At 44.3% G+C, this 477,352-nt stretch overlaps 9 protein-coding genes across 33 annotated transcripts; 4 read left to right on the top strand and 5 right to left on the bottom strand.

Moving 5' to 3' along the window:
- Positions 1-6,868: 6,868 nt before the first annotated feature.
- On the bottom strand, positions 6,869-11,926 carry Znf408 (zinc finger protein 408). Its single transcript, XM_051184197.1, has 5 exons — positions 11,797-11,926; positions 11,219-11,496; positions 10,492-10,553; positions 10,060-10,319; positions 6,869-8,396 (listed from the first exon to the last, which is right to left on the bottom strand). The coding sequence occupies exons 1-5, from the start codon at positions 11,840-11,842 to the stop codon at positions 6,919-6,921; spliced, it is 2,124 nt and encodes a 707-aa protein (XP_051040154.1). The 5' UTR covers positions 11,843-11,926; the 3' UTR covers positions 6,869-6,918.
- Positions 11,927-12,277: 351 nt separating this feature from the next.
- Positions 12,278-34,532, top strand: Arhgap1 (Rho GTPase activating protein 1). Its single transcript, XM_051184196.1, has 13 exons — positions 12,278-12,362; positions 16,112-16,283; positions 16,493-16,588; positions 24,955-25,042; positions 30,305-30,436; positions 30,597-30,683; positions 30,825-30,923; positions 31,319-31,426; positions 31,512-31,588; positions 31,762-31,839; positions 32,268-32,396; positions 32,615-32,718; positions 32,852-34,532. Exons 2-13 carry the CDS (start codon positions 16,151-16,153, stop codon positions 33,038-33,040), a joined length of 1,320 nt encoding a protein of 439 aa, XP_051040153.1. The 5' UTR covers positions 12,278-12,362; positions 16,112-16,150; the 3' UTR covers positions 33,041-34,532.
- A 2,563-nt stretch (positions 34,533-37,095) lies between these two features.
- On the bottom strand, positions 37,096-70,365 carry Atg13 (autophagy related 13). 8 transcript variants are annotated; one of them, XM_051184187.1, is made up of 19 exons: positions 70,043-70,364; positions 69,560-69,674; positions 56,295-56,376; positions 54,501-54,581; positions 53,859-53,978; positions 52,933-52,979; positions 51,802-51,942; positions 48,657-48,697; positions 47,603-47,699; positions 47,159-47,257; positions 46,712-46,802; positions 45,208-45,306; positions 44,450-44,560; positions 43,979-44,115; positions 42,746-42,860; positions 42,298-42,375; positions 41,815-41,931; positions 41,239-41,367; positions 37,096-38,794 (listed from the first exon to the last, which is right to left on the bottom strand). In XM_051184187.1, the coding sequence occupies exons 3-19, from the start codon at positions 56,361-56,363 to the stop codon at positions 38,717-38,719; spliced, it is 1,650 nt and encodes a 549-aa protein (XP_051040144.1). In that variant the 5' UTR covers positions 56,364-56,376; positions 69,560-69,674; positions 70,043-70,364; the 3' UTR covers positions 37,096-38,716. The 8 variants fall into 8 exon arrangements, with proteins under 8 accessions (XP_051040144.1, XP_051040146.1, XP_051040147.1 ...); XM_051184189.1 differs by having other exon boundaries at positions 44,450-44,533; XM_051184190.1 differs by lacking the exon at positions 42,298-42,375 and having other exon boundaries at positions 70,043-70,365.
- A 2,481-nt stretch (positions 70,366-72,846) lies between these two features.
- On the top strand, positions 72,847-292,240 carry Ambra1 (autophagy and beclin 1 regulator 1). 10 transcript variants are annotated; one of them, XM_051184183.1, is made up of 19 exons: positions 91,232-91,379; positions 133,928-134,181; positions 134,558-134,616; positions 135,332-135,515; positions 136,630-136,802; positions 138,859-138,925; positions 140,178-140,324; positions 140,598-141,631; positions 171,686-171,772; positions 176,588-176,764; positions 190,104-190,184; positions 190,930-191,030; positions 251,104-251,214; positions 260,780-260,968; positions 261,762-261,916; positions 275,805-275,944; positions 283,814-283,906; positions 284,844-285,037; positions 290,734-292,240. In XM_051184183.1, exons 2-19 carry the CDS (start codon positions 134,047-134,049, stop codon positions 291,228-291,230), a joined length of 3,624 nt encoding a protein of 1,207 aa, XP_051040140.1. In that variant the 5' UTR covers positions 91,232-91,379; positions 133,928-134,046; the 3' UTR covers positions 291,231-292,240. The 10 variants fall into 10 exon arrangements, with proteins under 10 accessions (XP_051040135.1, XP_051040140.1, XP_051040137.1 ...); XM_051184180.1 differs by having other exon boundaries at positions 140,178-140,438; XM_051184178.1 differs by lacking the exon at positions 91,232-91,379 and adding an exon at positions 72,847-72,976 and having other exon boundaries at positions 140,178-141,631.
- Positions 79,100-83,353, top strand: Harbi1 (harbinger transposase derived 1). Its single transcript, XM_051184186.1, has 2 exons — positions 79,100-79,156; positions 82,663-83,353. The coding sequence occupies exon 2, from the start codon at positions 82,695-82,697 to the stop codon at positions 83,040-83,042; it is 348 nt and encodes a 115-aa protein (XP_051040143.1). The 5' UTR covers positions 79,100-79,156; positions 82,663-82,694; the 3' UTR covers positions 83,043-83,353.
- A 4,113-nt stretch (positions 292,241-296,353) lies between the features above and the next one.
- Positions 296,354-303,823, top strand: Chrm4 (cholinergic receptor muscarinic 4). Its single transcript, XM_051184174.1, has 2 exons — positions 296,354-296,827; positions 301,756-303,823. Exon 2 carries the CDS (start codon positions 301,778-301,780, stop codon positions 303,212-303,214), a length of 1,437 nt encoding a protein of 478 aa, XP_051040131.1. The 5' UTR covers positions 296,354-296,827; positions 301,756-301,777; the 3' UTR covers positions 303,215-303,823.
- Positions 303,824-304,330: 507 nt separating this feature from the next.
- Positions 304,331-306,486, bottom strand: Mdk (midkine). 2 transcript variants are annotated; one of them, XM_051184173.1, is made up of 5 exons: positions 306,468-306,486; positions 305,898-305,974; positions 305,593-305,760; positions 305,338-305,499; positions 304,331-304,669 (listed from the first exon to the last, which is right to left on the bottom strand). In XM_051184173.1, the coding sequence occupies exons 2-5, from the start codon at positions 305,971-305,973 to the stop codon at positions 304,644-304,646; spliced, it is 432 nt and encodes a 143-aa protein (XP_051040130.1). In that variant the 5' UTR covers position 305,974; positions 306,468-306,486; the 3' UTR covers positions 304,331-304,643. The 2 variants fall into 2 exon arrangements, with proteins under 2 accessions (XP_051040130.1, XP_051040129.1); XM_051184172.1 differs by lacking the exon at positions 306,468-306,486 and adding an exon at positions 306,228-306,325.
- An 861-nt stretch (positions 306,487-307,347) lies between these two features.
- Dgkz (diacylglycerol kinase zeta) lies at positions 307,348-348,107 on the bottom strand. 7 transcript variants are annotated; one of them, XM_051184168.1, is made up of 31 exons: positions 347,535-348,107; positions 318,811-318,919; positions 318,396-318,491; positions 318,037-318,111; positions 316,473-316,529; positions 316,129-316,197; positions 315,340-315,411; positions 315,132-315,248; positions 314,977-315,048; positions 314,611-314,706; positions 314,295-314,377; positions 314,135-314,195; positions 313,935-314,048; positions 313,708-313,848; positions 313,158-313,236; positions 312,935-312,990; positions 312,752-312,814; positions 312,577-312,650; positions 312,383-312,494; positions 311,860-312,059; positions 311,502-311,602; positions 311,335-311,414; positions 311,174-311,243; positions 311,011-311,051; positions 310,312-310,451; positions 309,557-309,588; positions 309,278-309,321; positions 308,655-308,775; positions 308,546-308,579; positions 308,239-308,338; positions 307,348-308,017 (listed from the first exon to the last, which is right to left on the bottom strand). In XM_051184168.1, exons 1-31 carry the CDS (start codon positions 347,744-347,746, stop codon positions 307,901-307,903), a joined length of 2,838 nt encoding a protein of 945 aa, XP_051040125.1. In that variant the 5' UTR covers positions 347,747-348,107; the 3' UTR covers positions 307,348-307,900. The 7 variants fall into 7 exon arrangements, with proteins under 7 accessions (XP_051040125.1, XP_051040124.1, XP_051040126.1 ...); XM_051184167.1 differs by having other exon boundaries at positions 318,037-318,114; positions 347,535-348,106; XM_051184169.1 differs by lacking the exon at positions 347,535-348,107 and adding an exon at positions 338,523-338,719 and having other exon boundaries at positions 318,037-318,114.
- A 6,267-nt stretch (positions 348,108-354,374) lies between these two features.
- On the bottom strand, positions 354,375-395,634 carry Creb3l1 (cAMP responsive element binding protein 3 like 1). 2 transcript variants are annotated; one of them, XM_051184163.1, is made up of 12 exons: positions 395,094-395,634; positions 373,529-373,757; positions 366,324-366,511; positions 364,516-364,624; positions 362,636-362,793; positions 361,908-362,057; positions 361,703-361,761; positions 361,477-361,545; positions 358,179-358,278; positions 357,583-357,709; positions 354,688-354,955; positions 354,375-354,489 (listed from the first exon to the last, which is right to left on the bottom strand). In XM_051184163.1, exons 1-12 carry the CDS (start codon positions 395,193-395,195, stop codon positions 354,453-354,455), a joined length of 1,596 nt encoding a protein of 531 aa, XP_051040120.1. In that variant the 5' UTR covers positions 395,196-395,634; the 3' UTR covers positions 354,375-354,452. The 2 variants fall into 2 exon arrangements, with proteins under 2 accessions (XP_051040120.1, XP_051040121.1); XM_051184164.1 differs by having other exon boundaries at positions 364,516-364,594; positions 395,094-395,631.
- Positions 395,635-477,352: the final 81,718 nt, after the last annotated feature.

Genomic DNA, 477,352 nt, shown 5'->3' with positions numbered 1-477,352 from the left:
CTGGAGAGAAACTCGCAGGGGCACAGTCAGCCAATCATCTTAATTCCTGGGTGGCTTACTTCCTATGTATTTTCATACATAGCACACACACACACCATATATATTATAGCTTTCCTTTTTGTGTTTATTTTTTTTTTGTTTTTTGTTTTTTGGGTTTTTTTTCTCTTTATTTGTTCTACTGTCTTTTATTTGTTTGTTTGCTTTTGAGACAGGTTTCTCTGTGGCTTTGGAAGCTGTTCTGGAACTTGCTCTGTACACCAGATATCCACCTGCCTCTGCCTCCCAAGTGTATAGCTTTCCTTTTTAAAATGTATTATTTTTAACTTTGTATATGGGTATCTCTGTGTGTGATATATGCATGTGAGTGCTGGTACCCAGCCATGTCCTCGGGACTGGAGTTATAGGCAGCCATGAGCCACCCAATGTGGGTGCTGGGAGTCAAAATTGGGTCTCTGAAAGAGCAGTGTGTGCTCTTCACCACTGGGCCATCTCTCCAGACACATTTTTTCCCCCCTTTGAGACAAGGTTTCTCTGTGTTAACAGACTTGGCTTCCCTGGAACTCAATCGTAGACCAATCTATCCTGGAACTCAGAGAGATCCACCTGCCTCTGCCTCTCAAGGGCTGGAATTAAAGGCGTGAGTCACCACTGCTGCCCAGCTAAAAATATAACTTTCAAAAACGTATGCACACCTTTAACCCCTGCACTGGGGAGACAGAGGCAAGAGGATCTCTATGATTTTGAGGCAAACCTGGTCTACATCGAAAGCTCCAGGACAGTCAGGATTGCATAGAGAGACCCTGTCTTACAGAAACAAACACATGCCTCTTACAAAATAAATCACATATATTTATTTGTGTGTGCACATTCCCCACTGCACGTGTGGAGGTCAGCTCTCTCCTTCCATCTTGTGCATCTCAGGGACTGAACACAGGAGGTCAAGTTTGACAGATGGTCCTTTCCTCACCAATAAATGGGTAACTCTATTATCATATATGCCTTTTAAAATAAGGCTTGCATAATGTTTACAAATCATAATCATTTAATTCCATATTTCACATGCACCCCATCTGACCAGCCCCCAAAGGTTTGTTGCTATCTGCTGAAGCTGCCCTCTCTAGTGCCCACCACCCTGACATACACCAGCTTTGTCTACCTTTGAACACTTTGTGTCTTCTCCCCCAGCTCACACATGGTTCTGTGTCCATCCATGGTGTGCTCATCACATGTGCAGGTCTTTGCACAGATATTGTATATTTAACTTATCTGTCCCTACTGTAGGTGCTGAGGTGGGTTTTTTGTTTATTTGTTTTTGAGACAAAGTCTCGCTGTGTAGCTGGAGCTGACCTTGAACCCAAGGCAATCATGTGTGCCACCACACCTAGCTTTATTTTTTATAATTTACCTATTAATGAGCATTTGAATGAGCTTATAGTTTTGGGGCACTATGAGTAGTTATTCTTTTGTAATTGATTTGATTATGTGTGTGTGTGTGTGTGTGTGTGTGTGTGTGTGTGTATGAAAACATATGAGCACATGCCATTGTGTTCATGTGAAAGTCAGTGGGTAGCTTCTAAATAAGTCTCAGCTCTCTTTCCATTGTGGATTCCCAGGGATCAACTCAGGTCAAGCTGGCACAGCAAATTGCCTCGTGTCATCTCACTGACCCCCTAGGAGTATTCTTGAAGACATGGTCTTGTTTTATTTTGTTGTTTTAGACAGGTTTCTTTGTGTAACTGCCCTAGCTGTCCTGCTACTCACTTGATAGACCAGGTTGGCCTTGAACTCACAGAGATCCACCAGAGTGCTTGTATAAAAGGCAAGTACCACCGCTGCCCAGCACATACATGTTTTTGTGTAACTCACTTCTGTTGGGTAAATGCCCAGGGGATGGGACTTTCTGGGCACAAAGTAGGCATAATATTTATTAAGTAACTACAACAAACATCTGTTCCAAACGATTGTACTAGTTTACACTCCCGAGGTTTGAGGGTTCTAGCTGTCTGTATCCTTAGCAATGCTTTTCATTTTATAGGAAGCATTTTAATGAATGGGTACGTGTGTGTCATTGTGGTGTTAACTTCTATCCCCTGTTAACTAATGACATTGCACCAATTCTTTCTCCTACCCTTTCAGGGGGTGTTGTTTAGTGAATAAGTAAAAAGATGTCACCTTATAAGCTGGGCATGGAGTGACTACCTGCATTCGGAGACAGAGGTTGGAGTCTTTCCTCCTCAGTTGCATAGTGAGACCTTGCTGAAATAGGAAATAAAGAACAAAAAGGGGCCAGTGAGGTGGCTCAACAGGTAAAGGCACTTGCCAGGTGCTTCGGTTTCCTTTCAGTTGCTATGCTATGATAAAGCATCCTGACAAAAGCAACTTAGGAGACAAAGGGTTTGTTTGGCTCATAGCTTCAGGTCACCTGTCACTGGGTGCAGTCACACATCAGGAGCTTGACACAGCTGGCCACACCGCATCCATGGTCGGGAACAATGGGTCAGTGCACACCTTTATCTACTCTCACACAGTTAGGGGTCCCATCTATGGAACGATGCTGCCTACAGTGGGCAGGCCTTCCCATCTCAACCAGGATAACCTCCCCTCAACTTTCTCTAGACAATCCCCCACAGAGATTCTCTATAGATGGCGTCAAGTTGATAACTAAAACTAACAGCACAAGCCTGATGGCACACATCATGCACACACGGGCACACAGTAACACTTCATCTAAAACACTTAAGACATAAGTCATTTTTTAAAGTGTTAGGCTCTGCAATTAAGAACATTTGTTGTTCTTGCAGAGGACCTTGGTTCAGTTCCCAGCACCCACCTCACAACCACCTGTTTCCAGGGGCTCTGACACTCTCTTCTGACATCTATAGGCACTAGACACACAGCAACTACACGCACATACTTGCAGGTAAAACATACACATTCATAAAATAAAAAACAAAAATCTAAACAAGAAAACTTTTAAAGGCCTGGCAGATGGTTCAGCAGGTGAAACACCTGTGTTCGATTCCCAGCACCCTCATAAAAGTAAAAGGAGGGCTCCAGGCGTCCTCTGACCTCCACAGGCATACAGCAGCATGTGTGGACCTTTCCCCCAAATATTAATAAATATGAGAGGAGAAAAGAAGCACAGAGCCCCACACTGTCTCATGACCAGGCTCTTCTTTGGTCAGAAGGCTCTGTGAAATCAAATGTCTCTAAATGGGTTTCATATTTATTGTTGTAGAATTTCCCCCTCTTAGAGCATGTAGATCAAATGAGGATTAAATTCTTAATTCTCCTCCCATTTTAGCCTCCCAAGTTATAGGGGGAGGGGATTCCACAGCTTGAATCTATAAAAAGGTTCCAGCATCATTTTCAGAGAATTTGTCTTATGGCAAGAAACATTCCATTTCAGTATATACATACAGTATACACCAAGTTATTTTTATTTATTTCAACCCAACCACTATTGGGTTTCCCCTTCTTCCTCTCCTTCCAATCACCCTCCCACCTCCCCTCTGGCTCCCCCATTCAGTCCTCCTCCACTTCTATTCAGAGAAGAGCAGGCCTCCTAAGGACATCAACCAAACATGGCATATCAAGTTGAAGGCTGGATGAGGCAACCCAGAATGAGGATAAGGGTCCCAAAAGCCAGCACAAGAATCAGGGACAGCCTATGCTTGCACCGTTAGGGAGTCCCACAAGAAGACTAAGCTACACAACTGTATCATGTTGTGGAATAATCTTTTTGTACACTGTGAAGATGTGTCACTCTGGCTTAATAAAAGGCGGAATGGTCAATAGCTAGGCAGGATTTCCAGGCACAGAGGATGCTGGGAAAAAGGAGTCACCAGTGGTCACAGGGAACAGACATACAGGAGGAGATATAAAACCCATGAGTCAAGTGGCAACATGTAGATAAATAAAAATGGGTTAATTTAAGTTATAAGAGCCAAATAGGACAAGCCTAAGCTATTGGCTGAGCTTTCTTAATTAATAAGTCTTCATGTCATGATCTGGGAGCTGGATGGTGGGACAGAGACTCACTACAGTAACATATATGCAGAGGGCCTAGTCAGTCCCATGGAGGCTACCTGGTTGTCAGTTCAGTCTGTGAGCCCTGTGAACGTGGCTTAGTTGTTTCTGTGGTTTTTCTTGTAGTGTCCTTGGCTACTCTGGCTCATACAATCTTTCCTACCCCTCTTATTCAGGATTCCCTTAACTATGCCTAATTTTGGCTGTGGGTCTGCATCTGTTTCCATTAGTTGCCAGATGAAGACTCTCTGATGACGACTGAGCTAGGTACCAATCTGAGTATAGCAAAGCTAGCTCCAACCTAGGAGTATAGCAGAATATTAGGAATCATTTCACTGATTTCTTTTCTTTTCTTTTTTTGCCAATCACAGTTGGTTCTTTTGTGTGGGGATGGGAGTTTCAGGACAGGGTTTCTCTGTGTAGCCTTGGATGCCCTATAATTTACTCTGTAGACCAGGCTGGCCTTGAACTCAGATCCGCTTGCCTCTGCCTTCCAAGTGCTGGATTAAAGGCATGTGCCACCGCCACCCAGCTTGTTTGGCTCTATACATCAAATTATTAAGAATCACTTGACAGCCGTATGGCTTATAACTACATTCTCAACACCTGGTGAGGGAAAGCTAAGGCAAGATTGTTATAAATTCAAGGCTAACCTGGACTATAGTGAGTTCCAGGCACCAGCCACACACACATCCTGTCTCAAGTCAAAACCAACACTAACGATCAGTCTTTCCAAGGACATTGCCATTCATGTGAGTTGCAGGAACACTAGGCCGGACATCAGAAGCCTGCAATCAGTCCTTGCTCTGCTTTGACTGACCTCATGACTGTGGCCATTTCTAGGCCTCCTCATTGCTCTCAGAGCTTCCAAGGCTGCCTATTTGCTAAGTGACCTGGCACCTTTCCCAAACTGCTTGTTTCTCATAGCTCTCAAAGCCTACCTCACCACATATGAGAAATGTGGGATGAGTCTCAGGAAACCTAACTCATAACTGCTCCTTCGGTAACTGTCTCTCAGTTCCATCACTTGTGCCTCCCAGAGGACGTATCCACCCAAAACTCTCACTCACTTCTGCCTACACCTCTGTCTTCACCATCTGTAGCTAGTCCCTAACCCTAACCCTAGCTAGTCCTGCCAGCCAGCTCACAAATGACATGGAGACTTTTTTTTGAGACAGGGTTTCTCTGTGTAGCTTTGGAGCCTATCTGTAGACCAGGCTGGTCTCAAACTCAGAGATCTGCCTGCCTCTGCCTCCTAAGTGTTGGAATTAAAGACATGAGTCACTACTACCCCATGAGACTTATTATGAAAGCTCAGACTATAGCTTAGGCTTGTTCTTAACTAGTACTTATACCTTAAACTGGTCCTATTAATCTACATTTTGCCTTATAGTTTTTTTACCATTATCCCATTCTGTGTGTCCACATTGTTCCACGTCTTGGAGTCCCGAGGGCCTAGATTAATCTCTCCTACTTCCTCTCCCTCTGCCCAGAAGTCAGCCTAGCTATTGGCCTTTCAGTTCTTTACTAAACCAATCACAGTAATTGTACGAATCACCCACAACCACCCCTGGTCCACCTTGGTCCCTCTGCACCTTGTTCTTAGGTGGCAACACTGGCTTCTGCCCTCTTTCCTCTCCTAGCACCTAGCTCTTCTAGCAGGCTCCCATTACCCACTGCTACTCACTCTGCTTGTCACTTCACTAGAGAAGTCTTCTGATCACCTCTGGAATTACACCCCCATCCCTGCTTGAATATCCACTCACCCACTAAACCGGGGTGAGCCAAGATAGCATAGTATTGATGCTGGGAGACTATCTACAGCATCAAGTAGAATAGGCAGACTTCAAGCTCTGCCCACAGGTAACTTTGAAGCTGTGGGCAGAATATTTAAAGCCTCTACTTCTTTATTTGTTAAAAACAAAACAAAAAACTACTTACAACATGGTTATGCTCCCACAAAGCCTGGCCCTCCTTCAAGGTGTGCTCTTGTCGTCCTTGGGGAGGCCCTGGGTAGCACCCAGACCACATCACACATCACATAACTAACATGTCCCTCTGAACTCCTATCTAATGATTTTTTTCTAAAGTGGGGCCAGGTGGGTCTCCAGTTTGTGTTTCCAATGACAGGGATGCCAGGTGTGAGCTACTATACCCAGCCTCCCCAGTAACTTCTGACACATCCACAGCTCATCGAATCACAATCTGGAAAGGTCATTACTTCTTCTCTGTCCCTCTTTGAGACAGGTCCCTTTACACAGTCCACAATGACCTCAAGCTTGCAGCAATCCTGTCTTGCTTGAGTGCTGGGATTCAAGCTGTGTACCGCACCTAGCTACTTGTTTGTTCCATCCCCAGCATCTCACATGTCAAGACTCACAGCCAATGCAAACCATGTAACTCCTCTTACCTTCCCTGTGGGCCAAGCTTATGGATGCACACAATCCACCCAACCCATTACCCACATTATTCGGCTTTCACAACCTTTAGACCAGTGGTTGTCAATCTTCCTAGCATTTCAACTCTTTAATGTGTTGTGGTGAGCCCCAACCATACATTTTCATTACTACTTCATAACTGTAAATTTGCTAGTTTGAACTGGAATTTAAGTATGTGTTTCTAATAGTATTAGTCAACCACTGTGAAAGGGGTCAGGATCCAGTTTGAGAACCATTGCTCTAGATGCGGCTAAAAGCACCCAAAATTAACTAAAGCCTGAACTACAGAAGACACATGACCGGTGGATTAACAAGTGAGCTTTCCCAACTCTAAGAGCCAGTCAAGTTGGTTCCTACACCTATCAGGAGACCCAAAGAGAATGACACAGACATAATCTGACAGTCTTTATGGAGAGCTCTTGCAGGGGTGGGGGTGGACACAGTGAAGGTGTCAGGTGCCTGCTTCTACCTCTACCACCTCAGCCCAGCCACTAAGGCTCACATCCTTATGTATTAAATGCACAAGGTTCGGGCTGAGGGCCGGCTCCTTGGGTACCACAAAGCACTTTCCCTGGTTCTCAGAGATGGTGACCTCCACAATATCCCCATTTGGGGGCACTTCCTGCTGGCTGCATGTGTCCAGCAATTTTGGCTCACTTTGTAGGAGCACCATGGTGGGTTCAGAGGCAGTGGGAGGCAGAGAAGGGCTGGAGGAAACCCCATGCTGGTGACTGAGCTGGTGCCGCTTGAGGCTTTGAGGGAAGCCATAGCCCATGCCACAGACAGGGCATCGGTAGGGCTTGTCTGTCATGTGGGACTTGAGGTGGCGGCGCAACTTGGTAGCCAGCGTGTAAGCTCGGCCACACTGGCGGCACAGAAAGGGCCTATCCCCCGAGTGTAGGCGCTCATGAGCACGAAGTGTATGTGGGTCTCTGAGGGCCTTCCCACACACAGGGCACAGGTAGGCCTCACCAGTGTGAGAGATGAGATGGCGCCGAAGCTCTGGAAGCTGGGGGAAAGTATTCGCACAATGTGGACATCGATAAGGGCGCTCCCCTGTGTGCAGCCTCAAGTGCCCTCGGAGGCTGCCCCGCTGGCGGAATGCTCGGTCACAGTGTGGGCACAGGAATGGCTTTTCCCCAGTGTGGAGCCTCATGTGGTTCCGCAGTGAACCCTGGGTGGCAAGGTGCCGCCCACACACTGGGCACGGGCACATGGAAGGGGCATCTGGCATCTGGTGTGTCTTTCGGTGTAGCCGCAGGGAAGGTCGTCGAGCAAAGGCTTTGCCACACTGCTCACACACAAAGGGCCGGGCACCTGAATGGACCACCTGATGCTCTCTGAGGTCTCTGCGGGTACCATAAGCCTTGTCACACTGTGAGCAAGGGAAGGGCCTCACCCCTCGGTGGCCCAGCATGTGGGCTTTGAAGCTTTCCTCGGAGCTGTAACTCTTGCCACACTCAGTGCACAGGAAGGGCTTGTGGTCTTTGTGAACAAATGCATGTTTCTTGAGGTGGCACAGCTGCAGGAATGCCTTGCCACACTCCCCACACTGGTATCGTCGCCCCTGCTTTGAGCTTTCTTCTGGGTGAGGAGGGTTAGGGAGCTGGGTTCTGGGCTCTGAGATCTTTACTGTAGACAGGCACTCATTGCTGGGGACATGTAACTTCTTGGCTGGGCAGGTTTGCACCTGGGTCCCTCTGGGAGTTAATAAACTGGCTTGATTGCTCTCTGCACTCTTCTGGGCAGCTGAGTTGCCCTGAGGTTCGGGTAGTAACTGTGGCAGGAAGTCCTTATCCATGCTGTCATCTGGAAGCAGCAGGCCAAGGGGTTGGCTTTCCTTGAAAGGTTGATTCTGGGTTTGGGTCACAGGTCCAGAACCCATCGTATTTTCTTCTTGAATACTATGGGGTAAATCATGACCAGGATCTGAGGAAAAAGGTGGGGTGTGAGGGTAAGCCAAGCTTGGTAGCAGAGAGTATTACTGGGGAGTTATACTCCATGCTTTTTCTTGCAAGGCACCTATTCTTCAGTGGAAAACCACATATGTATCTTCCCTGGGAAGAGCTATACTTTTTTTTCCTGTCCAGTCTCACATACTTCTGGGGAAGCACATCAAAGTGGCCACCTTGTTAATCCCTAGAGTAAGGCCACTCCAGAGTAACGGCCTTCTTCTCAGGAGATACTCATGGGATTGGATTCTCACATCTCCCGGGCTGAGTTCATTTGTAAAATGAAAAACCCTGCCCCAAATCTGGGGATAAGACACAAAATGAGAAGGAGTACTGTTTGGGAAGATGGAGGGTACTAGGACTGGGGAAAAAGAGACGGCAAGATGGGGCTGGAGGGATGGTCCAGCAATTAAGAACACTGCTGTTGAAGGGGACTAGTGTTCAAGTCTCATCACCCACATGGTGGCTAACAACTAGTTCTAGTGGGATCCAGCGCCCTCTTATGGACTCCTCAAGTACTGCACAATGTAGTACACAAACTAAGGCAAAATACCCATGCACCTGAAATAAAAATGTCCTAAGAATGGCCAGGTGGTGGTGGCACACACTTTAATCCCAGTTTTGGGGGGCAGAACCAGGTGGGTCTCCGAGTTCAAGGCCAGCTTGGTCTAAGCTTGGTCTACAGAGCCAGTTCCAGGACAGCCAGGGCTACACAGAGAAACCCTGTCTCAATATCCTCCCACCATAAAAACCAAAACAGCCATTAGAAATTTAAAGTTTTTAAATGTATAACAATGCCAAGAAACAAACAAACAAATGAAAAATTTTGTACAGTTTCCTATCTTCATCAATATAATCATATAATTCTAGGAAACATTTTTTCTTTTTCTTTTTTTGGGGGGCAGGGGGTGCTTTTGAGGCCTGCTTCTGCCTCCCAGTGCTGGAATAAAGGCACACACCACCAATGCCTGGAAATAATCACTATTTTTTACTTTAACAGTTCTGGTTGTTGTATGATGATACCCTACAACAGTTTCTGTTTTATCATCTAGGCTGCCTCAAACTCATGGTAATCCTCCTGTATCAGTGTCCTAAATCCTGACATTATGTGTATGCCACAATGCCCAGCCTTAGGTCATGAGCTTATTTGCCTCTTAAGAAAAATGTTTATTCATGTATTTGTCATTTTCATTTACTTTTCAGTATATGCTGCTGTTGTTCTGAGTTGAAGTTTCCCGTGTAACCTGGGCTGACCTCTAACTCATGATCTTTCTGCCTGAGTGTTGGGATTATAGGAACAGATTACCACACCCAGTTTACTATTCATTTTTAAAATATTTATTTTTATTTTATGTGCTTGATAATTTGTCTGTGTGTATGCCTACGGTGAAGAGTGTTGGGTCCCCTGGAACTGGAGTTACAGACAGCTGTGAACTGCCATGTGGATTCTGAGTCCTTTGGAAGAGCAGCCAGAATGGCCAGTACTCTTAACCACTGAGCCATCTCTCTCCAGCCCCCACAACCAGCTTTTACAGAGACGCCGTTGGTTGTTTGTTTTGAGACAGGGTCACATGTAGCCCAGAAGGCCTCAATCTTATGTGGCCAACACGACCTTGAACAAGTGTTCTTTGGGCACATACCTGTACAATAGTCTGCTGCATGCTCTTGGGGGGAGGCTACTTCTTCCTGTAGAGCAGACTCCTCCTTTGCCACCACTACTATAGCTGCTTCTTCTGCTAGCCTGGGCTGCATGACACTCAGGCTCTTGGAGGGATACTGTGAGCACAGCAGCAACTCAGAGCCTGGCAGCACAGTCTGGTATACCTGCAGGTGAAGCTCCTCATTGATCCAAACCAAGGACACATTTCCATCACTCTGCAGCCTAGTTTGCTGCACCAAACTGCAAAATAAGAGCAAGAGCTGGCTCAACGGGCCTTCTTCCCATGTTCTCCTGACCCCCAGCCACATCTTTGGAAGAACATATTGGAAAAGACCCCTGGGCAGGCAACTAGAATTGGCTTCAGGTTCCATCCCAGTTAAGTATAGTCTGTATGCACACTTGTATAAGTTACCTGATCCAAGCTGAACTTTGCTTCCAGGTACATATGCCTCCCCACAGGCCGAGTGACAGGTCCTGGTATAAAACAATGAAAGCCCTTTTCAACTGCCTTTGGAAGCAGCGGGGGTGGGGGGGGTGTTTCACAAGTAGTAAAACAAAATAAAATCAAGTCTGGCTGCAACATTTCTGGGCTAACTCTAATATGAAACTCTTTTTGTTGTTGTTGTTGGTTTGTTTTTCGAGACAGGATTTCTCTGTGTAGCCTTGGTTGTTCTGGAACTCACTCTGTAAACCAGGCTGGCTTCAAACTCACAGACTTCCACTTGCCTCTGCCTGAGTGCACCATCAGTCTCAGCAGAAAACAACAATTATTTTAAACAATCCTTACTATGCATCCTTTACTTGCATCCTTTCCTCCAGTCTTCCAAATGATCTTTGTAACAGCCATTGCTTTCTTTTACAAGCAATTTTGCTAACTAGTTGATGATGTTCAAATCTTATCTTGGTAACTGATCTAGGTAACCCAGCTTCTGACATCCTAGGTATTCAGCTCACAACTTTTTGCATCTGCTCTCCTTAGTTACTGCAGCTTAGGTAAGGTAAGACAGTCCTGTAGTTAAGGGACAAAAACGACTTCCCATAGCTTTAAATACATTGCTTCTAACGAACTGGAAGAGCTGTCAGGAAATGCATGAACCTCCCCCAAACTTTAAGACAGGAGACGTTCTATTCTTCGATACCTCCTGGTGTGGTGACTTCACTCCCTGGCCCTTCTTCTCCAAGACGGAGTCCACCTCCAGAGGTCCCCAATGCAGTCCAAGCTGCAGGGGCTCTCCGACACACCAGACCCCCAAGTGCTGTTTCCTGGCGCTTGAGGGGCCCACGGCCAAGCCCTGGGGAAGAGTCTTTAGAGCAAGTATGGCAGGGCTCATACCAGGCGGGAAATCTTTGAGGCCCCGAGCAAAGCCTTTTCCAAAAGGGCTCCATCCTGAGTCCTGGCCCAGGCTCGGCTTGGGGGCTGCAGGGAGACGGGGAAGGCAATGAAGGAGCGGCCCACGAGGGCGTGGGGTTGGGGAAAGATGCAGGAGGAAAGTGCAAGGTCTGCTATGCCTTAGGAGTTCAAGGGATAAGCAAGGCTCAACCCCAGCCCCTGAAAAGTTGGAAGTCTAAGCTCTTAAACCCCAGAGCTTTGGAAGGCACGGGGGCAGAATCCCAGGCTAGAGATAAAAAGGGATGTAGGATGGAGGAGGCGTTGACTAGAAAACGCTGGGGCCATCTAGTTCAGGGCTGAGGGTCGCAAACATCACGGATCACTCACGGAGCGGCAGTGTCTTCCTCAAGAGCACATCCTCGGCTTCCTTCATACTGGATCAGAGAGCTCCCGCCACTACCCCTCCGCCGGAAGCGAGCGTTTTTGTCCCGGGTCCTCTCGGAAATAGTCCTTGACTTCCAAAAGAAGGAAAAAAGAAACAATCTCAATGGTTAGGCATCATTGTACCACAGGACTGGGAGTTCAGAAGTACTGGTCAGACAAAAGTCTGTCCGAGAACGATACAAACCTAGGATTCTTGAGGTTCGCTAGTTTCCAGTACCTGGAAAAGCGGAACCAATATGTCCAACCCACCCCCATTTGGGGGAAGCAATGAGTCGGACAGTTCTATTGTCTAACCTGTTAGGCGGGCATTTCGGCAGGTGACTGCCGGAAGTGGGCGGGGCTCCAGGAAAGCCATGTTTGGAGCTGGCATCAAGCCGGAAGTAGGAGGAAGATGTGGCGGAAGAGGATGGGGAGCTGGGGGCCCCGAGGGGGCGGTTCCCGTTCCTCCTCGGAGCCGGATGTTTGCCGAGCTTTGACAGGCGTGGCAGAGGGAGCATTGCCTGAGCGCGGTGAGCTGCGGAGCGCGGGGTCTCGCTGGGCATGGTGGGGGAAGGGGACGAGCTGCTCTGGTCATCTGAAGGGATTAGATCCTAAAGGGGAGAAGCAGAGGCAGTGGCGCAGGAATGGAACTGGGCCTGAGGGCCTTGGTGTCTCCTTTGCTGGGGTTTTACCCCACTTCTGTGTCTGCAATGAGAAGACAGCGACTTTCTCTGACTTTTTCCTGTCCTCTCTCAGGCACAGGCCAACACAGAAGAAACCGGCGGGAGGGAGAAGTCTCCCTGACAGGATCTGGCAGAGCACTGAGAGCGAGAAATTAGGGGGAAGTGATAGACTTTGCCACTTGATAGGTCATGCTTTCTTCTCATTTTCTTGTGAAATGAAGTACACTCAATCTGTTGTTTGTTTTTTGACTATGCAAACGTGATTTTAGTGTAGAGTTGCTGTCCTGTTGTTTTTCCCAGAGTCACCCAACAGTCCGATTCCAAACGCCAGCAAATACTATGACTTAAAGTTGCTACCTCTGTTCTGCCTTGATATGAAAAGTTCTGAATGCCCCCTTTGTGGCGCCTCTTTGAACCCTGTGAATTTTGTGACTGATAGTCACATGAAAGTTGTGGAGGGGTTGACTGTCGCCAAGAGACCACCTCAAACTGGTACTTGTGGATTAAATCTTGCCTCTGGGTTCTATGACCTTTAGCAATTTGCTCACTACCCTCCCTCCCGCCCCCATTTTGCTCAAACTGTAAATGGCTTTGCTAGCATATGCTGAACTAGTAATGCAGTTATGAGGTGAATTTGTGCCCAGCTCATGGTACTATACTGGCTTTCCACAAATGTTGGTTTCTTTCTCCACTTAGGAAAATCATTCATTCATTCAACTAATGACAATGTTTACTATGTGCCAGGCATTGTTCTAAATAGGTGGCTTTGTTTTTCTGAGCTGGAGAGAGGCTCTAGGGCTCTGTGTGTGCAGGCAAAGTGCTCTACTACAGAGGAAGGGAAATTCTAACACAAGATGATAGAAATCATCTTTAGCCTCTGAAAGGCTTTTAAGCAATAATTCTCAGAGGGCTTGTGAAGTCTTTAAAATTGCTTGCAAGATTTCATGGATCTGTCATTTTTCTTAGAGAAAAGTCGACAAATGTCAGAATTGCAGAGATACTTGACTGTTTTGCAAAAGTCAAAGGCTTTGCCTAAAGTGATTTTAAACACTTTGTGAAAGTAAAGGTTTACCTGCTCAGAACAGAGTATTAATCTGAGAGAGAGAAGTGTTTTTGCAGAGTTGAGTAGGACTCACAGGTGGTGGTTTATTTTATTTCTATCATCTTGTGTTAGAATTTCCCTTCCCAGGCTTTCCTCATCTCCCACTGAACAGCAGATAAACATCCCCACTTAGAGAAGGCAATAGAAGGGAGTGAGAGAGGCCAGGAGCTGGACACTACTGGGATTAGTTTTTCTGGTAAAGGAGGTTGTGTGGGAGTTGAAGGAGGTCAGGTCTAGAACTGACAGGATCAAGGTTCCTGGGAAAGAGCTGGGAGTCCAGTTCTGCTTTCTTCTTGATAGTCTTGCTCTTCCTCCCTCACATGTAGCTCAGCTCTAGTTGCTTCTTGTTTTGTTTTGTTTTGTTTTGTTTTTGTTTTTAGTTTAGTTTTGTTTTGTTTTCTGAGACAGGGTTTCCCAGTAGGTATAGAGCCAGTCCTGGGACTTGCTCCCTAGACCAGGCTGACCTTGAACTCAGAGATCCACCTGTCTCCGCCTTTGCCTCTGCCTCCTGAGCACTGCCTGCTCTGCTCTAGCAGCTACTTTTAATCCTGTTTGCTTCCATGCAAGTGCTTCTGAACACTGCAGAGTTACTAGGAGGAGCCTTTTATTCTGTAGAGAAGGAAATTTAAGGTCCAGACAGGAAAAGCACTTGCCTGGGATCATTACAGTCCTTGGCTTAGACAGGACTCTAAGACAGTTTTTTATATATTTGACTTCATGCTATTTCTGACATACCAGGGACTTACTAAAAGATTTCTCTTGGGCAGCTGTGAGGTGAGGTAACAAGGAGTTCCTGTACCTGGGCAGTGATAGGGATGGAGAGAAGGCTCAAGCCAGAGCATGTTGTTTTGATCTGGGATCTGTCCTTTAATGAACCGGTGGTTCAACCTTCCTAATGCTGCAGCCCTTTGATACAGTTCCACGTGTTTCGGTGACCCCAACAAGAAAATTATTTTCATTGATATTTCATAACTATAATTTTGCTACTGTTATGAATCATAATGTAAATGTCTGTGTTTTCAAATGGTCTTAGGTGGCCCCTGGGAAAGGGCTGTTTGGCCCCCAAAGAGGTTGAGAACCCCTGAGCTAGAAGATCCTGTGAGAAGCAGCCCTATAACCTCTTGGTTGAATTGGGGAGTGAGGGTGGGTCAGAGGCAAATTCCTCAAGATGGAAGATTGACTGGTTGAAGTGGGAGTGGGGATCTGGACTTTGGGCAGAGGCAAATTTACTCACTAAGAGAAATGCATTCCCAAATGTGAGAGGTTTTCCCTTTGTGTTCTTGGGGAAGAATCTGTTTTTTGGTGTCCAGCTAGATTCGTGGATAAGGCCAAGGGATGAGAGAGAAAGCGCAAGGAAGAAGCTTTGGTCTTTGGCTTTGAAATCGTGAAACAATTTTCCTACTGACTCAGTGTGTTGCCATGGTAACAAGGCAGTGGTTGCTTAGGCTCTAGGAGCTAGTTTACCATTTAGAGCCCCAGGCTGTAATGTGTGAGGGGAGGGGACGTTGTCACCCTCCTCCTAGCCCACAGTGTGGATCTCATGTGGCAGCCCTTCTGTTCTTCCTATCCCCAGGCCCTTTCTGCTCCTCTTATCTGCCCTGCTAATTCTCTGACCATATATGTCATTTTTTTTCTGGCATCAGGAATGCAGCTGCTTCTTCAGGGCTGGGCAAATGGGTTGGATTGAAACCTCTTTCACTCATCTGGTGAGCTTGAGAGCGGTATTTTTATGGAGCTGAGAGCAGAAAGTGCCACCTCCTTTGGCCAGGTCCTTGATCGGTTTTCTGTGCTGAGTGTTCTCTCTCCCTGCCAGGCCTTCTGTCCTTCACAGTCTTACCTCCATGCTCTTTCCCCTCTAGGCCCTCTCATCCTTAGTTAATTTGGTGACTTTGCCACAGTGAAACCACTGTTGGGAACCCCTATAGGGTTAGAGAGGGCCTGGGAGACTTAGGGCTGCAAGGGGTCTGCAGGGATTGGCAGATAGATTCCATTCTTTGTCCCAGGTAAACCAAGCGGAACACCTCAGCCATGGCCTTTTTTCCTGGGACCCTATTATCTCTGGCCTGGAGAGGAGTGGGTTAGCCAGGGACCCAGCTGGCTTTTTTCAGACATGATATTTGGAGACCCCTGGACTCCTTAGATTCTTGTACCATCTATCCCTGTAACTGTTGGTGCATGAGGCTTCTGCACTCTAAAACCTCTGAGGAGATGCCCTTTGGCAGCTGGGCCTGTGTTACTTGGTCATTTGAGTGGTAGGCAAGTATGGAAACTGGCAGCTCTTACTGCCCAGCTAAGGACCTGAAGGGAGGTGCTGAGCTGTGCCATCCACTGCCCCAGCTGCCTTTTCTGGCACCATGCTCTGTGGAACTCTTGGCAGGGTGAGGACTGTTGAGGAATAGGGACACGGATGCCAGAAGAGAAAAGAAGGGGACAGAGGGTTCTCTGTAAGAATTACAGAAGCTGACCCGCCACCTTCTCTCCCCTCCACACCCAGGGTTCTCTTCCAGTTCTTCTGCAGGGAACAGACTTAGCCATGGACCCTCTCGCGGAACTGCAAGATGATCTGACCTTGGATGATACCAGCCAAGCTCTGAACCAGTTGAAGCTAGCCTCCATTGATGAGAAGAACTGGCCTTCTGATGAAATGCCAGACTTTCCCAAGTCAGGTAGGTGGCACAATGCCTCAGGCGACTGTAGGCACCATGGAGAGGACCCTTCTGCTGGAGAGGTCTCCAGGGGGTAAGGTTGGGACAAGGAGACCAGCCCTTGGGTAAGGTCAGGAGTATGTTTACTGGGGGCAGGCCTGAGAGCATGAGTCACAGAGAAGGTGCTAGGCCAGCCCCCGCCATGACTCTACTTCTGCCATATTCCTCAGACGACTCGAAAAGCAGCTCTCCAGAACCTGTCACACACCTGAAGTGGGATGACCCTTACTATGACATTGCTCGGCACCAGATTGTGGAAGTAGCAGGTGAGCATATCCAGTGTCATAACTGTTCCCTCATATTCTGTGCTCCTGGCTTAGAGATGCCAGCTTCTTTTGCCACAAAGAAAGGGTACATTCGGTGCCGTTCTTCTGGTCTGCTTTTGAGCATATGTACTTCCCTCATGAGCATGGATAGGTTTTGATTGGCATGTAATGTAGTCACCTGCCACTGCTTCCTGACCTATAGTCCCATTGTCTCCCACTGCAGCCCTAATGTGGAAGGCATTGTGGCCTAATAGCTTTGAAGTTAGAAAGTTGCATTTGATCCAACTGTGCTCTCTGAACTCCTCCCTCACTTCTGGGGGTTTAGAACAGGCAGAGAGCCTCCTTCAAAATGCACAATGCTGCATGGCTCCCTGAAACATCACATTTCTAGTGGATGTGTTTCCCTGCTGAGAATGAGTATAGGCACCCTTTGGTTCTCTGCTTCAGGGAGTTCCCTTCTATTCATAAGGCAAGCCCTAGAAGAGACTGGACCAGGGGAGTAGTGACACTTGGTGAGTTGGCTCTTGCTGTCAGAGCTAAAGAGGTCATAATGTTTAAAGCATTCCCATGGTGCCTGTGTTTCTGATGCTTACCTTTGTCTGGCTTGGGAGTCTTGAATGGTCTCTTCTCAACTCTGCAGAAGCAAGACAGAGTTCCTTCCTGGCTTAGGTCTAAGCCTGGGACCTGAGTGAAGTGTCAGGGTGTCTAATGTCTACCCCCACAGCCTCCTGACTTTGTGGTCAGTCAGAAGACTGCAGGTGGAGACTGTTCCTCCCACTTTTGTGGGTGTCCCCTTGTCTTGCAGCAAACCACCACCTTGCAGCGTTTTGTTTGTTTGTTTGTTTGTTTCTTCAGAATGTGGCAAGCCTGAGGGGCCCCAGCCAGGTAGGTGTCAGTTCTGGCTGTCTGTGCTTGGCCTCTCCTGGCTGTGGCCTCTGGCTCTATGAATCAGAAATGGCTCTTGGTGGAGGCCAGTGGGACCAGCTTAATTGCAGCTCTGTTCTAGGAAGCTGGGAGCTGGCGGTGGCTTTGGGAGGAGGAAATGGCAGGGCTTATGAGAGACATGATGAAGTGGAGACAGTGTGGGGACACATCCAGAACCCAGGAGAAAGGAGCTTCAGGGGCTGTGCCTCAGGAAGCTTTCAGTGTAGACAAGGCCTGGCCAGCATGCTGCTGTGGGGCCTATGTGCCGGCCTTGCTGGTGAGGCTTGTTTGAAGAGCCAGTGGTGATATCTCTAGCACTAGAATTCAGAGACAGTGCTGATGTGAAAGGGAGAGTAGGCACTGCTCCCAGCAACTCTACAGCCTGTGGTTGTGCCTGTCTTCAGTGGCTGTCATGGACCTCAGTCAAATTTGACTTGGTCCCAGTAGGGTCTTTCCAGTGTTGTGCCGATAACAGTAGATTCTTCAGAAAGGGGCAGAGAGGCCAGTGTTTGTGAACTTTTCATTTTTTACAGCAGCTGGTCTCAGGCTTCCAACATAATGTTAGCTGGCTTTCAGAATTCCTGACAATAGAAGTATTAACAAATGTCAGTCCCAGCCCCTACCCTTAGGTGTCCTTGTACTGCAGGTTGTGGTCAGCAGTACCCAGAAAGCCTGCTAGAGAAGCTGTCCTGTTGCTGATTGACACTCATGCTGCCTTGAGAGAGGCCCTGATTGGTATCTGGGGAATGCAGAGGGCTGGCTCTCAGGCTTTTTCTACTACAGCCCTCCTCACTAGGCCCTCTCCTCAGTTCCCTAGAGATAGCACAGCGGCCAGCTCTGTGCCTCTCTTAAGGTTCCAGGGCAGGATCGGCTCTCATCCCTCCTGTGTGCTTCTTGTAGCAGCCGTCCTGCTTGCTTACAGACTTGGTGATGGGACTCCCACTTCTGGGGAGTCAGAGGACAAGGCCTAGACCCTAGGGCTGTTGACCCTCCTCCCATGCTTGCCTCCCATCTCCTGACTTACCCTTTGACCTCCTTGCTACCCTGGCTTTTTTCAGTGTGTTACTGTAGCAGTGTCAGAGTCAGCACCGAGGACTTGGTGAGACACCCTCCTCCATTCCCTAGAAGTTTGTACCTCACACTGGGGTAGAGTGCTCACCTAGTGTAAGGCCCTGGGTTCCAGCCTTAGTATTGGGAAAATTAAAACATTAAAAAGGGACCCAACAGTCCAGTGAAATAGGTCTTAAAACTCATCATAGTCCTTTTTGACCCTCTTAGGGCCACTAGGGTATAAATTTCTTTCTCTAGAGAAAGCACATGTCTTTGTACTAGATTTATAGAACATAGTTTCCCTTTCTTTCTTCCTTCCTTCCTTCACTCCTTTCTTCCTTCACTCATTCCTTCCTTCCTCCCTCCCTCCCTTCCTTCCTTTCTTTCTTGATGAACCAGTGAGTTTATTAGGGTTACTCTCAAAAGCATGGATAAAGGGTTTCTACTCCCCACTTCTGTGGCCAGCTGAGAGGTAGAACAGCATCCTGGCCCGTAGCCTTAACCTCTCACTGACACTTTACATTCCAGAGCTCTCAGACCCTCCACCTTGGCTCAGTCCTCAACTCTTCCAGCCAGGGAAGACTGACTTAGTTCTGGGGTAGGAGCTTCAGATAATGCCTTCAAGGTCCCCAGGCCCCCCACTTCAGCCTGGCACCTGCATTCCAGGCATTCCTTCTGCTTAGATGGAACTAGGCAGGTGATGCTCCCCTTCTTTGCAGGAGTCCCAGTTTAAGTCTGTGTCTCTGCCCCTGCTATGTTCCTTTCCCCTTTCCTGACAGAGCCAATGAGAAGTAAATGAGAGTAGGAACTTAGCTCTGAGCCACCAGCAGCTACCCTCCCCCCCCCAAAACCTTAGCACCTCAGAGTTCAGAGAACTGGTGTCACCCAGATCTTCAAAGTGGACCTGCCTCCTTCCAGGTGTGGTGGGCACATACCTATAGTAAATATTGAAGCTGGGGGTAGTAGCACACATCTTTAATCCTAGTACTTGGGAGGCAGAGGCAGGGAGATCTCTGAGTTCAAGTCCTGGTCTACAGAGTGAGTTCCAGGACAGCCAGAACTGTATAATGAGTCCCTGTCTTGTAAAAACAAAAGACAAAAACAAATAAACAAAAATACCAAATCCTATCACTTAGTAAGCTGAGGCAGAAGAGCTTCAGTGAAATTTAGGCTAGCCTGAGCTCCATATTGACAGCCTGCCTCAAGCAAAAACCTGTTGCTGATACAGTTGCATGGTAACGATTCTGTTTGGAAAAACCCTTTCTCCAGCTTCAGGAAACTCACTGCCTAACATACTCTAATTTGTCACTTAACCATCAAATACACGTTCAGAAATGAAACTGCATGTCATCTGACCTGCGTCTTTTTGAAGGCTACCAACACTTATTACTTGAGATGGGATCTTATTGTCTTTTCCAGGCTGGTCTTGAACTGGTAGACACCAGTGACTCTCCCATCTACGTCTTCTGAATAGCTGGCTGGGATCCTAGGTGTATAGCAACGCAGTTGGATACCAGCACTTACTGAATGCCTGACATGAGTGGGCTGACAGGAAACAGTCCCTGCCTTCAGGCTGTTCATGAGGTAGTGGGAGACAGAGCATTGGAGAGTAGAAATGTAGGACAGACGTGCATGGCTGTTAGTGCTGGGAGCCATGGGAAGAGCCAGCTCAGCCGTCTGCGGGGAAGATGGAGGCAGCCGTGTGTATGTTGAGTCCCCCAGGTCCATAGTGGCCAGTTTGGAACAGAACTGTCCGAACAAGTGACAAACAACCTGGGGGTACAAAGATACCAGCACTTCTGTGATAGAAGATGTGCATGGTGCAGTCCAAGAAGTGAGGCCAAGACTCAGTGTCCTGGGAGCCATTTGAAGGATTTTTTTCTTGAGACATGATGTCATGAAGCCCAACCTGGCCTTGAACTCACTATGTGGCTGATCCTTGCTTTGAACTCCTGATTGTTCTGCTGCCACCTCCCAGTGCTAGTGATACAGATTAGGGGTCTTGACCAGATTTGGTTTTTTGTTTGTTTGTTTGTGTGTTTGTTTCTGCCAGTTAAAGAATTAAAAGGCAGGAAAAATCTCTAGCATGACAGACAGCAGTGGAGGAATCTGGAACACTGCAGACAGCAGCAGGCAGAAACAGCAATTGAAGAAGCATATCTGTTGGGGGTGAGGAAACAAACACACATGCAGTAGACACATAGAGAAAAAAGAGCCTCTGCAAAGCAGATGGAGCAGGAGAGCTGGAAATTCCAGTCTCTTCTCCAGGGCTCAGGTTTAAAGACTCTGAACAGTTTTCCTCCCCTAATTTAGGGTTGGTCTGGATAGTTGATTGACCCACAGCTGTTAAATTCTGATCAGGCCTTGAACTTGTTGAGCCAGTCCATCAGCCTGCTGATGGAAGACAAAAGCCTACAAGGCCTTCAATTTTAAGCTGCCAGGCTTTTATCTCAAGTCAGGAGGATGAGGAAGAAGTTACCTATCCATAGCCGCTCCCTATCTTTCTGCGTTCCAGGGGGTCTGTTTAACTTTTGGTCATTCATTAGGATTACATGTGTATGATGTCACGTGTGGCTTCCATTTTAAGGAATATTTATAGGATTCAGTCTAGGTAAGGTGGCAATGAGGGGGAAAGGCATGCTGTGAAAGTAGAGTTTGGGGCAGTAGGTGTTTATAATTCCACAGAGTTGGACACTAGGGAAGATTAAAAGGCAAAACAGAGCTTTCTGGGTTTGGTGGGCTGGACCTCAGAGACTGGCACAAGAAGTTCTTTGGAGTATCCTGGTCAGAGTCTTTTGGACCTAACAAAGCCAGACAATGATTTGGGTGGAGACAGGAGGGTGAGGGCTTATCCAGGAGCTGTCATGGATGGGAGGCTGCTGGGATACTGGCCTTCATCTTTTTGGGACTGGACTATTGTAGCACACTTGAGAAGCTGCCTTTGCTTTCCTAGTAACCCCTGCCTCAGTCTAAAGAAGAATGAAGAGCTTTAGAACACTCTGAAAAGGACCAGCTCCTGGGCTCCATTGTAGTTGTTTTTTTTTTTTTTTTTTTTTTACTCTTTGGAGGCCTGCTACCGCTGGCTCCCAAATAGATAGAGACTTATTCTTACTTAGGAATGCCCCACCTTTGCTTGGCTTATTTCCAGCTAGCTTCTCTCTCTCTCTCTCTCTCTCTCTCTCTCTCTCTCTCTCTCTCTCTCTCTCTCTCTCTCTCTCTCTCCAGTTTTTTTCAAGACAGGGTTTCTCTGTATAACAGTTCTGGCTGTCCTGGAAATTATACCGTTTCTCTTTGTGTTTTGCCTCTGGACAGTTTACCTTTCTTTATTCTGTATCTTTTTTTCCTTCTTACTCCATAGCTATGTGACTGGGTGGCTGGCTCCTGGAATCTTTCTCTTCTCCTTTTCTCCCTCCTCCGTCTCTTCTCTTCTTCTGAGATTTCATTTCTCGTATTTATTCTCTCTTCCTGGCAGCTCCACCTATCCCTCTCTCCTGCCTAGCTATTGGCCATTCAGCTCTTTATTAGACCAGTAAGTGTTTTAGACAGGCATAGTAACACAGCTTCACAGAGTTAAACCACATACCACAACAACAACAACAACAAAAATGCAACATTGGGCTAGAGGGATAGCTCAGCCATTAAAAAGGAGAGGCTCACAACCAAAAATGTAAGAATTCAACACATCTTTGCATCACTAAACAAATATTCCACAGCATAAACAAATATAACGCACCTTAAATAATATCTCACAACATTCCATTATAAACAGAGCAGGATGGTGGGCTCACCAAGGGAGAGCAGTCCTTACTGCTGAGGTGGAGAGGAGAGGCAAACTGCCTGCACTGCACAGGTTGTGCCGTCAGTTCCTGCTCTCCTGTGTTGCTTTCCCTTTGCCCCTGAGACAGTGGGGATGAAGCAAGTACAGTTTGTTGTCTCTGGAAAGGTGAAGTGGATTAGGACATGGAGATACATGGGTCAGGCTTTATGACCATTGAGCTTTCCTAAGGACCCCTCTCTCAGCTGACTCTAGAAGAGCATCTCATTTGGGGCAATAGCATGTCTCAAAAGCTTTCTGTCTTTTTGACAGCCAGGCGTTTGGGACAAATATCTCTGAGAGAAAACCTAGGCTGGATTTTGCTATAGCTTCACAAACTCCCCTGAAGTCATGTTCTTCAAAATATCTTTAATGGGAAAGATAATTTTTTAAAATTTATTTATTTTTATGCACATTGGTGTTTTGCCTGCATGTATGTCTGTGTGAGGGTGCCAGATCTCCTGGCATTGGAGTTCCAAGCAGTTGTGAGCTGCCTTGTGGGTGCTGGGAATTGAACTTATGTGTTCTGGAAGAGTAGCCAGTACTCTTAGCCACAGAGCCATCTCTCCATCCTGGAAGATAAGATTTTTAGGAATTCAGTCAGAGCCAAGTGTGGTCAGCCATTCTAGTAATAAAATCAGAAATTTGTCAGTGGACAAAATTGTTGTCACTAGGGTGGCTGACCCCACTGTCTAGCAACCTGACTACTTTCCTCTGCAGCTTTGGATTGACTGAGAAGCAGCCTCTACAGGTTTTCTAGGTCCTTGATGCTCAGTGCTTTTGGGTAAACCAGTTGTAGGATGTCTGGTTGGCAAGATAGTATAGACCTTGATGGATTTATTGTTGGTGAATGTGAGGGGCTTTTTTTGGAGACAAGATCTGTTGTAACTCAGGTTGGTCTTGACTTTTCAGCTTCCTGCCTCAGCCTCCCATGGTGGGATTGCAGGTATGCACCCACTAGAACACTTTAAAGAATTTGTAGCAAAATTACATTTGTGTGTGTTCATGTACATGTATGTGCAAGCCATGGCACACATGGAGGTCCTACTGTGTGGGTCCCACCATGTGTGATGAAATAGGTCATCAGATTTGGCAGCAAGTGCCTTAACCCATTGAGCTGTCATGCCAGCCCATCAGAACACGTTTATTGTTCATATACATATCAAATCCTGTGCCTATTTAGCAGTGCTTCCCTTTCTCCCCTCCTCTCAGCATCTGGAAGCCTTCTCATTTGCTTCCCCACTCTATGGACTTATGGTCTTAGACCAGTGGTTCTCAACCTTCCTAATGCAGTTCCTCATGTTGTAGTGACCCTCAACCATAAAATTACTTTCATTGTTACTTCATAACTGTAATTTTGATATTGCTATGAATTTAATGTAAACATGTGATATGTAGTCCATCTGATATGTGACTCTGTGAAAAGGTCACTTGACCTCAAAGGGGTTGTGATCCACAGTTGAGTACAATTGCCTTAGTCTCTCAGAAAAATCATGTAATAGCTGCCTTTTTTTTTTGTGCCAGGCTGTTCTCACTTAGCATATTTTCAAGGTTCATTTATATTTTGAGCCATATATTAGTACTTTCTTCCTTTTTATGATCAAACTTCTGTTGCATGAATATATATTTTTTTCCTGATACAGATTATCTTGTATCTCAGGTTAGCCTCAAATTTATCTAGTGAAGGTAAGGATAACTTTGAACTTCTGATCTCCCTGCCTCCACCTCTGAGTACTGGGGTTACAGATATTAACGTCACCTTGGCTTTATTTAATTCTAGGGATCAAACCCAGGGTTTTTTGAGTGCTAAACTAAGCAGGTCTCTATCAATTGTGTTACATTCCCATATATTTATCTATTGATGAATGTATGCTATCCCCACAGGTGTTACTCTTTCAATGTGATTTTATTTAGTTCTTAACACAGGGTCTCACTGTATAGCCCTTGCTATCTTGGAACTTTCTATGTAGATCAGGCTGGCTTTAGTGCTAGGATTAAAGGCACTCAACACTGTGTCTCTCCTCAAAGTGAGTTTATTATTATTACTGTTTTGCTTTCTTTTTCTTTTTCTTTTTTTCTTTTTTTTTTTTTTTTTTTTTTTTGAGACTGTATGCCATCTAGCCCAATCTGGCCTTGAACCTTTTAAGTAGTCTTGAACTCCTGATCCTCATGATTCTACCTCTAAAGTGTGGGTTTACAAGTGTGACTGGGTTAAAAAGCAAGGTAAATTTTTTTGGGGGGGGAGCTGGGTGGTGGTGAACACCTTTAATCCCAGCACTTGGGAGGCAGAAGCAGGTAGGTTTCTGTGAATTTGAGGCCAGCCTGGTCTACAGAGGGAGTTCTAGAACAGCAGAGAAACCCTGTCTTGAAAAACAAAATAAACCAAAAAATTTTGGGGGGTTGTCCCAATTGAGTGCCCCTGAAATACCTATACCAACATACCCTTGAGTAATGGATGTGGATGGATCAGTGAAGCCCCTACACTCACTGTACAGGCCCCAGGTTGGTATTTTTTAAGTCCCACCCTCCACTTTGGTTCATTTTTCACTAACTGTACTTTATCTTTCTTCTCACTTAGGTGATGATAAATATGGGCGGAAGATCATTGTCTTTAGCGCTTGTCGAATGCCCCCTAGCCATCAGCTGGACCACAGCAAGCTCTTGGGGTGAGTACCTTCAGGGAAGTAAGGTGGGGCTATTCTAGACCCTTAGTAGTCTGAACCATTCTCCACATTCCCCTTCACTGTGGGCACCAGGTTATCTTCTTTCTTGTCACTCATTCCATAAGGGAGCTGCCTTATTGTGGGGACAAACAGCAGGCAGGAGTCAGACCTAATTTCTGGTCCTAGAGACTGTGACCTTGGCAAGTGTTTTAGAGCCTTATTTTCACATCCTTCATGGAAGACAATGAAGCAGGTGGCCTCTTTGTTGACAGGAGTGAGATAACACACCAGAAAATAATCTTGAAAAGTAAATACTTTCCAAATATGTACAATTGTACAGTATTTTTTATGCTGTATTCTTTTTTTTTTTTTTATTTTCTATTTTCTTCTTTCTGGTTTTGTTTTTTGAGACAGGGTTTCTTTGTGTAGCCCTGGCTGTCCTGGAACCTACTCTGTAGACCAGGCTGGCCTCAAACTTGTAGATCCACCTGTCTCTGCCTCCCAAGTGCTGGGTTAAAGGTATGCACTACCACCACTGGGCATACTCATGATTCTTTAAAAAAAAAAAAAAAAATTTAGTTTTATGTGTATTGGTGTGAGTGTGTGAGATCCCCTGAAACTGGAGACAGTTGTAAACTACCATGTGGGTGCTGAGAATTGAACCTAGGTCCTCTGAAAGAACAGTCAGTTCTCTTAACCTCTGAGCCATCTCTCCAGCCCCATAATTCTTAATTTTTTTTTTTTTCTTTTTTGGGTTTTTGAGGCAGGGTTTCTCTGTATTGCTTTGGAGCCTGTCCTGGAACTCACTCTGTTACCCGGCTGGCCTCGAATTCACAGAGAACTGCCTGCCTCTGCCTCCCAAGTGCTGGGATTAAAGGTGTGCTCCACCAATGCTGGGCTCATTTTTATTTATAATCATAATTAACATTATCTTACTATCAAGTTTGGTTTTAATGGTTTCTGCTACCAAATGTATATGTTAGAAATCTGCTTGTCTTAGTCACTGTTCTATTGCTGTGAAGAGACACCATGACCAAGGGAGCTCTTATAGAAGAAAGCATTTAACTGGGAACTTGTTTACAGTTTTAGTGGTTTAGTCTGTTGTCATCATGGTAGGGAGCATGATCACACACAGGCAGGCATGGTGCTGTGCTAGAGCTGGAGAATTAGCTGAGAGCTACAAGCTGATCGTCAAGTAGCAGGAACACACACGCCTGGCAAGGGCTTTTGAAGCCTCAAAGCCCACCTCCTCCAATATGGTCCCACCTCCTAAGATTTATTTATTTATTATGTGTACAGTGTTCTGTCTGCATGTATGCCTGCAGGCCAGAGGAGGGCACCAGATCTCATTACAGATGGTTGTGAGCCACCATGAGGTTGCTGGGAATTGAACTCAGGACCTTTGGAAGAGCAGGCTCTTAACCACTGAGCCATGTCTCTAGCCCCCTCCTAATCCTTTTAATCCTTCTCATACACTTCCACTTCCTGGTGACTTAAAATATTTGAACCTATAGGTGTTGAATTTCTCATTCATACCACCACACTGTTAAGCAGATACTCATCTGGCCTTTCACATTGAGCCAGCACTGGGTTCCTAGCAGGGACTAGTGTGATATCAAGGTACATGGGGTATTCCACAAAAGCAGAGCAGAAACTGTCCCCAGTTTGTACTTTTTTCTGACCAGTGTAAAGTGCTCTCTAAAATGTAAAATGTGTATGTCACCTACAGCAGCTGCTTGAATGTTGTGCACATGCAGGGTTGTGGTTGTCTCAGGGACAGGCTTGAGGATCACAGAAGACAGGCAGAGGCCTGAGTGTGGAGTCTCTGCTGGCCTCTGCTGAGATAGAGGCAGAGGCTCATTCCTTGTGAGGTCTTTCTCCCTCTGGCCTTGTGACTTCTCTTTCCATAGTTCCTTAAATAGAGCAAGCAGCCTTGTTGGGGACCCACCATGTGTCCAGCCAGAAATATTCACCATAGAGTTCAGCCTGAGGATGAGTCACAATCCCCCACTCTAGCTTTTTGCTATATCTGATGTACCAGGTAGCAGACTTGTGGCCAGGTAGTAGGTCCAATGAGAGGAAATCATAGGCAATTGGAAAGCACCTAGTTTTTAGGACCCGTTACTGGGGAAGCTCTGTCTTTCTTGAGTTTTCCTCCAGGCTCAAGAAGCCATGGGCTGTTTGCTGCTGCAGGCCCTCTTTCCCTTCCCAGACACACACTCAGACACATACACAGACTCACACATACACACACACACACACACACACACACACACACAGAGAGAGAGAGAGAGAGAGAGAGAGACTCACACACAGACTCACACACCCACACAGACTTACAGACCCACACACACACACACCCTATCCCACCCTCTATCCTACACACACCCCACTTGGTCACCGTCCCTCCTGAGACTAGACTCATGGTCCACTGGTTCTGTCTGTCCTGTTTTCAGTCTGATTACATCAGACTTGGCTTTTCCTCACACCCCACCCAGATCTAGGGGGTTGAAATGGAAAAATGCTTGAAGCTTGGAATCAGAAGACCAGTTAAATTTGAGCTCTGAATTTTAACTAGACATGTGCTTGGAGGCAAGTCTCTCTGAGTTCTATATGAACTCTGAGTTCTTTGTGTCTCACAGAGTTGTGATGGGAAATAACGGATTCCATCATATATTTTTAGAGTATTACAAGTAGTTATGAAGGAAGCCTCAATGATCTGCCACCCAGAAAGAAAACCACTGTATTTTGCTACATCCTCTTTGTATTTTTTCTATATGTGCAACTCTATATTCAATTTGATGCCTTGGATAATTCCTTCATCTTCTGGGTATAAAACAATTCCTCAGAGATATCTTTTGTTGTCCTTTTATTTTTAGCCCATGTATTGGTGGCACATGCCTTTAATCCCAGTACTTAGGAGGCATAGGTAGGTGGATCTCTGAGATCCAGGCCAGCCTGGTCTACTGAGTGAGTTTTAGGACAGCCAGGGTCACACAAAGAAACCCTACATATTAAAACAAACAAACAAACAACAAACAAACCCCAACAAAACCCAAAGCTCCCAAACCATATTATTTAGCTGGACATAGTGGTGCATGCTTTAATCCTAGCATTTGGGAAGCAGAGGCCCGTGGATTTCAGTGTGTTCCAGGTCAGCCTTGTCTACATAGGAGTTCCAAGGACAGACTAGGTTATACAGTGAAACCCTGTCTTTCCTCCCACCCACCATCCTGAAAAAAAGAACTCCACAGAAAACAAAACATTATTTACATATAATATGCATATAGGAAAGCAAAGCAAAAAAAAAAAAAAGTGTACTAGTTTTTTTTTAAGACATCTCTCATTTTGTTGCCCAAGCTTACTGTCAACACCTAGGCTTAAGTGACCTTTTTGCTTCATCTTCTTGAGTATCTGGAGCTATATACATACAACAAACACTACACCCAGTTTCTGGTGAATTTGATGATGCACGTCTACAATTCTATCACTTGGTAGGCTTTTGAAGGATGATTTTGAATTTCAGGCTGGCCTGAGCTACACAGTGGGACCTTGTCTGCCTCAAGGATGACCACTGTTCTGATGCCTGACTTCACAGATGAATCCTGTCTGTAGAGGCATCCTGTGAGATAGTCTATTTATAGATGTCCCATGATTCTTTAGCCAGTCTCCTGATACTGGATAATTTGCTGGCTGCTCACTTGTTGTTTTTCCATAATAAAACTCTGGAATGAACAGTCTCCTACAAGAATGTTTCTGCTCCTCTCCATTTCCTTAGGAAATATTCTTGAACTTACTTTTACACAGTCAGAGAGTGTAAGCACTGCCCAGCTTCTGATAGGCATCACTTCATTGCACTCCAAAGGTCATGACAGGCATCCATGGATTAGAGTGTCTACTGTAATCTTTGCTATTTTCCCAATTGCAAAATGCCATGTTTTTATTGTTATTATAGTTTTGTTTTTTGAGAAAGTGTTCTCTATGTAACAGTGCTGGAACTTGCTTTATAGACCAGTCTAGCCTCTAACTCACTATATCCGACTACCTATGCTTCCTGAGTGCTGGATTAAAGTTGTATGCCACCACACCCACCTGCAAAATGCCATCTTAGTATGTGACAGCCCTTTGTAAACTACAAAGTACTTGATGTGGATAAGGGCTAACTCATTCTCAGTTTAATAATGATCAGAATCTCTGGTAACTTAGCATTTGTACTTATGCCCTGCTTACCTGTGCTGGCCCAGCTCTGCACCCTGGTACTTACTGGTCATTAGGCTGCTGCCTTTGGGTCAGACCATTCGTCTGGGTACTTAGTCAAGTCTTTGGGAGCTTCCTCAGACACTTCCTTTCTCTTGGATGTGCTTATCATTCAGCCTACCCAGCCTGGAGTGACATCCCTTCTAGAACCAAGGGACTGATTGTCCATCTTCTCAGAGGCTTTCTGCCCTCTCCGTTTATTACTTCTAAACTTCCCAGTCTGTTCAACATGTATGTGTGTTGGGGTGGTACATACCGTTATGGACATAGGTTCCTAAGGAGTATGACATTGTGTTCCATTAAAAGCCTAATGATTGGAACAGTTGACCTTCTGGCCATCCTGATGTTTCTTTAGGGGCACAGTGTTTTTACAAACTATACCACAAATCACATACAAAAAGCAGAACTGGTGCAGGGTCTAGAATGCAGTCTTGGACTTGGACACTTCACCACTTTGCCCTGCCATAAACTGAAACCTTGGCTAAGTACTTGACCTCTGCTGATTGCCCTCATTAGTAAAATGGGGTTAACTTCAGTGAGGGAAGAATGAGGTAATGTATTGGAAGTACTTGGCAGACACTAAAGGCTTTTACCAATAACCAGTGACTGTCCTTGTTACTGATTTAGGGTGATCCTTAGAAAAATATGTCAACTGCAGGTGCACAGCCCAGCTTGGAACTCAGGTCTACTGATTCTGCTGCTCAAAATGAGAGCTGTGTGCATACTTACTTCTCCATTAGGTCCAGCCCCTACCCTCTGCCTCCTTCCAGGAAAGAGGCTTTGGGTTACATAGCCAAATGATAGCAGGGAAGGTCTGTAAAGGAGGAAGCCGTGGTGCAAATACTGGTTTCTATTGTAACAGGGGCCACACCTGTTGTGCAGAGGACAGGTCTGAACAGGGCTTTTATGCGTTTATGATGTTGGGTGTTAAACCTGTGGCTCACACGGGATAGGTAATTAACTCTACACCCCCAGCTACACCTCCAGCCCTGGGCCTTTTTCTTGAAGGTACTTGAAACATACACTGGACCAGTATGTGGAGAGTGACTACACACTGCTGTACCTGCACCATGGCCTGACCAGTGACAACAAGCCCTCCCTCAGCTGGCTACGGGATGCCTACCGGGAGTTTGACCGCAAGTGGGTTGGGACATGGAGGTGGACTCCAGAGCCTAGTATGGTGGCTCTGGGCTGATGGCTCTCTGGGCTCTGGGTTGTTCTTTGGCCAAAAGCTTATTCAATATCAGTGAAGGGAGGGCACACTGCCCCCTTATTCCACCCATCCCAACTTGTCCTGCAGGTACAAGAAAAACATCAAGGCCCTGTACATCGTGCACCCAACCATGTTCATCAAAACCCTTCTTATCCTTTTCAAGCCTCTCATCAGGTGAGCAGGCCACAAGGGTGTATACCCTCATACACCAAGCAGATACCCAGGCTGGCCAGCTTAGGGTGATGCTTTTCTGCAGGGAGAGCAAAGGCCTACCATGGGGCCCAGCCTGACCCAGATCCTTCCCTTTGCCTCTAGTTTCAAGTTTGGACGGAAGATCTTCTATGTGAATTACCTGAGTGAGCTGAGTGAGCATGTGAAGCTGGAGCAGTTGGGGATCCCTCGCCAAGTGCTCAAGTGAGACAGCTGGATGGGCACCCAGGCTCTGTGTGTGCGCGTGCGTGCATGTGTGTATGTGTCTGAGTGTGCGTGTGAGTATGTGCATGCACACATGCACGTGTCTCCCCCCACCCCCGTGTGAGTCCACCGCTTAGTTGTGTGAGTGTGTTGTGTGGGAGGCAGCATAACCTGGGGAGCGGGAACCAGGAGAACCCAGGAAAATGTGAAAGGCAGTGTCAAGATCCGGCACAGTAGATAAGCCAAATCTAACCCCATTTCTGTCACAGGCTTTTGACTGAATCTCTTTTAAAGTGTTTGTTTTCCACTGTATTACCATTAAGTGGGGCTGTTTTTGGCTACAACCCTACAGAGCCAGAAAGAATGCTTGACCCTTGTTCCATGTACTCTCCCAGGTATGATGACTTCCTCAAATCCACACAAAAGAGCCCTGCAACAGCTCCCAAGCCCATGCCACCACGACCTCCACTGCCAAATCAGCAGTTTGGGGTCTCATTGCAGCAGTGAGTATGATAAAGTTAGGCAGGTCTGGGGCTGATGGGGCTGGACCAACACGCAGAGTCCCAGCTCACCCCTTTGCTCCCATAGCCTCCAGGAGAAAAACCCAGACCAAGTGCCCATTCCTATCGTGCTCAGGGAGACAGTTGCCTACTTGCAGGCTCATGGTGAGTGCTATGGTGCCCAAGGCCTGTTGACCTTCCAAGTCACCCTGTTCCCCAGCTGCTCTTGAGAAACTCTGTGCAGGGCATAGAAAAGTACACCCCCAACGACCCTTCTTGGGCAGGGAAGTGATCCATTACCCAGAGTTCTGACACTCACCAGGCCCCTTGTTCCCTAGCTCTCACCACTGAGGGCATCTTCCGGAGATCAGCCAACACCCAGGTTGTACGGGAAGTGCAGCAGAAATACAACATGGGTGAGTGCACCTGACCATAGAGCTAGTCCAGAATGTGTATGCACATCAGTGTGTGTGAGGGAGAGGGAGGGGGGAGGGAGGGGACAGAGAGGGAGAGAGGCCAAATGGGACCTATAACTTTGCAGGGCTGTAAGTAAGGTCCCAGATTGTGTTCTTGCCAGAAGTTTCCATGTCCTTTGGTGTGACCACGTAGGCCCTACTTGCCTCATTTTCAGGAGCTGCAGCCTTGGGTTCAAGATCATTTAGAGACAAGGAGTAGCTGTCATGTGTGCCAGTGTCCTCATGCTCTCCAGATGGTCTGAGCCTATATCCCCTTGTTACTGGAGAAGAGGCAGATACAATAGGGGACCCTGGGACAAGGACAACGTAAGAGTGTGTAGGCCTCTGGCTTGGCCTAGTGTTCTCTCACCCTTTCTGTCCCCATGAAGGGCTGCCGGTGGACTTCGCCCAGTACAACGAGCTGCACCTGCCAGCAGTCATCCTCAAGACCTTCCTTCGGGAACTTCCTGAGCCCTTGCTGACCTTTGACCTCTACCCCCATGTTGTGGGCTTCCTCAGTGAGTTCTCTCTTTCCTCCCCAGCCATGCAAATCCTCTGCCAGAGCTGGAAGGAGCTCAGGGGTGTGTCTATGGCCATACATCTACCCACCCTCCCCTGCAGGCTTGTGGGCATAAGCAGCTCCCAGGAAGTTCAGGTGGGGTTCTCCACTAGTCTCCTCTCGGGGTTTCTTGAGCTAGTTCTGTGCTCCTGTAACCAGGGCCTCCACTCCTCACAGATATTGATGCAAGCCAGAGAGTGGAGGTGACACAGCAGGTTCTCCAAACTCTGCCAGAGGAGAACTACCAGGTGCTTCGTTTCCTGACTGCCTTCCTAGTGCAGGTGAGACTTGCCTTGACCTCCACTGCTCACCTGGAGAGGGAGCAGTGTTTTGTCATTGCTTGGATGCTGTGGTTGCTGGGAGTAAGAGGCAGGGACCATAGATCTTATCTGTAGTCCCCATTTCCTTCCACAGATATCTGCTCACTGTGACCAGAACAAGATGACCAACACTAACCTGGCTGTAGTCTTTGGCCCTAACCTGCTGTGGGCCAAGGATGCTGCCATCACTCTCAAGGCCATTAATCCTATCAACACCTTCACTAAGTTCCTCCTGGATCATCAAGAGGAGTTGTTTCCCAGCACAGATGCCCAGGGTGTCTGAGCTCAGTCCCCACCCAACCCCCCAGCCCCTTCTCTGGCAGCCCCAGTAGGACTTGTTCTCCTGGTATTAACCTTATTGGTGTCCAGGGCTCCTGTCTAGGAAGGGGTCCTGAAGCCCCAGGAGATGGAAGTTGGAGCCCACCAACTGGGCAGCCCCTCCTCTCCCTCTGTCCAGCCCCTTTCCAGCTCTGGAGGCCTCTGTTATTGTGACATTTTCTTTGCCTTATACCTCTCACTGCCTCTTTGGTTGCTGGGCTTTCCAAAACTGGGCTTGGCTCTTCTGGGATTGAGCCCCAGTAACCCTTTTCCTTTTTCCTGCCTGTTTCCCTGGCAACTGTAGAAGACTAAATCACTGCCAGCTGTGCTGGTATCAGGGGCTGGTCCTCTCTTTCCTGATTGCTAGGAAATGGGACAGCTGAGCTCCTTGGCTTGCGTTGGCTATGCTGGGTCAGTTGCTGTGCTTTTTTAGGAGTGGGTGTTGGCCTGGGTGCAGGTTTTCTATGCCTGCCCTTCCTAATAGGGATTACAAGACCAGAGTTGGCTTGTCACTTCTGCCTCCCCAAGTGGTACTGTTCCCACTGTGTCCTATTTCCCCATTGCTGCCACACTTGGCATCTTGGCTAACAAGACTCAGAATCTGAACATCTGCTGAAATGGTCCTTTTCCCTCCCAGGGAGAGCCCTAGTGTCAGGTATGGCAACAGCAGCCTTGGTCCTCCATGCCTTCTCTTTGTTCTTATGTGCACAGATCCTCAGCCAATGGCTGTGGTGCATCGTTCTGGTGAGGAGTCACTCTGTCCCTGTTGTGACCATAGGTGCCAGTGCTTCAGGATCCATTTGTGGCTCTCGCCTCCTGCCTGGGTACTCTTGGAGGGCAGGAGCTCAGAAGCCCCTAAGAGGGGCATAGGTTTTACTAATAAATCACCGTCAGAAAAGTTCTAGCAACTCCCTTGAGAGAGTATGCTGGCTACAGGGCCCTGTCGTCTTTCAGAAAGCCTGAGGCCCAGTGATGATTGATAGCTTTCATTCTATTCCTAATGAAAACTTGTGACCCTCTTCCAGAAGTCTGCCTCCTAGTGGTAGGGAAGTACCCTGCAGTGACCCTGCCCCACAGGTGTGGCCAGGCATGACAGCTCCAGAGATGGTACTGGTTACTGTGGGATCTACACTGACCACCTTGCACAGGAGGCAGGCCTCCTCACTGGCTTTTTCCTGCACCAGTGTGTCAGGTCTCATGCCTGGCCCAGGCTGGCCCGTTCTGCTTTCACCCACCTTTTTGTATGAGGTGTTGCTACACTCCATTTACTGAGGAGCTTTTTGGACCTCACTAGTCCTTCTCCTGCCCCTGCCCTGCCCTTTCAATCTGTAGCTGGGGGCGCTCTTTACTGTGAAACCAGTGTTCACAATTACCATGATTTCCTTGGCACCAATCATGTATTTCACCATTTGCACTTTTTGTATTTCAATAAGTAAATAAAAATGGAAATAGAAACATCTGGCTGAAGTTCAGAACTAGGAAGTGTGTTTGTGGCTGAGAAAGAGGGCCTCAGGAAGGCCCCTCCCCAGTCCATCTTAATTTTCTTGGGGAAATAAGAACAAGCAATGAAAAGTCACAAAATGACTGCAGGTCCACTGGTGTACTTATGTGGGCCTGGTGAGCCCAAGCAGCTTTGTCACAGAGGACTCAGCATGGGAAACTGTATAGATGGGTCCCTCCTCCATTAATCTTCTGCTTCCTATTAAGTCTAGTACCTTCAGAGATCACATGTAGCTGTAGCTGGGACAGAATTTATGCAGTGGCGAGAGAGCAGATGTAGGTTTTTCCAGTGAAGGTTTAACAATCCTACCTACTCCCTCTTACTGTCACCTCTACTTTTAAAAGACACCCTCATTTTTTTACTATTATTGTGTGAATTGGATTTTTCCTTCCCTCTTTTATGTAGGTCCTCTTGTGTAGCCAACACTTCAGTTAAGGCATCTCTCTAGCCCTAAGGCCGTGTTGAAGGGTTCATGTATGCAGTAACAGCTGCTCTGATTAAACAGTAAGGGCTGGGAGCTAGAGAGAGCACAGCTGAGAGCATTTGGTGCTCTTCCTGAGGACCTGGGTTCAATTTCCAGCACTCACACAGCAGCTCAGAACCATTTTTAACTCTAGGTCCAGGGCCGCCTTCTGGCCTCTGTGGGCACCACACATGAATTCTACACAGCATATATTCATACATACCCATTTCTCAAAAAAATATAACAGCCATATTATGCCTGGAAGACAAGTGTTCCATGATATCATCTGTTCCCTTTTCTTATTTCGAGTAGGCCCAAGGCCTGCTTTTCTGATCATTCTGATCTAGGCAGGGAAGTAGCAAGTCGCCATCCATTATTTTTGTACCTGTAGCATTCCATCCAGTTATCTTATGTTGTATTATAGGGTCTCCTCTCCTAGCTGATTGTGTGAAGAGAACTTAAAAGGGACAACTGGAGTGAACAGTGTTGGTCATCAGGATGGGTTTTATAGTTCTATTAGGGCTTGTTTTTTTTTTTTTTTTTGTGTGTGTGTGTGTGTGTGTGTGTGTGTGTGTGTGCGTGTGGGTGTTTTGAGACAAGATTTCTCTGTAGTTTTGGAGCCTGTCCTGGAACTTGCTCTGTAGGCCAGGCTGGCCTTGAACTCCAGGAACCAGCCAACCCCTTTCACTACATCAGCCACCATTCCTTGTTGCAGCCTCTGCTGCTTGTCTTTCTCCCTGGGGATTCTATGTTCTGCAGGCATGGTGGTGACAACAGCCCACCCTTAAAGGAGATTTACAAGGGTTCTTTGTCTTTTATGTGTGTTTTTGTCAATGGCTTGCAACTAGGAGGACAGAATTGTACCTGTCACAGTTGTTGAGAGCAGGTTCTAGATATCTACTTATTGCAATCACGAGATTACAGTGGTCCAGGGGTAGTCCTGCTTTTCCTTTTGGCCAGACAGCCCAGCCAGAGTTACTGGTTCTGGCAGTGTTTTAAGATGGTGGTTATAAACACTGGTCCTGAGCTTCAAGGAAGCAGCTCCAGTGCACAGCTGCCGCCTTGATTGAGGTGCCTTGAGACACAAAGACTCTGGCAGTTACTTTTCTTGCTAGCTCTGCTCAGCTGTAAGGTGGGTGACACTATTTGGAGCCTTGAGGCAGTGAGCCAGGCAAACGGCAGGGCCAGGGAGAGCTGTTTACTTGGGTTGGGCTCCTGAACCTGTGCAGTTATTAAGGCGCTTGCTAAACAAAACCTTAGTAACAGCAGGTCTCTCAGGTACAGGGTGTTTTAAGAATGAGACAATGCCGTCATGGAGCAGCTGAGCACTATTTTTGGAGACTCTAGCCAAAGGTGGCTCAGCAAGGATGTTCTTGCTTCTGAACCAGGGATGGACAGCTGTGTTCTCAAGTATTATAGTTTGTATCAGGCTTTTTATGGCAGAGTGGGCTGACTCCATTCTGTTCAGCCCTACTCTTGGACTAACTTTCCTGACTTGACTCGGGTGCAGGGAACCCACACAACAATCATCTAGTTCACTTTTTCGTCTAGAAATATCTGTACATGGGCTCTGCCTTCTACTCTACAATGTTCACTAGGAGGTAGTTTCTGGTTCTACCAGAGATTCGAAGACTGTGGCCACAGCTAGGCTGTATGAGTCAGATGGAGCAGAAGAACTTACACAGGCCATTGATGTCCCCCCACCCCCACTTTCCTCACTAGCTCAAACCCAACCCCTTTCACTACATCAGCCACCATTCCTTGTTGCAGCCTCTGCTGCTTGTCTTTCTCCCTGGGGATTCTATGTCCTCCAGGCATGGTGGTGACAACAACCCATCCTTAAAGGAGATTTACAGGGTCCTTCATGCACTTTTTGTCACTGAATGTTCAAGCGCAAAGCCCTGGGGAGACAAGGCTCTGGGTCCTTGGTCAAGCCCCAAGACTGAAGAAGCCATTTGACAGACTCAAGGCTTTCTGAAATTCAGGCTCCACCCTTCCCTTCTTATGGAGCCTGATGGTGGCCCAGTGCTACAGAGAGGTGAGAATGGTGGACTAGTAAAGTACAGAAAACTTTTATTGGAAATCTCTTGATTATATTTCTAAGCTCTCATTTCCCAACAAAGCACTGGAGAAGGGGCCTCATAGCTACCTGGTCCCCGGCCTGAGCCTGGTTGCAGGAGCTAGTTTAGAGACTATCTTTTCCATTATGCAGGGCTGAAGGACACAGGCCACCCTGAAGGATGCTCTGCTCAACTTCCCTGGCCTCTTCCCTGATAGGTCTGGAACACAGGCTGATGCCTACAGAGGCCACTGGCTGAACCTTGCCAAGAATCCATGCTCTCATCCCACCCAGGGCTGGCTCTGGGAGCAAATCTGGTTCAGTAGGCCATGAATGTGCCTGATCCAAAGGCTGCAGTGTCATTTGGCCACCACTACTGAGCACATTTCTCTGTGGCAGCAGATGCATGCACAGGGGAAAGGCTCCAGTGATACATGCAGATTACTAAGAAGCAGTTCTGAGTCACCTGCTTCAATGAGTAACAGCTGCTGCCAGTGAAAATCAGGGACTGGAGAACGGGGCAGGCTCTCAGAGGCACTTGACTTACGCAAGCAATAATACCTGAAGGTTTAAGTCAACCATAAGCTCAGCTTTGGTTTCTCAAAAGGGAACCAATCCATCTTATAAACCCATATACAGACTCTGGAATTGGAAGGAGGGAGGAATAGCTCCCCAGTCCTGCTCTACCTAGAGCAGCAGGACAGACAGTGCTCCCTATGGCACCATGTCTCTTGAGGAGTCATCACATTGAACATACCCGACATTTCCTGGGGAGCTAGAACAGAGCCAGTCACTTTGCAGATGCTGTGTCAAGAAAAGATGCGCAGAGTGTACGGGAAGATTGATGTCAGTGCATTTCCACACGCGCAGCTTGAGGGGGTTCTCTGCCCCTGCTAGCCCCATTCCTCGTCTCTCCTTAGATGCAAGAGAAGATCCCCAGAGCAGCAGCACAGGTTCTGAGGAATCTTCACAGGAGGACACCCTCCTTCCCCAGGGACACTGCTAACCTCAAACACATTTTCTATAAAATATCTGATTTCTCTGAAAGTAATAAATATTTACCATGTCCTACATCCAAGGAGCAGCAACTGAGGGAGGATGGGGAGGAAAGAACCTTTCTGTGACTTTCATGAGGAATAGAAGGGATAGGAGGAGAGGGGGAGGGGAGAGTTGGGTGGTCCAGGAACGAACGGTGACACACAGCCCTCCTTTGCCCAGCTTGGTCTCCTTGCTCTTTCTGCCTTGCCCAGTGTCCCGCTACCAGCTGGAATGTCAGGTGGTTGATGATAAGGACAAGCAGTCAGGGGCCAGCTGCAGAGTAGACCAGGCAGGAGGCTGGCAGCCGAAGGAACAGGATGACACCCTTTGTGAAGCAGCTGAGGATGGTCCCTGCTGAAGCCCCTGTTATAGCCAGAGTCCATCCAAAGTCTGGCACTGGGTCTGACTGCTACCATGAGTCACCAGGAGGTTCAAGTGCAGGGACTTCTAGGTCCCACAGGGAACCACCCTGCCTTTCACCTGGCCAGAAACAGCAGGAAGGCGGCAGGGAGCTGCTGAGGAGGAAGAGGTTCTCTGCTGGGTCCACAGGAAGGGGGTGCTGCGGATACTCGGGACACTTTTACTGCAGGGTTTCGACAAAGGCATCAAATTCTCGGACATTCTTCTCATGCACAGCCAGCTTCTCTGGTAAGGAGTCCTGTAGCAAGGACAGGACAAGGCTTACTCCAGAAGGCCTGGGGAGAGGCAGCCAGTCTGCCAGAGTGAAAAAAGTGAGACAAAGAACTGGGCAGTGCCAGGCTGGATGAAAGGCAGGGCAGTTGAGCAGACTGAGATGAAGGAGGGGACACATCCTCAGAGTTTGGGAGGGGTGTCACTAGGCTGCACAGTAGCCTGGTGAGTCAAAGTGAACCAGAGCTCATGAGATAGGTAAACAATGACAAAAACAACAGTGAAAACACAAGCATGAAGCATCCTTTGTACAGAGCAGACAGACACTAGAATCAAATTGCACCTTTAGAGCTCAGTGAGCCGAGCAAGTTTTAAGAGGGGACCCTCCTGTACTTTGTGGGTGTCAAAAGGCCCTGGGGGAACAGGGCGGCCACTGACACAGGTCAATGGGAGATCGGACACCCTCATCTTAGCCTGGCTGGGGGTGTGGGGTGGCTGAAAGTCACTCACTACAAAAGAATCAAGAAGAACCATATGCTGCCAGCCTGTCCTGCAGCACCAAAAGACCTGGCCCTCCCGAGAGGCTGCCTCCATCGGGGCTAAGCAACACAAAGTACACCAGAAGGCTTTAAACTGCAGAGCAACTTCCCCAAAGCATAAGGGAAAAGCTGGTGTGCCTTAGACACTGAAGTGGTTTGGACACCCTAACATCTGAGGCAAGTCTGGTGGCCACTGCCAAGGTGGAAGGCAAGCCTCAGCTAGCACTGGCTAAGGGAACACAAGTAGAACTCTTGGATCTTGTTTCCTTCTGAGTACATGCCAGTGGTCAGAAGGCTAAGCTTAGGGGCTCTCCACTTTGGGATCAAACCTTGGACTGCTGCCAAAGGCAAGTTACTCTATTCTATATAGGACAGTATGAAAACCTATTTTATTTTATACGATTTGTGCTCTAAAGCACTTAGTTTTAGGTATGTTTTTGAAGGATGGGGGTGGGGGGTGCAGTTCAGTGCAGAGCAGTTAGTTGCCTTACATAGGCAGGGTCCAGGGTTTATGGGGGGGGGGAGGAGACAGAGAGAGAGAGGATATGTGTGTGCTACTTTAGTGTTTAGACAGTCCCATTAATACTTAGGGCCAGGGGTGGAAGCACACATCTTTAATCCCAGCAGAGGCAGGAGGACTGCTGAATCTGAGGCCAGCCTGGTTTACACAGTGAGTTTCAGAACAGCAGGGAGCTACACAGATTGCCAAACAAACAAATAAATAGGCAAAGAACTGTGATGGGAGATGTCATTCTGTATATGTTTCTCATACTGGTTAATAAATAAAGCACTGTTGGCCAATAGGAAAGGAAGATAGGAGGGACTAGGAGACAAGGAGGAAGAGGAAGTAGGGAGGAGCCAAGATGGAGAGTCGGGAGAAGGCAGTATGGCAGCCAGCTCCCGGTAAGAAGACCACATGGAAATACATAGATTAACACAAATGGGTTAATACTTAAGACAGAGCTAGCCGATAAGAAAGTAGTAACTGGCCAACAGCATAATATCAAATACAGAGTCTCTGTGCATTATTTGGGGCTGGCTCAGTGGCAGGACAAGACCAGGCGGCGGGCAGAAAAACCGTACTCCTTACAGAACTGCACTGTTATTCTTGGCACAGCTTCCTGATAAAGCAAACTAAGAGTAGCATTTCCTGGGGTCCTAGATTTCTGCTGGGAACACAGTCCTACCTCAGACAGTGAGACCTTATCATCTCATAGCATGAGTACCCCCAAGTCTGTGGGGTACTCTTCTGCTCTTTAGTGCATGAAAGAGGAAATGCCTTAAGCAGAAAGTGATCATAGTCTATCTCAGGACATCTGGCCCAGAAACATAAGAAGGGCTGAATGCAGAATGAAGCACTCCAAGGAAGACAAGAACACTGACCCTTACTCAGGACCTACGTGTTCCTTTGCCCAGTACACAGGTTAAGCACCTGGCAGTGACCAGCAGGCCCAGAAGTATGAGCCACACCAAGAAAGTGCAGAAAAAGGCCAGTGAGATGGCTTCATGGGTAAAAGCACTTAATGTGCAATCCTAATAACATGAGTTTAGTCTTTGGAATCCAGATAAAGGCAGAAGGGGAAAGCAACTCTACATGGTAGTCCTCTCATCTGAGTGCCACAAATATGCTGTGGCATGGACACAACACCTTCCTGCCACATTATATGCCACACACATAGTAAGTAAATATTGTTAAAGTGCTGTAAAAAACAAAACCGAGTCAAGGCAATTCAAGACAACTGCCAGGCACCATGTATCTGTCAAGTGGGACCAGAAGCAGTAAACAGCTAAAATACTTCTTTTCAGCAAAGACAGAAGGCAAAGGAGCAGGGTGGAGTAACAGGAAGAAAGTTCTAGGCCTGCGGCACACGAGTGGCCACCATGAGGTTAGGAGGCGACAGGAGGAGCCCTGGGAGGGAAGGGATTTCCATACCAGGTCTTCTGCCATAGACTGGGCTCCGATGTCTATGGAGAGGCTGCTCAGCTGAGGGGGATTCTGAAATTCACGGTAAAAGGTCCCCAAGTCCATTGGAAGAATGTCGTCTTTAGAAAAAGCAGGTTTCTTTAAAAACAACATAAACTCAGGTTAGTTCATGTTTGGAACTTGAAGGAAAACCAAAACAGTTATCTAATAACAAGACTTGCTCTTTTCAGGAATTAGCCAAGAAAAGTGCTTTCTAGACTCAGTCTAAGGGAGAAGAACAGTCCTTGTACCTTACTTGTCTGGGCTACACTCCAGTCTTGATGATGCCATTCCTTTCCCTGGTTAGGCTTATGACCCTCCCTTCAAACACCTCCTAAGCAAAGGGCTCCTGAAAAACCCCATACACACTGAATTTCAGCTAAAGGCATGACACTAAAAGCCACAGGACTCCAAATGTTTCCCCAGAGTATCCTTGCAGCCTGTGCACCACCCCATCTGAAATGGAAATTTGTTCACAGGCAGCAGCTGTTTCTAGGTTTACTTTCCAGAGAACAGCAAAGACCAAGAGTGGGGCCTGTAACTTACAAAGTCAATCATAACAAAGTCGTCATGTGTATTGCCACTGCTGCCCCCGCTGGAGCCATCTGAGTGCAGGCTGCCGTGGAGGGGGGACGTGGTCTCTGGGGAGTCCGGGGGATTCACCTAAATCAGAATAAGACGGAGTCAATGCAGAATCTGTGAGAAGGATATGGATTACTGTGAGCTGTCTCACAGTTATGGCAGAAACATACTGCCAGAACTCAGGAAGCGAATGCTGAGGCAGGAGAACTTCAAGTTGGAGATTTTGATGGGCTACACAAAGTTCCAGGCCAGCTTTGGCTTTGTTGCAGGCCCCTATCTCAAAACAAATGAGGGAAAAAAAAAAAAAAAAAAAAGGAAGAAACAATGCTGGCTGCAAATCTATAAGCCAAGAAGCCTGGCTTAAGTCCTGTACGGGACTTAGTGACTGCCCAGGAAGGATGACCACTGCAGCATCTACTGGAAACTGGTAGTTACTGGCGGGCTCACCATAGGATCAGCATCCTCCAGCTCCAAATTCTTGGGAGCAAACATGGCAAAGGGTATGTCCAGACTCGTCAGGGTCACCTGAAGAGACAAAGGAGAGAAGTGTTCCTGCCTGACTTCCCCTAGCATACTTGTTTCTTAAAGGCTGCCAGCAGCCTGGAGGTTCCACAGCTTTCCACAGCTAGGCCAATCATGCTGCCCTGGCCTCCTTGCCTCCCTGTCTCCAACCAAATATGTTCACAGCAGAGGACTATATGAATATGGTTGGAATGCTTAGTCACAGTAACTGAGGCACAGTGAATCACAGGGTCCACTGGTTATTGATCATCTTCAAAGAAAAACTTGCACATGTAAATTTTGCAAGCAATTTCAGCAGTCCCATAGGACACTGGTGCAGGGGACCTTACTCTAAGAACACAGACATCCACTGGGGCAGTGGCAGAAAACTCACCTGGTTGATGGGTTTGTTGACAAATGCTCCCACTTTTCGGACAAAGATAGTCTCCAAGACGTCATGGGGTGAGGCCCGTCCCTCACTGCTGTTAGATACAGTCTCGGTGCCCTCACTAAAAGAAAGAGAAAAGTGGGTGCTCACTCTCAAAACCACAGAACAACTCTAGTCACTGAGTCCACCTTCCTGTGGAGCTGCAGCCTGGGCAAGAAGTTCAGTTGCTATCACTGTCCTGCCTTTTTTGACTTGGAAGAAGAATGGTCTTGCTGGACCAACTAAAATGTTCATATGTGAGAATGAGACGTCACACTGTAATGGTGTGAGCTCATAAAATCCTATCAGAAATGTCAGCAACAACCACACACAGAAGCCAGACACACTAAGTAGCTTTCACAAACCTGCAGGTTAGCATTCACCTCACATTTTAGCCCCCTTCTAAAATATTACTTTTTAAAAATGTTATGTCCATTGGTGTTTTGCTGCCGTGTATGTATGTGTGAGGGTGTAGACCTTAGAGTTACAGAGCTGCCATGTGGATGCTGGGAATTGAACCTGGGACCTCTGGAAGAGCAGCCAGTGCTCTTAACCACTGAGCCATCTCTCCAGTCCCTTTAGTCTCCCCCTCCACTCCCACCTTTATTCTGATTAACTAAAACTACCATAAGATCCTACAGTTTAAAACCAGGCTTCATGGTACATGCCTTTAATCCCAGCACTGAGAAGGCTTCTGAGTTCGTATAACCTGACTCTCAGAGCCCTCACCATTCAGGATACACTATCTTCAGCTACTCCTATCCATTACAAGGAGTCCAGAACCAGAAAACGGGTGCTAAGAGACTAATAGATCTTCCTTTGATCATGTGACTTGGGTGAAAAAGGATCAACACTTGAAAATACAGGAATAGAATAAATTATTTTCCAAAGATTTCCCCTCCCACCACTCCACTGTGCCAATGAAAAAGTACATCAGGCATTTCTCTACTAAGAAAGTTTGTTGGGGGGGGGGGCATGCCAAGCACATGCACACAAGCAATGTTAAAATAACTAAGAAGAAAGCCCTGCTATTTCCTCTTAGCAGCTACGCCCCAGAGAGCTTCCTCACATACTAGCAGCAATTAGACTCTCATCAAAGACCTTTAAGGCTTCCCTTTGGGAGCAAGAAATAACAAGCCAAGACTGTGTATCAGGTTATCCAGGGACCTTAGAGGTGGCAAAGCTATGATGGGAACTCACCTGCTAGAGGGTGTGGCAGCATAGTGGGTCCCATCAGAAGGTGTGTGAGTCACCAGTCTCTCCTGATCGGCCTGGGTGCCATGAGCAGGCTGGTTAGGAGCAAGAGGTACCCCACCTTCCTTCCCAGGAACCATCAGCTTTGGAGGGAATGGAAAGACAAAATGAATTATGGTAGTGCCACAAAGCAGATGAACCTCTTAAGCTTTCCCATCATTAATGCCTCCTCCAGGTAGGCAGCCATCTTGGACCTTAATTCTCTTGGGATGAGGCTACTGGAAGACATTCATGGTCATGACTACAGAGGGAAAAAGGGAAGAGAGAGTAAAACCCTGGCAAAGTCTTTCCCTTCTGAAATCTGAGGCTTCACCTCCTCAGAAAGTCATTTTAGTCCTTGAAGTTACTCTGTTTGTTGCCCATAAGGAAGGGAGACAGCCCTGGGAAGCCCGTGGTCCTCCCCACCCAGAAAGGTACCTGGTGAGTGTGTGTAGTGTTTAAGCCAGCAGTAAACACTACTGGATAAGCCAGGTCAGCCGATCCAAGACCCAGGACAGCAGGCTGATAGGAAAGGCGAGAGCTTGAGAGCTGAGCAAGAGAAAAACAGAGGGGCAGAGGAAAGGCAGGGAGAAAAAGGAATCCTAGCATGTGACTCAGCAGAAAGGCAGGAGCAGATCCCAGTGGACTGAGGGGCAAGGGTGGGCCAGGCCTTTTTCATTAAGAAAACAGATTTGTTTGACCTGGGATTAGCTCTAGAGCCTCCCAAAGGCCTCCACTGAGTGCCTGGCTCCCTAGTTCCCTATTTCCCAGTTCAGTAGATCTCCTGGGCACAACCCTAAGCCGAATCCCCCATGTCATCCTATTTTCTCCTTTGTCCTTGAGATCCTTCTAAAACTAAAACTATCTTCTCTAATCACACTTCTATCACCCCAGGGATGGACGGCTCCTATTTATATTTAAAACAGAAAAATTATCAGTCATGAACTATTTATTTGGAAATCTGATATAAATAACCACATGTATTTTTCACATAAACGGAAGGAGGAGGGACAAATAAAAACCACTATTTTGGGTTGTTGGCCTGTGGCTGTGTCCTGTTAAAATCAATTACCAAGCCTTAAAATAATCCCACAGAACACTTGGGAACTAAATAACTATACCCTGTACTTGTTTTCTTTTTCTAAAGTAGAAAGAAGCCATGTGATCATATCCCCTTTTTCCCATTATGAACTCACTTGATGGGAAAAGGCCAGTCCTGCCATAGGGACCCTCAGAGTGTCCGTCACCACAGGAGTAGGGGTCTGAAAATGTGCCTTTGTGACAGTAAACACACACTGTGCACAGACACAGAGAGACAGGAGAAACAAGAAAAAAAGAAAAGGGACTTGAGAAAAAAGTGGAAAAAACCTCCAGAAGGGGCAGCAGTGAGAGGCTGGACAGAGAGTGATGATGACTCAGGAGGCAGCATGCTGGCTTCCCAAAGCAGCAACTAGGAGGGTGCTAAGAAGTGACATTTATCTCAGGGCATGCCCTGAAAGCCTGTCTCCTTGACAGGCAGCTGGAAAATGAACTGACTCAAGTGGGAATGACATGGCAAAACAGAAACCCAAACCAAGCATTAGTCTGTCATCATCTGGAAAAGTGTGGGAGGAAGTGAGGTAACAGCTCTAACCGGGGAGGGCCTGGAGCAGAATGGAGGTGAACTTCAGAGCTGAGGATGCTGGCCTTGATCAGGAAACCCTCATTCAGAAGGATAGGTTTAAGAGCTAAAATTTGTTGGCCACATTGTTAGTATGCTCAGGTGCACACTTTCCTTTGTCATCTGGGAGTGATTAGGAGTGCTGTCTGTATATGTTCATATAGTCTTGCAGTTGGGAGAACTTAATAAAAGCTTGGGCCTTCTTAACATTCAAAGCCAGCCTGGTCTACATAGTGTGTTCTAGGTCAGCCAAGATTACACAGTAAGATACCATTTCAAAACCAAAAACCTGAAGTCCAAGCAGAAGAGGATAAGGCAATGAGGTAGATGGTAAAGGAGTCTGAGGAGTTTGGGGGATAATTACGTGTCAGCAGAAATAATGGCTGCTTGTCACAGTCTCAGCCCATGTTCATTACACCAGACGGAAGCAATGCTTCCTCTGAGGATGCTGGCATCAGAATGCTTTAGTGAAACCGGGTTTGCCACTCCAGACTCACTCTGGGGAAGTTAATGGTTGGAATGCTTAGATAGAGATGTGGACAGGCAGGTGGAGAGCTGAGTCAGCTACTAAGTAAAGCAGTGCTGCCAGGTGTGGTGCACAACTTTAATTCCAGCACTTGGGAGGCAGAGGCAAAGGCAGAAGCAGTTGGATATCTGTGAGTTCAAGGCCAGCCTAGTTGACAGAGTAAGCTCCAGGACAACCAAGGCAACACAGAGAAACCCTGTTTTTAAAGACTCCCCCCTCCACCCGCCCCTCCTATCCCCCCACCCCGCATTCCAAAGGAACAACTAAATCAACACCGGCAGCTTAGAGTGCTTATCTGGTGTCAGAGTGCAGTAGAGTTCTGTGACTGAGGTTTAGGGATCCGAGGGTGACAGCAGAATGGTTAGCCTGGGGACAAGTACTGTTAACTGCTGAGAAGGCTCTCTGTTATTCCTTAAAATAACCACAATCACTAACGGGTTTGTAGCTAAAATTGGACAACATTCCCTTAAGGCCCACAGGAATACACACAACATCCCACAACCCTTTTCCCTACCTGGGAGGGAGGGGAGGTGGAAAAAGAGGTGGTACACACTTCCTGAGAGTCTTCCACTGACGGGTATGTGACTCCAGCATCCTCACCAGTTCTGTAGTGGAGGAGGAAGGACAATGAAGTTGATGACAGGAGCCAACTTCAGAAACTATACAAACAGTGGTTAGAAAAGGCTGACAGTTGTGTCAAGAAGTTTTAGGCAGAGTTCATAAAGCCAAATGACAACCCAGAAACCATTTTTCATATCCTACAAATTACTGGTATTCATGTAATCTCCAAATAACTTGCTATGAGAGAAAGTGACATCACTGCCTTGATCCGAAACACCCACTGTAGCTCAAGCCATGGTGTACCAAATAGGCAATAGCAAGAAAAGAACTAGCATTTTCATTTCCACCCAGTGGATGTTTTGCTTAGCTGCTACTTGGAGGAGCATCTCCCAGTCCTTACCTGTAATTGCAGGGGTGCATGGGAGAGGAGCTGGGATATGGACGGTCAACAAAGTGATCAATGATAATCCCCATGATAGGAGGGGTCCTCTCAAATTGCCTGTAATGCAATAAGCACACTGTAGTATTTGTTAGAATTTTTCCCAAGTCACCTTCAAGTCCACAGAGGGTCCCTCACTTCCATAGCTACAGCAGGTCTAGGAGAACCTTAACACTGCAGTCTCTAATTATAAACCACAGACTCTATTTCTAGACAGGTTGTTTTGGGGACACTTGAAATTTCCAATGTGACAGTGATGCTCTCTCCCTCTCTCAACTGCATTTTTCTGGAAAGGGTGGCTTTCAGCCATGTGAACTGTTGTTTTAGCCTTGGAGCTTTAGTTGGGAAAGCAGTAGCTTTAACTTCATTGGGATAGTTCTTATGGACTCCAAGCCACTTCCTCACCTGGTAGACATGAATGCCAAATTAATTCTATAAGCACAGGAAAGGGTGATTGTGCCAACAGGGGTGCCCACTGTTCCAACTCGAACTGTCTGGAAACCTGGAAGAGAGAAAATATCAGCTTTCCCCCCCTCCCCCCCAGAGGATGCTGACACAACCCCTAGCCAGCCTGTTGTATAATCACTGGCATTATTTATTCAGCATATGAGAAAAGCAGCTTCGGTTTCTTGTGTGTTCCCCACTTGCAATGTATTCTCTATTGACCCAGGGGTGGTGGAGTCGCCTTTTATCCTAGCATTCAGGAGGCAGAGGCAGGTGGATCTCACAATTGTGAGTTTGAGGCCAGCCTGGTCTACAGAGTGAGTTTCAGGACAGCTAGGGCTGTTAACACAGAGAACCCTGTCTTGAACAAACAAACAAAAAACCAAAACCAACCAACCAACAAACAAACAAAAAGTAAAAGCCCAACAAACAAACAAACAAACAAAAACCAAAACCAAACAAAAACACCACAAATCAAATCAAAAGACAAAACAGATACAACCACAAAAGGTCTGGGTACAGAGCTCAACAGTACATTGCTTAATTAGTATAAGAGGGAGAGGGGAAACAAAGAGAGGGAGAAACCCCAAGCAATGAGTTCCTGCAGGAATTTCTGAAAAATTATTTTGATAACCCTGGTAAGTTCCTTTGACAACTGACCCGGCTCCTTACCTTTTCTTTACTGTATTATATACATTTTGAAGCTACAGAGTATGTGTTATACAAGTTTAGTCACAGATCCCAGTAGTAACTGAGCTCATCTTCAAAAGTTAGTATAGCTCTTAACACTACAAATGTAGCTGGGCTTTGGTGGCGGATGCCTTTAATCACAGCATTTGGGAGGCAGAGGCAGGAGGAGTTCAAGGCCAGCCTGGTCTACAAAGCGAATTCCAGGACAGGCTCCAAAGATACACAGAGAAACCCTGTCTTGGAAAACAAAAAACAAAACAAAACAAAATCAACAACAACAACAAAAAGCCCACTACAAATGTTTCTGGCCTGCATACATACATACCTTCTCCTAAACCATTCAGTTGAACTTCACCAAAATAAATCCTGTAGGGAAGAAAGAAAAAGAAATGACCTCCCCATTCTGCATTCTCAAAGACTAGGTCTAAAATGCTAAGAAACAGTCTACCCATGACCTGCTTCCCTTATCTGCATGGGCACCTTTCTTCAGCTGAGCCTCGGGCATGAGCATCCATACACATCAACAGCACCTCCATAAACAAACACCCAAGTTTGTAAAGCAGCCAGTCCTTTACCTGATGAGCCAGCTCATCTGCCCTTAAGTCCTTTCTTATAAGGTTTTTGGCCACAGCAACAAGAAAAGTAACTGACACAGTAAGAAATGAGTGAAGAATAGAAAGAAATCTTCTATTATAGCTAAGTAAGAGTCTAGTAATTTTCAATCCTCAACCTGGCATCTGAGAAAAAAGACACAGGGTTGTTAGGGTATTGTTAAGAGAGTTAAGGATGACTTTGAAAATATTTTCAGCCTAGAATTATTTCAGTATAACTGACAAGTCTCTCTTTGGTCCCTCCACACTAATATGCAAGTCCTAAAATTCAGCACTACGTTCCACAAAGGCTAAACCAACAGCTCATGTCCAATACAAAACATTCTAGGATGATTCAGGAACTCTGACTTCCCCATCTTGTTCTCATACTTTAATCTCCTAGACTCCTCCACTCAAGCCCATTTGGCAAAGTAAAATCAGGATTGCTCTGATAACCCACTCTGCCCACCTCTGCCTGGTCACTACTGTCCCCTCCATGTGTAGTCAGTGATCGCTGTCCTGCATTTCTACTTGCCAAGACTGTCTGCCTTAGTGAAGCTCAGGATCGCTTCCACCAGGAGACCTTCCTTCCTTCCTTTTTTACTCCAGGGAAAGCTCTTCTTTTCTGTGTTCTCGTAAGTGCATTTCCCTGGCATTGCTGTGCAGTTTTCAAGTCCTGATCCTAACTGTGCTTATGTATGTATCACATGTATCACATTTCCCGTTAAAACAGAAACACTTGCTGGCCATGGTGGTGCACATCTTTAATCCTAGCACTTGGGAGGCAGAAGCAGGCAGATCATTCTTTGTGAGTTCAAAGCCAGACTGGTCTACAAAGTGAGTTCCAGGACAGCCAGGACTGTATAGAGAAACCCGTCTCAAAAACATGCCCCTTCAAAGAAACAAAACAAAACAAAAGTACAGGGCCTCTGTGCCTAGTATAATGTGTGCACTAAAGTGGAACTCAATAAAATGTGCTGAAGTGAATTATTGGCCCAAAGACAATCCTGGACTAACTGCTGAGCAGTTCCTTAAAGCTATGGGCAAGCACATTTAAATTGAATCATCAGTTTTTTAGACAAAAAAGGTTAAATTTAGCTCTAGAAGAGAGAAGGTTGTAGAATCAAGCATGAAAAGCTTATTTGTTTGTTTGAGACAGGGGCCTCCCCTAGCCCAGGCTGAACTCATATATGTTATGTAGCAGAGGATGATCTTGAATTCCTGATCCTCTTGCTTTCATCTGGGATTACAAATGTGCTAGCAAAATGTTGTTAAAAAAATTAAAATTGGCCAGGTATGGTGGCACACACCTTTACTCCCAGAACTTGGGAAGCAGAGGTGGAAGGATCTCTCTAAGTTCAAGTCTATCTTTGTCTCCATAGCAAGCTCCATACATAGATTCTGTCTCAGAAAGAAAATTTTTAAAAATTAATTTTTAGACAGGATCTCACTGTGTATCCTGGCTGACCTTGAGCTAAGAGCTCTGTCCACCTCTGCTTCCTAAGTGCTGTGATTAAAGGTGTGTGACACCATGCCTGGCCAAATGAATTTTTCTTTCTTTTTTATATTGCTGAGGAGTACACACAGGGCCTTATGCACGCTTTACCATTGAGCTACATCCCCCCAGATGTGGAAAATTATTTTTGCTGTTGTTTATTTTTCTTTCTCCTACAAGGATGTGATGTGCATGAGTGTTTCTAAGTGTGTGGGCACATGTGTGTAGGGTTGCATATGTGTAGAGACCTAAGGCTGATGTTAGGAATCTTCCTCTATCATGTTCCATCTTATTAACTGAGGCAGTGTTTCTCATCTGAACTCACGGCTCACTGACACAACTAGTCTGGCTAGCCAGCTTACCCAGGATCCCACCTGTTGTGGGATATTGTTTACACTGGGAAGATGTACCTTTGTCAAGGCACCTTCTGATTGGTTTAACAAATGTCCAATATCTAGGCAGGAAGAGGTTAGATGGGACTTCCAGAGATGGAGCGGGCTCTGGGAAGAAGAAAGGTGGAGTCACCAGCAGACACAGCGGGAACAGACATGCAGGAGAGGTAAAAGCCACAAGTCACATGGCAACATGTAGTTTAATAGAAATGGACTAATTTAGGTTATAAGAGCTAGCAGGACGAGCCTAAGCTATCAGCTGAGCTTTCATAATTAAATACTGTAGTGAGATAGTCCTTCTGTGGCACTGACCACGCCCATTGGGGGTGGAGCCATGGGCGGAAATGACCTGTGGAAGGAAGTCGGAGGGAGAGCCGGAAAAAGCTCTCTTGTTCTCTTGCTGGCGTGACTCCTGGTGTTCATCTGTCTAGGTTGTAAGTTATTTCTCCCTGAATAAACATCTATTCGGCCTATTTGTTTATCCTGATCCTTATTTAACCGCGATAAAATACAAGTCTCTGTTTGTTTTTTTGTGAGTTGGCAGTACAAAGAGAATTCTGTCTACACCCACCTCTCCCTTCCCAGTGCTGGCCTTGACTTAGGGGGCTGCTATGCCCACCTGGCATTTATGTGGCTTCTCAAGACTGAACTCTGTTTCTCAATGCTTGCATGACAGACAAGCACTTTAACTACTAAGTCATCTATCTCCCCAGTTCCAAAATTTGTTTGGAAAATTCTTAAACTCCCTTTCCAGCTTTGAAATGTATGTCTGCAGGAACTCAACAACCATTCAACAGGAGCTATAACTGCACAGAGACAAAAGGACAGTGGGTCTGGTGACTGAAAAGCTGGGGTTCATGAGGGAAGCTGCAAAACTATAGAAATAATGCTAGTTAACTGTCTGTATAAAAACAATCACAGAACACGTGAATGCCAGACAGAATATGACACTGCAAGGAGGCAGATGAGTAAACCAAGACCCTTGAAATTTACCTGTACAATATTACATATTCATGCCCTTGTTTTCTGGAGAGTCTATAGGCTGGTGTCACCCTCGTTATAGCGAGAAGAGACTTCAGCAGCAGTGACAGTCGGTTGTAGACAGTGTAGGAAACTTTGATTTCTTTATCACACCTGAGGAACAAAAAGACACTGCTAGTCTATGCTGTGGAATGTTTCAACTCTGCAAAACACATTCTGAACCAGAGATGCACTTAGGAGCTCTATCACTGTGAAGTGGTATCACACGCCTTTAATTCCAACACTTGGGAGGCAGAGGCACGTGGGTAAATGTGAGTTTGAGGACAGAGCTTTACTGAGCAAGTTCTAGGACAGCCAGAGATACACAGAAAAACCATTAGGAAAAAAAAAAAAAAAAAAGAGCTCTACCAACAAACTGCTGAAGCGAGAGTGGAATATGCTTCTTTTCACATTAGACAAAAGTAAGCAAAAGAAGAACATTCTGTTTGTAGCTACTTAAACAAAAAATACTTAAAAACCTAGAAATATTGCAAATTATACTCAAGGTTCTGTCTTAGGAGCTACTTAATTCTATGTAGAAAATTTGGAGAAAAAAAATGTATTTGTTACAAAATTTTTGGATAACCTGTCAACTGCTTTCTATTCAAGAAAAACAAATGTCCATACCCCACACATGCTTTTTGTAAAAACTCAAGCTTCAGACAGGTCAGACAGGTGGTGAGTAATCTGCCTTCAAAGACAAAACAGGGGAAAGAGGTAACATTCCAACCCATCATGGTGTGTACAGAAGAGCAGTGCAGGGAGATTTCCCCAGATAGCTGCCCCACAGAATACCATGTTGTAGGAGCTCACAGGGACTTCATCAGAGAACAAGCTGTACTCTTGGAGAACAACAAATCCTTTGCAGCCTTGCTGCTGCTCCTTTCTCAGTTGTGAGTGAGTCGCTCTGGACCCATACTCCCTCTGAAGGTCATCTCTGCTCCTAGGCTGGAAGCCAAGTATGAAGCAAACCATAGCAAAGCCTACTGGCTCTGCTGACTAGTCAGAATGCCTCTCTGTGGCTGACAACAAAACCTGCTTTCACATGATGTCATTGCTTATCCTCAGCTACTATTCCAAGGTGCCCAACACAGAAACACTTACTTTTCATTCATTTCAAGACACCAAATCTCCAACTCCATGGAATCTCCCTGCAGAGAATACAGGAAAAATACACTTCAAGTAATACAAATTACCTGAATTGTCATCATACAATCACAAAAAATATTGGAGATTTCAAATAAACAAAAAAGAACAATTTAGAAACAGCAGCTTTTCTAAAAGTTGGATCATGCTATATGTACTGTTTTTTATCTTATTTTTTTAATAAACATACCATGGAATTTTCCTTCTAACTAAAAATTACAGAGAGGAGGGAGAGACAGGGGAGAAAGACAGAGAGACTGATGTTTATTTTCTTTTGTGGTACTGGGGATTAACTCTTAGGCTATGTGTTCACCATGAATCTACTACTCAGATGCACTAGCAGAATCTCCACATTCCAGGCCACTGTCCAAGGTTATGCTGAATACTATGACAGTGTTCAGGCATCTGTACTGGCCTGTCATTGGGGGGTCTGAGAGGATACACCCTCAGCTATAGCCACTAAGAGCAAGAGTACCTGTGAACATTCACTATGTTCCCTTTTAAAAGGGCCCTGCCCATCTCCCATCCTTCTCTCTTCTATGAGCATGAACAACACCTGGGTTTAATCCCTAGCACAGCAAGGCAAAAAGAAAAGTAAATAAAAATCCCAATCCTGCTAGGCGGTGGTGCCAAACACCTTTATCCCAGAACTCAGGAGGCAGAGACCAGCAGATCCCTGAGTTTGAGGCCAGCCTGGACTAGAGAGTGAGTGACAGGACAGCCAGGGCTACACAAAGATATCCTGTCTTGAACCCTCTGCCCCATCCTGGCCAAATCTCTAATTCCTTCAGAAAATGATGAGAGATAAATAAAGAAAAGGAACACGAATAAAGCTAAAATGAACTAGAAGCAGAGGATGATAACCAATTCCAGCATGGCCTTACCTCAGAAGTCTTGAGTGATATCTCCACACACATAGAGCGCCCCACAGCAGGCAGCTGCCCGGAAAGGGCCTTCTTTGCTTCATGTGTGACTTCTGGGATGTCTTTAATTGCTAAATTGAACTAAAAACCAGATTTCTGTGTGAAACCCTCTCAAGGAGTATTATGGGAACACCAATAGTGCACGTGAATATTGCTTTTAACATTAAGCTGGGCTAGAGAGATGCCTCACCAGTTAAGAGCACTGATTGCTCTTCTGGAGGACCCAAGTTCAATTCCAGCACCCACATGGCAGCTCACAACTGTCTGTAACTCCAAGATCTGATACCTTCACGCAGACATACATGTAGGCAAAACACCAATGCACCCAAGTCTCAGGCAAAAAAAGATTAATTAGCTACCAAGATATTATGTTATATCCTAAATACTGTATTTTGCCATGTTACAGCAGAAAGTCAAGGTCCAAATAAATAGGGAACTAATTTTTATAAAAAAAAAAAATGAATATACTTTCTGTATAAATGGGCCAATGATTAGCAATTCCATAAGCAGTATACCTTACATGGCAGTAGGGCAATAATTATATTTATTCCTTTTGACAGACACTACAGTTTACACAGCCATTAGCAAAGAATAGGCATTTACCCAATCTGAACCCGTTGGGGAAGAAGATGAGCGGGTGCAAATCTTTTCACCAAGTCGAGCCTGGACAATTACTTGGACAGTCTGAAAACAAAACACAAAATCAAAAATTGCTTGGGGTTAGAGCCTGAGCAATGCTGGTGGGGGGGGGGTGACAAAAAAAGAGATGAAAATGATTTACCTCTTTATGGGGTTAAAATTCTGTGAAAAGAGTTAAAATAAGGCTAGCTAATTCTCCTAGTGGATAGAAAGACAGTGCCCACATAACAATACTCTAAAGCATTTCTGAGGGTGGCATCAGCTAGGAAGCCCTTTGAGGCTTATACTCTTGAGTGATCTCACATGGCAGAAGGAAAACTGCACATGGTAGCCATGATGTTCATAAATATCCACTGACAAATCATAGCAGAGTTAAAACAAGAACTGTACAATTATCCATACAGCTTTGCTCATGTGGCTTGTGTCTGTCTTTCAGATCGTTTGATGGCATGGCTTGCACAGTAAATGTTGCAAGGAAAGAGTGATACAGGTAGAAATGACCTTTAGATTCAGAAAAACATAATATTCAAACTAGACCTGGAATTTTCCACTTACTGTAAAGAGAAAAAAAAATCATAAATAATGGTAGGATGGTTAATTCTAATTGTCAATTTTTGCATAAAAATCTATCAAAAAATAAACAAAAAAAATTAAGCTGGGTGACCAGTTGGTGGTGGTGCACATCTTTAATCCCAGCACTCAGGAGGCAGAGGCAGGAGGATCTCTGTGAGTTCAGAGACCAGTCTGGTCTACAGAGCAAGTTCCAGGACAGTCTCAACAAAACAAAACATAATTAAAACAATTGTTAGTAAAACACGTCTTTGGGTGGGTAGAACCATCCCACTCAATGGGCTTGAGTATTATACTAAATGAAAAGGGGAGAGAGAAGGAAGCTGAAGAAACAACAGTAGTGAAGAGTGCTGGCTGCACAATCATGAGGACAGGAGTCGGATGCTGGAATCCACACAAAAGCCAGCTATGTCACAAGCGCCTGTAACTCCAGCTCTGAGGGATTCAACATCCTTTCCATTTTATTCTGAGCACAAGTGTATACACACATGAGTGAGCTTACACACACACACTATATAACAACGTGAAACAGGAGTATGGAGCAGTGCTCACACAGTTAATCCTAGCCCTTGGAAGGATGCCGTAAGGTCTGCCTGGGTTACAAAGTGAAACCTTATCTCAAAACAAGTCAACCAGATGAGCACTGGAATTTTCTTTTCTCTACTTCCTGATCCAGTGTGATGAGAGGAAACAGCCTCCAGCATCCATAGTGGACTACATCTTCTGAACTATGAGACAGAACAAACCCTGCTTCCCTTACCTTGCTTCCTGTCAAGAATCTGATCAAGGCAATGAGAAAAGTAACAAACACACTGGGCATTTTAGTGTTAGTTGAAGCTGTGGGAAAGATGCTAAGAGGCTGCCCATTCCAGTTCACAGTCTTTGTTCCCACACCAAGGGAATATACTGTGCCAATAACCTGGCGCAACAGTTTGACATTTCCACAGATAGCCTTACAAAAAACAATTTTTGAACAAGTAGCTGTGGAAAATTGGAAGCTACTTTTTACTCACACCCCCAATTCCACCCCCACACTTCACAGTTTGGTTTACAACAGACAGAAGTATCCCTGAAAATGGGCAAGCTGCAAGCTGTTATGTTACGTTTCCAAGGGAGGCTAGGCTCTGTAAGGGAGAAGCATGGACGATATTTCTAGCTGTTCCCAGCCCAAGAGAATGGACATAATACCTTGAGTGCAAAAAACTTAATAAACTTGTCCAGGTCCTTTCTGTCTTGGGAATTGAGATCAGTTTCCATTGCCTATCGGAATCTGTAATAGAATAGAAGAAGAGAAGTGATGACAATTGTGACTAATCCTTTTAAAAACAGATCACGACGTCAGAGCACAGACGGGAGCCTGCAAGCTGTACAATAGTCACTTGGGAGTGGGAGAGAATACATTTCTTTTAGTTAAAGAAACCAAAGGAGAAAATATTAAAATACTATCTCTTGAGGAAAAGAGTCCCACACAAACAGTCATATCTAGGAACCTATGAAACAATGAGGTCAATTTAACTCATTCTGAAGTTTTGAGTATGAGGTGTACATGAGTGTGGGCACATGTAGACATCCGAGGACAATGGGCTTCTGGAGACTCTCCTGTCTCCATGGTGATCTTGCTATAGGAGCATTGGGCTTGCAGATCCACAAAACTATGCCTAGCTTGATGTGGTTTTCTGGGGATTCAAACTCAAGTCCTCAAACTTGCACACTAAGCACTTCACCACACTGCACTGAGCACCACCAACAAGCACTGAGCTATCACCCTAGTCAGATCCTGAAACTTGGAGCTTTAAATAGAATTTATCTAATTTTAATGAGGAATTTTGCTAACACAAATAAGTTAATCTACGTAACTTCAAAAGGTCACTGATCAATCTCACTTTTTAAGGCTCCATATGTTTTGAGAAACTGGTGACTTGAAAAGTTCTTTCTTCAGAATAACAAACTCAAATGGGAACACTTAAATCTCAAAGAAGTTCACAAATTTCCAAAGCGAATGGGTGCCCACCCTTCCTCATCCATCCTAGAGTGAACTGGTATGAACTAGTTTGAGATGACTAGATAATAAGGAATAAAATATTTGGGAAAAGAAGAGCATGACTGCACGTTAGTAACAGAGAGTAAAAGATGTTTGGAACTATGAAGATTCACTTCAAAGGGTATGAATGGATAGGAAAGTAAAACAGCTTATTGTGCAGACCATAGTGGGATGTGTATCTACTGAGCCAAATACACAGCCTCCTCCAGCCCTCAGGAGCACCACTAACTTCATCTGAAAGACAACTTTACCGACTGATATAACCTGCACTGTTTCTGCAGAATGAGAAGCAAGGAAACCAGTTAGGTCCTTGGCAAGAATCCAAGTTTGTGGTCAAGGCTAAAGCTTCAGCACAGACATGACTGGGGAGACAGCAGGTGGGAGACACTTTAGCAGCAGAGTTAACTAGAGGCCCACTGTAGAAAGGGCATGCAGCTGTGTCAGGGCTTACAGGTGGGTAACTGAAAAGCAATTTTAGTAAGATTTAATGAGATTTAATTTTACAACAATGGTTCTCAAACCTTCTTTTAGACAATGTCTGACACTATGGCCCAAGCTCTGGCCTCAGCCTCTGGAGTAGTGGGATTGCAGATGTGCCATTACAGCTTTGTTTCCTGGTTTTATGTTATATTCATTCATTCACTTGTTTTAGAGACAAGGTCTCATTACATATTCATAATTGTCTAGGAATTCATATATATACCAGACTTATTTCAAATTCCCAGAAATCCACCTGCTCTGCCTCCCAAGTGCTAGGTTTGTAAGCATTCTCTAGGCATACCACTGTCCAGGAACCTCCAGGTGTTGTTTTCCAGAAATGTATTTATTTTTACAAGCCAATATTTTTATGTGTCCATTTCTTGTGTTTTAAGTTTTTTTTTTTTTTTTTTTTTTTTTTTTTTCCCCTGAAGTATTCTTTGATGACACCTTTGACCAGAGATTTTTGGCCTTAGTCCTAAACCACTACACCACTACAACTACTTTACTAGGATACCCCTGTAGATCAATTTTGCAGAGGCTCACCTATCCCCCTAGGTTCTTATTGTCATCAACCTTTATTAGGCGCAGAGGCCCTCCACCGATTTGACACAGGCTCATCACAGATGGATGCAAACACATGAAGAGGCTTGCCTAAGGTTTTGGCAGGTTCTCAAATTCTAGGTGCTAGGCCCTAATGGATGAGCGATATCTTCAGCATTTCTTGTAAAGCAATGTGGTAGTATGAATGAGAATGGTCCCCATAGGTTCATGTTTGAATACTTGGCCCCAAGTTGGTAGAACTGTTTAGAAAGGATTCAGAGGTACAAAAGCCCAAGTCATTTCCAGTTAGCTCTTTGCCTCAGACTTGTGGATCAAGATGGGAGCTTTCAGCTACTACTCCAGAACCATGCCTGTCTGCCTACTGTCATGCTCCACTCCATGATAGTCATGCACTTTCAGGCTCTGAAGCCTCTGTAACTTACCTTGCTCATGGTGCTTTATCACAGTAATAGAAAAGTATCTAAGACAAACAGTATTAATAATAACTGCTTCCTTGACCACGAAGGTAGGTTAAGGGTGGAACTAGATCTTGAAGGTACCTGAAATCCTCCGTGTGATGTATAGGCAGCAAGGGAAAAGCAAAGCCTTTCAATTTGAAACTAGACTTCACTGCATGGTCATGACTGAAAGTTGTGGAATCACATGGATATTTGAGTGGATAAAAAGGGCGTGAACTAATGCTAGCAGGCTGGGTGAGGGAAAAAAAAAAGGCTACTGCAGAGCCACAGGCCTTCTGCAATGGGAAGCCTTTTTGTTTTGTTTTTTGGGTTTTTTCATTTGTTTTTTGTTTTACAATTACACTTCTATGAAGTCCTACCAGACAAGGTGAGATAGCTGAATTTCTTTATGGACAGTGTCTCAAAGCAGTAAAAGATTAGAGAAAACTTTGCCAGAGGCCAGAGGCCAATGTTAACACAATTAACACAGTGCAGGGTCTCTCACTGGCCTTGAACTCACAATGCAGACTAGGCTGGGTAGCCATCAAGCTCTAGGAATCTGTTTCAGCAGTCCTGAGATTACAAACAGACCTCCTATACCCAGCTATGTTTGTGGGGATGGGACCTCAAGCACTTTAACAACTAAGGAATCTCCTCAGCCCAAGAAAAATGGTCATTTTAGTAGTCTCTCTGGGGGAGAAAATGGAGCTAGAATAAAAAGACAGAGAAACATTTTGCTTCTTCAGGCCTGCTTCTGATGCCTCTATTATTCTCATAATTCAGGGAATAACAGGTTTATAAGAACAATCATCTACAGGGCTAGAGACGTAGCTCAATGTTAAGAGCACATGCTGGGTCGAGCAGTGGTGGTACACATCTTTATTCCCAGCACTTGGGAGGCAGAGGCAGGTGGATTTGTTTTTGTTTTTTGTTTTTTGAGACAGGGTTTCTCTGTGGCTTTGGAGCCTGTCCTGGAACTCTTGTAGACCAGGCTGGCCTTGAACTCATAGAGATCTGTCTGCCTCTGCCTCCTGAGTGCTGGGATTTAAGGTGTGCTCCACCACCGCCCAGCATCTCTGTGAAATTGTGACCAGCTCCAAAGCTACACAGGGAAGCCCTGCATGGGTGTGTGTGTGTGTGTATGGGGAGGGTACTTGCTGGACAGGAATTTGGATCCCAGCACCCATGTCAGATGCCTGTATCTCTGGCTCCAAATGATAAGAAGACTTCTCCTGGACTCCACAGGTTCCCCCCACCAGACCCATGCACACTCACATAAATTAAAACAAAACACCCAAAATCCACATAAACGTTGGATAGGTTTAACAATACCTGTTATCCCAGAACAAAATGGTTAGCTGGACTAGCCAAATCAATGGGCTCTGGGTTCAAGTAAGAGAGACCCTGATTCAAATGGATGGAACTGGAGAGTGCTATCCTGAATGAGATAACCCAGACCTAGTGACAAATACAATATATACTTACTCATAAGTGGATATTAGACATAAAGCAAAGGACAACCAGCCTACAGGCCACAACCCCAGAGAACCTAGGTACCGGAGGATCCTAAGAGAGACACACATGGATCCACCTAGCAAAGGATAAAAGACAAGATCTCCTGAGTAAATTGGGAGTGTGGGGAGCAGGGGGCATGGTGGAATGGAAGAGGGGAGGAGGGAAAGGGAGTGGGGGAAAAAAAAAGAGAGACCCTGCCTCAATATATAAGGTGATATGCAATTGAAAACACCTCATATCAAACTCTTTGCATACACCTTTCCACATACATGTATGCACACATATGTGCTCCCACACATGCACAAAAACATGCAAAAAAGACAAAAGGGAAGGGCTGAAGACATGGCTCAGCAGTTAAGAGCACCAGCGGCTCTTCCAGAGGACTTGGGTTCAGTTCCCAGCACCCACATGGCAGTTTACTGTCTGTAACTCCAATTCCTGGGGACCTGATACCTTCACACCAATGCACACAAAATAAAAATAAATAATTTCTTTTAAAAAAGGGAAATGCACTCAAATAACAAAGAAGTAGTTAAAAGTCAAACAAGATAGCATGCACCTATGAGGTAGAGGCAGGACTGTTTGGAGCCTTGCCTGGGCACTTAGTGAGACTATCTCAAAATTTAAATAAAAGGATGGCTAGGCCTGTAGCTTAGTAGTAGAGGGCTTATTAGCATATGTGAGGTCCCAGCATTCCTAGCATTAAAACAACAAAACAAAACTGAAGAGCATTCTTGTTTGCAGAGAACAAGTTTACAAGTTACACACACACACACACACACACACACACACACACACAAAAAAAAAAAAAAAAAAAAAAAAAAAAAAAAAACCACAGCTGAGCATGGTGGCATATACCTTTAATCCCAGCTGTCTGAAGACAAAGGCAGGAGGATCTCTGTGAGTTAAAGGCTAGCCTGGTGGTTCACATATGAAGAGAGACCCCTCTCTCAAAAAACAAAAACAAAAACAAACAACCCCTTTGGAGGTTGAATGACCCTTTCACAGGGGTTGCATATCAGTTATCCTGTGTATTAGATATTTTATTATGATTCATGACAGAAGCAAAATTAGTTATGAAGTAACAATGAAAGTAATTTTATGGTTGGAGGTCATCAAAACGTGAGAAACTGTATTAAAGGGTCGCAGCATTAGAAGGGTTGAGAAGCACTGCCCTAAAGACTGCTAATGAAGAAACCATTACACTTAAAAATTTAATCCAGTAAAATTTCAGGATGATAAATCATAAGACAAAAATCAAGAGCCTTTTATAAGCCAACAGCAAACTATGTAAATAGGAAAAGTAAGATAACATACAATATATACAGCTATAAAAAGACTATTTATAAATTAATTTCAATGTAGTGAAAGATTTTAGCACTGATTTAAACAATCAAAATGGAATCAGAGACATAAGTAAGCAAATATTCTGTGTACATGAAGTAGAATTAATGATCTTAAAACTGTCTTATTCAAACTATACACAGGGTCAGCCCAATTCCTATCAAAATACCAATGACATCCATCACAGAAATAAAAAGGGAAACCCTAAAACGTGTATAGAATCAGAAAAACTCCCTGAAGAGCCACAGTAATCTGGAACAAAAAGAATAAGAACAGAGATTATCACACCACCTGACTTCAAAATATACAAAGAAAGAGTGACCAAAACAGCAGGGTACTGACATAAATGTAGACACAAACCAAAGGGACAGAAATATACCCATACATTTTCTGTCAAATGACTTTGAAAGAGGTACAAAAAAATTCAGAAAAAGAAAAAGGTAATCTCTTCAATGAACAGTGTTGGGAAAATTGGATGCTCACATATAGAAATAAACCAGAGGCTTACATCTCACTATATTAAAAAAATCAATTAAAATGGGCTAGAGACTTAATATTTAAGACCTGAAACTATGAAAGCTAGAGGAAACAGACAAAAGAACTCCATGACATTGGTCTTGGCAATGATATTTCTGGATATGACTTCAAAAACACAGGGCTCAGAATGAAGCTAAAAATCTTTTGTGTGTATGTCTGTCTGCTTCTTTGAGCCCTTTTGTGTCTATAAACACTCCTCTGCTCAGCTCATCAGGACATTTATTTCCTAGCTGTCCAATTGTAAGATCTAAAATAAAACCAATCTGAAACTGTAAATGACTGTAATGTCCTTTAACAGGGTTCACCACCTCACAGTTCTAAAGCAATACAAAAATGGATAGGAGATAAAAATGTACTGCAGGGTGACACTGCCTTATTTTTTACACTCAAGGAGACAGTTATTATATTCTCGCCATAAGAACTACCAGTATATGTATTATGGGTTTTGTGACTTTCTGCACAACTGGCAGAACTGGGTGGCTACAACTATTGAGGCCCAAAAGGTGCTGATCCCCCTCGAGGGAATAAGCTTCCTAAACACTAAATTTGCCTTTGCAAAACAGATAGTAGCTTTACTTTTTGTCTTACTCTTTTGACTACCTAAGAATAAAAAGGGAAAATTGATATGAATATTAAAAGAGATCCATGGGGCTGGTCAGATGTGAGGACTTGAGTTCAAATCCCAAGAACTCTTGTAAATCTGGGGATGATAGTGTCCATCTGTAATCCCAGTGCTTCTGCAGGAAGACAGAGGCGGAGACAGGAGACTCTCTGGAAGTACTTCTAACATTAGGTTGCCCTAGACGGTGAATAAACTAAGGGTGTAGCCCAGAGAAGACTACTTTTTTATAATATAAATTTTGGGCTCAGTATTATCACATTTCTTGACCAAAACCAAAAATGTCTTGAACACAGACAATCCCTGTAACAGTCAGGAGGCTGAGGAGAGAAGATTGCCAGTTCAGGGCTAGCTGAGGTTACCTAGTCACCAGTTGCCAGCCATGAGTTACTTTTAGGATACTAAGACTAATACTGTTTTTAAAATGTACAAGTTTTTATGTTAATATTTTAAATTCTCTTAGGTCTATATCTAGAAGTAAAACCCAAGGATCATACAGTAATTCAACAGTTAACTTTTGATAGGACTACAGAATTATTTTCTAATGCAGCTGTGCCACTTCACATTTTGAGTGGTGGTGTTAAACTTTAAGATCAAGACATGAAATGGGGAACAGAGATCTTGGCTGCTCAGAGCAGTTTTTGCTCTTGCAGAGGACCTGAGTTTAGTGCCAGCACCTACAAGGTGACTCAGAACAGCCATCAGTTCAGGGGATCTGGTGCTCTCTTCAGGCCTCCATGGGTACTGCATGAAGTCAAAACACTCATACACATAAAATACCAAAAACAGAATACAATGAAAACAAAGGAACAAAGACATTATATATGATCTTTCTTTTTTTTCTAATTTCTACTTTCAGTTCCTCTGCTCCTCCATTTTTTAAAATTCACTACATATAATTTAGCTATTATACCTCTGCCATGTTTTAATTTATAAAATTGAGTAATTTCTTCTAGAATACCATTACATTACATAGTTATTATTTATAGGACTTTGAATTTTCAATGTATTTTTAAAGATTTCTTATTTTTTAAAATTTTTTTACTTTTTTATTGTTTTTAAAAATAGGGTTTCTCTGTGTAGCTCTGGCTGTCCTGGGAATTACTTTGTAGACCAGACTGGCCTGGCCTCAAACTCAGAGATCCATCTGCATCTACCTCCCAAGTGCCTGGATTACAGGGGTGTCACAACTGCCTTTTTTATTTTATGTTTTGAGACAGGGTTTCTCTGTAGCTTTAGAGCCTGTTCTGGAATTTACTATGTAGTGGGATTAAAGTACTGTTCAGCTTATTTATTTAAAAAAAATTATTATGTATGTATATCGTGTTCTGCCTGCATGTATGCCTGCAGGACAGAAGAGGGCATTTGATTCATTATAGATGGTTGTAAGTGACCATGTGGTTTCTGGGAATTGAATTCAGGTATTTACTTTTATGTGCACTGGTGTTTTGCCTCCAGGTATGTCTGTGTGAGAATGTCAGATATTGCTGGGTGTTGGTGGAGCACATCTTTAATCCCAGCACTGGGAAGGCAGAGGCAGGAGGATCTCTGTTAATTCAAGGTCAGCCTGATCTACAGAGATAGTTCCAGGACAGGCTCCAAAGCAATACAGAGAAACCCTGTCTCAAAAAACCAAAAAGACAAAACAAAACAAAAGGGGGGGGGGAAGAATGTCAGATATTGGAGTTAGTGTTGAGTTGCATGTGGTACTGGGAGTTGGGATCCCCTCAAAGAACAGTGCCCTTAACTGCTGAGCCATCTCTCCAGCCCATATTTTTCTTCCTTTCTTTTCTTTCTTTTTTTTTTTTTTTCTTTCGTTTTTTGTTTTTGAAACAGGGTTTCTCTGTGGCTTTGGAGTCTGTTCTGGAACAAGCTGTTGTAAACTAAACCAATTAGTCTCAAATACGAGTACTGGGATTAATGGCATGCACCACCACCACCCAGCGCCCCCTATTTTTCAATTAAAAAATATTTGTTTATATGTAGAACTGTTTTGCCTACATGTATGTATTTGTACAATATGTATGCCTAGTGCTTATAGAGATCACAAAAGAGCATTAGATTCCCTGGAATGTAGTTACAGATGTTTGTGAGCCACCACATGGGTATTGAGAACCCACAAAGGGTACTTTGCAAAAGTAACAAGTACTCTTTTTCTATTTCATTTTGGTAAAGTATAGATGGCATAATTTTCCCTCCGTTGGGGCTGGGAAGATAAATCAATGTCTAATAGCACTTGCTGTGCAAACCCGAAGACTGGGGTCTGGATTTCTATCTCTTGTAAAAAGAGAATGTGCCACGTAAGCCTTGTAATCCTAGAACTGAAAGTCAGAGCAGGAACGTGAAGCTGGAACTTGAAGTTCCGATTACTTGTCATTCTATAAAGTAATTGCCTATGACAGGGAACTCATTGGTAAAGGAATACAGCAGGGATTATGGAAGATGCTGCTTGCTATCTAACTCATACACAAGCTCATGCTTAGGTAGCTTTCTTATACAGCCCAGAAACACCTGATAAGAAATAGTGCAGCCCACAGACCTACTATGTCATTTAGTAAGCAAAACAATCTCCCATAGACCAATCTGATAAAGACAATCACTCAATGGAGACTCCCTTTCCAGGTAACTCAAGGCCATGGCAAGTTGACAATGAATGCTAACTAGGTCAGCATATTTCAGAATTTACTTCTTTTGAAGATTACATAAGAGCTAGAGAGATGGCTCAGTGGTTAAGAGCACTGGCTGCTCTTCCATAGGTCCTGAGTTCAATTCCCAGCAACCACATGGTGACTCACAAACACCTATAATGGGATTGGATACCCTGTTCTGGCATGCAGATATCTGTAACAAAATATAAATATGCCAGGCATTGATGGTGCATGCCTTTAAGATCCAGCACTTGGGAGGCAGAGGTAGGCAGATCTCTGTGAGTTTGACATCAGCCTGGTCTACAAGAGTGAATTCTAGGGCAACCAAGGCTACACAGAAAAATCCTGTCTCGAAAAAACAAAACAAAACATATATGTAAATAAAATTTTAAAATGACATATTATGGCCTACTATGGATATTTTTCTTGCTTGCTTGAGTTGCTTCTGTTTTCTCTATTAAACAATGCTGCTATGAACACACAGGTGTCAATTCTCCTAAGTATACACTCAGGAGTGAAGTTACTAAACCACATAATTCTAAATTTCATTTCACTTTATCTTTTAATTCTCAAAACAGGTTTTCTGTGTAGCTCTGGCTGTTCTGGAACTCGAACTGTAGACCAGGCTGGCCCAGAACTCATAGATCCAACTCATGTGCCACTACTGCCTGGCTCTTAAGGAACTGTAAGACTGCACATTCCCATTAACTCTTCAAAGGTAGTCCCCATCAACTCTTTTCATCATCTTCCCTTTCTCCTTGTTTATTTGTAGTTGTTTCCTTCTGTTTGATTTATTCTCAAGGTAGCCAGGACTGAGGGAAAACAGTTGAGGATGACATTCAACTCCAGATCTTATCTAGATCTTAATTGACAGGCACCACCCAGATTAGTTTTTGTGATTTCTGTTGATATGTATTTCTGCTGATATGTTTTGCCTGTGCACCATGTGCATGCAGATCCCTTAAAGAGGGTACTGAAGCCCTTGGAAAGGGGGTTACAGTGAGCTGCCTTGTGGAATCAAATCTGTGTTTCCTGGAAGAACAGTGCTTTTAGCCACCGAACCATCTCCAGGCACTATACATTTTTCTTCTGCCAGATTTGCTTTTTGAGGAATTATCCTTCTATATTACTTAAGCCAGCCTATAACTCAGTTATTAAACCTCCAAGTACTGGGATTGCAGGTGTCTTTTTGTTTTAACATCTAAGTTATTACAGGATCTGTCACTGAGTTTGAAACACATTAGAAATTTTGAGTGAAATGTCTTGCTTTTCAAATAAAGCTGCTTACATGACCAGGCACCTTAGGGTAGGCCCATGCAGCCTCAGGCTTGGGCTGGTCACCAGGGAGTGCTTGTACTTATCACTGCAAAGTCCAACCCCACCCTTGTAAAAGAGATGCTGGTCAGAGAGAAAGTTTCTTAACAAGTTTTAATTACATTTATTCACCTCTTCTTCTGGGTGGGACACTTGTGTGGCATGTGTGTGGAAGTTAGAGAATAACTTCTGGGAGTCATTTATTTTCTCCTACCACGCGAATCCCCAGGATCAAACTCAAGTCATCAAGCTTGGCAGCAAGTACCAGCCATCCAGAAAAACTCTTAAATGGCTTTCCAAGTTATTCAATACCAATAGAAGTGCTACTGTAATAAGGTCACAATGGAAGGAATAGCAGCATGGCTCTGAGTAATACCACTTTCTGTATGTACAGTAATCTGCAGACCTTAGATTAGAATTCAATACCTAGAACACACAAAGGTAGAAGAACAGGACTAACTCCACAAAGTTGTCCTCTGACCTCCACATACTCACTATGACATGAATATACCTCAAAAAATTATTATATAAAAAAAAAACAAATAAAAAACACCATTTGTTTAAAAAAAAAAAGACAAGGAAACAATGGAAAAAAGTGAAAACATGCAATATTATAATCAGAATTTTGGGCTGAGAAATGACTCAGTGGGTAAAATTTTTACTATGCAAGTATGAGGACATGACTTCACATTCCTAGCACCCACGTAAATGCTAGGCAATACACAAAGTTCTCTAACCCATCCATGGGGGAGGCAGACACAAGTACAATGTGGGAAGCTTCCTGGCTAGGCCGTCCAGTCACAGCAGCAAGCTCCAGGTTTGGTGACAGACTTTGTTTCAAAATATAAGATGGTAATAGGAGACACCTGATTTTGACTTCATGTGTCCATGCCTTCCTCCACACATGTAAGCCTTCATGCAAGTGTGTATACCAATGCATGTGAAACATGTGTACGCACGCACACAGAGTACACACACACAATCAGAATTTCTGATGGAAATATTAGATTTAATGTCTAGAAATATAATAGCCACTTATGCTTACACAAAAAGCAACACATCAACAAAATATACGGAGCAAAAATTCCAAGGATGAGCTGGCTCATGTAAAAGTGTTTGTAACCAGGCCTGATGACATTAGTTTGATCCCTGTAATCCTCATGGTGTAAAAAGAGACGTTCCCACAGGTTGTTCTCTGACCTTCACACATGCCTGTTCACACATAAACACACAGACACACACAAACTCATGCACAAACACACTAAAGATATATTAAAAGTAAATATAATAATAATAATAATAAGTGCTTCATTATTATTTAAAATAATATCTGATTCTTTTTCTTTTCTTTTTCTTTTTTTTTCTTTTTTGGAGACAGGTTCTTATTATGTATCTCAGCTGTCCTGGAACTCACTCTGTAGACCAGGCTGGCTTTGAACTCAAGAGATCTCCCTGCCTCTGCCTCCCAAGTGCAGGGATTAAAGATGTGCAACACTAGGCTGGCCTTAAGAATTTGATTTTAATACCATCTTAAAATATCTTTAAATGACTTAAGAGCTGCTGGCAATACTAATAGAAGGAGCTGAATCTACTTAAGATTAGAAAGACTATAAAGTGACTTTTAACTCTGCATTTTATTCAAATATATGTGAACCTAAGTGGAAGCAGCACTTTCCAAATTGTAATTGTTATGACTTTTTACTTTTACTAACAATTAATTGTTCATGGACTGAGCTGTTTTTCTAAGTAGTGGTGACTCACACTCTCACCCCTTCTCTTGGGAGATAGCACATAAGGGATTGCACTAGAAGAAATTGCCTGTGAAGGCTACACTAACCTTCAGAAGACAGAATAAATTGGTCCACATGAGCTCTACAGTTAAAAACTGTATTTACAATGAATTGAAATAATGTAATGATTTACAAGCCTTTAAAAGATTTAAACTGTGCCGGGAGTTGGTGTTGCACGCCTTTAATCTCAGCGCTTAGGAGGCAGAGACAGGAGGATCTCTGTGAGTTTGAGGCCAGCCTGGTCTACAAAGCTAGTTCCAGGACAGGCTCCAAAGCAATACAGAGAAACCCTGTCTCAAAAAACAAAAACACAAAACAAAACAGAAAAGATTGAAACTCAGGCTTTAGTGTTGGGTATGGTGGTTCACACCTAATCTAATTCAGGAGGTTCGGTTCAAGGTCACCACCAGGTATATAGAGCAAAGGCCAACCTGGCTATATAAAGACCCTGCCTCAAAACCAACAACCACAAAAACAAATAATGGCTGAGCATGATGTTGTATGCCAACACTAGGAAGGCAGAAGCAAGAGGACTGACTTAAGCTTGCATTTCAATGCTAGCTTAAGTTCAATGCTAGCCTAGTCTACAATAGTGAGTTCCAGGCCAGCCAGATATAATACACAATGAGACCCTGTCTCAAAATGCAGATACTTATAGAGGTATCATCGGTTGGGAATATAGCTTTGTAGTAGACAGAGCAAATTGCTAGGTTAAATCCCAAGAAAACACAGTATATGTGTGTTAGTGTATAAATGCATACATGTAGTGTATATGTATAAATAAACATATACATAATAAATTAAGATGATTCCAAGAGCCAGACATAGTGGCATATGCTTGATAATCTCAGAATTTATGACTGGGGATGGAGGAGCAGTAATTGAAGGTCAACCTAGGCTACATGGCTGGACTATTTCAACTCTCCCAACCTAGGCCTGGTGACAGCCTGGGTCGATATTCCCAGGTACTGAGGAAGCTGAGGCAGGAGGAGAATTGAAACCCAGGTGGGGGCAACATGATAGACTGTTCACTAGGGAGCAAGAAAGGAGGGCAAAAATTAATGTTAAAGCTGAATTGAGCTGATTAATGGGAGCTAAGTGACTGACTGGGAAATTGAAAACTCAGATGTGTTAGTGATGAGCCCACGAAGGTGCTTAGTCACTTACCCAGAGATTTATTTAATGAGAACGGGTCGCAGGTTTCCACAGGTCGATCCACTGCCAGTAAGAAGACTGTCGTGAACTTTGGGTCCCCTTTTCACTAGTCAACAGTCACCCTCACCTACACGCGGAGTACATATTTGGCACTCAAATTTTTTTGATTGAATGAAAACCTACCTACCTTGGTACCCAATCCCCAAATTACGGCCGTACAAATTATCTCCAACAGACCTTCTTGACTTAACCCAAGGAGCTAAGAAAAGTAGCAAGAAAGTTTCGGGGGACATCTTAACGGTTGGGACTTCTCAAGAACCAATAGGGTGTACACCAACCCGACTTTCCATAGAAAAATTAACGAGGGGGCTAGGGAGCTGAACCTCGACTTGGGCTTAGGCGTCCACAAGGAGGTGGTCAAGAGGACGCAGATCAGTGACCTCCCACTCAGGGGCGCTGAAAGATTTGGGGGTTATTACTCCCAAAGGTGAGTACCTGGGAAGCTACGGCACAGAGAGTGGCTCCGGGTTCTCATTCCGGAGGCCAGGGCCTGGAGCCGGCCAACCGCGCCTCCCGGCTCAGGGTTCCGCGCTCCGGGGCGGTACTGACAGCTGAGCTCGCAGAAAGATACCTCACGCTTCACGAAGCTCCTGGCTCCAAGAACTGAGCAAACTGTTGGACCGATGTTGAGTTGTTTTCGCCAGAGCTTCTCCTTCACGCGTCAAGCGATCTCTCCCGTCCTAAGCCAGCAACCAGTCGATTCCCGGTGCCGCCATCGTTAGTGTTTGTTTTCATCCGCTTCGGTGCTGGCGGTGGGGAGAGAGCGCGCTAAGGGGGAAACGCAGCTGTCAAACTCCAGTTGCACTTTCGTTACACCGCCGCAGGTGCCCTATTTAGTCTTTCGGTACCTCAGAGTCTCCATGAAAGTGGGTTTCTTTCCAGAAATAAATCTTTTGCTCAATTTTAAAGTCTCTTAAAAAGAAAAAGCGTATGGAGAGGGATTTTGAAAGCTTGAGACCATTTGGGCTTCGTGTGGAATGTTCGGAAGCGAAGCGCAGGTCGCGGCGGCCGCCGTGCTGAGGACGCGGCGTGGGGCGGGTGCTGACGCGGAGAGGGCGGAGCCGTTGTTGCGCACCGTGGCGGTCTGTGTGCCGCAGCGGGTTACGGAGGGGGCCTTCCCTGACTGGGAGGGTGGAGTGTGCTCCTGGTAACCCGGCGAGATAGTGACCAACCTTCGCTGACTCTGGGTGTCCGAGCAGCCAAACTTTGGTATCAGACTTTGGTATTTTGCTTTTTTGAGACCATGTCTCGCTGTGTAACTCAGGTTAGCCTAAAAGCTACTGTATGTGGCTCCAGCTGTCCTGGAACTCGCGGCCATGCTACCACCTCAGCTTCTAGAATGCTAACATTTCGACCAGGCTTGGGAGTTTGTTTGTTTGTTTTTTTTTTTTTTTTTTTTTTTTTTTTTTGGACTGGCGTTTTTGTAGTTCAAGCTTGCCTCGAACTCATCCTTTTGACTCCACCTTCCAAGTACTGGAATTATATTGAGCCACCACCATGCCTGGGTTGGGTGTCTTTATTTGCCCAATGTTGTTTATGTATTGGAGGAGGGGCGGGCTATAGCAATGATGTGGAGGTCAGAGGACAAGTTGCGTCAGACTAGTCTCTCCATGTGAGTCTCAGGAACCAAGTCTTTTCACCAGACATTGCAGCCAACCCCAGTGCCTTCCGAGCCCGCTCTCTGCCCCTTAATAATAATTTGAAGGTGGGTTGTAAAAGGGGCCCCGGCGTTCCAAATCAGTTTCTTTCAACCTTCCTCCTTCTTTTCATACTGGCTAGTCGTCCGTTCTAGCCTTCAGCCTGAGGATTTGGACCTCTTAAGATAAAGGGAAAGTCTGTTATAGCAGACAATATAGGTCCCCAGGCAGGGTCGTGAACTTTTTTTTTTTTTTTTTTTTTTCCTTCTAGCTTCCTAGTTAGACTGGTTTGAGCATTCCCACATCTGTCTTGTACTTACAAGGTGGAGCCATAGCGCTTTGAAAAACAAACCTCCATGACTAATAGGTGTTTATGACTTCGAAATTGCTTCATGGCTGCCATGGACCTCTTTTACTTTGTGAATAGTTACACCATCACCTCTTTTACTGTTCTCAGTTGAAATGCCAGGCATGAAATGGGCTACTTGTATTGTCTGCAAATCAGACCATATTTGTCATATATAGGTGAGTTAGTGGAGAAAATCCAGAGATTTTGTTTGTTTGTTTTTGTTTTCTGAGAAAGGGTTTCTCTGTATTGCTTTGGAGCCTCTCCTAGAACTCTCTGTAGACCAGGCTAGTCTCAAACTCACAGAGATCTGCCTGCCTCCGCCTCCCGAGTGCTAGGATCAAAGGTGTGCGCCACCACCGACCTTCAAAAATCCAGAACTTAAAAAGTGAATTGCTGAAAAGGTATTGTAGGTTTTTTAATCAGTTGGGTATGATTTTGGTAGGTTTCTAATTTTCTTCTTTTTTTTTATTGTTTTTGTTTTTCAAGACAAGGTTTCTCTGTGTAGCCTTGGCTGGGATTGAAGGTGTGTACTGCTGCTGTCACCACCCAGCTCTAATTGTTTTTTCCTTTAATTACTTTACAGAAAGAAGATAAATGTCAGAGCCACTTAACTCATGGTCTAGCTGTTGAATTCTGACACTTCCTTCTTGTGCCAGCATCTTCATTGAGAAAAATTCAGAAAAAGCAGATATAAGCATATATCCTCATTGGCTATGGCTATCCCAATTACAGTACTTGACTGTGATCTCTTGCTTTATGGCCGAGGTCACCGGACCTTGGACCGTTTTAAGTTGGATGATGTGACTGATGAATATTTGATGTCCATGTATGGATTTCCCCGACAATTCATTTACTATTTAGTGGAACTCTTAGGGGCAAGTCTTTCACGACCTACTCAGCGATCTAGAGCTATTAGCCCAGAGACACAGATCCTGGCAGCACTGGGCTTTTATACCTCAGGTTCCTTCCAGACTCGGATGGGAGATGCTATTGGAATTAGTCAAGCCTCTATGAGCCGATGTGTTGCCAATGTCACCGAAGCCCTTGTGGAAAGGGCCTCACAGTTTATCCACTTTCCAGCTGATGAAGCTGCCATGCAGTCTCTAAAGGATGAATTCTATGGGTTGGCAGGGATGCCAGGGGTGATAGGGGTGGTTGACTGTATCCACGTGGCAATCAAGGCACCCAATGCTGAAGACCTCTCTTATGTGAACCGCAAGGGTCTGCATTCTTTGAACTGTCTGGTGGTGTGTGACATCAGAGGGGCACTGATGAGTGTGGAGACAAGCTGGCCAGGTAGCCTCCAGGATTGTGCTGTGCTACAGCAGTCTTCTATAAGCAGTCAGTTTCAAACTGGGATACACAAAGATAGCTGGCTTCTTGGTAAGTTTGCAAGTGTAAATCTTCAGTTTATATCCATAGAAAAGTTATGCTGGAGAGTGGGTGAAATCTAAGATTCATTAGTCTTACTTGTCCTGTCACTCTGTGAAACCTCAGGTGAGAACTCTCTGAGCCTTCATTTTATTATTATCCCTATAGTCGGATCAAATCTATGGCTTAGGAATGTCAGGCAAAGATTCTAACACTGAACCTTCAACCTTTGTACTGTGATTTTTTTTTTTTAAAAAATCAATATTTAAGGGATAGAGAGATGTGCTCATGTGCTCGGTGGTTAAGAAAACTTGTTCTTGAAGAGAACCTGAGCCAGGTGGTGGTGGCTCTCACCTTTAATCCCCAGCACACAGGCAGCAGAGGCAGGTGGATCTCTGTTAGTTCAAGGCCAGTGTGGTCTACAGAGCAAGTGCCAGGACAGAGAAACCCTGTCTTGAACCCCCTCATCCCCAAAAAAAGAGGACCTGGCTTTGACTCTCAACACCCACATGGAGTTTTACAACTATCAAGGGATCCAATGTCATCTGTCCTCCACAACACAAGGCATGCACATGGTATATGTTTACAGACATATATGCACATGCAGGCATAACACCCCAGACACATAAAATGCATGTTAAAAAAATTTTAAACAAAAACTATTTAAGGCCAGGCGGTGGTGGCATATGTCTTTGAACCCAGCACTCAGAAGGCAGAGGCAGGCAGATCTCTGTGAGTTTGAGACCAGCCTGGTCTACAAGAGCTAGTTCCAGGACAGCCTCCAAAGCCACAGAGAAACCTTGTCTTGGAAAACCAAAACAACAACAACAACATCAAAAAACCTATTTAAGATGGGTGTTGTATATGCTTGTAATCCCAGTACTGGAGTTCAGTTGAGGTAGAAAGCTCTGAAGTTCCAGGTATGGCCTGGCCTTTATAATATATTCCAGGCCATCCTGGGTGTGGAGGAAGATTCTGTCTCAAAAATAAAATAAGGAACTAGGGAAGTAGTTGGTAGAGTATGAAGCAGTTCTCACCACTGCATAATAACTGTGTTTCCCAGTACTCAGAAGGTAGAAAGGCAGGAGGATCAGGAAAGTTCAAGGTGATCCTCAGCTGCATTGGGAGTTTGAGGTCTGCTTGTGATGTACACGAGACCCCCCCCCCCCCCCCCCGTCTCAAAAACTAAACAAGGGGCTGGAGAGATGGCTCAGAGGTTAAGAGCACTTCCTGCTTTTCCAGAAGAACAGAATTCAGTTCTCAATATCCACATTTGGCAGCTCACAATTGTCTGTAACTCCAGTTCTAGGGGATTTCATGGCCTCTTCCACACAGAAGACACTTGAACCCAGATGGGTACACTTACATGCATGCCCATACAAAATTTTTAAAAGAGTGATAATTATAATAAAGTAAAGCACGCTCCCTGGAACTTAACAAATATTATTTGACCTCCTGCTTCTACTTCTAAGAATTTATCTTGGAGTTATGTGTTCATGAACATGTAAAATAAGATGTGTGGTGACAGAAGTTTGCAATTCCAGCATTTGGGAGGAAGGGTCATTCTTGATTTACATACTAAGTTTAAGGCCAGCATAGGCTACATGCGACCCTTCATCAAAAGACAAAAATCAAAACAAAAAAACAAGATCATGAGAATTTGCATTGCCAATAGTATCTACAGAAACAACCCTGTAGAGCAGTGATTTTTCAATCTTTCTAATGCTATGACCCTTTAATATAGTTCCTCATGTTGTGGTGACCCCCAACCACAAAATTATTTTGTTGCTACTCAAACTGGAATTTTGCTACTGTTATGAATTGTAATGTAAATATCTGTGTTTTCTAACTGTCTTAGGAAATCCCCAAAAGGGCCATGACCCACAGATTGAGAACCACTGCTGTAGAGACTTGGGAGAAAGCTCAGTGATAAAGTACTTGCCATTCAAGTCTGGGACCTGAGTTTCATACTATACAAGTATGGGGTCCCAGGAATTGAATTGATGTTTAAAAAAAAAAAAAAAAAAAAGCCAGCTGTGGTGGCACACAGGCACACAGTTATACTTCTAGTACTAGGGAGGCATAGATAGGCAGACCTCTCGGGGCTGAACAACAGGCCAAGAAGAAACCCCATCTCTCTCTCTCTCTCTCTCTCTCTCTCTCTCTCTCTCTCACACACACACACACACACACACACACACACACACACACACACACACACGTCCTGTAAAAGTAAGCTTAGTTCCACCTAAATACCAGTACTGGGCTTGTTAATTATAGTGTAGCCAGTGGACAATAATTGCTATAATCTGTAAAATGGTGAATATAAAATTAGTGGCAAGTGGCAGTAGTGCCTCTTGTGAGGACTGGGTAATACATTTCAAAGTTTACTATATACTAACATCTAAGTACCAAATGTGAAATAATGCTGCTATTGGTGACTATTGCTGTGGTATCTACATGAAAATGATAGTAGACAGTTCATAGTCAGGTTTGTATGTCTGATGCAAGGTGTCATTAGTAGCCCAGGCTGGCCTAGAGCTAGCAATGATGGTCTTGCCTCTGTCTTCCAGTGCCACTGTGACCATCTAACATTTAAAAACTTTTTAATTTCCTAGACACAGGGTTTCTCTATACAGTCCTAGCTGTCCTGCAACTCACTTTGTAAACCAAACTGGCCTCGAATTCACAGAGATCCTTCTCCCCCAAGTGCTGGAATCAGTGATGTGCATCACCCAGCTAATTTTTTTTTCACATGTGAAGAACATAAGTATTTTTATTTGTTTATTAATGTAAAATGCTCATGTGAATTTGACTGATATATATTCACGTATAACTTTCCTGTCATATCCACAACTTGACAGATGGGTGAATCCAGAGGAATGGCCATGATCATCATATGAAGCAGACTATATTAATATCTCCAAAGTTAATTCCAATCCATTTCTTCTTTTATACTCCAAAATATCTTCATTATGTTGTTTGATGAGATAAACCCACAGGAAAACTGTGGTGCCCAAGGTCAGCCCATCTTTCAGCCAAGTTAGGTTTGGCACTGGCCGGCTCCCAGACTTTGACTATGTTGGAGAGCAGCTCTGAAGTGGGGCGGGGAGCAAGAGCCTCCCAAAACGGGCACAGAACAGTGGGCAGTGCCATCTTGCCCCATGACCCAGCTACTTTTGTTTTTGTTTTTCAAGACAGGGTTTCTCTGTATAGATTTGGAGGCTGTCCTGGAACTTGCTCTGTAGACCAGGCTGGTCTCGAACTTACAGAGATCCACCTTCCTCTGCCTCCTGAGTGCTGGAATTAAAGGTGTGTGCCACTATCACACAGCTCCAGCTAAATTTGTTAAACCACACATATTTATTTAGTGTGGGAGGACACAACTGACTGCCATGGCAAATGTGTAGAGGTCAGAGGACAATTTGCAGGAGCCAGTTCTTTTCTTCCACCATGTGGGTTCCAGGGGTTGGTGGCAAGTGCCTTTACAAGATAAATAATCTTGCCACCACCCCTTTTTGTTTGTTTTGTTTTGTTTTAGGGGGCACATGGTTTCATGTAGCCCAGGCTGGCTGAGGTGGGATTTTTATAAGAACTTGCTTCTTTCTGGATGGTGGTGGATCACACCTTTTAGTCTCTCGGCACTCAGGAGGCAGAGGTGAATCCTTGAGTTCAAGGCCAATCTTGAATTCCAGGATAGCCAGAGCTACCCAAAAACCCTGGATCAAAAAACAAAACAAAACAAAAACAAACAACAAAAAAAAAAAAAAAAAAAAAAAACCCACCATCACCAACAAAGGAAATTGCTTCTCCTTTCTGCTCATGTCTGCTGAGTCTTATTTAAAGACTGACTCAGTGATCTGAGTGGGACAGTCAAGCAGTGTAAACCAAAGTGACTGTGCAGCTGGGAAGAACACTGTTAGTAACAATGAAACCCTTGAGCCTGGGAGCTTTATTAATTCAAGCTTTACTCTTTTTATTTTATCTGTGTGAGTGTTTTGTATGTCTGTCCACCTTGTGTGTGCTTGGTGCCTGCAGAGACCAGATAAGGTGTTAGATATCCTGAAACTGGAGTTACAGATGGTTGTGATGAGTTATGTTTGGGACCAAACTGAGGTCCTCTGGAAGAGCAACCAGTGCCCTTAACTACTGAGCCATCTCCCTAGCCCCTTAAGCTTTACTCTTAGATAAGCAACAGGACATAGGTTACCTTTTTTTTTTTTTTAATTTAAAAAATTGCTTTTTTTAAATAGATTATCTTATGTACAACATATTGTGTTTTGTTTATTTGGTTTGTTTTTTCAAGACAGGGTGTCTATGTATAACCCTGGTTGTCTAGGAATTAAATCTATAGACCAGGCTGGCCTTAAACTCACAGGGATCCATCTGCCTCTGCCTCCTGAGGGCTGGGATTAAAGGCATGTTCCACCATGCCCAGCACAATGATTCATTAGAGTTAAGCATGGTGGCTCCTGCCTGTAGTGTCAAATACTGCAGAGACTGAGGCAAAAGGGATCACTTGAGCCCAGGTCTTCTAACCTAGACAGAAAGGAAAGAACTAGGCTTAGCAGTGTACACCTGTAATAAAGCACTTGGGAGATTAGGCAGGAAGATAGGTTCAAGACCAGTTTTTGCTACTCATTAAGGTTATGGCCAGAGAATGACCTACAGGAGCCATGCTTTCATTTTTGAATGAGTTTATTAAGTATATGACAAACAGAAGTAAAAAAAATAAATAGCAAGTGATAGATTGTGTGTGTGTGTGTGTGTGTGTGTGTGTTTGAGAGAGAGAAAGAGAGAGAGAGAGGAGAGAGAGAGAGATATCACCAAATCTTGGGAAGTTCCTGATTGCATTTTCTCCCTGTGGATAAGCTTTCCATGCTGAACTTCCTCCAGCTTGTTTTTCTTACTCTAGGCGCTTTTATATCATGGACTAAATAATAGTAAGATCTCTTAACATGATTCAGTTTAACCATTCCAAGAACAAGATGTTTTTACTCTTGAGCTGTTTTGCTGTTCTTTTCTCTTATCACAAAGTTTGGAGCAGGCAGCCCATCTCCAGGCAGCCTTGGAAAACAGAAAAATGTGCTTGGGCCTGAACTTGGAGGGAGGAACCCTCCATTCTATATCGAGTTTTTCAGTGAGCTCAAATGTAGCATAAGACAATTTGCCAGTATAATGTACATTACAATAGGTTCCTGTCTCAAGAAAAGAAAGAAGAGAAGGAGAAAAAGAAATGTGTATGAAAGATTTAAAATGCTGAGGCAGGGTTGTGAGTTTCAAGACAGCATTAACGGGTTGGGTGATGATGGTGGATGTCTTTAATCCCATTGGATCTCTGTGAGTTTGAGACCAGCCTTGTCTACAGAGTGATTTCCAGGACAGACTCTAAAACTACAGAGAAACCCTGTCTCCAGGGGGAAAAAAATGTATCGGAAGAAAATTAAAATTTATCAAGTGTTGGAATACCTCACTATTAGTGGAAAATCACTAATCATATATGTATAGCATGTGATCAAAGAGAGGTGCTTAACATGTAGCAGATGCTCAGGAAATGCCTGTCTCTAATGTTTAAATTCTCCATTATAGAAAAACCTCCCCAGAGCCAGGCGTCTGTGGCGCACGCCTTTGATCCCAGCCCTCGGGAGGCAGAGGCAGATGGATCTTTGTAAGTTTGAGGCCAGCCTGGTCTACAGAGCGAGTTCCAGGATAGGCTCCAAAGCCACAGAGAAACCCTGTCTTGTCTCGAAAAAGCCTCCCCCGCAAAAAAACCCAAAACCTCCCCAGTTCCCAGTGGGCAGACTGCCAGCACACTGATGAGTTTCCAACTCCGGACTGTCCTCAGTTACACATCACGTTTTCCATGTAACACCTACTGGTACTTTTTTATTTTTCTCTTGACAGGATTTCATGTGTCTTCCAGTCTGGCCTCAAATTGGTCTTGAACTCATAATCCACCAGACGGTCTCCTGAGTGCTAGTATTACATGGAAATTCAAGGGCAGCCAGAGAAATAAAAGACCCTGCTTTAACAAAAGCTAAATGATATCATTTTTTTTTTCAAAAGATGAAACTGAGAGGCACAGAATATTTAAGCTTATTTATTTTTATTGAGACAGTCACTTCACTGTTTCCCAGACTGGCTTCAGGAGCCTGATCCTTTTGGCTCATCTTGAAGTACCTGGGATTACAGGTACATACCATTACACTCTAAGTTCCTTTTAAACTATCCCTTCCTGTTCTCATTCTTAGCTGTCCCTATAGGTGTATTACCTAAACTCCCAGTCTCTCAACACCACTTCTCTAAACAGTTCAGCTCAAGGTCTCATTCCTTCAGCTCGTAGGCTAGTGCTGCTAAGCGGCTTTGGGTAAGATCTCCCAGAATGTCTTATGGGTGACTGATGATCGCATAAGCATTTATAATCCCTTCCCCATCTGATCCTAATCCCTTCATGAGTATCTGTCTTCCAGTAATGCTTGAATTATAACCAGTGAGTATGGAGCTGTTTTATTTATTTTTTATTTTGTGTGTGTGTGTGTGTGTGTTGTGTTGTGTTGGGTGCATACATTCCTTAACATTGGTGTGAAGGTCAGAAAACTGTGTGGAATTGGTTCTCCCTTCCCACCTTTATGTGAGTGTGAGTTCCAGGAATCGAATTCAGGTTGTCAGGCTCATGTGGCAAGTGCTTTACCCACTTGTCTAGCTCCTGGCTTTTTTTTTTTTTTTTTTTTTTTTTGAGAAGTGGCCTCACTCTGAGCCCAAAAGTGCTTATCACCTATTACAGTCCTTACTACATAGTAGACATTCAATATGTCACATGTGTTATTAAGTCTATCACAAATGTTACTTTCATTATTGTTTATAATGTCTTTTTAAAACATTTTTATATTTATGTGGAGATCAGAGGACATTTTTCAGGAGTTAATTCTTTCTTTTCACAGATGGGTTCCAAGGATCAAACCTGGATCTTCAGGCTTTTTATTTGTATTAAGCACCTTTACACTGAGCCACCTGGGATCCAGCATCATTTTCGCCCCCCGACCCTCTCTTTTTTTCCCTGGCTGACCTCAAACTTCCTTTGCAAGTAGTTACATGGATTACATGTGTATACCATCATAGCCTGTTCTATATCAATTTTAAAAATTTTACTGTTTAGAAAGGGTGAATTTAATTCAAAGAAGAGTAGAGTTGGTGTATGCCTGCAATCCCACATTTAAGAGGTGGAGATGAGTATCAGAAGTTCAGGGGCCCCGACCTACATGAGACCCTGGATTCAAAACAAAAGTGGTGAGGGTGTGAATTTAAGGTCAGCTTGAGTTATGTAGGCAGTTTTAGGTCTACAGAATGAGACTCTCAAAAAAGAAAACCAACTAAATATAAACTTTAAGTTTTTGTGAGATGTCTCAGTTATTTTCAGCTAATCCAGTCTTAGAAACATAAGCTTATAAATGGAAGAAGTCTTTTTATTATTTTTAGAACAGTGGCCATCTTTGTCTTAACCATCTGAATATTTACTGACCCTGATGGTGGGTCAGAAGTATAGTGCTTACTTTGGTACTCAGGGCCTAGTGCCTGGGATTTATAAAAAGTTTCACCTTACTGGGCATAGTATCTTATGTTTTTAATCTGGCAGAGGCAGTCAGATCTCTGTGAGTTTGAGGCTAGCCTGGTCTACAGTTCTGACAGGGCTGTGTAATGAGACCCAGTCTGTGTGAGCTGCTTTGTGTCAGGACAATTAAACATTATACAGACATTGTGCTGTTGAACTAGGACTTTGCTCCCCAGTTTGTTTGCTTTTGCTAGAACTTCCCAGGATCCTTTGATGAGGAAGTCACTTAAAGGAAATGCTTTCTTTATCATTTGATTCCACTTCTGATTTTTTTCCCATTATTACCCCTTGCATCATCATATTCAATTTCCTCCAGTTCCTCTGTTACAAAAGCATGATATGTGATGCAGTATCCAAGAATTTAGCACCACTGAGTTCTGACGGCTACTTCAGACACATGTTTTATTTTTCTCAGCACTGGGAGGATAGAACATTGTGAAATGGTTTTTTTGTTTTGTTTTGTTTTGGCTTTTTTGTTTGTTTGTTTGTTTTGGTTTTTCGAAAAAGGGTTTATTTGTATTGCTTTGGAGGCTGTCCTGTCCTGGAACTTGTTCTGTAGACAAGGCTGGCCTTGAACTCACAGAGATTCGCCTGCCTCTGCCTCCTGAGTTCTGGGACTAAAGGTGTCTGCCACCACCACCCGGCAAGCATTTTGAAATTCTTAGATCATGCTTTCAGACATGAAAGTTAATAGTAAAATTAGAAATTTTCTTCATGAGTGTTTTTAGATTTTCTGTTCTAATTTCTTTTTCTCTTGAACTCTTTAGAGATTGTGTAAAATTGGTATATACTGTTTGAATTTTTTTGGTAGTGGTGGTGGTGGTGGTTTGTTTGTTTGCTTGAGAGGGGATCTCACCATATATAGACCAGGATGACTTCAAACTCACAGAAATCTGCCTCTTGAGTGCTGGGATTAAAAATGCATGCTACCACATCTGACCCTTTATTATTTTTACTAAGAAGACAATATCTCTGAATTTGAAAACTCACTGGGAATGGTGGCACACACAATTATATTTCCAACATTTGGGAGGTAAAGGAAAGAAAATTAGGAATTCAAGGTTATTCACAGTTGCCTAGCCAGGTCCAGGCCAGCCTGGGATACATGAAAGTGTCTAAAACAAAAGAAAAGTAAGTAAAAAACAAAACAAAAAGCAGAGGGAATTCTGAGGGCTATTGCTGTATAGCACAGAGGCAGAAACCTTTCTATCATATGCAAGGCCTTGAGTTCTCCCCCAGCATGGCTAAAAAAGCCAAGAATTTGATTCCTGTGTTTCTACTTCCCTCCTACAGATGTGTTCAGATTTAAATTTCATTAGCTATTAGCTTTTCTCCCATTGGTTTTAGTCAAGGATATTGTCAGCCAACACTGCCTTATGCTTCTAACAGTGATATACTTTATTGTTTTTGAGACCAGGCTCACCTCACTGGGCATCCTCCTGCCTCAGACTTACAATTACAGGCACTTCTGGTTTGTGCCACCTATTCTGGGGTTGGTTTGTAGTCTTGACATTCATTACCCATCATCACTACCAACATGTAGAAAAGGGAAGGAGGGATGACTGTGGGCAGAGGACAAGCTTCAAGGAGTGGGGGAAGGACCCAATCAATAGTAGTTCAGGCCTTCTATTAAAAATTATTTATTTTTATTTAATGTGTCCAAGAGTTCGCCTTGGAGAACAAAAAAGTATTGATTTCCCTCCAGCTGGATCATTGTAACGATCCCTTACATATCTTTGTAAATCACATGTAGGTGCTGGGAATTGAACCCATGTCCTCTGGAACAACAGCACATACTCTTAATCTGTGAGCCATCTCCGTAGCCCCGCTCCTCATACTTTCTGGACATCATTTTTCTCTTGGTTATTATGGTATGGCATGCTTTGGCTCCAAAGCCTTCCTTGCTTACTCACTGTGTTTCCAAATTTCACTGTTTTTGTTCTGGGAGACAAGGTCTCATGTGTAGTTCATACTGGCCTGGAACATCTTGAGCGCTGAGATTACAATCATGTGCCACCACATCCTGCCTGAATTTCACTTCTTGTTTGTAATCCATTCACAGTCACGTTCTCTTTGGCCTTTTGTTTAGGTGACAGTTCCTTCTTTCTACGTACCTGGCTCATGACCCCACTTCATGTTCCTGAAACTCCAGCGGAGTATCGCTACAATAGGGCCCATTCTGCAACTCACAGTGTGATGGAGAAGACTTTGCAAACCCTCTGCTCTAGGTTCCGATGCCTGGATGGATCGAAGGGAGCACTGCAGTACTCACCGGAGAAATCCAGCCACATCATCTTGGCTTGTTGTGTCCTTCATAACATTTCTCTGGAACACGGGATGGATGTCTGGTCCTCTCCAGTGACTGGACCCATTGAACAGCCACCTGAGGGCGAGTATGAGCAAATGGAGTCGCTAGACTTAGAGGCTGACCGAATGCGGCAAGAGCTGATGCTCACTCATTTTAGTTAGTGTGGAAGAGGGAGGAAGGAGGGAGACTTTCTAGAATGAAGTAGGAGAACTTTTCCCCTTACCATCCCATCACCAAGTTCTGTCATTCAGTGTGACTGAATGTGCACTACTGTCATAAGCTAACGTTTAACATTTTAGAAGGGGAAGGGGGGGGGGAAGGCATGCCAGCCCTTGCACTGTGTCAGTTAGACTGAAACCAAGACAGTGTTTCCCTAATATTCAGTGAATCCCAGGCTGTGCACTACTCTTTAGAAAGTTCACTGGTTGCAACAGTAAAATCATAGTAAAGTAGAAAACAGCATATATCCAAAGCATTTTTTGTTGTTTTCAATTATCTGGAGATCTCAAATGAAAAGTGTTGGTCCTGACTTTTTTCTGTCTGTCTCCCTCCTTCCCTCCCTCCCTCTCTCCCTCCCTTCCTCCCTCCCTCTTTCCCTTCCTTTCACTCTCTCTTCCTTTCTAGTTAGTTTGAGCACTGGCTGTCCTGGTGCTCACTATGTAGCCCAGGTTGGCCTGGCACTTGCAGCAGACCTCCTTCTTCAACCTCCTAGGTGCTGGGATTACAGGTGTAAGTGGCCATGCTGGTGTCCTGATTCTTTGTTTCTCTCCTTTGCTGTCTACGTAGGCAAATAGAAAGAACAAAATTAGTTGGAGAAGACACATAAGTGAGCACTTGCCTAGCATTTGTGAGGTATTGATCCCTAGAACTTAAGAAAGAAAGGAAAGAAGGAAAGAAGGAAGGAAGGAAGGAAGAAAGGAAGGAAGGAAAGAAAATAAATTAAAGAGAAAGGAACTATTAGTCTGCATTTGCAGGATTGTTTTGAAGAGGACATTAAGGACAGTGGGAAGCCACCATCCTTAGCATACCTGCAATATTTGAACTATGTTTTGGATCTTGTTCCTAGAGGGAACACCTTAATTCTATGTCCTAGTTTACACTTGAGTCATAAAGGGTAAATGGGGTTAAGGACTGAGTCAACTTGAAGAAGGCAATTCAAATATAGGTAAAATACCACAGTTACACTTTACAGAGGATTTAAAGACTCTGGCAGTTCAGTGAACAAGATTCCCACAAGTTCACAAAATTCATATCTAATGATACTATTTGTTTTTTAAATTAGCACTTAATCATTTGTGTGTGTGTGTGTGTGTGTGTGTGTGTGTGTGTGTGTGTGTGGTAGGTGCATGGCACATGTGTGAAGGTCAGAGGACAACTTGTGGGGGTCACTTCTCTTCCACTTTGTGAATCGTAGAGATTAAAGTCATATCAGGCTTGGCAGCAAACATCTTTATCAGCCTAACATGTCTTTCTTTTTCCTTTTTTCTCAAGACAGGGTTTCTCTATATAGCCCTGGTTGTCCTGGAACTCTCTTCTGTAGACCAGGCTGGCCTCAAACTCCCAGACATCCACTTGCCCCTTCCTCCCAAGTGCTGGGATTAAAGGCTTGTGCCACCACTGCATGGCTCACTTTTCTTTTTTCTTTTCATTTTATTACTTTGTTGATCAAGCTGGCCTTGAACTCACTAGCTTAGATAGATCTAAAACTTGTAATTCTCCTGCCTCAGCCTTGTGAGTAGCTGGTTTTACAGACCTATGCCAGCAGATCTGCCTTGGTTATTTTTCTTATGACTATGGTGTGAGAATATGTAGTCTATTTTGTAATTCTTTGAACTGGGGACAAAAAGGATCTCAGAGTCAGTCAGTCATATTGGCTCATGCTTATAATCCCACCACTCAGGAGGCTGAGGTGGTTACATTGTGCTTTCAAAGCCAACCTGTACCTCATAGTGAATTCCAGGCAAGCCTGGGCCACTGTGGGAGCCCCATCTTTAAAAAAGCAGAAGTACAAAGCATGGCTTGAAATAAACTGCAGTTAGACTTTAGAATATTATATGCACAGTGATAGACAGAACTTCCCAGGAAATAAATAATCCCCTAACAAGTTTTGTTCTAAAATCTCACTGTTGTAAAAATAACCTGATAGGGATAATAGAAGTGTGAATTAGGTTCACACATTAGTGTCTTTGCTGGAACTAAAAAGAGATTTTCCTGAGGATTGTCTTGTTCCCAGTTTCTCAGCCACTCATCATGTGACACCTCTGAATTGGCCTCTTGAATCATTTTCTACCTGCCTTTGGCACTGTTAATCTGGTGATTTCAAAGTGAACAGCTGATGACAGAAGAAATGTGGAAATAAATTGACAGTGACCCATCCTCAAGATTAAAAACAATTATGGATTATTATCTGCTGTTTATTTCCATCCCAAATGCTAATTTTATTTCTCATCTTTATCTTCCCCTGGAAAGAGTGGGTCTGTTGGCAGGAGAGTGGATTCAACCAGTATAAGGAGATCCTGGAGGTGGGAGGGTGCACAGTCCATGGGAAACTACTTTTGAGCATTACACAGGGAAGACTTTGTTACATTTTGTTCTTCCTACATTTTTTTTCTATTTATTTTGAGATAAGATCTCATTATGCAGCCATGCTAGCCTGGTACTGACTGTTTAGCTCAGGGTGGCCTCAAATTCAGCAGTCTTCCTACCTTAGCCTCCCAAGTATGGAATGTGCCACTGTACCCGCTCTGTGTGGGGTTTTTTTTTTTTTTTTTTTTTTTTTTTGAGGAAGCAGTTGAAACAGTCTGACTATGTAGCCATATCTGACTTAGAACTCAGTCTATAGATCAGGCTGGTCTTGAACTCATACAAATCCACCCCGGTCTCTGCCTCTGGAATGCAGATTAAAGGCCATACTCAGCCACCTGTTTGTTTTGTTTCAGTTCTTTGAAACAGGGTTTCTCTGTGTAGCCTTGACTGTCCTGGAACCCACTCTAGATCAGGCTGGCCTCTAACTCAGATCCATCTGCCTCTGCCTCCCAAGGGCTGGGATTAAAGATGTGTCATTATGCCTGCCTTTGTTTTATTTATTGCTGAGAAATCATATCCCAAACCTAGCATGTACTAAGCAAGCGTTCTACTTAGAGCTATAACTTCATATTCTGCAAAACTTAACAAAAACTTGTTTTGTTTTCTTCGTAAGGTATGTGGCCTATATTATCTTCAAACTTGTCACCTGCCTGCCTCAGCCTTCTAAGTGCTAGGATAAAGAAACAGAAAGATATTAACACTGTGTGTATCCACATCTCGGGGGCCTGCTTTATTTTCTAGATTCTACTAAGATTTTACAAAATTGTATAAGAGTTGACATACTCAAAATTAACATTCTTCAGTCCAATTTTCCTTGTTTAGTCTTTCTAAATTCTTTCCATGTGATTGACAGTGATAAGGTCTATTTTTAGGACGACTATCTTGGTTTGCTGAGAGCTGTCACAATTTTAGCACTGAAAGTCCTGTGTCCAGCTGATCATTATAACAGGAAGAAACTTGGGGGGGGGGATCATTACCCTACTACCTTCAGGGGAGTATCTCCACAAGGAGAACCTTCTAGAATACAACAATCAACAACCAGTACGATAATGAGCTATAGGGTGTTCATGCCAGTGTGCAGAAGGACATCAGGTTGATATAACTCCTGCCCACTGGTTTTCTAGTTAGATTCTCCAGTGTGAGAGGAATTCTAGAGGCTTGAGGATTTCAGCTCTGATCTTTGTTGTTCAGTCTGATCAGACAAACTTACCTGTAAGAACAAGCAGCCATTTATTGTCAAATTGAAGGTTAATTCTATACTCAGAAAAACTTCTCCAAAGAAGTTGATAGAATTTCTGCAAGGTGAAGCCATTTCTTTTTCTTTTCCTCCCCATTTCCCTTCTCTCTGCCCCCCCCATGTTCTACTGTGCTTTTCTGTTGCTGTGATAAACAGCATGACCCCCAAAAAAAAAAAAAAAAAAAAAAAAAAAAAAAGGGAAAGGATTTATTTTACACTTTATACTCTATCAGTGAGTTAAACTAAAACAGGAGTCAATGCTGGAACTTGGAGCAGAAACCATGGAGTAATACCACTTACTGGCTTGCTCTGATTCAGTCAGATGTTTTGCTATATAACTCTATGTAGTTCCAGCTCCAGGGGATCCAACACCTCTGAAACAGGATCAAAATTCTGTTCCCAGCGTCCACATCAGAAGGCTCACAATCATCCATAACTACAACTCCAGGGGGATTTCAAGCTCTTTTCCTGGCTCGTTGGGCACCTACAAGCATGAGGTGTACACATATACACACACTAAAATAAATCATTAATAAAGTCTTCCCCAATTCAGGCAGTTTACATGCAGAGTATTTCCTGATTACACTGGGCTGTTGTCTGTATGCTGAACAGGATTTTTCTGTTACTTCTCCCATGCCCCCCCACACACAATGTCCAATTATTCCCATGGGTTCTAAGTTTTTAGATCCTATAAGAGAGTCTTTATCACAATCTAATTTGTACTCTTTCCTTATGGAAGAAACAGAAAATTGGAACTCCACTCATCATCTTCCCAGGTCCCTTCTTCCAAACCAGGGTGGCCTTGAACTCACAGAGATCCACCTCCCTCTGCCTCTAGAGATCCTGGATTAAAGGTGTGTGCCACAAATGCCCTGCTTCAAAAACATTAAAAAACAAACAAAAACACTGGTACTATGTAGCCCTGGCTGGTCTGGAACTCAGTATATAGACTGAGTTGGTCTCAAACTCACAGAGATCTGCCTGTCTCTGCCTCCCTCATGCTGGGGTCAAAGTTGTGCACTGCCACATCTGACTCTTCATTTTCCTGATAATTCAGAAACTAGTGAAATTCTTCCTTCACGTGGGTACCTTCTTTCTGAGAAAATAGCTGAACCTCAGTTGCATGTCTTATGACAAAGTTCACATAGCTGATGCCACAATGTGCTTACAACCCCATTCCATATATTCTAGTTTCAGAGATTTTAATATCTATTTGGTTTGGAGAGATGACTCAGTGGTTAAGAGTACTGGCTGTTCTTCCAGAGGACCTAAGTTTAATTCCCAGCAACCATGATGGCTCACAACCATCTGTAATGAGATCTGGTATACCCCCTTCTGGCATATAAGTGTACATGCAGGCAGAACATTGTATACATAAAAACTAAATCTTTAAAAAATATATGTGTCATGTATATGTATGTGTATGTATATGTATATATATTGTGTCAGCCATTGGAGGGTGGTGCTCCTGTACTAGGTCCCATTTGTCAAGGAGACATGTACTCCATACCATACAGGTCAGAGGTTTTCAATTTGTGGGTCAATTTGTGGGGGTTGAATGATGCTTTCATAGACATCAAACATCAAATAAGACCACTGAAAAAACAGATATTTACATTATGATTCATAAAAGTACCAAAACTACTTATGAAGAAGGAACAAAAATAATTTTATGGTGGAGGTTACCACAACATGAAGATCTGTATTAAAGGGATCTTTATTAAAGGGTTGCAGCATTAGTAAAGTTGAGAACCACTGACATAAAGACAGTCAGTAAGGGATTCTTTCACAAATACTCCACCTTCACAGGGAGCGGCAGCCCAGTTATATGTCCTATCACCCACAGCAGGGACAAAGCAATAGCACCATATCAAGAAGACATTTCATTTCATACCCCAGGAAGAAGGATGGCCATATCAGAAGTGCTCCCAGGCCAGGCCCACCCTCAGATGGCTTAACTTTGGTTGCAGGTCTGATCACCCACAGCAGTAATTTTCTCCTCTGAAACCAATCTGTGATTCTTTTTCTCTACTGTTCAGGTAACAGGTGTTGCCTGACTTTTCCTGGGGAGATGTAAACAAAACACCTATTCATCCTGAATAAGGCATCAGTGGTGGACTAAACAATGATTCTACCATAGTCTAGCTTGAGCCAACGAGTTTAACTGAGGGTTGCTTACAGGAGACTGAGATATTACGCACAGGAGCATGGGCAACTTATGGCAGGTACACCGCTCAAGTCTCTGCCCTCCTCCAGCAATGAACTGTTTATATGTCCTTGAGTAGAGGAAGGGCATTGTACACTGATTCCTGAGTCCCCCTTTTCACCAGGGTTATTATCCATCAGTGGACCCAATCTTAATGAGGGTCTTATGCAGATAATCAGAGTTGCTTTGATTTCAAGATAGCAACAGCATATCATGCCCTGAGGACAAAGTTCTACATATGTGGCTAAATAACTGGAAAAATCCTATGATGTTGCCTGTGACAAGGGGACTTAACTTTGCTTTTTCAGCTTTGGTGGCTATAATATGGATACTGGAATGGGGGAGGGGATATGAATACAAAGTCTGCTCTTCAATAGCTATTTTGGAAACAGGTAAAAGCCATTTATTGGACAGTGAAAGACGCCAAGAAGGAACCTAGTCCTTGAAGTTGAATATAGCCTGACTTACTCTAAACTGTACACCTCCTGATTTCTTATATGGCACTAAAGTAACCTGTACCTTGTTTCAGGTCTTGATTTTTTTTTTTTGAGACAGGTTCTCACTATGTAGCTCTGGCTGTCCTGGAACTCATTACAGGCCACCACAGTGCTGAGATTAAAGTTGTTAACCTCCTGAAAGTTAGGATTAAAGGTTAAAGGTGTGTATCATCATTCCTGGTCTTTTATTTTTTTTGTTTGCTTATGTCCAGTAGACCTAATCATAAATAATAATAATAATGTTATAGCTGCCTTTTCTCAAGAGTAGCAAATACCTATCACATGAAAAATATTCACAAACAACATATAGATTCTATAGTGTGGAGTTTGGCTAGTACAATAGATACAGCTACTAATCAGATATGGTGGCACATGCCTGTAATATCTCTCTCTCGGTTTTTCAAGACAGGGTTTCTCTGTCCTGGATCTCACTCTGTAGACCAGGCTGACCTCAAACTCTCAGAGATCTGCCTGCCTCTGTTTCTGGAGTGTTGTGATCAAAGGTGTGCACCACCATCACCCTGCTTCCTTTAAAGAAATATTATTATGTATACAATGTTCTACTTGCATGTATGCTTCCACACCAAAAGAGGCCACCAGATCTCACAACAGATGGTTGTGAGTCAGCATTTGCTTGCTGGGAATTGAACTCAGGACCTCTGAAAGAGTAAGTGCACTTAACCTCTGAGCCATCTCTTCAATCCCTGCATCCCTGTAATTTCAACAAGTGGGAGGCAGAGGGAAGAAGATCATAAGTTTGAAGCAATATGGACTACATATCAAGATTCTGTCTGAAAAACAAAAAGCAAGCCAGGCATGGTTGCTTATAACCCCAGCACTCAGAAAGCTGATGCAAAAGAATTGCCTTGAGTTTGAGGCTAGCTTGGGTTTCATAGTGAGTTCCAAGCTAGCCAGGCTAACCAGTGGAATGAGAGCTGTCTCAATCCCCCAGGCACCCCAACCCCACTAGGTGGTGCATCCCTGTAATTTGCAATACTTGGAACATGGAGTTAAGAGCATCTGAACTTCAAACTCATACCAGGCTACACAGAATTCAAGACCAGAGTGAGCTATATAAAATCCTGTCTCTAAAAATCAGCGACCTAAAAGCACATTTGTGGTCTGTGATTTTAGATCTTTGTAAAAAAATAAAGAAGTATGTGTGCTTTAAGAAAATACGTACGACTTTAATTACAGCACTTGGGAGGCAGAGGCAGGTGGAACTCTGTGAGTTCCAAGCCAGTCTGGTCTGCGGTGCTAGTTCTAGGACAGTCATTTATTTGTTCAACTGGGATAAGTAGCGTGAGAAGTCTGTAAGTGTAAGGCACTTGAACTATTAGTTTGAGTTTTATTCTGCTGTGATTTGATCTTCAATCAATGCGCTCACAAAAGACTAATTCTTTTTTCACATAAGACAAGGTCACATATAGGTCCCCGCGCTCACTCTGAGGATGACTTTGAACTTTGAATCTTCATGTCTCCTCTTCCTAAAATGATGGGATTACAGGCGTGCACCGGTCTCAAACCTTTAGTTCTCTAAATTACTTAAACACTCGGCCACCAACAGTAAATGGCAGGAACATAGCTTACCCTACACTATAGTTTATGATCAGGATTTGTTTATTTATGCCTAGGATGACAGCCAGACCTGCAGCAAGAGCTGAGCAATGATTCGGCACTCAGCTACAGTTCCTTGGACGATTGCTGGGGCGCTCTTCCTTTGATGTCTGGGCGTTCGTGTGTTCTGTGATCTTTTGCAGCGTCTTCTTGGTTGATGTCTCCAGAGCGGCGGCGGTGGTGGCGGCGGCGGTGCCAGTTCCTAAACTGAGTTATCCCGGAGGTCTCGGGTTCTTGCCGCTTTCTCCCGCCGGTCGGTCGAGTGGATCCCTCTCTTCCTTCGGCCTCTTCCCGCCTTCGTCCGTGGCTCGTTGCGCCCGCTGGCCTTCGGGCCGAGCCCTTACCCGTCTCGCAGGTAGGCCCGGGAGGAGCCTGGGAGGCCCGGCCCGGCATCCTTCCGCTGCGGGCAGGAGGGAGACCTTGGCGCCGGCCGGTGGGTGAGCGCGCGGGCCGCCGGGCGACTGGGAGTGAAGGGGGTTGCGCTCGGGGGCGCGGCCGGAGGGCGGCCCGGAACTCAGCAAGAAGCCGGAAGGAGAGAGAGATGCTGAGGATGCCGGTCGGGTTCTGTAGAGAGGGGATGTTGGGTCCCGGGCGAGTGTCGTCACTTCTAGATTGTGGGAGCTTAGCTCTCTTGGACCACCCTACTCCCTCTCTCCTTTTATCAAGACAGGGCTCCGATTGCCATGCCTCAGTTGCTCTGGGGACCCCCACTGAGTCCACCTCCGTGTGCCCCTTTGAGGAGGTGGAGGCTTGTGAAACAAGGCCCCTCCGGCTCGGCTCGTTGGTACGAAATGTCACGTTCTAGTCTTTTTGGGGTAGGGAAACTGAGGCTGAGGTGTAGGACGTGACTTTTCCTTACGATCCCGACAGATCATTAAATGCACTGTTAGTTTCTTTTTGTCTTTAACGGTTTACTCTACTCTTTCTCCCATTTTAACTAGTCACTTTTTACATACAGTAATTTCTCATTTGATCGCTTGGAACTCCTCCTTCTTAGGAACATATATTGTCACTGGAGGCTTCAGAAGTTAAGGGAACAAGTGATTTTTTTTCTTCTTCTGAATTTGGTTTTTCAAAGTTTGTATCATTTTAGCAAAAGTAGCAAGGATAATTTTGTTCGCTTCCATTTTCCTTCTGATTGATACGGATCTACTCTTCAGCCCTCTTTGGAATTCTTTCTGCTATGGTGTTGTCTTAGTGCCACATGGAAGACGCTTAAGAATTATAATTCAGGTTCTTGTCAAGGTCTTTTCTAGGAGGCATCCAAAGGGAATCCAAGGAGTCTCTTTTGAAACAGTTTTTGGTTTTGTTTTCTTTATTTGGTTAGTGGTTTAGTCATTTCATATTCAAGAGTTCAAAAGTCTTGTGGTGTGTAGAAATTATTCAAACAGATATTAAATTGAAGATGAATCTTTTGTGAATTTCATAATGTTTCTCTTTTCTTTCCTAACTTTGGAACGTTAAGGTCTAAGTGTTTTTGTTAATTTCATTTTTATTGGATCAAGTGTCATGATCCTAATCTGTCATTTTTCCTTGGGGGAGGGGGAAAGGAAGGCTTGGAGGTCATTCTAGGTTGGATGTTTTTCACAGTATATACAATTCATCCTGGAAAATGACTTTATGGGAGTAAAGATTGTGAAAGTCTGTTTCTACACAATTTTAGAATGCCTTTTTAATGAAAGATGATAAGCCGGGTGTGGGTGGGTGGTGCATGCCAAGTGCCCAGCACTTGGGAGGCAGAGGCAGGCAGATCTCTGAGTTTGAGGCCAGTCTGGTGGTCTGCAGAGCAAGTTCCAGGACAACCACCAAAGAAACCCAATCTCAAAACCAAAAAAAAAAAAAAAAAAAAAAAAAAAAGGGAAAAAAAGATGATAATAATTGTTAATTGTTTCTCTGATTTTTTAAAATATGTGTGTATAAGGTCCCTTTCTTTGTAATTCTGGGAATTTTGAACCCAAGGCCTCATGCATGTGCTCTGTCTTGGAGGTACACTCCTATCCCTGAGATCAGCAAGATTTAAATGAAAGTTATTTATATAATTTTATTGTGTATCTGCCTATGAGTCTGCACATGGGCATGCCATGCATGTAGATGTTGGAGGACAATTTTCAGGCGTCAGTTCTCTCCTTTCACCACATGATTCCAAATGAATTCAGGTTGTCTGGCTTGACAGCAATCCTCTTTTATCTTCTGAGCCATTTGTCTGGTCCATGAAAATCAAATCCTTTGATCATTAGCAATGTATTAGTTACTAGGACCTTGGTACTATTTATTTATTTATTTAATTTATTTTTTTGGTTTGTTGAAACAGCTTTTCTCTGTATTGCTTTGGAGCCTGTCCTGGAACTCAGTCTGTAGACCAGGCTGGCCTGACCTTGGTGCTTTTTATAAGGGATTGATGAAGAACCACTAGGCTGTCTTGTGTGTAGACCATCGTTTGGGTAATTAAGCTAAGATTGTATATTCTTTGAAATAAACTTTATGGTGGAAAAATGTATACTAAAGCAAATAATGTAGAGGCAGAAGTAACATTGTCTACTAGACTTTATATCCTACGTGGAATTTGTAGTAAGTGGTAATGAATGCCATATAAGAAATGGGAAGTACTGTGTATGTCAAGAAACGGTTTTATAATGTTTCTTTAAGAAATAATGGGGGGTTGGAGAGATGGCTCAGTGGTTAAGAGCACTAACTGCTCTTCCAGAGGACCCAGGTTCAATTCTCAGCACCCACATGACAGCTCACAACTGTCTGTAATTTCAGTTCCAGGGGATCCAACACCCATGACAAAACACCAGTGCACATTAAATAAAAATAAATAAATTGAAAAAATAATGGGCAGAAGATTATGTTGAGCTGAGCAGATGAAGACCTTGGTGATAGTGAGGTTACAGGGATTGAGACTCAGGTGTCTCTGCTTTTTTCTGAAAGTTTTACTTATTAATTCTTGGATGCTTTTTGTTTGTTGCTGCTGTTTTGTTTTTTGACGCATGGTCTCTTGTATTCCATGCTAGCCTCTGATTTACTGTGTAACTGAAGATGACCTTGAGCCCTTTGATCCTCCTGCTTCTACTTCAAGTGCTGAGAGCACCAGCGTGAATGAACCACACTATCTGAATGAAGCTAACTAAACCTTGGGATTGATCAAAGTCAAATTGGGCTGTTTCTTGACATTTCAGAAATGTTCACATTATGATTGAATTATTCTATATTTTAGTAAGGTGGTTCTTGGATAATTAAGAGATATTAAACAGGTGTGACTGTACATAACCTTATATTCCAACACTTCAGAGACTGAGGCAGGAGGATTATGAGTTCTAGCATGGTCTGGTCTACATACTGAGTTCTAGATCAGCTTTAGTTAAATCCTAAGAAACAAAGGAACAACTGGGCATTGGTTGCCTATGCCTTTAATTCCAGAATTTGGGAGGTAGAGGCAGGAGGATCTTAGTGAGTTCAAGGCCAACCTGGTCTACCAAGCAAGTTTCAAGACAGACAGGACTTTTACACAGAGAAACCCTGTCTTGACTCCCCATGGAAGGCTTCACCCTCACTGGGGAGCAGAAAGGGGGTGGGAAGGGGGTTGGTGGGGGGAACAGGAGGGTGGGAGGGTTTGGGAACTGGGATTGACATGTAAAACAAACTTGTTTTAAATTTAAGAGAGAGAGAAAGAGGAGGGAGAGGTGAGGGGTGAGGAAGAGAATAGGACAAAATAGAACAGGGAATACTGGAGATGAAGGGTACTGCAGGGAGAGCAGGAGTGTGGAGATGAGAGCAGAAAAGTAACAGGTAAAATGCAATAGGCATGAAAACCCTGCATACCTATGCATTTGTAAGATAATAAAATAGTTTGAAAAACAAATATGAGAAATTGGTACCGAGTACATATGAAGTGGAATTAGGCGATTTAAAAAAAAAAGCCAGCTCTCATTTTATGATAATCTTATTATTCAATTGTTATGTATTTTGGTGCTTTCTTGCATAAGTTTGTCTGCTGTGCACACGTGTCTGGTGCCTTGCAGAGGGCAGCTAATGCTGTTGGATTTCTTGGGACTGATGTTACAGATAGTCTTGAGCTACCACATGGGTGCTGGGAATCAAAGTTGGGGTCCTCTGAAAGAGCCAGCCAGCTCTCTTAACAGCTAAACTATCTATTTGGACTCCTTTTTTGTTTTTGTTTTTGTTTTTATTTTTCAAGGCAGGGTTTCTCTGTGGTTTTGGAGGCTGTCCTGGACCTAGCTTTTGTAGACCAGGCAGATACCTGCCTCTACCTCCCCAGTGCTGGGATTAAAGGCTGGCTTAGACTTCTATTTTTAGTTCTTTTGAAGTGTGTCTGTGTGCATGTTTCGGGTATGCACTTGCCACAGTGTACATACACAACAGTTCATAGGGCAACCTGCTGTTCTTTTCTACCATGTGAGTCCTCAGGATTGAAGGATTGAACTAGGATTATCAGGTTTGGTGACAACAAGCACCTTATCTCCTGAGCCATCTCTCCTCTTGGCAATAAAATAGACTTGAAATTTAAAAGAAAAGAAAAGAAAGAAACAAACAGCAGCAACAAAAAATACAAACCAAAAAAAAAAAAAAAAAAAAAAGAGGAAAGTCTTTAATGTTTTCTGGACTGTGGCCTGGACCACAGTTTCTGAAATAAACTGCTTATTTTTTACTAAAAGAACAAAATCCTTTTTTTTTTTTTTCCCACCTTTGGTTTTTCAAGACAGAGTTTCTCTGTGTAATAGCCTTGGCTGCCCTTGAACTAGCTCTGTAGACCAGGCTAGCCTCAAACTCGGAGAGATCTGCCTGCCTCTGCCCTCCCCAGTGCTGGGGTTAAAGGCCTGTTCCACCACTGCCTGGCTAAAAGCTTATGTTTTTATACTATATATTTTGTAATATATTTTCAATGTATGTGAAGGAAATAAGACTTTTATTCTTTTGTGAAATTATTTACCTTGCTTTATTAATGCATAATCCAAACTTTTATGGACTTAATTCAATTCAGTATTATCATGAATAGGACAGTTTAACTCAATTTATTTTCTTATCTATCTCACTTTAAAGAAATTAGAAACAAAAGTACTGTTAACGTATCAAGGTTTTTTTTTTTAGGTCTCAGTTTTGATAGTTATTTTGGTGTAAGATAAATATTTTTCCCTGTGGTTTACCATGCCATAAACAAAACAAAACCAACACAAAAGTATAACAAACTGAAGTGCCTTTAGTCATCATTATCCTTATTTCTTTCTCCAGTTCCTCATAAGCTCGGTGCTTTCAGTTTCTTGTCATGATCCTTGCTTATCCAGAAGTGTGCCCTAGCTTTGGGTGATTTTCAGTTTTCTTTTATTCTTGTTTTGTTTATTTTTGGAATTTTTTTTTTTTTTTTAGCCTCTCACTCTCAGGTTAATTAGAGTGTTTGAATTTCTTTCTTTTTTTCTTTTTCTTTCCTTTTCTTTTCTTTTCTTTTTTTTTTTGTGATTGAGCTACCTTAGGATGAGTAGAGTAATTCTTGCTTTCCCAAAGTGCTTGTAGAAAGGATACATGTTTGGAATTGGATATTGCCTTCCTCTTGGGTTTAGTTATTATTCCTTTATGGAGTCCTTGTCTGAATCTGCAATAGACAATTTTTAAGTGTCTTTTTCACCTGGTCCTGAGTATTTCATCTGTTAGCCATGGTTGGCACTCCAGTCACACTTGTGCCTGGCAAATAGCTACATTTGCAACTGGTTGACTTGTGGCACAGTGTGTGTCTTATGATGACATTCAGTGATGTTCCCTTTATCATCTTCGTTCTGCTAATGAGAGCAGAGAGACCATGTCTTAGGGTTTCTTTTGCTGTGCAATTTTGGGAGGAAAGTGTTTGAGTTTATACTTCCACACCATAGTCCATTATTGAAGTAAATCAGGTCAGGAACTCAAGGCAGGAACTTGGAGGCAGACACTGAAGCTGAGTCCTTGAAGGAATGCTCCTTACTGGTTTCTCATGGCTTGCTCAGTTTGCTTTCTTACACGTCCTAAGTGTAAGTTCTGCCCACAGTGGCTGGGTCCTCTCACTTTAATCATTAATAAAGAAGATACCCCCATAGGCTTTGCCTACATACAGATCAATCTGATGGAGGCATTTTCTCATAGCTCCTCTTCCCCGATAACTGTAGCTTGTGTCAAGTTCATAAAAAACTAGTGAACACAGACCAGAACTACCCTTTCTTTCTTTTGAGAAGTTAAAATTAGTAGCTACGAGATGGTTCAGTGGGTAAGCAAGGACCTGAGAATTCCAATCTTAGCATTCTTTTTGGTTTCTTGAGACAGGGTTTCTCTGTGTTACAGCTCTTGGTTGCCTTGGAATTTGTAGACCAGGTTGTTCTTGAACTTCCAGAGATCTACCTGTCTCTGCCTCAAGAGTGCTGGGGTTACAGGCGTGTGCTACTGCTGCTAGGCTTTCCTTAGCATTCTTATATAAAATGTCAGTCAGACAGAGCCTGGTGGTGGTGATGGTAGCAGCAGAGGCTGCCTTTAATCCCAGCCTGGGGAGCCACAGGTATGCTTTCTGAGTTTGAGGCCAGCCTGATCTACAGAGTGAGTTCCAGAACAGCCAGGGCTATACAGAATGACCCTGTTTTGAAAAAACAAACAAAATTAATAATAATAAAAAAACTTGGTAAGATAGTAAGGGTAAAGGTACTTTCCACTAACCCTGATGACCTGAGTTCTATCCTAGGACCCACAGGGTAGAGGGGGAGAAGGTGCTTTTGCACCTTGTCTTTTGATTGTCACATGTATGTTATTGCATGTATGGATCATTTGTGGTTTCTTTCTCCTTTTGCCAACAAATAAATGTGATAATGATAATAATAATTAGTCATGAACTTGTATTTTCACTAAAACAATAAAAATAAATTTAAAATGTGATGAAGTGTTACTTCTGTATATCATAGAGCAGCAATTTTAGATGCCACTTAGGTTAGTAGTCTTTCTACTTTTCAAGGCACCCTGTGGCAGTCAAGGAGGATAGAAGTGAGGGAACACAGGCCAGCCCTGGGTGAGCTTCCCACTGTGCATGTAGAGTAGAGCATTGGTGGTTCAGTGATGGAAATTTTGTCTTCCCAATGTGCATGTAGGCAGGCATGTGTTTGGAACTGCTAGTGAACCGTTTGGATGTTGCATATTTCTTCCTCCTTGGAGTTAGTCTTAGTTTTTGTGTTTGTAGGTGTTAACTACTTCTGACTTCCTCCCCTCTTTTGCTCTTAGAATTGATAAGCTACTTCTAGATAAACTTGTTTCGCTTTTGTATTTTAACACAGGTATTATGTAGTCCATAATGTCCTTAAATTGATTCTGTTAATTTCTACCTTCTGAGTACTGGGATTACAAGCATGAGCTAACACACCTGGTCTATTTATTGCTGGAGAGCCAATCAGGGTTTTCTGTTTGCTAGGCAAGAACTCTTTCACCTGAGCTACATCCCCAGCCCCTCATCAAGCTAGTTTTTGTTGTGACTATGTTTCAACACTTACCTTTCATACTTGCCTATTTTCTGGAAATATTTTTTTGAAAGTTCATTAGATACAGTAGATCAACACTATTTTTGTTCCAATGTAGAGTATAGTTGGCTAGAAATCTAGTAAGGGTTCAAATTTAGGCTGAAACAGTGCAGTGGAAAACAAACTGATAAAGAGATGAATGAGTGAAGTAAGCATTTGTGTTCCTTTCATTGCATCCATAATCTCCCTGAAGGCTGCAGTCAAAACATCATAATTTTATAAGTTCTTTTCCTGCCATCACAATGAAATTCTGCCTCCCACCCCTCTTTTCTGAGATAGGTCCTTACTGTGCTGTACAAATTGAATTCTAGCTCATGACCCTCTAGCTCATGATCCTCCTTCCTCAGCTTCCCAAGTGTTAGGATTACAGGCTGCCCCGCTATGCCTAGCTACTCTGGAAATTTTCACTTAAGATTGGTGCATGTATTATTTGTCTGGTACTGTATGGTGACATTAGTTTTGACATTAGCATTCTTGATTATGACTTTAACTTTTGTACTTGTAATGTAACTTGAAGTTATTTCTCATTTGTTAGTTTTTTTCCAGTTACATATTCTTTAGAGGTTGAGTTTGAGTGCAGAATATTTGCCTTTAGGTGCATTTGTACCAGAGAATAAGTTGAAACATGTAGCCTTAGGTTAGGAAATAGATTGAGTAGACTTCTGACACTGATAGGAGAATTTAGGTCCTTGTTGAATGTGTTTAAAATAATACCCCCTACCTTGTTTGGGTTCTTTCTGCCAAAAAATTAGAAATATTTTGCCAAGATTGTTTTACTGTTGTTTATTGAAGTTGTGTTTCTTTTTAAAACTTACTGAGGAAAATTTATTTTTTTGTCATTTTTGTTTATTCTGTTCCTGCTGGATAAAGTGTATGCTCTCCCTGGCTGTGGGGCACATGCATGTAAGTTTGATTTGAGAACCAAACTGGAGAATTTCAGTTTAGCTGACCAGGGAAAAGCTCTTGCCAGTACCCGTTGTAGTAGTACATGACTGAGATCTCAGTGCTTAGATGATGCAGGCAAGAGGATCAGGAATTCAAGGTCATCCTTAGATACATAAGCAAGTTCCAAGCCAGCTTAGGCTACCTGAGGTTCTATTCTAACAGAAGAAAACAAATATCTTTCCCAAGCCTTTTTCCCCCTCTGGTGTGGCACAGATAAACCTTTAAACCTTGAACTTGTGATCCTCCAGCCTCAGCCTCCCCAGTGTTGACATGTACCACTACACATCCAGCCCACATCTTTAGTATCATGCTGTTGTTACTGTTTTTGTAACTAGGTAGCTTGGTTATAAATATCAGAATCATTATTACTAGCTCTTTAAAATTTTTTTATTTTTTTAAATTTTTTGGCATGGGTGTCAGTCAGATCCCCTGGAACTGGAGTTAGACAGTTGTAAGCTGCCATTGTGGGTGCTGGGAATTGAACCCCAGTCTTCCTGAAGAGCAAGCAGTCAGTGCTTTCAACCACAACCACTAAGCCATCTCTACAGCCCCTATTTACTAGCTCCTCCCTCCTCCCTGAGACAGGGTTTCTCTGTGGCTTCCAGGCTGGTCTCAAACTCACAGAGATCCACCTGCCTCTGCCTCCCAAGTGCTGGGATTAAAGGCACGGTCCACCAATGCCTGGTTTATTTACTAGTTTTTAAGGCAAGTTACTTACCCTCCCAGTTTCTCCTATCTGTTAAAATACACAGTTGTGAGAATTAAGTTATTGTGCAGAGTACTTCAAGTAGCTTGATTTATGGCAGTGGTTAAGATTATATATGTTCTTCAAAAGAATAAACAGGCTAGACATGGTGGCACATGCATTTAATTCCAGCACTTGGAAGGCAGAGGCAAGCAGATCTCTGTGAGTTCCAGGCAAGCATGGTCTATGTAATGACTTTCTTGCTAGCCAGGGTTGCAGTGAGAACCTGAAGGAGAGGAAGAGCAGCAGCAGCAGGGGAAGAAATAATAGTGATGTGTGGTTTGAAGTGTTGGCGCTTTGGGGAAAATTTTGACAGGGAACAGGGAGGTACAACTTCAAATTTGCTGCTTCCTTCTCCCAGTACCCTTCAATTAATCAAAAGATGAGTCTTTACTGAGTGAGGGAAGTCTAGAAAGCAACAGTATTGGGAACATGGTTCCAAATGTAAGAGAGATGACAAATTTTGTGAGATGTTGTAGTAAAACAGGCCAGGGCTATTTTAGAAATAGAACATTCCTTTGTAAAAAAGTAGAAAACATCTAAGTAAGCATCTGAATTTTGATGTTTGAACCTGTTCAAGCTGAATGATTTAGAAGGTGATTAAATGAATGAAAAATAATATTAGGAGAGAATCAGCTACTAAACCAATTCAGAAAAACTGGAATAATGAATGTATTTGTTACAAAATGATAAGGACTAAGAATCCTATTAATGGAGTTAGTTTTCTATTACTTTTATCCTTTTGTGCTGTTATGAATTGTTGGTTATTTCAGTCAGTTTTAGCCTTATGTTTTCTTAAGCCTGTTTGATAATCTCATTCTGTCATTAAAAAAAAAAAAACTAATGATTATGATAGAGTATATTTTTTTAAACGTTGACTTGGCAAACATTGAATGTCCACTTGTGTAAGTGATGAGGATACAGTAATACTGGATTCATAAACTGTGGCTTTTGTTTGTTTTCTTGTTTCTTAGGTATGGACTACTCTTTTTAGAACTCCATGCTTCCCGTTACTAGGGATTGAACCCAGGGATTTTGCACATGCTAGACAAACACTCTACCCTAAACTACATCTCCATTGCTAAACTTATTTCTTAATTCAGTTTCAACCCTTACCTTTTCAGACTTGAGTTCATTTAGTGAATATTGGTCTTAGAACCAGTGTATAGTGAACACAAGGAAAGGTTCTGTGTCATTGAAAGGAAAGGTTCTGTGTCATTAATTCATTCTTTTGTATTATACTTCTATGATGTAGATACTCTAATTTTGTTTGAGATATGGTCATATTATGTAGCCTAGGCTGGTCTTACGATCCTCCTGCCTCAGCCTCTTTTTTTTTTTTTTTTTTTTCAGAGCAGGGTTTCTCTGTATTGCTTTGGAGCTTGTCCTGGAACTTGCTCAGTAGATCAGGCTGGCCTCCAACTCACAGAGATCCACCTGCATTTGCCCCCACCCCTTTCAGTGCTGGAACTAAAGGCATGCACCACCACCACCCATTTTATAGGTATGGCAATTGGTGACACAGAGACATAAAGCAGTTTCCTCTAGATATACAGCTTATTAGTATTTGAAAAGCTTGGTACCATCATTTCCTGTTCTTGCCCCTAGGTCATATGATTCTTCTCCCCTCTCCGCTCCTGGAGATAGGGTCTTTCTGTGTATCCTTGTCTGTCCTGGAACTCACTATGTAGACCAGGCCTGCTTCTGCCTCCTGAGTGCTGGAAGGAAAGGTGCATATCACCAGGCTTTTTTTTTTTTTTTTTGACATGGGGTCTTGGCAGCATCTTGGCTAGGCTTGCCCAAACTCCTAGACTCACTCTAGTGGTTTTTTGGCTTTGGCTTCATACCACAAGTATACACTATCATGATCTGCTTTTGAATGAATGTCATGACCTAATATATGCTTTTAAAACATGATGCTGGCTTCCATATGAGGAATGGTTTTGGAAAGAAAGAAATGGGGAAAGCATAGTTGAGAAGCAACTTAGTAGCCCAGGCAAAAGCTGTTGATAGTTTAGACTAGACTGTAGGCAGTAAATAGACAGTTCAGTATGTATTTTACGATTAGGATAAACAAGACCTAATGATATGTGGGAGGAGGGAGGTGTCAAGTACAAGCCCAGGTTTCTTCTGTGAGCATCTGGGTAGATGAAGGTGCCACTTTTAACATGGAAACAGGCGGATGAGCAGTTTTTGATGAATTGAGGAGTGGAATGAAGACTTTTGCTTTAGTCACACCAAGCACAAGATGCTGGTGAAGCACACATGGAGACTTTGAGTAAGCAGTCTTTGGGTTGATGCAGAGAGTGGTGCTGGAGGTAAATCTGGATGGAATTGGTATGTAGAGGATATTTATAATCCAGGAAATGGATAAGCTCACCTAGGGAAAAGAGTAGAGTAGGGTGAGGGGAGCTCAGGACTGAGTCCTAAGGAAGGTAAGGAAACCTAAAAGGCTGTTATTTTAGAAGCAGAGAACAACCTATTTTAAGAAAGACACAGTCAGCTATCTTTTGTTGGGTTTAGCAACACAGGTCATTGATGATATTAGTAAGAACAATGATGGAGAACTACAGGGTCAGGAGCCAGATGGAAGTGGGTTAAAGGGATGGGGAGAGAAGCTGTGGAAATGGCCTTCACATTTGGTTGTAGCCAGTCTCCCTACAAAAAGCAGTGATGCTTTCATTTCTTTGTTCTTTGTCTTTGGTGCCTTGTTAGGAGGTTGTAAAAGAGGGGGGCTGTGCTAGAGTAGGAGAAACTTTTGTCATATGGTTTGAGAAATGATTCTCATGATCATTAGATGTTGGCCTTGGAGGGTAAAGGTTTTTCTATTCTGTGTACTTTAAACCTTTGCTGTCTTTGACCTTTCTTTTTTCAGTTTCCTGTCTAGTATGTCTTGAACCTTTAAGTTTGTGCTTTATTTTTTCCCTTATTGCTTTTGTTTCTTTCCCTTCTTTGTCTCTCTCCCCCCCACCCCCCAAGACAGGGTTTCTCTGTAGTTCTGGAACTTGCTCTGTAGACCAGACTGGCCTCGACCTCACAGAGACCCATCTGCCTCTGCCTCCTGAGTGCTGGGATTGAAGGCGAGCGCCATCACTGCCGTGCTGCTTTTCTTTCTTTCTGTTTCTTTCTTGCCTTTCATTTGAGAGAGTTTCACTGTATCTCCAACCAGAAATTGCCCTGCTTCCGGAGTGCTAAGACAGTGACTTTGCCATTGTGTGTGGCTTCTAGTTCTCCTAGCATTCTTTTTTATTTACTGAGTTTTAATTTTTTTTTTTTTTTTTTTTGAGAGACAAGGTCTTGCTGTGTAGCCAAGGCTGGCCTCAGATTTGTTCTAATCCTTTTCCTGCTCACTAATCCTAATTCTAATTCTTTTTTGAGATGAAGTCTCATGCAGCCTAGGCTGGTTTCAGACTCAGTACATAGCTGAGGATGACTTGGAATTTCTGATTGTCTTGCCTCTACTTCCCACGTGCTGAGGTTAGGGTGTGCACTATTATTCTAGCTTATTCTAGATATTTCATATAAAATGGTATGTAATATGTAATCTTTATGTTTGACTTCTTTGACTTAGCATCATGTTTTGTAGGCTTATTTAGCTACAGGAGTACCATGTCAGTACTTTATTCCTTTTAATGACTGAGTAATAATTCCATTGTATACTTATCATGATTGATCCATTTACCTGTTTTGAGCAGTTGAGCTTTTTCATCTTCATTTCCTTTTGTGTAAATGGTGCTGCTGTGAATCTGCATGTACATGATATATTCTCAGTAATGTAGCTGTATTCCTAGGAGTCATGTTTTATTGTTCAAGATTCTTGCTGACTGTAATGATGCATGCCTATAATCCCAGTACTTGGGAGACTAAGGCAGGAGGATTACCATGAATTTAATGTCGCTTGTGCTTTAGCAAGTACCAGGTATGCTATGCTGGGGCTACAAATCAAAATATAAACAAAAACAAAACACTTCTTTCCAAGCCAGGTATGGTTGCTTGTGCCTGTAATATAGGACTACAAATTGGAGGCCAATCTAGGCAACAAAAGGAGATCTTGTCTTAAATACAAAATGATTATTTTTTTAAAATTATTTTATATGTATGTTTGGGTGTCTTGCCTGTATGTATGTCTGTGTACCACGTGTCCCTTGTACCCACAGATGGCATAGGTTGTGAACTGTCATGTGGGCGCTGGAACCGAGGTCCTCTGGAAGACTAGACAGTATTCTTAAGTGCTAAGCCATCTTTCCAGGCCAAAATGATTCTTCTTAAATCAGAGATCAAAACAAACACCTGTAGCTTCCTTAGAACATGTGATTTGAGAGTTGTTGGGTGGGCTAAAATTGGGAGTTCAAATCAGTTTCTCTAAAATTTTTAAAAACTTTAGACAGAGTCTCATGTAGCCCAGGCTGGCCTTGGAGTCTCTGTAGAAGATGATTTTGAATCTTCCTGCTACCACTTCCATCACTACTAGATTCTCTTGCATATATTGCTTTTTGAGGAAGTTAGTTCTAGCAATCTGGTTTTAACTATTTGCATTTTACTGACAGGATAATTGAAGCACAGCATCTGTATGGTTTTAATTTCCTGTCATCTTTGAGTCAGTCAGTGATAGAATTAAGGATATAAGACTCTTAATCATGTTCTTTGTCCAAGGTGACCCATATAAAGCTATATTGCATTTACATGAAGCTGTATGAAATGGACTTTCTATAGTTTATCGTCTCTTGAAGGGATATCCTTCAAGTGGTGTTAAACAGATGTTCTCTTTCCACAGAAAACAGGACAAGAGGGAATATATTTTAATTGGCAACAGAAGGGATATGGATTACACATTAGGACTCCCTGACAACAGGATACTGGACAATTGCCAAGGGTGATTTTGAAATATCATCCCTTAAGTTTTAATAACCACCTTTTTGGGATAAATTAGGTATAGACTTGTTTTAAAATGAGGGAGATGATGAAGTTGGCATTCTGAGATTCCCTAGTAACCTCAGGGCAGAACTGCTTGATAGTTAACCAAAACATTTTTATTATTATTTTTAATTTAATTTTAAAATTATTACTATTATTATTAATAATTTATTTTTGGTTTCTTGAGACAGAGTTTCTCTGTGTAGTCCTGGCTGTCTTGGAACTCACTGTGTAGACCAGGATGGCCTTGAACTCAGAGATCCACCTGCCTCTGCCTCCTGAGTGCCACCATACCACCACCTGGCATCTTCAATGAGTATATTGCAGGTGTTTTTTTTTCTTGTTTGTTTGTTTGGTTTTTTGAGACAGGGTTTCTCTGTATTGCTTTGGAGCCTGTCCTCGTACTAGCTCTGTAGACCAGGCTGGCCAGCACTGGGATTAAAGGCGTGTGCCACCAATGCCTGGCTTTTTTTTTTTTTTTTTTTTTTTTTTTTTATTTCTTGTCTTTTTGAGACAGGGTTTCTCTGTGTAGTCCTGGCTGTCCTGGAACTTGCTGTGTAGACCATGCTGGCTTTGCAATTTCAGAGATACACTTTCCTTTGCCTTCCTAGTGCTGAGATTAAAGGTGTGTACCACCATTTCCCAGTTTAATGAATACATTTTAACTTTTCTCTCAAAGAAATAATCAGCAGAGAGTGCATGAATTGGTGCTGTGGAGATGGCTTTGCTGGTGAAGTAATTGCTGCACATGCATGAGGACCCAGATTCTTAGCACACATATAAAAGCTAGTTGTAGTGGCCTGTGCCTAGAATTTAGTTCTGGGGTGGGTTGGGAAGTGTGGGGAGAATGGAGGATCCTTGGAGCTTGCTGGCCAGCCAGTGAAGCCAAACTGGGATACCACAGGTTCTCTGAGAGACCTTGTCTCAAAAACTAAAATGAAAAGTGTTCCAGAGCAATGGCTCAGTGCTTAAGAGCACTTATTGCTCTTGCAGAGGACCTGAGTTTGGTTCCCAGCATCTACATTCAGCTCACAGCCACAAACAAACAAAAAATTATACACATATACATCTTTAAAAAGCCAAAATGAAGAGCTATTAGGAAAACACCTGACATTGGCCTCCACATGCACATGTACCTTCCTTATCGCCATTCACACACACTCAAGAGAGTAGGTGAATTGAGCCAGGGGTGGTTGGCATGTCTGTAATACAAATAGTTTGGAGGTGGAGACAGGAGAATCAGATCAGGAATTAAAGGTCAGCCTTTCCTGCATGGAGTATTGGAGGCTAGCCTGGGCTATATGAGACCCTGTATTGAGGTGGGGGATGGAGGAGAGATACAGACAGAGAGTGACACAGAGGGGTTGGAACTCAGGTCATCATCAGGCTTGGTAGCAGGTGCCTTTGCCCATTGAGTCACCTTGCTAGCTTTTCTTTGTCAAAGGAGACTATTTTTTTTTCTATATGTGAATTGTTATTATTTGCACGCCTTTAGTCCCAGCACTTAGGAGGCAGAGGTGGGCAGATCTCTTTGAGTTCGAAGCCAGTCTGGTCTATGGAACGAGTTCCAGGACAGCCTCCAAAGCAATACAGAGACACCCTTTCTCAAAAAAACAAACAAACAAAATTGCTGGAGGGGTTGGTGATTCGGTTCAGTAAGTAAACTGCCTGTGCATGCATGACGACTTGAGTTTTGTTTTTTCTTCCTCTGTTTTCTTTCTTTCTTTCTTTTTTTTTTTTTTTTTTGGCTTTTCAAGACAGGGTTTTTCTGTGTAACAGTCCTGGCTGTCCCTGGAACTTGCTCTGTAGACCATGCGAGCCCTGAACTCTCAGAGATCTGCCTGTCTCTGCCTCCTGAGTGCTGGGATTAAAGGCATGCGCTACCACCACCTGGAGTTAGGGTTTCTTTTACTCATGTCTATCTATTACCCCATCTTGTAGGGGCAGAAACACATGAACTTTTGAAGCTTTTTTGTCAGCCTGACTGAATGATTCTATGTTCTGTGAGACACTGTCTCAAGAAAGAAAAGAAAGAAAAAGGTATAGAGCATGGAAGAAGATGCTTAGTGTTCCCTTTGTCCTCTGCACGAACATTTGCACATGTGTGAACAGGTGTATTTACACACAAATTAGTTGAGGGTCTGGCAGTGTAGCTCAGTTGATAGAGTGATTCTCTAGGTTATATGAAGACCTGGGTTTGATCCCCAAGCATTGTATAAACCAGTCAGGTGACACATGTCTATAATCTGGAGATGGAGGCAGGGGCATCAGGAGTTCAAAGCCAACTTAGTCTGTATGAGACTATCTGGAAAAGAATTATGTGGACCTATAACTACATGTATAGAAATAAAAATACATTATTAGTAATAGACAAAAGTTATTATTTGAGAAAGGATCTTGAGATAAAGCCCAGGATTGCCTCAAAATTGTTATCTTCCTGCTTTAGTCTTCTGAGGTCTGTGATTATCAGTATGTACCATGTTACCTAGACCTTATCTATTTTTCTTCCATGTAGTACTGGTAACAGATCTATAAAATGGTGGTATCTCTATTGTAAACAATATGATAAAGTAAAATGTGCTTTCTTGTCAAAAGTAGAACACAGGCTGGTTGTGGTGCTGTGCACCTTTAATCTTAGTACTCGGGAGGCAGAGGTAGGTGGAGCTCTGTGTTTGAGGTTAGCCTGGTCTACATAGCAAGTTCCAGGGCAGCCAGAGCTACATAGTGAGACCCTATCTTCAAAACAAAACAAATCTCAGAGCACAGCTGGTTACACTAGTGCATTTTAGATCATTTCTGGGACATCTAAGAATTAGGAGTGCTTCTGCTGTCACACTGTTCAACTTGTTCTGTATAAAGAAAGCTTCATTTGGAAAAAGGACTTTGCTTCTTCAACCAGATATTGAAAATATTGTGAAATAACACAATTACCAAGCTAAATTTCACCCTAAATATTGGAAAGATGTCTGGGTTATATTCAACTTTGAGATGACTTGAAGCCGTAGCCACAAGTCTGTCTTTAGGGAATAAACTCTTGTAGCAAACGAGCATGAACACTGACTTTTAATTCTAGTCTAGCTGCTGAGTATGGGGATACTTTTCTAAACACAGAGGCCACAGATGGACAATGGATAACAGCAACAATCTTATGTGTGTGTTTCAAGATGATGTTTCTCTGTTTAGCCCTGGCTGTTCTGGAATTCACTCTATATACCAGGCTGGCCTTGAACTAAGAGATCTACCTGCCTCTGCCTCCCTAGTGCTGAGAGAGTAAAGGTGTGCACCACCACTGTCCAGGCCAACAGCACCCACCTTTCAAGAGTGATTGTAGAGATATGAAATGATATAGAAGTCTTCTGAGTCAGAGCACCCCCACCCCTCCCCTATACAAGATAACAGCTGTTAGAGAAATGTTGGTGATATTCTAATGGCAGTTTTTACTTATTCATCTTATTTTACTTTTTTATTTTAAATGTTAATTACATCTATTTATAGCTGGACATTGGTGGCAAAAGCCTTTAATCCCAGCACTCAGGAGGCAGAGGCAGGCAGATCTATGTGGGTTTGAGACAAGCCTGATCTACAAGAGCTAGTTCCAGGACAGGCTCCAAAGCCACAGAGAAACTCTGTCTCGAAAAACCAAAACCAAACTAAACCAACCAACCAACCAAACAAACAACACCCCTCCCCCCAAAAAACTACATCTATTTATATGTGTGTATGAATGTAGGTTCATGGCTCACAAACCACAACATAGGAGTCAAAGCCTGAGGCCAGCTTTCTGGGGTCATATCTCTCTTTCCACCATGTTAGTTTCAGGAATCAAACTCAGGTTGCCAGGCTTGGTGGTAGAATACCTTTACCAGCTGAACTATCTCACTAGCTGTATTATTTATGTACTCCCCAATTCAGTATGGGCAGCCACAAAAATGGAAACTACAGAGATTATTTTCTTTTTGCATCCTAGTGCATTTTACATTTATTTATTTAGTGTGTGAATGTATGCATGTGTGGTCTGTCCATGATGAATGGACAGAGGACAACTTTCTATTATGACTTCTCTCCTTCCAGTGTGTGTTCTGGGGATCAAGTTCCAGTTGTCAGGTCTCTATAGCAACACTTTTGAGTTGTCTCGCCAGCCATTAATGACTTTTTTGTGTGTGTGACAGGCTCTCTTTCACTATGTAGCCTTGGATGGCCTGTAGCTTGCTTTATGGACCAGGTTGACCTGGAACTCACAGAGATTCATTTGCCTCTATCTCCTGAGTACTGGGGTTAAAGATGTGTTTCATCTCACTTGGCACTTAATGACAATCTTTAAAAGATTATTAATATTTTCCTCTCAAATGCTTAAAAGCTTTTGCCATGTCTAGAGTAGGCAGTCTAAGTTGGGCAGTGGCATATGCCTGAAATCTCAACTCTTAGATTTCTAATGCATCTTAGCCTAAACAGTAAATAAAACGATGCCTCAGATAAATAAGCTAGGTGGTGGTGGCACATACCTTTGATCCCAGCACTCAGGAGGCAAGAGAACTCAAATCTCTATGAGTTCGAGGTCAGCGTGGTCTACAAAAAGAGTTCCTGTCTACAAAAAGAGAAATCCTGTCTGAAAAAAACCACAATAAATAAAATAATAAAATAAAACAAAGACTTTTACCTTTCATATGTAACCCATAGTAAATGGCTTAGTGTGTTTTTGATGAAGTCAATCTTTAAACTGCTGTGTGCTCTGGGGAGGTAGCTCAATGGTAGAATGCTTGTCTAAACACACATCTGGGTTTAATCCCTAGCATTACAAAGACAAAGGACTGTGATGAAAAACAAAACAAAACAAAACAAAACAAAAAAAAAAAAAAACCCAAAAAACAAAAACCAAACCAAACCAAAACAACAACAACAACAACAACAACAACAACAAAACCCAGAAGCAAAGAAGCCCAAAATCACTATGATTATTTATTCATGAGAACACTTACTATTGTGCTTATTATTGGACTTAAAGAGGCAGCAGAGCAAAGGAACTCCATATAAAGAGTTAAAAGAGCTTAGTTTGTGTTTCACAGCTGAATAGATGTAACAAAGGGTGATTTTGTGAGTGCCCAAGTCTCACACAACTCTTATACATCCATGATTTGACCAGCTTCCATTGCCAGAGGTCCCAGAATGACAGCATTGTTTTGGAGAAGGAGCTTTCTGCTGACATGAGCCTGTAGGCTTGTTCATCGAATTGAGGTCGTCAAGTTTAATGTTTCATATAGGGATCAAGAAGGGAAACGTGTAGTCTTATAGAATTGAAACTGCTTACAGAATTGAAACCAGGCCAGTTAGAAGGAAGCTAATGATAGAGATTGTCTTTTCTGAGGAGAGTAAGCAGGAATCTTCAAACCACAGCACTTTGTACTTCCTTAAGGGAAGTTGCTGTTGTTCAATGTGGCAGTTAAAAATTTCAGTGTACATTGCTGTGGTCTCTTCCCTACACTGAAAAGTCTTTGTTTTCAATTCTTTGTTCCCTGTCACCTGCAGTAGCGTTTCCTCCATAGTGATGAAGTTCTCAAAAAAATATGATAAATGAAAGTTCAGTCAAAGTCAGCATATATCTGTCTCTCTGCATAAGACTATGTATATTAAACTTCAACTTGAACGTTTATTGGCTGTTTGATCATAGGTAAGTTATTTCACATTGAACCTGTAAATTAGGGATGGGTTAGGAGGAGATTTACAGATATGGAGTATATAAAGCACCATTTTTTCTTTTTTAATTATAAGGCAGAGCCTCACTATATAGCCCTGGCTAGCCTGGAACTCCTTATGTAGACCAGGCTGGCTTGGAGATCCTCCTGCTTCTGTCTCATGAGTACTGGGAATCAAAAGTGATGAGATCATCGGGCTAGAGAAATGGCTCAGAGGTTAAGGCTGCACTTCCAGAGGTCCTGAGTTGGATTCCCAGCAACCATATGGTGGTTCACAACCATCTGTAATGAGATCTGGTGCTCTTCTGGTGTTCAGGCATGCTTGCCAGCAGCATACTGAATACATATGATAAATAAATACATCTTAAAAACAACAACAACAAAACAAAAGTGCTGGGATCAAAGGCATGCCCCACTATACCGAACACATTTGTTTGTTTTGTTGAGGCAGGGTTTCACTATGTAGCCTTGACTGGCCTGAAACTCAGTATGTAGTCCAGGCTGGCCTTGAACTCATAGAGAATCATTTGCCTGTGTTTTCTGAGTGTTAGGATTAAAGCTGTAAGACACCATGTCCAGTATGGTGGTAGTTTTTTGGTTTTTTTTTTTTTTTTTTTTTTTTTTTTTTTTTTAAGTTTTTATTATTTGATGTGAATGGACATTTTTCCTGTATGTATGTGTGTCATATGTGTGTCATGCCCAGACAGAACACAAGAGGGCACTAGATATCTTGGAACTACTTACAAAATATTGTTAGCTGGGTACTGAGAATCAAGCCCTGGTCCTTTGGAAGAGCAACCACTGAACTATCTTTCCAGTCCATTGTTTTGTTTTGTTTTGTTTTGAGACAGGGTTACACTTTGTAGTTTAAGTTGGTCTGGAACTCTCTATTCTAAGTTGGTCTTAATCTTGCAGGAATTCCCCCCTCCTTTGTTTCCTGAGTGCTTGGATTATAGGTGCATACCACCATACCAGACCTGTCTTGCAATTTTCTCCTAAAAAATAATGTGTATTTCTTTCCCCGTGTTCTGTCTTTCACTCTGGCAGAATGGCTCACTCAGCTGTCCTATATTGGCATGGTAAATATCTGCTAGCTTTGCCCTGGGCAGGAAGTGTCCAGTACCTGCCATCTTGCTTGGTGCTTAGAAAAGATTCATTTTTTTTCCTTTCTATGATTTAGTGATTGAAAAATGAAAGATAGGTTGCAGGGTAATAGATGGTATTTTTGATCACATTTTGTTAAAAAACTCTAAAATCTAGGTGAATGCATGTTGCATGTTCTGTGAGTCAGTATGGTTTTAGGAATATAGGATTGAGAAAAGTTAGGCGGAAGAAAAATAGTGTATTTAAAAAACTTGTTGCAAGGAATATATTTTACTTTAAAAAATTAAACTATTTTGACACCATTGCACGTTTACCCTTAGTTGTACAAAAAAGGTTTTGCTTTTGCTGTTATTCAGTGTGGTAGTTAAAAGTTTCTGGCAGTATGACAGTTAAAGAAGAGTGCAAAGGAACCTCATATAAAGAGTTGAGCTTAGTTTGTGTTTCCAAACTGAACACATGTAACAGTGGGTGGTTTTTGTATGTGCCCAAGTCACATACAACTCTTAAATATCCACAGATTGACCAGTTGTACGCAAGAATTTCCACTGCCAGACATTCTAGAATGACAGCTTTATTAGAAACATAGCAAAAAAACAAAACAAAAAAACCTGCCTCAAGTAATTAAATAAGACAGTGGTGGAAGACAGATACATATCCACCTACCCATCCACCCACCCACCTACCCATCATGTGTGGCCTTTTCCCTAGATTTCCCCACTGAGAGCATCCTGAAAAATCCTAGTATTGATGCAGGACAAATCTGCTACTATAAGAATCCTTCCTGTCTCTATCTAGTTTCCAAGTTATAGTGTCTAAGCTGGCAATGTAGAGGGCTAAATCACAATAAAGCATTGTTTGGAGATTCTAGAGAGAGCACCTAGAGGAGCAGGTGTTCCAGCTCCCAACACTGTCAACTCATCAGAAGTCCCCAGCAGCCACTAATGTATTTCCTTTTGTCCTTTCAATAACATTATATAAATGGAGCCTGGTGGTGTAGGCCCGTACTCACAGTTGATCAGAAGGCTGAACCAGGGAATGACAAATTTCAGGCTTGCCTGGCAGTTTAGTGAGATTGTCTCAAAATCAGACATATAAAAGGGTTTGAGAGCCAGGTGGTGGTGACACACTCCTTTGATCCTAGCACTTGGGAGGCAGAGGCCAGTCTGTTCTATGGAGCAAGTTCCAGGACAACCAGATAATTAGATACTGGGATTTTTCTATTAGTATATATAGAATGCTTTCATATTACTATTTTGTGTGAATGTGTGTATATGTGTGTGCATACGTGTATGTACATCCATGTGGAGGCCAGAAGTCTGCCTTAGGTATTGTTCTGGCCACCATGCTTTTTTTTTTTTTTTTTTTTTTTTTTTTAAGACAAAGTCTCTCACTAGCTTGGATTTGCTGATTAAGCTAGGCAGGCTACTCAACAGCTTCCAGGGATCTAGCTGTCTCCTTCCCAGCACTGGGATTACAAGCATGTGCCCCCATGCCTTGGCCTTTTTTACATGAGTTCTGAGGATGGCCTCATACTTTCATGGTTTGGGACTGAATTAACTTCCCAGGATCATATTGATCCTATTTCTAAAGTAAGGATACTTTAGTTTTTCATGTGTTTTTTATTCTAAAATTTTTTTGGTTTGTGGTATTGGATATTGGACCTCAGACCTAGCACATAGTGAGTGACAAGCATTCAACCAAGTCTACTGCTGAACTATATTCCCTCCAGGATGCTTTCTTTGAAAGCTGTTTCAAATTTAGTATTATATAAAAGTCTCTTCTGGATTATTCATGCCTCCTCAGGCTCACATTTATAGGAAAATAAAATCTTCCTAAACTATTACTTCCTCCTTTAGTTTTACACACATCCCAGTAAGGTTCAGATTCATCAGTAAATAGCTTCACTATTCACTTGGGACTTAAGCCACAAATCTAGGAATCACTTTGTAAAAATTTCCCTGTCTCAAGCCACCTGAGAGTATTAGTCAACATCACTGCAATTTTCTAGGATTCACTCTTTTTTTTTTGGTTTTTCAAGACCCCGTTTCTGTGTAGCACTGGACCAGACTGGCCTTGCCCCTGCCTCCCAACTGCTATGATTAAAGGTAAATGCCACCACCTTCTGGTTCTAGGACTCACTCTTAATTTCTTTAGTTATTTTCATTTTATTAGTCTTAATTATGTGTATGTGTGTGTCTGTGTGTGGTTATGTGCATATGTGCATGTGAGTGCTGGTGTCTGTGGAAGCCAGAGACTGAAGATCCCCTTGCAGCTGGAGTTACAGGTGTAACAGTCGGTGCTGGGAACTAAACTCACCCCTGTAGCATTTGCTCTAAACTAATGAACCATCTCTCCAGTCCTGTTTTGTGTATTTTGAGACATTGTCTTGAATTGCCTAGCTGGTCTTGAACTCCATCCTTCCACCACTTCCTCCTCCTGAGTGCTAGATTACAAGTGTTTGCCATCATGCTCAGCTTCTTAGCTGTCTCTTCAGAGCATTTTCTGAATTCATTTGTTAATCGTGTCCTACATTGTTTTTGTCCTTGTCCCAATTCTATTATCTTGTTATTTCTTTGGCTAAAATCCTCTAATAGTAAGTTATTATACTTAATAAATACAAATCTTGGAATGGTAGTCTAGTATCCACCTGCTCTTTCTGTTGTCAATTGAGCTTTAATCACACTGTTTCTGGCCCTCACACGTGTTAAGCTTAACTGTCAAGGCCAGTTGATACTTGATTTTTCTTATATTCTTTCACCTATCTTTTTAGGTTTTCTTAAAATTTAGATTAGAAACAATCTTATTTTACATATCATTCCCAGTTCCCTTTCTCTCCCATCTTCCCATCCCTCTCCACTATCCCCCCATCCCATCCCCTTTCTGCTTCCGTAGGGGATCTTCAAAGTCTGTCACATCATTTGGGGCAGGGCTTAGGCCCTCTCCCGTGTGTCTAGGCCAAGAGAGTATCCCTTTATGTGGAATGGGCTCCCAAAGTCCATTTCTATACTAGGAATAAATAGTGATCCACTACCAGAGGCCCCACAGACTGTCCAGGCCTCCTAACTGACACCTCCGTTCAGGGGGCCTGGTTTGGTCCTATGCTGGTTTCACAGCTGTCAGACTGGGGACCATGAGCTTCCCCTTGTTCAGGTCAGCTGTTTCTGTGGGTTTTTCCAGCTTGGTCTTGACCCCTTTGCTCATCACTCCTCCCTCTCTGCAACTGGATTCCAGGAGTTTGGCCCAGTCCTTAGCTGTGAGTGTCTGCTTCTGCTTCCATCAGCTACTAGATGAAGGTTCTAGGATGGCATTTAAAGTAGTCATCAATCTCATTGCAAGGGAAAAGCATTTAAGGTAGCCTCTCCACTATTGCTTAGATTGTTAGTTGGGATCATCCTTGTAGAACCCTGGACATTTCCCTAGTGCCAGATTTCTCTTTAAACCTCTAATGGCTCCCTCTATTAAGGCATATTTTTATGCTTTTACTTCATCTAAATTCCATTGAAATCTCAGAGGCCTCCTCCAGCTGCCCCCTATATTGAAAAGTATGAGTGATTCCTCACTCTTTTCCTGTATATTTTCTTTCTAGAATGTACTTGAAAGTGTTAATACTTAGTTGTCAATGGCTTCTTAAAGACATCGATGTTTTTCTTCCTGTTCTATCTTTGGTGCTTAGAACTGTGCTGAGTACAAGTCCGTATTCAGTAAATATTCATTGGCTACTGGCTTTTGCTATTTTCCTTCTCCTTGAGTATTCTTTTATTATGTTTATTGATTTTGAGTTCATGTGTGTATGTGTGTGGGCAGAAGTCAGAGGACAAATTGTGGGAGGGAGTCAGTTGTCTTCTATCACCTGATTCTGAGGGAAAACTTGGGTCATCAGGCTTGACAGCAAGTGCCTTTACCCAATGAACCATCTTGTCTGCTTCAAGTATTCTTAATTTGGAATGTTGGGCAAGAAGAATTCTGCTTCTAGTTGGAGCTAAAAATGACTAGGTTCTTAAATGCAGTGCCTTATTTTGCCTGGCTGAGAAATTGATTGGCAAGGTAGAGGAGCATTTGGTTCTTTTAGCCTAAGAACTCTATATTTTGACTTCTTTTCCTGAAGCCTTAAGGGAAATTTTTTTCCTTCCCTATTCTGTGCAGCCAAGAAACTGACCTGGGCTGACTCTTAAGATTGAAGAACAGTGAACTCAGTATCCACTGAGACAAGGTTTGGAAGTCTATCTCTGATACTGTCTGAAGGCTAAGGCTGAATTCAAATCTTACTCTGGCTCCTGACTGATACGATGAATCTAGATGAATTCCTTAACTTCTTCCAGGCTTTGTTTTTCTTACTTGTCTGTTTAATAACCCCAACTGTTCTGGGGCTGGTAAGGATTTCTGGATTAATGTTGTCAAAGCTTTTCACAATGCTATTGCTTTAGCTCCAGGGGTTTCTAAGAATTGGAGGTTGTGTGGTGCCCCAAGGAGAGTTGTACTCTTTCCCATGGGTTAGCAGAAGATAAGAAGATGTGATCATTTATGATTTGCTGTATTTCATCCTGCTGATGTTGTTGATGGATACAGGGTATATTGCTGCTGAAGACCTGTTTGAGGCAGGTGTTTCAGGCCCTGTGTCTCAGGATAAGCTGTGTTTGTCTCTGCTATTCCTCCATCAGAAGCTACCTTTTTCCTCTTTGTTTGCAAATAGAAAAATCCCTAGCCATTTTCGTGTATTTAAGGATAGACTTCTTGGTCTCATAATTTTTTTTTTTTTTTTTTTTTTTTTTACTTTTTAAAAAATTGTGCGTTGGTATTTTGCCATGGGTGTCAGTCAGTCCCTGGAACTGGAGTTGCAGACAATTGTTAGCTGCCATGTGGGTTCTGGGAATTGAACCTGTGTTCTCTTGTACAGCAGTAACCACTGAGCCATTTTTCCTGCCTCTTTCCTTTACTTTTTGATAGCTTCTAGCCTCCAGAAAATTGACCTTCAGTTTCTTCTCAATTCAGTGGCTTTATCCTTCCTTGCTTTGCCTTTAGTTTTCAGTTCTTCTGTTCTCAACATAAATTCCCCAGAATATTTTCCGATAAAATTCCAGTCATCTTCTCCTCCTCCTCATCCTCCTCCTTCTTCATTTTTCTGAGGTAAGTGGGAGTAAGGAAAATCGTCACTCTCCAATTTGGATCTTACGGCATTTTATTTCCAGTTTTGAGCACACTTTGTTTTTAGCACAAGCTTTCCTGTGCTTCGGAATTAGGAGCTATCATTGTGAGTTACTTTAAGGAGAAGCTCTCGTAAGCACAACTTGAGTCAAATTGACAGTGGCATTTGTATCGTCCGAGAATTTGTGAAGTCGTTAGACCACTTGTAATAAACCTAGACTGAACTTATATGTGAAACACATGGGGTGAGGGTTAGGTAAGAGAAAAAGGCTGTATATTCTTTGGCTCTTGGATTTGATTAACAACCTTTGTTCTAGGTGCTCCTCTTTTCCCTTTCCTCTCTTTCCTTCCCCTCCATGCCTTTCTCCCCTTCCCCCTATCATATCTCATTTCTCTTCCCTTCCTTTTCCTTCTTTCCTTTCTTAGCAATGCTGGGGACATAACCTAGCTATGAGCATGATAGACAAGTGTACTGCCACTGAGCTATATCCCCAGCTTTTATCCCTCCTACCCTTCTTGAGACAAAAGCACTTTTGTAGCCCAAGCTAGCCATAAATTTGGAATTCTCTAGCCTTGGACTCATGAGTGCTGGGGTTATAGGTGTGGGCCACTGTCCTTGGTTTGTGCCAAGCCCATCCTTCCCAACCTGCTTGGATGGAGCTCTGAGCCGTGCACATGCTAGGAAACCATTCTATCCTGGGCTGCTACTCTAGTCAACTGCTAGTTTTTTTTTTTTTGGGGGGGGGGGGGGTTTGAGACATGGTCTCACGTTATAGTCCTAGAGCTCCTTGTGTTGACCAGAGTAGCCTTGAATTTTACAGAGATCTACCCATCTGATTCTCTTTCCTAATTGCTGGAATTAAAAGATGTGCTTCAGTAAACCTGGCTTTGTACCAGAGTCTTTTTTTAAAATTTGTTTTTGTTTTTCAAGAAAGGGTTTCTCTGTTTGCCCTGGCTGTCCTGAAACTCACTCTGTAGACCAGGCTGGCCTCTAACTCCTGAGTGCTGTGATTAAAACCCACTACTGCCTGACCAGTGCCAGGTTCTTGATTTCATTCAGTTTCATTCAGTATTACCTCCTACTCTATTTAGATGTAGACCAGCTGTATTAGATTGGTGTAATTCAGTATAAATGATGTTGCTGTGTGCAGTAAAGATGCAGGCTGTAGGTGCAATTTATTTCTGTGCTTTTGGCTTTTTGTTTTGTTGATTTTTCTTAATTATTTTTTATGTATGTATGTATGTATGTATGTATGTATGTATGTATGTATGTATTTATTTATTTAAAGGCTAGGCTTAGTGGTGCCTTTAATCCCAACACTTGGGAGAAAGGCAGAGGCAAGTGGATCTTTGTGACTTGGTGGTCTATATAGTGGCTTCCAGAGTCAGTTAGTTACATAGTGAGAGCCTTCTGGGAAAAGAAGTTTAAAAACTGTTTTATTATGTTTATATATGGGGATGTGGGCATGTGCTATGGAACACATGTGGAGGTCAGAAAGTAACTTTGAGAAGTTGGTTCTCTCCTTCCACCATTTGTCCTGAAAATTGAGCTGAGGTTGTCAGATTTGGCAGCAAGCACCTATACCTGCTGACCCATTTTGTTAGCCATCTCAGTTTTCTTTCTTAAAGTGTGTGTGTGTGTGTGTGTGTGTGTGTGTGTGTGTGTGTGTGTGTGTGTAGTAAGTGCACATAAGTGCAGGTCTCATGGACGCCAAAGGAATCCAGTTACTTCGAGTTGGAATTAGAGATGGTGTGAGCCTCCTCATGTGGGTATTGGAAACCACTTTGGGTCCCCTGTCTGCAAGAGCAGTTTTTGTTCTTCATTGACAAGCCATCTTTCTGGCTTTGTTTGTTTGTTTGTTTGTTTAATGTCAAGGTCTCATTATGTAGTCTATGCTGGCCTCAAACTGGGTTCTCAATCCTCCTTCCTCCTTCTCCTGAGATAGTATTACCAGTGTGTGATACTACACTTGGTTGAAGTTCCTCTTCCTTTTCTCCTTCTCTTTCATCTCAGACTGGCCTAGAACTCTATTCCAGATTAGCCTCAAACTCATAGCCATTCTTATGCCACAACCTCTGAAGTTCAAGGATTGCAAATGTGCTACTACACTTGACTCGAGAATGAATCTTAACAAGGCACTACTATCTGATAGAAAGAATAGTTAGATTTGTGCTAATTCTGGTTACTTTAATGTATTTTCATATTTTTAGTAAAATTTCTTCTAAAAGTTTGAGCAGACAATAAATAGGCTTTCTGCAGAAAACCCTTGTTATTTGCTAGTACTGATGTGAGGTAGGTAGTGTTTAGTTATCTTTTTACTCTATAGAGAATGTGCTCAAAATATATGACTTAAAATAACAGTAATTTATTATTTCTAACGATGTAGTGAGTTATAGATTGGGCAGGAATGATCTGGTCTAGACAGTTCTCTGTCCTTTGATATTCATCTGATATCTGGCTGATGGTTGGGCTCAGCAAGAGGATTTCATGCTTTTTTTTTTTTTTTGCACTTTGATAGTCAACTTCTCTTCCTCTTCATGTAGTGTCCTTTATGTTTCTTTTTGTATGCTGAGATTACAGACCCATGATTGATGGGCATAGAACAGCTCAGTGGTGGACTCACTGGGAAGAGATAGAGGACAGTAAGGAATTGTTGGTGACTGTCATTGAAGAGAACCTTTCACAGGCAGAAAAAAGGATAGTTGTGGAGAATCTTTGCGTCTAGGTGGTGCTAGGGGGCCACCAGCACATTTGTCTGTTACACTGATGAGAAGGGGGTACGGTAAGAGCTTTACTTTACTTCTCAGGTGTATCTATGACATTTGTGGTTGACAAAGATCTGTACTGATTTGACAGTTTGCTCAATCATAGTCTTTCTCAAATGTAGTTGGTCTTTCCTTTGTTGGACTATCAGGTCCCCAATAATGACACGGAGGCTTAATATTAATTATGAAAGCTTGGCCTTTAGCTTAGACTTGCTACCAATTAGCTCTTATAATTTAAATTAATCCATATTTTAAAATCTGTGTTCTGCAACATGGCTTATTACCTCATCTCTTTGCTGTTCCTGTTTCCCCTGTGTCTTGCTGGCAAATCCGTCTTTCTTCTTCCCAGAGTTCTTTCTCTTTGTCCAGAAGTCCCATCTATTCTCTCTTGCCTAGCTTTTGGCGGTTCATCTCTATATTATACCAATTACAGCAACACAGCAATACAGTGTACAGTATCCCACATTTCTTCCTTTTGTCTAACTAAATAAAATGTAAATGTTTTAACTCTAATACAATAAAATTATATACAATAAAAGCAATTATCAAGTAAGAGTTACATTTATAATGTCCAGCCCATTTGTATTTAGCAGATTTGGAGAAATTACTTTATCATCTTTCCTATTTTGATGTGTTCTGGGTTTTATACCTAAACAACTCTCTATCATAACTTGCATTACCACCCAAAAAAAAAATCTTTGTAGACCTTAGTACATTTTCTTAGATAAACAACTTAAGCTTTTATGTTTCTCAACCTTACAAACTTTACTCCTCTTTTGTGAATTTCTTTTCTGAATTTGGTAACAAGGGAAACTGTAACTAATCTTCAATCCCATCAAAGCTCTTGGAAGGATATAATATTACCTGAGTAAACAGGAAACAGAGCAAGTAGCTTCCAAAACTCTAAGAAATGACAAAAATGGCTGGCTGCCTGGATAGTCACCCAAGTTTCCTCTGCAACAATGGGGTACCCATCTTTGACCTGAAAGCCTAGAATATCTGACAGACTTTGTAGTAAAGCAGGAATTTTGAAGGACAGTCCTACCTCATCTTGGCAAAGTTTGTCATTTGCCTTCTTTTGTGTCCTGCTTGTGCAGTTTGGATAAGCATACTGTCAACAGTTGCAGCAAGGTAGTTTCTTGCCCAGTGGCTAACTTTTGCCACAAAGGAATCAAATTCCATACAAAGGTCCTTTGATGTCCATCATTCTTTTTTGAAGTAGATTGGTGCTGCCAGGAGCAGACATATCTCACTATCATGAAGAGCTTTATGTTGTTAAAACATCTTAAATGCAATATTTTGTAGGTCTCTGAAGTGCTTGTAGATCACCTATCTAAAATATATCTGTTTAACCTTGAGAACATACCTAACATGACTATAAGTGCCTCGACCCGTGAGACTTCAACCTAGAACCCAAAAACCCAAGAAGGATTGGGGGTGGGGGGGCCAAGAGACAGGATTCTGATCAAGTGACAAACTTTATTTTTCTACCTGGAGCTTATAAGGATGTAGGAAAAGGGGCAGGGGAGATAAGAAGAATGGTTGAGGACCAGGTGTTCTTGCAAGCAGAATATAGAAAATCACAAAGAATGAATATTGACATGGGTGGAAAGATCAGGAGTAATGAGAACAAGAAAGATTACTGTGGTGATGGGACTAGTGGTTATATGCTAAGCTGATCTTGCTAAATAGAACTAGTTACTAAATCATTAAACCTTTATGGAATAACTGAAGGCTGTAAATGTATAGCCAAGAGAAAGCCAGAGTTCAGCCAAGGTTCATTCCATAACCGAGCATAGATCCAGCCTCAGTTTCCAACATATAAGTTTCAGTGTTAGTTTACTAACCTGTAGTTTTTAATTGTTCTAAATAGTTTGTAATAATAACTTTTAAGAACTAGAAATTTATATTATACATATATATTTTTTAATATAATTTTTTAACAACAGTGCCTTTTTTGAAAGATTTATTTATTGACTGCGTATAGAGTGTTCTGCTTGCATATATGCCCGCAGGCCAGAAAAGGGCACCAGATCTCATTACAGATGGTTGTGAGACAATTGCTGGAAATTGAACTCAGAACCTCTGGAAGAGCAGCCAATGCTCTAAACCTCTGAGCCATCTCTCCAGTACCCCCCTTATATTTTTAAATGAGCTGTATAGGTATAAGATCTTAAATAAGAGTAGAAACATATATGTATGTAGTATAATGAAGATAACCTTAAATTTGTATCACTATACCAAAATCCATGCCATGTAAAACATTGTGGGCTAATAGTTGCTTTAAAAGTAGATTTAGTAATCTACCCTTTTATCATTCCTATACTATGTATCCCCTCCTCCGTCCACTTTTTCCTTCAGAAAGAGATCCCTGAAACTAATCTCCTTTGCTCAACTTTCTCTCTGACCATGACCAGTAACAACTTGCAACCAAACCCCTAAACAATGACAAACATCCATAACCCACCCCACCTCTTGGGAATGTGGTCATCCTCTTGTCTAGTGGCAATGACATCTTTCGGGGACCCTGAGAAATTGGGACAATGATCAAGTCCTGGGAGAGCTAGCCATATTATGTTTTGTTTAGGCTCTGTGTGATGTGTGTAGAGCTTATCTTAAGTCTTGACTGGAGTAGTCTGTGAGACTGGACCATCTCAGCTGGCAGCTTTGAAGTTGTTCTGGATGCAGAATTTTTAGTAAACTGCAACAGAGGCATTCTGAGAGGCTGGATCACCTGGACTACTTGTTTTTATTGGCCTTTGGTCCTTCTTTTTCTTTAAAGAAAACACAAACTTTTAAAGGTAACATATATCTGCATTAACACAAGTATGAAATGGACTGTGCATAAGTCAGCTAAAGATTTTTTTGTTCTACATTTGAGCAGGTAAAAGGCATTTGTTAACTTTATAAGTTTGTTTGGACTGTATAATCAAACTGTAATATAAATCTCTATCCATGCTATATGAAAGGGTGACATATAAGTCAATGATTCTGTAGCCAATGAGATTTATTATGTCTCATCCAATCTCAGAGCTGTTTCCTTGTCAAGAGATCAGCTTATATATCATTTGTCTTGTACTTCTTCTTGTTTGTTTTTTTTTTTTCATGTCTGTAGCCAAAATTTTCAGGAGGTCTCCCCAATCAAATCTGATCTTTATTAATTCTGAAGAAATCCATAGCCTTTTGTTTCCTATGGAAACAAAAGTGTAACCTTTTCCCCAATGCCACAAGTTTCCTGTCTTCCATTCTGAAGTTAAGGCATCTTTAAAATATATAGGCTTGTTTAATTCAGCAGCCCCCCCACAAGCCAATATCTTCAGCAGTTGTTGTCTTTTGTTCATTATTATTTAAAATATTTAAAATTAATAAATCACTATATATGATCCACATGCCCTAAGTTGTGATATTTCCCATGCTTATGTGACTTAGTTCTTTTATATTAATTTGTTCTCTTTAAAGACTTTATTATTTTTAAAGTATTTTTTAATGATTGACTAACCCATTTTCTTCAGCATCTAAGCCCATTTTTAAGCACACTGTAACTTGTTCAGAGGTATTCTTGTCCTGAATCTGACTTTATGCATGTCTCTGCCCACACGAGCCAAACCTTAACCTGCTAGGCCCTCCTCTGTATGGCTCTGCACTGATGGCTCTGTCCTGCTCAGTTCCTGAGAATTTAGCCTCATGGTGACTGATACTCAGCCTGGAGCTAGGTGGTCTAAACACCCCAGCCCTGGGAAATTTCTGGGTCCATATGGTGGTATACCTTTCTACAGAATCTGCCACTGAGTGGTGTATTGTTAGCTGTTCATAAGAGCTGCACCTCACCGGGCGTCTGTGGCACATGCCTTTAATCCCAGCACTCAAAGGCAGAGGCAGGCGATCTCTGTGAGTTCGAGGACAGCCTGGTCTACAGAACAAGTTCCAGGACAGCCTCCAAAGCTACACAGAGAAATCCTGAGAAACAAAAAACAAAACAAAACAAAAAAACCCAAAGAGCTGTACCTCTGTATGCCATGAGCACCAAACCCACTTAGATTTTTTTTTTTTTTTTTTTTTTTTTTACAGCTTTCTCAGGCCCTATGTGGATTTGCATGCCATGAATTGGACCTCCACCTCCAAAGTGTAGCAAACTTTGTTGCATATCTTTGAAGTGCCAGCCCATAAATAATGACTTGGAGACTTCTCACTAATTATAAAAGCTTAGCCACTAGCTTAGGCTAGTCTCACTAGCTCTTATAGCTCAAATTAACTTGTTTCTATTAAATTATGTTCTGCTGTGTGGCTTGGTTACCTCTGCTCTGTTTCGTTGTCCAACTTATTCAGAGTCTCACTGGCATGTCTGGCATAATCCATGTGCCTGGATTCCTATTCTTCTTCCTCTCTCCGTGGATATCCCACTTATCTCTCCTGCCTAGCTATTGGCCATTCAGGTCTTTACTAAACCCATCACTGTGACAAATCTTCATACAGTGTAAACAAATATTATGAAATAGTTTATGATCTCTTCCCATTGTCAGGTGAAAGTAGTTTTACTGTGGTATTTATTTCTACTTTCTGATAGGCAATTATTCTAGTTTTTATGGGGGTGCTAGTAGGATTGTCTGGTAAATGCCCAATAGCAGGCTTTCATGATTATCCCCTTATTGTACTTAAGAGATTTCAAATTCAAGCCAGGCGAAGGTGGCACACGACTTTAATCACAGCACTTGGGAGGCAGAGGAGGCCAGCTGGGATCTGTGAGTTCAAGACCAGCCTGGTTTACACAGTGTTCCAGCCAGTACTGTTACACAGAGAAACCCTTGTAACACAATAAATAAAAGACCCAGAGACTGATATTTGAGTTCAAGCTTTAAACTGAAGATAAAAAAAGCAAAGCACCTGGCCACTAGACCTTTATCTGTGCTCAGACCAAAGGGGCAATCCTCAGACTGCTCTAGACTTCACTGCTCCTCAAATTCACTCAGACTGCTTTGCTACCCTCAATGTGGCCAGATTCTAACTCTCAGACTGAATGCCTCTAGCTTTTATACCTCTCAAATCCTGGGATTAAAGACATGAACTTTGATTCACTTTTTGGTAGCCCAGGGTGGCCTTGAACTTAGAGAGATTGGAACTGCCTTTCCTGAGTCTTGGGATTAAAGGTATGTGCCACTACTGCCTGGCTTCTGTGGCTAACTAGTATAAGCTGCTTTGCTATTTTGATCTCAAGTGGCTTTAATAAATCATAAACAATATATCACCAGAAACCCTGTCTCAAAAAAAGTTTCAAAGTTAAAAGCAGATTACTTTTTGGTGACATGTCCTTAACTTTTTTATTCTCTGAAAAAAAACTATGTACCTGAGTTTCTAAAAAAGAATCAAGAGAATGATTTTTATTTTTTTCTCAGCATTTGTTTCATTTCTATTTTTTTTCCTTTGTTCATAAATGTGCTCCCCCTCAATGTGGCCAGATTTTAACTCTCAGACTGAATGCCTTTAGCTTTTATACCTTTTATCCTGTCATGATGACAGGTATGGGCCACCGAGTATCATTCTATAATTATTTTTTCAAGAGGAGGCAAATGGAGAAGAAAGTCATGCTTTTTTTGAGTTAGGGTTTAGGAAAGCTGGACAGGAGAGGGCTGTAAGGAGCTGTACTGGGGGAGAGGGGTGTTTAGAGAAAATGTGAGAATGTCCAGAGTTTCAAGGCAAGTCTGCTAACAGTTTTGCATTTGCATATGTGTGTGCATGACCCCTCTCCCCATTCACATACAAATAAAGCAAATAAAAAAATCTTAAAGCGGGAGAAACCTGTTTTTTTTTTTTTTTTTTTTTTTTTTTTTTGTCTGTCTGTCTGTCTATCTGTCTGTCTGTCTGTCTGTGTCTCCTTAGTGCTAGGATGACAGGTAGGAGATATCATACCTACCTTAGAATAATTTCTTTTACCTTTAATTTGCTTTACAGGACCTTGTGATCTAATATTATTTTGTTACATTAAGATTGGTGCTTTATTCTTCATTATAGAGTGGGGCTGTTGTTCTTCTACAAACATTATTAGTATGTAATAGTGAACATTTTTAAAATATTAAATCTAAAATATCTTTTATAGTTGACCCAGGGTAGAAACACAGTTCATGATAATAGTTTTCTTGCTTCTGGGTGAGTTTGCCTTCAGAATTTGCTACTTGTTTGCTTGCTAATAGTTTTGATTTGTGGTGTTTCCCAAAATTCTGTTTCCCTTCTAAAATCTAGTGTAGTGTAAGAGACTGGCAAGAGCTGTGTGGAGACAGGTATGGTTACTAGGGGTTTGGTGCTTGCTTTTTAGATTTTGGTTCTATACAGTGTTGTTTGAATTGTCCTGTAGTGGACCTTATAGTAAGGTCCTGTTGATGAAAACAAAGCTTCCAATTATAGAAAAACATGTGTGTTGAAATTCCACCCACATATTGTTTCTGTAAAGCAGTAGGCCACTTTTAGGTCTCTAATTTAAGACTTGACATTTTGTAGTTAATTTTCTAGTTGTTGAGAGAACTTTAGTTATGCAAGTGATCTTAGGTTTATTTAAAGAATTTTTAAAATTTATCTTTGGTACTGGACATCAACCCACAGGTTCATGAATGTCTCTGCACAGTTACTGTACCATTGAGCTATATAACCAGCTCAAGATTTTTTAAAAAAGATTATATTATTGTTCTTTGTATGTTATCTCTGTGAGTATAAGCTGCATGTGTGTGTGTTTGTGTACATCAGTGGAGGCCAGAAGACATCAGAGTAGTTCTCAACCTGTGAGTCTCAACCCTTTGGAGGATGTCAAACAACCCCTTTACAAGGGTCACCTAAGATCATGAAAAAGATATTTATATTACAAATTGTAACAGTAGCAAAATTACAGTTATGAAGTAGCAATGACAATAATTTTATGGTTGGGGGGGTCACCACAAATGAGGAACTATCCCATCATTAGAAAGGTTGAGAACCATTGCCCTATAGTTCCAGTTATAGGCAGTTGTGAGAAGCTGCATGCCGGTGTATTCTCTAGAAGAGCAAGTGCTCTTAATTTCAGAGTTGTCTCTCTACCCCTTCCCCTTTTCCTTTTCTTTCAGTCTTTCTGTTTTCTTTTCAAGATCTGATTTAAAATTTTGTTGTTGTTTTTTGGCATGGGTTTCTCTCTATTGCTTTGGAGCATGTCCTGGAACTTATTTATTAATTAAAATTTTAAAATTTTATGTGCATGGATATTTTGTTTCAATATATGTAAGTGCATCTTGTGTGTCCCTCCTGCCTGTGGATGTCAGAAAAAGAACATTGGACCCCCTGGAGTTGCAGACAGTTGTGAGCTGCTATGTAGGTGCTAGTTATTGAACCCAGATCTTCTGGAAGAGAAGCTGGTACTCTTAATCACTAAACCATCTTTCCAACCTAGATAGAATTTTTATTATATCATTTTATGCATGGTGTGTATTGTTGCACATGTGAATGCTATAGCTTATGTGTAAAGACTAGAGGACAGCTTTTGTGGGTACTAGGGATTGAACTCAGGTTGTCAGATTTGGCAAGAGTACCACTATCTGCTGAGCCATCTCATCAGCTCCAGGGTAATGATTATTATTTTTTTCCTCAAGAGTTTAGTCTTAGATTAAAACCTATATATTACACATGTCAGTATTTCATTGCTGATTTTATTCTTAGATATTTGTCTTTATGTACACACTCAGGCGGCAGACACATAACAGTTAAAAGAAATTGAATTCTATTAACAGCTAAGCAGGGGACTGGGATGCATGCAGCTCAGTTGATAGAGTGGTTGCCTAGCATGCATGAAGCCCTCCCTAGGTTTAATTCCTAGCACTGAAAACTGGGTGTGCTGGTACATTGGGGAGGTGGAGGCAGGAGGATCAGAAGTTTGAGGTTATTCCTGGCTACATGGCGAGCTGGAGGGATGTGTTTGCAAACAACTGAAGAGGTCTTAGTTTTCTGAATCACATGCTCTAAATGCTGTAAGAGAAGATCAGCTTGTCAGATAACTCAGCAGTTAAGGGGACATACTATTCTTGTCCTGATGTCAGTTTTGAGCACCTGTGTGCTCATGGGGTGACCCATAACCTCCTGCTTCAGCTCCAAGCAAACTCTACTTCTAGAGGATTTAATGTCCTCTTCTGGACTCCACTGGCAATTGCACTTAGTTGCATGCATGCTCCTGCACACACACAAAGACCTACTTAAAATAATTTTTTTTAATTTAATTTTTTTTATTTTTGGACTGAGTTTCTTGTGAGACAGGGTGTAGTCCTGGTTGGCCTGGAACCACCTTCCTCTGCCTCCCACATTCTTATATTAAAGGGATGCACTACCACACCTGGCTAATCTTTTTAAAACTTATTTTATGTACATTGGTGTTTTGTCTGAGTGTATATCTGTGTGAGGGTATAAGATCTTGGAGTTATACCGACAGTTGTGAGCTGCATGTGGTTGCTGGGAATTGAACCTGGGTTCTTTGGAAGAACAGTAATGCTTTTAACTGGTGAGCCATATTTAAGAAATATTTATGTATTAGTTAGATTGTAGATAGAGTTGTTAAGTTGCTGCTTCTATTTTTTTGTTTTGCTGCTATGAATTGAACCTGGTTCTTTTAGCATGCTAAACACAATTATTTACTGTTATGTTACACTCCTAATTTCAATTCTGCTTGCTTCACTTTTATGGATGTGGAGATAGCTCCAGTTGCATTTCATTATTTTGGCTACACATCTTTTTTTTAGGTTTTTCAAGACAGGGTTTCTCTTTGTAGCCTGGGCTGCCCTAGAACAAATTTAGTCATTCTGTACACTAGGCCGGCCTGGAACTCACAGAGATTAACCTTTCTCTACTTGCCAAGTGCTGGGATTAAAGGCATGTGCCATCACTGCCTGGCTACTACACTGCCATTTTATTTGTCCCCTGAGTGTGTTTTGCTTTGTTGTTTGCTAACTGCTTTTGAAATGTTTCTGAGAAATTGGCTACTTTTAGGAATTGTGGCACCTGTGGGTTTAGTTGCTCTTATTGTTTAGTGAGGGGAACCATAGTGAACTCAGGAGGATAATAATGACAACAGTAATAGTGAAACTTAACACTTCCACAGCTCTTTACTTAACTGGAGCCTTACAACAATCTTATAAAGTAATGAAGGAGGACCCTGAGTTTCAAAGGTTTGTTGATTGGTTGGTGTAAAACAGTCTCACCAAGCTCTGAGACAGGGTTTCTCTATGTAGCCCTGGCTATCCTGGAATTTGCTCTGTTGACCAAAATGGCCTTGAATTCACAGAGCAAGTTCCAAGACAGCCAAGGGATACACAGAGAAACCCTGTCTCTGCCTCCCGAGAGCTAGAATTAAAGGTATGCACCATTACCACACAGTACCCAAAATCTTAACTAGAGGTGGAAGGAAACCATTGGCACAGGTGATTAAATTGCAAGAAGGACCTGTAACAACTTCCTAGTTGTGTCATACTTCAGATGGTTTTGTATGGAGTAGTTAAATGTAACTACATATTAGATTTCAGAGAAAATCTGTGAAGGTGATTCCTCTCTGTCTTTTTGGAATTAGTTTTTATGTGATTAGGTAAATGGGGTAGAATCTTGGCATTGATTTTGTATATATATTCTTGTCATGTCCTTTTTCTTCTACTTAAATGTGGCTTTTCATGATTAAGCATTTATTTGGGGGACTTCACAGTGGCATCAGAGACTGTTCTAGGCTTTCTGTGCCACTGTCTGTTTTACTTTGAAGGACAGATTGGGAAATTTGCCTTCTCCCTTTTTAAAAACAGTAATGAAAAGCATCTGACGCACACTTCCTCCTTAGCCACAGGCCTATCTGACTTTAGTTTAATTTAGCTTCTTTTGGTTATATGGGATATATCAAAATCTGTCATAGCTGTTAACGCATCAGGAGGGGTATTGGCATGGTGGGGCATGCCACCATCCCAGCACTTGGGAGATAGAGAGGTAGGCATATATCTGAGTTCAAGGTCAGCTTGGTCTGCAAAGTGAGTTCTTCGCAGAGAATTCTGTTTCAAGTAAATCAACAGCAACAACAGAAAGATACATTTTCTTTTAAACAATAGTACATATAAAAGAGAGAGATGTAGTTGCTTTGGTGTCTCTAAGTTCTGTCTACCAGTCAGTCAGATGTTGCTGGTTTGAACTCCTTGAGTTTAGGGCCTTGGAAATTGGAAGACATGCTTTTTGGTAATAAATATTCTCTTATTTATTTATCTTGAGACAGGGTTACTCTGTGTAGCTCTAGCTGTCCTGTAACTCACTGTAGAGCAGTCTGACCTTGAACTCACATTGTCCTGCCTCTGCCACCACTGCCTGGTCTTTTTAGTAATCTTGATGCTTAGGTTTTTAGTTGTCTTAATGATGATATTTGTAGGAACTCCCCCCCCCTTTTTTTTTTTTTTAATTCCTGTAGGAACTTAATGTTACATCACAGTTCTTTGGAGTATACATATTTGTAACCTGTACTTTGTTTTTCCTTTTGAGTTGTAGGAGTACAGAAAGGAGGATTTTTTTATTTTATTATTTTTTAAATTTATTTTTAATTTGTGTTCATTGGTGTTTAGCCTGCATGTATGTCTGTGTGAGGGTGTCAGAAGCCCTGGATCTGGAGTTACAGACAGTTGTGAGCTTTGATGCTGGTGCTGGAGATTGAACCAGGGTCCACTGGAAAGCAGCCAGTGCTCTTAACCACTGAGCTATCTCTCCAGCCCCTTTATTTTATTTTTTAAAGAACGAACCTGGACCAGCGAGGTTGATCAAGGCGTAATGGTGCTTGCTACTTAATGGAACTGACATGGTACAAAGACGAGATCTGACCCCTGTAGGTTACCTTGTAACTTGGTGCGTTCTCTCTCTCTCTCTCTCTCTCTCTCTCTCTCTCTCTCTCTCTCTCTCTCTCTCTCTCACACACACACACACACACACATACACACATACACAGGATTGCTGCTGCTGTTTCTACCATTTGTTGTGAAATTGTAAATGACTTAAGTGTACTTTATATTTTATTGTTAGGTCAAAGGATTTTCAAAGTATTTCTTCTGAAGCTTTTTATATTAGGTTAAAAAAAGAAGTACAGAGTTAAGGTGAACAATTGGAACTGGTTTTCCCATACCTTCTTGGTTGGTAGTAAAAGGTAAGAAGTAGTAAAAGGATTTGTTAATTTGAACAAAGGGAAGCCTGGAGCAGTTTCACACCTAAAATTTTGTTTCTAATCTTGAGTTGTACAGTTTACCAAAGAGATTATTTCCTTCTGTTATTCAGCTGTAACCTACTCTGGAGGTTGGCCTGCAACTCTGGAATGACATTTTCACTGTGTACATATTTATGTGGTTTAAGAGTTGGTGATGAGAGGCTGGGTGTGTGTTGTGGTAGTATATAGTACTTGCCAAGCAAACTCAGGGTCCTGATTTCAAGCCCCAACACTCAAACACAGCAAAGCAAACAAAACGAAGCATGGTAAGAATTATAGCATGAGAATGAATCAAAGTTTTATGTTTGACACTTTGTAGGGAACTGACTTTATGGACCTAAGAATTTGAGGCTTACCTTAGTCTGGAATCTTTCTGACTTTATCTGTTTTAATACTCCAGGAAGAAAACTCCTTCAGCATAAGCTATTAATATTTTTCCTTATGTCTGTATTTGGATGGATTTGGTTGTATGTTCTTTAGATTGCAGCTTTTTGAGAAATGGAAGGAGGAAGTTATTGTTTGACTAATAATAAATAATTACTTCTTCCTTTGTTTTATTTTAGTTTAAAGTTTTTATTTTGTACATGTGTATGTGTGGAAGTTGGAGAACAATTTTGTGTGGTTGGTTTGTTTCCTTCTACCTTTACAGTGGTAATGGGCATGAAACTTAGGTCTCTGTAGCAAGTACCTTTACTTGCTGAGCCATTTTGCCGCCTTCCTCTCCTTTTATTTTAAGACGAGACTTTGCTCTGCAGCTCAGGATGTCTTGGAACTGTCATGTAGTTTGGTCTGTCTTCAAAACCTTGCTCATATTGTCTCAGCCTCAGAAGTGCTCTGATTATAAGTTTGTGCAACCATGACCCACTCTGACAGTTACTACTTTTGAAATTTAAAAAGTAAAAAGAAGCCAGGTGTAGTGGCTTATTGATGTCTGAAATCCCATTATTTGGAGGCAGAGGCAGTAGGAACAAGAGTTTGAGGCCAGGTTAGGCTATATAAACCCTGACCAAAAAATTGAAGTAGAACTGGGCATGGAGGCACACGCCTTTAATCCCAGCACTCAGGAGACAGAAACAGGTGTCTGAGAGTTTGAGGATAGCCTGGTCTGCAAAATGAGTTCCAGGATAGCCAGGGCTACACAGAGAAACCCTGTCTTGAACAAAAACAAAAAACAAAAAACAAAAAACAAAAAAAAAAAAAAAAAAAAAAAAGAAAAAGAAAAAGAAAAAGAAAACCACCTCTTAAAATTATCATGCCATAGGGCCGGGAATATAATTTGGTTGGTAGAACGCTTATCTAGGATGAAAGAAGCCCCGGGTTCAGTTGCCAGCATCACATAAACTAAAGATGGTGACACATTTGTAACCTTAGCCCAATGGAAGTGGAGGTAGGATGATCAGAAGTTCAAGCCACATAGTTTGAGGACAGACCGAACTATATGAATTTTGTCTTAAAAAGGGTTACATTAAGCTACCATCCAAAAATACCTCTCATTTCCTTTTCCCTTTCTTTCTCTCCCTTTCCTTCCTCCTGCCTTCCTTTATCTTTTCCTTTATCTCCCTCTTTCTTTTTTTCCTTGTGCTAAAGACAAAACCAAAGAATTTAGAAATGCTAGGCTACCCTTCTACTATGAGCTACAGTCTAGCCTCACCAAAGCTCTTCTGTATAATTTTTGTCTATGTTCTGTGTCCTGAATTACCAAAGTATTTAAAAAATATTATTGGTTTTTTTTGATAGTGCTAGAAATACAGCATCTAATGCTAAACAGGAGCTGTGCAACTGAGCTACACCCCAGCCTAGTTATTTATGTTTATTTATTGTGTATTTGTGGTGTACATGTTTGTCTTAGTCTCTGTTCTATTGCTGTGTAGCGACACATGAATAAGGCAACTTATGAAAGAAAGCATTCAGTTGGGGGCTTGCTTACAGTTTCAGAGCCTGGGTCCATGACCATTGTGGTGGGGAACATGGCACCAGGCAGAGTTTAAATTTGATTTACAAGAACAAGGCAGAGAGACAGAGAGAAATAGATAGGGACAGAGAACAAGCCCATGTGTACCTGGGTCTAGAATTGCCTTTTGAAAACTCAGTGCTCACTACCAGTAACACATCTTCAACAAGGCTAAATCTCCTAATATTTCCCAATATACTTCTAATGACTAGGGGCCATGCATTCAAATATATGAGCCTGTGGGACCCATTCTCATTCAACCCAGAAGTAGATGCTAGCCATTGTTTTCAATTCCTCTCTATCTTATTTTTGAGACAGGGCCTCTCATTGAATCTGGAGCTTGCTGATTTTATTAGGCTAGCCAGCCAGCAAATTCTAGGAATCTACTTGTCTCAACTTCCCAGTGCTAGGATGCAGGCAGTGTACTACTGTACCTGGCTTTTTATCTGGGCTCTAGGGATCTAAACTAATGTTTGAGCAGCAAGCCCTTTACCCACTGAACATCTCCCTAGATCCTTAGCTGTTTATTTTTTGTTGTGCTAGGGATTGAGCCCTGGGCCTGTACCCCTAGTCCATACCCATAACCCCACACTTTTGCTTTCAAGCAGATTTTTTTCAAAAGGCATTTTTATTAAGAACAAAGTTTTTTCAGCCTTATAAAAGAATGATTTTGGTAGAAATGTTCAGTTTTTCATATGTAAAGTAGAACTATAGAAGGAATATGACAAGATGAAATATTTTTGAAAGAAAAATTCGAGAAGTTCCCTTTCTGGGCAACCATACATAGTTAAGTAGGAAAAGAACACTTGCTCCTTTGAGCTAGAATTGTATTTGCAATGGGAGCCTCTCTGGTGCAGAATAGGCATTATTTGGTATTATTCTTCATTCCTTAGATTTCCATGAGGACAGCTGACAAGGACCTGAATGGCCTCATTTTAGCTGCTTCTGTGTGTGGAGCTATTATTTGCTCCTTCAGTTCTGATCTCTGGTGTGACAGTGGCTCCTGAGCACCATGAAGGTTGTCCCAGAGAAGAATGCTGTACGGATCCTCTGGGGCCGAGAACGGGGCACTCGTGCCATGGGTGCTCAGCGGCTTCTGCAGGAGCTGGTGGAAGATAAGACTCGATGGATGAAATGGGAGGGCAAGGTAAGAAAACAGGGCTTTCGACATAGGATTTGTGGGGATGACAATAAAGTGGCACCTTAAAGTAGATTAATGGCAGAGAGTGAGAATGTAACTTACCTTGTTTGTGAGACCATATAGGTAGTTTGGGAAGTTGGTTTATAATGTGAAAGCTAAGACTAGAAATATTTTTTCCTGTAGGGTAGATATTTTTCCTGAATTTAGATTTAACTTGATTTATAACTTGATCATTGTCTTCGTAGTTTTAGTCTGTAATGTGATACTAATCTGGAATGGCTTCTGTGCTTTAGAGTCAGAGTAAGCCCTACTTCATAAATCATGTTATCTATCTATCTGTCTGTCTGTTTATTTATTTATTCATTTATTTATTTTCTCCCAGAGAGTAGAACTGCCTGATAGTCCACGCTCGACCTTCTTACTGGCCTTCAGCCCAGACAGGTACCTAATACTTAGCTATAGCTTGAGATTTGTGATGACATGGCTTTCTGTACTCTTGGCTTAGCTTGATCATCCAGGTTAATCCAGAGAGATTCTCTGAAGCACTGGATGGATGAATATACAAAGGTGTGCATATGTGTATATATGCATTTATGTGTGTATGAACCTGATGCTCCTGCCATGGGTGCTTAGCTGCTCATTTCCCATTGGATGTACATATGTATATATACACACATCATACTCACCCATGCATGCGCGTGCACACGCATGTACACACACACACACACACACACACACACACACACACACACACACGGATGAAGTGGGAAAAAAGTAGACAAATACTGCCAACCAGAAGAATAATGAGACGTCTACAGAAAACGGTGAAAGTCAAGCTTTAAAACTCAGCCAGGTTCTCAGTAACATTGCTTTGTCTGACTGATAGAGGCCAGCAATGGCATGATGGATTTCTGAGATGGAAAAATTACTCTCTGAAGGCACTGTGTGTCATTTGGGGACAGTGTGGGGAAATCAGAAGCCTTTAAAAATCAGAATATTTCTGTTGTGTATAGATAAACCACCTAACGGGCATATCTTAAGCTTTTCCATTTATAGATAGGGAATAGTATCAGTTTTTTATTGTCTAGAGCTTGTAAAATTTGTTTCCCTGCTACATGTCATGTTTCTTAATTATGCCTACATTTTGATTCCCTAGGACTCTGTTGGCGTCCACACATGTGAACCATAACATCTATATTACAGAGGTTAAGACTGGCAAGTGTGTTCACTCTCTCATTGGACACCGCCGTACTCCATGGTGTGTCACTTTTCACCCCACCATCTCAGGCCTTATTGCTTCTGGCTGCCTAGATGGGGAAGTTAGGATTTGGGATTTACATGTAAGTATTTTCTTAGGCTGCTTTCTTTTCTTTGGTATTCTAGACACAGAGACTTCATTTGCCATTGGATTCTTAGTTCTGGCAGAGAAACTAGACACCTTCTTGAGATTTAATCTGAATATTTGGTAGTCATTGCTCACTTGATGGATGGGCATGCTAGTTCATACTTCTTCATTACAAAGTAAACACACTAAACTTCTTCCACCTGTTGTGTTTAACATTGTATAGGAGGAGGCCCTAGAATGAGTTCAGTATGGACTTCCATTGACCTTGAGTATCCGCTCATGATCATTGAAGCAAGATGCTGCTTGTCTTGATGACTGGCTAGTGGGTTGCTCTGTACTATGTTTGCACCAAGCTGGACTTTTCACAGGTGTCAGAAGCAGGAAATGAGTGGAGGCTTTATAATTGACTTGAAGACAGTAATATTTGTCTTATAAATTATTGGCACTCATATATTGCTGTTCATATGCATTATTTTATGGAGGACATATTTAAGCCCTAAAAGAACTAATTTTACCTTAAGTGGAAGTCATTTAGAGACAGGGTTGCCGCTATATAACTCTGGCTGGTCTGGAACTCACTATGTAGACTAGGGCACCTTCAGACTCACCAAGATCCACATGCTTCTGCCTCCTGAGTGCTGGGATTAAAGTCATGGACCATTGTGCTCTGTTAAAGATAGCAGCTGCAAATGGAGAATAGGACCTAGGGATCAAACCCAGGGCCTCATATAAAGCATGTGTTCTACCATTGAGCTATATATAACCTCCCTTTTCCCTCCCTCCCTCCCTCCCCCCTCCCTCCCTCCCTCCCTCCCTTTCCCTGCCTTCCTCTCTCTCTCTCTCTCTCTCTCTCTCTCTCTCTCTCTCTCTCTCTCTCTCTCTCTCTCTCCCCCTTTTCTCTTTTCTTTTTTGAGAGAAGGTGTCACTATATGTTCCAGGCCAGCCTGTAGAACAGGCTGGTCTCAACATTTGTGGCAGTCTTCTTGCTTTAGTTCTGGGATTATAGGTGTGAGTCATCATACCTAGCTCTTCAATGTAATTTTCTTGAGGTGGACTCAGTCTGTTGGCAATTTATAATCTGAAAATATTTGGGATCGGTTCATTTGCAGGGTGGCAGTGAAAGCTGGTTCACAGATAGCAACAATGCTATAGCATCCTTGGCTTTCCATCCTACGGCTCAGCTCCTATTGATTGCCACTGCCAATGAGATACATTTTTGGGATTGGAGTCGACGGGAGCCCTTTGCTGTGGTGAAGACAGCTAGTGAGATGGAACGTGTCCGGTGAGTGCTGTGTTCTATTAACTATGTCAGGCACCAAACTGACATGAGAGAACATTGACAACTACTGTCATTTCAGGAGACAGGTTGTTTATCCCCACTTAGGGAAGTTATTAGTCCCATCAGGGTAGTTTGTTATCACCATTAGATCAGAAATAGTTTATTTTGTTTATTGGCCTCATTTTGTGATCTCTGCAAATTAGGGTCATGAGGTAGAATCTTACTTAGGTTCAGAACTGTCTGTAGTTGGGATTACCCTTTGGGAAGACTTTCAAAAATATATGGGTGGTTTTTACATAGCTTGGTGGCTGATTGCTCACTAGTGGCTATTTATATTTATCAAATTGCAAAATAGAAATATAAACATGTATCAAATCTGCTGACTATATTTAACCTTGAGATCAAAACACACTTGGTGGCTGCAGGTATGGAGGCATACATCTGAAATCTCAGGATTCTGTATTTAAGGTAGGCATATCATGAGTTCATAGCCATCCTGGGCTACTTAGGGAGCCTTCCTGGACTAGTTAGCAAAACCCTGTGTCAAAAAATAAAATACCAAGCTGGGTGTAGTGGTGTACACCTTTAATTCTAGTACTTGGGAGGCAGATGCAGGTAGATCTCTGTGGTTTCAAGGCCAGCCTGGTCTATATAGCAAGTTCCAGGATAGCCAGAGTTATATAGTGAGACCCAGTCTTGAAAAACAGTAAAAGAAAGAAACAAACAAAAAACCCAGAAATACCAAAACCACAATTGTGCCATGGATTTAGTGAGATTGTACAGCTCTTACCTATTACATATACAGCCTTGGACTCAGTTCTCAACACTACAAAAACAAGATGTATATTGCCTAATACATTTTCTTTGGAGGCTTTGGGCAGTATTATGGCTGGATATACTCCGACTTTCCAGCTTCCAGTCATATCACTTTGACACTGATACTTTATTGTCACTGGAGTGCATACAGTTTTCCAGTGTAACAACTGTGTGAAGGGATACCTGAATCTGTGTGGCAGTGTTGATTTATCATTTAAATGGGCTCTTACATACTGAACAGATATATATTCAGTGTAGCTGCTTAGTATGCTTGGGTGTTTTTCAAAACTGAAATCATGGCCTGAAGATGTAGTTCAGTTGGTAGAGTGGCTTGTCTTGCATGAATGAAGTGCAGAGTTTGATCCCCAGTACCACACAAAGTGTGCACACCTGTAATTCCAAGTCTGGGTGGATAGAGGCAGGAGAATCAACAGTTCCAGGCCACCTGCGGTTACGTGTTGACTTGTAAGCTAGCCTGCAATGTATAGGAAAGACCCTGTCTCGAAAGAAAGAAAGTAGTCAGGCCACCGGTGGTGGCACATGCCTTTAATCCCAGCACTTGGGAGGCAGAGGCAGGAGAATCTCAGTGAGTTTGAGGCCGGCTTGGCCTACAAAGTGAGTTCCAGGACAGCCAGAACTGTTACACAGAGAAACCCTGTTTTGGAAAAAAAAAAAAAAAAAAAAAAAAAAAACACGAAACGAAATAAAAAAAAAAAAAAAACGAGGGAGTGGTTAAGAGCACTGACTGCTGCTCTTCAGAGGACCCAGGTTTAATTTCCCACACCCACATGGAAGCTCACAATTATTTGTAACACCAATTACAGGGGATCTGACAACCTCACTCAGACTGATAGGCAAAACATAAATGCATATAAAATAAAAATAAATAATAAATTAAAAAAGAAAGTGAAATATTTTTCTTAATACATATATTTTTTTAACATTAGGAAGCAACATAAGGCCTCATTTTTTGTTTTCAAAAGTTTTTGAAAGCTAGATAGGTGTGCTGATATAATTATATATCCCAGCATTCAGGAATCTGAGGCAAGAACATTTGTGAGTTTGAATCTGACTTGGGCTATATCCAGGAGAGAGAGAGTGGGGGGGGGGGGGGGAGAGAGAGAGGAGAGGAGAGAGAAAAGAAAGAAAAGAGTTTTGAAAGTGTGAAGTGGGTCATCTGACAGTTTCCATTTCTCAGTTAACATGGTTTTTGTTTTTCTCTGTTTTTCTTTTGTGATTCCAGTCTAGTGAGATTTGATCCACTTGGACATTACTTACTGACAGCAATAGTTAACCCTTCTAATCAGCAGGTAAGAGTCCAGCAGTTCCAACTCCATCTGAACTGGGTGTTATTGTCTAAACTAGAGCTCTAATTCTGATATTATTCTTTATTTATTATATGTCTATTATATGTGTGCGTGTGTATAAAACTATATCTATTATTGTTAAACTATAAATCTGATTATATTTTAATTCTTAAGACTCCAGTAGTTTTTTTTCCCTCCACTGAGATTTTAGTTTCTAATGATATCGTCAAAAATTACAGACATAGTTTTGACAGGACAGTTAGTTTTCTAGCCCATATGACTATATCATGAGAAGTAAACCTTGTCAGAGTTAGAGAAATGCCTCAGTCATTAAATGCAGCATACTGCTACTGAAAACAACCTGAGTTCCATTTTCAACCCTAATGTTGGGCAACTGACAGCTGCCCATAATTCTAGTTCCAAGGGATCCAATGCTTTTTTCTGGCTTATTCCCATACACACAGAGAGGGACCTACATATAATAACCATAATGTGTCTCAATTTTGTGTGGGTAATTTGTTTGAATGCGTGTCTGTGTATTGTTATGTGTGCAGTGACCACAGAGGCTAGAAGAGGACATTAGATCTCTTAGAACTGGAATTACAGCCAATTGTGAACTTATGCAAAAGTAACAGGTATTCTTGACCTCTGAGCCATCTCTCCAGTGCCTAAAAATAAATCTTAAAAACAGAGAAATAACCAGAGGCTGGAGAAATGGCTCAGTACTTGCTACTTTGTTTTTTCAGGGTTCCCTGGTTTTATTTCCAGCACTCATGTAGTAGTTCACAATTATCTGTAACTCCAGTTCTATGGTATCTGACTTCTGATCTATGGGCACCAGACACATACATGATACACATAAATACATGCGCTCAGACATAAAATAAAAATAAATCTGAGAGACAGAGAGAGAATACTTCATCATGCTTGTCACTCATGTGTCTCTGGCTGGTTGACCTTTTGTTTCCCCTTACTGCTTTGTGTCACAGGGATGCCTTTTATAAAATAATATTTATGCCAGCAGTACTCATTCAAATATGTTGTCATCTGGAAATAAATAATTTAGTATCATATGATGGTTGGTCTTTAACCTGAAGCTGATTAGTTTTAACTGCCTTATGGAGAGAGTTTTTGCTTTTCTAGAGGCAGTTCTCCTTGGATGATTACCAGTCAATTTTAAGTTTCTCTTAATGTGTTTGGAGGTTCTACCTAATTGTCCTGTTCTACCGTCTCCTCCTGCTGGTCCGTGTTGCAGGGTGATGATGAACCAGAAATTCCTATAGATGGAACAGAATTATCTCACTACCGCCAGCGTGCCCTCCTGCAATCACAGCCAGTTCGTCGGACACCTCTCCTCCACAATTTCCTGCACATGCTGTCCTCCCGTTCCTCTGGCATCCAGGTGGGAGAGCAAAGCACAGTACAAGATTCTGCTGCCCCCTCACCCCCACCGCCTCCCCCTCAGCCCTCCACGGAGCGTCCCAGGACTTCCGCTTACATCAGGCTCCGACAGCGGGTCAGTTACCCCACCACAGTTGAGTGCTGCCAGCACCCTGGGATCCTGTGCCTTTGCAGCCGCTGTGCTGGCACTCGAGTTCCTTCCCTCTTGCCACACCAGGACAGTGTGCCCCCTGCTTCTGCCAGAGCTACTATCCCTTCCTTTTCTTTTGTACAGACCGAGCCCTTCCATCCCCCGGAGCAGGCTTCGTCAACGCAGCAGGACCAGGGCCTCCTGAACCGGCCGTCTGCCTTCAGTACAGTCCAGAGCAGCACTGCGGGCAACACGCTCCGCAACCTCAGTCTGGGTCCTACCCGTCGCTCTTTGGGGGGCCCTTTGTCTAGCCATCCTTCTAGGTATCACAGAGAACTAGCCCCTGGGCTGACAGGTTCTGAGTGGACCAGGACAGTACTCACTCTGAACTCACGCTCTGAGGTAGAATCCATGCCCCCGCCTAGGACCAGTGCCTCCTCAGTGAGTTTGCTGTCTGTACTCAGACAGCAGGAAGGTGGCTCTCAGGCATCTGTATATACTTCAGCCACAGAAGGAAGGGGTTTTCCATCATCAGGGCTGGCTACTGAGTCAGATGGAGGGAATGGTTCTAGCCAAAACAACTCGGGCAACATTCGCCATGAGCTTCAATGTGACCTGAGACGCTTCTTTTTGGAGTATGACAGGCTGCAGGAACTGGACCAAAGCCTGAATGGGGAAGCTCCCCAGACCCAACAGACCCAGGAAATGCTCAACAATAACATTGAATCTGAGAGGCCAGGTCCTTCCCATCAGCCTGCCCCACACAGCAGTGAGAACAACTCCAACTTGTCTCGGGGCCACCTTAATCGCTGCCGTGCTTGCCATAATCTTCTGACCTTCAACAATGATACCCTGCGTTGGGAAAGAACCACACCTAACTACTCAGTTGGAGAGGCTAGCTCTTCTTGGCACTCTACCACCTTTGAGGGTATGCCACCAAGTGGCAACCAGCTGCCACCTCTTGAGCGGACTGAGGGCCAAACACCTAGCTCCAGCAGGCTGGAGTTGAGCAGCTCAGCTAGTCCACAAGAGGAAAGGACTGTGGGGGTGGCCTTTAACCAGGAAACAGGCCACTGGGAACGAATTTATACCCAGTCCACCAGATCTGGAACTGTACCACAGGAGGCCTTACATCAAGATATGCCTGAAGAAAGCTCTGAGGAAGACTCCCTCAGGAGGTAAGCAGCTGCTGTCCTGTGTTCTACCTTTCTGCCTCTTCTATCCATTGTCCTTCAGCCCTAGTGATGTTGTGACTTTATCTGAAGTGTCTGGGACCCTTGCATCATCTTGGGGAATCTTCTTGCTCTGGTGCAGAGATAGGAACAGGCCTGGTGGTGTGAGTCAACTGCTGTACTGGTTTATTTTTGTCTAAGCCCAAGGCTCTGACTTTAGCCTTGAAAGGGGAATGTAGTTGGGCTAGAGAGGCATGAGGAGATATAGTCATTGGTTTTCTTTGCCTTGACTTTTGACTTTGAAATATTATAGGTATAGGACTAGTTGTTAAGAGTATGCCCCAGGGGACTAGTTACACTGAAATTAAAACAACAAAAAACAAAACCTAGAATGTCCAGGGATATTTTGTTTAGCTCATTGTGCTGCCTCTTCTTTCAACGTATTGTTTTGAACCAGCTCAGTAAGGAGCTGAAGAAATCCATGTATGAATATATGTACATTAAGGAAAGTGTGGGTTTTTTGTTTGTTTGTTTGTTTTTTTAAACCAGATTTATTTTTTTGGACAGCACCTCAGCTGCCCATTTAAGGTTTGTTTGGTTGGTTGGTTTGGTTTTGGTGGTGGTAGAGATTGAGCTCTACCTCCAAAATTCTTTGAATGGACCTTCCAGATGGCTATTTACCTCAAGATGGGAGAAAATAAGAATTCATGGAAGGAAGGACTCTCTCTATATATGGATTGGCATCCTATACAGCTCTCATAAAGAAACAGTAGGAGTAATAAACCACCCACCTCATCTTCCCTGAATGGCTATGTGCACACTGTCTTGATTTATTAGGGTCTTCTTTCTATAATTACATAAAGGTCAAATCTAGTGTAATCACCAACTCCTATAATATTGGAGCCAAACAGCATATTGTTCTATTGTTCTACATGATATCCTCCGCTGAAGCAACTGAAATTTCTCTAGCATAAGCTAAGAAGGGTGGGAATATGGATTGCATACATCGTGTACTTGTTATTTTTGGAGGATGCTTTAGTCAATAAACATCAGTGGAACGGGTACAATTTTTTTCCAGCACTATGCTAGGCACTATGCCCACTAGGGTATACATTACTGTGGAGGCAAGGCATTCCCATTTACATGAAATCTATTACAAGGGCAGGTGATCTGGTACAACTTTAAAAAATTACATCTTTATTTATTGTGTGGCACATATATAGAGTTCAGAGGGCAGCTTTCAGGAATTGGCTATCTTTTTACACCATGTAGGTCCTGAGGTCATCAGGTGTGGTGGCAAGTACCTTTAACCTACTGAGCCTTCTCACCATCTCCAATCTAGTACTTCTTTATGTGCTACTGATACTAAATGGAGTCTAAGCAGGAAAAACAAAACAAAACTGTTTAATGTTGACAAAAGGGAACTATTACCAAAACAAAGGTTATAAAATGTCCAATAATGAAATATCGGTAAGACTTGGAGAAGGGAAGACTTTTTTCTTTTAGGGTAATAGCTCATTCTCAAGGAGAAAATATATGATGCATGCAGAGTAGTGAAGACAGGGTATTTGGCTGGACATCAAAGGTAGACAAATAAACAAGGTTGTTTCTGTGCCTGAGTGAGACCAGTTCCTGGGGAACAGCTTGCGATTCCTAGCTTGGAATATTTACCTTTGCTTAAGGGCTCACATCAGGAGCCTGAGACTCTGTTCTTCTTGAGAGGCAAGAAGGCAGCCAGAACAGGGCCTGACAGAATTTATTAAAATCAGTCAGGAAAGGACTGTCTTCAATTACTGACATTAGAAGTTTAACATTTCTTGCCTCCAAAATAACTGAGCCTTTGGTCAGTGTTTGTCCATTTTGCTTTAACAGTACTTCTTGTGGTATTCTACTGAGTTATTTCCAAATGGCTTAAAATATACTCCTACTATATGCAGAACATTAAAGATAGCAGTTAATGAGGTCCTACTATGTAAGGCACCACCATATTCTTGCTTTGAGGTAATTGGGAGCAGAGGGTGATGCTGAGAGACATAACTTCTGATTTCTACAACAGCTCTGTGCAAGGTAGGTATTAAATTTCTAAGAAAGCGAGTCCCTTAGAGAAGTCAGAATTTCTTGTTGAAGGTCCTTTAGGACCGGGAGCTTGGGAGATGGCTCAGTGACTAAGAACACATATGTAAGTATGAGGACTTGAGTTCAAATTCCAAGTACTCACATAAAAAGGTACATGTGGCACCCATGCTTATAACCTCATCAAGACTTTATGGGTGCTTACTGACCAAAATTATGAGCTCTTGGTCCAGTGAGAAACTTGTTTCAAAGGAATGAAGTGGAAAGTAGTAGAGCAGAACTTTGGACATATTCTTCTGATTTCTGGTTGTGGACACATGTATGTACACACACTCAAAAAACAAAACAAAACAAAAAACAAACAAATAAACCAAAAGAACCCAGAAAAGGAAATATCATTTAGTAGGTCATAGTGAAGATTTAAACTAGTCTGCATTAATATAGCTTTATCCAGTTGTCAATGCATGGCATATTCCTTAATATGATAATCCTATTATGATTATTTTAGATTATTTAATTTTATATATATATATATGTGTTTTTGCCTGTATGTGCAGTATGTATGTACCTGGTGCCCATGGACACCAAAACATCAGATCTCCTGGAACTGGAGTTACAGATGGCTATGAAACTTCTCTTTGGACGCTAGGAATCTGGGCCCTTGGCAAGAACAAGTGCTCTTAACTGCTGAGCCATCTTTCCAGCTACCCCCCCCCTTTTTTTTTTTTTTTTTTTTTTTTTTTTAAAAAAAACTTTGGTTTGGTTTTTTTCCAGACAGGATTTCTCTGTGTAGCCCTGGCTGTCCTGGAACTTACTCTTTAGAATCATGTTGCCTGCAGACCAGTAACCAGTGAACATAACTCAGAGATTTGCCTCTTTTTGCATCCTGAGACCTAATATTAAAAAGTATATACCACCACCTCCTGGCCCATTTTAAAATTGTTATTGCATTAATTTATTTGTGCATGATATATACATATATATTTTCCCATATGGAGGGCAGAGGCAAAGGATAACTTCTAACAAACACGTGGGGCCCAGGAGATCAAACTCAGATCATCAGGTTTGGTGGCAAGTACCTTTTACCCACTGAGCCATCTCTTCAGCCTGATGAGCCTTAGTGTTTTTGATTTTTAAATTACTCATTTATTTCATTTTTAAATTAAGAATTTTTTTGAGACAGTGTCTCACTGTCCTGATAACCATAGTTTTAAGTGAACTATTTTATTTGTCTCTTTTAATTTTTTTACTATGGAAGTCTTCCAATATAAAAGTGAAAAGACTAATAAATTAATTCCTATGTCTCTGTCATTTCATATTAAAAATCATCAATAATTAGCTGCCATTTTTAGTTTTCCCCCTCTTCTTTTGTCTATATCCCTATCTACTACCCAAACCCAGATAGCATATATTTTGTCTATGAATACTTAATTGTTTCTAGAACAAGGCTATTCAGTAAAACTTTCTGTGTTGATGAAAATGTTCTGTATCTGTGCTTGTAGACATAGTAGCCATGAGCACATATGACCATTGAGTAACTGAAATGTGTTAGTATTTGAGGAACTAATTTCATTCATTTATTTATGTAGGCTTTTCCAGACAGAATTTCTCTTTGTAGATCAGGCTGTCCTGGAACTCACTCTGTAGACCAGGCTAGGCTGGAACTCACAGAGATCCACCTACCTTTACCTTTTTAGTGCTGGGACTAAAGGTATGAGCCACTACTACCTCTTGGGCCTAATTTTAATTTTTATTACTTTAAATTTAAGTAGGCAGTATGATTAGTAACGCTCACATGACACACATAAAATATTAATTATAATTTCTTAAAATTAAAAGAAAAAATTGTATGTGCATACCACAGTGGTTATGTGGAGGTTAGAGGACAACTCTATGGAGTCTGTATTCTTTCCATCTTCATATGGGTTCCAGAGATTGAACTCAGGTCACCACAGGTTTGTGTGACAAATGCCATTACCTGTTGAGTCATCTTGACATTAACATCGATAGCCCTCTTTTGTAAAACATGTTTTGAGACATGGGCATGCTTTGAAGCCCAGGATGATCTTTAATTTGAGAAAATTCTCCTACATCTTTTTATTCCCCGCTGAGACAGGGTTTCTTTGTGTAGCCTTGGCTGTCCTGGGACTATCTTTGTAGGCCAAGCTGGCCTAGAATTCAAAGAGATCAGTTTTCTTCAACCTCTTGAGTGCTAGGATTACAAGCATATACTATGAAGCCTGGCTTAATTATTTTTATTTTACTTATATTGTGGTGTGTGTGTGTGTGTGTGTGTGTGTGTGTATGCGCACGTGCACATGTGCCATGGCACATCTGTGGAAGTCAGAGGACAATTTTCTGGAGTTGGTTCTCTCCTACCATTTTGGTCCTGGGAATGAACTCAGGATTGGTAGCAACCACCTTCACCTACTGAGTCATCTTGTAGTCATTGGCTAATCATTTATTGGTAGGCTTTTAAAATCCTAGAAACTCTTAAGGATTTATCAGAAACTTTTGTTTTAATATTTTCTTTTCTCTTAGTGATTAAAAAGCAGTTTGTACTGTGGCTTAAATGATATCAAACTTTTCAAAAGGTATGTTGTAGGGCTGAGAGTGCAGTTAAGTAGTAGTAGAGAACCTGCATAGTATGCGTGAGGCTCTACCGCAGCACTGGGGAACACATGTATATATATGCATATCATTTCATATATAGTCTTGTCACCTTGTGATAAATTATGTTTTTTTAAGGTATACAAGTAATGCATAATTCTTGTTGGTATTGATACTACATAGGTATCATTTTACATGAGCTAGAATATAGTACATTATGAGGAATGACAGCTGGTTCAGAAATGAGACATATTGTGAGATATTTTAAGTGTACACTATCAAAGTGGAGCCATTACTTACAGACTTAATGGCTGCATTCTAGTAAACATTACAAATATAAATTTGTGCTAACTAAACCCTCATCTAAAGTACCTTCTAAAGATGCTGTATTGTCTACCTGTGAGCCAGTTCATACTTCTATTTTCCAGCAGATGTCACTGTTGGGCTACTGCTCCTGCTGGGCTTGGCTGGCAAGGAAGAAAAAGGTGTTCTTATGGTCTGTGTAGGAGGTTAAAAATCTTACAACAAAGCCCATTTTTATAGGTGACTATTGTTGCTAATGCCTGGAGTTCATAAAAGGTGATTGTACTTGAAGGTAGAGGGTTTTGTTTTTTGGCCTTCTAGTAAGAAATGGGCTGTGGAGATATGTTTTGCTCTCTTCGTGCTACAGGGATAATTGCTGTGTGTGCAAATGTATTACTAAGCACATCTGTATTCCAGTAGAGCTCTGTGCTGCTGAGCGGTAGTAATCAGCTCATAGGGTGTCTCCTTTTTCTTGTGGGCAGAGGAGGGCAGGCTGTTTATGTAGTCTGAGTCCTTCTTATACCTTGGGTGGCAAGCCTTTTGTTTTACCACCAGAAACATCATTTTTGGTCTAGGAGAAGATCAGGGCATTGTGAGGACCTTTTACCTTTGAAATGCCACCTATTGATTGATTGATTGATTGATTGATTGATTGAGGCAGGGTCTTATTATTTAGCCCTCAATAGACTAGAACTTGTTAAGTAGACCAGGCTGACCTGGAAATCCATATTTCTCTGCCTCCTGAATGCTGAAATTAAAGGTACATGTCACCATGACTGCTTGAAATGGTATTTTGAAACTAGAAGGAACAAGAATTACTAGTTCAACCTTCCCTGTTCCTCTCATTTCCTTCAGTGCTAGATATTCATCCTGGGGCCTCATACATACTAATGTATACTATGCAAAGAGGTATTGAGAATAGAGGTGAGATTTGAACTCTGAGGCCCTGAAGAGGATACCTTTTCCTGCACTTGTTTATTTATAGATAGGATCTCACATAGCCTAGACTGGCCTAGAACTTTTGATGTATCGAGAGGATGATCTTGAATTTCTGATCTTTTTGTATCTACCTCTCCAAGGTGTGTGCCACCAACCCCAGTTTATATGGGTCTGTGTTTTGGGAACTCATTTAGCCAGTAGTTTGAGGTACTGATCCCTTCTGGGCAGGTTCTCAGTTGCTATGTGTAGACTGGGGTCAAGTTCTCTCACTCTCTTGGATGTTGATCTCGGATTGGATGGCAGCTTCCAGTGCTTGGGGGCAGAAGACCTTGGCAGTTTTCTGCCTAATTTTGTTATTTGTGAGCGATTCCCCAATAAATACCTGACTTCCCTTTATCTGGGTTTTTGTGGACTCTCTTACAATCTTCCATTACATTTTGACGCTCAGTGTGGGACAAGAACCCACAATGCTGAGATTAAGAGTCCCATGCTGATTTGATTGAGCTAGCCAGGGTGCAAACCCAGGGGTTAGTGAATCATGGGTAAATACTCTACCAGATGAGCTGCATCCATAGCTGACCCCCCCCACACACACCCAGTGTTTTATTTAAGACTGTCTTAAAAACAAAAAGGTTGTGCTCTGAGAACTGATGCTTTTTGATCTTTACTTTTCTCTGACGATGAATAAAGACCAAAAAGCGTGGTGATTACCTTAGAGTTAAAATTTAATCTAAAACACCAAAAGTTAGAGTTAGATACCCTCATTGGATTTTCAAATTTCTTAGACTTTTTTATAAGGGGTTGCTTTGGAGTTTGCAGCATGCTGAAGCCCCTTAAAGTTCTGTGAGCCACTCAACTCCAGTCAGTTACATGGGTTTTTTTCAGGGAGCCTTCAGCCCAAACACCATTATCTGAAGGGAAGTAAATGGATATATAAACTAGTAGAGGTCTACAAGAAGGTGAAAACAACCTAGAAATTAGGCAAATACAATTTAGAAAGGGGTCCAACTTTTTTACTTTTACTTTTTTTTCTTTTATGCAGTGACCTAATTGGTTTTGGCACTGTTGCCAAAAGACTGATAGGAACAACTTAAAGGAGGAACACTTTATTTTGACTCATGGTTTAGGGAACACAGTTCCTCATGGTGGAGAAGACATAACAGCAGGCCATATTGTATGATAATATTGTGTGCAGCAGCTGATTATTATATGGTGCCCATCAGAAAGCAGAAAATTTGACCAGAACTTGAGCAATGCTGGAACTCATAAGGTCCTAGGTCAGCTAGATTCCAGGCCTCATGTCTGGAAAGTCCCGAATAGTGTCACTAGCTAGGAACCAACTATTCAAAAACAAGAGCCCTTTGAAGGCATTTCACTTTCAAACTGTAACAGATAGACAGTTATTCAGAACATAGTACAAAGCTAAAAGAGGTAAAAGCCATAAAAAACTGATGACCCGAGTTCAATCCTCAGAAGGAAAGAACTCTCAAAAGTTATCCTCTGACCTCTTCTACCACATAGTGCACAGGCTCTACCACTCACCCCCCCCCACCCCTCACCCCCATGTCTCATTATCTAGCTTTCCTTCAAGACGCTGTTCCTGACTGCCTCAGATAATCACTTCTTCCTTTTTGCTGCTTGGGTACTAGATACTTCTTGGTGAGAAGAAATTATTTTTTACCTTTTTCTGAGAGAGAGAGAGAGAGAGAGAGAGAGAGAGAGAGACTGTTCATGTGTGTGCATGCAAATGCTAGAGATCAACATGTGAGTTTTTCTATGACTCTGCACTTCATTTATATATGTATGTATGTATGTTTGTTTGTTTTTTGAGGTAAGGTCTCCCTATGCAGTTTTGCCTGGTCTAGAACACTGTAGACAAGGCTGACCTCAGACTCATAGAGATCCACTTGCCTCTGTCTCATGAATGCTGAGATTAAAGTCATACACTACCACACCCAGTTTCCGACTTACTTTTTCATTTTCACACAGGGTCTTATGAAACCAGAACTCACTAATTGGATAGAGTGGCTGGCTGGACAAGCTCCTAGACTCCTTCTGTCTCTGTCTTCCAGTATTAGAATTAGAGGCACATGATGTAGGATTGGGTGTATTTGATTACCTCTCTGTCATGAGCCCACTAAAAGTATTAATTATGTATGAATTTCTGCTACTTCTTGGATACTACCTGGTTTTCAGTAGTTGAACTGAGCAAATCAAGTTAAAATTGTGTTACTTTTTTATGTGTGTTATATATTAGTGATTGAACCAAAGGTTTTGAGTCTACTAGGCAAGCATTCAACCATGGAGCTTCGCCTCTAGCCTTTTTGGTAATTACTTAATTTTAATTAAAATAATCTTTGTTATTGTGTGTACATGCATGAATACTTGTGAGATGGGACACACGCTATAGTGAGCTATTGGGAGTCAGAAGACAAATTTTCGGAGTCTGTTATCTCCTCCTCTGCTCTTACATGTGTTCCAAGGATTGAACTTGGGTTATTAGGCTTATCTAGAAAGAATGTTTGTTGCTAATTTGCTTAGGCTATAGGCCATGTTGCCCTACTCTGTTAGCCTTCCTAGGAGTTTTGGTTTACATATCTGTACCATGGTACCCAACTTACATTCCTTATAATTTGGCCTGAAATATTAATCTTGTTTGCTCTTTCTGGTTAAAAAAAGATAAGATCCAGTATATCATACTCTTTTTATTGTCATCACTTTTTTCTTTTTTGGTTTGGTTTTTTGAGATAGGGATTTCTTGGTAGTTTTGGCCTTGAACTCATTCTGTAGATCAGGCTGGCTTTGATCTCAGAGAGATCCACCTGCCTTTGCCTCCTGAGTGCTGGGATTAAAGGTGTGTGCCACCATTGCCTGGCTATCATCATCATTTTTTGACACATAGTATTATGTGCCCACTCTGGCCTTAAAATAGCTTAAGCACTCTCTCGAGTGCTGTGTTTATAGATGTACCAGCATGTTCAGCTTATATCTTTTTATACTATAGTAAATCCTTGGTTCAATAACTACGCTGAATAAATGAAGTGTTATTACTCCCAGTGTTAATGCTCCCAGATGGCTTGAATTTGTTCCTCTGTTTCACTGTGGTACAGAGTTCCTAATCATCAACTGGTTGTGCTGAAGCCTTTAAGAAGTCTCTGGCATCTGGCCAGATGCCCTTCACATTGGTTGTCCACTGATGATTGAGCACATTCTTTGATCTTGGTGTTTAGCATCTCAGTGATACTGTTATCTCTGCTGGTCAGTGCTGCTGGAAAGTTTTTCTGTTTAAAAATATATCTTGGTAGAATGCTTGCTTAGGATGCATGAATCCTTGGGTTGTATCCTCAGCACAGCATAAAGCAGGTGTGGTGGTACATACCTGTAATTCCAGCCCTTGGTAGATAGAAATGGAAAGATTATAACTCAGGGTCTTCCTTTGATGGCTAGCTTGGGCTACTTGAAACTCTCAAAACAAATAGACAGATGATGCTAAATATGACCTGAGCCCAACTCTTTTTGGAATGACCCATTGTGGGGCCCTATATTTGTGGTCTCAATGAAGATATACTTGATAAAGTTCAACATTAAATGTGTAAAGGTTCTGTCTCCTGTTCATATTTTTCTTTATTATTATTCTTATTTTACATATCAGTCCCAGTTCCCTCTTCCTCTCATGCCCCCCACGACCCCCCTCCCATCCCATTTCCCACCCACTGTGTGTATGTGTGTGTGTGTGTGTGTGAGAGAGAGAGAGAGAGAGAGAGAGAGACAGAAAGAGAGAGTGTGTGTGTGATGCCTTCCAGGAGGGATTATCAAAATCTATCAAGTCATTTGGAGTAGGTTCTAGGCCCTCCCTCGTGTCTCTAGGTTGAGTATCCCAAAGTCCTTTCATGTACTAGGAATACATCCTAGTTCCACTGTCAGAGGTCCCTTAGACTGTCCATGCCTTCTAATTGAGACCCATGTTCAGGGGCTCTGGGTTTGTCCAATGCTAGTTTCTCAGCTATCAGTCTGGGGTCCATGAGCTCCCCCTTGTTCAGGTCAGCTGTCTCTGTGGGTTTCTGTAGCCTGGTTTTGACCCCTTTGCTTATCACTCCTCCCTCTCTGCAACTGGATTCCAGGAGTTTGGCTCAGTGTTTAGCTGTGGGTGTCTGCTTCAGTTTCCAACAGCTACTAGATGAATGTTCTAGGATAAATTAGTTATCAATCTCATTATCAGGGAAGGGCATTAAAGTAGCCTCTTCACTGTTGCTCACATTGTTAGTTGGGGTCATCCTTGTAGGTCTCTGGACATTTCTCTAGAGTCAGTTTCTCTTCAAACTTATAATGGCTCCCTCTATTATGGTATCTCTTTCTTGCTCTGTCTGTTCATCCCCCAACTCAGTCTTACTAGTCCCACTCATATTTTATTTTTCTTTTAGTTTTTGTGGAAAATACTGAATTTGCTCAGATATAGGTTGTTCAGGTTTTGAGAAAAATGTGTATTCCATTTTTTTTTGTTTGTTTGTTTGTTTTTGGAAGGAAAAGGTTCTGAGCATCATTATAATGAATTGGTTTTGTTTTATTTTTTTGGTGTTGGAGGTAGAACCCAAGATCTTTTCCTGTGTATAATGTAGTACTGAACTGTACCTATGCTCCATCTTATTTGTTTATTTTGGGGAGGCATGCACATGACATGGGGTACCCAGAGATCAGAAGGTGACTTTTGAGAGTCATGTCTATCCTCTGCTTTATGGGTCCCAGATTGAACTCAAGTCATCATATTTGATGTTAGGTGCCTTTTCTGACTGAGCCACCTTGCTAGTCAACCAGACTGCCTTTTAAATTTTGAGACATTTCTAGGTTTTGGTTGATGTTGGAGGATGCAGAATCCTTATATAGTATTTTTGGCTCAATCTCTATGAATACAGAAGGTTGGCTAGTTACTTATACAAACAACTGGTAAAGTTGTGATCTTTGTTACTCAAGGTACAATAAACTTTTGAGTTATTACTCAGAAGCTTGGTAATTCAGAACAAAGAATGTTCAACCAAGAGAATTTCAGTTGTTCATTCTGGGAAAAAATGAGAACCAGGAACAGTTAAGCAGCATAGTTTATGAGACACAAAGGGAAGCTAAACCCAGGCCTTGGAGGAAGAAACTGATGATAAGGGCTGCCTCCCTTGTGTAACTTTGGCTCTTACAACCCCAAATGACGGGCTTGCAAAGTACACTAAGATATATTCACTTATGCATGCATCCAGCTAACTGATGATTCAGGTTTGTTCTGGGTGGTAAGGCCATTTATACAGTTAACAGATACTTACTACAGCATAGAATTCTCATTCTAATGGGAGAAACAAGAAACAAAAGTAGCTAGAATGATAGATGGTGACAAGTTCTATGGAGAAAAATGGATGAACATAAAAGGATATAGGGTATGTGGGGGGTAGTTGCAGTTTAAAATAGGGTGATCAGAGGCAGTTTGATTGGGTAACATTTGAGCAGTGTCCTCAGGGAAGTATAGGAACACACTGTCAACATTGGGAGCAAGGGCATTATATGTAAACAGACAATTTCAATATACCTAAGATCTCTCCAATTTACTGGGAGATGATGTTGGCTAAGTGACAGGGATGTTATATAGGCTCTAAGCCTTTTAAAGGATTTTACCTGTTTGATAAGAAACCTTCAGATTGGAATGAGTGTGTGTGTGTGTGTGTGTGTGTGTGAGAGAGAGAGAGAGAGAGAGAGAGAGAGAGAGAGAGAGAGAGAGAGAGAGAGATCTGACATTGTTATTTTTGGGTGGTGCTAGAGGTTGAACCTAAGGCATGTTAAGCAAATGTTTTACCATATTCCTAAAGACCTTGTTTAAAGATTATTTGGCTGCTGGCAGAGAATAGACCAAAAAGTGGGGTAACTTAAATTATGCCAGTTCACATATCTGTAGATTATTTTGTGTTTTAAGGCTGGTGAAAGTCAGTAGGCAAGAGCCATCAACTGTCAGAATAAGAAAGGCTTAAGGGCCAGGGATATAGCACTGTTGTAGAGTATTTGCCCAGCATGTGTCAAGCTTTGCCTTTCATTCCCAATACTGGAGTGAGGAGAAGAAAAAAGGAAAAGGGAAAAATAAGAAGGGTTTGAATGTGTGTGGGAAGGGCTGCTGAATGGATGAATGAGAGAATCAATCATCTTCAACAGTGCTCTCCCACAATCCCCAAATCAGAAGAAGTATTATTATAATTATACAGAAGGGAGAACCTGGAAAATTTATATAGGACAAAGCTGCATAAATGGAAATGCCTGGGTTCTGTTGCTTAAAGAACTAATAATTTATTTGTTAAAAAATCAAAACATTTCAGAAATATGCAGTTATAGAAAGTGAAGTTCTCTGTGAAGCCAGTGCTGAAAGATAATCTCTGTGAACAATTTGTGTAACTCCAATTGTCCTCTATGTGGATAAAAACAGTTCATCTCTCAGTTTGTGAAAATGAGATAACTCCTGGTCTGTTCTTCAATTTTCTTCTCATACTGTCATGGGCATGTTGCCATGTTCGATATTTTTTAACAGTGGCACGATATTCTAGTCATAGTTGTTCCCTGGTGATCTGATCTGGATGGCTTCTGTTTCTGTATTGTACTGCTGGAGCATTTTTGTATGTTCCTAGAAGATGAATTTCTAGAAGTAGAATTGCCAGGATCGATAAGTATGACTGTTAATGGCAAATGAAAATTATAGCATGTTCATTATTACTAATTTAAGGTGGTATAAAATAAATCCCTATTTCCTGTTTTATTTTATTGAATATAATTTCAAAGATCAGTACTCTTATATTTCTTTTTTTTTTTTTGCCCCACAGTCTGGTTTAATAATAGTAAATTCTCCCATCATTGGGTTTTCAGAAACATAAGTTGAGAAAGACTTACATTGACCCTAAATACAGGTGTTATATACTTTCCTTACTCATATGTTCATATGAGAAAATACTAGCATTTCTGACATTGAGACCACAGGGTCTTTGTCTCTTATGAAATGACTGGAACATCCAGACAGCTGTTTGCTAATTATAAGACAGTAGACTTAGATATTTGAGGTGTCAGCAATCCATTGCTCTTTGGTAATATGAGTGTAAGGATAAAGAGAAGAGAGGTACCTTTTCTATTCACCTACTTTGAGGTTTGTTTTTTCAGTGTTTTGAGAAAAAACAAAATAACAAAAACAAACATACAAACAAACAAAAAACAAAAACAAAACAAAACAACAACAACAAAACCAAACCAAGACTAGCCAACCTGTCCTCCTGACATTTTCCCAAGGTTTAGGTTTACAGATTTATACTTTTGGAGACAAATGCTGGCAATTTATCCTAAGGCCCTGTTTGAGAAAAAGATGCTCTACCATTAAACTATATCTCTACCTCCTAATCAGTCTGAAATCCAGGTGTGATCTTTTACCTTCCTGTACATTATGGGTTGGCATACTTTGTGTAAAGGACAAGATAAACATTGACAAGGTAAATATTTTGTTTTTTGTAGGTGGTAGATTTTTATCTTTTGTTTTTAGTCTGTGTGCTGTGTGCATGCGTGCGTGCGTGTGTGCGTGTGTGTGTGTGTGTGTGTGTGTGTGCGCACGCGTGCGTGCGCCTAACAGGCTCTCTGTGTCTCCCAGGCTAAAAGATTCTGCTTCAGCTTTCCAATACATCCCCAGTACCTCCTGTGAGACTTTCATGATGGTTAAAAGCAGGCATAAGTAATTGAGAATTTCTTGTTTCTTACATTATCCATCTTGAAGCATTCATCTAGCCTCACTAAGTCTGCTTTGGGAATTTTGTGTCATTGAGGCAGCTTGGGAAGGGATGAGCCTCCAGGTTGTCCAGGTAGTGTGCCTGACAGACAACCCTTCTCTCACTGTTGGTCAGATTAGCACCTGGTAGGGCTGAGCTAAATTATCACTCTTCCTTCTCTTGAGTCTGAATGGTGTAGAACAGGCCATGTGCTTTGTGTATACACCAAACTGTGAAAAGATGTAATCCTTCTGTCAGCTCAGGGGAATGGAATGTCAAGGTGACAATGATGAAATCTGTATGTGAGCTGAAAATACTTTGAAACTTACCATGTATTCATCCTTCCTCCTTTTAGTCCCCCTGTCTACTATATTCAGAGAACTATTCTGAAGGATACACTGGAGTGTGTTTCAAGACCATAATACCAGGTATAGGGAATTCTGTTTGCACAATATATTTTTCTTATTGTAATAGGTAGAGCTATGCAATAGTTTTCCCTCTTGGATTTGTCTTGCATTTGTGTGTTTATGTATGTTGATGGATGGGTGTGTTCCAGCACATTTATTTATTTATAAAAATTGTGTGTGTGTTTGTGTGTATGTGTATGTGTGTGTATGTATGTATACACCCGCACCTATCTGTGGAGTTAAGAGGTACCAAATCCCCTAAAACAGGAATTATACATGGTTGTGAGCTTCTTGATGTAGGTGGTACGAAGGAACTGAACTCTGTAAGAGCAGCCATGCCCTAACCATTGAGCTATCTTTCTAGTCCCTTTGCTCTTTCCTGATGATGTTTTCTGTGAACAGACAGATTCACAGAATCTGTTCAGTGCTTCATTGAGTGAGTCTATAAAATTAATCTAGAGATGACAGATAGTCTTCAAAGTAGGTTGTCCATTAAGATGTTTCTAAAAATTTCAACTTCCCACATAAATCTGGATTTTATTGAAAAAAAAAAAAAAAGGGTATAGCAATATATCAATACTAATCAGCAGCAGATAAATGGTTGTTCCTCAAACCAAGGCATAAATTCCTTTGATTCTTTTTTTTTTTTTTTTTTTTTTTTTTTTTTTTTTTGGTCAGGGGCTATAGAGTCAAGACTGGGAGCCTAAAACTCGTGATCCTCTACCCTCTGTCCTCTGTCTCACTCGTGTTGTTTTATTACAGGCATACCTGCCCTGGCCTTGAAGTTTCCATACTGCTTCCTCTACCTTCCTCCCTAAATTTGGGATTTCATGGGTGCTGGAGAAAAACATAAAACTGTCTTTTTTTTTCTTTTTTTCTCTTTTTTTGAGGCAGTTTCATGTAACCCAGACTAGCCTCAAACTCCTGTGTAGCTGATGCTGACTTTGATTTTCTTGACTGTGCCTCCCAATGCTGGATTTACAAATGGGCACTACTATATCTGGTTTGGCATGAGCTTTCTTGCCTTAGTCCACACTAGGCTGACTTCATGGTTCCTACTTGTCAATTTTATGTGGAGATCATTGCATCATTTTGGTGGTTAACGGTATATACACTAGCATTTCTCTGTGTGCTTCCCCATGCAGTTTTGCCAAAGGGAGGTACTGGACATCAGTACACTTGCCCCTACCTAATTGAGCCACAGAGGCTTCCATGCTGTCAGCATGTCAACCCTCTCACCTAAGAAGCTGCCTGGTTTTTTAATAGCACCAATTAACAAACTCCTCCTCTGTTTCCAGAGGGGAAAGAAGGGGGAGGGGGTTCCAAGCTGATTTGCTGGATGAGCCTCACTTGAGTGAGCAGTTCTCCATTTTGTGAAGTTACATAGAATGAGAACTACCTTCTTTTGGACTGTGTGAGTGAGCTACATAAAATCTTCTCCTTTGACAGGGGTGGGCACATGATTTGGTTGTTACCTGCCAGGAAATTAAAATCAAGTGAGAGCAAAAGTGGAAAATTGTATTAATAAAGACTCCAAGGCTGAAATTGTGACCATCATTGATAGTTGAGCTTGTTGACATTATGCCCTTTTGCTCTGCTGCATCAGAAGGTGTGAGCATGAGTCTTTCTGCCTCTTTTCTTTTTCTCCTCTACATGTTCACACAGGTATTCCCAGCTTCTGCAGCTTCCTTCTCTGCTCGTTATCATTTTCTCTTTGTTCTGGTGGCAAATAGACACCTCCACGTATACATGACATAGATTATACTCATTTTCAAGTATATAGTGTAATATTAGTTATATGCACATTACTATATAGTATATCTTTGATTGGTTTGGAGGGTACTGGGATTGGAACCTTGCATATGCTCTGTCTGTACTCTTGTTTGTTTGTTTGTTTTTGTTTTTGTTTTTTTTGGGGGGGGCAGGGTTTCTTTGTGTAATAGCCCCTAGTTGTTCTAGAACTAGTTCTGTAGACCACACTGCCCTCACTCACAGAAATCTGCCTGCCTCTGCCTCCTGAGTGTTGGGATTAAAGACATGAATAACCATTGTTCAGCTATTAAAAATTTTAAAACAACTCTTATCTATCTATCTATCTATCTATCTCTATCTATCTATGTATCTATATCTATCGATCTATCGATCTATCGATCTATCGATCTATCTATCTATCTATCTATCTATCTATCTATCTATCTATCTATCTATCTTGGTTTGGGGGTTTCCCTGTGTAGCTTTGGCTGTCCTGGAACTTTCTTTGTATACCAGGCTGGCCTCAAACTCAAAGATCTGCCTGCCCTTCCTTGCCTTCCTATTGCTAGGAATAAAGGTGTGAGTCACCACCTCCTGGCTATTAAACATCCCCCACCCCAACCCCGAGACAGGGTTTCTCTGTGGCTTTGGAGGCTGTCCTGGAACTAGCTCTTGTAGACCAGGCTGGCCTGGAACTCACAGAGATCCGCTGGGATTAAAGGCCTATTAAACATTTTTAATTACATTTAATTATTTTGATATGTGGGGAAAGGATGCCATAGTGTCACATACTTGGAAGTCAGAGGACAACTTTCAGGAATCAGTTTCTCCTTCCATCAAGTGGATCCCAGAGATTTAACTCAGGTTGTTGGGCTAAGCCCCTTTACCTGTTGAGCCACCTCATTGGCCCTAGTTTTTATTTTGCAACAGTGTTTCTTAAGGTTTCCCAGGCTGTCCTTGAACTTACAGTCTTCCTTTACCCCTGTGAATAGCTCAGATCACAAGCCTGAACCATGGGGCCTGGTTTATACAATAATCTTGAGAAGTGTTTCGTCTTGCGTGATTGAAATTCTATATTCAATGAGCCCCTGGCAGCTACTATTCTTCTTGTGTTTTGAAGTCAAGAAATGTAAGGCTTCTAGCTTTGTTCTTCTTTCTCTCAGTATTACTTTGACAATTTAGTGTACTTGGGATTCCATAGAGTTTTAAGATTTTTTTCCCCTCTGTTTCTAAAAGAAAGAATGTGCAGTTGCAATTTGAAAGGATTGCATTGAATCTTGATTATTTAGGGTATTATTTATCCACAGCTTTGAGGGTTTGATAGGTGCCTTTAAATCGGTTCCTGTTCATTGTCTCAGAAGAAGGATTTGGATAGAGACAAATGAATGATTACTAGTAAAAGGAAAGACAGTTTATTAGAAAATTATATACTTATCACTGGAGTAGGAAGAAAGTTTGTAGCTCAAATAGCCTGGCTGTACAAAATTAGGGAGTTCATGTCACATGGAGGGCTTTTTCACATATGGCTTTCTTACATGTAGTTCTGCAAATTACAGCATGCACGTCAAGTCTTCAACAGGCAGTATGCATTTTATTCTGAGTCCTAGACCATTTTCAGTACTTTGAAGTGTTGCTTCTTGGCCAGTGGCTCTAATCAGCTTTCCTCTTTGCTAGCAGTTTTTCTGGAATTAGAGATATGCATGTGATACCACACTTGTTTGTTTAATGTATTTCTGGAGGATCCCAGAGGATCTTTATTAAAAGGTCAGCCTAAACTACCTAGGGAAACTTGTTTCTCCAAAAACAAAACAAAACAAAACAAAACAAAAAACCACTTTTTTCATATTTTAGATTTGAGATTTTTTTGGGGGGGGTGGTGGTGGTGGTGGTGGTTCAAGCAGGGTTTCTTTATATAGCTCTGGCTATACTGGGAATCCCCCTGTAGACCAGCCTGACCTTGAACTGAGATAATCTGCCTGCCTCTGTTTTCCATGTTCTGGGATTAGAGGTGTGTGCCACCATGCCTTGCTCAGATTTCAGATTCCTTAATCCATAAAGTCTTTGTAAATATTCCTAAATCTGAAAACCTCCGAAATTAGAAATATTTCTGACCTTAAGCATTTTAGATAAGGACACTCCAGAGTATACTGACAATGTAACCAGTGGCAAGAACTTGGTATTTATAATGTGTATTGTTGGTTGGATGGACTGCTCTCGCAAGGTTTTATTTGGATGTGGTACTTGTGGTTTTGAGGGTTCATGTTTAAGCTTTTTAGTATTTGTATTCAAAGTACCTTTCTGACAAAACACCATTTAGATGCCCATGATTTAAGTGGTCGGCATATAATATATTCTTGTCATATAGTCGTTGTAATTCAAGGAAAAAAATTGTCTGAATTTTGGACTACATAGTGACTGTTTGCTTAATATTGTTTGCTTCTTCTTTTTTTTTTTTTAATCTTATGTTAGACATCAAATCCAGGATCCTGTTCATGCTAGACTCAGCTATGTTCTGTCACTAAGTTACATTTTCAGTCTTACATGTGTTCTTAGTTCATTAAAAAAAAAATCAAATATGGAAGCTGAGAATAAACTCAAGGTCACAAAGCATAAGAGATGGTGTAGCTTAAACTGCAGTCTGCCTGATTCTGAACCTCAGGTACCAGATTGTGTCCATTTTTCTGTTGCTTAGACTCAGACCATTAAAGTATGTCAGGGAAGTTTAACAGCAACAGCACTCTTGCCATTTGGGTTAGATAATCCTTCCTTGTGGGAGGCTGTCTCATGCCTTGAAGGGTGTTTAGTAGTATTCCTGCTGTTACATAAGTAACACTCCCCCAAACCAGTTGCAACTACCAAAAATGTCTCCAGAAATCGTCAAGTGTCCCCTGGGGAACCCTCCTCCAGAAAACACTGATAAAATATTTCATTATTTGTTGTCCGTTCATCTGTCTGCTGTTTTAATGAGACATCTTAGAAGGAACTGGCAGTGGCTGCAAAGTATTTTCTAATGTAGTTACAAAAGACCTGGCTCTGGTGGTCTTGAATCATGCCTTTCATTGTTTCTCCTCCCTTTTTTGTCTTTTTTTCTATTGTTTGTGATTTTCTTAAATAAAATGCAGCTGGATAAAGTGGTATTTATAAGTATTTTTTTTTTAAACGCAGGTATCCATTCAGTAGACATTCAGATCACTTCAATTATAGCCATTAGTGCTAGTAAAAAGAAAGCAATTTGCATGTTCTAATTATAGTGGGGGCTACAAAAATTTTAGCTAGCTGGAAATGAAATGGCTTCCAGACTCCACGGAGTTAATCTTTATCAGGGTAGTATGATTGACATGTTGGAGGACGTTAATGTGCAGTTCTTTGGGGGAACGGAGGAGGAGAGTGGAAATTGCAGTTTCTCTACTAATTGTACTTTTGGTGTCACTCATGACAATTTCATGTTGTCTAGACAGAGGGAAATGTTAGAGAAATCATTCCATTGGATTCTCAGATGTGGAGTCCAGAAAGACTCAAGGTAGTTGCTAATCAAGAGCAAGGTGGCAGAGCAGAGTGGTACATCCCCAGAGGCAAGTTAGTATGTCAAATGTCACCAAGAGAATCAGTCAGAACTAACCTTAGATTTAAGAAAGTGATTGTATTTCCAATTTTGTGTGAGCTCAAGGACTAACTGTGGACTGTTGCGACCCAGCTGGAGTCTTTGCCCTCTTGTCTATTTCTATAGACTTTAGAAACTCATTACATGAAGATCTGAGCTGGAAAAGCTGCCTCTGTGAGATGGTTAGTAAAGCCCAGCTCACTCTGCTTCCTTTTTTTACTTTACTGTAAGGCTTCATTGACTTCCTCTTGTTGCCCTTTTGGTTTGGGCTTTAAGATTTTTCTTCCTGTTATATAGTGTTTTTAGTATGCGCCAGTCAAGTCAAAGCCTGTTACTTTTTAAAAAAATTTTATCATTGTATTTTGTGTATCTGGTAGTTTTGCCTGCATGTGTGTCTGTGCACCTTGTGCATTCCTGGTGCTCATGGAGGCCAGAAGATGGCATTGGATCCCCTGGAACTGGAGTTACAGGTGATTGTAAACCACAATATGTATGAGTCTGGCAGTGAAACCCAGGTCCGCTAGAAGAACATGAAGTGCTTTTAACTGCTGAGCCACCTCTCCAACCCTGGCTATTTCTTTTTAATGACTGGCCTTCGTTAAGAATTTTTAAATATTTAGTTTAGGAATAGAGATATGAAAACCAGCTTAGAAGATATTTATGTGTTTCTTGGTATTGGTTCTATCAACCAATACCATTGTAGAATTAACGGGCTTTGAGGTAGATTTCTAGATTTATCCATTATTCTGAATAAAGTTAACCCAGAAGTCAGAATTGTGGAATTCTGTAAATCACTTCATGATTTTAGGAAAATGAATTAGGATGCACTGCCTCATCCCTCCATGTATATGTTGCCTGGTAATTAAGGTACATTCAGCTGCAGCTTGTGGGATATACATGTAAGTATATGGAACCAGCTGTGTATCAGGTGTTTTGTTTTGCTTATAGATCTTCTCTCATGAAATATCTAGTGAAAAAGTCTCTGATCTAAATTCCTGATTTAAAAACAGGTCTGGGGTCTGTGAACAGACCCACCCCCCAATTTCCCATAGACATTGTATAGATCACTTTGTACCTTTGAATTACATGTAGACAAAAGTGATTTTTTTATATTATATATTGAAGTTTGACAACTATATTATAACATGTGGAGGGTTTTTAATAACTGAGTCATTCATTTTTCAGAGGTATGAAAAATAACTGGCTAACAAAGAACAGAGGGTCAGATGTTCCCAAAGGGGTCTGGCTGACTTTTCAGGCAAGATTTATTCTAGATCATGATTACATATTAAGTGCTGTCTTGGTTTGAGTTTTTGTTGCTGTGAAGAGACACCATGACCACAGTAACTCTTACAAAGAAAACATGTAATTGAGGGTGGCTAGCTTACAATTTCAGTCCATTTATGATTAATGATGGGGAGCATGGTGGTATGTAGGCAGATGTGGTGCTGGAGTTGAGAGTCCTACTCAGAGGCAACAGGAAGTCAACTGACTGTCACACTAAATGAAGCCTGAGAAAAAAACATCAAAGCCTGCCCCCATAGTGACACACTTTCAACAGAAGTTGTGGCCCAGATTAAAGATGTGCCCTTCAGTCTCAAATTCTGGATTAAAAATGTGTGTCAGCCTGCCTCCTCCAACAAGACCACACTTCCTCTAACAAGGCCACACCTCCTAGTAAATGCCTCTCTCTATGAGTTTATGGGGCCAAATACATTCAAACTACCACAGCTACAAATTTGGTTTCTATTTTCTTTGCTTTTAGTTCTAGATTACTGTATGCTCTGATGTTTCAATACCTGTTGCTCACTGCCCAGAGATATTGGAGAATACACTAATGTTTGGTAGAGAAATTTTTGTGCTTTTCTGGTGATGGACATTGTTTTGAGTCTCCTGGATTGTTTATGCTTGGTCATAGTAAATAAAGCTGATCCATACCACAAACATGAGCTCTTTCTCTAATATGTCAGACTTACTCCCCACCCCCTTTTAGCTGTGAACCTGTTTTGGTCCACACAACAGGGACAGGATTGTCTGTCAGTTCTGTTGGCAACTACACCACATAATGAGAGTGCACTCTTAGAATTATGGGGCCCTGCAGTGATCAGATGAATACCTATCGTTGGATAACTTAAATGATAATTGGTAGTGTGTGAAATAGGGAGGCTTTGATGCCTCTGCTTTAAATCAGAGATGTCAACTTGGAAATCATAATAGAGGTGTCATTTCAGAACACACAATTTTTTTTTTTAAACAAAGAATAAGTCATCTCCCATCCTGGGCATGCGCTGAGACAGAGATCTGGAGCTTGCAGAGCAAGATTAAAAAATGAAGCAAGCAACAATATATCCGAGTTGACCTACTGCCCCTTCACCCCCTCCAAACATTGCCCTCTTTCCTTATGAGGTCTCTTGAGAACATACAGTTTAGAGCACCAATGGTCATTTCTTAGGCAAGAAGACAGCCTCTGGCTTTATGATTTAATGAGCTTCCAAGGGACCAGACTTATTTATTAGGACAACTATGTCAGCACTTTAATGTGAGTGGCTTAAGTGACCTGAAAGATAAAGGGTGATGCAAGCAGTTTCTGAAAACCCCCTTCCTTCAGGAATTTTTTTTTATTGTGTGTCTTTCAACATCTCATATCTTGTCCGAGACTCATGGGGTCAGTAAAGAACAATCAGATACACTTCCTTTCTTATTCTTCCCAGTCTGGTTAGACTGCCTGCTGATTCATGGGCTTGGATATTTATTTGTCTCCCATTACATGTTAATTAGGATGTGAATTTTGATGGAGATAAAAAGATGACTTGGAACCAATACTAGCTTTTATGTAGCTTGTAAGTCTAAAAGCAGACACAGACATATTTATAAATAACCACAAGGGGAAGGTTTTTTGGTTTTTTTTTTTTTTTGTTTTGTTTTTGTTTTTGTTTTTTGGTTTTTTTTTTTGTTTGTTTGTTTTTTTTTTCTTAAAGGCTGTCTGTCTATGCAGCCCTGGCTGGCCTGGAGCTTACAATGTAGACCAGGTTGGTCTCGAATTCACAGAAATCTACCTGTCTCTACTTCTGTCTCCTATTGCTGGGATGAAAAGTGTACACTACCATGGCCAGCCCCAGGAGATCTCAGTCTTTTAAGAGAGGAGCCACACAATACTGGTGGAGTTTTGAAGGATTTTTATGGGAATATTCTGCAGAGAATAAATGTAGAATAACAAGAGAGTGTACACGTTTATCTAGTACATGGATTCTCAAAATATGATAGGGAATCCCAGAAGTCTAATGGTTCTTATGAATGTTGAGAAATGTCCTTCTTTCACAAAGGTTTGGTGGGGTTTTGTAGACCACATGACATGTGATGATACTATATAACTGACCACTATTCCTGTGTATGTGCTCTTTCTATTTTTTTAAAGATATATTTATTTATTATACAGATAGTGTTCTGCCTGCATTATGCCTTTGGGCTAGAAGAGGGCACCAGATCTCATTATAGATGGTTGTGAGCTGCCATGTGGTTGCTGGGAATTGAACTCAGAACCTCTGGAAGAGCAGCTGGTGCTCTTAACCACTGAGCAATCTCTCCAGCCCCCTATTTGTAATTTCAAATAAGGTTTAGTATCGGTAGATCCCATGTAAACAAAAGTCTAGTGTTCCTGGAGTTCTGATACAGAAAGTGTGAAAACTTCTGAATAGACGATCTAAAAGGAAAGAGTAATTTCACTGCAAAACTTTCTATGCCAAGCTACAGCATTTAAATTTGTTTTTCTAGGTATGAAGATGCTATTGGTTTGGATTTAAACAGTAGATGTCACACAGATAAGGCAAGGGAAGTGTTGCTTAAGGCATGGGGCTCCAGTGGCACCTTAGTTGCTAATGTGAGCTCTTCTGTCTGTAGAGGCTGCACAGCTCTGACACTTGATGTTTGCACTGGTTAGAGAAAGTCTGATGTGTTTGTTGCTTTAGGATATTGGTTTTCTCTGTAATCTGACAACAGGGATCCTTAGGGTATAATTGTTTTGTAAAGAGGTGTTGTCACTGGTTTGTGTGTTCTTACCAGACTATTACCTAGACTTTCTACTTCCCAAATCCTAATGTCTATTAAATTTAAAGTGAAAGATGATTATTGGTTTATTGTTTTATTTTTGAGATGGGGTCTCTTGTAGACCAGGCTGGATCCAGTACATACTAAGCTGAAGGTGGTCCTCCTGCTTCCACTTCCCAAATGCTGGGATTTATAGGTACGTGCCACCAGATCCACCTGAAGGTTCTTTCTTTTGGATGATCTGTCTTATACTCCTTGACCACATTTCCTCCCAGAGTTTTCTTCTACTCTTTTGTCTTCCTAGTCATTAAAACATATATGGGAAACAGAGAACCTCTTAAAAATATCAGTAATATTAGAACATTCATACAAAATGTTAGGAATTGTACAGCTTGAGTTGTGCTCCTGTTCACGTGTGCCCTCTGCAGAGCTTAATAATCTTTTATTATTTCAGTGAGATGTTAGAAATCAACCAGAGTTAGCAAGCCGTAGCCTGGAATCTTGCTCCCTCCCATTCCCACAGTCACCCATTCCCACCTCTCACCCAGTGAGTCATATCCTCCAGCCACAGCTCTCCCTCCTGCCCCCCATCTTGCTATGTTCCCAGGCTGGTCTCTTAACTTTTGATATTGCTATAATAACCAAGGAGTAGCTAGAATTACCTTGCCAGGCTATCTTTCAAGTTATTTTATGTAAGCACATGTTTTAGAACAGAAGCAGGCAAGCCTTTTCTTAAAAGGGGTTGCTAGTAAATATTTTAGGCTTTGTTTTTCTCAGTAGCATTCAACTTTGCCTTGGTACCTATCTCCAAAAACAGCTGCATATCGTGTGTGTGTGTGTGTGTGTGTGTGTGTGTGTGTGTGTGTGTGTATGTGTGTGTGTGTACACAAGCACACATATGTGATAAAAGTTTATTTTAAAAGCTCAACTCAGGACCTAGGGTTATCAAATGTGTTTTAGGGCAGTAAGGCAAGTTGCTGTTTTAAATCTTTTTTTAAGCTGGACATGGTGATGCATGCCTTTAATCCTAGCACTTGGGAAACAGAGACAGGTAGATTCTGTGAGTTAGAGGATAGCCATGGTTACATGGAGAGACCATCTCAAAAACAAAACAAAACAAAACAAAACAAAAAAAGAACAACAACAATAAAATTTTTTTAGGGGATAGAGAGATGGCTCAATGGCTAAGAGCACACACTACTCTGACAGAGGACTTGAATTCTGTTCTCAGTACCCACATTGGGCAGCTCATAAGCACCTAAACAGCTTAGCTCCAGGGGATCAGATGTCCCCTTTTGTGGGCATTTGCACTCATGTGCACATAACCTTATAATGACATACATGCATATACATAATTTAAAAGACAGAAGTAGGGGGTAAAGAGATAGCTTAACATTTGAGAGCATTGACTATTCTTTCAGAAGCCAATACTGCTTCAAATACCAGCACCTACATTGTGGCTAACAACCATCTGTAACTCCTGTTCCAGAAGATCTGATTTGGTCTTCTGGTTTCTGCAGGCAACACACACACACATAGTACATAGTTACATGCAGACAAAGTACCCTTACAAATAAAAAAAGTAAAATCTTTAAAATAATGAAAGTAAACCTATTAAAAGGGTTTAAAATGTTATTTATTTTGAAAATTTCTACTTTTAGTCTTTTCCTTTTAGATTTTTCTAAAATTTCTAAAAATCTAAAAGACTTTCTATATTGGACTTAATTTTTAAATTAACTTTATTTGTATGTATGTACATGCACATACATGTCACTTCACATAGATGGTTAGAGTACAACTTGTGAGTCAGTTTTTTTCATCCACAGTGTAGGTCCTAGGGGATTGAACTCAGGTCACCAGGCTTAATGGCAAGTGCCTTTACTACTAGCTATCTTGTCTGAGCTATATCCTCAGACTCTTGGATATTTTAACTGTTATTTTGGATATCTAATTGGTATTTTGGTTTTGAGACAGGTTTTCCTATAGCCCATGCTGGTCTTGGACTGATTATGTAGACCCATGATGGATGGGTCTTGTGACCCTGAATCTTCTAACTTCAACTTCAACTTACTGTATGCACCACCATTCTTATATCTTTTTGGGTTTCTTTGTTTTGTTTTTTCTTTGTTGAGTTTTTGTTCTTGGATACAGGGCCCTCTCTAGGTAGTTCTGGCAGTCCTGGAGCTAGCTATGTAGATCAGGATGGCTTCAAACACACACAGATCCCCCTACCTCTGCCTCCTGAGTGCTGGGATTAAAGGCATGCACCACCTTGCCTGGATTGGTTTTTTTTGTTTTGTTTTTGATTTTGAGAAAGGGTCTCACTCTGAAGTCCAAGCTAGCCTCAATTCAACAACAGCAGTTCTACTGCCTTGGCCTTCTGAGTGTTGGGAACCACAGATATGAGCCACTATATCTAACTTTTAATTTAGTTTATTTATTTGACAGGTCTCACACACTGAATCCCAGTCTGCTCATGGCAGTCTTCTTGCTTCAGTAGTGCAATGGTACGGAATCAGGTGCCAGCCATCATACCTGAAGCTAGGCATTGGTGGCTCATGCCTTTAATCCCAGCATTCGGGAGGCAGAGGCAAGTGGATCTCTGTGAGTTCGAGGCCAGCCTAGTCTACAGAGCAAGTTCCAGGACATGCTCCAAAGCAATACAGAGAACTCTGCCCCCCAAATTAAAAAAAAAAAAAAAAAAAAAATTGTGGAAAAGTTACAAAAATAGTACAGAGAATTCTCAAATGCCCTTTCCCCACATTCCCTAAATATTTGCATTTTGCCACATCTGTTTTGTTATTTTCTTTGCTCTGTCTATATATATGATTTTTATAGTTACTGATTATGGTTGTTACATTTATATTTTCATATTTGTAGTTATTAACTTGTTTTAATATTGAATAATCTCAAGTTTGATAGCGCAGTGAGGCTTTTAAGTAGTCCTTGTGTTTCTAACATACATGGCTACACATAAAGGATAAATTATAGTATTTTCTTCCTGGTCTCCAGTGAGTTAAAGTAACATGGTCCTTGTACTTCACCCAGACACAACTGGTGTAGAGAATTAAGCAGGCAAGCTGTTAGAGAAAAGATTGTTTTGTTTGTTCCTTTCTGTCAGAGTTTTGGTACCTCTTTAAAATATTTCCAAATTGAGATAGGTCAGAAAGAAATGGCAACTTCAAGCCTAAACAAATTTGGCAGAACCTTCCTTCAGCTTTTCCTGATTTCACATTATCAAATTGCATGATAGATCATTAAGTCAAGTCAGATTTGTGTGTACCAGAGCAGAAAGTGCACAGCTGCTACCCTTGTCCATTTATTCATGCCGTTTCTATTCCTTCTCCCTGCAAACAGTTGGTACTAGGAGGGAAAATACTTTGAGAATCTTAAGCATGGTAATGATGATGTCTACTTATCTCATAACTCCAGTTCATTCTTTATTTCACATCAACTGGAGTGGCCCCATTTTATTCCTTTCGAAGAATTTCTGTTTCATCTGTTATTTGTGTATGTGTAGAAACATTGTTTATTTGGATTGACTCTCTTGATTTCATGTATTAGCAGTTAAAATCTCAATCTCTCTCTCTCTTTCTCTCTCTCTCCTATTAGCAGTTAAAGTCTCTATCTCATACATATGTGTATGTATGTATGTATGTACATACAAATGTATGAGCATTGGTTAGCCAGTCCCATTGCATAGTCAGAGGAAATGTTGGTATAAAAGGATTCTGGAATAAGTAGACATAAGGGATGCATGCTCCAAGAGAATCCCAATCAAGGACTCTCCAGAGACAAAGCTTAACATTTTGATGCTATTCTGATTTCAAGAAGCCTTCCTGATTAAAATAGAAAGTTAGGGTGGGAGCTGGAGTATGCGAGATATCAAATGGAGTCACTAAAATTGACGCCATGTAATCCAGACTGTTCCAGTTCAGGAGTCTTCTTTTAGCATCTCCTGATAAGCATCTCATCCCTCTCTGAGGTCTGTCACTGCCATGACATAGTTTGCAGTGAGCAATATTTGTTTCCTAACTTATCAGGTTCATTTTCTACACAGACACTGAAGCAGGTCACTCTGAAGGCTGTCCTCACCAAAGGGTGTCTGCCATATGAAGCAGCTATTAAGAGAGTAACAGAGCTCAGGGGTATTCAGCACCACCTGCAGAGCACTTTAGTATAGAGTGAATAAGTTTCCAGGGTTTTGAAGACAGCTGCTCCTAGACCTTGATTTCATTCTTCACTTCTCACCCTGGTCTTAGAGAATGATATTTTTAGTACTGTATGGATGACACAAGTTAATTAGTGGGTTTTAAAAATAATTTATTTATGTGTATTGGTGTTTTGCTTCTATGTATGTATATGTGAAGGTGTCAAATCTTGGAGTTACAGACAGTTTTGAGCTGCCATGTGGGTGCTGGGAATTGAACATGGGTCCTCTGGAAGAACAGAAAGTTTTTGCTGGGTTTTGTGAAACCTGTCTGTAATCTCAGCATTTTGGGGGCAGAGGCAAGAAAATTTTTTATTCTAGATCAGCATGGACTACAGACCTTGTCTCAACAACAAAAATAAAAAGCATGCTGTTGCAGAGGAGGTGACTATAATAACAAATGATACACTGTATATTTAAAAAAAAAACACACACACAAACACAAAAAACCGGAAAGGGGTTGAGTTTTCAATAGTAACGATAAAATATTTGAGGAAATAAACATGTTTTAAACGTGACACAGTGTATTTATGAATTGAGATACTACAAAGTACTCTGCTAATCTGTACAATTTTATGTTTTTATGTATCAGTTAAGAAATAAGGCATTAAAAAGAGGAAGCAAATTACCTGTACAAGCTTCTCACTAACTGACTTTCCTTTATTGTCTAGTCTGTGTATTAATACTTCACATTTTCTCTACCTATTGAAAACATTTTGTATTTAGAAGACCTGGACATGCTATTAATTTTGTTATGATGGTAGGGAAAAAGAAGAAATATGTCACTTAATCTGTGTCACATAAAATAAGAAACATCCCAGTTTATGACACATTGGATTGTGGGGGGAAAAGTATGGTTTCGAATAATGAAGTATAACATTTCTGCAAACAATGGTATTGACAGAGAGAAGATGTATTACTTTCTTCCCAGTTGAGTATATGGTATTCTTTCCATTTGACTGTGGAGGTTGTTTGATGTGTGGTCATGTCTTGGTCAAAAACATACTTTTAATGGTTGGTTGTCTAGGCAGGAAGGCTAAAACTGAGGAAATGGAGCAACAGTTGTTTCTGTCTTGGCTGTGACTGGTAATGCCGTTGTGGGCAGGTTGCTGAGATAGTGACTGCCCATGACCATACCTAAAGCCAGCTGGTTTTAATAATACTGAATTGTCTTAACCCAATTGGGAAAGAAGGGTAGCTGCCGTTCTTATCCTGCAGATCTGTTTAAGGAAGAATCTGGCAGGGAGCCTGGGACCTGTTCCTGGGAGAACCAGGCAAGATGCTGCTGGAGAGGAACAATATGCATTTTTTCTGAGACCACTTCCTTTGAGATATGTTCTCTGCTAGGGTTGTGACCAGCTGCAAAGCATACATGAGTTGGGAAGTAGTATGGTAGACTAGGAAGCCCCTGAACCACACCTATTATTGGATGGGTCTTATTTAAATAGCCTTTGTTATATTTAAAGGGGGAAGTTCACTAAAACTTAACAATGAAATTTCATGCAAAGTCCAGATTTATGGTTTTACAAAATCAGACAAGGCAGCAATACTGAACCCAGCTTGTAGCATGGTAATAATTGGCTGTAACTGAGTGATAGGATCCTAATCTTCCTGCTTGCGAGTAGCAATTGCTCAACATGGCTACATGCAGTAGGCATTTGTTTCTTACTTCGCCTCTGGAAGGTTGTAAAAGTACAACATGGAGAATCAAAGCATTTGGGAATTTAAGTAGGTCTTCATGGGAATCCTTAATAGTTGTGTGTCATGGGCCTGTATACTTAAATCTCTAGTCCCAGTGTTCTTCTGTATGTAGTAATTCTTAGCACCTTGTGGGTATGTTTAGGCATGGTACCCCAAAAACTGCCTAATAAAATGTGTGTTACTATCAGTTGAATTTATGATGGGGCTGGATGATAGAAGGAAAGGTTTTTGCCAGTTAGTAAGTGAGTCCTGGATATGTACACTCTTTCTCACAAAAAGGGTGTGTGTGTGGGTAGAGCAGAAAGAGTGGAAGATGAGGGTATGTGGGCTGATGGTGTACAAAAGCTGATCACCAGTATAAATGTGTGGTGTATGCCTCATTTTCCTCTCATGTTGCTTCTAGCCTCCTGTTTGTGTGCTGGAAGTGCTGTAAAGAGCAGTATTCAGCATAATACAGTGGTCACATCCAGTATGGGATCTCTGTAGCTCTTCATTTATTGTTTCCATATAGTTAGATTGTTGGAAGGTTATGACCCCGGATAATAGGTGCTAGCTAGCTGCAAAGGGGGATGTTTTACTTCTCCTCCATTTCCCTTATGATTGACCTCTGAGTTGGTAATTGACAGGGATTATTGCCATTTTTTTAATCTCTGCTAGGAGGCTGCTGGAGTCTTCCCTCATTTCATTATCCCGTTATGATGGAGCAGGATCCAGAGAGCACCCAATTTACCCAGACCCAGCGAGGTAAGGCCAAAGTGAGAAATGGCACTAGGAGGGGGGAGGGGCGGCCCTTGGGGTTGCCAAGTTGGGGGCAGCCCTACCTGTGCCTCTTTGGTCCTGGTGCTCTTTTACTCTTCAGTTACATTTTAAGGCAGGTATTTCAGGTGTTTGGGAATTGTTGCAGGTAAGTGAACAGCATCTCTGTGACAGAGGATAACAATTGAGCTCTGGTCCTTTGGGACTCACCATTTGTCAGTAGGTACTAAAGGGAGTACCTGTGAAGGCCATAGGTTTTTTCCCCCAGATAGATGCTCAAGAGGCTGTTACCCATCAGATGGACAGCCAAAAGAGAGTCAAAGTTTTGAACATTTTATTTGTAGGGAAAATACTTAAACAAATTTAGAATATCAAAAGGGTAAAAATCAAGCCAGTTTTTGGATGCTATCTGTCCAAAAGAAGAGATGAAGAAAGAATAATTGAGTGAAATAAGTTGTCATTTTACTGAAGTACTAGCTTTATATTGTTTTAGAAGACAGTTGAAAGATTATTGAAGACTGTGTGTGTGTGTGTGTGTGTGTTAGTTATATGCACATTTATGTTTGTGGTGTGGGTACATGCAGAGGTCAGAGGAAGACTTTGGAGTCTTCCTCTTGTTCTCCACATTATTATTACTAACTATCACTATTATTATTATTATCAAACTTTTGAGAAAGTATCTCTTACTAGAAGCTTGCCATTATATTATATCTAGGCAAACCTGGGATCTACCTGTCTCGACCCCACAGTACTGGGTTATAGTTACCTGGGCCATGCCCACATTTTACATGGGTATTAGAGAGTTGAACTCAGGTTCTTTTGCTTTTATAGCAAGCTCGCTTATCCACTCAACCAAATGTCTATTTCCTTAGGCCTGAAATTTTTACAGGGGAGGGGGGCATTTTTTCATATGAGTTTAAGGGATCAAACTGAATTCTTTAGTGCTGATGATGGTGCTGATAACAAAACTAAGGCTGGAGTATTGAGTTGCTGTATTACATTTGTCAATAGAGAGCAGCCTTATGTGGTTGTCATAGCTGAATTTGATGACTGTTAGAGATCTGGAAAGGGCTGACTTGACTTGTTTAAATAACAAAATATTCCTAACAAAGGAAAAGGATATTTTGCAATGGTTTGAAAAGACAGCAGTATAGCTCAGATAAAACTAAATGAGTTTTTCAGGCTTTCCTGTCTACCTGGAAATACCGTTAGACCAAGTTGACTGCTGGGATAGTAAAAAAAAAATTTTTTTTTGTTGCTACAGTTTTCCCTTGATAGTGCACATCCTCCCCAAGATACTTATTTTGTTTTTCATATCCTAGAAGTAGTAAATCTGAGAGTCCAGACAGTAGAGATGAGAACTTTAAAAATAGATAGGCAATTCAGATGGTGATTGAAGCAAGGGCAATGTCTTTAAACGTATTATGGTGGAAAACATTATGGTGGAAAATGTATAAGCCCTTGAAAAGGGAAAGAAAATTTTCACATTTTCAAGAACCTTAAAACACTCAATATAACTTCTTGTGATAAAACAGTTTCTTTTTAGGCTGGCCATGGCAACACACTCCTTTAATCATAGTAATTGGCAAACAGAGGCAGGTGAGTTTGAGGCCAGCCTGGTCTGCAGGGTTAGTTTCAGCCAGGACTACATAGACATAGAGAGACTGAGTGTGTCTCAAGAAAAGAAAAGGAAAGGAAAAGGAAAAAGAAAGGTAAGGTAAGGGAAACAAACAAACATCTCTTTTCCTACAGCAGTAGAAATATTATTCTCAGAAATTTCAGACTGGACTAACTCCTAGATCACCATACAGCCAGTCAAGGCTGCCCTCAAACTTGTGATCTTCCTGCCTCTGCCTCAGAAAGCATAGGTTATAGATGTTGTCCTTTCATACAGTCTATTATTTATTCCTACTCCAATTTCTTTACTAGTGAAGGGTCAAAAAGTGAAGCTTCTTAAACACTTTAAGATTTTCTCTTGGAATACTTTGTGGGCGTTTGAGGCTGAGCCAACTCCTCAGTAGGAGGGCATTTGTTATCATCTCTTCACGTGTTGCTTCATTTCTTTTTCCTTTTAGTTATGTCCTGTATTATATGGATAGGTCAAGGCTTTTAAGAGACAGTTTGTAAAGCATGCAGAAACCTAGCTTCCCCCTAGATACATAAGAGGGAAAGTCTATGATGTCAGAAATCTCTCTTCATCCTTAATTTGTTTGTTTGTAACCACTGATAATGTAGTTTCATAGTTTAGGAAATTCCTATAGTAAAATTAAACAACTTGAATAATGCAATGTTGTACTTTCATCCCTACACAAAAGGGTAGTCTTTATTCATTGTCACCAGCAACATTATTTCTACTACCATTATCAAAATACATTTTTTCCTATTGTTTCTGGTTATACATAATCTGAGAAATGGATGCACTGTCATTTATGGTCTCTTCCAGATCAGTTCTCTTGAAAATTCTCTCCTGTTATGTATTTTCTTCTCTGGTCTGATCCTCTGAATTTAATCCATGTTTGGTTTCTGCTGGAAGAATTTTTTTTTCAACTCAAGACAGGGTTTCTCTGTGTAGCTTTGTTATTAGGCTGACTTTGAACTCACAGAGATCTGCGTGCCTCTGCCTCCCGAGTGCTGGAATTAAAGGCATGGGCCACCATTGCCTGACTGCTAGAAGATTTTGCTATATTAGGTAGCAATAAGAACAGCACAAAAGCACTGACTTGTGTCCAAATTTTGGTGTTCTCTGTTTGAATGCTTGGCAACAGGTACCCAAATGAGTAATGAAAATACCGTGAGTTGAAGCTTTGGGGTAATAGTTCATGTTTTCTGATTATTTTGGTCTAGGCGTCTACTTCTGTGTATTCCATGCCCACCTACTGTCCAAGGTAATCTGGATTCAGCATGCTCAGTGTAGCATATTATTTTAACCCAGAAACCTTTTGAGTTCCAATGATTACCAACTAGCTCCTTGGGAATTCGATATGATGACTTGCCCAAAGGATAACTTTGATGACAGCCTTAGGTCCCATTCAAGTTGACTACAAGACCTCTTTTTGTCTATTAAGGTAGGCAAAGTGTCAAAGATGCTTAAAGTTGCACTGCAAGATGTTTGCATTTGCAGGTGGAGTGCCAGACAGTGACTCTCCTACTAATATAAGTTGCCTAACTGGCCTCAAATTTACAAGTCTCCCAGCCATAGTCCCAACAATAAATACTTTTCTATCATTAGATATAGCTATTCTCAATCAGGTTTTAAAATATTCTTCATAAAAACAGAACACACCTTTCTTTATTATCCAAATTTCATAAAAAAAAAAAAAAAAAATCTCTCAGGTTTGTGACTCCCAGGTTTGTAACTACAGTTTATGACTTTGTTTTCTCCTTAAATACGTGTGTGTGTGTATGTATGTATGTATATATGTATGTATGTATGTATGTATATATACTGTATATATATTTGCACCCAAACACACACTTTCTATAACACTTCTCTGCCTAAAATTTTCTTTTAGAAGATGGAGATAAGCAGATGGAGATAATTGTTGCATACACACCCCCTTTAAACTTTTGATACAGGGTCTCATAGCTCATACTGTAGCTGAGACTGACCTTGAACTCCTGATCTACCTACCTCTAGCTTCCTAGTGCTGAGATTATAGGTATGTGTCACTGTGCCCAGCCAATTTATTCTTTTTAATGGCCTCATAGTGTTTCTCAGTATGGATATAATTTAATCTGTTGCTGGGCTTCTGCTTCTGGGTTGTTTCCCAGGTTTTCCTGAATGATGACAGTATTGCAAATAAACTTTCTCATATATACATTAGTATTCTTCTGTATTTCTGTGGGGTATAATTTCTTAGTGGACTTGCATCATTGTGTATTCCTCAGAATTTAAGTCTTGCAGTTGGCTTAGCAATCACTTAACATTATCATGTAAGATAGTTTTCGTGGTTCTCAGTTTGTAGCCTCAAATTATAGAACCTTGTTGTAAAGATGGATGAAAGTTTTAAGAAGAGGAAGGAATTTGTAGAATTGTATGATATATTAGAAATTGTTAGAGAGCTTTAAGACAGGTCCTTGGTTTCAACTGGAGTCTAGACTGACGGTTTTATTGGAACCTTAGAAAAGCAGATGTAGCCTTCAGTGCTAGGAATAGGAAATTCTTTTTTCTGTTCTCTCAAGTATACAATAACTCTTAGTCTATTCTGAATACTTTTCTGTACATAACTACCTATGATTAATCTGTGAGGGAAGGAAATAGCAGTTTCAAAGATATGATTATAAAGAGCTAGGTAAAACTAGCTGTGCATGTTTGAAGAAGGAAGTCCTGGTAAAGAGGATACCCATGGGTGTCTTCATTAATCATCTAAGTGCTATCATCTTCTGGCCTGTTTGCTCATCTGTAAAGTGACCAGATTTGATTACTAAGGTCACTTTCATTTCTTAAATTTTGTGTATGGAGGGAGAGCAAGGAAGAGCTATTTAAGGACACCCTGAAAAGCTAAGCCAGGTTCCATAGAGCCTAAGAAAGGTCCAGTGCTAATTCTCTTGGAAAGGGGTCACACTTGACAAGAAGATGACTGATTATACTGCCTATTTGCCTTATCTCCAAACACAAGCATTGGGGATAGTCTGGTACACATTCTGCAGCATAAACCTCCTAGTGAGTTAAATGGCTGTATCTTTTGTGTATCTGGAGTCTCTGCAGGGAGATGCCATGGGAGAGCTAGCTGGCTTTACTGTTTTTCACAGTATTCCCCAAATTAGTGCTAGTTTGTGTTTGTCCATCTCTGTCTCTCTCAGATTATCTCCTGCTGCATACTACGCCCAGAGGATGATCCAGTATCTCTCACGGAGAGACAGCATTCGCCAGCGCTCCATGCGCTACCAACAGAATCGTCTTCGTTCTTCCACCTCCTCTTCCTCAGACAACCAGGGTCCATCAGTAGAGGGAACTGACTTGGAATTTGAGGACTTTGAGTAAGTATATTCTCTGTTTGCTTCCTTACTGTTCCTCCCAGTCTGAGAGTGCTTCCAAGTTGGCTACTGCTTTTGTAGCAGTGGTGAGCATTCTTGCTCCCAACCTCTAATTTATTATTTATGACTGGGATAAGGCGCAGAGGCCTCAGGGACCCAGAGCACTCCCATTTCTGGCAGTTGCATTGCTGATTCACCAAGCCTTTGGGAAAAGACAGCCCGTTGAGCACCAGGCCTTAGTGGGAAAGTATGGCTGCTGCTCTCCTGGCCACATTTGTATCTCCTTGTGGCATGTATGATGGAAATGCTTCTCTTGGGCTATCTTTACAGGACAAAGGAAGCAGGAAGCTTATTCTCTTAACTGGAGTAGATGTGAAGATTAAGTTTCATTTTAAATGTTAAATTTCCCGAAGTGAATCTTCTGTCTCAGTAACCTGAATAAACTAACTCCTTGAGGTCTGACTCTTTTACCTTAATAGTCTTCCTGTTCCTGGTCCCACCAGTAATCCTTTGCATGTTACCTGCCAGATTAATGTAGTGGGGTTGAGAAGTGGCTGCCTTATGCTGCTACTACACTTCTCCCCTACTGCAAACACAACTGCAAGTGATGCCAGTGCCTCTTCCTTTTTCTTTCCTTTTCTTTTGTTGCTATTGTTGAATGGGGTAAGGATGAGGCCAAAGAGCACAATCAGCTCCAAGCTCCAGAGTCCATGCTTTCCAACCTACTGCTGAATTTTGTCTCTCAGACATTCTATTCCTGACCTTCTAACCATTTGTTGTGCTGCCAGCCTGAAACTGAGTTTTCCTGCCTTGTATCAAATTAGACATTTGGCTTTTGTTTTGATTTTTGTATTTTGCCATTCTTTAACATGCAAAAAAAAAAAAAAAAAAAAAAAAAGAAGCATTTCCCTCTCCATTTTTTTGATGGCATTATTGGAATAATAACAGTCTCCTCTGCTCTTTTTGATATGCCTTAGTAGATCTGGGAACTTAAGAGTTCTTATTTCTCCACCTCAGCATCTTGTCAGCTGCACGGTTACTCCCCACAAGCTATCTTGTAATAGAGTTGTAGGGTATGTTTGATCTCTTTGCCAGAAAGGATAAAATAAAGTGGAATAACCATTGTGCCAGCTTGCATTCTTGATGCTTTTGGTGAACATGCGAAGCAAAAGGAATTCATAGAATGGTCTGAAAAAGACTTAAATGTTCAATAAATGCAAGGGTAGCATGAAGCAGATGTGTGGTGGTCCCATGTCAGCAATCAATGAAGAGCCCAACATCTCTCTGACCCTCAGCCTGGGGTTCAGCCTATCTGTCCTCCTGGGCAAGATGACTGCATATAACAATGAAAGGAGCCAGACAGATGCCTATGATGTCATGTGCTGTCCTGGAGATATAATAATTTTTCTTGTACCAGGGCCCATTCAGAGAAGCATTTTAAACATACATGCTAATGGGCTTTGGATATAATTCATCTGCTTAGCATGTGAGGTGCTGTGTTGGATTCCCCAGTACTGTACACACACACACACACACACACACACTCACTCACTCACTCACTCACTCACGGTGACTTTAGCTCATTTGTTCTGTAGTGCTCTGGGAGGCAGGACTCTGACTTGCCTAGCCTCTTCCATGCATGCATGGGAGTCTAAATTATCTGTTACCAGTGGTGTGATGTGGGGATCAAGCCTTTCAGCAGTACTCTGCCTCGTGACTTGTCCTTCACAATGGAGTTCTGGGTTAGTTTAAAATGTTCTGTTCTCATTTTACCTTCCCTTTCTTCTGATGCCACCTCCTCGCTCTCCCGTCCTTCCCCCTCGATTTTCCTCTGTCAGACTGCCTTCTGTGTGTGCTCCCCCAGCCCACCTGTGCTCTCATCATCTCCCTGGGCCTCAGCATGACCTCATTTTACATTGTCGTCTTTACCTTTCCTTCATTAGCTTACCAATGTTTTTTTCCTAGGTGTTTTTATTAGCCATGGGCTAATTTCTCTAACACCCCACTCATAAATCTTTTCCCAGATGTTGTCTTTTGGAGGAAGGTAGTTCTGGTGCAAACCATAATCTTGCTCTTGACAGCTGCAAAGGATCAGTTACCTTAACATGAGTAGTGAAATAGGTGGATACTGACTTGCCATTTGTTCCTTCTTTTTCTAGCCCCTTTCTTCCTCCTTGTCCCTTAAGCTGAGTACTGGTTGTAGTTGCTCCTTTTAATCTCTACTGCTCACTTTAATCTCTACTTACTCACTTACTGTGAGTAAGATTAGGGTATTTAGCAGCCTGTTCTAATTTATCAGGCTGCCATAATCCTATTCCTTAGCATTGGTAACTAGAAAGAATGTTAATTTTTATATTAATTTTTATCTTATGTGTATGGGTGTTTTCCTACCTGTATGTCTGTGCATCACTGTGTGTCTGATACCCCAAGAAACCTTCAAGTGTGTTAGGTCTCCTGGAACTGGAGTTACAGACAGTTGTGAGCTGCCATGTAGGTGCTTAGGATTGAACCCGAGTCTCCTGGAAGAGTGAATGCTCTTAACTGCTGAGCTATTTCTCTAGCTCTCAGAAAAGGTGTGTGTGTGTGTGTGTGTGTGTGTGTGTGTGTGTGTGTGTGTGTGTGTGTGTGTGTGTGTAGTTAATATAGTCATAATTTATACTTACTTTAGTACAGAAAAGCCAGTGAAGTTTATGTGATCCGGAGTCTGCCTAAGAGGACACCATAAAGGGATACTGTTCTAGTGTGTTTCTGTATCCCCTTGGCATATCACAGTTCTGTCTGTGAGGCCTTGCATCCGCCTTTTCACTCTCCCTTTTCTAAGTCATAGATCCATTTTACTGTTTTTGAACAATTTCCATCCAGTTGCAAAAACATCCCCAGAAAACCAGATCATGTTTTCTTTGCTTATCTTTTATCATTAAGTGAATAAAAGATACCAGCCACTGAGTGTGTTTTTCATATATGGTTGTTATTAACTTGTGTTTATAGTATATATGCCAACTTCATATTTGTCTGTCTGTCTGACTGTCTGTCAGTTCCTGAAGTAGCCATACTTTAAATACAAATGTAGATTATTTACATATGTTTTTACAAATAGATAATTTAAATTTTTTGTTTAATCCTTTTAGTGACTAAACAACAGGGTTAATAATTCAATCTTATCTGATGTTCTCTTATTGAGGATATTACCATATCAGAGATGGTCTCAGATTAGAGAATAGGAATCAGTGTGTTTTATTTATTGTCTTCAGATATAAAGTCCTTTAATAATGATGTACAATCATATTTGGTTCCTTTCATATACTTATTATGGAAGAAGACCTTTCAGATTTATCTTCAGGAAGGATGCCCTTGGAAGTTGGTCAGGTTAAATTTTCTATTCTTTTGTAGTCTGGATTTGTGACCATCTTCCTAGGCAAGCATTTTCTCCTGCCATTCATCTCTGTCTGTGGTAAGGATTGAAATGGTATTATCAAAATGTACAAACAGGACATCTAGAAACCTGCTGTCAGCAGGTCTCTTCTGAAGCCCTCAGCCAGCTGTCTTTGCATAAAAATGTTCACAAGCAGGGTAAAAGTGTGCCTGCCCATTGACATTACTGTCTGCCTGTGTTAGAGCTCAGACCACTTACTTGAATGTAGATGTCTTTTTATATAAACATAGCAAAACTCTTATTTTAACTTTTACCTTCCCTTTAGATAAGAGGGTAGGTAGCTCTTAATGAAAATCCAAGAAAAGTGCTTTGTCCCAGTAGTTGCTAAGATCTGTGAGAGAAACAGTGTGTGTGTTTATGACAATTCTATTCTAGTCATTATTTTTTAAATTAAAAATTATTATTGGAAAGAAAGAGAGGGTCTGGGCAGTGGTGGTGCATCTCAGCACTTGGGAGGCAGACGAAGACAGATCTCTGTGAGTTTGAGGCCAGCCTGGTCTACATAATAAGTTCCAGGGCAGCCAGGACTGTTACCCAGAAATTCTTTCTGGGGAGGGCGGGGGGAGGGGATAGAAAGGGAGGGACAGATGCAGTTCTCTATCTTCTTTCAGTTGGGATCGGGGAATCATGCTCACTGTCAGGCTTTTGTGGCAAACATTTTTACATGTTGAACTATCTCAGTGACCCTTGATTCTAGCTAGTCTTGAGATTTTTTTTTAAATAAAATCTTTTATTATAATTATGATTCTAGAATCTTTCCCAGCTCATGTACCTGCCCTTCTGCCTTTTTCTTTTTCTTTTTTTTAATATATATATATATTTATTTTATATAACCAAGTCCATTTAAATGAAAACAAACATTTATAGAAAATATTTGGGAATTTGGGCGTCGTTCTTTCCAAACTACTTCCTGCTGGTAAGGGGCGCTGTCATGGGGGATCTAAGAAGGTGATTCTACATTCAAAACAGCTGGACAAAGCAGCCTTCTGCCTTTTTCTATAGCTCCTTAGCCATGTGAAACAAAGGATAGCTAGCTTGAGCCAATACTTGCTAATAGCAGATAGAACTAGAGATGCTTCAGATTAGATCACCACAAATATAGCCACTGGTAATTATATTCAGCACCTTAAAGATTGTTGCTAACATGGAAGAGAATGCACCCTTTCTTTATGTTTTGTGTTTTGTGTTTTGACACAAGGTTGTACTTTGTATTTTTGCCTGGGAAAAATCTTAGTGAGAATCTTAGTCTTTCAGTTTAAGATGTAGGGTGCAGGTTAGTTAAAGTTGTTTTCCTTCCCTCCCTCTCTTCCTTTTTTCCTTTTGGGGTAGGGTGGGAGTAGTACTAGGAATTGAACCTGGGGCCTCTTGCTTGTTACACAAGCCACTAGATCTTGAACAGCTTTTTTGTTATTATTTTTTAGACGTAATCTTACTGTGTAGCCCAGGCTAGCCTCTAACTCTTGATTCTTCTGCTACAGCCTCCTGAGTACTAAGATTCTATAAGATTATAGGGGCATGTATTGCCATACCAAACTATTTTTTTAAATAAATACTTGTAAAATATTTAATTTTTTTGTTTTATGCACATAAGTGTTTAGCCTGTGTGTGTGTGTGTGTGTGTGTGTGTGTGTGTGTGTGTGTGTGTGTGTACCACATTCATGCCTCGTGTCTGAGGTCAGAAGAGAGAAGAAGCACTGGAGTTACAGAAAGTTTTGAGCCATTGTGTTGCTGGGAGTTAAACCCCAGGTCTTTTGTAAGAGCAGTAAGTACTTTTTTAACCATTGAATCAACTCTCCAGGCCTCCAAGCCCCCTTTTTTAAAACAGGGTCTTGATATTTCTAAGGCTGATCTCAAACTTTTGAACCTATATAATGTCCCCACCCATGTTCTCAAGTAGCTGGGACTACAAGCATATGTACTACCTCAACTGCCTAAGCTTCTCTTTCTGGACACTTTGTGGAGATGTCCTTAATAGATCTTTTTGTGTTTGGTATAGTTGAGGAGAGTTCCAAAGAGTATCAGTTCTGACATCTGACTGGACATGGCATAGGAAAAGTTGTTGACCTTTAGTTTACAATTTACTATTCTTCCTCTACTCTTTTGGTATAACTGAGATTTAGTTCAGTCCATGGCAAAGAAAGTATGTTTAAAAAACAAAACAGAACAAAAAAAAAAAAAAAAAACACCTGATATAATAATCCTGAGTTAGACCTTTACTTCAAGCCCTGGCTAGAAATTCCAGTGGGGAAGCCACATATCCTCAGTAGTACATGCTCATTCATGCTTTCTCTTCTGAGCTAGGAAGTTCCAGAATTTTTGCAAGAGTCCTTGACTTATCTCTAATAACAAATACATAAACTGTAGCAAAAAAAAGAGAGGTACAGCTTTTGCCATATGAAATCTTTAGAGAGAAAGATAGCTACATCATTTTAAAAAGGAGTTGTCTTTGTTTCTTCCTTTCACTTACAGACTTTAGAAGTACATGAGAAACACTATGAAAATGATGGCATTCAGGAGGCAGAGAGACAGGTGAATCTCTGTGAGTTTGAAGACCAGCGTGGTCTACTAAGGGCGTTCCTGTCTTGAAAACCAGAACAAACAAATAAATAAAAAAATAAACAGCTCTTTGCAGGCTGCTAGGCAAGTATTCTGCCACTATACTACATTCCTAGACAGACATCAGTTTTAAAAATTTAAAAATATTTAAAAATATCTTTTTTAGTTAAACTTAGGAGGGGGTAAAAAACAAAAAACAAACAAACAAAAAAGAACAAAATAACTAGATGCATGGTTGTTTTGACAGTTGACTTTTCTTGATAGGTGTCACTGTAAAGTTCAAATCTATGTAAAAAGATGAGCACCGAGAGTCAGGGAAGTACAAATATTAGAGGCTTACGTGTCTTGCAAAAAGATGAGCTTCATCCTGTTAAGAGGATGACATTAAAACATTTTACTTACAGAACAAAATGGTCAGAATTTTCTATATTAAGTATGTGAATAGGGGCTGGAGAGGTAGCTCAGCAGTTAAGAACACTGGCTAATCTTCCAGAGGACCCTTCCAGAACCCACATGGCAGTTCATAACTCTGGTTCAAGATGATCCAGTACCTTCTCTGGACTTAGTGGGCACTGTATGCCCACAGTGCCCATACATACATATAGATAAAACACTGATACACATTACATAATAAAATACAAAGTTTTTTTAAAAAGTGAAAAGATAGACTGTGATACATTGAAGTTAGGACAGCCTTGCAGGAAGAAAGGACTGGATTTTGGAGACATTTGAGATCCCATGGTTTAAGCTTGGTTTTGAAGACTGAATAGGACTACTTTTATTTTACTTGTTTTTAAGTTGTGTGGAGGTTGGTGACAGGATGGGGAAGAGTTGCATTCCACTGCATGGTTATCTTGGTTTTCACCTTCCACCTTACTTGACACAGTGTTTGTTTTGTTCTCTGTTACATGACCAGCTTAGGTGGCTCTTGACTTCTGAAGAATTCTCTTGTCTCTGCCTATCTCCGTAGAGGGGTATGCTGGAATTACAGACTGGTCACAGTTATATCTAGTTTTTACATGGGTTCTGGGGGATCCTAACTCGGGTTTGTTAGGCTTCCACAGCAATACTTTACCCACTGAGCCATATCTCTAGTCCCTGGACTTTGAAAGATCAATCTGTGAGGAAGATGGGCATAGGGAAGGAGATGCTAGATAAAGAGAATGACAAGCAAAAGCTCAGAAACAGATTTACAGGGTTTATTCAGAAGCCAGAATAGATCGAGATATGGACTGTTGGTGATATGAGAAAGGTCAGAAAATTGAGAACTATAAAGGCTTGCAATATCTGACAGAAAGTTTGGACTTTATGCTTATCAAAGGCAGCCATTATTAAACATGAGCTTTAGGGAGCTATCTCTGACAGCCCTGGTTAAGGTGATATGTGACTCATAAGTCAGCTGATACAGAAGAACCAGTTCAGTACTGATGGGTATAAGAGGAGATATTTTGAATGTTGGATTTTAAGTATTTGGGGTTAAAGTCCTTAATGTTTTCTTCAAAATGCCTTTTTAACAAAAACAAAACCAGGGTTTTAGTGTGTAGTATGACCTGAAACTCATTATATAGGTCAGGCTGACCTTGAACTCACAGCATGAATGTGCTTCTCCCTCTAGAGTGCTGGGATTAATGGTGTTTACTGCCATGCCCAGCTAGATGTCAATTTTGTTGTTATTTTTCAAAATTGGGTTTTTGTATGTTGTTGAGGCTGGACATGAACTTCTGGGATCAGATAATCCACCTGCTTCATTTCCCTGAGTAGGAACACTACAAATGTAGGTCATTTTGCAAGTCTCCTTGATGTTTTCCAAGACTGAGGCCTATTTGTGGATGTTCTTGAGAAGATGGCCATCTCATATACTACTCCAAATACAATACTTCCTTGGTCTTTGATTACTGTTACTGGAGACAATTTTGAAATAAGTTTTTGTAAGTTAACAATTGACTCTTAGAACAATATTGTTTGGAATTAGAATCTCTTGTCATTATCTCCTAGATCTATTGTCTGGGTTCTAGACTTGGTTGAGTCTATGCTGTGGAGAACTTGGAACACCTAACTGGGAAGTTTGAACTTTGTGTGTACTGGGGCAACCATTATTCAGTGTTTAGACAGCCAACTCTAAAAAGCCTTGGTTAAGGGACCCTACTTTGACAAGTGTACTGATGCAGGAAAAATGGTTTGAGAACAAGTCCTGTTCCCCAGGTCCTGATATTTGATGGTAAAGGAAATTGGACTGAACTGACACTTTTTTTCTTGGTGTTAACTGCCTTAGAAGGTATTCCTTCATACTCATCAAAGAGAAAGTAATGAAAATTCTCACCAAGTGAGGAGACCTCATGAAAGTGAGGAGAAGCCTATCTGGTACTTGTCAAGCCTCAATATATTTATAAAATATCTACCTATATAAATACTACTTCTTTACCAAGGATTATTACCTGTTGCTTAGAAATGAGTAACATTGTTTGTCAGCTTTAGAAATCCTATTCTTCCATGAGCAAATATAATACATATAAATATTTATTTTGAGTAATGGAAAAGAAGAAATGAAGAGAAGGAAAGTAGAATATATCTAGATTGTACCTGAGCTGACAATGGGAAAATACAAAAGGAGTGAATTTAAATAGCCAGGAGGTACAGGGAGTTAAACATTACCACTTAGATTTATGTTTGTTTTATCAGAAAATTCACAATATGAATTATTTACATAATGTAGGCAAATGAAATTAGGAGGTAGAATAAGGGAGGACAAGAATTTGTAAATGATAATTACCTCAAATAAGTATTCCTTGGAGAAAAATTGAGGCTATGCTGTTCTGGAGACCTACGTTGTTAGGTTTCTTATGAGTGATATCAGCTGGGACAAAAATTTAAACCCTATGTAAGTGCAATTCCTGGGAATGAAAACTAGACCTCAGTTTCTAATAGCAGCTAGGAAGAAAAGGACTTGACCAAGATCAATGTGCCATTAAGAGAGAGGAATGCGAAATAGGCCTCTATTGTCTGGTGTTTGCTTTTAGGTAGGTTCTTTTTTTTTTTTTTTTTTTTTTTAAATCTTTACCAAATCAACTGTACTGTGTCAGGAAGACAATGGCCTTTTGAGCTTTTTGATGCAAGAGATTCATTGCTTAAGGCTCACGTCAGAGCTGTTTGTCACTAAGGAATAATGACAACTTGACTGTCTGGTCAGGGCTCAGACAACAGTATGTAGGTGTATTTTTCATTTCTTTAAATTATGGCCGTTCTCTGAGGCTATTCGTCCTGGACATACAGCAAAATTGCCACTGTGTCTCTCCATTGTTCTGGAGATGTGTTGTCTTTCATGAAACATTTGTCTTAGAAGCTTGTTTGAAGGGTGTTTCTTTATAAAATAATTTGTAACAAAATTTTAGTTTTCCCAACATATTTCCAAATACCCCTTAGAGAGTTAATCAGAGATACACAGAGTTCAACAACTGGGAAAGCCATTAATAACTCAGACTGTTTCTGTCCTGCTGACTTAAAGGCAGCTTCCGGCTGTTAAAATTGATGAGGATTTTTCGGGCGTTCCCTTAAGAAGTATTCCTTTTTGATAGAGAGACATCACTAACATATTTGCATATTCTTTTCTTTACATCTTTCCCATAAAAGATCGTCAGCTGTGTTATGTTAGAGCCCAGTCACTAGCACTTTTCGCTACTGCTAAGGTCAACCTACTGTGGGTCTGCTCATCTGGGATCATATTCAGTCTCTTTTTATTTATCCAATTGCCTTCTAGCTCATGCAGCTTGCTCTCTGACAACCTTGTATTAGCAGTAAGTGAAAGGCAGGCTCCTAGTCTTCTGAATACGTCATACTTTAAGTGCTTCTAATTCCTTTGGTGTTTTCCTGGAACTCTTACCATTATCTCTTTCTCCCAAATCTCCCATGCACTGAAATTTGTTTTGCCATCTTACAGTCATCTCCAGATCCCCTTCTTTATAATCAATAAAATCAGTTATTCTTCCCACTTTGAGCTTATTTGGAGCTGTGCCTTTGTAGGTGATGTTTGTATGTGGTACCAAAAAGTTTTCCCCCTCTTGTCACCCAATTTGGCTTTTGGACATTCTGATCATTGCTACCTTGACACATTCTTCCTTTCAAGGTTTTTCCTGGTTAGTAAATATTTGAGATGCCTTTCTGTTATGCTGTTTTCTCTTAGAGAATTTTGCTGGGTTCTCTCTCAGACAGCATCTCATTTGTGTGTTTCCCACGTTTCATATTTCCCTAATTGTTCTGGTTCCTGTCCTGCCGTTTTTCTGTTGTTAGAGTCTTAACACTTTGAGTTCAGAGATGCTATTCAGCTCCTTACCCATCCTTAGTCAAGATGCTAAAATGAAGACCAGCATAGACATCTCTACTAACTTGTATGTTAGTCTTTTATGGTGCCATTCATTTGAGAGTTTGCTTATATCTGAGCCAGTATGCCTATTGTCTGTCTCTCTGTTTCTCTTTAGTGATTGGGTTTCACTGTGCAGCCCAGGCTGGTCGCAAACCTTTCAGTCTCCTGAGTGTTGGGATCACTGTATGTATGTCACCATACCTGACTTGATCTTATTTTTATTTTCCTATATATATATATATCATGTTTCAGTAATCATTAGACATTTTAGCCCCTCTCCCTTTTTCTTCATTTGGGGTGTGTATATATTGGTGCTTATAAAATAAGTTACTATTTTAGCCCCTTCTCATTTAAAATGCAAAACAATACTGGTTTTGATTTTTTTTTTTTTTTTAAGGATGGGGGCGGCCAGCTTCAAGACAGGGTTTCTCTGTGTAGCCTTGACTGTCCTGGAACTCATTCTGTTGACCAGGCTGGCCTCTAGCTCACAGAGATCACCTGTCTCTGCCTCCCAAGTACTTGGAATAAAGTCATGGGCCACCATCACCTGGCAGGGGAAAAAAAAAAAAATACTGTTTTTAGGTTTTAAAACACACACACAAAAAAAAGGTTGTAATATATATTGTAGGAGTCAAACTTCTCCCCACTCATTGTTTTCACTTGTCATCCTGGGTCTTCTCACCAGACACTTTACCAGTACTGTGTAGTGCCCTGCCCTGCCTACCTGCTAATCCTTATTGTATTCCATGTTAATAGAAGGGGATGGATCTGTAGATTTGAAGAAGCATTTGTCAGATCCACCAGGGGTTTCTAGAAGAGCAGCTCAGTCCAGAGCTGTGGGACAGAATCTGTCCCGTAATGCTGCTTTCTAGCTTTGTTTTCAGTCTTCTTGAGGCCTGGGGTCTCTCTGTTTTCCTTTCATAGGAATTTTTTAACTTTAAAATATTTTCTAACTCCTTTAATGATAATTAGTTACATTTACTGTTAAATGCACAATAAATGAAAAGCTATCATGACTTTAATTGTACTTTTAAATTAACTCTGTAACTGGTCACAGCCAAAACCATATATTTGAAAAATAACAATATATTTAGTTTGAGAGCTAGCTTATTTGTTAAATATTCAGTTTCTTTGTGTGCATTGAAGAGCTCTGCAATAATTGCATTTTATTGGTTAGCCACTTCTAATGTATTTGTATATGTCCATCCATGCATGTGTGTGTGTGTGTGTGTGTGTGTGTGTGTGTGGTATGTGTATGTATGTGGACATGTATATGATGTGCCTGTGTGGTCATGCATGTGGACATGTATGCGGGGTGGACATGTGTGTGGACTTGTCTTGAAGTTGATGTGGAGTGTCTTGCTTGATTTCTCCTTCACTTCATGTGTTAAGGCAGGGTCTCTTAATGAACCCAGAGCTCCCCAGTCCTGGCTATCCTAACTAGGTAGCCAGCTTTCCTTAGAGCTCACCTTAGAGACTACAGTCTGCTCCCACAGCAGCCCAGCTTTTATATGAGTTCTGAGAATCAGAACTCCTGTTCTGATGCTTACATGGCAAACTTTATATCCAGTGAGCCATTTTTCCAGAACCCCATCCATCCCTCTTATAAATTACTTTTTACCTCTACCTTCCTTTTTTCTACCTATGTGATCTTATGTCTCTCTCCTTATCTTTCCTTTTATCTCCAGAGTTTCAAGTCAACAAAATACAATACCTCAGGAAAACAACAGTGTATCTTTCTTTTTAGGGGGAAAAACCCAAATACTGATACTGGATCAGTTACCAATAGCATTGATATTGATCACACTTACTGCTCAGAAGCCCATTCTACCTAACATAAAGCCTTTAAAGGCTTTTGTTTCTGGCTGGTACAGGTCCCAGTGGGCCATTTAAAAGCCAAAGTGTTCCTTTAACTTTGGTTCCAGGGCCATTTTTAAGATTATTTCATTGATCTGAAGGTAATCCAAAGAGAGACTTCAGATCTCCCAAATCAGGCTCTCAGAGGTTCATTTATTTCCTGGAGTTGTCTAAGCAGCTAATTAACTAGTCAGTGCCCTTTGACTTATTGTTTCTTTGATGTGTTGGAAACTTAAGCTGCTGAAGTTTCTTTCCTTGGAAGCAGTGAAACACAGTGGAAAGAGCCCAAGCTTTAAGTCAGCTCTTTCTTGAATCCTCAGCCTTTTTCTAGCCTGTGACCGTGGATTTGCCTGTCTGATTCTTAGTTTCCTTATGTAAAATCAGACTAATAATACCTCATGGGATAGCTACAGAGATTTAAGTAGGATGACATTAACATTTGGATTAACTTAGCAGGTACTTAATTTCATTACTGTTGTTTCAATCATCTATAATGAAATATAAATACCATTTTTTAGTGGGGGGAAACTCATTTGTCTTGGTTTAGAAGTGCATTTTTTTTTTTGATATTTTTTGTCACTGTCAAATTTTTAGTTTTTCAAAGAAGGAACTAAGTTTTTCTTATCCGTCTTTCTGCCTGCTTGCCCTTTTGGTGATATTAAGGGCTGTGCCACTGAACTATATCTCTAGCCCCCCAACTTCAGTCTCTCGATCTGCCAACAGGATCCAATGAATAAAAAGACATTCTTGGACCAGATGGTCTGGAGGCAGAAGCAGGTGGATCTCTATAAGTTTGAGATCAGCCTTTTCTGAATAGTGAGTTCCAGGATAACCAAGAAATAAAGTGACCCTGTGTGAATAATTAAAGAAAAGAAAAGGACATTCCTATATAGCCTTTCCAGATCCCAAGACTAAAGTTGAATTCACTTTCAGGTACTGCAGGGTTCAAAGACCACAACGACTCAAGAAAATCTGTTCAGAGCTTGCTTAAGGGTACTGAATTAGTTAGCCAACAAATGGCTGCTGCCTTTGGATGCCTCACTTGAGTGTAGGAGTTTCGTTTGCAGGCACTTATGTCTGACAGGTGTGTGGTTCTGCTTCAGTCACTGTCTTATGTGTAGTTTCTCTGTTTTCTTCAGGGACAATGGTGACAGATCTAGGCACCGAGCTCCCCGAAATGCCCGAATGTCTGCACCTTCACTTGGACGCTTTGTCCCAAGGTAAGAACTGGATTCTAAGCATAGATGGATCCTTGATGAATGCCTAGGATTTCATTTTTGTTTGGTTTAATTTTGTTTTGCAGTTTTGGAACTAGAACTCAGGGCCTTAGCACATGCTAGAGAAACACTCTGCCACTGAACCACACCACTCATACCTTTAGAATTTAGTTTAATTTCTGGCTTTTGGGTTATGTATATATATATGGAATAACTTCCTATTGAGTCTGTATTCTAGTCGTTCCTCTGAAAATTTCATGGGAGATATTTAGACACAGTGCATTAAAATATGTCTGCAAGAGCATATTCCTCAAAGGTAGAGTTTCACTATGTAGCTCTAGCTGGCCTGGAACTCATAGAGATCTTTCGGCCTCTGCCTGTGAGTACTAGGATTAAAGGCATATACTATCACACCTGGCTAGCTTTACTTTAGAAAAAGGACTATAAGGAGTTACAAATTTACAAAAGGATAAGTCCCCTTTTTTTTTTTTTTTTCCCCACCTTTTTGAGCTTCTGTGATTTTTTTACATTAGTGTTTCCTTTAGGCTATATTACATTACATTTTATGTTCTAGGCTCAGTGTGGTCTTGAATTTTTAATCTTCCTGCCTTGGTCCCCCATGTGTTAGAATTATAGTTGTATATCGTTATGTCCAGCTTTACTTAGCCAATGATTTTGCAACCCTGTGGTATCTCTTTGTTGTTTGGTAGTCTTTAATTGGCTTTTCACATGTGATTCCTTCTTACAGACGTTTTTTGCTGCCTGAGTACTTGCCTTATGCTGGGATTTTTCATGAACGTGGACAGCCGGGCTTGGCTACTCACTCTTCTGTTAACAGGGTCCTAGCAGGTAAGGAAACTGTTCTTTGGATTTTTTAAATTGTGAAAGGCAAGAAGCTAAAACTTCTTCCCCTTTCCCCTGTATTGATATGGTAGTCCCTTAGCATGTATCTGAATGTTTGTTTGGTCCTCTGTGCAGTTTCTTACTTCTAGGCAAGAATCAGTAGGAATGAGAAAGTGTTTCTTTTGCCTAGTTTTACTTCCTTCAGCCCTTTTTGCAAAGAAAGAAAGAAAAACAAAAGGAAGGAATTTTTGTTGTTGTTTGTTTTGTTTTTTGAGATAGGGTTTCTCTGTGTAATAGTTCCGGCTGTCCTAGAACTCAGTTTTTGATCAGGCTGCCCTCCAACTCACTGAGATCTTCCTGCCTCTGCCTTCCAAGTGTTGGGATAACACACTACTCCCCACTACCGGCAGGAAGGAAAAAATTTAAAACTATTTGTATCTTAATATAGGTAACTAAATCCTGATTGCTTTAATCAAATGATAAAGGTATCCTGTTCATGGTTCAGTTGGTGAGATACTCATGAGCTAGATCCTATGATTTTTTTTTAATTAAGAGTTTAATGTGCACCTCTTACCCCTTTGCTTCTGCCAGCACATGAAGATTCCAGTGCCTGGAATCTTATGAGGAAGGAGTAGGGGAGAGTCTTATGGAGGCAGCTCAGAACTCTACGTGGTAGAAAATAAGCTGGACAAATGCCACTGCGGAGGTTTTTGATGAGTGAATTCCTTAAGTGACCCATGCTTTGGGTTTCTGAAGCATGTTACCAGGTTCTGAGACATGTATGTACCTACTTGTGGACAGTCTCTGAAAAAGGGAACAAAACAGAAATCCATTTTTTGTGGTGAAGGTTGTTTTCTCATTACATTCTTTGTCCCCTTCCCATCACTTGCACTGCCAACTTATAAAATTATGTCTGAAAATGTATAAAATTTCATTTGTATTAGGCATATCTTAAAAGGGTCTTTGATTAGAAAATTTCAAGTGGTGTTGTGTTTTTTTGAAAATCTGGGTCATGTGTGATGGCTAAAGGTAGAAAGGCAACTGGTGTGAAGAAGGCATTGCAGGGCTATGAGAATGTCACATGCTGTTAGCTTTGTTTTAGGGTCTCTCTTTTTTTGGGGGGTGGGAGCAACATAGTCTCACAATGTACCCCAGACCTGGAATTTGGCTATATAGACCAGACTGGCCTCTGCCCCCCAAGTGCTGAGATCGAAGGTGTAAAAGTGTACACCCCCAAACCCCAACATTTTAGGGAATTTTGTTTTAAGACAAGGTTTCACTGTGTACCCATGGCTGGCTTAGAACTTCCCATAGAGACCAGGCTTGCCTTGAACTCAGGAATCTGCTTGCCTCAGCCTCCCGAGACTGGGATTAAAGGCCTGAGCCACTAAGGTCAGCTTTGTTTTAAAATTTTTTAATGATACTGTTGTGGCGACTGGCAGGCCATGGAATCTGGTCCTCCCCAAAGTAATACCCTTGACTTAACATCAAAGTTTAGAATCCCACAGTCCTCAGAGTCTCTCTGTCAGACACTAGAACTTCATAGGCCCTGTCTCCAGATAGCTGTCAGAAGAGGACTCTGGGCCTAGATGTTAAAGAGAGTGAATTTGTACCTTTCCTTGCCTGACACAGCTATGTGGCTTAACTGAAGGCAATGACACCAAAGAGCTCCTCTGCTTCCTTCTTTGTTCCAGACATCTGCCTCTACTACTCCACATGGCACATCATGCTCTTATGCTGCCAGTAAAATCTGTTTCCTTGGCATTAAAGTTTTTCTTTCTTTCTTTCTTCCTTTTTCTTTCTTTCTTTCTTTTTTTAATAACTGTATAGTTTACTTTTTTTCTTCCTTTGCTCTAGTAATTTTTCACCTTTACTTTTCATTCCCTACTTTTTGACCAGTGTCCTGACAGCTACAGGCTTGGTTGTCCTTACAGATGCCTTTGACAATAGTTGGCATGTTCTAGCATTTTATAGGTTATATATAGGTATGACACACCTACTGAGAAAATTTATCAAATGATTGTAAATACCACTAAGAGAAGGAAATCTAGACTCTTGAACCTCATGCCTGAGTTAGCAATTGTTTCTATTCATCATTAATATTCATTTTCTCAGTAGCAATATTAGCATCTTATTGTGACTTCCTGTGCAGCTGTCATCATGTGTAGATACTTGGATGTCCCTCCATATTCTGTTAACAGCTATGTCATTTTTCTTTATCTTTCCTTTAGAAAATTGCAGCACTAATAGTAACAGCAACAAAAACTCGAGTGTGTATTACTTACTTACTATGTACTAGGAAGCATTTAAGAACTCAATCCTGCAGTAGTTCTGAGACAATTGGAATTATATAATGAATGATGGAGGGAACACTGGTGACTCTGGACAGGCCTTAGCCATAAAGCTAGAGAGTAGAAGAGACAGGACTGAACCCAGACAGTGGACTTAAACTGTAAGCAACTTTCCTAGTCTGCTGCCTCATGGTTACTTAAAAAAAGCCAAAGCATCAACACAGAATTCCTTTTCCAAGACTTTAACACAGAAGACAAAAAGGGCTCCCAGAAATCTTTCACTGACCTTCGGAGTTTTTTCTTACTCACTTTTTCTGTTTTAAATAGTGGTTCCTAGGCATGACCCTTTATGTCTGAGTGGTGCTTGCTGAGGGAAATCTTACTACATAATGATAGCTTTTTCTCTGAGCTGCCTTGTTCTCCTAGATATAGACGTTTTGCTTTTTATAAAACTTGTGACCATGTATTTGAGGTGCTATAATAATGGCTTTCAGAGTACGGGAGAAATTGATTGGTTTTTTAACAGTAAACATTCCCAATTTTCCTGGAAAGGTACTTTCTCTTTATATGATTGAAAGAAGACTGTGATGGTTGCAGAACTAGGCAAATACTTGTTCTGCAATTGTTCCAGTCCAGGCAGTGTGCTAGACTCTCAGGATGAACAAAACAGACTGAATCCCTGCCCTCCTGCATTTTGAAGTCTTGGTATTAGATCATACCTTAAAGTGCTGCTCAGTTCTTTGTTCCAAACATAAGTAAAGCTTTTGCAAAAAAATTTGGCAGATGTAGAAGGACAGAGTGAGCACACAACTGCAGTTTTAGGAGTTGTGACCAGTACTATGGTAGCAAATGATCTCCAGTGGGCTCTCTGTAAATCTTTTCAGAAATATCAGAAAAGTAGATTTGTGGAAAATTAAGATCTTTTCAATCTGCATTCTTCCACTAGAGTCTGGAACAAATGAATCCATTGCACCAGAGTGCTAGTAGTTTGTTAATCTTTATCTCTTCTCTTTTATTTTGGTGCAGTCTCCAAAATTCTGTAGGTTCCTACTGGTTTCCAATCACCTGTTTACCCAAGGCAGCACAGATTCTGGACACATACGTACCCTTAAGTTCTATTGCATCTTTAATATATATATTGGGAGTAGGGCACATGTAGCAGTCTAGAAAGCTCTCCTAGCTGACTTTGTAGCAGACAAGGGCTGAAATGAAGCTACCCACTGCCTCAGTAGACTAGGTGTAATCCCTAGTACTTTCCTTTACACAGTCTCTGTAAATCATTGTTGCAACCCTGTGAAGTAGGTGTTAGTGTTAACATTTCTACCCAGCAGGGAAGAAAAGTGAAGAAGTATATCATTTCCCTAGCATTGTACTGTGGAGAGGCAGATGGGAGATTTAAACTGGTCTGCCTAACTCTCTTCTATCTTCTTTTTGCTTAAGTTCAAATAGGGAGTATCTCCCAAAAGTTTCTTAAGCTTATAATAGTTTTTGACATGTTAGAGGCCTCAGAGAAGTGAAATGAGAAGTCCTGGCGTAGTACAAGTTAATTACTTGAAGAGCAAAAATCTTCTGAGGATAGGGCCTGAGTAATGTAGGGTATGTTATCTGCCCTGCATAATCCTCTTGACTTTCATCCTAATGAGCATCTGTTCCTGGCAGATGTGAGCCTGATGTACTTAATTTACTATTTTGATTAAAATCAATGGGAAGTGTCAGGTTTTTCTTGCTCTTATCCACAGGTCATTGGAATCTAGCCAGATGTACTTGATTAGAGATGGCCTTGTGCCCAGTCATCTTTGTTTCTCCTTTGGCACTTTAGTCCATTGGTCCTCAACCCGTGGGTCATGACCCCTTTGGGGGGCCAGTTGTAGACGGACCTTTTCACAGGGGTCACCTAAGACCATCAGAAAACACATACTTACATTATGATTCATAATAGTAGCAAAATTACAGTTATAAGCATAAAAATAATTTTATGCTTAGGGGGTCCCATAGCATGAGGAACAGTATTAAAGGATTGCAGCATTAGGAAGGTTGAGACCCACTTATTAGTTGTTTAGGGGTGCATTTTTCTTTTTCCACATAATTGACTGTCTCTATTTTCCTTTTTTTAATCTTGTATTTAATTTTGGTGTGGCCTAAGAACTATGATTTCAGTTACTTTAAGTTTATTGTAACTCTTTTTTTTTTTTTTTTTTTTTTTTTTAGCACATGGGCTAACACAGCAAATGTGCTTAATCAAAATGTGTATTCTGTTAGGTGAAGTCTGGATGCTTGGTTAATACTGTTGAGGTTTTGAGAAACATTGTTGGTTTTTTTTTTTTTTTTTGTCTTGATCTGTCCATTGTCAATATATTGAAACAATTATTGCTGAATTGTGTTTTTTCTCCCTGGTTACTTTTTTTTTTTATTAGTTTTTGATATTGTCATTACAAGAATATATGTTCATAATTTTTACATCTTCATGATGAATTAAAATTAACTCTCATACTATAAAATGTCTCTACTTTCATATTAGTGTAGCTAGTCTAACTGTTCTATGGTTTCTGATTATATGATATACCTTTTTCCATCCTTCACTTTCAACTTAGTTTGTGTGTGTGTGTGTGTGTGTGTGTGTGTGTGTGTGTGTGTTTGTTTGGCATAGTTTCACTGTGTAGTTCAGGCTGTCTAGAACACACTCTTTAACCTAAGTTACCCTTGAGCCCACAGTGAGTCTCTTGCCTCAGCCTCCCATGAGTAAGCCACAATGACTGTCTTTTATTTACACTTTTTTTTTAAACCAAAAGGAATATGGTTACACCTTCATTTTTAAAAATGTATTTGTTATTTGTGTGTATGTAAATGATATGTGAATGTGAGTGTGGACATGCATGTGCTATGCACTGTTTAATACAACTATTATACTCCCTATGTCAAAGGACAACTTTAGGATCTGTTTCTTTCCATTTACCATGGTTTCTGGGGATCAAACTTGGATTGTCCAGTTCACATGGTGAGTGTATTTACTTGCTGAGTCTTCTTACTGGCCCCACATCTTGTTTTGCCTTGAGTCAGACAGTCTCTTGTCTTTGAATTATTTAGTTAACTCACATTTAAAGTTATTATTGTGGATATTTGTTTGCCTTTTTGGTGTTTCTTTTCTGTGTCTTTAGTGTTTGTTTGCTTTTGATCTAATTTCTCCTATATTGACTTTGTATTACACGAATATTATCTACCATGCCTTTACTAATTTTCAAAGAATATTTTACTAGAATATACTTTGTGTTTATACAGATTTGAATCTGGTAAAGGAGGTAGACATTGTCCATCATAGCTCTATTGCGGTTAAATAAGGATCAGGATAAACAAATAGGCCGAATAAATGTTAATTCAGGGAGAAATAACTTACAACCTAGACAGATGAACACCAGCAAGTTCCACCGGATGCTCTCCTCTCTGCATCCCACCAGCAAGAGAGTGTTCCCTAGCTCCTCCTCAGACCTCCTTCCACAGGTCACTTTCGCCCCTGGCTCCACCCCCAAATAGGTGTGGTCAGTGCCACAGAAGGAGACAAAGTGAATATCCCACTACAATTCCCCTTTTAGTCTAAAGAAAAGATTTAGGTGTGATACAAAGCTATATACAAAACACTGAATAACAAGGGTGCTCTAAGGAAAGGAAAATAGAGAACAAAACGACCTACATATCTAGTCCTAGGGTGAAGGCATAACGGAGTTTACAATAGAGTTGTCCTAAGCTGGAAAACTTAAGTCTAGTACCTAATATATCTAACTAGGAAGAGAGAATAATAGTTGTGATAGTTTAATCTTCAACCTCATCAAGACCTGAGAAGGAAAATAACGATACTAGGGTAAACAGGAAGTGCAGATGGGCAACTTCCAAAAGGTGCAGCGAGGACAAAAACAGCAAGCTACCTGGATAGTCACCCAAGGTCTCACAGCAACATTGGTACACAACAGTTTTGGCTAAGGCCAAGAGAACTTGACAGACCACAACAACAGCAGGGAGGTAGAATGGCTGTCTTACCCTGACTTGGCAAGGTCCAGCAGTCTTCTATATTTGTCTCCTGCAAGCACATAGGACTGCATGTCCAAATCAGTGGTCAAGGTGGAGGCTGTTTTTTCCCAAGAGGCCATTAGCTGAGGCGAGAATGGACTCCAGCAGGAGCAATAACAGTGTCCAACAAATTTTCGGGAAAGTGTATGGTGCTGTCAGGAGCAACAGTGTCTCATGTCAATGGAGTACTAATATTAAAACATTTAAATGCCATGTTCTGCATGTCTATGAAGTGATTGAAGATTAAGCATCTATGTCTGACTAATCTCATAAATAAAGGAAACACAAGTGAAAATAATCTGTAATACTAAGGAACTTAGCTAAAAAACTGATTGAGACTTCCCTGAGTAAAGCAGGAACAAATACCTAAACAATATAACTATGTACATATACATACATATAAATCCCTAAAGTAGAGGTAGAGTAGAAATGTCAAGACAAGAGGTAGAATTGTATCAATATACACAATGTCGTGAATACAAGAGAAGTATACATACATAGAATATGACAAGAATAAATGTGCATAAATTGTGTCAATATATGAAATGTCTTGAACATAAGTAAAAGTATACATACATAGAATATGGTAAGAATAATGTGCATAAAACATCATAAGTGGAAAGATTTCACACAATATAACAAAATATAAACTTAATTTTACATAGCTTACCACAAATAAGAATATATAACAATGTAAGCTGTAAAATACTATTATCTCACTCTTACTCAATAATTCACAAGAAAATAGACTAATCTACCTATATCCCATCTAAACCATATCTTTCCCAACCATACCCTATTCCTGTCTAAGTCTAAGCATCACTTTCCATACCCAACCCTAAGTAACTAAAACCAACCCAAAGAAGATGTTACTCCCAAATTCCAAGAGTAGGGAAAGGGGACGTCATTATCTTGAGATTACTTTCTGCTGAAATGGGGCGATGATTGCTCCATGGGATCCTGTAGGAAGAAAATTTTTAGCAATTAGGTTTCTCAACAGAACTGGCTGTGACATATGTTCCTAGTCACTGTGTGGCAGAAAATGCTTGACTATAGTTCTATTTGAAACTCTGGCCAGGGTGTAATAAGAAGGTGCACCATTTTAGCTAGCTAGTCATGAGTTGTCTCGAGCAAAACACTCTCAAATTGGTTTTAGGGTGATGTTTGTAGTCCAGATGCATCAGGTTGAGTCAAGTGGAAACGATGATATGGGGCCCCATCTTCTTTCCGGAGAGTTCAAAGATTGCTGTTAGGAATTGTTATTATTTCTTGTGGAAAACTTAAACATCAATATTAAAGTAAAAATTTTCAAGTTTTAAGGTATGCATTAGGGAAAGGCAACAATAAGCACTAAAATGTATATGAGAAAATTAGGATTTCAGAGAGAAAATTGTGTATAAGAAATGAGTCCCCAGATTTTGTTTTCTTCTGCCTTACACCAATTGGCTTCTTGATTTAAGGCAGAAATCGTGAATTTAATCTTAACAACATGCTTGAATTTAGAGAAGGAAAGCCAAATCCAACTCCAAAGCCAGCATTGGTTTGCATGAATTGGGACTACAGGAATACTAGATAGTAAAGAGAAATAGATTTATGTATAGAAATAGTTTACTAGAATTAAATATTTTTACCATATATCAGATTCCCCTTTATTAAGTGATTGTTTAGTGTCTTTTGACTGTTTGAAGATAGCTCTCTTGTTTCTTCATTGGCATTTATGTTAAATCCAGAGATACTACAAACACAACTATTTAAGTGCTTTTTGTACTCTTATGTTCCAAGCATCCTTCTGTTTGTTGACTAGTTTGAGGAAGACAGAGCTATCTCTTTGTTTACAATAATTTGTTTCTCCTCATTAACTTTTTTCTAGCCCACTTCCACACGCTATTTTTCATTTGGTTATTTTTTGTTCTTTAAGATAGGGTCTTACTTTGGAGCCCAGCCAGGCCTTACACTTGCAATCCTGCTTCAGCTTGCCCAAGTGCTGGAATTATGGATATTGTATTACCAATGCTGGCATTCTTCCTATAAAATACCAGTGCTCTCTCTGTACATGTCTTCCACTTGCTTGGTACATTAGGGAGTTCCTATCTGGGTCTTTGTAGCCTATTTTGGTCAATCTCAGTGGACATCTGGGGCCTTGGACTTTCTGATCTTTTAGGAATTATCCTAATTATGACAACCTGATAGCGGCATGATTGTCTAGTACAACAAATTGCTTTGTCATTCATTGTGTACCAGCTATGCACTTGAATTAGCAAGTCTGGGAAAGATGAGTGATAGTAAATATAGTTGGGTCATCTTGGTATTAAGTACAAATAGAAATAAGTACTGATTTTGTATTCTTTTTCTCTCTACTCTATACCCCTCTGGGACCTGTAGCCAGGCAAGTAAAGTGAGTAGCATATTCCAACTCAACATCAATTAAGGTGACTGTTTATAACCCCAGATAAATGGACAATTAGTGCTGGTGGTACTAACTAGTGCTGCTTTAATAATTAACCCAATTACCTTTCCTTCTGCTCTAGCAATGAAAGTGAGGATGATAAAGGGCTGGCTTGGTTGCCTAGGAAATAGTAAATGTAGCACTCCTTGAGAACACAGTCCCAGCTGTTGGCCAGCACCAGGTAAAGCTTTTTGCTTATTTTGGTATGCATAGCCATTATTGCAGTTAGTTTTCTCTGTCTCTCTCTCTCTCTCTCTCTCTCTCTCTCTCTCTCTCTCTCTCTCTCTCTCTCTCTCTCTCTCTCTCTCTCACACCTTCTTAGGACACCAGTGAGAGGTGTGCTTATTGAGAAGAACCTGCCTTTGAGTTTTTATGCTGCATTCCCTGTATACTTTCAGGCTTTTCTAGAGTAAAATATTGGCCTTGTCAATAAACTTTGCTATCCCTTTAATATTTCTGACTTGTTTCTTCAGAGTTTTTCTCTTTCTTTCCCAGTGCTACTTTACCCCTGAGTCTTTTTTGTACTTTGAAATACACAGCACTTTATAAAATGCTTATTGTTAGTTGTGGCCAAGGCACTTAGAGTATTAAAGAGAATTAAATGCCCCCAGGGAGTTTATAGTCTAGCCAGGGAGTGACCTGATTTTTGTTTTCTGTGTTGTTTTTAAGGTATTGGTTTTGTTTGTTTGTTTGTTTTGGATCCTGCTACTAAAAAGTTACTGTATGACTTTTAGTATAATTTAAAAAAAAAAAAAACATGGATTGTGTCCTCATTCATTGTTCCAGTGGGGCCTCATGAAAGGATAGCTGCCATTTGCTGAGTAAATCTGTTCACAGGCAGGCTATAGGACATGACTTTACATTTAAATATTCATTCTGCTCTTTCTAGCAATTTAATCTTAGATAATTTGTTTAATTTTGGGACCCAGGTTTCCTACCTGTGTAATGAATTGAAGAATAGTGTGTAGCATATACGATTCAGGGTTAAATGAATTAACTAGCCAAGCATTCCTAACATGAAAGTCTCGGTGCAGGGGAAGTTCCACACAGCACTACCTTGTTTCATGTGTAAAATTATTTAAAATATTGTATAAATTGCCTTTAGACCATGTGTACATGAAACATAAGTTTTGCATTTCAGTTGGGTCCCAATAATCCATAATCAAGGGAGGAATGTCTGAAATTGAGAATAGTTTTAGGTTCAGAATTTCAAATAGGGAATAATAAATTCTTATGTGTGAAGTACATAGAATAATACGGTGTGACTCACAATAGCGTTCAGTTGATATTATTTATGTTTACTATGTGAGGGTTTTTGTTGTAGCTTTGTTATTTGTTTGTCTGGTTAGGCAGTTGGTGGTTTCTTGAGATGGATCTTGCTCACAATGTAGCTCAGTGGGCCTCAGACTCACCCTAGTGTTCCTGTTTCTGCTTTCAGAGTACTTAGAATACAGGTGTATGTCACCATGCTTGGTCTACTTTCCAGTTTCATTATAAAATTTATACCCTGTATAATTAGTGTCTTCTTTACTACTGTTTTGTTCTTACTGATTCCCCCACCCCAACCCCTGGAAGTTGAACCAGGGAATATTAGCTCAGGGTACCCTCAAACCCACTAAGTAACATAGAATTTACTTGAATTTATAATCATCCTACCTCAACCTTGAGTCTGGGATTACTCTAGAATACCAATGTGTGGTTAAATGGAGGGCTTGAAAGTTCATTGTGTCCACTGTTATCTGTAGCTATATTACCCAAGTAAAGAAGTCATACAGTTCTCACTTGAAGCCATTTTTCTGTGCTAATCAAGTAAATAATCTGTTCAAAAGTCTAATTATTTGCAACTATGTAGGACAACATAGGATCCACAGTTAACATCAACGTTACCTACGAACTTAAAAAAAATACAAATTTCTTAGATATACCCCAGATACATTAAATCAGACACTCTGATTTTAGAGCTTGGGGATTTGTATGTTTTTGTTGTTTGTTTGTTTGTTTTACTTTACTTTTTGAAGTTTTTCTGTGTAGCTCTGACTGTCCTGGAACTTGATCTGTAGACCAGGCTGGCCTCCAACTCACAGAGATCTGCTTGCCTCTGCCTCCTGAGTGCTGGGATTAAAGGTGTATGCCGCCACCCAGTTTTGTTAGAAAGGACAGTAAACTGTGTGATAGTATTTGTGTGGTACAAGGTGCTCTGTCCATGTAAACATACAATTTGCTGTGTAAGACCATTATGAATAGCTGCAAGAATAGTAGAAACAGAAACCGAAGGTCGGCTGTAAACTCAGAGAACCATACAGCTTTCCTGCGGTATAAAACAGTAGTTCATGTTGTTACGCTGAAACAACAGGTTCCTGTCAAGTGTGTTAGTATTTCATTCCCAGGAGAATTGACCTTATGACCCTGTATGGCTTGAATGAGTAATGTCCTTCATAGACTCAAGCATTTGAACTCTTACTTAGTCTCCAGTTAGTGGCATTGTTTGGGAAGGTACTGGAAGTGTGGTCTTGCTGGAGGAAATATGTCACTGAAGATGAACTATGAAAGTTTATAGCCATGCCCTACTTCCAGTCTGTCTCTGTCTCTCCTCCTCCCAGTCCCTTCCTTCCTCTCCCCTCCCCTCCTTTGTGTTTGAAGATGTGATCTCTTGGCTTCTTGCTCCAGACAGCATGCTTGTTGCTTGTTGTCATATCTTCCCACCATTCTGGATTCTCCCTCTGAAACCATAAGCCAAAATAAATGCTTGTACGAGTTGCTTCTGGTTAGGTGTTTTTACTACAGCAACAGAAAAGTAACCATTACCAACCTTTCTTCCAACTTTTCATCTTTCTTTCTACTTATCATATTTCTTCGTTTTAAAAAAAAAGTGTTAACTTCATCATGTTTGGATGAGAACCCCACTGGTGACTTGTATTTTGAGTTCTCTGGAACTTCCATAGGCCTAGCATGATCTAAATAAAGGCTTAAGTCTGGGGATTGTGATCTTTGCTGGCTAGTTTTATATCAGTTTGAAAAAAAACTAGAGTCGTTTGGGAAGTGGGAACCTCAATTGAGAAAAAGCCACTACCAGATTGGTCAGTGGGCAAGCCTGCAGGGCATTTTCTTAATTAGTGATTGCTGTGGGAGGAAACAGATCTTTGTGGGTGTTGTCATCCCTGGGCTGGTAGTCCTGGGTACTCTTAAAAGCAGTCTGAGCAAACCATGGTAAGCAATTCAGTAAGCAGTGTTCTTCTATTGCTTCTGAAACAGTTCCTGCCTCCAGGTTTCTGCCCCGACTTCCTTTGGTGGTGTGGAAGTATAAACAGAATAAACCCTTTCCTGCCTGAGAGGAAAATGCTTGGTGTTTTATTACAGCAATAGAAATCCTAAGACATGTATTTCTTAGAATTAGTACTCTTGATTGTGTTTTCTGAGGATGTCCTATAACCTGAAATGACCTTCCAGAGTTCTTTACTTCTCTATTTATGATACGATTTGTATGTGCTTTAGCATGTTTGCATCCCCTAGAACAAATAATCCATTGACCTAGAAATCTGCTCAGATGTAAAGAAGGTAAAACTCATTTATGAGGTCAAAGCCCATATTTCCTTTTTTGTTTATGTTTTTTTGAGACAGGGTTCTCTGTGTAGCTTTGGAACTCCCTCTGTAGACCAGGCTGGCTTCAAACTCACAGAGATCCACCTGCCTCTGCTCCCGAGTACTGGGACTAAAGGCATGTGCTGCTACCTCCCAGCTACCTCATTTCTTTATTTTCTTTTCTTAATCTTTAAACTTTCTCTGGAAGCAGAAATCCATCATAAACCCAGGAAGGGCTTAGAACAGCTCTCTTTCCTCTCTTATTTTTCTATCAGCTTTTACCCAAGTGAGGAGTACACATGCAGGGAGGTAAACAATCTGTGTAGACTACCCACCACTTCTTTTAAAAATGATTTGTTGTTAGATGCATGTGTGGAGGTTCAAGAACAGGTTCTCTCCTTCTGCCTTCCCGTTGGTTCTGGGAATCAAACTCGGGTCATCTGGCTTGAATATCGGGTGCCTTTACCTGATGAGCGCTCTCACCAGCCCCCTACTACTTCTTTTTAAAGGGGCTAGAGAGATGGCTCAGAGCTTAAGAGCACTGGCTACTTTTCCAGAGATTCTGAGTTCAATTCCCAGCAACCACATGGTGGTTCACAACCATCTGTAACGAGATACAGGGCCCTCTTCTGGCCTGTAGGAATACATGCAGGCAGAACACTATATACATAAAAAATAAATAAATCTTTTTTTTTTTTTTTTTTTTTTTTTTTAACTCAGGGTCAAGTTACATTTTTCCCTTTTCATGTTCCCCCAAAAGCCTATTTTTATTTCAAGCTGGCTGGAAATGCCATGGGAACTGGCAGACAGCACTTCTCACTCTCCATACTGAAGTGGACACAACCTGTGAGTGTTGATTTCCTTTAATACTTGCTGATCCACAAGGTCAGCTCTTCTCCTCAATCCCTGTTACCTGTGCCTCAACTGAACAGCCAGCATGGATATTTTGTAACAAACATTAATGTGGAAGGAAATACCTGTAGGTGGCTGATTAATGTATTTTGGTTGTCTTTTGTCACTCCAGAGCTACCTAGTTATATCTTATAACTACATCCTCCAGTCTGTAAAAACATTCTTCTTTTTAAAAAGTAGATTTTTAATCTTGGAAAATTTTATGTAATATATTTTATTTGGAATTTTTATACAATACATTTTGATCTTCTCTATCCCCTTTACTTTCTTCCAATTCCTCCTCCACACAAACTTGTCTCTTCACCTCTTGGGAATGTGGGCATTATGTTCTCTAGACTGCTTCCTGTCTGGGGGCGCTAGCATCTTTAGGGGACTATTGAGAAAATTGGGATAATGGTCAAGTCCTGGGAGAGCTAGTTTTTGTTGTTGGTTTGGTTTGGTTTTTTGTTGTTGTTTGTTTGTTTGTTTGTTTGTTTTGCTTTTTTGAGGTAGGCTTTCTCTGTATTGCTTTGGAGCCTGTCCTAGAACTAGCTCTGTAGACCAGGGTGGCCTTGAACTCACAGAGATCCACCTGCCTCTGCCTCCAAAGTGCTGGGATTAAAGGTGTGTGCCACTAATGCCTAGCTAGTGTATTATTTTTTTGTTGAGTTTCTGTATAATGGAAAAGTACAAAGCTTGTCTGAAATCTTGACTGGATAATCTGTGATGCTGGACCATCTCAGCTAGCAGCTTTGAAGCTGTGGATGCAGAATTTAGTGGATCAGCTGAGCTACTTGTCTTCATTGGTGTCTGGTCCCTTTTTTCTGAAAACATAAACTTTATTTATATATATCTATATCTCTATATATCTCTGAATTAACATGAGTATAGAATTGTGGTATGCATAAGTCAGCTAAAGATGGTTTTTTTCTATGTTTGAGCAGGTAAAAGGCATCTGTCAACTTTATAAGTCTATTTGGACTGTATAACCAAACTGTAATGGAAATTAAATGTGATCTCTATTAACTTTGAAGGGAATCATAACTTTTTGTTTCCTTTGGAAGCAAAGGCATAACCTCTCCCCTAACACAACATATGTTTTGACTTCAATTCTGAAGTGAAGACATTCTTAAAATATATGGGTTGACTTAATTTAGCAGTTTCCACAATTCATTGTCTCTCAGCAGCTGTTGTTTTTTGTACATTAGCATTTGAAAAATTCAAAGTCAACATAATGCCATACAGGATCTAGACACCCTGTGTATTTTCCATCTTTACATGGTTTATTATTTTTATATTATTTTATTCTTTCTTTAAAGTCTTATTTTTAAACTATTTTCTATTTTCTTTTCTTTCTTTAGCATCTGAGCTCATTTTTAAACATAACATAGCCTTTTACAGGTTTTCTGTGTCTTGATCTGGCTTTACTAAGTGCCTGAAGAGGTCTCTAACCACATGAGGCAAATCTTAAAACTGCTGTGTAAGCACCCAGCATGAGCCAGCCTGTAGGCAGTGAGTGGTTGGTAGCCACATCTCTGTATGCTGCCGCTGAGCTTACCCTAGAGACCACAGTCACCAGAAAGCCAAGTTTGACTCTATGTTCTGAACATTTTTTTTTTTTTTTTTTTTTTGCATTCTCAGGCCTTATTTAGATATATGTGGCCTGACATTGGGTACCATGTGTGGACGGATTTTCTTTGGGTTGCCAGCTCACAAAAAAAAAAAAAAAAAAAAAAAAAAAAACAGATGTGGATACTTATTGTGGTATGTATTGTTTGTGATTAAAGCCACTGGAGATCAAAATAGCAAAGCAGCCACCCTAATTAGCTATAAAAGCTAGACTATGGTGGTATATACCTTTAATCCTGGGACTCAGGATTAAGAGTTGGACAGATCTGAGTCCAAGACCACCCTGGGTTGTTGGAGAGTAAATCAGAGCTCACACCTTTAATCCCAGGATTTGAGAGTTATAAAAGGTAGAGGCATTCAACCTGAGAATTAGTCTCTAGCCTGGTTGAAGAGAGCATAGTAGTCTGAGTGAAGTTGGTAACAGTTTGAGGTTCGCCTGTTTGGTCTGAACTGAGATAGAGATATGAGCTAGTGGCTGTCTGCTTTGCTTTTCTGATCTTCAACTTGAAGCTTGAAACTTGAATCCGAATAGCTGTCTCTGAATCTTTTGTTTTTCATGTTACAATTAATTATAAAAGCTTGGCCTTAGCTTAGTCTTATTTTTTAATTAGTTCTTATAACTCAAATTAACCCATATTTTAAATCTACATTCTTCCAAGTACTTATTCCCTCATCTCCATTTTACCCATCCTACTTCCTATCTGTCTGGTTACTCCACCTTTCTTTTCTCCCAAGACCTTTCTGTTCCAGAAGTCCTGCCTGACCGCTTCCTTACCAGCTATTGGCCATTCAGCTCTTTATTAAACTAATCATAATGACACATCTTTTACACATTGTATAGGAATATTCTGCAGCATACACATATATACACACAAACAACAACCTAATAACCATTTACCATAATAAGGTTTACTGGTTTGGGCTACAAAGGAACAGAGAGAAAATTTGACAGTAGTTGGAAAGTTCAAATTTCCAATTAGAAGTGGATTGCACAATAGACCTTTGAGGAAAAATATATCATTTATTTTCATAAGCAAAAACGGCTAGAACTGTCACTACAATCTGCCATAACCATGTATTGCAAATGGTTGCTTTTTATAGTATTTGCTGATTTCTCCACAGAAAGATTTTACAACACTGTATTGATAGTTTCTCTTGGAGTAGTAACATACAAAAAAAAAAAAAAAAAAATAATAAAATAAAGTGAGGATATGTATAGTCACTCCTGCTTATTAGAGTGACATTTCACTCTGGCTGAATCTCTTTGACAGTTTTGTAGTAGCATTAAAATTATTCCATAAACATTGCCCATCATGACAAAGCAGTTGTAAAAAAAAAAATAGGGAACTCAAACTTAGCCAAGAATTAGTATTGAATCATATTTCCAAATTTGTTGGCAGTGAAATATAATATTTCAAATTACTTTGTCTTTGTAGCCCAGGCTGGCCCCAAACTCCTGATCTTCTCACCAGTTTCCCAAGTGTTAGGATTGTTAAGTGTGTGCTCATACCACTAGCTTCAAATATGCTTAAAACAAAACAAAACAGGAGTTGGGGATGTGGCTCAATTGAGCTTGGCTAATCATGTATAAAGCCCTGATTTTGATCTCCAGCCATAAACCTGGACATGGTGCCAAACACCATGACTTGGGTGGTAGAGGCAGGAAGGCCAGGAATTCAAGATCACTCTCAGTATACATTTGAGGTTGGCCTGAGCTATATGAGATCCTATTTCAGACAAGCAAACATATAAATCCTAAGTATTCCTGATATACTAATCTTTACATTTCTATGATGTACTATTATGATTGGTAGTTTTTTGTTGTTTTGTTTTGTTTTTATAGAGGAAACAGGAGAAACAGATACTTAACAGAGCTAGAGTTGGAATTCAGGCAGTCAGCTCTAGATTGGCACTTTTCAAGCAGAACAGTATTGATGTTTGAGTAATTTTTTTCAGGGGTAGAAAAACAGGCTGAAATATATACTCAGATTTTAAGAAAACAAATATAGCTTCCTGGACTCACAAAACTGCTCCTAAGTAAATACATTCTTGTAGCTATAGATTGTTCTTGTAACTTCTTTCCCCTAGAAAGAAGGCCTGTATGAGAATTGCATTTCCAAACAATGAATCCTGAAGAGGTAATTACACTGTTGCCGTCCCATTGGGAAGAAGGCTGGGGCGGTGATTGCATTCCAAAACAAAGCTATTCGGGTATAATTGCACTGTGCTGCTCTTATCAGTCTGGAGAAAGCAGGCCTCTGGTCTCCATCCTCATTTGTTTTTGAGATGAAATCTGAATAGCATTCAATTAATACTCAAGACCCAGGCACAGGGAAGTCAGCCAAAAGAGCCAAGAGGACATTAGCCTGCTATTGGTGTTTTCCTGCCACTAAAGTTTTCCATACCTCTCAGTATCAGTAAATTTGAGAACATGCCTCTCAAAAACATGTGTTTGACTAATGACAGGTCAGAGACCCCCGTTTCAGTCATAACTCTCACTGGTCATTGTGCACAGGGGAGAGATGGTGGGTAGCAATGAATTTTCCCCTCCCACCAGCCACTTTGGGTCTGTCAAAAGATTCTTCTTCCTTTTAGTCTTTCTAAATGTGTATGTGTGCTTTGCCTGCATATATGTAAGTGCACCATGTGTGTGCAGTGCTTATGGAGGTCAAGAGACAGAATTAGAGTCTCTGGAACTAAAGCTACAGGTTGTGAGTCACCATGTGGGCACTGGGAACCAAACCTGGGTCTTCTGCAAAAGCAGCAAATGCTCTTAACTGCTGAGCCATCTCTCTAGCCCTGCTTTTAATCTTTTTATTAAGACTTCCAGTATGTATATTTTTTCATCTATATTGCTTGTACTTTTGGAACAAAAAGTTCCTCTCTAGTTTTATTGAGATAGTGAGCAAAATTAATTTTAGATCTGGACTAGAGTAAATAGTACAACCAATTTGTTTTGTTTTAGGAATCAGAGAACAGAAGACCAAATAACTTCATAGTCATGTTTGTTAAACTAGCAGAGAAGGGTAAGATCTGTGTTACTGGCTTGAGAATTATACAACATCTGTATGTGGTCTGGCCTCTCAGCCATTGTATCAGTTTACTGATGAATAAACCATCCTAAAGTTGAATGGCTTAAAATTATTCACTGCCCCTTTGTAATTCCTTTTGGTTGGTTTTGCCTTTTAGAAGTCCTTCATGATCACTTGATAACATGGTTAGGTATTCTTAGATACAGATAATCTGCTAAACAATAGCTGTCCTAGTCCCCAAGGGACATAATGCTACTACTCTATGTGGCAGAAGGTACTTTGCAGATATGATAAATTATTTATGGAACTTTTGTGTGTGGGGTGTTTGTTATAGGTCTTAAGTTGGGGACTGTACTAGTTATTTTCTTGACAAAATACAAAATAAAAGTTTAAGGGTTTATTTTGGCTCCCAGTTAGAGACATAATTATCATGTGAAGAGTTATGGTGGTGGGAACTTGAGGCATCTGGTCACAGTGCATCCACAGCCAGGAACCAGAGAGCAATGAGTACTGTTGCTTCTTAGCTCCCTTTCTTTCTGTTAATCAGTCTAGGACTCAAGCTTATCAAATGGTGCTGCCTAACTATAAGGTGAGTCTTCCAACCTTAGTTAGCATAGTCTAAAAAGTTCTCCACAGGTCTGCCCAGAGGGTTGTTTCCATAGTAAGTCTAAGCCCTGTCTAGTCAGTCAAAATTCACTATTACAGGAGGGTTGACTTGATTATCTGCATAGTCTTACTCTTATTACATGAGCTGCTAAAAGTAGAATGTGGTAATGAAGATAGGAATGGTTCAGTGCTCATAGTCAGAAAATAACCCAGAAGCTTCAGTTTCTTATGTGTATGTATTGAACAGAATTCTTCCCATGATACCTAGAAAGAAAGACCTGCCAACTCCTTGGAACTCTGGTTGAACTTTGGACCTACAGTAGAAAGATAATTAATTTGTGTTGTTTAAGCCAGTAAGTTCTTTGTAATTGTGAAAGCAACCATGGAAAACCATACAGCAACCGTGACATAGATGGCTTCACATGCATATCTGGGATTTGGCAGGAGAGTTGGTTTTTTCTGTTCATCAGTAAACTTGCCTCTTTTACTATTCCTTAGCAGGGTCCCATCATTATAAACATAGGCTGGATAGGTCTGGCTCCAAGATACAATGAGCCTCTCCTTTTGTCTTGTGTTATATTGTGGTACATGCATGTGTGCGTGTTTTTGTTGTTGCTAAGACAGGTTCTTGACATAGCATTGACCATCCTACTGCTTGGTAGGTAGCCTAGAATAGCCTTGAGCTTTTTAAAATCCTGTTGCCTCAACTTTCCATGTGCTGGGATTACAGGCATGTGCCAGTATACCTGGTTCCTTGTGTTCCCAGTGTTCTGGAGAGGGAATGTCTTAAGGCATAGATACTGGAAAACTTGTTTTGTGAGGGGTCATTGTAGTAATATTCTACCCCAAATAGGTTTGGGAATGCTTAGTAACCTGGCAGTTCATGCTGAACAATTACTTCTGTAAGTTTTCTTGCCTATAATGAGGGAAAGCAATGCATATGGAGAAGTATAGCTTTGTAGATTCAAAACATGCATAAAATATTTTTTACGTTATTTTTATTATTATTCACAGAAATTTGAATTTAGAAATGGCATCCCAATAAGAAGGTAGTTCTGGTTTTCTAGACATTGCATGTCAGAGAAACTACCTTTTCCCCTGGGTGTTTGCCATGTACTTCTGTGTGCTTGAGGGTAAAAAGATGTGCAAAAGAGCTCTGTGGGTGGTTGGGCCCCTTGGGGCCACGTGTATTTCTGTGTAGGAGGAAGACTGACAGAATTAACTGGGAGCACTTACTAAATTGTCGGTAAGTGAACCTGTATTCATGGTCTCATTTATAACCCACAGCTCCTTTATCAGAAGTAAATTAGAAGAAAAGTTCCTGGAAACTATGGCAAGGAACCTTTGTGTGATGCTTTCTTTTTGGAGAAGGGGTTTTCTCAGATTGGGTCACAGTATGTGCAGGTTGTGTCAAATTCATACCACTCCTGCCTTGGCCTCTTAAGTGCTGGGGTTATAAGTGCACACCAGCACTCCTAGTTTCCATGCTGCTTTTTTTTTTTTTATAGCAGTGGGTGGGAGAAGGTAGAACTCAGGTTTTCCCTTGGGTAGGACATAGTCTGCTTAACTTTCTTGATGGTGGTAGTTTCATACTTTATGAACTCCAAAATTGAATGTGTGATTTTGGCCTCAAGTCATATAGAGACAAATCAGTGCTCACTAAGTCATTTATTTAAGTCTTCCTTGGTGTTCATCTCCTTGGCTGATGGTAAGCTCTTGGAGTGTGCTCTTCCAGTTGTAATCTAAATAGTAGCTGGCTTTGACTGGAGCTTCATGATGAAGCTCTGTGGGACACTACATGGGCTAGTGTGCCTCCAGATGTAGCCAAGACTTACAGTGAGGCAGAAGGGGCCACTGCTATAGCTTGAAGTGTGCTCCCAGAAAATGAGAGAAGCAGCATGTTCAGCTTAGCATGGAGTGGGGGAAATGTAGATTTCATTCTCAAGATGAGTGGTGCCAAAAAAGGAAACAGATCGTAATCTAAAGAAGCAGTCTCACCAGGAAGATTGAGTCGGGGGACCAATAGAGGAGAGGAAAATAAAAGGAGAGAGAGAGAGAGAGAGAGAGAGAGAGAGAGAGAGATTCCACAATTGACAATAGAGGGAGCCATTATAGGTTTAAAGAGAAAACTGACCCTAGAGAAATGTCCAGAGACCTACATGGATGACTGCAACTAACAATCTGAGCAATAGTGGAGAGGCTACCTTAAATGCCCTTCTGTGATAATGAGATTGATAACTAACTTATATGCCATCATAAAGCCCTCATCTAGTAGCTGATAGAAACAAAAGCAGGCACCCACAGCTAAACACTGAGCCGAACTCCTGGAATCCAGTTGCAGAGAGGAAGGAGTGATAAGAAAAGGGGTCAAAAACCAGGCTTCAGAAACCCACAGAGACAGCTGACCTGAACAAGGGGGAGCTCATGGACCCCCAGACTGATAGCTGGGAAACCAGCATTGTACCGACTCTGACCCCCTGAACTTGGATTTCAGAAGACCTGGGCAGTCCAAGGGACCTCTGACAGTGAAACCAGGATGTATCCCTGGTGCAAGAAAGGACTTTGGGAGCACATTCCCCATGGAGGGATACTCCCTTATCCTAGAGGCAGGAGGGAGGGCCCAGACCCTACTCCAAATAACTTGACAGATTTTGATGATCCCTCCTGGAAGGTATCACCCTCCCTGTGGAGTGGGAGGTGGGTGGGAGGCTGGGTCGGGGGCATGAAAAGGAGGGAGGGAAAGGGACCTGGGATTGATGTAAAATAAGAAAAAATAATAAATATGTATAAAAAAAAAAAGCAGAAGAAACTTAACCTTATCTCTTCCCTAATAAGAGGAGAGTCAATGATGAGCTGCCTAGTGTCCTGCCTTTCTTCTCTCAATACCCTGTGAATCTTCTTTCTGTCCCAGCTCTAAGTATTTAAACAATTTAAACTGGATCTTTCTTATGGTTGAACTTATATATACATACAGCTTCCAGCAGAGCTAACGGAGAGCTAATAAAAGGCATAAAATAGGGGGCTGGAGAGATGGCTCAGATGGCTCACTGACTGCTCTTCCAGAGGGTCCTGAGTTCAGTTCCCAGCAAACACATGGTGGCTCACAACCATCTGTAATGAGGTTTGGTGCCCTCTCCTGGTGTGCAGGCATACATGCCAGAATACTGTATACATAATAATTTTTTTAAAAAAAAGCGTAAAATAGTTTTTGCTCTAAATATTTTCATTAATTCCACCAAAGTAACTGGGATGAGAGTGAAGATGTTATATTTCTTATCAGGTAAATTATTTAAAACTAAAAATATGACTACAAAGCTGAAATAAATAAAACTTAAGCTCAAACACTTAGTTACTTTACTTTCATGTAGAGGGACTATAGGAACAGTTTAGATAAATCAACTGTGAAGAAGTTTTAAGCAGTTCTTGTTTTGTCTTATCTAGGAAGAATTTTAAAGCCCTAGAGTTAGGAACCCCAAACCCAAGGGTTGGTTGGCATGGGACTTTTCAGATAACTGCCCAGCAGTATGATCTAACACCAAACCACACCCAAAATATTCCATTTAAATGAAGGTTGGTGTGCTGGCTCTGCTGGTAGCTTCATGACAAATCACCTACCATCTCCCTATTCCACCCATTCAGCTGCCAACTAACACTCATTCACAAAATTTCCTGAGGTGCCACTGGGTAGAAGTAACCAGCATTGTGGCTGATAGCTTGGAAGGAAAGGCAGATCTCCCTCTACTCATGTACTTGTTTTTCTCTCCATCATCGTTTCTAGGTACTACATATTACAGATTTGGTTAGCATTATTAATATGTTTTTCAGGCTTTAATTGGAACCTCCACTCTTTCCTTTGTGTTCTCAGTATTCTTATGATGAAAAATGACTATTGTCAACATAACAGAGGCCAGGGTTCTTTTCTGGGCCTGAAGGAAAGTTGTAGAGTTAAAAATCCTAATGAACAAAACAAAAAACTCTAACAACTAATTCTTGTTGTTGAGTTTAGACTTTATCTTTCTTTACTCTCTCTTTGGTATTTTGAGGCAAATCAGCCTCACACTATAAATAACAAGACTGGCCTTGAACCTCCTGCTTCTACCTCCCAGGAGCTAGAATTATAAGCCAATGCCACCAGGGGCCTGTGCAGGGATTGAACCTATCATGTGTATGGTAGGCAAGCACTCTTCACTGAGATATATTTCTATCCCCATTTCTACTTTTTGTCTTTGATACTGGATCTTGCTAAGTTTTCCTCTTGTATCAGCCTTGCTAGGAGCTGAGATTAGAGGCCTACCTCATTAGGTCCAGTTTGCTTTCCTGATTTTGAATGCCACAGTGCTTATTCTACCTTTCTCAGAACCTGAGACCTTAAAGTGAAAAGTAAAATTATATTGCGTGAAAAACTAAGTAGTATTTAAAATTCTATGAGAGTCAAAATGTATGTGAATCACAACTAAAACATGATCAAGCTAGCAGTGGCATTGGAAGCCTGCCACTAAAATAACACGCTGACTTTGAAGTTAAACTTTCTAATTGTGACAAATTCTGTTATCTTCAGGGCTTCTGTTAGATCCCTCCCCACCCTCCACCCTCTTTTTTTTTGTTTGTTTTTGTTTTTGTTTTGTTTTGTTTCCTTCATTGAGCAATCTGTCATAGGAGGGAGTTTGTGTGTAGAGAAATAGACTTAAAGAATATTGCTAGCTAATACAGGTAAAATTGAGGGCTGTTTTACTTCTCAAAGGCATATAAGTCTGTTTCCTTTTTAAAGGAAAATCTGGACATTAACTTATTGAATGTTTCATCTGGACTTTGATATATTTTTTTGTGGTGGGATGGTGTATGTGTTGGGGGTCTATCATGTGTTCTTGTGCATGTGTGGAAGCCAGAGGTTGATAATGGCTCTTTCCTATTTATTTATTTATTTATTTATTTATTTATTTATTTATTTATTTTGAAGATGGGAGTCTCCCTGTGTATCCCTGGCTGCCTTGGAACTCACTGTGTAGAGCAGTCTGACCTCAAACTCCCAGAGATAAGTCTTAGTCTCAGTAGTAAACTTGGAACTCACCAACTTTGGCTAGGCTAGCTAGCCAGTGAGCTCTAGAGATCTGTCTATAATATAGGGTGTCATGTCCTTATTCATGCATGCATGCATAGCAAGTAACTTACTGAATGAGCTATCTCCCCAGCCCCTTGGCTTTATGTTCTTAAGAGGTGAGCATTAGGAAATATCAATAGCTGCCTTCTTGTAAGAAACCAAATACAAAATTTCCTGTTAATCATGATTAATGTGTTGTATCCCAAAGTATACATAACACTGGGCTTTGATAGATAGTCTGGCTAGAGTTTGAAGTTACTTGTTTGATTCAACTTTGTAAAAGGACCAGAAATTAATCCATCCTCCTTCTCTTTCCACTCTGTGCCACCTACCCTTCTTTTCTTTTTTCCCTTCACTTAAAATCATTTAACCCAGTACCCAGGAGGCAGAGACATAAATTGCTGTGAGTTCTAGGCCAGCCTGGCCAGCCAGTACTACATAGTGAGACCTTGTCTCAAAATAAGTGAAAGAATTCAATCTGCCCCATCAGTTTTCTCCTTTGTCTACTCTCCAAGAGCTCCAGTTGGTCCTGAGGGAATATGATGCAGTTGTCTTTGTCATATTACAAACGTCTATGGAGCTTCTCGAGCTGGTTTGTAAAATTCCCATTTCTCCACAGAACGCTTAGCTCCTTCATTTCTTGGAATTGAACCTATACTATGGTTTTTACAAATATGGACTAGGTATCTTCATTGAACAATACAGTATTTCTTTCCTTGAGCCTAATCTTTATCTGTCAACAATAGGATCAACTCTGTAGAGTGAGCACAATGATTGCTTTTATAGTCTGTACCCTTGTGCATTAGACAGTATAGTCTCTATTTGTATTTGAGATGTACATAGCAATATATACCTTCAAGCAATTATTTGTTTACTTATTTCTGAAGCCATTAAAAAATATTTCAGCCAGGCAGTGGTGGTGCATGCCTTTAATCTTAGTACTCAGGAGGTAGAGGCCAGCCTGGTCTACACAGTGAGTTTTAGATCAGCCATGCTGTTATAAGTAGGTTTTTCCACTGCTCTGGTCCCACCACTGCACCAGCCCCTAATAATACAAGGAGACTCTATATTTGATATAAAGCTGTAGGCAAGTTACTAGTTTCTTATTGGGTAGCTCTGTCTTAAATATTAACCCGTTTCTATTAATCAAAGTATTTCCATGTGGTCTTATCTTACCGGAGAGAGGGACTGGCTTTCTGCTCTCCATCCTCCATCTTGGAATTCCCCTCTTACTACTTCCTCTCTCCTCCTAGTCTTCTAGTCCCACCTATCTTGTTTTCCTATTGGCCAACAGTGCTTTATTCATTAACCAATAAGAGAAACATATTTACAGAATGACATCTCCCATCACCATGCTACATAGATTGAAAACCTGTCTCAAAAAAAATGTTTTCTTAACTTGTGATTGTATATTATTTATGATTTATTAAAGCTTGCCTGAGGATTCAAAAAGCAGACTCAGCCATATAGGTCAGGCAGTGGTGGTACACATCTTTAATCCTGGACTCAGGATTAAGAGGTAGATGGATCTCTGTTAGTTCAAGGCCACACTGACTACAGGAAATTGATCCAGTCCTAAAAGAAACAAATGTGATCTCAGCACTTGGGATCACACACCTTTAATCCCAGCACTAGGGAGGTAGACAGGAGTGATAATGGCTGAGTGGAAAAGGAATAAAAGGCAAGAGGAGACAGGAACTAAGTAAGACCTTTTTCCTCTGAGAATTCATGGAAACAGGATTGCCATTTCAGCCTTATATAGAGTTAAAGGCTAGTGGGATGGCTGCTTTGCTTCTCTGATCTTGAGCTTGAAACTTGAACCCTAATATCTCTCTCTGGGTCTTTTTATTTATTATGCTAATTAACTGTTAGTGGTATATGTCTGTAATCCCAGGCCTTGAAAGATAGAGGCAGAAGAAGCCTAAGTTTAAGGATATCCTTAGCTACATAGCAAGCTTTAAGTCAGTTTAGGCCACAGGAGAGCCTACCTCAAAGAAAACTTAAGCAAATAAAAAAGACCTTGTCTCAGAAAAAATAAACTAACAACAACAGTAATATGAGTATAAACAATGAGACAGGGTCACATTCAGGTTGGCTTCAAGCTCTTGAGTTCAAATAATCTTCCTACTTTGGTCTTCTGAGTAGCTGAGACTACTACAGGCATGCAGCACTATATCTAGATGTGTGTATTTGCTTTTAATTTTTATTTAAGTGTGTGTTTGTGTGAATGCTTGGGTGTGACTACCCACATAGGCAAGAAAAGGGCCAAATTCTCTGGTGCCAGAGTGAAAAACACTTGTAAGCTCAATGCTGGTCCTCTCCAGTCCTTTGGGTATATTTTAAGGAAATTTCCAGGTTGAATTATTGTTTCTCTGCCTTTTCAGGACCTAAATTACTATTGTTATTCTGTACTTAGAAGTCCACAATCGGTCTGATTCCTTATCACCCCCCCAACATTATATCACTCTCTTGCAATGTCCCCAACAAATTAACTTTGTTTTATGACAGGGTTTACTCAAAGATATCAATGGAATGTTCATACTATCAGCGGAATGCAACTTATTACCTCTCTGGTTTAATTTGGTTTTTATTTTTCTTCCTGCCTGCCTCTTTACCTGATTCTCTCCCTTTCTCCCCTCTTTATTTTCCAATCTTCTTCCTCCCTCCCCACCCAGAGATGAGCCTTTATTCTGTAGCCCACTCTGGCCTTGAACAATCCTCTTGTCTGAGTGTCTTGGGTACTGGAATTATATGCATAAACCATAAACCAAATTCAAGGCTCTCCCTGTGTCTCTTAACCTGGAGTTTCTACCATCCAAACCAGAGTTAAATAGCCTCTAGCTTCGACATCCTGAGATGAGGTCAGTGCCTTACTGGATACCAGAGAGGCTGTCATTCTGACATGACACAGAAGATCATAATCTTTAATAAGTGCCCTTGGCACTCCTGTCAATTGCTTATTTTCCTCATGATGTTACATGAAAAAGTATTAACAAGTTAACCTTATAGTTGAGGAGGTTTTTCTTTCTTGAGGGCAAGGTGACATCTTGTATATCTTAGAATAATGTTTTTCTATCACATTGAAAAAACAATTGGGGCTCAGTGGTTAAGAGCACTGGCTGCTCTTCCAGAGGACCGGGTTCAAGTCGTAGCAACCACATGGCAGCTCACGCCTGTCTATAATTCCAGTTCCAAGAGAATGTACACAATAATGGGTTTCAAGGGCTGAGGTTGAAGCTCGGTGCTTACCTTGCTTTAGTGCAGACTTAGGTTCAATTCCTAGTACTGCCAAATAAGAGATTTCCTCATGACATTTTTCATACCTCCTGTTGCCATGGATTTTTGCAGTTTTGCTAGAATTTACTGCAGTGTGGTGATTTGAATAAGAATGGCCCCCACAGACTCATATTTGAATGCTTTGTCATCACTGTTTGAGGAGTAGAAGGTGTAGCCTTTTTAGAGTAGGTATGGCCTTGTTGGAGGAAGTGTGTCACTGAGGATGGCCTTTGAGGTTCCAAAAGCCCATGCTTGGCCCAGTTCTTCCTCTTTGCCTGCAATCAGGATGTAGCTCTCAGCTCCTGCTACAGTGCCACAAGTGCTATCATACCAGTGCCATGCTCCCCACCAAGATGATAAACTTCTGAAACTGAGCAAGCCCCCAATTTAATGTTTTATAAGAGTTGCCTTGGTCATGGTAACTCTTTACAGCAGTGGAACATTGACTAAAACTTACAGTATTATATTGTTCTTGAGGTTGAAGGAATCACATAGTATATGCTAGAGTAGAACACAAAGTTGGGAGGCATACATGATAAGAGGCTCCACAGAGCAAGCTTGTGTTTCCTAGAGCGTAAAAGAAGTTTGCCTGTGAGTGGTTACCTAGTTCCAGGACATGGAAAGTAGTTCTGCTCAATAACATGCTACCAGATGGGGACTATAGGGCCTTGTCTCGCTGTAATGATGGCTGTGGTTTTATTATTGCTGATTTTATTGTTGTTTATGTCTTTTCCTGTCTTTTGATAAATTGCTAAGAAATATAGTATCCAATTATACATCATGAACATACACACACACACACACACACACACACACACACACACACACACACACACGGTTTTAAAGTACTGATCTTGTGTTTAGTAAATGAGCTAGAAGTTGACAGCCAGTTTGTTCTCATTCTGGCTCCTTCAGTGATTTACTGAATTATTTGAGTGAGTCATTTAATCTCTGTCTACTTGACAGGTGAGAATGTATGCTTACTCCCATGTTCCTTCCAGAGATTAAGGACAACTGCTAAAGTTCTCTGTCTTCCTTCGAAAAGCTATTTGTCTGAAGCTAGAAGGAATCAAAGTAGCTACCTCCATACTCTAACCCAGGTTGTTTGTGGTATCTGAGCTACCTGAGACAAGCAAGCTGGGCTGCCAAGTTTAGAAGTTTCAGGCAGAGGTACTTCTTGCCTTAAGAGATAGCTTAGTTGCTAGGGGGACATCTAAACAGTTCTAGACACCCTTGGGGCATGAAATAACTTGTGTGGTGGCTCACATCTGTAATCCTATCCTAGCCCCCTAGGAATCTGAGATAGGAACATCACCTCAAGTCCATCCTGTCCTGTGCTATGGCATGAGTTCTAGGCCAGCCTGGACTAAACAGTAATAGTAAAACACCATCTCAAGAAAACAAAAACAAATAAAACAGAGCTTAGTTGGCAGAGTACTGCTAATATGCCCAAGGCCCTGAGTTCAATCCTTGAACACCACGTAAATGAAACTTTGTAATCTTAGTACTTAGAGGTGAAGGCAGGAGGTCCAAAAATTCAAGAGCATCCTTAGCTACATACTTGAGTAGAAGTCTGTTTCAATAATAATAACAACACATACACACAACACGCAAAACCCACAAAAAATTTTGTTGAACAAAATAGAAACGGTCACAGCAGCAGTGAGGAGGTAGAGATTGTCTAGGATTTGTACATAATCCCATAGCTTCAGTATAGCTCATGACATGATTGTTCTTTGACAGTCCCTGGCTGTTATTTTGGCCTCTTACCACCTTTTCTAAGAATATCATGTTAACAACAGATCTTAGGCCACTCACAACTCCTTTGGAAAAGTTAATTTGGATGTGTAATGGGACATTAAATACTGAAATTAAGAGTTACTTCTTACCCTTTCTGAGGGATTAAAGATGCCAACATAAATCAGACCTCCATCAGTAAATTTATTACTGACTTAGAGAAAGTCCATGTGGCTTAGTAAGGACAGCTGAATTCAAATCTCACCATCTTACCTCTCTGTTAAGGCAAGTGTAACTTGTCTGAATATGATTTTCCTTTTCTCTTGTAAGGTAGGAATCCAGCCAAACAGTTCAGAAACTGTCCCATCAAGTTGGATGTGGTGACTCATGGGAGGCAGAGGGGGGAGGACCACAAGTTACACTATATTGTGAGACCTTGTCTCAAGACAAAGCTGAGGACAACAGAAAAACTGTCTCGTCTATAGCTGTTCAACCTTCCATCCCTGCACCTTCTGTTCTTCATCCCTGTTTCTTGTGATGCTTAACAAGTTTAATTTAATGTGCTACATAGTAGATTTATTAGATTTATTCTTTTCCTCTTCCATGAATGTAGTTTCTATAAAGACATGAGGTTTTGTCTGGTTTTAAATTTTTTTTAATTTTAAATTTACTTAATTAGATGTATGGGTGTTTTGCTTGTATGTGTCCTACTTGTAAGCAGTATCTGCAGAAGGTAGAAGAGGGTGAGTTGTTAGCTACCATGTGGGTACTGGAAATTGAATCCAGGTCCTCTGAAAGAGCAGCCAGTCAGTGCTGTATAGTCCTCTTAACTGTTGAGCCATCTGTCCAATACCCCCATCCTTTTGTTTAGTAGACAAGGTGCTGGTGTGTTGCCCAGTGTGGCCTGAAAGTCACTATGCAATCCAGAATGGACTCAATATCAATCCTTTTGTCTCTACCTCTAAGTACTGACATTACAGGCATGAGCCACTATGCCTGGATCTTCTTCCTTTGTGATTTTGATATTTATGTATTTATGTTCTCTCGCCTACTAGATTGTTACTCTTCTCAAGTCAAGAGCATTGTCTTGGCCAGGCACACACCTTTAATCACAGCATTTATGAAACAGAGGCAGGCAGATCTCTGTGAGTCCCAGAACAGCCCGAGCTACACAGTTAAACCCTGTCTCAAAAAACAAACAAACAAAACATCTTGTTTTGTACTGAGGGTGTAACTCAGGTGGTAGAGTGGTTGCTTAACTAGGTTCAGGAGGCCACAAGTTCAATCTCCAGAATCAGATAAACTAGGTGTTATGGTACACACCTATCACCTCAAAACTTAGCAGGAGGGTAGAAGGAGGTTAGAGTCATCCTCAGTTTCTTTACTCATACTCCTTGTCTTAGGGTTTCTATTGCTGAGATGAAATATCATGACCAAAAACAAGTACAGGAGGAAAGGTTTATTTGGCTTACACTGCCACATTGTAGTCCATCATTGCAGAAGTCAGAGCAGGGACCCAAACAGGGTAGTAACCTAGAACCAGGAACTGATTGATGCAAATGCTGTGGAGGGGTCCTGCTTACTGGCTTGCTTTTCATAGCTTGCTCAGCCCATTTTCTTATAGAACCGCAGGACCAATAGCCCACTGTGGTCTGGGCCTTCCCACATCAATCACTAATTAAGAAAATGCCCTGCAGCTGGATCTTGTGGAGGCATCTTTCTTAATTGAGGTTCCTTCCTTTTAGATGACTCTGGCTTGTGTCAGGTTGACATAAAATTAGCCAGGTCACTTACAGTACTTGAATTTTCCATTACAGCCTGTTTCAGTGTAATGCAATGACTATATTCCTAGGACATTCACAGGGATTTAAAAAAGAAAGAAAGGAAGAAAGTAAGAAAGAAAGAAAAAACAAAAGGAAGAAAGAAAAAAAGGAAGGAAGAAAGAAAGAAGAAAATCTATTGTAAAAATTATGCCAGTTTAGAGGGAGGGAAAGTTTAGGAGCTAGAGATTCAGCAATGGGGCAATTTCTATTAAAATGTTAGGCATTGGTACAAAGCCCAGATTCACAAATCTGATGGATGACTCAGTATATGTTCAGCCTTTTCTTTTTTCTTCTAGAACTGCTTATTGAATATGCTCATCACCGTTAGCACACCTTTCTAGACCAGACTGACCTAGAATTCATGGGAATCCTCCTGTGCCAGCCTCCACAGTGCTGCAATTACAGGCCTACATCACACTGCTCTACTCATTTGAGGTTCTTGTGCATAAAAATACTCAAAGAAGGCAATACCAGTCTATGACCATTTTTTCAACAAATGTTGAACCAGCTTGCTGGGAACACCATAGCTACTGTGGAAACTAAGGCAGAAGCGTTACTTGAACCAGGAGTTCAAAATAGACCTAGATAACATAGGGAGATCCTGTCAGTTAAAAATCAAACAAATGACTGAGTCACATAGCTACATTCCACATCACCTATGCCCAGGAGACATAGTAACCTTTTTTTCTTTTCTTTTTTTCTTTTTTTAAGTAAATGGAATAATCCAGGATTGGGATCAAATTGCTGTTCGTAATTGAATTCTAATTCAGCTTATAAAGTTTTGCATTTTGAATAAGTTCTTGTACTTATACACTATAATCAATCTGTGTGTGTGTGTGTGTGTTTTTTTTTTTTTTTTAAATTAAGGAAACTTTCCTTCAGCCTCTCCCTTCCAATGTGATTTTAGAGCTAATTCAAATTGCTACAAGAGGCAATTGAAAAATACATTGTTAGGGTGAATGTTTAAGCATCTCTTTTAGCCCTTAGAACATTTTTCCCCCCCCTGTAGATGAATGAAAGTATATCTGAAAGGAAATACAAGGGCAATAGGTAAGGAAATACTGCCACTGAAAATGTAAATTTATTGTGTATAGTTCCCAAGAAGAAAAGTAAGATATATTTGAGTTTACATAATACTATAAATAATGAATATTCATTTTTAAAAAGTGACTAACTAGTTTGGAAGAATAAGAAGGAAAGAGATTAAAGAAAAAAATCTCCTTTATCAAATATCTATGTATTTCATCTATCATAGGATCATAGGAATCTAATAGCCAACGTTGAAGTGTATCCTGATACTGTGAAATGTATCCTGGTACTGTGAGCAGACACAGAAGTATTGACAAGTTTGGTGCCAGTCTTAAAGCCAGGTGTGGTAGCAATACTGCTGTAATCTCAGCACACCTGGGAGGTAGAGGTAGATGACAGATGAGAGCTTCCAGATCAACCTGGGCTATTTAATTAAAACCTTGTCTCTAAAAAATTAAGAATAAAAGGATGTGAAAATAAATTTACGGAAAAAAGGAGAAGGAGAAAGAGAAGAAAAGAAGGAGGAGCAGAAGAAGAAGAAGCAGCCACCAGGTGGTGGAGGCACACACCTTTAATCCCAGCACTCAGGAGGCAGAGGCAGGTGGATTTCTGTGACTTTGAGGTGAGCCTGGTCTACAGAGCTAGTTCCAGGATAGCCAGGCTACACAAAACCAAAAAGAAAAATAAATTACTATAGAGAGTAGAAATTGAGGAGCAGTGGGCCATGGGGCTGTAAACTATTAAATTTTACTAGTCTAAAATATTTAGTACCTTTTAAGATTATGTGTTTGTAGTATTTTGATTGGAGGCAGCGATGGAAAGATATCTTGTGTGGTGGTGGATGCCTGGATTCCCAAGGTGATCTTTGAGAGATCCAGGGCAGCCCAGTCTATAGAGAAGTTATATTTCTAAACAGCAAAAGCTAAACTTTGTCCACTATGTAATTCTTTTACTCAATAAAACCTCAAAGGATTTTTCTTTCCTGTTGTACTGGCTGGTTTTGTTCTGATGCAAGCTAGAGTCATTGGAGAGGAAAGAGCCTCAGTTGAGGAAATGCCTCCATGAGATCATTGGGTAGGGCTGAACCCATGGTGGGTGGTGTCATCCCTGGGCTGGTAGTCCTGGGTTCTATAAGAAAACAGGCTGAACAAGCCATGTAAAACAAGGCAGTAAGCAGCATCCTTCATGGCCTCTGCCTCAGCTCCTGCTTCTGGGATTCTGCCCTGTTTCTGAGGTCCTGTCCTGACTTCCTTCAATGATGAACAGTGATATGAAAGTGTAAATTAAATAAACCCTTTCCTCCCCTACTTGCTTTTTGATCATGGTGTTTCATTACAGCAGTAGAAACCCTAACTAAAATACCTGTTATCTAGATAATAATTTCAGGGTGTTTTGTGTGTGGGGGAGTTGTTTGTTTGTTTTGGGGTTTTTGTTTGTTTGTTTGTTTTCAAGACAGGGTCTCTCTGTGTAACAACCCTAACTATTCTGGAACTAGTTATGTAGACGAGGCTGGCCTCAAACTCACAGAGATCTATCCACCTGCCTCTGCCTCCCAAGTGCTGGTATTAAATGCATGCACCACATCCACCTGGCTTATTTCAGGTCTTTCTAAGCCTAATTTCTATTTCTTTTCTTACTTTTTGAGAGTGTCTTGCTTTGTATCCCAGGCTAGCCTGTAACCTTTACTTTCCAGAGTGTTAGGGATTCAATACTTCTGGCTCCTGTATTTGTTTTGTAATATTGGGGTGGGTGGGATGATATTGAGTATTGAGCTCAGGGCCTCTAACATACTAGGCACATACTTCACTGAGCTACACTCCCTTTATCTTATTTTCTATTGCTGTGATTAAAAAAAAAACACCATGACCAGAAGCAACTTTATACCTCCATGTCACAAGCCATCATTGGAGAAAGTCAGGACAGGAACTCAGGTTCTGGTGGCAGAACCTGAAACGGAGGAACATTGCTTGATCTTCCTGAAGAACCACTTGCCCAGAGGAAGCAGGGCCTACCGTAAACATTGGGCCACAGGAAAACAAAGGGGATGGGGCCTATAGAAATGGTTCATCAGTAAAGAACACTAACTGCTCTTCCACATGACAGCTAGCAACAGTTGTAACTCCAGTTCCAAGGGCTCTAGCACCCTCTATGGTCCTCAGGCACATGGTTCCAGAGATACACATTTGAGCAAAACACCCATACACATAAGATAAAAGTAGTCTTTTAGATACCCTCAGGCTTGCCTACAGGCCAATCTTATTTCAGAGGCATTTTCCCAATTGTTATTTTTCTCTTATCAAATAACTCTAGCTTTTGTCAAGTTAATAAAAACAACAAAACCTTCAACCCTTTTAAAGAGGATTTTATAACCAGCATACCTTTAATCCCAGCACTCTGGAGGCAGAGTCAGGCAGTCTCTGAATTCAAAGCCAGCCTGATCTACAGAGGGAGTTCCTGGACAGCTAGTGCTACACAGAGAAACCCTCCCTGTCTGGAAAAAATAATGTGTGTGTGGGGATGAATGATAATTTGAGACAAGAACTCAGTGACTCCCTTCTAAACTAGAGCTGTGGCTCTAGTTGCCTGTCTCTTCGTTAGAACACTTATGCTCCCTTTCTTGTGTACAGTGTTTTTTATGGAAATCTTATCATCCTAACTAGGTTTTCATCTCCAACAAGCAAGGAGCACATCTTATTACCATTTTATAGACATCTTCCACAGATCTGTGTTTGATGAATATCTGTTTAATATTCAGTTCTCACTCAGCTGTCCAAAAAAATGTTTTGTTTTGTGATCACAAATACTTTATTCTGGGCATGTTTCAAGACTTTGTACTTTATAGTTTAGATTCCAAATCTCTATCTTTGTCAGCCATAGTGAGGTTGAAGGCCAAGGCTTCATCTCTTTGCTAATGATATTGTCATTGGTTGGCTCAGTGTACCAGTTGTTTTTATAGAATATAACATGGGAAATTTCTATCTTTCAAAGTATGTATGCATTTCAGAAATAGTATTTCAGAGAAACACTACTATAGAGAACTATGAACGTTCTTCCTCTATCCTGCCTTGCTTTCATAAACCTCTGCTGCAAAGAACTGGGAAAATGAGGAATCAGCAAGCATCCCACCCCCATGTGCTCTGTTTCCATCTCCACTGTCTCCCTTTGCATTCTCTAAACAACCCCTTGGCTTTGTAGAGAGATGCCATTTGTGATGTATCCTTGACTCTTGAGCTGGAGCCCTAGGGTGACATAAACTAGACCTAGGGCATTTGAAACAGACAAGGGGGAAGATGGATATGCGTGTGAATGCCGTATTTTTATTTTATTCAAGTATTGTAAGAACAAGTGAGATTCTTCCCACCAAAAAGAAAGTTTGTTACAGTTCCCAAGAGAGGGGTTTCCAAGGGAATGAAAAAGGGTGCCACTCAGCCCATAACACAGGGCCACCTGGGAAAATACCAGGAAGCCAAAAGGAGGTAAGGGGAAAGCATGGGTTATTAAAGGGCAGAGTGACTGAGGTAGAGTAGGTGGGCTGAGTAAAGTTTAGAATTAGATTAGTTTCAATAATTTTGGACCCTAAACTGTAGGAGGAGTTGCTAGTTGTCCATACCTTGCCCTGGGGTAAAGGCTCTCTTTGGTTGGTTTGTGTATTAAAAGCATTCTCTTGACATTAGCCCTAGGAAAATCAGTTCTTTGTCTTTAAGACCTGAAGATGTCAGTGCCTATATATATGTATGTCTCAAGTGCACTATCATGACAAACGTAAAGTGTATTTGCTTGTACAGTGACTTACTTGGACCTTCTTGAAGTCCTAACTTGGATCCAACATCTTTGGTTGTTGAATTTGAATTAAGTTTCTCTCTTAAAAAAAAAAAAAAAAAAAAAAAAAAAGGTTTCTAGTTAATTATCTGTAAAAGTCAAGAGAGTGTAGGAACTGCTCAACTTCATGTTAAAGCTTTTCCTTGTGACTTTCGCAGAGGAGCTTGTTTGTGAGTATTTTGTGCCAAGAGGCTAAGCCCACATTCCTAATTGCTGTATCAGTCTGTGCTCGAAGGGCCTGCTGATGACATTTTAAATACATGGAGATTTTTGAATGCATGAAAATGTCTAGTACTTAGTCTCTGCTATGATTTTGCTCTGGCACCTGCTCCTCTCTTCTTGGAGTTGATCCCATTGCCTAATTCTATACATTGTTTCCAAACCTTTCATTAACCATTGTTGGAATTTTGCTTTTTAACCTCCGCATCCCTGCTTATCAGAGACAGAACTATCTCTGACTAGTAGGCATTTCCTAGAATGAAAAGCTCCCCATCTTTCCTTTTCTGACTTTTCAGAGCATGAAATGACAGTGCTAATCCTGTTGGCCTTGAGGCAAAAAGCACTGCAGAGGCTCAACAAAGAAAAGGACTGCTCTCAGCATGGATCCTCCACAGGCCATAAGAGGAAACTTCCACATTTTACCAACTTGCAGCAGGGAAACCTGCCCACCCCAGTTTTGTTTTGGCTGCAGTTGTGAAAGAAGTTAATTGTTAGAATGTTTCCCCCATATGAAACCATCAATTTCTTCCTTTTCTCTTCCTTCCCTCACACCCTCCTGCAGTCTTACTTGTTGGAAAGTAACCTTGGCTTCATCCCAGGCTATCCTTGAATTCATGGCAGTCCTGTCTCAGTCTATTCAGTGCTGGGGTTATAAGCATGCACCATCACACCTAGCCTCTCTTTCCTTCCTTTTTTCTTCCTTTACTTTTTCTTGCATGCGTGTGTGTGTGTGTGTGTGTGTGTGTGTGTGTGTGTGTGTGTATAGAATTAAAAACAATATTTGACATTGAAAGTGTGGAATAAGGAGACTAGAGGAAGATGGATAATTTTGTAGTGGAGGAGTTCATTAATTACAAGATATTTTTTCATGACCATATTATTCAACTTGCATTGTACTCACCCCCTGCCTCAGTTAAACTCATCAACTTCTTACTGCTCAGAGAATCTCACTAGATACATTTGCAGAGGTTAAGTACTTTCCTGGAATGCCAAAGTCAACCCAAACATTTTAAGGAAATCTGGTAGTTTCCTTCTTCTTATTGAATGTTTCTCAAAGCCAATGTTTGTTTGAATTGTCAAGGTCAATAAATTGAGCTGCATCTTTGTTCTGTGTACAATGTTCTTTAACATGTACAAAGGCTCATGGGTATGCACTCTATCGCTGAGATTTGAGATACTTCCTGTTTTTTGATGCTGATAAGTAGAAAGAATCATATATACTAAAATAATTTCTTTGTTTTTGTTTTTAATAATATTTACCACATACCTTCTGTGGGATAGCATCAAGATATTTCATGCCTATAATCTCGGCACTAAAGAGGTACCAGCCAGTCCTATCATGAAAGGTAGGGAGAGAACTCTGTTAACAATATGCTATGGGGATTCAGATTCAGAGACAACATAGAAGGGAAGCTAGTTAAGTTTCCTTAACTTGTAAATTGTAAGTTGATCTTTGGTGGGCCAAATTTTAGATCTACCCTCCAGAAGAATGATAGAGCATCCTGCCTGGTAAGGGAGTCTTGAGCAGAAGGATATGATAGAATAAAAGAGAGAAGTAAATGCTGTGGAACTTCCAAAGAGAAGATGGTGTTAGGGTAGTGAAGCTAGAAAAGATTTCATAGAAAGGAGCTTCAGAATCCTTAAACAGGAGCTAAGAGACCAAAGATTTTACTAGGCATTTACTAGTGGGGAAAGGGGAGAATATCCATAGTAGAATTAGTGTAAACAAAATATAAATGTAGGGATATGCTTAAGACATTTACTACATGTGAATGACGGGAAGCAGGTTTCATAGAGATTGTTGAGGATCCTAAATACCAGACAGGTAATCTTCATCTCTTAGGCAATACATAGTCATTTGAAGTTTTTTGATTAGATGAGTTGACACAATCAAAATTCTCCTTTTAAAAATAGTCAATCTTGGGGCTGGAGAAATGCTCAACAGTGAAGAGTGCTTAGTGCTCTTCCAGAAAACCTGGATTCGGTTCCCTACAGCTACATTGTGATTCACAACCACGTAATCCCAAACCTTCTTGACCTCTGTGGATACCAGGTCACATACATGGTCCATATACAGACACATAAAATTAAGTAAATAAGCCTAAAAATAATAAAATAAATCTATCTTGCAGATTGGTAGAGTGTCACATGCCTATAACTGCAGCACATAAGGGATAGAGGCAAGAGGATTATTTCAAGTTTGAGGAGAACTGTGTAGCAAGTTCCAGGCCATGCAGGGTTACACAGTGAAGATCCTGTCTTTAAATTCCATAATATAATGAATATAAATAATACATCTGACATTAACAGAGTACAGAGAAATAGGTAGTTTTTTAGAAGAGGGACCCGTAATTTAGAATTATAAAATTTCTTTGTGGTGTTCCATTACTCTAAGAGAAGTTTGCATGTTTCCAAATTTCTTTGTGGTAACTAGTAACAGAGTAGCCTTGAAAAGGCAGATTCTGTCACACCATGATCCACAGGGTTTCCTGACTTGGTAGCAGGTCATTTTTTTTTTTTTTTTTTTTTTTTTTTTTTTTGGTACACACAAACAGCTCTGGTAGGAAAAAAAGGCACCAAAAATAGATCATCTTTTGCCTTCTTTTATAAAATGTCTCTTTTTTGAAAGATAGAAATTTGCCACCAGGCTTTCTTCAATATTTATCTAACCTGACTTTTAAAAGAAGCTTTTCTTGTCTTCAAGATAAGATGTTATGTGGTGTCAAGATAGCATCTGACCTGCATGTGTATATGTTTCATCTGGTCAGTCAGACATACTACTGCTAGTTTAGACCCTAAAACCCATGGCCATAGGCTCCAAGCTTTTGTGCGGTACAAAATGCATGTGATAGTGTGCCGTTCACAGTGTACCAAGGCAATAGCTCAAGTTTCATATGGCATAAATTTGATACTTGAAGATTAAAGATGTGTTTCAGTGAGTGTAATCTTTTTGTGAGGAATTTCAAGTAAATAGAATGTAGCCTTTCTGCCTGCTTGGGAATTTAGTACGACTTCATATTCACTCTAGCTTATTACTACCTCTCCACAGCTTACTGAGCAAGGTTGTGGGAGACTGCAGAGGTTCTTGCCTTTGTTCCCAGTTGCTTATTGCTTCTTTCTTGTGAGAAATTCTAAAAATGTAAGAAATATGTGCAAGGCCCAAAGTTCAGTCCCATTGCTGCAAAACAAACAAAAAGTGAGCACCTGTACAAGCACATATAACAAGCATTCGGGTATCCACTTGTTAGCTATTTGTTTTACTTGCCTCAACAAGTTGAGATTTTTATTTTTTACCTTCAGTGTATCGTGCGTGTGCACGCATGCACACACACACATATATACACACACACACACCCAACACAGCCTAGACTAGCCTAGAACTCATGATCTGCTCCCTCAGCCTCACAAATACTAAGATTATAGATTTGTACCACCATACCTTCTCTCCTCATCGAATTAAATAAATAAATTTCAGGTAAACTTGAAGTTCATTGGACTCCCTTAATTAGACTTTGTCACTTCATAAAAAGGCAACTCCTATCATTTATTTGAATGGTTGCAATTCATCTTTTATAACTTAAGACATCAGTAAGGTAATATTTTTTGTTCTGGGCTTCTTTGTTTCTTTGTTTTTGTTTTGTTTGCTTTTTTTTTTTTTTTTTTTTAACTACAAAAGACAATCTAAATACGTGAATTTAATATACAATACATGGACTTAATTTTAAAAGTAGAAATGAAACCACTGCTGAAGGTACATAGTCCTTGAAGGAAATGCTATAAAGATGGCTTAAGGAGACCCTGGATAGCCAGGTGGGGGATTTTGGCTAGAGACCTGCTTTGAGTAAACAAGGGTAGCTGCCTCTGCTACCTCCTCTTCTTCCAGCTATGTGTTTGTTTTTAGTGTGGAAAGAAACACACATGTTATAGAGCATGTGTGAAGGTCACAGGACAATTTGTGAGAGTTGATTCTCTCTACCTTATGGGTCCCAGGACCATCAGACTTGGTGACAAACATAACCCAAGCTATCTCACTGCTCCCTTCACTGCCGTTAGCATGTTTCTTGCAAGTATTTCTTAAAAGCATAGGACTTTTCCAGAGTTTGGCAGCTTATGTTCAAAGAGCTATCAGTATTTGGTTCTCCCAGCAGGATGGAGAACAGGAAGGTTGTACAGGTGACTACTTGTCCTTGAAGGTGCCCAGGCAGATCTTGCTCAGAGTGTTCCCATTGGGGTGGATAGTAGCAGAGTATGAAGAACTTCCCCAGGGATATGTTACTTATTTATTTAAATGTGAATGGACATTTTGCCTGCATGTATGTTTATGTTCCACATGTTTGCCTGGTATCCCAGAAAGCCAGAAGAGTATATTGGATCCCTTAGAACTGGAGTTACAGATGGTTGTGAGTCACCATATGGATGCTAGGAGCCAGACCTGACTTCTCTGGAATAGCAGACAGTACTGTTAATCACTGAGCTAGCTCTCCAGCTCCAATTTTTGTTTTTGTTTTTCTTTTGAGACAGTCTCACCACATAGCTGTAGTTGGCCTATAATTTGCTATGTAGAACAGTCTGGCCTCCAATTTACAGTTATCCATCTGCCTCTGCCTCCCAAATACTAGGATCAAAAGTATATGCCCACCACACATGGCAATAACTTACACTGACTGATCTTATTCAACTGTTCCATTCATTGAGGTCTTTACCTATTTGAAAAAACTGTCTGACTCAGGGAAAGCAGAAATTTCTTTGTCACCAACCATCGTGAAGGCCAACAGCTCCTGTTGTATGGGACTTCTTGCCCCGGGCACCGGTGCTATACTCAACTCCTTTGCAGGCAATACTTGCTCATAGTTTGGGAGTTCATCCTGGCAGCACTGGTAAGGGGACAGAAATCTGAAGGACATATCACAGCTGCTGTTCTCTTTAAGATATATTTATATAAATCTGAGCATGATGGCACACGCTGTAGCTATATCATCCTAGCACTTGGCAGGTGTGGCAAGAGGATCAGTTCAAGGTCATCTTCAACTATGTGGAGAGTTTAAGGTCACCCTAGGCTACATGAGCCCTTTTATTTCTTAGCCATATAAAAGACATCTCAGGGTATCAGTCTGATTTTACCGACAGAAGGAGCCTGAGATTCATGAATTTCTTTCCAATCCTAGGACCAAAAGACTCTTTGTCCAGTTCTTCAACTCATTAGTTCCATGAAACATGCTTTAATCTTCTGAGGCTACAAGAACACCACCATACCCAGCTATGTGACACTTAATATTAGAAGTGGAAATTGACCCCTTCAAGAAGAGACAGTCACTTAACTGAAAAATTAATGACTAAGTGCACACAAAGAATCACTTGAATTCAAAGTATATGATTGCTGATAGCCAGGAACCCAGACAAATGTTTCATGTTGTGAAAATAACCAGTAGGATTCAGGACACTTTTGGGAAGAGGCTTTTTGGTTTTGTTTTTCTTCTATTTGGGTTTGCTTTGGTTTTTGGGTTTGAGTCTTGGCTTTTTGGTATGTGTGTGTCTAAAACTAGAAGTCATTCAGTTTTGTCCTTCAAGAACTGTCTATTGCTAATTATCATTAAGCCAGGGCCTTTCACTGAGCATGGAGTTCTCCATTTCATCTAGACTGGCAGGCCTTTGGGCACCCAGGATCTGTCTGCACTGTGCTTACAGGCATGTGTTGATATGCATAGCTTTTTACATGAGTGCTGGATTGCTGAACCTTAGGTCTGTCACATGTAGTAACAAGCACTTTACCCACCAGATCATCTCCCCAGACCCTTTTGGTTTTATTGAGATAGGTTTTTGCTGTGTAGCCCTAGCTGGCCTAGTACTCAGTATGTATCCATGACTGGCCTCAGGCTCACAGTAATCCTGTCCCACCATATATATGTTAGGTTTACAGGTTGTTCCCAACATTATTTGGGTTTTAAGACTGGAGAGGCCGATGGAGCCAGGGGATATCCTTTGGTTGCATCACAGAAATGGTTTGCCAAGCTTTTCCACTGTGTGCCTGGTATTGATGACTGAACAGTGGGTTTTAATTAGAAACTATTTTTAATCGAAGTATTGTTCTCCCAAGATCTACAACATATGTGTGGTTCTGGAGATTCTCAAGTGTGAGCAGCCTGTGGTAAAACTGACCCACTCACAGTATTCTCTTCTACTTTTGCTCCAGATTTTCTGATGGATCTCTATTCTTTAGAACAACAGCCTGGCATCTTTTTTTCCTACTCTGGGATCTGAAGGAAAATACTGGCTGATGCAGTAGCCAGAGTGTCTCCTTGGATATCTGTAAAGCTTCTGGTCACTAGTACTACTCACACCTACTCAGTAGAATCAGTATGCTTTTGCAGAATCTGGAGCCATCTTTGTTTTTATTTTTTTTTTTTTCAGTTTGTTTGTCTTTTGTTTTTAAGTAGGGATGTTAGAGCCCACTCTGCTCATGAATTTACTGTATATCTGAAATTGGCCTTAAACTCCTTCCTGGTCAGTCTACCTCCACTTCCATAGTGCTGGAATCCCATGCACACATGCCTGGCCCCAGGCATCTTATTACCTACCATATGCTACCTCTCTAGCATTACCAGCCTTTTGGTTTTACTTTAAAGAAAAAAAAAATAAAAACAAAAACAAAAAACCATTTGTCTTAGTTACTGTTCTGTTGTTGTGAAGAGACACTATGAATAAGGCATGCTTATAAAAGAGAGCATTTGATTGAGGGCTTGCTTACAGTTTCATCATGGTGGGGAGCATGGTTGAATAAATGGCGCTGGAACAGTATGAAAGCTGTATCTCGATCTGCAGGCAGTGTGGGGGGAGAGGCAAAGAGCTTTTAAAACCTCAAAGCATCACCCTCCCTGTGGCGTAGGGGTGGGGGGATGAGATGGGAGGGTAGTCAGGTGGCATGGGAGGGAGGGATCAATATGTAAAATAAGAAAAAATAAATTGAAAAAAAAAAACAAAGTAAATAAATAAAAACCTCAAAGCCAGTGACACTCTTCCTCCAACAATGCCATACCACCTAATCCTTCTAATCCTACCAAAGAGTTCCACTCCCTACTAACTAAGAATATTTGAGCCTATGGGTGCCATTCTTTAAAACCACCACACTATTGGAGTCACATTGGTCTCAGTGTCACATGGCCCAGAATTATATTCCCTTTGGCCAAGCTGTGGAACACTTGTAAGATCATGTCTTGTTGATAAATTTTCCTTAATCTCCATGTGAAGTGAGGAAGCAAGACTGAGTGTTATTATCTGGAGCCCATCTCTGACTTGACAACATACTTGGCCTCCAGTGCCCCAAGGGTCTCTTTGTTGGCCCTGTTGCTGGGTCTCTCTGTCGCTGGGTAATGCAGTAATAACAGACACTGTTTATCCTTGGAGGCCCTGGGAGCCAGGTTTTTAATTAGAAAGTGGGCAAGCTTAGGCATTCTGGATCTGTTCTATTTGGCTTCTTTTTTTTGGGGGGGGGGCATGCTGGCCCTGCTGATTTGACTGTGTATGCAGTATCCTGACAGGTACAGGTGCTCCTTTGACAGGAGCTTTTCACCCTAGAAACTGGGCCCCCTAATGAGAATGTAGGCTCATAGAGCGGTAATTCATGTGTAGGTGGCCTGTAAGGAAAGTTTTAACAAAAGAGTTTGTTAAGAAGCTGATTTATTATTTTTTTATTTTTTTTGCCTTAACTCTCTTGTCATGTGCTGAGTGGGGGCGGAAGAGGAGGGGAGGGTGGGGACTGGTGCTGCTGAAAGCATTTATCTTCATTTCTGCCATCTCTTAGTGTTTATTACTCTGTGATCGACAGATGAGGAAAGCTGCCAGTCAAACCCACGTTCAGCACATTTCCATTTCCCTTCATTGCAAATTTTAGGCTTTTGAAATCTGCATCCTCTTTGCAGCAATAAAGGTTTTTGCCTCCTGCTGCTTACAAGCCCAAGACCCTCCGGTCCAATTCCACTCACTGTGCTTGCCCCAAACAATAAAAGCTGCAGGAGTCTCCGGAGTTCAAGACAAATGATTGGTGAGAGCTATTCAGTGAATCAGCGAGACATTCTTCATCTTTCTTTCATCTTTCTCCCTCGGTCCCATTTCTTAAGCCTCCCCTTTCTGTCCATCTTTGTGCTACTGAGACATGATGAGAGAATGATAGCTTTCCTGATTTTGTCTGTACTAGCCCCCTAAGCCAGTACCCTTTGTCTCTGGGACCTAAATATAGGAGATGCCAGGCTGTAAATGTTGTGTAAGTAAAAAGAGAAGGTGGTAGTGATTCTTGATAATTTTATCCACCTGTGTATCTTCTATCAGAGGTAGTTGCTTTGAGGAAATTCCTGCCTGGTGGGAGTGATTGCTAAGTGTTTTTGTTTGAGGATCTTTATGAGGCTTCCCTTCCCCCATTTTCCTTAAATGTGGGTTTTTGGAGTGTTGTTCCTAATAATTGTTCAGGAGCATGTGTTCCTGTGAGTTTGTTTTTGCCTTAAATGTTTGTGGGTGGAAGAAAGGTAATGATCCTCATTTCTTTCAAAATGGATATTCTACTTTCATAATTACTTGCCCCAATTATATCATTAGTGTAAATGCAAGTAATTGCTTCATTAGGACATATATAACAAAGAGGGTAGGACTACTAGGTGGTGATGAAAATGGGCCTTAGTTTGACCTCAGACCTCAGAGATCTAGGAACTGCCAGTTGCCCTGCCAATGGAAGCAAGCACATCCCTGAACTCCAGGTGACATTGGTGCTTTCAGTGTAAAGTGATTGAATCACAGTAGTCAAATGGCAGCCTCATTCCCCTCCAGGCTTACAGTAGATCACAAGTTTTGATAGCATGAGCCCTCCTTTGTTTGACTTGTTTGCTGGGAAGAATGGTTATGCTAATTCTCTAGAGACCTAACCACCTTGCTGTATTTAGCAGACAATTCCATGCCTTATCTGGAAATAGCTTTGTGTATATGTTCTCTACTTCTATATCTCTTCTTTCAAGGTGTATTCTAAAAAGCCAGTACCAGTACCCTATGATTGTACATCAGTGAGCTAGCTAAAGAGAAACAAAGTCAAGTAATGGTTGTAAAGGTTGGTGATTGATAATAAAGGAAATTGTTTAGTAAGTGTAAAACTTCATATGTACAATATGAAAATGTTTTGGAGATTGTTTTATAGCACTGTGAATATACTTTAACAAAAAACTGTTTTATATTCTGTTTTACTATGATTTTTTTTTTTAAAGCCAATATCAGATTCTTGGTATTGCTTACACTCTGAATTGGTTATATTTCCCATTGCTGGGATGAAATACTGACAAAAGTGACTTATTCCAGCTTATAGTTCAAGAAGGTAGTTGATAGCTAGAAAGTCCAGGTGGCAGGACCTGGAGGCACCTGGTCATGTTGCATCCACAGTCAGGAACTGGGATGATGAGTGCTGGTGCTCAGCTAGATTCCTTCTTTTTATTCATTCCAAAGCCCTAAACCATAAGATGATGCCACCCACAATTGAAGGTTCATATGCCCACCTCAGTTGACCTAACCTAGATAATCTCACAGGTATGTTCAGAGACTATACTAATCTAGATAATTTCTCCAAGTGTGCTGAGAGGTTGACCTTTTGACAGAGTAAGCATCACATGCTGGCTCTGGGAAGGCAATACCTACTGCTGTGAATGACAGGTTCGTTTTTTCTTTCTCCTGTTGATCCTCTTCTAAGCTATACTGTATTGTAGCTATACAATCCTCCTTTGAATTTTCTGAGGATGAAGCTGTGGTATGTAGAAATATTCAGTACCTCTTTCTTTTCTTTTCCTTGTATTCCAGGCCTTACTTGTTTCCACATTGAGCCCTTACACTATTTTTGTTTGTTTGTTTTTTGTTTTACTGGCCATATTTGATACCTTTAGCTTGAATAATTCTCTTCCTAAAGTCCTCAATTTGGGTGTAGACTAGTGGGACCCTTGTTCTTTAGAGCAGGAGCTTTCTTTAGTTTAAAATATCCATGATAAATGGTCATCAACTTGGGGGCATAATTCCTGCAGAGAAGTATATAAGTTATTAAAATCTATATTTACAAAATATTTGCCCTTTAAGTGTGTATTGTGGAATGATCAATTTTGACATTGGATAAACAACCAGTGGAGTAGTTAGTTATTAGGCAGCCTAAATCCAATATACTGACCAAACCCACACACTACCTTTTGGGGTTTTACTAAAATGCTGTCCCATAACATTCCTTTTTATGTTGACCTGCGGGAGAGGGGGAATCAGACTTATTTTTAACTGTTGGTAATATTCTCAGAATTGGGCTTTGAAAGTTGACTTTTGTTTTCCAAAGCAAATCATTCCATTTCCCTCGAGCACTCCCCCCCCCCCCATAGCTCTGTAGACCAGGCTGGACTCACAGAGATTCCCCTGCCTCTGCCTCCTAAGTGCTGGGATTAAAGGTGTGCACCACCAATGCCCAGCCCTTCCTCAAGCATTTGTATGATTGCTGGGTTTCCATGTCCTGTGTTTTCTCTAAAATAAAAAAGGCATTACCTAATTCTCATATGAACCTGTGGTTTAGTTTTAAGCATACAGTGGCATATTATTTTAGCCATTAAAAAGAAACGAAGTTCTGTGGGGCGGTGGCAACACACATCTTTAATCCCAGCACTTAGAAGGCAGAGTTTCAGGGCAACCAAAAATAGCTAAGGCTACACAGAGAAATTCTGTCTCAAAACAAGACAGGAAGGAGGGAAGGAGGGAGGGGGAGAGTTCTGATACATACTATCACATGTGCTATGTCTATGGAAGAAACCAGACACAAAAGAGCACCTCCCATGTGATTTCTACTATATGAAATGTACTAGGGAAACATAAGTGTAGTAAGGAAAAACAGATTAGATAAGTGGTTTCTGAGGACTGGGAAGGGAGTGGGGTAGATTGAAGCGCTCTGGCTACTAATGAGTGTAGTTTTGGGGAGAAGATGAAAATGTCTTGACATCAGAGATGGCAACAATGGTTGCAAAATTGAGTTGATGCTGTGAATATATTAACAGCCCTTGACTTGTGTTATTTAAATAGTATATGGTTATATGAATCCTAACTAAATCTTCATAAAGCTGTAATTTTAAACAAATGTGTATATGCATGTTTAGCCATTATCTTCATTGTTAGAACCATGAGTGGAAACTCAAGGAACTTGTGACATTTACCAATGAGGAAATTTTGTTTGCTATTAGGAATTCTTTCAGGTTTATGGTATGAAAAATGTATAAAAAAAATTTAGCTGGACGGTAATGGCACACACTGTTAATCTCAGCAGTCAGGAAGCAGAGGCAGGAAGCAGAGCCTGGTCTACAAAGAGTTCAGGACAGTTTCCAAAATCACAGAGAAATGTTGTCTTGGGGGAAAAAAAATTAAAGTACATAATGTAAAACAGTTTCTTTGTTATAAAGTATATTCACAGTGTTGTGATCCCCAGAACACTTTCTTACTGTATATCTGAAATTATTTGATTTTCATTAAATGGTGACAGAATGTGTCTGAGTACATAGTGGTGTTCCTTTCTTAGGACAGATTTAAAGAATGTATTTAAATGAAGCTTTAGTAAAGAAGACTGTTGGTCAGATTTTCCATAGCTGTGACAACTGAGCTAACAACTTAAAAAGAGAAAAAGTACATTTTGGCTCATAGTTTCAGAGGTTGCAACTTAAGGTTGGCTGGCTCCCTTGCTTTGAATGATGACAAGGCAGAATATCATGGTGGTCAGCATGTGACAACATTGGCTACCTACAATATGCTGTCAGTGGGAAGAAAAAGAAAGGGCAGAAACAAACTATGCCCAACCAATACAGGCTCCCAGAGAAGGCTCCCTTCCTAGTTTCTACCACCTCCAAATATTGCCATCAAAATGTGAAGCTGTCAGTGGGTTAATCCACTATTTAAGTCAAAGTACTCAGATCCACTCAGTCTTGGATGGTTGGATCCACCAGCTGGGAAGTCAGTCTTCGGCATACAGCCTTCAGGGGACTTTTCGTATCCAAATCATAAGTGTTCTTCCTCTGATGCCATTTAGTGTTTATTAGAGAGGAAGACTGCATTTTATTGCCCATTTTCATTTCATTTACTACAGGGCACAGACAATCCATACAAAATAGCAAAATATTTTAAAATGTATTTAACAGCAGGTAAACTATATATATAATAAAGGAAATATCAAGAGAAACAGACAGGAATATCAAGACTTAAAGGCCAGCCAGCCTTAGCTACATAGCTGTTACATGAAAAAAAAAAATAGTAAGAAATAAATTACATGGGTCTGGTGGTGACATGCCTATAAATCCAACCATCCTGACCTAAGGTTGAGCAGGATTGTGAGTTGAAAACCAGCCTAGGCACCTTGTAGGAGTGGTGCACACCTTTAATCCTACCACTCTGTATGCAAAGGCAGGTGGATCTCTGTGAGTTCAAGGTCAGTTTAGGCTACAGAGTGAGTTCCAGAACAGTCAGGGCTACATAGAGAAACCTTCTCAAAAAACAAAATACAGTAACAACAAGAAAAACAACCAGCCTAGGCTAAGTAACAGAACCATTCCAAAAAAGTAAAATAATCACAAATATAAAATAATCGCCTTTAATTCCAGCACTTGGGAGGCAGAGGCAGGTGGATCTCTGTGAGTTTTAGAACAGTCTGATCTACAAGAGCTAGTTCTAGGACAGGCTCCAAAGCCACAGAGAAACCCTGTCTCAAAAAAACAAAAGTCCATCATCATCATCATCGTTGTCGTCTTAGGGACTAGAGAGATAACTTAGTAGTTAAGGTCTTGTAGCATAGAGGACCTGAGTCCATGTTGGGCAGCTCAAACTGCCTATAATTCCAGTTCCAAGGGGTCTGCTGCCTTTGGCCTCTGGCACTAAAGTATGTATGCACATACAGACAAAGGGAGGGGAGAGAGAGAGAGAGAGAGAGAGAGAGAGGAGAGGGGGGAGAGAGATACACACCGGAATCCTCCACAAAACTAAAAATAAAATAAAAAAATTAAAGATATATGTTTTTAATTTCAAAATTAGAAAAATATATCAAGACAGTATACAAATGAAAGGGAAACGATATTACCAATGTTTTGTGTTATTAAGAAGTACACACAAGTACTGAAAATAAGGCTACCTTTAAAAATATTGGCATAATTAAAACTTATGTTGAAGATTTTGTTTGTTTCATCTCTTAATGTACAGTCTAGCCTGGCTCTTTACAAATAGCACAGGATGGCTTTGAACTCATGGTTCTCCTGCCTCCACTAGTTTTTTGTTTTTGTTTTTTTTAAATTTTGGCCTACATACCTCTGGCTGACCCAGAACTCTTAAATGTAGACCAAGCCAACCTCAAATTCACTGAGATCCACCTGCCTCTGCTTCCTAAGTGCTATGGTTAAAGGCGTGCACCACCAAGCCTGGCTTCAGCTGGTTTCTAAGCCTCACTGACATATGGTTCACCTACCATGCACTCTATTTTAAGTATGTAAGGCAGTGGTTCTTAATAGAGTAAAACAACCATTTATACCATCTGTATAGCTCCAAATATTTTTATCACCAAAACAACCCATATATACTAGCAACTACTTTCCTCTTTCCCATTTCCTTCCCCCTTTTTACTCCCTTCTAGCCCCAGGCAACCATTAATGTGCATTTCATTTTGGTGGCTTTGTCTCTTCCAAGTATTTCATATAAATAAGATTCTACAATATATGGTTTTCTTAAAAGAATTCTAAACATCTATTGAATTTGTTCACTTGGACCTGCCCTACTAACCTTTTAGCAGGTTGAATCTTAACACCTGTATGACAGACAGACAGGCAGAAAGAGTAATTTTGTGGTGTGCTTGTATCCACATCCACATTTTTCTCCTCCTTACTGCTGGGGATGGAACTTAGAGCCTTGTGCTTGGTTCTGCTAAATTATGCTGCTTAGCTACACCCCCAGCCCCATTCTCATTCCATCTTCCCAGCAGCAGCACATGGCCATTCTAAATTATGCAATCTCCAATGCAACAGATTTTGTAGGACTCAAAATGTAATTTAAACGGTTCCTTCTTTGCAGCTTGCCCTTTTTTACCCTCCCCAAATTAGCTTTTCTGATAGATTTGCTAATGATTCCCATTGTTCGGTAGTCTTACTGAACTGTTGAATCATACTCTTCATTTTCCTGTTCCTAGAACAGATCTTAGAGATAGTCTAAGAAGCTGTTTTGGAAAAAGGTTCCAAATTTTCCTTTCTAAGCAACAGTAGACTTGAGTCTGAGACAAACAGAGGCAGAGATGCATGAAGGCTTTCAGACTTATAGGCCTATCCAGTAATTATTGTAGCTATGATGATTGTACCTCTATACACATCCCCTCCCCAATACATAATCTAAATATTCAAAATCCGAAATGTTCCAATATCTGTTCTTCATCTTTTTTTCCCCCAAGATTTATTTAAGTGTGCCTGTGTGGAAGCCAAAGCAGGGGCATTAAATTCCCTGAGCTGAGTTATGAGTTGCCTGGTGTGGGTGCTGGGAATTGAACTCCTGTCCTCTTCAAGAACAGCCTGCATTTTTAACTGCTTAGCTGACTCTCAAACATCTGTGCTCTGCAAGTTACAGATTTAAGAGATTACAAAGAAAAAAAAACCTTTCAGATTTTGAAGCTGAGCAAAATTGTATACATATGTAATTCTATCACTCTTATTTTTTCCATTTCAGATTAAGAATATTCTGTTTTTAGTTAGATTTAGTTGGAATCACGTGGCCTTTAGCCTTTGGACTTTCACTAATAACACACATAGTTACTGTCTTTTCACAATATTTTAGTGATCATATCACACACACACACACACACACACACACAGGCTCACTATGTCACTCAGGCTGATATGGAACTCATACTGTAGATCAGCTGACTTTGAACTTAGAGATTCAGGTTGTTGTGGTAGAGTTTTGTTTTAGTGTTTTTTTGGGGGGGGGGTTTGTTTTTTTGTTTTTTTGTTTTTTTTTTTTTTTTTTTTTTTTTTGAGACTGGTTTCTCTGTGTAACAGCCCTGGCTGTCCTGGAACACACTGTGTAGACTAGGCTGGCCTTGAACTCACAGATTCAAGCCTGCTTCTGCCTCCTGAATGCTGGGATTAAAGGTGTATGCCCCATCACCCAGCTTGAAGGACCTCTTGGCTTGCCCAAATTCTGACATCAATGTGTAGGTTTTTGTGTGGAAATAAGTTTTCCGATCATTTTAATAGATCTATTACAGGGAGCCACCAAAGATGACAGTCAGACACAAGTTTATAGCCTAATGAAAGTCTTTATTCAGCTGGCAAGACTATACTCATGTATTGGGGAGGGGATGTGTGTCATTAGACCCCAAGCATTTAGACCAAGGGGCTCATAAAAGCAAAACACACATGTTGTCCCACTCGGTAGCAGCAGAGAGATGTTTGCACAGACAGGGAGTCTGTCAGAAGCTAAGTTTGTTGGGGTATCTTGACCTCTGTTTGCCTAGAATAGAGTTGGATGATTTTCCATGGGATCCTTTATCAAGGAGATCAAATTCTAGCTAAACCTGAAATGGCCTCAGCAAGAATACAAGGTTGAGAACCTCTGTACTTTTACCCTGTCACTGATCATATGGTAAGAATATGTTCAGTTTTCCAGGAGACTGTCAAACTGTCTTCTAAAGTAGATGTGCCATTTACATTCCCACCAGCAGAGAATGTTACTCCAGGTCTTGCCAGCAATTGGAGTTGTCACTGCATTAGAATTTTGCTATGTGGTACCTGAGGAATGATTTCTTTTTGTTATTTAAATTTATACCCTAATGACTGTCCTGGAACTTCTTTTCATGTGCATATTTACAACTGTACATCTTCTTTGTTGAGTTATTTGTTCAGGTTTTTTGCTTGCTTTGGTTTTCTTACTGTTTAGTTTTAAGAGGTTTGTTGTTTATTTTCTTGCTTGTTTTTTGTTTGTTTGTTTGTTTGTTTGTTTTTATTTCCAGGCTGGCCTCAAATTTATGATCCTTCTGTTTCTACCTTCTGAATGATGTAGAAGAAACTCACAGTAATAGATTTGATGTTATAAAGGATGTGTTACTAGATTGGCATAAGAGACATTAATGTATACAAGTAGAAGTTAGTTAAGGGAACATTGTCTCCAAAATATTCCAAAGATAAATTAGTATACTAACAGTATGTGAAATTTAGGGTGTAAATGTTTAGTCACCAGGTCTGACCAGCCATCAGGCCTCATTCCCTTTCCACAACAGAAGACATACTTCTGATGGGCAGTGCATGGGGGTAGCATATGGTTACAACCATCATGAGGTTCTGGTCTGCCATTAAGTTCCCTGTGCTCTTATCACAAAAAACATAGTTCTGCGGTGAGGGGGTTGTGCAAGATTACCCTATGTAACAATTATTCAAGAAAGAACAACACTGATGTAATTAAAATAATTCGGGCAATATGTAATGTCTTTGCAGTGTAAATCTCCTAGCTGCCTGAGTGGCCAGACTTACAGTCTTCTGTCTGTTTAAATAGTTTGAAGTGTAAGCTGGGGCTGGTACTCAAGAGTTTTAAGAATGATGGTGTTTGTGGAATACATAAGCCTAAAATATATATAAATTAATAAAATCTTGTAATGGAGGCCTAACTCTTTTGTGGGGCTGTTAGCCACTGCTAGCCAGAGGTGCTTTCATAAAGAGCTTTCCTTCATTTCTAAATGTATAGAGTGATTTTTCAGTGAGAAGGCATATTATTTCTATAGCACTGATGCTTGGATTATGGGCTTGCATCACCGTGCCAAGCTATTACATACTTTTTTTTTTTTTTTCAGATAAGGAAACCCGGATTCAGATGATTAATTTACAAAAGGTCACACAAGTACATATTGTCAGGAAATGTAAAAATCTGGTCCGTTTGACTCACCTGTGTTTTCTGAAACCATAATAAAAACAAAGTACAAACTGTAAGATCCTGCTTTAAGGCAGAAATGGAAAACCGAGGTTTGCTAAGAAGTATCTACATCAATTGTTCTGAGCCTTTTATTAATTCCTTTCTGTTTAAACTGACATAGCCACTCCATAGTTAAGGAGAAGGTTTTTATTGTAGATATGAAAGAATACCCCGAGGCATCTGGAAGAGTTCAGAGCAGAGAGACAGTAGACTGAACATAGCCAGCAGACTACTAGACATGGCCAGGATTATCTGTCTGCAAGAGAGGGGAGGATAGCAGGGGATAGAAAATTAAAAAAAAAAATACATATATATATATATATATATATATATATACACATATATACACACACACACACGGATATATATATATATATATATATGAGAGAAGCAGGAACAGAGCGTAAAGAGAGCATATTGAGAATAACAGGGTTATAAGGAGAATGAGTAGCTGGAGAAGGGAAGCCTGTGAACTGGAGGGAGTTTAAGGGACAGGAAGAGGTGGGAAGGGCTAGGATTCTAGCATGGACTTTCAAATGTGTAACAGGTGATAAGTTTTTGTACTCTGATATTAAGTCTCTGCTAATACAATAAATCAGATCAGACCAAATTAATAGTACAAGTTTAGTAAGCAAAGCATTCCATGGGAAGAGGAGAAACCTCAAGGGAAAACCACTTGGCAAGTCAGGGTTCATGTCTTAAATAGCCTCTGGCCTTGGTCTTGAGCATCTCAGGGGGAGAGGCCATGGATGGCTGGCTTTCTCGAGGGTTGGGTCAGGAATGGGAGGAGTGGGGCTGCATGGAGCTCCCAACATGAGGTACTTTACTGAATGTGCCTGAAAGCCAGCATGCACTTTAAAATGCTGATAAGGTACCATGGCAGCCATGTTTCTTCTGCCAGAGGTAAGAGAAATGACTCTTTTAGGTAGAGGGGAACTGGTACCACAAGTTCCTGAGAAGTACTGAGTTTTATCTAACTCCCAGAAATCCCCCAGTAGTACAGGTTAAGTTCGTTTCTGGATCATTTGACTACATTTTGGAGGTTGGGGAATCGAAATTTATGTTGGACCTGACACCTGGCATGAACAGTGTCACAGTCAGTGTGAGTGCCTTTAGCATCAGATATTCTAATAGCAGCGCTTTCTTGGTTTGATTTGGTTGGTTGAGATGAGGTTTTACTGTATAGTGACACTGTCCTGGAGTACGAATACTAACTAATAATAATATACATTACATATATTAGCCTCCCAACCTCTATAACTACAGGTATATGTGATCATGACAAGATCAAATAGATTTAAGATTACTTGTTTTAGAATTACAATATCTGGCATAGAGCTTTTCAACTAAGGGTGGTTTTGTTGTTGTTGTTTTTATTTTTGTTTTGTTTTTTATCAATGGGGAACATTGATGATGTCTGGAGGAATTTTCTGTCACAGCGGTGTAGAGAGGACAGTATTCATGGGTGGAAATCAAAGAGGCTACCAAATATTCTCCGATACACAAGCCTCTTTCCTGTTCCCTAATAATTGATCTGACTTGGAATACTAGTAAGTGTGGAGGGTAAAAGTACTGAATCTAGGGCTGGAGGGGTGACCCAGCAGTCATGAGTACTGGTTGCTTTTCCAGAGGACCCAGGTCAGTTCCCAGCACCTACATGACAGCTCAACTCCATTTCCTGACTTCCACAGGCATCAGACAAGTAAATGGAATACATATATCCACCTAGACAAATACCCAAACACAAAAAGTAAAAAAAAAAAAAAAAAAAAAAATGCCTTTTTGTGGGTTTTTAAAAAGTGTTTTTATTTTTGAGACACGGTCTCTATGTAGTCTTGGCTGTCCTGAAATTTGCTATATAGACTAGGCTGACCTTGAACTTATAGAGATATGCCTGCCTCAGCTTCCCAAATCCTAGAATTAAGGCATGCACCACCACTCCTGGAAAAAATAAATTTTTAAAAAATAAAAATAAAGCCAGAAATTAAGGTGCACACCTTTAACCCCAGCACTTGGGAGACAGAGGCAGGCAGATCTCTGAGTTGGAGGCCAGCCTGGTCTACATAGTGAGTTCTAGGATAGCCAAGAGCTACATAGTGAGACATTACCCCCCCCCAAAAATAAATAAAATTATTTTTAAGAAAAAATACTGAGTCTAGTTTATTACATGTGAAAACCTTTATGCCTTAGAAATCTCTCTCAGGATTTTGTTTCTGAGGCTGAAGGCCACCTCTGTAAATATTCCACGGCACAGTCCATTAACTGGCCCTGGCACATTTCCTGCACTTTCAGCCAGAGCTGCTAAATGGTGGTTTGGATTTTCTTTTTCTTTCTTTTCTTTTTTTCTTTTCTTTTTTTTTTTTTTTTTTTTTTTTTTTTTCCAAACAGGACAATACTTTTTCTTCCTGATGTTTCCAAGAGACAGGCTCAGTTGGCTAGCAGTTCTTGCAAAAGAGAACCTGGTAACAATACTCTAATCTGTTGCTGGCATCTTTCACTCCCTAATCTGTGTTTACACAGCACTGAAAATTGACTCACTGATGCCAAGCTCTGTTTCTGTGCAGTGCTCTGGTACTGTTGGCAGAGAACCCCTCCCTAGTCTTCCCAGTACCACCCTACTCATGTATTTATTGCACAGCTGTTTTTCAGAAGCATGGGCTGCACAAGATGCCTCTGAAGTTGGGCTAGATCTGAAATCATTGTGTTCCCAGTTACAAGGCTAGCATGTGGATTCCTGAATTGTCTTCTTGGTTGTAGGTCTAGCCCTCTCCCCCAGAATATAGTTTGTTTCTTCAATCTCTCAGGATTAGTGTTTAGTTCATCATAAATGAAGAAAACCAATTCACCACTTCCTTCCATTTGTGGTTAGAGATATGCTTTTTTAGTAAGTTAGAAGAAATGATAAGGAACTAAAGCAATTTGGGACAAGATGTTAAAGGAGATTTCAGTGATCTAGACAATAGATTTGCAAACCTGGGAAGCAATTTGGAAGTGCAATGGAATGGAGTCTATATCAAAATGAAGAGTAATTCCTTCCAGGGAAGTGGAAGACCTTCTAAGTAAAATGGTTCAAATGACTTGCATTATTAATGAGGCCAAGAAAATCTGAGCACTAAGAAAATCCTACAGACTTCTTTTTGGGATTCTAGAGTCATAAAATAAAACCCACTAAAATCTTTCAGAAATCCTATAGACATCCAAGCCTGCCTATTTATTTATTTATTTATTTATTTATTTATTTATTTATTCATTCATTCATTCATTCATTCATTCATTCATTCATTTATTTTTTAGATAAGATTTCTCTGTGTAATGGGCGTGGCTGTCCTAGACCAGGCTAGGACAGGCTACTTGCTTTGTAGACCAGGCTATCTCAGACCTCAAACTCAGAGATTCACCTGCCTCTGCCTCCCAAATGCACCACCATGCCTGGACTAAACCTTTTCTTGACCCAACAATCAGCAAAATTTCCACATCTCGTGTGTGTGTGTGTGTGTGTGTGTGTGTGTGTGTGTGTGTACACACAGTGTTTCTCTGTATTGCTTTGGAGCCTGTCCTCCCCACTCGTGTGTGTGTGTGTGTGTGTGTGTGTGTGTGTGTGTGTGTACACACACACAGTGTTTCTCTGTATTGCTTTGGAGCCTGTCCTCCCCAGTGCTGGAAATTAAAGGCATGTGCCATCAATGCCCAACTCATTTTTTTAACTGAAACCTTTTTATTTTTCACACAGATTATGATCATGGTTCCCTTCTCCCAACTCCTTCTGGATATTCCCTGTCTCCCTAATCCATACCCTTCGTCTTTCTCATTAGAAAACAGGCATCCCAGCGCACACCTTTAATCCCAGCACTCAGGAGGCAGAGGCAGGTGGATCTATGTGTGTTCAAGGCCTGCCTGGTCTATAGAGCTAGTTCCAGGACAACTAGGGCTTTTACACAGAGAAACCCTGTCTCAGAAAACCAAAAAAGAAGAAAGCACGCATCCAAGCCAGGTGGTGGTGGTGCATGCCTTTAATCCCAGCACTTGGGAGGAAGAGGTAGGTGGATCTCTGTGAGTTGGAAGCCAACCTGATCTACAAATTGGGTTCCAAGATGGCCAGGACTGCTGCACAGAAAAAAACCCTGTTTATTAAATTAATAAAACAGACATCCAAAATAAAATTAAAACAAACCAGAGTCAGACAAAACAAAATAAACAAATTGGGGTGGGGGGGACCAAAGATAAGTATAAGAAACACATAGACATATAGAGACACACACATTCACATATATAGACATTCTTGGAAACCATACTATACAAGCAAAAGACCTGTAAAGCAGAAAAATGCCCACACAAAACATTACAAGACAAAAAACAAAAACATAAAACACAACTGAATTTGTTTTGTGTTAGCCACCTATTGCTGGGCATGGGATCTGTCCTTTAGTATGGTTTGTATATCTAGTGAAGACTCCCTTGAAGGAAACTTCTTTTTCCCAAAGTCTCTCACTTTCTGCACATTGTCCAGTTGTGGGGCTCCATATTTGTTCCCATCTACTGCAGGAGAAAACGTCTCTGATGAAGGCTGAGCAAGACACTGATCTATGAATGTAGCAGAGTGTTGTTGAGAATCATTTTATTGCTATATTTCTTTAACAGAGCAACAGTGTTTGGTTTTCCTCTAGGTCTATGGCCTATCTAGCCTCAGGTTTTTGGCCAGGCAAGCAGTGATGGTTATGGGTTCCATCTCATGGAGTGGTCCCTAAATCCAGTCAGAAAGTGATTGGTTCCTCCCACAATCTTTATGCCACTATGGCACCAGTGTGTCTTGCAGTCAGGACACCATTGTAGATTGGAGGGTTTGTGACTGGATTGTGTTTACCTTTCTCCTCTGGTAGTGTACAATACTATCTTACAATACTCTGAACACTGTTCAGTAGGGGTGAAGGCTCTAGGTACGCACCATCTCTACTTCTCCATTTCATTGAATTATGTAGGGTTATCTTCAGCAATAGGGTCTTATCAGTTTGTGGAGAGCAACCACTAGCTTTGACAACAGCCTGGCTTGTTTGGGGTTTCCATGAGGCTCCTTTAGCCAACAGCTCTGTTAGATGTAACTCATTTGCAGCAGTGGAGGTTTCATTTGGTGCCTAGAGATGTCTAGTTGGGTCTTCGTCTCCCTGTTATTTGGTGATTCCATTTGTATTTCTTTCATATGTGCATATATTTTAAGAAGGTTCTTTCATATTATTATTACCTTTCCATATGACTCCTCAATTGACCCTGAGTTTGACCTGTTCCTCCCTATATTTCCCCTCTTGTCACACATTCAGAATTTTTTCTTACATTTCTCTTACTGTGTGTGTGTGTGTGTGTGTGTGTGTGTGTGTGTGTGTGTGTGTGTGCGCGCGCGCCACAGCACAGATGTGGAGGTCAGAGGACAACTTTTAGGAGTCAGTTCTCTCCTCACGATATGAATCCAGGAACTCAATCATTAGGCCCTAGCAGCAAGTGGCTTACCCGATGAGCCATTTCATCAGCCCCCAGATACAATTATTGAAGGAGAATTTTCTGTGTTAAAGGAGGGGTACATGTGCCTGTTGCTCACATCAGTGGTATTTATATTATCAAAGAGCCATTAGTAGGGGTTTGAGGTCAGTGGCCACATTGGTAACACCTGCAAATGCTGTGTTTCTCATGCTCACAAATGTTTGGAACTACATTTGAGTTTGCAAGACTTTAAATATTGTAGGGCTATCAGTTTATTCTACAATAGTATTTTTCAACTTTTATTTTATTGTCCTTCTCCCAAGACATTTTTTATTCTCACACACACACACACACACACACACACACACACACACACACACACACACACAATGTGTATCCATGTATTTGAAGGGGGAACTAATGAGATTGTACTGAGTATATGGGGCTCTTAGGTTTTTAATTATTTATTTGTGTGGGAGGGATGAAGAGAATCAGAGCACACACACACTCCAGAGCACATGTGTGTGTGTCAGAGGGTAACTTTGTCAGTTGGTTCCCTCCTTCCACCTTATTTTTGAGACATGGTCTTATTTCTGGTGCTTGGCTATGCATAGGAGCTTCCATCCAATTCTCTGTGCATTGCCTCCTGCTATAGGAGGGCTGGGATTACAGGTGACACTACTCTACCCAGCTTTAAGAAACAAGTTCTGAAGCTTGAACTCAGCTCATCAGGTTTTTATGGTAAGCACTTTTGTCTGTTGAGTCATCTTCCTGACCTAGAGGCTTATATTTCATATTGGCCATATTGAAATCACATAACCTAAAAGTGTTACAATCTAGGAAATGAATTGTTATTTGTATCTTTTCTTACAATTGAAAACAGGGACTCTTAATAAACTAACACTGAAAAATATTTTCTGGTACAGTGACCTACAGTCCCTGAATAAAAGGAAAATGAGTACGTTTTCTATATTTCATGGTTGTGTAGAGGGCATTTTCTCTCTTGATCATTTGAGGAAAGAGTAGAAATACTAGAAGCAGCGGAATAATAAATGTGGCTCTATAAAAGAAACAGATAATGTTTTTACAGTGATATTCAGAGAGCAAACGCAAGGTGATGCTGCTGCGTCCTGGCATAAAACTGCACTGCCCCAAGGCTGGTCGACACTAACAAGATCTGCAGCTGAGAATACCATTTAGCCTGTCTTACACACAAGGATGTTCTGTTCTCCTAAGAAAGGCTGGTTCTGTCTGATCAAAAGGGTGGTTGTATATGAAATGCAACTCAGAAGGAGGAGGAGGAAATGACATGTTCATGTAAATGAAATACAACTGCAAATTAAAGTGTCACCCTGTTTAAAAAAAAAAATCAGCTTTTTTTTAATTTAATTGGTTACCAAGGAAAAAAATGTCATACTGAAGTATATTTCTCAGGGAAAATTAAACTGAAATATTACAAGTGAATCTGGAATTCAAGGAAGTTCTTGGAGGGGGGGAATTATAAAAAAATTGCCTTAATAAAAATATTCTCATGCTACAAAGGTAGGCTCATAAATTTTTGCTGTGTTATATGCCAGCGTTTCAAAAGAGATTAACAAATATTACCTCATTTGCTCTTTACTGCTTCCTCCAATCACTGTGTCAATTGCCTCTTCTCTGAAGGAAGCCTCCTTTTCAGGTGTCTTCCTAGGAAAAAGGTCATTTACAAAGAAGGAACTGCTTCTCCAGAGAGCACTGCATGCTACCAGGACATTCAGAACTGAAATTCATCTGCTTTTTCTCTTTTCTTTGTTTTCAGATTTCTTTGCCCACATTTGTATGAAAACTCATGTGTCTCTTCAAATGATGAGCATATCGTACTGTATATTCAGGACCTGACATATTAAGTAATATGGGAAAGGTTTATGAATGAGGTTCTATTTCCACATAGAAATGTTTCTTGTGAAAGGTTGTGTCTAGTTTCTCTTCTCAGTGACTTGCCATTCATATCTCTCCACTTTCTTCAGCTTTTCCCTTCTAATTCCTATGTTCCATTACATTATACAGTTGAAACATAAAGAAAAAGAATGAAATGTTGTCTAATGTGCTCTTTTTGTCTTCTCTGTCATCAGGGGCAGTGATTGGAGATGGACAGTCTGCTGTGGCCAGTAATATTGCCAATACTACCTACCGGCTCCAGTGGTGGGACTTCACTAAGTTTGACCTTCCAGAAATCAGCAATGGTGAGTCAATGTGAAACTGTAGTGGTGATGGGTGAAATATGTTTCTGCTGAGACAGAACTTTAAACAAACTGAAGTAACCCTGGACTGTACACCTCTTACTGAGTTGTTGATGGTCACACACTATTGCTAAGCTTATGTCCTCAGCTATTAGTTAAGCAATTTAGAAAACAGTTCAGGGGACATGTCCAGAGCCCAGCTATCCTGAAGAATTTTTGGATAGATGGATCTAAGAGAAAGAAAAAGTGAATGTAGGATGTATGAGCTACATCTGTGACCCTTGGGAAAAAAAAAGTGTAGCGATTTTAGAGTTTTTGACAAATCCAGGTCTCAACAAACCAAATGAGTGGTATGGTTAATACCCGATTTATAAAAGTTTCTGACTGGTAAATGTTTCCTTTTAAAGAAATCCATAGCTGGGTGAATCTCGCCTTTAATCCCAGAACTCAGGAGGCGGAACTCTGTGAGTTTGAGGCCAGTCTGGTTTATAGAGCGTGTTCCAGGACAGGCTCCAAAGCAATACAGAGAAACCCTGTCTCATAAAACCAAAAAGGAAGGAAGGGAGGGAGGGAGGGAGGGAGGGAGGAAGGAAGGAAGGAAGGAAGGAAGGAAGGAAGGAAGGGAGGAAGGAAGGAAGAACGAAAGAAAAAGAAAAGAAAGAAATCCATAGCCCATGGCCCCATTGTTCAGCACTGTAGACATTTCCTTTGCCTAATGTAAGACTCATGCATTCCTGAGAAGTGGTAGTGCAGCCCCTGCTTGTTGGCCTCTAATGATCACCTCACCATCCCTGATATGTTTCTGTTCTTTCTCATACCAAGCCACCACCATTTCTTTCTTTCCATGTCACTTCTTCTCTTTGGTCATGTTTCTGCTGCTGCTTCTTCATATAATCTGTCCATTGCCTTTTGGTTTTGTTATTGTTTTGATTTTGTTGTTTTGTTTTTCAAGATGGGGTTTCTCTGTGTAGCTTTGGAGTGTGGTCTAGAACTTGATCTGTAGACCAAGCTGAGCTGTAATTCATGAGATCTACTTGCCAAGTGCTGGGATTGAAGGTGTGCCCCACCACTGTGTGGCTTGTCCACTGCCTTTTAAATGGACAATCCTCCAGCAGTTTGGAAGTACACTGCCCTTTACCACTACATCTTACCTTTCAGACCAAATATCTGTAGATTCCTTTTTTTCTAATGTGGTTTCCAATTTGTTCTTCTTCCCCCTTTAACTTTGGTGGTGGAGTGAAGCAAAACAGATCAAAAAATTCATTTAATACATAATACAGTTACTATTGGAATTGCAATAACTTAAAATTTCTTGATAATTGTTAGTAAGCCAAAATTCAGCCATTTTCTACTTGTGTGTGGCTTGGATCTTTTGGAAATTAAGGCCATTTTGTGTTATCTTCCTGTCATTGCAGTTCTGGTCCCTGCCGTGCAACATCTCTGTGAACTTTGATCTGTCCTTTAGTCCTAGGAATCATCTGCTAATTTGATAAACATCCTTTTTCAGTCTTCCTTCAGATTACTAGCAAAAAATGGTAAACCAGGAAATTCCATTAAGCCTTATGGCATGTTTTTGGACTTGGCCTGTATCAGTTTTGGGATATGAATTAGTACTTGGGCTTCACATCTAAAATTCTTCCCTGTTAAAGACAGCGTCTGGAGAAATGACTCAGCAGTTAAGAGCACTTGCTAATTTCCAGAGAAGTAGAGTTCATTTCCAGCACCATGGGAAATTCACAAGTGCCTATATCCAAGGGATCTGATGCCCTCTTTGGGGTCTGAGGGCATCCATACATACATGATATACATTCATACAAAAAGTACACATGCTAGGCATGGTGGCACACACCTTTCAATCCCAGCACTTGGTGGGCAGAGACAGGGAAATCTCTGATTACAAGTCCAGCCTCAACTGGAGTAAGTCCAAGACAGCGAGGGCTACCCAGAGAATTTGCATCAAGAGCTCCTCCCCCTAAAATATGTATACACACATATACATGAATAAAAAGTAAATAAATCTTCTAAATAAGTAATAAAGACAGTAGCTCTGTATAGTGCATGCTAGCCTTGAACTAGTTGGAAGCTCTTGTTTTCTGTATTTTAAAGTATTGTAAAAGTTTATAGATACCTTTAAGTAATTAAGATATTTTTATCATTTCATGAATGCCATCTTTAGTATCCCTATCAGACAAGGGAAATCAGGTTAATTTTTCATGCTTTATTCTTAGTGAATCCTAAGTAGCAACCATCCATTTTATTCTAAGTAACTATAAACCACATGTCAAATCATCTATTCTTTTGTTTTATTACTCTGAATGTGTGCTTGCATATATTGGCTGTAGTTTATTTACAGTTATTTTGATATTTTTGCTTTATTGTTATTTAAATTAGATAATATAGTCACCACTCAAAACTTATTTAAAGACTATACAATAGTAGGTTTCCAGCCAGGTGAGGTGGTGAATGATTTTAATCCCAGCACTCAGGAAGCAGAGGCAGACAGAGCTCTGTGAGTTCAAGGCCAGCCTGGTCGATTTAAAGCACGTTCCAGGGCAGCAGGGGTTTTTACACAGAGAAACCCTGTCTCAGACAAACAAACAAACAAACAAACAAAAGGTTCAGTAGGTAATCACCATCAGTTTCAGTGCTTACATTTCTTGAAGGTAGTGTGTGTGTGTGTGTGTGTGTGTGTGTGTGTGTGTGTAAGCAAATGCAGAATAGTGCTTTCCACCTTTTATGTTATCCAAATGACAACATGCAATATAATACTCTTCTGCACTTCTCTTTCTGTATGGTGTATCTCAGTGATCTTCCATATTGCTGTAAAGACGTGTATGTATGCTCTTGTGTGTGTATGCTCACGTGCATGCGTGCAGAGGCCCGAGCAAGATGTCAGTAGTCTTCCTCTATTGCTTTCCCTTTTACTGCCTTGAGACAGTTTACCATTTCTGCCAAGTCTCTCAAGATCTGCCTGTCTCCACTCCTAATACTGTGGTTATAGGACGCAAATATTGCTTGGGTGCTAGAGATTTAAAGTCAAATTGTCATGCTTTTAGGACAGGTGCTCTTACACACTAAGCTGTCTCTAGCTCCTCGTTATGTTTAGAAATAGGGTCTTACTCTGTATCCCAGGTTAGCCTGGAGCTTGCTGCAGTCCTCTTGCCTCTGCTTCCTGGAGTGCTGAGATTATAGGCATGAGCTATCACTCCCAGTGGCAGCTGCAGCTGCTGCTATTGCTGCTGGTGCGAGCAGCCCCCACAGCTGCCACTCCTCCTCCTTCCCTGCCCCCACCTTCTTCTCCTCTTTTGAAACAATAGCTACCTAGTAATTCATTGTAACCAGTGTCCTTTGAAGGACTTTTGTATTTCCAGTCTTGCTGTACAAACTGCTACAGATTGTCTTTTGCATGTGCACATCAATAAGGTAGCTACTTTTGAAATACAACTGCAGGCAAGAAAAGTAAGGCACATGTGCTGTTTCAGTAGATATTGCCTTATCAACCTCTATACAGATTGTGCCAAGTAATAATCTCATCTATAGGTTTTGTTTGAGTTTGTGTGTGTGTGTGTGTGTGTGTGTGTGTGTGTGTGTGTGTGTGTTTTCCCCAAACAAGTTCTCATTTTAGTCAAGACTGGCATTAAATTCAAAGCAGTCCTCTTGTCTTGGCCTCTTTGAATGCTTGGGATTACAGGTGTGAGCCACCACACTTGCCCTACCTCCCCAGCCCCCATAATCTTTCAGAGTACTTGATCTTATAAACAGTTGCTGAAGAAGTATGTTACCAAAGCTTGGGATATTTGTGGATTTGGTAGGTTAAAGACTACTGTGAGAGCATTTATGTTTCTGCACATCCTTGATGGTACTGCTGTGTCTTGGCTGCCCATATGCTTTTACCTCTTTCTCTGCATGTTATTCTTCTTAGTAATTCTGCAGAAGTTTTTTTATAAATTGGAAAATTAACTTATAATAGGAGTTTCTTGTCATTTTTCTTTTGACTTTGTTGAAGGTTATTTTTGTCATAGAACTTATTTTAAGTCAAAATTATACACCTTTCCTTTTATGGTTCTTAGGCTTTGTGTCATCAGGATCATTTCCTACTTTTACATTTTAGTTTTATACACTGAAATCTTTGATTCACTAGGAAACTTAGTTCCAGATTACCAACTGCCATACTTTCAACATGGACATTAAAGCCCAATTTATTTGGGGTGGGTATTGATATGTATGTACCCTAGCTGTCTTGAAACTCTTGTGTAGACCATGTTGGCCTTGAACTCACAGAGATCTGTCTACCTCCTCCAAATGCTGGTATTAAAGGGAGGGGTGAGCCATAACACCCAGCAGGTTCCTAGTTTTTACTTTTAACTGTTTTAACTATACCACACATGTATAGTTATAGTCATGATTTTTACTTTTGACAGATTTAGTCAGTAAATTGGGACTCTGTATTACTGTAGGATTCATTTTTCTAAGTTGTCTGCCTCCTACTAGAGGGTAACTTCTAGTTTTGAAAGCTATGCCCCTGCCTGGAAGCCTTTGACCCTTGGTTTTATTTATGGGTTCAGCAGGCACCAAGTTACCGCTGATATGATTTTTCTGGAACACATTTAACCCTTTTTTGGAATTAGGTTGATGATTCTTGCCACTTGTTTCTCTCACTTGTTTCTCTCACTTGAGAGGGATCTAATGAATTCTTACCTGCTCGATGCTTAGAACTTGGTGAATCGCCCCATGCAGATTTTTATTTATATGTGAATGTCTATGTATGTATATGTTCCGTGTGTTCAAGTGCCAGAAGAGGGAACTAGAGTTCCAGGAAGTTGTAAGCTGACTGATGAGAACTGAATCAGTACCCTGTAGAAGAGCAGCAAGTGTTCTTAACCACTGAGCCATCCATCTCTCTAGCTCCTGATGTAAGCTTTTTATGCTACTTTCTTGGGGGGGATAAAGAGGAGGAGGAGGAAAAAGCCAATTAAATTTCACTCAAGAATTTTTTGTTTGTTTGTATTTTGAGACAAGGTCTCTATACTCTGGAACTATATAGACCAGGCTAGCTGTGAACTCACAGAGATCCACCTGCCGTTGCCTCCCAAGTGCTGGTATTAAAGGCATGCACCATCATACCCAGCTCACTCTGATTTTTAAGATTAAACTCTCCTTGGTGAATGGCTTTGACACTAAAGAATCCTGGAAGCAGAGGCCTTAAAATCCAGCAGGACAGACACAGGATATGGTGGCTGATACCTGTAAGGTGTGTTTATAATGCCATCTGGACCATGCTGTAATTGGAGGGACTCAGAGATGTAGCCAAGAGGAAATTTTGCTTCTGATTTAAACACTCCTGGGTTTTCCAAATCTGTGTGTGATGTATTTGTAAAATACTAAAGCTGCCAGTCACTCCCATGGTCTCATCTGGACAGCAGCAGGCTACCCATGGATCTTTGTACAAGGTGTTTATTTATAATTTATGAATCTGATAGGAAGGCTGAGCCATCTGCCTCTCCAGGCATCAATATTTCTAGCCCCTCCTGTTCCCTGCTAAGGTATTTTCATTTGGAAATAATTTCTAATTGAGACAATATTGTATTGCAGAGTCTAATACATGGCTTCTTGCTGTCTTCCTCATTATGGTTTTTCCCCCCTTGAAGGTGCCCTTGAACTTCTTAGGTTTTTGTTTTGTTTTGCATTTTTTCTTTGTTTGTTTTTTGGAGGGCCACTTTGTAACCCTGACTGACCTGGAACACACTATGTAGGTCAGGATAGCCTCAGTCTGGCTGTATTCCTTCTGCCTATGCACCCCCTCACCCCTCAGTGCAGTGATTATCGATGTACACTTGGCTTTCCCTGACCTCTAAAGCAGTTTTGGTTTTGCTTATTTTCTTTCTGTACCAGGATTCCTTTCAAAGCCTAACACATATAAATTGAACGTTCTCCCATTGAGTTATGTCCCCAGTTCTTAAGCTAGCTGTTCTATCATCCTTTCCTGTTTGACCACTAGGGTACAGCCAATTGCTGAGTTCTCAACTGTGCTTCAACTTGCAGCATCAGAGACACCTAGGGCCTTGCTGGAAAGGCAGGCTCTCAGACTCTGCCCATCATTCTTCAGGTGTCACTGATCTTTGCTGCAGTTAGTGAGCTTCATGGCAGAGTGAGGTATGGAACATCAACACGGTTTTCCAGTTCTGAGAGCTTTCAATGATTCAGACTGTATTTCACTCACCTCTTTTTTCCTATCTACTTACCTTATTGCTGAATCCAAAAAAGGGATGAGTTGTTCTTTGTCTTTGGAACATTACTTTCTCCACACAAGAAAAGTAGCAGAGGTCCAAAAACTGTTCTTGTGTGTATTGACTCATTGAAATTTCAGCCTTGTGAGGGGAAGTTGCGCACATGAATTAAAGTAGTAACCACTGACCATTATAACTGACTATTTCTGTTTCTACACTGGAAATTATTAAGCAACAAACAACAAATGTAAGCTGCTAATGGGAGCTTTGAAATAAAAATAAAAATGTAAAGCTACTGCCAGGTGCTGTTTATAATGGAGTTCCTATATTCCTCAGTGCCTGCCCACACACCTTTACTAGGGTTGAAAGGTGAGCCCAGATAAATGGATCACTCGCTGTTTTTTCTGAGCTCGCCACAGTGACCAGGAACTGTAATGAAGTTAAGTGAGGTGGGAAAGGGAGAAAAATTTGAGAAGTGGCCATTGACTTGGACTTACCATAAAATAATATAAACACAAACATAGTGCCTTGTTACTGACACTAACAGAATGCTTTTTGTCCATCTGCCCAGTTTTCGTAGGCTTTGAGCCAATGCTTTCCAGATGATAAAACTTATTTTCTTCCCCATTCTCATCCTTATCATCAGTTAGGTACTTTTTAAAAAATGTTAGTAGTTAAACGTCATTATTGTCCCTCCCCACCTCTTGGTGGTAATGGGATTGAGCCTGGGTATCATGTATATAGCCAATGTTCTTCCACCATGATGTCCCCATCCCTCTTTGTTATTTCCTGTAGTTAGGTCTCACCAAGTTGTCCAAGCTGGCTTGAACTCTCTGTAGCACAGGCAAACCTTGAACTTGCCATCCATCTGCCTCAGTCTTCTGAGTGGCTAGGAGTACAGACCAGGGCCAGCAGGTTCGGCTCATTGTAGACTTCTGGTTTTCCCAAAATGCATGTTAATATATATAAGCAAGATCTCTGTACCAGCAAGACAATTGAGCCATCATGCATTGTGGGGACATTGAGTATAGGTACAGTGATAATTTTGCAAAGCAGTCTATAGCATCCTATATTGCCTTCCTATTCTCAACTCTTACTTAATATTTTTAAGATTTTGTTTTTATTCATATGTATTTATGTTTGTGTATGTAAGTTTAAAAAGTATGCAGGTGCCCACAGGTGCCAGGAGAAGGTGTCAGATCCCTGGAGCTAGAATTAGAGGTTGTTGTGAGACACCCTATGTGGGTTCTGAAATCAGACTCAGGAGTTGGAGTCCTCTGCAAGACCTATTAACTGCCGAGCCATTTCTCCAGCCCCTCTACTTAATATTTTTATTACTATTTTCCTTGCCTTTGGTGGCAAAGGTCCATATTGTTAATTTTTTTGTATCTTACTGATGATTAAGTCTACATCAAGATTAGAAAAGCAAACTGGTAGCTAGGTGATGATGGCCTTTAATACCAGCACTCAGGAGGCAGAGGCAGGTGGATCTTTGTAAGTTCAAAGTTAGCCTAGTCTACAGAATAGGTTCCAGTACAGCCAAGGCTACACAGAGCCTGTCTTGCAAAACAAAAACAAAAGAGAAAGAAAAAAGAAAAAGAAAATGCACTCACTGCTGAAGCTTTATATCATTATTTTGTGTCTTCTCCTTGACTGGGATCATGTAGTTCCAGAGAAGGAGCTTGCCATGTTTTTGGCAAAAGGCTTGGGACCCTGTGTCAGGAGCAGACGGTCCCATACTAACTAGATAAATCTAGCCATACAGGCTGGAGCAGATGGTAGGTTGGGAATTGAACAGCAGAGAGGCCTAATGGTGATAGCAGTAGTATTTGGTTGTCATTATTTTATTAGTTAGCAAACAGAACCAGCCTCAGTTTTATGTGTAATGGTGCTGTAGGTGTCAGCCCCCAGGGATTGGCACAACAGCCTAATAATCATTGTGTTCTGATGTCATTTTTTATCTACCCTGTCATCTCTGTAGCTTTGTTAGCAACACATAGGGAAAGGGGAAAAAACACAATTTTACAAATCACTCTCAATCTCCAGTCCCATAAGCCTTCAAAATCATCTTTTGTTTTGTTTCCTTGGCTGGTTTCCCTTGCCGTCTCTCCTATATTTTGGCTTACTGGAATACAGTATGTAGATCTGTTAACGACAGCTGAGCTTGGCCTGGCTTTTTTCCTAACTTATTTTTTAACTTTAATACCTCTGGTAGTGGACATCTCTTTCAAATATGAGAACAAGTATAAAGTCACTTCCCATGGAATGGAGCTAAGTGAAACAAAGCTTGGGGGGTTGGCCTGTTTACATGTGTCCTACTGTTCTGCTTGAGTGGGTGGTAGGTGGATCCTTTTGTTCCAGCCTCACATCAAGGATGAAGCACTTTCCCTTAGCAGGGAATCCCACAGTGCAAACACAGAGGGTTCAAATGCAAACCAAAGCTAGCACAGGACCTAGCTAACATCTCATTAGTCACTTCAGGCAGAGTGGGGTCTCCTCCCCATCTCTAGCCTCAGCAGTTCCATTCTCCTGCCTAGCCAGCTCAGTGCTTTATTCTTGGTAACTGTAGACATAGGTAAAGACTGCCTGGGGACATTGGTTCATAGTGTCTAAGTGACCCAGAGTATAATGAGAAAAGCACAGAACTCCTACTGTCTGCTCCCAGCCTGGCTTTATTTCTGTTTTACCTCTATCTGGTATTGGGGATTAGTGTGTCTGGAGAGATAGATGCAAGGTTCTGAGAAGGGTTGCTTGCTGTGTCCTGTGCTCTACCTGTATCCCTTTATGTTAGAATCAATAGATTTGCGTTCTCATTTTTCTTGGTTTCATACTTTGAACAATAACAGTGGAGCTGGGTGGTGGTGGTACACACCTTTAATCTTAGCACTCAGGAGGCAGAGGCAGGTGGATCTCTGTGTTCGTGACCAGCCTGGTCTACAGAGCAAGTTCTAGGCCAGCTGGAGCTACACGGAGAAGCCCCATCCAGAAAACAAACAAACAAAGCAAAGAAAAAAAAAAAAAGAAAAACAATAACAACAAACAGCAGTGGAGTGGCATTTATTAGTTAGTAACCTTTCCCTTACCTGATCAAATGTGAAGTAAGACTCAGCTGCTGGTGGTGGTGATAATGAATTGTCCTATAGTTCCTACTAAGTGGTAGATGCACAGGTCCTCCCTACCTCCCCTGGTTCCTGCTTCCCAACATTTTAATTTAAGTAAGGCAGCTTCCCCATTTCTAAAGAGGATTCACACTCATAAAAAGGCCCAACAACATCTTGGTCTCAGAATTTCTAACAGTATGGTGTTTAAACTTCTTCCTTTCTTTTCTTTGTTCAATGCAGCCTCCGTGAATGTCCTGGTACAGAACTGCAAGATCTACAATGATGCCAGCTGTGACATTTCTGCAGATGGCCAGCTCCTGGCAGCTTTCATCCCAAGTAGCCAAAGGGGCTTTCCTGATGAAGGCATCCTAGCAGTGTATTCCCTGGCCCCCCATAACTTGGGGGAAATGCTCTACACCAAGCGATTTGGTAAGGGATAGGAAGCCCAACTTAATGGCAGAGTTGACGCTGATGCCTTGGCATAGGCATTCCTAGGTGAGGCATGGCGTGCATGGGTGAGAGTCATTGGTTACATAGTGCCTTTGCCTTCACTGAGACACGGGCCAGAGAAAGATTGCTTTTCAGGAATCCTGACTATAGCGTTACAGAAGAGTCACAGTAAGAGCTTTCCCTGGCACAGTTGTGTCACCAGTGTGTACCTGTTACAAAGGCAGCAAAAAGGAAGGGGCTTTTTAACTTGTGGCATGGGAAGCTGGGCAAACATATACTGTAAGGCAGTTTGGCTTAAAAACCTTCCAAATATGTGTGTTATTAATCCAAAAATTTTATTCCTAAGGAAATAATCTGCACTTCTAAAGAAATAATCAGAAAACTACAAAGATTTACATACAAAGATGTCTACACCTATTTTATTTAAAGAGAAGCTTAAGTGTCTGTACAATGATAGCATAGAATACACTAGCTTTAAAACTGCTTTATGGAATATTTAATGATGGAAACATTGTTTCAGAACAATGCTTAGATATGCTAGCTGTCTTCTAAAGTTGTAAGAACCATAGTCAGCTGTGCTAAGTGTGTGCTTTTCACTTCACTCAGTTTGTGCACACTGTTTCCTTTCATTGCTCACTGCAACCCTAGAAGATTACCTGAGCATGATCAAAGAACAGGAAAGTTGGAGAAAAGGAGAAAAGACTGCATGAAAGTTGTTTCCATGGGATGGCAAAAATTCTGGGAAATGTGACTGTCTTCTGTTGGCCCTTAGGTCCCAATGCCATTTCTGTAAGCCTATCTCCAATGGGCCGATATGTAATGGTGGGCTTGGCTTCACGAAGGATCCTGCTGCACCCCTCCACAGAGCACATGGTAGCCCAGGTCTTCAGGCTGCAACAAGCCCATGGTGGTGAGACCTCCATGAGGGTGAGTGTCATTGCTTACCTCTTTCCTGAACTTGGCAGGGTAATGAGAGGCTATGATATGATCTTCCAGTCAAGACCAACACCATCATGATCCTAAAGAATGATGTAGTCCAGGTGACCCATGAGCAGTATACCTCTCCTTTATAAGATCAGAACTATTGAAAATCAGGAACTTTTGGCTCTGCCTGTTGACACTGTTCTATAATCTCAGCTACTCAGGAGGCTAAAACAAGATTGTAAGTTCAAGACTATCTGGGCTACTTAATGAGACCCTGCCTTAAAATAAAAACAGACAATGGAAGGTTATATCTTAGTAGTATATTTGCCTAATGTGTGAGAAAGACTCCCCAGCACCAACAAACACAAGTCAGGAAATTTGTCACTCCCAAGATTATGAACTGGGTTACCTTTGGATAGCTTCTTTGAATTGTCGCCACACCCTGTTTTATACCAGTACTGCAGAAATCCCATTTAGGACCCATACCTGTCTAAGGGCTCCATCCCTCTCTTGTATGGCCATAGAGCCATACAAGAGTTGGTTGGTTGGTTAGTTAGTTAGTTAGTTAGTTGCTTTCTGAATTCCACCTGACTAGTGTGGCTGACTGAACTTCCCACATCTGTAGGGGCTTATTTGCCTAGGGGTTTGTCAAGGGGAATCAAGCATTTGAGCACTACTAATTAGATAGTATTTAAGCTCTGTTCTGATTCAAGAACCAGTAAACGAATTCCTCGGTAGTTTGTATAGTCTGTACCATTTATAGTTTGGTGCATTTGGTGGTTTGGGGGGGTGTTTGTTTTGTTTTATGTTGTTCCCTTTAGTTGTGTATGGTTGGTCTGATCCAGCTAGGTTCAGTGTAAGTTATTTAGGAATACAGTCCCCAGGGCTCTTCATTTAGTGCTGTGCTTGTAAGGGGCTTGTTGATGCTTGGGGTAGGAGTCATTTCTTGTCAAGTAAATAATTAGAGATAAGACTATAACATTCCAAGTGATGGAAGGGTGTGCTTGGTATAGTCTTTACTTTGCTGGCCTCTTCTCCCTCTGGTTTCTTAATTGTATATAGTATCTTTTGGCTGACTGTACTGAATTGCTTTCTAAACTCCCTGAACCTGATAAGTCTCTTTCTTACCAGGAAACCTTAAAACCTGAGATGTTTCCCTTTTACAGTTGTCCACCTGCCCTCAAGTTTGTCCTCTCCTTTGGCACTTGTCTTTATAGAACTAATTGCTCCCACCACCCTGCTGAGTACATACCATTATGCTAATACTCATCTCACCAACCTGCAGTTGTTTCTGTGTGCTCTTCAGAGAGCAGAGACCATGTCTGTTTTCTCTTTATGAAATCTAAGTACCTAGTAGAGAACCTAATACACAGTAGAAACTAAATTAATAAAAGATCCTCTCAAGAACACATCTTCACCCCTTATCATTTTCAGGTGGTAATTATGAGAACCAGTGACATCCTTGAAAACTTGTGAAAGGTGCAGCAGCAGGGCACTCTACTTTTTCTATCATAGGGGAGTTCTGGTGCTTGAGCTTTGTATTTTATGGGTAAGAAAGACAAGACCATGCTAGTTCACCAAGATTGTTTCAACTAGATACCAGAGGCTAAAGTGGAGTTTTAGTGTAGTGTTCTTTGACCTGTCTTACACAGACTGTAAAAGCACCTGGTGTCTATACTTTTTACCACCTACATCCCAGCTTTTCTAACTAATTGAAAAAAAAAATTGAAATTCTTTATAAATTTCATTGCAGTAATGCCTAATAGACAACTCCAGCTACTTTCAAAAGCCATGCCTCTTGCCCAGGTCCTAGGCAAAGCTTGTGAGCCCTCCATCCTTTTCATGAGAAGCCAGAAATACCTGAGATCAAATAGCTATAAGCAAAAGCTGAGGTGTCTTTTGTCATGTGAGGCTGGAGCTGAGGGAGTTTGGTTGGAGGATTCTGCTGAGGAAACACTATGATCTCATCAGTCCACCACTGTCTTGCTGAGGGACTGATGGCAGCTAGCCAGCTGTGTGCCTCATGCAAACAGCTGTTTCTGAGCATGTCACCCAACCCCCAATGAGGCTTTTGATTCTCAATAAGTACTATCTGTCGTTAGGTGAGAAAACTGAAGTGATTGGAAAAATCTCATTGGGAAGCAATCCTCTCACCAAGAGGCTTAGGTATCCCAACTAGATTTTGCTTAATCTGACATTCACTGACTCTGCTTGCTAGTTTTTGAGGTCTTGGTTGCTCCTACATTCAAAGAACCAAAGCATTCAGCAATGTCCCTCAACTCACTCTTTAGTGCAAAGAAAGCCACAAGTATGTGTGTGTGCATGTGCATTGCTAAGCTTTGAACTTAGGGCTTCACATACACTAGGCAGCCTAGTATTATTTTAGTTGAGCTGTGTCATCCTTTAAAATGCTGGAGTTTTGTTGAATGATACTGAAGTCTCTGACTCTCCCTCTGTGCATCTCTATCTGAAATTTAGCTTTATCCTGGAAACATGCTTGTATGTGTGGTAAAGGAGCCTAGCTAGAGCTTCTCTGCCCTGTATTCTCTCATCTTTGGAATTACTTCCTTGATTCACTATGATTATATTCAAAGAGGTGACTGTGTTGTACCAACAAACATCCCCAAGGGAAAATCCTCTTGAGTATTGATTTATTTTATTTCTCAATAAGTGATCTCTCTCCCAGGAGATGATCCCTTACAGGATCCCTTATGAAATCTCTTCTGTAAATGAATTGCTAATTGCTATTAGCCTTGGTGTACTTATTCTAGCAGTTCTTCAGATCCCTGGATTGGTGAATCGTAACAGTGGTCCTTGGACATTGGAACTGTATAGTTCCTGAGTAATGCAGATGTCCTCCTTAACACAAATTCACTTTAGATGTACAGTCAGAAGAAGAATGAATTCTGGTGATCCCAGGTACTCAGAGGCTGAATCAGGATTGTGAGTTTGGGGCCAGCCTGGTCTATTTTAGGAGGCCTTGTCTCCAAAGAAAAAGTATTTAAAAGGTATAACAATTTAAAAGGTATAACAAAAAGTATATAAAAGGTGCATATCTGGTGGGTTTGTTCTTTTTGTTGTTTCCGGTTTTGGGGGCTTTGGTTTTTGTTTTGTTTTTGTTTTTTTGTTTGTGTGTTTGTTTTGTTTTTGTTGTGTTTTGTTTTGCTTGTTTGTTTTTGTTTTGGGTTTTTTTTTGGGGGGGGTTGGTTTTTGAGACAGGATTTCTCTATGTAGCCCTGGCTATCCTGGAACTTGCTCTGCAGACCAGGCTGGCCTCAAACACATAGAGATTTGCCTGCCTTTGCCTCCTAAAGCTGGAATTAAAGGCATGGGCCACCACCACCTGGCATCTCCCTGCCCTTTTGCTTGAGATTTTACAAGACAATTTTATTTCTGTTATATCTTCAGCTGTTTATAAAAACTTCTGGTGTAGCTTGGTAGGATGGAGCTGATAAAGACCAAAACTGCTCTTATCAACATTGCCACCCAGTCCAGCCTGGTGTCAGAGCTGATCTCTGTTTACTGTGATAGGAGGGCATAATGGAGCAGAGCAGTTTACATCATGGCCCATATTCAGCCTTTTGAGTGCCTGTGTTTCACCTCCTGTCTTTTTTCAGTTGTTGCTGTTCTTAACTGTCTAACCCTCTTCAAGTCTTTGTTTCATCATGTCCTTATTTTAGTGTTCCCCTCTCTGCTTTCTAAGGATCCTTATAATTCTAATAATTGGCAGAGCAGGAAGGGTGGCCCAGGCTCCTGTTTCCTCTCTCCCTTTGTCTGTCCACCAGAGAGAACCCTGAAGTGGAGTTGCTGCTCTCTGTGATTCTGTCTTCTTTGCTGTTTGATTCCCTTTCACTAGAGCCAATGAGGGATTTTTGTTAATTTCTGTTTTGTTTTAAGTTAGGCTTTTAGAGATTGCTGAGCTGAAGTTTTGCTGAATTCCCAAAACACTAAACTGCCTGTGTTCCCACTCAGCTTTCATTTTCTAATTGGAACAAGGCACAATATTGTAACAGAAAACTGCAATTAATTTTCTAAAATAGTGGCAACTTGCACATTATAATAACTTTGGTTGTAACCAAGTGAAAGCATAATAACAAAATTACTAATGAAGCCAGAAATAGTCATATACCAAACTGTTCTTCCAATTTGTGTCTTGTAAGCCCTATGTTACTTATGGAACAAGTAAAAAGTCAGGGCTGGGGCAGGGGTCTCAAGGAAAAGAGATGTGCTAGGCATTCTCAACTATAAGGATGAGTGTTTTCCAAATGGAAGTTAACATGTCATGCTCTTTCCCCAAGGCATGAACCATCCTTCCCCAACAGATGGAGGTTTTAGGCAAACAAATGGTCTAGAGCTGGAGCTCAGTGGTAGAGTATTTTTCTAGCATGTGCAATACCAAACTCCATCCTGATGTATTAGAATGCTTGTTTGTATTTTTATAGAATCTAGGGCCTTCCATTAGACAAGCACCCTACCACTGGGCTATATCCCCAGCCCTAGAAATTTTTGTTTGTGTTTTTCATTTGTTTGTGGTGTTAGCTAGAGGTTGGGCCCAGAACTCAGAGCCTGCACATGCAAAGTAAGCACTTCACTTCTGAGCTACACTCCATCCCTTCTTGGTTTTTTATGAGTTCTGCTGTTATGTAGTGAACCCTCCTCTGGTTTACTTCTATGGCTCTCCTATTAACCATCTTTCATATATTTCCACATCCTAAACTTTCTGGGTCATGCTAGCCATCATCCTAGTGATAGTGCCTTAGAAAGCTTAAGGACTAGAAATGAGCAAGGAATGGTGCAGCACCAGCACTTAAGAAGTAGAAGCAAGAAGGTCAAGGGTTCAAGGCTGTGAGATAGCTCAACAGCTAAAGGCATCTTCCACTAAGCCTGAATTCAATCCCTCATACCCACATAATAGAAGGAGAGAACTGACTCTCAAAGGGTGCTGTCAGATCTCCACAAGTATATCATGTCATATACATACACAGTCTCTCTCTTTCTTTAATAAATGTAAGAACATTTTTAATGCATTTAAGACATGCCTAGGCTATATGAGACCCTGACTCAAAAAGGAAACTAATATCAGCAACAAAACATGAACAGTTGCAAAGATACTCTGCACAGTGTTCATCTTCCTGTAAATACCCTTGTAGCTTAGATCCTGGATCTCGGCGGGTGCCTGATGTCATCAGTCCTGGTCAGCACTTATATATAACTGCTTAGATATGGGTTCCTCTGAACTATCCTACTTTTACTTTTATTTTAATGTATCTAGTCTTCACTAAGATCTTCCTATCCTCTGCCTTGTAGTATAATACCACTCATTTCTGTACTTTTGGATTTTAAAGTCTGGATTTTTGAAAGTGAAGAGTACTCAGAAGGCCCAGGGGTCTGAGCTATTTCTTAATCTTAGGGAAGCAGGTCTGGCCTTTAGTTGGGGGGGGGGGTGCTGAAATTGCAGACCCTTTATTTTTGTGTCTTAGAAGGGTACCATTTCTTCAAGGGGAGATTGGGACAGAAGCAAGACAGCTTTGTTATCAGAAATGATTTACTCCTTCCCAAGATTCTGTCCTTATTAATTTCCTTAAAGCTGCCTGTCAGTTGATTAAAAGCTGCTTCCGCCGCAATTATCTTAAAGTTGACATCTTCGATGAAGCACAAAGCCATCTATCATCAAAAAGTTTCTTTCTTCAGAGCATTGTAGACAAGGGGGGAGGGCAAGATAAAACTTAGAAAAGGGGAGAACAAAATACAGAATTAAAAATAACATTAGAACTGCCATCAAAGCTGTTCGTTCAGAATTTTGCCATGACATAGTCACACAGCTCTGATGAGCCCTCTCCCCTGACCCTCATCCACCCAGTGTCTTTTCCTTACTTTGTTTTTTGAGAGAGGGTCTCTGTGTAGCTCTGGTTGTCCTGAAACTTGCTCTGAGGACCTGGCTGGCCTCGAATTCAGAGATTCATCTACCTCTGCCTCCCAAGTGCTGGATAAAGGCGTGTGTTGCCGCTGCCACCCCACCCCCTGGTGTCTCTTAAAAGAATGGAGTCTATACTACATTCTAGTCTTTTCAAAAAATAAAATTGTGTTTGTGCCTCCTGTAGGCATTAAACTGAAACTCTTGGGACATAGGGAGCTCTGAAATAAGAATTTATTTAGACTGGGGATGTTGCTCCATATCAGAGCACTTATCTAGCATGTAAGCAGCCCTGGGTCAATTGATACTAGTGAAAGGGGAGGCAGGGTATGTTTCTACCACCATTGAACCTACATTTATAAATATTAGGGGCAGAATTATGCTGTGAAACTAGAGAGTGGCTGTTGCATCTGGATTGGCGGGATCAGTAGCCAGGGGTGTGTCTATATAGTAAAGATAGATAACCTTGGTGTTCCATGTATAAGAACTGAGTCAAGGTTTCAATATACATTCAGGAATGTGAAAAGAGGGTCTTTCATTGTGTCAGATTAATGTCTCTCATCACTTCCCTCCTCCACCCTCCACTCTTTGAATTAAATTTAGGACATCTCAGAATTTTTCTGTCAAGGTCCAGGCACTTTGCTAGATCTAGGAATCTGTGCTTCTCAGTTTAATGCTTTGCTGCTGCTGATTTTGTTTGTTTAGCAGCAGGGGTTGTGGTTGAAACCACCTTGCTATGTAGCCTGGGCTGGCCTTGAACTCATGAGCCTCCTGTTTCAGCTTCCTAAGTTCTGGGACTGGAGAGATGGCTCGGTGGTTTAGGGCACTGACTGCTCTTCCAGAGAACCCAGGATTAATTCCCAGCAGCCACATGACAGCTCACAACTGTCTGTAACTACAATTCCAAGTTATTTGACTCCTCACAAAGACATACATGCATTTTACATGCACCAATGCACGTAAAATAAAAATAAATCACTAAAAAAAAAAAAAAATCTTCATTGTATATAGCACCCAGGAGACATGAGTTGCTGGCTTCATAAATGTGAGTTATATTGAATTTTGTATGTTATGTGCTTTTCCAGCCCTATGTGTACATACAGTCTCTTCACCACCATCAGTGTACACAGTATAAACCACATTGAATAAAGACAATAATAAGGATCTTCCTTTTGAAAAATTTTGTGATTCTGCTATTCTTGCTTTTGCCAAATAAAATAGAAAAATTAACTAAGATGACATTCTGATCATTGTTTTCAAATAAACACTTTATTAGTCTTTTTTTTTTTAAGACAGTTTTTCTCTATAGCTCATCAGATCATGAATTTATGATCTTTCTTCCTTGGCTCCCAAAGTGCTAGGATTATAAGCATGTATCACCATACAAGGCTTTAAATAGCTACTTTTTAAAAAACAGACTTGTTGGTGGAGAGGTTGCTCAGTGGTTAAGTACTGCTGTTTCAGAGGAACATTGTTCAGATGCCAGAACCAAACTGGATGGCTCACAACCTTCTGTGGCTCTAGTTTCAAGGGGGTCCGATGTCTCCTTCTAGCCTATTGAAGCACACACACAAATACACACACACAAACACAAATAAGTAATAAAATCAATTGGGGGCAGGGGACTAGAGAGATGACTCAGCAGTTAAGAGCACTTGCTGCTTTAGGAGGGCCTGAGTTCAGTTCCCAGTACCCATGTCAGGTGGCTCACAACTACCTGTGAATTCAGCTCCAAGAGCTCCAACACCCTTCCAGGGCCCTCCTATCCTCTATTTCTCCTTTCTCAAACCAGCTTCAGTGGTCTTAAGGCAAAGCAAAACATACCAGCTGCACTAAGCATCACTACAAATTCAAGGTTCCAGCTTCACAGATGATGTACATAAAGCCACAGAGTTTTTTTCTGCTAGCTTCTTAACTGCTGGTTCTGAGCAGTGCAGTTTGTGGCTGGGCTTAATGGTCTGGGTTTTAAAGACTGTGGCATGTTTGTCCTCTGTTGTACTGTGTTTTGGAACAGGCTTTTACAGAGCCTAGGCTTCTATAGAACTCCTTGTATAGCCTAAGCAAGCCTCAAACTTGAAATCTTCCCAATTGGGGAATTATAAAATGTTGGCCTATTGCTGAGGCTTATTACTAACTAGCTCTTACCACTTAAATTCACCCATAATTCTTATCTGTGTTTAGCCACATGACTTGGCACCTTTTCCCAGTAAGACATTCTCATCTTGCTTCCTCTGCATCTGGTGGCAACTTCATCTCTGCTATTCCTTTTCCCAGAATTCTTCTAATCTGGTCACCCTGCCTACACTCCCTGCCTGGCTACTGGCCAATCAGGGTTTATTAAACCAATACGAGTGACAAACCTTTACAGTCTACGAGAGCATTACCTGATAGCAGAGGACCCTAAGAGAGAAGCATGGAGGGGTTGTGTTGTACCCTAAAAGTGGAGGCAGAATTATAATCTTCTTCTACCCCCTTAGAACTATAAAGATTAGGTGACTTGACCCGTTCCCTGTCAATATGCTGAGTCTGTATGGATGCTAAAATTTGTTCCTTCTAACATATTGATTCTCATTTCCTGTATAGATGATAGACAGGAGGGGAGATGTGTTATTGGTGCCTGTCATGTTCCAAGGCATTAGCTACAGCTAAAGCAGGTGAAACCAGGACTTTTCAGACAGGAATCCTGGAATCAGTGGTTCTGTTTTGTATTCAGCCTTGCATATGGGGTTCCCAGGTCCTCATAATTCTCTTCCAGTGTCCTAGAGTTGGGTAGTGAAGGTCATGGGAAGTCACTTTTGTCATGGGGTCATGGAGGTTGGCAGTCTACTAGCTTGACCTTTCACACACCCTGGAGAATTTCAGGATACTTGAATGGTGTTTTTCTTTAAATTGTATCTATAGAACCTTAGGTGAGGCAAAACTGTCCCCTACCTACACTGAGATGCCCTATCAGTGCAGATGAACTTGATCCCCCTTGCAATCCCCATTGCAGTCTTGGAAAAGCCTCACAGACAACCTGGTCTCTGGTTTCTACAGACTAATGGCTGAAATCACACATGGTTCAGGAGTAACTGGAGCTACCTTACCTTCTGTTAGTATTGGGGAAATTTTTGCACAAACAATTTTCTCATCTCCAGGGATGACTACTTGTTAGATACATTTCCTCTCATGAGGTACACTGAGAGCTGCCTAGCTCTGGCCAGCTCTTTAGATTGGGCCAGGCTCATAATAGAAGGGCCTTTGGGTTGCACAAATAATCTGAAAGAACCTAAGAGCCAGTAATTCCATGCACTTACATCTCCTAGGCTCTCACCTTCCTCTTGTGGTCTGTGTTCATCTCCCTTCTCCTCACCCTCATGCTTCAATGTGGTGAGGAAGCAAGAGCCTATCAGGAACGATATATATATATATATATACTTCACAGGGCATTCTTCTGGCTTTCTGCCATAAATTAGAATTTAGCGTAATCCCCAAATGTTACAAGTGGCCAGCCCTTGGAGCTACCCCTTCTGCTCAAGTTCTGCTCAAGTTCTGCTCAAGGACTCAGACTTGGGAAAGGTAGGCTAGAACCAGAGGACAAATCCATCCCCATGATTCTTGAGCCACACTAGTCGTGACCTGGCTAGTAAAGTCTGGGGAATCTCCACCTTTAATTATTAGTTCCATCACTGTCCCTCTATCCTAATCCTTGTCTGTTCTAAACTGGGTTAACCAGTCATATTGACCTTTTGGGGAATTTTGTCCCCAAAGCAAGTTGCTATTGTAAGAAGGAAATTGATAGTATTTGTTTTATCCTTCTACAGCAACAGACAATTACAGGTAAACTTGTGACATATAGTAAGTTTGCTTGCTGCTTTTCCTGGTCTGGAAATTTTCTAGGAGAGGTTTGTCTTATTTTAATTCTTTGAGATTCCTATCAGAAATTTTCAGGCAACCCTTAACCATCTGTTTTCCCAAAGCCTTAGCGGTTTTCTTCTCACAAGGCTTCTTTGTTGTGAAGCCCTACAGAGCTGCACAAACCTGACCCCAGGGCTTCCTCCCTAAATTAACTTACTAAAATATATTCTCATCCTCCTTAAACAGATTAAATATATTAGCCACAATATGTTATTACAACCAAGCTGTCCTGTTAGAATACATGCTGCATTGTACTTACTATTGGAGTAATTAGGCTAGAAAGGACAACATTGTTTATCTTAGTGGTTTTTGAGTTTGTTTGTTTGTTTGTTTTTAAGATTTTGCTTTATTTTTAACTATGCATAAGCATGTATGCCTGTGTGTAGGAAAGCACATTGTGAGTACATGTGCTTTTGGGGCCAGACATGTCAGATCCCCTGGGGCTGATATTACAGGCAATTGTGAGTCACCAGATATGCATTAGGGGAACTGAACTTGCATCCTCAAGAACAGCAGACACTCTTAACCTCCAAGTCATGTCCTTAGCACTCACATTTCTTTATTCAAAGGAAAAGACTTGGTTAGTTATCAACCAAGAGATATGCCAAGTGCTCATCAGCAGGTCCGAATGTGTTCAACACTCCTGCCAAATAGGTTTGTATGAGCAGATTAATCCACAGGCCAGGCAGCCATATTCTAGATGATTAGAACTGCAGTTCATAAATTCCTCTAGTCCTTTTCCCCCCTCTCCTTTTTTTTTTTTTTTTTTTTTTTTTTTTTTTAAGATAGAGTCTTACATAGCCCAGGCTAGCCTCAGATTTGGAGAAGTCCTCCTGCTTCTGTCCTGTAAGAGCTAGGATTACAAAGGTATGTGCCAGTGTACCTGATGTCACTGGACTGGATTAGTTAGAAAATTTTGTGAGCCCTGGCTAATTCTTTGAGTTGAGTCTGACAGGAAGGTTTTTTGTTTTTTGGTGTTTTGTTTTGTTTTTTGACAAATACATGTATTTATTTAATTAATGTGTATGGGTATTTTGTCTGCATATATGTTTGTGTACCACATGTATGTCTTATTTCCAAAGGAGACCAGAAGAAGATGTTAGATCCTGGGATTGGAGTACAGATGGTTGTGAGCCACCATGTGGATGCTGGGAATTGAACTCTGGCCCTCTAGGAGTGCAGCCAGTGCTTTTAACCACTGGGCCATCTTAACAGCCCAACACAGGAGGTTTTTATCATTGTTGTTTTGGTTTGGCCTGGGATTTTTTTTTTCTTAAATTTTATGTGTGTGTGTTTTGGTACACTTATGCTGAGACATGTGTGAAGGTCAGAGAACAGCTCTCAGGAGTCACTTGTCTCTTGACACCATGTAGGATATGGAGGTCGTCAGGCCTGTGTGCAAATTCCTCTGCTGGCTGAGCCATTTCTGTGGCCCTTGATTTTATTTGTTTGTTTTTGTTTTGTTTTGAGATAAGAGTCTCAAAATAAAAGTGGCCTTGAATGGAATGGCTTTTAACTTTTGATCCTCCTGCCTCAGTTTCCAAGTGCTAGGATCCCAGATATGTTCTGTCATGCTAGGCCAGGAGTGTTTTTTGTTTGTTTGCTTTTCAAGACAGGGTTTCTCTGTATTGCTTTGGAGTCTATCCTGGAACTTGCTCTGTAGACCAGGTTGGCCTGGAACTCACAGAGATCCACCTGCCTCTGCCTCTGCCTGCTGAGTGCCAGGATTAAAGGCGTTTCTTAATCCAAGAAGCACAGTTAGGATTCAAGCCAAAGCCAATTCTGTATGGGTAAAGGCTCATTCAACCTGAGGATCATAGCAAAGCCATTCTAGACTAAAAAACAAAAGCTATTAGACACATTTCTCAGTAACCTGAAAAGTTACTGATATCAGGATTCTCTGTTTGTCTAGTAATATATGAAATGTGCATGCATTGTAGAGACTGTCTTGCTGAAGGCCTTTCCAGTTGGTACCCAAGGCACACATAGCCATAGTCTCAAATCCAAGACTGCTTGCTTTGAGTAGATTATGGAAGAGACCCTTAGTTTGATTTTTATTTCTTTGGAGTCGGGCATTTAGTCAGGGTCACACCATATAGCTGACCTCAAAACTGAGGTCCTCTTGCCCAGTTTCAAGGGCTAGGATTCAAGGCTGCCCCAGCATGTCCACCCCAGTTTTTATTTCATTACTTTTTTCTCTTAGTCTGTTTTTAAATTTTTTTTTATTTTAAGTGTTCATACAAAATATTGTGAGCATATTATTTTCTATCCTCCTTTTTAGTCTCTTATTAGAATAATCAGAAAAATAACCAATCAGCTAGGTATGGTAGTACACACCTTTAATCCCAGAAATCTGGAGGCAGAGGCAGTCAGGTCTCTGATTTTAAGGCCAGCCTGTTCTACAAAGGGAGTTCCAGGATAGCCAAGGCTACACAGAGTAACCCTGTCTCGGAAAAAAAAGAAGAAGACAGAAGAAAAATAATTATCAAGTTTCATATGGCTGACATGGAAGGATCATTTGAACCTAAAAATTTAAGAGCTGCTTGGGCAAGGCCCTAACTCCGAAATAATAATAATAATAATAATTTTTAATTATCAAACCACCTTAAATTCAGTCTACATGTATTACTCTCTAAACCATACTCTCAACTACCCTGCCTGTCATCCCTTGAAGCAAGTAAAGCAGAGGAACCCATTTCTACTTGACAGTTTAAAATCAGGGAGGCAAGAACAAAAGCAGACAGAAATGAGGAGTCTCAATTCCTGCCCTTTCACAAGCCCTTTTTAAAGTTACCAAATGCAGGTTCCTTGCAGCAGTATCAGCAGCTACCATTTATAAGCTTATGCCATGCCAGGCAATTTTTATGTCCCTCATTTCTTAAATGTTCCTAGTTATTTGATTGCAAGTGTTTTGTTGGTGATTGTGGTGGTTGGTTGGTCATTCCCCTGCCATTTGTAACACTCAGCATGAAATCCAGGGCTTTGGTGTGCTAGGCAAGTGCCCCCATGAGCACATTGCATCTCTGCTCTCTTTTCACTTTTTTGCTTTAGAGTGTCACATAGCCCAGACTGGTTTTTAACTTTCTGTAGCCAAAGATGACTGATCATCCTATCTCGCTCCTAAGTTCTGGGATTTTGTGTGTGTATCATCAGACCAAGTTTATGTGATGCTGGAGATCAAACTCAGGGCCATGCATACTTAGGCCAGCACGATGACAATTGGGCTATATCCTCAGACTTGAATGTGGGAGGTTTCTAAGCTGAGATCTACACAAGTTGTTATGTAGTCACATCAGAGTTCAAAGTTAAGTTTAAGTAAACGCCCCAATCTCTGACCAGAGGTGCTTTTGAAATGATTCTCAGGTCAGTGTCAGAGACCTTGTCTCTGGATTTCTCTTCAGCCCTCACTCTAGATGAAGCCATGTCACCCTCAGGACAAAGTAGCTTCTGGGAAGTTAACTGGAGTCACTGAAAGGGGAATCTCTGTCTCTGAGAGAAGAGATGGATCTAATGGTAGTTTATATAAGCCAGAAGGAAGTCATGGGCCTGCAAGTTGAAGATTCCCCTCTGCCCTGCTCCCCACATCTGAATATACCTTTTGGGTTTCCTGAACAATAGCAGTTTTAACAGTGCTTTTAATTAGATGAATTAAGAATGTTCTCTGATTTTATCACCCCCTCCGCCCCCCTATCACCTCCAATTCCCCATTGCTGTGAGAGCTCTGGGGTTTCCATAGTAACACTACTACCAGCCCAGGTTGCCTTTCACTGGTTATATGCTGGTCAGATAAAAGTTATGGCCATTCCTTTCCATGGTGGGCTGTAGGTGAGGCATTCCTGACCCTTATGTCAGAGCAATGGGGCAAGGAGTGCTAAAAGGGTAAGAATGTAAGTGTGTTCCAAAAGAGACCTAGCTCCCTGGACAGTAAGAGGGCACCCACTCCTTCCCCAGGGTCTCAGTGAGTTGAAAGTCAGCCCATTGCCAGCCTAAAGTCTCCTCCCTTCTCTGCAGTTAATTTCTTGGGTTTTGTTATTTTTGGTAACAAATTGTTTCTCCTCCCATTCTCTGTCTCCCACCCAGAGAGTTTTCAACGTCCTTTACCCCATGCCTGCTGACCAGCGGAGACATGTCAGCATCAACTCTGCCCGATGGCTACCTGAGCCAGGGCTTGGTTTGGCTTATGGCACCAACAAAGGAGACCTGGTGATCTGCCGACCAGAGTGAGTTCCTCAAGGGGGTGGGTATGGACACTATCTGAACAGAGGCCTAGACAAAACAGTGCTCACTTGAGGGTCTGACTAACCAGGTAGGGCCTTTTATAAGGACAATCCAAATCCTGCTAGAGAGGAATCGGAGGTTAGTACATAAAGGACATGAACAAAAGGATGATGTTCAAAATTAGCCTTAACTACACAGGGAGGGACCTTCTATATTTTCATATTGTTCTCACACCACAACTTCCCAGGCTACTTCTCTCAAGCTAGAGTTAGCTCTTCATTCCAAATGTTGTCAAAAGACTGCTTTAGTAGCTGGGTATAGTGTGGTACCCTATAAACCTAGCTACTTTGGAGGATGAAATAAGAGGATCATGAGTTCAAGTCCAGCATGGGTCATATAGTGGGCACCAATTTCAAAGTAACAGAGAGCTAAGAATGTTGAGTGGTGGTAGAGGCTAGCATATGCAAGGTTTTATGGTCAATCTCTGGCACTGCAAAAATAAGTAAATAAATAAATAAACCCAGATGCTAGATATTGTTCTTTCTTGAATCCAGACAGTGTTGTATTTCCCTTTGTTGTGTCTTATTATCTGGGTTCCTAGTGATTGTAAAGTGCCCTCAGGTAAAAGAATGGTATCAAAGGTTCTTTTTAAAACCTTTTTTGGAAGAATTCAACAAGTGGTCTCATGTTTATGTAAGTGCAACAGACATTAACTTAGGAAATAAAATTGAAAACAGTGTTGTTAAAACCCCAATTTGGAGGCCTGGAAAGATGGTTCAGCAGTCAGGAGCATTGTTTCTCCCAGAGACCCAGGTTAGGTTCCCAGTATTATCATGGTGGTTCATGACCATTTGTAACTCTAGTTCCAGGGGATTTGATTCCCTCTTCTGATCTCTATGGGATAAACACGGCACATATACATGTAAGCAGACAAACATACACATACACATAAATAGTTCATTTTTATTATTTTATTATAAAATATTATATTATAAAAATTAAATTATACAATTATAAATTACATATTTGTTGTTTATATTATACCTATAATATATTATCATATTTTATAATATATAATAAAGTAAATATGCACATAAAATAAATAAGCCCATTGGTCAGACTACTGATCTCTAAGAGCCTGTCTCTGTGTCCTGCCACCGTTCCTTTTTACTGGAAGCTCTAGCTGAATAGTGAAAGCAGATTGGAAAGCTCAATTTAAAGTCATGGTGATTATTATCTGTACTTGAAGCATGGGAGAGAAGGGGAGCAAGAACTCTTCCGTCCTAATGACTCCTTTTCCCTTCCTCTGGCTTTCTGGGTGATAGAGGTCTCTCTGGGCATTTACTCAAGACCCTGAAGTCAGCCTGCTTTATTATCAGTTTCTAGGCTCAGCCCCGGTGGAGAGTATGAAACCCTGCTTCACTGCAGGTCGGCTGATTGCTGTGTGGGACACTGTGGGGAGCCAGCTGACTAAATGCCACTTCTGCCTCCAGGCTGCCCTAATTCTGTTCTTTACTTGGTGCAGTTTTCTAGAGTGTTGTACACACCAGACTGCATGTTGTTACTAGCCTTGCAAAGTCTTTGGTATTTGGCCTTTGGGTGTACCCACATTATCTTTATTTCTATTTATTTTATTTTTTGGAGACAAGATCTTATGTATCTCAGGCTAGCCTCAGAATTTCTATTTTGCCAGCCAGAATCTTGAACTTCTGATCTTCTGATCCTCTTGGGATTGTACCCATTTCCAATTACACCCAGTTTATGCTATACTGGGGTTTGAGTCCAGGGCTTTGTACATTCATTTGCTGGGCAATCATTCTCCAACTGCTCTACATCCCCACCTTCCAGACGCCTTTATTTGGGCTTTGATGGGACCTTGGTGTTTTTTCTGAGTATGTATTTGGATCTGTTCTTGTGGTCTGGTAGGTGACTGCTGGCTGACCCTGTCAGCTCTCAACTAAGTTAAGACAGTGGCACCTGGGAGAGAAAACCTAGTTCATTAGAACCAGTAGTACCTTCATTCCATCTTGAATATTTGGACACCCTCCCAAAGAGAGACTGCTGCTTAAAAAGTGATCCAGTAAAGCTGGTTTTGGAGCAGGGAGAGGGCCTTTTTCTGGCAGCTACTTGGTCCTAAGACTCTGTATCCAGGAAGCCTCTCTCACTACTTCCTGTGTCTTTCCAGAGCATAACCTACCTTTTTGATGACTGTCATTTTTATCCCAGATGCTGGACCTGTCTCTTTCTGCCCTTCTGTGCTGTCCGTAGTCTAGGGTTTGTGTGGGTTTTCAAATACTTCTCCCCAAACCACATGAAGCTTGTTACCTTACTTCTTCTCTTTAGGAATTCCTAAGAGAAATCTAGTAGACATCTTTTCCAAAATTGGTATAGGGTTCTGGACCATAATTTTATTCATAGCAACATGATACTTATAGGCCTTTTTTCCCTTATTTTTCAGAGACCTCATTCTTCCACAGTCTTATTGTATCCATGGTTCCTAACACTCACCTTTGTCCCTAGCTCTCTCCTTTACAAAGTGATCTACCCTCCCAGAGGTACTCTCTAACCCAGTTTGTTGTCATCTTTCCTCCCAGATGTCATGTCTCAAACCCTAGCCCACATATTTGGTGTGAGTCACAGACTCCTCAGCCAAACATGAAGGTGGCTTTGGCCTCTATTTTCTCTCTTCTCCCCATATGTTGTCTTCAGCATCCCAGAGTCTCCATTGAGCCTAAGCCATCTTAGGCTCCTAGGAAACTCTTACCCACCAGAAGCTCAAGCCTCTTCCCTAAATAAAATGTGCACTGGGCCATGGGGCAGTCCCATCCTAGGCCAGCTGGAGGTAACTTAACGCACCAACCTGCTATTTATTCTGATTTCTTGGGATCCCGTAGCCTTGAGGTGGTAAATTTAGGGTCTGTTATAAACTTGGAATGGGTGAGACATTGTCTTAAGTTCTTCAGAGTTTTCCCAAGGTCTCACTGTGTAGCCAAGGCTCATCTTGACATAGGTTATAGCCTGGACTCCCTAACACTCCACATCACAGACACTTTCCCTTTGCTGAGTTTAAAACTCAACTACCTTCATATCTGTTATCTTCAGGCAAGGTAAGAAAATTATCAATTTCTAAGGCCTTACTTAGAACAAATCAGTGTTAGAATTGGGTCTCTGAATTTTCCAATCCAGATCTCTTTCCCATAACTGATATTTAGCTCTTTTCCCATCAAAAAAAAAAAAAAAAAGTCCTTCAAAAGCTGGGTATGGTGGTACATGACTTTAATCTCAGGAAGCTGGGGCAAGAGGATTATCTTGAGTTTGAAGCTACCTTGGGTTAGGTAGCAAGACTCTCTCTCAAAAAACAAAAAAATAAAACAAAGCTTTTGAGATGGCTCAAACAGTAAAGGGCCTGCCTCTGAGTATGATGACCTGAGTTTAATCCCCAGGACTCACATGGTAAAGGAAACAATCAACTCCCTGAAGTTGTTCTTTTGACTTCCAATGAACATCACACAAAAACAGAATAAATGTGTTTTTTAAAAGTTGGTTTTTTTTTTAATTATGAAAAAAAATAACATCATCTTCTGCTTAAAAGTATGTCACAGGAACACATTCTTGCTTTTGTGGCTCCTGAGGTCCTATTTAGGTGAATCAGGTGATTGGTTCACTTGAAAATAGGAGAGTAAGCCAGAGTGTTGACATCTACAATAGGCCTCTTGCCTACACTGAAAACAAATAGAGAAGTAGGAGCTTAGGGTGCTTGTCTGTTTCATAAGCAGCTGCTTAAGGCTTGCTGCCTGTCCCTGGGTGACGTAGTTCTCTGGCACACCCATTCCCAAGGGCACAGAATCCAGCCCACCAGCTGGGCCAGGATTGCAGCCCTCCCCCAAAACAGGTGGTTGTCTGCCTTTGTCCGTGCACAGGCAGCTGCATTGCATTTTGTACTCTCAATGCTGGTCTTGATTCTCTTCCATTGTCTCAGCCTCAGCACTCTTGCCAGCACAAAGACTGGAAACAAGCTCCTTGGGTATCTCTTGGTGGTTGTAAATCCCCACTTGACAGTAGACAAAGGCTTTAAAGAATACCCCATCTTACTCTGGGAAAGAACTCTTAGGACAAGTGAAAAGACTGTCCCTAACACCAAGCTATCACACTGCGGTGGGCCAATAGCCCAATAATCATCCCCTGTCCCCTTCCTAGTAATGAGTTATACCTCACTGCTTCATAGCTGCTGCTGTGCCTCTGAATGATTGCCAGCTCAGCCACCACCACTGATCCTTACAGGGGGTGTGAAGGGCCACTGGCTTCCTGTGTTTTCCCTGTTAACATTACCAGACCACTGCTTCCAGAGTCAGCTCAGAAGGCAGACTAGAAATTGGCAAAAGAAAAGTAACCTGAGCATGAAGCACCTGGAACCTTGGCTAAGGATGGCACTTCTTACAAAGCCCCAGTTCTGTCCCTCAGAGAGAGCTGCCAGGATAAATGGTAATTATAATCAAGCACTAACCAAGCAGGGGAAATATACACTTTGGAATGAAAAGGGGAGCCACAGAGAGAGAAAGAGAGAGAGCCAGATGCCAGCTCTTTCCCTCATTGTAGAGATGGTTCAGATAAATAAATGCCAGTCCTCCTGGAAATGGTCCTCAGAGGAAGAGTGTTCTCAAGAAGTCAGGAAGCTCAGAGCCACAGATTGTGTGGACAGAACATTGGGACCATGGAGAAAGCTCTTCCGTCTGTCAAGGAGCCCAGGAGGGTTCCGGCAGTGAGACTGATTGAGCCACACCCCAAAGCACAGCTTAGAGAGGCTGCTGAAGAGAGTCAGGTGCTGTGTGGGAGCCTATTTGAAACATTGCCCCTTGCTGACCTTTCTAGCCTTTTTGCCTCTGTATGTTTGTTTAGCTCCCAGGAAGAACCCAGGACAGTAATTCCTTCATTCAGACCAAGTCACAAGAAAGAAAGAGCTGGCTGCAAATCATTCTTTTAACTTAAAGGCAGAATCAGTGACCTTTAGTCACCAGAGAGTATCTTCAACACTGATCATTTAGTACAGTACAGTACAGTACCCAGACTTGAAATTAAATCCAAGACTGGCTTTGCCATCGTCAGACTCACTGGCCACAGAAACAGCAGTATAGCCAGGGCTCAAACTCAAAAGCCTCCAGCCTCAACCCTTGGTGTCCTATCGATGGTCCCAGAACAGACTGGTTCTTCTAAAGGTTTTGTTCTGAGATAAGAAGAAGGTTCCTGGTTACAACAGTACATGGTTTGTTGTCACTAACTAGCCCTGAGTAGCAGGAATTACAGAGGAGAGATTTGGCAGAGACCACATGGTATTGCAACCTGTCAATAAATCTTGACAAGTTTGTAAATCAAAGGCTTCTTGGCAGCTGGTTTCACATAGACATAATGCAGCCAGGATTTTTGTTCGCCAAAAAGTTCTGTTTTGGGAGGCTCTGCAGTTCGCTTCTGGACATTTGCCTTTCCCTAATAAAAGGCTCTCTCACCTTTGCCCTCCAATAGCCTTTAGACCCCACAGAAATGACTGTCTAGAGGAAGGAAACTACTATACTCTGTAAAGAGGAGTCTTAGTATAGGAGTCACATAACCATGAGATCTGCATGCAGATAGAGCAGAGAATGAGGAAGCCAACATTCTCTCAGGTGAAACATCTACAGAATAACAGGCTCTGTACAGGTAGATCTGGGGCCTTTCCCCAAGTCTGCTGCCTTCTACACAAGGCAGCCCTGCCTCCCATTGCAATCTTCCCATCTAGGCCTGTGCTGACTCCAGGAATGAAAAGGAAGCCCCTCATCTTCTTCCTAAACCCACCTTCTTCTGGCTGACTTCCACCTCTTGTTCCCGTGGGGGCGTCCTATTGTCAAAGGAGAGTGACACGGCCCCAGATTGCAAACTGACGTGCTAGAATACGTCATAATCTGTGTAAGCTACCTTACACATAGACCTGGTAGCTTAAACAACAGATGTTTTTTTTCTTACAGTTGTGGAGATCAGGTATCAATCAAGGGTTTCCTGAGAGAGCTGTCTTCCTTGTTTATAGTTGCCTGCCATCTCACCGTGCCATGGCTGTGTCTCTAAGAAAGAGTCCTCTCTCCCTTTTCTTATAAGACCATAGTTCTAATAGGTTAATGCCCATCCTAATGACCTCCTTTAATCATGCTTACCTCCGAAACACTAGTGTTGGAGCAAAGAATATAAAGTTGGAAGAACAGAGCTCTTCAAGCCCAAGCTCTTCAATATGTGGGTTTCTTGACTTGGTCTGGACTACCATGAGATGTAGGCTATCTACTAGATATAACTAGTGAACTTAAAACTGTTGGTTGTATTGATGGACCAATGGGTGAAAGTACCTGACTCCATAACTCACCACTTGAATTTGATCTTAGGACCCATATGGTGAAAGGAGACCTACTGCCACATATTATCCTTAGATTTTCACATGCCTACTGTACTGTGTGTCACACACACACACACACACACACACACACACACACACACGCTACATTTACTAAGTATTATTAAATATTTAATAACATTTAATAATATTAAATAAATATAAAATGTTTTGTTTTAGGAGATGTTGGAGAGATGGCTCAGTAGTAGTTAAGAACATTTACTGTTCCTTTTTTTCCCTTTTTAATTGAAAAAAAAAATCTTTTATATGTTCTGATTACACTTTTCCTCTCCCCCAACTCCTCCCAGATCCTCTCCATGCCCTTTCTTTCTCTCTCTTCAAAAAAAATTAAAAATTAAAAAAAAAAACAGGAAACACATATACATACAAAACCACATAAATGAAAGCCAGACTATACAAGCAAAAGACCAGTAAAAACAAAAAATTATAACCAAACAAAGCAATATGAAACAAAAGACTATAGAAACACCATTGAGTTTGTTTTGTTTGTGTTTTTGTTTTGTTGTTTTGTTTTTTTGGGACAGAGTCTCTCTGTGGCTTTGGAGCCTGTCCTGGGACTAGCTCTTGTAGACCAGGCTGGCCTCAAACTCAGAGATTCGCCTGCCTCTGCCTCCCGGTGCTGGGATTAAAGGTGGGCGCCACTACCACTCGGCCTTGAGTTTGTTTTGTATTGACCAACTATTCCTGGGCATGTGGCTCTACCCTGGAGTGTGATTAACTTCACTGGAGAAAACTAATTTTTCCTTTGCAAGCAGGTATCAGCTGCAGATGGCTTCCTAGTTAGAAGTAGTAACTCATGTCCACTTTCCCTCTTAGCACTGGAACCCCATCTAGCTCTAACTTGCACAAGCCCTGTTTATGCTACCACAGTCTCTGTGAGTTTATATGTGCATTAGTCCTGTAAGGTCTGGAGCACAATGTTTCCTTGGAGCCATTCATCACTTGTAGCTCTTAACGATCTTTCTGCCTCCTCTTCTGCATAGCTCTCTGAGCACTAAGGAGAGGGGTTTAATGAGGACACCATGACTGTGGCAACTCTTAAACAAGAAAACATGTAGTGGAGTAACTTACAGTTCCAGAGGTTTATTCCATTATCATCATGGTGTGCAGGCAGATGTGGTACTGGAGAGGGAGCTGAGATTCTTACATCTTGACCTGTAGTCAACAGGAAGGGAACTAAAACACTGGCCATGACTTGGGGATATATGAGACTCAAAGCCCACCTCCACAGTGAGACACTTCCGCCAACAAAGTCACACCTACTTCAACAAAGCTACACCTCCTAATAGTACTACTACTCCCTTTGCGATTATGGGGGTCAACTACATTCAGACAATTACCACATGTTCCAACTTTGAAGACCCTATTGTATCAAGAGTTCTTAATCACCTCTCTAACACCTCTCACCCTCTATTCCTCGCCTTTCCCAATGGATCTCCAGGGCCTTAAACTCTGGTGTTGAGTACTACTGGGATCAGCTAAATGAGACGGTCTTCACTGTCCACTCAAGCAGCAGGAGCATCGAGCGGCCTGGGTAAGCTAAAGTCAAAAGACTCCTGGTCTTGAGGGTCTCTGGGCCTTTCCTCAGCCAGAACAGCTTTTCATTGATCTGTTACTTGTCTTAGGCATTTACATACAGTCAAAACAAGACGAGCTAAAGGGATTAGCTCACAAGCACAAGCACCTACAACTCCAGCACTAAGGGGATGTGATGCCTCTGGTCTCTGTTGGCACTCACATCCACACCCACATGCCTATACCCACACAGATACACACATCACAGAATTATAAAAGAAGACAAAACCCTTGCTCTTGGAGTCTCATTATAGAACACATGCCCTCTCTCATTCTGGCCATGGTGTCTGAGTACACTTGGAGTGAGAAGAGAGAGAAAATAATGCCCCATGAACTCTCTCTGTTACGCAGAGAGAACTGTGGGGTTGGTATCTTCAGATAACTAGGGCCCCAGAGATCAAGCAGCCAATAGCTGTAGCCCAGGAGCCACTGAGCTCTGGCTCTGGTCTTCTTTTTCACTTAATCCACTAATGAGACCTGGAACACTATAAAAACAAAATACTGGTTCAATAGGAGACCTAAGGCAGGTCCTGCTTCCTGTAGGAATCACAGGGCACAGACTGGAGCAGTGATCCCAGAAGAAGGTAAAAGTGAGTAACTGGTGAGTCTCAGAAGTTGGGGACTCAGCTTTGCTACCTGTCCTGGCTATCTCAGCAGTCTGTGTCTAGGCAATACCCGAGGAGAGGAGGGCACTGGCCTTGGGCCTGGGCCTCACTTGTGGGTAGCTATACTCCCAACTTACAAGGCTCTTTTTTCTTAGCTGCCATGAGGCTGTGACACTTGTGGTGTCATGGCCCTCCCTTTTTAGGCTATGGGTCTGGAATTGGTGTAGAGTCTATGACTTCTGTGAAGGGCCTGCCCAAGCCCTCTTGACGTCAGTCTGTCTTTTGCCCTAGGACCAGTCGAGCCACGTGGCGGACAGACAGAGACATGGGCTTAATGAATGCAATCGGGCTGCAGCCGCGGAACCCCACCACCTCTGTGACATCTCAGGGCACGCAGACTCTGGCCCTCCAGTTGCAGAATGCTGAAACACAGACTGAGAGGGAGGAAGAGGAGCCAGGGACAGCATCCTCAGGTCCTGGTGAAGGTAGGAAACTTGAACTACTAGCAGGGGACATCTGACTGGAAATGTGACTTCTCAGAGCAAGTTAGACCTGTGTTCCTGGAGGACATTGTTTACCAGAGTGTTCGTGAAAGTGAGAGTTTGTAGGAAGTGCCCCTTCCAGAGCTGAGCCAGGTACCCTGGGCCTCTAGTTTATCTCTCCTCAACTAGCATGGCATATTAGGACTGCTGCAGGCAAGGCTCTTGGTGCTTCTCTTGTATCAGTGTTTTGATGCTGTTATGGCTACAGCTGGGCATTCCAGCAGTCCTTCCTCTCACCTACTTCAGGTATGGTACTGCCTGCCTCAGCCCTGGCTCTCTGCTGGTCTCACACTTTAAAGAACCAATTAGCACTTCCCAGTGGTAGGGCTCAAGCCACTTTGGAACCCATCAGCAGCTGTGTTAAGCAGGCTGTTCTCACTCTCCTTACCTCCTACCTCCAGCCCCCATGCTGCTCCTAGCTCCAAACAAGGCAGCATCTAAACAGACTTTTTCTAGGTCTGGTTGAGCCATTTGCTTGAAAGACCATGGAAGGAGAATTCCTGATGTGCCTCAGGCCAAGATTAACAAATGTGCTTATGTTGCCTTCAGGAAACCCCTTTCCTTACTGCAGCTCTCCATGGAGCACTTTCCTTCTCCCTGCCATGAACTGAAATGTTCAGAGTTAAATCCGTTTTTTGGTCTGCAGCCTAGCCCATCTCCCACATCGAAGACCCAAGGCTCTTTGTGTAGTAGAAACCCCTTGCTGGGGACATGAGCAGCTGGCGATGTCAGCTGAGGCACCCAGCTGTAGCTTTGAGTCTCAGTGAGGGGCTGGCAGATGAAGTTGCATTCCACTTTGTCCAGGCCCATTTTTGCAGGGGTTTTGTGGATTCTGAGCCACCCTGGCATATGGGAACCACTGCTTCTCCAGCAGAGCCAGGAAATGCTTCTCTCAGGCAGGGCACTATCTCTAAGAGGACCTGATGAGGCAGGGTCCTGGATGTTTACACACAAGAAAGAGATTCTGAGAAGGAGCCTTCATCCTTCCCCCCAGAGCTTGGAGTACAGTGAAGTTAAACAGCTGGCAGCTAAGCACCTGACAGCTTCAGTGTGATGAGGACCTTGGAAGGGCCAAGGAAGGGCCAGGGAAGCTTTCCAGAGGAGATGGCCCTCAGGCTGACATGTCACTAGTCAGAATGGCTGGTAGCGGCATTTCAGCATGTGTAAGAGCAATGAGTTAAAACTATGACATGTGGACAGAGGCCCACTGGCAGGTGTGCATTTGAGGAAACCTACCACAAGCTGAGAACTGAGGGTTCCCAGGTGGAAGGAGGCCCTGTCCCAAACATGAAGAACAGCAGTGGCTCTGTGAGCAGATCTGCAGCTTAGGAGATATGTACCCATTGGAGTTTCACCTCCCAAAGAATCCTGTCTTTGCCGTGCTACAGTTCAATTCTTGTAGCTTCTCGGGGTCGGGGACCTCGGGTGGGCAGGACGGTAGAAACTTTCTTTTTCAGACTCTTTCTTTTCCCTTCCCTGTCTTTCTTAAAGCAAAGCAGGTAATGGGGTAGATGCTAGTCAGGAAGGCCAGCAGGCAGCAGCATCAGAAGTCCTGGCAGAATGGTGAGGGACAGCTCGATGCTCTGTGAATAGCCCTGCACACTTCTTTCAGAGCTCTAGACACCACCACTCCCCAGTTTTCCCATGAATAGCATTCCCTTTCAAAAACAGACAAAAGTATGGGAGGGGATGAGGAATTGGTCACTAAATGTCTCTTCTGGAGCCTTGTCCCAGGTGCTTATCCATGGTGCTGATGCCAGATACCTTGTTGGAAAACTAGTTGTCATTGTTCTTGCTCACACTTTCTCATCCTGAGGCAGGCACAAGGAGGTAGTCAGGTCTCCAGGAGCATGCATAGGAGAGGTCTAGCTGAGGTTAGTTTTTCCGGGCTTGACTGTACCTCCACTCCACCAGCAGGGCCTGGATTTATTTGTTCGTTTGAGAACCAGGTCTAATTATAGTAATCATTATCCTGTAGCCCACCCTTCCTTAGTATAAGCCAGACAACATCAGCCTGCTTCCGTTTTTCTTTTTCTAAAAATATGAGGCTCTGGTAGTGTAGCTCAGTGGTAGAGCATGCCTGTGCGTGTGCAGTCCTGGTCCAATCACCCGCACTACCACCTCCCCAAATGACTAACATCCATTCAGCTATTCCTAAGACAAAAAAAATGAGAAGCTCTTCGTAAGGGGGATTTGTTTGTCTTTCTTTTATGCTTCTTGGGCTTTAGTCAGGAAGTTTGAGTTGCTCTAGGACCTGAATGTGACTCTGCCACAAGCTGGCTTATACCGTCTAGGAGGCAGCTCAGAAAATGAGATGAGCTTACTGTTGCTCTCAGCACTGGCACAGAGCATGCCTATACCAGTCTATAGAACAAATGAATGGAACCAAGGAAGGCCCTGCCTCCCTACTTCTGGGAGAACTCAGAGGCTCTGATTCTCAGCCTTGGGCCTCTTTCTGATACGGTGAAGACAGAAGTTAGAATAGCAGCCACAGTTCAGGCCCCAGGCTTAGGAAAAAGAAGTAGCATTATGGAAGAGCTGGAACACAGTACATACATGCACACGTGCACACGCATGGGAAATGGTGATGAGAGGGTCCACAATCTTTACTTCCTTGCTCCTCTCTTCTGCAGACTAAAACCCCTAAAATTAAATGCAGCTGATGGGCATTGTGGGAAATTGCTTATCTCACCTGTCTCCTGCATTCAGAATGTACCTTAGAATTTGCCAAGGAAACAATCTGCCAACAGCATTAAACCATTCCTGTTTTTCAAACTCTAAAAAATACTTCAGCTATGGGGGAGGAGGCAGCAGAGTTACCCACTGTGGTCACTGTTCTCCTGGATCTATATCCCTTGGGCTTCAGTGTTTCTTTCCTCTTGAGGATACACCAGCTGCCTCCAGTGACTCTTAGCCTCCACTTAACATTCTAGGAAAGAAGTGCAGCTCAGGGTTCTAGGCTAAGGCTGGTCATACTCAGGACCAGAAGCCAGACTTGTGCGTATCTCTGAATCTCCTATCCATTATTTTTCAGCGTGCACTGTGTCTCACATTGTATGAGGCACTGTGAACCCAAGGAGGAGTTGTTATTGTTGTTGTTATTGTTGTTGTTGTTATTATCATCTACCTATCTATTTATTTATTTTGGTTTTTCAAGACAGGGTTTCTCTGTGTAACAGCCCTGGCTGGCATTGAACTCACAGAGATCCACCTGCCTCTGCCTCCTGAGTGCTGAGTGCTGGGACCACTGCCTAGACCAAAAGGTTTAGAAAGAGAATCATGTGGTGAAGCCACTATGTCTCATCCCTCAAAGGGCTATTCCATAAAGGAAACAGACATACAAAGATTTCTCCTGAAGCAGAGTAAGAGCCAGTTTTCAAAGTGGCCTTGAGTCTAGAGCTCCTGTATGCAACCTAGGAGCCCATTTTTAGTCATCCATACATGTATTCGGCAAATAAATATTTCATCCCAAACCTTGTGTTACACTGCCCAGAGATGAATAAACCTCCAGGAAGGTCCAGCAGCAAGAGATGTTGTAGCCTCTAGTAACTGAGCCAGAGAGAGGTATGCAATGCTACTGGAGCTGCAAGACCTATAGCCTCTACTCTTGAGTTGTGGCCTCTGAGTCCAAGTTGACTTGAGACCAAAGGGATAGGTGAGAGCCTGTATAATGTATCTCAGTATGCACTGGTAGGGAACAGAGGTGTGTCAGAGTTAGTAAAGAAAATGGCTAGGGCCTAGTCAGAAGGCCCTCAACTGTCAAAAGGACTTTGAAAGCTCTGGAACTCCTGAGTTTTGAGCAAGATGTGGACTTAACCTGAGCTCAGTTAAATAAGCATTAGAATAGTAATGGCAGCAATATGGAAATAGGCTGGAAAGAAAGAAGAGACTGATAGGAAATAGCCAAATCAGAGGTGTGGGGTGGGGATGGGGGCATGCAGAACTGTAGACAGACAACTGAAAAAGACAGAATTTCAGACTTGACTGCTGGCCACAGGGCACTCTGGGGCTGAGCTGTATAGCACCTTTGAGCTCCAAGGTAGCTTTTTCCTCCCTGGAAACAACCACTGGGACGTTCTGGGAGCTGACATGATGGGTTCAATGCCCACAGGACCCAGGTGAGCCCACTGCAGATCCCCAAGGAGAAAGAGAGATCCCCAGAGAGCTCTTAGGAAGCAGTGGAGATTGCCGAGCAGGGGCAACTCATAGGATAGAGGCTTCAGTGGCACTGAGGTCCCTCCCTGCCCTACTGTTTGAAGGTGTGGCCTTGGGACTCAAGGCCCTTCACGTTCTCAGTCTTTTGCATGCAAAGCTGAAGCTTAACTGTTTAGGGCAGAGTAGGTGAGGGAAGCCATCATGGGGGTTAAGAGCAGAGTTTCCTGTGGACCTCAGGGAAAGTCATCTGGCTAAGAGCCAAAGCCTGTCTACTTAGTACTGAGAAAAATGGAGTCAGGACCAGGAGGGAGAACATGAGCAAGTACTTGCCAGGTCCCATGTGAGAAGGGCCTGCTGGGACCTTAGACACAGCTAAGTCATAAAAGTGACTGCCTGGAAGTCTGACTCAAGCAAGCTATTAGAGAAAAGACTCAGGGCAAGGGACAAAGAAAGCCTTGTGTAAACAGTAACCTTGAAATAAGTAACGTATCCATGAGTACACCAAAACCGGAGAATCCATAACTGGGCAGGAGCTTGCCAAAGAAGACAGATCAGCACTCATTGGAGCTGTGTCTGGCAGGTGAGAGCCTTGTCCAGACCTGCTGAGCTTGGCAAAAGGCGTAGGGAAGACTTGGGTAGAACTATCGCTGCTGCCCTGCCATGTGGGCTCTCATTTCCTCTCCAGACACTATGCAGATGCTAAGAGTCCTGGCCAAGTCCAGCCAGCCACCAAATAATGGCAGATATGTGTGATTTGAGCCCAGATCTCATCTGTTCTTGCAAGGAATGCCCATGTTTCATTGGGGAACAGGCCCATGCTTCCCCTACTTAGAGCTGCAGGGTAGACTCACAGGCCCAGGCTGGCAGCTGTTTCTCAACTATGGTATCGGGCATGTATCCCAGGGAGAGCAGTGACGAGGGGAGGTAGAATAGCCCTGGATAAAGGATAGAGGACAGGAGATAGGACTTCTAGGGAACAGTTAAACACAGGCTTTTAGGAAGTAACAGAAACAACTGTTGCTGAAGGAAGATAGTGCTGAAATAAAGCATGGCAGACTGTCTGTCTTTGAGCCATACCCTGCAGCACACACATTTCTTCACAAAGACTAGGTGAGATATCCCATTCTAGGACCAAGTCTTAAAGTCATCACAGATGGGGAGAGAATAGACAAAGCAGGCTTTTCAGTCCTCTCTGCCTTTTTTTTTTTTTTTTCAAAGCAACCTGCACTCTGCATGAGGCTGAAAGGCTTAATTAAAGCTAAGCACTTGCCTTGGGCCCAGCTCTGCCTTGAACTGGATGACTAGCCTTAGCCACTTCCCAGGTAAAGCAGGGAAGGAACAGTACTACTTGAGAGCCTTGTCCTGCTTTCAGGACTCCAAGTTTTCATAGTCTCTTACTCCCCCCAGCATCTGCTAGCTCCCACTGCCTAGATCAGGCTCAGATCAGCAACTAATGCCTTCTTTGCTGTGCTTTTATCTTCCAGGGGAGGGCTCAGAATACAGTGGCAGTGGGGAAGATGCCCTCAGCCGGATCCAGAGGCTAATGGCGGAGGGTGGCATGACAGCTGTGGTACAGCGAGAACAGAGCACCACCATGGCCTCCATGGGTGGCTTCGGCAACAACATCATCGTCAGCCACCGCATTCACCGAAGCTCCCAAACAGGCACGGAGTCAGGGGCTGCTCGTACCTCCTCACCCCAGCCCTCCACCTCTCGGGGACTGCTCTCAGAACCTGGGCAACTGGCAGAGCGAGGCCTAAGCCCCCGGACAGCCTCCTGGGACCAGCCTAGTACCTCTGGGAGGGAACCGCCTCAACCAGCCCTGCCGGCTTCCTCCCCTGTCCCCATTCCAGTCCCCCATGCCAGCAATGAGGGACCAACCATGCACTGCAGTGTGACCAATAACAGTCACCTTCCTGAGGGTGATGGCAACAGCAGAGGGGAAGCTGCAGGCCCTAGTGGGGAGCCACGGAACCGGTAGAGTCCAAAACAGGCACTGGTGCCTCCCCTCAAGCCACTGAACAGAAGCTGGTCCTCACAGCTGGCTGGGAACTGTACACACAGAAGAGTTGATGCTTGCATCTGGGAACAGGCGGGATGAGGGGGTGGGGCATGGAGCCAGTGGATAAGAGGCAGTCCAAGGGGCAAGACTGGCCTGGGGGACTAGAGCCCTCCAGGATCTGCAGCCCAGAAGAGCCACACTGCTGGGCTTGGTGTAAATGAAGAAGCAAGTGGGTATCTCTGCCACAAATCCCCCTTTCTCCTAGGGTCACTGGCCTAGGGAACTCGGCCCTGGGCAGGTGTCCCAGAAGAGTGAAGTCTTCCAGACCTAGACCACACTATCCTGGACAGAATGGTGGAACAGTTCTTCCCTGCCCACTATTGGGGGGCAGAGCCACCAGGAGCAAAGGAGCAGCCTACCCTTACCCCCAATTGCCTCTGAGTCTAAATCTCCTAGAGTTCAGCCTCTGTCTATCCTCTCAGCCCACAGAGACATAAAAGTTGGGCCCAGCTTCCATGTGGGGGATGTGAGGGACCCCTGTGGGGTGAAGGAGGCACCCTGCTTGCCCAACACAGGATGGAGTCAATGCATGGTGGTGGACAGGTCCTCAGGAGTGGGGGGTGTAGGCTGGCCCGCCCCCAGCTTGTCCACCAACCCCCCACCCCAAAGCCCTCCATGCAGCACCTGTAGGTGTCAGTATTACCTAAGCCTAGGCCAAAGCCAGCCCAAGGCTGGAGGGAGAGATTCCAGGTCAGAATGTGGGGTCTTGCTCTGTGATCTGAGGTGTTGCATGTGGAATTCTGAACTGTACGTGTAGTTTTTAGTGGAGAAATCAAGGCTCTGATCATTTTGTTTTTAGTATGAAAATGTGATTTCCTTTCTGTTTGTCACTCATCATAGAAACATTGTGGTGGGAGGAGAGGGGATAGTCTACTGATAATGAGGGAGACACCAAAGATCTACATCATTAAAATGATGATATGCCCCTCCTCAGGCTCCTGCTTGTTTCTATGGAGAGGGGGGAGGGAGAAGGGTTTGGGACTCCGGTGTGGAAGGCATCAAACTGGGCAGCCTGGCTTCCATAGGCATCTCAGTGGACCTGGTAGTGGGGTCCTCTCCAACCTATTAGCCCACATCAACTCTTGAAGTTTGCTTCCTAGGATGTGGTGCAGACTGGGGCACCCTCTCAGTGGCAACTGGCTAGGCAGGGATGATGGAAGAAGTCATCCTGATTGCTACTTATCCAGTACTATGGGCCTGAGTGATGATAATCCAAAGCTGCCCTCTCCTGTCCTGGAGACCACAGCAGCAGGTTCTAGGCAGCTGAGAGGAGACTGTGGGCTTGTCTGCAAGTGTCCTTGAAGGTTGGCTGGAAGACCTTCCCTGCCCGTGGTCTTTAGAAAGTAAGAGAGGCCTTAAAGTATACCTCTTTAATAGAAAAGCTGAGTAACTCTGGAACATTTGCCAGCAACCTGGACTACCACAGATAGGATACTGGCAGGTCATCTGTAAGGATGTGGAGGTGGGGATGGTGAATATTACAGATTCTGTCACAACAGAGATGAAACCAAAAGTGAGCAAGCCAGTATGCAACACTGAGGTTCCATAGGAGCACACATTTTCTAAAGAGTGTGTGAACTGTGTCTGCAGTCTACTGTAGAGGACTCTGTCAGTGAATTCTATCAGCGGACACTGGCTGACTGTGACTTAGGACAAGAGATTCACCTCTTCTGTGCTTTGATTTCCCTTGCAGGAGTACACTAAGGGACTGCTTCAAGTTACTTTAGCCCTGTAGTCTCGCACAGATGTGAGACTGGCCTTCCTTCAGGGAGAGGGATTTGAACTAAGTATAGGAGGATGGAAGGGTACCTACTGCAAAGCCAATTCTTATTGTTGCTGTGAGAATCAGCCTTCAGCAGCTCAGGGACTGAGGGGTTCATGGAGTCAGCGAACTAATCACTCCACTTTTCTGAGGGAGTAAAAACTCTCTGGGGCCAGCAAGTGCAGCAAAAACTTAACTCTGGGGTTGGCAAAAAGGGGAAATGCACACGTGCACACACACCCCTGTCTACCTTTAGGGTCTTTCTGCCATCTCCCTCTCTTACCTCTATCCAGATGTATCACTTTTGTCTATTCTTAATTTTTCCCTTACTGCTTATAGATGCCAACAAAATCTTTCAAGCTGTGTAAAAATTACAATGTAGTTACAATCTGTTTTTAAGTGAATGATTACAATATTACAATGAATATAAGTAAAAAACATAATTTTTTTTTTTTTTGTTTTGGTTTTGGTTTTCTTCAAGACAGGGTTTCTCTGTGTAACAGTCCTGGCTGTCCTAGAACTCATTTTGTAGGCCAGGCTGCCCTTGAACTAACTGATGTCCACCTGCCTCTACCTTCCAGTGCTGGGATTAGAGGTGTGTGCCACCACCGCCTGGAAGATTAAATGTTTTATGTATTATGAATGAAAAACAAATTATACCCAAGAACCCACATACATTCATGTCCAAGCAACTTGATGTAAGCAAGCAAGACATTTTCTCAGTTCTTTTATTGACAGGCTGCATTTTGTGGTTACAAGGAAAGGATTGATTGCTTTATTATCTCAAAAGATAATCTTATGAAAAATCTTAGAAGAATCACTAATTTAAACTTTCACATATGGAAAACAATCAGACGTCTTTAAGTCCTCAGGGTGCATACCCACTCAACAGTTTTCTTATTAACTCATCAGGAAGCTGAGGGTAGAAATGGGTACAAGGAATTAATCACCTTTGATCACCAACTCATCCTAGCAAGAAAAGTAGTCCATCAGCTAGCAAAAGCTAGATTACCATTGTTTTGTTCCAAGTCCCTTGTTCAACTATTGAAAGCGTGCTTTTCTAAACTTTATAAATTGTTCCCCGAGAATGTTTACCTCAAAACCATTAACAAAAACATTTCAACCCAACCTTACTAACAATTCTACATGTCTGAATTCTTTCTAAGGGTGATGGTTGAATCATTAATCTGCTCCAGCAGCAATGATTGGAAAAAGCCAATCATTAAGTGTCAGTAACACTGCCCAGTGAAAGGCTAGAAACCCAAGACTTTTCATACAACTCATAGATTATGAGGGATGTGGTGACCACGAAGGCAGCAATCAGAGCTCTGCTCGATAACAGCATGAGGTCCTCAGGACAGTTTGTCATCTGGGCTTTGCCATGAGTTCCAATGCTCCCTGTTGGTCCCCTTGAATGGCCCCCTGACATAGTCTTGCCCACCTACTACTACAAATAGAAATATGACTTGGTTTAACAGTAGAGATGGAATTTGGGTGTAAATGTGCTGAGTGTGCACAATCTGCCCCTCCAAAAACCCTCAGGTGACTACTTCAGTTTCCTTAGACCATATGACTGACAGCCAAGGTATACAGGAGCCACTGTTACCAACACAGAAGTCGAGGCTGGGAAAACTGAATGGAATCTGGACATGCTCTCTATTTGGTTAGGAACAAGGATATGAAGAGGGCTTGTGATAAAGCAATCCAAATATCAAATGTGAGCATGCCTTATCCACCTCTACTGACTGGCCAAGAATGTACAGGTCACACCTGCTTGTCTCCACACCAGTTCCTTTCTTAGGAAAGCCTCCTCGGTGAGTGGTAAGCCATTTCAGGGTCCCTGACACATCACAAACGTGATATCAGCAAAGCAAAGGCTGGCAGTCCCTTCAAAGATAGTGTTCAGAGGCTGTTAGGCCAAAAAAAGAGTAGACACTGAACTAGGTCCCATAATTACAGTTCAGCTTTCCAGGGTTTATCTGTGAGTCCTGAGATGTGAGTGGATTAGCTGGTAACTTTGGCAGTGGTTGGAGGCATTTCTCGTTTCTGGAACCACCTGTCCTTTACAAGCCCGGCTGTTTTCCTCAGTGGCTGCTTAATGGTCCGCCCTCTCCCTTACACATAATACTTCCCCTATCTTGGAAGTGTCCTGCTTCTGGACCCCAGGGAGGGGTATATGGCAAAATGCAAGAAGTTGATGTCCTATGAATCAATTGAGCCTCTTCTCATCTGTGAATTGGGGCAAAAACAATCACTTTTTTCATCTTATGAGGATCATGGAGACTAAAGCGCCCATGGGCAGGGAGATGGCTTCTCACACGGGCCCACCCAGGCAACTCTAGCCCTCAATGCTGACCAGAACTGACCTCCACTTCCCCTTCAGCATGGAGAAAGAAGCCTGTGCCCCAGTAGCCCCACCTCACCGGCTCTAGCTCGGGTCCCCACCCCTTCTCTGTTGAAAAACAAAAACAAAAAATCCTACCTCTATTTCTTCAAAGCTATTCCCTCCACCGCCACTCCCCTCGAGTCCCTACTGGTCCTTTCCAGAGGGTAAAGGAGAGGCGGGACTTAGGCTATTTCTCCAAGAAAAGGAGTTAGCTGGTTTAAGGTTAATCAGCTATTGACACTCAAGGAACTTTGTGGGTGACAGGGCTGGGCGTTGACGGGTGCGTCCAACCCTGGCTGGCTCAGGAAGAATAAATGCTGGTGCGGGATCTGAGCAACTCGACCCAAGGGCCAAGGCCACAGCAGAGCTGTCCAAGGTTCTGAATCTGCTTACTTTGGGTCTTAACCTAATACTGTTTGTTGCAGGAGGTCTGGGAGACCCGGGTAGTCCTGGGGAGGTCTGTTCTGTCCCAGGTGACCTTGGGCACCTGGCTTCCCTTCGTAGGCAGCGGTAAACTCATTCCTCGTGTCGTGGCTGGAAAGGAGACTCGTGCCATCTTCGGTCTCGCAAGTGATGCTCGTCCCTTTCCGGACCTGGAGAGGGACATGGTCTTCTGCCAGCGTAGACGCTTGCCTGTCCTTTCTCTCATTCTCTTTCCCAGGCCCCGACGGCTCCGATCTTTTGGCTGTCCGGCGGCCAACAGAAGCTTGTGGGCCAAATCCTCCCCGCCACACACCACCTCCTGTTGGTACCAAAACCCAAAAGACGACGGTTAAACCGCAAGCCGTACAACCGAGGGGCTGAAGCCTTGGAGAGGCGCGAAAACAATTCGGGGTCGAGTGTGTGGCTAGGGCTGAGGCGGGGCGCGTAGCCAGACTTGGCCGCCTTGTTCCTCCCAAGCCCGCAAGGGGGCGCCTTGTCCCCATGACAACGCGAACAGCCCCTCCATCCCCTCCCCCGGAGGGCAGCGCCCGAGGCTAATCCGCCCTGGAGACTGTGGGCGGTGCCCGAGATGCTGGAGCCCCTAGTAGCCGGCCAATTCCCCGGAGGGGCGCAAGTATCTAGGGTGTCCGACACTCCAGGTGGTGACCCCCGCGCATCGCCGCTGGGTGACCGGCCCCGAGCGGGCGGTGCGTCCCCACCACGATTGGCTGCCTCCCTGTGACATCACGCGGCTCGGGGAAAAGTGCGAGCGTGAGCGCGAGTCGGAGCCACAGCGCCGGGAGCTGCAGACGAAGCAGGGGCCGCCCCTTGGTACCCCGTCCCCGCCCCCGGCCCACGGCCGAATCACCCACCCCGCCGACTCCCGAGGCCTCTGGCTTGTCCCGCCGTCTGTCCCGCGCCAGCGGAGCAAGACAGAAGCAGCCGGTGAGTAACTCCGCGGGGGTGGGGGGCTCCTATGCAAGACGAGGATGTGAGGCCCGCCGACCCTCTGGGGGTCTCCAGAGGTGAGTCCCAGACCCTTCAAGGGGCAAGCGCGGTGCGGAAGGGGCGGAGAGCTCAGGGGAGCGGGAGCCCTCTGGAAGAAGGGCCCCAGGTCTCTGAAAGGTTTCTCCAGGTGCGCCTCCAGAGATTGGTGATCATCCAGAAGGCTAGGACAGAAGAGTTCCAGCCCACAGCCCCAGCCCCAAAGATGGGCAGCCGTCGGGTCAGGACCCACACTCCCTCACTCCCTCCGGTTGGCTGCTCTATAGGGCACCGGAAGATGAAGCCCCAAAGCGCCCTTTTCCCGCCCGTCTCTCTGCCCTCCCCACCTTGGCCCACCCGGATCTGCCAGCAAGCTCTAGCCCGTTGAGTCCTCTGTACGCGACCTTGAGCCCCGACGGAAAACACCCCTGTACTCTCCTGGCACCCTTCCCCCTCTCCAGGACTAACCATTGCTTTTACCTATCCCGGCAGATACAGTCTCCGGGTCCTCCACCCTTCCAGCTCTCAGAGGAAGTGTTGGGCACAATGACTTGGCCCAATATCCTGCGCCCCTCTCCCTTTCCCTTAAGTACATAGGCTTCTCTCCGCCCCAGGAACAGATCTGGGGCCATAGCTTTCCTAAAGTGATCGCTTAATAAACGAAAACCTACCCCACGAGCCACCCCCACAGGCGCCCAGAGGACCATATCCCCTCTTGTCCGCAGCAGGGGAAGGGGCTCGAGGACCCGCTGAAGCACAGTGCCCACGCCCAGAGACTACAGGAACTGCGTGGCTGGGGGGTTGATGGGAGGGCGGGGCATTGGAGAGCCTTGGCCCTTTCGACCTGGACCCAGCCATGGAGGAGATGCGAGATGGGCTAAGGGTAAGCCCTGAGGTGGCCCTTTAGGTACACCTGAGCCCACGGCTTGGAAACTCGGTGCCTATTTTGACTGATCCTCTCCAGCGGGTGCGGGTTGAAGGGTGAAGGAGAACAATCGTACACTCGACCCAACCCTTGACTGGGATCCCCATTTGAAGGTTCTGCCCCTGCCTTCAATGCATAGGGTACTCCGAACTGAGCCCGCTGACCCTCACGGCTGGATTGGGCGACTATCACAAAGGCTTCTCGACAGAAGTCCACCCCTGGGACTGCGCGCTCTCCATTCTTGAGAATGCGACAGGACCAGGTGCCCCAGCCGCTAAGATATGGTTTCAAAGTAAGGGTTTCCTCGCAGGCAAAATTCTGGTCATTTTTTTTTTTTTTTCAACCCTTTCCCCACCCACAGGCCGGGCCATTCCCGCCATAGTCATTTGATGTGGCTGGTCACTCGCTGATGGTCGAGCATTTGCCCTACACACAAGTTCGCAGGTAGATCGGCCCAAGCTGTGAGCTTGGGCCAGGCCATAGCACCTCAGGCACGCACACACATGCACACGCACGTGTCCACATGGCGCTGGCATGCTCACGCGCTCAAAGTCGCACCGGTATCCAGGCGTGGCGGCGCGCACACTGGCACATGCAGGAAGCTACTAGTGTCTACTCGCGCTCCCGGGTAGTCACACACAAACAGAACTTGCACTCTTGTTCCCACCTACACGTTCCTTGATGGGTTCCTTGCGAGGTGCTGGTGGAATTCCGACACCCCAAAGTTTCTCATCCTCGAGCCCCTGGCCGAACCTAGGGAATCTTCGTGGCAGTTTAAGGCCACCAAGTCTGTCGGTGTCGCCCTGCCTTTGATCCCTTGAAGGAGAAGCCCTGTCATGAGGCTTTTCTGTATTCGCGATTTACACTGGGACTTGGGGACGTGGTGAACCGCGGCCTCTGTCTCGGGGTCCGGAGCGAGCACCCGGGGACCGACATTGCCATCTAGCGGTGCGCACAGGTCAGGGCTAAGGCTGCTTGCCTTCCCAGATCCTAGTGGGTCTGGATTCTGGGAAAATTGTATCTGCTAATGTTGCGATGGTGAACGTCTGAGTGAGAATCAGAGAGGACCGGAAAGAAAACTGGGACCGAGTTGAGAAAACTGAAGTTTACCCAGTCTGCATCTGGCAGGGCCCCGGCAAGACCAAGCCACCTACTTCATCTGATCACTTACTTGTCAAGGCTGTTTCTGGTCCCAGGAGGACAAAAGGTCAAATCCGAGTGAGGCAGCTGGATGGAATGAGGGTTCCACACCTAAGATGCATTTAGTGGGCTTCTCTCTGGTGTGGTTTGGAAGGTAACTTGGAGATGAAGAAAGTGTCTCTGGGTGCTAATTCTGACCCACCCCTTCTTACAAACTGAATGACTTTCATCAAATTCATTATCATGAAGCTCTTCTACAGAAGAGGACATTTATATCTGTAAGATGAGGCTAGCAATAGCACAACACCTTTTCTGCTGGCAGCTATAGGCATTAAACGTGACGATCTATAGGAAAAGCTCCAAGGGACTCCTGACTCAAGTTAACACTCAATAAACAAGACGTGTTGTGTTTTCCTATCTCACACATCTTACCCCCCCCCCACTTCTGCTGGCTCTATACTGGCCCTGAGAGACTAAAGTGAGGTTTTCTTTGGTGTGCTAATGGCTCCCCTCCTGGCTTGGCTTACCCTGCCCCTGCAGTGAGTGTCCTAGGAAAAGGTGGCCTCTGTGCTTGATGCTACTACTGTCCCAGCTCAGGGGCTGATGCTTGAGGCTCCATTATGTAGGCTCTCGGAGCTGAACAGCACTGTGAAGGCTCTTGAAAGGATCTGTCTTCCTTTGCCCTTGACTCTTCGGGTGACCTTGGAGATATCATTATCCCCCCCCCCTCCTCCTGTTTCCCAAGGTTTAAAGCAGGAGAACCTAACTTTGAAGCCAGAAGGCAGGGTCTTGTGTCTGCTATGATGGGGCTGGAGGACCAGGGCCAAGCTTGGCATGTGTCTGCAGCCTGCAGTGCCATTTCCAGTTGGAGAGCAAACTGAGGTGCTAACTGGATCACCTGGCTATTCCAAGACTATGGTGGGACAAGAACCTCTATTTTGTAAATGAGGGAGCTAAGTACCAGAGGGCAGATGGCTCTCCTTAGATTGTACAGCTAGCCTTCTATTGAACTGAGTGAGGCTGAAGACTTGTGTTTCTTCCTCCTCAGCCGGCTGCTGTACCCTCTTTTCCTCTCTTACACACACACACACACACACACACACACACACACACACACAAACTGCGTATACAACCTGCGTATGGCTGAGATGGGGCCTGTGTGCGTATGTGGAATGGTTGTGTGTTGGCGGGTGTGAAGGAGGCTGGGCTGAGCGGCTGCCCTGGCACAGTGTGCTGGGCGTGGGCCTCCCTCACATGTATGGAAGAGGAAAGGGAGGAGGAGAGCTGTAGGGAACCTGGTGGGAGGGAAGGCAGACTCAGGGGAGGGGCCTTGTCAGACCTCAGCTGGGCCTTCCTCTCTGGGATGTGAACTGGCTGCAGGTTCTCTGGGGAGTAATTCCCTCATCTTTCAGATCCCCGAGGGAGGTTGGACTGCTCTTGCTTCTTGACCTTCCTCGCCTGCTGGGTCTTTTAGGTTTCTGGTTTCTTGTTGGAGCCCTGGGGAGCTGACAGCCTATAGCTGCCCCTGCCATTGTCCACTTATCCCCTGCGGCTGGTCTGGGGAGGCAAAGCTGAACTTCTTGAGTCATCTCACACCATTCCTTTTCCTATTCCTCTCCCTCCTCCAGGTGTCTCAGCTCCCACCTCACCTCCTCTGGTCCCTTAGGTAACCTTCCTCACCCTTATAACCATCAGATCCTGTGTCTTGGCTCTAGGACCATCTTCTTTGCTCCCCAAATGCACTCTGCCAGCAACCGGACATCAAGGAAACATGGAACCCTATTTATGTAGCACCTCCGTACCTGTTTCCTCTATATCTGCCTCAGGTTTATTGTGATGGTTTAGCAAGCTAACACTGTCACAGGATGTGAGGACTTAGTATGATTGGTGCCAGCTACTAATACATCCCCCTGCACTATTGCCTCTGTCTGCAGTGTAGGGATGCAGGGATGCAAGGCTCCAGAGCTTGACGATGTTTGGTTCAGAAATGCCCAAGTGCCTGGATATGGTGGTACATTCCTTTAATTCCAGACCTCTAGAGGCAGAGACGGGCAGCTCAAACTCTGAGTTGACAGCCTGGTCTACATAGTAAGACCCTATCTCAAAAAAGGAAGAAGAAAGAAAAGAAATGACCAAATAGAACTGAATCCGTAGCTCAGAGGCACATGTGTGCGGCACATATGTGCTCTATGTGGCCTTGGGCACAATTTTCAGTGCCCAAGAAGCAGGGGTGGGGAAGGACATGACTGAGTGAGCAAATGAATGCGCTCTCTCTGCTCTCCACCTTCCAGCTTCTGGGACCACTCCTCCCGATACCCCTTGCTTCCCTGGGCGTATTCTACACCGATCTGTCCATGTCACTGGTACTTTACCGTTATCCCAGCCATGTGCCACAGCTCTTCACATGGCTGCCTTCCTGTCACCTTCCCATCATCTCCTGGGTGAGGCCCATGATCACCCACAGGGTGAAGCCTATCTTCTGACTCACTCCCTTTACCCCCACTCTGCCTTATTTTCTTTCTTTCTTTCTTTTTTGTAGTCCCCCCCCATGTTCCTATCTTCCCCAAAACTAGGTTGTCCATTCTGAGATAGGAACCCCAGGTGTGTTTCATTAGCTTCTGTAATCTCAGTCCTAAGCTGATTAGAACGTTTGGCCCCTGTGAGGCTCTCAGTAAAGTGAATGGAAACTGAGGAACTGTGGGGCCAGAATGTCCTGATGTTTTCCCAGATGAAGTTCCTCCTGCCACAGTGACCTCAGTGAACCTCTGCATAACCCTTCATCCTCACTAACAACTCACCTCTTCCCTGTCTCTTCCTCCTGCAGCCACTGCCCTCCAGTATCCAGCATGGCAAATTTCACACCTGTCAATGGCAGCTCAGCCAATCAGTCTGTGCGCCTGGTCACAGCAACCCACAACCACCTGGAGACAGTGGAGATGGTGTTCATTGCCACAGTGACGGGCTCACTGAGCCTGGTGACTGTTGTGGGTAACATCCTGGTGATGCTGTCCATCAAGGTGAACAGGCAGCTGCAGACAGTCAACAACTACTTCCTGTTCAGCCTGGCATGTGCGGACCTCATCATAGGTGCATTCTCCATGAACCTCTACACCGTGTACATCATCAAGGGCTACTGGCCCCTGGGTGCGGTGGTCTGTGACCTGTGGCTGGCCCTGGACTATGTAGTGAGCAATGCCTCTGTCATGAACCTTCTCATCATCAGCTTTGACCGATATTTCTGCGTCACCAAACCCCTCACCTACCCTGCCCGCCGCACAACTAAAATGGCAGGCCTCATGATTGCAGCTGCCTGGGTCCTGTCCTTTGTGCTCTGGGCCCCTGCCATCTTGTTCTGGCAGTTTGTGGTGGGCAAGAGGACAGTGCCTGATAACCAGTGTTTCATCCAGTTCTTGTCCAACCCGGCAGTGACCTTTGGCACTGCCATTGCTGCCTTCTACCTGCCCGTGGTCATCATGACGGTGCTGTATATTCACATCTCACTGGCAAGTCGCAGTCGAGTCCACAAGCATCGACCTGAGGGTCCCAAGGAGAAGAAGGCCAAGACTCTGGCTTTCCTCAAGAGCCCCCTGATGAAGCCGAGTATCAAGAAACCTCCACCAGGGGGCGCTTCTCGAGAGGAACTGCGTAATGGGAAGCTAGAAGAGGCCCCTCCGCCAGCCCTGCCCCCGCCACCACGCCCAGTGGCCGACAAGGACACTTCCAATGAGTCTAGCTCGGGCAGTGCCACCCAGAACACCAAGGAACGGCCACCCACAGAACTGTCCAACACAGAGGCCACCACACCAGCCCTGCCCGCCCCTACCCTGCAGCCACGAACCCTCAACCCAGCCTCTAAATGGTCCAAGATTCAGATTGTAACAAAGCAGACGGGCAATGAGTGTGTGACAGCCATCGAGATTGTACCCGCCACGCCAGCTGGCATGCGTCCAGCAGCCAATGTGGCCCGAAAGTTCGCCAGCATCGCTCGCAACCAGGTGCGCAAGAAGCGACAGATGGCGGCCCGGGAGCGCAAAGTGACTCGGACCATCTTTGCCATTCTGCTCGCCTTCATCCTCACCTGGACACCCTACAATGTCATGGTCCTGGTGAACACCTTTTGCCAGAGCTGTATCCCTGAGAGGGTGTGGTCCATCGGCTACTGGCTCTGCTACGTCAACAGCACCATTAACCCTGCCTGCTATGCACTCTGCAATGCCACTTTCAAAAAGACCTTCCGGCACCTACTGCTGTGCCAGTATCGGAACATCGGCACAGCCAGGTAGACAGGCAGGTGTCCTAGGAGGTGCTGGTGTCATGAGTGTGTACCGGGGAACCACATGGGCTCACCGGCTGTGAAGGAGAGAGTAGGCGGCCCCATTCTGAGTTCGCATCTGCTGAAGAGAACAAGTCTCTTAGACAGTGAGGCACAAGAGGCTCTTTGCTGGGTTTGGAGAGTAGATCTCTACTGAAGCCCAGGAGGCTCAGCCCAGGGAGGGTCTGAACTGGCACCACCTGGCCCCGCTCTGTCACCCTGCCTCAGAAAGACGGGGACAATGGCTGGAGTAGGCAGCTGCTCTGTCAAGGCCAACCATCAGCAGAGGTGGAAGAATGATTAGGAGAGCAGAGGTCGGGCAGCTTGAGAGGATCAAAGGAGCCAGGCTTGGAAGGGTGGGGTACCCCGTTCTGCTGTAATCGGTGCTTTCCGCCTCCCTGCACCCCTCCCCCTGCATGTAGGCTCAGCCCTTCCCCTGCCCCCAAGTCCCACTCCAGGGTGAGAGATTTCCCTGCCATAGTTACTCATCCAGGCCCTGAGTGGGGGAAAGCCTGGCTGAGGTGCCCTTTGACATCTCAGTCACATCTGGGTTGGGGAACTGGGAAGCCAAGCCAAGAAGCTGATAGACTCCAGGGGACCAAGACTGAGTCAGAGAGTGGTGGGTGTGGACATTACTGCCCTCATAGGTCACACATCAAACAAAGGACAATAATCCCCTCTACCTCTGCATGACGGAGGTATAGGCCCAAGGGAAAGAGAAAGGTGTGTAGGGGGTGGGGTGGGGTGCACTTGGTGATCCATACAGGTTTCAGTGGGAAGTGAGGCAAGCAAGCACCCTCATCTCTCACCGGTGAGAACCTTCCAGACTGGCAAGAGCCTGAACCAAGACTCTTGACTAGGTGAGGCAGAGTTTAAGTGAATCCTCTGATTCCCTTCCCTAACCCCAGCCCTGCGGTCCCTGGGAGAGATGACACCCAGAGGGCTCTGGAAGACATTTTCATAAACGCTCTGCTCTTCCCATGAGCTGTTGGGAGCACTTCCTGGTAACCCTCAACTCCCTTCAGCCCCCCCCCCCAAACTCCATGGCAAACTCCCTGGGAAGGGAAGGGGCTTTTATATATTAAAAAAAAAAGAAGCTTTTATTGGAGAAAAAAAAAGTGAGCTCATTTTATTCATTTCTTAGTAACAGGTATCAGGATGGGGAGAACAAAATGGGGAGCTGGGAATCCGATCCCTCTGTGGGGAGGCTCAAGCTTCCCAGAATCCCTTGTTCCTCCCTACTTTGGGCACTTGGTGTGGGCGTGAGAGGGCAGAGGCAGGGCGTGATTGACAAAGCTGGCAGGAAGAAAAGGCACTGGTGGGCTATATTTTGGGCCCGCTGAAGAGGAAGGCTCCTTCCAGGTCCCAGGTAAAGCCAAAGGCTCTCCAGCATCTCGACATCAGTCCTTTCCTTTCCCTTTCTTGGCTGAAAAACAACAAACAAACAAATAAAAGCATTTGTGAGGGGGGGGGGGCTGAGACCCACCCACAACAGTTAAGTACATCAAGGAAAGAAAATCCTGCCCCCTAGTGGTCTTTGATCAGTTAACTTGCAAGTGGTGGAAAAGGGCAGCCATTGTGATACCAAGTCTTAGTGCCACAACTTTTTATTCCCCACACTTTTTTTTTTTTTTTCAATGACAAGAGTCTCACTCTGTAGCCTTGAACTCATGGCAGTCCTACTGCTTCAGCCCTCAAATTACGGGCTAGAATCACCATGCCTGCCTGGCCTTCAACTTTCCATTTTCAATCAGGATCAGAGTATGTTCCTCACCTGGGAAGTGGGTAGACAGACCTCTGCCCTGTTAGCCTCAGTGGCTTTTGTGGGTCAGGCAGCAGCATGGCCCTTTGGGGCATCTTTCCTATAGTTTTAAGGCACAGTGAACTCCTCCCTGACTCCACCTAATTTTACCTCCTCAGGTGACAAAGACAAGCCTTTTCCAGGAACTCAGGTCTGATGAGCCAACAGGGCAGAGAGGGTTTAGCACCTCCTGAGAGTGGCCCTCAAGTACCTGCCCATTCCCAATTCTGAGTGCTCTGAAGAGATGGTACGAAGTCACTAGCCAGATCCACAACCCCACCGTATTCACTGACCTTTGGTCTTCGACTTGGTCTTGGAGGTACAGGGCTTGGTCACACGGATGGTCTCCTGGCACTGGGCATTGTAGCGAGCCTTCTTCAGGGTCCCTTGGCGGGCTTTGGTGCCAGTGCTCCCATCACACGCCCCCCAACTCTCAAACTTGTATTTGCAGTCGGCTGTTGGGAGAGTGGCCCCACGGAGTGAGAAATGGAGGGTTGTGGCTGTCCCCCTGCCCTGCTGTCCTGCCCGCCTCCCGTGCCCCACCTCACCTCCAAATTCCTTCTTCCAGTTGCAGGGCACCTTGCAGTGGATGCGCTGGGTCTGGGCTCCGCAGGTACCCTCGCGGAAACCCATGCCACAGTCTTTGCTGCTGGGGGTGCAGGGCCCCCAGGTCCACTCCGCACACTCGCTCCCCAGACTGCCCTTCTTCACCTTGTCTACAACGTGCAAGTAACAGAGATAAGGATGTGGCGTGCCCGGAGACTCCCTCGGAGACCAATCCCTAGGTCACGAGGCCTCACCTGCCCGTCCCCGGCCTCTTTCCTTTACTCCTGAACCCGCCCTACCCCATCACCTTTCTTTTTGGCCACCGCGGACGTGAGCGCCAGAAGGGCAAGAAGGGCTAGAAGGAAGAAGCCTCGGTGCTGCATCCTAGAGGAAAAGCGTGGGTTAGAGTTTCTTGCTCATTCCCTTCCCCGCTGGAAACCGCGGGAAGGACCTCCCACCCGGACCTGGCCCCCTTTCCAGCCCAAAGGACTTGGCCCACTTTCCAGCCCAAAGGGTCGGGCCGACAAGGACTTGAAGCCACTATCCCGGGACTCAGCGTGGGCCCCCACCCCCGGCCTCAGCCCCCTTGGTGGTGGCAGCCTGGAGGACTGAGGCCACGGCCACTGTGCACGCTCACTCGCTCACTGCCGGCGCGAAGCTCCGCTCCCTCCCGCTACGGCCCGTCCCGCTAAGTCCGCTGCGGCCCCTTTTGTCTCCAGAACCGGTCTGAGCCGGTCACATGGGCCCCCGCCCCTCCCCCCAGCCCTATAGAAGGACCCGCCCCCTCCCCTCAAACCCGCACCTCCTCAGACCCCCCTAGTCCCCGCCTCCCCTCCCGCCCTTTGCCGAGCCGGGGCTCCCGCGCCTGAGCCTTCACCTCTGATCTCTGGGTCTCGGCCCTGGGGCCCCGTCTCGCCCGGCCACTCCAGGCTCCAGCCCGCTCACTGGCTCTGGGCCCCAGCACTTTGCCTCCTCCCCTCCCCTGGTTTGGGCCTGTCCCCTTTCCTCTCGTGCAGTCCAGGCTGCGCTCGCTCGGGTCAACACTTCGCTTGCCCTCCGCGGGGCCCCGGAGTCCGCCTTGGCGCCACAGGCCCGGGGAGGCCTCTGCACCCACGACCCTTCCCTTCCACGCCTGGCTCATCTCCCACTTTGTTGGGGATAAGTTCACTCAGAGGGCAAGGAAGGGCTCTGATGTGTCTGGGAGCTGGGTACAGGTCTCCCCCCCCCCCCCATGGCTGGGGCGAGCAATCCTCAAGACCCCTTTCTCTAAGGCAGGTTTGGAGGAGGGAAGGGCCCTGGGGGGAGGGGAAGCCCGCTGGCCTGAGTTTGGTAAACCTTGTAGCTGACAAGGGCTGTCTGAGAAGTTCCAGACCCGGCTTTGCCGGAGGTGATAACCGCCCACCCCTGACCCTGGGGCCTCAGGCTCACCTCACCCAGATTCCCGAGTACAGGCCAGGGGGCGGGGACTGCCCCAGGGCACAGGGCCAATGGACTAAAGAACCCATGCCTGGGCCCCCGCCCCACCTCTTTTACTTTCATTGTTATCATCCCAGCGGGAGCGGGAAGCAGAGGAAATCAGCTCCGCCTCTGGTCCTAAGAGCCTAAGCTGCTGGGCAGAGGTCAGGAGCCGGGCACACTCAATCCAGTTAGGGACCCCCTTAACAGTCTGAGACATTGGTTGCCATTCCCCCACTCCTAAATTAACCCAGCATAAGACGCTGCTTATCAGAGAGCCACACAAGAAAAAAAGAAAACAAGAAAGGAAAAAAAATTCACTTTACTGAGTCACACCCAGCTGTAAACAAGTCACCGTGGGAGCCCCACCCCCCACCCCAGGCCATACAGTCCGAAATGAAATGACTGGGTACATGAGGATCACCAGGGGAGGTGCCAAGCAGGGCAGTGGGCAGACAATACAGCAGGCTCTTGAGTTTCTGGGAGGCCCAGAAGTGGGTGGGTCAGATAGAAGGGCTAGGCACCCAGAAGCCTCCAGACAGCCCAAAGGACCAGGTGCTGGCAAGGGTTCTGCTGACAGCAAGCCTCCCTGTCGCTGCTGAGCTCCTCTGTCCTGCGCTGAAGGGACCCAGCCAGCCCAGCCAGTCTCCTGTTCCCCATGAACCCAGGGGCAGGTGAGAGTCCAGCTCCTGAGTCCAGCCCTAGAACTGAGTGGCTTCTGGGGGGTAGCATGGGGCTCCTTCCCTGGGGCAGGGTCCCCCCATGGCCATCCGACAGGAATGTGGCAGTGAGGTGGGCAAGGAAAGGAGCTCTAGTCCTCTGGTAGTGTCCCTCGCTGATCCATGGTCCCCTTAACTACACAGCGGTCTCCTGGTCCTCCCGCTGGATCATCTGGTAATGCTGCCGGTTCTCCAGGTAGGCAGCTAGCTCTGTGTCTTGAGCCTTCTCAGCTCGCTGCCGGGGAGTGTCGCCCTGGAGATGGGTGCAAGGGCCCCCAAGGCCTTAGGAGAGGGCAAGGGCTCCTCTACCCAGCCTGTGGGGGAGGGACAATCCCACAGGTCACAAGGTTTTCCCCTACTGGCTCAGGTTTCTCAGGGCCTGGACTGTGTTGGCTCAGAACAGCTTCAAATTTCCTAGCCCAGCCCCCAACTTTTGCAAAGGGTGGTGGGTTTGTGTTCAGCCAAACAACTTACCTGCTGGTCTGTCTTCATGAGGGAGGCCCCGGCTTCTACAATGTAGTGGCAGATGGTGCGCTGGCCCAGGGCAGCTGCCTGGTGTAGACAGGTCTCCCCGCTGGGGAGCAGGGGCTGGTTGTGGACACTTGTAGTCCTCTGCCCAGCTGTCTCCCAACAGCCATCAAAAAGGGCAGGAGTTTGGCCAGAGAGGGAGGGGTACCCCATGCTGGCCAGAAAGGGTTCTTGGGCTCTGGGTAACCAAATGGTTAGGACTGAAGGAAGGTGGTTTTCAGGTGAACCAGGGGCCTATGTCCCAGATACTCACTTCTCCTCCACAGCATCAAGGATCTCTGGAGGTGCTGCACGAGGGAGGAAAGGGTACTAAGAACCTGACCGCCCCTTCCTTCCCAGCCAGCCCCAGGAGCACAGCTCACCATGGTCCAGCAGATAGCGAACCACTTCCTTACTGCCAGTGCTGACTGCATGGTGTAAGAGAGTACGGCTCTGCGGGTCCCGGTGCATGAGGTCACCTCCTGCTCGGTGTAGCTCCTGGAGCTGAGGACAATGGGCAGGGCACAGCAGAGCAGAGCTGGGTCTCCCTCCCTCCACGAGCATGGACCCAGGCACAGGCTCACACAAGTTACACACTAGGAGCCTTTGAGAGTTTTTGCTGTTTTGAGGCAGGTTCTCTCTATGTAGACCAGACTGTCCTTGAACTCACAGAGATCCACCTGCCTCTGCCTCCCAAGTGCTGGGATCAAAGGCGTGCACCACCACGCCCAACTTCTGAGGGTCTCTTTGGATGTCATTAGAGATACAAGTCTTTTATCAGACATGTGAGGGACTCCCCTAAAATGCATAGCCAATCAAGCCTGGGAGTCTGTGGTCCCTTTAAGACCGACCCCCTTCCAAGTACTAGGGACAGGAAGACTACATGAGGTAGCCCCTAGTAGTAAGTTACCTAGACAGGGTAACCCCATGGGGGACCAGTTAATGACAGATGACAAGTGCCTAACCCTCCCAGGGGCTCCAGGCAAGGCTGAGCTCTGACTAGTACCTTGCAGAAGTCATTCCTCTTGGCAGCTTCAATCAACTCTTCACCTGCACAGAATAGCTGTCCATCAGACCCTGAGGTCAGAGGCCTGGGTACGGCTTGACGTGTGAGCAGTGTGTGTGAGGATGGCAGGAGCCTGCTGGGGCATATATGCTAAAGGCTGGGTTTGTACAGGAACATGATCACATGGGACTCATTGGCTGTGCTTGTCAACTCTATGTGAACCCTGATCCCCACTGAACCTCCCTCACACATATGACCCGGGAAAGGAAGAGGCCTCACCTTGAGGCTGTGCAACATCCCCCTGCAGTGACCTGGAAAGAGAACAGGGTGCGTTGTGGCCATGGTGGCCTTTGTTTTGTTTTGTTTTGTCTTCAAGTTTATTGAGTGCCTACTGCATATCACACACTGTGGGGTACAAGCAAGGAGCCAGACAGACCTTGCCCTCATGGGGCTTATATCCTATCTCAGAGATACAAGCCAACCAATAAATAAGGAATTTGGAAGTGCTATTAAAACACAACAGGGCAGTGTGACCAAGCAGCTAGGGACTCTGGGACTGGACACTTTCCAACCTTCAGGTGGAATTCCTGGAAAAGATCCCTCCAAGAGAGACAAGTCAAGCTGATAACTGAGGGGTATCTGAGAAGGGGCAAGTGGGAGGCAGCAAGGGCAGAAGTCCAGAGGATGGCCTGAGACCTCAAGGGATCTGAGCCAAGGCACTGACGTGGCAAAGGACAGGGGGAGAGGCTAGGCTCAGAGAGGCCAGGAGGTCTGGGACTGAAGGGCTGCTGAGAAAAGAGGATTTGAGGCTGGGGAGTGGCCTGTTTGGACCTGCACTTTGAGGCACTCTGAATAACAGGCCTGGAGGCAGCAGAGTGCATAGGGGGAGAAATGTACAGATGGTGGGGGGCATCACGGTAGAGGGACAGAGCCTGGTGCTGAGTGCTCAAGCTGTGGCTGAAGGCTGAAATCCAAGCTTGCAGCAGGCAGGATTTAACTGGGAGGGTGGTTGGTAGTGGGATTCAGGGACTCACCGGGGTATGGGGGAGCAGGGGGAGGCGGGGAGCGGGGAGGTAGGGGTGGGGAGGTCAGGTCGGGCTGATGCCCCCAGCAGCTCAGGGTCTAGGATATAAATCTCGTCCTGGGCAATCTCCGTCACATAGTTGAGGTGCTCCTGTGGGGGGAGGGGTTAGAACTAAGGGTCAGTGCCAGGCACACAGCCTTTAGTCCCCAGTGATAGGGGTGGAGTTTAGGGGCTGGAAGCAAGGCAGCAGGCCTAGAGAAGCCTCTCTCAGAGCAGGGACATCAGGGAGGTGGCAGAGAGAGTGGGGGTCCCTCTCCCCACCCTGGTTCCATTGCTGTTTCTCCTGGTCCCTGACCTCTATATATGTGGCATTCACCAGCTCAACAACTACTTCCCACTGCTAAGCCAGGTGATCTAGCCCTGGCTATTTTCTTCTGTTTCCCTGGATAGCACTGTGCTTCCAGGCCCTCCCTTCCACCCACCCAGAAAGCCTTTTCTGGGTATGCCAGCTTTTTCTGTTGGCACCATCCCTGTGCGTTCCTGGAGGATGGGGGCATGTGATCCACAGCCACAGGCATGTGAGTATATTATGGCCATGGGGCTGTGGTGAGCATGCTTGGCTTGTGCAGCTAACTCTGAAGCTTGCCTACAGGTGTGAGAGTGGGGGTACAGAGACTGGTTGTGGATGGAGAGGGCCTGCAGTGCTTACCTGGGCCCTGTCGATCCTGTAGAAGCGGCTGGCAGTGGTAGCTAGAGAAGAGATGGAGGGCTGAATATGAGGCATGTGCCTGTCCCAGCCCAGGTTCCCCAAGAGGAGGACTAGCAGGACAGAGCCTAGGCTGCCTGGAACTGACCCCTCAAGGCCGACTCACCATCTAAGAAACACCACTTGGAGGATAGTTGGTGGCACGTTGGGGACTTGGCTCCTGCGCCATCAGGCTCCTGTTGAGACAGAAGCAAAGGTCAGGTTGGGCCATAGCTAGTCTGGGATGGAGGCCCAGGTGTCCCACCTTCTCCTGCTCCCATGGCTTACCTGCTGGAGTCTCTCAATGTGGGCTCGGCAGAGCTCGAGATCACTGTCTCCAGGGATCACCACAGTGCCCAGAGGCACAGCTGGAGGAAAGAGGCCTTTCAGCTGCATGTCTGCAGGTAGCCCAGCAGCTGCTCATCCCTCCCTGCCCCAGCCCTGCTGCCACTCACAGGCCTCCTTGAGCTGCTCCTTGTCATAATGAAGAGCCTCATAGTCGTGCATACTGACCCTGCTCACCTGGATCCTCAGCTGCTCGGGAACTGGCTGCTGACTGTAGGGTGGGGCCAATGACAGAGAACTCAGCAAGAACCCTGCCTAGGATACTAGTCCTCAGCTGGGCACAAGGCCAGGTGCCTCCCTCCCAAAGCCCTTTATTTTGTATGCCAGGACAACCTATAGCCTCATGCCTGCTAAGCATCTGCTCTCTTATCTACAAGCCCCCCCTTTGCAGGTCAGGAAACCAAAGCTCAAGTAAAGCAGTGCCTGATTCCAGGCCCCACCGTCCGTGATGGCTAACATGAGACCTACTCGCTGTGCAGTGGGGCAGCGCTCCGGCGCTTGGCCTTCTGCACCATGGTGGCCTGGTTGCGAAGGGCGATCCGAATACGTGACGCTGCAAGCTTGCAGGGCTCACCATCCACCTGTACAGGGATGGCCTTGGCCGTGGTGAGCAGTACTTCTCTGCACTGGGTCAGCCGCTCGCCGTGCCCACCCACCTGCAGGGCTGCCTGTGGGCACAGAGTGCTCAGGTCAGGTGGTGGTTGAGGCAAGCTCTGCTCTTTCCAGCGATGCTCTGGTGAGGGCATAAACACAAGAGGGAACCCCAGACAGGATGCAGAATGGAGGGACAAGACAGAGGCATTGAAGACTCCCTCATCAGATGGGAAGTAAAAAAACGCCCTCAGCTACATCCAGAGAGGAGGCCGAGAGTCACTATCCAGCTGGGAAACAGAGGACATGGAGCCTTAGGCCTAGAAAGGAGCATAGATGAGCATTCGACCCCAGCTAGTGAAGGGAAGGGTAGAGACAGTTTAGGACTAGGACCACTCACCAAGGATGTCATGGTGAAGCCAATGACCTCGAGATACCCATCATCATGCCGCTGAGGCTCGAAGTCATGGTGCTCTCCCGGGTGGCCCCAGGGCATGGTGCCTGCACAGTACCTGAGGGGAGGGCATCAGATGGGCTCTAGCATGGACGCAACAGGATGGGACAACAGAGTCCATAGGAGCCCTGCTTCCTCACCTGGGGATGTTCAGAAAAACGATGCACTGGGGTTTCAAGTCCTGGATCTTGGGGGTTAGGTCCATTCCATCACACTGGACACGGGAACAGGGGAGTGTTGGAGAACACGTGTACCCAAGCCAAGTGGCCTCCCTCCTATTGGGCCCGCCAATGAGTGTCAGTCAGCCCTCCTCACCACTACGCGGATGTGCTTGGCTAAGTCCTTGGAGCTGCCCATCAGGAAGTCAGAGAAGGCTGTCTGCGGGAGACAGAAGGTGTCTGTCATCAACTTGTGACAGGCGCCTTCCATCACCACTGTGTCACAGAGCTCCTGTGACCTGCATACAGTGGGCTGGAGGCTGGCCGGCCCCAGACTCACCCCAGCATAGAACATCTTATTCCGAAAACGGCTGTTGAACTTCTCTGGGTTGGCTTCTGGTAGAAACAAGGGGTGGTGATGTCAGACAACCTGCTGGTGCTTCGCAGCAGGTTAGGGTGGGAAGGAAGACTAAGGGACCAAGGTCTGGCCCTCCTTGGGACACTCTTGCACCTTCCAAGCCTGCCCTGGCCTCCCAAGGTCCCTTCAGCAGGATGATGCTAACCTCGAGACTCATGAAACTCCAGGGTGACATGAGCATCAAAGCCCAGACTGAAGTAGTTGTTGAAGACATCCAGGGGCAGCTAGAAAAACGTCAAGGTGTAAAAATGAGGTGACTTGGGTGTCAGCTCTTCCCAAGGCCCTTGCTCAGTCCATCTACTTTTAAAGGCCTTTGTGTCAAGTGAACAATGTGCCAAAGCGTCCCCCAACCACCTCTGCAGCACTGCTTGGGAGGCCCTACTGGGTCCTTACAGCACTGTGCCCCACTTGCCATGCACTGCACCAGTCCAGGAATGGAGACTGAAGTCTTGCCACGGCTTAGAACACAACCTGGCATACTAGAGGCCTTTGCTTAGCATGTGCCAGGAGGCTGAGTAAGAAACCGGCTTGTGGTGGGCACCATTATGCCCCTGGGACAGAAAGAGGCTGGAATGTGAAGACCCGGAAATTTAGCTTTCCAGAACCAGGTAGTAAGGGTACAGAGAGAGTCCAGCCAGGTCCTTAAGAATCCCAGACTCTCCAACCCCCTGCCCAAGTAGCCCTGGCTGACCTACCCGATCTGTGGCCCCATCATCTCGCTCCTCAGGTCCAGCCTCAGGGTTGGGCTCTGCTCGGAGGTCCCAGCGGTCCAGCTGTACCACATTCCCTTCCTCTACATGGGAAAGGATCTTTGACACAGGTTCATCTGTATAACCCTGGTGGAAGGAGGCTGAGACTGAGCTTTCCCCGTGGTCAAAGGATGCCCTTCTTCCCTGACAACCTTGTTCTGAAGGGCACTTACCCCACCCCAATTGAGGGTTCGGGCCAGGTCATTGCCAGTACCCAGGGGCAGGATGGCCACAGGGGGCGGTGGTTTTAAGCGTAGCTGGTCCAGGGTGGAGAGAATCCAGCCAACCTGGAGGAGGGTAGAGCAAAGTGGGTCAGTCAGGCCCCAGATGGGGGAGTAGTGCATCAAGCCTGAGCCCTGCCCACAGAACTCACCGTTCCATCACCCCCACAAGCCAGAATCCTCAAATTATGCACTTTGCGGTACATTTCCAGCCTGGGCCAGGGGAGGACAGGAATAGAGTCAGGAGACATGTGACATAGCCAGAACGAGGCAAGTCCCCAGTGTCTCAGAGAACCTGCTTGGAGTACTTACGCCTCCCTGGGTCCCCCCTGGCTTAGGTCAAAGACTTGTCGAGGGTTCAGATACCACAGGAAAGACTGGATGATCTTAGCGCCCTGCAGGGATAGTCAAGGGAAAACGAGGAGGGTATGAGGGAACAGGTGTCGGGGCACGGAGAGATGGACATGGGACTATACTAAATGGTGAGATGGGACAGGGTCCTCTCAGGGTCTCTGGGAAAGCAAGGCTGAAGCCCCAGATGGTTGCTGAGATTGACGACGGATGGGCAGGTGGGTATGACGCTAGTCACCTCCTCACCGGTGCTTGTGGGTAGAAAGCTTGTGCTTACCTGGTTGCCCCCACTCTTGGGGTTCACGAACACCAGCAGAGGCTTCATGAGGGGGGATGGGGTAGGCCTGATGATGAAGGGCCTCCAGCGGCCTTCCTGGGAGACAGAGAGCTTGTAAGCTGCTTTCCTCTCCTGGAGGTCCTAGCTTCCATCCCCCTCGGCACCCCTGCCACAAGTGAGCACACCCTCATATATCAGACCTGTCATGGGCCTGTCCACAAGGAACAATGAAGTTGATCTCCCACCTCCTCAGACCCCTAGAGCCCAACCTGAGTCAAGTTAAACTGGCAGTTTGGTCCAAAGGTCCTGGATAGAGAGAGTCCCCTCTCTAGTTCCTGGTCCCAATCACCCCAGCCCAGGTCTAACCTCGGGTCCTTTCTTGCTGGATCTCCTCTTGAAGGATGCTCTCTTTTTCTTCTTGCTGGCCTTGAGGGTATTCTGCAAAGGAGCCAGGGGTGTGGGTGAGATGGGACTGGTAGGTCCCATGGGGGACAGGTGCTAAGAGTAAAGGAAGGACTCACCTGGGGCCTCCGGGCCCTCAGGATCCAGGTGGGTGGGATAACCACAGCTGCATGCACCCCCAGGGAGCAGGGCTCCTCAATCTGCTGCAGCATGAAGCAGGACACCTTGCTGTGGTACTGGAAGATAGCCATTAGCAAGGCTGAGCCAGGCCAGGATGAGACTGGGAACCCACCAGAAGCCCAGCACAGGCTCACAGAGGCCACTTACAGCCTGCTTGCACCAGGAGCAGCTGATGGCTACGATCTCCTTGCTGTGGAAGGTGAACTTCTGCTGGAAGCCCTGTGGGTGGGACAGGGTGGCTAGGGCACAAGGTGGCCTACTAGAGACCCAGCTGCCAACCTTTCCTCACCCAGGAAAACTAAGCACACTAAAAAACAAAAAAAAAGCCTTCAAAATATAAAATAAGCCCTAGGGGCAGAGCAGGGAAGCTTGGCTAAGAGCCCACTAGCACGGCAGATGATTGCTGAGTGCTGAGTGTATCCTCTGGAGATCTGCCTAACTAAGGCTTCCTTCCAGCCCCCTGACCTAGACGGGCCCCATGAAAGTTCTGTGCTGACTAGTTACTGAACCATCTTATCTGTGCCCTGTCCACAAATCATCATCAATGGCTAGTGTGTGTAGGGCACAGAGGGATGAGCCCTTGCATTCTCGAGAGCCTGTCTTACAGTGGGTGAGCAGCAGTGCTGTGTGGGGAAGATGTCCTGAGCAATCAGTCCACAAGCCACTGTCCTCAGGAGACAGGGAGACTGCTGCCTAGCTCAAGACATCACACACCACAGTCCCTAAGAAGCTACTGTATTAAAGAAATACAGTTCTCAAAGGGTCCCTTGCAAGTTCAAAGGTTGGACACCCCACATCAGAAGAAAATCATCTTCCCTTTCTTGCTTAACTAAAAGACAAACCTGAGACTTCACTCTGGAGCTATTGTCAATGCCCACACTGAACACACAGGGCCAGTGGGCGGCATGTAGCTAGTGCCCTCAAACGGGCCCTTACCTTCCCACAGTGCCGACACTTGCCATCCTGGCGTCGCCTATGTACCCAGTGGTGTCTTACGAAGGTTGGCTGGGGAAGGGGAGAAAGGTTGTGGGAATGAGTGAGGGGCTGGACAAGTACAGCCCTGAAATCAGTCTAAGTCTACAGGAAGCCCTCTCATTCCCAGAGAAAGGGACTGCAAACTTTTCCCCACGGTCTGGAGGGAAGGTTGAATCCTACCCCTCTGCAGACAGGACAGCTGACTCTGGGTAACCCTGGGCCCTTAGCCCAGAACCTCAAACCCCTGATGGGGTCCCCCAGGAACCTGGGCCTCCCTGCTCCTCACTACTGTCCTGTACACTTACCTCACGGACGTTTCTGGAGCCTGATTCACGGAAGGATGGCTTGCACCGAAAATTGATCTGTGAAATATTGCAGTGACCAGCAAAACGTCAGAGCCTTCTTTTGGACAAGGTCACCTAGAGTCAACCTCACAGGCAAGTAGAGTCCCAAATCATCCCAAGAGCAACTTGGAACATGGGTACCCCATCTCAGAAGCCCTCCTGACTACTGGCCATAGGGAGCTTTCATTTTTCTTTCTTTTATTTAGGACACAGGGATGAAGAAGCTAGGGTAGGGGTGGGGATTCATGTCCACCTCACACTGTGGTGAGTGGGAGCACCGTTTGCTCATCTTATTTATTTCTTACCCTCCAGCATTCCCAGGTCAAGTAAAGGCAGAAACCAATCCTTTCTGTGGCTGTACAGTCTGATCCTTAGCCAATGCACTAAACCCAGGTTCATGGTCACCTTCTATGATGGGGCTGTGTTTCCCTTCTTTCTCCCTCCCACTCCCCCCGCCCCTCCCCGTTCAGCCCTGGCTGTCCTGGAACTCCCAACATAAACCAGGCTGGGTTTGAACTTGAAGAGACTGTCTTGCCTTCCAAATGCTGGAATTACAGGCATGTCCCTCTATGCCCAGCCAGGGATACATTCCTACTTTTCTTTCCCCAACAGTGCCTGCTTCAGTCTCAGAAGAGTCACAGGAAAGCCTCACTGTATAATTCAGGGAGTGGAGAAATCAGCCCAAACTAGCCTTGCTGGGGGAATTTTGTTATTAAAGACTTTGTCACATGATGGCCTGAACTTCAAAAGCAAGAGAGTTCATATCTTGCACACCAGGCCTATTCTCTGTCTTGACAGCACCTGGTCTGGCATTCCCCTTTCCCTCCCCACAGACATGCTTGGAAAATGGTTCTTGGGAAGTATCTTTACAGAAGCAGTATTTACACAGATGGATCCAGTCACAGCTGAGCATTTGCAAGTTTGACGGTCGTGGTTTTTTACAAAATAATTTATTTTATTTTATGTGCATTGGTGTTTTGCCTGCATGTATCTCTGTGTAAGGGTGTCAGACCCTGGAGTTATAGACAGTTGTTAGCTGCCACATGGGTGCTGAGAACTGAATCTGGATCCTCTGGAAGAGCAGTCAGTGCTCTTAACCGCTGAGCCATCTCTCCAGCCCAACTGTTGTGTGTTTATTTTCTAGAACTGAAGACTGAAGCTAGGGCATTGCACATGCAAGACAACTGCTGTAGCCCCAGCCCACAATGGCCCTTGTGAATGTTAGGCTGGACATGGTAAAATGGCATACTGGCCACCACCTGATAATTCATGCCATTAGGTAATATTCAATGAACCTCACTTCTAGGCCATGCTCATTCTAGAGAGTAAGGTACAAGAGCTAGCAAATGGAGAGAGGCAGGGTTAAATGCAGGCATATGACTCAGGGGATTTGCTACTGTGCTTGCTGGGTCATTCTTGGCAAGCTATGCTTGTGTAACATGGACGTACATGGAGACATAGTGTGTATATCAAGAAAAGCTTCGGCATCCCAAGAGGGCACAAAAGGCTGAAGAGCTACACTCACCTTCTCCAGCTGTTCAATGCATGGGGTGTGTACCACAATCTTACAGGCTGCACACTTTCTTCTGGGCACCGACTTCTGCTGCAGGACAGAAAGAGGGGAGGCCCTGAGGCACCAGGTAACTCCACCCTAGATACCACCCCAGGGCAAGCAAAGAACAAGTTCTATGTATGGGGATTCCAGTCCCAGCACCTGTCATCAGATAAGACCTCCCTCCTCCCCTCCCCTACCCTCCCCCTGGAGCAGCCCACAGCAAGTACAACCAGGTGAGAGCAGTGCTCATCCAGGGCTGCAGCGGTTGCCTTGCACGTCTAGACCCAATACACCACCAGGGGGCAGCAGGTCCCACCAAGATCACTCACCAGCATCTTGGCTACGCAGTACTGCTCCCCAACATAGCAGAAGTCACCGGACACGTTGGTCTCAAACCAGATGTGCTCCCCATACGCTGCTGACTCCTAACCCATGGGATGAACAGGCTCAGTGCTTAACTGCCGTCCCAACCCTACCCATCATCCACCTCCCAAGACAAAGCCTGCTATAGCCACCACAATCTTCTTTCCTCTCTTTAAGTCTGCTTTAAGACTGCTTTAAGTCTGGCTCAAAGGCTGCTGCCTCCCCCTTGGAAGTCTGCCCAGACATGGGGGCTTCTCTCCCAGTTGCCCACAAGCCCTGGGTCCCTACTGCTCAGGAGGATCAGAACTCAGCAGGGACTGGCAGAGTAGTTGTTTGAGCTTCCTTCCAGCTTCCTGCCCTGCCTAGTACACAGATACTCACACTCCAGTCCACAGTGCTCCGGATCTGCCGCTCAGATTCACCACATGGGGCCCCAGACGTGGGAGGAGGGGGTGCCAGGTGCTGGAGGCCTGACTTGGTGATGGCTTTCCTACAGAAAGGAGGACAACTGAAGGCCCAGGGCCAGCTGGGAGCTTGTGTCTCAGAAGACAGAAGCTACTTCCTTCCCCACTACCCAGAAAAACTGCCTCCTGCAACTTCCACAAAGTACAAGATAGAAGCCCACGGGGGCTTAGCTGCCCGGAGGCTCTTCAGGTCCTTTCTCCAGCACTTCCCAGAGATGCTTCCAAGCAGGCCACCCCCCAGGCTAGGCAGAGCTTCAAAGTCCTCACTCTGAGCCAGACCCCATGGAGGCTACCGCACATGCCCTACTGACCACTGCTATACCTACATAAGGAGGGTGTTCCAGGGCTGGGGTCCAGCTGACTTCCGCCTTAGAGCTACCTGGCGTCTGCGAGACAGTGGGCGCACACGGGCAGGTACCATGGGGCCTGCTGCAGCGCCCGAGGCTTTTTGGTTTCGGCCCCCAAGACCTGGGTGTTGGCCTGAGGGCCAGCGATGGCTGAGGCGACGATAGTGCCCATGCAGGCCCCAAAGAGTATGGCCATACACCACATCAGCAGGGAGCAGGTGAGAGGAGGCCCTGCGCAGGCAGCGGGGCATGGGAAGTAATGGCCAGGTGCCCTGGTGTGAGGAGGGCCTTGGTGTCCTGCTGCCTGGTTTGGGATCACTTGATGCCCCAGCTGTCTCATCTCCCTCCACCTCCTCCTTCATGCCCACGAGCCCAGCCAACAGCAGGGGTGCACCCAGAGGCTGGGCCCCAACAGTAGCAGGCTGTAGGGTGGGTACCATATCCACCATGAAGCGGGGATTGCGGGCAGGGGGTGCAGTGCTGGAGCGCCTGCGGCTGGAACTTTGGGTGCCCACACCGCAACTGGGGAAACAACCCTGGAGCTGTGCACTGGAACGGCGCCTCTGGGCCAGTGAGGAGGAGGCCTGTCCCGCAGGGGAGCGGCGTCGAGCCTTGCCTGTGGGCAGCCCCACACCACTGGACCGCTGCAGCCTCTCTCCAGGACCTGGTGCCTTCCTCTGGAAATGCCTCCTAAAGAAGGTCTCCATGCCAGGGGCTGTTGGGCATACAGACTGGGAATGTCAGGAGCTGAGCAAAGAAGTGACTCTTAGGTGCTAGGGATGAGGACACTCTGACCTCCATTAAAGTGCTTGCAGGTAGCAGGAAGAGCAGGGAGCCCAGGCTTACAGCTAGTGGACAGCAGATACTGTTCCCAGCTAGAATTCCCCAAATTCTACCCCAGGAGTTTTCTGGAGATGGGGCTTCACCTTCCAGGGGACTAGAAAAAACAAACTTTGCCAGAAATGAAAACAAAAGGTGATCTGGGAACCAGACTCTGCCTAGGTAGACCACAGGGCCCTGGAGTCTTTCTCTCTCATCTGACCTTCCTTTTGCCCCAACATGCAACAGGTTGTTTCTCTCCTGGGATACAGTGCAACTAAGCAAACAAAAACAAACAAACAAAGGACCCCAGTCCTGATAGGATCTCTATACTCAGTCCCAACCAGGGTTCAGACACTGGGAAACCAAGCTTTAGAGAGTTGGAAAGGCACACCCACCCACCCACCCACCCAAGAAAGTGCTCTTGTCTTGGAGATGAAGTAAGAGGCTTAGGTTAAATGAAAATCCTTCTAAATTCTGGATGCTATGTGTACACAGCTCTAAGAACTTCCTAGTACTGAGTGGCCATGTCTTATCATCATTCTCCTTTCTGATGAGCAGAGTATGGATATCCCAAGGTGTGATGCCTGAAAACTCCTTACACCTTCCTGTGGAGGGGCCAGTGCACCACACTGTCCCCTAGACTCCAAAGCTTGAAGCCTCAGCTCATAATTCTAATCTTGAGGTGACCCATCTGCCCCCTGCAGGGAGGGCAGGGGCCTTGGTCTCCACCCTTGGTGTATACCAGGCCATGTAAGCTCTCCAGAGGTCCTCCCTTTTACCTGCTCCCCTGTTCTATCTTTCCTCCTTCCCAGGCTACTGGGATCAGCTTCCTCTACTCACATCTCTTCTACATTTGAGGACTGGCAGGAAGCCCCCAGTCAGCTGAGGTTGATAGCTCCAAGTCACAGCCATGGAACAAATCACACCATAAACCAGTACTGCTAGGATGGCAGACAGTTTCTGCCCGCTGAGGGCCTAGCTAAAGCCCAGAGCAGGGACGAGGTACCCTTAACCATCAACATGCAAGAGAAAGGATAGTCTGGGAGTGTTAGTCCCACCTGACTATGTAGCACCTGATCTCAAGCCTCCATCTATCCTTGCCATGGGTCTTGGGTAGGTAGCTTCAGGGTTGGTATAGGGTGTGACAGAGAAGGAAGTGGGCCCAGGAAACAGAGCTCCTGCAATCAGCGAGCAGGGAGGTAGCTGTGCTAGGAAAAACAACATTGAGACTGAACAGGATGTGAGTTCCAGAAACACTGGGAGAAGAGAGCTAGTTTTTTCCCAAAGTCAGGGTCAGGGTCATCCAGCTAACATTTATTGAGTCCACTATGTGTACACACACACACAGTGCCTGAAGAGGAAACTAAGGCACAAAAGAGTAGTATACACTAAGCCCACAGCAGACAGTATAGAGCAGATGTTGGACCCTGGACCTGTCCCCAGGGATGGGTATAGTACAAGGTCCTCTTGGACCCCAGGATAGAGGAGAGATGGTTTAGAGAAAGGGCCCATAATATTAACACCCATCCTATTTACCCAGCACCTACCCTGTGTCAGGCCTGGGGTAAGCCCTCTACCATCTCACTGATCCTACCATAGCCTCTGAGGGAGGCAGGACCAACAGCTTTATTACACAGATAAGGATGAGGTTCATAGTGGTAAGAGCATGCATGCCCAGAGTTACACAGCCAGCCAGCAGCAAAGTCCAGGTCCTGTGCCCAGGGCTACTTGAGTTAGGGTCTGCTTTCTATCCCAGGAAGAGAAACTTGCAGGTCTAGCTGCCTGCTGCTGCCAGGGCCCTCGCTTGCCAGGTCTCCCCTAGGGTGTCAGCTTTCCCCATCACTCTGCTCAGACCACACTGTGACAGCTGCCCAGCCTGGAGGAGATTAGTCACCCGGACACACATCACACCGCCTGATGTTACTGTCACCCAGAAAACAAAAGGCCACAGTGGGTGTGGGGGAGGTGCTGCCACACACTCTGGGCAGTGGTAAAGGCTAGGCCTCCCTACTGTCCAGACCTGCATGACAAGACAAGAAGGAAGCAGCTCTTGTTAGGACATATGGCAGCTTACACGCACAACTATAGAACCCACACTGCTGCCAGGTGCTTGTAACAAACGTTTCCTCGGCTGCCCTGGGGTGCTGCCTCCCAGTGCAGCACAAGGTCAAGCCAGTGCATTAAGACCATGTACCCTCGGCCTCAGTTTCCCTGTTTGCCTAAGAAGACTGTTAAGATTGTTTGACATCTCAGGACAAGCTCTCCTGCCACACACTATCATCCCCGAACACCACTGGGTTCCCACGGCCCCCTCCTGCTGGTCCCATGCTTCCTGTTCATCTCATCTCTATAGGAAATTTGGTCTACTGGCCAAAGATTGCCTGACTACACTTGCTATCTCTGCAGAGGCTACTTCAGGGTCTAATTAGAGGCCCAGCCTGGACTGGGCCTGGCAGATCCTACCTATTATCCCAGCATGTGGGAGGCTGAGACAGGGAGATTGCTGTAAGTTTGAAGCCAGCCTGGGCTACAGTGTATAACTAATTGTCTTAAAAAGAAATAGTGATAATAATAATAATAAAACCCAGCACAGTGGCACACGCCTTTAATCCCAGCACTTCAGAAGCAGTGTCAGGCAGATCTCTGTGGGTTTGAGGCCACCCTGTCAACAAAGCAAGTTCCAAGTTCCAAGGCAGCCAGGGCTACACAGTGTGACCCTGTCTCCACTGATTAAAGAAGCCCTGTTTGGGACTGGAGTTCTCCCGTGGTTCAGCTCTGAATGGACTGCTCCCCTCTTTCCCTGTCACTTCCACACACCACACAGTACATGTAAAGGTCATGGGGGGAAGCCCCAGAAGATTCTCACACCAATAGCACAGCAAAATGGTTGCCCCTAGGCTTCTTGGTCTTGTCTGGAGCAGCTAGTCACACTCTAGGAGGACAATGTAAAAATGGTGCACAGGGTCCCATTGATCTCCAGGATCCTGATGGGTCAGGGTGGACAGGACAGCGAGGGATGCCATGGTCGAGACAGGCACGGCAGTGTCAGGCCATGTGCCCTTGATAGCAGACCTGCAGCAGTAGAGCTAACGCAGTCACCCATTAACGGACCCTGGCACTTTGTTAGCTATCAGCTAAGAAGGGGTGGTGGCCTCCTAGCCAGACTATCTCACAACTGATGCCAGCTACAAATGAGAAAAACAAGCACTTATGAAAACCTGGTATAATGGTGTGAACTTGTAATCCCCTGCACCTGGGAGGCAGAGGCAGAGGCAGACTACACAGCAAGCTCAATGTCTGCCTGGGCTACATGAAACATGTCTGTAAATAAATAAATAGGCAACCACTTTAGGACCTAGTATCTATCACCATGCCCTTCAGCAGATCAACTAGCCATTCCAAATCTACTTTCCCATGTGCAAGACAGGGTCACACCTCCCAATTCCAAAGGCGCATAAGGGACATCCTGTTGCAATGAAGCACATAAAGTACCCGATACCATTTGGCAGACCTAGAACATGGAAGAACCCCAGGGCCTATGGTCGTGCCACCTCCTGAGGTTTGTCTCTGCCCATAGCGGGGGTGGGAACCCAGGAAAGGAAGCAAGAGTACCCAGTGTGGACACCACTCACCACATGAGGAACAACACGCACCTAGGTGTCTGCTCCTCCTGGGGAGTACCCTCTGCACTTGGCAATAGGCTGGTCCTCGGGGAATCCTCTACCTCCAGAGGAACCTGCACAGGACACCAGATGGGTCCTGCCACAGTGGCTACATCATGCTAAGGGAAGGGTCCTACAGACCTCTGTTCCATGAAGGCTGGGCCTGGGGTAGGGAACCTGTCCCGGAATGAGGACCTGCCTGGGTCAGAGGGACTGCTTGCCAGAAGCCAGCCCTGGTTGCTGGGCTCCTACAACCCCAGGTTAAGGGAGAAGAGAAAAGGCTGGCCTGAGCTGGTTAGGCAGGGTGCTGACTCTACCAGGTCTCCTCACTAAAGAGACTGCCCAAACAAACAAGGACAACACACAAGAGAACAGGACTGGAGGATATGAGTGTGGCTCCACAGCCAATCAGCCATTTCAGATTCTGCCCAGACCTGGTGGGTCCTCCAGGCTCTGTTCCTTTTCCAACAGATGGGGGTAGGGCTGGCAGGGGAGGCCCTCATCTAGGGATGGTGGTACCTGGGCCTACTCTGAGCTATCCTCCCAAAATCCACCCGGACGGTCATAGGGGGGAGCAGGAGGTAAGGAAGAGAGGGAGTCCCTCTTTGACCTGATCTGGAAGTCAAGGCAGCAGGCAAGAGATGGACAAGCAGGTGGGGGCTGGGGTCCCAGGCGCCTCGGCTCTTTCTCCAGTTTGCTCTGGCTGCCGGACTCTACTGAGCAAGTCCTAGTTTGGAGAGCTAGCTGCAGTGGCTGCTCGTCTGCCCCCTCCCCCTCACCACCCTCCTCCCCCAAGCCGGAGACAGACAGCCGTTATGAAAATAGACCAATTGGTAACCGACTGCACTTCCTCTCCCAGTGGTGGCTCCTGGCCCTACAGCAGGCAGGCAGCAGGCGGTGGGTGGGTGGGTGAGCGGCGCACAGGAGCCTGGCTTCCCTGGCACCTCTTCCTCAAGTCCCTCTCTAGGCTGAGTGACACTCAATACACTCTCCCCAGTAACAGGTTAGCCCATACTGTGTCTGGATAAGGGTGGGGGTGGTGTCCCTTTTAAGGAAAGGGGGACAATCACTTACTGTCCTATGTCCATGGGACAGGTTTTATGGGGTTTGGGGCAACTAAGCATACTGGTTCCAGACAAAACAACCACAAAATAATTATCTATGGAGTGTTTCACAACTTAGACAGTCTTTTCTCACCAGCATTATTAGCCAGGAGGCTGGTAATTCCCCTGTGCGGGAGGCTTACTGTCCCTGATGAACAGATGGTCACCTCAGGCTCCCGGGAGCCTGTGACTCCTGTCTTGGGAGTAACTAAGCTGGGCCTCCGGAGCCTGGCTCTTCTGGCTCTGTCAAAGGGGCTAGGAGTCTTTCTATGCCTGGGTCCATGCCAGCTAGAGAATATTTAGAAGGGATCAGCTGGTGTCACAACCTGGTATGCCAACACCTACCTCCCCCAGCTCATGTTCCTGCCATGCTCACTAGGGAATGGCAGCTATCAAACTTCCTGATTCCAGAACCACTTTCTACTCTTAAAAAGAGAATTAACTAAAGCTCCTAAAAGAATTTTGTCTGGGGAGCTGGTAATAGCTCCTAACATTTAACCAAATACAACATAAAATAATCCTGAGAACACTAATCACTCAGGAGGCAGAGATAGGTAGATCTCTGAGTTCAAGGTCTACATAGTGAGTTCCAGGCCAGCAAGGACTATATACTAAGACCCTGTCTCTGGGAAAGGAAGGAAGGAAGGAAGGAAGGAAAGGAGGAAGAGGAGGGAGGACAAACAATATTACATAAAACACAATAAACATCAGTGAAAAGGCATTGTTTAACTTTAAAAAATATATTTGTTATGTGTATATTTTCGAGTCCCACACAGTATATGTGTAAGTCAGAGGACAATAGAGCCAGTTATCATTTTGCTCTATGTGAATCCTGGTGGCCAAATTCAACAGGCCAACTTAGAAGCAAGTGCTTTACTTGATGAGCCATCTTGCTGGCTCATTTTATGTTTCTGCACCCCTAATGTCTGATTTTCTAGCAGCACTGGTTCCTATGAACTGTTCACCCCTGCACAAGTTGTCAGGGGTTATTCTGGTGGAGGAGCATGAGGGAATGTACCTCACCTTGCCATGTGGAGTTAGAAAAGGGATGGAGAGCACACCAAGCTTCTTTTATGGTATCACTTGAAACTAGGACAAGTGGTATTTCTTTCTTTTCTTTTTTCCTTTTCCTTTTTTTTTTTTTTTCCCCCAGAAAGAGCTTCTCTGTGTAGCTGGCTATCCTGGAACTCTCTCTGTAGACCAAGGCTGATCTCAGTCTAAGAGATCCGCCTGCCTCTGCCTCCCATGTGCTGAGATTAAAGGTGTGCATCACCACCACCCTGCTGAACCTGAAGTTTTATCTTACAAGGTTTTGTTTTTCTTTTTCAGGGGGTGAGGTGGGGGTGAGGGGTTGCCTGTCTTTGAGATAGGGGTCTTATTAAGTATCTCTGACTAGTCTGGCACTCCTGAGTTCAGGTGAACACCCCTCTTCAGCCTCTTGAACAGATAAGGACACAAACTTGCACTGCCACAGGGCTGTAATGCATTTTTCGAGACAGAGTTTCTCTGTATCATTGGAGCCTGTCCAGTAGACCAGGCTGGCCTCAAATTCACATAGATCCACCTGCCTGGCCTCCCAAATGCTGGGATTATAGGCATGCAAAACCACTATCCAGCTTTAGACAGCATTTTGTAACAGCAAGTGTAGGTCAGTGGATACTGTGGTAGTGAGCTATGCAGACCTTCCAAAGGTTGACACATTTCCTCATAGAACATCAAAAGAACATCACCTTCGCTGTCTTCATTGCTCTCTACAGTTTCCTGTCCTAGGAAGCCCCTCCCTCCATCGGAAGGTAGATACAAAGTTTCCAGAATTCTGAGTCCTGCTCAAACAAGAGTTTCTTGTTGGTCACAAATGTAGATACTGTTTTTGAAGTGCAGGCTCACCTCGTTCATATGTGGGAAGGTGTCTTGCAGACACCTGGAGTCTGACTAGTTATTCTATCAGGTTATCAGGTGCTCAGTACAAAGGATGCCACTAGCAAGCTGGGTGTAGAGGCCCACACCTTTAATCCCAGCACTCAGGAAGCAGAGGCAGGCAAAGCTCTCAGAGGTTTAGACCAGCATGGTCTACAGAATGAGTTCCAGAACAGTCCAGGCTATGTAGAGATCTAGGCTCAAAAAAAAAAAAATGGAACAACCAAACCACTAACAGCACAGCCTGGACTTAGCTAAGAGTTTTAGCACATTATAGTTTAGCTGGCAACAAAACTTAGGTAAACTCCATTTCATCACACAAAAATATTAAACACACACACACATACACACAAGGGTCTCAGGCTGGTCTTTAACATCGTTCTCCGGTCTTGGCTTCCTCAATGCTACATTGCAGCATCTAGCATTTAAAATTACTAATTCCCCCCCCCCCTCTCGGTCTCACATAGTTCAGACAGTCCTCAAATCTCTATGTGGCCACCTTATGAGTGCTGTGAATCAAATTTAGAGCTTAGGCATGTTAGGTAAGATTTCTACCAACTGAGCAGTCTCCCCAGCCCAATTCTCTCAACTCTTTTCTAGAGAAACCTGAGTAGACACACAGTAGGGGCCTTACTGGCTTGCATACTTCCTATCTGCCTCAGTGCTGTATCCCTACACCTGGCGAACTTGCTGCCTGAAACACTGACCTCCCTTCTCCCCTCCTCACTTGTCACCTAGAGTCCACCTGCTCACAGCTGCCCAGACAATCGCTCACTCCAGTTGACCACCCATCTGGTTCTTTCACCACAGAAACCCTGAATGGCTTATTTTTCTCAGGTCCCTATGCCTTATTCTTCCACGAGGCAACCAGCTCCTGGGGGCCGGGGCTCAATGAGTATATCTGGGTGTGGTATGTCCAGCACAGCACAGGGCTGGCAGGGAGCTATGTTTACTGTGGATCGGCTCAGGAGGAAGGAATAGGGAATTCCGTGGGGGGAGGGCTCAGAGTCTTCAGGGATGGGAAGCGCTTCCTCCTGGGTACTCCACCAAGGGCTGGCCACAGGCCCAGGCCACTTCTCTTTGTTTGTACTAAGAGAATAGCAATGGGTCTTTGTTTTGGTGGCCACCTTCCTCTCCTCTTTGGGAGATTCAGATCTGGTGACACCTGGAGGCCCCTTTCAGGGTTGGGAAGCCACTGATTACTCCACATTCTCTGTGGCTTTCCTTATAAACAGAGACAGTGGGGGGGGGGTGCCCAGATGCTTGGGGGCTAGGCCAGGCCCTGAATGAATTCCTTGATGAAATGTCCCCAGCTTCTTCCTTCGTGTTGTGAGGGAACACTCACCTCAGGGTCTGGTTCTGCTGGACTCCTGAGAAGTAGTAATGACTGGCCAACTGGTTCCTTTAGCGTTTCCTCTTCAGTCCTGTGCCCCCCCCCCCAATCATTTGGAAGCACTCACTTATGCATGACTGCTCCCCACTGACAAATGACAGCACCTGGGCCTGCAACCAACAGCTTTCCCTCTTATTTCCTTCCCTTTGAAAAAGAGTTAACATGTACTTTGTGTGTGTGAGCACACACAAACCCTCACATGAATGTGTGTAAGTATACATGCATCATCATGCTATAATGCACATGTAAAGATCAGAGAACAACTTTCAAGAGTTCAATCTCTCCTGCCGTGTGTTCTGAGGCTCAAACTCAGGTCACTAATTTGGGAACAAGCACTTTTAACCTCTGAGCCATCTCTCCAGCCCATTTCCTATTTATATGTTTAACAAATACATATTTCACTTGGCCATTGATGATTTATTTATTTGAGGCAATGTCACATGTAGCACAGGATGACCTCGAACTTCTGATCCTTCTGCCTCTACCTCCCAAGTGCTGGGGATTACTGGCAATGACTACCATACCAGGTTAGGCAAATACTGCCCTATTAATGCTGATTGAATTAATTGTTGGCACTATCATCTCCATTGTCTATCCTCATACTACAGATGAGGGAGTAAGGTACAATGGAGTTCAGTGGCTTGCCCAAGACCTATAGTTGCCATGTTTGCCACTTTCCATTGCTTCTGGCACACAAATTCCTCTATGGTTGGCACCTATATAATGGGAGTCTCTATAATAGAAACCGGGTCCCCCTCTGCATGGTGAACTCAAGCTCTGTTTTTCCTTCTCACCTTTAAGAGTTGGCTTAGACACTGGGTCTGCCAGAAAGTGTTCCCTAGGACCATCTCCCAGAGGAGCGGGTTAGCTGCTCCCACACTCAGACCCTCTCCTGGGTTTTTGGGCCAGCAGTGTTGACCTGCTAGGCTACATCCCCCATGAGACTACAGATCTTGAGGCCTTGTATCACTAGTAATCCCCAAGTGTTGGGCATGGTCTGAATGGTCCCTCCTGAGCTTTGGTCAGTCTGACAACAAATGGCTTCAGGCTGACTGCCCAGCTCCTCCGGAGGCCCTGGGTAGACAAAGCTTTTGTTTTACAGGGAGCCCTGAGACTGATTCCTAACAGCAGCTCTCCCAATGGGGCTCCTTAGCTGAACCTGTGCCCATTGCTTTCCCCAGCGTCTGCAGAATTCCAATTCCCCATCTGCTTGAAGATGGACCCCCTAGTTACACTCAAAATTTAATCTCTCACCACCTCTGAACCCTCTGGCCCAGTCCAAAATATCCAACACAGCCCTCCCCATCTCACTGACCACCTTCACCTTGTGACTTTGTGGGTCCCAGCCCCTCTATCTGGGGCTTCACAAGGAAAGCCATGGAGAACAGGGAGTGGGCAATGGCTCCTAGCCTAGAAAGAAGCCTCTACTGTAATGTCAAAGGTTTGCAGTTCTGCTTCTGGCCAGCTCCACCCCCTCAGGCTAAAGTGCTTTACCTGTCTGAGCCTCAGTCTCCACATCTGGTAACTGGGGCTCCAGAGACTCTAGGGATTGCTGTGGGCTAGAAAGAGAAGTGTTTATGGTAAATATTTCCTCAGTTTAATGGGCCTTTCAAGAAAGGAAATACCTCCAGAGGCCTAAAAATCAGGGTTACTGCTTGGCAAGACAATTTGGTAACATCTATCTAAGCCAAGGCACTTGGGCCAGGGCCAGAACACTGGTAGAGAGGGACACTCAGGGAGCCACACATAGAAGCAATCTCTGGTGACTGCAAGCAATGGTAAAAAACTAAAAATGTTCAGCTCATACTTAGGCACTTGGGAGGCTAAGAGCAGAGGTTCACAACAAAACAAAGCAAAACAAAACAAACCAACATTCCCACAATATTATATTTTTCCCCCTTTTTTTTTTTTGAGACATGGTCTGGCTATATACCTAGAACTCATTATGCATCCCAGACTGACCTCAAACTCTGTATCCTCCTGCCCCAGCCTCCAAAGTGCTAAGACGAAGACTACATTCATGTAACACTATGCCCAACTAAGGCACACCATTCAAATCAAAGTTAAAGCCAAACAGAGTCTGGAGAGATGACTCAGTTGGTAAAGTGTCCACTGTGTGAACACAAGGGCCTGTTTACAAACCCTAGCACCAGCTGAGACCAGTCTTAGTCTCTTTAAGAGATTTCCAGAGGAGTTGGGTGTGGGAGCTCACATCTCTAATCTCAACACTCAAGAGCTACAGCAGGAGGATTGCCATGGGTTCAAGACAGGTTTGGGCTATAGAGTGAGACCTTGTCTCAATCCCCATCTTCATTCCCCAACCCCCCCCCCAAACTAAAACAGGCTGTGAGAGGGTGGCCAGCTGCCCAGTGTTGTCTTGGGTCTCCCCTGCCTGGTTTCAACAATGTGTCACTCATACTGTGGCATAACAGGCAGACCTCAGCTTTGTTTTCCCAGCAGGTCAGACGGTACGGCTCTCCTATGGGATGCCTTCCAGAGGTAGGTGGGCAGCAAGCAGGCTGTATCAGTGGGTTGTCTTATGTGGGCTAGGGAGCAGGAACCAACTTGCCCCCTTTCACAACCACCCCCGGCTCTCTCTGTAAAATGTCAGCAAGCTAGAGAAGGGGGGTGGAGAGACAGGCAAGCTGTTAACCCGCAAGATGCTGGAGCGTGGGTGGTGCAGGCCCAGGCTCCCAGACAGCTATTTTGGCATGTGCTATGATGGTGTTCAGCCCTGGCAGGGGAGAGGCCTCTCTGTGGGAGCTCCAAACTGGCACTCTGCCAGAAAGGAAGGGGAGCAGCTCTCTGCAAGTAGAGGGAGAGGGGCGCTGGGTACAAGTGGGGGTCCATTCTCTTTCTCAGGCCACTCACTGAACCCAGGCTATCAAAGGGTCCTCTGAACCCATCTTCTGAATATTTTTCCCCTGACACCTAATAAAAAAATCACAAATGTACCCCTTTTCTCCAGGTCCAGCCATCAAGCACCATGTTGGCTGTTTTTCAGGCTCAGGCTGCCTACCTAGTATCTTTACAGCTAGCCTGCACCTAGCAGGGGCCCTAAGGGTCACAGAACCTCATGAGTTTATGGCAACTCCCCTGTGAGGTACAAATCTCTCACCAACCCACAGAGTATCTAAGGCCTCTGAGGCTCTGCAGTGTACACAAAGGGAAGGGTAGTCAGGTACTGTGCAAAGGCTTTGGGCTGAGGTCCAGGGTGAACTTCATGACCTTTCTGAGCCTTGGTCTTATTCTTCTATAAAGATGGAAGCAAAATCACTTAGGTCACTGTTGAGTTGGTCTATGAAATCAGAGGGCTTATAAGCCTATGGCACCTGTTAATGGCCAGAAGAAAGATGATCTGGGTGTCATTCACCCGGACACAGGTGAGTGGGGAGGGAAAGCATGAGTGTTCTCTCATCCACCCTCCTTCCTGCGGAACACAGCTCTAGATGTCAAACACCTGCTCTCATGTGCCCCAAGCTAAGGCAAGGGCAAGGGTAAGGGTAAGGCATCAGACATTTGGTCTAGGTTCTGGCCTAGCCTTTCCCACCTGGACATGAGTGCCAGCCAGGCTCTGGGCTGAGAGCCAAGAGGATAGGAGACCACACTATAGCCCCGATGAGATGTTGACACTCTAAGGGCTTGCAGGGGCCTCACATGAAACACAGCGGTAGTAGTGACTGAGACAGTAGCACCAGGAATGACTCCAGGGAGGGGAACTGTGAGCCTAGAGCAGTGGTTCTCAACCTTCCCAATGCTGTAACCCTTTAATGTAGTTCCCCATATTGTGGTGACCCCTAACCATAAAATTATTTCCATTGCTACCTCATAACTGTAATTTTGCTACTGTGATGAATCATAACATAAATATCTGTGTTTTCCTATGGTCTGAATCGACCCCCGTGAAAGGGTTATTCAATCCCACAGATTGAAAGCCACTGGCCTAGAAGCAAGTGTAGTAGTTCACCTTCCAGAACACAGACAGGGTCCCCTCCCTAAGCTGACAGAGGGTGGGGAGGGGGTGGGAGGCATGTTGGGAGGGCTGGGTGAGGGTCTTGGAAAGCAGGTAGGCCTTGAGATCCTGATGTGACACAAATGAACATGGCCCTGGCTGGCTGTGAGACCTTAGCTGAGTCACAGCTACTTCACTGGGCCTCAACCTTCAGGGACAGAGAAGGGTGGAGCCCCGTGATATGGAAATACACACCCCTCATTACTGGCTTCAGTCTGGCAGCTGGAGTCTTTGGGTAATTCACCAGCAGGTATATGGGTCCACCCACAGTAGGTGCAAGTGGCCTGGCAGAAGGAAACTTTCCTGGCCTACTGTCCTTCCCCACAGCAGTCTTGGTCCCCTGCTGTTGTCACAGATTTTGCAGGGCAGTTTCCTGGGGCAGCTCAAGGACCTTGAAGCCCTTTGGCCCTCTAAGGCAAATGAAGAGACCAGCTCAGCACACGCTTCAAAGCTAGCCGACCTGCCCATCAATCTTCTCCCCTCTGTCTTGGGGAACATGGAGAATTCTGGAAAGGCTTCCAGGAAGATGAGGGCTGGCTGTTGCTCCCATGCCCAGCCTCAGCTCCCATGCCTAGGCTTTCTCTGCTCAGGGATCAGAGTCCTTCCTCTGTTCTTGACTGGAAGGATACCTTCTCTCATACTGTCTCATAGTAAGTACAAATCCTGGTCAGTCCACATGCTGAGATTTGACTTTTGCCATGGTGACAAAATGACAGACACTGTCCATTCCCTCCCCTGCCCAGCAAGCCAGAACCTGGTCCATGTGGCAGTAGACAGGAACCAGGAAAATTCATCCTTCTTTTTCCAACAGGAGCCAGCACCATACCTGAGCACATGGATGAATGGGGAGCAAACAGCAGGGTGCTCCCAGCTGAGGCACTGAGGTCCCTCCTTCCCCAAGCTGGCGAGAACCCAGGGTTTCTACAGCCACCTGGACTGTTCCCAGCATTAGTCTAAGCAAGACAATTGATTCAGTCAGAGAGGTTCCTTTTGCCCCCAGACATCCTGGCGCCACAGACAGGGGTTCTCACCTCTGAAAGAGAGGCATCCCTCAGTGTGTCTCTCCATTCATTGCAAAACCACCCCAACGGGCTGTCTCTGCTCATGCTGCGGACACCTCTGCCAGCCTTGTCTTCAGGACTATGCTCACAGGCCCCATGTGGCCTGGCCTCTAAATGAAACCTATTGTGTCAAACTTGCTCCACAGGTGTCCCCTGCCCTCTGGGAGCTTATGACTTTGAGACTAATGAAGGGCAGGGAAGGCAGAACAGACGCTCTGGCTCCCAGGGGCTTGGACGGCCAAAGCTCCTTCTGTTGAAATGTGTGTGGTGCCAGGTAATTTCTGATGCCCCTGGGGTGCCAAACCAGCTAATCGACAAGCTAAGTGACCTGCCTAGGACCAAGCTGATGGCAAAAGGCCAGAGGGTGAGTCGTTCCCTCTCCTTGGACCCTGGGCTGGTTCTGGTAAACTGTCCTCTCACTAGACACTAACCAACCCTGAGGTTCAGAGAAACTGAATGTAAAGATGCCACCAGTTCCACTCAGGGTGGAGAACAGCCAGATGACCTGGGTTACAGCAGAGCCCCTCCTCCTCTGAGAGGGGGCTGACAGTTCTCAGCATGAAGTGGAGTGGGATGGAGTTGGAGGTGGGAAGAACCTATAAGCTGAGGAAGTCATAGCTCAGCTCCGTGTCTCACTGGACTAAAAGAAGGGAGATGGCAACCTGTTCCCCAGACCCCCACCCAGTGATGCCAACTGTATGGGGCAGGAGTAGGCTTGAAGGAAGACACCAGACACTGTTCTTCCTGACTTGACCACAAGTAGCACACATGTGCTGCCCACCCACCGCCATCACACTGCTAAGTATTCATGGACTTCGCAAGTGAGTCAATGTCCAAATACAGATTTCAACATTGCTTCAGCAGTCACCACTCATCTGGCTGTCATCTGTGACCCTGTCTTCTGACCCATTCAGTTATGAGTACCATCAGCCCCAAGGTTTAAGGTGTAGAGTGGGGTAGCAGAAGCAGTGTGGTAAAATGCAGAGGTTGAATGTCCGAGAAGAAACAAGAGCTGGGCTATAAATGAGCATGCAGCCTGTGAAAAGATGGAGGGATGGTTTTATCTGGGGCACTTTAGACTTATCAGCAGCCAACAAAGATGACAGAACTACATGAGCAGTATTAGTTAAAAGAACAGAACCTAGAGCAATGGCACTAATCCAAATGCCTACTCCTCCTGTCACCTAGCCATCAAGTGAAGTGAAAAGAGGCCAGCCCCACTGGGCACAGATCCTGAACACCCTGCCTGCCAGAGGAGCCCTTTCCCCCATTATGACCTCCTAGTGTCTTCTTTTTTTAAGAGCACTGATGCCCTGGTGCAGGCTCCAAAGCACAAGCCACTGCATCCATGTCTCTAGAGGCGGTCTGATTTTCTTCTCAATAAGCATCCTAGAAGATCACTTCCCATCCCAGGGTGCTGTGACCCTGCGCCTCTCCAGTTGTGTGCTCTAGAAAAACGCCCAGGCTCACTTCTAGAGCCAAAAAGCCAGACATGCCAATGGTAAGATCTAAGAATCTGAGCATCTTAAAGCTCTCTTGGGCCTCTGTGGTGTGTTTGAGATCCCGGTATAGAATGTGGATTCTGGAATCAGACCATCCTGAGTGCAAATGCTGTCTGTCTTGGCCTTTTATGTGCTGTGTGATTCTGGGAAATGGCTCCCTCTCTGATACTGTATTGATTTCACCTCTAAAAAATGGAAAAATAGAACCTACCCTGTGTATTTTAGAGAATTATATAAAGGCACTTATCACTTGCTTGCTCTTCTTGTTGAATGTGTTCAAGGCTCATCCCTGCATCTATAAGCCTGTATGCTCTTCAAAATAGGCACAGCCACAGGTCAGAAGCACTCAATGCTTGGTGCCCTAAGGGCAGCAACAGGAAGCCTTCAGAGCCCCCCCTCTCCCCCCCCGCACCCCCAGGAGCCTGTGAACACTGGAGGCTACATCCTGCAGAGCTGGGTGTAAACTTCTCTGATCTTGCAGGGCTGTGGGTGACAAGACAGAAGTATTGGAAGCTTTACTGCCTGCCCTGTCTTCCTGTCTTATGTGATATCGAAGCCTGAGTGACTTCACAAAAGCCCACCGAGTTCCATCTGCCAGTGCAAGGGTCCAGATCTCTTGTGTATGGTGCATGCTCAGCAACATACTGCAGGTGCAAAGAGCAGGGCCTTGGCTAGGGAAAGCCAGGCAGAGGGCATAGATCAGCACCACAGGCACACCACCCCCACAATAGAGGAAAACCGCATAGGTTATTAGTAGGTAAATATACCCTGGAAAGGGCTCAGGCAAAGCTCAGAAGGGGCCAAATGCAGCAAAGCCTAAAAACCAGCCACAGAAAGTAAGAGGGAGGTCCTGGGCAGAGTCCAAGAGGTCAGAGTCCAATCGGCTAACTCACTGGGGTCCTTAGTTGATTGGTTGCAAGCTCTTCAGCCACCAAAGAAATTCGGAAGGTCGGAAAGGAGATCAGGTGGGATACTCCTGGGTGGTACCTAACACCAATGCTTTTCTGGTAGGTATAGGTGAGCACACATGCCATGAACTGCCTGTACTCAGTCCTAACCCTCCCCCCAGTTTCTCTACATGGTCGCGTTCAAAGCTCTGTCACAGGTACAATATGGTGATAGTTGGAGTGCTTGGGGAGGGGGCAAGATAAAGCTTGAACAGCCAACCCTGACTCAAAACTACAGCCCACTTTGTCCCTTTCCAAAGCAAGAGTTGGAAGGTATGGGAAGAGGTGAAGACTGCCTAACAAAGGGAGAAGGGAGCATTTTCATGCCATTTAAGAGAGTAGAGCAAAACGCTAGGCACCAACGGTCCCAAGAAGTTTAAAACATTGTGTAATTTAATCAGTTACCTGGGGACAGACATGTGCTATGGCAAATCACAATGACCACAATCAGCAGATGCCAAGCAGTGAGTGGTAGTTGGCAGATAGGTACGAGAGAAGCACGAAGGGCGATGTGACCGCCCCCACCGCGCTGGTAAAAAAGAGGCTCGGGAAGACTGTCAAGAAAGGAGTGGTGACCAGGCATAGGGTCCCTGGATGCTGGTGTCAGTCTGTCTCCCTGCGGGAAGGTAAGGAACTGACACTATCATGGCACTGAGGACGAAGCACACGACACAGCCGGTGCCAGCTCGCGCACCACCCGGACCGACTGTGCCGGGTACTTGGATACCCGCGCCCCGCGCCGGGACAGCTCGTCCCGCCGCCGCCCCGCTCACCTGTGCCCGAAGAGCCGCAGCCCCGGGAAGCGCCTCTTGGTCAGGCGCCGCGGCGCCTTGTCCGGCTCGGGACCCGCGTCGCGCTCGGAGCCGCTGGACGAGGCGGAGGCCGACTCCGAGTCGCTGCTCCGGGCCTCGGGGCTGGGGTCCCGCGGCTCCATCCGGCCCTAGCCCCGGCCGGCGGTGGGCCCGCGGGAGACGCCCATGCCGGGCCGGCGGCCGGGGCTCAGCACGCCCGCTCCGCACCGCCCGCCGAGCTCATGGCGAGCGCGCGCTCCGCCCGCCCTGTGCTGCGCGTCCCCGCGCCCCACTCCCAGGTGCCGGGGAAGCGGCCTCCGCTCCAGGAAGTGCCGACAGCCGCGGCCGCAGGACCCCGCATAGCTGGCCGGGCCTCTGCCTGCCCGCCCGCCGCCGAGCACGCCCCCTCGGCCTCACAGCCGCACTCGCCCTAAGGCGCCCTCTGCCGGCCTCAGGCCGTGCCTCAAGCCCGTCGAGGCGGCCTGGGGGCGGGACTCACGAAGGTGCCACCCCCAGCTGCGCGGCCAGCATGCCTAGATGGGACTGACTTCCTGGCCTGTGCCGCTCAAGCTGTTCCCAGATGTATGATCTCGTGCTCCGTTTAGTCCTCCTCCACCAAACAACCTACGTAGTCAAAGCATACACACGCGAAGGCGTCTGTCACCCGCATCCACAGGTTATATATTGCTCTCTCGCACCCACACAGCCACTCGTGGCGCTCTCCACTCTTACCCCCTAGCCTCTCCATGTCACACCCATCAACAAAAGTCACACAAAGCTCTCCCTGCACACAGCAGACACGCCCCTCACATTTAATTTCCCTCAGTCGTTACTCAACTCACACTTTCCTCTCACATTCAAGACACCAAAGTCATTTAGTGACCTTCACACACTCACAAAGAACTTCGGAATTCCTGAGTGTCATCCCTCCACAGCTGCTCACAATGGCTTCAGTCCTTCACCCACTCCTAATGTATGGAATTTTTCCCGGCACAATGGCCAACATCCCCTTGATAGGGATGACCTATGCACTCCCAGCACATTCAAATGTACACAAGGACAACACTACTATCTCTATACACCCATATTGAGCAAAATACTTATCTCCTAGACACAGGTATCTCATAGGGCAATGGTTATAGGACCTCATCTCTCTTTCACACACACAGCCAGAAATACATTCTTCATGTTTGACACACATTCTCCTCCAGAAACGAGACCAATTGGAACCAGAAGTCACCAAGAAACACACCATCACACATGTTTGGGGATCCACAACTCGGGTGGTCTCTAGACACTGCAGGGCTATGTCAGGGAGGCCTGGAAGCCAGACACGTTGGTCTACCTCCTCTCCAAATCATGTCACCCTAATACCTGCTGTTTCAGTTTGCCCTCTGTTCTAGAAAGCCACATCCTGTGTTACCTTCACTTTCACCCTCTCCTCTGAGGCTCTGGCAGACTGTTTTCCAGGTTGAGCCTGCCACAAATAGCCAAAGCTAGGGGGCTGTGACCCATGAACAAGCCTGTGATTCTGAGCAACAGCCAACACCCAGAAGCCCAGCACCCTCTCTTATACATTGAATTTCCAGTAGGCCTGGAGAAGCTGGATTTCAGAGATCCAGCCAGCAATGGGGACCAGGATGGATAGGAAGATGGGCTGACCCTGGCTTCCTGGGGGCACATATGCTTTCTTTGAGGAAGTCTTCGGATGGTTATCACCAAGCTCTGTGGGAAAAGCTGGGGGCAGCTGAAGATCCCATTGTTGAATTTACACAGGCCTTGGGTTGGATTGGGGGAACTTCAGCATCACATCACATTGAGTATCACAGTCCTGCCAGGGCTTGGCTCCTGACAACCCCTGCGTTCATTTTCTCTCAACTCCTATCCTGGAGAGAAGCCCTGTACCATGTAAAGCCTGGAAACATCAGCATTGCTCCTAAAGCTCTTTCCCTCCGCGGAACTACTGGAAAATAGATGGGTGATCCCCACCTCTGCCATTCGTCCACACCAGATAGAAAGTTCGTAGAGAAATGGAGGTCTCTGTGCCCATCCCAGGACACCCTTGTACCTACTGTGTCTGGGGAACCTCAGCAGGGATCTGTGGCACGTCCCAGGAGCGAGAGCGCCACATCTGCCTCAGTGCCCCCGGCAGCTCGGCTTCTTTCGTCCCCAGCACCTTCGCCTTCGCGGGGCCCAGAGCTGCAGCCACATCGCAGCCTCCCCCAGCGCTGTGGCCAGCCCCCAGTGCGCTCATCCTGCCCAGCGACTCTCTTCCTCTTTCCGCACTTCCTGACTGGGGGGGTTGGGGGGAGCCTGCTAGAGGCCGACTGGAGGCTGAAGCCTAGGACCACAGGGCTTGTCGGCGCCTTCCGCTGACTGGGGCAGAAGACTGGCAAGGGCACAGAACATAGGAGTGCAGGGGGCAGGTGGGGACAAGCCCAGCCTAGCAGTCAAGAGACAACCCCAAGCAAGAGTCAAAAGTTGCCAGGCAGCCAGTAGACCTGCCTGGGCTGGAATCTCATCCCAGCTCCAGGATGCCTTTCCTTTCCTTTCCTTTCCTTTCCTTTCCTTTCCTTTCCTTTCCTTTCCTTTCCTTTCCTTATGAATTTCATCTCTTGGACATGATAAGGTCTCTTACTTCATGACATTCCCCAGGCACACTGGCTCCAGGGTACCAAGCCTGTCTATGTCCAGTTCTCTCTGAGCATCTTGAATGCACCACACCACACAAGGCAACTATGTACACAGGATGGTAGTGTATTGCAAAGGGCAGTGGAGGGAGCTGGAAGATACCAGCTCATGTTCAGCTTCTCCCCTCTGCTAGCAGTGTGACCTGGACCATGTCATAAATCTTCTATAGTAACTTTACTTTTTTTTTTTTTTTTTTTTTTTTTTTTTAAAGAAACAAGGCTATAAACAATAAACCAGTGACTATGTTTGTCAGAGTTTTGGGGAGCCTCAGGTTTCTCATCTGTAGAATGGACTATAAATCAGACTCATTGGGTTGTAAGTGGATTAAAAAAGAGGTGAAAGGGTTTGTACACTATTTAGGAAATATTTATTGGTGCATTGTTATGCCTGAGGCACTGTGTTAGAGCAGGGAGCTAGGAAGCAAGTTCTACCTTCACAGAACTGAGGCAAGTAGGGGAAGACAGTCAGGAAACAAGCATTCCATGCATGCCAGACAATGAGATGTGTGTGAGTGAGAGAGACAGAAAATGAAGGGGGAAGAGAGAGGTAATCAGGGACCAGGCAAGGAGCTGACATTTGGGAATAGACCCAAATGGATCATGGGCACAGACCTTGTAGCCATCCGGGAACAGCATTGTAGATGGAGAGAACAGTAAAGCACAGGTCCTAAGCAAGAAAGAGGCATTATGGCTGAAGAACTGGAAGGCAGGAGGATGCTGAAAGGTCTGGAAAAATCCCCAGGCCATACTGCCCTGGAGATCAAGGCTACTGTGGAGGCTTAGCGAACAATTGTAAGGGCTAATGCTTACTCTTTATTCTTCAGTCTGCCTAGGGAGGGGACTGAGCCTTCCCCAGGCACTCTTTCATCATGCTGCTTTATAATTAGTTCTTCGGTTGTGTGTGTGTTTGTTACTCCAGAGAGACTTGAGGACAGAGACAGTGTCAATTCAGTTCACAAAACATGAATGCTGCAGAATCTGCTGACAATGCTACCTAAAACCTCCACACAGTGCTGGGCTTCACCCTGGCATTCCTGTTTCTGGAACATAGTAGCTTTCAATAACTTACCTGATGAATGCATACCTTGAATAATTAATACTCAGTCTAATAAGCACTTCTGTGCCAGAAACCTTACTGAATGTATAATTATCTCATTGAGTTCTTTAAATGACCCTATAAGGTGCAGCTTGTTATTTTCCTCTTTTTAAATTAAAAAAAAAAATGAAGCTGGGTGTGATGGTACATGCATTTAGTTTTATCACTTGGGAAGCCGAGGCAGGTGGATCTCTATTAAGGTCAGCCCTCTCTACATACCAAGTTCTAAAACAGCCAGAGCTACACAGTAAGACTTGCTCTTAAAAATCAAAACAACAGTAACAACAACAAAACTACACTTATTTCTGTATGTTTGTATATATGCATGTGTGTGTGTGTGTGTGTGTGTGTGTGTGTTTGCATGTACTTGTGTGGAGGACAGAGGACTAGTTGTGAGAGTTTGCTTTCTCCTTCCAGCATGTGGGTCCTGAAAATCAAACTCATGGCATTAGGTTTACATCAAGCAACTTTACTCTCTGAGCCATCTTTCCAACCCTGTTTTCCCCCTATTACATGCAGAAACAGAGGTATAGAGCTGACAATCTTACTAGTCTAAGATCTTGTATTGAGATCAAAACCCCTCAAAAAAAACCGGACCCCCCCAAAAAAATCTAGCCAGTGCTAGCCAGTGGTGGTGGTGGCACACACCTTTAATTCTAGCACTCAGGAGGCAGAGGCAGATGGAACTCTGACTTTGAGGCCAGCCTGGTCAACAGAGCAAGTTTCATGACAGCCAGGACTATTCAAAAAAACAAAACCCACCAACCAAACAAACAAAGCAATCACAGGTCTAAGATCTCTTGTTGCCTTTTGAGGTTTGAATGCATAGTCAGGCTCTGCACCCATTTTTCCAGTTGCTGTCCCTTGAACATGAACATATCATCTCTGAGTCCTTCAAGATGGGTTCTTTGTGGTGTAACCTATCAGAGACTTGACCCACCAGGCCAAGGTCTATTCTAGAAGGAGGCTGTGGCAAGGCCCAGCCTTCCTCTCCCAGGCATTCTGCAAGTAGCTCCAGCAGTTAAACAGAGGAAATGGGGCTGGGTTTGTTTTCCATCTGGACAGCAGAGAGCAGGAAATGGTGCTCCTGGAGGGGAAGCCAGGCAGCCAGAGGCTTTGAGTTGCAGGGTAACTATGACTATGCAACCAAGGCCACTTGGGTCTCATACTACAAAGCTGCCAAAGCCAGCTCTGCTGTCCAGGTTGAGTGGGGAGGACAAGGCTGGGAGGCACAGGTGTACAGGGCTAGGGAAAGATGCCCTTGGTCGTTCTTAGGATATGTGCCAGCACTGGGAAGCTGGGGACCCCTCAGAATCCACCCAGGTACACACAGGAAGAGGAATCTGGGTAAGAAAATTATTCTAGGCTTTGTTGAAGCCCCTGAGGATGAAGTGTTCTACTTTCTGTGGCCTGGATGAGCAAGTGGGAGCTGGGGAAAAGAAATGTACCAGGCCACCAAATACTCAACCCACGACCTGGACATCCTCTGCCCTCAAAACCTGACAAGTATGCCTCCTTGGCTTGACTTTCAGGCTCCTTGTATCCCGACTTCCCTTGCGTTCTTGCCTCCTTGCCCAGGCTTTCCCTATGGAGGTATTCTTTCAGCTTACATCATAGGCTGTGCTTTTGTAGTAGATGCTCAATGAACAAAATTTCCCTGTTTTTTTGTGTTCTCTCAATTGTGGACCTGACCTCCGAATTTCATTCTGCCTGTGCGCTGGATGCATTGTCTTGCTGTCATGGTGGTCCTTGCCATTTTGTCAATTGGAGTCTTTACCCTTCAGACCCCAACCCAAGCAACAGAATTGAAAGAATGAAAAGAACTCACTACAGAGTCTCTTAGCTCATACTCCAGCCCTTGCTGTGTGACGCTTCACTACTCATTAACTTTAAGCTGAACTTGATTCCTTTCTATTCTGTTTTATAATGTTTATATGCTTAATTTTCCAGTCCCTGGTTTGAACCTAGGTCCTCTTGCATGCTAGTCTTCTACCACACTAAGCTATTCCCTCACCCCTGTAGTGGGTTACAAGGTCTCAGTCTATAGCCCATGGTAAACTCAAACTTCCTATGTATCCCACTGCTGCTGGTGACAGATGGGAACTGAAGGAGCCCCTCCTGGGTGGCTTCATGAAAACTATGAACAGAAAGAGTCTGGACATGGAAGGGGTAGGACTCTTTCACTGGGGCCGGGGACACAGCCTCAGCATGGGTGCTTAGCACTCAAAGGTACCTGACAACCCTCCCACACCCTAGTAGAGTCACAAGCTCTGACAGAGAAAACTGTCAGTGCCTTCCACTACCCTTCCTAGATACCAGCACTCAGTATGGAGCTCAAAGAAAGTCTACCTCTAAGATGACATGCCAGGCCCTTGGAAGCCCACTGGGTTGAGGGCTTTGGAATGAAACAGATCAGGTTAAGTTTCTGGTTGTGTAGTCTTAAGAAATTGCTTAAGTTCTCTGAAGCTTCATAGATTGTGTCAGTGGTCTTCAGGGAACTCAGTCTCTGCCCTATACACCTCCTTCCCAGGTCATCTGTGGAGTGCACATCTAGTCCCCACTCCCTTCCATGCCACTGGAGAAGTTCACCAGCCTGCACTGACCCTTGTCCTTGGGCTCTGGCACTTAGGAGCTCTTCTGAAAGTGCTGTTGTGAAAATGTACCGACTCAGACAAAAACAAGAGGCCTTCTGATGCCCTCACTTCTTTGCAGCACCCCCTGGGAACCTCCTCAAGACCACAGCTACCTCTCAGCAACCTTGAACATACCCAAATGGCTTATGTCGTTTGGCATTTGAGCTGCTGGGGACTACATCCCAAACTCCTTATGTTAAAATGAAGTCTGAAGAAACCCTCTTCCAGACTGCCAACTGCTACTCGAAGGCCTTAAAAAGAGTCTATTCCCGTCTTTGGCTCTGCGGGCCCTGGTCTTTCACTCCCTCTTTTGCGAGAACCTCCAACTGGAAGGAGTTCCGGTCACGGCCTGGGCTCCTGCTCTTACAAAGGAAGGAAAATGGACGGACCCCCAGCTTCCGGCTTCCTCTGGCAGCGGTCCTCTCCCTCCCTCTGCTCCAGCTCAGCTCTCTGCCCCCGGTTTTTGCATTTTTAATTCGGGACAGAATGTGATCTCTCACAAGCTTCTTGCTTTATCCTGTTGCTATTTAAATTACAAATCGGCCCCATCTCCCTGTCACTCTAGAGTTATTTTTAGCCTCTGGTAAATAGCAGCAGGGAGAGTAGGATCAGGTGCCCCTCCCTGGAGGAGCTGTGTCCCCGCGGCTGTGTGCCCGCCGCAGGGGGCACCCTCCCTGCCAACTGGCGCCACTAGCGTCCTGGGAGGGTGGAGGGATAAGGGGGCGATGGGGGCTGGGGCACGCTCAGTTCCTGCTCTTCGTGTATGCTGGCTTTGCTAGCCTCAGTTCCCACTACCTGGCATTGCTCAGAGCCAGCTTCCACCATCCTTCCTGGAACCCCCTAACCCGTCCAACCCTAGGGAAGATCTAACGGGCGGTTCACTACTTCCCTGGAGTCAGGAACTGTATGCCCATTGCCTGTGTCATCCTTCAAGCCACACTATAAAGTGGGTATCATTGTTCCCATTTTCCATAAGCGGAAACAGGGTTAGAGGTGAAAGTTTCACAACTCAGAAGGGTCAGAACTGGCTTCCACTGGGGCTGTCAGGCCCCAAGCCCGTGGAGTGCTTTATGTCTCTGTGCTGAGGTGGATGGATGCATTAGTGTGCTTCCAAGTCGCTTGGGCTGTCCCATCTGCTGGATCAGGGGTAGCAAGTGTTACTGCTGGGCCTCATCTGGCCCAGTGCCTGATTGTATAAGATCCTGCGAGCTATGAATGGTTTTCCATTTCTCAAAACAGGAAGAAACCAAAGAATAATATTTTGTGACAGTGAGAAGATATGAAGTGTAAAGTTCAGGGTCTATAAGTAAAGCTTTAGAGGAAGCCAGGCACACTTATTCGTTTACACATTGTCTACGACTGCTCCTGTACCCCTGTCAGGGCTGAGTAGCCATGACAGGGAGCTCATGATTTGTAAAGCCTAAAATATTTACCGTCTGGCCTTGTGCAGGATCCTTTTGTTGAGGAAAGAGACTGAGCATCATAGTCCAAGTCAGGTAGTATGTGGGCAGGGCCAGAACTCCAAGGCAGTGACAGGTACAGAGATACCTGCTGCCAGTCACACCCAGCAAATCATCTCTGTTTTACTCTCTTTTATTCAGATTCTTTCTCTTTAACTTCTCTGTAGGTGAGACCAGTGGTTTTCAAACTGACTGAACTACAGAATTACAGGAGAGGTTTACAAATCTAGACTCTAACCCCAGCTGTTTTAGAGGAGGATATCCAACAAGGGTAGGGATTTTTATTTTTCCTTTTCCTGAGACAGGGTTCTCTGTGTAGCTTTAGAGCCTGTCCTAGAACTAGTTCTCGTAGACCAGGCTGGTCTTGAACTCACAGAGATTCGTCTGCCTCTGCCTCCCAAGTGCTGGGACTAAAGGTGTGCACCACCACTGGCCCAAGGGTAGGATTTAAGAAACCCTATTCTATTGTTTTATTTTTTTTCTTGATGTCTTACCAGGGATTGATCCTAGGCTCCCACCCATGCTAAGCAAGCATCCCACCATTGAGCTACAACTTGAGCCTTAAAAATGTATTTTAGGGGTCTGGAGAGATATCTCTGCAGTTAAGAACTTCTACTGGTCTTGTCTAGACCCAGGTTTGGTTCCCAGTACATATGTTGTGACTTACACACCCTATAAACCCAATTCCAGGGCATGAGACCCCTTCTTCTGGACTCTTTAGGATTCTATACACAACTGCTGTGCAAGGTCACACAATAAACATAAATTATAGAAATATTTTAAAAATTCATTTGAAATGCCATATCCAGGTGGTCTGGCTTGGTAACTGCTGGGCATAAAAACTAGAGGTAGTCCACAGACAACAAACTGGGCATATCTCATGCCCTCCTGCCTTCCTTAGCTGGGGTCACTACTCCAAGTCTCTTGAACCCAACCCTAACTGGTTAGGACTCCTGCCAGCATTTGGGGAATGCCTTCTCCCCAATCCAGAAACGGATGTGAGACACAAGGGCTCTATGTTCTGTCCTGCTCTTTTTGGTGGGGATTTATTGCAAAACAGCCCCCTTTTAATCCAAACAAGGGCCTCCCCACTGGATTTCTAACTGGCTCTGCTTTCCAGCCTGTGGTGACTCTAGGTGGCAGGCCCCTCCTCCCTAGAAGCTTCTGCTGGCCCTGCCTCTGTCCTGCTTCCAGCTAGCACCCCCTCTCTTGCCCTCATATTTCTATGCCCCCGCACTTCTGCCTGAAAGCCTTTTCTCTCTGTGAAGGGCTTTCAACTGCTTTTCTTAGCAACTCCTCACAGCGGGATGGGAGGTTTAGCTGTGAGCCAGAGCTTTATGGAACCGTGGCAGGCAGAGGATGTGCGAAGGGCCACAGTGGGCCTGAGCTCCTGACAGCCCTGGGACATGGTGGAAGAGGAGCAGCAGCATGGGTCAGCAGGTCCCAAGACTTCCTCTCTCACCTCCTCCTCCTCTTAAGGCTCAAAGGGCCCAGAGCTTCTTCCTCCTTCCAGGCCCTCCTTGCCTTAATGCCTTGCCCAGCTCTAGTGTTAAGACTAGACCCCTGGTGACCTTAGCATGTGAAGAGTATGAAGAGTATCCTGCACAATCTGTCCTGTCCTGGTACAATCCTCAGAAAAGACCCAGTGTGGTTACTCTGCACCCTTAATGGCTAGGGGCTTCCATGCTGGCCATTTCAGTCCTTACAGCTGCCTCCCCACCCCCTATGTGTGTTCATGTACACAGAGCATCTTCTATGTCAGTCCTTTAATGATGATCTCTTCACTATTCTCCAAGCCTCTAGCGAACCCTGGCCTCCTTTCCAGCAGAGATGTTACATTTCCCTGACTTGCATCTAGGGAACATCCTGGTATGGCATGTTTTGTATGAGCCTAGACAGCTAAGCATGTGTGCCTTTGATCAGATCTCCTGACTCCCACATCAATAATATTTCTTCCAGGATTCTGCATGACCTGCCCTACCCTACCCCCAGAGTCTCTTTCAGGAACTCCTCTAGCTCAGCTAGAGGCCACAGCAGATGAAACTTTCTTCTTAGCAAGGCTCTGGAAGACCTTGGTAATGGGGCCATGTATGCTCATGATTCTCAGAGTGCAGGTAGGGCCCTTGGGAATCTAACCTATTTCCATTTCCTATGAGCACCCCACTTTAGGATGGTGGTACATTCCCTCTTCATCTTCCCTCAAGTGATGGAGACCTAATGGCTTCATAGCCATTAAGGACATTTCAGCTGTCAGGGCTGGGCCAATTTTATGATCCTTCTTCCCAGAATGTTGGAGGAGAACCAGGGTAGTGTCAGACACACCCAAGCCCCTTGTGGCTGCCAGTAGACTTGTCTCCTCCCATCAGGCTAATGACTTTCAGGGATATAGATGCACATTGGGATGTCCCTACTGGACCCTCCAAAGAATGTTTGATGGAGGAAGCAACTTTTAGTTGAGGCTGTGGTCCATGAGGTGAAGGGGAAAGTTAAGACTGCCCATTTCTTCTCTTCCATCTGGGTACCACCCTTGTTGTGAGGAACAGCATCCTTTCTCACAAACATCTTACTCCAGGCCATTACAGTGGCCTCTGGGACCCACTCCAGATGTCTCTGCCAGGGGACCCTTTGCACAGAAGTGGCAGGACCAGAGAAGTGGGTTCTTATGTAGGCAGGTGATAGGTTAAACAATGGGTGTCTGCTACTGTGGATGCTAATGTAGACTTGCTGTGATACAGGGGGCTTGGTGGGAATGCCCTTCCCCATTTCTGGGCAGTAGGTTTCCAGCTGTGTGGCAGAGGGCACTTCCTATCCACCAGTTTGTGCTTAGCACAGGGGCAGCCCACAGGAGGGCACAGAGGAGGGAGGCTAAATGCACAAGGCATGCCTGCTTCTTCTGGAAGAAAGGCCAGAAGGCGTCTCTCCTCTCCCCAGCACATAGAGGCTTGTAAGGAACACGTCTTGGTGGGCTTTCTCCTAGAACAGAGACACAGCACTAGGCACACAATTGTCACTCAATAATTAGATGCTGAATGAATAGAGCTTTCATAGTTCAGGAAGTGAAGGTATTCCTGCACTCCCTCTGAATCCCCAGCCTCTACAGCAGGACCAGGCAGGCGGCAGGTGGGCGCGTCGTGAACGCTGGTAATTCAGTGCTGATCTCCGGGTGGTCCCTGCGCCGTGACCCCTCGGTCCCCATCCTCCTTACCTGTAAGACACCTGCTTTCGGAGGTGCATTTGGCGGAATCGCTCTTCTACCAGGGGTCCGGCAGCCACACTTCGGGTACCCTCGGGCCAGGGTTGAAAGACCTCCGCGTCCTCCCCTCGCCGGCAGCGTCGCCGCACCACCTCCTCCTCCACAGCCCGGGCGCTGGCGGCCTTGTCCCCGTACGGTCCTCCTCCCCCTGGCCCCTCGGCCATCCTTCGGCGGCCCACGTCCGTGCTCCCGAGGCCTGGCAGGGATCCCAACAAAGTTCAGAGTCTCGAGCGCTCCCGGGCCAGGGTCGCCAGGCGGGGAGCAAGGCAAAGAGGAGCTGGATCTTGCACGTCCGTTGCGACGCTGCGCCCAGACGACAGGGTCCCGGAGCTGCGGGGCGCCGCGCCTGCGAAAGGCCGATGGGGATGCTCCTGAGCCCTGGGGAGACTGTGTCCTTGGAAGGGTCGGGATGCTGCGTGGGGCGCTGCCGGAGTGAACCCCGGACGGCCGGAGCCGGAGGACAAGCCCAGCCGGAGCTCTGTAGCTGCAGCCGCCAGCACCAGAGTGTCACCTTAGAGACACTCGGCAAGCAGTGGGGTCCGAGGGGAGAGCGAGCCTGGTGTAGCGGGCCCGGCCACCAATCTCACTGGGGGCTCGAGGCCTGGATGCGGGACGCTGCCCAGGCCTACCTCTGCTCCCCTGCCCTGGCACTGGTACCGGCTGCACGGCACCTGCCAATCATCGCTCTACCTGTCACTCAGCCTCAGTGATGCAACCCCCACCCCCTTCTGTCCCGCGTTTTCCGGCTTTAGCATTCGCTGCTGCTGTCGGCAGGTGGGGGGGGGGGCAGGGGCGGTGACACCAGGCAGCTTTAACCCTGTCGGCGCTGTGGGAATTTAGAGATCAAGTTGGATTTGAGGAAGGGGCACAGGGAACACACAGTTTCCATCAGTCTCTAGCTACATCTCCGAATTGTGGGAACACCGTCTCCAGGCCTGGAACTCTCAGGACCAAGGCTTGAGCTGGATCAAGGTGGGTTGTGTGTAAAGTCATAGCTCCCAACCCTGGGATGCTCAGACTTCTGGAAGTCCTCTAAGTTGCTGGATTCAGGGTATCCTAGAAAGCTAAATCAGTATCTTCTAGAACAGAAGCTGTTGGGGGGGGGAGGGGCAGGTGTAGAACGGCAGGGCACCAAAAAGAACTAGATAGAGGCTTCCATAGGGTTCATCTTGGGTTTCCCTGGCTTCTTAGTTCCATGTCTGTCTTTGTACCATCTCCTCTTGAGCTGGGGGTATTCACCAACTGAACATTTCATTTGGACCATTGCAGGAACCTGAGTGAGTACTAAGATCTAATGTCTATTTGTGGTCCAGATTTTATCTTTCTGAAGTTGACCTCTGACCACAGATCTCTCCTCCATGCAGTATTTTATTTATTTATTTATTTGTGGTTTTTCAAGACAGGGTTTCTCTGTATTACTTTGGAGCCTGTCCTGGAACTAGCTCTGTAGACCAGGCTGGCCTCGAACTCACAGAGATCCACCTGCTTTCTGCCTCCCAAGTGCTGGGTTTAAAGGTGTGTGCCTGGCTCTCCATGCAGTATTTATTGGCTATGTTTTGCCTGGCATTCAAAGCTCATATCCCACCATCTAGCCCCATCCATACATTTCCTCGTCTGCATTTTATTCTGGAACTGGTATTGGTTCTTTGTAGCATCATTTAGGTCTCCTTCGCCTGAAATTTCCTTCTGATTATAGATTTTAAATTCCAAGGCTCCCTCAAAAGCTTTCTGTTCCAAAATGGCTCCCCAATTGATCCAGCTGAGTGGCTTCTTCCTAGCCTTTCTTGACCTCTGTGCAGATGTCTCTCTCCTACTGCCTGTGAGTGGTAGAGGCCAGACTCACATAGGTAGAGACTGGGCTGCTTTGGGGTCCTCTGAAAGTCTCCATCCTGACTGTGGTTAGACTATGCTTTGCTTAGGTTATCCATTGCCTGGAATATGTTCTCCCCTTTGTCTCTCATATGGAAAACACATCCATCCTTCAAAGCCCATTTCTAAAGCCATGTCTCCATGCATTCCTTCTTGATATTCTATTGCAGGTGCTCTCTTCTCTGGTCCAAGCAGATGTCACTGGGCATACCCTGCACACTAAAGTAGTGACCATCTCATTTATTCCTAACCACATCCCTGGGTGGTAGGCATTATCACTTCCTCCATGCTGTAGAGAAGGATTCAGAAATGGCATTCAATGATTTAGTTGCTCAAAATAGCTCATGATGAGTGGCAGTGCACTTGGATTTAAATCCAGGCCTCTGGTACCAGCACTCATGTCCTTTTCTCTCTGCTGCTGTGGCAACCCTCCTTTCTCTCTACTCTGTAAACCTCCAAAGGTCTGCTATCACTTAGCTTCCTACATCTTAGTGGCCCAGCAAGGCCCTTTTGGACAAAGGAATTAAATTAAACTTCCTTGGCCACAAAGGACCACTTTCTCCCCAAAGTCAAATTACAAAGAAACCCTGCTGCTGGAGGATAGGAAGGCCCCACTCTGCACCCCAGCTGCCCTTGGGTTTGCCCTTCTAGGTCTCTGGGCTTTGATTTCCAAGCAACTTGTCCCAGAGTAGCCTCCTACACCATGAATTATGGTAGTGCTGGCTGGGTTTGACATTCACTCACCAGCTGCCTAGCTGCTGGATTCCCAGGTTGGGTTTTTGTTTAGCTCTTTCCTGCAGAGCCTTCCCCCACTTAGAGCTTTTTAAAGTGGGCTTCATTCCATCATCCACACACCTCCCTACCTAGGGCTAGCTGCTGGCTGCATTATCTGTAAGCTAGGGCTTGGCTTCCTTCCCAAGAAGAGAAAAATGAAGCCCTCTCCCAGACCAGCCTCACCACCTTGTACAACCTTTTGTCTTTGCATCTTACTCCTCTGGTCCCAGCCCACCCATTACCACTGTACTTAGAGAGCAGTTACTGGTATCTACTGCATAATGGCTCAGGCACTAAGCATTTTCCTGGCAAGTTTTCATTGACTTCTCAAACAGCTTTAGGAGGGTGGGTGCCATTTTACAGATGAGCTCAGTAGGGCTTGGAGACATTAAGTAGATTAGGGAGATAGCACATCCTTCAGAGACCATGCACTTAGCCACTGTGAATACCAAACAACTTGGACTCATTTGGCACTGAGTGTCCTGGCCTATCCCCTCCATGTCCAGGGAGACCTACAGGCTACTTGTTACCTACATCAGACAGGTGTTCATTTTGGTTGGATGGTTCCTGACCTGGTCTGGCCCTCCTGGGTCTAGAGCCTGGCCTGGCCCATCTCTGCTCATGGCTTCACTCTCATCCATTCACCTGTTTTCAGAGCTTTCATTTCTAGCTCTGACAAAGGATTTGCTGTGGTCATTGAGTCAGGATAGCTGGCATGGTCAAAACTGCCACACTGTCTGTGTCAAAGCAGGCTGCCAGGACTGACAACAAAATGTGAAACTACTGGTCCTGAGAAAGCACAGGCTATAGGTGACTTGTGGGAGGGGATTAACCCTACATCCTAACTCAGGCTGGGCAAACATCTTAACTAGACCTGCATGAGGAGCTGACCCCAGGTGACTACTTGCTAGCCACAGGCTTCAGGAAACCCTGAGAGTCAAGTCCCTTGCAAGGTCATAAGGAGGAAGGGGGACCCGGAAGGGGAGCTAGGAACTGTGGTGAAGCCAGTAGACATGAGCTCACCGGCTTTGGTATTCAAATGGCTCAGAGATGATTTCTTTGAACCTTTGTCTCTCTCTCTCTCTTTACCTCTCTGCCTCTGTCCTTCCCTCCCTCTCTCCCTCTCCTCTGTGTATGTGTGTGCATGCGTGCATATGTGTGCATGAGTGCCTGAGCCTGTGGAAATCAGGAGAGGTGAGAAACTTGGGCCGTGTGCAAGAGCAGCACACTTTCTTTCCTTCCCTCCCCCTCCCCCCAAACAGGGTTTCTCCGTATATATCTCTGGTTGTCCTGGAACTCACTCTGTAGAACAGGCTGGCGTCGAACCCACAGAGATCTGCCTGCCTTTGCCTCCCCAGTGCTGGGACTGAAGGCATGCCCACCACCACCACTGAGCACAGTACACACTTAACTGCTGAGCATCTCTGCAGCCCTGAACATTGGTTTGTTGTTGTTTTCATCTGTAAAGTGTCCTTCTTGGCTAAGTGTGGTGGCACACACTCTAATCCAACACTCAGGAGGTAGAGACAGGCACTTATTGGTGAGTTTGAGGCCCACCTGGCCAGGGCTACGTAGTAAGATTCCATCTCAAAACAAATGAACAAACACAAAACCAGAAACCTTTAGGGAAACGTAGGTCAGTGGCTTTAGGTTCCATTCCTGACACTGCATAGAAGGAAGGGGTCTTTCAGGACTATTTCAATTCCTGCTGGGATATACGCAGTTCTCCCCATGAGTGAGGAATGGGAGAATGCTACACAGGAAAGCTAGTGAGGAAGGGGGAAGGGAGAGACTCCTGTTATTCCATGGGACTTCCTGAAATTGTCGTTTTGTCTTCATTTCATGCCAGTACTCCGTGTTGCCCTGGCCTAAGCCACACAGTTATTAAAAGTCCCCTCAATTTCCGTCTCCCCTCATTCTACATCTATAGAACACCTGCCCCTTCTTACCCTGGCCTTCTTGGTACAAGAACCACCCTCCCCCACCCAGCTCTCTGGCTTCCATCCACTACCAGTTAGTCTTCCTTCTGTTGTCTTTCTTCTAGAAGTAATCATGGTCAATCTCCTCTTGTGTGAAAAACAGCCTGAACTGCTCCTGATCTTGTCTGGGTGGCCCCTCCATCGCCCTCTATCAGTTGTCCATGCCCCCATCTTCCCCAGGCTCCATCTCCATCCCTCCCATTCTCACCTCAGACTCACTTCTGCTGGAGTCCCTCCCAAGGGCACTGTGACCTCCTCACTTCTGCTTTCTCATCAACTGCATTTGACACTCTGGCCACCCCGGCCTGTCTTAAAGCTGTGCTCTCCCTCCCTCTCTCTCTGTGTCTCTCTTTCTGGTTTTTCTTGGGGGGGGGGAGTTGGTTTTTTGTTTTTTGGGGTGATTTTTGTTTTGTTTTGTTTTCAATACAAGGTTTCTCTGTGTAGTCCTGGCTGTCCTGGAGCTTGCTCTGTAGACCAGGCTGGCCTTGAACTCAGAGCTCCACCTGCCTCTGTCCCTGGGACTAAAGGCCTGTTCCGCTGTCTTCTCTATTGTTTCTAGACACTCACTTCCATCACCTCTCCCTTTCCCCATTCTGTCTCAGTCTCTCTTCACTCTGCTTTCTCCTCCTCACTGAGTTCTTCCCTGGTATTCAGTTCTTAACTCTGCTGTCTGTGGACCCAAGCCTCTAGCATCACCCAGATGCTGGCTTTTCCTAACCTCAGCTGGGAGCCCTTCCTCTTGAGCCTTACTTAGATTTACATGTTTTAGACCCCCTCTTCCTCCTCCTCTATGTCTTCTTCTTGCATGTGCTTATGTGTTTGCATTCATGCTGTACACATAGAGGTCATAGGACAACTTTCACAAATGTTCTTGCCTTCTGACTTTTTTCTTTTCTTTTTTTTAAAGACAGAGTCTTACTATGCCACCTTGGTTGGCCTTGAACTCTATATGTAGACTAGGCTGGCCTTGAACTCACAGGTCCACCTGCCTCAGTGTTGTGGAGAAAATGCTGACATTAAAGGCCTGCACCACCATGCCCTGTGCCTTCTGTCTTTTGAGGCAGGGTCTTTCTTGTTTTTGCTGTGGGCTGTTGGCTTGTGAGCTGAGCTTCCAAGAGATTCTCTGGTCTCCTGTCTCTCATCTTGATGGAGATTACAGGTGTACAACATTGTATCAAACTTTTTTTTTTTTCTTTTGAGACAGGGTTTCTCTGTTTAACAGTCCTGGATGTCTCAGATTTGTAGGCCAGGCTGACCTTGAATTTGCAGATATCCACCTGCCTCTACCTCCCAAGTACACCCAAGAACTACATAAAAAAGCAAAAATCAAAAACAAACAAACAAACAAACAAACAAACAAAAAACTGGCCAGTATAGTTCTTGGTATTGGATTTGGGCTATCCAGTCCAAATGCAGTGACTGGCTAGACAAAAGCCTCCAGACAGACAGACCTTCACACCAGACACCCTTCCTCATCTCCCACAGAAATATAAAATAAACTTTATCTAATTCCTGGACCCCTCACAAAGAAGGCACAAAGTCAGGATTGATGCTGAATCTTTTTTTTTTTTTTTAATTTTGCTTTCTTAAAGCATGTGCTGAGCTGGTGGAGGAGGCAGTTTGGCAATTAAAAAGGCCCAGCAGCTTGGGCAGCGGCATGGGGAAGCCAGGTGAGGGTGGGGTGTCCCTCTGTCTCAGGCCAAGGGGTAGCAAAGCCCGCACTAACTTCATAAAATACAAAATAAGGGAGAGGTGATGGAAGGGAGATTTGTAAAATACAATATCTTAGGGGATTGGTAATAATAAAAAATAAGGTTCATTATTTACAAACAATTTCTGTTCTTGATTTCTGTACAGTAGGAGGTGGGGTGTGTAATTGTGTGTGTGTGTGTGTGTGTGTGTGTGTGTGTGTGTGTGTGTATGAGGGGCCAGGAACAGTGGTTGTGTTGGTCACTATGGGAAAGGAAACAGGAGTGGCCCAGTGAGTGGTTTATTGGAGAGGACGGATGATTATGGGATGAAGAAGTGGGAACAGAGTGCTTGGCCCAAGGGAGCAGTCCAAATGTCTGGGGACATAGAGGGGCTCCAGTCACAACAGGGACTGGGATGGCTGGGGAGAAGAAAGACCCTTTCTCCTGGGGCAGAGGGCCCCAGGGCAGGGGTGGAAGCTGAATCTGGGTCAGTGAGCAAGAGAACGCCTCTTCTGGATGCCAGGGTGTCCGTCCTATGTCCTGGGTCTCGCAGAGGCCTAGGAGAGTTTGATGGTGGTATTGGGGCCCAGATCCCTGGGGAGAGAAGATGATCCAGGGATGAATCTGCTTTGAGATGCCATTCACTCACCTGTGAGCAGGGTCTAGACCAGGGAGCCCCTTTCCTGAGAAGATTCCCTTCCCCCTGGGAAATGACCCTCCCCCTGAGAAGTGCCCCTCCCCTGGGAAGATGTCTCAGGGTGATGTAGCCTGGGAGCCCACCCCTCTACTCACCTATCATGGAACCATTCCTTGGGGTGGGAGAAGTTGGGGCTGGTGCCATTATCGTTAGCATCCTCTGGCCAGGTCTCACTCAAGTACTTGGTGGTCTCATGGGTGCTGTCCATATAGTCATGTCGGAGGTGGTCCTGGGGCCTTGGCTCTACTGGCCCCCCAGGTTTAAGCTCCCAGCCTTCTGGGGGTTCCACAGGCAGTAAGGCACCTCGGCCATCTTCCCATGAACCTGTCCCATCGTCATAGAACAGTAGGCTTCGGGAGGGCACTGGGGGAAAAGAACAAGGTGAGTGACAGGTGCCCCTATCCATGTGCTAGACATGAAGGGCACAGGATCTGAAATCTCACAGACCTGACTCTTACTCCCAGCCCTAAAGCTCCCTGGCTGTGTGAGCTCAGGTTAGTCACATACTCGGCTCTGATTTTGCAGAGCATTATTTTGTCGATCTGTAAAATGGGAATAGTGGAATCAACCTTGTGGAAATTCAAGGATTCGATGAGTATTACAGTGTAAGGGATTGAAACCGTGCTCAAAGAAGTCACAAGCTCACAAAAATGCACCACTTATGAGAAAAGAATGCTGGTTTACTTACTGAAAACCACCCCAGCCATGGTTCCAAGGATCAAACCCAGACCCTTCAGGCTTGCTACACCAATACTCTACCACCAGGATTTAGAGCCGGCTTGCCCATCCTCCCAACCCCAGCCTCTTTTTCTCTCAAGTTTACACTGAGACAGGGTTGCACTGAGTTGCTCAAGCTGGCCTTTAGTTCATTTTGTAGACTGGGTAACCCTTAAATTTGAATTCTCTATGCTTTGACCCGAGAAACCGGGATCACAGGCCTAGACCTTCAGGATCTGCTGAGAGCTGGTTCTAATCCTACCACGCCATTTATTTCCTGGGAGTCTTAAGGGAAATTTTTTCTTTTCACTTCTAGGCAAGTTCACCCTTCAGAGAAGCCAAGGGGGAGGAAAATGGACATTTGTTGGATACCTGTGCTAGGCATTATATAAAAATTCTCAGCTTACAGCAAACTGAATCTCACACAGTCTTGGAAATACGCTTCCCATTGCTCATCAAGGGTCCCTACAAGCTGGCTTCCTGAGTCTAGAGTCTGCTGACTGCCTCACAGCTTCCTCTGCAGGCTCTGATCTATGGAAAAGGCGGCCCCTGGCATTGTGTTAAGCTGTGGTCCGGAAACCAGCCTGCTCAACAAGCCGCCTCCTTCCTCAGACATGCCCTCTACCCTGCCCTGTGCTACCCTCACTCCAGAGGCTCACGCATGCCCTGCTTTCTCCTCGGTGTGTTATGCCCATCAGCACCATCCCCCACCTCTGCTGTGTAGTCAGCCTTCTCTGGCCTCCCAGAGCCTAGGCACTCCCCCACCCCACCCACCCTTCACATCCCTCTTCCTCTTAGTACTCCTTCCAGCTCGCTTCCAGGCCCTCAGTGTCTTGCTCATCCTCCCTGCAGTACCCCTCCTCCTAACTCACTCCTCCCTGCTCTCCCCTCTCTCTGACCTCTCCTCTGTTTCCGCTTTCTCTTCTGCCACATAGGATTCATGCTTCTGGCATATGAAGCTGGCGGGGTCTGCAAGTTCCTCCATGGGCCCACCTGAAGCAGCCTCTGCCTCTGAAAGCCAAGCTGAGCTTTGCCATTCCCTGTACTGACTCTCCCTTGCTGTTTGTGTGCTGCCTTTCCCCTCCCATTAGAAGCTAGTCCCAAAGGCAGGCATGTGCTCACCCAGTGTGCACCAGAACCACCGTGCAAGGAAGGACAGCAACTTATAGGTTCCAGAAACCAACATGGAGAGAGCCCAGGACAGTCACACAACCAGCAAACAGCAGTGGCAGCTGGGACCGGTTCTGAACCACGGTGGGACCACACAGTACTCTGCCGGGTGGCACTCACAACAGACTAGCACTCTCACCAGGGGCAGGTGCTCCCAGCAGAGCCCTGACACCTTACTGTAAGTCCTGTGTGCCTCAGGACCTTTCTGAACTCTGCATGCCGGGCAGTCTCTACCACGTTAGAAATGACTGGAGATGGACACGCATCTGCTGTCCCAGTACCAAAGTACAAACAGTGCTTAGCTAATGCATCATAACCACCGACACTCTCATACATGGAGGTTAGACCTAGAATGCTCTACTATCCTCTGAGGCTGCCTCCTCCAAATCACACCAAAGGACCTCAGAGAGGTGGACTAGAGTGTGATTCCAATTCTACCATTAACATTAAACACGTCATAGTCCCTCATTGGGGCTCATTTATTCTAGCTGCAAAATTAAAGTATAAAATGAAATGAGACAATGCCAACCCCAATCTTTTTCTCTGTGTTTGTTTGTTTAAGACAGGGTTTCTCTGTATAGCTTTGGCTGTCTCAGAACTCTCTCTGGAGACCAGGTTGGTCTTGGACCCAGAGATCCACTTGCTTCTGCCTCCTGAGTGCTGGATTAAAGGTGTGTGCCACCACTGTCCCGCTTCCAAGCTCAATCTTTACTTTCAATTTTATAACGTGTGTGGGTTTTTGCTTGCTTGGGTGTCTGTGCATCCCTTGTGTGTTTGGTGCCTTCTAGGACCAGAAGAGGGCACTGGATCCTGGAACTGGAGTTACAGGCTATGAGTCAGTCACCATGTGAGTGGTTAGGAGTCAAACCTCTGGAAGGACAGCCAGTGAGTACACTTAACCCCTGAGTCATCTATCCAGCCCTCCAAACTTTTTGAGACAGAGTCTCACTATGTAGCCCTGACTGCCCTGGAACTCCCCTTGTAGACTGGGCTGGCCTTGAACTCATAAACCATCCTCCTGCCTCTGCCTCCTGAGTGCCAGTACACCTGAAGTGACTTCTTTCCTGTATCTGGCTCCCACCCAGAAATTGAGAGGTACTCACTCTGACTGGCTGTGTAGACGCTGTCAGCTGCAATAGGATCTTCTTTCACAGTCTTTGAGCCGGAAGAGAATGCAGGAAGGCAGGGCACCAGGGAGCCCAGCACCAGAACGAAGCACAAGGCTGCCACCTAGTAGTGGACAAAGCAGCCATCAGATCTGGGGCAGGGAGGGCCTACAAGATGGCCATCCCTGACTCTCCTCACCCCAAACTGTTGGATGCAAAAGACTCAGTGTTTTCCAGAGAAAGCCTCCCCAGAGCCAGCTGCTTCCTAGAAGTGAGTATTTTGCCCTCCTGAAAGCAGAGGCTGCTCAGTCACCCTCAACTGAACCCCAGGAACATGAGAGGCGGTATCAGAGCCAGCAGGGAGGGTTCTATGTGGTTTTCACCCACAGGGGAGAGAAGTCAGGAAAGGAAGGAAGGGGAAGGGGAGGGTTGCAACTGTGTCCAGGGTCGGGAACATAACCCCATATCACATTCTCAGCCTGAGCCCCAGGAGGTTGACAAGAAGGAGCTAAGAGTCCCTGGGGACCTCCAGTGAGGCCCTGCCCTCAGGATTTCAGACACAATGTGACTTTGTACTAGGAAATAGCACCTACCATGAGGCAAGTGCCAGTTTGAGTGGCCGCCATCTTGTAAGGTCTGGAGATCTTGCTGGTGACCAGAGTCTGAAGTTTCTGCAGCTGCTGGAGCAGGGTTCTGAGGAAGGCACAGTAGTCACCAGAGGGGACCAAGCACAGCAACCATGTCTACGCCTGGCCTAAGGGGGCTGGCTCTTCTCTGGACTGGGCCTCCATGCTTATGTGCCCATTTTAGTTAAGACACAAAGGTCACTTCCTGCTTGGCTCCTTTACAGCCTGGCTTGACTATCTGGGGCCCTCCTCATGGTGTAGAGCTGGGTCACCCTGAAGAAACTTAGGGAGTGCCCCAAATTGCTCCTGACTCTTCTCAGGAAAGGCTGTATTTCTTTCTCTTATCCCAATCCAGTCACAGACACATTAACTTTCCTCCTTTGCACCCCACAGCACCCAGATTCGAAGTGAAGTCAGTAAATGGTAGCCATTGTTTACATTAATTTTATTGCTGCTTTTACTATTACTCAGCATCTGTAACACTTTAGCTTTATTTGTAAACTTCCATGTCAATCTCCATTGCTAAGTGAGGGCAAGAACTGGGTGCTACCCAGCACCAAATCCTTTGGGTATACACACAAGTGTTAAACGTTAACACTGCACTTTTCCATCCAGCTGGGTTTATGCAGTTCCTAAAGTGAACAGCAGATGGCGAAATATTCCTAAAGCTCTTCGATATTTAGGGGCAGAGATAGCTAGATGAAGTTTGAAGGCTCCTCCTCTATCCTGATTGGGAGTGGAGGTGGAGTCGTGGATTCTTTAAGCCAATCAGGGCAGCGGTTGGGTTCCTCCTGAGAAGCTGGGTCACAGGAAGGCAAGGGGAGAATGTAGGTAGCAAGGGTCTCCGAGGCAGACCGGGAGGATGCCTTTTCTGGGTACATAGGAAATTCAGGGCTGAGCTACAACAGAGAAAGGCCCTGTAAGATGCCCACCAACCTGCACAGGTGCACCATGGTATGTGCACACACATATCCAATAAATAAATAAACATAACTTAAAACTTAAAAAAAGGTAAACAGACAAAAACCAAAACAAACAAAAAAATCAAAAACAAAAAGGGTGCTTGGCATCTTGGTAAAGCATTTGCCTAGTGTGCACAAGGTACTGGGTCAGTTCTCAGCATGGCTGGGAGATGGTCGTGTGTTAGGGTCCCACTAAATGCTGTTGTTTGTGTTATTGTAATCACGTCTAGAAAATAATCTTAGACACTTTGGTGGGTTTATAGCTCAGGGCACTATCTAGAATTCAAAACAGTATAATAAAAGGGGCAAAGTCAGCAGGTGAGCATTCTTTTTTTTTGTTGTTTTGTTTTTCGAGACAGGGTTTCTCTGTATAACCTTAGCTGACCTAGAACTCACTTTGTAGTCCAGACTGGCCTTGAACTCAAAGAGATTCACCTGCCTCTGCCTCCTGAGTGCTAGGACTAAAGGCGGCTGCCCCCACTGCCCAGCCAGGTAAGCAACACACCATGCTGGTTTCAGTCGTTGTGTCTGTAAGCCAGGGCTGTCCTACACCTGGTGTCAAGAAAACCGAGGCCATAGAAGTTCACAAGAAACAGCAGAGTGAAGCAAGAACCTAGAACCCAGAGTGTGTCACTCGGGTTCCCTGGCACCAGTGCTTATCAAACAAAGTGCATTGCAGTCACCCAGGCTGCTTGTTAAAATGCAGTTGGGGAGCTGGAGAAAGGGCTCAGCAGGAAAGTGATCACCCCAGTGTGAGGATCTAAATTTGGATCCTAGTGTGAAAAGGCCAGGCATGAACCAGCAATAGTGGTGCACACCTTTAGTCCCAGCACTCACAAGGCAGAGGCAGGTGGATCTCTGTGAGTTCAAGGCCAGCCTGATCTACATTGGGAGTTCCAGGACAGCCAGAGCCACATACAAGAGAGACCCAGTCTTTAAAAAAAAAAAAAAAAAAAAAAAAAGGCAGCAAAGCCAAGCATGGCTGCTATAACCTTGGTGTGTCAGAGGAGGGCAACAGTGGACACAGGACACAGAAACAGAAGCAGCCAGTTAGTGAGAGTCAAACTCAGCGGAGGACCGTTTCAGATGTTAAAGTGAAGAACAGCCAAGGAAGACACCAGATGTTGACCTCTGCTCACACACACACACAGATCACAAACAGAGATAACATATATACACACAGATAACACACACAGGTAACACACACAGATCACATACACGCACACACGCATGCACACATGCATGCACGTATGCACGCACACTAGGTAGATTCTGTCCCAGTGATCTTAGGAAAGTCCTGAAATTCCTGATTTCTTACAAGTTCTCAGGCCATAATGGGGAACTGGCTTTGAGTAGCAAGGGTCTAGGCCAGCAGATTTAACAGTCATGGGAACTACTCAAAGGTATACTAAAACACTGAAGGAGAGATGGCTCAGTGGTTAAGAGCACTGGTCGCTTTCCCAGAGCGGGCTGGGTTCCCAGCATGCACATGGCAGCTCATAACCATCTGGACTCTACTTCCAGGAGATCCAACACCCTCTTCCGGCCTCCACGGGCACCTGCATGCATGTGCTGCTCAGACATACATCCAGGCAAAACACTCATCCACATAAAACAAACAACAGCCATACTGAGTGTGGCCAGACACAATGACACACTCAGAGGCAGAGGAATCAGGAGTTTGAGGTTATCCTCAGCTACTTAGTGAGTCTGAAGCCAGCCTGGACTATATGAGACTCAGTCTCAAAACAAAATGAAATCTACATAGATTGTTGCTCCCTCCCCCCGCAGTAAACTTAGCTCTGGGCCTGAGAATAAGCACTGCTTTGTTTTTGTTTGTTTCTTTGACACAGGGTCTCTTTGTGCAGTCCTGGCTGTCCTGGAACTCCCTATGTAGACCGGGTTGGCCTCAAACTCACAGAGATCCACCTGTCTCTGACTCTCAGTGGGATTAAAGGCGTGCATAGCCATGCCCTAAAAGAGAGAACAGCATTTCTAGCGAGTTAAGAGACAGTGCTGCTGCTCTTGCTGCTGCTGCTGCTGCTGCTGCTGCTGCTCCTGCTGCTGTGGAGCACATCTGGAGGGCTTCTGCCCCGCTCAGTCTTTCTTGAGCATCTCACCAGCCTGTCAGATGTCTAGAGTGGTGTTCAGTTAAGGACAGCTGGGAAGTCAGGGACCGGCAAGACAGTCCTGGGGAACATTTTAGAGTACCATCCCGACCTGGTTATCTCTCCTCTCTCCTGTCTCCCAGAGCCAGCCACCATCTTTAGTGGGGTAGGTGGGACATGGGGGGCACCACTCACCTGTTGGCGTTCTCTAGGGTTTCCACCTTCTTCCACAGCTCATTGTTCTCTGATGTATATGTCTCCACCCTGGGAGGTCAAGCAGGCACAGGCTGAAGACATCCCCACAGACTCACCTGCCCCCCCCCAGCCACTGCCTACTACCATCTCACTGCCTGCAGCTGGGCCTCTGGCTGAGGACAGCACCAGGCTGGGGTCCCAGCCCTACCCATTCTGGAGCACTTACTTCTTTTCTAGGCATTCCACATACTCCTTCTTCTTGCGACGGCTCTCCTGGGCTGAGATCTAAAGGAAGAAGTTCCAAAACAAGGATGCCATGCATCTGCTTCCTAGGTGGTCCCCGATTTCAGAACTGATGTCACCAGGAGACAGAGGCACCCTTCAGTGGAAAGATTCCCAGAGTCTTAGGGTAGCGGTGGTTCCAGCCTTACCTTGTTCTTAATTTTCCTGCGTACCCTCTTCAAGGCCTTCTCCTCAGCCTTGGTGAGAGGGAGTTTGGTGGGGATGGGGTAACCTTCAGCAACCAAGGTTCGCTTCTCCTCTTCTGTCAACAGCAGTGGCCCTGATGTCCCCTGTAGTTTCTGAAGAAAATTTTGGGTTCAAATTTGAGCACTACTCTGTATTCAACTCTCTGAACCTCAATTCCCCCTTGGAAAAGGGGAGGCGTCTGAGTTAAGCTCAGTAACATGCATTGATTGTCAGGGTGGCTTTGGGGGGCCCCTTCTCCATCCTACACTAGAATCCACAGTCTAAAACTCATTTGCCCCCCTCCAAACAGCACCTCCCTTGGGTCCCTTCCCATAATCTCAACTTGGGAGGATCCATGACCTCCCCAGGGTTCAGGGTCTCTTTCCATGTTGCCCCCAAACAGTGTTCCTTGGAGATAGCCTGGGCTACTTTCAGGGCTCAGATATGTCAGGTTTTCAGCTTATGACAGTGTGGCTTCTAGGCCTTTTTGGATCTTGTCTCTACCTTTGATTTCTAGTCATCTTGAGGCAGAACTGAAGAATGCCCCCTCTTACTTGCCAGATGGGCATCTCCCTGTACCTGATGGGATAAGTATCAGACATGGGGTGTCCTGACCTTTTCACTGATGAGGGCACTGGGTGAACCTACTCATTATCTCACCTCCAGGGTCAGCCCATCCCCAGTTGCTTACGTGAGGGGCAGTGAGGAGCGGAGAGGTGGAAATGGCGGTGGAGGAGCGGGCCATGGGCCGGACAGGGCTGGAGGGTGGCAGAGAGCGGGGACTCTGGGAGCCGTCACTGTCACTGCCGTGGCTACTGGGGGGTGTTGGAGGCATCTGTACAAGGTCCTCTGCAAAAAGTAGAGAGCTAGGTTAGAAGGGTTGCACCCACCCGATGTTTGCTCTGACACCATGAGTTCAGCCCTATCACTGAAGTAAATGTGCCAAGAGGCCCTTACCCTCAGCTGGACTATCAGAAGGCCCTTGGCAGTCCCAGGAAGACATCTGGCACCCAAAAAGGTGACTGCTGAGTATGTCTGCCTCTGACAGCTCAGAGGAAGGCCCCCTGCAACCTCAATGAGGAGCCCCTGGGCCATATGCTCCCCTACCTGTGGCTTTGCAGATTCTCTGTCAGCCCAGAGGGGACTAAGGTCCCCAAGCAGATCCAGGGTGCTCAGGCTGACCAGTGTCCTCCCCCTCCCTTTCTCTGACTCTAAAATACTGATCCAATCTCGGGGACAGGATGGCAGGTGTTGGGATTGCAGCAGAGCGGTGAGGAGTGCTCCTCCTCCACACTGTGCCCTTCATGGCCAGAGCAGCGACAAGACTGTCACTGAGCGAGCATCAGGCTCAGCAGCTAGCAGAAAGGCTGGGAAAGTTCCAGAGGTAGCACAGAACTCCCATGGGCTCCATGGCCATGGAGTACAGGGTTTGGCATGGGTAGGCACCCACAGCAGGCCTCTCTCCTTCCTCTGATGCTTACGAGTTTCTTATGGATCCCACTCTGAAAAGAATGCTGGGTTTGGAGTCCACAGACCTGAGATCAAGTCCTGACTGGAGTGTCTCTAATACATGTGGTTAAGTGAGCTCCCCAGACTCACTTTCCTCATCTGTTGAGTAAGGTTGAAATGACTCTGCTTCAAGCAGCATGGGTGCAGGGAGCTAGTAAGTGGGGGGAATGCTTTAGGAACTCCACAGTGCAAGGCACCTTAACACAAATCCCTTCCCACACCTTGTCTGTGTTCTGGCTTCTCTTCAACATGTAAGCACCATTGGTACCTTACTCATATGTCTAGTTTTATGGTACTTAGCCCAGGGCTTGACACATGTATATAGATGTTGAATCAGTATTCACAAACTAATATGGTGGGATTGGAAGGATTCTGCTACCCCTTCTCTTGGCCCAATGAGCTGTACAGGCTCCCTGTGGATTTTCTATCCGCACACCCATATCACTGCTAAGTCTGTGACCCTAGGAACCCTATGATCTACTTGGGTACAGAGACTGTCTTCTCTCTTTGTTTTGTCAATGCCTGAGACTATTAAGATGGTATCTTGATTGGATGGATGGATAAATGGGTGGCTGTTTAAGTAGATCGGTAGATGGATGAATTTATGGATGTTTGGTGGATGGGTTGGTAGATGGAAGGATGAATGAGTAGATGAATGAATCGATGCGTGGGTGGTAGAGTGATAGATGAATTCATAGATCAATGGATAGATAGATGGGTGGATGGGTAAGTGGGTAGATGGGTGGATGGATAAACAGGTGAGTGGATGGCTGAGTAAGGGATGGATGGATGCAATATGAATGGTGACTAGAAAGTGGCCTTCAGTTCATGAATGGATGTTGCAAGGATTGGCAAGGAGTGGTGGTGGTAGAGCTATGGCAGCTGAAGACTGGGTAAAGAAGGATTGGCGGGAAAAGGGAGCATATATAGATACAGAGCGAGAGATTGGAAAGGTGAGGGCGTCTGGGGGAGACGTGGGAGAGTTTTGCGGGACAGGGATGGTCTGGACAAAGGGAGTAGGATGATGTCTGTCTGTGATCAGAGTTTCTTGTACATACTTACCTGGTGTCACTTTGAGAAACTGGCTCACTTCTGGGGGTTCTGCTTTGATCACTGGCAGCTGAGTCATTTCTCCTGGGGCCTGAGGAAGAGACAGGTTCAGCTCCATCACCTGCCCAGGGGATAACCCTCATCACATTATTAACCCTCCCTCCCTCAGGCTGGAGAGCTATCCTGCATAGTTGGAACAATGGCTGGCCTCAAGAGACAACAGAGAGGCAAGTTCTCCTGCATGGGAAAGCCACACTAACCCTGAGAGCAGAGAATAGTGGTGAGAGCAGAATCTCAGGGGATAGGGTTCCCGCGGCATCTGGGGCTAGGCCACCTTCCAGGCAGAGGCTGCCCCTTCACCAACTATGAAAGCCATGTAGGCCTTGGTATGTGGTCTCCATGAGGACTGGAGGTCATGTTAGTCCCACCATAACTGTTGACTGAATGAGAACAATAGTTCAGGAGGCATTAACTGGCCAAGGCTCAGAGAAAGCTGAAATATGACATGGATGTTGGGACACAAGTGTGAGTCGAGCTCATTCAAGGAAGCTTGCAGCAGTGAAAGCCCTTGAAGGCCTTCAAGTAAGGCTCGGGTGAAACCAGATATATATCCTTTATTTTTCTTTTTTTTCCCCCTGAGATAGGATTTCTCTGTGCAGCCCTGGCTGTCCTGGAAGTTGCTCTGTAGACCAGGTTGGTCTCGAACTCACAGAGATCCATCATGTGGTGATCTCAGTGAGGAGGGTGTGGCTCTCCGGACTGTCTCTCCCCACTGGGTCTGCTGGCAGCAGAGATCACAACGCTGTGTGGGGGACAGAGCGCTGAACACAGGGCAATGAGGAAGTATCAGGGAGAGAGCAGGGTGCCCATTCCCTTGTCTGCACCCAGCTCAAGGTCAGCACTACAGATGAGGGGGCATGAGGGGACTATGATGGAGAGTGGTGGAGGCACTTTGGTGGTATAGATGGATGGCTCTCTGTCGACGGGCCCCAGAGCCCTGCACTGGTTAGAGTGGGAATCCTCCACTCTACGGTCTTGACAGGCCAAGCTGGGAAAGCAGCTTCAGAATTTCTGACTTTGTGATTTGGGGCATAACTACCAAGGGCCTCCATTTCCTTCTCCACTGCGATCCCTCCTGATTCTGGCTGAGCCAGTTCTGGGATCTCTAAGGATTTAGCTGGTTGTCAATCAGCCCTTGAACCTTGGGAGCAGGAAGGGTGGCCTTTCTTGCTTATGACTGCTTACTTTGAACCCAGGTGGCCAGCAGGAGGCAACCTCCTGCCTAGGGATTAGTGTTGGTTTGTTAAACTATAGAATTTTAGGCCGCGTGGCTTGTACCTATTACAGGGAAGGAAGCTGGAGGAAAAAAAGAGAGAAGGCAATGAATGTGCGGTTTCCTATACATTCTAGAAGTGCAGGTAGGGTTTATTATGAGAGCAGCTTATTAATCTAAATACAAACTAAAATACAAAACCATTTTTTTTTCCGCATTTACACGTTTATCTTTTTCCAAATCCTGAAACAACAGGAAAGGAAGTATCCTGGGTTAGCTCTCTTTCAGATGCCCTTGACTTCAAAACTAACCTCAGCCCTGCCTGATGGCCTGCAAGCTTTCTCTGCATGTAGGGAGGTCCCAGAATGCTTGGTGGGCACTGTTGTGTCTACTGGAAGATGGTGAAGGGGTGGTCAGTGTGGGAGGCAGAGGACCCTCTCAGTTCATAGAGTCCTGGTGTGGAGTCCAGGACATTGGGTGTCACTCCCCTCTGTCATCCCTAGGCCTTCTCCCCTCCCTCAGCCCCATCAGTAGTCCCTAGGCTCACCTGGTGAGGGATGGGCAGCCTGGAGATGGGGCTGACACCCAGCAGTGGTGGGGTGGCCATGGCAACAGCAGCAGCGGCCATGGCAGAGGGGGCAGCCAGAGGGTCAACGGGCAGCTCCGGGCTCTGCTCCTGCTTCACCATGATAGAGCACAGCTTGTGTCCCAGTGCCCACGCTCCACGTTCCACATCTGGGGGGGGGGGAGGAGGGAGAGGTGGGAAGGACTCAGGTTAGGGGCTCCCAGAACAGAGAGCTCTGACTGACTTCTGTCTGCTGGTGAGTATCCTGGACTGAGTAGTGATGTCAGAGCGCCCATCTGGGAGGGGGCAAGAAAACTGGGGCACTCTGGTGAAGTGAGATGGCTCGGCTGGAACCAGGAGAGGCAAGAGCATCTTTGTATCTAAATGCTCACCGAACAGGCTTGGCCACAGCACCTAGACCTCCCCTGACCTGCTGTGGAACCTTAGGCAAGCTGCTTACCCTCTCTGAGTCTCAGCTTCCTCATCTTTAAAATGAGGAAAGGGGGGCTGAGGAGATGGCTTAGTCTGGAAAGGACTTGCTGTGCAAGAATGAGGACCTTAGTTCAGATCCCCGGCACCCATAGAAAAACTGGGCACAACAGCGTATACCTATCCGTCCAGTGATGGCAGGATGGGCACAAGAGCACCTTCAGGGTTTGCTTGCCACCCAGCCTAGCCAATCAGTGGGCTCTAGGTTCAGTGAGAGACCCTGTCTAAAAAATAATGGGTGAGTGATAGAAGAAAACGCCTAATATCCATTCCCATGCACACACACACACACACAAAACAAACACATATGGGGAAAAGAATCAGGGCATGCAAAGGACGACCCGACAGGGAGGTTTTAAGAATTACTAGTATACAGTAAGCACAGTGCCTGGCAAGAAGTGAACGTTCATTAAGCAGTAACTATTGTAAACACGATTATCAGTATTCAGCAAATGCTGCCCTAGTGAACAGCATGAGAACAGTCTGGGACAGGTATGGTGGAGTCAGAAAAGTTAGCAGCTAGCGTGGCCTTGGGAGCTGCCCCAGAGCTGTGCCTCTATCCCAAAGTGATGAGCAGCCACAACAGAGGGGTTTGAACATGCTGGGGTTCATGCATTTAGATGTACTTTTATTGTGTTAAAATTATGTGTAAGTGCAGGTATGTGAAGAGGGCATTGGATCTCCTGAAGCCAGAGGTAAAGGTGCTTGTGGGCCACTGAGATGGGTGCGGAAATCAGTCTCCTGTAGCACAGGCTCTTAACCACCGGCCATCTGCATCTGCACCAGATCTCATGGTAGACGGTTGTGAACCACTGTGTGGTTGCTGGCTTGAACCCAGGACCTCTGGAAGAGCAGTTAGTGCTCTTAACCGCTGAGCCATCTCTCCAGCCCCAGATTTAAAAAATTTTTATTATGTAATTTTTTTTTGTTTTTTTGTTTTTTAATGTATATGAGTGCTCTATTTGCATATAAGCCTACATGCCAGAAGAGGGCATCAGATCCCCTTATAGATGGCTGCTGGAAAGCAAACTCAGGACCTCTGGAAGAGCAGCTAGTGCTCTTTTTGTTGTTATTTTGTTCTGTTGTTTGTTGAGACAGGGTTTCTCTGTGTAACAGGCCTGGCTGTCCTGGAACTCTCTTTGTAGACTCACAGAGATCTGCCTGCCTCTGCCACCATGTGCTTGGATGAAAGGCGTGTGCCATGACACCTGGTACAGCCACTCTCTCCAGCCCAATCCTTCGATTATTCATTTAAAAGGCATAACTGCTAGTATTCAGGCATTTGTACCAGCCTACCCTTGGAGTTCTGAAAGGATATGCCCTCTCTCTCTCCCTCTCTCTCTGCTTCTCTTTCCTTTCTTCCAAGCTCCTGTCCCTGGAGTCCGGTCTCCCCCCCTCCCATCTCCCCTTTTCATGATCCCTTTTCCCTAATTAAAAAACAAAACAAAACAAAACAAAAACAAAAACAAAAAACCCAAGAGGTACTAAAGGCTGGCTGAGAGGAATTCCTGTTTTGATGAAGGAGATCTAGAGAATTCTAAGAAGGGTGATAACATCCATGTACACCCCCAGATTATGAATTTCATAGATTTGGGGAGCCTTAAGTGCTGCCCAGTTGCTTGTCACTTTCAGATTTGCATGTGAGCTGTGAAACCCAATTATGTAAAAGGAGCAAAGAGACTGGCTCTATCTCCAGGTGTGTGGGGATGGACTGACAAGATGAGGCAGGGAGGTATATGGGTGTGTGAAGGGGTGGCTGTGCTGTTGAACTAAATGGTTCAGGGGAGATTGGATGTGGCCTGGACAAATACAGGCAGTGGGAGCAGAGAGGAAAGACTTGAAAGAAAACAGTTGTTTAAAAAAAAATATTTCACATACATTGGTGTTTTGCCTGCATGTACATATGTCTGTATGAGAGTGTCAGATCCCCATGAACTGGAGTTACAGACAGCTGTGATCTGTCATGTGGGTGCTGGGAATTGTGCTATTAACTGGCAAGCCATCTCTGCAGCTCCTTTTGCTTGTTTGATTTTTTAGACAAGGTCACAAGCAGCCTAGGCTGGCTCTGAACTTGCTATGTAGCTGAGGATGACCTGGATGACCTTGTCCTCCTGCCTCCACCTCCCAAGGATCAGGTTCACAGGTGTGTGCCACTGTGCCCAGGCTATGCTGGTGCTGGGGATGGGACCCGAGGCTGTCTCCATACTGGGCCACCACACACGGCATCAGAAACAAAGTGCAAAGGGTGAGTCCGCAGGACTCAGTGATGGGGACTCTCATGGAGGTGGGAGGGTGCTTAGGTTTCCCCATAGCAGTCAGGGAGCGTGTCCTTTGGCCTCACCTGGGCTGCAGGGCTGGCATGCCTCAGCTTTCTTCTGGTGGGCCATGGGTGTCGCCCACTCCAAGGGAGTGCTGCAGCAGAAGCCGCAGCAAGGCATGAGCTAGGCATCAGCTTGCACAGGTGGGATGGAGGGGACTCTGAGGTCCACTGTGGGTATGGAGATGGGTAGAGGCTGCCTGGTCCCACCTCAGAGGGTAGGCTCCTTCTTGCTGGGAGCCTGAGAACCCAGCCCTGGGCCACAGGCAGCCCCAGGGTTCAGGAACACCCACAGTCTTTCCAAATTACAGAGCCAAGCTGTGAGCAACCGGGAAGCTGCCCCCTGCAAACGGCCACAGACAAATTGCTTTAAAAATAGACATGAGTGGCTGCAGAGTTGCTGAACCAGCCATCAGGGTGGATGGAGACTCTGCATTGGAGTGAGAGGCCTGAGTCAGATCCCTGCTCTTCCCAGGCTGGAGTCTAAGACTTCACAGAGGTCCAGGAACTTGGCAGTTGCTGAGGTGTGGTGAGCAACTGTCACAAGCCATAGGACCTCCTACAACTCCTTCTTTGTAGGGAGAACAAAGACCTGTCACTCTTGGAGAGACCCTGCAGCATAACAGTCTAAGACCTCACTGTTCATGAGCTCATGGGAAGGCACCATTTTCTCCCCCATTTAATAGATGGGACAATGAAGGCTTCACACCCAAGGCCACTGTCCTCTGGAAAGGAAGATGAACAAATTCATTGTTCTAGCACTCCTAGAATTAATAGAACTTTAATGTGCCCCCCAAACCAGTGGTTGATATATACCTCATGCTGGGCCTGGAGCTGGGAAAGTTATGGATTTTTTTCATTCATGTCCAGAACTCTCGGGTTTATATTAGTTTCATCTTTAAAAAAAAAAAAAAAGACTTTTGGGGGCTGGAATGATGGTTCAGCAGTGGCTCAGCAGTTAAGAGCACTGGTTGCTCTTCCAGAGGACCTGAGTTTGATTCCCAGCAACTGCAAGGAGGCTCCAACCATCTACGGTGAGATCTGATGTCCCCTTCTGGCATAAAGGTGCACACGCAGATAGAATACTCACACATTAAATCTTAAATAAAAAAAAAAATGAAGAAAGACTTTCCCCCTAGATTGTAAAAAAAAAAAAAAAAAAAAAGTCTATGTGTGTGTCTGTGTGTGAGTATTGTGTATTGTGTGTGAGTGCAAGTACCCTCGAGGTCAGAGGCACTGGGTCTCCCTGAAGTTGGAGTTACAGGTAGTATGTACAGCTCTACTCAGCTGAGTTCAGCTGGGAACTGAACTCAGGTTCTCTGCAAGAGTGGTATGCACTTTTAACTGGAGTCATCTCTCTAGCCCCTATTTTCTTTTTGGTTTTTTTGAGACAGAGTTTCTCTGTGTAACAGGTCTGGCTGTCCTGTAACTCACTCTGGAGGCCAGATTGGCCTCAAAATCAGAGATCTGCCTGCCTCTGTGTCCCAAGTGCTGGGATTAAAGGCATGTACCACCACCTGCCTCTAGTCCCTATTTTTATCTTATAATTGAGGAAATAGAAGTCCAGAAAAGTTAAAGATTTTACTCAAGGTCACCCATAAGCTAATGGGATACCCAGTCACACATAAAATCCTCTTGAGTTCTTAACCCAGCAGCCTTTGCTGTCCTCAAGGCTGGCAGACAGAAAGGGCAGAGAGTAGAATCAGAGGGTTAGCTCTAGCACTCTGTTCTGCATCTATCTGCCAGTGTGAAACAGACAGCTCTACTTTCTTGAAGTCTTTTTCCTTAGGGGTCAAATGTGAGGTAAAACAAAACAGTGATCCTGCAGGCACCATAGGAACAGAATGCTCTATACACATTTACTGTTGTCCCAAAGAATACTGAGATACTGGGGCTTCTACAGGTTGAGACAAATCTGGGGTCTGGATGACTCAATAGTTAAGAGCCCTAGCTGCTCTTTCAGAGGACCCAGATTTCAATTCTAGCACCCACATGGCAGCTCATAAACTCCAATTCAGGGGAGTTTATCACCCTGTTTTGCATGTATGTGATTAACATACATACATGTAAGCAAAACAACCATAGACAGAAAAAAAAAAAAAAAAAAAGACTTGTTGGGCGTTGGTGGAACATGCTTTTAATTCCAGCATTCGAGAGGCAGAGGCAGACAGATCTACAGAGTCCAGCCTAGTCTACAGAGTGAGTTCCAGGACAGGCTCCAAAGCTACAGAGAAACCCTGTCTCAAAAACAACAAACAACAAAAACAAAACAAACAAACAAACAAAAGTCTCAGTAAAAAAAATGGCAGGACCAGGACTACTTGTCTTAGAGGAAATTACAAAATAGGAAGTATTTTGAGGTGGGCACAGTGTGGGTCTCACTTGTGATTACCTTGGAGGAGCAATTTAGAGGCAGAGGGCTTTGAATATGGGAGTTGGAAGAGTGGTTTGCTACACTGAGTCCCACTTCAGGGGAAAAATTGGAATAGGGCTCCTAAGCGGTGTTTTGGAGGATGTCTGTATAAGGAGATGGAACATCTACATTTTTTTGTATTTTGTCCTTATTTAGGATCACAATTTTTGTAGTTATGGTCATTATTTTGAGGTAGGTCTATGCTATAATCCAAAGCTATTCTGGAACTTGTTAGGTAGCCAGTCCTGGCTTCAGACTCATGACCCTTTCTTGCCTCAGCTTCTCAAGTACTGGGATGATGGCAGGCATCTGCCATTATGCTAGCTTCATTTATTATTTAATTATTCCACTACTTGCTCTAAATCAGTGGTTCTCAGCATCCCTGATATGCTGGGTCCTATCTACAGAGTTTCAGACTCAGTGGGGATCAGTGGGGGCTGCAGTTTGGATTTTTGTTCATAGGGAACCATGGACCACGACTGCACTATCTCCAGGCTCTTTTTCTTTTTGTAAGTTTGAGATAGGATCTCACTAAGTTATCCAGGTTGACTTTGAACCATCTATACTCCCATTTCACTCTCCTGTGTAACTGAATTTCATTTAAAAATATTTATTTTTTTTAGGTATGAGTGTTTGTCTTCTCTACAGAGGAAGGCATTGTATCTCATTATAGACGGTTGTGAGCCACTGCTCGGTTGCTGGGGTTTGAACTCAGGACCTCTGGAAGAGCAGCCAGCGCTCTTAACCAGGAGGAGCAGCTGCACATCTCTCCAGCCTTCACTTGTTTGTAGTTTATGAGTTTGGAGACAAGGTCTCACTATGCAGCCCAGGCTGGCCTCAGACTCACCATCTATCCACCCAGCCCCAAGTGCTAGGTTACCAACATGCACTACTGATGGGGGATGCCATTTTGGAAATATGTTTCTCTTATTGGTTAATGAATAAAGCACTGTTGGCCAATAGGAAAGCAAGATAGGCGGGACTAAGAGACAAGGAAGAGAGAGGAAGTAGTAGGGAGGAGATCCAAGATGGAGGACTGAAGGGTAGAATGCCAGCCCTTCTGTCCGGTAAGATGAGACTACGTGGAAGTACTTAGCTTAATAGAAATGGGTTAATAATTAAGTCAGAGCTAGTTGATAAGAAACTAGTAACTGGCCAACAGCATTATATCAAATACAGAGTCTCTGTGTGTTATTTGGGGCTGGCGTGGCAGTGGGACCAAACTGGCTGGCAGGAAAAACCTTACTCATAACACACTACCATGCTGGGCTGGCTGCAGCTCTGCATTTATTATTATTACTATTATTATCATTATTATTAGTAGTATGGTTTATTTTATTTATTTGTTTTTTAAGACACGGTCTCTGTATGTAGCTCTAGTTGCCCTGGAACTCACCATGTAACTCAGGCTGGGCTCAAATTCACAGAGATCTGTCTCTGTATCTTGAATGCTGAGATGAAAGGTGTGTACCATTATGGCCAGATTTTATTTTATTTTACGTGTGTTGATGTATATAGGAGGGGACACCAGTACCTGTTCATGTGTGTGTGTTTGTGCCTACAGAGGGCAGAGGTGGGTGGAGGTTAGATGCCTTCCTATATTGATCTCCAAAGTATTGTTTGAATCTGAAGTTCTCTGGCCAGCAAGCTTCTAGGATCTGCCTGTCTCCCAGTTTATCCTTTTCCTCCATGCATTTGCCCTCCGTGGTTGCTGGAGATTCAAACTCAGGTCCTCATGCTTAAGTGCCAGGTACATCAGCCTTTAAGTCACTTCCAATGGCCCACAGGCTCTGCATTTGTAACAGGCTGTCAGTGACATTGCGGCCTAAGGACCACTCTTTGTGAACTGATTGCTGCTGACCCTAACAAGTGGCCAAGTGATCAAAAGGCAGGAGGGTTTTGCAGGAGTCTCGGGCTGCTTTGGTCCCCTCAGAAGCTTCCTCCCTCCAGGGCTCTTGCACATCTTACCTTGGGTAGTGTCCTCCATCTTGATGGGTACAAGGGGACTCTGGGGTGCAGAATCTCCACTTAGAGAGTAGCTGTGCTCAGCCTGGATGCCTGGAGCAGGGGAGTCCAGTTCCATGTCCAGAAGAGGGCTCTTCTCATCCAACACAGGGTCATCAAAGAAACTGCTGAACAGGTCATTGGAGAAGTCCTCCATGTTTTCCACAAAGTGGTCCAGGTGCTCCGGGAAGTGCTGGGGAGGGAGGTGGAACCTCAGTTTAGCTTGGAGAAGGGGTATAGGCACTGCTGTGAGATCAGTCACCTCTTCATTCTTTTTTCCCTACCATTCATACCATTACATCATCGCCTCCTCCCCATGAGCAACTTCACCAGCTCCAGCTCTCTTTGTTTCTTCCATTTAAATGTTTTTGTTGCTGGGCATGGTGGTGGTGCTCACCTTTAATCCCAGCACTCAGGAGGCAGAGGCAGGTGGAGCTCTGTGAGTTTGAGGACAGACAGGAGTATATAGTGAGTTCCAAAAACAGCCAGAGCTTTATAGAGAGACATTGTCTCATAGTGTGTGCATGTGTAGACATGCATGCCACAGCATGTGTGTAAGTCAGAGAATAATGTTGTGGGGTTGTTTCTACTCTTTTTAGAAAAAGATTTATTTACAGTGTCTGCCTACATGCCGGAAGAGGGCATCAAAGGAGCCACCTATGGCTGCTGGGAATTGAACTAGGAGCCATTGGAAGGCCAGGCAGTGCTCTTAACTGCTGAGCCATCTCTCCAGTCCCCTATCATTCTATGTTTATGTGGGGTTGTAGGAGTAAATTCAGGCTTCTGGGCATGTAGATAAGTGCCTTTACTCACTGAACAATCTCACTAACTTCCTCTCTTTTAAATTTTGTATTTATTTATTTTCTTTAAATTAGGGTCTGGAGCCACAAGAGCACTTGTGGCTCATTCAGAGAACCCAGGTTTGGTTCCCAGCACCCACATGGTGGCTCACAACCATCTGTAGCTCCAGTTCCAGAGAATCTGATGTTTTCTCCTGTCCCATAGGAACCATGCACACATATGGTGCACATACAAACATGAAAGCAAAACACTCAAACACATTAAACCCTCTGGCCTACACACACACACACACACACACACACACACACACACACACACACCTGAGGAGGGGTGCAAACAAACAGACAGGACAAAAGTCACAAATAATGTCTATGAAGGACATGGGTGGACTGGAAATAGACTCAGGCAGCAGAGGTAATGTGACAAGAACCCAAGTCTTGCTGCCCAGCACAGGGAACCTTGGGATCCTTCAGTTCCATCCACCTTGATTAAACTTTCTTTATATGTATGAGTATTTTGCCTATATGTATGTCTGTGTACTTCATGTATGCCCATTGCCCATGGAAGTCTGAAGAGGTCATTTGATCCCCTGGAACTGGAGTTACAGATTATTGTGAGCCCACATACGAGTACTGAGACCCAAACTAGAGTCCTCTGCAAGAGCAGCCAGTGCTCTTTAACTGCTGAGCCCTCTCTCCAGCCTTTCCCACCACCAGGATCTTTGATATAGGCTTGGAACTCACCAAGCTAGCCCTGTTGTAATTTTCCTGTCTCTGCCTCCCTATTCTGAGATCATAGGCATGAGGTACCATGCCCCCTTTAAGGGATCTAACTCAGGTCCTCATGAATGTTATTGATTGAAGTAGGAATAGAGAGAGTCCTGAGTGAATGAAGTCCTGAGTTAAGGTGTATTTTGTCATGGGTGTACCCATGTCGAGGACTTCAAGATCTTAGTTCCATGAGACAATTGACAAGGCTCAAGAGAAAGGGCAACACTTTTATTGTGAGTTCAGGTATGAGAGTTTTGAGTTATTGATGAGTGTAGGCAAAAACTAGTAACTGCAGTTTCCTCCTCCAGATGTGTACAGAGTCTGAGACTGCTCCCTAAGAAACCTACAGAACCCTGGTACCCAGACTAGCTGACTGCCCCCCTGTGCTGTGCATAATAAACACACTGAGATTTCATGTTACAGCAGTAATGGGAGCAGAACCCCATCTGATCCCTCCCAGCTTCACTGTCTGCCTGTCATCTCCTCATTCTCTCTACATCTAGCCCAGGTTTCAGGACACAACTCTTTGTGGTTGAGGCAACTGAATTATTATTCTCCAACTCATTACCTGACTGCTTTTTATTTTTATGTAAATTAGCATATGTATATGAGTGCTTTGTCTGCATGCATGTGCATGCACTGTGTACCTGCCTGGTGTCCTTGAAGAAGGTGCCAGGAGAGGGCTTTGGGTCCCTTGGAACTGGAGTTACAGACAGTTGCTAGCTCCCATATGGATCCTGAGAATCAAACTGGGGTCCTCTGCAAGAGCAACAAGTACTCTTAACTGCTGAGCCCTCTCTTTAGCCCTCCTGTCTGTCTTTTTTTGTTATGTAGTCCAGGCTGGCTTCAAACTCATGATCTTCCTGTCTGAGTCTCTTGAGTTTCAGAGTTTCAGGCACCTACCACACCTGCCCAAGCTGTGCTTTATCCGGAGCATGGCTGTGGAGCCATCTCACTGAGGTTTGAGTCCTGGCCTGCAACCTTCCAGCTGTTGACTCGGTCTGTGTAAGCTGCAAGTGGTGACTCACTAATGGGTTATGAAATCAATTTAGTGGGTCATGACCAAAACTTAAAAAATATACTTAGAAAAAATTTCCTTAACACACAATAATTGTACATATCTACGGGGCAGATTTTGACATTTAATTACATGTGCCAAAGCACAATCCACAAATTGGGTTAATGGGACATATCCATCACCTTAAACACATCCTTTTTTTTTTTTTGAGCATTGAAAATACTGTCTGCTAGCTATTTTGATGTATATAATTAATCATAGTCAACCACAGCTACACCACTGTGCTATAAAACATTAGATCCCACTCCTTTGTCACTGTATGCCAGTCCCCATGGCCCACTCTCCCCAGCCCCCTGTTTTCCCTGCCAGTCCAAGCCACTGGCAACCACTATTCTGCTTTCTGTTTCCACCAATCAGCTCTTTAAGCTTCTACATATAGATAAAAGCATGGTTTTAATTTTCATCTGGGGTGTTGTGTATGCTAAACATGTGCTTCATAAGATCTAAATTACATAAACTGGCCCCCTCTCCATGTGGGCATTTCAGAACATAATTTAAGAAAAAATAGTGCTGAATAAAATACAAAATAAGGAGAAAATATTAGACTGCATCACACATAAAAAGGTTGGTGAAATATTAATCTCAGCTATGCATATACTTGGTAAAGATGTCAAATTCCTTTCTCAGAAATAAACAGATAAAAACTTTGATAGTGATTATGGGAAGTTAGTTAACTCATGTTTTAACCTCCTCTGTATATAATGGGACTGATAATAGTTTCCACTTGCTAAGGTTATTGTGGGAATAAAGCTACATATGCATAAAGGTTTAGGACAGTCCCTCAAATTGTCATAAGTCAATAAAGGTCACATCATTAATATAACACTCCAGGGTCAACACATAGTAAATGCTTTCCCCCCCTTGATGAGTCATAGATGTGGGACACAGTGTGACCATTGTTCATGAGTGCTTTTGTGGGATGGCTGAATGAGAAGGGGTGGGGGCTGCTTCAGGCTCTGTATTGCCTGACAGCAAAGCGCTGTCTCTATGGGGTTGGCTCCATGCTCAGAGTCATCAACTTTCTGTGTCCTGAACTGTTAGGAGCCTGGCCCCCCAGAGGCAGGGATGGCCAGTGCCTTCTGCTTCAGGTTAAGGCTCAGCACCAGATGAGCTGTCTTTGAAGAGCCAGGAAGGAATGAGCAAGGGTTGCAACCATGCAGACTTGTTTTAAACTCTTAGCTCCATTACCTGCTGATTAAAAAAAAAAAAAAAAAAAAAAAATTTCTGTGTCTCAGTTTCCTCATCCAGAAGTGGAAAATATAGTTCCTGCCCTACAGCATTGCCACGGAGGTCAAGCGTGGTCAGTACTCACGTCGTATGATTATGAGAATAAAACAAGGGAATATACATGAAGCACTCACAACAGCACTTGGTGGGTAAACAGCAGCCTCTCAATGCTGAGGTTGAGCTCAGAGTCTATAGAGGAAGCTGGTTTGAGTTTCTCCCCTGAACAAGTGTGATGAGAGACTCCAGGACCAAACGAGTCCGGAGACGCCATTGGTATATTCTGCAGAACCACCTCTGTTCTCCTAGGAATCGTCATTTAAAATTTTTGTTTTTATTTAAATCTTCCAGAGTGCTTTCATATATCCTCCACCCTCTCTGTAACCTACGATGGCCTTGATTTTCTGATCCTTTTGCCTCCATGAAGTGCTGGGGATGGAACCCAAGGTCCTGTGCATTCTGGGCAGCCAACCTCATCAACTGAGCCATGACCCCACCCTTGGCTTCATTTCCTTTAAGCGGCACCATTCCCCAAGGAGCAAAGGGATTGCTTTGTATTTGAACAATAGGGAATCTGGGACCCGGGAGCTAGACAAAACCAGAAATTGACCATGGTCCCTCACTGTCCAGATCATCTCCAGTTACCACACACCTCTCCCTGTTTGGAAATAGCCTGGCTGCTGCTGGACTGTGTACTCCAGAAGGCGGGCCTGTGCCCTGCCCACCTGCTAGATATTCATCCGATAGTGGTGTAGGGGCAAAGCCTTGTGTCTCAGAGCAAGGCCACTAGTGTACTAAATGTTCAGGAGCGCCTGGGTGCTGCGGTAAAAGAAATCAGGGACTGAACATGTCTCCACAACAACCGAGAATACGGACAGAAACGCTTTAGGATGGTCTATGCTCCTTACCAACAAACACCCCCTCCCCCCCCAGTCAGCACTGAGCGGTCTACATCTGCGGCAGAATCAGGGCCGGCCAGCTGGGGGCGCTTCCTTCCAGTCGAACTCGGTGTGCGTGGGGAACTTTCTCCAAGGCTGCGGTGGGGCCCAGGGGAGGGGGTTGCGCAGAGCTGGAAGAGCCGTGAGTCAGCGGCTACAGTATTTCTGCAGCAGCTGCTCCGCAGGCGATAAGGGTTTGCCAAGCCCCTTCCCGGGGGCCTGAGAGAGGAGAGCCAGCACCCTGCAGTCTAGGATAGGGGGTCCCTGAAGTTTCAGTTTCAGGAAGATGAACGAAAATGACCTTTGGGGATACCCAAAGAAATTTGCAAAGGGGCCTCAGTCAGCCGGGTGTTATGAGGCGCCCCCACCCCACCTGCTACAAACAGCAGCCAAAGCTCAGCAGGCTGGAGCTTCCCGAGTGGTGGGAGCCAAGTGGAAGAGGAGGGCAGCCAAGGGGCAGGCAGGGTGGGGTGGAGGACGCTCCCGCGTTCAGTCCTCCTTGCCCAGGGTTCCTGGAGTGCTGGGAGGATGGTGGTCGTGTCACATCGCACCTAGACTTATCTGCCTCTCGTGGGAGCATGCCACCAGTAGTGCTCAATGAATACTGTAGCCTATTTGATGTCTGGTCTCTCTGACATAAAGGTCAGTTATGGTTCGAGACAGCAGGAAGCAGACAACCTGAGAAAGTTAATGGTCCATGTCACTCAACCCATTTTACTAACTAGAAAGGTCCAGAGAGAGGAAGCCTTACTCACAATCACACGTGAGTAGTCAATATTTCGGGCGGGGGTCTCCGCAGCTCTGGGACTGCGCCGAGGGGAAGGAGTTCCCCTTGTGTTCTCCAATCACCTCCCTCCATCCCCGTAAAGCTCTCTCTAGAGATTTCAGACTTCCCCAGCTCTGGCCTTAGTCGCTCTCTCTCGCTATCCAGCCCCCAGCTAACACAGACACAGAAGAATCAGATTTAGACAGTCTGGTGGGAATTGGGGGTGGAGCTGGGGGAAAAAGGCCGGTGGTCAGGAGTTCATAGACCGTCTCATGCCAGAGTTTGGAAGGGGGGGCAGAGTTCTGTTAGGGTGGGCAGCCTTCAGGGACGCCTTTTTATACAGGCAACGGGGGTGGGAAGCCAGGGAAGGAGACATTTCCCTCCTCCGTAAAGACTTTTTCCTACACTTGTGCCAATATCAGCTCCTTCTCGGCCGCCACGCGCAGCCGGCCGGCTCTGCTCTCTGGAAGGAGAGGTCCCCAGCCCTTGGCTCTCAGGCTCTCATCCCGCCTCCCCGGCTGCTGCGCCTCCCCTTGGCGCAGCAGCTCAACCGCCCACCCTTTAAATTTTAGCTGTGGATAAGGGGTCCAGCTTGCCCCGCGTTGCAGTTACGTGGCTAAACTGGCCTCTTGCCCTCCCACCCTCACGGGAATCTCGCTTGCTCATTGGTGAGAGAGGATAAGTTCCTGGCCAATGAAAGGAAACGGCGAGCCACCGCCCGCCTGGCCCAGATCGCGGCTGCGCAGAGCAGGGTTCCAGACCGGGAAACCTGCTTGTGGGGCGGTGGGGAAGTACAGCCTGTTCCTGGTCTGTGATTGGGGCAGAGCGGAGATGGCAATTCCGCGGTATCCGGAGACCCTAATCAGTCGCGTGGCCTCCCGTGACCAGAGGCGAATGGAGAGAGAGCAACTCACTTCTAGCTCTGCCCCACCCCCCTCTTCCAGTAATCTTACCATTGGTTGGCGCGGAGGGACCACACGGCCTCAGCCCCTGGTGTAAGAGGGACGTTCCCAGGGTTGTACAGAATAAGCTCTTGATCCTTTCCGAGACCCTTTCCTTAACCTTTCCACAGGGGTCAGGGCAGACAGAAAAGATATTTGGGCTCAGTGGCCGGCTGGAGTATGCGTGCTAACTGCCACTTGTGGGCCCCTTCCCCCAAGCCCCTTGTCCTCTGACGCCTGCACCCCACTCTTGGTTTCTACCCCAACACCTGGTCCAGACAGACTGAGTCTGTGCTGGGTAGGAGAGACCTAAATTGGTCCAGACTGAGCTATGGGACCGGGGGTAGGGGAAATCCCCAGCGAACATTTCTTCTGAGAGACTGAGCTCTGGGAAGAGAAGGGAGGAGAATTCTTTCACATTTCCCTCTTTCTCTTCCCCGGGGAGGGCTGCTGTGGCAGATGCCTCTTGTCCCCTAACACACTGACCCATACATTCCCGGATGGTTACTTAGCTAGTGACCACTAGATAATTGCCTCCATTTCTAGCCGAAGGGCCACCGCTGTGAGTCACCGCTGTGTCCAGTGTGGATGGAAGCTGGGTGAGGGGGCACACAAACAAGACTGTAGAGAGGGGAAGTGGGCTCCTGGGTTCCCAGTTGTCAGGAGATCTCTTTGCCCTTAAGCATCACCATCCAGGTCTTTGGGGACCCTAACAGACTCAGAACTTGTCTACAAGAGGTAGGCTTTTGGCTGCCCGGCAAAAGGAAATAGACATCGGGCCCAAATTCAGGAAACCCCAGATGGAGACCTATCTACTTGACTGTGTTCTGAGGTCCAGGCAAGGTTAGGTGGATTGCTCAGATTTCTACTGGGTTCTACTGAAGTAAGGTGTTAGGGGCAGAAGGAAGAGTCAGCTTGTCTTTGTCTAGCCTCTCTGGGCCTAGAAGGGGTAAAGCTTTCCTGGAGCCCTCCTGGCAGGTGTGAGAGTTACAGGGAGTATGTACGTCTAATTAACCTCACTATCAACCTTTTTCCTACAAGTCAAGGAAGGAGAGTGCTGAGTTGTTCTGTTTTTCCATTATTTACCTATTAACCATACAACATAAGCCCAAATAAAAAGGAATGCTTCTGTAAGTGCATGTGTGCACATGTCTACACCTGTTTATATGTGCGTTACAACACAGACCTGGCCAGTGGGGCGGGGGGAGGTCCACCCAGCAAATCTCCATTTCTCTGACATGACACAATGAGAGATGCAGACCACCCCATGCCCACAACCTATGTTTTGCACAGGGTCTACTATATGTACACTACCACCACCCCTGATAGTGTACATAAGTGTACACTATCAGGCAGTAACAGAAGCTCAGTGAGGACATTTATAAGGTTTATTAGAGAGCCATCTAAAGGGCTTAGGATGTGGCTCAGGGTTAGAGCATTTAAGTGTGCATGAGGCCCTGGACTCAGTCACCAGTACCGCAAAACCACCAAAGACCAGGTGTGGCAATGCATGCCTTTAATAGCAGCACCTGGGAGGCAGAGGCAGGTGGATCTCTGTGAGTTTAGTTAATCAGGGTTACATAGGGAGACCTAGGTAAAAAACGAAATCAATAAAAAACACAACAGAAGAAACTCACCCATGTGAAGGCATCCCATAGACACTTGGCCACATGCCACAGCTCACATGTTCCCAAGCCTAATACACTAGGCCATGTGCCTGAGATGAGCAAATCATGTGAGCCCAAGCAAGAGAAGATTTGGGAGTCCCAGCTTTGTTTGGGGCTGGGACGATAACAGCTGGGATTGGAGGAGTGGCATGGCTTCTTCCCATGCCAGTGTATGGGGGGGGGGAGAGTGGGTAAGCCGGCACCCCGTGCAGGCTACTTCTATGCCAAGCAAGGTTCTAGAAGGGCATATACCGCTTCTGCAGTCCCAAGCCTGGTAGTCTAGTCACATACTTTTCCCTCCTGTCACCAGTAAACCTGCCCTGGTTAGGCCACATGTCCCTCAGGTTCCCAGTCAAACCCCTGTCATCTGAGAAGGCAGTCCCTTGCTGTGGCCCAACTCTGATGTGGGTGCCAGGCACCGTCTGTGCAGGAGGAAGCTATGGCAGTGAGTGACACTGCTCAGGGTTCAGATTAGCATTAGCTGTGACTGGCACCACTGAGGGATAGTGGCTGGTGGTCTGGCTGCTGGAGGGGCTGGTCCATACGCACTAGCCAGAGGATGCCTTCGGGACAGCTCAGGACACTGAAAACCAAGCACTGGAGTCGGCACTGGGGACCTCTGGAGAATAAAGGCACGCAGTCACCCTCATTACTCATCACACACACCTTCATCCAGCCTTTGCTGAACCCTTACTGTGTTCAGTTCTGCAAGCAGGCCAACTTCCCATTCAAGAGACTTTCTGACATGGAAGTAGGTCCATATTTGGAAGTGAGGTCACTTTTCTAGAGTTGTGATCTCCTAAACCCTAAAACAACCATTTTATTCCCCTGCTCATTATCCATCCATAACTCCCAAGTGCCCTTGGAATAGAGTCTAAATTCCATAGGGTAGCTTGGAATGATCCATTCACATTGTTCTTGACTAGCTGTGTCTAATCCTTCCCTTGTCCCCTTTTCAGACCAAGTCTTGCTATGTAGTCCAGGATGACCTCAAACTTGTAATCCGCCTGTCTCAGCCTCCCAAGTGTTGAGATTATAGGCATGGGTTACTGTGCTCAGCCTGCTGGGCTCAGTTCTTTGGGTGTATCCAATGCCTTGCTTGCAGGTGACTAGCTGAGTGGGTGAATGAAGGCATGTGTCAACAAGCTAATGGACTGAGGCCCCTTCCACTACAGTACAGCATCCAGGAATGAATGTCCCAAATTCTGCTCTGCTGCCAGCCCTCTCCTGCTCCAGGCAGAGTTTCCATTGGCCTGAACTCCCTCCTTGGGTTCCTCCCTAGGGGAAGCGGTGGTGGTGTGCTATACCCATTTTTTTCACATTGTTCTGGCCTAAGGCCTTTTTGTGTTTAAGCCAAGACAGACCAGTTATGTAGGGTGCACAGACCCTACTCAGTGTTGGAGAGGCAGTCCTCGGGTGTAGGCCAGGTCTATGAGTATATATGGGCCCTGATGGTCAGATAGCTGGATCTGCACTTTTTGGTCCTTGACCAGCTGGAAGATCTTCTAGGCTGGAGCTTAGCACTTGGCTGTGGCTGCAATTCTCCTGGCCTCTTCCCCCTCCTCGGCACACTCATTCTTCAGCTTCTGGCTTCCCCAAGGCCCAGCCTGTCTGAGTTGTCCTCAGGTTTTATTTTTGGAACAAGTAGCATTTTCTCTCCTTATATCCTCCCTTCCTTCTGGGAAGGTGTGGGACCCTTGGGTTCTCCTGGGAATTAGGCTATGGCTTCAGTGTTGGGGTTTTGGACTTCTCTAGGTCTTCAAGGGGGGACTAAGTGGTACCCAAGCCAGCTGCCCTGCCTTCTTTCCCCACCCAGTGTGTGACTAATGCCTACCCCTGTCCTTCTTGAAGAGCATTGCTCTAGCCAAAAGAAATAATTTGAAGCATCATAAGGCCCACCTCTTATTATTGTCAGGGTGATGCAGCTCAGGGGTTATGTACAGGGAGGCAGACAGGCCTTATCTGCTATGTGCTGTGTAGCCTGTGCCAGGTACTTCTCCTGAAGCAGGGGTACTTCTATCTACAGCACCAGGTTGCTAGGAGAAGTGAAGGAGAAAACATCTGTAAAGCGCTTTCAACAGTGCAGGGAATACCAAAGATGCTCATTCAACATAGCCATGGCAGGCGAATAAAATGGAGGGGCAGGGATGGAGTGGACTTGCTCAGGGTCACACAGCTCAAGGCAAGCCACCGAGTGCAGCATTAGACATCTCTCTCTTCCTCCCAAGGAGAAGGGAGAGACTGACATCAAGAAAGGGCTTCCTTCCTTCATTCCTCCCTCTCTCCCTTCCTCCCTCCTTCTTTTTCTTCCTCCCTCCCTCTCTCTCTCCTCTCCTTTCTTTTTTTCCAGACACCGTTTCCCTGTGTAGCATTGGCTGTCCTAGAACTCACTTTGTAGACCAGGCTGGCCTCGAACTCACAGAGATCTGCCTGCCTCTGCCTCCTGAGTGCTGAGATTAAAGGCATGGGCCACCACTGCCAGTGGAAGGACTTTCTTGAATCAGTCGGATGGTCCTCAGCCCCCTCGGTGGCCCCCTAGCACCTTAGTCAGGCCAACTCTTCCCTCTATTGCACCAGGGGACTTCCTTGCTCTCTGAGTGCTGGGGTCTTGGATCAGAGGGGCCCCAGAACTCAGTCTCATGGACTCCAGGCCAGTAGGACTCTGTGAAGGGTGGGGAGTGTGGGTCCTGCCTGACATCAGAGTCAAGAAACTGGAGCAGCTCTCAGGCCAGCTGGGGCTCTTCCAGCTCAGCCAGATGTCTCAGGAATGTGCTGAGCTGGGAACTACCTCTCAGCTTCTCTTACCACCCCCACCCCTCATCCTGCATCTGCTTGCTGGGGCTAGGCCTCAGCCCCACGCCTGCCCTTTCTCATCCTTTTCTGGAGAGCCTGGCATCCCTCTGATCCTCTCACCACAGTTCAGCCCCTAGTCTTCTTCGGGGGTTGTCAAAGGCAAGGGTTCTTTTCTCCACAGACCCCCATGGGTTGGGTTGACCTTATGGGAGCCCAGGCTGTCTGGGAGGGGAAACTTCTGAGTGGATACAGCATGCCAGACCCCAAATGTGGAACTGATTTGCAGTGCTGGAGAGAGAGGGGTGAAGGGAGAGGGTAGGGCTGGGCGTCCTCTCTGGAGAAGATCTCTGGGCATCTTGTCCCAGCTGAGGGCTGGGAGAGCCAATGGGGTGGTGTGCCAGGCTGGGCTTGGCTCAAGAATGGGATTCAGATCCTTCAAGTCCCCTGGGCTTCACAGGGACATGCTTTGTCAAACATTGGGGGGGGGGGAGGGGGAATCACTGAGTTATTGGACAGTATAGATGAACGCCATTAGAGTCTTGGGTTGGGCCAAGAGACAGGGCATGGCTTGGGAGTGACCCCAGCCCTAAAGAGAGATGGCTTGTCTCCCTTCAAGAGCAGAGCTGTCTTGGGTCCTGGTGTTGTGATGAAAGGGCCAAAGGAACTAGGGACTGGTGCTCCTGCCCCAGGGGGAGAGTCACATCAGGTCACAGGGGTGGGAGTGGGACTGTGATTGCTGGAGAGGTGAAGGACCAAGCTCGCTGCTGCCGCCTGCTTTGTTTGGGAAAGCCCACTGCTCTGTCTCCTCTGGAGGAAAACCCCTGACCATTCACACAGGTTGACAGCTAAGATGCTCTAATGGACTCTAGACCTCCTGACACTAAGAAAGGTCAGAGCTGCTGATGTCACTGGCTCCCTGCATCCTGCTGAAAAACAAAACAAAAACAACAATGGGGAAAAACAAAAACAAACAAACAAACACAGAAAAACAAACACAAAACCCTGGCAGCTCCCCAGCACCGTATCAAAGGTTTAAGCTAGTAAGATCGTCACTTCCTTTGCTTATGCCTGGAATGTCTTCGTATCTTCTCATCCCCACTCCTCCCATCCTCTAAGACCCAACACACATGCTGCTTCCTCCAGGAAACCTGTCTGGATCATTTAGCTCCAAGAATTCTTTCTTCTGTGCTACCAGCATGCAAGCTGCCGGCTACTGATTAATGCCATGTCTTGAACTCTTGCACAATGGGATCCAAGTCTCCTTCTAAGCAGAACCCCCGAGCATGGGACCCTCACGGTACAGTTGACAATAATAATAATGGCGAACATGTATGTGCCAGACTCTGTTCTGCTTCTTTGCCTTCAGGGTCTCATTTAAGCTTCAGGAAACAAAGTAGGTACTATTAGAGCCTTCTATTATAAACCAGGAAACCAAGGCACACACAGAGAGAAGCAATCCCCAGCTTCATGCTGCTCAAGTCACATTTGAACTCAGCCCTGACTCCAGAGCCTGTGTTCTCAGGGTCTGTGACATCACTGGCTGCTGGTGGAATGGAAGGAGGGATCCTGCTGCCCCTGCACCATGCCTGGCACAGCTTGTCCAAACCTGGGTGCAAAATATGGGTCTCTGCTCCAGACATGGAGGCCCCACCCAGGGTCCCAGCTTTGTTTCTTCCCTGGCTATGTATATCCTGATACATAGAAACACAGAGTTCTGTGGGGAGCTGGGCTTAACCCAAAGAAAAGATCTTCTATGGAGGTCTGGTAGTGCAGGCCTGTGAGGCAGAAGGATCACACATTCAGGGTCCACACGAATTATAGAGTGAGTTCAAGGCTAGCCTGAACAACTTAGAGAGACCTGCTCTTAAAATTTTAAAAAGGAAAAAGAGGACCAAGGATATAGCTGAACAGCAGAACACTTGTCTAGCATGAGCAGAGCCCTGCGTCCAATCTTCAGTTCATATATGAAAAAGGTTTCCACATACAACTGGGAAGGTGGGTTGCTCTCCCAGGGTAGTGGCCAAGTGCTAACATCTTTCTTTTCAGACAATAACAACAATCAGTGACAGCAGCAGTGTTCCGCAGAGAGCGTATTGTGCACCAGGCTCTGTGCTATGTCCTCTTCGAGAATTCTTAGTTGAGGGCCAGTAAGAGGGCTGAGCTGGTAAGGGTGCTTGATGCCAAACCTAACAACTCAAGTTGGATCCCTGGATTCTACACAATATAAAGAGGGAACTGACACTAGCTCTTTGCAGACCTTCACAAGGCACACACACACATATACCAGAGAGAGATGGGGGGGAAGGGGGAGGGGGAGAGGGAGAAGAGGGAAAGAGGGAGAGGAGGAGAGAGAAAGGGGGAGGGAGAGAGGGAGGGACTGAGAGGAAGAGAGAGAGAGGAAAAGAGTCTAGTTGAGAACCCACTTGTGTGTGAAGGAGTCAGGAACGTGCTCTGGCAGCTGAGGACAGCCAAGCTTGTTCCTAGAGCTAAGCACTGCTGAAGCTGACCATGGATGGTCATCCCACCCTCACCGCAGGCACAGCCCAGCTGCCCAGGGCCTGCCCAGCGTTCTGCCACCGGATTTTGGCCCTGCTGTTTACATAGATTGGGCTTTATCACCAGCCCCCAGTCTGAGAGCTTTTGGGGTTTGGATCTCCTGTCCAAGTGAGTAGATCTGAGAGTTCCACTTGCTTCTTACCCAAACTCATGCAGTTTTGGAAACCAAATGTTTCTAAAGGTGGCTGATAGATTCCCAGGTGTCTATTTCTATTATACTATAGAGTTCACAAACATGTATTACTTATATTCTAGTATTTTACATTAGGAAAAGTCATCAGGGGCCTGGGAGATAGCTTAGTAGATAAAATACTTGCTGTACAAGAATGAAGACCAGAAGTTGAGATCTCCTACAGTACATTAAAGTGAGGCAGGCACAGTGGCTAGCCTATAATCCCAGCATTCCAGAGGTGGAGACAAACTCTCTAGCTAGTCTAGGTGGACTGGTGAACTCTGGGTTTGGTAGAAGACCCTGCCTCAGTAACTAAAGTGGAAGGAGGTGGAGGAAGACACCCCATGTCAACATTTGATCCATATATGTATGTTCACACAAGTGTGAACATACATAGATGCACACATGTAGTGCACACACACACGCACACGTGTATACACACACACACACATACACACACACACACACACACAAAACAAAGGTCATCATGATAAAGAAGCTGAGGTGAGACAATGTTCAATACTTGAATGCATACATGCAAGTGTAAATGGATGAATAAAAATATTTTAAAAGAAGGACCATCAAAGCTGGAAGTTTGATGGTGTTTTCTCTCACTATCCATCTAACTACTTATTTCTCCTCCACTGCTACCCTCTCAACCTCTCTTTGCACTAACTTTTCCTCTTACCACCCACTCATCCATTCCCTTACCTTTTTTCCTTTCAATCATTTTTACTCTCTTCTTTCCATCTTCTCCTTATCCATTCACCCATCCATCATTCATTCATCCATCCATCCTTCTCTCCATTCATCCATGCAACCACCCACTCATCCATCTGTCAGCCTATAGTGTAAATAAATATCTTCTAAGCATTATAGCTACAACTACAGAATAGTCAAAATTAATGAAGTCACCCTCTGCTTTCAAGAATCCCTTAGTCTAGTTTAGCAATGAGGAAGTTAAGGACCAGAAATGGAAAGGTCTTTGCCTAAGATCACACAGTAAACGAAGACATGAGGTGATTGAAGGGTAGGGATGGTTCAGGCAGAGCAGAATGCACAGGAGCAGGCTGAGTATGGCTTTCTTCTACTTGAGCCCTGTAGCCGCTGACTGAGAACCACCTCCCGGCTCTCCAGGAGGGCCTTACGGGCCTGCCTCATGTCTCTGTGCTTTCATTTTTGTTATTCTTTTGGAAGGGGAAGGAGGGAGTGGCTGCTGCTGTCCAGCTGTTATGTCGGACCACACATCCCTGCTCAGATGTGTCAGCCTCTTTTTGAAAGATGAAATGGTTTCTGGGCCAACAGCCAAGGGTCAAGGAAGCATCATTGAATGCTCTGTCCCTGGAGAGCTGGGGGAGAAGCAGACTGAGCCTGGCAACAGGGAAATCCACTCAACTCAAAGTCAAGTTAACCTCATTGATGATATGGTATGTCCAGTTCTAGGGAATCGAGGACCTTGACTTTGCAGGGAAACCACTATTCCCGACACACTTCCTTTGCAGGTCAAGGTTCTGGGCCATGTTCTGCTCCTCCCAGCTTCTGAACCAGACGTTCCCACCTCCACATTTTTCCTGCTCCTGGCTCAGGGTCCTGCCACTGACTGTGGCTTCCCTGGGTCTGTTCAAGGGGGTTATACAGACTTCCAGCCAAAGCAATCTCATAGTCTTGACTCAACTCCACCCAATCTTCCTCCTCCATCCTGGGCCCCCTGGAGTGCTGAGACTTCCAGAAGAACAGCCTGTTCTCCAACATCTGGAACTGGTTTCTTGAGAGAGGTTCAAGGGCAAGCTAGGTCCCTGAGAGAGATGCTCCAGGAGGCCCTGGATATAGGGATTGCAAGAGGTACATGAATGGAGGAGGGGACACAAGGTAGGAGGTGTCCTCTGTGGGTCCTCTAGGGAACAAAGGTACAAGTTTCCAAGGGATTGTGAGAATAGCACTCAGCATGGACATAAAAAGAGGGGATGAGAGGCCTGTCCAGGGGATCCAGCTGTGTCTCTAAAACTCTAGGTATCCATGGTGCCCTAAGGATGGCAGCTGGGGAGAATGTAGGGAGGACCTTTTGGAATCACAACAAAATCTGGACCAGAACAAGTGTGTGTGCAAAGGAACTAGCCCAGCTATTTCTCTCTGTCCTCAGATTCTCTGGAGCACTCTTGCCTGGGAGAGTTGCACATGCTCTCTAAGTCCCTTTTTCCTCATCTCAGAAGATGGGGATGCTGACTGGATGCTCAGGAAAGAGAAGACAGTTGTGCTGCCTGCTGAAATGCTTCTCAATAGCACCTTCACTATCAGGAGTGGGAGACATTGCGGAAACCTTGCAAAACCTCTAACTTGTTCTAAGGCCCCTACAAATGTTTGCTCCATCATGGTATCAACCAGTGTCCATTTTTAGGAAGCAAGTGAAGTCCTGGGTAAATGTATGTTGTTGACATGGCCTTGGCAAGGACTCAAATGCCTCAGCACCATGGGAGTGGCAAAGTCTCCCCCAGGTAAGTTTCAGAGGGATGGCAAAGCCTTCCTTGGGCAGGAGTATGAATATTGATAGTGTGTGCAGAAAATGTCCAGCGTAGATAGTGTGTGCAGAAAATGTCCAGCGTAGATTACTCTACCTGGCTGTTTACAGCCTGAAGACTGTCTTCCTACAAGATTAGCTAAGTCTACCTCCTTATTTGGCTGTACATAATAACTCTACCTCCTTGTTCAGTTGTGTGTAACAACCCTGGCTCCTTATCTGTGAGTATTAACTCTGCTTCCCTGATAACTGTATATAATAAACATGCTGAACTTCCAGGGTACTGCAGTTTCTCCATCAGAGAGCAAACCCATCCAATCCCAGCTTTTCTGTGTCCATGTATCATCATTTCTTCATTTCTTTACTGGTCCAGTTAGGTCAATCTAGGGAGCCATGCAGAGCATGGCATCCATGCTGTCTGTTTCCCAGTTTCTCATTTAGCTATGGGTAGCTGGAGACCTGGGTGGGTCTCCTTCACACAGGCAGCCCTGGGATCTGCCAACATGCCTCTTCAGTACCAAGCCATTGAAGGAATGGGCATGTATATTATTGAATAATAAAAAAGAATGCCTGGTAGACACAGGAAGGCTTAGGGATGGGTAAGGCTTCTGTGGGCATCCCCACCACACTCAGGGTTGGCCAGGTCAGGACCCTGAGGCTCCAGGGCCCCTTCTGGAATTTCCTGCATACCTCTTGAATACTAAGGTCTGGTTGGTTCTCACTGGTTTTTAAAACAGTTTTCCTTTCCCTTAAAAGAATTTTCTTTACAAATACAGTAAATTCTTGACTAGAGCAAAGTCCTCTGTTGTTTGAAGAAATCTGTGCTCCTGCCTCATATTCAGGCTCCATCTCAAGTAAAGTGGAAAGATCTCTGTGTCTGTGGGGCTGGCTCAGCAACAGGTAGCCATCTCCCGTGGGGCGCTCTCAGCTTTATGTGCAGCCTTAACTCTACAAACACACAACTCCATGTTTTACCTAATTTGAAAATGGTAGGTTGGCTTTAACATTATTGTAGAATTTTACTGTAGCCAGTGCCTATTTTGCGTCACAGTGTTATGCTAGGTTTATGGCAATGTGTAAAATATGGTCTCTGCTTTTATGGAACTCTTTCATGGAGGAAATGTATAAAAAGTCAATAAAACAGCTGCAAACTGGGATCCAGGCTGTGAAGAAGCCAAAGGAAGGACAGAGAACAGCAGAGGCCCCAGGCATTTGACCTGAGTAGAGAGCTGGGGTGGGAGGATGTAGAGGCCGGGAGCTGTGAAGCAAAGCATCTCAAATGGTAGGAAGAGCATGTGCAAAGGCCCTGGGGTGGTACTGCTTTTGCAGGTCTAAGAGACCCAGAACAATCTGAAAAACAGAATCAGGGCAACCCAGGCTCAAGTTCTGGCTCAAGAGCCAGAGGTTCAAATTCCCTTTGGGTCAGCTAACTCTAGTCTGTTCTGGACTAGCACCTCCAGGGACCTTGGGCAGAGTATGGCAATGGTTCAAAATAATGATCGCTCTTTAGAAACCATGGCGATGCTCTTTGTAAAGCCCAGAAACAGTGTTGGATGCAGGACTCTGATGGCTGGGAGCAGGTGAGTTTAGCTCCCTCCACTTTTCTCTCTGAAACATAGAGTCTAGGGAGCTGTGGAGATGGCTAAGTCAGTAAAGTCCTTGGCATACAAGCCTGAGGACCTGAGTTCGATTCCCAGAACCCATGTGAAAAGGTAGGTTCAGCGGTGCATAGTTTTAATCACAGTGCAGGAGGTGGGGACAGAAGGATCCCTGGGGCTGGCTAGCCAGACTAGCCTAATTAGTGAGCTCCAGGCCAGTGAGAGATGCTGTCTCAAAAGGAAGATGCTGTTTCTGAGGGGACTGTCTTCTCACCTCCACACACCAAATACGCATCTGCATACCCACTACACACACACACACACACACACACACTCACACACACACACACTTAAAAACACTGGAGCCTGACCTAGACCTCATTCATTCATTCATTCATTCACTCACTCACTCATTCATACATGCATCTGTCAGTGGTTGAACCACACCCTGTACGGAGCTGTTGGGCACTGGAATCAAGGAGACAGATGAAGTCCCAGCTCTGAGGAGCGTGTTTCCTCAAAAGTGGGGGTGGGGGGGGAAGAAAGCAAAAATAAGCAAACCCTGAACTACAAATTCGATACACACACACACACACACACACACACACACACACACACACACACGAGAGAGAGAGAGAGAGAGAGAGAGAGAGAGAGAGAGTGTAGAGGGCTGCAAAAAGCCCACCCACATAGGCACATCCAAACACACATACTTCTCTAATCTCCCCAAATCCTCCACAGGCTGGAGTGGGGGCCTCTTGGCTTTTCGTTTTAGCATTCTCACAGAAGTCAGCATGGGGATCTGGGGAACAGTGATCAGCCTTACCTACCTCCTAAGCCCTTCCTCTGGGCTGTCCTGGGGTCCCCTCATCCCCACACCTGGCCTCCCCAGCTGCTGAGAGGTACATGGGTGTGTTGAGCAAATATCCTTGCAACTTCCTGCTGCTCCCCTCTGAGACAACAGAACCCCCCTCCCTCTGTTCCCCCTCTTCCTCCTCCCCACACCTCCCAGCTGGGGTTTCTCTGGAATCTTGAGTCAGTTCCCTGGAGAGAAAGCAGAGAGATCCCTTTCTCCTGGCCAGAGGAAAGAGATAGGACACACACAGACCCTCTCTCCTCTTGCATGTCCATCCCATTTATCTGTGCCCAGACTCTGTCTTGCACGCACAGGGCCGAAGGGCCATAGTGTGCAATGCAAGAGAGCTCAAGGACTGTAGGAAGACAGAGGATGGAGGAGGAGAAGGCCCGCATCTTTGTGTTCTCAAGGGTGCCTCTAGAGTGGCATAGGCAACACCACAATAGCAGGAGGAGGGCCTCCTTAGAGGCAAGGCAACACCCAGCCACCTATAGGCACACCTGCTAGACTATTCTGTCCCTGTCTCTAGCAGAGGGAGCAAGGTTTTCTCAGCTACAGTCAGGAGAAGCTAGCTTGATCTTTTTGCTTTAGTGCAACAGAGGTACATGGGGTCCCCATGCAGTATTAATGGCCCACAATGGGATTTTTAGGACAGTGAAGACACAACTTTCCATCTTGAGATAGATACATCCTTTCCATCCTCAGCCCCAGGACCGTCTCTCCCTTATGCAGAGTGAAGAGGGAGTTGGGGTGTTTGTTGCTATGGTAAGGAACCTAGGCATGGAAATAGAAGAACCCCCCCCCCAGGACTAGAACTTGCTGAAGGTCACACACAGCTCCCTGCTGAGGACTTCTCACTGCCTCCCCCATCCAGTGCCTGGAAGAAGCCAACTGTGGTCTCTTACTTGCCAGGACTTAAGCTGCATTCACTTTTGCGGTAATCTCACCAAATCCTCAGAACAATGCTACCAAGAGAGATGGTCTCCCATTTCTGACAAGAAAATCAAGGCCCTGAAGAAAATAAGTCATTAGACTGAACCATCCCACTAGCTGCGGCAGAGTATAGCCAGCTCCAGGATTCCCAATTCCTAGCCAGGAGAGGGGCTCTGGAAACCCCTTCTCCACACCTGTCTGACCTTGGGCCAGATAAGGGCAGGAGGGCCCCAGCTGGGCTTGCCCTGCGGAGTCCCATTGCCTATCAGGGCTTCTTCCCTGCATTGAGCAGGGCCCAGAGGAGCAGCTGTGAGCAGGGCAGGCTGTGCAGTTCATTGAGAAGAAAGCCCAGCTCAGACTGCCCCAGCAGTGTCAAGTTTGCAGGAGGCTGCACAGTCCCCTTGGACCTCAAGGAACCTGGCCCCCAACAAACCTCTTTCCCTCTGACCCCCCAAAACTATTGTTTAAACATCTAGTGTCACCCTTAGCAAAAGCATTGGTTCAGCTTTCCTCATTATAGATCGAGAAATAGAGGCCCATGTGGGGAAGAAAGATTGAGGTGTAGCCCAGGCTCACTGGAGAAAAGGGTAAGATGAGGTTACCTATTGCTCCTAAAACAAAAACGTCTCTCCTAGTTCCCTTAATCTGATGTAGGAGACTGAGATTTGAACAGCCTTCCTCAGACAGCAAGGCCTGGAAGACCTGATACCTTATGACTTCCTGGCTGATGGTGACATCAATCAAGCTGCTTGGGACACTCTAGGGCAAGTGCAGGACACCTAAGTCCTTCAAGGACTTGTCCTTTGCCTACTGAAGTTTCTGTTAATGCAGGAGGCGAGTGAACAGGTGGGAACCCCGTGTGCTTGGCCTTCTGGTGAGTGTGGGTGGCAGGGCGTACAACTGTGGTTCATTTCATGGTGGTGGTGGTGGGTTCACATATGATTTTTCAAACAGCCCACATTTCTTCAGGATGGGATCCACTCTCTGCCTTCCCCCAAGACATACCCTTCTCCCACAGCGTCCTGGGGGCTGAGATCTAGTGAACGAGAGGAGGAAAAGAAGAATCTGTTTCTTTAGAAGACAAGAGGAAAGGCGAGAGGAGAGCAACTTCATAGCCCGCGGCAGTCATGAAGCCACAGGGAGAGACAAATTCAGCAGAACCAAAGGGAACTAAGGGACAGGAAGCACAGTGGCCAAGAGATACACTGATAGGAAAAAAAAAAAAGTCTCCTGAAACGTCATCCGGTGCTGCCCTGACCCACCACCTTCAGTTCTCTTCCCGGGAGGTCCTGAGCCTGACTTCACCAGGAGGTCAGAGCAGTGTTCCTCAGTTTCTGGGTCTGGCTCCGTATCTGGGTCTGGCTCAGACCCCCAAGAAGCTTTGGGCCTCTGGTCTGGGAAAGCTCCATTGTGCGCCCCCAAGCGGAGACACAGCCTCAGAGCCACCGAGGCCCTAAAGAGGGCGCAGGACAGAGCTCCTCCACTCTGTGCCCAATCTGGTCCCAGAACTCTGGGATGGGTGGAGGGCGGATGGAAGACTATGGCAGAGTGTGGCGCCCGTGGTGGGGGTGGAGGTGGGGGTAGGGATTAGTGTGTCTTGAGTTCACGTCCGAGGTTCTGGTGGTCCCGACGCTTCCAAGTCCCTTTACCATAGAAGCCAGAGGCTAATGTGTTCTTTAATGAGTTCTCAGAAGTGGGTGGCGTGGGGCGCTAGCTGCGAGCCTAGGCTCTAGGGTCCTGGTCTTAAAGAGGAGGTCAGGGACCTAGTCGCCCCATCCTAAAGCCCTAAGCACGTGTCGGTCCAGGAGACCCTGAGCCGAGCCCCCTCCTTGGCTCTTAGGGATTTTGCGGGGTTACTGGCGCGCCACAGAGAGGGGTGAGAGTTGTGGGCAAAGGGGAACCGAGACCCTTTCGTTCTTACCGCATTGTTGAGAAAATCCGACTCGTTCAGGTCTCCCAAGTCCAGGAAGCTGGATCCCGGGAACAGCCTGTCGGCCGGGAAGGGTTCCAACACCGCATCCATCGCGCAGGGTTCCAGAAGACCCCCTTCGGGTTGCGCTTCCCTCACTCCAGGGCAGCGGCGATCCCCGCACCAAGCTGCGGCTGGGCCGGGCAGGCGGCCCGGGGGGCAGGTCCCGGCGAGCCCCGGGGGAGGAGCGGCGGGGGTGGCGCGGGTCGGGGGCGCTGGGGGGCCTTAGGGCAGAGGCGTCGAACGCACCGTGGGCATTCAGCCGACTCCTCCTCCAGCTCCTCCCGGGGCGCAGCTGGCTTCCATGGGGACCCCGGGGGTGGGGCCGATGCTGGAGGAACCCCCGGGCCGGGTGGGAACCGGGGGTGGGGGAGCTCAATGCTCCCCCGAGACTGGGTGGCCGCCGGGTAGCAGCTATCTCTCTGGGTCTCTTCCTAGGCACAGCTTCTGTCACTTTCCTGGGTCTGAAACCTGGAACCCGGGACTGGTTAGCCCAGCTGGCCGAGGCGCCACGCCCCCACATCAATATTCACGATAACTCAATATTAATGAGTAGGGGGCGTGGCTGTGGCGTAGTCTCCCCTCTTTTAAAGAGACACGTTTTAGTTAGACTTCCTTGACAGGCTCAGCTTTCTGAACACTCAAATAAGAGGATAGAGGCAAAACTATCTTGGAAATTGTAAGCTTCGTGAAGCCTGGGTGGCTTGTGAAGGCTTCACAAACAGCCACGATTCCATAAACTGAAGACTGACTAGGAAGCTAAGTTGTTGTTCTTTTCCTCTTCTTTTTCCTCTCCTCCTCCTTCTTTCTTCTCCTTCTCCTCTCCTCAGTTTTTCTTCTTCTCTTTTTGAACTAGACTCTCTCCCTGTAGCCCTGGCTGACCTGGAACATTTTCTGTAGGCCAGATTGGTCTCGAGCTTGCAGAGACCTTCTTGCCTCTGCATGTATATCACCATGCTGAGCCTTTTCCAGCTTGGTACTATACCCTGAACCAAATCAAAGGCAGGAAACTTGTCAAATTCCCCCTGAGGCTGGAGAGATGACTCAGGACGGGAAAGAGAGCTTACTGCTCTTCCAGAGGACTAAGTTCCATTCCCAGGACTCACAAAATGTCTTTCCACATTGGGGATTACACACACACACACACACACACACACACACACACACACACACACACCCCTTTCTTTTTGTGGGGCTGGATCTCCTGTAGCCCCAGCTGGGATATAGGTGTGAATTACCACACACAGCTTTTTTCTTTTTGTTTTTGGGACAGGGTTTCTCTGTGTAGCTTTGGCTGTCCTGGAACTCACTCTGTAGACCAGGCTGACCTCAGACTCAGAGACCCCTCTGCCTCTGCCTTCCAAATGCTAAGATTAAAGGCCTATGCCACCAGTGCCCAATAACACACCCAGTTTTATGTAGTGCTGGAGATTACATTTGGGGCCTTCTGCCTCTCTGCAATTGAACCACACCTCAATTCCCACCTTGCAGCTTCTTTTTTTCTTTATCACCAAGCCCTCAGCTTCCATGTTTCCTTCCCCAGGAAGCCTTCCTTGAAGTCCCACATGGGAGCAGTAACCACCCTTATGCATACTCAGGACATGGGCGCTCCCAACCTTGCTGGACTCCAAAACCCCTCAGAACAAACAGGAAACTCAGCTGTCCTGCAGGCAGAGGGGCAGCCTGAACAGCAAGGGATAAGTGGGGGTCTCTCAGCTATCATTAAGCCTCTATATTTCTTCAGAGCAGGGTGTTGGAGGATGTGGGAGTTTGGTGAGTCAATGTGCCTGTCCAGTCACCTGACACTTGGGCCCCTTGGACTCATTACTTGAGTAGCCTGTTGCTTCGACAACTTAATCTCTTAAAAGGGCTGATAAACAATCTCTCAGCACCTGAATAAGGAAAGTGGCTCAGAAAGGCACTCCCTTGAGGGCTGGGACCACTGTTTCCTGCCCAGAGTCATGGGCAGGGATTATGTGTGTCCTCCTTGTTTGAGTGTTTAGCTCCGGACCTAAAAGGCCTTTAAGAAGCAGAGAGAGATATTATTGCTGAAAATCACCAGCTGAGACCAAATCTGTTTGCTAGCCAAGAACTGGTATACAGGCAAGTGACTTTTCTAGACTCCCATCTTATGACCAAGATGACACACATAGCTCTGGAGAGTGAAGTTATAACCAGGCCTATTGAGTGACTGTTGGCTTCAAGGCTTCCTACAGAGTTTGTTCCTGAGAAACTGGCCTCAGAGCCCACGCTCCAGGGACCTGCTCATTTCCAAAGCCACTCTGAAAAGTTAGATTGAGCCCAAAAGAAATCAGTCCTACCCAGAGTGGTGGATAGTTAGTGGGGTCTTGGGTCAATTGAATATTACTACAACAGGAGTAACTGACCCTTTTCAGGAGAAGGGAAGTCGTCCCTGTCTGGGTAGACAACTGTCTCTCATGCGTGGGTCTGTGGCAGCAGGTGTCTGAAGTCCTGGATCTTGAGCCAGAATCCCTATGGGCTCCCAGGAGGGGCAGAAGTGTCCCTCTGCTTGAGGTTGGCTGGAAGTTGTGCCGGTGTTCCCCCCAGCCTGCTCTGTAATTAGAGACATAGGTACCATTTAAGTGATTGGGGAAGATTATATAGTTTTAGATAAGTAGGATTAAAGTGCCCTGTCTCTCCTTATTCTTATCCAGGTGAACACCCCAGGAAACCATTGAAAATAATCCTGGGGAGGCTTTCTGGTTCCAGCAGCTCCAGTGGGGTCTGAGAAGCAAGGTCTGGATGCAAAGTGGGAAGGGGGAGTAAGAAGAGAAGGGTAAGCAGAGCCTAGAAGGATAAGCATAGCTTCCTGGAATAAAAGGAATGGCAGAGTCCAGCACAGATAAGGGTGCCTGGCCATTCACACACGTCCTATGAGTGTCATCAAGGGTTTACTAATAGCCCCTAGTCTAGGTACTTGAGACCCATGGGATGCAGTCTTAAGAGACATTGCAAAGAACTGTGAAGAAGTAAGGGTTCACCATGACCGTGTGGGTAAGGATGATCTCTCTGAGCAGTGTAGACTGGGAGCCTCATCATGAATTTAGGGCATTGGAAGGAAAATCTCCAGGTACTGGGAGAACAGGATGCAGCAGAGAAAGAAAGGGTTGATGGGATGGGGCGGGCAATGGTGAACATGGAACCCCACGATGGACGCAAACCTCTTTTGCTCATTACACTGATGCTGAGGTTCTAGTCGATTATGACCGTTCTGAGGGCAGCCCCTTCCTCCCCCATGGCAGTCCAGTGAGGGGGTGGTCAGAAGCACATCTCTGTTATCCTGGGTGGACCCCAGAGCCTGTGAGTGCTAGGTGAGCCCTTTACCACTGAGCTCAGCTCAGCTCCTCCCATAGAGGGCCTGGCTGCTGCCCTGCAACAGAGCAGTGCTGACTGTGAAGCAAAAGCCTCCTGCATAATGACATCTCCACACAGTTGGTGACAGTGATGCACAGGAGGAAAGGGCAAAGATAAGCCTCCTAACTGTCCCGGACACTGAAAGTCAGGTGCAGAGTGAGACTCTTGCCAGGCTGAATGTGTGTGTGTGTGTGTGTGTGTGTGTGTGTGTGTGTGTGTGCACATGTGTGTTGTCATACAGGTACTCTAGAGTGTCACTATCCTTCACTGAGCTTCAGGTTCTACATGCAGAAATGGGGGGCAAAGCTCTAATGTCTCTGAGGGTCTTTCTAGGGTCTTCTAAATGGGGATCTGGGAACCCAGATGGCTAAGCCAAGCCTGGCCCTCAGACTGCTAGGTACTCTGGCTTCTTTCTAGACTCCTACCAGGAGCAATCTGGAGGGTGGAAAGCGGGTGTTTACTCGAGACTGGCAGGCCTTGGGTGGTGGTGAGAAGGTCACCCAAAGTAAACCTGCCTTGTTTGCCTGGATCATAAAGGAAAAACGTCTTGGCACACTTGAGCAGGAACTTCTGGGGAATGAAAACATATTCATCCTGGAGATTAGGCTGACTTCCGGGGTGCAGATGGGGGCCCTTTGTTCTCTGTGGTTCCCTAGAATGGGTTGCATGGCTGTTCTTCCCCTGTTCTCTATAGGGGCTTGAATTGGAGCTTCAGCCTGGCACCCTGCCTGGAAGGGAGAGTGACTTCCAACCCTGGCTGTCATTCATCTTAGGGTTCCCTTCTCCACTCTCCTGCCCTCTCTCCATCCTGACCTACACATTCCCCTGACATTTACTGACGTCTTCCTCTGTGCCAGGCACGAAGTATATTAGCTGTGTTATTTGGTTTAATTCTTGGGACAACCTTGTAAGACAAGTTCTGAGGTTTTCTGATTCTGGCTTACCTGTTTCTTTGCACATGTTAACACCTGTGAAGTCTTTTAACTGGTGACATCACAGTTTGGTGGGTGGAGGATTTCCCTAATAATGTATAAAAGATAACGGTGATTCATAATACTACCACCTTAGATTCAGGGAAACAAGGTATTGTCACCATACTTAGTGTGCAGATGAGGAAGCAAGCCCCAGGGAGTTTATTTTCCTTTTTTCACAGGTAACTGGGGCCTAGGGCCATGGCTGGTTTCCCTATCTCAAGAGGGAGAGCTAGGACTGTTAGCCCATGGCTCTTTCCACTCATTCCAGAAGAACTGCATTTGTTCACTGGGGGAAGGTATAAGTTCAGAGGAGAGTGGGCTAGCCTCTTGGGCAGCCAGTGAGCCACAAGCTACTGCTCTGAACAGAAGGATCTGAAAGATAGGTAGGTCTTTTCCCTCTTTTTAAGTCTCTGAAGACTGACATTCTTTAAGAACTAAGAAAACCTTTCCTGGTAACTAGTTTCCCCCTCTTTTTTTTCCTGCTGGATTTCTGCTCTACTATCCCATCTTGGACTGGAGACAAGCCTGCCCCTTGGCCCTCTGTCTGCTTGCTGCCTGGGGATCTGCTCCACCAGCTCCACCCGCTTCCTCTTTGGTCTCCAGCTCTGAATGCACTCTCCCCTGCAACTCCTGGAATCACCTGCACCAACTCTCCTAGACACTGCATAGCCTAGCCCACTTGGCTCAGTCCCTCAAAGACATCCACTCAGACCTCCTGGTTCTTCCAGTCGCCTTACTCTCCAAGTCTAAATTCTAAATTGTTGGAGAGAAAAATCAACAGAGGTTATTTCCTCCTATCCCATAAGGGACACTCCCCTGAAATCCTGCCCCACCTAGGGCTTGCAGAGCAGTAACTGTGGGTCTAAGAGGAAGGGCAAGAGTTTGGAAAGTTGGAGGACCTGCCTCTGCCTGTGATCTCTAACACTGACCAGGTCTCAGTTTCCCCAAACCCTGGTGAGACTGAAGTGGCTTGTAACCAGGAAAATGAGAGGCAATCTCAGGCTCTCAGGTTAAAGGTTTCACTAAAATCCTGTCTAGAAACAGCTTAGCGGGGCCTGTGAGCAGGGCATGTGAAGCCAGTTCTTGCTAGTCTTTCTGCAAGTGTATAATACGGGATGACTCTGGTTTCTGCCAAGAGGGAGGCAATGCTGACTGTGCTCCCTCTCTTCAGAATACAAATATGACCTTGTGTGCAAGGGGTCCTCTGTGCTGTGGTTAGCTGGAAACTCAGCATGCAGCCCATGCTGTGCTGCCACGTGCACACATTGCTGAAAGACAGCCGCGGTCGGAAAGGTGAGCTCCTAAACCTATGTGAAGGGCTTCTGCCATTTTCACGCTTATGCATGTACATTCTTGTGGTGTGTGTGTGTGCATGCACCTGTGTGCACATGCCTATGAAGGAGAATGTACCAGCTCTCACTTCTGTATGCATGCTCCTGCCAGCCTGTGTGGCTACAGATTTGGTTTCCATCTTCTCCCAACATGCATCTGGGCTAGCGGAGACTGAGTGGAATATTAATTGTGCTTTTGCACGTGGCTGGGCTCCATGAATGTGGTGGTCGGAGGAGCAGCCTGGAGCTATGTGGGGAATGAGAGGAAGCCACAGCTTCAGAGCTCCTGGGATTTATGTCTGTACTGAGGTGGAGCAAGGCCCAGGTGGCTGGTGGGTGAGGGTTTCTTGAGACCTAAGATCAGGGGACAGCCAAGTTTACAGGGTTCCCACACAGAATTACAGACCCTAACATGGAAGCAGTCCAGAGGGGATAAGCTGCTGAACAATTGAGTAGAAGAATCCTCATTTGTCCATAAGGTCTAACAGCAATCCTTCTACGGAGAAGATAGAGTGGGCAGAAGGAAGGAGGGAGTAAGGGAAGGAGGGAGGGAGGGGAGGAGGGATGGAGAGAGAGAGCAATAAATAGGTATAAAGCACTTATTGAATGTCAGCCACTCTGATGCTCACTGTCAAGCATTTTAATTTGTTGTAAACTGTTTCCCCCACCCCAGAACACAGATGATGCCATGACCTTCACAGAGAGGTATTCTCACCATGCCTATAACATTCATCCCAACTTTGCAACTTACCTGAATTTAGGAAGGCCCAGGCAAGATTGTTTTCTTTGATATCTGTTGAGCCCTGGGTCTATGTTTAATCAAATGGATCTTGAAAACCCCAGATGTCTCTTTCCTTGTTGTCTTGGCTGTAAGTTTTGAGCTGAATTTGTGTAGGTCCGCCTTGTGCAACAGAATCTCATGGGGGTGCATGTTTACACACTGAGTATGCTCTGCCTTCATCTTACACCAGTATCTTCTCTTTTCCATACCATTTTCTCTCTACTAAAAACCATCTGAAGCTGGAGAGATATCTTGGTGGTTAAGAACATGTATTGCTCTTACAGAGGGCCCACAGTGGTCAGCTCAAATCTGCCTGTAATTCCAGCTCTAGATGCTCCAGTGGTCTCTTTGGGCCTCCTGGGGCACTTGCTTACACAGACATGCACCCAACCCCCAACAGTTGAAAATAATAAGAATACATCTTTTAAACAATAACAAAGCCCGTCAGATTCTGTCGTCTGCCGCCCTCAACATTTTTAGCAGTGAGACAGAGAGACACCGGTGTTTCTACTTTCGCTGAAGAAAGGGAGGCTATATTTGTCCAGGGCCACCCAGATATTAAACAGGAAAAGTGGAAATTTGATCTTAATGTCATTTTTCTGCTGCATTAGCCCCTGGGATTGAAGTTACAGGCAATCAGGGGTCTTCCTGGAGTGCTGGTAGGGGCCCAAGGCCTTGGCAGATGCAGCCCTCACCTCCCTCCAGTGTTCTCCTAGACTTTACCCTTGGAGAAGGAGGTCCAGGCAGAGGTTTTGCCGGACGCAAGGTCGCCAGACCTTAGGGGCCTTGGGCATACCCCATTTTTAGGGATTAGCCCTAACCTCTGCTGTTGAATAGAATAAACAGAAATCTAGCAGGCTTAGCCTTGGCAATCATCACAAAAGGAAATATATATTCCAAAGTCAGGTGTGATGGCAAATGCCCGTGATCCCAGCACTGAGAAGTAGAGACAGGAAGATCAGGAGTTCAAGGCCAGCCTAGGCTACATGGGGCTTTTACTTCAAAATACTGAACCAACCAACCAACCAACCAACCAACCAACCAACCAACCAACCAACAACAATAACATTGAAAGAGTCAAATATATTTTCCAGATATTCTGGTAAATGTTTATGGAAACTCAAAACTGAGGGCACCAATTCCTTAAGGAACAATGGATGGAATGGGTACATTTGTCTGTGACTGTGTGGCAAGAAAGCAACATGTGTTCAAAGAATAAGGTGTTGCAGTGCCATCTTGTTAGGCCTACCCACTCAGAGCCTCTTTCTAGCCAGATGAGGACTCAGGGCTTCCCAAGGAGATCCTTCCATGTGCTTATGAAATAGAAATGTCTCCCCCCTCCTGTCTCTCTTTCTGCCTATCTGATTAAAAAAATATAGCTTCAAGCCAAGTGTGGCGACATATACCTTTAATTCTAGTACCAGGAGGCTGAGGCAAGCAGCTCTCTGTGGGTTCAAAGCCAGCCTAGTCTACATAGTGAGTTACAGGACAGCCAGGGCTATATAGTAAGCCTATTTTTTTTATTATTATTCATCTTTATTTTTGTACATTACTATTTTGCCTGCATTTCTGTGTAAGGGTATCAGATCTTAGAGTTGTAGACAGTTGTGAGCTGCCATGTGGGTGCTGAGGATTGAACCCAGGTCCTCTGGGAGAACAGTTCATGCTCTTAAACACTGAGTCATTACTCCAGCCCCTAGTAAGCCTATTTAAAAAAATATATGTGAATAAATATAGATGTAGATATCTATGTAGCTTAAGCTGGCTTCAAAATCGCCATTCTCTGCCCCAGCCTCCCAAGCACTAGGATCATATGTACCACCATGCCCAGTGAAGTCCTTCCTCATGGAGACTGGTTCTATGCAGTAGCCCACAGCCTGGGGACTCAGGAAGTCACGGAGAGTGACCCTATCTAGAGCACATGGGAGTGGCAGTTGCCTGCAGCAGCTTTATGTGCCTCAGAGAGGGACAGTCTCTGATAACTCAGGGGACATTGCAAAGATTCAGCATCAGTGGGCAATGCCTTCTTGGGAAGCTGTCTATATGAGCCCCAGGTCTTCAATATGGAATGCCTTACATTAGCATGCATGGTGCAGAGCAGAAGTTTGGTGTGCGTGCGTGTGTGTGTGTGTGTGTGTGTGTGTGTGTGTGTGTGTGTGTGTGTGTATGTTGGGGGGGATTCATAAACTTCCCTTTACTGTGGCCCCATTGTCTTCCAGTGCTCTGGACAGGCCAGGTACAATGGCCTCAATCTTCTCAGTCCATAAGGAGCGCCTAGAATCAATACAGCAAACACTAGCAATCCAATAACAACAATGCAAGGAATGCATTGGGTGTGCTCTTAGCGTATGGATTCATCATGTCGCAGGGGCTGGTTAAGCAATTCTGCAAGCTCACTTGTGCTTTCCTACAAACTGCAGAGGCAGACACTGAGATTACACTGCTGTCTCTAGGCTCAGAGAGATACATCATCTCGTCTAAAGTTGCAGTATCTTTAGTCTGATTTCCTAGTTCATGTTCTTTTTGTTGTTGTTTTGTTTTGTTTCGAGACAGGGTTTCTCTGTATTGTTTTTGAGCCTGTCTCCTGGAACTGGCTCTGCAGACCAGGCTGGCCTCAAACTCACAGAGATCTGCTTGCCTCTGCTTCCCAAGTGCTGGGATTAATGGTGAGCGCTTCGGCTCCCAGTCCATGTTCTTGAGGCATGTGTTGTTAGAACAATAGTACCATTTACTAGCGTCTGGGATCTCCAGAAAACTTAACCAGAACAAGGGAGGGAAAACCACACACAGGCAATCAAGAGAGATGGAATAGACACAAACCCTGGTCCTGGGTAGAGGTATTTTATTTTGTTTTATTGTTTTTATAAAATGTTCTTTTGAAACAGGGTTTTATATAGTCTTGGGTGTCCCAGAACTTGATACATAAGCCAGGCTGGCCTTGAACTCCCAGAGGTCTACCTGCCTTTCCTCCTAGGTGCCAAGATTAAAGGTGTGCACTACAACACCTGGCTGTCTTTTACATTTTATTGAGTAGATAAACGAGTTGAGATAACTCAGGGGTAGAAAGAGAATATAATGAAAAGTGACCCTCCCATCTTTCAATTCTACATTTTACAGCCGCCTGCAAGGGTCTCACTCTTTCACGAACATAATAATCTGTTTTATCACTTTCTTAGGCTTTTTTTTTTTTTTTTTTTTTTTTTTTTGCTGTGTGTGTGCATGTGTGCATGTGTGTGTGGGTAGATGCAATGGGACCCCCTCCCCCAGCTATTATGCACACTGCATGTTTGCTGTTTCCCCTCAGTCTATCCTGGAGCGTTTCCTGAATTAGCACACAGAGAACTTTTCTTCAGTTGCTGCACACCCACCCATTGTATGAATGTACCACAGTGTATTTACCTGTCCCCAGATGATGGACATTTGGAAGGTTTCCGTTTTTCACTCGAAGAAACAATGATGTAGTGACGGATTTGCTCGAATTCTGTTTGTTCATGTGATAGGCTCCCAGAAGCCGAAGGGCTGAGTCAAAGAGAACCTGCCTTTACACTGTTGAAAAGTGTTCTTGAATATCGAATATCCTAGACCAGTTTATACCCCCAGTGGCAACAGATGGAGTTGCTGGTTTATCTAGTCTCTCAAAGAGAAAGCCATCAGAATTTTTTCAGATTTTAAAGTGCCTTCCAGCAGTTTGTTTTTGGAGCAGGTTCTCACTGTATAGTCCAGTGAACCCACAGAGATCCACCTGCCTTGGCTTTCTGAATGCTGGAATTAAAAAGCATTTGCCATGACATCTGGCTCCAAAGTGGCTTTTTTTTTTTGTTGTTGTTGTTGAAAAAAAAGTTTTATTTTGGGATTGGAGAGATGGATTAGTGTTTAAGCATAGTGCCTGTTCTTCCAGAGGACATGTGTTCAATTCCTAGCACCCATGAGGTGGCTCACAATCCTTTGTAGACAGTTCCAGGAGATCCAAATTCATCTTCTTATCTCTGTGGGAATCAGGAAAGCACATGTTTCACAGACTTTCATGCAGGCAACACGTCCAAACACATGAGAAATTAAATAATAGTTTAAAAATTTAAAGCTTCATTTGTGTGTGTGTGTATGTGTGTGTGTGTGTGTGTGTGTGTGTGTGAGAGAGAGAGAGAGAGAGAGAGAGAGAGAAGGGATGCATGAATTCTGTGGCACTCATGGAGGTCAAAGGACAACCCTTGGAAGTTGGTTCTCTCCCTTCATTATGGGATCTGGGGATTAAAGTTACGCTATCAGGTCTGCCTGGCAAAGTGTTTTTATTCACTAAGCATCTACCCCCTACCCCACGCCAGACATATACCCCCCTCCCCATGCCAGACAAGGTTTCTCTGTGTAGCCTACCTCTGCCTCCTGAATGCTGGAATTAAAGACATTTGCCACCACGCCGGACTACGTACGTCCAGTATACTTTAAATTTGCATTTCTCTTGAGTAGAGTTGAACATCTTTTTAGATGTCTTAGAACACTTTGTTCCCTGTCTGCAGACTCTATTCATACTATATATATTAAATTGGTGGTTAGTCTGGTCTTATTTGATTTCTAGAAGCTCTTTATCTGTCAGGCAGATTTTGATGTATTTTTCAAGGTCCTGGTACCACATAGGAATCTCTTCTGGGGAAGGTTGTAAAAATACATTCTTTTATTGAAGCCTGACTTTAACTAATTACTCTTTTTTTTTTTTTTTTTTTTTTTTTTTTTTTAAGGGCAGGGTCTCATGCAGCCCAGTCTGGCCTCAACTCCCTATGTAGCCAACAATGACCTTCTGATCCTTCTGTCCCTATCTCCTGAGTGTATTGATTACAGGTATGTGCCTCCTGATTAACGTGATGTTGAGATTCAGCCCTGGGCTCTGCCCACTGAGTGACCGGCTCAGCTCCAATTAGCACATACTGAGTACCTTTTGTATACCATCTCAATACAGATGCTCCCAAGAGCAATGATAAAGGGACACTGTAGCTGTTCACATTCCAGCAGTGATGAAGAGACACCACAGTTGTTCACGGTCCAGTGGAGACCAGGCAGGTTGTCGTCTACAGTGAACTGTAGTAATGGGATTCAGAATACGTGCCTCAGGGACATGAGGGAAGCAGTACCCCCTGCCTGTCACAATTGCTCTCCTATTTGTCCCCACCTAAGTCAGGGTTCTCTCACCTTCCTTCTCCCTGTGATTTCAGACTCCTGCCCAGATGACACAGAATGTCTCAGGAAGATGACTCCCGAAGAACGTATTTACAGAGTGCTTGCTTGCCACATGCCCGTCCTTTCTGGGACCATCCTGTACACTTGGCTCCCATGTAGCTCTCTTCCTTGCCTGCACTGGTCCTCACTATCTAATTTGTTCTAACCTGCACTGCATCATTTGCCAGTAATGGTTTCTAGCATGCATCTTTTATCTCTCAGGACTGGACTCTCCGTGCCTTTGGCTCAGTGAAGTCTTGCAAGATTGATTGGTGGATGTTTGGGAAGCTCCCACTGGAGTGTAGGGATATCAAAGGTTGCACAGACTAGGCCTCAGAGTGGATGGTATGCCAAGCTGAAATCCAAGCACCAAGGCCTAAACAGGAAAGGGTTAAGCTTGCCAGAATTTTATATATGAAATTGCACCAGGAAAAAAAAAATAGTAGAGACTAGCAATTGAGCCCTGTCTCATCCTGGTTCAAATGACATTGTCTGAGCTTCCCCAGCCTGGCCTCCTGCGCTAATTACAGACCTTCCCTGGGGAGGAAGGCTGGGGCCAGGAGTTCCTCATTACAGACTCCCATGCTGGAGGGCACAAACCCCAATGACCAAACCCAATGACCAAGATCTCTGCAAGACCCAGGGTCTAGCTACTGAGCCTCCTGGCTGCTGCCTGACTAGGAAAGGGTTAAGGAGGACTTATGGTCTGGGAGGAAAGGCTGACTTGAAATAATAAGAGTTCATGTCCCTGCAATTCACCTCTCCTTGGTTCTCCCTTCCTGGGTCTGGAGTCTGGATACCTCACTCTTGCCCTCCAAAATGGGTACAGCCAGGGCTGTCAGAGCCTCCCCTCTGTGGCCACTTGTGGGCTGCCTCTCCCTGTGGCCTGTGGAGACCAAGTCTTCTTTAATCTTTCATTTATCTAGAGGCCTCGCCCCTCTCAGAGTAACTTTGATGTGGGGCCTGCTCTAGGGGGTAATCACTGGGTTTCTGAGGCCTTGTCTGGGCTCTGCCCACGGCCCCTTGCCCAGGCTGGGACTGGAGGTCTCCTGACCATCAGAGACAGGCCCTGAGGGTGACCTCAGCAGATAGGACAAAAGCTTGTGGTTTAGCTTATGGGGACATGGAGGGGTTGCTGCTTGAATCCAAAAATGGAGTAGAGGGCTAGAGAGGAGGGGCTTGAGGATTATATGATATTATCCACCCATCCATCCAGCTGTCCACCCATGCAGCCACCCACCTACCCATCCATCCATCTGCAGTGATGAGAATGCAGTCCAGGCCTTGTGTATGTTAGGCAAGTGCTCTAACACTAAGATGTGTCCACAGCCCAGTCATTTGCTTTTAGAATTATCTTCTCGTGAGACAATGAGCAAAACTAAAGCCAATAATAGCAACGGTATTGGCAGCTCACAGTGCGCAGATCAGGTGGTAGCTTTGAGAGTGCCAACTCTCCCTATTGGAACCGGGTTTGTCTTGTTCTGCCGTGCTGTGTGCTTCAGGCTAGCTGGCCCAGAAGCTTCTGGGAGCATCTCCTGCCCCAGCTCCTCACCTTGCCACAGAAGGAGTGCTTTCTCCTATTACACAAAATTCAGATTTTGTGTGTGTGCTCTGGGGATGGAATTTAGGTTTATAGGTTTACATGACAACTGCTTTAAGCCATTGAGGCATCTCTGACAGTTATTTAATTTTTTGAGACAGAGTCATGCCGTGTAGCCTGGGCTGGCCTTAAATTCAGGACCCTTCTGCATTACTCTCCTAAGCAACTGGGATTACAGGCAGGCACGACAACGAACAGTTTATCTTCCTTTTTAAATATCATTGAAACTTACAAACAAACAAATGACTTTAAGTATTTTTTTAAAATATTTATTTTATTTTATATGTATGAATGTTTTGATCACATGTATGTATGTCTCTGCACCACATGGATGCCTGGTGCCCGAGGTCAGAAGAGGGCATCAGATCTCCTGGAACTGGAATTATGAATGGTTGTGAGCTGTCTTGTGGGTGCTGGGAATTGAACCAAGGTCCTCTGTGAGAGCAGAAAGTGCTGTTAACCACTGAGCCATCTCTCTAGCACCTGTAGGCATTATTATTAGAAGGGTCACTCACTCATTCATGTCACACGAACATACTGAGCTTCTACTATGTGCTAGCACTCTCTCTGCCTTGTGGATAGCACAGGAACAAAAGGGGCATGTTTCCATTCTCACATTCTAGTATGAGGGGCCCATAAGCAAATGGTCAAATGTACATAGAATGTAGCCTTGGCTGTCCTTGAAAATTGCTGTATAGACCAGGCTGGCTTTGAACTTAGAGATCTGCTTGCCTCTGCTTCCCAAGTGCTGGCATTAAAGTCCAATGTCCAGTTTGTCATATTATATAGACAAAGAGCAAATCAGGAGTGATGGGGTAAGCCACTGGAGCCTGAGTGGCAGGAGGGAGTCAGTCACATATCCTTTCAGATAGTGTTCAGGAAAAATAAGAGAAGGGTAAGGGCGGGTTGAAGGACTTTGTATCACTCAGGCACATCTAGGAAGCCAGTACATGGAGGGCAGGATGGGGATGAATGGAGAGAAGAAACGGTCTGAATAAGGGACCAGGGGCTGGGTTGGATGAGGTTCTGTTAAGGAGTTGAGTTTGACTCTGGGCTGATGGGAGTTTTAGAAGGTCTGAGCATGTGCCTGGCTTGATCCAGCTGATTTATAAGATCTGACACTCCAAACAGAAGGGGCAGAGCTTAGCAGCGAGTTTGAGCCCCCACTGCTCATCTGTGGGAAGTGAGAGGCAAAGTGAGGGGCAAACAAAGAAACTGCTGGTGACATTAGGTTAGGCACAAGAAACAACATCCAGCATGTCTGTAGGTCGTGGTGAGGTTCAAGTGAGGCCTAGAGTGGAGGGGCCATGCGGTGTGCAGTGGCTCTCACTTCATGGCCCTATTCTGTGCCTGGCTCTTGTCCTAACTGCTTGGAGGCTCAGACATTTCCTGTGATCACCTGTCCTAATCTGTGGGGTCATCTGTCTTATGTGTGTTCTGTTTTGACAACACATACATACAGACAGCACAACTGCCTTGGCCTGGAAATTAACCTCAGGAGATGGGGGAGAGGGAATGGAGATGTGGAGCCAGTCATTTGGGCTGCTGGATCAAAACACCAGAGACTGTGTAGCTTCTAAACAACAGACTTTATTTCTGGAGCCAACACCTCTAACATAAGAACCCAATTGATTCAAAGGTCTATTTTCTGGCTCATAGTGGTTAATTTTTATTTATTTATTTATTTGTTTGTTTTTACTATGCCTGCAAGGGGGCAAGGGATTTCCCTCAAGCTTCTCATAAGGGCATAAACCCCATTCATAATGGCATATAATAACTACCACTATTATGACCTCATCATCTCCTGGTAACCTTCTTGAAGATTCAGTATACAATTTTTTACAGAAGGTTGTGCCTTCTGAGACAGGGTCTTATTAGCCAAGGCTGGCCTAGAACTTGATATGAACCAGAAAATGAACTCCTGAGCCTCTTGCCTCTACCTCGTAGGTCCTGGGATTATGCATGCAGGGCACTGTGGCTGGCTCAACATATGAATTTTAATGGGGCAGTAAGATGGGATCCAAACATTTAGACCATAGCAAGTGGTTTCCTCCCACTCTCATTTCATTAGGAGCCCTGGAATTCCTATGTCTTTCTACAGCTTGTGGTGAAAGGTGTGGGGGTTATCCTTACGCCTATCATCCTGGATTCCCGAGGGTTGCAACTCTTTTATGCCCCATGGCACAGCACAGTCCTTGGTATCTGATGATGTATATACACATTGATTTGTGCATATACGACATTCCACGGTCCCTGGATCCAAAGTAGCTTGGAATGGGAGACTTCTGGGACTCTAACCACATCTCTTGTTTCTATCTGGCCTTCATCTTTCTCCTCTGTAAACAGAGTTCTTGACTTTGTTCACTTTTTTAGTCACAGCCAACTCTGAATGGGATGGTAGCCTGGTATGTTCTAGGGCAGCAGGTTAGTTAGAATCACCATTAGCCTTAAGGAACTCAACCAGGAAAGCATTCATTCTGCAAGCACAAAAACCCAAGCTTGGTTCTCGGAGTTCATGTAAAATGGCCAGGTGTGGTGATATACACCTGCAACCCCAGCCCTGGGGAGGCAAAGACAGGAGGATTCCTGAGCCCCACTGACCAAACAGTCTAACCTAATTGTTGAGCCTCAGGCCAGTGAGAGACAGGAGGTGGATGGTACTTGAGGTTGTCCTCTGGTCTCCATATGCACGCACACTCAGGTGCAGGTACACATGTAAACACACACTTGTGTGCACACCCACACCTACATGCATAAGAAAGTGAAAACAAAATAAAACCTAACAAACTAAGATGGGTCCTCAACATGGACTGCAGATATTTGCACATCAAATGGTAGCTGTCTTTATGGGGAGGCCGAGGTGGCCCATAAAGGAGGATGTGCTTTGCCCTACTCAGTTTCAGAGGGTTGGGGTCCTTTAAAACACATTAAAATGTATTTAGTTTATGTGTAGGGCTGCTTTGTCTGCATGTATGCTTGTGCACTGTGTGCATGTCCAGTGCTCATGGAGGCCAGAAGAAATCAGATCCCCCGAGACAGTAGTTACAGACAGTTGTGAGTCACCACGTGTATGCCAGGGATTTAACCCAGGTCCTCTGAAAGAACAGCAAGTACTCTTAACTATTGAACCCACTCTCCAGTTGGTCAGGGCTCTTGGTGCTATCTTAAAGGACAAGCAGGTGTCCCTTAAATTACTAAAAAGGTTCTACCTGTTCTGACAGGTAGTCAGAACAAAAAGAAACACACACACACACACACACACACACACACACTACACACACACACACACACACACACACACACTACACACACACACACACACACACACAACAAAAGCAAACAGACAAAAACACCACTCCACCTCTGAAATTATGGCTGAAGTTTACTCAGGTGGGGAGGGTGTGGAGATACAGGGCTGGAGTGGGCAGCCAACTAGGTCTTGTGGAACCTTGTAGGCCACTCTAAGGGAACTGTGCTGGCTAATTTTAATGCCAACTTGAAACAAACTATAGAGCATCTGAGAGGAGGGACCCCCAGTTGAAAAAAATGACTCTATAAGATCTGAATGCAGGCAAGCCTGTAGGACATTTTCTTAATTGGTGAGTGGTAGGGGTGGACCCCATGTGGGTAGGGTCATCCCTGTGCTGGTGGGGGTTCCATATGAAATCAGGCTGAGTAAGGCATGAAGAGCAAGCCGGTAGGCAGCACTCTTCCATGGCTTCTGCATCAGCTCCTGCCTCCAGATTCCTGCCTTGTTTGAGTGTCAGTCCTGACTTCCTTCAATGATGAACAGTGATATGGAAGTGTAAGCCAAATAAATCCTTCCCTCCCCAATTTGCTTTTGTCATGATGTTTCATCATAGCAATAGAAATCCTAACCAGAACAGAAACCTTCACACCATCCCGAATGAAGGCAAATGGGACACCGCCACACAATGGACATTACTTTTGTCTTGTTCTGCCTTTTGAGAAAAGATCTTACTTTGGAGGCCTGGCTGGCCAAAAATGTGTGACGATCCTCCTGCCTCTGTCTCCAGGGTGCTGAGATTACACACATGAATCACTAAGGTCAGTTTGTGATTCGTGTTTTAAATAAAACTCTGTACTGGGGCAATGTTGCTATTAATCTGTTGTTACCTCTTCATATCGGGAATGGGGGCCCTGGTCATGTAGCTGGGCGTAAACCCAGCCATCCTGTCTTCAGCACTCTCTGTGCTTGTCTGCAGTTTTAAAGGCAGTGGGTGGAGTACAGGGTTGGTTTAGGAGGAGAGGAAGAAGTAAAATTCTCCTACTTAGTCTCTGGGATCAACAGTTAATCCAGACAAATGAGCAGGTTTCCTGTTCCTTCTACTACAGGTCTAGGATTCTGGGACCGGTTCCAAGTCAAGAGAAGGGTTCCTGTGTCACTGTTACTGTTAGAAGGGTCCTCCCAGGAGACGATGAGCAAGGTGAGGGTCATCAGAAATGCCCATGGAAGCTGAAGTCCTCATTTCCTCTGCAGTAGCCCTAGGGGAAGGATACATCCCCCACACTAAGGCTCTCAAAGGGTTTCTGTGGCCTTCCTGTCTTTCCAGAATTCTGTCTCTCTCAGAAGAATCACTGGATTCAACCTGGGTGGGGAGGACACTCCTGTTGTGTCACATATAAGTGGCCCTGCTCAGTCTGGTCATCTCCAGGTCAATTCTGGCCTTCACTTGTCTTAGGCTGGCCTGTGACAATTTCCTTGGGAGCTGGGGGACTCCTATATCTGACAAGGGCTGAGTTCCCATGGGCCAGAGCTGAGAAAAGAGGCCTGTTCCCTGCTACACAGTTTCCACTCAGCAGTCTGATTTCTGTTTGTGTTTTCCATAGTCCACCTTTTGTACAGCTGCCACCCCATCTGCATTTTGCTGAATGTTTCTAGGGACCAGCTGACGTCAGGAGACCCCGGGACTGTGCGTAACTCAGCTGATTCATCTCCCCAGACAGCGGACATCTCGACCTGCCTCTGGAGCTTCGCTTTGTCTTCTGTAGGTCAGGGCGCTGGTTTTATTTTTTAATAAATAAAATGGAACCTGACTCACGACTCAAGAGAGGCTACAGCTTGCTCAGTACCTTCAGTGTCTCCATGGCAACAGAGCCATCCACGAGCACTTGAAAATGTCATTAACAACAGAAACCTTGCATGTCCCTTCTCACCTCACAGCAACAGCCTTGGAGCTTCCACAGTTTTCTGACCCTTGAGGCTGGATAAATGACCCAGGCCTGGACCACACCCCTCCCCAAAAGCAGAAAGTTGAAACTATGTATCCTTTTCCAACCTGCCTACCACTGGAATGTCCTTCTGGAAGGAGTTGAAGGGGGGTGGGTGGGCAGGAATCTCTTTCATGCTGGGACAGGCACTAAGGGTGGGTATGAAGCCCATTCTGGAGCCCCAAAGTCTATGGTTGTCATTCTTAAAGTTGTATGGTGGATAGGCTGCATCAATCCCGAGGCCCAGAATTCAAATAATGCACAGAAGCTGATGGTGACTAGGACAGCGGTGACTGAATACCTACCAGCAGTCAGATGGAAGGTGTAATCCTGTACATCCTATTCTCAGGTCCTTACTGTAACTTCTTACCTGGTGACAATTTAAATGAGTTTCAGTTCATTTAGTAACAGTTACGTGTAGCATACATGGCTTGCCAGACACTCCATCAAGCATGTTAATGTTTAATTTCAAGCAGAACACATATGGTTACCCCTGTTTCACAGATGAGCAGACTGGAATTAATAGAGGTGAAGTAATTGCCCAAGGTCACTTACTGAACGGTGAAGCTCAAGACTGAGTGTGCCCCAGGTCTGTTGTTTTGTGACTGCTGAAGCCTCGATTAGGGTCAAGCTCTGAGCTCAACAGATAGAGCTTCCAAAACTACCCGGTTTAAAAGTTCTCCAGGAGCTTAGACTGAGATTTCTTCCCCAAAATGGCCCCTGGTGGTCCTCGTCAAGGTGACCCGAGGAGACTGAATGATTCTAGTCCAGTAGCATCTATTGTTTAAAGAGTTAACATCTGAAACCTTAACAGCTAACTGAACTTCTGAGGGTAGGGGCCATGTCTTCTTTGAGATACTCTCAGTGTCTAGCAAGGATGTGGCTCAAGGTAGGGGCTTGATAGCATTTGTAGAGTGATTGGGCACCCCCAAGTCCTTCACACTCCATATTCACTTCTCTACTACCTCGCCTTGGTGGTACCGTCTGCCAGGCCCTGTCCACTCCTGTAATTTCCCCCACAGTAGGGCAAAGCAGGGCACTTGTTGCTAAAGGAGCACATTTTGATAGTAGGAAGAAACTCAGTCCCTAAGCAGGTTTTCCAGGGTGGTGAGACACAGCACTCGGGAGGCCGAGGAAGGAGGATTGAGAGTTCAAAACCAGCCTAGGCTACGTAGTGAGACCCTGCCAAACTTAAAAAAGAAGAAAGAAAAAGAAAGCATGCAGGTGGGAGAGAAGGAAGGGAGAGGTAGGGTCCTGACTTCCAGGTCTATTAGGTGAGAGCCCACAATGCAGGGGACAGCTCTTTAGATTTTTCCTCTGAGAAGTGATTATCTGTAAAAGTAGTAGTAATAATAAATCGTATTTCATATTTTGGACAAATTCTCACAGTGCAGCCTTGGCTGTCGCAGCATTCACAGAAACTCACCTGCCTCAGTCTCCTGAGTGTTGAGATTGAAGTTGTGCCTCACCACACTTGGCAAGTTTAAATTTAAATTTATTATTGTTACTGTGTGTATTTGTGCATGCTATACGTATGTGAATGGTGTGCTGCAGCCCACATGGAAATGTCAGAGGATAACTTTTTGGAGCTAGTTGTCTCTTTCTACATCTATGTGGACCCCATGAAGAGAACTCAGATTGACAGGCTTGCACACCAGGTTCTTTATCCGTCGAGCCATCTTGTTGGTCCCCAATTTTATTTTAAAATGTATATAAGAAGTGGATAGAAATGCTAAAAGTGAAAATACCAGCAGACACTATTTCCTGGAAGTGAGATTACAGAGGTGCACATGTTCTTCTATTTATTTCTATTTCTAGTTTTTCAATAACAAATGTAGAATGTATAACTTTCTAAGTAAGGAAAAAATGTAGTACATGTTGTGATTTTACTACAATCTGCCTGGATCTCAGTCATAAAAATACTTTATCAGTAGGGCTGGAGAGGTGGCCCAACTGGCAAAGTGCTTGGCAACCAAGCATCAGGACCTGAGTTCAATCCCTATATCCACGTAAAAAGCTAGCCATGGAGGTATATGCCTGTAATCCTGGCATTGGAAAGGGAGAGTCAACTCAATATCTGGGGCTTGCTGGTCTACCTTAGCCTAATTGACAAGCCACAGGTTCTAGTGAGAAACTCTGTCTCAAAAAAATAATGTGGACGGTACCTGAGGAGTGACACTTCAGTCTGATTTCCTGCTTCCATAGACGTGCTCACACTTGTGCTCTTATACCACACTCACCCATGTATGACCATGTACATGTCCTCTTCACAACAATACATTAAAAAAAAAAAACCCCAAACTTGTAAGTTGACATTTCCAGTCCTTGGGAAGATAATGAAGAACTGAGTTTTCAGTCAGTCTGGGTTATGTAGTGAGATCTTGCTTGTTTGTTTTAAAATATAATCAGAACCTTAGGGTTACACCAGGAAAAATCCCTTAGAAGATGCATACCTAAGTAAATAAGGACACAAGAAACTGTTCAACATATGTTGTTAAGGAGAAATTGCAAGCCATGAATCCTTTTAGAATTTATTTACTTATTTTGTGTTGGTGTGTATGTATGTGTGCCTGTGAGAGTTTATGTGCTTCGTGTACATTCAAGAGCCCAAAGAGGTCAGAAAAAGGGCACCAGATACCCTGGAATTGGAGTTAAAAGTAGTTGTAGGCCAAATGTTCATGCTAGGAACCAAGCTCAGATCTTTTGCAAGAGCCCTGTGTGCTCCTAACTGCATCTTTCCAGATCCATGATTTTTTTCCTTGCACAAAAATGAATAACATGCCATAAATATACACTAGAGGAAAAACATGTTAATACACCAATGGTTTGGTTCTAGAGGAGAGGTTCTAATCAATGTCCGTGACTCTCATCCCTAGTGAATCATGCTTGTATTTTAAAGAAATAAGCAGATACCATTTCTGAAGGTATAGTATGACCATTGAAACTATTTCAATTAGAGAGACCTGGCTCATGGGGACAGTCCAGCACCGGTGCTGCTGACCAGGCCTGGCAAGCCATGGTTAGGAATTTTAAACTTCCGTCCACCTTTAGCTAGAGGCTTGGCTCTTAGTGACTATTTCCAGGATGGAGGCAGCCTGGGGCCAGGGCGCCAGCTTAGCCTGGCACTTCCTTCGGAACCTCAGTGGGAGAGGCAGGGAGCAGCCAGCACTTCCCTCCTGAGGTCAGCTGGTGCCCAACTAGTGTTTACACACAGGGTGGGGCCTGTGCCTCAGGCTCTGAGCCCTTTGCTCTCAGGGGAGCTGGTCCTGGGCAAGCCACAGAGGATGGCGAAACCACTGTCTCCTGAAGACCCAGAGACCACAGTGTGTGGAGGATTCTGGGAAGGAGCACCCCCACCTTCAAAGGTGGTCAAATGGTCAGGGAAGGCTGTGAGGACCCAGAAGGAAGAAGTTTAGAAGAGGAAAAGGTGGACTCTGTGACCTTTATCAGACACCTGCCCATAGGAAGGCCCTTGACAGGTGAGGAACAGGAACTCAAAACAAATGAAGAAGGCACTGTCCATGGCCTCCTGGCTCAAGTCATCCAGGTTGAAATTGACACTGTCTCCAAGGCTGGGCTCCTGATATCATACGAGCTGGTGGTGTCCTGTGGCGCTGTCATGAGAAAGACTCAGCCTGAAGCAAGGCTGGGAACATTTGGAGATGGTTTCCCAGGAGGTGTGTGTCTGGGGATGAGTCTGTCTTCCTGAGTTTGCAGAGAACAAGAGTTTCAGGGTCCACAGCCCACTCTGCAGGAAAATAGTTCCCTAGGACTAAGAGGGGATGACAGTAGCCGACCCAATATTGGGACTACCGGACCTGCCAAGTCCTCTGCCCTTCTAACATCTGACGTGTCCCAGAGACTGGCCAGGTAGACTGGGTCTCACCTCCTTGCCTCAAATGCCATGAACCTTCCATGCAGAGCCATAGGCTGAAAGTCACAATATGTTCTATTGGGTAGCCTACATTTTCTTTTTAATTTTGTTTTTTGAGGTTGAGCTGGAACTTGCTTTGTAGACTGGGCTGGCCTTGAACCCAGATATCTACCTGCCTCTGCCTCAGGAGTGCTGGGATAAAAGGTGTGTGCCACTACCGCCTAACTTGCCTGAATCTCTTATCATATTAGATTAGTTAAATTTCTGTCTCTGCAACCTTCAGTCTGTGCGACCGTAGGAAGGGTCCTAAACATCCCCGAAGCTTGATGCCTTTATAGAACTGGGATATTATGCACTGGGTGGTGGTGGAAGCAGAGGCAGGCAGATCTCTGTGAGTTTGAGGCCAGCCTGGTCTGAAAAGTGAGTTCCAATACAGCCAGGCCTATTACATAGGAACCATATCTCAAAAAAACGAAAATTAATTAATAAAAAAACAAACCAACCAAACCAACCAACCAACTAATCAACCAACCAACCAACCAACTAACCAACCAACAAACCAACCAACCAACCAACCAACCAAACAAACAAACAAAAAACCAAAACACAAGAAGACCCTGGGATGCTGCTATTAATATGGGAGCAAAGTTCATGTCTCATCTGTCTGGTGACTGGGGGGTTAAACATGATAATGTGCCAGAAGTGACTATGCATGTTGCCCTCACCAGGCAAACAGCAATGTGAGGTAAGGGCACCTGAAGCTGGCATCTCCCCTCAGCCCCCTCCTGCCTTAGATCCAGTCTTTGGTTTCAAGTGACAGAGGAACTGCAAAGCCTCTGTCTCCTTCCTGGGTTGCTGAGCACTCCCCAGATGGGAATGTGGCAGCAGCTGATAAGAGCAGGGGAGAGAGGAGAGTGGAGGATGAGTGGAGGGAGTCTCAGATGCCAGGGAAGGGGTGCCAATCCTTGGGGTAGAGAGACCAGCATGTGTGCCTAGACTCACACACCCCAAATCTTTGCACTTCCAACTTCAATGGCCACATATTGAACTTCCTTCCTCCCTGTCCCTGCTTCCTGAATATTCTCATAGGTAAGCTACTACTGATGTCTCTCATGCTGCCTAGGCTGTTGTCGTCGTCGTTGTCATCATCATCATCGGTGGCTGGTCCCATTGACTGACTGTTTATTTCATGCCTGGCAGTGTGCTTAGTGTTATCTTAAGTCACCGCCATGGCAATCTTCTCCATAGTTTGATGAAGTCATTGAAGTTCCAAGAGGCTACATTATTTTCTGATGTTATAGATATGAAGTGGCCAAGACATGGAGAATGTGGGTTTTAGTAAAACCCAATGAACAGGAAAGCATCCCAGACTCTCCTGTTGCCAAGACTCAGGTATGAAACACCATGGGGTCTGGCAGCCACCAGCATGACCACCTGAGTTGGCACCTATGGGGTACTGTGGTGGTCTAGTTGCAGAATGAGGGCCTAGTTACCCTCATATATGTTTTTTTTTTTTTTTTTTTTTTTTTTTTTTTTTTTAGCTAGCACTTTGCTCTGTAAGGTTCTGCCCAGATCCAGCAGGGGTAGGAAGCAACACTCCTGGCTATCTCCTTCCAATCTGGGCCAGGCAGGGTCCAGTTAGGGCACGAGAGTCTAATTTCAATGAAAGAAATGGTTGACAAGTTAAAAGGAAGTGAAGGCCTGAGGGGAGTGGGCAGGTAGACTGTGAACAGCTGTGAATACCACCTCTACCCCTCAGGCTGCATAAAGGGAAGAGGTGGTATTCCAAGCACTCAGTACTTGGGGATGCCACAAAGAGCCGTTATAGCCAGAGATGCTGGGGATTGGGAAAATACCAGACTGCTCACCTTCCTGGGCCCATCTTCCTTTAGCACCTTCTGTAGAGTAATTCCTGTCAGAAATCAGGGGGCAAGAAGCTCTGAGGTATGAAAATTGCCTCCAGGGTGTTGAGTAGAGAAAGGCAGGGGATGAATGTGACCAACAAAGCACATAAGTAGGACCAAAACTTCATTTTGGCTACCTCCTGTTCCCATTACCATGCTCACCTGCCAAGAGCTTGCTGGTAAGCAGACTCCCACTGCCCATGGCTATATTTCCCCTAGGAAAGGAACCTCTGCCCACCCCTGGGCTGTGCCTTCATCTTCTGCCTTCCTCTGATTGTAGTTCTGCCCACAGGCTGGGAGCTGTTTCCAGGCTCAGCAGTGTCTGGTGAGAGTGAGGAAGAGTGGTCCCTGAAGCTCTCTCGTAAACACAAGAACGTTCTCTCTAGAACTCTCACCTTACTTCTCTTCTGTTTACTGGCCCTAACCAGCTCATGCTCGGTCCTGAGTCCATTCCTCAAAGCTGGAGGGCCAGGTGTTCATAGAGTATTGGAAAAGCTTCTTCTGAATACACAAGTGCAAACAAAATAGAAAAAGATGTCTGTCTCATGTAAGTTTAGATAAAAACAGTCCTAGCCTGATGGGAGGCTTGGCCATCATCTGCACAGTTTCCCTTTTTAGCTCTGAGGAGATAAATTCAATTTCTGTCACCTCCTAGTCAGGGAGAAGAACAAGAGAAGGGTTTAGGAAGCAGCATACATTCCCTATGAGGGCACAAGTTAAAAACAATACAATATTTCCATTCACTGTACTTAGTGAGAGCTTAGACTTGTGGTCATGTTCTGCTTCAAGAGAGGCTGGGAAATGTAGTTTTCACCAAAACAACTACCTGCTCAGTCAAAATTAGTCTTATTCTTTTCAAAATTTAATTTTATGTGCATGAGTGTTTTGCCTGTGTGTGTGTGTGTGTGTGTGTGTGTGTATGAATGCGTGTGCACCTTTTATATTCCTTGTAACAGAGAAGGCCAGGAGAATGGAGTCATACACAGTGGCAAGTTGCCACAAGGGTGCTGGAAACTGAGCCCAGGTCCTCTGGAAGAGCAGCCAGTGCTCTAACCACTGAGCAGCACCTACAGCCCCCAGTTTTATTCTTAAAAAAGGGGAGGATGCATATTTGTGGATCAAAGAAATCTTTGTTGCACACTAACTAACTCAGGCCTGAGTTCCCTGGTCAAGTCTTTGATAGGGTTGTGAGCCCATGCTTGAGTTATGTGAAGGATCATTTCTATGGAGGCTCAGGGGTCTGTCTGCTTGCTACAACAGCTTAACTGCTACTTGAAATCATACACTGAACTTTGTATTTCCTCGGCTCCCTGAGGAAGCTGAAAGGGGGAGTAATCATTGGATAGTCAGTCACCCAGCACAGTTCACTTCATGACCTGCTTCCGAGGTCCTCCGACCCTGAAGGAAGGGACAGATTTAGGCAGCTAATTATGGACCAACATGACAAATGGTCACATAGCATTGATACAGGAGCAATATAATGCCCAATGAAAACAGATGGGAAAATTGAGGGAAGCGTCTCCAGAGAAGAAGAGCACCGAGAGCATGTGTCAGCAGGGTCTTAATTGGATTGTGAGACTTTCACAGATGCTTGGTTGGGAAAACTGTGAAGATGTGGAGGCTTGCAGGGTGGGACTAGTGGCCTTGTGTAGCCAGAGTGCAGCAAGCTAGAGGCCTGTTGGCATGGGTCAAGGAAGGGCACCTGGAAGCCCTGGGAAGAAGGCAAACTTTGTGACAGGACTTTGGAAGTCAAGAGGGTCAAGACAGCGGAAACATATGTGATCAGATTCATGTCTTTCTCTGAGGTAGGGACCAGAGAATGACTCGTTAGGAAGCTATTTCATGAATCTGAGTGAGTAAGAAGACAGCTTACATCACATCGGGGAGTTTGGTGGGAATGGAGGCTGCGAGACAGTCTGCATTCTATCTCGTGGTAACTGGTTGGCTGAAGAGGGTTGAATAAGGACGAGGGGGTGGTGGTTGAAAGATGGTTAAATATGATCCTGAGTTTACATGCCTGTGCTAGGAACACAGAAAAAAAGGAACACAGGAAATGCAAGTTTGGGGGATGAGAGGAGAAGATGCCTTCCCACTGTCCCAAACCCAGTCTGTTGCAGACTTCTCTGGGCTCTTTAAATGTACAGCTGTCTCTAAGGCATCTGAACTCTATCTCTGTTCTGCAGACTACTGCCTTCACCCATCTCCAGCTGGCTAAATCCTCTTGTTCTCCAAGAGCCTCATTTGATTCCCATAATCTGGGTCAGAACCCTTTTCTAGAACCTTGTCTTTCTTTTCCATATGTCTCACTGAAATTGACTACTGTCCCTGAAAGCCTGTCATTTCCCCGCAGGCAGGACCCACGTCTGCCTTGTTTCCTGCTCTAGTAGCAGAACTGGTGATAGAACCTAGCACACAGTAGGCACTCACACCTGGCTTGGGGCATCCACAGCTGCACCTGGAAATACGTGTTCACCGATAGTCCAGATCCAGGCCCACCAGATGAGAGGTTTTGAACCAATGTCACACTGGCCATCTTTGATTGTCGTGACTGAGTGTGTGCATGCTATTGTCATCAAGGGAGGGGTGACCAGAGATGCTACTGAACATCCTTCCAGGCCAAGGCAGTTCCCCACAAACAGTTAGCCAGCCCAACGTGTCAATAGTGTTGAAGCTGAGAAGCCTGGCTGGGGAGACAGGCAAGTCAGCTGGCACAGTCAAGTTCTAATGTGGCCTCTTGGCTGTGATGGCCCAAGTGAGTAAGAGCAGAAGCATAGTGGCTCTCACAAGAAATATGGACTTGTGATGTGCAGCCAGGAACCACCTTGGATCGAGCCTCAGTCAAAAGGCCCACCTTGGGCGGTTTCCCCTTAACTGAACTCCAGGCCATCAGCCCAGCCGGCCCAGCCTGGCGTTTGCCTCTCTCTGACTCACCCCGTTTGGATTTCTCCCACTCTTTAGTGGAAGGGTACCACTTTCTTCCCACCCCATCTGCCTCGTTGATTATTTTCAGCTTGGCTTGCAGAGGTCCAACGCTGCAATTACTCACCAACCTCAATGGCTCCTTCTGAAAATAACATTTGGGTGGAAGGAAACCTCAGTCTGGTGGGCTGGATTTTATACGAAATGGTTAAAGCATGGGTGTGGGTATGGGGGTGGGGACGAGGACAAGGGAGTGGCTCAGTGGTACAATTAAGAGAAGAATTTGGAAGAAAGAAAGTGAAGAGGGTGAAGGGGTGGTGGTGGTACTAGGCCTCCTGGACAGGGGTCCTCTCTCACTCTTCCAGAAGCTGTGTGCCAAGTCTTTATGCATGCTTCTAATTGAAGGTTCGTTCTGTTTGCTGTAATAACTTACCCCCTCCGCTGATCTTTGAGGCCTGGGAAATCCATGTCTGCCTGGGGCCAGAAGAATTAAGTCTATGGGCATACCAATCTTTATCCAAGCTAGTGACCAAATTTTCCGACCCCAAAATAGGAGACACATGGTTGACATAGGATTTTTGTTCTCCTTCCAGGAGAGAACAGCATTCTGGGATATGTAGTTTCCAGACTGGTAAGTGGAATTTGTGATTGATTATATGACCAATAGAGGAGAGTAGAGAAGGACTGGGAGATAGCTTGCTGGGTAAAGTGCTTGCTGTATAGGCATGAGGACCTGAGTTAGGCTATCCAGCACCAGTAAAAAATCTGGCTGTGGTAGAATGCATTTGTGATTCCAGATCTAGGGGTAAAGATGAAGAAAGAAAGAAAGGAAGGAAGGAAGGAAGAAAGGAAGGAAGAAAAGGAAAAAGTAGAGAGCGATTGAGCAACTGAGGCACATTATGTTAACCTCTGGCTTCTACATGCACACCCATGTACAACACACACATACACACACACACACACAGAGAGAGAGAGAGAGAGAGAGAGAGAAAGAGAGAGAGAGGCATACAGACATACACATACACACACACACAAGATTATTGGGGAAAATTATAGATTTATGAGGTACTTTGGTTCAGAGCAGAAAATGAAAAAGCTAAGATAGAGAACCTTGTTCCAACCCTTGCCATGTGGAGGGGGTGTTTGTAGGGATGAGGTGAGGACTCACTGGAAGCCCCTATGGGATTTCCAAGGATGCCAGAGTAGCGGAGAAGGCTGTGTGAGGTGAATTTTGGAAAGTGGAAATAGTTCTACATATTTACTGAAAGCTTATTTCTGGAGTTTAATTCCAGACGGTTTAAATCCCTGGGTGGACTTCCAATGGCAGCTGAGTGTCCCTGGCTCTCCATTTCCCCACTAAGATGAGTAGGGTGGGGTTTCCTGTGGCTATAAAGATGGCTGAGGGGACATGTGGACTTGGCACAGCACCTACCAAGCAGCTAATGCTCCAAGAGTGCTGCAGTTGCTACAGCACAGGGAGCTGGGGCTGAGACCCCAGTGTTTGAGTCCTTGCCCCTGTCATCATTTCTGCCTCTTATGTGTCACCAGCCAAAAGTCTGTGGGGATTTCAGAGGCAGCCCACTGGTTTTCTGGAGCCATAATACCTGCGGAAGGAGCCTCGGATGGGCCAGAGGGTCCTTCTGTGTTCTGGGGGTGGGGTGTTTTCAGCCCTCTAGGCCTGGGAAGGAAGGGCCTTCCTCTACTCAGGGCTCACTCTGATTTCTCAATATGATTTCTCTTGTTCTGAGAGAGAAACACTGGCGATGCAGTGGCAAGCCAGGCAGTATGTGTGCTGGAGGAGCTTCTGTTCCAGTGTGGAAGCAGGTCATTGCAGTACAGTGGTATTAACTGCCTTAATTCACACAGGTGCCAAAGCCAGAACATACGAGGTGTGGAGTCCTGAAACCCACTTCACCTTAGAAGAAAGGTAGCCCATTGAAGAACAGTCTTCTTGGCTGGGAAATGAGTACCAAGTTGGCCAGATCAAAAGTGTGGGAAGAACACCGGCATCGGTGGTGCCCACCTTTAATCCCAGTACACAGGAGACACAGGCAGGTGGATATCTGTGAGTTCAAGGCCAGCCTGGACTTGTTAGGGGCTAACCAGAGAAACCCTGTCTCAAAAACAAAACAAAACAAAACAACAAAAATGTGGGAAAAATCGATTACTGGGGCTGGAGAGATGGCTCAGCAGTTAAGAGCACTGGCTGATCTTCCAGAGGACCTGGGTTCAATTCCCAGACCCTACAGAGCAGTTTGCAATCCATCTAGTTCTAGGGAATAAGAAGCCCCTTTCTAGCCTCAGAGCACACAAGTGAATTATGAACATACATACAGACAAAATACTCATTTACATAAAAAATAAAACTGTATTGGATATGATTGAGTAAATTAACCAGTCTTTAAAAGAAAGAAAAGCTATTGCTATGGCCATTCTGCAACTAAGGCAATGAAAGGTTCAATCACAGCTATTAACTGAGGAGCTAGTACAGTGTCCTGGTTGAGGTGAGCCTCCTCCCTTCTATGTCTGTGTTCCCCTGATAGTAGATTCCTGGAGGCCTTCATTCAGACCCTGATATTTGAGCTTGGCTTTGGAAGAGGGGTGGGATTTGAAGAAATCCTTGGGTTCTTGCATTGGGCTTTTGAAGGGAGGCTCTGGAATCAGGTTAATGGAGTTTGCCTTCTGGCTCTGTGATCTCGGGGAAAATTTCTTAACTTCTCTGGGCCTTCCTTTTTTTCTCTGTAAAAATGTAGAAAACAGCCACCATCATGAGGCAATAGAAGCTGTATGGTGTTTAGACTAGTCCCGGAGATGTTGACAGAACCTTAATACAATGGTTATTATTATTGCTAGACACCCCCAATATGGTAGGTAAGCTAATTTTAGCTAACACAAAAACACTTTTTATTTGAATAGTTCTGAGTTTATTTTCAGTCTGTGGTTTTTCTAATGTTATCGCTTAGGGCAAGGATACATAAAAAAGGAATCAATTTAAAGTTAATTTAGAGAAACAGTTAATAAAATAAAAGTCAGTTAAAATCTATAATACAAGACCAATGTGGATATGGGAGACAGTCATGATAGCTGCAATGTTTGTGAACATATTGACGTGATGCGTTCCCTCTCGCAAAATAGGCTGTACAGCATCAGAGATGCGGAGGCTAGGAAAGGGAGGCTGACTCGAAAGCCAGCTCTTCAACTTCTCTCTCCAGGCACGTTTGTGGCGATTTCGGCCTCTCTGATTTTTTTTTTTTTTTTTTTTTTTTTTTTTTTGGATCACTGGGTCAGTCAGCCAATGCCTCCGAAGTCTAATTCAGCTCGCAAGCGCTAGCTGCCAAAGGTCTCTGCATCTCTGGCTCCGCCCTCATCTCCGCCCCGCACATCTGGAGAAAAGCTTCCCGGCGCAGGGCGGGGCAGGGAGCAGCCTACGCATGCGCGGCGGCCGAGCTTGTGTGCAGCACCGCAGGCCTCCACTCCCTGAACCGCGTTGCAAACTGTTGCATCAGACAGCTAGCCGCGGGCCGGGCGGCCAAGGTTTCTAGGAAGATAGCGAGGTTTTGAGCTCCTCCTTGGTGGCTTAGGCGCGTTGTCTGTCCCTCCCTGTGTATACAAGCCGGCAACACAAGCCCTAAAATCTCGAGTTTACGGGTCAGGATGATATCTAAGGGACTCTTGGCTCCTGCCCCCACCCACGGCCGGCCGCAGTCAGGACCCGCTGAACTGTATTGGGTTTATACTTTCTTACAGACCAGGACCCTGAACGAAGGGGCTGGGTTTGATTTCTCTTTCCGAGTACAAAAATGCCCCTGAGGAATTTCACACTCCGTGAAAGTGCAAAACTCATTTCCCCAGATTAAGCGCTGCAGACGGTTCCCCAAAGGGCTTGGCAAGCTCCCAGCAGGAATGCGCTGGGATTGTTTCCAGCTCTTGTACCCTGGGCAGCTGAACGTGCAGACGACCCTGAGTTAGGAAGGAGGTCTCCTGGCCACTCGGAACGTCTCTCCAGGAAGACCTTTCTCAGATAGGTCTACCCTTGGCATATCGCAGGCCCCAGTGTGATGGAGATTTGGAGTCTCAGACAGAGAATGCAGAACCACACACTCACGCATAGGCGGCGCCTATATAGTTTCCTTGACTCAAATGGCTCGAGCGTTCCTGACTGCAGAAAAATGCGCCCCTCGCTTCTCCCTCACTCTTTCAGGCTCTGATCCCATTGCCTTTCTCAGAGGGAAGGAAATGATGCTGCACCTCGGAGGGTTGGGAAATGGACTGTTAAGAAACCTAGGGGGTCGGGGTGGGGGCGGAATGTGGCTCAGCAGGTGGGTTCTTGTCTAGAGCACACACAGACTGGCTGTCAATCCTAGCACACAGTGAGAGCACCGATTAGGAATCCACCTATTTTCAGGGACCGTCTGAATCTTACCTCCAGTTCTTTTCATCTTTAAAAATAGGTCAAAGCCAAGATCATTCAATGTTGATAGATTTTCCAGAAAAAAGAAAAACTGGTATTTTAACCTTCTGTCTTTTTAAGGGTGTGGATGGTGAAAGTCTATTTTGATTGAATAATCTTGAGAGTTAACAAAAGCCCAGTGTTCTTCCTTCCTGTGATTATTGTGACTCACTTAATTTCAAGATGCAATAAAAAAATGACTGAAAGCCTGGTAAGCTTTATCTCAACAGTCGATGCTGTTTAAAGTAGCATTTTCCTGTCATCAGTGGAATACTGTGTCAGTTTGGGATTTTCATTGTAATACATGCTTCATAAATATGGCCCGGCTTGTTTCAGGCTGAGTAGCAACACTCTTAGGAGCCACGCAGAAAAGCGGGAGCCTTGGGCTCACACTGGAGTCTTTGCTATACCCTAGCATCAGTATGTTGCAGGTTGTCACCACAGATCTGTGGAGTGGATATCAATAGAGAGACTGCTGCACCCAGAAGGACAAAGAAGCCCACCATTTTGCAGGAGGCAGCTGAGGACAACCTGAGGCCTCCTTTGTTGGGTAAAAAGACTAATCCTTCTGGCTTAAAGACACAGTGCAATGGAGAAAGATATTAAGTGACAAGTTTCATGAGTTCCTTTCTACACCGGTCTCCCTGTCTGGAAAAGCCACCAGCTGGTAAATCTATAGTCAAGCAGTCTACATAGCCACACCTAGTGATGTGATCATTGGTAGCCTCACCTGGTTTGAATTTTCAAAACAAACTTCTGGAAAAGTAAGGGGCCCGAGTTACAGATCCAGGGGGTAGGGAAAATCCCCCTGAAAACCGTATCTTAGACCCTGATGGCCAGAGATGCAGGCATAGTAGAAAAGCATGATTTGGTCTCTTCATGGGAGCCCAGCCCAGACCCAGACAAAGCTCCTGTTCTAAGGGCCGTGATTGAAATTCCTCGTGGAAAGTCTGTCTTTGAGACACCAAGACACCTCATTTAATTCCCATTTCCTTTTTAAGTCAGGTCCCTCCTTCCTGAGAACCACATTTAAAGTTGCTAGCTGGCTTTCCTCCTGTTTTTGTTATTTGTGTGCCAACTTCAAGGGTGGGGAGAGCCACGTTAATTTAAAAATATAGCACAAATAGCAAAATGAGGCTTGATTTAAAGTAAAAAACCACAGAAAGGGTTCTCCCCTTCCCTTCTGTGTTTTTCAGACTTTCCTAGATCCACCATTATTTCTTCAGAGCCCAGACGTAGAAAGTGAATGAACCACATTGGATGCTCAAACTAAAGCGAAAAGTCTCCAGTTACTCTCTTTTGGCATCTTTAGACTTTATTTTAAAGAGGATTCAGAAAGCTGGCCAAATTCCAAACATGGTAGGGGCTTGCTAAGCACCCTAGATTTGGGTTATAACCTACCCCTTTGGGTCAGTATCCACGTGTGCATTTTGGTTGGGGAATGTGGCTTTAAGGATAGAGTTCCTAGATCAAATCCTGGTCTCATTTTTATTCGTTTTCTGACTTTACATCAATGGGAATCATGATTCACAATTTTCAGGCCATGGTGAGTCAAGGTCTAAAAAGGACCTGGAGCAAAAGGAGCTACCAATAGGCGGTGGCTATTATGAAAACAGATCGTTTCATCTGTCGGCTTCTTCTACTCTCCATTTCCCGTTTTGGAAAGGAAAGAAAATTCGTTATCTATTTCAAGTGGAGGATCTAGCTCCCTCCATTTTAAATCATTCACAACTCACCAGAAGGGGAGGCCAGACCGCGCTGAATTTGCAATACCTAGGCCTTTTAACCAAATGGAAGCCCCATTCTCTCCCCTTAACAGAACAAGGGCGAGCCGGTTGGGGCTTGGGAACCCTTGAAGGGATAGCAATTGCTTAGTCTAAAAAAGCAGGACTAAGATCCGGGGGTAGGGGAGATTCACCTTAAGAAGGAAAGCCGCTGCAAGGTGTAGGTTGAGCTGACGGTAGTGAAACTCCATGCGCGTGCGGCAGCGCCCTCTGCCGACTGTGGGGGGCAAATCTGGAGCCTGCCCCCCCCCCCCCCCCCCCCCCGGTCAAATGGGACTCCGGATCCCTTCTGCTGCCTCCGCCCTCGCTCCGTCCCTTCCCATGATCGCGCAGCCTGGTCTGGGACTGGATTCCAGGAGAAGTGTCCCCATCCTACGCCTGAAGGCAGAGCAAGGATGCTGCTCTAAAACACCCGGTTCATCAGCAGAGCGGAAGCTGCAGGAACCCACCCAAACCCACCTGGGGCTGCCTTTGCCTCCCGGAAACCCGGGCAGAAGCCTGTGGGGCGGTCGGAGTTGGCTTGGAAGTGGCATCGCCTATGGCCAAGACCGAGGGTTCTGCGGACAGAGAGGAGCCCTGGGTTCGCTTTCTGCCTCATCCAGCTAGGTGACCTTGGGCAAGGTACTGAAATTTCCGTGTGCCTTGTTTTCCTCATCTTTAAGATGGAGAGAACGTTCCCGACCTTAACCGGTTGGTTTAAGGATTACACAAGAACAGACAGCTTAGGTTGGGATTTTGGCATTGACACCAGCTAGCTGTGTGCACTGGGCAGGCTACTCAACATCTCTGCCCTGGTTTCCTGCAAAATGGGGATCATAACGGTACTTACCTCCGAGGGTTGTTGCCTGCAAGTGCTTAACTCTGCCTTGGCAGAGTAAGCGCTCAATAAACTGTGGCTATTATGGCTGTCGTTGTCATTATTGTCCTTAAGAGTGCTGAGCACAGGAGCAGAGATCTAGCTGGTTGGTTAATATTAGTCTGTTTCTTGGATCTGGCTATTTCTTTCCTGGCATTATTTAAAAATTATTTTTATTATTTTATATGTAAATTATTAGCTCATGTCCTTATCAGTACCTGGAGAACTAAGAGCTTTCCAGAATTAGCAAAATCTAGGTTCCCCGGGAGCAGGGCCAAGGATGTGGTGGTGGCTTTCAAGGACCTGGACCTGCCGGGAGGAAGCCCGCGCCAGGGTTAGTGCGCGTCAGAGCCTCGGTGACGTCGCCAGGCCCTTGGTCCCCGGAGGCGCGGCCTGCGCTTGCCCGGCGCCTGCGGTAGCGGGAATGGTCGAGTGGTACTCAGAGCCGAACTCCAGCTGCTCTGGTGCCCGACTCTCCGAGGTGCCAAGAAAGAGCCGGCCAGGGTCAACGGCCCGCGCCTGCCGCTGTGGATAGCACCCGGGGCTCCAACTATAGTCTTACAGAGAGGCTGGAGGTGCCAACCCTGCTCGGGTGTCCTGGCCCCGCCCAGCCTGGGGCACCGCTAGCCTCCTGAATGGTGCTCTGCATCCTCCCTATTCTGGTCCTCCATCCTCCAAAAACCCATTCTTCATCATCCCGCATGGCCCCAGCTCAATTTCTGCTCGCTTTGCGCTCGCTCTGACCGACTCCTCCTCGGTCTCTGGCGCCTCCCACTCGCCTGCAGCGCCGGGAGTACGCCCCACAAGTCCACTTAGCTTGCCATGCACGCATCTCCAACTCACCGCATCTTGTCCCTGTTACTCTCCATCGCAGTGAAGGTGACACCACCCACCCGATCACTCGAAATGCGTCCCGGATGCTTTTCTCAGCAGTGGCTACTCCAGCCAAAGCCACTCTGACTGTGACCTTGTAAAGTATCCTCACTGCGTTGGCTATTAACATATTTCTCTGTAATGATCTGTCCTCCTGCCTCGTTCAGATCCCTTTTCCTGCAGGCCACAAGCTTCCTATACTCCAGTCCGCACAAGCCTTGCAGCTTCTGCAGAGAAGCCTGAAGTTCCAGGCCCTCCATATCTTCCTGGGCACGCACGAGGTCTGCCATTTTCTAACACCTCATAAGCCAGTCCCAGTTTAGATCCTGCCTGGGTCGAGCTACTTAAGGAGTTCAGTAGTTACGCTACAGCCGATCACCTTCCTCTTACTCTCCTGAACTCAGGAGTCTCCCCTTCGAGGGTGTCTGCTCCTCCTGTTCCGGCTATGTCAAATGTTTTTGGGCCCCGATTTTGTCAAATTTGGAGGAGACACACGACCGACCGTTCTAGGTGGCCAAATGTCTGTTCCCTGCCCCCACTCCACTCACTTCTTCCCAGAGCTGGAGTCTTTCTCATGGAACACTTTACCACTCTTTTCCTCACTCCCCTCCCTCACCCTAAGTAACTCCCCTCCCCCCAACACACACACACACACACACACACACACACACACACACACACACACACCAGGCTTCTTCCTACCTCACCCCAATCTTGACACAATCAAATACTCCTTTGACAGGTCAAAGGCCAATTTAAAAAAATCTAAAGCTTACAAAACCTACACTTATAAAAAGCTTACAAAAACTGCTTGTTTATGTCACTTCCCCCCCTTGGTTAAAACTTAACATTTCCCCTATTCAATCCAGAGTTTCCTAAAAGGAGACAAACCCTTTGGATTTGGATGGAGTACTCTGAACCAGTTTCTGAGCCTTCCTAACAGAATCACTTTAGTGCTTTGATGTTTCATTCCCACACATGCTTTTGTGTTTTTACTCCATATCTTGGTGCCTGTAGGCACATGGAAGAAGTCATCTGACATTGTTTTAAACGTTGAAGAGATGCTATTAGACTGATCATATAACTCTGTAACTTGCTTTTTTTGACTAGGCAGCATGAACCCACATTAATGTATGTATTTTTGGATCTTACTTTTTCACCGCTGATGAGGGGCCCATCTTGTCAATTCAGCTCACTTTATTTTCCAGCCTTCTTCTGGAAGATATTTAGTTCATTTTCACCTTATTTTTCTGTTAGAAACAATGCTATAATAGCTTTAAAAAAATCCTATTCCCTGGAGTGAAAGCAGACTTCGGGCAGACACTTGGATGTGGAATTGCTGGGCTCAGGACATGGAAACTGGCAGCATTGTTGGGCATGGCTCAATGGGTTTTCAAAGTGGTTGTACTAATTCACAGTTCCATGCGTTATGTGAGCCCCTCTCCATGTTCCACATCCTTAACACTTGCTAATGTCAAACTTTAAAGTTGTTGCCAAGCTGATGGGTGTGAAATGGCATCTCAATGTTTTAATTTGCAATTCCCTGTTTACAAGTGAGAGAGATAGGAACATACTTCCTGTTTATTGGCCATTTGCCTTTCTTCTTCTTTTATTTAAATTGGCCATTGGTTTATTTGACAGTGCATCTATTGATCATATCTTATTATGTGTAGGAGTTCTTTATATATTCTGGGTACTAATCCTTTGTCAGTCTATGGCCCATCTTATTCCATTCAATTGCAATTTTAAATGATGTGATTATTTGATGAATGTCTGATTTTTCTATTAGACAATAAGTCCATGAGAAGAGAGACTGTCCTTTGTAATAAGTGCAATATTAATACATACTGGCAATTCAATAAATACTTCTGACTGAAATGTGTTGATAATTAACATTATTATTATTATTACTAATATTATTTGTTTGTTTTCTTCCCTTCCTCTAGATTTTCCCCTCAAATGCTTGAGAGTAGGGATCTGGTGATATTTTATTTCTTTGTGTCCCCAATGCCTACAGAAACACAGTGCTTTGATCGCAGAACATACATCCAATAGTTTTTAAGCTCCTTCATGGTTTTTCTTTCTATTTCTCCCCTTCATTCTTCTCAGGTCATCTTCCATCTCTGAGCCCAGTTATAGCTCTGCAAAAGGAATAAATAATAAATATCTCATGTGTATTTGTGATAATTATGTGAAATATGCAAAAATGAAATACTTAACACTTAGCTGTCAATAAATGGTGACAATCACTTTGGTCATTAAAGATACACTGTCATAGTTTTAACAGAAAGTTCTTTCCAGGCAGAACAAAAGTGATCCTCCTAAAGATGTGGTGACCGAGTTTTTTCCCTTTTTTCTTTTTCTTTCCTTTTATTGGCATTTGACCCACAATGAAGGCTTGGTTCCAATGTGAACGCTGAAAAGCATCAAATATCATTCTTCTGCCTTTCTTTTCTAAATTCCAGGTATATCAAAGCATGTGAACTGTACATAGAATCCCAGCCTTTAAGAGGAAACATAAAGGCCAGTCCTACATCTTTGGTCAGAAGTCAGAGAGCAGAAAAGAGGTCTGTCAGCAATGCCAGAGCAGCTCTGACAAAAGCAAAATTCTTACATTTGTTGCCCACATCTGCATTGATGGCATGACTTTTGATCTATTTATAAAATGAAGATAGTAACTCTTGCTTTTTATGGAGCAAGAATTCTATGGTTAAAATTCATTAATTACTCATGGAAAAGTCTTTGGGATCTTTGACATGAAAGACATTTATTTAAATAGAGCTTCCCAAAGGTAAATGGCCTTGCAGTAGCATGTGTCCCCACAGACATAGCATGAGTGCAGTTTTGCCAGAACATGAGGTCTAGGAGAGTGGATCTAGCTAGTTTCCTACAACATAATGCCACCAGTGTAAGTCACCTACAGACCAGGTGAGCTCAAGCAGTCTGCTGACTCCCTTTGCCTACAGCCTGAAGTTTGCATGAATGACCAGTTTCTGGGCAGCTGTATTTGAGCACGATGAACTTCCTAGGAGGCCTGTTATTTCAGGGCTTCATCCCTGCAGGAGGAATGCAGGTGTCAATACTGAGCTCACTCTGATATGAACCCTCCAGAGTGAGCAGTTAGCCACAAGGACTCCTGGTATAGGTTTACAGAAAGACCTGGGAGATGTGTCAGGAGAAGGCAGACTGGACTCAAAAAGCTCCTGTGGAAGTTGAGCTTTCCTTCACGCAGACATCTGGGAAAGGGACCCAAAGAGCACAGACACTGCAGGGCCATCTCATGCAGCAGCTGTGGCTTTTGCCCCTCCTGTACTGGAGGGGAGTGGTAGCTGTAGCAATGTAGTATGTGCACAGACTGAGGAGAGAGCCATCTAGTTAGGTCTCACTGCTAAAACCCCATCACTAAACCTCCCAGCCTCAGGGCCTCAGCTGTGGGTCAGGATAAGACACCAATCTGTCAGGGTTACCAGGGACCTCAAGCCCGTGTTTATAAGCTCAAAATGCCAAAACACAATTAAGACTGAGCACATTTCACTTCCTTTAATTAAAAAGAAATTTTTTTTATGTGTGTGTGTGTGTGTGTGTGGTACTGGTGCTTGACCCGGACCTTGAACTTGATAGATAAGCATTGTACTGCTAAGTCCCACTGCCAATCTTCTTTTTACTTTTTACTTATTGTTTAAATATAGGGTCTCACTGCTGGCCTCCAACATGCACATGCAGAGGACACACACACACACACACACACACACACACACACACACACACACATACACACACACACTAAAATAAAGAAAGAAATGAAAAGAGAGAATGCAAGAAAAGAAAAAAATGAAACGACCCTGAATATTTTTTTTGTGTGTGTGGGAGTTTGAGACAGGGTTTCTCTGTGTAGTTTTGGAGCCTGTCCTGGGTCTCACACTATAGACCAGGCAGGTCTCGAACTCAACAGAGATCCACCTGCTTCTGCCTCCTGAGTGCTGGGGTTAAAGGCACACACAAAATCTCAACAATATCATACATTATTCAGGGCCTCGGAGTGCGCTTTACATTTGATGGTGTCTGAGAAACACACTCCGGATTCTTGCTGTTGTGTGTCTTGGGTTTGATGACACACAAACAGTGTTTGTCAGGGGCATAGAAGGGGGAAAGGTGAGGTGAAGGCCAGGCACAGACTCAGGATTGACATCAAGAGGGTACTCCACCACACCAGACTGTTTTGTTTTGAGTGCTGAGTAAGAGCTGAATGAGTGGCAGTACTGAAAACTCTTAGCTTAGTGCAAAGTATGAACAAGTCATCAGTGAATGGTCCCTTCCTCTCCTCCATCAACCCCCTTTACTCTGCCTGCCTGGCCCCTCCCCTGTCCTCTTCTTTTTTCTGCCTCTCCATCTCTCCCCCTCCTTCTCTCAGCTTTGCTTCTCCTTAGGAAGAACTGTCCAGGTAAGGACTCTCCAGTCCTCCTTGTTGCACATTCCGCTTTGAGCTTGGCTCAGAGAAACCCACTGCACGGAATTCATGGGCTTCTCCCTTCCCTGGACGTTTCTGGCATTTTCTGACAACCTTGCCAGAGGCCTGGAGAAGGAACCTCCTTGCAGGAGGAAACTGGGGCTCTGTGCTTTCTTAGTAGGGCTAGAAAGGTTGCCGATTCCAAAACATAAAAAGAAAATATTTAAAGCTAGAAATGTCTGGGTAAAAGTCTTACTGCACCTTGACATACCACCTTGGGTTGCTATCCCTGGGAGGCCTGCCTTTTCCTGATGAGAAAGGAGGGGGACAGGAGGAGAAAAGGGAGGGGAAACTGTGACCTAAATGTAATATATGAGAGCAGAACAAATAAACAGGAAGTTTATAAAACATGACATTGTGTTAACTTCACTTGTTGTTACATTTAATGTTTGCTTATTTTTGGAGTCTGAGACCCAGGCTAGCGTTGAATGTGTGACAGTCCTCTTGTCTCCTTTTTCTTCTTTGGGGTGCTAGAATTTCAGACATATGCCCTTAATGTTATTTGTTTGTTTGTTTATTTTGAACAGGGTTTCACTATGTAGCTCTGGCTGCCCTGGGACTTGCTATGTAGACCAGGCTGGCCTTGAACTCTGAGAGATCTGTTAACCTCTGTCTGCCTACTTAATTCTGGGATTAAAGGCAGGAGCTACCACTCACAGTTCCTTAACATTTTCTCTGGATTTGAAAACAACCTGTAGATTGGATTCTTCTCAGTTTTCAAGAGTGCCCAGAATTGCACAATAATTACTGAGAAATGTATCGCCAATTGTAAATGAAGAGACTTGTTTACCAGTTGTGAACTAAATGAGAGTGTTTAGTCAAATACAATAGCAAAGTTAGAAAAAGACTTTTTAAATTTTTACAGTTGAAATTGTTAAAATGGAATATTTTAAACTGTATCATGAGACAGAGACTTCTGTAGAGCCTAGGGTAGTCTTTAAGATGTTTTGTGCTGTGGTTGGAGGTTGTTAGCTTTTTAATTCTTCTGCCTGTGACAGCTAACTTTCCAGCTCACCGTGAGATATGTAGTATTTAGAATTTGAAATAACTTTGGAAAATATTCACAATGTAATAAAAAATTCAAAATATTAAACTATTGTTCAATTTGATCTCCAGTAGTTTAAAAATTCATGCATGTATTAGAAACGACACTAGAAAGAATTTTTACCAAAATGTTAGCTGACTCTCTAGGTAGAACAAGATGTGTAATTATCTTATTTTTTATATACTTTTGAGGCTTTGCAAATTTTCTACAATGAAAATGCATTACAATCAGAAAAACAATTTTTGGTAGTTGCAATTTTTTTCCTTACTACAAAAGTAATTTATACTCATTATAGAAAAATCACAAAATACATACAAAGTACAAGGAACGAAAAGAAACATGCAAATTCCACCCACCCAGAAACAGGCACTGGGTCCTTCCAGATCTTTCTCTGCATACATAAACATTTATATTTTTATCACAAAACAGGATCATTCTGTGCATAGTACTGTTTTGAAACCTGCTTTTTCCCTCTCAGTGTATATTGAGAACGCTAGAAAGTGTCAACAGTGAATTTCTAGGAGATGATTTTTAACGGCAGCACATTACTAGGCTTTGAGGATAAGCCATTGTCTACTTAACTCCTAATAGTAGACATTTATGTTGCTTCCAGATATTCTTTTATTTGAGGCAGGGTTTCTCTGTGTAGTCCTGGCTGTTCCGGAACTCACTTTAAACCAGGCTGTCCTGGAACTCAGAGGTCTGCTTGCTTCTTCTTCCCCAATGCTGGGATTAAAGGTGTGTCCCACCATACCAGGTTAAGGTTTTTTGCTGTAATAGGACAAAGCCCATAATTGGGTCTACTAGGGATGTCCGTGTGGGCAGGTCAATCTCAGCATGCCTACATGTAACTCCCCTGGAACTGGAGTTACAGATAGTTGTGAGCCTCCTTATGGTTGCTGGGATTTGAACACAGGTTCTCCGGAAGAGCAGCCAGTGCTCTCATCAGAGCTTTCTTGATAACAGCCAGGTGATAATCAGCTATGCTATGTCAGGGGCTACCTCAGCCAGTGGGGCAAGGTCAACTCCCAGCACTGTTTCATTTGTTTCAACAGCCATTATTTAAGGCTGGAAAGAGCTCAGAGCTTGCCACCATCTCTCTGTCCAAGATCTGTTCAATCAGCCTGGATCCCTCCACTGGACATCACTTAAAGCCATGGGGTTAGGGTCAGAGTAGCATGTTTGGAGGATAGTAAGACATTCAGGAAATTAGGAGCATGAAAGATAAGGGTTGCCAAAGAGGTGGGCCAGAGATAAGAATATAGGGAGATGGGAGTATAGGGAGATGGATGATGGGTCATGCAAAGCATAGACTAGTAGCATTTGTAAGGAGAGTGACACCATCTCATGGTTGCTTAGGAAAACAAGGAGCCCCTGAGAGGATGGCAAGGCTTCAGCTTTCAGGTATATCTAACCTTTTAACATTGAGACACAGCATTGTCAACCATAAAGTTTGTTATCAAGAACTGAATGACTGAGTTATTTAAAAGGGGCACACACACACACACACAGAAAAAAAAACCTAATATTTTAGGAGTTTGTGTTGGTTGGCCTTCCTTAGCCATGAGTTGAAAAGGCCAGGGGAAGATGGGTGTTAAGGACAATAAATTACAGACTGAATATAAGAGCAACTGAAATTTGAGGTAATCAGATGCTGTTCTAAGCATTTAAAATCATCTTAACTGGGGCTGGAGAGATGGCCCAGCAGTTAAGAGCCCTGGCTGCTCTCTTCCAGAGGACATGGATTCTATTCCCAGCACTTACATGGCAGCTCACAACTGTCTATAATGGAATCTGATGCCATCTTCTGGTGTGCAGATGTATATATAGGCAAAATAACCAAACAGACAAAATGCCCATATACATACACAAATCAACAAATCTTTTTTTAAAAAAGTCTTAACTGTCATTATCTCTACAACTGCTTTTCCAGTTGAGAAAAGGGAAGCACAGAAAGGTGAACCAACTTCTCCAAGGTCACACAGTACTTGAGAAAAAAAAATTAGAGATTTAGATTTAGACAAAGGTTGCCCATTTCTCACAATTCACCCAGCTCTGCTGAATCTCTTTGAGGCTGAAGGAAGCTGTCCTGTTGGAGGCCTATGGATCTGATTAACCTCTGCATCTCTGTGCAGAGTTAGCTTCTAGATGCACTGCCCACGGATCCTGGGTTAATGAATGAATCTGAAGGATGCACTTGGCCTAGCACAGTGGAGGGAGGTGGAAGGGAGTTAAGGTTACTGCCCAGGACTGGGAGGTCTTGGTAGAGAATGTGGGGATGAAAGATTGGAAAGGGAGGATTCAGAGGGTGGTGCTTGGAGGAATAGGGCTAGTGGAGCTAGGGAGGGGGTGTCACTAATACAGAGTTGTCTGGGAGTCATCAACTCAGCGGCCTATGGGCTCAACCCCAGCTCCCCATGTGAGAGTTTTATAGAGACTGTTCTTCAGATTTGGACAGCGTAGCGAACAGGCTTGCAAACTTCTCACATGCTAATTAAGAAACTAATTAAAACCCATGAGTTCTTAAGGACATATGGTTTATTTAAGGTTGATCCAAGATTGGTGTTGAGTTAAACAATGTTCTAATAAATCATAAAATAAGTTGGCTTTAGTAATACTGGCATGGCATCCCAGTGTGACAGAAATGAAGTGATGTAGACGCACGGGTCTCCTCCTTGAACCTCACAGCAACCCTGTAGGGTATATGTGCTCAGAGTGCCCACTTTACACAACAGGAAACCAATAATCAAAAGAGGTTTAGGAGCTGTGCAAGACTCCCAGCACTCGGGAGGTAGAGGCTGGTGGATCTCTGTGCGTTCAAGGACAGACCTGTCTACAAAGTGAGTTCCAGGAGAGCCAAGGGCTACACAGAGAAGCCCATGTCTTAAAAAAAGAGGAAAAAAATGTTAAGGGATTCACTGACTGTGCAAAAACTCAGAAACTTGGGGGTTGGGATAAAGTGCTTTCTATGAAAGCATGAGGGCCTGAGTCTCTGTCCCAGAATCCACATAAAAAAAACTGGGCATGAGCCAGGTGTGGTGGTACATTCAGAAGGCAGAGACAAGAAGATCTCTGTGAGTTGGAGGCCAGACTTGTCTACATAGCAAGTTCCAGGACAGCCAGGATTATGTAGAGAGACTGTAACTCAAAACAAAACAAAACAACACCAAAAAGCTGAGTGTGGTGGTGTGTTGTAATCCTGGCACTGGAGAGGCTGAGATGGGTAGATCCCTAGGGTGCAATGGCCACTCAACCTACCCTAATTAGTGAGTAGCAGTACCAGTAAGAGACCCTGCCTCAAAAGCAGGGTGTGTAGTGGCTGAGGGAAGAGCCACATTTTAGGTTGACCTCTGACCCCCATACTAATGCTACCCACACACACACATAATGTGATCGAGGTGGAGGGAAGACAGTTTGAGATGGTGAGCAAGAGGAGAAAGAATATAAAAGAAATGTGCTGGTTGGGTGGTGGTGCACACCTTTAATCCCAGCACTTGGGAGGCAGAGGCAGTGGGATCTGTGAGCTCAGCCTGGTCCACAGAGTGAATTCCAGGACAGCCAGGGCTACACAGAGAAACCCTGTCTCAAAAAACAACAAAAACAAAATAAAAATAAAAAACAAATAAAAATGCAATCTTTGTATCTCATCTATTCTTGTAAGCAGCATTGCATTAGCTTTTCTGTGCTCTGCTTGTTAGTGAGGTCATTAGGTCCAGCTTCCATTCACTGAGAAGGGATCTCACAAGGCTGAGAATGCCAGGTGTCAGGGCTCCTTGGGGACCATTTTAAGGTTTCCCCATGGGTGCCTTTTCTTCTGGATCATCCACATCTTCTCTGCATCTTGTGTGTCTCTTCTCACTTCCTTAACCTCCAAATAGGATTCCTTTATGAACTTGAGAGGTTGCAATGTGGCCAGTTTGGGGGCGATTTATGTCTCCTATAGACAGAGGCATTGAACTACTTAGGAAACCAGGAAGTGGAAAATGGTTATAAAGGGATCCAATTACTTTCATTGCCAGAGCAATGCAAAAATGTAACATGAAAAAAAAAATGGACTTAATTGGTGAAAAATTAATTAGACAATTAAACTTATTTCTGCTTAAATACATTTGGGTGTTAATTGGTAATCTGCTTAAAGTTTATTTGAAGGTGGAGTTGTTTTGACTCTGTCCTAAGAAAATGGTCTCTGTCTAGTTTGCTATGAACACTGCAGGTCTTGCTGAGAAACAATGGCCAGTTCATGGTTCCTCTCCAGAAATGATCAACCGGTCAGACTACCCCAGAGGGCAGAGAGTCATTTGTCTGAAAAGCCCAAAAGGGTTTTCCTGCTCTTGTCTTAGGTCTTTTCTAGGAAGAACTGCAAACTCCAGGAGGGCACTGGATTGCAAGTGGGAGGCAGAGGGGCCCCAACTCTGCTGCTTTGGGCAAAAAAACTAAAAAAAAAATTTAAATAATATTACATTTGTGTATTTCTGTGTTGGGGAATGTTTCTGGTAAACATTACAATTATGTGTTTTTGTGTATGTGGGGTGTGTATGTTTATGTATAGGGGGTGTTTCTGTTTTTCTTGCAAATTTACTTGATTATGTTTTCCTCTTCTATAAAATAGGGTTCTGAGCACATGCCCCAGGCTGTTGAGCTCAGAGAAAGACTTGTCTATGTTAGCTCTCTCTTTTCACCATGTGGGTTCAGGAGATCCGACTTAGGTTGCCAGCTTGGTAGGAAACACCTTTACTCACTGAGCCATCTTGCCCTCCCCACTCAACCCTGGCCTCGTTGTTGGGGATGGGAAGGGTAGAAAGAAACTGCAGCCTGGAAATGAGATCTGTACACTAGAATGCAACAAGTTTGCCTTAACTGGATCCTAGAGGGCCTAGAACCTTTGGGGGATACTGACAGCAGAGTGAGGGCTACCCAGCCAAGTCTGAATGCATGCATGCATGCACGGTGGTATCCCTTCTCACCAGATTCCCTCTGCTTCCTGGTGAGAGGCTAAAAGCTTCTGTGAGGCAGTACCTAGCAAACCCTGAGGGTGTTGCCCTTCAGTGAAAAAGCCAACATGTCTTCCAATAGTGTCAGCTTTGAGCAGTGAGAGGTTACCAGGTGACAAACCCTCCACTTCACCCAGACCCAAGAGCATCCCACTAGCTTCTAGGATCACCCTCTCCTAGACTGCTAAGCCAGGACTCACCAGCAACGTGAGGAGAGCTCTGTGTTGAGAAACAGACTAAAAACAACAGACAAAAGAGAGCTGGGATGTAGCCCAGTGGCTAGAATGCCTGTCTAACATGCCTAAAGCTCTGAGTTTGATCTCCAGCCAGGTGTGGCAGTACATGGCACCAAGCTAGGGAGGTGAAGGCAGGAGCGTCAGACCTTTAAGGTCATCCTTGGCTACATAGTGAGTTTGAGGACAGCCTGGAATACATAAGATGAGAACCTTTCTAAGATAAAAATGGACAAAAAAGAAAAGATACCATCCAAGGAACAAAAGAAAATAATTTTCCACAGAGGCAAGATGATATATATATATATATATATATATATATATATATATATATATATATATATCTTTATGCCGAGACATCACTTCATCAGAAAGACTTCTCCTGGCCAGTCACTCTAAAATAGTATCTCTATTACTCTGCCTTATTTCAGTAGGGAAGAATAGAGACAAAGAGTTGAGAATAAATTGAAATAAGTAATACAGAAACTTTCCCCAGAACAGAAGAGCCCTTTGAGTCCCACACACAGTGAAGGAGAAGAGACACCACCAAGGCCATTTGTGAAGTTTCAGAACTCAAGGACAAGGGTCCTAAAAGCTTCCCCAGAAATAAAGTAGTTATTTTTTCCCCCTAAAGGATCAGCTATCAGAATGAACTCAGATTGCTTCACAAAAGCATTTACAAAAGTAATGTGAAGTCCCAGAACCCCAAGAACAAGGCCTGGAACTCGCTAAATAGCAGAGGCTGACCTTGAACTACCCCTTCCTCCCAACCTACCATTCCTTCCTCTGCTCAGTTATCAGTGAAGTACTGCAAGGAAATGGAGGGGATTTTAGATATGCAGTTTCTCAAAGGACTTGCTGTCTCTCTCTTGGAATAAATCAAGAAAGAGGGTGACAGGTGACCCCAAACCAGGCAAATAGCAAAAGAAAGTCTTAGGACATGGGAAAGCAAAGCAGCCAGCCCAGATTGAAGGGGACAGAGGGACATGGGAGAGCTCTGAGAAGAAATGGACTGGGAGAATGACTCAGATTCCATGGTGGAGGAAAATACTGAGGCTGTCCACAACAAAGCCAAACCATCGCCAGTAGCCCAGGGTGTGAAGAAGCAGGCTTAGGAGTTCAGAGGACTGCTTTGCTTTTGCAGAGGACTGGAGTTCGGTGCCCAGGATCCCCATCAGGGAGACTTACAACCACCTGTAAATCCAGCACGGTGTGTGTGGAGGGGCGATGCTCTCTCTGGCCTCTGTGGGTACCTGCATCCACAGGTGAACAAACTCACAAGCATACATGCAAAATTGCAAAGAAAATAAATCTTAAAAAAAAAAATAACAACAAAAAACATAGTTCATTGTTGACTTCAGTTACAACAAAAAGTGTTCCAGGCTGGAGTTGTGGCTCAGTGGTGGAGTTCTTATCTAGCATGCATGGTGCAACAGGCCCTGGGTTGGAGAGTCGGGGCAGGGAGGGAGAGAGAGCTACTGTGGAAAACATTAGCTGTTAATTTATGCAAGAGTCAGCCATGTTGGATAGAGGAGTCATCATTGGTAAATGACAAAAGTAGACAGGGTTCAGGCCTATGTCTTTAGACATACGAAGGTAAACACCAGAAAACATGTTCAACAGAGTGATGTTGGTCACTCTGGGGTCAAGAGAAAGTAGAATAAAATGTCTTCTGTGCTCTTTGACTTTTTTCTTGTTTTTTGACAGGCACAGGCTGGCCTGGAAGTCATTAAGTAGCAGAGGCTGACCTTGAACTGCCTTTACCTCCCAAATGTTAGGATTACAGGAGCACATCCCTGTAATCCTAAAGCACTCCCAACTCTGCCCTCTTTAAGTGCAATTATCACTCTGTGGGACCGGAACAGAATCGAGGCTGGGAAGACCACGGCTCCCCAAGTCTGACCAGGCAGGTCCTACTCTGGATGATGATGTATGCCCTACTGTTCAGGAGTGGGGGCAATGAACTGCAGCTAAAGGAGATAGTTTTAAATTTCATTTAAACATTTCTCAAGTCAGAAAGCTTTGTTATTGTTTTAAAATTTTATCTGTGTATATGCATGTATGTGCACTTGTGTGCATGTGTGCATACCTGTGTGTGTTTGTGTGTGCTCATCTGTATGTACACATGTAGGCATGTTTATGAAGACCAGGCAAAAGCATCGCCTGTTGTTTTTCAGGTGCTGTCCACCTTGTTGGTTTTTTTCTTTCTTTTTTTTTCTTCCTATTCTTTTTTTTAGATACGCTCTCTCATTAGCTTGAAGCTCACCAAGCAGGCTAGTATGACTGGCCAGCAAGTCAGCAAGTCGAAGGGATGGGTTCTACGGATTGAATTTAGGCCCTTATCCTTACAAGGTAAACACTTTACCAATTGAGCTATTATTACCCCAGCCCATCAACTGTTTGTTTGAGACAGCATTAGGTCTCAGTCAAACTCACGGTGTAGTTGAGGATGACCTGATCCCTCAGCCCCACCCTCAGGCATGAGGAGTACGTACAGGTGTGCAGTTGTTCACCCTCACGCCTGGCTACTGAAAATAACACATTTTCAAGTCCCCACACACCCACAACCAAGACTCACGTTAGACACCATGAACACGGTCCTGTCCTTGAGGGGTGAGGAGGGATGTTTCTTCACCTTTAAAGTGGGAACTCTTTCAGTTATTCAACAGCTATTTACCGAGTACCTACTGTGTGCAGAGCCTGGTACTGAGCTGGGGAAATGTTGGCTTGGCCTATTGCTGGGCTCCAAGTGGCCAGATGGACAGAGCAGATGGAGGAGGGGGGATGGGGAGGTGGAAACTCATTGCCATGTGGCAAAGGCCCAAACTCTGGGCTTGGTGCTGTGCTTTGGTGGGGGAGGGGTACCTGGTGTCCCTTTCACCAGCCTGGATGGGACGATCATCCTCAGATGGTCTTCAGAGGTGTGGAGTCTGGCTTTTGGAGGAGGGGACCTTGACGGGGACTGAATGGTATGTGTCCCACGGGCATATGTGGCTGTTTTGGGAGGCTGAGGGCACATTAGGAAGTGGGACCTACCTGGGGGAAGCAGGCCCTGCTGCAGGTCCTTTGCGGTGGGGCATCACCCCTGGCTCCAGCTTGTACCCCTCTCTGCTTCCTGGTTGGCTGGTTGATCTTGAGGGGAAATACACTCTGTCACCACCTCACACCCAAGCACACGCGGTCACGTGACCATGGACTGACCCATTCGAATCTGAGAGTCAGATTCAACCTTTCTTCCCTAAATTTTATCCCAGGTAATTTAGTAACAATGACAGAAGAATAACTTATATAATCTCTAGAAAATGTCTAGGCCGTTCATTCCTGTCCTTTTGCAACTCATGAATCAGTGAAGTTCCTAAATCAGTTCTGTGGGCCAATAGACTAAGCAGCTGTTTACTCACCATGTGAAGACATGGCAAAGAAACTTCGGGCAGGGGAGCTCAACTCACACCTACACAGGCACAGACACACCGGAGGCACGAATTAAAGTCTCAAATACAAGACAGTCTTTAAAAGATTTTAAGAATGGTGTGTGTGTGTGTGTGTGTGTGTGTGTGTGTGTGTGTGTGTGTGTGCGCGCGCGCGCGCGCGCCCGCGCATGCTGCAGTGCGCATGTGGAGCTCAGAGGGCATCTTGTGTGAACTCTGGGAACTGAACTCAGATGTCAGGCTTGCCAGCAAGTGCTTTTCCTGTTTAGCCATCTCAGGAGCCCTACAGCAGAGTCTTTTAAACTTCACACATTCAGCTTCTTTCACGAAAGAAAAACAACTGCTTGAGCCTTCTTTTCTGCTCATCACTTTTGTCTCTTGCTGCAGTTATATGACACTCACCCTAGTGCAGACTCACTCCTAAGCGCCTCTGCTGTTCGCTGCTGCAGTCCCAGGGTGGGCCCCAGGGTGGGCTCAGGTAAGCAGGGAACAGATTTTAGACCAGCTCTTGCCATGATGAAAGCAAGAGAAAAACTGTGAGTGAGTGCCCTGGAGTTGGCAGTCCTTTTTCCTAACATCTTCAGCTTAGCTTCCTCCCCAACTGTGGTCCAGGATTCCCGCCCCGGGGCCTCCCTGAGTTCCTGCTCGCTCCATCTAGGTCTTCACATCCATGATTTCCAGAAGCCCCGGACTTTGCTCACACCCCATTTCTTTATTTTTTTCCTTAAACCTTTCTGTACATTTATTTATTTAATTTCATGTGTATGATTGTTTTGCTTTCATGTATATCTGTGCATGGTACGCATGCTAGTATTCTCAGAGGTCTTGGAGTCAGCTCAGAACGCAGCCAGACACCAAATTCTCAGCATGAAGGACATTTATTATTCTGACAGGGTACAGGAGGGGGCTGCTACTGGATTGGACAAAGTCAGAGAGTGAGCCACAGAAGTGGTTTTTAAGGGGGAAGGGGAAGTCGAGCTATGGTATGTAGGTAAGTCCCAATTGGATAGGTTAGACAGTATAGCCAAATAATTCATTTTGATTGCTGGACCGTGGTGTTTTATCTCAGGAATGAGTCAGTAGTGGCCAAATAAGGGAGTGAACCTTGGAGGCTAGCTTTAGCAATGTAATCTAACAGTTTAGCAAGGGAGAAGGGAGGAAGGGCAAAACTTGTTGGTGCCATGTTTGCCATTCTCTGGCCTGCTAGGGTGCCTGCCCTTCAGTTATTGGAACCCCTGGAACATGAGTTATGGATGGTTGTGAGCTGCTATGTGGGTGCTGTGAAATGAGCCCAGGTCCTCTGCAACAGCGACTGCTGAGCCCTCTCTCCAGCCCCACATTCCCATTTCTTGAGCTGCTCCCTTGATTTGGACACTAGTATCTGTTGGTCCCTGGATGCTTGCAAAGCAACTCTCTTCACACTTTTCCTTCTGCTGTCTCCCCCAGGGATCTCATTCATGACCACCCCCTCTTCTCTTCCCAGCATGCCCCTTCTCTTCCACTTTAGCCTGGGACTCACACTCTGACCAGCATTTCCAGCCTCCTCTTGGACCTCCCTAGGCACCTGAAGTGACAGGCTACAAACAGGGCACCTTGCTTCCTCTAAACCTGATCTACCCCATGCCCCTAATACCTTCAGAGGCAACCTTGACTCTTCCCCCTTCCTCCCCGCACTGGTTGCTTCAGTCAAAACTCCATGTTTTCATAGAAATGTCTGAGTCAGGTGTGGTGGCACTCACCTTCAATCCTAGTATTGAGGAGGCAGAGGTAGAGGCAGGGGGATCTCTGTGAGTTCCAGGACAACTGGTCTCTCCTTCACAAACAGCATCACCTCTCTCCTTAAAACTCAGTCTCTCCCTCCCTTGCTTATGAAATTTCTGTTAGAGTGAATATAAAAGCCAGGCATGGAAGCCACACTTCAGCAATCCTAGTACTCAGGAGATTAAGGCAGGAGCATTGCTCACAAGTGGTAGCCGAGCCTTAGCTGCATAATGAGACCTTGTCTCCAAAATCAGGACAAAAATAAACAAATAACCACAAAAGAACCAAAATGGAAGTAACAAGGAGCTTAAAAAATGGTACTTCTCAGTGATGGTGAGGCTGCTGCTGAGTGGACACTACTGACTCACCGTCAAAAGTTCTGCTTGTCAAACCCCTTAGAATACAGTTTCGTAATGCATACTAAGAACTTAAATATATTCGGTCTTTGACCCAATAGTTTCATTTCTGAGAAGCTAAGGAAATAACCCATCTATGAAAACGCTTCATGCTTTTATAAAAGCTTATTTATTACATCATTATTTACATAAGAAACTAGTAGAAATCATCTAACTACATTACAATAGAAGTAATTTGATACCGTGAAACTATTGAACAGCTACTAAAAAGGGCGCCCGCTTTCAGGAAGAGAGGCGAAATCAACAGCGCTTTGTAGGATGCTCACAGTGGTTACTTCCAGCTAGTGGGATTATGGATGATTTTAATTTTCTTCTTTCTTTGTAATTTCCTATATTTTCCAAATTTTCTATAATAAATCACTACTATAATTAGATGAGAAAGTTATTTTTAAATGATGTTCAGAATAAGTTTGTTGTAAAAGAGAGGGTAAAAAAAAATCCCAGCTATATACCAAATTGTAAATAAGATACAGTCTGAGCACAAACACACACAGGCACCTAGGTAGAGAAACGAAGTGACATCCTCTGTGTGATGGCATCCCAGGTATCTGTGTGCTGATTTCACCATCGTGACTGCTCAAAGCCTCTCATTGTCCTCACAGTGACCCCCAGTGACTTTTCAAAGTTTGAGATGTAGCTGGGAGGTGGCTCAGTGGGTAAGAGTACTTGAGGACCCGGGTTCAAATCCACAGCACCCAAGTGATAAAAAGCTTGACAGGGTTGCATGAACCTAGAACTTGAGTTAAGGGGCCAGAGATAAGTGGGTCTGAAGAGCTCACTGAGCTCCAGCCTGGCTGAAATGGCAGGTTTCTGGTTCAGTGAGGTATCGTGTTTCCAGACAATACTTCACACAGCAATAGTGGAAGACAACTGGCCTCTACATGCATGAGCACTGGCTTGCACACCTGCATACCAACATGTGTGCACACTCTTGTACACTCACACATATCACACCACACACACACACCTACACCATCACCACACCCACAAATCTCAACACACACACACACACACTACACCCCCTACATGTCTCACCCCACATATACTCCACGCTACACACACATACCACACATCACTCCACACACACCATACACACACACACACACACACACACACACACACACACACACACACCCTACAACCCCATACTACCTTCCCATAGACTGAGATATAATTCACATACCGTAAGACACACCCTCTCAGGGCTGGAGAGATGGCTCAGGGTGCTCTTCAAGAGGACCCTGGCTTAATTCCCAGCACCCACATGGCAGCTCACAACCCTCTATAACTCCAGCTCCAGGGGATGTGACATCCTAACACAGATATACATGCAGACAGAACACCAATGCACATTAAAAAAAAATCCACCCTTTCTTATGTACAGCTCAGTGGTGTTTAATACCTTCACACAGTTGTACTTGCTACCAGTTAACAGTCACTCTCCATTCCTCCCTGTCCACAGCCTTGTCAACTGTCAATATTCTAGTCTGCGATGCATTTCCCTATTCCGGATTTTTTGAAGGATCAAGGGATATGTGGTCCTTTGCCTGGCTTTTTTGTGTAGCAGAATGTTTCCCAGGTTCATTCATGGGATGGCATGGGCCAGTTCTTTCTTATTACTGGGTAACAAACATTCTGTTGAATGGATGTGTACCACACCTTGTTTACTCACTTGATGAACAATTGTCTGCACCTTTTGGCTATTATAATTCACACTGCTAACAATACCTATGTGTAAATTTTTGTATGGACATGTGTTTTCTTCTTCTTTTTAATTGTGTGCCTGGGCATACAGGACACTGTGTATGTGGAGGTCAGAGGACTACTTTTGTAAAGTTAGTTCTCTCCTTTTACATGGGCTCTAGGGTCAAACCCAGGTTACCAGTTTTGCATGGCAATAGCTGCTGCCTCCCCCCTTTCCTCCTTCCTCTCCTCCATCTCCCTCCTCCCTTTTTTTTTTTTTTTTTTTTTTTTTTTTTTTTTTTTTGAGACAAGATTTTTGCTACAAATCCCAGGCTGGCCTGGAACTCCCAGGGAGTTTCCATCCCTCAGTCTGGTAAATACTAGGATTACAGAATGTGTTACCATGTCTGCATGGATTTATGTTTTCAGTTCTCTTGAGTCTGTATTTAGGAGTGGCTTGTGGGGTGATATGGTAACTCCATCCTTAGCTTTTTGAGAGACCGTTTTTCCAAAGCAACCACATTGGCTTATATTTCAAATGATGTAAAAAGATTCTAGTTTTTTCTTACCCTTCCTGACACTTGTTAGTGTCTGCCTTTTTTTTTTTAAATATAACCATTTTGGTGCAAAATGGTTGACATTTACAGTTCCCTAGTGACTGAAGACATCAGGCATCTCCTCATGTTCTCACTGGTCATTAGTACATCTTCGGGGAACTTTGGGGAAATATTTGTTTAAACCCTTTGCTTTATTTATTTACTTATTTATTTATAGACAGGATCTTACTATGCAGCTCAGATTAGCTTTGAACTTCCTGGCTTCAAATTCACAATCTTCTTGTCCCTGCCTCCAAAGTGCTAGTATTACAAGTGTGTACCAGCCAGGCAGTGGTATCACATGCCTGTAATCCCAATACTTGAAAGGCAGAGGCAGGCAGATCTCTCTGAGTTCAAGGTCAGCCTGCTCTACAAAGTGAATTCCAAAGCAGCCAGGGCATTGCAGAGAAACCCTGACTCAAAAAACCCAAACAAACAAATAAACAAAACCAACCAACCGAACAAAGAAAATCCAACACAAGTGTGTTCCAATTCAGTTACTCTTGGAGTATTTCATTTATTATTATTTTGCTATTTATTTATTTATTTGCACATATGTGTGCCATGACACACATGTGGAGGTCAGAGGACAGCTTCTGGGAGTTGATTCTCTCCCTTCCATCCTGATTCTGAGGCAGGGTCTCTCTGTTTCTGTACCACGTACTCTAAACTTGGTGGCCTGTGAGCTTCTGGTCAGTTCTTCTTCTCTGACTCCCATCACCCTATAAGAGTTCGGGAATTAGAGATGCATGCTGCATATCCAGCTAATGACACGAGTTTCAGGACCCTCAGGCTTGCATAGTGAGTACCTGCTAAGCTATTTCTCTGGCCCAACTTGTCTCATCTTAAAATTAGGTTACTTGTTTTACTACTGATGATCTGTGTTTTTACACATTCTGGATGCCTGTCAGCTATCAGATGAGTGAGTACACAATTGTGGGGCCATCCTTCCTTCTTTGCTTCTTTTTTTCTTTTTTCATGACAGTATTTCATGTAGCTCAGGCTGGCCACCAACCCTCTGTGTAGACAATCTTGGTTTTGAGCTGCCAATCTTCCCACCTCCATCTCCAGTGCTGGGGTCCCAAGTGTGAACCACTGCAGCGGGTCCCTTGGTCAGTTAGGAGCACAAACTTGGAATCTGATGAAGTCCAGCTTATGAGCTTTTTTTCTTTTTAGTGTGTGCTCTTGTGTCCTATTTAACAGGCGTTTGCCTAATCCAGGGCCAGGAGGATGTGCACTTGTGCTATCTTCTGAGCGTTTTGTAGTTTTAGCATTCAAGGGCAGATCTCTGTTAATTCTGAATTAATTGTTGTGTATAGTATGAGATAGATGTCCACCTTCTTTTTCTTTCCCAGTGATCAAACATTGTAAAAGAAAAAAAAAAAAAAAGACTATTCCTTCTCCCTCCCCACACTGAATTACTGAACTATCTTCACACCCTTGTCCAAAAACAGTTGCCATACGTATAGGTCATTATTATTTTATTTATTACATTTTTATTTCATGTGTGTCTGCATGAATGTTTGCATGTGTGCAATGCAGTGCCCTCAGAGCCAGGAAAGGGCGTTAGGTCTCCCGCTCCAGTGACAGGTGGTTGTGAACTTCCCAATGTGCTGGGACTTGAACTCTGGACTCCTGTAACAGTAGCTGCTGCTCTTGACCACAGAGCCATCTCTCCTGTAGCTTCAGGCTCTGGTTCATCTGGCCCGTTCTCTATACATGTGTTCAGGCTGCCTTTGCCTGATTTCTGGTCTGGTGGCTGATGTTCTCACCCTCCAGGCCCTATCTGTGTGCATAGCCTTCCCCTCCCCTCCAGGCAGTCCAACTCCAGGAGCAATTTTCTCGTATTTCTATCTAACCCTGCTCTGCTTCCATGTGTTCTTGTTTATTCATAGGTCTTTCTACGTTCTGAAATCACCAGGCTACATTCATTGTTCACTTCCTTTCATATTACCAGCCATAGGGCTTGACACTTCGGAGACATTGAACTGAATGACCGTTGGCTGTCATTTCTGAAGTTAGGACTTCGGGGAGGAGCAATTATTGGCTTTCTCACTCCGTCACCTCTCTTCCTCCAAAAGCATTCATTTATTTATTTGTTCATTTACTCAGTCACTCACTTAGTGAGGTTTTTCAGGTACTGATATAGATGTCAAGGTTAACAGCAACACAAGTATACACTGTCCACTCTTAAAGGCATGGAGAGTTCTGCGACTTAGTACTAACCAAACAATCCTATGAGTATGTCACTGCACTGTCTCTTGGCCTACATCTTGCTAATGTGTTTATTGACAGTTCGGTCACCTGGTTCCCTTCTCTTCTGTCTCTCACCATTGCCAGGATGATTTTAAGGTTCACACAGATGTCCATTCATCACCTGGCTTCCAGTTTATGGGTCCCTCAATGCAATGACTCCCTTGTAACTCATCCATCCCATGTACCTTAGCCATTGTCATCATTGTGGTCATACCATGGTTAGATCTTCCCACCTGTGTTGCCCTCGGACTCTGTTCCAGCAACCCTCTGGCCCTACCAGCACCTTCAGCCTGCTGTCTCTCCATCACTGTTTCACAGTCCATCCAGATCCAAGGCCTTTCCTTCTTTTTCATCCAGCCTGGGTTCCATGGCCTACTATCATAATTGTCTCATGACGCTTTGCTCAGCTCTGCTCACCTGCCCTAACCCAGCTCTGGTGAAGCCAACAGAATAGAAGCTTTCCAATTACTTCTGGGCACAGGCTGTGGCTGACAGAAGCACCTACTCTTATCCAGATGGGTCTTGGTTTACTGCTGAGTCTGCAAACAAGTAGGTAAGCCTTCCTCTGCAGCTTGTACACTCTGCCTGTCACATGCAGGGTGACTGGCTGTGCCTTCCCCTCTCCCTGGTTGCTGCACCCTTCTCCTGCATGCTTCTCACTGGAGATACATTTTAAAAATCTTTGTGTATGTTAATGTGTTATGTGGGGGTGCGCGCGCACGCACACATGTGTATATGTGTGTGTGTGTGTGTGTGTGTGTGTGTGTGTGTGTGTGATGGTGTACATGTGGGAATCAGAGGACAGCTTCAGGTGCTAGCCCTTGCCTTCTTTGTCCGAGACAGAGCCTGTTGTGTGCTGGTGTGTACACAAGGCTATCCCAGGAGCTTCTATGGGTTCTGCCCCTGCCTCCCCATAGTCACTCAGTGTGACTTTCCACTCAGCAAATGAGCTTCAGCTTCAACACCAGCCACTCCCTCACTCTTGTAGCAAAGTACACACTGTCCTGTGCTTTGCTATGTGTGGTTAGGGTCCACCTCTCCATTGGCTCTGAATCCAATTCTCCATCACCTCCCAAGGACTTTCACTGTAACTGTCTCTCTACAGCTTCTATGGGAGGCTTCTCTTCAGTTCAGTGTATGGTAAAATGTTCCCCATGCTAAAAGACAGACAGCGAACAACAGGAATATCTTCCATGGCAAGCTGCATGCTCTGTTGGTTCCTACCCATCTCTCCACATCTTATAGAACAATTCTTCAGAAGAGTGGTCTCTGTGTCAGCTAACCTTAGCACTTTGCCCATACTTCCAGTAGCCACACAGCTTTTCTTGGTTGCATTTGCCAAGTTCATCCCTTTGCTCTCCTGGTTCCTGTTTTCTAGAATAGAAAGTGTCCCCATGAAATTGTACATGGTTTGCTTCATTATTCCACCGAGGTCTCCATTTTATGCCTCTCCACCCGGCTCATCTAGGCTTCCTCTGCGGCTTGTGTCTGTAACACGTATACCCTACTGCTTTTGACACTGTGCCAACCCTTGGCCAGGTTTATTTTTCTCATTGACTATTTTTTCAATAAAATGAGTACTAATCATGCATATTAATAGAATTCCATACATGTGCATAGCTTTCACTTAACAAATTCAACACTATTTTCCCACTGCCCCTCATTCTTCCTAAAACTAACAAATCTCTATTCTACTCTCAGGCTGGCTCTTAAAAGTTTCCACATGGGAGAGAGGCTGGGTAGAAATTACCTTTCTGTACCTGTAAATTCACTTAACATAATTTCCCCACCCCTACCTCATTCTGTTTTCCCGATAGTCACATGGTTTCCTTCTCTATGGCTGACTAGTATTTCGTTGTGTATACATACTGCATCTTCTTCATCCATTTAGTGTTAGTGTTATAAGCTGGCCCCACAGATAGGAGATGGTTTATAGTGCCTTAGTAAACATAAATAGGCCAGGTTTCTATTAGTCTATTAGTATTGTCTTTCTTTTTTTCTTTCTCTTTCTTTTCTCTTTCCTTCCTCCTCCTCTTTTTTTTTTTTTTTTTTTTTTTGAGACGGGTTTCTCTGTGTAACTCTGGCTATTCTGGGACTCACAGAGATCTGCCTGCCTCTGCCTTCCAAGTGCTGGGATTATGGACATGTGCCACTACAGCCCAGCTAATGTTATGTTTCTATTAGTATTGACCTTGATTTTGTTGGGATCCTATGCAGCCCTAGTTTTGAGTTCTGAGGAAACTTAATACTGAAATCCATAGGTTAAACTAGTCTCTGTTTCCAGCAGCTGTCCATAGGGCTCCTCTGACCCTCGAATTCTTAGCATTCTCTTTGATTCTTTTTTATCTTTATGGTTTTTTTTTCTGTGTGTGTACGTGTGTGTGTGTGTGTGTGTGTGTGTGTGTGTGTGTATAAGTCAAAAGATGATATCTTGTGTCTTTTCCCCCCAAAGATTTATTGTAGTGATACCCATTTACTTTACTTATCTATGAGTATGTGTGTGGGTATCCATGGAGGCCAGAAGACATCAAATCTTCTGGAGCTGGAATTACAGGCAGTCGTGAGCTGCTCAATGTGGGTGCTGGGAAGTAGGGTCTCTGAAAGAGCCACAGGCACTTTTAACTACAGAGGCATATCTCTAGACTCTACATCTGGTGTCGTCCTTGATGCTCCCACTTTATTTCTTAATTAATTTATTTTTATTTTATTTGTATGAGTGTTTGCCTTTCTGTATGGCTGTGCACCATGTGTCTGTCTCCCACAGAGGCCAGAAGAGGGAATCAGATCCCCAGGATCTGAGCCCCCATTGTGAACCACCATGTGGGTACTGGACACAGAACTCAGGTCCTCTGTAAGAATGCAAGACATCTCTCTGGCCCCTTCGTCCTATTTTTTGAGATAGTGTCTCTCATTGAACCCAGGACCTATTGGTTAAGTAGGCTTGCTAGCCAGTAAATTCTGGAGATCTACTTGCCTCTACCTCACCCAGTTCTGGGATCACAGATGCCTGCCACCATGCATGGACTTTCTATTGGTGCTGGGGATCCAAACTCAAGTCCCCATCCTTGACAGGCGCCTTACCGACTATGTTATTTCTGCATCACCTCAATATAGTTTTGATTTGCATTTCCTTGACAAAAGATGGTGACTATTTTTTGCATGTACTCTTTGAGAAGTATCTGCTCATTTTATTTTATACTGTTGCACCTTTGCTTGTTTGCTCTGAGAAAGGGTCTCTCTGTGTATCTCTGACTGGCATGGAGGTCACTATGTAGACCAGGCTGGCCTTGAACTTGCAAAAATCCAACTCTCTTTACCTTCTGTGTGTTGGGATTGAAGGTGTGTACTGAAATGGCTGGCTCATTTTGTTCTTTTGATGTTCAATTTTTTTTTTCAGGGGTGGGGTTGAGACAAGATCTAATGTAGTCCAAGCTTGCCTTAATCTTACTATTTAGTTGAGGCTGAATTTGAACTTCTGACCCTCCTGCCTTAACTAACTAAGCCCTAGGGTTACAAGTGTGTCTCTATGACCAATATGGGGCTTATATTTTTAAAGTTATTTATGCATTCTAAACATTAATTCCCATTGGATGGAGAGTTGGCATGGATCATGGACTTGCTCTTCACTCTGCTGACTGTCTCCTTTGCTGTGTAAAAGCTTTTAAATTTGATGTGATCCCATTTGTCAATCCCCACTATTCTTTCCTATGCTACTTGAGTTCTATTATGAACATCCTCTCCAATGCCTAGATCTTAAAGTATTTGTGTGTGTGTGTGTGTGTGTGTGTGTGTGTGTGTGTGTGTGTGAAAGTTGTATGTCAAGGGGTTGGTCACAGGGAAGCTTTCAAGAGTCACTTCTTTACTTCTACCATGTGGGTCCTGGGGACTGAACTTAGATCGTCAGGTTTTGTGGCAAGCACCTTTACCCACTGAGCCATCTCACTGGCCCTTCCAAATGCTGAGATCTTGAAGTAGCTTCTCCTAGATGCATCACATTTCCAGGTCTTACATGAAGGCTTTTGATCTGCTTTCAGTTGATTTTTGCACAGGGCAAGAAATAGGGAGTTAGCTTCTGTTTCTGTTGTTGAAGTCCATTTTCTCAGCACAGGACACCGGCTCTCTTTTGATCCATAACATTTACCACACCCTCTTGTGTTTGCATGGAAGCCCTCTAGGGGGAGGCTTTGTTTGTTATCGTATATTTCCAGACTTTGGAATTTGCACATAATTGAGACTCAGTATCTATGAATTAATGTATGGATAGTTTCGTGATTTCATGAAAACATATAGGAAAGGAAAAGTGGGCATAATTTACCCAAGGCAATATCCAGATGCTGTTTGAATAAATAGACTCAACCTGGTAGGGTAGACTGTGAGTGCCGTGGAGACAGGTGTTCCAGACTGCCCTAGTTAGGGCTGTGGTTCCAGTACCAAGGCCAAAAACAACTTGGGGAAAAAAGAATTTATTTCTTCTTACAGTTCTCAGTCTATCATGAAGGGAAGTCAAGGTAGAAACGCAGGAAACTCAGGACAGGAACTGTATTTCTATTCCCATGGCAACTCTTATAAAGGAAAACATTTAATTGTAGCGGTGACTTACAGTTCAGAGATTCAGTCCATTATCATCATGGTGGGGAGCAAGGAAGTGAGCAGGTAGACAAGGTGCTGGCTACATCTTGATCAGAAGGCAATAGGAAGTGGACTGTGACACTGAGGGAAGCTTGAGCAAAAGAGACCCCAAAGCCTGCCCCACAGTGACATACTTCCTCCAACAAGCCACTCCCTATGAGCTTATGGGGGCCAATTACATGCAAACTACCAGAGGAACCTAGAGGCAGAAACTGATGATGCAGAGGTCATAGAGGGCTGCTGCTTATTGGCTTGCTTCTTAAGACTTGCTCAGCCTGCTTTCTTTTTTCCTTTTCCTTTCCTTTTTTTTTTTTGTCAGGTTTTGCAATTATTTTCCTTTTTTATTTAAATTTGAAACAAGGTTGTTTTACATTTCAGTCCCAGTTCCCTTATCCTCCCATCCTCCCCCATCACCCGCACCAAATCCCATCCCATCCTCTTTCTGCTCCCCAGGGAAGTGAGGCCTAGGCCCTCCCCCATGTGTTCAGGCTGAGAAAGTATCCCTCCATGTGGAAATGGGCTCTCAAAGTCCATTTGTACACTACGGATAAATACTGATTCATTACTTGAGGCCCCACAGACTGCCCAGTCCTTCTAACTAACACCTACATACAGGGGGTCTGGGTCAGTCCTATGCTGGTTTCCCAACTATCAGACTGGAGTGCATGAACTCCTCCTTGTTCAGGTCAGCTGATTCCATGGGTTTCTCCAGCCTGGTCTTGACCCCTCTGCTTATCACTTCTCCCTCTCTATAACTGGATTCCAGGAGTTCAGTTAGTGTTTAGCTGTGGGTGTCTGCTTGTGCTTCCATCAGCTACTAGATGAAGGCTCTAGGATGGCATATAAGGTAGTTGTCAATCTCACTATCATGGAAGAGCATTAAAGGTAGCCTCTCCACTATTGCTTAGATTGTTAGTTGGGTTCATCCTTGTAGATCTCTGGGCATTTCCTAGTGCCAGATTTCTCTTTAAATCTATAATAGCTTCCTCCATTATGGTATGTCTTTTCTTGATCTCCTCTATTCTTTCCCTGTCTCAATCTTCCTGTTCCCTCATGCCCACCTTTCCCCTCCTCCTCCTCCCCCATCTCTTTCTCCTAACTCCCTCTCCCCTCCCTACATGCTCCCAATTTGCTCAGGAGATCCTGTCCCTTTCCTGTCTCCAGGAGACCATGCATATCTCTCTTAGTGTCCTCCTTGCTTCCCAGCTTCTCTGGCAGTGTGAATTTTATCAGCGTGCTTTCTATAGCACCCAGGACCATCAGCCCAGGGATGGCACCACCCACAGTGAGCTAGGTCCTCTCACATCAGTCATCCATCAAGAAAATGCACCCTAGGTTTGCCTACAGGCCAATCTGGTGGTAGCATTTTCTCACTTGAGGTTCCTTCTCCCAAAATGATTCTAGCTTGTGCAAACAGACAAGAAACTAGCCAGAATACAGACCAAAGATATGTGCAAAGGTTTTGAGACTAAAAGGGGGTATTGAACTTGGTAAGCTGAGAGAAGGCCAGTGTTGGAGCACAGACATGAGAGGAAGCTGGTGCAAAGTGGGCAGAAACTAGGCCTTGCAGTCTGAGGGAGCACAGCCAGGCTCTGTCCTTGGTCACAAAAGCAGAGGAAATCCTTGGCCACAAGGCAAGACATGATTAAATTGACATTTGGAAAGCCCCCCCACCATGTCCAATTATTATTGCTAATAATGATGGGGAAAAAATGCTTGCGTCTGTATAGCACAAAACATATTTTCCTATCCTCTATGCTTTCCTGTTTATTGAATCTGTCAGCAAAGGCTGTCAGACATGAAGATAAAGTACACTCTTCTTAGAGGATCTGTCCCCTGAATCCCAAATCAGGTCACATGGTCAGACAAAGGATATTTAAAAAGTACACAGAAAGCTACATATTCTGATCACATTTAATTATGTATTTGACAAATGGCCTCAATTAAGACACCACAACATACTCTGCTATGGAGACTGTTGCTGAAAGTTAGAGAAAAGGAAGGAAGCCCCAATCCAAGACCTTGCCACTCTTTAGAGAGCTATGCATGCTAAGATTTTGAGGTTGGAAGTTCAATCATCACAAGTCAACCAAAGTTAGTATCCCTTAGAAAAGCAGAGTGGCTTTTCTGTGATTCCGGGCTGACTCATAGGGTAGAGTGGGCAGGGAGGTCTGAGACAGCTACCCTCGAGGGGCCCAGGACTCAGGGTCTGTTCTCTCTGAACATGTGTTCCTTCAATGAGCTGTCAGTTGTAAATTGGAACTTGGGGATGGAGACAGATTTTTCTGTTTAGGAAAGGTGCTGTGGAGATGTAGCTCAGCCAGTGGAGTGTTTGCCTAGCAAGTACAATGAAGACCCTGGCTTCCATCTCTAGCACTACACAAAACCAACAGTGTTGGTGCATGCCTGTGATCCTAGCACTGGGGTCATGGAGGCAGGAACATCAAAGTTTCAAGGCCATCTATGACTACATAGGAAGTTTGAGGCCAGCTTGGAATACATGTGATTCTATTTCTAAAAAAGGAGCACAGGACATGGATGAAGATGCTATACCAGGTCCTCTTCTGAGACTAGCAGGCCTGTGAGTGAAGTGACTAGGTGTGACCTTGCCAATTGACTGATGGACTTTAGAAATCCTTCTAGAACTCTCCTGGGGAAAAGTGAGAAGAGAGGGTGGCTTTCTGGAGAAGGGTTAGAAGGAAGGGGGGCACCCTCCAGTCCTGGAGGGTGTGTGGAAACTAGCCAGTCACACTCCCTCCCCTCCGAGGTGTTAGAAGCCACATAGAAGGACTGGGAAATGAAAGGTTGAGGCTGGCTTCTTAATTGCCTTTAGATGGGGAGTAGGCTTTTCCAGAAGCCAAGAGCCGCTTGTGTCTTCCACAGAGAGGAAACCCATTCTCACACCGGATGTGGATTTCAAGAGCTTTTCAGCTTAAATATGAGAACCACCAGAGTCTGTGGCTGGCTTTCCTGTTGACCCAGGAAGACCCCGACCTCTAAGCATAAGGCTTCAGAGTTGGGGAATCCTATCTGAGGTGTGCTTCTTTCTGCACACCTTGGACAACAGTGGATGCCAGCAAGATCCTAAGATGGAGAGCTGGGGAAACAGCTCAGTCAGTAGTGCTTCCCATGAGAGTACAAGGACCTGAGCTTGATTCCAGAACCCAGGCATGGTGATGTCAGTTTAGAATCCAAGGGTTGGGTCTCACTGGCCAATCACTCTAGCATAATTGGCAGGCTCCAGGCCATTGAAGAAACCCTGTCTCAAAAAATAAGATGGCTGGCACCTGGCGAACAATCCTGTGGTGGACACACATGCATTCATGCAGGTGTGTACTCCCCTCCAAACATACACACATAGAACACACACATCAACCAATGAATCAATTGGATTCTCATCTAGATGTGGTGGCATGCACCTTTAATCTTAGCACTCAGGAGGTAGAGGCAGGCAGATCTCTGAGTTCAAGGCCAGCCTGGTCTATGTAGTAAATTCTATGCTAGCAGGGCTACATTGAGACCTTACTTCAAACAACCAAAAGATGTGAATAGTGACCATGGCATTCTAAAGGGTGGGACTGGGCTTCCTGGCCACTGCTCACTCTATCCTTGTTTTCTTAATGAGGGTCAACTCCAGAAATTTCTCTGTTTTCCTGATAGTCCTCCAGTAATCTGAAAGGGGTGTTTGGCATTTTAAGGCCTCTGGTCCTTTGAAGCTGGTGAGCTCCAACATTCCTTTATTCATAATGGAATCCCAGAGCGCCTTCTGCCAGACTTAGAGGCAGACAAATCTGCCAGGCATGAGCACCACACTGGCTGCAGCCTTGCTCCAGGATGGAGAATATTCTTGAGTTTTATGACTCGAAGCTTATAGAGCCTGGGAAGATGTACTTTAAGATTATAGAAGCCGGGCAGTAGTGGCACACACCTTTAATCCCAGCACTCAGGAGGCAGAGGCAGGTGAATCTCTATGAGTTCGAGGCCAGCCTGGTCTACAGAACAAGTTCCAGGACAGGTTCCAAAACAATACAGAGAAATCCTGTCTCAAAACTCCCCCCCCCCAAAAAAAAAAAGATATGGGAACATGAAGGAAAGGCCTGTGTCCTTTCCAGTGACATTTGAACAGGAGGAAATGGGTGACTGAAGGGAAGCCACTGTGCAAAAAAGACAATAGACTTAACTGATTGTTCTTGGTGTGCTTTGCCAGAAAGATGTGACCATGTAAACCCATGGCCAGAGAGAGATTCTGTGAGAACCCTGGGAAGGTCTTACATACCTTTGCCTCTTTGTCCCCCCTCTCCCCAGGGAAGAATGGGAGAGACAGATATTTCCTAGAATGTACTTGGCTTCGAGAAGGACCTTCTTTTGATGCCCAACACTGCATGCCACTGTCTCCATCACCGTACTATGAGGTTAATACTGTCCTGACTTCACTTTCCCGAGGAAGAAATTGAGAACCCAGGAAGCTGGGCACTTGTCATTCAGCTAGGGTGTGGCAGGCTCAGGTAGTCTGCTCTTGGCCCCCAGCAGTTTGTGGTTCCCCAGAGGGGTGAAACGCACACTAATGTTCCCCCAGTCCATCCAGTCTCTGGGATGTGCCTTCCTCACCGAGGTCATCCCACCTGTATGGAACAGTCCTCTCCACTCTTAAAACAGCACTTTAAACTTTATCTTATTCTAAGCTATATGTATATGTGTCTATTGGTGTATGCACACATGAGTGAGAATCTCCACAGAGGTCAGAGGTGTCCGGTCCTCTGGAGTTGGAGTTACAGTTGCCTGACGTGGGTGCTGGGAACTGAACCCTGTCCTTTGCAAGGGCAGTACAAGCTCCTAACCACTGAGCCATCTCTCCAGCTCCTCTATAGCACCTTTCATCATTTGATGTGTTATGTACTTAATTTCTGTCCCCACCTTCCTTTGCAATGGTGTGAGCCTTGTGAGGAGAGGAGCCTGTGGGTTTTGTGGCCGTCGCATGCCCAGTACCTAGGACACTGATGATGCGGAGAGCATCTTATATGTAGGTCTTGGAGTAACTAATGAATTAACTCACCAGTTATGGTACCAGTCTGGCTTTGGCAAATACCTGAAGAATGTCACACTCAACAGGTGTTCGAGTGGTTAGAAGATTGAAAAGCTTCCAGACCAGGGAACTGGAGGCTGGCTGGAGAAGGATGGCTAAGCATGTGTGCATATATATATGTATATATGTATATATGTATGGCGGGGGAAGGTACGGGGTGGTGGCAGTCCAGCAGGCTGCTTGGCATGCCTCCCAGCCTTGTCAGCCTCCTTGGATGTGGGCCTCTGTGCTATATTCACACATCATCTAAGTGGGTTCTTAAACACAGGCACCAGCTACCCAGGGATGCTATGGTCTCCTTCCTTGGAGATCTTTAAAAATAGTCAGAGGCTTTCAACTGTCCCATATTATTTAGGAAGGGAAGTGCCGGCAGCGTTGCTCCTACAGTGTGCTGCCTCATGCAGTCATGTCAGGGCTTTTGTGAGGTTGGCTCTCTTCCTTTGAGTCCCATTTTGTAGATGGGGAAAGATAAGTGACCCTCCGGTCTCTGACTGCAGAGCCTCTAGTCTTCTTGGTACTCTGGAGGCTCTGCAAATCTCTCTTGGAACCCATCCTTTTTTTAGTCCTAACACATTCTAGATTAGAACAGTATGTGGTACTCTAAGAGACTGACATTAGCTACCAGACTTGTAATAACAATGAGGCAGGGGCTGGAGACATGGCATAGCAGTTAAGGGTATTGGCTATTCTTCTAGGGGACCCAGGTTCAATTCCCAGGATTCACATGGCAGTTCACAATGGGCTGTAAAACTAGTTCTAGGGGATTTGATACTTTCTCTGGCCACCATGGGCACCACACACATGGTGCACAACCAAACCCACACAAATAAAAACTAAACACACAAACAAAAACCAAAACCCTTACTAAAAGAGCAGGGATAGCCAAGGTGACTGCCGTCACGTTACTGAATTATTGATTTTAGAGTGGTATTTCTTAAAGGCTGGGTTTAGACTTGGCTCATGCTCCCCTTCGCTATCACTCTATTCTTATTTGTGTGTCTGTGCATACATACATGTGCACAAGCACCAGGGCCTGGGTATGGGACAGCCGGAGGTTGATGGTGGGTATTTTCCTCAGTTACTCTCCTCCGTAGTTTTTGATTATTATGTGTACGTGTGTGTGTGTGTGTGTGTGTGTGTGTGTGTGTGTGAGTGGACATGGGTGTGCATAAGCTTCAGCATGTGTTTAAAAGTCAGAGGGCAACTTTTGGGAATCAGTTCTTTCCTTCCACCATGGATTCTAGATTTTTCAGTTCAAGTCACCATGCTTGTGTGGAAGCGAATACCCAGTGAGCCATGTCATGGTCCTTTACCTTCTTAGGTTGAGACAGGGTCTCTCACTGAACCCAGGGCTCATTGATTCAGTGAGGCTAGCTGGCCTGGGTACCTCAGGGAGAGACCTCTGCCTCTTTCTTTAGTGGTGGGGTTACAGACATGAGACACCACCAGGGCCTTGTTTATTGTTGTTCTGCTTTGCTTGTTCTTGTAAGTCTGAGTACTGGGGATCCAGCCTCAGGACCTCATGCCTGTGGGGCAGGTACTTCCCAGCCTCAGTGTTTTTCTGTTTACAGAGAGGTAGCAAGAGGCTGCAAATTGTGTCCCCTACAGTTTGTAAGTCTAGGAGTGAGCATTAAAGAGGTCCCTTGGGGTCATTGCATTCCCAAAGTGGAGGTGCTGCCCCATGCCTGCAGTGGTGACTTGGTACATTCCATGGGCAGGGAGACACAGATGAGTAAGAAGGCAGAGAAGGGAAAGTAAGGACTTGGACGCCACTTCAACTGGACCTCTTACTCCTGGATTGGAGAAGCAGTGTGGGGTTGACACAAGACACCCCTGGGTTCATAGCCTGTCACCTACCAGCTGGCTGGCTGTGAGAATGAGACACTATTTTTTTTTCTGCTCAACATTCTTGAGTCACATAAAATGGGAAGCAGCTGGAGTCTGAGCTGAGACTCCTGAGCTGAGAGATGAGCTCTTCAGAGCTCCTGCCACTCCCTCCCACCCTGTGAACAGATTGCTTTGGTGGTCGTTTTTTTATGTGGTGATGATTGAGGGAGAGACTCTCTGAAGCAGATGTCCAGGAACACAGAATAGTCATGGCTAACTCTGAGTCTCGGCTCACGAGTCTGTAAAATGGGTTAATGGCACCTCCTCATAGAGGCTTGTGTGTAGGGAACAGAGGAAGGACTGAGTGAATGTGTACTGCAGATATAGACATGGCATGTACTGCGATGCCCCAGTCCCACAGGATCAGCAAAGCTTTACCCCAGTGAGGCTCAAGTGAGAGGGATGGCAAAGCTTTCCTTGGGAGTCCAAGCGGGAGTGAGTGACCAGTGTGTGCAAAGACTGGCAACAGCAGCTCTCTCCTCCCAGATGTCTAGAGCCTAAGACTGCTCACCTACAGAGACCTACAGAGACCTTCTACTGAGACTAGCTTACCCTCCCTCATGCTGAGCATAATAAGCATGTAGCAGACCCCCACCTGACCCCAGCTTTATTGTACTTGTGTCTATGTACCTGGCCTTTCTTCTTTCCCTTACCACTCCTACTCAGGGTTCCAGGACTCAAGCCTACTGGGTCTTAGCACTTGTTATAATGTACACGTTTGCATATCTATGCTGGTGTGCTCACCAATCCCTCAGTATAGACTCTAGTCAAATACTTAGTGTTCCTTTTGCAGATGGCTCATGTTAACTTTTATATACCCAATTATTAATTCTAGTGTGCAATTTTAAAAGGAGAGAAAAGAAAGTCTAAGTATGGTTAGTGCATGTCTATATTCTAGCACTTAGGAGGCTGAGGCAGTAGGGTCTTGATTTCTTGGTCTAGGTTATATCTAGGTCTTAACTCTAAATAAGTAAATACAGCTATCTCCATACAGCTATGGCAATATCAATAGCTCCTTTAAATTCCTTCCTTCATCCCTTTTCATACAGGTGGCACCTGCCTGGGGACATGGAGACAGGAGAATCCCTAGGGCTTGCTAGCCAATCAGTTTAGCCAAATCAGTGAGCCCCAGGTTCAATGAGAGACCCTGTCTCAAAAACTAAGGTGAATAAATGATAGAGGAAGAAACCTGGCTTTGGCCTGTGGTCTACTGTACATGAACATGAACGAACACACACACACACACACACACACACACACACACACACACACACCAATACACACCACCACCATACTTAAACTGAATTAAACAAAACTAATAAAATCTTTTCTGCATGCATGACTGGGGTGAAGATTAAACATGGGGTAATGGGCTATGCTTTTAATCCCAGCACTTGAGAGGCAGAAGCAGGTGGATCACTGTGAGTTTAAAGCCAGCTTGGTTTACTTATTGAGTTCTGTGAGAGCCAGAGTTACACAGAAAGACCCTGTCTTAAATAGTGGGGGGGGGGGGAACAACAAAGAGTGAGCACAGCACTTTGTTTTTTTAAGGCAAGGACTCTCCCTTTGAGATACATGGTCAATTCAACAAGTAATAATTTCTTGGTATTTTTAAAATATGTCCCATTGTTTTTTGTTTTTTGGTAACACACCATGACCCGTTCTAGAGGAACAGGAGTCCATCACCACCACGGTAGGAGCATAGCAGCAGAGGGCAGGCATGGTGTGGGATCAGCCGATGAGAGCACCCATCTCAATCCACAAACAGGGAGTAGAGACCTGGGAAGATGGTGGGTGGCTTCTGAAACCTTGAGCCTGCCCCCAGTGACACACCTCCTCCAAAAATTCTTCCTAAATAGCAACCAACTAGAGACTTACAGGGGACTACTCATTCAGACCATTGCACTCTATTCACATTTCCTTAGACAAGAACTTACTGTACAGCCCCGGATGGCTTGGAATTTGCTATGTAGACAAGCTGGCTTCAAACTCAGAGAAATCTTTTTGCTGCCACCTCCTGAGAGCTGGGGTTAGAGGTGTACTCACCAAATCCAACTCCTTGGTGACTTTTAAATCCACCAGGAAACTGGGTTGCCTAACATATCCTCTTCCTGGGTTCACAGACTCTGAACTTACTTCTGCAGTATTGCCTAAGCCAAACAAAACTGGAAAGGTTATATCTGTTACTACCAGGAATGCTGGTAGACTGTTTCAAGACTTCTCAGAGTTCACTTGGAGTTCCCTGTCTGGAGTATTCAGGTCACCCTTCTCTCGTTAGTGCCTACTGTATTTAACACTGCCACAGATAATGAAAGCTTTTGCAGTTAAACACGCACTTGGCATCCTCTTTTCCTCCAGGCTGTGTGTCCTGATCTTGCAGCATAGTTCAACAAACACTTATCAAGTGCCCATTATGTGCAGGTTTCTCCTTATAAACTTCGTTGCAGATAACTTATGTTGAACTTGAGAGTTTTTTTATTCCCCCTTCTAGTAAATTTGATTTGATTGTCTAAAAGTAGGAGGGAGGGAACAGCCACATCACTGTATCACCATGGGTGAAAGGGAGCTTCCATTTGCTTTGGGTACCAAAATTTTACAGTTTAAACATGAAAATCAATAAAAGTGGTCCCCCCTTTTTCTTTTTCTTTTTTTTTAAACTGTCTATGATAGTTTTTCTAGCAGAGCAGAGAAATCTTCAAAGAGCAGGTTTAGGGATGAAGCGATGGCTCAGTGGGTAAAGGTACTTGCTACCAAGCCTGGTAGAAGGAGGTCTGCTTCCCAGAAGCAGTCTCTGACTGTACATATGTGCCATGCTATTCCCTCCCAACCTACTACAAGAATAAACGAATACTAAGATCTCTCTCAAAAAGTTCTTAGGTGACAGGCAGGGGAGTACATGACTTTAATACCAGCACATGGGAGGCAGGGGCAGATAGATCTCTATCGTGGATAAATAATCTGGGAAAACAAATGTTTATTTGTATGTTTATTCAGGGAAAAATCACTTACAGCAGAAACAGATGACCCTCAGCAGGTTCCTGTCCCAAGGATGCCTCCAGATGCTATCTGTCCCAGACCAGAAAGCAAGAGAGAGTTCTGGGGTCCCTGACCCCAGACCTAGTTCCCCCAGGTCACACCTGCACATGTCCCCACCCCAATGGGCATGTTCAGTGCAATAGGTGAGGGCAGGGTGGATATGCCACTACAGATCTCTATGAGTTCAAGGCTAGCCTGTTCTACAGACCTAGTTTCAGGACAGTCAAGGCTACACAGAAAAACCCTGTCTTGAAACACAAAAAACAAATAAACAAAAACTCCCACAAAAAAACCAAAAAGTTTTTAGGTTATGTCTGGGCAACTTAGCTTTCAGGATTTGTGTTGAGGAGAGAAAGTCAACAGCCCCAATAGGCCCAACCTGAACCAGGAGAAATCCTTGTCTTCAGGACAGCAAAAAAGAGAAAGAGAAGTTCCTGGCCAGCATTAAAAAGTCACAAAAGCAGAGCTGAAGAGATGGCCCAGCACTTCAGATGCGGGCTGGTCCTCCAGAGGACCAGGTTAGTCTCCTAGCCCCACATGGTGGCTCAGAGCATCCATAACTCTACTCTAGAATACCTAACCTCTGGAAGCAACATGGTGGGCTGACAGAGAAATGAATACTTTACATTGGTATGGACTTTGGTTTACTGATACAAATTTAAGGTCAGTTCTGTTATTCTGTATATATATTTATACTCTTGTTTAAGGTATTATGTTTATGCAGCTCATTTTAAAATGTGATGTATAACTAAGAAATACAGATAATAAGTCAAACTTATAGTCATGTTAGTTAGGTTCTATATATATATACAGACATATATTTCACATGGATAGGTAATCCTCAAAACACATTTAAGTGGCATTAAAATGCTTTAAGAACTTAGGATTTTCAGGACAATGAGACATGTCTGCTCCTGGCAGCACTAATAGTTTTCAGTGAAGATGATGGGCATTGAAGAAACTCCATAGGGAGTTTGTTTTATTTATGGCAAAAGCTAGCCATTTGGGCAGGAACTTGCTCTTTCCTGTGCTGCTTGACTATATGCTGTATAAACTGCACATGCAGGACACACAAGAAAATGACTGCTAAACAAGATGGGACAGTCCTTCAGGATTCCTGCTTCATGGAAGAGTCTGCTAGACATTTTTGTCGGAAACCAGCCAAGCTGTTTGAATGTGACTGAAAAGAGGAGTGAGGATTGAGAAAAGAGACAAAAGACAGAAGAGTTGGGAGGGCTCTCAGTAAATAATGCAGATGCCCCAAGTTTACTACTCATAGTTCTTATATACCCCAAGCAAAAGGGGAGGGCAAAAGACTTCCTTACCAAGATATAAGGAACAAACAAATAATTACCTCCTTAATTCTCAAAGCATCTGGTAATTACACCCTAAGTTAAACATCCTGTAATTTGCTCTTGAGTGTCAAGACATCCAGTAGCCACACCTTAGGCCTAACATCCTGTTATTTAACCTCGAGGAGCAAGAATAGGTTTGAACTCTCTGACTAAGTCAAGATGGAATGGAGTCAGTAACAATGGGCTCCAACACATTCTACTGGACAAGGAAGAAAGCAACTGATGAACTTTGCCAGTACAAGGCAAAACAGATCTTCAAATTTCCTGCTTCACTGAAAAGTCTGCCAGATACTCTAGGCCTGCAGGCTGAAGGTGGATGCCCCAACATTGCAGAGGAACTTTGGGTGACTGTCTAGGCAGCCATGTGTCTTTGTCATTTCTAGAATTTTGGATGTTGCTTACAATATAATATTACAAAGTAATATTATATACTTCCTGGGTTCTTTGATGGAGTTGAATACAGATAGTTATAGTTTTCCTTAGTTATGATAAAAGATAAATTAGATATAAAACTTTAGACTCACAAAGATACGATAGATGATAAGAGTAGTTTCCTTAATTTTGCCAAATACAAATAGACTAAATATTGTAACTGTAATTCTTGCTTGATAACTATTTTGTTATATGTAATTTTACTGTGTTAAAATTAAAAGCTTCCTTTTTAATTAGATAGAAAAGGGGGAAAGATATGGGAGGTCCTTCTGCATGCTGTGAATATGTGTTGCTTTTATTGGTTATTGAATGAAACTGTTTTGATCAGTGGCCAGGCAAAATATAGCTATGTGGGAAATTCAAACAAAGATGATGAGAGAAGGAAGAAATCAAGGAGATGCCATGTAGTCAACGAAGGAGTAACATCTTGGGGCATTACCAGTAAGCCACAACCTTGTGCCTATACATAGATTAATAGAAATGAATTAATTAATAAGAGAGAGCTAGTCAGTAATATGTCTGAGCCATTGGCCAAATAATTGTAACTGATATATTAGCCTCTGAGTGATTATTACCTAAGTGGCTATGGGGACCTGGTGGTAGGAGAGAAATCGGTCCAGTGGGACTGGCTGAGACAGAAAAACTTCCAATTACAGTGAGCAAAACACTCATACACAAAAAGAAATAAAATAAATAAATTAAAAGAAAACACCACAATTAAAAGTCTTAAAAATGACCATACTCTTGGAATTGATCCCAAGTAAATAAACTGTGTTAAACTCAAAGATTTATTCATACAAGTAGTAACCTCAGTGTTGTTTATAGCAATAAAAACAAACATGGAAATGATCTAAACGTCCAATCAGAAAGGACTGACTAAGGCTGGCCTCAGAACCTATTCAGCATCCTTCTGAGATAGAATGTCACACAGACATTAAAAATGAAATTGTAGTATTAGGGCTTTCAGCCAGGGTCCAAGGCTCAGGGAATTTCTGAAAACTTGTACATAACTGTTGGGTCTGTGTATACTTCTGGAAGGCAGATTCTCAGGGATTCTCAAATAGGGATACGAACAAGACAGCAGAACAGTCACTGTTGTAGGAAGTAATCAAAGCAGAAAGACGTTGACAGCATATTACTAAGGGAGAAAGTGGGAAGGATAGGTTGAAAGCAAACATAATATGATCTTATTTTTATTAAAAACATATACACATGGATATGTGTGTATAGGAAACATGAAAGTGTCACTCACCAAAGCAGAAATCATGGTGTGTTGGTTACTTCCCACACAACTGTGGCAAAGAGCCTGACAGGACAGGCTTAAAGGAGAGAGGTGTATTTTGGTTCACAGTTTCAAGTGGTATAGTCTTTCCCTGGTAGGGGGAGGCATGGGGGCTGTGGGGGCGGTGGGGGCTGTGGGGCTGTGGGGGCTGTGGGGGTGTGGGGGCACGGGGGGCTGTGGGGGCTGTGGGGGTGTGGGGCTGTGGGGGCTGTGGGGCTGTGGGGCTGTGGGGGCTGTGGGGGCTGTGGGGGTGTGGGGGCTGTGGGGCTGTGGGGGCGGTGGGGGCTGTGGGGCTGTGGGGGCTGTGGGGGCTGTGGGGCTGTGGGGCTGTGGGGCTGTGGGGGCTGTGGGGGTGTGGGGGCGTGGGGGCTGTGGGGGCTGTGGGGCTGTGGGGGCACGGGAGCTGTGGGGGAATGGTAGTTGTAGGGGTATGGGGGTTGTGGGGACACGATGGTAAGGAGGCATGGGGGCTAGGATGGCTCAGTGTCGGGAGCTTGCAGAGATGTTTAGTGACATCTTGGTGAGTCAGGAGGCAGAGAAATGAAGCTAGAAGCACAGCCCTCTGTGATAGCCCACCCTCACTGCCAACTGGACTGGTTTTAGGTTCATTTGGGAGGCATGCCTCTAGGTGTGTCTGTGAAGGTGTTTCCAGAGAGGATTAGCTGAGGGGGGAGATCCACACTGAATGTGGGCTGTACCCTGGCACAAGAGTGACTAAGAAAGGGATCTGAGCACCAGCTTTCATCTCTCTCTGCTCCCTGTGTGTGGACACAGTGTGACCAGATGCCTTACACCCTAGCTGCCACAGTAAGAGACACTCTGCCACCATACCTTCCCCACCATGATGACCTGTACCCTCAGAGTGTGGGCCCTTCAGTTGCTTCTTGTCAGGTATCTTTCCACAGGGTACAGGAAAAGTAGCTACTATGACCTGGGAGGCCCATATGACACATTGGACCATCCATCCCAAAGGTTTACAACCCCTCCAAAGCAGAACCAGTTGGGGACCAAGTGTCAGCTCACATGGGCCTGCAGGGGGACACTTCTAATGTAAACCAAAGCAGGTTTTCAGGAAAGAAGGAATGTGAATTGTTATTATTTATTTTGTCACAGGCTCTTGCTATTGCAGTATACATTGGCTTTGAATTTATGTAGTTCAGGATGTCCTCACATTCCTGATCTTTCTCAGATTCCTAAATGATGGGATGACAGGCTGGAGATTTTCTCTGCCATTCCCCCACCCTCCTTTTTTGTGATAGGATCTTGTGTATCCCAGGCTGGCCTCCAATTTATTATGTAGCTGAATCTGACCTTGTACCTCTGACCCTCTGATCTCCCAGATTCTGGGATTGCAGGTGTGTGCCACTGCATCCAATTCCTTCAGTTCTAGGGACCAAACACATGGCATGTGCATGCTAGGTAACTGAGCTTCACTCTTATCACCTCTGGTAAGGTTTCTGGAATTATTGCTAGGAATATATGCTGCTGTTGGATCCTGGGGCCTGAGATGGCATTGCTTATATCTTAACTCACCAGCTAAGGGATCCCTAGTGGCTTTCTTTAGTTTTCTAGACCTCCATTTCCTGTTTGTAAAGTAGGTCTGATAGTTCTGATCAATAGTTGTGAAATGTCAGGGCTTGGCATGGGGAGGAGCTCATGGAAGGTGGATTGTAATTAGCAATGCAAAGGTAAGGCAGTGTGATTTAGCAGACAGTACTTGGGCAAAGAAGCACATGCTTGGGCCCAGCCCAGATTTAAGGCTCATTTTCTAATGTTTCTCTTATCTAAAATTTGCTTTTCCCATCTGTAAAATAGATACTGTAATGCCAATTTTGCTTTAGCAAAGCAAAGAAACTGAGGTGTTTCATCATGTACAACCATGGGCAAATAGAAGCCTAAAAATGATAGGAATAGCTAGAGAGATGGCTCAGCAGTTCAGAGCACTTGCTGCTCTACCAAGTTCAGTTCACAGCACCTTTATGAGACAGCTCACATCTGTCTGTGACTCCAGCTCTTCTGCCCCCCTGGGGCACCTGCATACATGCGGTGTACATAAACTCATGCAGACACATACACATATGTATTAATTAAACAAACAAATAAATGCATGATAGGAATGCTTCAGCCAGAGTCTGGCAGCATCCACTGAGCCTCAGGTAAACAGATGCAGGAAGGAAACTGGCCTAGCTCGGCTCTGAGATTATAGAGCATTACCTATGGCTTTATTATTTTGTTCTCGTCCCAGGATGAGTCATTCTTGTTTTTCTCTGTACTGAACACAGTTTATCTGCTCTCTCCAGAGCTGAGATGTTGACGAGAAAGTAGAGCATACAGAAGAGGGCTTTTAGGAGCTGGCAGAAATTAACCAGCCTCTCCTGGTACCCTGTGTGTCCTGCACCCAAACCCTGCCCTTATTAGCATATGATCTCAAGAAGGTCATCTTCTCTCCTAAAATTTTATGAGTTTTTTTTTTTTTGGTGTGATGACACAATACACACTCGTGACTCCAGTGCTCAGGAGGCTGAGTCAGGAGGACCTAGAATTGGAGACCAACCCCTAAAGTCCCACTAGCAAACCATCCAGAATATTTTTTTATAAATATTCTTTTGAAAAAATGATTTATTGCTGGATGGTGGTGGTGCATATCTTTAATCCCAGCACTTGAGAGACAGAGGCAGGTAGATCTCTGTGAGTTCAAGGCCAGCCTGGTCTACATAGCAAGTTCCAAGACAGTCAGGGCTACACAAAGAAACCCTGTCTCAAAAAAAACAAAACAAAAGATTTACTTAATTTTATTTTTATGTGCATGAGTATGCAATATGTTTGTATGTATGCATGCATGTACCACATTCATGCCAGGTGTCCTCAGATGCCATAAGAAGGCAACAGGACGGCTGTAACTGGAGGTACAGGAGGTTTGTGAGCCACCGTGTGAGTGCAGGAAACCAAACCTGGGCCCTTTGCAAAAGCCTCCTAACTGATGAGTCCTAGCTCACAAACCTTGAAATGACTATTGTGTGCTTAGCACTGTGTGAGCTTTGCTGGAGATCAAACCCAGGGCCTTGTGTATGCTAATTAAGCATCCACTCTACCACTGATTCCCCAGCCCTAAGTCCTTTCCCCTATTGACTAATATAGTCGAGGCTGGAGCTTTCTATTGCCCTCACAGCCAACATCCAATACTCTGACAACTTCTCTGGACTCTTCTTTTGAAAATATATCCAAAATGAAATCATCTCCCTTACTTCACAGTTACTATTCTTGTCCAAACGACTATCATCTCTCACCTGGATTTTTTTTTAATTAAATAAACTATTTTTAAAGCAACTTTAGCCTCATAGCAAGTTTTAAACATTTAAAAAATGTATTACTGTATGTGTGATGTGTGCATCGCAGCATGAATGTGGAGGTCAAAGGATGATTTTGTGAAGTCAGTTTTCTTTGTCTATCTTTGTGTAGGTTCCAATGGTTGAATCAAGTTCTCAGGCTTGCCCATAAGCACTTTACCTGCTAGCTAAGGCATACTGCTGGCTCTGTTTGAAACAGGATGTTACTGTGTTGCTATGTATTAGTTGGCTAACCTGGTACTTGTTATAGAGACAGCACTGATTTCAAACTCATGAAGATGCTCCCACATCACCCTTCCAAATGTTGGTATTACAGATCCAGTTTTTGTTGTTGTTTGTTTTGGTTTGCATTTTGTCATAGGATCTCACTGTATTACTTCGGCTGTCTTGAGCTCCTGGACTCAATGGCTCCTCCTGCCCCAGCCTCCTGAGAGACTGATGCTACAGGCATTGCCAGCCTATAGCCAGTACCCCAGCTAGTTCAGCAGGGGGAGCAGAGATTCCCTGAAAGCCTCTTGCTCTACACAAGCATGCCTCCCTCATTAGCGCCCCATCAGAATGGGGTATTCTGTAATCAATGACCGTGCATCGACACTCCATTATCATCAAAGACCAGTTTACTCTTGATTATCTTACAGTCTGTGGGAGGGGCAAACATATACTTACATGTATCTGCCATCATAGCATCACCAATACAAAATCCCTAAAAATGCTCTGCCTGTCCATCCCTCTCTCCCTTCTAACTCTAGCATCATTTGTTTAACTCTCTAGTTTCTGTTTTTCCAGAAAGTCAGATAGTTGCAATAACTAGTCAAGTAGCCTGTTCAGGTTGGCTCCCTTTACTTAATGCTTGTCTTAGGGTTACTATTGCTGTAACCCAATTGCTTAGGCTTACTTGTTGATGAAACACCAGAACTAAGAGCAAGCTGGGGAGGGAACGGTTTGGTTGGTTTACACTTCCACATTGTAGTCCATCACTAAAGGAAGTCTGGACAGGAACCCAAATAGGGCAGGAGCCTGGAGGCAGGAGCTGGTACAGAGGGAGTGGAGGAGAGCTGCTGATTGCCTTACTCTTCACACCTTGCTCAGCCTGCTTTCTTATAGAACACCCTGCAGGCTTGCCTAGAGCCCCTATATTCTGGAGGCATTTTCTCAGCTTAGTTCCCTCCTTTCAGGTGGCTGCAGGTTATGTCATTTCAACATAAAACTAGCCAGCAAAGTAATACACAATTGCTTCCTCTAAGTCTTTTCATGATTTGATATCTCATTTCTTTAAATATAATTTAAATTTCATACTTATTTTATGTGCCTGGGAGTTTTGTTTTTATGTCTGTGCACCATGTGCATGCCTGGACCCCTGGAGGCCTGAAGAGGGTATCAGATGCCCTGGAGCTCATTTCTTTTCAACACCGACTATTCCAGTGCTGCAATGTGTTGACCAGGCCACAGAACTCCATGATTTGGATGAACAATAAAGCAGCTCCAGCTGTTTCTGCAGATTTTTCTTTCTATGTGTAAGCATGAGTGTGTATGTGAAGGCATGTTTATTTGCATATGTGGTGGAGAGTGGCAGGGAGGCACAAGAGACCAAAGCCAGGACCTCCATCACTGACTGCCTCTCCACGCTTTCTTGTAGGAGTTTTGTGTAAGCAAGTTTTCTATTCCTTTAAGTATGAAGAGTGTGTGTGTGTGATTCCTAGAGTGTATATGTATGGTACGAGTCCATTTGTTTGGAAAGAAACTGCTAACTCCTGCTCCAGTCTGGCTCTGCAATTTGGGGTTCTTAGCAGGAATAAGTGGAGCTCTCATGGTTCCACCTCCTTGACAGCTTTTGGTGTTGTCAGTATTCTGGACTCTGGCCATTCTCTTAAGTGTGTAGTGGTGCACAGTTTGCTGGTTGCTTTCATTTGCATTTCCCTAGTGGCAAAGGAGAGGGAATAAATGTGGTTGTTTGCATTAGTATATAGTCTTTGGTGAGATGTCATTTAAGGCCTTTGTCCTACGTGTGTGTGTGTGTGTGTGTGTGTGTGTGTGTGTGTATGCATACTTGTATGCAGGTACACATAAATACAGGCACATGTAATGTGTGGATACCAGTAGTGTTGTGTGAAGGCTGAAGGAAGAGGTTGGGTGTCCTGTTCTATCACTCACAATTTGAGACAAGGTCTCTCATTGAATCTGTAGCTAAGCTGGTGGCCAGCAAGCCCTGGCAATCTTCCTGTCTCTGCCTACAAGGGCTGGGGTTATAGGTACATACAAACATGCCTGACTTTTTATGTGGGTACTGGGGATTTGAACTCATGTCCTTATGATTGTACAGCATGTTCTTTTACCTACTGAACCATATAGCACAGCCTCAATTACAGTAGAACTATTTTCCCTTTAAAAATACTTACTTTTGAGACTTTCATACTTGAATATTGTGGCTGTTCTTGGTTATCAACTTGACTATATCTGGAATTAACTAAACCCAAGTGGTTGGGTATACCTGTAAGGGATTTTTTTCTTAATTAAATCATTTGAAATGGGAAGACCCACTTTTAAACTGGATCTTTTGAAGTGTAGAGATACACCTTTAACCTAGATCTTTTGAGTTGGGTAGATCCACTTTAATCTGGACCACACCTTCTGCTGTCTGCCTATATAAAGGACACAGAAGAAGGAAGCTTGTTCTCCTTGGCTGCTTGCTCTCACTCTTGATGTCAAGTCCAATCCTTTACTGGCATTAGAGCCTACTTCTTCAGGATTCTGGTGTATATTGAAGATTAACCGAGACATCCAGCTTCATGGACTGAACAAGCACTGGATTCTTGAACCTTCCATTGGTGGGCAGCCATTGTAGGACTAGCTGGAGCACAGTCTGTAAACAATTCTAATCCCATTTATACATATATTTATCCTCTAAGGTTTGTTCCTTAGAGAACCCTGACTATATAATGAAACATACTTACCAACATTTTCTCCTTCAACTTCCCCATGTCACTCAATAGCCTTCCCTCTTAACTTTATGTTTCTTTTTAAACAACCCACTAAGTCTTTTTTAGAAATGCTCATAAGTTCATGGGTATGATGCTGTGCACTGGAGTGTGGGAAGACTACCAGTGGTCACATCCTCATCAATCAAGAATGATTCTCTCATTGCCCAGCATGGTGGCCCATGTCTTTAATTCCAGCACTCAGGAGACAGAGGCTGGTAGATCTTTGTGAGTTCCAGGCCAGCCTTGTCTACATAGTGAGTTCTAGTACAGCCAGAGTTATGTAGAGAGAACCTGCCTTAAAAAAAAAAAACAAACAAGCAAACACAAACAGACAAAAAAGAATTCACTGCCATTAGCTCCTCAGTAAGTGGTGGAACCTGGGGCTCATCCATGCCCCATCTAGACTGGGATGTTGACCAGCTTGATCTTGTATTGGTCTTAAGAAGTAACTATAGCGATATTTATGATTTATTAAAGCTTGCCTGAGGATTCAGAAAGCAAAGTTACCACAAGCTATAGAAGCTAGGCACAAACCTTTAATCCCAGCAGCCAGAAGTTAGGAGTTGGTGGTAGACACTTTTAATCCTATGACTCGGGATTAAGAGGTAGATGGAGCTCTGTGAGTCCAAGGCCACTCAGATCCACACAAGAGTGAACCAGTTTGAAAGAGAATTATAGCTCATACATTTACTCCCAACATTAGGGAAGTACATAAGACAGAAGCAAGGTCTCAGAGAGGCATTCATTCTCCAGCCACACTGAGGAGAGGTTACAGTCTGAGGCTTGGTGAGAGCTCATGGGGACAGGATCAGCCTTCTCAGCCTGAGGTAGAGGTGAGAGCTAGTGGCCAGCCTCTTTGCTTCTGTGATCTTCAGGTTAAACCTCAATATCAGTCACTAGGCCCATCTATTTTTTGTGTTACAAGTAACCACAGCTGCTGTGAATTCATGATTATTATAGGAATGCCAAGTCCAGAGGACAGCATTTCACAGTATGCCCCCCATCTTTTGTCTTTTATATTCTTTCCATCTCCTTATCCACAGTGTGAGCACTCATGGTAGTGGGGTTGATATAGATGCCCCATTTAGATTGTGCGGTGCTCAGGATTTCTTCTCTCTCCACTGACTGGTTAAGAGTAGCCCATGTTAACAACCCTGTCCAATAAAAGAACTTCAAGAGGCATCACCATTTCTGACTTTAAGCTCTAATACAGAGCTATAGTTCTGAAAACAGCCTGGTATTGGCACAAAAAATGGAATCGAATCGAAAATCCTGATATTAACCCACACACCTATGAACATCTGATTTTCCACAAAACAGCTAAAAGAATACAATGGAGTGAGGACAGCATCTTCAACAAATGTTGCTGGCACAATTGGATGATGGTGTATAGAAGATTGCAGATAGACCCATGTCTATTGCCATGCACAAAACTCAAGTCTAAATGGATCAAAGACCTCAACATAAATCCAGCCACACTGAACTTCTTAAAAGAGAAAGTTGGAGGTACCCTTGAACAAATTGGTATAGGAGACCGCTTCCTGAATATAACTCCAGGAACACAGACACTGAAATCAACAATTAATAAATGGGACCTCCTCAAACTTAGAAGCTTCTGTAAGGCAAAGGACACATTGGATAAGATCAAATGGCAGCCCACAGACTAGGAAAAGATTTTCACCAATCCTACATCCGACAAAGGGCTGATCTCCAAAATATACAAAGAACTCAAGAAACTAGTCAACAAAACACCAAATAACCCTATTAAAAATGGGGTACAGAACTGAAGAAAGAATTCTCAATAGAGGCGATCAAAAAGTCTGAAAGACACTTAAGAAAGTGCTCAACATCCTTAGCTATCAGGGAAATGCAAATCAAAACAATTTTGAGATACCATCTTACTCCTGCCAGAATGGCTAAAATTAGAAACACCAATGACAATTTATGCTGGAGAGGATGTGGAGAAAGGGGAACACTCCTCTACTGCTGGTGGGAGTGCAAACTCGTACAGCCATTTTGGAGATCAGTATTGCTGTCCCTCAGGAAAATGGGAATTAGTTTACCATAGGTCCTGGCAATCCCCCTCTTAGGCATATACCCAAATG

This window comes from Phodopus roborovskii, unplaced genomic scaffold (genome assembly GCF_943737965.1).
Source record: "Phodopus roborovskii unplaced genomic scaffold, PHOROB, whole genome shotgun sequence".
NCBI lineage: Eukaryota > Metazoa > Chordata > Mammalia > Rodentia > Cricetidae > Phodopus > Phodopus roborovskii.
This window is presented reverse-complemented; position numbering and strand designations above follow the sequence as displayed.

Excerpts from the sequence above, each read along its gene's own strand:
- Znf408 (XM_051184197.1), bottom strand. The coding sequence starts at position 11,842 with ATGAAGGAAGCCGAGGATGTGCTCTTGAGGAAGACACTGCCGCTCC. Across the intron at positions 11,497-11,796 it reads GAGGAAGACACTGCCGCTCC|CCCCCAAGCCGAGCCTGGGC; the intron begins GTGAGTGATCCG and ends GTCTCCCTGCAG. Across the intron at positions 10,554-11,218 it reads TGAAGTCACCACACCAGGAG|GACCTGTCACTCGGCCTGTG; the intron begins GTATCGAAGAAT and ends GTTTTATACCAG.
- Arhgap1 (XM_051184196.1), top strand. The coding sequence starts at position 16,151 with ATGGACCCTCTCGCGGAACTGCAAGATGATCTGACCTTGGATGATACC. Across the intron at positions 16,284-16,492 it reads GCCAGACTTTCCCAAGTCAG|ACGACTCGAAAAGCAGCTCT; the intron begins GTAGGTGGCACA and ends CATATTCCTCAG. Across the intron at positions 30,684-30,824 it reads CTTTTCAAGCCTCTCATCAG|TTTCAAGTTTGGACGGAAGA; the intron begins GTGAGCAGGCCA and ends CTTTGCCTCTAG.
- Atg13 (XM_051184187.1), bottom strand. The coding sequence starts at position 56,363 with ATGGAAACTGATCTCAATTCCCAAGACAGAAAGGACCTGGACAAGTTT. Across the intron at positions 47,700-48,656 it reads ACTGAATGGTTTAGGAGAAG|GTTTCCAGACAGTTCGAGTT; the intron begins GTATGTATGTAT and ends TCTCTCTTCCAG. Across the intron at positions 46,803-47,158 it reads ATGCACCCCTGCAATTACAG|AACTGGTGAGGATGCTGGAG; the intron begins GTAAGGACTGGG and ends CCTCCACTACAG.
- Harbi1 (XM_051184186.1), top strand. The coding sequence starts at position 82,695 with ATGACCCCACTTCATGTTCCTGAAACTCCAGCGGAGTATCGCTACAAT.
- Ambra1 (XM_051184178.1), top strand. The coding sequence starts at position 134,047 with ATGAAGGTTGTCCCAGAGAAGAATGCTGTACGGATCCTCTGGGGCCGA. Across the intron at positions 134,617-135,331 it reads CTGGCCTTCAGCCCAGACAG|GACTCTGTTGGCGTCCACAC; the intron begins GTACCTAATACT and ends TTGATTCCCTAG. Across the intron at positions 261,917-275,804 it reads GTGGTGAGACCTCCATGAGG|AGAGTTTTCAACGTCCTTTA; the intron begins GTGAGTGTCATT and ends TCTCCCACCCAG.
- Chrm4 (XM_051184174.1), top strand. The coding sequence starts at position 301,778 with ATGGCAAATTTCACACCTGTCAATGGCAGCTCAGCCAATCAGTCTGTG.
- Mdk (XM_051184173.1), bottom strand. The coding sequence starts at position 305,973 with ATGCAGCACCGAGGCTTCTTCCTTCTAGCCCTTCTTGCCCTTCTGGCG. Across the intron at positions 305,500-305,592 it reads CTGGAAGAAGGAATTTGGAG|CCGACTGCAAATACAAGTTT; the intron begins GTGAGGTGGGGC and ends CTCTCCCAACAG. Across the intron at positions 304,670-305,337 it reads GACCAAGTCGAAGACCAAAG|CCAAGAAAGGGAAAGGAAAG; the intron begins GTCAGTGAATAC and ends GTTGTTTTTCAG.
- Dgkz (XM_051184165.1), bottom strand. The coding sequence starts at position 319,947 with ATGGAGACCTTCTTTAGGAGGCATTTCCAGAGGAAGGCACCAGGTCCT. Across the intron at positions 312,495-312,576 it reads GTTTTTCTGAACATCCCCAG|GTACTGTGCAGGCACCATGC; the intron begins GTGAGGAAGCAG and ends CCCTCCCCTCAG. Across the intron at positions 308,776-309,277 it reads AGAGGAATGACTTCTGCAAG|CTCCAGGAGCTACACCGAGC; the intron begins GTACTAGTCAGA and ends CATTGTCCTCAG.
- Creb3l1 (XM_051184163.1), bottom strand. The coding sequence starts at position 395,195 with ATGGATGCGGTGTTGGAACCCTTCCCGGCCGACAGGCTGTTCCCGGGA. Across the intron at positions 362,794-364,515 it reads GTTTCTCAAAGTGACACCAG|AGGACCTTGTACAGATGCCT; the intron begins GTAAGTATGTAC and ends TACTTTTTGCAG. Across the intron at positions 357,710-358,178 it reads AAACTGGCACTTGCCTCATG|GTGGCAGCCTTGTGCTTCGT; the intron begins GTAGGTGCTATT and ends GTCCACTACTAG.